We start from the raw sequence: 576716 nt of genomic DNA on the forward strand, positions 1-576716 counted from the left end.
TTCTCATGAGACTCACACACAACCAGTCTCAAGGGAACATTAAACCAATTCCCCTATGTTATTTTTAGGCCTTCCCGAACTTTATATAGATTCTTTGTTGAGTCATAATGTTCAGGCCATGGAATTTCATCCACCATAGCAACACATTTGGACTCTTAGACATTTAGACAAGTTATGGAATCACTAAGAGTATAACAATTAAACAAGGATCCTCAAGCCCTTATTCCATGAGAATAAAAATTCATACCTTTCATTTAAATACACAATAATCATACATTCTTCACCAATAATACATTATATATATAAACATCAATAAACATTCACGTTGTGCAGATAAGCATGACAATACAAGGAACCACTTATCTTAACAACTTCAAGACTAGAACTGAGGAAAGGACCTCAACTCTCCACCCAACCATTGGTAACTGCATTATTATTATTATTATTATTTTCATTCAACCACCCTCGAGCTGGATTCAAAGTCTGAGGAGGTAATTACTCAGGAGTTCTCAACTAGTCAACCAATGATGAAAAGCAGAGTCCATTTCTCAAGTTATTTCCCAACATCTCCCAACTGCAACACCACAGTAACTTTTAACCAACAAGACAACCATGGGGGTTCAAGTAGAGCATAGAGAGTCTCATTTAATTTTTGTATAAGGATTTGTATGAACAATGGGAGGTTTATCAGTTGGATTAGCCACTATAGTGACAAGAGCACACCTATCTAGTAGTTTATCGGAGGGCACTATTAGCAATGTTATCATTCCCAAGTCTACACTTGGTTTTTATTATTCCCACTAATCCTGGGATACCTCAACATAACTAGTGGTTTCTCAACCCAACAAGTTTCCCAGTGGTTTATTAGCCCCAAGGCAAGCCAATTCTCAGGTGGTTTTTCAGCAAGCCTTCATGAGTTTTATTAGCCCAACAAGCACATGAGTATGACAACTCAACCTAACTCTATATGGAAACAACACACAGGAACTTGTACAGGCCTTAGTAGAGCATCATGCTAGCACAAACACCACCTTTGAAACAATACAAGGAATCCATTCACAAGTGTGATTACAGAGCACAAGGTACAGAGAAATAGAGTTTTTCAGGAAGACACACAACAATTTCTAAACTACTCTCTACGTTTTTTTATCTATGATATGTCCACACTCTTCCAAGAAATTTCCTCCTTGGAACATGCGTCCTCCAAACTCCTCATTAGGACCTTTCTTCTCCGACTCCTCTTGCATTGACCCTATCAACAAGATCTATAAGGGAAAGTCTACAGACTAATCCTCTTCTCAGTAGGCCCATTCTCCTCAGTAAATGGTTTCACAACAGTGTCCTTAAAACAACAGGGATTTAGTTGATGAAATATATGCAAGACTTGGGTTTATAAGAAACTCCTCCTCCTTAGTCCTATGAATCTGTGTCCACTTCTTAGCCAATAAATGTGTTACATTTCCACATTATTTACAAGAATTACAATTCATAATAATATTTTCAAGGACTAGTTATAGGGTTGTCACATGACTAGACGAATTGGAGAAGTTCCTCGATGCTTAGTGAAAAAACACAAAATAGGTGTGGGATTACTTATTAAGAAAATAAAAATGTATGTTGGATTCACCCTCGGCGACCAAGAATAAGTTGGGTGCAATGGGGGGGGGTAATTGTTCATGAGAGATAAATCAAGAAAAATAATAAAGAAAACAAAGAGAAGAAAAAAATAAATTGGAATTCAAAATTGGAGGAAGATGGTGGTTGTGATGACACGAGAATATATGCTTGAGGAAGAAACATAACGGAGGGTCGAAGCATGTACACATTGGTTCAAATAATCAATCGATATTCAAAAGATAGAAAGGGATAAAAGATAGAAGAAGTGAGAAGAAATCAGGCATGAAAAATATAACCAGAGATTAAAAACTAAAGGAGATTGAGAGTGTGAAAGTGATGATGCACAAGAATCCTCTTAAGGTAGTAAGAAACACCCAAGTTTGAGAGGCGTAGCACTTCCTACTCTGAAAAATAAGTGACATTCTATAACTAAGCCTTGGTAGGCACATAGACAGTATGGAAGTTGATTACTCTAGGTCAAGAATTTTGCGTTTCCCAGTCACAAGCATACCAAGTCTTGTTATTAAACAATTCCTCCAACAAAGACTCCATATTAATTCAAATGCATCCACAGTTTGGTATAGAAGAGACAAACATGGAAACTTGTAAGATCATATTTAAATTGAGATTCATGTATTCAACCAAACTTGGATAGGCAATGAAGAAAACGAAGATATACATCTCCATAGTCAAAATATCATGAGCATGCCTCCTACGACAATTGTTTTCTAGTGAAGAAATGGATATAAGTCAAGATTTAAAACTGACACAACCTTATACGAATTGATTCATCGAATATATAGATAAGGGGTGTAAAATTGATGACATTTTGACAAATTTTATAACAGTCAACGAGGACGAAAAAGAAATTACCATATGCATAAAGCATCAATTGTTTAGACTGGTAAGTCAAATTAGTTGACCAATCCAAATAAAATATAGAGGAATCCATCTCCTCATGTAAAAATGGGGTTAAATCATATCCCCCTCTGTGAAGGCAATGAGGATCCAAAAAAGCATTAGTTTGTCTGTGAAAAAATTTGACAAACAATGACATCACATATGAAGATAAACAGATGGCACAATTTGTAACAGCTCTCTAGAAGAGAGCTCTCACATGGTTCATGAATTTCATAGACAATTGACCTTGAAATAAAAGCAATATCAAGATCAGATTCTTCTCCTTCTTTAAATCTCAAGATGTTAAACATCTTGCACCCAAAATTTAAAAGAAAGTAAACAACGACCAAATGAAAGAGTCATAGAGTATGATAAAAGGTTTAAGGATTTTTTAATTCAAATCCCTTACAATATTGATGAAGCCCTACTGGTTCAATGGTACATTTTTGGGTTACTACATATGATCAGTGGGCCACTAGGGATGCATGTAGTATAATCGTGTAAAGAAGCCTTGAAATTGGACCAAAGAATTGAGACAGATGATAACTGGAATTCAAGCCCCTTAATGACTAATAAGAGATTATAAGAAAAAATTGGGCAATTATAACAGTTATTGTTAACTTTATCCTTGCATAAAAACAACATCTGGTGCACTAATTGTGGGAATAAGGTGCACACCAAAGATAACCACATATTTGCCAACTATTTTTTCAGGATGTCTAATGAGTCTAGATAGACACATATTGTGACAATTGTCATGTTGTGTCAATTCATAACACTAAAGAATGTCAACATAAATTAAGAAATGTAAAACATAAATGGTGTACCATTTGCGAGGATAACACACACTCTACACAAGAATATCAGTTGAATGTTAAGAATAAGCCTAATTACCATGTTGTCTATCATATTAGTGCATCATATCAATTTAATGACCCAACTAATAAAGGAGGAAGAGGAAATAGCATAGGATATGGTGGACAACTAGGAGGTGACAATGGATAAGGTCGAGGCCAAGGTCATGGTCGAGGAAATCTATACTACTTCACATGTTAGCAAGAAGGCCATGTGGCACCTAGTTGTCCTTTAAAGGATAAAACAAATTTAAGATTATGCAACATGTGTGGTTTGGCCAATCACTCTTTAGAACATATCCCCAAAATAGTAGAAAAAATATTGAACAAAAGATTTGTAAATATTCTTCAAATTGTCTTGAAGTAAGAGGTCTTGAATGCAAAAAAATATCCTTGTTATGACAAGATCAAGAGTTGATCAAGATAATATTTCAAGAAATCAACAAGTTCTTCAACCTCCTAGAATACAATGGAGAAGGTAGTCAAAATATTCAAAAATGAAGTTGGACAATAGAAACCAACGAAGGACAATATACTAGAAGAATTTTTGTAACTATTGAAAGAAGAGAAATCATTTAGTCATTTGATTTAATTTTTCAATATATTGAAAGATTTTGATTGGGAGAGGAATCAATTTAGAAACTTGTGCCAACTATCTCAAGGAAAGAACTTTGACAATTATGATCCTCAAGTAGACCTTGAGATAGATAGATACATGATAAAACAAGTTGTGGTAGACTTCAGATTGCAAGTGAACATCTTTCCAGGAGAAACGTGGATAAAGTTAGGAATGTTGACTCTCGAACAAATGACCAACTAATTTAAGTTAGCAGACCAGAGTTTAAAAACCCATTGGAATGGTGAAGCAATTAATAACATCCATTATGGGTGTTCCAACCTTCATCGACATTGAGTTAATTGACCTAGTCAATGGAATATCGGCATATCCAACTTTGGTTGAAATACCATGGGGCTGAAAAATGAAGGCAACTATCTCCCTAGAAAAATATAGAATCGGGCTAAAGGGAAACAGGAAAAAGATTATAACACCCCTTGAACCTCGTGAAGGAAATCCTTAGGATGAATCTTGGGAAGAAGATATAGAGATAAGGAGGTTATATAAAATATTGCACGAGGAAAGAGAAAATGTGGATCCCAATGCGTTTGGATAAATTCTACTAGGCTCCCCTCTCTCCATAGGACAAAATTCTAATACCAAGTTATATGAATGGAAACTTGAAAATTATGAATCCAAGGTAAAGGCATGTTGATCGATCGAGGTTGTGATGACTAAGAATATCTACCTTGCTTCACTATAAAATCAATGTTTATCATTCAAGAAAGAAAAATAAAGGAAACTCCTACACTAATTCCATTTGACTTGAGAAAGGACTTTAGTGCTCCAATAATGTTTAAAGAACGAGTTTCCCCTGTATATCATATCAAACTAGTAACTAAGCAATCAGAGAACAGGGAAGAATGCAATTTTTAGTCCAAACCTTTACCAGACAAGCATCCTGATGTTGGGGCATCCATGCTTCTAGACTTCAGACCTAGACAATAGAAAAAAAAAAAAAAAAAATTATTGAAAGGTTTGGAGGACATAAGTTGTTGACACAAGCCCAAATTCCAATTTTCAAGTCAGACCAAGATCCTATATAGCATATCCAAAACTTTGAGATGGAATGGAAAAGAATCAGGTATAGGGATAAGACAATATGGCCACATATGTTTCCCAATACTCTCAATGACTTTCCAAACAAATGGTAATAGCTTGAAGAAACTTGAGGTAATTCATTCCAATCGAGCAAGTTAAAAGACAATATTATTAAATATTTTTAATTCTGACCAGAGTAGAAAGAGTTGGTCAAGACAACTCATCAAATTAAAGAATCTCTCAAAATAGAGTCTCTTTCCTAACGAATAGAAAAAAGAGGAACAACAGTTGACACCTTGTCTACTTTTGTATGTAATTATATATCAAGCTCATCAAATCATAATTCATCTATTAATTTGGAAATGGTGAATATCCATGTGAAAATTCGGTGACCTGAATCCCTACTACAGTAACTGATTAAATTTCTCCTACTTGTTAATTTCTAAATCAAGTTATTTACAATGTTACACATTAAAAATCGAAATAAAATCTACTACATCTTTCATAACATAAAATATTGCAGAAACAAAATATTGCTGATCCGGATTTAAACAGGAACGCAACAAATTACAGAGATAACCATATGCACAAAGATGCAGCGGAAATAATACTTCATTTCATTAATAGGAAATACTGAAATATGCTTACAATCAGAAATGGAAATAGACTAGCTAGGGCGATGGTAGCTTATCTCTGAGAAGAGATGTGATGGCTACATGCCTCTGAACTGTGTTACAATGAGGCTCGAAGGCCTATTTATTGTTGAGAAACAATGGAAAACCCTTAACATTCCAAAACCTAACCCTAGGAGATGAAACGCCAAACTGTGGGCCCCGTTTGGGGGTAAGTTGGTACATCAACTTCCCGGGGTCGTAACTTTGGCATATGATCTCCGTTTGACGCGTACAATAGCTCATTAGAAAGATCTATCCGAGCACTATCAATGTTGGAACGGGCAACACAGTCCATTCCATGGACTCGTGTTGCCCCCGGATTGCCCAAAAAACGTCGTTTAGGGCCTCAAAACGGCTCCGGAAGTTCAGGACCCGAAAAACTGCTAAAAATAGTAAGTTGTGATACAATTAAGGAAACTGAAAATGCTGAGAAAGACAATGGTGGGGGTCCAGGTGGACTTGGCAGGTGGCCACCAATATCCACCTGGATCATTCCTCCCCCCTTAGGAAGCAATGGTCCCCATTGCGTTGAGCTCCTCCATGAGATGAGGAAACTTCTGCTGAACTTGTTCCCTGGTGAGCCACTTGCCCTGCTGAAGGAGTTGGCCTGCTTTGACAACTCGATACAGTTGGATGTTCTGTTGGCGATTGTTCTTGATCTGTGTGTCCATGATCCGATCAGTTGCAGCTTGTTCCATGCAATCTGGATTTAATTCTGTGGGTTTGAGCTGTTCTGCAATGTCGGATGTGTCTAGCAATGGTGGAAAGTATGGCCGAAGGCGGTCCACATTGAACACTGGGTGCAGGCCAAGGAATGGGGGAATGCTGAGCTCAAATGCATTGTCTCCCATAGCCTTAGTAATGGTGTAAGGACCATATCGGAGTGGTCTCAATTTCCGATAGGCTCCAGTAAGGCGTTCCTTTTGCAAATGCAACCAGACTTTGTCGCCCACCTGAAACTTGTGTGGCACCCGATGTTGATCATGTCGCTGCTTGTACTTGGCATTTGATTTCTCAAGAATGTCATGGACCTGCTGGCGAATATGTTGGATGCGCTCAATGAAGCTGGTGGCCTTATCTGTTTCGGACTGGACATGAGCTGAATTCATGTGAGTGCTGCAAGTGGCATGGCCACATCAATGGGACATAGTGGCTGGAATCCCAAACCCACCTGAAAAGGGCTATGGCCAGTGGAGCTGTGAAGAGCTCGGTTGTAGCTGTGCTGAACATAGGGGAGGCTCTCGTCCCATGTGCGTGGATGCTTTGAATTATACATGCGCAGAATGTGCACAATCATCCTATTGACAACCTCTATCTGGCCATCAGTTTGAGGATGGAAGGCTGTGGACTTCGTGAGTTTGGTGTCCAGCATTGACCAGAGACTGGACCAAAATGTGCTGAGAAACCGACTGTCCCGATCTGAGATGATAGACTGTGGGATCCCAAAGTGCACCCACACTCGTTCGAAGAAGAGTTTAGCAGTGGCTTCTGCTGTGATATTCTTCTTGCAGGCCATCATAATGGCCATCTTTGAGAACCTGTCGACGACCACAAAAACATAGTCATTTCCATGCTTAGTGGAAGGGAGGCCTGACATGTAATCCATGGAGATGGATTCCCAAGGTCGACTAGGGGTAGGCAACGGGGTATAGAGGCCTTGCTTCTTAATGGTCGGTTTGGCAATGGCACAGGCAGTACATGATCGGATGTACTTCCCAACATCCTGTCGAAGATTCGGCCAATAGAAATACTTTTGCAGTACTGCCACTGTTTTCTCAACCCCGAAATGCCCAGCAGCCCGACTGTAGTGTGCTTCCCAAATCATCTTGGCACGCTCGCTTGAAGGAACACAAAGGTGACCGAGGTGGCATAATAGGGCATCCTGGAGGTGAAAATCTGCAACCTGCCGACCCTCCAAGAGTGTCTGGTATGTGTGGCCGAATTCTGGGTCGCTTTTGTAGAGAAGTGGCCAATCAGAAGTCTCGTGCCCGCGAGAGTTGAGCACGGTGGTTAGCGCCATGATCGGTGGTCGACTGAGGCAATCTGCAACATTATTGGTGCTGCCCTTTTTATACTTGATATTCAAGTGAAACTGTTGCAGGTATGTAGACCACTTCTGATGGCGATCATTCTGCAATTTCCCTTGGGTCTGTATGAACTGCAGAGGTCGGTGGTCTGTGTGGATGACCGTTTCCTTCCCCAAAATGTAATGCTTCCATTGTCGGCAGGCCTGTACAATGGAATACATCTCTTTATCATAAGTGGGGTACTTCCGGACTGTGTCTGAAAGTGTTTCACTGTGATATGCCACTGGATGTCCATGTTGAGTAAGGACTGCCCCAATAGCATAGTCAGAGGCATCTGTCTCGACCTCAAATGGTTGTTGTAAATCTGGTAATGCGAGCACTGGTGCCGTGCAGAGGCGATCCTTCAACTCCCTGAATGCCTTCTGTTGAGATTCAGACCAAAAGAATTTTGCTTTCGCCTCGCCCTTGGTGACTTGACTCAAGGGCCAAGAAATATGAGAAAACCCCAACACAAACCTGCGGTAGAAGTTGGCAAGACCTAGAAAGCTGCGGAGCTCTGTTAGAAGGGTTGGAGAGGGTCAATCCCGAATGACTTGGACCTTGGCTGGATCGACATGCACCCCCTGTTCATCAATGATGTATCCCAGATACTGAACCTCGGTCATGCCAAAAGTGCATTTCTCCAAATTGGCACATAGCTTGTGTTGCCGCAGTGTTTGGAGAACCTGTCGGATGTGGTGGAGGTGCTCTTCCCAACTCTGGCTGAAGATCAGAATGTCATCCAAGTATACTACTACAAAGGAGTTGGTGAATGGCCGCAAGATGTCATCCATTAGCCTCATAAAGGTTGCAGGAGCATTCGTCAATCCGAAAGGCATGACCAACCATTCGAAGAGGCCCTCCTTGGATTTGAAGGCAGTCTTCCACACATCTGAGGGTTCGATTAGTACCTGGTGATATCCTGACTTCAAATCGATCTTGCTGAAATATTTCGCCCCCTTTAGCTGGTCTAGGAGGTCATCAATCCGCGGGATCGGGTACCTATTATGGACAGTGATCTTGTTCAGTGCCCGATAGTCAATACAGAGTCTCCACGTCCCATCCTTCTTCTGTACCAACACTATCGGGCTCCCACAGGGCGAAGAACTCGGACGGATGTGACCTTTCTGCAGGAGCTCCTGAATCTGCCTCTTGATTTCATTGTTCTCCAGAACGGAGCGCCGATAAATTGGTCCATTGGGTAGCGGCGCACCTGGGGTCAGATCGATGGAGTGCTTGACCTGACAGTGCAGAGGAACCCCTGCCGGGGAGGTGAAGATGTCTTCGTACTCCTCCACAATCTTGTCCATCTACAGCTGCCGTGCAGAGGGAACCCGTTTGGAGGCCGCGGCCACTGTCTTCTTCTTCCCTTGAGGGCGTATCATCAGGAAAACAAATTTCCTGGTTTTGGAAATGATCTTACTGCATTGTTTTGCAGTAATCAAAGAGATGGCGGTAGGTGGTGCTACCTCTGGTATCCTGAACAACTTATTTCCCAATGTGATAATAACAGCACGGGGCCTTGATTCATACACAGCATGTCGCTTCCACAAGTATGGTTGTCCTAGTAATACATCACAAACTTCAAGGGGAGCAATGTCACACAATACCTCATCCGTGAAGGGCTTGATGTTGTACGGAAGGCGACACTGCTGGCTCACGCGAAGATCTCGTCCTTGGTGAAGCCACCCAATGGTGTATGGCTGTGGATGTGCTGTGGTCGGTAAGCCCAACCGCTTCACGACCTCTGCCGAAATGAGGTTCTTTTGACTCCCGCTATCAACAATGAACTGTATCGGGGAGCCCTTTACCCACATCTGGGAGTGAAAGAGACGCTCCTCCTCCTCTGGATCTTCGGGTTCATTTTTCTGGATCTTTGCGGTAGCAACAGTGGCACTGGGGTCCGCATCATTGATCTGCTTCCCTTTTTCATACCCCTTATCGGGTTCTAACTCAGAGTCGGAACATGCATCTGATTCTGAAACCTTTAGCTCAGCCACTAGTGACTGTTTGGCCCGACACTCACTTGTGTTGTGAGTGGAGCTCTTATGGAACTCGCACCATTTTCCAATGTCCTTTCTCGGCTTCGCGACGCTGTTCTTTGCTTGCAGCTTCGGCTGGTTGTCTTGGGCTGTCCCGCCTTGGCTTTGTCCTTTGTTCTGTGGTTTAGGGGCACCTTTCCCCTGCTTTGGATTCGCAGATCCAAAGTCTCACTTCTTTTGTTTAAACTTCTGCTCGACCTTGACGGCATACCGGTATGCTGCGCCGAGTGAGGGGATGTTTAGGAACTGTATTTCTTCCTGAATGTACTTGTGCAGGCAACCACGGTATTTGAGTATCAAATGTTGCTCTGAATCCTTGATACCCAACTTTGTGCGAAGGGTATGGAAAAGATTGGTGAACTCCGGCACGTCTTGGTCCCTTCCCTGCCGCAGCGTGGTCCACTTTATGTATTCATCCTCATAGCTCCCGACAGGGTAGTACTGCTCCTTGATGGCATCCCGGAACGAATCCCAGGTGGGTGCGGCTGAAAATAGTGAGCCAGTACTTTCATCCTTCTGCTCGCAGTAGGTTTCCCACCAGTCCTTGACGTGGGGGGCTGCTTTGAGAAGAGCAAAAACAATCTTTTCCCGACTCGAAAATTCATGAACAGAAAAATAACCCTCTAGCAGATTTAACCATTTATCTACGGCATCGGCGTCTATCTGACCCTCGAATATGGGGATTTCAAAATTAACTTGTACCTTAAAGGGTGTGGCGTTTCCAGAGGAGCTGCTGGAAGCCGATGCGCCGCTTCTGGGTAGCCAATGAAGGATCTGCGCAAAGCTGTCCATCATCGCGTTCCGTTGTCGCTCGAGCGCTTCTTCGAGCAAGATTTTGATGGGATCTCCTGCCCCCTCGTCTTTCTTCTCATCCGTCATGGGAGGCCGTCGGGATTTGCGAGGCTGGTCTTGCAAAGGTTCAACCAGTTCGAGCCCTAACTCCTTATATCCCGACCTTGTTGGGGACATGCAAAGAAAAACAGAGAAAAAGCAGACCGCTCTGATACCACTGATCCGGATTTAAACAGGAACGCAACAAATTACAGAGATAGCCATATGCACAAAGATGCAGCGGAAATAATACTTCATTTCATTAATAGGAAATACTGAAATATGCTTACAATCAGAAATGGAAATAGACTAGCTAGGGCGATGGTAGCTTATCTCTGAGAAGAGATGTGATGGCTACATGCCTCTGAACTGTGTTACAATGAGGCTCGAAGGCCTATTTATTGTTGAGAAACAATGGAAAACCCTTAACATTCCAAAACCTAACCCTAGGAGATGAAACGCCAAACTGTGGGCCCCGTTTGGGGGTAAGTTGGTACATCAACTTCCCGAGGTCGTAACTTTGGCATATGATCTCCGTTTGACGCGTACAATAGCTCATTAGAAAGATCTATCCGAGCACTATCAATGTTGGAACGGGCAACACAGTCCATTCCATGGACTCGTGTTGCCCCCGGATTCCCCAAAAAACGTCGTTTAGGGCCTCAAAACGGCTCCGGAAGTTCAGGACCCGAAAAACTGCTAAAAATAGTAAGTTGTGATACAATTAAGGAAACTGAAAATGCTGAGAAAGACAATGGTGGGGGTCCAGGTGGACTTGGCAGGTGGCCACCAATATCCACCTGGATCAATTGCACAGGAGAGAAATAAATGCACACACAATTTCACCATTGTTTATGGACAAATGTCCCCAGAAAAACCCAATGTGGGAATCGATGTAGCAACTGAGGGTTTGATTATTATGCAGTAGTAATCTGAGTACAAACCGTTAGATGCTAAAACTGGCTATCCGATATAGAGAATAAAATGGCAAATACGTAGTGAGAAATATTCTCACACTGTCACTGGCAATTTGAATCTGATTCAGGCTCTGGATGGCTAGCCCCACGCTGCCTCTGCACAAACACTACATTGTCACTACGTCACAGGCTCTAGGAACTGCATCACCCTTCTTGTTGATCATTTTGTTGACTGGAACTTGACTCTTTGTCTCTCTGGTCTCACACCCCAGCTTCGAGCACTAGATCTCAACTGCTCCAAACAAAATTACAGAGTCCCTCTCAAGCAATGTGTTGCCTCTATGTGGCACTGCGCTACCTCTCTGAACCTCTCATTTCCTTCTCTGGCTTGCACTCTCCAGAACTAGAAAAATCCCCTCTAGTCTACTATCCCTGCCCCTCACTGCAAGAAGATCACTCGATCTCTTTCCAGCAACTCAGTGCTGCTAATCTTGAGAAATTTGATCTCTAGATCTCACTATCTCAATGTGTTCTCCAAGAGCCCATCAAGCTTCTTCCTATAATCTCTCATTGGAGCACCAATGGCCAAGATTAAAACATAATCAAAGGCTAAGATTAATTGGGAGTTGATCATCATCTTCCTCTAGAAGATTCGCACTAGATTTAATTAATACCCTTTAATTAATCACATTTCATAAGTTTAGACTTACGAATACATTAAAAATGATTAATTATTTTAATTAAACCATCTCTAGGTGGAATTTTCTCAAACAATTTATGTGTCTTGAAGAATGCATGTGTCTTAGCCTCTCTACAAAATCTCGAGGCTAGAGCACATCTGATGCTATAGAAATCAACACTCTCTCTTAGCGAGGAATGTGCTTTAGTGTTGCAACCCACGGAAGCATCACTATGTATATGCACCATCTCATGATGCGCCGTTGATGTCTAGCTTTTCTTCTCATCAACTACTGTGCAACTTTGATTGTTGCATCCATGCTACTACTGACTCTGTTGAACTGCTGTCAACATTGCATCTGCACTGCAACCCTCTCCAACTATTGATGTTACAACTACAACAACTTCAATGAAAAGCATCCAAACTATTGAACCAACTGTGGTCAGTATGATGCATCTATCACCTAACTCCTGACTACTACTAGACTCTACGATGTCGTGAAACCTCTACGCTATTGCTAACTCTGCACTATCCCATCTGCACTGCTACCAACTCTGCTTTGCGTTGCCCAGTATCTGACCACCACTAGCTACTGCATTTGTCACTCTGGCACCTAACTACACCAACTGCCACTGATCCATCTGCTACTACATGTCTTGGGCACCCGTAGTAAGGTATCGATTCATGAGGTGGACCTCCTCAAGAATCTTGCCCATCTCGTGGCTCTCTAGGGCTACAACTCCAAATCACCCCACCTCACCCCTAGAGGTAACTCGGTGATCATGGAAAACTCTTCCTCCAATCTGGAGGATAGCCTGTCAATATCAGCTGATGTAGCCTGTTGATCCTACTTCTCCTCTTTGTCCTTCTTTCTGAGAGCACATTGAGTGTGGTAGTGGCCAAGCTCACCACACTTGAAGCACTTGATCTTAGAAATGTACTTCTTCCTCCTGCGTTGCTCTTGTCGCCCCTTAAATGTGAGGGCCACATCTTCCTCCTCCTTTACTTACTTCGTCCCACTATTGTTGCTAGTACCACTGATTGTGCTCTTCACCAGATCTCACCTCATCTCCTCCTATTGCAGATCATCCCACACACATTCCCAATCTAGCAGTTTCTCTCTACCTAGATTACTCTGGATGAAAACTTGCCATTCTTCGGAAATGTTATTCAGAGCTAATCATACAAACTCTGTAGGCTGGGGTGCTGACCCTACTGAAGCTAGTTGGTCTTAGACATCCTAAAGCCTATTAAGGAAGGGGTCTATACACTCCCATTTATGCATCCTCGTGCATCTCAACTTCTCCTCAAGTTACATCTTCTGTTTCTCGAAAGATCCTTTGTATAGCATAGCTATTTCCTCCCACATTTGTCGGGAAATATCTTTACCAGTTATGTAAGATACCACGTGATCTCGAACCCCATCAAGAATCAACCTCTTAGCTTTCGCCATCTCCTTGTTATATGTCTTAAGCATATCTACATCTGTGGGTACAACTACCACACTATCGATATAAGTCTTGAGATCATGTTCACATAGAAGGCAGGAAATTCTAGCCTTCTAGATCACATAGTTGGAGGCTCTGTCCAACTCATATTGATCTCTCAACCTAGCTAATGACATCTCTCTAAAAATGTCAAACTCTTCCTCTTCTCCTCTGCGTAGCTGCTGCCCAGCTATTCGCACTCCCTTCTAAAGTGTGAAACTCCGCACACAACTAATGCTTCTCTATTAGGAAAATTTGAAATTCTTGGCTAGAAGTCCCCTGAGGAAAGAATTCCCTCTGTGTGTGCTCTTCCTTCCTCCTGACGCTAAACAATCTAAAATTTGAAACGGGAACTAATACGATTACCCGTTTCGTTGAGGTAGCAAAAAAGGTCAACCAATTTTGAAAAGTGGTGATGCAGAATACATATATTTTGTTTGGAGCATATTCTTTACACTTTAAATTTTCTTATGTGTCAAATATAAATATTTGTTTTTCAATGTTACTGATTTTCATGCAGATTTTGAAACGTGTTGATGCGGCATCAATCCCTTTTTTTAGAGGACTTATTTTTGACACTTTATATTTTCTAATGTATTAATTGTGGATATTTTTTTTTAAATGTTACATTTTTTGACACTTTAAATTTTTTTATGTCCAATTGTTTTTTAAATGTTGATTACTTAACAAATTTTCTAGTTGTCTTATTTCTCTTTTTTTAAATGTTGATTAGTTAAAAAATTAAATATAAATATCTATATAAAAAGGATAAAAAAACATAAAAATGTATTAAAAAAAATTATCTTGTAAACGATAAAAAAGATTGATTTTTTTCCTTTAAACCATAAAAATAAATAAATAAAAATACAACAATTTAGAAAACTATTAAAAACAAAACAAAACAAACAAACCTGATTTAAAATAATAATAATAATAATAATAAAAATTAAAAAGAAAAATTAAAAAACTATTAAAATTAAATTAAAAAAAAAAAAAAAAAACATTAAAAAAATGTAATTAAAAAATTTACAACATTAATGTTAAATTCTTAAAATAAATATATAAAATTTAAAAAAAAATGATGGAGGGTGGGGTTGAAATCTGATTCTGAGAATCAGATTTCAGCCCAACCCACTAAAAAAATAAAAAATTGGAGGGCAGGGTTGAAATCTAATTCTGAGAATCGGATTTCAGCCCTGCCCACTTACAAAAATTAAAAATAAAAAATAAATTGGTGGTCGAGACTGAAATCGGATTTCAGCCCCGCCCAGGGGCTCGAGGGGTGCGACTGTAGGCGGGCGGAGCTGCAAAAATTAGTGGTCAAGGCTGAAATCTGATTTTGAGAATCGGATTTCAGCCTCACCCAGGGTCGCGCCCCCTAGGCCCCTAGGCAGAGCTGAATTTCGATATGATTTCCGCCACGGCCAGTTACAAAAAAAAATATATGTTAATAATATTTTTTTTAGTGGGCGTCGCTGAAATCCGATTCTCAGAATTGGATTTCAATCTCGCCCACTTAATATATATATATATATATATATATATATATCTTAAGTGGACCGGGCTGAAAGCCGATTCTCAAAATCAGATCTGATTCTCGGATTTCAGCGCCGCCCTCCAATTTTTAGTTTTTTTAAGTTTTTTAATAATTTTTCTTTTTCTAAGATTTTAATATTAATGTTCTAAATTTTTTAATTAATTATGTTCTTTTTTTTATTTGATTTCTTTTCGTTTTCTTTTTTATGTTTTTTAAAATTTTTAAATTTAATTTTAATAGTTTTTCAACTTTTGTCAGTTTGTTGTAATTTTTGTTTTTAAATTTATTTTTTTTCAATCAAGTTTGTTTTAATTTTTTCTTTTTGTTTTTAGTGTTTTTTAATAGTTTTTTAAAATTGTTATATTTTTATTTATTCATTTTTATAGTTTAAAAAAAAAAAAAAAAAATCAATTTTTTATTTACAAGATAATTTTTTTTTACATTTTTTATGTTTTTTCCTAAAACATGTTTTTGCTATTATTTATTTCTTTGAATTTTTTTTATTTTTATTTTTTAATTCTTATTTTTATAGGTTAAACTATAAAAAAGAAATCAATTTTTTATTTACAAGATAATTTTTTATTTTTTTTTACATTTTTTATGTTTTTTCCTAAAACATGTTTTTGTTATTATTTATTTCTTTGAATTTTTTCTTTCTTTCTTATTTTTATAGGTTATTTTTGTTTTTGTTTTAACATTTTTATGATTGATTTCTTCTTCTTCTTCTTTTTTGTCCTTTTTATGTTAATTTTGTTTTTGGTTTTTTTTTTTTTGTGTTTGATTTTTTTTTTTGTCTTTTTTATATATTTAATTTTTTTTTGTTAGTTTTTTAATTTTATGTTTTTTTTTTAATATATTTTTTTCTTTAATTTTTGTTATTTTTTTTAGTTATTTTTGTTTTGTTTTTGTTTGTTTTATTTTTTTTTATTTTTAAATTTATGTCTTCATTATTCTTTTGAAATTTTAATGTTTTTTAGAGTCATGATAAAATCATTTACGCCATTTTTTCAAAACATTGGAAATTTATCCTGATAGAAAAAAAAAACTGATGTTATTTCAACATCAACACATCATCGCTTTTCGTTTTCAGGGTGTTTTTTGCACAATTTTTGCATAAAAATTGGTTTTCACTGCTATTTATAAAACATGTTGAAATTTTACCCTAGAAAAAAAAGTGTTATTCCAACATCAACACTTTTCATTTTTGAGTTGATTTTTCATGTTTTTGGGGGAATTTTTTGCTAGAGTTCCTGTTTTGAGTTTATAGTTCATGTTTCAAAGTTTACATTGTTGCTATTTGCACTAGCAACTGCTGCAAAATATGTGTCCCAACTAAAGATGTGCTCTGCAAGGAAACTGCTACTACTCCCTCTGCTTCTGGTACTCTTTGATCTGGAAAAAATTATTCTTTGTCGACTCACTCAAATAAGTAAAATTTCCACAAAAAAATTGAACCTTCTGGCCAAGGAAATATGCTTCCCCTGGGGTTTCGAATTACTACCTACGCAGAAATTCGAATGTCCTTCTCCTCTTCTGCTATGAGCTCTCCGGCTTACAATTTGTGCTCTGATACCATGTGAAAATTCGGTGACCTAAATCCCTACTGTAGCAACTGATTAAATTTCTCCTTCTTATTAATTTCTAAATCAAGTTATTTACAATGTTACATAGTAAACATCGAAATAAAATCTACTTCAAGATTCACAACATAAAATACCACGGAAACAAAATACTACATAGGATAGAAATATACACATACACAATTACACTATTGTTTCTCGACTGATAACAATGTGGGAAAACTGGTGCAGCAGCTGAGGATTTGATTATTATGCAATAGTAATCTAAGTACAAATCATTGGATTCCCAAAGTGGTTATCTGATACAGAGAATAAACTGGCAAAGAGGTAGTGAGAAATATCTGTATATTGTCACTGGCAATCTGAATCTTATCCAGACTCTAGATGGCTAGCCCCACGTTGCCTCTGCGCAGTCACTGCATCACAACCTCTACGAACTGTGTCACCCCTCTTGTGAATCGTTTTTCTAACTGGAACTTGACTGTATGACTCTTTGGTCTCACACCCTGTCTTTCGGCACTAGATCTCGACTACTCCCAACAAAATTACAAACTCCCTCTGAAGCACTGTGCTACCTCTTTGAACCTCTCGTTGCCTTCTCTGCCTTGCACTCTCCAAAACTGGAAAAATCCCCTCCAGTCTACTATCCCTGCCCCTCACTGCAAGAAGATCACTCGATATCTCTCTGGCAACTCAGTGCTGCTACTCTTGAGAAATTTGATCTCTAGATCTCACTATCTTGGTGTGTTCTCCAAGTGCCCATCAAGCTCCTTCTTATAATCTCTCATTTGAGCACCAACGACCAAGATTGAAACATAATCAAAGGCTAAGATTAACTGGGAGTTGATCCTCGTCTTCTAGAAAGAAGATTCACACCATATTTAATTAATACCCTTTAATTAATCACATTTCAAATCATTTAGATGGTCGTCTTACGAACTTGACATCTCACACAACCATAACCATATTTATTGCTATTGTCTCTCTTCTTTGTAAATCAGTCATGATGATGAGTCTTGGTCTAGACTCGAAATGTCGACAAATTAAAGATGAAAACTGTGGAATATCCGAATTCAGTTTCTAAAAAAAGTACCCATTGCAAAAGAAGAATGGGAAAAAGCTACATTTGTTACCAAATTTGGCTCTTTTGCATATAAAGTAATGCCTTTTGGTTTGAAAAATGCACTAGCATTTTTCTCTAGAATAGTAGTCAAGGCATTTCAAGAATATATTTACAAGACGGTGGCACTCTACTTTGACAATTGGACTGTATATACATTGTTAAAAGATCATATCCAATGGTTAATACTCATGTTAGAAATATGTAGACAAATCCAATTGTATCTCAATATAAGAAATGTATATTTTCTACTCTAATAGGAATATTATTGGGGTGTACTATTTGAGGATGGGATCAACATTGACACGGAAAAAATAACTGGTCCTTGATTTAAAACCCCATGTTAACCAAAAGTGGATCGAGATATTTCTGGGGCATACACGATATTACAAGAAGTTTATTCAAAATTAATTTGACATCACTTTCCCAATTAATGAAATACTAAAGAAGGATGTCCCATATATTTGGACTAAATAATGTGACGACTCTATCCAACTGCTTAACATAAAGATGTTCAAAGCTCCTATATTAAAATTCCTCGACTGATTGAAGAAATTCCATGTACTTAAAAATGCATCTAACATCGTATTCAAGGTTGTACTAGCACATCCCAATAGTGATTCCATATACCATCAAAATGGTTACGCTAGTCGAAAACTAAATAAAGTCAAACGAAATTATTCAACGACAGAAAGAGAGCCACTTGCTATGATCTTCGCTCTCCATAAATTTGGCCACTACCTTCTAAAAAATAATTTCATATTTTCTACATACCATCAAGCATTAAGGTTCCTTTTCAATAAAATAGTCCATCAAATTTAGATCTTTCAATGGTTAATGTTATTCTAGTATTTCAAATTTGAAGTAATAGGTCAATTTGGTAAGAAGAACATCGGGCCTAATCCTTTCTACCAACTGGAGATAGGGGATGATTTAATAAAACTTGGTGATGACTTACTTGATGCACACTCATTCAAATTCAAAGAAATTGCTACATAATTGATAGAAATCACTTAGTTCTTACATATAGGGAAAGCACCTAATGGTATATTTGAAAAGAAAAAGAAATATCTAGCGATCAAAGCAGCACCATTTCATTGATAAATGGTAAATTATACAAAATGGGCATTGACGAGATTCTTTGAAGGTGTGTTTTAGAACATGAGAGGAAATTCATAATAGATGAAGCTCATAAAGTAGGTGTTGGTGGACATTATCAAAGAGATACAACCAGAAGTAAAATTCAACAAGCCAAATTATGGTGGCCAACGTTGTTTGGAGATTATTAAACACAAGTCCAAAAATGCGATATTTTTCAAGAACTTGGTTAATAGTCGTTGAGAAATCAATTTTTTCTCCACTCCGTAAACCCGTGGTCGACTTTGTCAGTCCATTTCCCAAAGCTAAGAAAACAAGTGCAAAATATATCATTACAGCAATGGAGTACTTGACAAAGTGGGTGGAAGCAGACCTAGTTGAATCTTGTACGAAGGAAATTGTTTCCAAATTCATTTATGAAAATATAGTAATAAGATTTGGCTTCCCCCTTACTCTAATTAGTGAGAGGAGTACACATTTCGTCAATGGTACAATCAAAACTATACTACAAAATTTTTTGGTTGAGCATAGAAAACAACAACATACCACCCACAAGCTAACAACGCAAAAATAATTTAATAAGACATTTTACAAAGGACTTACAAAAATATGCAATATTGACAAGGACGACTAGGAAGAAAAAATCACGACAAACCTATGTGTCGAAATTGTAACTAAGTTAGGTCTTCATAAAGTATATTTATTATATTTTTTCAAGCATGTTCTTCATGCTAGAGTCAAAAGAATTCATCTTGATTCAAAAAGAAAAATTATTTATGTCATGTCCCATTTGGAACATAAAAAGAAAGAGAATTTGAATTTTTATTATGAGTCATAAGTCTACAATATGACCAAGTCGGACCTCCTTGGACAAGTTAGCACAGCCCTCCAAGTGGCACCTATTCAACCCTCATGTATAGATATATATAAGAGAGAAGTTCAACTTATTTGGAGCTAATTCACTTATCATCACAAGAAGCATTTATGAACCAAGCAAAGCAGAGAAGAAGTTGAGTCAAAGGAGAGAGAAAGCAAGTAAAAACAAAAAGAGATTTTCCTAAGAACCATAAGAAAAAAAGAGCAAAGAAATATATGAAGCATCAATAGCTAAAGATGAAGAAGATTTGAAGAAACCCAAGGATGAAAAATCACAAGGACCTCTATTATTAAATTTAATGAAGAACATGAAAGGTGTACATATCAATAATCCTACAACCACTCTTGTACCAAGTTTGAAGTAAACGTTTACTTTTTGTTTCATGTTTAGAAGATGATAGTTAGAGCATAACTTATTAATGACAAGATAGTTATGTAACCTATAAGAGCTAGTATATTTGGGTTTCTCAAATAAAATTTTGTCTATATTAGTTAAAGGGGATTGAAATTAAGAGAGTTCTATTAGTCATCTACAGAAAGAATCAATCATTTGAAGTATGTATATATTCTTATGAGAATAAGCCTCTTTTACTATTACATAAAAAGTCTAGTAGAAATATCAATTGATTGAAGAAAGCAGTTGCATTCAAGAATAAATTCTCCTACAAACTCTAATATGGTAGAAACTCTTGTGTCTCTAAGAAAAGAAGACAATCTCATCATGATTATCTAAAGCAGGCTAAAATTTACAAGTATATAATAAAGGCAGCCAAGGATTTGATAAAAGAGGAGAAAAGCAAAGAACGTGCTAAGAATTCTATATCTAAATCAATGGTCTATAAAATTTCTTGAAGTATGACTAAGAAGTCAATAAAGCAAGATTTAATAAGGTTATCCTAGTAAAAGAAAGAATTTCATGATAATATGTTTGCCTCAATTGGAAGGGTTACCACATATTCTTGAAGGACATGAAAAAGGAGTCTCATGATAAAAGTAGACCTTGTACTTTGGGATCGATTGAATGATTTAATAAGGACTCATGAGTTAGGGGACAAGAAATTGCAAAGAAAAATTTAACATGTATGATTTTGGATTGATACACTGTTACTTGGGAACTGAAGTTTGATAGAAAACTAGTGAAATATTTCTTGATCAAAGGAAGCATGTGATCAAGATTCTTCAAAAGTTTGGAATGATGGATTGTAGATCTATGACAAAAAAATTTGAAGAAGATGAGAAGTTTTTATCTTATTGATCCATCATTGTACTAGTAGTTGATTGGTTCCTTGATACATTTGATTCAAGGATACACTAATTGGACTAGCAATGTTGATGATAGGAAAAGGTATTACTAGTGATTATTTTTGCTTGGCATCTAGTATGGTTTCTTTCAAGAACATGAATTAGGATTTTGTTGCACTAAGGACTATGAAGGTAGAAGATATGATAGTTTATGCAATTATTTGTGAAGCAGTTTGGCTCTATAAAGATGTTTGATGGACTTTCTAATGACGCGTTGGATTCGACCATAATACTTTGTAATGATCAAAGTTATATGAATATTTTCAAGAGAACCTAGTTTTTCATGAAAGGCTGAAGCACATTAAGATTCTAGATGTGGTATAGATGGGAGTCGAGAAGCTACAATAGATCTCCATGGATGAACATGTAGTTAATGTAAGGAAGCTATAGTAATTCCAAGATAAGCTTGGGCATGTGGATAACTCCTCCCAAATTAAGAGGGGGTGAGGATGGACACCTATTTTCTCCTTCGGTCATGTACAATGACTGATTAAGATTAACACCCTATGTCAAGTTCATGGACTTGGATAGGGAGAATGGCAGATTGGATAAGCATCATGGACTGAAATTCTTATGTCATGTATTGTGATTGATTAGAACTAACACCCTAAGTCAAGTATATTGACCCAGTTTAAGAATGGTCTGGTGGATAGACATTTCCTTTTGTCAAGTATTGTGACACCAAATTAGGTAATGGTCCTGTGGAGGACATACTATGGGGAACCTAGGTGGATTATGTGCCTTGGAGAGGTAGTTGTGTGGTGTCCTATTGAATTCCGTTGTGTGGTGTCCTATTGAATTCCTCCCATCATTGTGCTTTGATCTAGTGGAGAGATAGAGCTTACTTGTCAAGGCCTTAGTAATTTGACAATGGTACTCATGATGATGTTATAACGATGCTTATTAACTTGGATCCTTTCTTATAGAATATTTCAACTTGAGAATATCTTGATGAATCATTATGAATACCTCCCTAGTTAAGAGGAAGTGTTGAAATTGTAACTAGGTTAAATCTTCATAATGTATATTTATCATTGATGTATTTATTATATTTTGTCAAGCATGTTCTTCATGCTATAGTTGAAATAATTCATTTTGAGTCAAAAAGAAAAATTATTTATGTCATGTATCATTTGGACATTTAAAAGAAAGAGAATTTGAATTTTTATTAAGAGTCATAAGTCTACAAGATTACCAAGTTGGCCCTCCTTGGACAAGTATTCCTAGCCCTCCAAGTGGCACCTATTCGACCCTCCTAGATAGTTATATATAAGAGACAAGTTTGACATCTTTGGAGCTCATTCACTCATCATCACAAGAATCATTTTTGAACCAAGCGAATAAGAGAAGAAGTTGAGTCAAAGGAGAGAGAAAGCAAGTAAAAACAAGAAGGATATTCCCCTAATTAACCAGATATTTGACTACTACAACTCACAAATGTGAAGGACTATCTCTCTATGGAAAAAGGCTGAAATTTTCTGAGGTAGTTGCAGGACAAAATTCGGCCCTAGTTGTAGGTCCAAAATTCTAAAGTTTGACCATATTTGAAGTAGTTTGACCAGCGATGAATTTGAATTTTGGAGGTGACTTGGAGGAGGATTTGACTTAGTATCTTGGTGGCAGTTTGGTATTAGTTCTTGATTTGGATATATCTCATTTTGATCTAATTTTATAGATTGTTGGTTTTTTCCCTGGTCATTAACCTAATTTTGAAGGTCTCTTGTCTCATTATCATCTCTATTTCCTATTTCCTTGAATGATTGAGTAAATGTATAATTGTTGGATGAAGAAAACATGAGAAGTAATAAGAAGACATATTCAAGTTCAAGTTCCCTCCACTTATTCACCCAATTTCCATCGAGTCAGGGATTCGGTGCTAGTATGGACATCGAGGGTGAGCGGCCAGTCTTCAAGGCTCCTCTTCGGTGCACCAGTAGCTTCATCACTCGTCGGTGCTCAGGGTGGAAACATCGATTTGCCTCTCAGAAGCAACAATCGGCCACAATTCACCTCAATTGGCCGCAATTTCACTCAGGCCTGCACTTGGGAAGACAACATATCATGCAGAGGTCGTAATTAGGCGTGAAGGGTCTCACTGGGCACTCGGTCGATTGAGTGCTTGGCTCACAGGGTTCTTGGTCTATTCGGCGACTCTGGGGTCATGGCATGTCGACAGGGCACACTGCGGACTCATACTCCCTTCAAGAATGCACAGAGAAGCGTCAGCAAGGGAATAAGTACACCGTTAACCTGGGTTCGAGTTTGGGCAGTCACCAAGCTACACGTCAGTAGAGTTCGTGACTGGGCTCCACGTCATCGACACCAAGTATTTTGTCTTTCCAGATTCTCGGGTTGTGCTCATCCTCAAACGATTTGATCCAGATTCTCTGTCTAATTAAAGAATAGGTTAGTATCAGTTTTTTGGTATTGTCTTTTTAGCAAAAGGATTATTGGAATATTAGGTCAGCTCATTCTCAATTTGAATCACAAAAACAATGACAAAACCCTATATGAAATTATGATTATTGGAATATTAGGTCAGCTCATTCTCAATTTGAATCACAAAAACAATGACAAAACCCTATATGAAATTATTAAATAAATTTTATAACACTAATTAACAAACTTATAATTTTCATGGTACCTATAATTTTACAACTATATCTGATACTCTAATGAGAAGCACATGATATAACACCAAAATATTATATCTATTCTAGTGGTTCCAATGTTCCCTCAAAGAGACTAGTGACACAAAATAAATTCTCATATAATCTTTTTCCAGAGTAATAGAAAAAAAAACCTTTAAACAAAATAAAACTTTCAAACAAAACGCTTTACATTAAGTAATTAATAAAGATATCTATTTTTACTTCAACACATTAATTCATAAAATATTAACATGTATCATTTCAACAATTAAAAAATAATAAATTATACATGGTCATAATCATTAAAAGGAAAACCAAAAACCAAAAATATTTATGATAAACTTGCCATGCTCAACAAATTATTTAATTAAATAAACTGAGATGATAATGAAAAAAATTCTATCATACCCTTGCCAATTCACTCAACAAATTAATTAATTAAATAAACTAAAATAATAATTAATTAAACAAACTAAAATAATAATTAATAGAGGGAAAAATGCTTACTTAGTTTAATAATAAATTATTCAGTGCAATAAAAGATAATAATTTTTAAAGATTTTTTTTTGTAAGTTAATAGTTTATTAATGTTTGAAAAAGGAGTATATAGAGTCTGTCTCAAAATAAATGGTCTTACTTTGATTGGGTTTGTAGATCAAAAAGTTCACCTGATGACAAAAATACAAAAAAGTAGCTAAGGATATCATCCTTAAACTGTTGGGCCATAGGCACCAAAACATAGTTAAAACGTAAAAAACGCCAGAAATCATACTAGTCGTCTGATGTAATGGATGCAGGGTTATCCAAGTCCGTTCTAAGAGGCAGAGGAGGGTATAAGTCACATTAAATGTGTCCTTTGTAGTGCACCATCCATGTCTTCAGCTTTTCTACTTTCTTCGTGAGTTGGTTTTGCCGTCGCCAGAGCACAACCAGTCTATCCTGAAGTTTACTTTGAAAGTAATGCAACTACTCCAGAGAGACCATCTGCACCGCATGCTCCTCGTGACGAACTCGTTCTGCAACATCCACCCTGTCTATCAAATTGGCAATGAGAGCGCGACAGTTCTCCAGGCACCAGTGCTGGAGAGCCTATCCCTCCTGAGCCTCGAGTGCTGCCGGCACACGCTTCGCCTTGCCACCATGGGTGCCGCCGCCCCTGCGAGTTTGCCCACGGCCGTGTGACCCTTCAACTCTGCTCACCCCTGCTTGCCACCTCCACGTCCTCCTCTCACACTTACATTGCCTTTTCGTGCACGGCCAACTGTTTTGCCACCTCAACGGGGCGTCATTATCACCAGAGCCTGGTTTGTCACCCCTTCAGAAGCAAGGGCAGTAGGGGAGGAAGAGCACCTCCTTTGAGCCAATGGTTTCATAGCTTCCCACGACGAAGGCACGCCTAGAATAGGCACCAAACACCAGACTTTCCACCCGAAAGAACACTCCTCGTAGACAGAAGGCCCGAGCACCACCACTTAGAATAACACGAATTCACCAAGATGGCTCCTTCTACCCATGAAGAACTACCACCACCAGATAATCCCGACACCTCCACCTTCCAGAATACCATCAATGATGGAGCGCTACCCAAGGATAGGGGATTTGTTTTTGTCCCGAGACAAGCACAAAATTGGCCACCACCTACCAAATTCGACAACTAGAAACCATAGGCGAACGCACCAGGCCCTATTAGAGCAGGGGCAATTGGGCTTCCTCCTCCCGTTGTGGGGTTTCCTTATCGACGAGCTCCACCACCCTGTAAGAATGAGGCAAAACAGGTTACCTCTAGACTGCGAGGAGTTTTTCTTCTGTGCCCAGTCTTTCCTTCTGCCACCAATAACTAGGATTCCTAGCCGCAAGGACCAAACGAGCCCACTACCCTTGTATATTTCCACAATGAGCAACCACACTCTGTTTCCAATGAGCGTCGACCTCCGACGCTTCCTCCTCCTTCCCAACAACCACCACAACTCCCAACACCATATCTAAATGCAGAGACGAATGCCTGGTGCATTCATCGCGCGTTGCCTTAACACTCCACCACCCCCACACACAGACATTGAATAATTGCTCACACGAACGACTGACATTAAAGCGGTACCTGTCCTGGTGCATGTGAAGGGATCGGGAGGCCCATCCCTCCCAACGTATCCACTTGTTTTCACACATGGGAGGCGACCTCCACGTGCTACCCTGTTCTCACCCTATCAAGGATAAAGATTAAAATTTTGAGAAATAAAATATATTTAGATAAATTTAATTCATAACCATAAATAAGATAATATTATTAATTAATTTATTATCTTATAACTATAATATGACTTAGTCTAATTTATATAGGAAATAGTTTTTTTCATCTGAATTCACCAAATTTTGGCAATACAATTTCAAGATTTGTTGTTCTTTAAAATACATTTTTTTAATGCATAAATGGATTCAATACCGTGAAAAACCCTTTGGGCACTCAAATTATGCACCTTAGACAATTTGGACTCAATTTTTTAAAAATCTATGTAAGATTTTGATTAAAATTAATTGAAAAATGGTGATGAAAAATGCCATTTTGTTAGACTATGCCACTATAATATTACTAATGGCCGAAGGCTTCTTATTTCAACCTAACTTAAGGTGGATGAGGATTTATTGATTTTTTTTTTTTAATTAACAACCTAAATTGATTTTCAAGGGAATATGCTCAACATATGCTTAATCTTAAGACTTATCAATGACTATGGTGTGTTACAAAGTTTGTTAGATTACACTGTCTTTTAATGAATTTAAACAATTAAATTCATTTCTGTATTCAAGATAAGAGAAATTTTTGGCCCACCGTTTGGAAATTTCTCTTATGTGATTTCTACCGAAAAATTTGCTTAATTAAATTCATGCCACGACTCCCTGCCCACCAATTAATATATAACTAAATTTTATTTAGTAAAATAATCAATTTTACAATAAAATGTGTAATTTTTCTTAAATTAAATTAGATTCATGCCACATGACTCCCACATTTTTTAAAGATTTGAGATTATTCCAATTCTAATAAATTCATATTATAATTATATAAAAAAATTAATGTATAAACCAATTTTATTTAATAAAGTAATCCGTGTAAAATATGTAATTCCTTTTTTTTTTTTAACTTTCTAATTAATCACATTAACTTACCAATTAATACTTTATTAATTTAACTTACCCATATTCTTAGTGTAATCCTTTAATACTTTATTAATTTAACTTACCCATATTTAATCCGTAATGTAATCAATCCAAAGTATGTAGAAAAACCATAATATTATTAATTTATTTATTATCCTCTTATCTCGAAGTGTAGACGAGTTCACATTAAGGCGAGGAGATATCCATCGGGCGATAAAATCTCAAAACACGCAGAGTGTACAGTTCTTAGCTTCCCGCGGAAAAAATACAAGAGAATTATTTTAAATATACAGCATTGCATCATTTTCATCCATTTTGATCCCTCCCTCGTCGATTGCCATCCATCTGTGAGTTTTATTCTGCTTTTTATCCATTGCTGATAGCAATCTCCAGGTTGGCTTCCATTCTTACCCATTCCCAATAAGAATACCGTGTTTATCTCAACCTACTTACTCATTTTTCCCGGGGACTTAAATTCAATTGTTGCTCATTACAGCCGATCAAATCGCATTCGCCATTTCACATCCAGCTTCGAATATTCCCATAACGCACAGGATGGACGGGAGGTCGGAGGATCGAATCCCTGCAGAGACTCTCCATCTGAAATTCGCGTATTATGTGACTGGCCACGGATTCGGCCACGCGACCCGAGTCGTCGAGGTATTTATTTTTCATTCTTTCCATAATTTTCTGCCAATGTGCAGTAAATTTTTCCTCTATTTTCCATCTTTTGCAGGCTATTTATAGCAAGTTCACATCACTGTGAACTTCTCTGTTTATTTGTGAGTTCATAATTCAGGTTATTTTGTTTGTTATAATCCATGCATCTCCTTATATGAAATGCTGCAATTCAGTAACGACTTCGTAAGCCCTTCACAGAATGTCTTTAAAAGATTTTGTTTGTTTGTTTGTTAGTTATTTTTAATATAAACATAATATAAAATACATCAGTTTATACTTGCTACCAGCTTACTAGCAACGTCAACGTCTATAGTTTGTTTGAAGTCGAAATTCAGGGTAAAATGCATTGGTTTTATTATCAGAGTCGGTTTTTGGATCAAGATAGGTCCATCATCAAGATAATGGAAATAGGTAAGGAGAAAATTTAATCAATAACTCTAATAAATATTTACTGAATTTCCAGCGGAGATGTTCAAGTATTACTCCTGGTCAGTATCTAATTAATCGAAACCCTAATAACAAAGTGTTGTTGAACTTTTTTGGAATCTGAAAGCCCTAAAGATGGATCACAAAATGGGACCTGAAAAGCTTGTAATGACAACAGTAAGCTTTGTGCGGAATTTTTTCTTTTTCTTTTCAACTATATTTGCTTTCCTACTGGAAGCCAACTCTCTTTGTCACTTGCTAATGACACCGATACACTAATATATAATGGAATTGACAGCTCTTTTTGTCATTCGCATATTGCAAAGGTAAACTGCTATATATTGGAATTGGATAGGAGGTTCTTTTGTCACTCGCTTATTACAAAGATACGCCGGTAAATATTGGAATTGGATAGGAGGTGCTGGTCTATATTGTTATTGGATAAAAGGTTCCAGAATGGTGAGATAGGGCTTTCTAACTTTAAACTAAAATTACATGGCGATTAATATTGTCACTCCAAATACAAACACCACCCCAATGAGCATAATTCACCACTCTCTAGATCACATTGTACCCGCTGGGATCTCAATTCTCTGCACTCGCAAAGAGTTTGCACGATTTATGAGAGTTGGTGGCTTCGATTTACTTTTAGATCCGGCGGGTCGGCCTCCGCGTTTCCGCACCAAGGCTTCACGATATACGCGCCCTTCTTCACTTTCAGTGTTATTATGGTTTTTCTTTTGCGGACCAAGTTCATTGATGCCCGTCCCTGCCTTGTTCTCAGAGAGAGCTTCAGCGCCGTGATCCGATGTACCCATGAAAATACCAAAGGCGTTTTGGCTAGGGAGGAAGAGGTAGCGGTATGGCTACGCTAGTTCATTATCACTAAGCTATCTGTAAGCTATTGCCGGACATTGTTAAAACTTAAATTGCTCGTGTCTGACAAAATTTTCCTTAAGCTTTAGGGAAATTGCTGCTTGCTATGGCCCTGAATCGTTCCTGCCCTGCAACATCCCAAATTTGAAGCTTGATTGCCTTGTAGTCCAACGTACCTGTTTGAATGACGAAAAGCCTTGATGTATATCATGATTGCCACTCTGCCATGAAGTTTATTCCAAGAGTATTGAGTGTGAAGGTATCGTTAAGGATGCCGTGATGCAGGAGCATCCCCACTTCAATAGCGATCCTGCACAACCCCAAAAAAATTGTCTCCAATTTTTGTATTTCTGCTGAAGTTTCTAGTTTTGTTTACAAATTCAGGATCTCTTCATAGCTATGAGTTCTCCAGTACAGGGTCGATGGCATGAGAAATTGCGACTGGGAGCAACGGAAAGAAAGCCGAGGCATTGATGGAGGAACTTTGAGAAATTCCGATGAACCACCATTGCTGTGGGAGCATATGTCAAAGGTTCATTGAGCAGAATGTTTCATTAACGGAATCGGATAATACATCACTTGCTATTAGATGACTCCAATATTGACGGTTCATTCTCATAGCGGAGTTTTGTGTAACCACGCAAAAAAAAGTTTCCCTGTTGATCCCGATGTCCAACTGTGCTGGGATGCATGACAAGCAACCATTCATTGGTTAAGGTTTTTGTCACTTGGTAACTGTCAGGGGAGCCTAAAGAACTGCCTGCGGAAAATAATGATGACATGCCAGCAGTTACATGATGTATTATTTTCAATGTTGCATTAATCGTTATCGGGATAATATCGGCGCGAGGAAAAAATTGTAATTATCGGGAAACAATCGGGAAAAAATTGTTTGGTACAATTTTTTTTTTCTTTTTTTTTTCAATTTTTTTTAATATCTAAACCATCTACAACATAAAATAAATACATTGACACATAGATATGATAAAAGAACTAATATATAAGATGTTTAATATCATTTCTAGTGCTAAAATCACACATAACATTGAATCATGTCCTAAATAGTAAGTCCTGACTCCTCAGCCTCAAAATATCAACAAAAAATATAATAATGTATCTCATCATGTCATAATGTCATATACAATAAAATGAAGAAAATAGCTAAAGTCTAATCCTATTGATTTCCTCTACCCCTCTTGCGAGAAAATGCCACAGCTTTCCCTTTCCCTCTAGATGTAGATGCTGGTGCTGGTGGAGTCGGCAGTGGAGTCTGCTATGCTCTAGAAGCTGAAAAACTAGAAGTAGGAGCTATAGGAGGTAGACCACATCCTCTATTGGTGGCAGGGGTAGCCCGGGCAGGTGGTGTCACCTAGAAACATTACAATCTCCCAATCCTGAAATCCTGAAAAACTGATAAGTCTGCTGCATTTTGAATGAAATCTAAAATTCTACTTTCTCCATATGAAATCCAATGAGGCCGGAACCACTCTCAAACATCCCGAGTAATTTCATGGTAATGTTAAAAATTTAAGTAAAAGTGACATTCTCCTTAATCTTCATTTTCATTCTCCTTAATCTTCATTTTCATCCTTTTACTTTAAGAATTTAACATTACCATGAATAGCATATCAATACTAGGGCCTAGACTTGATCATTAAGCTGCCCCACTCAAAAATTATTTGTTTCTTTAAAAAAAATTGCATTTCGAACATTTAGCATCCCTTATAAAACCTCGCTGCCCCGACTGTGCAAATGATTTCATAAAAAAACCAAAAAAAAAAACATTATAAAACCTCGTTGTCGGAGACCCCCACGATAATTTCGATTGTTATCACGATAAATTCGAATTTAAATTATCGCGATAATTTCATAAAAATCATGCAAAAAAAATTACCCGCGATAAATTCGTATAAAAATCGCGATAAAATCGTTTTATCAAAAAAATCGCGATAAAACGATAAAATTGCGATTTTATCGCGATTTTCACAACACTGATTATTTTGACCGATAGAAATTAGTCGACGCCGATTTATGGTAATGAAATTGCCTTCATCAATGACGGGGAATGATCCATTTAAACATAAAAAGAAAATCTGACGGCCAGCGTCTGAACTTTGAAATTCTCAGTGAATCGCATCGAGAGATGACTCGAAGGCATTCTGGGCTTGGGATCTGTAACAAGTTGGGGATCATTACCTAGGATATATAGGCTATGAGCACAATAAATTCAAAGAAACAATTGTAATTTAGGGGCGGGAGGAGTGAGTACTGGGTTCGTGTAGCAGAGAAAACCGGAAGAAGGCGGGCTGGGCATTGGTTTTGGAGAAAATTCTGGAAATGTCTATGTTTAGGCTGAGGTCGTTGGCCTATGAATTTAATGAGAAAGATAAAGGATTCTGGTTCATCTTCTCATGTATTCATTTCTCCCGTACATGTATTTATTTTTGCTATACTGTATTCTGGTCTGGGCATGGCTACGTGGGGTTTTGAGTCTTGACCCCAAAAACAAAAAAAGAACTGAAAAAAAACTTAATTCCACCCTATTCTGCCTCTAAACCCTAAAATGCAGTTACATAAAGCCCCTCCCCAAACCCAAGTTCTAGTGTTGCTACTAGTACTACTATAGATGTGCTTGAGGAGTTTGACGAGTTCAAGGTAAAGAATGGTCTTGTATTTCATGTTGAGGATCCCATTTCCAAGAATGTCGATGAGTTAAATGATTGATCATGTTGATCAGTGGTATGTAGTTGGCTAGTAGCTTGTAGCATATTGTTTTTTGGATTCTTGAGGAGTTTGACGAGTTCAAGGTAAAGAATGGTCTTGTAGTTCATGTTGAGGATCCCATTTCCAAGAATGTTGATGAGTTAAATGATTGATCGTGTTGATCAGTGGTGTGTAGTTGGCTAGTAGCTTGTGGCGTGTTGTTTTTTGGATTCTATAGGCCATTTAGAGGCTTGTTGTTGTATATACCCAACAAACCATTTGCTTGCTAGGATGGCAGGGCACTAGGATTTTCTACAATTTTCCATGAATTCTACCACAATTCCACAATTAACACAACTCTAATATCGTAATACATTTTGTCTTATTATACGATGAAAATATGTATGCAATATGACAAGCAAACTCATGAAATTCATAGGTAAATAATACAAAATTGTACAACATACAATTTATTCACATGCACATCATTTTAAACAATTATTACATCGATATAACACAAATAATAACAAGGAAACCATACAACTTTTTCTTATGAGGAAATGTCACCAACTGGCTGCATATGAGGGAGGGACATTCCTCCCAATTGTAGTATTTGCTTGTTAGACAACAAACACCAAAATAGCGTAAAAATAGAGAGGGAAGGAAAAATGTAGAAGAATGAGATGATTTTAAAACTAGGCCTTAGTGTATGTGTGAGACAAAAGATACACTTACAATTAAAGGGTCTAGCCGATAATACTAATAAAACAATAGAAATATAATAACTCAATACATAAGGATTTATGTGGGGATTTATACTTAACATGGGGCTTCATCTAGGGCTTAACATGCCCCTCCCTTTCAAACAAGTGTTGTCCATAACACTTGGTTAGCTGTAGATGTTTCTACATGAAGAACTCATCTTCCCATGTCGCATATTTCATTGGTAGGTTCTTCCACTTGATGAGGTACTCAGTAATTGTTCGATTTTATAGTTGCTTAATCCTTGTTTCAAGGATTGCTTTTTGATTCTAGCATGATTTTCCCTTCTTCATTAATCTATGGTAAAATACCTTGAATTGGGATCTTGTCACCAATTGTTGAATTTTGCAGCTATGGTCGATCTTCATATTGATATATTTATTGATGTACTTGTTCATATAAAGCATGCTCTTCATGCTCATGAGAAAATCAAATTTTCGTATTATCAAAAAGACAAAATTCAATTTTTTGAACATTTGTTTTGGCACCACAAGTGTTCAAGTCGGCCCTCTCTCCTACAAGTCGGCTCAGCTAGTGTTGGCACCCATTCGACCCATGAATTCACTATATATTGAAGATGTTCATCCTCCTCTCCAAGCACAACTTGCTTTGAGCATCAAGCAATACATTTTTGGGCATACGAAGCATGTCAAGGAGTCGATCAAAGGCATAGAAGTGTCTTGAAAGGCCAAATTTTCTCTATGATATGTGTCTTGGAAAGATCGAGCATATTTGTGTTGTGGTTCTGTGCTAAGAGGCTGAATTACTGTGGATCCAGGAGGTCGAAAGTTCTGTATCCATCCCAGTGCAAAAGGACAAAATTCCTATGATTTGTACCCTGAGGAAGAGAGCCGAATTCTGTGATTATATCTATGCAAGAAGGGCTGAAATTTTTGTGATTCATATTTGTGGAAGAGGGCCAAAATTCTGAACTATATCTTTGTACAAAGAGGACGAAACATCACTATGCAAGGAGGCCTAAACTCTTTGTTGAAGGAGGCCGGGACTCTGTGGAAAAGGGTCGAGCTTTTGAGGTTTATCTCTGTGTAAAAAGGGCCACATCTCTTGTGATACTTCTTTGTGGAAGAGGAAGCAAGAGTTCCCTATTCTCTTGTGATTGCCATTACATTGAAGAGGGCTAACTTGGACACTTGGAGGATGCTCTTGTTGGTCAGTTTGTCTATAGCTTTGACTTTGATAGCTCTTGTTGAATTTGATTCGATGCTCTTGTTGGTCAGTTTGTCCATAGTTTTGACTTTGATATGTCTTGTTGAATTTGATTCTCTAAGGAAAGAATTGTTGGGTTTTTACCCCAAGTGGGTTTTCCCAGGGTAAACATTGTGTTGGTTTTGTGCATTGTGATCTCTACTTTTTCTTATTCTTGTATGTTTGAATTTCTGAAAGCGTAATTGCTTGATGAAGAAATTGTAAATGCTAAAAGAAGACATATAATCATTAGAAGTAATTATCAGTGTTCGTAAATAAGTGCTAGTCTTTACTGCATTTGAAAAGTCAACACCAATTACCTTCTTTAAGCAAGAAACATGGAAAATTGGTGCAAAGCTTCATTGGGCAGGGCTAGACCTTATGGCAACAAGAGAAAGGGTTGCCCATTATCACCTCAACAACCTTTCTCCTGCTCTTTAGTGGTATTGACCCACAAGGAAGGCTTCCCTAGATCACCTAAAGGATGTTCTAAATGCTATGGCTTAAGGTGATGGATAAATAAGTCTTTGATATGGGCTAGAGTACTAGCAGGGCCTAGAAAGGTCTATATGTTTTTTACTAGGGTTCAAATACTCTATGCCTAGATCGAATATCATGCTACTATAAATTAGGGTTTGCTTGATATGCAATAATAAGGTACACAATGTCATATAGCAGCCGAGGAAGAGGCCTTCCAATAGAGACTAGGGTTAGGCTAGGAAATTGATTTCTATGGCTATTAGGTATGTATAAACAGCAAAAGAAAGATGATGTCAACCCTTAATCAAGAAGATTAACCATGCACTATGCTAAATTTTGGCTTCATATGATTTATAAATGCTAAAAGAAGACATATAATCATTAGAAGTAATTATCAGTGTTCGTAAATAAGTGCTAGTCTTTACTGCATTTGAAAAGTCAACACCAATTACCTTCTTTAAGCAAGAAACATGGAAAATTGGTGCAAAGCTTCATTGGGTAGGGCTAGACCTTATGGCAACAAGAGAAAGGGTTGCCATTATCACCTCAACAACCTTTTTCCTGCTCTTTAGTGGTATTGGCCCACAAGGAAGGGATCCACAAGGAAGGCTTCCCTAGATCACCTAAAGGATGTTCTAAATGCGATGGCTTAAGGTGATGGATAAATAGGTCTTTGATGATTCAACCCTTAATCAAGAAGATTAACCATGCACTATGCTCGCTAATTTTTCAATTTTGGTGGCTCCGCTAATTTTTCCAGTTTTGTGGATGTTGGTTGATTATTCCATTTCTTATCATTCGCTTATTAACTTTTTCATTCAGGCGACTCAATTTTCATTCTAGAATTTTGCGTTGACGTCAGCTTAAGATTTTCTTTGTTGACGTTCATGGTTTTAACCACAGATGGACGCTGGGCGCATCTTTGCGGATCCGGATCCGAATCCGTCTCCGATCCAGGGATTTGCGGATCCAGCCATTGGTCCTGACGGATCCGGTAACATAGCTATTATGCCATAGTTATAAGGATAAATAATAAAACTAGTTAAGTGACTTAGATATAATCTCAACTGTTGATCTCAAGTGAGGCTTAGGATTTAATCCCAACCATTGATCACTTGGAGATTAGGGTTAGGGATTTTGGCCTAATGAAACTATAAAATAAGCCTAGGGGTGAGGTGAAGACACAATTGTTTGGAAGCGATTTTCTCTAGAGCGAGAGGCTTGACTAGATTGAAGAGAAGTGGGGAGAAGTGCAACAAGAAATTTCAAGAGATATTCAAGGAGGCTGAGTTCATGAAAGAGGGAAGCTGAGTTTCTTAAGAGGAGAGCTGAATTGTGGAGGAGGTCGAAATATATAGAGAGGTGGATTTTCCAAGTGTGCAGGGGTCGTATAAGGTGAGAATAAAGGGGGGTGATTTGCTAATGAGACAAGACTAATTCTCCAAGGTCATGTTTCTTTAGGAGGGTCGATTTCCAGGCGCTGATTTGCTTGAGGCCTATTTTCCTAGTAGGGATGAGTTTCCAGGTTCCCAACAATTGCATTTTTCTATGTATTCTTTGTGGGTCTAACCCAAAATTTTGCAAAGTTTAATAATATAAAGGAAGATTGTGATGGGAACAAATTTGCTGTTGTAGTGTAATTGATCTCTCTATTTAATTTCCGTTGCATTTTATTTTTGAGTTAATATACAATTGTTTATTTTATTAGCAATTTCAGAAATATTTGAGAGAAGTATTTTTTGGTATTTTTTATAAATTGTTCAAGTAAAGTAAATTAGACCTTGTATAAGAGAATTTAACATGGTACCAGAGCTATAGAAACTTTGTGGAAGAAATCAAATATCACAAGGATTTTATGGCAGTGAATTATTTTATAGCAGTAAATTTTTTATTTTGCTATTCAAGGGTTTTGTGGCAAAAGTTGATTTGGTAATATGGCATTATCAAGTATGAGGTATGAAAACATGTTGGAGGCGGTTGTAAACTTCAGTTAGTGGAAGGAGCGAATCACCCTTGTTTGAATGGCGAATGGTTTGTGGGACATTGCAAGCCAAGAGATTTGAGTTCCTCAAGATGCTATCCACATAGCTAAACATAAGATAAAAGATATAAGCCAGGGGCATCATTTTGGATGTTGTGAGGGATCACATAATCCCTCACATAACGAAGAAATATCCAACCTATCAAATGTGGAAGAACTTGACAAAGATATACTAGAGCGACAACCACAACAGAAAGATGGTGTTAAGGGAGAAGATGAATAACATCAAGATGAACAAATATGAGATTGTGGCCTCATGCTTCACAAGGATTCAACGGGTTCATGATGAACTTTTAGTTGTGGGTGAAGAGGTGGATGAGATGGATGTTGTCAAAGTAGCATTGAAAGGGTGTACCCAGTAGTGGGATACAGTTGTGACAAGTATCCTAGCTAGAGATAAGCTTTCCGATTGGGCCAGATTATGGGATGATTTCACCCAAAATGAGACTTGGGAGGAATCCATAATTGGTGGACAACACAAGGGTGGAGATGAGGAGAACCTTGCTCTTGTTGGGTAAGCAAAGGATGGCAAGGGTAAAGCCAAGCAAAACCAAAGTGGAGGAGCATCTTCACAAAGGAGGAAAGACATGAGCAAAGTCAAGTGCTTTGCATGTCATAATTTTGGTCATTATGTTGGACAATGTCCAAACAAGAAAGGCAAGGGGAAAACAACAACAACTACATTTGCATAGATGGATGAGTTGGTTGAAAAATTCAAGAAGGAATTTTCTCTAGTATCCTATATTTTTGGCACCAATAAAGGAGGGGTGTGGTTTGTGGACAATGGAGCATCTCGTCACATGATCAGATTCGTCCTCAGATATGCTTCTTCGCTGCCTTAGATAGACCTCTTTGCTAGCCTTAGATTTGTCCTCTTTTGTCGATCTTAGATGTACTTCGCTACCTCATATAGACAGAATTACTTGCCTCAGACAGATCCAAATTGCTTGATTAGAAGGGAGGTTGAATGACACACACACACACACACATATAGTCTTTTGCTGGGCCGAATGGGTGCCTCTTAGGTTGGGGCTGACTTGACTAGGAGGGGGCATGACTTGGCTTCTTTGGAGCCAAAGAATCAATTTCAAAAGATTCAAATTTTCTTCTTTTAAAAACTGACATGAAGAACATGTCAAATATTTTTCTATTTTGACAATAGCATGAAGAACATGCTTTACAAAAACATCAATGACTAAAATAATAATTATGAACACTGACCATAGCTATAGTATTCAACACTCCCTCTTAGCTAGGGAGGTATTCGTAATGATTATCGAGATGTTCTCATGTTGACAAATTTCTCTAAGAAAAGGTTATAACAAATCCAAGTACCATAATTACGTCAACAATTGTGACACATGGTGAAATAAGTTACCATAATCTGGTCAACAATTGTGACACATGGTACAATGATAACATCAACCAATTACCATAATCGGTTTAGTACTTCAGACCTATGGTATATCCTCACCATAATTCGGGTCAATACTTCAGATTCATGGTAAATCAACAACATCAACTAATTACCATAATTCATATCAGTACTTCAGACCTATGGTATATCCCCACCATAATTTGGTTCAGTACTTCAGACACATGGTACATCATTTAGCATCAACTAGTCACCATTATTCAGGTCGGTACTTGGCACATGGTATCCAGACTAGTCTTGGTCCACCATTATTCTGGTCAATGACACACGGTGAATCTCCAAAGTCCACATTCTAATTGCATAATCCAAGGCTCGATGCTAAATGAACCTGATGCTCCAGGACCATTCTTCCTCATTTGGGTCAACATACTGGACATAAGAGGAATAACTGTGCTTTTCCAAACCATTCTCTCTAATTCGGGTCAATATACTTGACAAAGAGAGAATGTTAGTCCTTTACCAGACCATTCTCCCTAATTCAGGTCAATATACTTGACACAGGGAGAATGTTAATCCACGATGTTGTCTTATCAACACTTCCTCTTATCGAGGCATTCTCAACAAATCCAAGTTTGTCCTTGAAGTGTGTGTATATATATATAGACTTTACTTAGGGATAGAGGCTTTGCTAGCAATCTGCTATACTGTAGAACAATACTGAAGCCACTCTACTTCTTGTGCTTTGACTTGTCATCATGGTTGTCATCTACACATGATCAAGATAGTCTTGCAAGTAGCCTCTGAAGCCATACTGCTTCTCAACTTGCCAATCTAGTTGCAATATATGTGGCCTCTGCAATATTGATTGTGACAGATGTCTGTGTCTTGCTCTTAGTCATAACGGAGCAATATTCCAATGAACTCTTTTTGTCTTCAACACTTTTTGCTCAATCTGAATCTACAATTGTACTTTACTATTTGAGCCAAATCTTAAATCATAATTGACTCATGCTGGTATTGCAACTCATGTTGAGCAACATGCCTTGATCAACTTCCTTTCACTGGGTCCATCATCACAACTGCTTTCTCGTCACCTTGACTGGGTGCTCCTTCTCACACTAAAACACATCTTGTTGCTAATTCAGGCTGTTCCCTCTGCCACTGTTGTCTTTTAGCATATCAACTATTTAGTCTGACAATATCAATGATAGTCCATCATCTCAAACTCAGAGGTCATCCTTTGAAGCTAAAACATGGCTCTCTGACTGCTCCCTCTGTTATGGAAGCAATTCTTTTTGCCACAACTGCTCCCTCTGACACATGAGTCCTTCATCTTTCGTTAGAGACAATTAAGATCAACCAAGTCCAACGTATCTGCTTGTGATAGCCTTATTTAATCATGAGACTTCTTCTTATGTACCTCAAATACTTGAGGCAGCTCTAGGTACACTTCTTCCTCCTCAATTACTTCATTGAGGAAAGTAATCTTTGCATTAACCTAGTGCAATTTTCAAAACAATGATAATATAATTGTACCTCACAACTGGGGCAAACGTCTTGTCATGATCCTCTCCCTCTTTCTAGGAGAACCTTCTCAAATCTTGCTTTTATGCTACCATTTGCTGCATGCTAGATCTTGTAGATCTATTTTGGAAGTCATTATTGACTTCTCTTCGACACAATTAAAGCACACTTAAAACTTGCTGATCTACTAGCTCCCTTTGAGCTCATAGTACAATATCTTTCAACACAAATCACGATTATGGTAAAACCCCCTTTGCTTTGTTATTCCACTTCTTCCATCTATTGCCAAAGCCTTGGCAACCTTCACTATGTACTTGCAATCCTCACTAAGAGGTCATAGAAGAAAGATTACAACCAAGGAAAGGATACAAAGACAAGAAAATAACTAACTAACAACAATAGTAATAATCAAATATAAAATACTTATCTTTGAGGATTATATGGAATGTCAGCTCCCTCTTAATCTTGGCCTTCTTGCATCCATCCTGCAACTTTATCATCCTCCTCCTCATCGTCAGCATGATGTCATACCTTCCTTGTATGAACTAGGGTTTCTTCTTTTAGTGGAAACATCTATCTAGGTCCAACTCTAGGGTTTTCTTCACAAACCGTAGGGTTTCATTATCCTTTAGATTAATCTAGGGTTTACACATCCTAATTTTGCAATACTCTTACACCATAACATATTTGATTGTTACTTCAACATTACTACCATTTCACAATGTTGACACCTAATCATGGGGATTGGGTGAACACTTGTAAATAATGTAAATAGTAAATAATGGGAAAGGAAGAGTCATCGGGAGGTGAAACCCAAGAGTCACTCCCTCATGTATATAACCATGAGTAATCTTAATGAAGAAGTACAATTGATTTGAGGAGTTACCTCTTGGCCTGACATGGTATCAGAGCCAGAGCCATTTTTAGCTTTCCTACCTTTGTAACTCCCTTCTGCCATTTCTACAGTTCTCCCCATTTCTGCAGCCTACCATATTCTCTATCCTTTTGTATCTGCGTTAGTGTTGATTTCATTCCAGTTTCACTCCTCGCTTTCTCTACTGCGCATTTAGCTAGAGATAAATATTGTCTGGCTATTTAAAAACACTGGTTCGCCTCTCCTCGATGCTCCTGGTTGGTTGGCATATGACCGACCATACCATTCCAACCCGTGATATCGCTTCCCACATAACGCTGTCGATTATAATAGATACACAACATTGTTCCATTGCTCTCCCTCTCACCATTGACGCCAGTTTCTTGTGTACTACTCTGTTGTGTAGTATAAACACATACCATTACGTTGTTGTCCATATTTTACTGTGTGGCCCAAAACCACCATACCTCCCAGTCATACGTATTGTAGGCATGACTCCTGCGCCGGTCGTTGTCCACTGTAATACCTCGGCCCTCCACTGGATATTCGACTACCACTTCATACCGAATACTGACAAGTGGGCATCCTCTGTAACGTTGGCGGGCTTTGGAGTCGTGGGGGCTTATGTTGGGAAATCCCCCAACATTGTGAGAGCCTCTGTAAGGGTTTTGCTCGGTGGATAGGCTGCCATGTTCGTCACCTATGGTATGCTCACGCTCTTTGGGGAAATTGCGTTCTATGTATTTATTGGACAACTACTTTGAATATATATTGATTTGTTATATGAGTTCTACAACTCTGATTTCTGGTCGTAGTGCATTTTAAATGAACCATGCTGCGTTTGTTTTATAACTGTGGTAACTACTCCTGCACAGTCGGCCCATATGGCCCCTCCTCCATATACATACGCTGCTCCTGCATAGTCGGCCCATACGCTGCTCCCATACGTCCATACTCCTGTCGCTGCCATATAGCCCTTCGCTTAATACACCGCTCCTACTATTGTTTTAATACACTGTTGTGTTTTTAATACATCACTTTTTTAATACATGTGCTGGCCATATAACTCAGCTCTGCTCAATTAAAATCACCGCTGCCATACCATTGTTTAAACATTGCCCTACCACCATTTAAACGCTGCCATACATTACCTCCCCCATACGTTACCTCCCCCACATATACACCCCGCTCCCATTATACACTATCCATATAAACCCTTCCCCCTAAACCACCTCCCCCACATAATACCTCTGTTTTGATATTTCAAACTGCAATTTTTATACATATTACTACTAGAAGTACAATTTTATACATTGGTAGCAGAAGTATTTTTTTATAGTACACAAATTTTACAATGCATTCATTGATATCTATTGTGGGAGTGGTTCTCATCAGGAAGGAGAACTATCTAGAATGGTCGCGGAAGATCAAACACACTCTCATTTTTAATGAGTTGTGGAAAGGAGTTTGTGTTGGAGAAGGAGACAATGAACCAGCAAAGCCTACCTCAGACAAGGAATTCGCCATTTGGGAAAACAAGAACAGCAAGGCCTATGCCTTGATTGCAACATCTGTAAATGAAGAGGTGAGTCACCATATTTCACCATTTTCGAATGCTTTTGAAGCCTTACAAAAATTGAAGGAACTCTATGACTCACACTTTGCGCTTGAAGTTGTCCAACTGATGATTAAATTGTTTAGCCTTGAATTACAAAATGATGATCCTCTTGCTCTTGCATTAGAAGTAAAATCTATTATGCATGATATCAAAGTCACTAATGTTGAACTAGACATTCCTCTAATAGCTTTTTTCAAGGCACTTTATCCCACTTATTCAAATTATCTTGAGTCATTGGAAACCTCAAAGAAATTACCTTTGACTCCCTTGTGAATAAATTTGCTGAGAGAGAAATCTTTTGGGAAGAAGACAACTCCTCAGTGTTCTGAAGAAGCTGTGTGTCTTGTACATAGAGAGAATAATCATGTTCAAGATTCTTCCAGAGGAAGAGGTGGTTGAAGAGGAAGAGGAAGAAGAAATTTCAGAGGCAGGGGGGCAGACACTCTCAAGGAGAAAAGTCTGATTTGCATTGCATACGTTGCAATAGAGATGGATCACATGATGCATCCACATGCAAGTTGCCTTGGGACAAAATTGAGCGGGAAAGAAATCAACCCAAAGGTAAAACCAATGACAAAGAGAAAGGTAAAGCACCTGAATCCGCTCACTATGTTGTGGCACATTGTAATATTGGAGTAAATGAAGACTTGTTTAATGCTTCACTTACTTCTTGGAAAAATGATTAGTTGCTTGATTCAGGAGCAACTTGCCACATGACTTTTAGAAGAGATTTTTGTTGAAGAATTTACTGACAATGTGAAGAATTTACTGACAATGTTGATGGAGCAATATACTTCGCAGACAAATCAAAACTCAAGCCAGCGGGGCTTGGCACAATCAGGCTCAAATTGCTTGATCTCGCAGACTTTCTTTTGCATAATGTTTTATATCTCCCACAACTAAGGAGAAACTCGCTGTCCTTGGTTCACATCTGCCAACAAGGACACTCCATTCATTTGTTTGATGGCAAGGTTGAGGTAGAAAAGCATCAGATCACTCACTTGTCATGACGGGGATAGAAGAAGAAAGACTTCTCAAGCTGCAGAAAATTTCTCATACAATTCTCATTATGATGAAGGTACATTTCCATCAAGTCTATTATGGCATGCTAGATTTGGACATTTGAACTATGACAACCTTCGCTTGTTGAAGAAAAACGGTGTTGCTGGTTTGCCTACAATTCCTAGGAAACTTAAGAAATGTGATGCTTGCATTCTAGGAAAACATAGCAAACAATGTTTTCATGATTCACATTCTAGAGCACATAGAAAACTTGAACTCATTCATTCTGATTTATGCGGTCCAATGCCTGTTCCTTCTGCAAATGGAAATAAATATATGATGACATTTATTGATGAGTACACCATAATGTGTTGGGTTTATTTATTGAAGAACAAATTGGATGCTTTTCAAACATTTAAGAACTTTCATGCATGGATTGAAAATGATGCACAATCTCATATTGGCTCTGTTCGCACGATAATGGAAAAGAATATACTTCAAATGAATTTGAAAACTATCTTCGCTAGCATGGGATCAAACATCAAACAACTGTGCCTTATAATCCCCAACTTAACATAGTAGTTGAAAGAATGAATAGGACAATCTTAAATATAGTATGTTCCATGATGTTTTTCAAGAATGTAAAATTGATGTTTTGGATTGGTGCAGTTCTATGCGCTGTATATATAAAGAATAGATGTCCATCTAATGCTATTAGAAACAAGACTCCTTATGAAATGTGGTACGACAACATTCCTTTGGTAAAGCATCTCAGGGTCTTTGGTTCCACCTATTATGCCTTGATACCAAAAGTACATAGAAACAAACTGGGTGCAAGGAGTCGTAAGTGTATCTTCTTGGGGTATTCAAATACCTCCAAAGCATACCGTCTCTATGATGAAGTTAATAAAAAGTTTGTTGTATCTAGAGATGTGACCTTTCTTGAATCTTCCACAACTGACAATGTTGTTGAGCAGCAACTTGATCACTTGGATAGATTAAGCAATGCAAAATCATTTCAAGAATTTGAGAATCATACTCCACATCTTGAATGGGGGATTCCTATACTCGATCAATCTGTGGAATCTTCTTCTGAAGCACTCTCTCCCCCGCATGAAACTCCAACCATTGATGATACTTTGAGTGATGTGATTGACAAAATTGGGAAACTCAATCTTGATTCAGTCCCAACTCAATCAACTGAGCAGCTTGGACCATCTCAGAAAGGTCCCCCAAAGTGGCTGACAAAGACACTTGAAAGTGTTCATCCTGATGAGGTTGGAAAGATAGGAACAAGAAATTCAACCAGGCAAAATGGAGGTGATATAGATGATTCTGATTCACCTGTTGATATGGATGTTTCTTATGATTGTGAACTAAATTTGTCTACAAATTTTGAACCAACTTCCTTCAAAGAAGCCGCTTCTCATGATGAATGGAAAGAAGCGATGCAAAAGGAGTATGATGCCTTGATAAAGAATGGCACTTGGAAGCTGGTTGATCCTCCATTGGGAACCAAACCAATTCGTTGCAAGTGGGTCTACAAGAACAAGTATAAAGTTGATGGCTCACATGACAAGCAACAAAGCTAGGCTTGTGGCAAAAGGTTTTGCACAGAAAGAAGGGGTCGATTATGAGAAGACTTTTGCCCCCCCAACAAAATGGGCTACCATCTGTACACTCTATGCCCTAACAGCTCAGAACGGTTGGAAAGTCCATCAAATGGATGTAAAAACTGCTTTCTTGAATGGAGATCTAAAAGAGAATGTTTTTATGTCCCAGCCTGAAGGATTTGCTGTGAAAAGACATGAACATAAAGTATGCAAACTTGTGAAATCCTTGTATGGCCTCAAGCAAGCACTGCGAGCCTGGTATGAAAAGTTAACTGAGCATCTTCTGAAACTCAACTTCAAACATTATGATCTTGATGATGCAACTTTGTTTGTCAAGAAAGTTGGAAAAACAATTGTATATCTTGTGGTATATGTAGATGATCTTTTGATGACAGGGAACAATGAGAGCTACATTGCATCCATAAAGAAGGAATTGAGGAAAGGTTTTGAAATGACTGACTTGGGCTATGTTCACTACTATCTTGGTATTGAAGTAACTCAACATTCAAAGTCTATATTCCTTTCTCGAAAGTACATTGGAGATCTGTTAAATAGGTTTGGCATGGCTGAGTGCAATCCTCTAACTACTCCAATGGAACAAAACTTAAAGCTCACATCCATTGAAGGAAAAGAATTTGAGTTCAACAAAGTATAGACAGCTTGTAGGAAGTCTCAACTCCTTGACTACTACCAGACCAGACATTTCGTTTGCTGTTGGAATCCTCTCCAGGTTTATGCAAAAGCCTTGTGAGGGACATTGGTCTGCTGCAAAAAGAGTTCTAAAGTACTTGAAGGGAACTCAAGTCTTTGGACAAGTATACACAGGTGGGCGACTTCAGCTTGATTGGATACTCTAATTCAGACTTCGATGGAGACAAAGAAACTGGGGTATCTACTTCTAGTTATGCTATGAGTCTTATATCAGGAGCTGTCTCTTGGAGATCACGCAATCAATCAGTTCCAGCAGATTCCACAACAAAGGCAGAATATGTGGCAGCAGTTGAGGCAACAAAAGAAATTGCATGGCTCAGGAAAATTTTGGAAGATTTGCAGGTAAAACAAGTACATTCAACTCCACTCATGATTGACAACACCTCTTGAATAAAGTTGGCCAAGGACCCAACGTTCCATGATCGAATGAAGCACATCAATACAAAATACCATCTGATTCGACATCATGTTGAGGCCAAGACAATCCATCTACGCCATTGTTCCACTAATGAGCAGATTGCAGACATCTTCACCAAAGCGTTTGGAAAAGAAAAGCTTGAAAGATTCAGATTAAGGGGGGGAATGTTGACACCTAATCATGGGAATTAGGTGAATACTTGTAAATAATGTAAATAGTAAATAATGGAAAAGGAAGAGTCATCGAGAGGTGAAACCCAAGAGTCATTCCCTCATGTATATAACCATGAGTAATCTTAATGAAGAATTACAATTGATTTGAGGAGTTACCTCCTTGCCTGACACAAAATAGTGATCTTGACTTTTTCCACCCAAGACCCTCTAGTAGTAAGTACATGTTTTGGTTCTAGGGTTTTGTTCATACACCCTAAATCTTTCTTATTCAAAAGCTCTTTTAGCTGGCTCCAATTTTCATATCCAAATGTTGAAACTCGATATGATTTTCACATATGAGATAAACTTCATATTTTTCATTAATCAATCAAGTATATTTTATCCAATGGTTATCCTTGATCTCTTTGGCTTCCTCACAATCATTGTTACAACAATAATACCTTGTCCTTGGAGACTTGGTCAAGTACAAAATAGAGTTCCAATGCTTCAAACAATCTAGAATATTTCAGTCTAGGTTAGGAGACATATTCATGGCATACTAGGTTACTGATTCAACAATTTTTGGCAACCATATATTTTGACTAAGTATTGATTTTGAATCTCTCATAAGAACACTTTCAGATCTACAAATGACTTACTTTGGTATTCAAACTTGAAGAGGAAGTCAACCTATTTTTCACTATAGGATTGTTATATCCAAGATGTGCTTTCATTAAATGACAATGATCCTCTCCTTGATGTGTGAAGATTAGATTCCAAAACTTACATTAACAATGTTTTTCTTTTGAATATACATGTTTGATTAAAATGATCAAAGGTTTATTTGTAAAACTCATCATTCAAATCCATCATAACTTTCATTGATGGTTTCTCCAAAAGTCTCATGGTCTGATTCAGGATTAGATTATAGTCTCGCTTAATCCCTTATGAAAATAATTTTGGTACATTTCTTTTTCAACCAAACATATTGACAAAGATATTTGGCAAACATTTCCTCTTGCTAAGGTTTCCAAGAGTGTTACCAAAAATAAGCCTTTTTAAGAGAAATCACTTTAGGTGATGATACATACCTCTTGTTCTAAGCAATAAATGGCTTTGCTCGTCTCTTTATATATATCTGTGCTTTACAAGTCACACACTTTCCTTTGAACATTTCATCATTGTAGTGTGACTGTATAATCTTCAGACAAATATACTTAAAACTTCTGCGACTTCTCAAGAAATTAAGGAGCTCGGCTTCTTCAATTATATTTCTATGATTTTATCATTATGTAGTCTTCGTGCTTTAAATTTTCTTGACTTTCTTGCTTGAGACAGTTCTTATCTTTACACGAACCTATGTTTGATGACACAATCAATTCATTGAGTGATCCATAATATCAATGCTCATTGCAATAGTCTATTCTACCTCTATGAGTCTTCGACCTATTGTAACAGACCATTAAACCTAGGCTCTTCGATCTCCTTGCAATAAGAATGAGGCAACCTTGGCCTTTTATTCTCTCAAACCACATTGTTTCAGTTTAGCTTCAAAATCTCCTGTAGTAGAAATTGCTTCAACAACAACCACATGGCCATTGTACTCCTTACTCCATTGCCACAATTACAATCTCTCTTCCAGGCTGTGCGTGTGACAAAATTTATCCCTAGCAGCTTGTTTTCTCCTTTGTGAGGTGGGTTTTTCTCACTCTGCAGCTCCTCACATATTCCTGTCATTTTCTATGGGCCACATGGAGCTCGTTGACAAAGTCCTTTTTTTTTTCTTTATGGAAATTTTTTTTCGTATTTTCATTCACATGCTGAAAAAAAAACACATTCTGCATATGCACCTATGAGTGCATTCCCTAGGATCTGCCTTGATCCCACATGAGGCAATGAAACAGTCATATATATACCTGAAGGTTACTAAAATACTGTCCACAATAAGCACGACCCAAAAATTTGGCTGTTTTAAACAACCCCAATATGTCCAGTAATTGTGTGTATAGCACCCATATACACACACACACACACTAATCTAAATAGTAGAAAAAACTAAAACTAAAGAGTCCATAAGTAGAAAAAAAATATGTACAATAAGGAAAAGTGCTGAATAAAATTCAGCCATGATCATCAACAACAACATACCTCCAAGAAGGGACGATGGAAAAACTGATACTGATCTGACCCAGTAAATTTAGTCACTTGCCAAAGCCCCCTATCCAAGTGTAGGCCTTCCTTAGAAAGCCTGTCAGCAGTCCTATTTCGTTCCCTGTAAATATGATTACAAGACATAGAAAAAAAAATCATCTTTTAGTCGAAATATATTTGACAGAAATTGTGAAAGAGAAAAGGAATGACACACTCGGGATGAGTTAACCAAATTCAACACCAAAAGTAAATCCCCAAAAATATGAAGTTGTTCACAACCCTTTTTCAATGCCAATGCAACCAAAGATCTGCAAGCCCCAATTATTGGAGCCCCTCCCAAAACCCATGCTGATATGAGTATAATGCTGCTCTAAGAGATGAAGGACAAAACCTCCAGCACAAGAAGCACCATTTGCCTGAGAAGCCCCATTAAAATATCTCCAAGGAGAACTGACATCAGGAGACTCAACTAAAACCATACGACTCCGAGGCACAACCCAAGATTGAGGATATTGAGCAAGGATTGATAAATTGCCTGCAACAATTTGAACCGGATACGAAAGGACATCTTGGAAAATCGCTTGATTACGAGCTAGCCAAACACCCCAAGAAATGATACGTGGTAAAACATGAAAAGGGTTGTTAGCTCTATCTTCTGTCCAAACCTTCCAAATGGCTTCATAAGAAACACCCTCCCATATACAGATATCACCCAAAACACTTCGACATGATGACCAGACTTGTCTGGCAAGGGAACATTAGACAAAAAGGTGATCAATTGATTCTTCACTGCCCCTGCATAAAATATCCCAGCCCAACTCGATTTTGTGACGCCTCTGCATCATATCCCAGGTAGGGACCTTATCCATAAGAATGCACCATGTAAATATTTTGGATTTGGAAGGGCATTTTGTTGTCCACAGGACACACCACCACCATAAAAACTCCACCTGCTGTGCCATAATATTAAGATATATATATATATATATATCCAGTTTTTGGGGAATAAACGCCATGTGGGTTCCTAGTCCAAGGCAATACGTCCTTAGCCTCCGATAGTTGTATACGTGAGGAATACAATGCATCAATATATTTTGCCCACTTCCTTCAGAACCTACCAATCAAATGCAATTGGTTCGCTGACTGCTAGCCCTGGCGCCAAAGAGTGGTACACAAAGGATCTTTAATATGTGCGACACGAGATATACTGCGATCCTTGAGACCGCTAATCAACTCTGGGGATAGAAGACGACTGTTCCCACATCCCAGCCATGGGTCCATGCCCAATCGCACCTTGGCCCATTCCCAATTTTCCAGTTCAATTCAGAAGATATCACATGAAAGGAAATAAGAACCGCCCGCCACACTACAAAGATGTTATTTCTTGGAAAGTCCTGTAGATGGATGTGAAATTTCAGCAAACCCTGAATCCTATTGAAGCAACTGATGTTAATTCGATTAAACAATTTACTTGCTGTGTGCTACGGCAAATATCGAATTAAATATACTACAACATTCACAAAATAAATATTGCGGAAGAAATAAAAGTGTTGGAAGAATAGATGCACACACACACAAATACACATTTATTTTTGGACTAAAGTCCCCGAAAAAACCCAACTCGGGAAAACCGGTGCAACAACTGAGGGTTTTAAATTTTAATATAGTGCAATAGTAAATACTAAATCTAAGTACAAGACTATAGATGCTCAAATCTAACAATCCATATAGAGAAATGACTGACAATAAATATAGTGAGAAAAATCTCACTCCCACTGTTGATTCGAACCTTGGCTCAAGTTGAGTTGCTCTCTGCTACCTTTGGGCAGTCACTTCGTCAGCGTATGCAGTATTGCGTCCCACAACTCGAAATTGCTCCCCCATCGCTATCTGATCAGTTGTTGTCTGGAAGATGGATCCTCTTGGCCTTCGGACTCTCCTTCCAGCTTCTGGCATTGAATCACTGCTTCTCCCAAGCAAAATACGAAATCCCCTCTGAAGCACTGCACTGCCTCTGCATGGCTCTGCGCTGCCTCTCTGTGGCACTTATTGCCTCTCTGCAGTGCACTCACTGGAACTGGAAAAACTTCCTCCGGCCTTACTATCCCTGCCCCTCTCTCACTGCTTCGAGCTCACTAGCTCTCTCTTTGGCAACTCAGCGCTGCTACTTTGGAAATCGATCTGCCAATGAAATTGAACTTTTGGTGTGTCTTCTCTAAGCCCCATCGAGTTTCTTCTTATAATCTCTTGTTGAGACATCAACGACCATGATTAAAACTTAATCGATGGCTAAGATTAACTAGAACTCGATCCATGTCTTTTTCTAGAAGATTCTCACCATGACTTAATTAATACCCTTTAATTAATCATATTCCCTAAGTTTAGACTTAGGAAACATAAAAAAACGATTAATTATTTTAATTAAGTCGTCTCTAGGTGGAATTTCCAGAAACGATTTCTGGGTTTTGGAGAATACATGTATTCTAGCCTCTCCACCAAATTTCGTGGCTAGAACACATCTGATGCTACAAAAACTAACACTCCCTCTTAGCGAGGAAAGTGTTCTAGCGCTGCAACTACTGCTATAGCACACTGTCTCTGCACCATCAACTGTCTCGCTGTTGATGTCTATCTACTGTTGCTCACCAACTACTACGCAACTCTGAAATGCGTTGCATCTGTGCTGTTGTTGGCCCTGCTGAACTGCTGTTGGCCTTGCTGAATTGCTGCCAACACTGCATCTGCACTGCATCTCCCTTTTCATCCGCTACTGTTGCAACTGCAACTACTGCTACTGAAAAACATCCAAAATACTGAATCAATTGTAATCAATATGATGCATCTGTCTCCTGAGTCTCTGGCTGCTGCTAGTCTCTCCGCTGTCACTGAAGCCTCTGCGCTGCTGCTGAATTTGCTCTGTGCAGATGCACTGTTGCCAACTCTGCACTGTGCTGCCCAATATTTGACTGCTACTAGCCATTGCGTTTGTCACTTTGGCATATGACTGCACAATATGCCATTGATCTATCCTGCTATTGCATGTTATGGGCTCATGCAGCAAGGTATTGATTCATGAGGTGGACCTCCTCAAGAATCTTGCCCATTCTGTAGCTCTCTCAGGCTACAAAATCAATTCACCCCACCTCACTCTTGGAGGTATATCGGTGATCATGGCAAACTGTTCCTCCAATCTGGAGGACAAACATTCGATATCTGCAGATGCAGCGTACTGATCCTGATTCTCCTGTTTGTCCTTCTTTCTGAGAGGACATTGAGTGCTGTAGTGGCCAAGCTCACGACATTTGAAGCATTTGACCTTGGAAAGGTCTTTCTTCCTTCTGCACTGCTCCTGCTGCCCCTTTGATGAGAGGGCCACATTCTCCTCTTCTTTTACTTGCTTCATCCCATTGCCACTGCTGCTGCCACTAATGATGCTCTTTACCAAATCTCGCCTCATATCCTCCTGTTGTAGATCAACCCACATTCGATCCGAATCTGGAAATTTGTCCATGCCCAGAATACTCTGGACGAAGGACCTGCCAGTCTTTGGAAACGCTGTTTAGAGATAATCACACCAATTCTGTAGGCAGGGGCACTGACCCTACTGTAGACAACTGGTCTCGGACATCCTAAAGCCTAGTGAGTAAGGGGTCTATGTGCTCCCCTTTTTGTATCCTGGTACATCTCAGTTTCTCCTCAAGATACATGTTCAGCTGCTCGGAAAATCCCTGGTATAGCGTAGCAAGAGCTTCCCACATCCTGCCTGGCATTATTTTTGCTTGCTATGTGAGACACCACGTGCTCTCGAACCCCATCGAGAATTAACCTCTTTGCTTTCGCCATCTCCTTCTTGTAGGTCTTCATTTGATTTGCATCCTTGGGGATAGCTACCACTGCATCGATGTAGGCTTTGAGTTCATATTTATCTAGAAGACATGAAATTCTTGCCTTCTAGATCACGTACTTGGAGGTTCTGTCCGATCGATCTTGATCTCTCAGCCCTGCTGATGCCATCTCTACAAAAAGTCGAACTCCTCTTTTCCTCTGCGCAGCTGCTGACTGGCTTTACGCACTCCCTGCTGGAGTGGGCAAATTTTCTCACAACTGCTGCTTTGTAATGAGAAATCGAACTTCTGGACTAGAAGTTCCTCGAGGAAAGAATTCCCTTAGTGTGTGCTCTTCCTTCCTCCTGATGCTATTCTCCACAAGCAAACTGCTGCGAAATTACTGCATCCCAACTAAAGATTTGCTCTGCAAGGAAAATACTGTTGCTCCCTCTGCCTCTGGTAATCTTTGATCTGGAAAATTTATTCTTTGTCGACTCTCTTAGAGAAATAATTTTTTCCTCAAAAAATTGACCCTCCTGGCCAAAGGAACTGCGCTGCCTTTGAGGGTTTCGAACTACTGCCTACGCAGAGCTTCGAAGTTCCTCTTCCCTTCTGCCACTGAGCTCTCCGACTTACAAGCTCTGCTTTGATACCATGTGAAAATTTGGCAAACCCCGTATTCTATTGCAACAACTGATGTTAATTCTTCTAATTGTTAATTTGATTAAACAATTTACTTGCTGTGTGCTACGACAAATATCGAATTAAATACACTGCAACCTTCACAGAATAAACACTGTGGAAGAAATCAAAATGCTGGAAGAATAAATGCACACACACTTAAATACGTTGTTATTTTTGGACTAAAGTCCCTGGAAAAACCCAACTCGGGAAAATCGGTGCAGCAGCTGAGGGTTTTTAATATTATGCAGTAGTAAATCTAAGTAAAAGACTATGGATGCTGGAATATAGCAATCCATACAGAGAAATGATTGACAATAAATCTAGTGAGAAAAATCTCACTTCCACTGGCGATTCGACACTGACCTTAGCTCAAGTTGAGTTGCTCTTTGTGCAGTCACTGCGTCAACCTACATAGTATTGCGTCCCACAACTCAGAACTGCTTCACTCTCACTATCTGATCAACTGCTGTCTGGAAGATGGATCCTCTTGGCCTCCAGACTGTCTTTCTGGCTTCTGGCATTGAATCACTGCTTCTCCCCAACAAAATACGAAATCCCCTCTGAAGCATTCGCTGCCTCTCTGCAGGGCACTCACCAGAACTAGAAAAACTTCCTCCGACCTTACTATCCCCGCCTCTCTCTCATTGCTCTAAGCTCACTAGCTCTCTCTCCGGCAACTCAGCGCCGCTACTCTGGAAATCGATTTGCCAGGGAAATCGAACTGTTGGTGTGTCTTCTCTAAGCCCCATCGAGTTTCTTCTTATAATCTCTCGTTGAGACATCAACGACCATGATTAAAACTTAATCAATGGGTAATATTAACTAGAGCTCGATCCATGTATTTTTCTAGAAGATTCTCACCATGACTTAATTAATACCCTTTAATTAATCATATTTCGTAAGTTTACACTGAGGAAACATTAAAAAACGATTAATTATTTTAATTAAGTCGTCTTTAGGTGGAATTTCCAGAAACAATTTCTAGGTTTTGGAGAATACATGTGTTCTAGCCTCTCTATCAAATTTCGTGGCTAGAACACATTCAATGCTACAAAAACTAACACTCCCTCTTAGCGAGGAAAGTGTTTTAGCGCTGCAACTGCTGCCACAACACACTATCTTTGCACTATCTCCTGTCACACTGTTGATGTCTGGCTACTGTTGCCCACCAACTACTACGCAACTTTGATATGCGTTGCATCTGTGCTGCTGCTGGCCCTGTTGAACTGCTGCCAACATTGCATGTGCACTACAACTCCCTCTTCATTTGCTGTTGCTGCAACTGCAACAACTGCAATTGAAAAGCATCCAAAATACTGAATCAATTGTAATCAGTATGATGCATCTGTCTCCCGAGTCTTTGACCGCTGCTAGTCTTTGTGCTGTCACTGAAGCCTTTGCGCTGCTGCTGACTCTGATCTGTGCCAACTGTACTGTTGCCAACTCTGCACTGCGTTGCCTAGTATCTGACCGCTACTAGCTATTGCGTCTGTCACTCTGGCATCTGACTGTACCATTTGCCACTGATCCATCCTTCAACTGCATGCTATGGGCTCACGTAGCAAGGTATTGATTCATGAGATGGACCTCCTCAAGAATCTTGCCCATCCTGTAGCTCTCTGTGGCTACAAAACCAAATTGCCCCACCTCTCTCGTGGAGGTATATCGGTGTTCATGGCAAACTCTTCCTCCAATTTGGAGGACAACCTGTCGATCTCTGCAGATGCAGCTTGCTGATCCTGCTTCTCCTCTTTGTCCTTCTTTTCTGAGAGGACATTGAGTGTTGTAGTGGCCAAGCTCACCACATCTAAAGCATTTGACCTTGGAAAGGTCCTTCTTCCTCCTGCGCTGCACCTATTGCCCCTTTGATACGAGGGCCACTTTCTCCTCTTCTTTCACTTGCTTCGCCCCACTGTCGTCGCTGCTTCTAATGGCGCTCTTCACGAAATCTTGCCTCATCTCCTCCTGTTGTAGATCAACCCACATTCGATCCCAGTCTGGCAACTTGTCTGTGCCTAGAATACTCTGGACTAAGACTTGCTAGTCTTTAGAAACGCTATTTAGAGATGACCGCACCAATTCTGTAGGCTGGGGTGTTGACCCTACTGCAAACAGTTGGTCTGGGACATCCTGAAGCCTAGTGAGGAAGGGGTCTATGTGCTCCCCTTTTTGCGTCCTCGTACATCTCAGTTTCTCCTCAAGATACATCTTCTGCTGCTTGGAAGATCCCTCACATAACGTAACAAGAGCTTCCCACATCTGCCTGGCAGTATCTTTACCCACTATGTGAGACACCACGTGATCTCGAACCCGATTGAGAATCATCCTATTTGCTTTCACCATCTCCTTCTTGTAGGTCTTCATATGATTTGCATTCGTGGGGATAGCTATCACTGCATCAATGTAGGCTTTGAGTTTGTATTCATCTAGAAGACAGGAAATTCTTGCCTTCCAGATCATGTAGTTGGAGGCTCCGTCCAACTGATCCTCATCTCTCAACCATGTTGATGCCATCTCTGCAGAAAGTCGAACTCCTCCTCTTCTCCTGTGCGCAACTGCTGACTGGCTCTATGCACTCCATGTTGGAGTGGGCAAATCTGTCACAACAACCGCGGCTCTGCAATGAGAAATCGAACCTCTGGACTAGAAGTTCCCTGAGGAAAGAATTTCCTCAGTGTGTGCTCTTCCTTCCTCCTAACGCTATTTTGCACCAACAAACTGCTGCAAAATAACTGTGTCCTAGTTGAAGATCTGCTTTGCAAGGAAAATACTGTTGCTCCCTCTACCTCTGGTAATCTTTGGTCTGGAAAATTTATTCTCTGTCGACTCTCTTAGAGAAATGATTTTTTCCTCAAAAAATCGACCCTCCTGGCTAAAGGAGTTGCGCTGCCTCTGAGGGTTTTGAACCGCTTCCTACGCATAGCTTCAAAATTCCTCTTTCCCTCTTCCACTGAGCTCTTCGGCTTACAAGTTGTGCACCGATACCATGTGAAAATTCGGCAAACCCGGAATTCTATTGCAACCACTGATGTTAATTCTTCTAATTGTTAATTCGATTAAACAATTTACTTGCTGTATGCTACGACAAATATCGAATTAAATACATTGCAACCTTCACAAAATAAATACCGCGGAAGAAATAAAAAAGCTGTAGAAATTTCTGTTTTCCCACCCCGGTTTTAAGTTTCTCCTTATTTCTCCCATGTAGTTAAATGCCCATTCCCATAACCATACATTTAACAGACTGAAAAAAATAAATATTGCTGAAAACACAAATTCTGGAAATTTTTCAGAATGCTGGAAATTGCAGAATTAAAAATCAGCAATCAAAAACAGCCATTAAAACACATTAAAACACTGATATTTTTGGTCAACTTGACCCTGGAAAAACCCCCTACAACTCTTGGGGAAAACCAGTTTGAGAGCTCTTCTTTATTTCTGAAAATTGCCTTTTTACAGTGAGAATTATTCAGCAAAAAATCAGCAAGCAAATTTACAACTTATCTCCTTTCCCGTGCCTCACAGCAATCTGGAAATTACAGCAAACAGGACAGCAATAAATGCTGTACGGCCTCCGTTTTGTGTGCAAAAAAATCAGCAAACTGCTCCTCGATTTTTGTGCAAAAATCTGCCTTTCACTATGTGCTGAATCAGCTGTACAAATCTGCTCAACTGTTGCTTGGAATGTGTGCCAAGCTGCTGTCTCCTTCTCCTCCCTGCTCAGAAATCTCTCTTGCTCTCTTGCTCTCCTTCTCCCAATCTGCTCATGAAAGAATGAATGACCTTTTCCTCCTTTAATATAACTTCAAGTGACTTTTGGGTGATCCAAGTAACTTTTGGGTGATCTCTAAATCCAATGGCTGAAATAGATTTAAATCAATGGCTGAGATTAAATGCTCATTTAAATCTCACTTTCTATTTTTTAATTCACCCCACTTTAATAAAGACCCACTTAGTCATTTATTTCCAAAGTCACTTTTCCTTTCTAATTTTTCATTGACTTTATAAAAGTCACTTTAAAATTAGACTTAGTAACTTTATCACTTAAAGTCACTTTTAAATTAGATTTAACTTTATAAAATTATAAAGTCACTTTAGGAGAAAAATTAAATTCTTTTGGACACTTTTCCCTAGGCCAAAGATCAAAGCCTAAGGGAACCCCCTGTCCTCCGGTACCAAATTTCAACACTCCCTCTTACCGAGGAAGGTGTCCCTCACCACACCCATCTTGTCTCTGAAGTAGACATGCTTGCCCCGTGGTAAGGCTTTGGTAAGGATATCTGCAACCTGCTCATCAGTGGAAATATACTCAAGCTTCACAACTCCCTTCTGAACATAGTCTCTGATGAAATGATATCTGATCCCGATATGCTTTGACCTGTCATGAAATACTGGATTCTCCGTGAGTTTAATGCAACTCTGATTATCACAGTAAATCACTGAAGGTCTCAACGGCTGACCAAATAAGCCAAACAACATCTTGCGAAGCCAGATAGCCTCACAACTAGCTAGACTGGCTGCCATATACTCTGCTTCCGCTGAACTCAGTGCTACTGACTGCTGCTTCCGGCTGAACCATGACACTACTGCTGAACCCAACCCAAAACAGCACCCTGAAGTGCTCTTCCTATCAGAAGCACAACCTGCCCAATCAGAATCAGTGTATCCTGCCAATCTCACTCCATCTCCCTGCCTGTAGTCCAGACCATAATCCACTGTCCCCTGCAAGTACCACAAAATGTGTTTTGCAGCCACCCAGTGAACCTTCCTAGGCTCGCACATAAACTGACTCATCGTGTTGACTGCAAAACAGATATCTGGTCTAGTGTTGACCAAATACATCAAGGAACCAATCAGCGGCCTGTACAATGTGGGATCCACCAACTCGGAATCCGAAGCATGAAGCTTCTTCCAGTTGGTGATCATCGGTGTCGACATGGGTCTACAATCCTCCATGTGGAATCTGCTAAGGATGTCCACAATATACTTCCCCTGCCCCAGGAAGAAATGCCCCTCCTCCTGCCACACCTCCAAACCCAAAAAGTAATGCATCAAACCGATGTCCTTCATCTCAAACTCCGCCGCAAGATCTCTCTTGCAGTGCTCTATGAGTCTCTCTGCACCTGTAATGATCAAGTCATCCACATACAACACCAGAATGAGAGGCTCCTCACCAATCACAATAAAGTAAAGGTTCAGATCTGCCTCACTCTTTGTGAAACCCATCCCCTGCAAATATGTATCTATCCTGGAGTACCAAGCTCTGGGAGCTTGCTTCAGGCCATAAAGGGCCTTCTTCAGTCTGCACACATGGGACTCCTTCCCATGCACCTCAAAGCCCTGTGGCTGTTCAATGTACACCTCCTCCTGTATGAAGCCATTGAGAAATGCGGTCTTCACATCCATCTGGTGGATCTTCCAACCCATCTCTGCTGCTATCGATATAATGGAGCGGATCGAAGTATATCGAGCCACGGAAGCGAAGGTCTCCTCATAATCAACTCCCTCTACCTGGGAGAACCCTCTAGCCACAAACCTCGCTTTGAATTTCTCAATGCTGCCATCTGCAGCATGCTTTACCTTGTAAAGCCATCTGGAAGTAACCACGGATTTGCCCTCAGGCCTCGGCACCACCTCCCAAACATCATTCTTCATGATAGAAGAATACTCCTCCTGCATGGCCTCTCTCCAGACCTGCTGGCTAGCTGCCTCCTCATAGCTAGAAGGCTCAGAGTCAAGGATGCTGGTAACCATCGCCATATAACTACAAAACCTCTCAGGTGGTCTACTCTCTCTGACCGGCCTCTTCGGCTCAGCAACAGATGTGGCATCTCTCAAGGTGTCCTGAAGCCACTTGGGCTTCCTCTTCCCTGAGCGCACTTCTCCCACCGGAGAATGAAACTCCTCCTCATCATCATCAGTAGCCTGAACTCCTGACTGTCTGTCTGCTGTCCTCCTGCCTACACCAGAACCTGTAGAAGCTGAGGTACTGTGTGAACTGTCCATCAATGGACTCCCTAGTGAACTGCTCTGTGAACTGCTCCGCATGCTGCCCGGAGCACCACCCCTCTGGCTCGGCGAGCCACTGCTCCCTGACGGACCTGACATCCTCATAGATGTACCTCCTGATCCTTCTGATCCCTGCCCACTGGATCCCTGCGACTGACTCAACTGCTGCTGAGGGTCTGGCTGATCCAGATACTCTAACTCCCGTGACCTCCTAAAGGCCCTGTCCTCCTCGAACTTCACATCCCGTCTGACAACAACTCTCCTCTGTGCAGGAATGTAAATCCGAAAGGCCTTTGAGGTCTCACTGTAGCCCACAAAGATACCCTTCTCTGCGGTGGGCTCTAGTTTGGTCCTCTTCTCCTTGGGTATATAGGAGTATGCAATGCATCCAAAGATATGAAGATGACCAAGATCAGGCTTCTTCCCAGAGAAAGCCTCCTCCGGAGTCATGTGCCCCAAGGCACGATGCGGACTCCTGTTCTGCAAGTAAACAGCTGTGTTGCAGGCCTCTGCCCACAAGAACAATGGCAACCCCTGATCATGTATCAGGCTTTGGCAGCCCCTATGATGGATCTGTTCTTCCTCTCCGCAACCCCGTTCTGCTGGGGGTTGTAAGGAACAGTGAACTCCCTCTTAATGCCTGCCTCCGCACAATAATCAACAAACTCTCCAAGGGTGTACTCTCCTCCATTGTCCGACCTCAGGGACTTGATCTTTCGACCTATCTGAGTCTCCACAAGAGCTCTGAACTCCTGAAACCGCTTGAAGACCTCACTCTTGGTCTTCAAAAAATAAATCCAGGTCCTCCTGGAGTGATCATCAATGAATAACACATAGTACTCATATCCACTCAAGGAAACATGAGACATCCGACCGCTCACATCGGAATGAATCAAATCAAGTATCCCCGTCGCTCTGCTGTCACTGCTGGGAAAAGGGGATTTGGCAAACTTGCCCATCGCACAACCTCTGCAAGTATCAAAGTGATCAGTACTGAAATCTGGCACACCTGTAGTGATCTCCCGCAATGTCCTCAAGGCTCCATGATACATGTGTCCCATCCTGCGGTGCCAAATCTCACACAGCTCAGAACTGCTAGCTCTGCTGTCGGTACTACTGCTCAATGCCAAAAGGGGTTGGAATGCAAACTTGTACACCTTTGCATGGCGTACACCTATCACTCTAGCTGAATCAGCTGGAGCGCCCCTAGGATACATCAACACCTGTCCTCCCCTGAACAGTACCTCATATCCTCTGTCCTCCAAAGCTGAGACGGATATGAGGTTCTTCCTCATCCCTGACACATAAAGAACCTCTGACACCTTCAAGGGAGGTTTGGACTCCCTCTGAAATGTCACTGTCCCCACCCCGACTGCTCTAACAACTCTGTCATCACCGAGTACTACCTCAATATCAGTGCCACTCTCTGAAAGCTCTGAGAAGTACTCACGGACTCCTGTCATATGACGTGAAGCCCCACTGTCCACATACCAGATACCTGAAGATGCTCCGCTAATCGAGGGAAAAGCATGCTCCCTCTGAACCTGTGTGGCAGGTGATCCTGCACTAGAGGACTCACACGTAGTGAACGCAAACTCCCGGTCAAAACGACCAGCAAAGTCCTCAATCTCTGCTGAAGCTGCCACGTCCTGGTTCTTCCCCTTCTTCTTCTCCGGACACACAACTGCATAGTGTCCCATCTTTTGATAATTCCAACACTTCACCTTGGAATAGTCCTTCTGTGTGTTACCCCGTTTACCTTTACCTTTGCCTTTTCCTCCACCACCGCTTGTGGAAGCCTGCTTCTTCCCTTTGCCTTTCTTGCCTCCTGCCACCAGTGCTACATCCTCATCCTGCTCAACTGGCTTGGCTGCCCCAAGCTGACCTTTCTTGATCTCTGTCTGAATGCAATCATCCCAAAACCTCTCCCATGTGGGAAGGGTCTCACGTGCACAAACCCCATCAGCAAAGTTCAACCATGAACGGGGGAGGCCATTCACTGCAATCCGCACCAACTCAGTGGGTGGAATGGCCTCTCCAATCGCTGCCAACTCATCTCTCACATTAGTAATCTTTGTGAGATATCCAGCTGCACTATCATTACCCATCTTAATGTTCTTCAGCTTCTCCTTCAGGACCATCTTCCGGTTCTCATTGGTACTCTGGTAGAGATTGGACAATGCTGTCCACATCTCATGGGCATTGCTCTTTCCTCTCACATGAGGAATGCAATGGTCTTTGATTCCGTCTAGAATCAACCTCTTACCCTTATTGTTCTTATTTTTATACTCAGCCAACTGAGTAACATCAGTGGGCACAACAACATGGTTCTGTGCGGTATGCACCATGATATCCCAGACTTCTGCCTCCTCAAAGATACTTTGCATTCTCTCATTCCAAACACTGTAATTTATATGCCCATCCAACCTATCCTCCACCCTCAATCCCAATGACATCCTGCTGTCCTAAAACTGAAAAATAGCACTGCTGTAGTAAATATAAAACTGCTGTTTATGAAAAAATCAGCTTGTTGGAATTTTCTGAGTGAAAAATCAGCAACTGTAATTTTTCCTTTTGCTGTCCCAAACTGCCCTTCAGCACTCAAGCTCTGATACCATGTAGAAATTTCTGTTTTCCCACCCCGGTTTTCAGTTTCTCCTTATTTCTCCCATGTAGTTAAATGCCCATTCCCATAACCATACATTTAACAGACTGAAAAAAATAAATATCGCTGAAAACACAAATTCTGGAAATTTTTCAGAATGCTGGAAATTGCAGAATTAAAAATCAGCAATCAAAAACAGCCATTAAAACACATTAAAACACTGATATTTTTGGTCAACTTGACCCTGGAAAAACCCCCTACAACTCTTGGGGAAAACCAGTTTGAGAGCTCTTCTTTATTTCTGAAAATTGCCTTTTTACAGTGAGAATTATTCAGCAAAAAATCAGCAAGCAAATTTACAACTTATCTCCTTTCCCGTGCCTCACAGCAATCTGGAAATTACAGCAAACAGGACAGCAATAAATGCTATACGGCCTCCGTTTTGTGTGCAGAAAAATCAGCAAACTGCTCCTCGATTTTTGTGCAAAAATCTGCCTTTCACTATGTGCTGAATCAGCTGTACAAATCTGCTCAACTGCTGCCTTGGAATGTGTGCCAAGCTGTTGTCTCCTTCTCCTCCCTGCTCAGAAATCTCTCTTGCTCTCTTGCTTTCCTTCTCCCAATCTGCTCATGAAAGAATGAATGACCTTTTCCTCCTTTTCCTCCTTTAATATAACTCCAAGTGACTTTTGGGTGATCCAAGTGACTTTTGGGTGATCTCTAAATCCAATGGCTGAAATAGATTTAAATCAATGGCTGAGATTAAATGCTCATTTAAATCTCACTTTCTATTTTTTAATTCACCCCACTTTAACAAAGACCCACTTAGTCATTTATTTCCAAAGTCACTTTTCCTTTCTAATTTTTCATTGACTTTATAAAAGTCACTTTAAAATTAGACTTAGTAACTTTATCACTTAAAGTCACTTTTAAATTAGATTTAACTTTATAAAATTATAAAGTCACTTTAGGAGAAAAATTAAATTCTTTTGGACACTTTTCCCTAGGCCAAAGATCAAAGCCTAAGGGAACCACCTGTCCTCCGGTACCAAATTTCAACAAACGCTAGAAGAATAGATGAACACACACACAAATACACGGTTATTTTTGGAATAAAGTCCCTGGAAAAACCCAACTTGGGAAAACCCATGCAACAACTGAGGGTTTTAATATTATGCAATAGTAAATCGGAGTACAAGACTATGGATGCTCAATCTAGCAATCCATACAGAGAAATGATGGACAATAAATCTAGTGAGAAAAATCTCACCCCCATTGGCGATCCGACACTGACCTTGGCTGAAGTCGAGCTGCTCTTTGCTGCCTCTGTGCAGTTACTGCATAAGCCTACGCAGTACTGCGTCTTACAACTCAGAACTGCTTCCCTCTCGCTATTTGATCAACTGCTGTCTGGAAGGTGGATCCTCCTGGCCTTCAGACTCTCCTTCCGACTTTTGGCACTGAATCACTGCTTCTCCCCAACAAAATACAAAATCCCCTCTGAAGCACTGCATTGCCTATGCGTGGCTCTGTGCTGCCTCTCTGTGGCACTTACTGCCTCTTTGCAGTGCACTCATCGGAACTGGAAAAACTTCCTACGACCTTATTATCCCTGTCCCTCTCTCACTGATTCGAGTTCACTAGCTCTCTCCGACAACTCAGAGCTGCTACTCTGGAAATCGATCTGCCAATGATATTGCATTGCTAGTGTGTTTTCTCTAAGCTCCATCGAGTTTCTTCTTATAATCTCTCGTTGAGACATCAACGACCATGATTAAAACTTAATCGATGGCTAAGATTAACTAGAACTCGATCCATGTCTTTTTCTAGAAGATTCTCGCCATGACTTAATAAATACCCTTTAATTAATCATATTCCCTAAGTTTAGACTTAGGAAACATAAAAAACAATTAATTATTTTAATTAAGTCGTCTCTAGGTGCAATTTCCAGAAACGATTTCTGGGTTTTGGAGAATACATGTATTCTAGCCTCTCCACCAAATTTCGTGGCTCGAACACTTCTGATGCTACAAAAACTAACAATGGATCCAATCGTCCAAAAAGTGTGGGACAAAATATTTTTTATGTAATGACCCTAGTCCATAGACTATGAGAAGATGGAAGGCGTCATCCGCATTTTGCAGCTAGAGCCTTGGAGAACAATAAAATGTTTTTAAGGCTCCACCCATCGAGAAGTTTGGGTGCAACAATACGAGACCATTTGACCCATGGGAGAAGATATTTTTGTTGTGAACTAACGCAAAGAAATTTGAAGCATAACGTTCTCACTTGTTCCAACACACCTTTCGGAATCCAAGCCAATGACATCCAAAAAACTAGAATGGCCTCGAGCACATATTTGACTAAGACCAACTGACCTGCCCTAGAAAGCCATCGAAAGCTCCAACCTTTCAGTCTTTTCTCCAACTTGGAGATCAACCATTTCCAATCTTATTTTGATATAACAATTTCACTTGAGATGGAAACCTAAGTACCTAAGGCCCACCTCAAGAGGCAAGATCTCATGTGGAATCATTGAACTAGTATTCTGAATATCTTGAGCATTAAGGTTGAAAATTGAAATCGAGTACTTCAAATCATTTATAACCATACCTGTGGCTTTGCAGAAGAGAAAAATAATTTCCCGCAGTTTTCTTAGGTCCCGAAACTCACCATTGAAGAAAATGAGAATATCGCCAACAAAAATTAGATTAGTGATAGTGAGGAGATGTGCAACATTCACACCCTTAAAAGCTCCCCTCCCTTTAGCTTCCACAATCATATGACTCAACCCTTTTGCAACCAAAAGGAATAAGAGCAGAGAGAGTGGACACCATTGCCGAAGACCCCTTTGAGCCAAAATGAATGGAGACGCAGATCCATTGATAAGGACTGCAAAGGATACAGGCACCACACAACGCATTATCTAGTTAATGACCAATACCTGAAAACCCACATGAGTCATCAAGAGATGTAAGACGAGCCGGTTTACACTATCACATGCCTTTGAAAGATCCAGTTTGATGACCACTACTTTTGACTTAAAAAAGTTTTAAGGCTATGGAGGCATTCCTGAGTGACACCGATGGCTTCATGAATTTGTCTGCCCTCTAGAAAGCCAAATTGTTCTTGATGTTGAGAAATCAATGCTAGCAGTAATTAGGGTTTGATTCCTCTTCTTTGATAATTACTTGTGAATTATGTTGGCTTTTTTTATTTCTTTATTATATTATGTTTCATCAGGCAATTACCAATTTATGTGTATATGAAGATCACAAGAACAAGAGACACAATATGTAGGCGGACAACCAGGGCAAAACCCCTATAAGGGGAAAACCTAGTCAAAACTCTTCCTTCAGTAGATTCAAAGACAAAATGAGATAGTCCAAGACTCTTTTGACCTAGACACAGACTTCCCCCAATCACCAAGTCAACCCTTCCTTCTTCTTCAAGTGATGTTTTCCCAGTAGCAACTTCGACCTGGCAGCAGCAGAATTTCAGCCTCCCCAGCAGCAGAACTTCGACCCCAGCAACAGAACTTTGACTTGCAGTAGAATTCAGAATTTCAGCCCCAGCAATAGCCCAATAACTTCACACGTGTGAGAGAAAGATAGCCCAAAACTTCGATTTTGTCTTCTTCTTCAATCTTCTTCCTTCTCTTGGAATTTCACACCTTTTTCTGCCTCTCTTTCTTGTGTATTGAACTTGTTGAGTGAGTGAGCAAATGGATCGAACTGTCTGTCTATATATAGCCTCTTCTGTGGGTCGAATTGCCCTAATGTAGGCCGACTTCATCATCATAGGGCTGACTTGGTGTGGAGGTGTCAAATGACCTATTTGACTAAAAAATAATTCTTTTTACATGATACAAAAGCCCAAGAAGGGTCTAATAAAATTGACAATGACTCTATTGACTCAATATAAAACCTAGAAGCCTACAATGGAGGCTTTGACCTATAAACATGATGACCTAAGCATGAAACCCATGCTTTAAGAAGTCATTATAATTTTTTCTTTCGACAAATAAATTACATTATACAATTATGAAGACTGAACCTAGTTACATTCTTCAACACCTGAGAGATACATCTTGAAAGGATAGGCTTTATCCGACAAGCAATAACCTTAGAAATAAATTTACAAACACAATTGAATAATGCAATTGGACAAAACTCCTCAAAGGATGTGGGGTTGTCGACTTTTGGAATTATTGCAATGAACGTAGAGTTGAAAGCAGGATGCATTTTGCCTCCCTTTCTAGCTTCGTTGATCACCCTGAGGAGATTAGGGTCCACTAGGACATAATAAGCGCTGAAAAATTCCACCGCCCAACTGTCTGGACTAGGGCTTTTATCCTTTTAGAAACTAGCAAGTACTGCCTTTAGTCCATCCTTCAAAACCACCGCCATCATATCCTTGTTATCCTGTTCCTCAGCAAAACTAGGAAATAATTGAGCCACTTGAATAACTTCCGCAATATTTTTGCCGGCTAAATCTGAAAAAAATGATTTAAAATGCTCCACCCTAAGAGAGGACAAACCTTCAAATGATGTAACAAGAGCACCCATAGGCTCCTCCATACTCCATATAGTGTTTTCAATCTTCCTCCCCTTTGCATAGGAAGAAAAGTTTTTGTGTTTTCATCTTCACATTCTAGCCAAGTAGTCCGACTCTTTTGTTTCCAAGTAGCCTCCTTAGAGTCTAAGATCTCCTTTCTGTGAGAGCAGAGATTAAGGTAAAGCTCCCTTGATTCCTAAGAGGAAAAACCATCCCCCAAGGTGGTAGAAAAAGCTTCAATCTAAAGTTCTAATTCAACCAACGATTCTTCCTCCTCCTCCTTAATCTTGGTTGTTTGCCAAATATTATATATTTTTCAGATTTGATAGGAAGTGGGCAGTGGCTGATTGAATTCACTCCTCAGAATATGGACTCCAATTCTCATTGAAAATATCAGAAAAGCTCTGAACAATTAGCCAGTGCGAGTTCATTTTGAAGGGGCTAGCGGGTTTTTGAGAGGCACCCCTAACTTCAAACAAAATTTGGTATATGATTAGAAATCCCCCCCGATCCAACCCATCTAACGCAGAAGGGGGAAATGCTGAATCAAGGAATCAACAATAAAAAACCTATCTAGTCTTTTTGCTACATATTCATGTTAAAATCTGAAATTTCTATGTAGAAATTTAAAAATTCTTTGCAGAAACTTGAAAGTTCTATGCAAAAAACTGAATGTACTTTGCAAAAAACTAAATGCACATTGCAAAAAATTGAATGTAGTTTGCAAAAAATTGAATGAAACTGAATGTACTTTGCAGTAACCTGAATGCACTTTGCATAAAATTGAATGTTCTATGATGTTTACAATTACTTAGAAGGAGATTTCTTCTTCAAAACTTTTCAGATCAGTAATTGTAGATAGAACATAAACTAAGGATCACATGAAGACAGCGAAACACAAATATGAGACACTGAGATTTTGGTTCAATGACCACGGCAAAACCCCCCAAAGGGGAAAACCCAAATGATTCTTCTTTTAGATTTCTTCATTTGTTCAACACAGTACAAAGAGTGAGAGAGTATGAGAATGAATAAAGTCACCAATGTCTGATCAACTTGCAGCTGAAATGCATTTGCTCTTTGCTTGAAGATCCTCTCCCTCTCTTGATCAGATCATGTCCTTCACACTTGCTCTAGCTCTTCCCTTGCTCTTGTTCATCATTAGCTCCCACACTTCACTTGCACACACTCAACACTTGCTCTCTTTCACAATGAATATGCTACACAACTCTCACTTGCTCTTGCTTAAAAATATGAGAAATGAGAGGAGTTACAAAGTGAATTCATGCCTTGAGCCAATAATAGGAAAATCAAATTCCATGAGGGAGCAGTTATTTCAGGAGAAATGTAACTCATCCTAAGAATAGAGAGAGAGGTACACTTGTCTTGAGGAGTTACAATTCGAATTAGGGAGAGAAAGAGAGAGAGTTACACTTAGACATGAGAGAATATCTTGTGAGTGTTACAAATCGAGTTGAATGAGGGAGTTACAAGTGCATTTAATGAGGAGTTACACTTTTGCCATACATTGAATTAGTGAGGGAGAGTTACATTTTCTTAAGTGTGGAGTTACTATTTCATTCCAAGAGAGAGGTTCAATTTGCCAAGTAAGAGATTCTCAATTTAATTTACTTGTTCCATGAGAGAATTCGTTTTTATTAATCCATTAAATGTGAATGACTTTAGACTATTTTATAAATAATAATATCATAATAATAATAACACTAGTAAGGATAAAAATATTAATTCTTGACTAGTATAATCTTGATTGATTTGATTTTAAAGTGGATTCCATATGTTGAGATCATCTTTGATCATTTAGACATGAATTTCTATTTTTGGAAAGTCACTTCCAAATTGAGACGTGACTTACTATTTTTGGAAAGTCATATTAGAATTGTCAAAAATGAAATTTTACTATAGGTGGTTTAAACATAATTGAAAAATATTATTTCTTCTAGGAGAAATTCATGCTTGAGCTGCTAAATTTTAATAATTCATCCCTTGCCCTCATGTTCCTCGAAGTATGCGTAATACACTTCGGGACCAGGTTAGATAGATTCTTAGAGGCAATCTTATTGGGAAAGAAATCAGAAAATGGATCAACGCTGGCTTGAGTACCCTAGGACTCCAACTCTGTGATAGAGAAATTTAAATCATTCCCCACAGTCAAGTTGTCCCAATCAAAGAAAGTTTTGTTGAAAAAACCATCCTAGTACCCCACCCTATCCTCATGCGGCCCATAAATATTGATGAGTGTGATAGAAATATCTAGGTCAAGGAAAAAGCCCAAAACACCAATACCATTCTAAAAGCTCTAGAAGTTCTCCATCTGGAACTTCCTAGAGTCCCAACCCATAGCCAAACGACCAGAGTGACCACAAACATCATCCACTACAAAACGACAAGCAGGAAGAATTGATTCAAGATAAGAAGTGATAACTGCCCCATCATTGAGAGTGTCCCGAAGGAAAATGATATCAGGAAGTTCAACATGATACAACCGACGGAAGACGAGTTTTTTAGGAGCACTTGCCAAACTCCTGCGATTGAAATATAACAACTTCATTATGGCACTCCATTTAGGGGGGCAATGCTCTAAGTGCCCCATCTATAGATGATTATGTTGAAAATGGCAACAGGAAATGCTAAAAGTAGAAATGCTATAAATAGCATTTCAGGTACCAGTGTTTGACATAGCAACAAGGAATGAAAAATGGAAATGCTAAAAATAGCATTGCTATAAATATTATTTTGGGATAGATTCCAATTTTAGTTAGTCCCTGGACTAAAATTGAGAAGTAAAATTCGAATTTGATCTTAGTAGCTGTTTGTAAAATAATTAATTAATTCATTTTTAGTTAATTAGTTGAAGGAAATCAAACATGAAGTCTATGTGAAGACATGCAACAGTTTCTCCATTGATTGAGGAAGTTATCCTTTGATTAAAGGAGATCAGGACGAGTTGTACTTTGAGCTGTAATTAGTTAGCTCAGTTGATTGAGTTAAGTCCAGTTAGATTAGTTCCAACAGTTTGTGGAATTAATTGTGAGTTCAGTTAGTTAATGCATGCATGTATGTAACTGCTGCACTTTAGATAACTGAATATTTTCTCATAAATAACTCATGCATGTCAGTTCAGTCAGAGACCCAGTTGAGATCAGAGGAAGGGACAGTGTACTATCAGTTGGAGGAATTTTCTTATATAAGAAACTCATCCATGCAGAAGGAGTTATCTCCTTCAAGATTGCGCAGTTACTTTCGAGTTTAGTGAGCAGTGTGAGAGGTGAATTCACACAGGTGGCAGCATTGGACCCCAGGAGAAACTACACAAGGAAATAGGAGGCTTGGAGCGCAGAGGAGAAGGTTTGTGAGAAGCCTTTGACTGTCTATGAGCAGCAGAAGGATTGGACTGAGAGCTGGATAGCTTGTGAACTAAAGCTTTGTGTAATCCGGACATATTTCCACTTGTATGATAATACAAAGATCAGGGTTTTTAGCTGAGGCTTTCCCCAGAGTATTCTTTTGTGTTTCATGTGTATGATTTCTTCTTCTCTGTTATATGTGTTCTGATTGATCTAGCTCAAATTAATTAAATTTCTGCAAAGTTTGATTGTAGAAGTAGATCTAGTATTTTGCTTTAGTATATTGCATTATTAGGTGATCTACAGTGAGAAATTCTACATGGTATCGGAGCAAAGGTGATCAAAGCGAAGAACAATGTACAAAGAAGGGAGAAATTCGAAGTTTGAAGTTCCTGATTATAGAAATTGAGTTCTTATCACATCTCAATTTCACCAATGGCGTTCAGCGGTTTAAGACTTGAGTATGCCCTTGATGGCAACTCGAATTATATAGCTTGGAAGGATTGCATGGAAGCAGTATTAGAGGACAACGGTCTAAAGGGCTTCATTGATCAAGAAGTCCCCAAGCTGGTAGCAGCTAATGCTACAAAATTAGCAGAATGGAAGAAATGTGTGGCTAGAGCAAGGAGAATCCTCCTGGAGGGAGTTTGAGACCACATTGTCTCGAACTTCCATGGGAAGGAGACACCGTTTTCAATGTGGAAAACATTGAAAGATCTATATCATAACAACAGCGATCAGAGGAAGCTGGCGTTGAAAGACAAGCTTCGGAAAATCAAGTGTGAAAAGGGCGACACGATCTCTACATATCTGAATAAGCTCACCACTTGCAAGGATGAGCTTGGAAGTGTAGGGATCACGACGGCCGATGATGACATGGTGAGTCTTGCTCTCCTCGGTCTTCCTAAGAGTTGGCATAGCTACCAAGACTCGGTTAATGGAAGAGAGAAATTGCCAGATTGGGAACGACTTTGGTCGGATCTGATGCAGGAGGAGATAAGGAGAAGCATCAGAGATGGTTCTTCATCCAAGGAGGATGAAGAAAATTGCGCCTTAGCGAGTAACGCAAAGAAAGGGAAGGAGAAGGATTCTCATCCCAAATCGAGTTCTTCCTATGGTGGGAAGAAGTTTGACAAATCAAAAGTGCAATGCTTTCATTGTCATGAGGTGGGCCATTTTGCTACAAATTGTCCACTGAAGAAATCTAAGATGGGATCCAAGGAAGGATCAGAAGGTGAGGCACTGGCCTCACAGTTCGAGTTGGATTTCACCCTCTTCGCATGCATGGTTTCATCTATGATGGGATGTGGTTTGTTTCTTGACAGTGGAGCTTCATTCCACATGACCGACGATAAGAGTTTGTTCAGTACCTTGGAGGAGAAAGATCTCCAGATACTCATAGCGATGGGTAATGATGAAAAGTATAGTGTCTCAGGAGTAGGCACAGTTGTTTTTCAGAGGGAGCATGGAGCTCACATTACCTTGATAGATGTGAAGTATGTGCCAGGACTGAAGAAAAACTTGGTGTCGATTGCAATGCTGGAAGACAAAGGCTATGATGTAGTCTTCAGTAAGGGAAAGGTTTTCCTTAGACACGTCACCACGAGACAGGTGAAGTAGATCGGTTCACGAGTCAAGAACTTGTATGCTCTTGAGGTTCAAGATGCATGCAAAACCTTGAAGAGCAAGGCAACTGATGGAGATTTGGTGGTTGAGAGGGAGAGTACATTGCCTCTCAACATGCAGTGCCAGAAGAAGTCTCAGACAATTGTGGAAGAGCCACAATTGGTGAAGCAGCTTCAGGAGGTTGTGGAGCAACCACAACTAGAGAAACTGAGAGGAGACCGAGTGGAAGCATCCACTCATGCAGAGACCTCCAGTAGGGAGAAATTTCGAGCCAAGTGGGCAGAGGGATCACATGCATCCATACCTCCAGGTCAGAGGTGGGGCGATGTGGAGTGACAGTCCCAAGAAGGTTGGAATAGGGGCATGATCATTGAGGTACCCAACCTCTTTGATTAGACCTTGCTACGGAGCCCCGATGAGGAGTAGCAGCACTGGCTGAGTGGGTAGAGATAGATGCGGATGGAGCGGCAGATAGAGCTACAATGCAGGAATCCCAAGACAACGCAGAGCTAGCAGGTTGCAACAATGCGAGAGGCACAAGAGTGTTGTACCAGTGCAGGATGGCACATAGAGGTGTGCAACGGTGTAAGATGCATGGAGCGTTGCAGTAGCTCAGAGGTCACGGAGGGAGCACTTGTCAGCGGCAAAGGAAGCTTCAGCATCAGAGGATGTTTCTAGCCCAACAGGGAGGTCAGTTGAGAGATTTTTTGTTTCTAGAGTTACTAGAGCAACAACACTTGGGAGAAGTGTTGCATGCAAAACATTCCAAAGGTTCAGAATCGGATTCGAGTTGAATGCCTTTTTTGTTGAGAGGGAGTGTTGAAAATGGCAACAAGAAATGCTATAAATAGCATTTCAAGTACCAGTGTTGGACATAGCAACAAGGAATGAAAAATGGAAATGCTAAAAATAGCATTGCTATAAATAGTATTTCAGGATAGATTCCAATTTTAGTTAGTCCCTGAACTAAAATTGAGAAGTAAAATTCGAATTTGATCTTAATAGTTGTTTGTAAAATAATTAATTAATTCATCTTGAGTTAATTAGTTGAAGGAAATCAAACATGAAGTCTATGTGAAGACATGCAACAGTTTCTCTATTGATTGAGGAAGTTATCCCTTGATTAAAGGAGATCATGATGAGTTGTACTTTGAGTTGTAATTAGTTAGCTCAGTTAACTGAGTTAAGTCCAGTTATATTAGTTCCAATAGTTTGTGGAATTAATTGTGAGTTCAGTTAGTTAATGCATGCATGCATGTAACTGCTGCACTTCAGATAACTGAATATTCTCTCATAAATAACTCATGCATGTCAGTTCAGTCAGAGACCTAGTTGAGATCAGAGGAAGGGACAATGTACTATCAGTTGGAGGATTTTTCCTATATAGGAAACTCATCCATGCAGAAGGAATTATCTCCTTTAGGATTGTGCAGTTACTTTTGAGTTTAGTGAGCAGTGTGAGAGGTGAATTCACACAGGTGGCAGCATTGGACCCCAGGAGAAACTGCGCAAGGAAATAGGAGGCTTGGAGGGCAGAGGAGAAGGTTTGTGAGAAGCCTTTGACTGTCTATGAGCAGCAGAGGGATTGTACTGAGAGCTGGATAGCTTGTGAGCTAAAGCTTTGTGTAATCCGGACATATTTCCACTTGTATGATAATACAGAGATCGAGGTTTTTAGCTGAGGCTTTCCCCAGAGTATTCTTCTGTGTTTCATGTGTATGATTTCTTCTTCTTTGTTATATGTGTTCTGATTGATCTAGCTCAAATTGATTAAGCTTCCGCAAAGTTTGATTGTAGAAGTAGATCTAATATTTTGCTTTAGTATATTGCATTATCAAGTGATCTACAGTGATAAATTCTACAGATTGTCGACTAGCGACCATATCTTCATAAGCCTTATCTTTAGCCTTGGATATATTTGATTTTCGACCCTTCCCCTTGGATTTAGAGATAGAGCTCGGAATGAGAACCAACCCACTAGAGAAACCCTCTGACACAAATACAATCAGTCTAGACTTGAGGTTATGTAATGTATCACCACCATCTAGAAACCAAGAGAAACTAGAAGGAGAAGATGCACTAGGGGATGAATAGCTCATTGATGTAGGGGGTATCAAGAATATGGCTTTAACAGGGGAAAAAGTTGTGAACGACTTCTGAGACCCACTCTTACAACAACCAACAATGGAAACTATACAATCCGTGCCAAGAGCCAAAAATGAAGAAGCAAGTAAAGATATAGGAAGGAGGGATTCAGATGTACTTGAAGAAGGAGATTGAGCCACTGAAACATATGCAGAAGAAGTAGTGGCCGCCTCCGGTATGATTCAAAGACCATAGGATCGGGGTACATGTTGCTAGGAGCCATTGAACCCAACGATGCTTGAGGGTCCCCCACCAAGCCCTCCTTCGACAAACTTTCCTCGCCTTCTATAACCCCATCTACCATATGCATTCTTTTGGACACCGGGGCTGTTCCTGCATTCTATTTGAGAGGAAATCTACAACTTTGGACCGAGTGTCCATATTTGTGGCACCTCCGGCAACAGAAGGGAAGCCCTTCGTAGTCCAGGGATTGGAGCCGATCCCTCGTCTCCTGGAAGGAGTAATCCGCTTCAAGAAAACATCCCAAACTATTCCCCAAATTAGTGAAGCTTTGGGGATTCCACATATGGGTAAGCAAACCATGAAGGCATACCCATACAAGAACCATATCACATCTCTCCCGACTAGCATCAAAGTTGGGAGTCCAGAATTTGAAAATAATGTGAGTAGCATCAATAGACCAAACTGTATTTGCCACCTAAGAAGCCGTCTCATGAGAGTTGAAGAGGTTATTAAAGGAATAAAAGAAAGTTTGGGACAGAAACCAGGTGAAGCCACTGCCCTAATAAGGATTCTAAATTCAAAGACAAAGGAGGAATTAGAGGAATTTGAGATTGCAGACAAGACAAAAACAATCCTTGAGGTGAGAAGAGTCCTTACAAAAAGGAACTTGATGCTACAGTTGGAGAACAAATGCCATAACTTGGAGGCCAGCATTCAGAAGTTTCACAGAAAATTCAATGTACTGAATCAAAAGGGGCTGCCAGGTTTGAAAGGAATTGGAGATAAATTGGTTCAGTTAGATGATTATCAGCAGAAATTATACTCCATAGCCAGAGATAAGTCAAAGTTTTCCACCATCAAAGGAACCATCACAGGAAAAGCTTTCATGGAAGGTTTGAAATTCGATTTACTTATCAAACATGAGATAAAACATTTGTTTGTAATTAAGCCCACCTTCCAGAAATATACCGAGGTGGATGAAACCTATAGAAAGTTAATTAAATTCTCCACCCCAGATGAAGACAGATGGGATAAACTATGCCAACTACTTGAGTAAAATAGGTGTTCATCTTCAATAGCAAAGCAACATCTTTTCAGGCCAAGTCAGCACCAGAATCCTCGAAGATAGTGCCAAAGAGCTACAACAGTTTTATTTGCCTATATTTTTGTACTATTTTTATAAACAATTTTTAGGATATTTTGTAGAAAATCTTGATATTTCAAATCAAGATATTTTGATAAATTTTGTATAAATACTTCATAATTCGAAGCTCTATTTTAAAATTCGGCTGGCTCGGAACTGACTCGGCCGAGTTGGTCCGAGCCACAGCCTCACCGAGTCAACCCGACCAGTGAACTGGTTCGGCAGGCCGTGTTATTACCGAGTCGACCGAGTTGTCTAACAACTCGGCTGGCTCGGTCATAACCCGGTCGGCTCGGCCGAGTCCGAGCCTACTCGACCGGGTTGGTTGACAGCGGCTCGTGAACCAAAAAACGACGTTTTTTTTTTGCTTTTGGGGGACTCCAAACAGGTTTCTAGTTTGTTTATAGTGTATTTGGGGTCTGTTGTCGCACGGATTGTCACGACAATGCTCAGACCGGGCACTGTCACCCTGATCCCCGATCTCTCCGTTTAAGCCTGTCTCCCGCGGCTAAGGGGGGTAGACTCTATGGGATAATGAATGACCAACTGGGGACCAGTTGGGTTGGGAGACACGAGGGGAAACAAGCACTAAATTGATTTTATTAAGTTAATAGACCAGTGCCTTATGAAATAAATGATTAAACGATTATTTATCAAATGCTGCAGAAATATGAACTCATTAACAATCGTTTACCATCAATCAACTCAAACAAAGGTTAACTTTTACCAAATGCAAGATAATCAATAAATGCTCAATGGCTTAATGATACTCCAGCAATTAAAATTTCGAAAGATAAAATGCTTTAAACAACCACGTAAAATGCTAACTAGAGATCACATTCATGTAGTTAATCTTCAAATGAACATTTAAGCATGTTTAACCATATAAAGAAATGATAAATATTATTCCCACATCAAAATTTTAGCCTCAACAGAAAAGATAAAACATAACAAATCCCTGAGCCAAGACTGAAACTGGCAAAAAATTTCCAAAAATATTTTTATATTTTTAAATAAAATAAGACTAAACTAACTAAAGATGAAACTTTAAATCTAAAGAAAATTCTAAACTATAGGACAAAATAAAAAGTCTAAAAATTACTTTTTTAATGCCTTTTGGAATTTATTTATTTATTTATTTTTGTTTATTTTTGTTTTTTGTTTTTTGTTTTTTGTTTTTTATAAAGCTAAAATATCAAAATAGAACGAAATTGAAATCCTAAATTAAAATCTAAAACTAAAGTCTAAAAAGTAAAAAGAAACTTTTTATGACTTTTTTTTTTTTTTTAAAGGTTGCAATAAAACAAAAATAAAGTCCTAGTCTAAACTAAACTAAAGTAACAAAGCTTGAAATTACTAAAATCTAATCTAAATCTAAATTTAAAATTGAAATTCTTTTTATCAAAACTAAAACGGATAAATCAAATCCTAAAACAAAATCGAAAAATCTTTGAAAAATAAAACACTAACCCTAAGCTAAACCATACCAACGCATAAATAAATTAAAAAAAAAGGTTTCAACGTATGATTGCAGGTTCGAATGTTCGACGGCAGGAGGAAACAGGACGGCGGCAGAGATCAACGATGGTAGATCATGTGATGAGGGAGATTGCGTTTGGATCAATGTTACTTGGGAGCGGGAGCGGGAGCGGGAGCGACCATTTTCAGAAGCTCCCGGTTTGGGAGCGAATCCGGGAGCGATTTTTTAAAAATATATATATTTTTTAATTTTTGATACATATATGTCAACAAAAACATGTAGAATGATGAAATAGACATAAAAAACATAAAAAAACATAAATTGATCATTGAACCATATCACATCAATCATCTAGAAATTATAATCGTCATCAACCATGTCCACAAGTTAGTAAAATACATATTACAACTGCAACATATTGAGTCTTATAAATCATGATTCATCAAATTCAATATTAAAGTTTCAACTTCAAGCTTTCAGAATTGAAAATTCAATAACATTTATCATCATTGATCACCAAAGTTGTACTTGTAAGCCAAGTTTAACCATTACAAGAAGTAATATCGAAGATATTTCTAAGTCCTAACTTCTAACTGTTAACATGATATGAAATGTTAAAAATTTATAAAATGAAACATGAATAATGAGATGAAATGAAACAACTTTAGTCTTTCACAAAGCATCATATTCATAATTCACAATCATTACCAATGAGTTATAATTGCCAAGGCCCAACTTCAAACTTCAAATTTTCATTGTCACAGTGATATAATGTTTACAAAAAATATCATAATGTCATAATGATATGAAAGAGTCAAGAGTCAAGAGTCAAGGACTCAAAACTCAACAGTTATGAAAACTAAAGTCTAATAGAAACTAAAAAAGACAAGTAAACTGTAAATCTACAAGTGGCCCTTGCCACGAGAGTCTCCAGGAGTATAAGCAGGTCGTGGTGGTCTTCTAGGAGTCTCCCGCACAGACCGACGACTAGAACTAGAACCTCCACGCGAGGGTGTCGATGGAGGTGGCGACAGTAATGGAACAAGACTCGGGCCTCGAGAACTGCTACTGGATGGTGGAGGTGGAGGTGGCATGGCTGCTGCAGCTGCTTCATTTTCATCCCGTACAAGCTCCTCTTCTAGTTCTTCAATATGTACAATGCCATCCTCCAAATTGTCGTCCTCAGGGTGATTGTCCCAAATTTTATATGTGGGATCTTCATTAGCCCGATCACAGTAATGGCTCAACAACCTCAAGTTGTAGTGCACATAAACCAAGCTTTCTGCTCGGTTTTCGTTGAGTCTGTTTCTTTTCACATTATGTATATAACTGTAGGTGCTCCAACACCTCTCTGCAGAAGAAGAATTTACAACCTGTGAAAGAACTTTTTTTGCCAATTTTGGCAAAAGTCCGTGGCCGCCATATGTTTCCCACCATGTGAGAGAATCAAATTTATCTTTGTCGTCCATTGCATGGAAGTTACCATACAAACCACTGCCACTGAAGTATCTGCCTATTTCAAGGCGCACAGCTGCACATTCCTCCCTGTCAGGCACCAACTTTTCTAATGCTTCCAGATATCCTCTAGTTACCTCTTGATCTAAATGGGGTTTGGTCCTAACACCACCCCCTGCTGCAGGTTTGCCCAACCAAGATTCTGAGTAGTATTTTGGCGTAAGGATATACGCCAAGCAATGTAGTGGAAGGTTAAGCCTATTCCACCGTTCACACACACAATCATGAATCAGTTTGTACAAGTTGGGATCTCTATTATGAACAATGTCTTTTATTTCCCCCAACATGGTATCCATTTGCTCATACACCTCGCCAATCACTGGTTTGTCTGTATCTGCAAACCGAATCATGTTATAAATTGGCTTGGTGAAATCCAATACCTGCCTCACAGTTGTCCAAAACTGCCCATCAAGAGCGGCCTCCTCCACCGTTTCAAAACCTGCCATGTCAGCTACATTTGTAGCCCTTTCCTTTAACACCTGCCAATGTGGACTTGATACCATGCTAGCTAATGCCTCTCTTACCTTCAAAAGGCGCCTGAAGGTGAGGTAATAGCTACCAAATCTAGTCCTCGCAATCTTCAGCAACTCCAATCTCGAGTGACTGCGGAAAAGGCCATGGGTATTGCTATGATTTGTAATAAATTTTATCATATTTTTTCCTTTCTTGTACAAATCACCAATCCATTGGTATTGTTCATTTTTGTTTTTGACAATATCATGCAACAGAAGGTTCAATGTGTGAACCAAACATCCAGACCAAAATATGTTCGGGTATTTATCCTCAATAATTGCTCCCGCTGCCTTACAATTAGGAGCATTATCAGTGATGACTTGGATGACATTGTATGGGCCAATACGCTCAATTGTTTCAAGCAATGCTTCTGCAATGTTGATAGCGGTCTTGAACTTGTCTGAGTAATCATGTGCAGCTAGAAAGATGGGACCACTAACAGACACAGCAAGAACACTTATCAATGGCTTGCCTTTTACATTTGTCCATCCATCAGATACAATGGACACCCCATTGTCAGTCCAAGAACTTGTCATTTTATTCAAAGAATGTGATATTTTTGCTTTTTCATGATCAAGGCCAACAGTTCTTGCCTTGTCATACCCAGGGCTCTTGTATCCTTTAGGGGCATCATTTATGGTAGAAACCATTTCGTGCCAATAAGGTGAGCGTAGAACATTGAATGGTATCCCACATGCATAGAGGAACCTGTAAACTTTTGAATCCACATCATTCCTACACCCCTCATCAAGGAAATCTGATATGGTTCTACGCCTTAAAGATGATGACCCTGTGCCTCCATGTCCATATCCACTGCCTTGGGAGGATGCTGAAGGAGTTCTTTGTGATTGTGAGCTTGGTTCAAAGAAACCCCTTGATCTTTTTGTTCTGTATTGGGCGTCCTCCTCTTCCTTTATGTATTTGGCTCTATCTGCTGTTGACGCCGCTGCACAAGTTTTGATTCCTATTTGTTTCTCTCCATCCCATGGCCTTTTCCCGCAGAGGTGTCTTCTAGCACGGGTGTATGAGCCTGTGTAATCAGTGTTGCAATGGGGGCAATGAAATTTAGTGGTTCCACCCCCTCTCCCTGTTTCAGCCCTGTGAACATATTTCCACAATGGAGTTTGGTCTTGCTTAGTTTTTTGAGGGTCATGTTCACCCTCCTCCACCTCCTCCTCACTGGGGTTTTCACCCATTTGACTTCCTCCGGCTTTTTCATCCACCTCTTCAGTTTCAGGCCCCCTCCGTTTCCTACCCTCCACCACCATAATAACCATAAAAGGGACCAGGAAGAGGAAAATGGCAATAAATATCCCCAGGTCCATGGTGTTTGATGTTTGTAGGGTTTGAGTCTTGAATCTGCAAATTAATTTAGTTTATTGGGATTAATTCATTTAATTTATTAATTTAATTTAAATACATGATCTTTAAACTCAAACAGCTAAATTAAACTAACCAAATTAACTACCTAACCAGCTAAACTAACTAAATGATTGAGTTACTTACTTCTGCAGGCTTGCTCCTCGCTCCTTGGCACTTGCTCCTCGCTCCTCAGCTCTGGCTCCTTGCTCCTCAGCTCTTGCTCCAGCTCTCAATCTCTTGCTCAATGAAGTTGAAATGAAATTTTTTTGGCCCATTGGGCTTATAAAATAATTTTTTTTTTCTAAATTTTTTGGAAATTTCGGGTCCGGCGGATTTTTTTTCCGCCGAACCGCTCCCGGCCCAGCTGAAATCGCTCCCGGAGCGTTTTTTAATGCCCGGGAGCGATCGCTCCCGGGCATTAAAAAACGCTCCGGGAGCGCGGGAGCGATCGCTCCCTGAGTCGCTCCCTATCAGACCAGGGAGCGCAAATTTTTTTACGGGAGCGCGCTCCCGAGCCGCTCCCGCCCGGAGCGCGGTTCGGGAGCGGGTGCGAGGGGGGGGGGGGGGGCGCTCCCCCGCAACACTGGTTTGGATGAGCTTAGAAAGGCGCAGGGTGAGACCGAAAGTGGCAGCGTGGGCAGAGAGATTGATACGCAGGTGACTGGCGACTGCTTGATGGATATGCGGCTGAGGAAATCGTGGATCAGGCGTAGATGAGTGGAGACTCAAATGTGTTCAGGGGTTTTACTCTGCGCGTGTGTAGGTTTGCAGTGTTTATCGTGGGCAGCGTGCAGATTTTTGGAGCAGCAGAGAACAAATATGGATGGCTTGGCGTTGGCAGAAGCTTGGTGAGAAAAAGGAAACGTAAATCACGTGAGACAGGCTGCAACGTATGTGGGATGGCCAGCGTGGAGCGACTGCGCAGGATGAATCAACGCATGGAGCCACGTCTTATGCAGGTCAATAAAATTCGTGAGAGCTGGAGCTGCGTGGGTAGGCAGCTATGAGAATGGCATAAAAACCCCAAACGCTGCAGATCGAATAAGAGACTTAAGTGCAACAAGCAGGGGTTACACTTCATAAAAAATATTGGCTGTGCTCTACAATGCCCAAATCCACCTGTAACATAACAAAACCTTGAGCAATAGTAGGGAGTTGATCAAATCCTCGGAAGTCTTCAGAAAACCCTGCAACCTGTAATGGAGAGACAAACCATCCAACCCCTTCCGATATGTTCCTCCCTCTTTGGACTCTATTAAAGAAAAGGTTAAGGGTAAAATGAAAAAGGGTGATATGAATATCAAAAGTTATTTCACTGTCACACCCTCCTCTCCATCAGATGCACATGGTCCTCAAGCTAGTAGAACTTTGCAGCCCACTTTAGATGACCATTGGAAGAAAAGATTGAGGGAGACTGCTTGTGATTACATATGTAGATGGTGCTATGATGCTGATATCCCCTTCAATGCTTCCCGTTCACCATATCATGAACTTATGTTTGATGCCATACATGCTGCTGGAAAAGGCTTCAAAGGCCCTATTATGCATGAGATAAGGGGGTATCGTTTGCAGAACGAAATTGCCTCCATTAATGAGTATTTGAAAGATTTCAAAAACTCATGGGCAAGAATAGGATGTACCATCATTTCAGATGGATGGACTAATAAAAGAAACCGTACTGTCGTAAACTTTCTTATCTTTTGCCCACAGGGAACCATGTTTTTAAAATTAGTTGATGCATCTGATAAGGTAAAAGATGGACAGTTGTTGTTTCAACTATTGGATGAGGTTGTTGAGGAAGTGGGGGTGGCTAATGTTGTTCAAGTCATCACAGATAATGCCTAACTATGTTCTTACTGGTAAACTATTAGAGGAAAAACACAAAACCATCTTTTGGACCCCATTTGCTGCACATTGCATAGACCTCATGCTTGAGGATATTGGCAAATTAGATTGGGTCAAAAACAATGTAGATCATGCCAAAAGCATAACAAAATTTATCTACAATCGTTCATGGATTTTGAGCCTGATGAGGAAACACACAGGGGGCAGGGATATTATTAGGCCTGCCATTACTAGATTTGCTACTCATTTTTTGACATTGCAATGTATGCTTTCACAATGTAGAAACTTGCAAAAGATATTTTCCAGTGAAGAATGGAATCAAAGCCAATGGTCTCACAAACTAGAAGGCAAAGAATTGAAAAAGAAAGTTAATGAAGAAATATTTTGGAGAAAGGCAGCAAAGGTTGTGAAGCTCGCTGAGCCACTAGTTAAGGTGTTACGGTTGGTGGATGGGGAAAGATTGGCTATGGGCTTCATTTATGAGGCTATGGATCAAACAAAGGAGCAAATAAAAAGGGCATACAAGGATATAGTGGCTAAGTATGGGCCCATTTGGGCAATCATTGATGAAAGATGGAACAATCAACTCCATCGCCCTATACATGCAGCTGGGTATTTTTTGAACCCACGGTATCATTATAAAGCTAAGGAGACAGGAGCTTTGAAGCGGGAGGTTAGAGATGAATTGATTGATTGCATTGATCGCATGATTCCATTGGAGTGTGATTAGCTGGAGATACATTGATAGGCCACAACCTTCAACAATGCCTCAGGTACCTTTGGGAAGAACCTAGCAAAGATTGCAAGGGAAGCAGATGAGCCAGGTAAACAAAAATTTCAATTTTCAAATTCTTAATACTTATTTCGTTAAATCATTTATAATTTGAAAGTTGGATATAATTTGTAATTTTGTTGAGCTAACTCATTACACTCCTATGTTTTTTGCAGCACAATGGTGGGAGGCTTTTGGTAGCCATTGTCCTGAATTGCAGAAGTTTGCAATTCGTATTTTGAGTCAAACTTGCAGTGCTACTGGGTGTGAGCGCAATTGGTCTATCTTTGAGAGGATTCACACAAAGAAGAGAAACCGTTTGGATAAAAAACGGTTAAATGATCTAGTCTATGTCCAATACAACCTCCGGCTCAGACGCAACCAATTGCTGAACAAAAGACCTGATTCAGATCCCATTGTGTTGGAAGACATTGATCCAACATCAGATTGGGTAGTGGAGAGTCATCCAACAGAGTTTGATTCTGATGAGGATCTTGATTTGGATTTACAGGTGGAGGCATCACTCGAACATAATGTTCAGTTGAATGCAGATCCACTTGTACTAGCCTCAGGGCCAGCCCCAAGTCCTCCAGTTGCAGGCGCTTCCTCTGCTCAACCATGACAGAAGCACATATCTCGTCTATCTCAGTTTGCAACTATTGCACAGCCTGCTAGTGCTACCACTTCTATAGTTGCAGTTGGAGATGATGATGATGAGGAGCCATGGGGCCCCCTGTCTGACTCTGATCCAGAGGTTGATCCAGATGATCTTGGCTCCTCTAGCAGTAGCCAGTAGTACTAGTCACAATTTACTTTTGTTGTAGAGGCCATTTCTAGCCTCCTTGGTTATGTGTTTTTGTTTTGATCTCTATATCATCATCATGTATGTATTGGACAGTGCATTGGGTGCCATTTTGATATAATGGATATATACATGAGCCTACTTTGATCATATGTTGTCTTCTATCTATATTCTAATGCTGTGTGTTTGGAAACATGAATGAAAATCTTTAAAATTATGTTTTTTTATAGAAAAATAAATATTTAATGTATTTTTTACAACGACTGAGTCATTTAAATCGAGCCGACTGAGTCGATACCATGTTGGAGTTGACCCTCGGCCGAGTCGGGGTTTTAAAACATTGATTCGAAGTACAAGTTGTTGGAACTGGTAAGAAGAAAGTAGACCTTTGATGTAAAGCTGTGTACTGAGCTAAAGTGATCATTTCATTAATACAAAAAGTCGTTCCAGGATTCATGTGTCAGGGAAATTGGTGATGTTTTTTCCTCTTTTGTAATTATTATTTCTTTGTTTTTTTTCCATATGTTTTTCCTATCTGTATTGTTTAAAGAAAATTAAGGGTTGAACTTGTTTAATTACACTCTGCTCTGGCTTATAAGCAATATATGTGTTTTCAAACTGAGATTAAATATATAATTCATTCTAAAATGCTCTATGTTTAATTGAATCTCAATCTTTTCCTCCCTTTCATTCCACAAAAGCTCCAAAGATCCAATAGCCTGCCTACCTTGCCCTGTTACAATCTGTTCTGTTATTTCTGTATCTGATCACCCTAAGACTTTTTGACTCCATTGCCCAATGGCCTTTCCTTGCAGTTTCAACCAAAAATTTCAAAAACCAAACTCTGAACCCAATAACTAGCCTAAAATCCCAAAGAAACAAATCTAAATCCAATAGAGAGATCCCTCTCTGAGTTTAGAAGGGCTAGCTTCTAAGCTTACAAGTGGTTTTGTGGTTACCTCTGGGTTTCTTTTACAGCCTTAAGAAATTATGGAGAGATAACAAGTTCATCTACCAGTGAGAGGTGATATATTTTATAATTTTTAGACCAACTTACTTGAAGAATATGGGAGCAGGTTTGGTCTGAGTTTAAGCCGGTGGTACCTTTCATTTGGTTGTCATGGGATCTGTCTCTGCAGTGTCATTTTGCATGGGAAAATCTATCTCTGATGACAATGGCAGGGCCATAATTGACTACAAGCCATAGGTTGCCGTCATTCCCTTTTTGCTTTTGATAATCGTTATTTCATTTTTTTTGTGCTTTATCTTCATATGTTAGATCCTTATCATATATGAAAACATTGTCCAGCCATCAATGGGTCAATTACAGTGACATTCTTCGCAGAAATTTTTATTAGGTTCTGTTATTAGAAATTGTTCTTTTGATGATTTTGAATTGATTTATGTGGCCTGAACTCTTGCATATTTTCTGTGGACTCAGGATAAACTCCATTACTTTTTAACTGTGTACTTTGCATATGGACTTTTTGTAATTCCATTGTGCAACTGGATAGCTAGCTTTGAAAAAGTGTTTATTTTTTGCCATTGTATTTCTGTAACTGATGAACTTTCTAGTTTTGTGCGGAGTGCGAGGATGTCTCTTTTATGGGTTTGATTCAGATGTCTTCAATTTGCTGTAAATCTTGCAGTGGCGTCACAGTTTTAGCGGATTATTGGTCTTTGTTATTTATAATGCTGCTATCTGTTTGTATGCACACATTCCTACAGGCACACGCTGTTAACTGTCTATGGCCATGACCTGCTTGGTGGAGAATTGCTGCATGTAATTTTCAAAGGATTTGTGAGTGGTAAACTTAAGAATTATGGAAAAGAAATCACTTTGAGCTAAAAGCATGTGACCTCAGTGAAATAATTTCTTCAGAGTAAGAAGACATGTCCCACCAGGGCCTGTTTCCTGTATCCTGTGTCAGAGACGTGCCCTCATTGTGCCCCTTGTAAAGAGGCCTGTGGGCCATAAAAACACTTCTTTCTTTTGAGCTCATTTCACTCAATAGGTTGGAGGTGTGATATATTTTGGAGTGATATATTTTGGACTGTGGCTGAGGGTTATTGTGCAGTGTTAGAAGGGAGATTCCAAGTGCTGGGCAAGTCAAATTGTCCACCAATCTTCAGGTTTTTTTCCCTACAGCAGTCCATTATCCTCCTCTTTTTTGTTTTAATCGATGGTGAATCGGTAACATGGAGTAATTTGGGTGAGGCCCAGCGTCAAATCTTCTGGTTGCCATTATAACATCAAGAGTATATCCAACCGCCCACAAGCCAAATATACCAATAACTTATGACTTAGCAAGATCCAAGATGTCACCAGAGAAGGGGGTCGCCCACAAGCCAAATATACCAATAACTTATGACTTAGTAAGATCCAAGATGTCACCAGAGAAGGGGGTCACCTACTCTTCGAATCTTATGACAATTGGCCAGCATGCCCCTTTATGGGAATCAATCTTGGGTGGAGGGGAAAACAAACCAATTTCCCAACCACTTGGACTACACCCATGGGAGTCTTCCTCATTTCACAGAAATCATGGTTCAATCATCAAGGGAAGCTGGAAAAGGTCAAAGGAAAGGAGGAATGCCACCACTGATGTCGTCCCCCCCTCAATTTTCTTCATGGTCTGCTAGTGCTCCATCTTGCTGGAATTGTGGCAGCAACAACCGCTTCAAATGTTGAGAAAAACACTATTTTAGCAAGACAGCATGCTCAAGAACAAAAATTGTTTGATTGAATTAATATCTTTTTTTTTTCCAAGGAAAAAATTGTAATTTCCATTATCAAAAATATTGAAAATTACGTGTTGTATCAGCTGCATAAAGTGCTATGCGTGTATCAGAGATGGATGGAGCCATCTATCCAATATATCCGTTCATAGTTCATACATAAAGTGACCATAAATATGTAAATTCGCTAAAATATAAAAACATGTGATGCATAGTATCAGTCATATAAAACTAGCAAATTCTGCCAAAAGATCATGAAGGTTGATCATTCGGCTCATCTTCTCTTGTATGCTCTATAAAAGGCCTGTGGTAGTACTGGTACTGTTCCTGTATTAACCATTGATCGCTGGGCTGCTGCACGGCTTCCTTGGAAAGGCTGTCAGAAATCTGGTTCCTTTCCTTGTAAATGTGTGAGCAGACAATAAAATCAAAATGTGATTTTAGAGTTGTAACTTCATCCAGTGAATCTCTGTGTGTGCCCGTGACATTGAGAAATAGTGTTGATCCAATTGATGACAATTTTTGAGTGTATGATTGAATTTATATCATCATGTAAAATTGTAAATGTTTTGGTTTCTAAATTCTAAAGAAAATTGAATTCTTGTCTATATTTCATTTTCCTATGTGTAATTCACTAATTTGTTATATATATAACACGTCCTCCTTGTCCTGTTTCTGGAGACACCATGTCTCATGTCGGACATTCATATTTCTGTGCCCTCCATGTCTTGTGTCATTGTGTCATGTGACTTAGTACTTCACACATTCCATTATGAATGATTTTAATTTGAAATATTTATGAATTTGTTTAAACAATATTGGCTACTCAAATATTTTTAGAAAATTAGTTACCAAACCTAAACTTCCTGAAAACATGAGACAATGTATTTATACTTGCTGACAAGAAAAAAATCTATTTCCTTCCTTATTGCTTCAAATTTTTTAGACTTGGGCCAGTATTCACTAGATGCCTCAAGAATATTATGAGTAATTGAAGGACACAACACTAATATTCATAAACAACCAACATCAGGATATGCAGCTGAATGCTAGACCATGATCACACGAAAAATTGCATTAGGCAATTTCTACCTACTTTGTTTCTACAGCGTCAGAATAAATCAAATTAATAAGCAAATAAGTTCATAAGCTGAAAGGACAGTAAGTGAGATGTAAACTGAGTAAAGGTGGGAAAGAAGGGTAGGAAACTTCAGTTAATGGGACAAGAACTTGGAATTGAGGGAAGAACTTTCATGGAATTGACCAATATATCAACATAATACTGAAAATAAATGTGAGACAAGAATCTGACTTTGTGTTATTGGATGCCCATGACCATGTAAAATGTTACAATAGGGAGTTTCTCCGAAGTTATTTCATATCATCATGAGATATGGCATGATCGCTTTTGATGATTTGTGAAATTGTGATTTATTTTCATATGCACAATGTTTAGTTTTTAGCAGAGTCATTATTATGCATTGTTTGTGTATGTAGGTGGTAAGACATCTTGTTGCAGCAGGACATGAAGTTCATGTGGTCACCGGGGCACCTGACTTTGTATTCACAAGTGAAATAAGTTCATCTAATTTGTTCCTTCGCAAGGTTGGTTTCATGTAATATTTATATTTATATTTTAGAGGGCATCTTCATTGTCTTTGGCATGTTGTTTCCCCAAAAATTATTTTTCTCTGTTTTTCCTTATCAAAATAGCTTCCTTATTCTATCTCTAAGCATCCTGCATTGGTTTCTTGCACTGTTATTCATAATCTTAGAAATTTAATTATACTCAAAAGTAGATACATCCATGTTGACATTCCTTCAAATTTGAATGGAACTGCAAGTTGTCTCCTGGACCTGCACAAAAGATAAGTCCAATTGTCCATGTACAAATCCTAGAAGGACTTAAGGACACTGTCCACTGTCACCTTGGTGGTCATCCTCCTCACTTTAGGCCAGCACCCCTATGGCACAAGGGGGAATTACATAATTAGACTACAAATCAGCCCTTTGCAAAGCTGTTGATAATATCATATTTGTAGAAAGTAATTTATGTTGGGATTTTTTAGATAAAATAAGTGAGAAGACAAGCAAGATTGAGTGCCTTTTCCTTGGGAAAATGGAGTCTAAACATCACTTGATAAAGAAGTTTAAAATGAAAGGAAGAATTCAACAAGCTATGTAGTACATCAATCTTGTTTATCAAATCAATCATATTGATACTTGCGAACTGCAGAAAAAGCCTACAAAGACACCACTTCATTTCTAGTACAAATCTACCAACATGTGGCGCAGCCATCAAAGTATAGAAAGCAGCAACAATCTCCAGGAAAGTAAAATGACAGCAACCATTTATTCATATACCAATCTGGTTACATCCAAGGGTATGTAGGGCTGAAAAACACTTACAAAACCCTTCTTTACACATCCAAACAGCCCACTGAAAATGTGCAACAGATCTGAAATAGCAGAGATATACCAGTAGAAATAAGGTAGCAGCCCAAGCATCAAACTGATCAACCATTCTAGCAGACAAGAAACTTCATTCACCAAGATCGTTTCCTCCCTTTAACCTGAAAATGGCATTGTCCTTGGCCTTGTAGGGGAATTTCTCCACTTGAATGTCTGATTTGCCAAATGAGAGGAGTCTTTTTTGTATAGAGTTCCTCATTAACTAATTTACAATAAAACATAAGTGAGAAAAATCTAGAGTCTTAGATCCTTCTTCTTTCCAAGCAATATTAATAAAATATTATGAGAATGGTTTGGAAATGCCACTTGTCCACAATATTTTGAGGATGCCTTCTTTCTTTGATTATGGTTCCTCTAAGACCTTCTAGGCTGACATCTTCCTTGAATAATGTTCTTTTATGCATAAAATATTACTTTTTGACTTCTAGAGACTTCCCTTTAGTGGACTGCTCTTTATTTGTATACATAACCTTGATCATGTCATAAATCTTTTTATATTACCTAACAAGGTGTGCTTCTTTCTAGATTAACCTTTGACATTTGTTGTTATGGTTTTAGCTGCCATTTGTCCTCTTTAGAATGAAAAGGCTTCTTCTTGGAGTGATTATCGTTAACTAAAATCTGGTTTAGCAATATTTTTTGACCTACTGTAAGATGGATGCTCACTTAAAGTGGAACTCTTTCTCCAATATACGCCACATGCCCATTCTAAATGAAGGGTGTCCTCTTTTAGCTGCTTTGACCTTATCAAAGCACCTTGGATGCCTCTTCTAGGTGAAATGCACCTCTTAACGTGCCTTCATACCTTCCTTGAACTAGTCATTGATGCCACATGTTCATCCTAGCTAAGACACTCCCTTAGCATGTGTATGCTAACCTTAAAGAATGAACTCTAGAGGGTGTGTATCCTTATATCAAGGGTGTCCTCTACTCTTTAAGATTGTGCTAGCTGCAACACGTCACTATCTATAAGGATGTTGTAACATTTTTGTTGACCATGTCAACAAGGTTTAGATGCCATTAATACATGCCATGAAATCCTCCAAATCAGCCCATAGATGTTGGGTGCTCCTCCCAAGCATGAACTGTGACTAAATGTGAGAACACCAAGGCGGAGAATAGAGATGTGTCCAGATGGGAACTCTCCATAGTCTCCATCATCCCCAAGATAAGGTAGCCATGCATACAAATATGCAACTTTGCCTCAGTATACGTGAGATGAACCCTACATGAACAAGTATGCATGAAAATATGTAGATAAGGGCTCACAAAGGTGAATCTTTGCCACATGAGCAACTTGTCTCCAAATTTTGAAACTTGACAATCAAACATGCCTTAAAGGACATGAACATCCTCCAAACATGTCAAAGAAAAGAAAAGACAAACCAAGCCACCTATGCTGATGCAATGCTGTTGAAAGAATGTCTTTGAAGATGCAAATTGGATTTTGCAATTTTCAGGTGGTAACACTACCATTATGAATAAGATACCCAAATAAACCAAGTAGTTATCATTTTACAAGATTGATGTTCTTGTGCCTAGCATGGACATAGTCATCCATGGGCCTAATGCATTTGAATTCAAAATACCATCCTAGGTAATTTCTTACTAAGGTTTATGTAGGTGTAGTATGTTTGCATTGTGAATGAGTAGAGTTTCTTTCTACTTTAGTTCAATCTTCAATATTTTGTTTTTCTTGAATTTTATCATTGAGTTCTGTTCATTTGTGATTTGAATTGAGTAGCCTTCATTTATTAAGTCTTTTTGTTGCCTAAGTAAATAGCTTGCAAGCTAGTAGATTGACATAAAAGCATAATGCACTAAAGCTTCACCAATGTGTCTCTAGATTTCATCAAGACGGTTCTATTTTATCAAGATGGTTCTATAGTTACTCTAGTCTAATGCATTGTTTTGCTTTTGAATAAGATAGATGATATACATGGTCAATGGTGGTGGGAAGAGTAGACAACTTGATTAGATATTTTGGTGATAATTGAGGCAAAGAGGTTCTATGCCTTGAGTGAAAATACTTTGGATATTAGACCTTCTTGATTCTTTGCTTTTATGTGTAGTTTATCTGAGGTTGCTAAGACCATTGTGAGTGTGAAAAGATCTCATCTATTGGCAAAAGTGGGCCTAAAATGAGTGGTTGGTGGGTAATGTTATGGATTTTGGGATCATGGGAAACTAAATAGTTGGGTAAGAATTTAGAAATGACAATCATGGAATTCTTTTGTAACTAGGTTTGCAATGAGGGTTGGATAAATGGTTGAAGGCATATAGAAACTCAATCCTCTCTCAAGATATAAGCACATTTTACTTAAGTAGTTTTACCACCCTTTACAATCCTACTCATCCTTGTTTTTCTTGTATAGACTTGTGATTGATCCATTGATTGTCACCTTTAGTATAATCTACACTTAATGAGATGCGTAATTGAGTATAACACGTAAATCCCAAACACTATTTTCATTTAGGTTAGAAAGTGTTTTTATTGTCGAAATGCATTAGACATTGCAAGATGTTTTTAGGATTTTTTTAGATAGCCATAAATGGCACGAGAAACCATTGAGGTTGTTTCTCAATGGATTTTGGCAATTGTTGGATGTTTTCAAATTTTTTACCTTTATATATATATATATATATATATTTTTTTTTTTTTCAATTTTCTACTTAAATCCAATCCAATTAAAAAATGAAAGGGTTTCTAACATGGGCTCTACAGTGAGCACATGTCCTTGAGTTGGAGTTGTTGAAGGAAATGTAACTTGGTTCGGTCTTCATAAATATACTTATTCAAGAAAAGAAATATTATTTTTATAATATATGTCAATGAGTTTCTTGCTCATTGAAATAGGTCTAGCACTAGTTAAAGTGCTATAGGTAAGTCAAATAGTCAAAAGAAAAAGGTTGAAGACCTTAAAGGTCATGTTACACCATGTATGATTATGTATTAAAGTCAAGAGAATACCTCCAAGCAAAGTCAAGTCTCCTCCTATGCAAAGGCATCATCAAAGAAGCTCCTTCAAGCATGCAAAACCACCATAGAAACCATTCGAAGTCTGCACAACAAGTTGGCCTACAAACAGTTAACATGTCGGCCTTCTAGTCGGTCTAATCACAATATGGGTGAGAATGATCTAGAAGGCGGATCAAGTCATGTTTTAATCTTAGCCGTTGATTAGAGACTTAATCTCGGTCGTTGAAGTCTCAACAGAAAAAGTATAAGAAGGAGGTTTGGGGTTCATTTAGAAACACACATAGAGATTGAGGAAATTGATTTTTTGAGGTGAGAAGTTCTCAGGAGGAAAATCGATTGGGGAGATATTGTAGTAGAGGGGCAGTGAGAATCTAGGAGAAGGAATTTCCGGAGAATACAAGGCAGAGAGAGGACATAAAGACGTCTAGAGGAGGGCTGACACTGGCCTACGTAGAGGCATTGTAGTCAGTGAGGGGAAGTTGAGTGTTTGCAGAGGGAATTCGAATTTCAAGTGCCGGAAGCCAGGGTGTGACACTGAAGGCAAGAAAGTCGATTTCTTAGCCAATAGAAGATCTAGAGTAGAGAGGCAGTGTAATACCTAAGAGGGGTGATGCAAAAGCTGCCCAGGGTGACGCAGTTTGATGCAGAGGCCATCAGAAGGTGACGCAGAGCCTCCCAGAGCTGAGGATCAATCACTAATTCTCTAGTGACAGGGTGAGATCATTTCACCAGTCTTTTGTCCAGTATTTTCTCTGTAAAGGATTGCTAGTTGAGCATCCTAGATTTGTATTCAAAATTTTCTCTTGCATAATAATAAACCCTCAGAGCTGCTGCACCGGTTTTCCCACATTGGGTTTTTCTAGGGACTATTTTGTCCAAAAATAACTGTGTCCTATGTATCTTGTTCTTTGCTCAGTTTTCTTGTTTCATGTAATCAAATTTTAACTAGTGTAGGCTGCCGAAGTAATTTGCTTCAGTATTCAGAGAATAAATTGATGAATGAATATTAAAATCAAGTAGGTGAAGTAGATTCGGATTTGTTGCAGTAGGGGTTCCTTAAGGATTAGGAATTTTCACAGCAGCAAAATTTGACATGAAGGATCTTGGGTTGATGCATTACTATTTGGGACTAGAAGTCTGGCAAGGACCAAATGAAATCTATTTGGGTCAAGGAAAGTATGTGATCGAGATTCTAAAGAAGTTCGACATGATGGATTGTAAACCTATGACCACTCCGATGATCACAAACTTGAAGAGACTAAGGAGTTCTGAATCAAGCCCTATGGATCCTTCCAAGTATAGACAACTTGTTGGCTCATTGATGTACTTGGTGAATACTCGACCAAACATATGTTTTGCAATAAATGTACTCAGTCAATTCCAAGTGGAGCCGAAGCATGATCATTGGATAGTAGCAAAGCATATTCTGAGATATCTGCGAGGAACCATCAACTATTGTTTGAAATATGATAGAAGGAATGATGTCCAATTGATTGGGTATACAGATTCCGATTGGGGAGGCAGTGAACAGGGTAGAAGCACTATGGGAGGATGTTTCAGTTTAGGATCCTCCATGGTCTCATGGATGAGCAAAAAGCAAGACACCATTGCTTTGAGTAGTGTTGAGGCTGAATATGTTGCAACATGTGAAGTAAGCAGGGAAGCAGTATGGTTAAGGAAGCTGCTATCCGACTTGTTTGAAGGACTGATGAACCCTATAGTGATACTTTGTGATAACACCAGTTGCATTCGTTTGTCTGAGGATCCAATGTTTCATGGAAAGACAAAGCATATCAACAACAAGTATCACTATATTCGAGAGCTAGTACAAAATGGTGTGTTGCAGCTACGGTATATCTCCACTGATGAACAGGTAGCTAACATATTGGCGAAATCACTTCCGAACAAGAATCTTGTATACTTAAAGGATAAGCTTGGTTTGGTGGTTTTGTCATCCCTAATTGAGAGGGAGAGATAGACACTACATTCTTGTCTTCACTTAGGAAGAAAGAATGGAGGATTGGGTAACCATCTGACCTTCGATACTCTTTGAGAATGTGGTAGGGAATTCAAGACAAGAGTAGTCATGGACCGATATTCTTTGAGGATTAGCTACCCAAGATAAGAATAGTCCAATGGGAGGTCATACTCTCTGAACACCCGGGTGGGGTATGTACCGTGGGAGGTAATGATGATGGTGTATATATATCATTGGTTTCGCCAACATTTTGCTTTGATCTTGTGGAGAGATAGAGTTGTTAGTCAAGGCCTTTCTATGTGACAATGCTAGTTAATATGATGCTAGACAAATGGGTTGCCAATTCGACTCTTCTTATGAGATCTCTTCGGATTGAGAATGATCATGTACCTCTTATGAGTACCTCCCTAGTGAAGAGGGAGTGTTGAAAAGTTTGTAACTAGGTTCGGGCTTCATAAGTATGAAATGTATTCTTGTAAATATAAAATGGAAAAGAAATTATTATTATTATTGGAGCACGGGTTTCATGCTCAAATTCTTTTATTTTATAGGTCAAGCACCCATTGAGTGCTTCTAGGGTTTGTCCTAGGTATAAGAGTCATTGTCATGTATCGAAGACCCTATGGGCACATTGTAAATTGTAAAGGAAAATTTATTTTGTCTTTAAAGTGTCAAAATACCTCCAAGATCAAGTCGGCCTAATGAGTTGTCAAGTCGGCCTACATGAAGAGCCACGTCCACCCTTGAAGAAGCCTATATATAAGAAGAACTCGTCCTCCATTTGGATCACTCACTCACTCATCTCTTATGTGAAGAAGCAGAAGAAGAAGTCAAGAAGGAAGTGCGAAGAAGAGGAAGTCGAAGTTTTTGGGCCTTATCTATTCTTCTGGGAAGATCGGAGTTAGGGTTTCTGCGGTGGGATCTCTAGTGGTTCGATTTTGGAAGCAGAAGAGAAGGGAAAGTAAGCGAAGGTCTCTTAGGGCATCTTAGTAGCCCTAGGACTCAAGTCAAGGCAAGCGAAAAGAAGAGATTTATGGGTTTTCCCCTCGAGACGAGTGGTTTTGGCCCTGGCTTGCAGCCTATATATTGTAACTATTCTTACTGTTTTAGTAGCTGTTTGATGTATTGCACATTGGAATAATAACGAACAAAGCTAATAAGTAAAAGGTAACACAAATAATTATCAACTTAAGAGAATTAACATATTCATTGCCCTATTGAATTCTCAACAATAATAAAAGGCGGCTATGTGACATATATGCTCCTAACTAAAAACACTACCGTGTCACCACCACAATGATGAATGTACTGAATTGTGCCATCAAAGTTATCTCCAGGGACATGAATTGATTGCTTTACACATGACACCTTTCTCGGAGACACCACACCACCTACTGTTGAGCAATAGTTATTAGGAAATCCTAAGATTCCTTGGTTAACCATAAGCATAATGCCAGGAAAGGTGTGTGGTTCCATAATATGTCTGTAGGAAATTCCCATAAATGACTTGGATCATTGTAAATAACTAACAAACTGATAGCAAAATGCTGAATAATATGTTCATACATAATATGGGTAACAAAGCTTAACATGCCTAATCAATGAATTTGCTTTGATTAAAGGGTATATTTTTGCTAAGGCCATGGAAAAGGAGTTCAACAATCGATACTACCAACATTAGGGTACACAAAGGTCTTGGTGCATTTTGATTAAATGCCAATCCCCATTTTGATTAAATGTCCATCCCAAACCCTGATATGTGATTGAATTCAAGGAAAATGTTGCAATCCTATTAGTCCTGAAATCTTGGAAATTGGGAATTTTGCCAAATTTTGAATCGGATATGAAATTTTGCTTGTTCCATATGAAGTCCAATGAGGTTGGAACCACTCTTAGACATCCTAAAACAAGTAATGGTAATGTTAAAAAATTAAGTAAAAAGATAAAAATGAAAGATAAAGGAAATGCCAACTTTAAAGGATAAAAATAAAATATAAGGGAAATTCAAATGTCAACTTTTAAACATTACCATTTATTGCATTTTTGTTCCAGCATAGTAAAAAACTGAGTCAAACCAAATCAAAATAGGTACATTTAGTGTTGGAAACACATTGTACGAATGTTGGTACAGCTCAAAAACACATTTTTGACCATATAATACACATTTCCCACACGTGGGATGCATTTGTATGGCCAGAAACATGTTTCAAGGTTGTACAACATGCATTTCCACATTTTTGTATGGAAACGCTCCTGGTATGGCACCTGAAGTGATGTCTCCTCCAAAATAGTTATACAACTTAACTTATATAACATTACAAAGTAAAGTTATATAACCAATATTATTTAATATATCTTGTATAATAGTTAACTTTCAATGTACATATGTAATTTTTAAGTTATATATATATATATATTATGTATATATATATATTATATATATATATATATATATATATATATATATATATATAGATAGATATAAATTTGATAAATAATTAATGTATTAGATTAATTACTCTTTATATAAATTACCAAACATTCATATATGGTTATATGAATGTAAATTGTTTCTCCTTGGCTAAGAACTCATCTTCCTTGGACGTAAGGAAATAGATCAATGACCCAAGACCCAGAGGCATCTGGCAGGAGTGAAACCTGCCCCCTTATGGACCACCAACGAATAATTCCAGGTGGTGCTGTTTTTCTTGAATAACGGGGATGAGTCAGCCTGAATTCACAGATAGTGACCAGTGATGGTTGTCCTCACTGCTGGTTTGACAATTGAGTTATGATAGGTTTTCCCACTGTTTAAATAAAAAATATAGTTATATTTTTATGTAAAATTTTATTTTTATTTTTAAAAAATATAAAAATATATCTATATTGTTTGTACTTGCCATTTTCCTGCATAGGGATCTTAGCTTTTCAAAAATCTGATAAATCAAATCTGAATCTTGGTAACTTAGCATAAACCCCCTTAATATTAAAAGCTGCAGGTCAGCCATGATCGACAGCTACAAGAATTCCAGCCTGTCCCTGTTACATATGCTCCATTATGGGCTTAGTAAAGTGAAGGCTGAGAAAAGTTGCATGATTGTTATGGTATATTTTATTTCTACTGGCTCAAAAGCTGAATGTATTTTTGTTGGTTGCAGTTGTTGTAAAACTATTTATTTTTTGAATAACCATATAAAATCCTTTGATTCTGTAAATACTTAACAAACTATGAACCTCAATGGACAAAATATGTTATTTTTAGAGTTTTTTTAGATTTATTTATTCTATTATTTGGGTGCTTATTCCTGTTCTCATAACAAATTTAAGAGATAGAGTGTTCTATGGATGCCTGAAAAATATTTTGTCTTCTTACATTAGACATATTGTTCTCCTTTGGTGAAAGTTTCTTCTGATCATATGGTTATAAACTATGTTGCAGGAAATGTAGGGCAAGGGGGCGTTTCCGTATGGAAACGAGTACGAAATGCTGAAACGCGTGTGGTACGGCCCTAAAACGCATTTCAGGTCGTACTGCCACATTTCAAAAAACTGAAACGTGGCCAGTACGGCTTGAAATGCGTACGGCCCTGAAACGCATTTCAGGCCGTACTGCCACGTTTTACGAAACTGAAATGTGGCCAGTACGGCCTGAAATGCGTTTCAAGGCCATACGACTCACGCTTCAGCTTTTTACTTGTGTTTTTATGTTTTATTTTTTATTTTTTTAATTTGTTTTCTAATTTTTTTTACGTTATCCTAGTGACTTCTAGTTGCTTCTAGATGCCTGTCTAAAGTTATAAAAGTGAACTTTTGCCCTAGTGTTGATATGCAATTCATGGTAATGTTAAATTCTTAAAGTAAAAGTGATATTCTCCTTTATTTTCATTAAAATAAAGGAGAATATCACTTTTACTTAAATTTTTAACATTACCATGAAATGATTCAGGATGTTTGAGAGTGGTTTCGCCCTCATTGGATTTCATATGGAGAAAGTAGAATTTTAGATCTCACTCAAAATCCAGCAGACTTATCTGTTTTTTAGGATTTCAGGATTGGGGGGATTGCAATGTTTCCATTGGATTTTATCATGTACTAGGGTAGGGAACTTGTATTTAATCAAGAGAACCAAGCCCTCTATGCAGGGGAGACTCCCAATAATGAAGAGCATGTAGGGTACTAGGGTATGAAACTTGTATTTAATCAAGAGAACTAAGGTCGTTCGACTATGTAGGAGGAGACTCCCAATCAAGCACGAGACAAGAAATTAGAAATTTCTCGTGGCTGATTTTGGATATTTCTATTTTCATTATGTGATCATTCATGAGTAAATGTGACGTAAATTTAGAGACTTATAGTTTATGCATTGACAATTGACAATTTTATCATAATGTAATAAATTAGAATGTATCATATATGCTTTATGATTGCACATATTTCTTAAATGTTCTAATATATATATATATATATTCGCGTTTCCCCGTTTCCAAAATTTGGGAAGGTCGCGTTTCGTATCGGTTCCCGTTTCGGAAACTTGTACCCGTTTCCCTGTTTCGTGCAACCTAGGTTGTAAATTATACATTACTATCCATTGCCCATCCTTATGGTCCATGCTATAAATGTTAGGCAAATTCCAATATAACAAACTAGATGAATCTGAGGATTTTCATGTGAGCTTATTTCTTATTTTACCATATCTATAAATTTTATGCAGCTTAGCATAACTGTCGAGTGTGGATCCACAGAATTTAAGAAGTTAAGATAATCTTTAACGATGCCACCATTTGAATTTTGGATTGTATCTTGGCTAAAATTCTGACCTTTTTTCAAGTTTGTCAAATTTATCACTTTCCTTTCATACTTTGCTCAGGTAGAAAGTTTAAACAGCCTACTAATTGAAGATGTTGTGAGTTGCAGGTTTTGCTTGATTGTGGAGCTGTGCAAGCAGATGCTTTGACTGTTGATCAGCTTGCGTCCTTAGAGAAGGTGCTATTATTTGCTTATGTCCTTCGAGGGCATGTTGTGAATAACAGCTATTATCCTAAGCTTGCAGTTTTTTATATGTTTTTAGAAATAACAAGAATTAATATTATGCAAGGTAGAGATACACTGGGTTGGCAACAAGCACGCAGACACATAATGATATATTTGGTGGACCCTCTGTTATATTAAATTCTCTGATAATACCACTATTATATTAATATGTTTGCTGGAGCATTATTAATTTTTAAACTTATGATTGATTTTAATAAAAGTGAATATATGAAAACTAGAGAGCGGATAGTGAAAAATACTCTTTAGTGCATCCAGTTTGTAGTTTATCTCTTTAATATATGAAGTTTCTTTTGAGATTTCATATATTTAGGTTTCTTTGCCTGGTGAATCTTGCAAACCTAATCCTGCAGACCTGCTGATGTCATCCAATTTGGATTTGGTAACATCATCTGTGGTTATGAACTAATCACGCTTTAACTGAGGATTTGAGTTGAGTGCGAAAATTATTTACTTGGATTTGGCTGCACTATCCATGGACTCTGAACTAAATACCCTTCATCTGAGGATTCGAGCTGAGTGTGAAAAATATTGCTGTAGGAAAATATGGTTTCACTGCCTTTTGTTTGATTTGGTTAGAGATTTTATAAGAGGGGTTCATGGAAGCTTGTATGCATTAGGAGTCAGCACTAAGTGTTAATTCAGTGCTTGTATGATGCAATATACAATTACAGAGAGACATTTGGGTGTCATATGTAAGAATCATTTGGAGAAGCACACCAACCAGACACCTTACTTTAGGACATACTTGTGCTTTTCTGAATTAGATATTGTGTGAATGCTCTATAATGCAGAGATGCTTGGTGGACTCTTTATTCACTATTTTTATGTCTAACTTGTTTTGGATTTTTGACAGTATTCCCAGACAGCAGTTGTACCTTGTGCCTCGATACTGGCTACTGAAGTAGACTGGCTGAAATCAATCAAGGCCAATTTGGTGGTGTGTATATGCACACCTCCTGTCTTTACTGTATATGTTTGTCAGTACTCAAAATATTTTTATTGGTGAGATTAATTATTGCATGTCTTCTCATTCTTGGCTTTGTTACTCTCATTGGTTACTTCATTGAAATGATGACTGGCACTGCTATTTCTTTTTGGCCAGTGTTTTAATGTAGAAAACCCTAGATGATTGGGGTTAATAGATTTTGTGCTCATTTGTCTATTCCTTTTTTGAAATGTTAAATGATAAACATTTAATAATAATAATGTATATTCAGTGAGAGCGTTTTAATATATATCCTTCAGTGTTGTTTTTTAACCTTTAATTATAATATAGTTTTCATGATCATATATAATTCTTAACGCAGATCTCAGATGTTGTACCTGTGGCATGTCGAGCAGCAGCAGATGCTGGCATCCCATCTGTTTGTGTAACCAACTTCAGGTGATTGGATTTTTTTGAGATGGTTGCACAAATGTCAAAATTTTATGAAAGGTTTAGCTTATCCTTGCACTCAAGCTTATCTTCACTGAATATATTTCAAGAATGGATACAGATTCAACGCAAGAAGTGAATATATGAAGGATATACATAGAACAACATATTACATTTATAGGTGTTCATGTTCAAACATACACATATTAGCTCAATATTTTGTAGTGATGTTACTTTTGTTTTGACTTATATAAGGTTTTCTAATTTAATGCTTTTTGTCTCATGTAATGTGACTCTGTCAGCAATTTAACTGAAATCTCAAAACAGTTATTTTTTGGCCTTGTAATTTTGATTAAGATGAGACAAGACATATACTTTGTTCGTTCTTGCCTTGAAGAATTGTGGTTAGTTCATGCATGAATATCAAAACGAGTCATTAAAAAATGAGTTTGTCATTATTGTATTGGATATTAAACTTGTCCCTTTAGTGGCTATATGCACCCTCCAATGTGCATTTATATATTGTGCTTTTACTAATAGGAATTCCACTTTGTATGCTGTCTATTTTGTCTCCTAGCTGTCTCTTAAGTTGTTATTCATTATGATCACGTGCATAAAATTTCTATCTCAATGTGCTTCCAAGTTTGCCATGGAAAATCTATAGTCAAACACCTTTGTTGCTTTGCTTGAAAGTGACATGGGATTACTCAATTTTGCTGTCGATGGTAGTGAAGAATTAGATAGGGAATATGGTGGTTTTGCTTCCTCATTATCAATTAAGGGCATGGATGCATTAAGGAGTTGGGATGTGGTGATGAAATATAGGGAAAACCATCAAGTTTGGTTTGTAATTTGGGCATACTTGAGGGTCTTGAATCTTGATTAATGGTGAAATTTGTGATCGACAATTATGTCACCAACTAGGCACATGAGACTCTCCATGCTATAGTTGTGGAGAGTTGAAAGGAGGTTGAGAAAATTTTGGTTACTGTCCAAAATTGATTAGGGAGAGCATCATTGCAGAGTGATGAGCGATTCACTCTAGATTTACCAATTGCCTTTGGGCCTTTTCTATGCAATACTATGTATGTATCAATGTTTCTAAAACCGGAACCGGTGACCGGACTGATCCACCTAATGAACCGGATTATCGACTAGAACCGGTCGGACGGGGACTGGTTAGGTCTAAACGAATTGGTTTTAGAAAAATACATTAAATAATTAATTTTTAATGAAACAAAACTATTTTTAAGATTTAAAACCATGATTCCAAGCCAATAGAGACAAAATATGCAAAGTTTGCTCATTTATATACCATGTAAAGGTGAATATATCAAAATGGCACCGAGTGCAATACATATCATTGACAAAATAGTAAAATACATAAGCAATGACTCAAATAAACAATTTGTTTGGTTTGCAATTTTATTGCCATAAAAAAACCCTTTATCTTGCACTGAATCACCATGATGAAAAGATATGGTTGTTCATTAATAATGAAAAATGGTTCACTTGCCTCCACCATGTTTGGCTTTCTGAGATCATCAAAGATAGACCCTACAATGCTTTCTCTGTGCTTCATGAGATGGTCTTTGACGCTAATTGGAATTGGAGTAATTGAGTATGCCAATTAGACATTTCTCTATTAAACTCTCAATATCCATGTCAGAGATAGGATCTCCACAAACAAACCAATAATACAAATGCCATCTATGCCTTACAAATTTGTACACATCATGTAAACTAAACCTCAAATCCACCTTTATATATGGACAAGTGGGTCAACATGTTTTTCTTTCAAGCTCTTCATGGTCTCAAGTTAAATTGCTTCTGGTTATATGGACAGGTCGGCTCAGATTTAAAACTCTATTTTAAATCAATTTAATCTTCAGCCTATATGTCTTCTCAAACATTCCCGCATCTTGTCTTAGGTCAGCCCTTAAACACGAAAGAAGGCTGGGAATATATATATAACCATAACCACAAAAATGTTCCAAAATCATGCACCCTCTGTAATTCTGCTGCCAGGAACAAGACTGAGCATACAATATCTATAGAAGGGTTGATTATTCCTTTTCCTTCAATATTGAGCTTACCTTTTAAGTTTTACTGTAACCAAAGTGTGAGCAATAAGAGGTGAGGTGTTCCCTTAGACAGGCTCAAAGTATTCTTTGTTACATGCTGAAAGGTGACTGCGACCATTGTTTCTAGTCTTTTGGCTGCTAGGCCCAAGGATGATCCAGGCATGAAATCAGGTTCAACTAGTATTCTTTCTAAACTAGAGAACACATTCTGCTGGAGCGCTCTTTCTGCTGATACATTTTGCTACTTGACTGCTGTTACATGTTTACTGGAGATTATTTCTAGTCTTTTGGCTGCTTGGCCGAAGGATGATCTAGGCATGAAATCAGGTTCAACCAGAATTCATTTATAATCTGAAAAGAAACATTGTACTGGAGTGTTCTTTCTGTTGATACATTTGCTACTTGAATTTTGTTACATGATTCCTGGAGATATACTTCACTACTGGAAACAGTGTTAAATCTGCAGGTTGTCTGAGATGTTGAAACAGGACCAGACACAGTGCACTTACAGCCTTTAAATTGTGAATTCTCCAAACTTACCATCCTCAATCGGTTGGAATTCAACGTGCCCTACAGGTTGCCAATACCATAGTGGAACAACGGACATGAAATCAGTACACTGTCTATGTTTTGTACAGTCCAACATGCCTTAAAAAAACTTGTAATGAAGAATCCCCTGCTACCGAGTAACGTAACCATAATGCAAATTTCAACCATAGAGTGACACAATTTTAGTTTCCATAGCAAACTTTCTTCACACCACATGCCAAACCAGCAATACAAATGGTGGAGGCTGGCATGGCAGGTAACCAGCTGGTTCTGTCCTAAACCGGCCGGTTAGGACCGGTTAGGGCCAAAACTTTGCCACATTGCCTTCCTGACCAAGTTTTTCAGCTGGTTCCAACCGGTGGCCTTGCTGACCAGCCGGTTAGACTGATAACCGGTTAGTTAGGACGGTTTTAAAAACACTGGTATGTATGCAAATTGCCTACAGTACAACATATCATAATACGATATTTACAGTCATATACTTTGACATGGAAACTATACAAATACATCAACTAATCAAAAATGAATATGAGCATGAACAAGTCAAGCTGTCAGTCAACCATTGATGCATTGGTGATGATATACCATTTGGAAAGGTTTTGATGGGTCTATTTTGCCTTAGAGTTGCCAGAATAAAATATTTCCCATTTCAATATGGCACCCAAAATCCCCACATTGTAATGTTTTTTTTGAATGACAATATGACGTTCTTTCCTTTCTGATCTTTAATGATCTAATTTTTATTTGGAGGATAATCTTGATGCTTGTTTAAAGGTTATGAGAGTGATTTTGTTTGAATGTGTGTGGCCACAAGTGCGGGCACAATAACAACGAGGGAGAGAGGCAATAGAGGATTGAGAATTATAAAATAGATTTATACGATGGAATGATTTTTCTATAGGAGATTCAATCACATGGAATCATAATAGTTAATATCTTGTTGTACACTTAGCAGCCAGCATATTGGACATGATCATAACCACTAAGAGAAACACTTACACCATTATAAGCAATTCTTTTAGTTAAAATAACACTGATTCAGCTACAGTGTCTAATAACATTGCTCATTCATTATCATTAAGCATGTTTGGTGTAGAATTATAAAGAAACGATAACACAATAAAGTCAATAACAATAACAAGTCATAAACATACAAGAACACAAGATTTTATAGAGGGAAACCTTGGAATATAGAGAAAAACAGATTTTGAAACGAATCTTCATTATAATTTGTTGAGAAATCTAGGGCAGTTAGATTAGGTGATTTCTCTTACTTTGATAACTGCTTGTGATGTATTTTTACTTTACTTGATTAACTTCTTCTTTCCTTTATTATTATTAGTGTTCTCTATCATCAAACAACTACCAAATCATAAAGAACAGTGAGACAATAGGACACAAGATGTAGGCGATCAGCCAGGGCCAAAACCTCTCCAACTGAGAGGAAAACCCATCAGAATTCTTCTCTTCTTATAGAACTTCAATTGACGAATTCCAAGACCTATAACCCTTGACCAAGACCCTCCAAGACCAAGTCAACTTTTTCCTTCTTGAACAACTTCCAGCAACAAACTTCGACCTTCCAACAACTTTGACCCTAGTAATAATTTCTGCAACTTCGACCTTGATGTAGCTTCAGTAGCTTTGACCTAGTAGCTTCACAATTTCGACCTAGAAGCATCTTCACAACTTCGACCTAGAAATAGCTTCATAGCTTCGACCTTGCAGCTTCACAACTTCGACCTAGCAGCTTCACAACTTCGACCTAGAAGCAACTTCACAACATCGACCTAGAAGCAACTTCATAGCTTCGACCTTGCAAATTCACAAGTTCAATGCAGCTTCACAACCTCGATGCAGCTTCACAACTTCGACCTTGCAGCTTCACAACTTCGATGCAGCGTCAGAATTTTGTCTTGCCCGGTAACTGTAGAAACCCTAACAAAAGAGAGAGAGAGAGGGGCCCAAAACTTTGATCTTGATCTTCTTCTTCTTCTTTGTCCTTTTCCAACTTCTATCTTGAGGAGATCGAACTTGCTTGAGTGAGTGTGCAAATGAGGTCGAATTCCTTCTTATTTATAGGCTTGTGAGAGTTACAAATTACTATATTGAGGCCGATTTGCCCCTTCATGTAGGTCGACTTGATCTTCGTGCCATGACGAGGTCTTGGAGGGTCTTTTGACTCAATAATTTTTTCTTTACAATATGTAACATGCCCAAATGGGTCTTCAATACATGATAATGACTCCATTGACTTTATGACAAACCTAGAAGCATTCATGGGTGCTTGACCTAAAAATAAATTTCCCTTTAGCATGAAACCCATGCCTCAAGAGCACAAATAATAAATTTATTTTTCTCTTTCCATTAAATACATAAAATCACAATTACATATGCCATTATGCAGACCGAACCTAGTTACATCTTTCAACACTCCCTCTTAACTAGGGAGGTATTCATAATCCATACAAGGTACTTGGACATTCTTAATATGAAGGATTCCCATAAGAAGAGTCGGATTGGTAACCCATCTGTATAGCATCATATCATCCAGCATTGTCACATAGCAAGGCCTTGGCTAACCGCTCTATCTCTCCACAAGATTAGAGCACAATGCTGGCGAGACCAATGGTTTATAGACGCCCTCACCATTGTCTCTCTTGGAACATACCCCACTCGGGTTCTCTTAGAGTATGTTCCACTGGGACTATTCTTACCTTGGATTCCAAGTCCTCAAAGAATATCGGTCCTCTACGACTACTCTTATCTTGAATGCCCTATCACATTCTCAAAGAGTATTGGATGCCAGATGCTTACCCAATCCTCCACTCTATCTTCCCAGGAGAAGACAAGAATGATGTGTCTATCTCTCCCTCTCAATTAGGGAGGATATGCCCATTCTAGTGAAGGAATGTACCCATTCCTATAAAAAGAATGTACCCAAGCTCCCTCTTGACTAGGGACTTGCTTCCAACAACTCTTTAGGTGGAGATCATGGGACAACCAGCTATTTGAAGAGCTCCTCCTTTCGATGTCATGAACTTCTTTTTCTTTATTCAAGAGTCTTCATCCTTTTGGGATTTCTTCATAGGGCATCGACCATCCATCAATTTCATTCATGAATCATGTCAGTCATGTCATCCTTTCTTTCATTGGAAAGTGATCCATTAGTCCATATCTAGCCTTTCCTTCATACCTTGCTACCTTCTTCACATCATGTTTCCTTTAGGATCTTTCATCCTACCACATTGTTAATTTTAGGTATGTTCTATGCTTAGAGCAATTTATTTCAATTTTACAGTTAGCTCAATATCTTTTCTAGATTAGCAATCACATCAGCATTAAAGTAAATTGCAGATAGAACATAAACATAGATTGCAGAAGACAAGCCAAGACAAGAGGACACAAGATGTGGCGCTAGCCAGGGACAAACCCCAATGTGGGGAAACCCTTGATCAATTCTTCTTATATGTTCTTCAATAGTTCAAGAGAGAGAGAGAGAGAGTACATTTACAACAGAAGTCAACACTTTGACTTATAATAGCATAGATCATCTCTAAGAAGATGATACATGAGGTAGTTGAACTCAGTTGAAGACATGCTACTTAAACTGATTCTCCAAGATGACTCCATCACCTATCATTGTGCTGCACCTCATTGTGTTGCATCGTGCTGCACCCATCATCACTATGCTGGACCTCATTATGCTTCACTAATCATGACTGTACCCATCACTGTACTGCATCTCATTGTAGCATTTAATATCACTGTACTATACTAGCAAGTGTTGCACACAACATGCTACACTTTACTTTGTCATGATGCCCATCATTGTGCTGTAGCATTTCACATCATGCTGCCCCTTATCACAATGCTGTCACTGCTCATACTGCTGCACCATGATTGCTTGCTGTCCCATGCAAGCACCATGTCCTTGCTGTCCCATCTACCTTTGCTGCACCATGAGACCTTGCTGTCCCATCTTCCTTTGCTGCACCATGAGACCTTGCTGTCCCATCTTCTTTTGTTGCACCATGAGACCTTGCTGTCCCATCTTCCTTTGCTGCACCATGAGACCTTGCTGTCCCATCTATCTTTGCTGCACCATGAGACCTTGCTGTCCCATCTATCTTGCTGCACCGTGAGACCTTGATGTCCCATCTATCTTTTGTTGCACCATGAGACCTTGCTGTCCCATCTATCTTGCTGTAGCTTACGGCCCACACATCAAACCAAAGCAGCCCTCCTCTGCTTCGGCCCTCTAGGAAGATGTCTCGGCCCACCTAACAATAACTCGGCCTTCACATAAGACCTTGAAACAGCGTCCAAAAACCCACATTGTTCGGTCTTCCTTACGGCGGCTAGGGCATGATAGACCTGTGTGAATAGGTCTTCTTCATTGTGCTATGTCTATCCTTAGGTAGCGTAGAGGGCAGGTTGGGCAGTGTATAGAATCAGGGGTCTTCTCCCTTGGACTGCGGCTAGATCTTCCACTTTAGGACTGCGGCTAGGGCATCCTTTAGGACTGCGGTTAGGGCATCCTTCTCCTAGATTTCTCTTCCACTAAAACCCAAAGCGAGTGGAGAGAAAATCAAGAGAGAAGTGTGTGTGAAATGACTCTCAAGTCATCTCCTTTTATACTAAAACGTTGAGCACATGTGGGGGTTATTTGGTTGCTGGCCAACCTTGATGAATTGTCTTATAACACAAATAAATTCATAACTCCATGAATACTTATCGGAATTGGATGATCTTTAGATCAATCCTACACCTCTCGATGAGAGGAGTCCAAGAAAAATATCAGCTGCCATAAATAAGATGACCCACATAGAGTTTGGCCCTAGTTGTCAATTTTAACACTCCCTCTCAACTAGGAAGAACTCCATCCACTGATCCATCTGCCACTGTACTATCTCTGCCAACAGTGCCCTGCACTGTTATGCTTTTCTATGCTCTGCTCTACTGAACCATGAAGAAGAAGAATTGATCGAGAATGTCTCATACCATTCTCTATTGACCCGAAGTTAGTTCCATATGAAGAGAGTGTGTCATACCACTCTTACTGATCCCAGATCAGTTCCAAAAGAGAGTGAGTTATGTCACTCTTACTGACCCGAAGTCAGTTTCATTGATCCCAGATCAATATCAAAAGAGAGTGTCTCAAACCACTCATACTGATCCCAGATCAATGGAGGTCATCCTAGCATAGGGAGTACGGTAGATACAACGATGCGTCCATCGATAGTACTACTATGGTCCCTAACCCCATTTCCCTACTCATTGGCCAGATGAGAGGTACTTCCCATGAGTCCCAGACTGCATGGGTAGGATGCCTCGACAGGAGAACCACTCATCCTATCCATAAGTCGCCACGGGGTATCACAGGGGAAGGCTGAACCATTCACCCTGTACACAGTGCACCACTAGGGGAGGGTGAGTTGCCTTATGTTTGCTTGTCGCTCCAAGAAGTACCCCAAGCCCTCTAGAGCTCCCAAAGCTCAATGCATGTATCATACAGGACCCTCATAAGAGGGTCTCTCAACGACTCCAAGTCGTTCTGGAAAGTCACAAATTTGACCTTTTTCCGGGGCTTCGACAGAATGTCTGCGACTTGCACATCAGTCCCAATGCGATGGAGCCTTCTTGCTCATCGATGTACCATATCCCAGATAAGGTAGTATCTGATGTCTATATGCTGGAGCAATCATAGAATACGGGATTCCTCAACAATCGAATCCCCCCCTGGTTGACATAAAAGATCACGGTGGGATTGTGTGGAGTTCGAAATTCTTGATTTTTTTGGGTTATTCCACAACCCATCATCAAGGAGGATAGAAAGCATGAAGATTAAATAATGATGAAAAATGATGCAAATGATTCAGTTAATAAAAAGTTGTTTAGATATCTTCGGCAAAATCACATAACCAATATTTTGTCGACGCGTTTCGAACCAACCAGTGTGGTTCATCGTCAGGACAAGATGAAGAACTGATCTGGCTTATCGAGAATAAATAGAGTGTGCAGAGATTCCAACAGCTAAATCCTAACGGCTAATTTTGACTAGGTCAAACCATAAAATTAGTTAGTTAATATTTCTCGAAGAAAGTAAAATAAGGTAAATTAAGGAAATTCAATTGTTAATTTAAGGAAAAGAATAATATTAATATAATCCCAAATATTAAGAAAAATTGTTATTCTAATAATCATGGTCATATTATAAAATAATAAATCTATGATCCCTTATTATTCCAATATAACCTACAAGTAAAGATAACCCAAAATTAGAATTTATTTATCCTAGGTAATTTATTCATAGCTATCTCATGGTAAGATAGACCATGTTTTTTAGAATAAATCATATACAATGATTAAAATCCTTGGTCAATAATCACAAACAATATATGTTTATTAAATCATCTATATCTACTAATAATTAATATTTCTAGAAATTAGTTATATTAGGTAAATCCATAATCTAGGGTCGTTAAAGCTAGGACTATTAATATTAATAATAATAATAATATTAATATAATATTAATAATAATAATATTAATATTATCCCAAATCTTAAGAAAAATTAATATTATAATAATGAAGGTCATACTATATAATAATTAATCTATAATCATTTATTATTCCAATATAAAATTATAAGTAAAGATAACCCATTATTAATATTATTAGAATTTTATCTACCCTAGGTAATCTATTCATAATTATCTAATGGTAAGATAGAACATGTTTTTTGGAATAAATCATATATAGTGTTTAAATCAATTGGTCATTAAAATAATTATAAATAATTTATGTTTATTAAATTAATATTTCTAGAAATTAGTTATATTATGTAGATCCATAATCTAGGGTCGTTAACTCTAGGACTAATAATATCATAACTAATAATTAAACCTAATGGTCAAACAATCAATATTAGAACTATATTAGAACTAAAAGCTGTCAACCTAATTTGGGGAAATGAATAAGATAAATAGTAATTGAGCACCTAATTTGTATTAAGAGGTTTTTTCCCTTGACCTTTGGTGTTAGTAGAGAAAATTCACTAAGCTCCTGAGGTCACTGGGATTTTCTTTGGTTCCTTAACAGTAATAGATAGAGACTGGGATACCTCCTCTATGTCTTTTGCTTCTACTTTTATTACCATTTATGATGCATATGTTGAGCTAGGGTCTCACACCTCATTGGGATTCCTTCCTCTGGTTTACCCAGATCTTGCCAGTCTCTCTTTTATGTTGTGTCTCCCTTTTTGCTAACATTTTGGCATGTAGGGAGTGCTCACGACACTCCTGTAGTCTACTGACTACTGAATGGACTTTATTGTCATGTTAACATTTTCCTGATCATTTGTGGATATTAATGAAATTATATTGTTTCGCTGAAAATAATCCCGTGGATGCTATTTGGTTAAAAATGTAAATTATGGTTTCATCCTTTTTGATGGTTTTCTGATACACAGTTAATTGTCTTGCTTTTGTGATGTTGCAATTGCATTTTTTGGTTGCAGCTATAACACATTGCTTACTTTTTGCTTTTGATTCTTTTGATTAATGCGGTTGGGATTTTAATTATGGAGAGACTGTTTTGATATTTTGATGCTTGCATGACCTATAGTTAAAAGTCATGGCTTCATGTTGTGATTGTAAATTTTTGTTACATCTATTTTTCTTGAGCCTGTAACAAATATCCCCATTTGTTTATTCTTTTGACGATTGTTCTATTTGTTATATGCAGTTGGGATTTTATCTATGCAGAATATGTTATGGAAGCTGGCTATCATCACCGTTCCATAGTTTGGCAGGTACTGCTATTGTTACTATACACTCAAGGCCCACTTTTTAGGGTCGATGCTGCTTAAAATAATTGCAGTGTTTTATTACAAGGAAATACATTTTAAATGGGATTCATACAGAACGAATAGGATTCATACAAAACTGCAATTGATGACACAATATGTTGCAGACTAGGGAAAACCATGTAATCTAAGTTTTATTTTTGAGGAAAATTGTAGTTTTTAATTCCTGTGGCAATATTATTTCTCTCTTCGGCCTTGGATGTTTGGGCGAGGTCCTGCTGGTAGCACTCAGGACCATTTACCAGTGGATTATCTAGCCTACCATTCTGCAGAGGATATTATTAGACTGTGCACTGATAGATTTGTTGTGATTGATAATGACAGAGATAACCTGCCCACTTCTGCTTCTGGTTTAGATTAATGACTTATTTGTCTGCTTTTCCTCTTGCATAGAGACACATTTATCATTAGTCCTGTTTAATGTTTACCTTCCGAATTCACCCCTTTGTATTCACAATTTCTAAGTTATTTATTTTTCTTTCTGCATATAGGAGTTATTGCCATTGAGACTCCCACATTGCTATTGTGACTAGTTGTGTTTTCTAGTCCCATTGACCTATTTTAGTCAATCAAAGATGCTATCAACATTTCTTTCTTCTTTCCCCCAACTTCAACAGTATTTATTGTAGCTGACCTGCATTTACAAAAAGCAACCTGCATTTGTGGCAGCCAACTTGCATATGTGACGAGCAAACTAGATTTAGCATTATTTATCAACAATATGAGACTCTGTGGAAAAGGATAATTTGCAATGGAAACCATAAAATGTTGGTGTTCTTCCCTACCGTGACATGGTAAACATATCCTAGGGTAGCAATATGTGTATTCTTGTTTGTAGTGGTAACTGTTGTAATTTTCTGAGTATTTTCCTAGACAATCACCAAAAAAGGTTCAGCTGGTTCTTGTATGCATAATGTTAATTCTTTGTGAGGTGCTTCACCATTGATGAAAAGATCTTAAGAGACATATTCTCACATTACAAATTTCAAATGCGTCACTTCTTACCTCAACCCTCCAGATGGTTTGATTGACAAGAGGTATCATGATAAAATCTCCAATATTGGGTCAATTAGGTAGTGCAAGCTTTCACAGCATGACAGCATGCAACCAGTAGATGGCATGAATCTTATCATGTACTTCTTCTTTGCCCTTGGATTTTAGAAGAGCCAATGGTTGACAACATTATTGGTTTGGGGATTTTTCCTTCTTGTCCTATGGACCCTTGCTCATTTTATTCATTTGGGTGTCGTTCTGGTTGATAATGCAGCTTGAGTGGGCCTAATGGTTAAGAACATGTGCTTCCTTGTAAAAGGTCATAGGTTCAAATCCAAAGTCGGGTAGAGTATGTACACCTTTATAGACTTTATTAGTTAAATCATTTTGCAGAGCCAGGTCCCTTGTCCCACAAACAAGAGGGTCTCATGCACCAATTTGGTGTCTAGCTTGGCTGTCACCTAAAAATTAGATTATTATTATCATTTACTATTATTACCACTCACCATGTACTCTTATTTCTTATGTAGTTCTCCTAGAGCTACTTTAACACTTCCACTGTTTCCTCACCTTTGTACTTTTTATCAATGTTGCTGAAATTTACATTGAGATAAAATTGGCAAAGGTCTAAAAAATTAAAAAATCATAAAGATTTGTAAAATATCAGTATAAATCGACGAATATCGGCAAATTAAAAAAAAAAAACAAATTTTTTTAGCACCTAAAACATACACAATGTCAAATAAGTGCATTGCCACATAAATATGAAAATTAAACATCTATATAAGACGTCTAGTGCTATATCACACATCAACAATAGATCATGCCCTAAATCCTCAGTCCTGACTCAACCTTTAAATTATCCACGTAAGATATAATAAATGCATCTCATCATCATGAGTATATAATAAATGTATCTCATCATCATGAGTCTTCTACATTGAAATTAGATACATAAACTAGTGAACTCCTTTGCCCCTTTTACGGGCAAAGGTAATGGCTTTCCTCTAGAGGAAGAAGGCCCTAACGCTGGTATTGGACTTTGATGTCCTCCTTTTCTCTCCAAACCCTTCTCATTGTTTGGAAAATTAGAGAGAAATAAAAATAATTCACTTAAATCCAATGTTATCAAAACTGGACTATTCATCGAACCAGTAGAGCCCAGAAAGGTGAATTGGACCAAAACTGTAAAAAAACCGGACCAAAAATTCAGTTGACCAAAAGATTCATAAATATACAAATTTTGAAAAAAAAAACATGTATATTTGTGTGCATCCCTATGAATCCAAACCATACACAAATATGCAAAGTTTCTTATATATATAGCAAGGATCAAGGTCAAGCGGGATGACATGGTGTCTAGGAATAAGAAATGCTAGAATGATTTTGGGGAGCGGCAAAGGTCCTCACAATTTTCTCTCCTCTGGTAGAGAAAAGTTTGCTTTTTACAACAACTGAGTTGATGGTAGCTTTTGTGGAGGCAAGGGGAAGAAGATGGGTCATGCGTGAGGGTGAGAGGAAGTTGCTTGTGAAGGGATTTACATTCATTGTTGAACCAACAGTTTATGGGATAGGAGCCAAGGGGAGGTTTATGGGCGCGTTGACGAACAAAGTAGGGGTAGGAATCAAGGACTTCCTCCACGTGGATAGTGGAAAGCATCTTGTATTTGGCTGTGGTTGTGCCTAGTGACTTGAAGTAGGAAATGGAGGGGAGCAACTTGTTAAGGTGGGTGGTGCAAGAGTTAGCATACTTCTCCTTGGCCCCACAATAGTTTTCCGTGCATCAAGTGGTTCGACAACGTTTTTACAATACTCTTGTTATGGGAATGGAAACCTTTATATGGCGAATCTAATATTGGCCTTGAAAATCCAACTTTTGATGCATTGGATGTTGATTTCTGGTAGCATCGGATGTGCTCTAATCAAATTTTGCAGGGAGGTTTGGGCACGTGTATTCCAAAGAACCCAAAAAGCGTTTTGGGAAATTCCACCCGTAGACAGTTTTATTAAAATAATTAATTATTTTTAATGGGACCCTAAGTCTAAACTTAGGAAATTAGAATAATTAATGGGTATTAATCTAACTGTGGGTGTAACTTCTACAAGAAGACAAGGATCAAGCAGAAATGATCTTAGCCATTGATTAACTTCTAATCAGGGCTGTTGAATGTCAACGAGAAAATTATTTAAGGAGGCTTCAGGGTCATTTGGAAGACACATAGAGAGTTGATCAGTCAGATCGAATTGCTGAAGCTAGAGGAAATGCAATGTTTTGCAGTGATCATGCAAAGAGGGGTAGAGGGAGTTTTGGCTAGAGGATCTTCTCCGGAGCCAAGAATATTCAACAGAGAGGTAGAGACACACAAAGGGGGCAACGCAGAGGCTAGAGAGGGTGACGCAGAGCCAGGAAGGGCTCACACAGGCCCCACGCAAAACCTTCGAGCAGAAGTCCGAGATTTGCTGGGAGGCTGACGTTTCTGAGTTGGGAGGGCTGGAATCAACTCCCGAGAAGCAAATCGATCTCCAGTAGAGGTGACGCAGGTCCAACAAGGGCAACGCAGAAGTAGTCAGGGAACTCATTGGTTCAGCTGTCGGATCAGCTGGGACTTGCAGTGTAGAGTGAGGTAATCTCACTAATTTCTTTTATCGAGTGATATTCTATTAATTTTTGGTATGTTCTATGCTTAGAGAAAATTTACTTCAATTTTCTTATTATCCCAACATCAATATCCAGATTAGCAATCACATCAGCGTGCTAGTAAAATGTAGATAGAACATAAACATAAACAATAGAAGACAAGCCAAGACAAGAGGACACAAGATGTGGCACCAAGTAGGGACAAACCCCAATGTGGGGAAGCCTTGATCAATTCTTCTTATATTCTTCAATAGTTCAGCAGAGTGAGAGATAGTACAAATACATAAATATGATATTTTATGACAGTAGTAGAAGGCACATCATTGTGACAGTCTTCAATCATCAAGAGAGTTGAAGCATATCTTGATGCAACATTCCTCTAATTGCTAGTTGCTCCAACAATTCTAGTTGCAACCCCAACCTTCCTTGACTGTGATGAATGGCTGATCTGAACAATCTCCAAATAGTCCTAAGACAACAGCCCCAAGGTAACCCTTGCTATTTTGCTATGGCCTGTGGCCTAGCACATAGCAACACTGAAGAGAATGTCTTCAAAACATCACCAACGCAGCGACACTAGCAATCATCTTAACTGAGTATAAATACTGATCTATGGAGCAGATTGTGATGCTGCTCCCTCTCATTGCACTGAGAATGTGATGGTTAATGAGATTAGGATTGCGACTTTACTTTCACCAATATTGTAACCAGGAAGGAGCACAGATACACACACACACACACACACACACATATATATATACTGAGACTATTAGCAAAGCTGTTGTGATATCACTGATATACATATCAAGATTGCAAGGAGGCAAATCCGTATACTATGAGACTAACTATGCCAAGACGGTAAGACTCCATTCATAGGAATGCCAAGAATTATGATTCTGCCGAGAATGAATCTAGCCCAGAATTCATATAAATAATGCGTTCTCATTCGACGTCTTTTATGCTCCATCCATTCGAGATCTAGCTTGACTGCACCTTTAATTCACAGGTATGCCGAGAATGATACTAGCACATAATTCCTTGCGTCCTCTTGTCATGTGTTCCTTAGATCTGAGATCATACGTATTGCCATGAGACTAGCCCAGGTTCTTCTGCTCCTTATACCCATCTGAGGTAGCAGTCAAACCCTAAATAGATGCCTCTCTATGGTGTGGATTTGGGTCTCCTTTTTGCTGCGTTTGAGGGTCTCTTGTGACAGCGAGTTAAGGTCCCTTCATGACCTGTGGCTAGGGCATTTAGGACAGCGTAAGAGAGCTTCTCCTTCAGCTGTGAATAGGCCTCCTTTACTGCGGCTAGGTCTCCCTCTAGGACAGAGAATTAGGGCCTCCTTTGATCTGCGTTGAAGCTCCCTTAGACAACATATAGAAAGCCTTCTCTTGACAACGTTTAGGGCTTGCACTTCACTGCTAATTAGGCCTCCTCCTTGACTGCGGCTAAGGCATGTTTAACTGCAGCTAGGGCACCTCCAAGACTGCGGTTGTGTCTCCTCCTTTTAGGACTGTGAATAGGGCTATCCTTTAGACCTCACCTTCCACCAAAACCCCAACGACTGGAGAGTGAGATCATAAGAGATGAGTGTCAAAATGACTTGAAGACCTCTTCTATTTATAATAAAACGTTGAGGATAGGTTGGGTTAATTTGGTTGCTGGCCGACCTTGACGAATTGTCACATAACACAAACAAATTCATATCTCCATGAAGACTCGTCAGAATCGGATGATATTTAGATCAATCCTACACCTCTTGACGAGAGGAATCCAAGAAAAATATCAGTTGCCATAAATAAGTAGACCCACATGGAGTTTGGCCCTAGTTTCCAATTTTAACACTCCCTCTCAACTAGGGAGAACTCCATCTGCTAATCCATCTGCCAGTTCGTACTATCTTTGCCATCAATGCAGTGCCTTGCACTGCTTTCCTCTACTTTGCTCTGCTGAACTATGAAGAAGAAGTGATCGAGAATGTATCATACCATTCTCTACTAACCCGAAGTTAGTCCCATATAAAGAGAGTGTATCATACCACTCTTACTGATCCGAAATCAGTTCCAAATAAAGAGAGTGTCTCATACCACTCTTACTGACCCGAAGTCAGTTCCAATTGATCCCAGATCAATATCATCCTAGCATAGGGAGTACGGTAGTACACGATGCATCCATCGGTAATACTATGGCCCTTATCCTCATTTCCCTGCTCATTGGCCAGATGAGAGTACTTCCCATGAGTCCCAGACTACATGGGTAGGATGTCTCAGAAGGAGAAGGATGAACCACCCATCCTGCCTACATGTCGCCATGGGGTATCCTAGGGGAAGACTAAATCACTCTCCCTGTACACAACAAATCACTAGAGGAAGGTTGAACCACTCACCCTATGACTGTGTCTCAGCAGGAGAAGGATGCACCACTCATCCTGCCTACACAGCAAACCACTAGGGGAAGGCTGAACCACTCACCTTGTGGTTGCTCATGGCTCCAAGAAGTACCCCATCCCCCCCGGAGCTCCTAGAGCTCAATATCCATATCGTACAGGACCCTTAGGAGAGGGTCTCTCCAAGATTCCTAGTCGTTCTCGGAAAGTCAAGAATTTGATCTTTCTCAGGGGGCTTCATCTGAATATCGGCGACCTGCACATCAGTCCCAATGTGATGGAGCCTTCTTGCTCCTTGTTCTACCATATCCCAAATAAAGTGGTACCTGATGTTTATAGGCTTGGAGCGATCATAGAACACGAGATTCCTCAACAATTGAATCCCACTCTGGTTGTCACAGAAGATCACGATGGTATCCAACACATGTCCAAATAGCTCACTGAAGAGCTTCTCCAACCAGACAGCTACACACGAGACCATACTGGCAGCGATGAATCTGGCCTCAACGGTGCTCAAAGCAACCGACTTCTGCTTCCTGCTCATATTGAAGAGGAACAACACTTAGAAGTGATTTTGCGATTCTCCACACTGCTTGCCCAATCAACATCAGAATAACAATGCAGCCTCACAACTCCAACAATGTATCTCAGTCCATGAGTGATTGTGCTCTAAAGATATCTTAAAAGATTCTTGGCACCAATCCAATGTGAGTGATGAGGCTCAACCATATGTTGGCTTAACATGCAAACTGCAAAACATATATCCGGACGAAAGTTCAGCAAGAACATCAATGCTATTATGAGTTGACGAAACTTAGAGGCATTTCCCAAATCAGGTCCGACAGCACTACCGCATAAATTCTTAAAGTTAGGCTCCATCGGGGTAGTCACAGGCTTGCAGAATCCAACTCCCTCTTACTTTTGCAAATGAGAGGGTCTATACCTGCCAGAAAGAGGTCGTCCACATAAGGTATCAGTATGAGAGGTCTATCATCCATAACCATAAAGCAGTGGTTTGGATCGGCTTCACTCCTAGTGAATCTCTGCTTCATTAGATAGCTATCAATCCTCTCATACCCAGCCTGGGGTGCTTGCTTCAAACTCTAGAGAGCTTTCTTCAACCTGCATACATGAGATTCTCGATCATGAATCTCAAACCCCTTGGGTTGTTCCACATCTGTGGTCTTGCTATTACATGAGGGGAATGGTCCCCTTGTAAATTTTCCTTCGGTACATCTCGGACATGTACCTTCATGCTCTTCTTTGAATTTAGGCAACCCTGTCGCCATCTGTCTCATATCGGGTAGGGCCTTACAATGAAGATGGGCAGACCTCCGGTGCCATTGAAGAGATGTGTCACACGACATGATCCCCAATGGACTTCCTGCAACTTGATACAAAGTGCCAACTCTGAATCCAAGAGTAAATGCATCTTTAAATTCATTTTCCAAACACGTACCTTTCCATCGATGAATGCCACCTTGTAACCTTTGTCTTCCATTGCCGAAATGGACACTAGGTTCTTCTTGAGATCAGGTACATAAAGAACTTCTTGTAAATGAATAGAGTTACCCTGATCCAATTTAAGAGTAACATTCCCTACACCCTTTACGGGATAGGTGACATCGTCTCCAAGTATATTCTCCAAGTTTGTTCCTTCTTTATCAGATGAGAGAGAGCTTCCTTGAATTCGGTGAAGTTCTTTGAGGCACCACTATCAATAAGCCAATTTCCCAACGAGTCCAGAGGAGAGGTAGTGGAGAGGGCCAATATAAGATAATACTCCTTTTGCTTATCAGAAACAACATTTGATTCTTCATACCTGGAGTTCCTTGCTTTCTTGGGGAGTCGGCCATTTCCATGATGTCTTGCATTCCTTTTTCCTTTGCCATTGTACCTGTCATTCCTTCGTTTGAAGTAGCCCCTAGAATGATTGTGATCATCATCATGTGATGTGTCCCTTCTATTTGGACACTCCCTTGAATAATGGCCAAACTTATTGCAAGCAAGGCATCTGCCTTTCCTTCCACCATTAGATCTAGGCTTTCCATTAAAGTGACCTTTTGGTAGGCCACCAGACGCTTGTCAATGGAATCTCTGATAATCTTCTTCGCTTTGACTTCACCCTTAGTGTACTTGTTATTTGAAGCCGCTGGTGCATTTGATGGAGGCTCAAGATTTTACCCTTCACATAATCCAACACTTCTTGTTCTTCCAATATCAGATCCAGAGACATCTTCCATCCCTGATAGTCAGACTGTTCACGGAGCTTGTCTTCAGCCGGGAAGTGGGATGAGGAACCCATTGAGCCTTTTGACCTTTCCAACTGTCTTCGGTGATTGCTCTTTCACTCTTGCTTGGGCTTTGTCTTCACCTCAACTCTGATACCATGTTAATTTTTGGTATGTTCTATGCTTAGAGAAAATTTACTTCAATTTTCTTATTATCCCAACATCAATATCCAAATTAGCAATCACATCAGCATGATAGTAAAATGCAGATAGAACATAAACATAAATAGTAGAGACAAGCCAAGATAAGAGGACACAAGATGTGGCACCAGCCAGGGATAAACCCCAATGTGGGCAAACCCTTGATCAATTCTTCTTATATTCTTCAATAGTTCAACAAAGAGAGAAATAGTACAAATACATAAATATGAGATTTTATGACAATAGTAGAAGGTACATCATTGTGACAGTGTTCAATCATGAAGAGAGTTGAAGCATATCCTGATGCAACATTCCTCTAATTGCTAGCTTCTCTAACAATTCTGGTTGCAACCCCAACCTTCGTTGACTGTGATGAATGGCTGATCTGAACAATCTCCAAACAGTCCTAAGACAACAGCCCCAAGGTAACCCTTGCTATGGTGCTATGGCCTGTGGCCTAGCACATAGCAACACTGAAGAGAATGTCTTCAAAACATCACCAACGCAACAACACTAGCAATCATCTTAACTGTGTAAGAATACTGATCTATGGAGCAGACTGTGATACTGCTCCCTCTCATTGCACCAAGATTGTGATGGTCAATGAGATTAGGACTGCGACTTTACTTTCACCAATATTGTAACCAGGAAGGAGCACAGATACACACATATATATATACCGAGACTATTAGCAGAGCTGTTGTGATATCATTGATATACGTATCAAGATTGCAAGGAGGCAGATCCGTATACTGTGAGACTAACTGTGCCAAGACGATAAGACTTCATTCATAGAAATGCCAAGAATTATGACTATGTTGAGAATGAATGTAGCCCAGAATTCATATCAATACTGCGTCCTCATCCGAAGTCTTTTCTGCTCCATCTATCCGAGATCTAGCTGGACTGCACCTTTAATTCATAGGTATGTCGAGAATGATACTAGCATAGAATTCCTTGCGTCCTCTTGTCATGCGTTCCTTAGATCTAAGATCATATGTATTGCCATGAGACTAGCCCGGGTTCTTCTTCTCCTTATACCCATCCGAGGTAGCAGTCAAACCCTAAATAGATGCCTCTCTGTGGTGCAGATCTGGGTCTCCTTTTTGTTGTGTTTGAGGGTCTCTTGCGACAGTGAGTTAAGGTCCCTTCATGACCTGCGACTAGGGCATTTAGGACTGCGCAAGAGAGCTTCTCCTTTAGCTGTGAATAGGCCTCCCTTACTGCGGCTAGGTCTCCCTCTAGGACAGAGAATTAGGGCCTCCTTTGATCTGCATTGAAGCTCCCTTAGACAATGTATAGAAAGCCTTTTCTTGACAACGTTTAGGGCTTGCACTTCACTGTTAATTAGGCCTCCTCCTTGACTGCGGCTAGGGCACGTTTAACTACAGCTAGGGCACCTCCAGGATTGTAGCCGCGTCTCCTCCTTTTAGGACTGCGAATAGGGCTATCCTTTAGATCTCACCTTCTACCAAAACCCAAACGAGTGGAGAGTGAGATCACGAGAGATGAGTGTCAAATTGACTTGAAGACCTCTTCTATTTATAATAAAACGTTGAGGATAGGTTGGGGTAATTTGGTTGTTGGCCGACCTTGATGAATTGTCTCATAACACAAATAATTCATATCCCCATGAATACATGTCGAAATCAGATTATCTTTAGATCAATCCTACACCACTTGACGAGAGGAATCCAAGAAAAATATCAGCTGCCATAAATAAGTAGACCCACATGGAGTTTGGTCCTAGTTTTCAATTTTAACATATTCTCTGTAACTGGATTGTCGGGAAGGCATCCAGTAGTTGTATTTAGAAATACTTCAGCTTAATAATAAAAACCCTCAGATTTGCTGCACCAGTTTTCCCACACTGTGTTTTTCTGTGGACATTTGTCCAAAAACAACTGTCATTTGTGAACATTCCTAGACTTGCAGAACCCCTATTGCAACAAATCTGAATCTACTTCACCTAACCGCTTTTAAGTTACATTCATCAAGTTATTCTTTTGAATACTGAAGCAAATTTCTTCTGCAGCCTACACTAATTAAATATTTGATCTCATGAAACAGAAAACATAGCAAAGAACAAGATACATAGGACACTTATTTTTGGACACAATAGTCCTCGGAAAAACCCAATTCCAGAAAATCGGTGCAACAGTTCTAAGGGTTTATTATTATGCAGGAGAAATATCTGAATACAAATCTAGGATGCTCATCTAGCAATCCTTTACAGAGATATTACTGGTGGAAAATCAGAGTGAGTTTTACCTCACTTCACCTGGCAGAATTTCCACTGATTCGGTAACAAGACTAGTTAATCTCGGCTATTTCAGCGCTGGCTCTGCTTCAGCCTTGCGTCACCTTCTCTGCCCTCTACGTCAACTCTCCTGGCTGTTCCGACAGTTCTCGGCAGTTCTGGCAGTTCTCGGTAGTTTCGGCTGTTCTGATAGTTCTAGATTCTGCGTGACAGGCAACTTTTCTGCATCAGCTCTCCCGGCTACTGCGCTGGCAGTTCCGCGAGTTCCAGCAGTTCCCGACAATTTCGGCTATTCCCGACAGTTTCGGCTGTTCTGATAGTTCCGACATTTCTCGGTAGTTTCGGCTGTTCTGGCAGTTTTGGATTCTGCGTGACAGGCAGCTTTTCTGCATCAACTCTCCTTGCTACTGCGCTGCCTCTTTGTAAGCTCTCTCTGCCTCTCTGTTTTGTATTTTCCGGAAAGTCCTTCTCCTAGATTCTCTATGCCCCTCAGCTGCAACATCTCCCTAATCGATTTTCCTTCTGAGAACTTTTCACTTCAAAAATCAATTTCCCCAATCTCTCTGTGTGTATTTTCAAATGAACTCCAAGCGTCCATTGTATACTTTTCCTGTTGAGTCTTCAACGATCGAGATTAAGTCTTTAATCAATGGCTTAAGATTAAAACATGACTTGATCCGCCTTCTAGATCATTCTCACCCATATTTTAATTAATACCCATTAATATTTTAATTTCCCTAAGTTTAGACTTAGGAACTCCATTAAAATATTAATTATTTTAATAAAATACAATCCGGGTGGAATTTCACCAAACGGTTTCTGGGTTTTTTAGAACTCATGTGCCTTAGCCTCTCCACCAATTTTCAAGGCTAGAGCACTTCTAATGCTACCAAAAACTAACATCATTTGTGTTGTGTCCAGGGTTGCAGGAATCGCCCCCCCCCCGGAGGATCCAAACCCGGAACCGCGGATCGGAGCGAACCGTCCCGGAATCCAATTTGGAAGCGCGATTCGGAGGAGGAGGTGGCGCGGTTCCGGAATTTAAATGCGATTCCTGCCTTTTGGGTTGCGGCCACCCCGGAACCGCGGATCGGAGGGCGGTTCGGGCACGGGGTGGCGCCACGCTTCCGGCCCGGAACCGCACGCCACCCGCACGCCACCCAGGCGATTCCGCAAGCAACCCCGCGGCCTCCTTTTTTTTAATTTATTTTTTTTAAATTTGTTTTAATATGTGACTTAACTAGCATGAGGGGGTGGGTTAGGTTAGTTTAGGGTGAGTCTAGGGTGACTTTAGAAAAGAATAAAGCCCCCATTCTCTTCTCATTTTCTCACTTTGAGTTTATGAGAGTTGGAGAAGAGAAGAGAGGAGAGGAGAAGAGAAGAGAGGAAAGGAGAGGAGAAGAGAGGAGAGCTTGGAGGAGTGAAGAAGGAGGAGCTAGGAGAAGGAGGAGGAGCTAGGAGAAGGAGGAGGAGCTTGGAGCAAGAGCTTGGAGGACTTCATCTACAAGAGCTAAAGAGGTAAGTTCAAACCCCAAACTCCCTTGTTTTTTTGAAAAAAAAATTGTATTTTTCTCCTCCCTCTCCTACTCTTTCCCATTGTTTCTACTTGCTCCTTTATTTACAGGTTGTCCACCACCTATATCCATATTCCAAGATGGTGTTCTTTTGGCTTCTATGTATCATTCCACTCTTGGTTTTAATGATGGCAAGGGTGAGGAATAGAGGGGAAGAGGAAGGGGATGAACTTGGTCCTAATAGTAGTGACCCAATGTATGATGAGGAGGAAGGGTTTGAAGAGGAAGGGGATGAACTTGAAGAGGACACTGAAGCACAAGATGGGAAAGGTACATCAAATCCCTTGTGGACCTTTGTGACCAAACTTGAAGGGGGAAAGGGTGGTGGATCTTACAAATGGATGTGCCCTCATGGTTGTCATGGAGGAAAACCATATACGGGTTCATATACCCGTCTGAGGAGGCATCTTTGTGGGGTGCTAGACAGTGATGAAAAAAAGGGTTCCGTGGGGGTAACCATTTGCCCAAACATTTCAAGTGAACAAAGACAAAAATACATCAAATTAGAGATGGCTGCACAAGGAAAAAACAAGAAACAAAAAACTCATTCTGAATCAAGTGCAACCTCTAAATTTGGTAGTTGCCCATCTCCTCATGGTACTTTTGCAACCTCTGGAGGTAGAAAAACAATAGGGGATTTCCTTAATGTTACTGGGAGGGATGATGTGGATGGAAAGATAGTCCGTTTTCTTTGTGCTTGCGGTGTACCATTCAATGTGCTTCGCTCTCCCTATTGGCATGACATGGTAAAGGCCATCAATGAAGCCCCAAAAGGATACAAGGCCCCCAACTATGAGAAAGCTAGAACAGTGTTATTAGAAAGAGAAAAAGCTAAGGTTCAAAGAGCTTTGACACGTTTTACACATGAGTGGGTGGATTATGGGGTATCCATTGTATCAGATGGGTGGACAAATATTAGAAACCAACATTTGATAAATGTTCTTGGTGTTTCTTCTAGTGGTGCAGTATTTATTGCATCTCATGACTCCTCCTCCATCAGTGCAACTGCACAAAACATTGCAGATCTCCTATTGAAATCAATCAAAGATGTTGGTCCGAATAATGTGATTCAAGTGATCACAGATAATGCAGCAAATTGTAAGTTAGCAGGAAAAATTATTGAGCGTACTCATCCACACATCTTTTGGTCTGGGTGCCTGGTTCACACATTGAACCTTTTGATGCATGATATTGTGAAACACAAAGATTGTGGGTGGATTGCTGAGGTTTACAGGAAAGGGAAGCAGCTCATTAAATTCATCACAGGGCATACAAGGGTAAACTACTTCTATGGCACTTACTCCAAGTTGCAATTGCTTAAAATTGCAAAGACAAGATTTGCTAGCTATTACCTCACCTTTAGGCGGCTAGTGAGGGTGAGACAAGCTTTAACTAATCTGGTGTGTGCTGAAACATGGGATGAAATTAACAATGACACAGATGGTGCTAATGAAGTCAAGGACATTGTTCTTGACAGTTACTTTTGGTCACAGGTTAAATATGTTTTGCAATTCACCAAACCAATTTATTACATGATCAAGTTTGCAGATTCAGATCGACCAGTAATTGGGGAGGTGTATGAGCAAATGGATAGCATGTTGGGGCAGATTAAAGACATTGTTGAGCCTAGAGATACCACCTTGTACAATTATATTCGTGAAGAGGTGGTAAAACGATGGGATAGCCTAAATGTTCCATTGCATGCATTAGCATATGTTTTGACACCTAAATACTATCATCCATCATGGCTTTCAAAACCAGCACCTGGGGGGGGAGTCAGGAGAAGACCACACCAAGATAAAGAGGTTCACGAAAAATATATGGCTGCATTGAGTAGATTAATCCCTGATGAGGAGGAGGCTGCATTGGTACGGAGACACGTGAGCAACTATACGAGCAGCACTGGTCCATTTTCGAGCATGCATGCAATTCAAGATCGAGAGAATTTTTTTGCTCTTGAGTGGTGGAACATGCATGGAGGGCCTACTCCACTTCTACAGAGTTTGGCATTGCGGGTGCTATCACAGGTGGTAAACACTTCTTCTGCAGAGAGGTGTTGGAGCTCTTATTCTTTCATCCACAGTGTTAAAAGGAACAGGTTGAATTTAGACCGGGCAGAGAGCTTGGTTTATGTTCATTACAACTTGCGATTGTTGTCCCATTACTGTGAAGATGCAAAGTCTAATAAAGACTTGTTGACTTGGGACAAGAATCCAGAGGAGCCCAATTTGGAGGATGGAGTGTTGCGACTAGAGCAATTAGAGGATTCTCTTATCCAGGTATGTCCATTGTGGTATGAATTTTCCAATTTTCCCTTATAAAGAATTCATGTTTTTAATTTTTTTGTTAACTAGTGTTTTTTTTTTGCATGAATTTTTTGAGCGATTCTAGGATGATGACACGGGTGTTGATATGCCACCACCCCCACCCCCATCTGGTCCCTTGGTTTCTACTAGAGGAGGTTCTTCTTCATCAGTTCCAGTGCCACGACTTACACAGGGACCATCTTCTTCATTGCCACCACGTGGAGGCCCGCCATCACGTTCTATTCATGGTGGAAGGAGGAGAGATTAGTAGATATATTCACAATCTACTTCTTTTTGTCATAGATTACTCATTAGACTTGTAGACTTGTGAATTTGAATTTTGAACCTTTTTGGCTTGGCGGTGACCAAGTGACATATTTTGTAAACATTATTATTTGAATTTTGGACATGACAAATGTTGACAGTTGCTCACTTGCTAGATAAATCATAATATGCTCTATGTTTTATGTTTTATAATATGCTTAAATGTTTTATGTTTTATAATATGCTTAAAAATTTGATGTATGTTTGTAATAGCTAGAATATAGATGATTGTTGTACATACTAGTAACTACAATGGAATCATGGATGCCATATCTATCTTGATTTATGCAAAAATATGCATGTTTTCATGTCTTCTACAATTAATTTGGTATTTGGGATGTTTGTTTTGAGTATAAATGCAAAAAAATATAAAAAAATATATATATATATAGCAGACGCTTCCGCGGACGCTTCGCTCCCTAGATTTTTGGAAAATGACGCTTCCGCGCTCCGCGCTTCCGCTTCGCGCTTCCGCTTCGCTCCCGCTTCGTGCAACATTGGTTGTGTCTTTCTATATTGTTCAGTTTCTTGTTTCGGCATATTATTTAATTGGTGTAGGTTGCAGTGTATGTATTTCGATGTTTGCCGTAGAAAACTGCAAATAGCTTGTTCATGTAAATCTAACAAGTAAGAGAAATATCATCAGTTGTTGCAGTAGGGATTCTCGGGTTTAAGGAATTTTCACATTGGAAAGACACTGAAAACTTCCTCAGGGACCACCAAAAGACCAATCTTTAAGGTATTTTTTGGTCCGAGCCAAAATATTTTGTTTCTCATGTCTCAGTGTTTGCTAGCATGGAATTTAGTCTTGGGTCTATAGAAGGTGAAATCATTTAGGCATGTTTGAACTTAGAAACCTCCAAGGACGACTCTCTTGTTGTTTTCGAGACTTTTGCTCTAAGAAGGTTCGATCATAGGGTGGAGAGTGTGAGTGGTATTATGAGTTTGTATTATGGCTGGCAAATCTTGATAGAGCATTGTTGCTTTTAGAGTCCCTCTCAACATAATGTCTATTATGAAAAGCTAGGAAGGGATTCAAAGTTTGAATGCTTGAATTTGGTTATTTGGTCTAGAGTTTTGCTCTGTGTAGATCAAAGAAGCTCAACATTGTTCGATGATTCAAAATCTGCATCTATGGAAGCTTAAAGAATTTTTGTTAAAGATGTATGTTGACCACTGGAGTGGCACTTGATGATTATATGAAGGCTCCATGCCCAAGGATGATCTAGAGGACACTTGTACCATCAGATATCATTAGTCAACTGAGTTTTTTAACTCTACTTTTATTTTCTCATCATTTTTCTTATATCCAGATTCCACACCATGCGGGGAATTGTAATAAGTGATACTAGTAATGATGAGTTTTGAGTATGTAACAGACCTAGGATGTTAGGACTCGATCAGAAAACGAGTACACCTTGGAGTGTTTTTTTATTTGGTTAGTTATCCATTTTTTTCAGAGGTAGATAATTTTCTGGGTTTTTTCACTCACTTTTTACCCCAAAGTCGGGGTGATGGTTTGAAGGTTGAACCCCTAACTCTTAGTGTCTATAGTCGATTTATATTACCATACTAGATCACACAAAAAATTTCGTGGAATTTGGTTAGGTCTAAGAAGTGATTTTTTAATTTTTTACATTTTCCGCCTTGCAGAAATTGTAATAAAAATTGTATTTGTAATGTAATAAGTGATGCCTAGAGAATTTGTATGGGGTATGAGTAATGAAATTTGCATCTCTCACCTTCAACTTTCTAATATGACACACTTTGAGGGGTTAAAAATGTGTCATGAACCCTAAAAATCCACTTTTCCTAAGTTTACTGGGAAATCTGGCAATTAAGCCATAAATTAAATAAATGTAGAAAAATAAATATCCACACATGATAAATGTTGTGGAAATGAGGTGGAAAATTATGGAGGAGTTAAAGTGAAGTCCTGAGGTGATGTGGACTCCTAAAATCAAGGAAAGGACATGTGCTCAAATAAAATCAGATTTTTAGCATTAAATGAGAAAGCTGCTTACTTGGAAATTCGAATTTGTAAAGTTAATGCACAAATGGGAGGATTTGGGAGAATATTTGGTGGAGATTTTTGTGGGAAATTGTCCCCACATGGGTTACAACCCATATACATTTGTCATTCCATCATAAAATTCGAATTTGACACATAAGGGAAGAGGAAAATGATGTCCACTTGCCATAATTCGATTTTTACACTTGGCAATGGAGCTCCATTCAACAAATTCGAATTTCTCTTTGGGATTGTCACCTCACGCACTTGTTTAATCACTTTTACATTGGAATTGGCTCCTATAGTTCTATATAATAGAGTCTTGAGCTCTCATTTGTATCATATTGTAACTAGCTATTGTGCTTGCGGAAGGGCTGGTGCCTTGTACACTTTCAAAAATATCAATAAAGACTTTGGGGTTTCATTCATGAGGTGTTCCTCTTTTGGGAGTGTGATGAATTGTTGATCATTGGTATAATTCATTTTACTCATGCTTTGATCTAATTTATTTCCATATGCTCTTGTAGATTTTTTAATGTAGAGTTATCTTGCATTGACATTTGATTTAGAAGTATGCTCTAGGTATAGAATGCGCTAGTTGGTTTTAAATAAATCTCTATAGTTTCTTATTATTGTTTATTGCTAAATCTATATGGAACTAATTCTTGATTGAAGTTTTGTAGAAAGAACATCTTGTTGGGATCACAAAATCAAGCGTGAAGGGAAGTCTTTGGAGAGACCAACCCACTCTTGCTACATTCTTAAAGGAGCTCTCATTTGTTCTTTGAGCCTTCATAGTCTTATCTTACAAAGTGGTATTGCAGGGGTTTTGGCACCTAGCTTGTACACAAGCTGAGCACTTTTAAATTTAAATCTCTTTTAAAAAAACATTGTACTTCATTTCTTTCATTTGCTATCTAAGAGCTTGAAAATGGATAAACAAAGACGAGAGTTTACTCTCACTCTTTAGCTTAGCCTTTTGTAAATTATAATTGTACATTTACATTTTATCTTGTTGATTTTTTCACTAATACTTAACTTATTTTGCAATTATTGTTTGGATTGTTTACTAACTCTTGTGTGGCAGATTTTGAAGAGCAACCTCCCGCAACATTTAACAAGTGTTGCAGGACCTTTGGCAAATGTTGGGGGTTCGATTTCCAAGGATGTCGTGAGCCCTTTTGAGGCTTATTTTGGTCAAGTCGAGTTCACTGGAGGGCTGTCCATTTTCCTCTCTAAGTTGTGGGCATTTGGAGGAAACTCACACCTTGTTTCCCTTGCATAAGTTTTGTGAGAACTTGTCACTACTTTCTCAAGAAAAGAGGTCTAGTGTCCAAGTTTTAAGCAATTATTGTGAGGACTCTCCTTGAAGTTTAGTTGAGGACTTTGAAGAGCCCTCTTCTCATTGTAATATTAATAAAAGATCTAATTTGCTTGTGGGAGATTGGAATTTCTCCCATGGTATCCTATCTCCCAATTTAGAGGGAGACTTCCCTTGGGTGGATTGACATTTTCATGGTTTAAGCTTTCATACTTCATTCACTTATATGCATGCTTTAATTGGGAATTAACACAACCTCACTATCACATTTCATTAAGTTAAAGTTTGTTACAATTTCATTTGAGCTTTGCATTCTCTATCTCATTGTTGCTTGAAGCTACAAGCTTACACTTTACTTTGGGCAATTCATAATTTTCATGCAAACATTTTATATTCTTAACAAACTTTGATTCGTTTCCATTTACCTTGGTAAAATTTTTCATGAACACTTAAATACATGCTTCATTTTTATGTTACATTGTCATCTTGAATATTTGAGCAATTTATTGTCATTGTCTATTTGAAACATGTTTTACTTTCGAGAAAATTACCTGTATCATTTTAATTCATTGATGAGACACATGCGACACTTGTAAGCTAATTTTATTCCTCCAATTGAAGTTATAATTGCAACTTATGTTGAACAATATTTCATTTCCAAGCATTGCAAGTCAATCTCTTTGAAGCATTTGCATGTAGCATTATTTTATTTTGGAGAAAAAACTTACACACATTTCATCTAGGCATTTTAGTATAGGAAGGCCCCAAGCCTCATTAAAATTTTGCTTTCAACATAAGTTGGTTGAAGTAGACATCTTAGTGATCCTCTACTCCTTTATTGACTCCTCACTGTGAGATACATATCTTTGGGCGATGGTGAGGTATGAGGATTGAAAAGTTAAATTATAATCTTGTTGTAGAGATGGTTAATAAAATTAACCAAGAGCACTTTCAATGACATTTACTTTACTTGTCTCTTTATGGTTTGAGTTTTCATATGCAAAGTCTATTCCAAAAAGAAGTATTGTAATCCTTTCAAACAAGTGCTTTCTTTTCATGCTTCAAGTCTAATTGCATATTGATGTCTTGGTTTAACACTTCCTTTGTTTTACATTTCCAAGTTAATTACTAATTTTTGGGTTTTGGCAAGATATGTTTCACATGTTTTGATTTATAAAGTTAATTTTCTCAAAAACATTTTGTATCTTATATATCTTGTGCTAACAATTTTTGTTTACATTTCAGGGTTACTTTGCTTTATCTTTTGAGAGCATTGTATTGTACTTTGAACAAACATATTTTTAAATTGTTGAGCAAATTCCTTATAAGGCACTAGTTTTATGGTTTTTGTCATTGACATTGTTATTTCAAGTTGCTTACATCATATTTGCTCATAAATCCTTAAACGTATCCATATTCACTATAACACTCTCCTGGAAACTCACATTTTTTAACTTAACTTTTCATTAGGGACCACCCCCTTTAACTAACCTAGGAGATAGCTCAAACAAAGAGAGTCAGGATTAGTGTGACAATCCCTTCTCTAAGTTCCTTATCACCAACCACACCTTGTGGGGTTGAAGGCTTTTCTCACTAACTTGTAGGTAGGTGTAGGCGGTAGGGTCATTATTTTTGGCGCCGTTGCCGGGAACAAGCTTTCTTGTACCTTCGAAATCGACCAACTTTTGGTTTTTGCATGGTGGATTTTAGAGTTAGATTCCTGTTCAAGTGGCGACTCCACATATTTCATTTTTTGCAAGGATTTATGCTTGAAGCTTGCTTCTTGTAGACTTCTTGCTAATCTTGGACAGGAACCTCTCTCTGGTATCCTTTTTTTTTCTTTCAAGGTCAAGTGAGCATGGCATGATGAATGATTTGTTCGCCCCTTGTGATTTTACTAACATTTTAGGGTATCTAAATTTTATTCTAGATGAAGCCATTGAGGCTATTGAAGAGTTGCGTAGTTTTCAAGGTAACAATGCCATCAGTACTGAAACTCACCTTAGGAATTTCCACCTTTGTGTGAGCAAATGGTGCCATGATATTAACCATGAGGATGTTAAAATGAGACTTTTAATCTTTTCATTAGATAGAAATGCAATGGATTGGTTCATAGAAATACCTACTAACAGTTTTGATTCGTTAGAATCAATCATTGACGCCTTTGAAAAAAAATATGGAGATGAAAGAAAGATCAAAGCGAAAGCAAATGAGAATGATAAGGATCTCATCAAGGGGTTGACTCAAATGATTAAGGATATGCAATTCAACCAAGTTCAACTCATTAAGACCATGGAGGTAAATCATGCACAAACAATAAAGTCCATGGAAGTCAATCATTCTAATCAGATGACTTCTATTCAAAATAGGTTGCTCGCCATGGAAGAAAAACAAGTGCAATTAATTAACACCATGAAAACAAATCATGCCAAGGAAATAAGTGTTATGAAGGCTAATCAGGTCACTTTTCAGTATAGGTTGGATGAAATAGAAAGATTACAGGTACAAAAATTGCAACTTAGGTTAAATGACGAATGGGAAAAGAATAAAGAAACAAATCATAAACCTCCTGATCCGCTAAAGCAATCTTCATCTCATTATGAGGAGGTCATTTACTCCACTGAAAAATGGCTAATTGATGGAGACTTGGATAGCAAGGTAACTGAGGAGAATTAGGTTTACACTTATGAGATTGATCCATCACCCATGTCGGAGCTGAAGCAGAATGGGCAAAGGAAAGTCAAAGAAGTCTTGGATACTTCGAATTGTATATCAAAGCATCTTCAAGATCGGGCAGAAAGGTCTACTTTGATCACCTCAACATCAACATCACAATCTATTAAGAAGAAAAGAAAAAAAGCGGAAAGGATCTGGTAAATTTGATGGCCATGTACAACAAAGTGTTGGCATTGATCAAAGTCCTTAGATATTCAGAATTGGACAGGGCACATCAAAAAAGCAACCCGTGGATCTGCTTGAAAGTAAGCAGGTTCTCAACATGAACTTCATTGAGGACATCTTATGCCATGGGGCATCTTTTTGTATCATATTTCTAACTTTATCCCTTGTCATTTTTGTTTAATTAGTTTTATTTCATGAATAAATTGCCATTTATGCTTTTAGATAAATTTCCATTTCTTTATTTCTGTACTTGATTTCATTTGATGATATGTTGAATGGATACTGTTGATATGTTTTTTGTTGATGGATGCAGATTCTAGGTTCTTGCACACTATCACTTCATATCTAGCATGCATCCCCATATGGAGCCAAATGTTGACCACTGGAGTGGCACCTGATGATTATATGAAGACTCCATGCCCAAAGATGTACAATGGACACTTGTACCATCAAATATCATTAGTTAACAGAGTTTTTAAACTCTATTTCTATTTTCTCATCATCTTTCTTATACCCAGATTCCACACCCTACGGGGAATTGTAATAAGTGATGCTAGTTATGATGAGTTTTGAGTTTGTAACAGGCCTAGGATGTTGGGACTCGATCAACAAATGAGTACACCTTGGAGTGTTTTTTTTATCTGGTTAATTATCCCTTCTTTTTTAGAGGCGGATAATTTTATGGCTTTGTTCACTCACTTTTTACCTCAAAGTCGGGGTGATGGTTTGAAAGTTGAGCCCCTAACACATCTTAGTGTCTAGATTCGATGTATAATACCATATTAGATCACGCAAAAAAATTCGTGGAATTTGGTTAGGTTTAGGTAGTCATTTTAATTTTTTTTAGATTTTTCGCATTGCGGAAAATGCAATAAAAATTGTATTTGTAATGTAATAAGTGATGTCTAGAGAAGTTGTATGGGGTATGAGTAATGAAATTTGCACCTCACTCTCAACTTTCTACTATGACACACTTTGAGGGGTTAAAAATGTGTTTTGAACTCCCAAAACCCACTTTTCCTAAGTTTAGTGGGAAATCTGGCAATTAATTAAGTCAGAAATTAAATAAATGGAGAAAAATAAATATCCACACATGCTGAATGTTGTGGAAAATGATGGAAGAGTTAAAGTGAAGTCTCGATGTAATGTGGACTCCTAAAATCAAGAAAATGACATGTGCTCAAATAAAATCGAATTTTTGGCATTAAATGAGAAAACTGCTTACTTGGAAATTCGAATTTGTGAAGTTAATGCACATTTGGGAGGATTTAAGAGAATATTTGGTGGAGCTTTTTGTGGGAAATTGTCCCCATATGGGTTATCGCCCATATACACTTGTCATTCTATCATAAAATTCGAATTTGGTGCATAAGGGAAGAAGAAAATGATGTCCACTTGCTAGAATTCGATTTTTACATTTGACATTGGAGCTCCATTCAACAAATTTGAATTTCTCTTTGGGTTTGTCACCTCATGCCACTTGTTTAATCAATTCTACATTGGGATTGACTCCCATAGTTCTATATAATAGAGCCTTGAGCTCTCATTTGGATGATTTTGTTACTAGCTATTGTGCTTGCAGAAGCGCTGATACCTTGTACACTTTCAAAAATATCAATAAAGACTTTGGGGTTTCATTCATGAGGTGTTCCTTTTTTGGGAGTGTGATGAATTGTAGATCATTGGTATAATTTGTTTTATTCATGATTTGATTTAATTTGTTTCCATATGCTCTTGTAGATTTGTTAATGTAGAGCTATTTTTGCATTGATATTTGATTTAGAAGTATGTTCTAAGTATAAAATGTTCTAGTTGGTTTTAAATAAATCTCTAGAGTTTGTTATCATTATCTATTGCTGAATCTATATGGAACTAATTCCTGATTGAAGTTTTGTAGAGGGAACATCTTGTTGTGATCACAAAATCAAGTGTGAGGGGTAGTCTTTGGAGAGACCAACCCACTCTTGATACATTCTTAAAGAAATTCTCATTTGTTCTTTGAGCCTTCATAGTCTTATCTTACAATGTAGTCTTGCAGGGGTTTTTGGAACATAGCTTGTACAGAAGCCGAGTACTTCTAAATTTAAATCTCTTTTAAAAGACATTGTACTTCATTTCTTTCATTTGCTATCTAAGAGCTTGAAGATGGCTAAGCAAAGATGAGAGTTTACTCTCACTCTTTAGTTAGCCTTTTGTGAATTATAATTGTACATATTGTTGATTTGGGATAGCATCGGATGTGCTATAGCCACGAAAATTGGTGGAGAGGCTAAGGCACATGAGATCTCCAATACTCAAAAAGGGTTTGGGCAGATTTTAAACAGTTTGGGAATATTAAAATAATTAATATTTTCAATGGAGTCCCTAAATCTAAACTTAGAGAAAATAAAATATTATTGTGAATTAATATAAAACTGTGTTAGAATGGTCCAAAAGTCATGGATCAAGCTTGATCTAATATTAGCCGTTGATTAGGGACTTAATCTCCACCATTGATTTGTCAATGAGAAAAGTATAAGAGGAGGCTTGAGGGTCACTTGGAGAACACACTGAGAAATCAAGATTTCGACTTTCTAGGGCTGGGTTTGCTGAGAAAGTTGAGAGAGTGATCGGAGTTGCAGCTGAGGGGCAGTGAATATAGAAGCAGAGAGATAGAGATAGCACTGGGAGGATCAGCGCAGTAGCTGGAGAGAGGGACGCAAAAGCAGCCAAGGGTTCACGTGGAGCCAGCTAGGACACACGCAGAGGCAGCCAGGAGTTGCGCAGTGCCTCAGAGAGTCAGCATGGGTGATGCACAGGGCCAGAGGGCTGACGCAGGCCAAGCCAGAGTGACGCTGGGCTAACGCTGGGGTAGAGAGAGGCTGACGCAGTCCCTAGAGGCTGACGCTGGGGTTTCCTGGGGCAGATTGGAGCTTTGGAGCTGTGGAGGTGCCATAGTGTTTATCCGGGGTTTCAACCAGAATATTTGCTTTCGAGTAGACGGGTGCTACTGCCGAGATTTTTCTCTGTTGGGTGAGCTAGATTTGGCACCCAGATTGTATTTTGAAACTGCTTAATAAATCAAACCCTCAGATAGCTGCATCGGTTTTCCCACATTGGGTTTTTGTAGGGACATTGACATTAGTCCAAAAATATTGGTGTCACTTGTGTGCTTGTTTCTATTTCCTTCAGTTGATAATCTGTAATTTGTTGAGCATGTACTTGTATTTATTTCCAGTATTTACATGGTAACTAAATTGTTAATTAACAGAACAAGTAGGTAGGAATAAATCAGTAAAGTGCATGAAGGGTTTCTAACGTGTCAGACTTAGAAATTCCAACACATATACAATTTAACTTGCTGATTTTTCCATTAATACTTAACTTATTTTGCAGCCATTGTTTGGATTGTTTGCTAACTCTTTTGTGACAGATTTTGAAGAGCAACCTCCCGCAACATTTAACAAGTGTTTGCAAGACCTTTGGCAAGTGTTGGGAGTTCGATTTCCAAGGGATGCCATGAGCCCTTTTGATGCTTATTTTAGCCAAAGTCAAGTTCACTAGAGGGATGGCCATTTTCATCTCTAAGCCATGGGAATTTGGAGAAAACTCACAACTTGTTTCCCTTGCATAAGTTTTGTGAGATCTTGTCACTACTTTCTCAAGAAAGGAGGTCTAACGTCCAAGTTTCAAGCAATTACTGTGAGGACTGTCCTTGAAGTTTAGTTGAGGACTTTGAAGGGCCCTCTTCTCATTGTAATATTAATAAAATATTTAATTTGCTTGTGGGAGCTTGGGATTTCTCCCATGGTATCCTATCTCCCCATTTAGAGGGAGGCTTCTCTTGGGTGGATTGACATTTGCATGGTTTAATCTTTCATACTTCATTCACTTACATGCATGCTTTAACTGGGAATTAACACAACCTCACTATCACATTTCATTAAGTTAAAGTTTGTTACAATTTCGTTTGAGCTTTGCATTCTCTATCTCATTGTTGCTTGAAGCTACAAGATTACACTTTACTTTGGACAATTCATCCTTTACATGCAAGCATTTTATATTCTTAACAAACTTTGATTCGTTTCCATTTACCTTGGTAAATTGTTTCATGAACACTTGAATACATGCTTCATTTTTATGCTACATTGTTATCTTGAATATTGGAGCAATTTATTGTCATTGTCTATTCAAAACAAATTTTACTTTCAAGCAAATTACTTGTATCATTTTAATTAATTGATGAGACACATGCAACACTTGTAAGCTAATTTTATTCCTCCAATTGAAGTTATAATCGCAACTTATGTTGAACACTATTTCATTTTCAAGCATTGCAAATCAATCTCTTTGAAGCATTTGCATTTGGCATTATTTTATTTTGGGGAAAAATATTACACGCATTTCATCTAGGGATTTTAGTATAGTAAGGCCCCAAGCCTTATTAAAATTTTACTTCCAACATAAGTTGGTTGAAGTAGACATCTTAGTGATCCTCTACACCTCTATTGACTCCTCACTGTGAGATCCATATCTTTGGGCGAGGGTGAGGTCTGATGATTGAAGAGATAAATTGTAATCTTGTTGTAGATATAATTAATAAAATTAACCAAAAGCACTTTCCATTACATTTACTTTACTTGTCTCTTGATGGTTTGGGTTTTCATATGCAAAGTCTATTCCAAAAACAAGTATTGTAATCTTTTCAAACAAATGCTTTCTTTTCATGCTTCAAGTCTAATTGCATATTGATGTCTTGATTTAGCACTTCCTTTCTTTTACATTTCCAAGTTAATTACTAATTTTTGGGCTTTGACAAAATATGTTTCACATGTTTTGATTTATAAAGTTGATTATCTCAAAAACATTTTGTATCTTACATATTTTGTGCTAACAATTTTTGTTTACATTTCAGGGTTACTTTGCTTTCTCTTTTGAGAGCATTGCATTTTACTTTGAGCAAATATATCTTTAAATTGTTGAGCAAATTCCTTATAAGGCACTGGTTTTATGGTTTTTGTCATTGGCATTGTTATTTCAAGTTGCTCACATCATATTTGCTCATAAATCCTTAAAAGTAATCCATTTTCACTATAACACTCTCCTAGAAACTCACATCTTTTAACTTAATTTTTCATTAGGGACCACCCCCCTTAGCTAACCTAGGAGATAACTCAAACGGAGAGAGTCGAGATTAGTGTGACAACCCCTTTTCTGAGTTCCCTGCCACCAACCACACCGTGTGGGGTTGAAGGCTTTTCTCACTAACTTGTAGGTAAGTGTAGGCGGCAGGGTCAAAATGTACAGATGCAATTGGTTAGAGACTGAAATTGTTAAAATTGGTAACTAGGGCCAAACTCCATGTGGGTCATCTTATTCATGGCTGATAATATTTTTATTATATTCCTCTCGTCGAGAGGTGAAGGATTGATCTAAAGATCATCCGATTCCGATAAGTATTTATGGAGATATGAATTTATTTTGATTATGGAATAATTATCAAGCCGACCAACAACTCATGTAGGCTCAGAAGCCCAACAGTCGCATCTATTCAATCATCAACAGTTGTGTATAAATACAGGAGGTCTTTTCCTCATTTGGACACACTCATCTCATCACATCTCTCTCTCTCTCCTGCGCAGAAAAGAGGCTCTTCTCCTACTGCGCAGAAAGAGACTCTTCTCTCACATGTGTGGAAGGAAGGACGCAGATTTAGGGCTGCAACTGCAGATTGGAAGTTTGACCAGCGTTGACCATCTTTCTCTCTCTCTGAACTGCGCTGTAGGTGGATCTGACTCTCCTCTGAAGGCCGCATTTTTTGGTGGTGGAATCAAGCCGATCCAACAGTCGGTTTGCAAGATATTGTCTGCCCTAGTTTGGCTGATCTAGGGTTTGCTGCTGCTGATGTAAATCAGATTTATGTACTATTTCTCTCTGCTGAATTATTGAAGATAAAGGAAGATTTGATCAAAGGGTTTCCCCACATTGGGGTTTGTCCCTGGCTAGCCGCCACATCTTGTGTCTCTTGTCTTGGCTTGTTTTCTGTCGATCGTTTAATGTTCTATCTGCACTTTACTTTATGTACATGTGATTGCTAATCTGTGAATACTAATAAGAAAGATAAGTAAACTGCTATAAGCATAGAACATCTCATAACTTAACATGGTATCAGAGCTGAGGTGAAGACAAAGCCTGAGCAAGAGCAATCACCGAAGAGAAGATTGGCAAGGCTATCCTAAAAGAACTATGGGGTCCTCAACACTCTTCCCTGCCGAAGACAAGCTCCGTGAGAAAGCTGACTATCACGGATGGAAGATGTCTCTCGATCTAACCTTAGAAGATCAAGGAGTGTTGGACCATGTGAGAGGCAATATTGTTGAGCCTCCATCAAATGCACCCACTGCTGCCAGGAACAAATGGAAAACCGGCGAAGTCAAAACAAAGAAGATCATCCAGGACTCTATCGACAAGCGCTTGGTGGCCTACATCTCCAACTTGAACACCTCCAAGGAAATCTACGATAGACTGGTGAGTTTATTTAAAGTTAATGATGCAAATCAAGTTTTGTTTCTTAGAAATAAGCTGAAGGAAATTAAGAAGGGCAAACATGAGAGTATGCAAACATACTTCATAAGAATCACCGAGATCAGGAACGATCTCCTATCTATTGGTAAGACTATTACTGATAGGGAAATGGCACTCACAACTCTTAGAGGATTGCCATCCGAATGGTACGTGTTCAGGACTACTCTTCTGAACAATAATGTAATTCCTGGTTTCGAGGAATTAATGGCTAGATGCATTCAAGAAAAAACAAGGGTAGAAGAGCAAGAAATGCCCATGCCTAAAGGTCCTCCTGTTGCCTTTTCTTCTCATGCTAAGAAAATTAATAATTTCGGGACTAAATCAAAAAGAAAGGCTGGACCTAAGGGTGGAAGAAAAGGACGATGTTACATTTGCGATAAAGCAGGTCACTATGTAAGGGAGTGCCCTGATAGAAGGGACTCACACCGGGACGATGATCAAAATCCCTCTCATGGCTATCAAAGGAATGACAAATCTAATAGCAGAGGTAAAAGGAATGCTGGAAGTCAAGGAAGAGGACAATCATTCAAGAAGGCTAGAAATTCCAGGTATGAATCTAACACTGTTGACAATAAGTAGGATGAATATTATCTACCAGCTACTCTATCTACCTCTGCTCCTTCGGACTCAATGGGAATTTGGCTCATTGATAGTGGTGCCTCAAGGCACTTCACTGGTTTCAAAGAAGTTCTCCATAATCTGATAGAGAAAGAAGCAAACTTGGAAATTGTCCTTGGAGATAATGTGAAATATCCCGTGAAAGGTGTAGGCAATGTCTCTCTTAAATTGAATCAAAGTAATACGATCCACTTACAGGATGTATTATATGTACCTGACCTCAAAAAGAACCCGGTGTCCATCTCGGCAATGGAAGACAAAGGCTATAAGGTGGCTTTCATCAATGACAAGGTACGTGCATAGAAAAACAATATTAAAGATGCCTTCACTCTCGGGTTTCGAGTTGATTCATTATATTAGGTTGGAGGAAGTCCTCTAGGTGTCATGTCTTGTGACACATCTCAAGCCTTGATCGAGAATCAAACCGAAAAGAAGATCAAGATCTTAAGGACTGATAATGGAATTGAATATGAATCTAATGAGTTTCATGACTTTTGTAAAGAGGCTGGCATTAAGAGGGAGACTACTACACCATATACTCCTGAACAGAATGGTGTGGCGGAAAGGAAGAACCGTACGATTGTGGACGCTGTCCGTGCCAAGCTCCATGATCAAAGACTTCCAAAGTTTCTTTGGGCCAAAGCTGCAAGCACCGCTGTATATGTACAAAACCGATGCCCTCATCAAGCATTGGGTTCCAACACCCCTGAAGAAATGTTCACTGGTAAGAAACCGGACATATCTCATTTTAGAATTTTTGGAAGCCCTGTATTTTTTCATGTGCCGAAAGAGAAAAGGAATAAATTGGGTGCATCTGGAAAGAAAGGAATCTTCGTGGGCTATGGTGAAAATACTAAAGGCTATAAAATCTATGTAGCTGATCAAAGGGAAGTCGTGATTAGCCATGATGTCACCTTTGACGAAGATATGGCTCTCAACAAGGTGAAAAATCTTCCTACAGTGAGGAGCTCTCAAGAAGCTGACACCAGGGAACTGAAAGAAAAAGAATATGATGACATATTTGCACCTGTTGCCAGATATACCACCATCTGCTCAATCATAGCCCTTGCGGCTTTACAAGGATGGAAGTTACATCAGATGGATGCTAAGACCGCGTTCTTGCATGGTTCGATCAAAGAAGAGGTTTACGTGGAGCAACCCAAAGGATTTGAGATTTATGATCGAAAATCTGATGTGTGCAGGTTGAAGAAGGCCCTCTATGGGCTGAAGCAAGCACCCCGAGTATGGTATGAGAGGATCGATAGCTACTTGATGAAGCTGGGATTCACTAGGAGTGAAGCCGACCCTAACCTCTACTTTAAGGTTGAAGATGACAAACCTCTCATACTAGCGCTGTATGTGGATGACTTCTTCCTAACAGGTGCAGACCCTCTCATTCACAAATGTAAGAGGGAGTTGGCTTCTGAATTTGAAATGAAGGATCTAGGATTGATGCACTATTTCCTAGGACTTGAAGTCTGGCAGAAGCCAAGGGAAATTTTCCTATCTCAAGGAAAATATGTATTGGAAAGATTCGGTATGGTAGACTGCAAGCCTGTAACTACCTCGATGGAGCTTGACTTCAAGAAGTTAAGCGGTAACGCTGCTAGACACGTTTTACGAAATGCTACCGAGTATCGGCAACTCGTCGGAGCATTAATGTTCTTAGTGAACTCCCGTCCCGATGTATGCTTTGCAGTCAACACATTAAGTCAACATATGGTTGAACCTCATCACATACATTGGATTGGTGCCAAGAATCTGTTAAGATATCTTCGTGGCACAATTACAAATGGGCTAAGATACACTGTCGGAGATGTGAGACTACTTGGATACACAGATGCTAATTGGGCAGGCAGTGTGATGGATCGTAAGAGCACTTCTGTGTGCTGTTTCTCCTTGGGATCTGCTTCGATATCCTGGATGAGCAGGAAGTAGAAGTCGGTGGGTCTGAGCACCGCCGAGGCAGAGTATATCGCTGCTAGCATGGCCTTCTGTGAGGCAGTGTGGTTGCGAAAGCTCTTCAGTGAGCTATTTGGATTTACATTGGATACCACCGTGATCCTATGTGACAACCAGAGTGGGATTCGTTTGTCAGAGAATCCCGTATTTCATGATCGCTCCAAGCATATCGATATCAGGTACCACTATATTCGAGATATGGTGCAGTGGGGAGCTATAAGGCTCCAACATATCAGTACAGATGAACAGGTCGCCGACATTCTGACAAAGCCCCTAGGAAAGGTCAAATTTTTTGACTTTCTGAGAACGGCTTGGTGTCGTTTAGAAACCCTCTAATGAGTGTCCTGTATGATGTATGGAGTTCTTGTGGCTCCCCGAGGGGGGGGGGTGCGGGGTACTTCTTGGAGCGACATATGACCACAGGGTAAAAGAATCAAAACTTTCCTTGGAACACCCCGTGGCGACTATGTAGCAGGATGATTAATTCTCCTGTGAGGTTTGGATGATGTGTTCTCCATGATGATTGTGTAGCAGGATGATTAATTCTCCTGTGAGGTCTGGATGATGTGTTCTCCATGACGATTATGTAGCAGGATGATTAGTTCTCCTGTGAGGTTTGGATGATGTGTTCTCCATGACGATTATGTAGCAGGATGATTAGTTCTCCTGTGAGGTCTGGATGATGTGTTCTCCATGACAATTGTGTAGTAGGATGATTAGTTCTCCTGTGAGGACAGGATTGATTAGTTCTCTTGTCGAGGCATCCTACCCATGCAGTCTGGGACTCATGGGAAGTACCTCTCATCTGATCAATGAGCAGGGAAATGAGGATAGGGACCATAGTAGTACTGATGGATGCATCGCTGTATCTACCGTACTCCCTATGCTAGGATGACCTTCATTGATCTGGGATCAATGATACTGGTCTGGGACTAGTGGTAGGAGTTGTACCCACTATGACGCTGACTTCGGGTCGGTTGAGATTGGTCTGGGACCAGTGGTACATACTCTGAGACTGACTTCGGGTCGGTTGAGACTGGTCTGGGACCAGTGGTACATACTCTGAGATTGACTTCGGGTCAGTGGAGCACTGTTCTGGGACCAGTAGTAGGAGTGATACCTACTATGACGCCGACTTCGGGTCGGTTGAGACTGTTCTGGGACCAATGGTACACACTCTGAGACTGACTTTGAGTCAGTGAAGGATGATACTGGTCTGAGACCAGTGGTAGGAGTTGTACCCACTATGACATTGACTTCGGGTCGGTTGAGGACTGGTCTAGGACCAGCGGTACACACTCTGAGACTGACTTTGAGTTAGTATGATACATCCTCGACCATTTCTTCTTCTTCATAGTTCGGACAAAGCAGAGCAGAGCAGAACAGGGCAGATCAGAAGAGGGCAGAACAGAACAAAGCAGAGCAGAGCAATTTAGAAAAGGGCAGAACAAAACAGAGCAGAGTAGGCAGGATAGAGTGGAGCAGAGCAGGGGTCAAGCTGTACAGGGCAGTGCATTTGATGGATGAATAGTAGCGACCAACAGACGAATTGCGATGGAGTTCTTCCTAGTTGAGAGGGAGTGTTAAAATTGGCAACTAGGGCCAAACTCCATGTAGGTCATCTTATTCATGGCTGATAATATTTTTATTAGATTCCTCTTGTAGAGAGGTGTAGGATTGATCTATAGATCATTCGATTCCGATAAGTATTTATGGAGATATGAATTTATTTTGATTATGGAATAATTATCAAGCCGACCAACAACTCATGTAGGCTTAGAAGCCCAACAGTCGCATCTATTCAATCATCAATAGTTGTGTATAAATACAGGAGGTCTTTTCCTCATTTGGAGACACTCATCTCATCACATCTCTCTCTCTCCTGCGCAGAAAAGAGGCTCTTCTCCTACTGCGCAGAAAGAGACTCTTCTCTTAGATGTGTGGAAGGAAGGACACAGATTTAGGGCTGCAACTGCAAATCGGAAGTTTAACTAGTGTTGACCATCTTTCTCTCTCTTTGAACTACGTTGTAAGTGGATCTGACTCTCCTCTGAAGGCCACATTTTTTGGTGGTGGAATCAAGCCGATCTGACGGTCGGTTTGCAAGATATTGTCTGCCCTAGTTTGGCTGATCTAGGGTTTGCTGCTGCTGATGTAAATCAGATTTATGTACTATTTCTCTCTGCTGAATTATTGAAGATAAAGGAAGATTTGATCAAAGGGTTTCCCCACATTGGGGTTTGTCCCTGGCTAGCCACCACATCTTGTGTCTCTTGTCTTGGCTTGTTTTCTGTCGATCGTTTAATGTTCTATCTGCACTTTACTTTATGTACATGTGATTGCTAATCTGTGGATAATAATAAGAAAGATAAGTAAACTGCTATAAGCATAGAACATACCATAACTTAACAGAAATGCCCCGAGGTAATTATGAAGGGTTATGCCAATGCGAAACAATGCACAATAAATATTATATTTTATTTTCTGTGATAATAAATGTTTGTAATGCATGGCCAAGCCAAGGACTCTTAACAAAGTACACAATATTGTAGCATTATCATATGATAAACATTGATTCTCAAACCCAAAATTTATGATGATGCGTTGATTGCTGATAAGAGTCTTTTTCCAACACCTCTAACACCATCCACCATCCTTGGCCCTCCTTGTTGTTGGTATCCTTTTGAGGTATCCTTCATAGATGTGTGTCTTTGGCCAACCACATTTTTGTGGCTCACGACTTGGGCACTTTCACTATGCCTGTCTGTAGCCTCTTGAAGCTTTGAGTGCCCATTCTAAGTTTCCATTTTTCTAGTACACATGTTAAGCATTTTGCATGCATCTTCTTACCCAGAGAGCATGACAAACATTCCCCCTTGATTCCTTGCACATAGCTATGAAATTGAGACTCGCTAGTTGTTAGATTCAAAGCTAAGGAGTGAAGGTTATATTATTTGTTTCAATTGGTGCATAGTTGACCATAATGAGGTTCGCCCATTTCTATAAAATAGTTGATTGCAAGGCATGCTATCTCCCTTGATTAGGATAATTAGAAGGAAGTTGTGCAACTCCTCACATGAGGTTTATGGAGTGGTAACACACCTTCACAAAGTTTGGATTATAGTGATGGTTCACATACACCCCTTCAGGTCAAGGGGGGGAGTGTTGGAAACATAATCCTTGGGGTTATGTAAATTTGGCACAATCACTTGAGTGGAAGGCGAAAAGCCTCAAGTGAGGGCCAACAATCATAGAAGTCAAAGAGACCTCTTGGAATATGAAAACCAAGGGTCACACAAAGTATGTTTTGTGAATAATATGGATCTCACTTTTATCTTAAATTAGTCTTGCATTTTTGTGAGTTCCAACAAAAATGATAAGAAACCAATAATTTCAATCCACTTCAAGAGTGAAACCTTCTTTTATAATTGATATAGTGTATAACACAAGATTTGATGATCCTAAGACTAAGTCTCCTCAGTATATATATAAGAGACAAAGTGTACAATTATAATATGGCACAATGAAAGGTTCTAACATACATAACAATATAACGATAGAAATGTAGTCACTCAACATATAGGGCTTCATGAGAGTTTTTAGGGTTAACATGGGACTTATATAAGTCATAACATATTGCTTCAAAAATGTCCTCCTCTTGATGTGTGAATGGATGAATATTATGGAATGAATCACTATTGAGATTATTATTATAATTCTATTTTCAATATTTAGTATTTTTCGACACTGGTTCCACTCATAGGTGAATGTATTAAATGCTTCAATTATTATATTTGAGTTGATTAGAAAATCTGAGTGCAAAAATGGGTAAGCACATCTATAAAAATGTAGAGGGAACCTTAATAAGTCCCTAGGATGGTTGCATATGTGAGGTCCATTTGTAAAGTCCCTCGCAACTTACAAGCAAACTTTTTGGACAAGAGAATTCCTTAAGGATTTGGGATATCTATGGTTGCAACATTCATTAAGATTGTGATATGCTAATGAACGACTAGTTTTAGAACCAAGTTCTTAATTATGCCAAAAAGTTTGACTTCTCTAGCATTCATGGCACAAATATTCTTGTATGGCCTACTACTTGTAAGGCTTAATTGTTTCATGGCTTTTAATGACTTGGTATTCATAGATGCCTTTGCGTCCTATTGCCTCAAAATCTAGCATGTCTTGTGAGGGGAGCCAACACTATGAGGTGTGGCCCACTATCATCATAGCCACCACCCCCTTCTCTTTAGTGGATTTGCACCATAAGGGAGGCTTCCCTATGTTAGGTCACCTAAAGGATATATCAAGTCCAAGGGTTAGAGGTGAAAAGGATAGGCCAAGGAGAGGTACTCTACTTAAGAACATGGCTCAACTAGCTCAATCAAGGCAATGCATATCCTTTAAAAGACCTAATTAGGGAAGAAAGTGACCTAGGGTTTTAGGATAGGCAAGGTCAAAAGGCTTAAAATGGATGAGTATGATCAATTTGTGGCACAACATACCTTCAACAAGCCCCAAGTTGTAGCCTATGTGAAGACTATGGTTTAGCTAGGGCAAAAATTACATAGGGAAGAGGACATTAGCCCTAATATGGAAGAATTAGCCACATGAAGAGGTTGATTTTGAGGCAATGACCTCACGACCAAGTGTTGAATCCCTTAGCAAGGCAACACTTCAACCCTAGTTGAATTCTAACCCTAACCCTAGCCTAGTGGTTTTCCTTAAGAGACCAAAAATGAGAATTAAGGAAGAAATTGTGATTTTAAAGATGATTAAAGTGTGATCAAGAATGTGAATAAGGTTAGTGCCTTGACCTTGGGTGATGGGCTCTAAGGGAGATCTATTATGGAAAAAAATGACTAAACCTTAGGATAGAGTAAGCGAATAAGAAACCCTAGTTTCAAACCCTAGCTATCATTTTATGAGGGAGCAAAGTCAATGAGGAGAGCTTATCATGAAGAATCACTCATGGGATTGTCACACAAATTCTACAAGGGTAATGTATACAATACCATTGCTAAGATTTCATAGAAAAAATTTCAATAATAACTAGCACAAAGATAATATCCACTCCATGCAATAGCCATAAAATATATTCCGATACAAATAACACTTACAAGATAGATGCATGAACCAATCCTTTCTTTCTCCAAAAGGACATCTGCAAAGCAATAGAATAGAACCATAAGCTAAAAATGCACAAGAGATCACATCTCCACAAGATACAAGACAAATTTTAGCTACGCTAAAATCTCTAAGAGGATCGAATTGACCAACAAGTGATGATCAAAATGAAATGAAGGTGTCTACTACTTATATGAGGTTTACCTTAAGTATTTTAGTGTTGATTTGGGGTAGCATCGGATGTGCTCTAGCCATGAAATTTGGTGGAGAGGTTGGGCACATGAGATCTCCAATACCCAGAAAGAGTTTGGGCAGATTCTAAACAGTGCAGGAGATATTAAAATAATTAATATTTTTAATAGAGTCCTTAAGTCTAAACTTAGGGAAAATAAAATATTAATGCGTATTAATATGAAACTGTGTTAGAATGGTCCAAAAGACATGGATCAAGCTAGATCTAATCTTAGCCGTTGATTAGGGACTTAATCTCGGTCGTTGATATGTCCACAGGAAAAGTATAAGAGGAGGCTTGAGGGTCACTTGGAAAATACACCAGAGTGATCAGTCATTTTATTCTCTAGAGCAGGGTTTCCTAAGACAGATAGAATCAGTGATCAGTTACAGCGAGGGGTAGTGAGTACGAGGCAGAGAGGCAGGGACAATGCCAAGAGACCAACGCAGAAGCAGAGAGAGGCAGACACAGAGCCAGAGGGAGCCACACAGAGGCAGCAGAGACTACGCAGAGCCAGAAGGGCTTGCGTCATCCACGTAGAGGCTGCAGGAGTGACGCAGAGAGCCAGAGAGGTTGCGCAGAGCCTCAGTAGGCTGACGCAGAGGGTTTTAGGCTGACGCAGAGGCCAGTAGGGCTGACGCTGGGCTTCAGATTGTGCTGGAGAGGGATTTCGTGGAGCAAGCTTTCCGAATACCTGTTTCCGAAGAGAGGTATTGCTACTAGATTTTTTATCTCTGTCAGGTTAGCTAGTTTGGCACCCAGTGTACTCAGAAAAGAGCTGCTTAATAATAAAACCCTCAGATAGCTGCATCGGTTTTCCCGCATTGGGTATTTTTGAGGACATTAGTCCAAAAATAACGGTGTCATTTGTGTGCTTGTTTTTGTTTCCGTCAATTGATGATATGTAATATGTTGAGCATGCATTGGTATTTATTTTCAATATTTACATGGTAAATAACTTGTTAATTAACATAACAAGTAGGTAGGAATAAATCAGTAAAGTGCATGGAGGGTTTCTAACTGGTAGACTTAGAAACTTCAACATGGTATCGGAGCGTGGTTGCAGATCATAGGAGCACTAAGGACATCAGCAGAGCAGAGCAGCAACAGCAGGTAATAGCTATCCCAATCGACCGCAATGATAATGACAAGTACGAGGAGGCAATGGCCAGGGCCAAGAGCATTATTCTTGACGGGGTCAAGGATCATGTAGTACCACACGTAGCCGAGAAGGAAACAGCATTTGAGATGTGGGAGGCTCTCAAGAAGCTGTTCTAGCGTAGTTCTGTGCAGAGAAGAATGCTGTTTGAGAATCAGTTGAGGTCTTATCAGATGAAGAAGGGAGAACCGATTGACACCTTCCTCAGAGGACTGAATGAGATCTGAGATCAGTTGACTGCTATAGAGGCGACACTAGATCAGGAGCTAATGGTGAGGACAACTTTGAATGCTGTCTTAGAAGACTGGGAGGTATTTGTCCAGAGTATACTGGGGAGACCTTGGGACGAGATGTGGGCAGCTCTTCGTCAGGAAGAGATCAGACGACAGTCGAAGATGGGTAGCAACAACAAGGGGATCAAAGTCAAGCGACAGGAGGAAGATGTCGCCCTAGCATCTGAGAGACAGCAGGAAAAGCGGAAGAAGAAAGATCTCTCCAAGATCAAGTGCTTCCACTGTGGGGAGCTGGGTCATTATGCGACCCAGTGTTTGAGGAAGAAGAGTAAGGGAGAGTCTTCCGAGATTAAGGCAACGCCAACACGGGCAGAGAAGGAAGTTTTGACAGATGATGACTCTGCTATGAGTGCACACGCACCACTTGAGCGGAAGTGCGGAGACATCGAGCTGTAGTCAGATGGACTACAGGCAATGAAGGGAAGGATCCTCGAGGTACCCAGTCTCTTGGATTAGACCTTGCTACGGGAGCCCCGACGAGGAGTAGCAGGACTGGCTGATGCAGGTAGAGATGGATGCGGATGGAGCAACAGAGGGAGCTATAGTGTAGGAATCAAAAGACAGTACGAGGCTAGCAGGCTTCAGTAGTGCGAGAGGCATAGGAGTGTTGCACCAGTGCAGGATGGCATAGAGAGCTGTGCAACGGTGCGAGGTGGAGGGAGTTGTTGCAGCAGCGCAGAGGTCAGAGAGGGAGCACTTGTCAGCGGCAGAGGGAGCTTCAACATCAGTGGGTGTCTATAGCCCAACAGGGAGGTCAGATTGGGAGATCTGTTACTTACTTCTCAGAAACAGAGTTGCAGTGCAGCAGTGGGCAGCACGATGCAACATGATGAGAAGAGGTGTAGGGTGGATGCAGTGTTGGGAGAAAGGACCCGCAGCAACACGAATGCAAAGGGAGTTGATTTGAAAATGGGGCTCTTAGGAACCTCTCCCACTTCCAAAGCTTGAATTTTCCCAAGTCTTTTATGATTAACCAATGCAGAATTAAGAAATGCTTGAAAATATGGGTGTATGCTTGTATTTGTTTCAGCTGATCATTTGCTTTAAAATCTGCTGTGTATGCTGATATTTAAATGTGCTTGAACATATACATAAATGCATATAACAATGAATAATGCAGCAGTAAAAACAAACACATAAAACAACAATATTAATTTGGAGTTCACCCACAACTCTTGGGCTACATCTCCGTGAGCTCTAGTTAATTCAACTAGGCTCTCTGGGATTATGGTATAAGTCTTTTACAAGTCTTTGACTCAACTCCTGCTGTTCTACACATAGACAGTGGGTTCAAATACCATTTTATCCCTTCGGCTCTTCAAGCTCTGGCTTTTGGCTCTTTGGCTCTTGGTTCTGGCTCTTGGCTCTGACTCTGGCTCTTTACCTTTGGTTTTGGCTCTTAGCTCTTTGAGACAGGCTCGTGGTTCTTTGACTTTCCTGCTCTGGCTTTTCACTTGAACTTCAAGTGACCCCAAAGGCTCCCTCAGCTGCTTTTCGCTTCTCTGCTGCTATTACTTTCAGCATTCAGCAACAAACAACAACTTGCAACAGCTTGGCCACCGTTCAACAATCCAGCAGCCCTCTGTCTTTTACATTCATGGCTTTTAAGCCAAAACTGCGCTGTCTGTTGGTTTTTCCTTTCGGGCTCTCTGTCTTCCTGCCACAATCCATTCAAATCCCATCTCTGGGCGTTAGCAATCATTGCTAAACGCCCTTAGGGATGAATGCCACCTATTTGGTAACGGAAGGAGCTATTGACGCTTTGAATCCACCTGAAACGGTCGCTCTATGTTTACACAGAAAAATGCTGCTATACACGGGAAAGTCCGCAAAGCACTGTTCATTTCGGATTTGAAACTTTCATAAATCCGCTTTATAACGCTATCGGGTCCGCCTGTGGGTCGCTATCGCATGTCGCAATGCCTTGTTCCAAGGTTTTCCCCTTTGTATTAAAAATACACTAAAACATGGCAAATTCCCACTTATCGGACTTGAAATTATGTGCAACAGTGTTAATAAACCCTTTCGGGTCCGTAATATCGCATCGGGGCTTTATCCCTTTGTATTTTGTTTAATAAACGAAATACGCAATTACAAAGGAAATTGATGTTTTTCAGATTTAAAAATATATGGAGTACAGTCTATATTTCCATCGGGTCCGGCCATATCACATCGCTAGTCGCAACGGCCCTTTGGCTTCCCCTTTGGTATCGCCGACGCCGATCTGCCGATATCAGCGATCACAGTCGCACTATCGCATATATATAACATATGTGGCCACTCCATTGTGTTCGCTGATTGCGATCCGCCGATTTCGGCGATCGCACCATCGCATCACCCCGGTCCATCGTGCTATGCCTCCGATCCGACCCGCCGATCACTGCCGATTGTGATTGCCGATCGGATCTGGACCGTTGATCGGCCAGATCCGACGGTCCCTGTTCAACCACTGTTCAAGCCTCCGATTAGGCTCATTTCATGGTTTTCTTATGTTTTTTAAGGCCCGATAGTGTAATGCGATAAGTCCAAGACTTCTCCTCTCTCGGTGGTCTCGCCCTTTAGGGAGATTTGGAAGACTTAGAGGGTTTTTAGACCCATATTTCAAGGGATTTTTGCCTCTTTTTCCTTTGAAAAAGGGTAGCTTCATTTTATGATAGCTTTCCCATCTGAAGTCCGTTTTTGCCCATTTAAGTTGCGTTGGATTCAGAATGGAGGGATCCCTGCAATGAGACTATGTCTGAGAGCAGCCTGCGATTTTCATTTTCCTTTGATTTACAAAGGATTTGTGCCATTTGGCACCTTTCACCTCTTGCATGAAGTCTTTTAAACCTAGAGCTTTATCCGGGATCCATTTTTGGATCAGGAGCTGTCGTACAGATGCAATAGTGGCAGTGGCAGAACCATGGGCAGCAGTGTAGAGGATGTTGGGCAGGAAGGCCTAGCATCAGCACAGGTACCGATGCCGGATGATCAGAGTAATACTCAGTGAGGAGTATTGCTAGAGCACAATCCTTGTTAAGAGGGAGTGTTTATTCGGGGTAGCATCGGATGTGCTCTAGGCACGAAATTTGGTTGAGAGGGTGGGGCACATGAGATCTCCAATACCCAGAAATGGTTTGGGCAGATTCTCAACAGTTCAGGAGATATTAAAATAATTAATATTTTTAATGGAGTCCTTAAGTCTAAACTTAGGGAAAATAAAATATTAATGTGTGTTAATATGAATCTGTGTTAGAATGGTCCAAAAGACATGGATCAAGCCAGATCTAATCTTAGCCATTGATTAGGGACTTAATCTTGGCCGTTGATATGTCAATAGAAAAAGTATAAGAGGAGGCTTGAGGGTCACTTAGAGAATACACTAGAGTGATCAGTTATTCTATTCTATAGAGCGGGGTTTGCTAAGACAGATAGAATCAGTGATCAGTTGCAGTGAGGGGTAGTGATTACGAGGCAGAGAGGTAGGGACAATGCCAAGAGACCAGCGCAAAAGCAGAGAGAGGTAGATGCAGAGCCAGAGGGAGCCACTCAAAGGCAGCAGAAACTGCGCAGAGCCAAAAGGGCTTGCGTCATCCACGCAGAGGCTACAGGAGTGACGCAGAGCGCCAGAGAAGCTGCACAGAGCCTTAGTAGGTTGATGCAGAGGGTTTTAGGCTGACACAGAGGCCAGCAGGTTTGACGTTAGGCTTCAGATTGTGCTGGAGAGGGATTTCGTGGAGCAGGCTTTTCGAATACTTGTTTCCGAAGAGAGGTATTGCTGCTAGATTTTTTTATCTCTGTTGGGTTAGCCAGTTTGGCACGCAATGTACTCAGAAAAGAGCTGCTTAATACTAAAACCCTTAGATAGCTGCACCGGTTTTCCTGCATTGGGTTTTTCTGCGGACATTAGTAAAAAAATAACAGTGTCATTTGTGTGCTTGTTTTTGTTTCCTTTAGTTAATGATCTGTAATATGTTGAGCATGCACTAGTATTTATTTTCAGTATTTACATGGTAAATAACTTGTTAATTAACAGAACAAGTAGGTGGGAATAAATCAGTAAAGTGCATGGAGGGTTTCTAACTAGTAGACTTAGAAACTTCAACATTTAGCCTAATGAATCCCCTAATAACAAGTTTGACATGAAATGAACTTGGCTTACAAGCCAACCCACTAGCTAATGACAAAATAGACGATAATTTCCCACGTGTGACTTGTAGCCTCTCTAAAAGTTGACGTCATGCCCTTTTTGGGCTCTAAATACCATGTCAAGGTGTGTTGAGGTGTCCAAATGTGTGAAAGTGTCTGGATCATAGTTTAGTGGCCTCAAATACATCAATATAGGGAATACCAGCCTAATTTGAGAGCATTGGGTTCATTCATAACTGTAGCATTGCTCCATGTGATCCATGTCCAACGTTTAGATAGTTCTCTTTCTCTAGTTGTGTTCTCCTTCTGCAATGTTTTGTTTCAACAACGACTCTCCTTTGCATTTTTCCTTTGCTTTCTTTTCTTTTTTTCGCTTCAGTTGCCTCCCTTGCATCTCTTTGTGTACCTGAGAGAGTGTCGACATACTTTTTCCATCTCGCTAAAGAAAGAAAACACTATGGGCAGTCCTCCCTGTCCAATGACGTCTCTGGCTATCTTTCAGGTGGTGGTTCGATCGGTTATGCCACATCCTCCATCTGCGAGGGTGAGGGCATTGTCCTCCACTTTTACACTCTCCCTTAGACTTGGATCTATCGTTCCCTCCCTTTAGGTCAATATTTCATTGTTTAATTATTTACAAGAAACTATTTAATACTTAAATTGTTTATAAGATTTTTCCCAGTAAGCTGTGGCTTCTGCGCTAGCTTTCATAGTTATGATCACACATACAAGACTATGGTTAAAAGGCGGGACTATTACACAAACCTTCCTAAATCATCCCTTGAATTAATCTGGACAAGTAGTGAATTTGGAATATTTGCACTAGTCGCTTCCACTCTTGTCTAAGACTTCTACCTTTGGAAATCCAACTAGGAGCTGTGAAAATTCCGAAACTCAGAATCCTACTGCAACAATTGATAATATTTCTTCTATTTGTTAAATTAATTAAACAAACTATTTGCAGTTTCCTACGACAAATATTGAAACATATATGCTGCAGCCTTCACAAAACAAATACCACAGAAAAATAAATGCTAGAAAATTAGAGAAATTCTAGCACACATAAAAATATTGACAGTTATTTTTGGACAATTGTCCCCGGAAAAACCCAATGTGGGAAAACTGGTGCAACAGATGAGGGTTTCTTTATTAATTCTTCAACAAAAATTCAAGTACAAGAATTCAGACAACAAAACAGAGGAAAAATATTGAGAGAAATTTAGTGATAAATTTCTCACTCTCCACAGTGACTCCTTGACCCCAAAATGAGCCCTCTGTCCATACACTAGTGTCTTTGTGTCACCCTCTGTGCAGAGCTCTAGTGGACTGCGTCTCTCCCCACGCTGTTTCTTCTGGAACTCGTTCTGCACTTCCTGAATCACTGCTGATACCCTCTCTCTCCCCTACAACTCACGCTCTAGCTCTATGTCCTCTGCAGAGCTTCAACCACTGAGAAAATCGATCTGCTTGGACCACTGAGTAGCTGTTGGTGTGCGTTCTCCAAGTTCCATCGAGTTTCTTCTTATGCTCTCTCGTTGAGACATTAACAACCAAGATAAAGCGTAATCGATGACTAAGATTAACTAGAACACGATCCATGTCTTTTTCTAGAAGATTCTCACCATGACTTAATTACTACCCTTTATTTAATCATATTCCCCAAGTTTAGACTTGAACCATTAAAAATGATTAACTATTTTAATAAAGTTGTCTGTTGGTGGAATTTCCAGAAATGATTTTTGGGTTTTGGAGATACATGTATTCTAGCCTCTCCACCAAATTTTGTGGCTAGAACACATCCGATGCTACAAAAAAACTAACACGCCCTTTTAGCGAGGAAAGTGTTCTAGCACTGCAACCTACAATCTTCCTATTGCTAAGAATGTAGATCCTATATGCCTTTGAAGTTTCGCTATACCCTACGAGGAACCCCTTCTCTACATTCTGATCCAATTTACTGCGCTTTTCATTTGGTATGTGGTAGTAAGCCACACTCTCGAATATCCTCAAATGACTTACTTTAGGCTTCTCACCCGTGAAGACCCCCTCTGGCGTTTTCTTTCCCAATGCTCTATGAGGTATTCTGTTTTGAATGTACATCGCTGTGTTGCATGCCTTTGCCCATAAAAATCTAGGCAAATCCTGGTCATACATCATAGCCTTTGCAACCCCAACTATTGTTCTATTGTTTCGCTCCGCTACTCCATTCTGCTGAGGATTATATGGAGTTATCCATTCTCTTTTGATGCCTTCCTTTGCGCAGAATTCTGTGAAGTCTTTATCTGTGTATTCTCCACCATTATCTGAATGTAGCACCTTGATCTTTTTCCCTGTCGTGTTTTCTACGAGAGCCTTGAACTCTCTAAACCAATCAAAGTCCTCATCTTTGGTCTTTAAGAAATAGATCTAGGTTTTCCTGGAATGATCATTAATAAAGGCGACGAAATATTCGCCACCGCTAAGAGCTCTAGTGGACATAGGACCATAAATATCTGAGTGTATCAATCCCAACACGCCATTTGCTCTGCTGTCACTTCTAGGATATGTTGTCTTTGCGTACTTCCCAAGTACGCATTGTTGATTTTTTGGGTAGCATTGGATGTGCTCTAGCTCCAAAATTTTGTGGAGGGGCTAGAACACATGATATCTCCAAGACCCAAAAATCGTATGGTGGAATTCCACCCAGATTGTATTTTATTAAAATAATTAATATTTTTAATGGGGTTCCTAAGTCTAAACTTAGGCAAATTAAAATATTAATGGGAATTAATAAAAATATGGGTGAGAAGCTTTTAAGAGATGAGGATCAAGCCTAATTTAATCTTAGCCATTGATTAGAGACTTAATCTTGACTGTTGACTTTTTAATAGGAAAAGTATAAATGGAGGCTTGGGGGAGAAAATACACATAGAGAGATTGAGGAAATCGATTTTCTGAGGTGAGAAGTTCTTAGGAGGGAAATGGATTGGGGAGATCTTGCCGCTGAGGGGTAGTGATAGTTCGGGAATACAGACAGAGAGGCGGAGAGAAACTTGTGGAGGCAACGCTGTAGTCGAGAGAGTTGACGCTGGGCTAGTCTGGGCCCACACAGCCTTGACACAGGGCTAGGACGACCAGCGCAGACGAAGAGCTGCCTTTCACGCAGAAAGCCGGGAGCTATTGGAAATTGCCGGAACAACCGGGAAAGCTGACGCGATGGGCAGTAGTGCTGACGCAAAGACTCAAAGAGCTCCACGCAGTTACTGCGAAGGGGCAGCGCAGTTGTAGCTGGGGCCAGCGAGTTTTGCTGCTGAATCAGCTGGATTTTGCCAGGTGAAGTGAGGTAAAAGCTAAAACTAACTCAGGTTCTCCATTGTATTTCTCTTTCACTGGTTTGTCGGGAGGGGAACCAACATTTGTATTCAGAACTTCTGCTTAATAGTGTTGATTTTTGGTAGCATCGGATGTGCTCTACCTCCGAAATTTTGTAGAGGGGCTAGAACACATGAGATCTCCAAGACCCAGAAATAGTTTGGAGAAATTCCACCTGGATGAGGAGTTATTAAAATAAATAATATTTTTAATGGGTTCCTAGGTTTAAACGTAGGAAAATAGAAATATTAATGGGTATTAATAAAATATGGGTGAGAAAATTCTAAGAGATGAGGATAAAGTTTGTTTTAATCTTAGCCGTTGATAGGGACTTAATCTCGACCGTTGATTCATCAACATGAAAAGTATAAGAGGAGGCTTGAGGGTCAGTTAGAGATACACCTAGTGATCAAAGAAGTTCAATTTTTCTGGGGCATGGTTTGCTGAGAAAATCAAACTGGTGATCTGAGTTGCAGTGACAGTGGCAGTAGCAGAGAGTTGGATCAGAAGGGAGTTCCGAGCCAACTAGTATCAGGCAGAGAGGTAGTAGTAGTAGCATCAGAGAGGCAACGCAAAGGCCTACGCAACCCAGGAAGGGGTTCATGCAGAGCTGACGCAGGCCAAGAGGGTTATTGCAGTGGTAGTGCGAGATAATCGTTGGAAGCTCGAGATTTTGCTGGGAGTTCGATGTTCTGAGCCAAGAGGGATGAAGTCGAAGCTCCTGAGAGCAAATCGATCCAGTAGAGAAGTGACACAGTCTCCCAGAGGCAAGACACTGGCCCACACAGAGTAGATTATGCTAGGATTTTCATAGTGCTTGCCGGAGTCAGCCATTCAGTGGATCAGTTGTGACTTAGAGAATGATGTAAACCCTCATATGTATTTCTTACTGCCGATATTTCTTTGAAAGGTTAGTCGGTGTGAGAGGCAACCTGTTGTACTCAAATTCTGCTTGCTTAATATTACAAACCCTTTATATGTTGCACTAGTTTTCCCGCATTGGGTTTTTTCTGGGGACATTTGTCCAAAAATAATGGTGTCCCTTGTGTATTTGTCTTGTTCTATTTCAGTTTATGATCTGTATGTCAGTGTAGTCTGCAGTAGTGTTTTTCATCAGTATTTAAATAATTAAATAACTTGTTGAATGTAAAAAAGAAGTAGGAGATGATAAACCTGTGATTGCGGTAGGATTTCTGATGTGTAGATTTAGAAATTTTCACATGGTATCAGAGCCTTGCAGATCATAGGATGCTAAAAACATCAACCGAGAGATCCAGTGAATTTGCTGCAGAGAAGCAACTGCCTCGAGTGACAGCGTTGTTTCAAAGGCAGAGGAGCAGCTGAAGGAGTGACGTAGAGCCAGAGAAGTGACATAGAGGTTCACGCAGTGCTACGTCGGCATTTCGAGCTTGTAGAGGGTGACACAGTACCCGAGAGGAGCTCACGCAGTGACTGCGTTAGCTCTCTGGGCCAGCGCAGAGCCTGAGAGGCTCAAATCAGTCAGTTGTTGGGGCTGGAGGAGCAGAGCAGATTCAATTAGTGGAGCTGGTGGGATGTTGTTGTTGTTGGTGCAGAACAGTGTCTGTGGAGACAAAGCCGAGGTAGAGGGAGTCATTGTCTTCACAGATTTCTAGCCAAAATCTAGATCCGGGTTGCAGCAGCAAAGGAGGATTGGAGAGGAGTGATTCAACATTTGGTCGGAGGATTTCCGTGGAGGAAATCAAGACTCAGAGGGAGTCTGGAGGAGCTTGATCCTTAGAGGATTTCTAGCATTGAAGAAATCCAGATCCGAGTCTTGCTGGATTAACAACAGGAGAGGGAGAAGAGAACTAGTCCTATATTCGTTAAGCAGAGATGGAAGTCAATGGACTGAGGGTTCAGGATAGATTGGATGGAGCATCCAATTTTGTCATCTGGAAGGCCAAGATCCTGGCAATCCTAGACAAAAATCGCATCAAGGACTATGCCTTGAAGGTAGTTGCTGTTTCGGTCGATGCTGATCCGCTGCAGAAGTACGAGGAGGCCCAGGCGAAGGCTAAATGCATAATTCTAGACGTGGTCAAAGATAATGTGGTCCCACACATTGCTGAGAAGGACACAATGAGGGAGATGTGGGAAACGCTGACCAACTTGTACTAGGGAACTTCCGTTCAACGGAAGATGCTATTGGAGAATCGGCTGAGACAGTACTAGATGCAGAAGGGAGAAGAGATCGATCCATTCCTTCTTAGGTTGCAAGGGATTCGAGACCAGTTGACTTCCATGGGGTCTACACCAAATCCTGAGTTCATGGTCAGGACTGCGTTGAACGCAGTTGCCGAAGACTGGGAGGCATTTGTCCAGAGTATTTTGGGCAGAGCTCCTCTCCCTAGTTGGGAGGAAATGTGGGTAGCTCTTTGACAGGAAGAGATCAGGACGCTGAACAAGGCAGGAAGTACCGGCAAAGGAGCTCGGGTGAAGAAGGAGGAGGAGGAGGATGCAATGCTCACATCATCGGGACAACATGGACAACAGAAAAGGAAGAAAAAGGATATAACCAAGGTCAGATGCTTCAGGTGTGGTGAACTAGGACATTTCGCCACTCAGTGCCCCCGGAAGAAGGGCAAGGAAGAGGCTTCTGACTCGAAGGTTGCTCCAGCGAAGGCTGACAAGGAGGATGATGATGAGGATTGTGCCATGAGTGCTCATGCACCTCTGGAGAAGAGGTGGGGTGACATAGAGCTGTAGTTGGGAGGACTACACAAGGGCAGGATCCTTGAGGTGCCCAAACTCTTGGATCACATACAGCTATGGGAGCCCTTAACGACAATAGCAAAATGACGGGTGTCGGTTGGTGCGAGGTGTGATGGAGCAACAATGGCAGAGCTAGAGTGCCAAAGTCTGAAGCAACATAGTGGATGTTGTAGCAGTGCGAGAGGCACAAAGCAGATTGTAGTAGCGCAGTAGCAATAGAGGGTCAACACAAATTAGCAACAGAGGTAGCTTCAACATCACGAGGCATCCATACTAACCAACATGTCAGTTTTTGGGTGAAGTTTCATTACTTACTTTTCAATAACTGAGTTGCAGTGCAACAGTTAGCAGTGGCAGTGCTATGGGCATCATGATGCAACATTTTGAGAGGGAGTTGCAGTACAAATGTAGCTGTGACAGTGCCAGAGTCATGGGCAACAATACAAGATGCAATAGTGCATTGGATGAAGGGCAACAGGCCAAGCATCAACAACACAGAGGACCGATGCAGTGGATCAGTGTAATACTTCTATTGAGAAGTATTGCTAGTGCACATTCCTCACTAAGAGGGAGTGTTGATTTTTGGTAGCATCGGATGTGCTCTATCTCCGAAGTTTTGTGGAGAGGCTAAAACACATGACATCTCCAAGACCCAGAAATCGTTTGGAGAAATTCCACCCGGATGAGGAGTTATTAAAATAATTAATATTTTTAATGGGTTCCTAAGTCTAAACTTAGGAAAATAAAAATATTAATGGGTATTAATAAAATATGGGTGAGAAACTTCTAAGAGACGAGGATCAAATCTGTTTTAATCTTAGTCGTTGATTAGGGACCTAATCTCGACCGTTGATTCATCAACAGGAAAAGTATAGGAGGAGGCTTGAGGGTTAGTTGGAGATACACCTAGTGATCAAAGAAGTTTGATTTTTCTGGGGGCATGGTTTGCTGAGAAAATCGAACTGGTGATCTGAGTTGCAGTGAGAGGGGCAGTAGCAGAGAGTTGGATCGGAAGGGAGTTCCGAGCCAACGAGTACCAGGCAGAGAGGTAGTAGTAGCATCAGAGAGGCAACGAAGAGGCCTACGCAACCCAAGAAGGGGCTCACGCAGGCCAAGAGGGTTATTGCAATGGCAGTGCGAGATAATCGTCGGAAGTTCGAGATTTTGCTGGGAGTTCAATGTTTTGAGCCAAGAGGGCTGAAGTCGGAGCTCCTGAGTGCAAATCAATCCAATAGAGAAGTGATGCTGTCTCCTAGAGGTAAGACGTTGGCCCACATAGAGCAGATTGTGTTGGGATTTTCATAGTGCTCGCCGGAGTCGGCCATTTAGTGGATCAATTGTGACTTAGAGAACGAAGTAAACCCTTGTATGTATTTCTTGTTGCCGATATTTCTTTGAAAGGTTAGCCGGTGTGAGAGAAAACCTGTTGTACTTAGATTCTGCTTGCTTAATAATACAAACCCTCTATGTGCTGCACCGGTTTTCCCGCATTGGGTTTTTCCGAGGACGTTTGTCCAAAAATAACGGTGTCCCTTGTGTATTTGTCTCGTTCTATTTCAGTTTATGATCTGTATGTCAGTGTAGTTTGCAATAGTGTTTTTCATCAGTATTTAAATAATTAAATAGCTTGCTGAAAGTAAAAACAAGTAGGAGATGATAAACTAGTGATTGTAGTAGGATTTATTGTGTGTAGATTTAGAAATTTTCACAAATAATATAAAACCCTCAGAGCTGCTGCATCGGTTTTCCTGCATTGGGTTTTTCCGAGGATGTTTATTCCAAAAATAAGTGTGTCCTTTGCATGATTGTCTCATTTATTTTTCAGTACTTGATCTGTATACTGGTGTAGGCTGCAATGTATTTACATTAATATTCTTTAATTATTTTTGAAAATAACTTGTTAAATGAAGAATACAAGTGGGTAATGTAAATTAGTGTACTGTAGTAGGATTTTTGGTTTATTAGATTCAGAAATTTTCACATGCATCCTCTACAGACATCATCGTGCTCTGTGCTGAGAATTGGAACTCCTATTACAGTTTCTCTGAGCATCCTAAGTGCTCCATGATGTAAATGTCCCATCCTCCTGTGCCATAGTTTGTTTAGCTCCTTCCCACTGCTATTATCACTGCCTATCAGTGCCATTGGAGAATCGAGCTACAACTTGTATAACCTGTTGCTCCGAGCTCCAATCTATCTCACCTTCTTCCAGCTAGAGTGTTTGACGTACACTTTCTTCCCCACGAAGTGTACATTGTACCCCTTGTCTTGTAATTGGAACACTGAAATTAGATGCATACCTAATCTTGGCACATGCAGTACATTTGTAGCACTGGTGCGGGTTCTTGTTTTTGTTCGAAATTCTATGGTGCCTCTCCCTACTGGAGTACATTTAGCTTTGTTTCCCATAGTGATTTGCAAGTCCATATGCTCGTCCTAATAGCTAGAGAAATATTCTCTAACTCCTGTCATATGCGCTGAAGCTCCACTATCAATGTACCAGACACCAGATGACGCTGAACCTGACAAGCATGCGAACTCATCCTCCAACCTGGAAGATAATTCTGAGGCTTCCTGACTGTTGATTCTATCCACGATTTTCTATGCTATTTCTCCTTTCCTTCCTGACGTTATTCTGCACCAGCAAATTGTTACAAAATAACTGCGTCCTAGCTTAAGATTTGCTCTGCAAGGAAAACACTGCTACTCCCTTTGCCTATGGTAATCTTTGATCTGGAAAATTTATTCACTGTCAACTCTCTTAGAGAAATATTTTTTTCGTAGAAAAAATGACCTTCTTGGCCAAAGGAACAACGCTACCCTTCAGGGTTTCGAACTGTTGCCTACGCAGAGTTTCGAAATTCCTCTTCCCTTCTGCCACTAAGCTTTCCGACTTCCAAGCTGAGCTCTGATACCGTGTGAAAATTCTGAAATCCGGAATCCTACTGCAACAACTGATAATATTTCTTCTATTTGTTAAATTAATTAAACAAACTATTCGTCGTTTCCTACAACAAATATTGAAACATATACATTGCAGCCTTCACAAAACAAATACTGCTTAAAAATAAATGCTAGAAAATTAGAGAAATTCTAGCACACATAAAAATTTTGACATAGTTATTTTTGGACAATTGTCCTCGGAAAAACCCAATGTGGGAAAATCGGTGCAGTAGATGAGGTTTTCTTTATTAATTCTTCAGCAGAAATTCAAGTACAAGAATTTCAAAAACAGAACGGAGGAAAAATATTGAGAGAAATTTAGTGATAAATTTCTCACTCTCCACAGTAACTCCCTGACCCGAAGATGAACTCTCTATCCATACACTGGTATCTCTGCGTCACCCTTTGCGTAGTAACTACGTAGAGCTCTAGTGGATTTCGTCACTCCTCACCCTATCCCTTCCGAAACTTTTTCTGCACTTCCCGGATCACCGCTAATACACTCTCTTGTTGAAGTTTCTAAGTCTACTAGTTAGAAACCCTCCATGCACTTTACTGATTTATTCCTACCTACTTGTTTCGTTACTTAACAAGTTATTTACAATGTAAATACTGAAAATAAACACTAGTGCATGGTCAACATATTACAGATCAACAACTGAAGGAAACAGAAACAATCATACCAAATGACACTGTTATTTTTGGAGCAATGTCGCCGGAAAAACCCAATGCGGGAAATTGATGCAGCTATTTGAGGGTTTTCTTATTAAGCAATTTAGAGTACACTCTGGGTGCCAAAACTGGCTTACCCAACAGAGAATTTCCTTGGTAGTAGTACCTCTCAATGTGAGACAAATGTCCCAACTGAAACCCCGGATAAACCTTCCGGCAACTCCAATCTGCCCTAGAAACCCCAACGTTTGCCTTTCTAGATTGCGTCAGCTTCTCTCTGCCAGCGCTGGCCCTGCGTTACCCTGAATGGGCCTGCGTCAGCCTTTAGGAGGCCCCGCGTCAGCCTTCTGGCCCTCTGCGTCAGCAACACTAGCCTCTCTGAAGCACTGCACAGCTCCCCGTTGCCTCTGTGTGGCCCTGCATGAGCCCTGGCTACTACCACGTCACTCTCTCTAGCTCCTGTGTTGCTCTCCCGACACTATCTCTGCCTCTCTATCTCTCTGTACTCAATGCCCCTCAGCTGCAACTCCGATCACTGATTCTATCTCTTTTAACAAACCTTGCTTTAAAGAATAGAATGACTGATCACTCTGGTGTACTCTCCAAGTGACCCTCAAGCCTCCTCTTATACTTTTCTCGTTGACATATCAACGGCCGAGATTAAAACACGTTTTTATATTAATCCACATTAATATTTTAATTTCCCTAAGTTTAGACTTGGGGATTCCATTAAAAATATTAATTATTTTAATATCTCCTAAACTGTGTAGAATCTGCCCAAACCTTTTTTGGGTATTGGAGATCTCATGTGCCCCAACCTCTCCACTAAATTTCGTGGCTAGAGCACATGCGATGCTACCCCAAATCAACACTCCCTCTTAGCGAGGAGTGTGCTCTAGCAATATTCCTCACTGAGTATTACTCTGATCATTCGGCATCGGTCCTTGTGCTGATGTTACGCTTGCTGCCCACTATCCTCTGCACTGCTGTATCCTGTACTGCTGTCCATGGTTTTGCCACTGCCACTGCTGCATCTGTATGACAACTCCCTTTGCATCCGTGCTGCTGCTGGTCCTTTCTCCCAACACTGCATCCGCACTGCACCTCCTCTCATCATGCTGCCCACTGTTGCACTACAACTTAGCTACTGAGAAGTAAGTAACTGATCTCCCAACTCTGACCTCTCTATTGGGCTAGAGACCCTCCTGATGCTGAAGCTCCCTTTGCCGCTGACAAGTGCTCACTCTTTGACTTCTGCCCTGCTACAACAACTCCCTGCATCTCACACTGTTGCACACCTCTCTAAGCCATCCTGCACTGGTGCAACACTCCTGTGCCTCTCGCACTGCTGCACCCTGCTAGCCTCGCGCTGTCTCGGGACCCTTGCATTGTATCTCTTTTTGCTGCTTCATCCGCATCCGTCTCTACCCACATCAGCTAGTCCTGCTACTCCTCTTCGGGGCTCCCGTAGCAAGGTCTAATCCAAGAGGCTGGGTACCTCGAGGATCCTGCCCCTCATTGCCTGTAGTCCGCCTGACTACAGCTTGATGTCTCCCCACTTCCGCTCAAGTGGTGCGTGTGCACTCATGGCACAGTCATCGTCTGTCAACACTTCCTTCTCTGCCCTTGCTGGTGCTGCCTTAGTCTCAGAAGACTCTCTCTTACTCTTCTTTCTTGGACACTGGGTCGCATAATGACCCGGCTCCCCACAATGGAAGCACTTGATCTTGGAGAGATCCTTCTTCTTTCGCTTTTCCTGCTTTCCCTTAGATGCTAGGGCAACATCTTCCTCCTCCTGTTTGACTTTGATCCCCTTACTGCTGCTTCCCGCCTTTGACTGTCGTCTGATCTCTTCTTGGCGAAGAGCTGCCCACATCTCATCCCAAGGTGGAAGTGTCCCTCTGCCTAGTATACTCTGGACAAATACCTCCCAATCTTCTGAGACATCATTCAGGGCTGTCCTCACCATCAATTCCTGATCCGGCGTGGCTTCTATACCAGTCCACTGATCTTGGATCTCATTCAGTCCTCCAAGGAAGGTGTCAATCGATTCTCCCTTCTTCATCTGATATGACCTCAACTGGTTCTCTAGTAACATTCCTCTCTGCACAGAAGTATGCTGTTACAATTTCTTTAGGGCCTCCCACATGTCATTTGTCGTTTCCTTCTCAGCAATGTGTGGTACTACATGATCCTTGACCCCGTTAAGGATGATGCTCTTGGCACTCGCCATTGCCTCCTCGTACTTGTCGTTCTCAGCTGGGTCGACTGGGATAGCTATCGTCTTTAAGGGGAAGTGCTTGACACGATTTCTGTCAAGTACGGATAAGATTCTGGCCTTCCAAACTGCGAAGTTCGACACTCCGTCTAGTCTGTCCTGGTCTCTTACTCCGTGTAGTGCCATGACCCCTACTCTGATCGTCTGTGCAACCGCACCACTGATACGGGTTTCTCGACTAGAAACCCTCGGTAGAAACTCCCTCCTCTTGGCCTTGCCCTGTCAGGTACTGTTCTGACTACAGTACCTCACCAGTTCCACTCTGCAATATTCCCACAACCTTCTAAACCCTAACAACTTGAAGGTGAGAGCTCCTAGGTTCTGCGCAATTCCGGCACCAACAACCCGACCTCCTCAGCCAACTACGTCAGCCCTCCTAGCTTCTGCGTGGCTCTGCGTGAGGCTCCCTATGCCTTCCTTAGCTTCTGTGCTGCTTCTTCCTAGCCCACCCTTGATGACGCAGGCATTGTGTCACCCTTCCCTTGTTGCTGCTCTGCTAGAAACAACTTCTGTCACCTCGGGACAACTGTTTTCTGCTGCTATTGCTCCGCTCGGCTGATGTCCTCAATTCCCCTGTGATCTGCAATCATGCTCTGATACCATGTTGAAGTTTCTAAGTCTACCAGTTAGAGACCCTCCATGTACTTTACTGATTTATTCCTACCTACTTGTTCCGTTACTTAACAAGTTATTTACAATGTAAATATTGAAAATAAACACTAGTGCATGCTCAACATATTACAGATCAACAACTGAAGGAAACAAAAACAATCACACCAAATGACAACGTTATTTTTGGATCAATGTCCCCGGAAAAACCCAATGTGGGAAAAACGGTGCAGTTATCTGAGGGTTTTCTTATTAAGCAATTCATAGTACAATTTGGTTGCCGAAACCGGCTTACCCAACAGAGAATTTCTTTGGCAGTAGTACCTCTCAGTCTGAGACAAATGTCTCGGCTGAAACCCCGGATAAACCTTCCGACAGCTCCAATCTGCCCCAGAAACCCCAGCGTCTGCCTTTCTGGACTGTGTCAGCCTCTCTCTGCCCAGCGCTGGCCCTGCGTCACCTTGAATGGGCTTGCGTCAGCCTCAGGAGGCCCTGCATCAGCCTTCTGGCCCTCTGCGTCAGCAATGTTGGCCTCTCTGAAGCACTGCACAACTCCTGGTTGCCTCTGTGTGAGCCTTGGCTGCTACTGCGTCACTCTCTCTGGCTCCTGCGCTGCTCTCCCGACACTATCTCTGCCTCTCTATCTCTTTGTACTCAATGCCCCTCAACTGCAACTCCGATCACTGATTCTATCTCTCTTAGCAAACCCCGCTCTAGAGAATAGAATGACTGATCACTCTGGTGTACTCTCCAAGTGACCCTCAAGCCTCCTCTTATACTTTTCTCGTTGACATATCAACGGCCGAGATTAAGTCCCTAATCGATGGCTAAGATTAGATCTGGCTTGATCCATGTCTTTTGGACCATTCTAACACAGTTTTATATTAATCCACATTAATATTTTAATTTCCCTAAGTTTAGACTTAGGGATTCCATTAAAAATATTAATTATTTTAATAACTCGTAAACTGTTTAGAATCTGCCCAAACCTTTTCTGGGTATTGGAGATCTCATGTGCCCCAACCTCTCCACTAAATTTCGTGGCTAGAGCACATCCGATGCTACCCCAAATCAACATCTCTCTGCTCCTTGCAACTCATCCTCTGGCTCTATCTCCTTTGTTAAACTTCAACCACTGAGAAAATCGATCTGCCTAGGCAACTGAGTAGCTATTGATGTGTGTTCTCCAAGTCCCATCGAGTTTCTTCTTATAATCTCTCGTTGAGACATCAACGACCAAGATTAAAACATAATCGATTGCTAAGATTAACTAGAACTCGATCCATGTCTTCTTCTAGAAGATTCTCACCATGAATTAATTAATACCCTTTAATTTATCACATTCCCTAAGTTTAGACTTAGGAACCGGTAAAAATGATTAATTATTTTAATTAAGTCGTCTCTAGGTGGAATTTCCAGAAACGATTTCTAGGTTTTGGAGAATACATGCATTCCAGCCTCTCCACCAAATTTCGTGGCTAGAACACATCCAATGCTACAAAAAAAACTAACACGAGCAATTCCGATGTTACAAAAAAAATTAACTAGAGCAATTCCCTTAGTAGAACACCACCTCCAACCAATGCATCAACTATGAGACTAGAGAGATATCATTCTTTAAGGAAGAAGCCAGATAAGGGTTTGTCTAAAAATCAGATTACAAAGACATAGCTCAACAAGAAAAAGGTGAGAAGCAATGTCCTAATCCGTTTTCCAAGTGACTAATTAGCCTCTCAATGGTTTGATCCATTGACTTTGTTTAACTTCAATAAAAGCCAATAAAATATCTTATAAAGTAGAATAATCTTTGCAATAGCTAAGAAGAGAAAGAATAGAAGGTTGAATCCACAAATTGAAGATGAGTTGTTTGCATCTGAAAAATTCTCATTATGGCATTATGACCTAACATTCTCGCAACATTGTTTGCCAAGGAGGGAGAGCTCTAAATTTATAGATGAGGCTCTCAACATCTATCCTCCTTTAGCTCCACAAAATAGGGTGACTTGTCATCCACAAAATCTTTGGAGACTAAGTCAAAAATTATTTTTTGAAATTGCTTTGCTTAAACCCTCAGTTAGGAGGTAGATGTCTCATTAAAGGGGACCGTAGGCTACAAAATAGATGTCTACTTGGCCTTTGAAGGTCAACATTGCACATTGATCTTGCTTGAAAATTCTTGTAATAGGTTCAGAACTCTTTCTTTGCTTCAACGTCCTATAAAAACCCTCAAATACTCCTCCATTAAGGCTGGACGTCCTTTAACGACTATCATATGTGGATGGCTTCCCGTGCTTGAGGTTGAAACTTACACAAGATTTGGCATTTGACTTGCCTTGAATGACTTCTTCCTTGACTTGAGATGATTTAATGGTGAAGTAATCTTCCTTTGGTCCATCCTTCGCTCGACTTGCCTTGGAATCTTCATCAACTTGCTAATTACTCTTGCAATGTCTCCCTTGATGAAGCTGATTTGGTCCATTTGCCTTTGAAATAGATGCAATTTCGTTTTTCTTTGCTAAGTTGCCTTTCTCTTTGCTTGAAGACTTGTCCTTCCTTGACCTTTTAGTTTTCTTTGGTCGAAAAGTTCCATTGAATGAGTTGAAGGGCTCTCCTAGCCCCACACGTTTGGTCACCCATTTAGAAATGCAAGCCGCAAGGGTAGGTCTCCAACATCCTTATTGCATGAAGAATCCAAAAACTGGGTTTTGTAGCACAAAATTGTAGGTTCCAATTGATTGCTTACTTGCCCCACTTGACCAAGGAATGACCTTCAACGTGCCACAAATGTAGGATGGCCTCCTTTGATTGAGCTTATCTTCCTCTTGGATCACCATTTGTGAAAAATTCCAAGGGATATTGGAAGTAGAAATTTGGTTGCTTGATCTGAGCGCTTTGACCAATGATCCCTTGGGAACTTGTGGATTGGGATTTACAAATTGTCTCGAGCACTGTGAACTATTGGAAAATGTGAGAATGAATAAAGAAGAACTGTGACATGATGAAGACACCGAGGCCAAGGAATACCTACAGACTCAATACGATAACCAAGTGGGGAGCAAATGGGTGCATTAGGATCAAAGGGAAAATGAGGGGGAAAGTACAATAAGTGATCACCTTTACAAGGCCAAACACTAAGAGTTCACATAAATCATGAGTCCTAATATATCCACCTCCAAGATTCCTGCATACTACCCTAGGACATAAAGATGCTTGTCAAGGTAGGGAGTTACTGCCCACTTGGGGGATGTGAGTAGTCTTTGTTATTGGCCAAAAAGTGGGTTTAACCCATAGGAGAAAATTTTCTCCTCCTTGGATAGCCAGGCAACTAACAACCCTATTTGATCAACACATAACATGATGCCAGGATCCTCCACTTATTTCTCCGGTCAGATTTATCTCTTCCCATCAAATATTCCTTATTGAAGGAAGGTCAGTCTAGGGTTGTGGATGTTGATTTGGGGTAGCATCGGATGTGCTCTAGCGATGAAAGTTGGTGGAAAGGCTAAAGCACATGAGATCTCCAAGACCCAGAAATAGTTTGGACAGATTGTACCCAGTTTGGGAGATATTAAAATAATTAATGTTTTTAATGGAGTTCTGAAGTCTAAACTTAGGAAAAATAAAATATTAATGGGTATTTACTATTAATATAACGCTGGGTTAGAAGGTTCCAAAAGTCATGGATCAAGTCAGATCTAATCTCAGCCATTGATTAGAGATTTAATCTCGGTCGTTGAAGGACGAACAGGAAATGTATAAGAGGAGGCTTGAGGGTTAGTTGGAGAATACACCAGAGTGATTAGTCATTCGATTTGCTAGAGCGGGGTTGCTAAGCAAAGTCGAATAAGTGATCAGCAGTGAGGGGCAGTGAGTACTGGACAGAGAGGCAGAGATAGTGCCGAGAGACCAGCACAGAGGCAGAGAACGAGAAGCAATAGCAAGAGCAGGCCACGCAGATCCCAGTAGAGACAACATAGAGGCCAGAGGGCCTGTGTCATCCACGCAGAGGGTAGCAGGAGTGACGTAGAGGGTCCCAGAGGTTGCGCAGTGCCTCAGAGGGCTGACGCAGAGGGTTCTGAGGCTGACGCAGTGCTTCAGAGTCGCTGGAGAGGGTTCGTGGGACAGGTTTTTTGAATCCCTGTTTTCGAATAGAGAGGTATTACTGCCAGTTGTTTTTATTTGTCGGGTGAGCCGGTTTGGCACCTAGTTGTCCTCAAGGAAACACTGCATAATAATAAACCATCAGAATAGCTGCACCGATTTTCTCGCATTGGGTTTTTCCGGGGACATTTGTCCAAAAATAACGGTGTCACTTGTGTGTTTGTTTTTTCTTTCAGCTGTTGATCTGTAGATGTTGAGACTGTATTGTGTTTATTTCGTTATTTATAGGTTTTAAATAACTTGTTCATAATTAACAAGTAGAAGAAATAAACCAGAAGAATACAAATTAAATCTCTAATGGATAGACTTAGAAATTTCAACAGTGGAGGAGCGGCTCCCCTCCCTTGAATCCGCTCTTGAAGTGTGCTCGCTTGGAAGTGCTAAGGGAACGACCTCGGGAGCGCACTCCTTATTCGCTCCCGTTTGGGAGCAAATTTCAGCTGTAAAAAAATTTTCACTCCCTAGTTTCCAGTGAGTCATATATGGAGCAATTGCTCCCATATTGCTTCCCATTACTTCGGGAGCAAATTTTAAACATAGGGAGTGATACGGGTGCGATCGCTCCGTTCGAAAAAATTGCTCCCACCTCTTGAAACGTGTGGGCATGACCAAGGGAGAGAGGGGTGACTTTTTGGAGGGAAATGGGAGGGGCAAAACAATAAAAGGCCTCCTCCGCACCCTCATTATCACCATTTCATTTGTGAAAAAGAGAGATTGAGCGCATATGTGTGAGAGAGATTGTGAGGGTTTGAGCTTGAGGAGGTTGTGGGAGATTGTTGAAGCTTGCAAGCTTGGGAGATAGAAGGGAGATTTTTGGAGAGCCAAAGAGGTAGGGTCTAATCCCATTTTTTTTTCTATGTAACATTTGTGTAAAAATATGTTGGATGTTGAATGAATTTAGAATTTAGATGTTTTTCTTCTTTTTTCCTACTCTTTCCCACTCCTCCCTCATTTTATTGCAGTGCAACTAAGAACCCTTGACTTTTGACCTTGTTGAATAAGTAGTAGAAGATCTTCTTGATCGAGCTTCCTGCAATATTGAATCCCATTCTTATCATAGAGGGAGTAATCATTTCCTTCAAGCCAACATAGTGATCTTCAATCTTCCTTGACCTTAGCTCTGATACCATGTTGAGAAATCAATGCTAGTAGAGTTAGGGTTAGATTTCTCTTTCTTGATAATTACTTGTGAATTATGTTGGCTTCTTTTACTTCTTTGTTATATTGTTTTTCATCAAGCAATTACCAAATTATGTGCGTATGAAGATCACAAAAACACAAGACACAAGATGTAGGCACTTTGCTAGGGAAAAACCCCTATCTAGGGGAAAACCCAGTGAAAATATCTTCCTTCAATAGTTTTCTTGAAACTCTTCAACCTAGACATAGACCTCCTCCAACCACCAAGTCAGACTCTTCGTCCAGCAACTTTGACCTAGAACTTTAACCTTGAAGCAACAACACTTCGACCTAGCAAATCCAAAATTTCGGCGTTCCAGTAGTAGAATCTTCGACCTAGCACTTTCAGAATTTCGACCCTTCCAGTAGTAAAAATTCGATCCAAAAATACAGTGATGTGTGGTTTAATGGTAAGTCTCACTGGGTGAAGCCCACGAGACCGCGGTTCAAATCTCATTGAGTATAGTGTCCTGCTATGATCTCGGCTCAAGGAGTAGACTCCTCTTATCTGTGAGTCTCATCTCTTGCTAAATCATAAGATTTGGTATATCTGGCTTCCAGGTTGCTGGATATACTCTTGGTGTTATAGTGGTAGCGACGATGGTTGATCCTGGGCCTTCGTTAGATTAGTCCAAGCAATTATCGATTCACCATGTGGTAAAAAAAAACTTCGATCCAACAATTTGCCCAGCAACTTCGCATAAGAGAGAGAAAGAGATACTCAAAAACTTCTACTTTGATCCTTCCAAAACTTCTTCTCTTCTTGGAATTTCGCACTTTTCTGCCCCTTTTTCTTGGATGTCGAACTTGTGAGAGAGATTTTTCCAAATGAATTCAAACTGCTTGTATATATAGGCTTTAGGTGAGGTTGAATTGCCCTGTTTGAGGCCGACGTGATTTCCTTGAGGCCGACTTGGTGTGGAGGTGTCAAATACTTAATTTGACTCAATAATAAATCTTTTTACATGATTCAAAAGCCCAAGAAGGGTCTCATAAAATGTACAATGACTCTAATGACTCGATATAAATCCTAGGAGTCCACAATGGGGACCTTCACTAATAAAAGATGACTCAAGCATGAAACCCATGTTTTAATAAGTCATTGTAATAATAATAAAATGTTCTTTTTCATTCTTCTGACAAGTACATTACATAATGACTCAAATACATTTATGAAGACCGAAACTAGTTACATTCTTCAACAGTTTTCTGATTCGATTTATGCATGTGACTTTCTGCCACAACATTCTAGAATCTTAGACTGCCTTCAAGCAGCGTAATGTGATCCCAGACTAAAGAAATTGAAGATTGTATGGCATACACTTCCAGACTTTGATTACAGAAATATAAGGATCTCCCACAAACTAAAGGCTAAATCTATGTGCAAAAGAGTCAACTTTTACAATACGAAAATACTGAATCTATATGGCAAATTAATACAAAAATACAATACAAATGCTGAATCTCCCTCAAATACAATACAATGCAATACAAAAGTGCTGAATCTCCCTCAAATTAAATGCTGAATCTATATGGCAAAAGAGTCAAGTTAATAGTAGCAAAGCCTACAAGGATGGTTCGATCTACTTTTATGGAGGTTTTGAAAAAGTACTTTCCCTAAGGAGATGTTAAAAAAAACAAAGTTGTACATTTTGAAGGTCCTACAAGGCAGGAAAATTTAACTTTACAATCTTTAAAAATATTTCTTTCCCTAAGGCACTACACAACGGTATGTGGTGATTTTTAGAATTGGGAAATTGTTTTATTTGGCAGTTTTTAAAGCTTCAAAAAAAAATTGAGGTTTATCATCTTGAATGAGTTAAGCACAAGTGACATAATTCCCCAAGGCATATTTTCAAAACCATTTTGGCTCACCTCCAAAATTCATGAATGATCAATGAGTGACATGATGGTTTTAATAGTTGAAGACACATTGATAATGCGAAGAGTTGTTGGATACAACTATTGATTTTTAGAGCTCATATATGGCATAATTAATGCAATAGGAAAAATACAATGCATCTATGTTCCAAGAATGTATCATTGGTTCACACTTGACATAACAAAATATGTCAAGAAAATGTGTTTGTTCATAGGGTTTCCATGTTGGACATAACGCCATTGACTTTCTGATCACATGGATGCAAGGAAGTAGTAAATTGAGATGGTGGTTCTCAATGATGCTTCTATCCAGTTTAGGGTTTACACTTAATACCTCTAGCTGCTAGAGTCACCAATCGGTCTCCTATCGATGCCCCAATGGCCAAAAGTCCAACTACAAGTCCAATCTTTGGCTCTAAACGTCGAACGATTGACACAAACACTGAACAACAGAGCTCATGCGGTGGTGATAGGTCTGATGGACAGTCGCTCGGGCTAGACAGTCGGCGACTCCTCAAATGGCTAATTCCACAATTGACAGCTCCTCCAATGGCTCACTCCACAGTCAGCAACTTCTGCCAGCAAAAATGATAAAACGTAAAAGGAAAAAAAGGTAAGGTTAATAACTTAATAGGTTAAGAACGACTGACGGGCTATGACTTCCCATAAAAAAACTAAGTGAAACCAAAATAAAAACCCATTCCTGGCAGCCATTTCCAAGGAACCTGTTTCATGAAATAGTGAAATGTATTTTACTTTGGTGGATCTGTATCATGAAATTGTGGAATGTTTTCTTTTATTTTTTCACTGGATCTGTTTCCCAAAATAGTGGTACATATTCAAATTTCCAAGAAACTGAACATTTTTACCTAAAAGTCCATAAAAACATTTCGGAACTTTGACTGATTGTTTCCGAAAATTTGAATATGAAGGATACGTATCAAAGCCCTTTTCCCTCCATTTCATACCCATTTTAGGATCTGAAACGCCGAACGACACTTCTGGGAGATTAGCTTCGTGTTTCTGGTAACTTAGCTTGGAGGTAGAGCATTGAGTACAAAAGGGATTAATTCAGAATCAAATATGATTTCTCCAAGTCCTTGAAGTTGATCCTTTATTTTTTGAGACCTTGATAAGGTATGAGGCCACATCTTCATCTTTTGATATACTTGTTCCATAAATTTGATTCCTTAGTGAGATCTTCTGACTGCTAATATCGATAGAATATTGTTTGACTAATTTGTCATAGTCTTCTTTAGATGTGGATTGATATGGAACAAAAGAGATGAGGTGATCTTTGATAGACTCAAAGAGGATTCTTCGAGCCCTATTTTCTCCCATGTTGTATTTGGCCACTTCTTGAGCATTGTTCGTGTCTTGTAGTGGAACTTTGACTAGAACGAATTCCATGACTTCATTTTCTATGAGAACCAAATCAATTCTCTTTTTCCAAGCCTTGAGATTAGAGGCTCCATCAAGTTTGTTTCTGTTGAGAAATCTAGGGCATTAGCATTAGGTGATTTCTCTTCCATTAGTGACTGCTTGTGAATGCTTTTTACTTCTTTAGATTAGGATCTTCTTCTTCTTAGTTTATTAGTGTTCTTCTTCATCAAATAGTGACCAATGCATGAACATAAATAGACAAGAGACATAGAATGTAGGCTATCAGACAAGGCCAAAACCTCTCACTCTTTCATAGGAAAACCTGCACAAATTCTTCTTATAGAGATTCTAATTGACGAATACCAAGACCAAGACCCTTGACCTAGTAGCCTGTCCAAGATCAAGACACAAGTCCCCTTATATCTTCTCGTTTATTCTCTCTCGGTTCCTTCTACTTCAGACTTCGCACCATATGAGATCACTATAGTCATGAAATGACATTGAACTGAGATCTGTAATATTCCTAACCCAGAATATTCCTCAAACCCCAGAAAAAACTTCAACCAAATATGTGCAAATGATATAATAACCCAGAAGTGATAAAATAACAGTGGAAAAGCATATAATAATGTAAATCGGAAATATAAGCAGATACACAAGAAATGCAGCGAGAAATGCTAAGCCATTTTATTATACTGAGCAATAAAATGAGTACAAGAGGTGATTAGACAGATGGCACCTCGACTTGCACAAGGCAAGTGAAGAAATACTCTCAGAATGACAAGAATGGCCTCTCTGCGTGGATGTTGTTGCTGTGCTGCTGCTGCTGCTAGAAAACAAATGATGATTTGGGGCTGCTCCCCTCCTCGGAAAAAGTTGAAACTCTGGATTCGGGCTCTACTCAAGAAACCCAGAAAAACCCAGAAAGCTCTCCTGAAATAGCCGACCCCCGAAAATCACCCCCTTGGGGTTCTGCGCAGTTCCTCACTGCTCTGCACTGCCACTGAAGGAAACCCCTCTAAACTCTGCCTGAAACTCTGCCAAAAATCCTCCAATAGGCAAGGGCTGGTCCCCTGCTCAATCACCCAGCATAAATCCTCCTGCAAAACCCCAATCCAACACTACTGCCAGAAAGAACTGCGTCCCTCTCTCAGTGCTGCGCAGTCCTCCAGAAAGCTGATGAAACTGCTGCTGAAAATGCTGATAAACTACTGCTGAAATGCCAATGGAAATACCTTGCCTGAGCAGGCACTCGAAGTCCCCCGGGGCTAAGGGTGAGATCTCCGAACGGAGACACTCAATGCACTAAACAGTGCTGCAGACTAGCTAAACAGCCAGCGTGCTCAGAAGTCGAAACGACTAGCTCAAAATGCACATAACTGAATGATCCAAAATGAGGGGGCTCCTCTCTATTTTATAGCCTCTGCCTCTCACAATCCCTAGGCTCACCTCCTCCTGCGTGCTTCTCCTCTTGCCATGTGTTCTTCCCTCCTGCGCAGTCTCTCCATGTGTCTGCGTGGGCTCCACTTCTGCGTCCCCCTTTGGCCCCCTTGGCTCCCCTTTAAGTCACAATGTTGTGCTACCTAGGAAGTGACTTTCTATTCTAAAGTGACTTATGCCCCCCTTCCTCACTTTTTATTTACAAATAACGATAGAAGGCAAAAATTGAACAAAATCGAATATTCCAATTAGCCATAGCTAATTAGGAATATCACAAGATCACTGTAAAGATACAAACCTCTTCTTCAATAGTAGCATCGAATCATAGTCACACTAAGACCTTCTTCATGAGTGGCACTGATCTCTCCTTTGCTGTGAGACAGAGTACTGAGGTCTTTGCTGTGATATAACACCGAGACATTAAGGATAGATCACTGTAGTATCACCGAAACTTCTCTTGCTGTATCGAGACAGAGGTTCACCCTTGACTGTGAGACAATGCCGAATTTGTCTACTGCTATTTAGTACCTTGATATGAGCTCCTTTACCGAGACATTTTTTGCATTCCTATCTGAACTTGCTTCTGTGCTTGACCTTCGAAAATCTCAGAGACGTCTGAACTTTCTTACTATGCCAAAGATTCAAAATTATCTTTGTTTTGCCTATCGGAAAAATTCAGAGATATGTGCGAAATTCTCTTTCTGTCACCTGAAAAATTCAGAGAAAGATATGCGAAATTATGTCTCTGTGGATTGGGCCGAGGTTGCCATTTATAGTGGTCTGTCCGTCATATTAAGCCAACATGTACTTATGAATAGGTGTGTCTCCATAATGGGAAGCCGACATGAGTTTGTCACCTTATCTTGAAGCCGACATGAAGAGAGGACTTTGTGCTTGTCGTTGGAGGGCTATATAGACTCATATATAATTGACACATGCTCAAGAAGAGCTCTTCATACATGACATTGACTCTTTGACTTTAATGACAAATCCTAAAGCTCTCAATGGGAGCCATCTAAAATAAAATCCCTTGCTCATGAAACCCATGAAGCAAGTCTTACAATAATAATTTTATTCTCTTCTTTTCATCATTTACAAAGATCATAATTACATGTCATTATGAAGACCGAACCTAGTTACAGTTTTCAACAATCCCTCTTAATTAGGGAGATATTTATAATGGTACTTGGTCATTCTCAATCTGAAGAATTTCTCATAAGAAGAATTAGATTGGTAACCCATCTATCTAGCATCATATCAACCAACATTTTCACATAGCAAGGCCTTGACTAACAACTCTATCCACATGATTAGAGCACAATGTTGGCGAGACCAATGATTCATAGACACCATAATCATTGTCTCTCAAGGTACATACTCCACCCGGGTGTTCACAGAGTATGACCTTCTTTGGACTATTCTTATCTTGGATAGCCAGTCCTCAAAGAATATCGGTCCACAACTACTCTTATCTTGGATGCCCTATCTCATCCTCAAAGAGTATCGGATGCCAGATGATTACCCAATCCTCCATTCTGTCTTCCCAAGTGAAGACCATAATGATGTGTCTATCTCTCCCTCTCAATTAGGGAGGACATATCAATTCCAATAAAGGAATGTACTCATTCCTACAAAAGGAATGTACCTAAGCTCCCTCTTGGCTTAGGAATTTCCAAGTTTCTTCCAAGTAAGAAACTTGTTTCTAGGCTCCCTCTTAATTAGGGACCTACAACAGCTCCACAACCAGCTGCTCGAAGAGCACCTTCCTTCGATGTCATGAATTTCTTTGTCAAGGAGTCTTCATCTTTTGTGGCTTCTTCATAGGGCACAGACCATCCATCACTTTCATCCATGAGTCAGTCATGTCATTATTCCTTTCATCAGAAAGTGATCCATTAGTCTTCATTTGGCCTTGCTTCATGTCATGCTGCCTTCTTCATGCCATATTTTCCGGAAGGATCTTACATCCTTCTATATGGTCCTCTTGGAAGTTATCCACAGTTCTTCCCTTTGGCAGTCCTGCATAAGCCCATCTAGATATTTGTTCAAAAATAAGAAATGAACACTTAAATCAAAATTACCTTTGTGATGGTCTTTCATCATGACATCTTCCAATTTGCATCAACATCTTGCATACATGTTGACATATCTCCCAAAGATATCCACTGTCCAGGGTATCCATGTTTTTTCAGACTTCCATCAGAGTCTTCATATCTTTCCAGGAGATTTCTTAGTCAAATCTTCTTGGTCTTCTAGATGTTGATTGCTTTTACCATGGTTGTATTATCTCACGATCTCTTCCTTCCTTTCTTCGCACATTTCATTTTATTCCTAGGAGCTTCCAATTAGAGTTCCTCAATTGTAGTCAACCACCTCCTACTTCATATGAGGACATATTATGTTGATTTCACCTTGTGTGACCCATGTCTTTCAGCGACCTTTCATAGGAGGAGATTCCTAACCTTTGATCATGCTTCTCAAGATAGAGCCGTGATCCATGTTACCTGCAACCATACAACATGAATTTATAATAATTAATACAACCATATGTACCTCATTTACCTCTAGGTCATCTAGGCTTCTTTCAACAGCTTCCTTGATTGAAAAGATCTTCAACCCCTTGATTTGCTTCATCTCTTATGTCATCATACCATCATCCCATGAATTCCACAAGTTGGAGTTCCTGATGAAACACTTGCTTCCACTCTAGATTGGTGAATCCTTCGATGAGGATTCCATCAGAGAATCTTGAGGATCTTGCATATCCCTATCCAACAGATGTTTCCTTTTGACTTGATGTATGATGAGACTTGTCCTGGATGACTTCTTCCCCTTTCTTAAGTTTCCAATGAGGTTCTCAAGAGCTATATCCTTCATAGTTGACTATTAGACATCTTTCATGTTTCATATGGTGATGTCATGAGCTCTTACTTCTAATGCTTTTCCTCTTCCTTGGACTTCCTTCTTTCAACTTCCTCCACTTCTTCGGTGAAATGGACTTCTTCTCTATTGTCCTTCTTAAGCTTAGGACAATCTTTCCTGTACAACATTGATTCTTAGCTATGTTCTTCTTTCCTTTCGGCAAATGTCTGAATACTTTTTGCCCCCAACTTGTCTTCTTCTATCTTGCATAGAACCCACAAGTTGTTGAATGGGATAGCCTTCTTATCCTCATAGACATTTGTTCATCAGTTAGTGCATTTAGGACAATGATGATTATCTCCTTATCATCTCTCCCAGATCTTGTTGTTGAGATCTTATGAAGATATCCCTTTATCCTTTGATAACTTCAAGTTTGTGTAGATTAGATCTAAGTGATATGACCTTTCTTTATCGCATCTTCAGAGAATAGTTCTACCAGTTTATCAAATATCTCTCAGATGTCTCCAATCCTGCTATATAGGAATGAGGGATATAAGAATCCCTTGAGCCCTTTGATCCCTTTCCATATATTCAGAGGAGACCTTTCCATTGATATGTTTAATGACTTCACTTTCTTCGAGGAATATGTCTATCCTCCTTTTCCATGCAAGGAAGTTCGATGACCCAACCAACATATAGATCTCCTTGCAAAATGAAGTCATTTTACCAAATTTGATTATATAATGAAAGATACTTACTTGACGAATGAAGATAAAATCTTCAACTTGATCACTTTGATGGTGGTTGAAGAAGATGTATTAGTGCCCCTTTGGATGATTTTCTTCCAAATGAAAATCCCTTCTTCAATAAAGGAGATTGCTCCTTTTATGATGTCAATGCCTTTAGATCTAGCTTCCTTTGTTGATGGTGATTGATGAGGATGTTTTGATGCTTCCTTGGATGATCTTCTTCAAGGATAAGGAGGGGATCCTTGCTGCAATGATAGGGAGCTTGCTTTATAGCTTTTGAAGATGATAATGCCTTCTCGCCTTTAAGACACTTTGACTTCTTTGGTAGTGAATGAGTGCAGATCAGAAATACTTTTAGTATCTCCAAGATGATGTGATCTTAGTCCTAGAAATGCTTCTCTATACTTTGGGCTTCCTTGGTTTGTAGATCTCTTCATCTTGATCACTTTGATGGTGGTTGAAGAAGATGTATTAGTGTCCCTTTTGGATGATCTTCTTCCAAATGAAAAGCCCTTCTTCAATAAAGGAGATTGCTCCTTTTATGATGTCAACGCCTTTAGATCTAGCTTCCTTTGTTGATGGTGATTGATGAGGATGTTTTGATGCTTCCTTGGATGATCTTCTTCAAGGATAAGGAGGGGATCCTTGCTGCAATGATAGGGAGCTTGCCTTATAGCTTTTGAAGATGATAATGCCTTCTCGCCTTCAAGATACTTTGAATTCTTTGGTAGTGAATGAATGCAGATCAGAAATACTTCTAGGATCTCCAAGATGATGTGATCTTAGTCCTAGAAATGCTTCTCTATACTTTGGGCTTCCTTGCTTTGTAGATCTCTTCATCTTGATGAGGGTCTTTGTGGTCTTTTGCTAAAGACTATAGGATCCAACACTCTTGCTAGTGTAGACTTCTAGTTGCCTTGATTTGTAGATCTATTCGCCTTGAGTAGAAATAAGGCTTTGGCCTCGATTATTTGATGATCCCAAGACTTCTTTTGAAGTAGACTTCCTCCTTTGATCTAGGGTTTGATTCTTCAATGTAGATCCTTCACTTTGCTTTGATGCCTTCCTTGAAACTCGATCCTTGAGTGTCTCTTTGATTAGATGCCCTTCCTTAACTGTCACCTTAGCTTTGATACCATGTTGAGAAATCTAGGGCATTAGCATTAGGTGATTTCTCTTCCATTAGTGACTGCTTGTGAATGCTTTTTACTTCTTTAGATTAGGATCTTCTTCTTCTTAGTTTATTAGTGTTCTTCTTCATCAAACAGTAACCAATACATGAACATAAATAGACAAGAGACACAGAATGTAGGCTACCAGCCAGGGCCAAAACCTCTCAATCTTTGAGAGGAAAACCCACACAAATTCTCCTTATAGAGATTCTAATTGACGAATACCAAGACCAAGACCCTTGACCTAGTAGCCTCTCCAAGATCAAGATACAAGTCCTCTTCTATCTTCTCATTTATTCTCTCTTGGTTCCTTCTACTTCAGACTTCACACCATATGAGATCACTGTAGTCATGAAATGACATTGAACTGAGATCACTGTAAAGATACAAACCTCTTCTTCAATAGTAGCACTGAATCATAGTCACACCGAGACCTTCTCCATGAGTGTCACCGATCTCTCCTTTGCTGTGAGACAGAGTACTGAGGTCTTTGCTGTGATATAACACCGAGACATTGAGGATACATCACTGTAGTATCACCAAAACTTCTCTTGCTGTACCGAGACAAAGATTCACCCTTGACTGTGAGACAATACCGAATTTGTCTACTGCAATTTAGTACCCTGATCTGAGCTCCTTCACCAAGACATTTTCTGCATTCCTATCCGAACTTGCTTCTGTGCTTGACCTCCGAAAATCTCAGAGATGTCTGAACTTTCTCACTGTGCCAAAGATCCGAAATTATCTCTGTTTTGCCTATCTGAAAAATTCAGAGATATATGCTAAATTCTCTTTCTGTCACCCGAAAAATTCAGAGAAAGATATGCGAAATTCTGTCTCTGTGGACTGGACTGAGGTTGCTATTTATAGTGGTCTGTCCATCATATTAAGCTGACATGTACTTATGAATAGGTGTGTCTCCATAATGGGGAGCCGACATGAGTTTGTTACCTTATCTTGAAGCCGATATGAAGAGAGGACTTTGTGCTTGTCGTTGGAGGGCTACATAGACTCATATACCATTGACACATTGTAAAGACCATAAACTGAAATTCGGTAATAACCAGAACTAAATACAGTAAGAACCAAAACTGAACTGAAATACAGTAAGAGAATTTGGACACCTACCTGAACTGTTGCCTGCTCTGGTGTTGCTCTGGTGTTGTTGATGGCGTTGTGGTTGCTTCTGATACCAATTACCGGGAAACCAATTCCACCCAGCCTAGACTGAGCAAAGCCTGGCTGCTCAATCCAGTAAGCTTCCCAATAGAAGCTCACTGTCCCCCGTGCCCAGAACCTCAGACGGATTAAAGCTCTTCCAATGACAGACCTTTCTCACTATTGAATTCCTCCTCTGGTTTCTAGCTCCGTTCTTTTCCCCCCCGTTCTCGGTTCAGACCTCCGGTTTTAACCACGGGCTTGGCGGTGGCCGCCCTCCCGCATGCAACCACCGCCTCCCTCCCTGTTGCCACGCTCCTGTCCACGTCTCTGAGACCAAAAGCTAATCCCTCAGTTCTTTATGACTCAGTCACTTTATTTACGTGGTTTTGCCTTTAATTCTATTACGTTTAATGTATTTGATTTTGGGTATTCAAATTCTAAATTATAAAGTTTGATTTCCATTTTTAATATAAGGTTTGATTTACATATATATTTTAAATATGAAGTTTATTAACATTATTTTTAAATATAAAGTTTATAACTTTATATTAATTAATTTTTTTTTTTATTATTTCTTAACTTTTATAAATGGGTCGTTACATACACTCCCCCTTCAGAAAACTTCGTCGCGAAGTTAGAGTTTTATCTTATCTGATTACTTATGATAGTAATTAGTACCCCCTTCTTAGGTTTAAAATTTTATTTTAATATCAAGAGACTAAAACAAAATTAGAATTTTAGGTTTATGATTTTAATGGATATATCGTGCTCCATCCAGGTTCCCAAGCTATTCTAAAATCAACCTATCCTTCCTAATCTCTTCCGCTCCCGTCCTATCCGTCCTCTACTGGAGTATGCCATGGCGTCAATTTTACTGACTCGACCATTCATAAACTCTAAGGTGACAGCGTCGGTTATACCGACCTGATCCCTAGTAGGCATCCGACAGTCATCATCACACGTCTAGGGAAGCGTGACTCGCACAATCCTCCCATGACTCCAGGGTTTGGAGGATAAACGGTGGGCAACACCTCCACCCCTCCCAATAGAACTTAGGGCTAACACCCTATCATAGAATCACTTGGAGCTTTAATTCTTCTGAGGTTCTGTCATCACGTGGTCATCCCGGTAACTGTCTATTACCTGCAATCGTACACTTATCCATGCATCCGTAAAATGCGCATCAGCATATTCAAAATAACTCACATATTATTCCCTTATTAATTCATTTATGATACTACAGTACAACATATTTTTCCATATTCCATGCATGTCTTTTGACTTTCATCTAGAATGTATTCACTTCCTGATTTCTATCCCATTGATCATATTGACATGTATAAATAAATCAGATCTATAATATCTTAATTTCTATCAAAAGTAAAATCATTCAACTGTCTTAACTTTACTTCGACAACTACAATTTAGTAAAATGAACCACATATATTGTTTTGGTATCCATGTACCTGCAGGAATTAACATATATTATGCCACAAAATTTCTCGTTTATCCATAATCATTCAAAATGTTTTTGAGTCTCTGATTGTAGTGAAGTAAATATATAGTAAACATAGTTTAAAGCTCTTCAAAATTGACATAAATTAGGGTATCTTTGGGATATGTCCTCTGTATCTTCCCAAGTTGCTGATCCAGGACTATACTTGTCCCATTGGACTTTAACTTGGTCCACCAGGCGGTTCCTCAGCTGTCGAACCCTATGTTCCAGTATACGTAATGGTTCGACCGTTACGATTCCCTCTTCCGATACCTGCAATTCCTTCCATTGAAGGTTATGAGATAGATCAGCTATATAATGCCTTAATACAAAAACATGAAATACATTATGAATTCTATGCAGGTGAGGTGGCAGGGCGAGACGATAGGCAACAGGTCCAACTCTTCCCATGATTTTAAATGGTCCAATAAATTGGGGTGACAACTTTGTCTCTTTTCCGAATCGAATAGTACTTTTAGTTGGTTTGATGCGGATGAAGACCTGATCCCCTACTTCATACCTCCTATCAATTCGGTGAGCGTCCGCATAACTCTTTTGTCTATCCTGTGCTTCCTTTAATCGTTGTCTAATTTGTCTTACCTGTGCTTCCATTTCATGGATTAATTCTGGTCCTATTATCACTCGATCTTCTAACCTGTCCCAACTTAACGGAGTTCTGCAAGGTCTGCCATATAAAGCTTCAAATGGAGGCATCCCAATCGAACTGTGGTAACTGTTGTTGTATGCAAATTCGACTAAGGGTAAGTACTTTTCCCAATGTGATTGCTGATCCATCACATACATTCGCAACATGTCTTCAAGTACTTGATTTACCCTTTCAGTTTGCCCATCAGTCTCAGGATGGTAAGCAGTGCTTAAATTTAGCTGAGTACCTAAGGCTGTTTGCATACAAGTCCAGAATCTAGAAGTGAATCGCGAATCTCTATCGGATATAATCTTTTTAGGTACTCCATGAGATCTAATAACTTCATTTATGAATACTCGAGCTATGTCAGCAACATCGTAAGTATCTCTTACGGGAATGAAATAGGCACTTTTAGTTAATTTATCCACCACTACCAAAATGGCATTGTGTCTTTGAGAAGTAAGAGGTAGTCCAGTGATAAAATCCATCGAAATGGTCTCCCATTTAGACATAGGAATGTCGTGGGGTTGTAAGAGGCCCGTTGGGTGACAATGATCTGCCTTTACTTGCTGACATTCCAAACATTTTGCAACAAATTGAGTGATATCACGCTTCATGCCTGCCCAAAAGAAGAGTTTCTTGGTATCCGCATACATCTTCCCTACTCCAGGATGAGCACAATATACTGCTCTGTGGGCTTCCCCAAGGATGGTATCTCGAAGATCTTTATCATCAGGAATATACATCCTTCCATGGAATCGTAAGATCCCATCATTTTCTAATTCATATCCCTCAAATTTAGATTCTTTTGCCCTATTACCTTCAAGACCTGCTCTTACCTTTAAATACCAGCTGTCTTTTATAAGATGATCCAGTACTCGTTGTCTTAAGTCTACTTTAATGGGTATGAGAGAAAATATCCGAGGTCTTCTGCTTAAAGCATCTGCTACCACATTTTCCTTTCCCTTAATGTATGATATTTCGAAGTCATATTCACTTAGGAATTCGCTCCAGCGCCTTTGCTTGGCATTTAAGTCTCTTTGGGTGAACAAATATTGTAGACTTTGATGGTCGCTTTTAAGTGTAAAACTTCGTCCCACTAGATAGTGCCTCCAAATCTTTAAAGCTAGCACTACAGCGGCTAGTTCTAAATCGTGAGTAGCATAGAGTTCTTCATGAGGTTTTAACTTTCTGGAAACATATGCTATCACTCCTCTATCCTGCATCAACACTGCACCCAGCCCTTGTTTGGATGCATCAGTACATACAGTAAAATCTTTGTCCATGTCTGGGACTCTTAGGATTGGTGCACTGGTGAGTAGTCTTTTGAGTTCAGAGAATGCTTTATTACATTCCTCGGTCCATTCGTACTTAACACCTTTACGCTGAAGGGTGGTAATTGGCTTTGCGATTTTGGAGAATCCCTCCACAAATCTTCGGTAATAACCGGCTAAACCCATAAAGCTTCGTATCTCATGTGCATTTTTCGGTATTGGCCAATCCATGATCGCTTTTACCTTCTCAGGATCTACTGAAATCCCTTCACCTGATATGATGTGACCCAAATAATGAATCTTTTCCTGAAAGAATGAACACTTGGATAGTTTTCCATATAACCGATGCTCTTTAAGGCAGGACAATACTATCCGCAAATGATCTTCATGCTCTTTCTCATTCTTGGAATAGATGAGAATATCATATAAAAAGACTTGCAAAAATTGATCAAGATATTCACGGAAAACACTGTTCATAAGATTCATAAATACGGCTGGTGCATTTGTTAATCCAAAGGGTACCACCGTAAATTCATAGTGTCCAAAACGTGTCCGGAATGCAGACTTAGAAATATCATTTTCAGAAATCCTTAGCTGATGATATCCTGAGCGAAGATCAATTTTTGAAAAGACAACAACTCCTTTCATTTGATCGAAAAGATCATCGATTCGAGGCATAGGGTATTGATTCTTTACTGTAGCTCGATTCAAGTCTCGATAATCTATGCATAATCTTAAAGATCCATCTTTCTTCTTCACAAAAATTACAGGAGCGCCCCAAGGTGATGAACTGGGCCGAATATGCCCTATATTCAGTAGTTCCTTTAATTGAATTTGCAATTCCTGAAGTTCTGGAGCTGTTATTCTATAAGGCGTTTTAGAGATTGGTTGGGTACCTGGTTTTAATTCAATAGTGAGATCCAATTCTCTTATTGGGGGTAATCCAGGTAGTTCTTTTGGAAATATATCCGGGAATTCGGCTAACACCGGATATTGTTCTAAGGATGGCCCTTTTCATGGCTTACTTCTTGAATTGCATAAGCCTGACAACCTTTCCTTAGACAACGCTTCATCTGCGTTGCTGAAATGTAGCGTAAGGAAACTTCCCTCCTGATTCCTTGGATTTGGATTACTTCTCCTTCATCATTTATGCCTAGAATCCTTTTCCCATAATAGTCTACCCAAGCTTGGTGAGCTTCCAGCCAGTCCATACCTATGATAAGGTCATACGTTCCTAAGGCTGTGACATAAACTTTCAGTTTAGTCGCACAGACCCCTAGGTCAATTTTGCATTGATCCACACTCAAGCCCACGGTTTGGAGTTCTCCTGAGGCCAGTTCCACTTGGTGGAAATCATTTTGTCTACGAGCTGCCAACTCACATTTGGTTAATGCATATGATGAAATGAAACTATCTGTGGCACCAGTGGCAAATAAGATTTTGAATTTTATACCATTGATAATACCTGAAGATTCCACTACAGTGGATTGATGTGCTGCTTGGTCGTTGCCGACTATTGCGTGAATTCTATGATTACCTCGATTGTTTGATATCGGTCCCTTTGCAGTTCTATGCAATATATTCGACGAAGCTTCTGGGCAGTCACGTTGAAAATGCGGTCCTCCACATCCCCAACAATTAAGCTGCGTTGATCCTCTTGAATCGGGACGTGAATTTCTAGAGAACGAGTTTCGTCCTCTCATGTTGATTCCTCTCGAATTTCTTCCTCTACTGGCAGTCCCTCGAGATGTCCATGGACTGGTGTTTGATGATTCCGCGGCTATAGTGTTTACTGCCATGGAAGCTCTTGTCCCCACATTTCTTGGGGTAAACCTGTTACCGTAAGGTGGCCTCGAGCCACCTTCTCTGAAGAAGTTTCATGGGGTCTTTCCTGGAAATCCTGGTTGGATAGGCCCTGTTGGCCCCATATCTTTTTTGATTCCAAGGTGTTCTTCTACATAACGACCACATTCGACTGCCTTGGCTACTGCTGATGGTTTCCACATGCTTACCAAGGCTCTGATGCGAGGATTTAACCCAAATATGAAGCGTTCAGCTTGACGTTCATCAGAGTCTAAGTAGTGAATGTATTTTACCAGCTCCATAAACCTTATCTCGTACTCTTCCACCATTTTACTTCCCTAAATTAATGTATGAAAGGTTCTGGCTTGCTGTTGTTGAAAGTATGGAGGTAAATACTTTGCGCGAAACCTTTCCTCAAATAGTTCCCAAGGGACATTATCCGATGTAAGGTGTAACTGCTTCTCCAGTTTTCCCCACCAAATCAAGGCGCTTTCCTTTAATTGAAACACGACAATTTTTGTTTTTGCAGAAGAAGAATATTTTCTTAACCTAAAGCACCGGTTCATTCCTTCTAACCACGCTTCAGCGCGTTCACCTGCTCGACCTCCTGAGAATTATGGGAGTCTAATTTTCTGAAGCTCCCTGGAAATGTCTTCTTTTGGTCTTCTGGGCTCAAAATTATTTGGTTCCGCTGAACTGGTGGCTACATGTTGAAATTCCTCTTTTGTTTTAGCCTTAGTTGATTCCTTTAATGCCTCCAATAAGGCTTCCAAAGAGTTCATTATCACAGTCAACTCTGGCGCTGGGGCGTTTGATGTTGATAATGGTCTAGGTGGTGACGATTGTGATGGGGATGATGATGGCGACGGTGGCGGCATTAATGGTGGTGATGCTACCTGGTCACGTCGTCGTCACTGATACGTCCTTACCATTCTAATGGTCCCTGAACACATAATAAAATTTCTATAAAAATTTTGAGGTAGACAACCGAATTTAACACATAATCTTCTTTTGAACTTCACATTTGTAAACGGGTATAGTTTTGCTATTTTTATCCGCTAGGCGGATCTTACTGGTACCGAGGTCAAGGAGGGTGGTCTTGCGACCTCCTTGTCCTAATGCAGGGTATTCTATCCTAATATGAATAATGCAGAAGTATGGTTATAAGCTCCTAAGGTAAGACATCCAAAGTTTATTCACCAATGACATCTACGATTGAAAAAAAATAAAATGTCTCGTTACAATGTACCTCGGTAACATACCCGCCATACCTCAATCTAGCTACTACCTTTAAAGAAGGTCATACATACTTATATTTTTGAATATATTACTTAGATATGGATTAAACCTATAATAAAATGAAGGGTTGTTCTGGTTCCAAATCAGTTTGTCCTTTAGCCGGAAAATTTACCATAGACATGTCATGATTACAATCTAGAAGAGATACAGTTCAGCAATATACCATAAATGTAGGTTGGGGTCAACTGAAGGATAAATTCAGATCAATAGTCAAATTGTACCTAAAATGTAGGTCAGTGGCCTACATATTGCAGTTGATCAGGCAATGAAGAAAGTAGTTCTTTTAATGTTTCCACAGCATCCTACTTTGAAATTTGAGTGACCGAGGACCCAAGGCACCAACACTGTGCGACATCCACTTTTACTGAAATCATGGTAATCCAAGCTCTCTTCCTGAGCGGTTGCGTTGCCCAATTTCACAGCATGTGATATTCAAGGAGCAAGCCTAACTAACCCTTCTCTCAAAGTTAGATCTCATGTCTTTGTAACCAGGCTTTGAACAAGCCACACTAGATTAGTATTTTCTTATTATCCTCATTTGCTTGAGGTGAATTGCTTTTGCTAAAACTGATAAGTACCTACTCCGCATTCTTTGTACCGGACTCTCTTAAAATGAGACTCAGTTTTGTATTGTAAGAATTATGGTGATGGCTTCTATATTTTACTTCTATTTATAGACATGATTATTTCTTAGTATGAACTTACCATTAATTGAAAACCCAACTCTTACAATTTAAAAGAATATATGTTGCATATATAAAGGGCATAGAAGTGTGCTAGACCAAATTGGAGTTTTTTTTCATGATCTACTGACTGGATGTACTTGGAAATAACTTCTATTCCTTAATCTTAGTGTTATGTGCTGTAAAGTATACACAATGTTTCCTAATTAAGCTCTGTATAAGGTCATACATGCAGTTTTGTGCTTCTGTACTTTAATTCGAAATCCCTGTGTTGAATGAACTAATCCCAAGTATACCCAAGGTGAAACTAAATGGCCCACTGTCCTTCCTCACCCGTTTAGAATAACTCATGCATACATTACTTCCATGATTTAACATCCCTCATTTAATACTCGACTGCTAATGCAATACTTATTCCACCGTGCATCTGTTCAACATGTCATTGGCATAAAAATAATTAAGTATTTAAAGTGGACATTCAGCAGATAATGTAGCATAAAGGCGATATAAGGTATGCAATTTTAACAGTTCACCATGGCACATGACAGAGGGGTAATTGGCATTTGCATTCAGTAAACTTGGATCATGCAGTGCAAGATATATGAGGAACCCTCTTCACTTCCACGAAATTTTGAATCAACATTGAAAGCAACGAATGCCACGAATGCACATTCAAGCTTTACTTTAGGATCAGCAAAAGTTACAGTTGTGCAAAGAGAGAGTTTGTTTAACAGTAGTTTTGAAGTTTGGAAGTTACTATTTTAAAATGTATTAACTTCCCTTGTTTTCCTATAGTCTTCTCATGGTACATATTTATGCTTAGAATCTTGAGTTTAGTTTTTTGTATATTTTGAACAATCCCTTACCATATCTCTTTGCTCTCAGCAGTCTAAAAGAAGCACCAGGCATGCCATGATATAGAAGATCAAGAAACTGCTTCTATACACCAATCTTCAGTTTTAAGTCAAAGCAACACTGGCCAGTTTAGAAGCCCTATTAAACACCTTTTCAGAGGCTTCCATGTTCTTTGTAGAGACGTTGCGATGCAAGACATAAACTTCCAAGACATCTAACAATAACCAATAATTTCTAATAATAACAGGAGATCAAGTAATTGACATAATATGCAAGTACTTCACAAAATAGAAGATTTTCATTAAAGTTCACTTTGAAACTTCTAGACCCATAAATAGATGGAAAGATAGAACAATATGGAATCATATCAAGTAATTGACTCACTACGTGAGCACTTCACAATTTTTGCTTGGTATTCATTTTGCAACTTGTCGAACCTATAGTAAGAGCTACCTGTTAAAATGAAATATCTCACTTAATCTGTATCTCTAGAAAAGATAGAATTTATGAGAACCAATATACTCGATGGGTTCTACAACAGTTTGCAGGTGGACATCCTTAATTTTAAGTAGTTCATATAAACGATAAACTGTTTTTATATTGCACTCCAATCTACAGATTCTGTAGGTCTTGACAAACGGAAGTGACAATTTCTTATTATAACGTGTTGTAAGTCTTGACAAACTGAACAATATATGTGATAATGCTTGTTTCGTTAATAAGATTTTGACATGTCTAAAATTTCTTACCAGTCAATTCCTTAGCAGTTGAGTGTGGGACCACGAGAGGGAAAGTTAGGGTTCTACAGTTGTAAAGAAATCTAGGTATGTAGATAGATAAAGGGTACCACATAATTAATAAGGTGCACATTGACTTGGAAATATAGTGGTCCAAATACTAGGAAATACTAAGAAGCTTTGGCATCATCTAGAAGCTCGACTATGATAAAAACTTTGCTAGCTGAGGCACAACATATATAAAATATGTTTCTGTTATCAAAGAACATATGAAAACCTCATTCATATCCACGTCAATTGAGGGCGAATTTTTCAGCCGCTCTGAGATTGTCAATGCCACTGTTGCCAATATCACAAGAATATAGTCAATATCATGATATCTCACTATATTTTTGAAACGAAATTCTCAGCTAGCATTTCATGATATTTACCTTGGTGTTGTCATTTTGGAAAAAGAGGTCAAAGCCATAATCTCCTTCTGATGTCTCGGGGCGTAGTCTAAATGTCGGATTTCTTTCCCCCTTAGCATTGACTCGATTCTTATTTGACAAGCAGGGATAATCACGGTTGAAACAGGACACTATTAGGTTTTCAAAAGCATTTTGGATGCCCTCGATGATGCTGTTAAATTGAGTAATTTGACAGAAGTTACCAACGGAAAAATAATTCCACAAATTTCCCGGCTATCCGACGTACCTGCTGACAAAATATCCCCCAATTTACTATGACCGCCGTTACTACCCGCCAATTCTAGAGGTTTTTATCGATTTCATAGACATTTTTAAAGAACTATGGCAGAAATCTCTATCAGGCGTCTTGGTTCTAATGAATTTTGGTAAATCGGCAAGGTGTTTGACAGAATCTACAATATAACATGCCGCTTAAGCCCGCACTCCAAACTGTTCCAAATTTATGAGCAACTAAACGCATTTACTTATTCAGATATTCCTTCAACTAATTTTCTCAGACATATAACGAGCTTTTCCCTCTAAAAATCGCAACCAAGAAACCGGAACCTGATTTCGTCATTATTTCCAGAGCTTCTAACGGAGACTTGGAATATCTTGCGGATAAGGGTTTCGGGCATCAAACCTGGCACTTGGAATCTTGCGGAACGCCAGGGCACCGAGATTTCGCCTTGAAGATGATTCGCAGACGGGGCCTATAAGGTCGAAAGGGTTTGAACACTAGCTCTAATACCATATGTAAAGACCATAAACTGAAATTCAGTAATGACCAGAACTAAATACAGTAAGAACCAAAACTGAACTGAAATACAGTAAGAGAATTTGGACACCTACCTGAACTGCTGCCTGCTCTGGTGTTGCTCTGGTGTTGTTGATGGCGTTGTGGTTGCTTCTGATACCAATTACCGGGAAACCAATTCCACCCAGCCTAGACTGAGCAAAGCCTGGTTGCTCAATCCAGTAAGCTTCCCAACAGAAGCTCACTGTCCCCCGTGCCCAGAATCTCAGACGGATTAAAGCTCTTCCAATGGCAGACCTCTCTCACTGCTGAATTCCTCCTCTGGTTTCTAGCTCCGTTCTTTTCCCCCCCGTTCTCGGTTCAGACCTCCGGTTTTAACCACGGGCTTGGCGGTGGCCGCCCTCCCGCATGCAACCACCGCCTCCCTCCCTGTTGCCACGCTCCTGTCCACGTCTCTCAGACCAAAAGCTAATCCCTCAGTTCTTTATGACTCAGTCACTTTATTTACGTGGTTTTGCCTTTAATTCTATTACGTTTAATGTATTTGATTTTGGGTATTCAAATTCTAAATTATAAAGTTTGATTTGCATTTTTAATATAAGGTTTGATTTACATATATATTTTAAATATGAAGTTTATTAACATTATTTTTAAATATAAAGTTTATAACTTTATATTAAATTTTTTTTTTTATTATTTCTTAACTTTTATAAATGGGTCGTTACACACATGCTCAAGAAGAGCTCTTCATACATGACATTGACTCTTTGACTTTAATGACAAATCCCAAAGCTCTCAATGGGAGCCATCTAAAATAAAATCCCGTGCTCATGAAACCCATGAAGCAAGTCTTACAATAATAATTTTTTTCTCTTCTTTTCATCATTTATAAAGATCATAATTAGATGTCATTATGAAGGCCAAACCTAGTTACACTTTTCAGCAGTTTCCTTCGTTACAAATAGATGCCATTTGATTGGGACGTTGAGACATAGAGTATAATAAAGCACACACTTGTCAAAGGGTAGAGGCTGTTATAAGAGTGCTTCCAAGAATGTTGATGATGCTTCCAAGAGCCGTCAAATATGTTCTTGAGTGGTGGCTACTCTAGTGATATCTTCAAGATTGCTGCTACAATAACATCTTCAAGCTGCTATAATGACTCATTCAATAATGGGTGGTGAATGAGTAAGAACTTCGCAATATTTCCAAGGCCCTTTAAGGATATCTTCAAGAGAGAGATTGCTTCTTCACTGATGTGATCTTCAAGCCTTCTTTCTTTGCTTTTAATAGAGGGAGAGATAACTGCTACAATAGAACCTTCAAGCTGCCGCCAAGATGTGATCTTCAAATTGCCTTCCTTTCACTTGAGCTCCAATCCCTTGTTGAGAAACCAAGATGTTAGTAGATAATGATTGATTCTCTTACTTGATAATTACTTGTGAATGTTTGATGGCTTCTTATTAAATTTATATTCTCTTCATCAAACAATTATTAAAACATGAATATCACAAAGAGACTAAGAACACAAGAAATTTGGCTTCAAGCCAGGGCAAAACCCGACAAAGGGGAAAATCCAAGAATCCTCTTCTTATAGAATTAGATCAAAGTGAGATATGCAAGACCCAGAAACCAAGACCAAGACTATCACAAAGTTCCCAAGTCATCCCTCCTCCAAGTCACCTCCAATCAGGTCAACGAATCAATGTCAACGAAGCAAACGCTGGTCAAATCTCTAAAATTTTGGTCAACCACAGAAACTTCGCTCCTGCAATAGAGGCTGAATTTTGGCCCTTTGCTAGCCTCTATGAAACCACAAAGAACGTGTACGTGTGGATACATTTAGGGCAGAAATAGTTTTGTCTTCTCTCTCCTTTGACTTTTACTGATTTTTCTTCTTCTTCTTGCACAAAGATCGATGTGTTGATTGATTGACGAATGTCTCCAAAGTGGTCAAGTTGCCTTGTATATATACATGTCTACGAGGGTCGAATAGCTTGTAATGACCCATCATTAATGTAGAGAGCTCGAGAATATTAGCATGCATACGATGCATGCATATGATAGCTACATATGCATGTATCGCATGCACTGCACTATTAACTATATTCTAAGTTACCTAAAATATTAAATATCCTGACACTCCTTCATATAGAAAAGTCGCATTCAACCAGCAGCGCATAATTCTTAATACTTCATGATTAATGAGCGATTATCAATGATATTAAGTTTAAAAGTATAAAGTAAAGGAAAAGGGTTATAAAGAAAATAAATGTAAGGAATTATGTAAAGCCTAAAAAAATCAGGTTATATAATTATCTATTTAAGAAATTTTAAAATAAAGTATATATTATTAAAGGGATAATCTAAATCAAAATAAAGCATAGGACAAATAATTAAGCATATGACTTAAGACTTTAATTAAACATATAAAAAAAATTATAATCAAAGTGAAAAGGCACATGTTAAAATATCTTGAAGATGAAATTCGATTTTGCATGTTAAGAGGTGTCATTGAGAAAGAAGCGGTGGGCTCATAGGTGGAGGGAGCAACCACCGTCATTAAAGGGTACATAAGGAGAGGTCGAGGGCAGAGAAGGGGGGTGTTCTTGCCCTGTGAGTGTATTCGCTGTGAGGGTATTTGCTGGGAGTAGAAAGGAAACTGATGCGGGTGCCATAGGAGGAGGAAGGTGCTGTTGGAGGAGGAAGGAGAGGAAAATTACACATACTGGTTTGTGAGCCTTACTTGTTTTGAAGTTTCTGGGCACGGGGGAACGGTATGCATCGGTTGAGAAGCATACTGGGTCGAGTATCTAGGTATACTCGATTTGGCTGGGTGGTTTTGGTTATTCAGTAATGAGAAAGCGGGAGCAGTTTTGAAGCACCCTCACCGCAACAGCAGTAGCAAGCCAGGTAAGTATTTCTTCAAATCAATAATGGCTCTTTATTTAGCTAGGTCACTACATATGGTATCAGAGCTTCGTTCAAACCCTGCGACCTCAGAGGCCCTACGCAATTTTGTGGTTGCTTCGATTCACTGCACAACATGTCCCAGTATCCCAGCCACCTCATATTTGTTCCACCAGAAATGCTAAGAGATAGCAGTGACGATGGCAAGCTTGAGCAACATCCACGGATGGAAATACGTTGAACCCTGAGAATAACTCTCCAATCGAATCGGAGCTCGGACAGCTGATTTCGCAGCAGCTTCAATGGAATCCACTCGGCCATTAAAGAAAGAAGAAGAGACAAGGGGCTGTGGGTCCTTTTGATTAAGAATTTAATATATAATTTTGAAACGCTGCGGAATGGCGGAGATAAAGAAGGGTTGACAAGAGTTTTAAGGTTTTATGGCAGTAGAAGAAGATACCAAAAATGGAGGACTATAGACACATCTAGTATTGAACCGGTCCGGGAAATCACGCCCCGGAGTTCCGAGGAGACTGAATCTGCTTGTATTGAAGCGGCCACGGTCACGCACATTCAGAGCAATAACGAAAAAAGACGTAGAGCGCCATTTCGGTCTGAGATGACCGAGTCTGAAACCTCCGTCTCATCTGTAGTGAACTCCATCACCTGCAATGAAAATATTAATTCCCTTGAACACGAGGCCTCCAGCAAGGCTATGGAATTGGATGCCGATGTAATCTCGTCAAATTCCACACAAGTCCCTCCGTCAAATGAAGGAAATCACAAGATTTTTGGGTTCTCTCTCAAAATCGAGACCCGAAACCTGATTTCCCGTGGAAATTTATTAAATGCCATAGCAAATGACGAACAGCAAAAGGATCCTGCCTGCGTGACACGGCATTTTTTTCCTCTTCATAACGGGGAGGCTTCTCAAGTCCTAATGCCCACGGAATGTACTGAAGGAAATCCGTTTATAGAATCCCACTGGACTCCAGTAACCTCCCGTCAACCAGAGAATGCAGAAACTCGGAAAAAGCAACCGGAAAATAACAAGCCCGTCAAGAAAAGCAGACGAGGACCACGATCCAGAAGCTCGCAGTTTCGTGGGGTGACCTTCTACAGGCGGACTGGACGTTGGGAATAACACATATGGGATTGTGGAAAACAAGTCTATCTGGGTGGATTTGATACGGCTCATGCAGCTGCGAGAGCTTACGACAGGGCAGCTATCAAGTTTCGAGGAGTTGAAGCTGATATAAATTTTACTCTCACCGACTATCAAGAAGATTTAGACCAGACGAGCAAGCTCTCTAAAGAAGAGTTTGTGCATATTCTCCGTCGTCAAAGTACTGGTTTCTCTCGTGGAAGTTCCAAGTATAGAGGCGTTACCCTGCACAAGTGCGGGCGATGGGAAGCCAGAATGGGTCAATTCCTAGGGAAAAAGTATATATATTTGGGATTATTTGACAGTGAAGAGGAGGCTGCAAGGGCATATGATAAGGCTGCTATCAGGTGCAATGGAAAGGAGGCAGTAACAAACTTTGATCCTAGCTTATATGAAAAAGAAATTCTTGAAGAAAGAAGAGAGAGTCAGAAGCATACGAACATCGGGAAGGGACTTGAGAAGAAGCGAGGTAAAGTTGAGAAAACGATCAGCTTAGAAGTTCTTCAGCAGTACTTCGCTGGAAGCCTGAAAGATGCTGCAAAGAATATTGGTGGCACTTAGAGATGTGAAAAAGGTGGCCAGAGAGGGTGGAAAAAAAAAAGAGTTGAATTTTATGGTGGAAACTACAGAAGGTTTTGAAGATGCTACTAATGACACAGAACATTACCTTCTCCAGAACAAAGAGAAATTGGATGAGAGTAAAATGGGAGAACCTGCAATAGTTGCAGAGGGCACAATTTTGGGACCTGATTTTGCTGATGATACCCAAATGGATTTACCATGGCAGAGAGACATGCAGAGTGAAAGTGATGAAGATGAAAATGATGAGTCTGCATCCATGTGGAAGCAAATGTCATTATCTTCTCAGTGTTCCAAGTTGAAGATCCTCTGTTTGCTCCTGGGTTCATTTTATCAACTAAAGTTTGGCAAAGGTTAGTACAGTATTCAAACTTGTGTTATTTTTTTTTTTTGATCAGAAAATTGCTTTCCTTCCGAGCATTTTGATAAATTAAATGGAGTTAGTGATTTAGTTTGTGCAGCATGTTAATTTACATGATAGAACTAGAAAGAATTGCTCATTGTTCTCTTTTTTTCGTTATTGGGGTTGCATTTCCTTATTCAACATATATACCTCTTACAATTGATTATTTAGCATTTGAAAGGGCAGATTGATAGAGATTGGCATTTGATACCTACAGGATATTGGCATTGCTATTTGTCTAAACAAGGATAGCCTTGTATGTACTATGGATTACTAACTCTCCCTCTCTCATCTCTTTGCTAGTTATATTGTGCACAGTTGCAATGCATGATATTTTTTTTTTGCATTTAGGACAGTTCTGGGCACATTCGTCATTTGTAAACTTACTGTTGTCATAATTGATTTTCTGCTGTCATCACAGTTGGATCACTACTCATTGATAACTTAGGAACTTAAGTATCATAAATACTTTCATTAATTCATAGTGTTTACATTGTTTAACATTGGAGAAGTCCTTCGTATGCTAAGAGTACTAATCCCGAGTTTCAAAACTCGTAATCTTGCACTCGAACAAACTTGCTCACAAAGCATTTGAAACACCAAACTCTATTCTCATAATCTTGTTGAGTGCTTTAAGTTACATTCACTTGTCTTTGGGAGATCTGATTGGCAAAATTAAATAATATTGTTAAAAATCTCTTAAATAATTGGTGATCTGTAAATATCATAGAGCCTTGGTTTATCGAGAAATCTGATTGGCAATAGCTGTGATTTAATTACAACATTGGGATTGTGATAATCGACTTGTTGAACAAAGAATTTAATAGCCAGGAAACTTGCTAAATCTAAACAAGTAATTGGCATTGTCTTGTTGTAGATAAGTGCTCTATTTATCATTAAACTTATGGACAATATCTATTTCCTTGTTCAACAGGAACTTGTAGAACAATCTCTGAATCTCTTAATTATTATGGTTTACTTTTGGTGGTTTATTGAGAGATGTTTTGTTGGTCTTTGGACCTGAATTTAACAAACTTGTTTTCTTCATCATCATTAAGAATAGAATGCCAGTCATTGTCATAGTTGCACTTTTAACTTTAAATCTTTCAAATTTGTTCATGAATTTTACAAAGTCGAAATTTTGTTTCCTTAGTTCCTTACTGGGTTTTCATCACTATTTTTTCAACTTTGTAAATGAGTAAGTTTGCTTTAGATTTGAGGAGAGGTTATAAGTCTCTTAAACTTAATGTAGCCATAACCAAGTTTTAGTTGTAAGTGACATGTAAGCCTTTTGAGTTGCAGTTGCAGATCAATGAACAACCCCTTTATACATTTATCAGTTGCAGTTGAGTGGATCATATGACATGTTCCAGTTTGACCATATCTTTGTACAGAAATTCATCCTGTAATCTAGAATCTGGATGACCTTCATTTCATCTCTAGTATACAGTTATCATATTTTATAATTTTTAATAATACCATACTATTTCCTTTTATCATTTGGATCATAAAAATACAAGTACTTAAAAAAAAAAAAATCCCTTATGCAACACAACTTGGAGTGGAATGGCTTGATTTCATTGAACAAAATAGTAACATTCTGTCTCCTAGTATTCTTGATGCAAAGATCCCATTTAGGTGCTGTTGATAGTCTCACTCCTCTGAAGACATTGGAATGTTGTGCAAAACTGTTTCTATGATATTTTAATTGCAAAGGGTAACAAATTATTCTGTAGTGTCAGCATTGCAGCTATCCTTAATGATCTGGGTAACAGGGATTTACATCCCTGACTGTTGTGTCTGGAAACCGATTAGAAGGTGTTAAAGTTTGAAGTGTTTTTTTTTGAAGGTACCCCCTTTCAAACTGTGTTTTGCTATTATGTGGAAAGGTGAAATACTGACTTGAAGATAATGTGCATAAGTTCATACTCTAGTCTCTTAAGTTGGGCAGATTTTCATATATCTTATGTGAAGTACTATACTGTCTTTAGTTTCTCTACTTGCAAGAAAATGAATGCGATCCCTTAAAAATATAGCAAGCATTGACAATCAGGAATGATGAGTGGTTGTATTGAATGACCTTGTCAAGATAAAGCAAGCATTGACAATCAGGAATGATGAGTGGTTGTATTGAATGACCTTGTCAAGATAAATCGTTATAGTGTTTCAATCTTGGTAGTGAAAGGTATGATCAGTCTGTTAAATATTACCTATAAAGTAGTTAAATTTGAGTCTGACAACTTTCCAATTCATTGAAGGAAAATCAAATCCATGTGGACTGTACAGTTAATATTCTTTGCCATATAAGTTTTGTGAGTAAAGCATGCACTATTGCATTAGTTGGTGCTGCAATGGGAATTGAACCAGAGGCCTCTACTATTGGCACAACTCCCTAAATTACTGAGTGGACTCTGTGATAGTGGAACTGGAAAACGTTTTCTCTATATAACATAAATGTTATTTTAATATTTACAATTTTGCATAAACTTAGGTTCCTCTGCAACAAATTTAACAAGCATTTCTACTGTAAATGCTACTTTGTGTTAATGTTATGCTCTTCTTAACTTTTGATATTGCTCTGTGTCACGCAACCAAAGTTTTCATAAGTAGTGATAGAAGTAAAATAAAATGCTAGTTATCAAATGTATTTTCTACAAGTCAAGGTAAATTTAAATGAACTCAAGTCCAAGTTTTGCTTTGGTTTACTTCATATCTGCACAAGGCAGGCCGCAGGATAACCTAACTAATCTTGTATGCCAAAATTAATTTTATCGAGAGTTATTAACTGGCTAGCAGTTCGATCTCATATTTTATGTTAATTGTCTCATGGGCTTGTAGTTGTTCTCTTGTATTCTTCTTTCTTTCCTCTTCTTTGATGTAATATTTGGTTCACGTTTCTGGTGGATCATGTTGTATTTTGCTTAATGTCTTCTGATTAGCGTTGGGCATCCCTACAGACTAGTATCACTGATTACACTTTCTAATCCCATTGACCTTTATCCTGGGCATTTTTTTTTTAACATAATAAAAATAACTTCATCTTTTGTTATGGTTGCATTCTCTAGTTTTGTAGTGGATGAACTCTGTTTTAAGAAGGAATCCTGAATCTCTTTTTGAATTGTTCAGAGCAATCCGTTTAGTTTTCTATTCAGTAATGTTTCAATTGAAGCTGCTCTTTTTCTTGTGCAGTAAGCTTGATGTAATCTAAACTTTGCTGGAATTGCTAGAGATCATTTTATATCATTTTTGCTTGACAAGAATAAATCTGTGGTCACTCAGCTTTTAGTATATTCTGCATTGGTCTATTTCTCAGTTTATAAAAAAAAATTATTACACACATCTCTGATGAGCACAAGGCACACAAATATTGAGATTGGATTAAGTCAATGTGCTATAGTAAGTCAAGGTGATAATTGTAGTTTTGATTTCTACCAGAATTCTGCAGTTACCTCTGTGAATTGCTTATACCTGGAAACCTTTTTCTTTTAATATATGGTTATGCCACTTAGCTTTTATCTAAAAATCTGTTGGAAATTAGATTCATCTTCTATCAAGCGGAAATGTCCTTGAAAATTAGACATGTTCTTTACCTATCTTATTTTGGATCATGTTGAAAACATTTAAGGTGAATGTAACTTCATTAGGGGAATATTTTAATTTGATTTAAGTTTGTCAACATTTTCATTTCCCTGATATTTTACGAGTTTCCTAAGTCCTTACAGTCCCTGGGTGATGTAAGCACCTACATGATATTTGCAACATTGTATGATATACTTGAAATTATTCAAAAGACATAGATTTAAAGCAGAGGCTACTTAAAGCTGTGAATTCCTTGATGATATGATATGGACTCCTTGATGCTGTGAATTCCTTGAGGATATGGACTTCCTGATGATGATAATATGGACGAGATTAACTCCTTGAAGAGTTGAACAAAAGGAGTTGACATATTCTCTAGAGATAAGTACCTTCTTGAATATTTTGATGTTATTCTCTTGTATTGGTATACTTTGCTTGGATGGATTCGTTTTTATTATTATTTATGCTCCTATGACAAACAATGGGTAATGATGTTTATATTCTTACAATCTTCTAGATATTCATTTTAATGTTTAGTCATCCTCCTTTATAATTACCAGGGGACTCACTCCTCTGTACCTGTCAACAGCGTAGATATTTCTCTTTGACTTCTCGACATAGGAGATGTATTTGAGTTTGTATAAATTATCCTATGAGACCTTTCTTCAAGTTGTATGAAAACTTCTGTAGGTGTTTTCTTAATAGTTTTTACTTCAGAAAATATATACAGTGGACAGATAACATTCAAAAGAGACCTCTAAAGAGTCACATATAATATCTTCCTTACTCAAAATTACCCCAAGTGACTGTGTACCTGTTAAAAGGTTCCATGAGCATAAATTCAACCCATAGGGCCAAGGTATTGAAAGAGTACTACTATTTAAACATAGAGCAATGTTCGGTGTATTATTGTTAAAGGAAATGTTCAGTTCAAAATATGTTTTCCAAACGTGTTGCATACCATACTTGAGCTAGGTATTTCAATCAAAGTATATATAAAAGAACACAACAAGTAACAGTATTGTTAAAAAGAAGGAATTGAGATTTGTCTTCGCTAATGACTATCCATATGATGCATTTTGTTACCAAGTAAGACAATAACCCAGTTAGTTGTTACTGGAGCAGACGCATTCAGATCAATGAAAGTTTGGAACATAACGGTATGTGTTCGTAAGATCAAAAATCAGGTATCAGTTAGCAATTTAAAGTCATGAGTTTTATGCACAAACAAATTCACGAAAGAATGATTATATTATGAATATGAAAGCTAATGACATGAATAGATTATGGCAAGGTATGTTATACTTTAGATAACATGTATGAAATATACATAAGCTATGTGTTTTTGAAAATATTAATGCACATGTTATAAATGCATGGACAAGTGTTTATGATTGCAGATAAAATCTCATTACCGAAATGACCACGTGATGACAGAAACTTCAGAACAATTAAGGCTCAAAGAGATTCCATGATAGGGTATTAACCCTGATTCTACTGGGAGGGGTGGAGGTGTTGCCCACCGTTTATCCTCCGAACCCTGGAGTCATGGGAGGACTGTGCGAGTCACGCTCCCCTAGACGTGTGATGATGACTGCCAGATGCCTACTAGGGATCAGGTCGGTATAGCCAACGCTGTCACCCTTGGAGTTTATGAATGGTAGGGTCAGTACAACTGACGCCATGGCATACTCCAGTAGAGGACGGATAGGATGGGAGCGGAAGAGATTAGGAAGGATAGGATGATGTAGTGATAGCCTGGGGAGGGGCCTGATGAAGTAGGACATGATCATTAAGTTATAAACCTAAAAGTATTCAAAACACCAATTTTATAGTGTTCTAAAAAAAAATAAAAAAAATAAAAATAAAAAATAAATTTAACCTCAGTACTCAATCCGAACAAGAATGTACTAATCACTATTATAAGTATTGAACTCTAACTTCGGGACGAAGTTTTCTGAAGGAGGGGTGTATGTAATGACCCATCATTAATGTAGAGAGCTCGAGAATATTAGCATGCATACGATGCATGCATATGATAGCTACATATGCATGTATCGCATGCACTGCACTATTAACTATATTCTAAGTTACCTAAAATATTAAATATCCTGACACTCCTTCATATAGAAAAGTCGCATTCAACCAGCAGCGCATAATTCTTAATACTTCATGATTAATGAGCGATTATCAATGATATTAAGTTTAAAAGTATAAAGTAAAGGAAAAGGGTTATAAAGAAAATAAATGTAAGGAATTATGTAAAGCCTAAAAAAATCAGGTTATATAATTATCTATTTAAGAAATTTTAAAATAAAGTATATATTATTAAAGGGATAATCTAAATCAAAATAAAGCATAGGACAAATAATTAAGCATATGACTTAAGACTTTAATTAAACATATAAAAAAAATTATAATCAAAGTGAAAAGGCACATGTTAAAATATCTTGAAGATGAAATTCGATTTTGCATGTTAAGAGGTGTCATTGAGAAAGAAGCGGTGGGCTCATAGGTGGAGGGAGCAACCACCGTCATTAAAGGGTACATAAGAAGAGGTCGAGGGCAGAGAAGGGGGGTGTTCTTGCCCTGTGAGTGTATTCGCTGTGAGGGTATTTGCTGGGAGTAGAAAGGAAACTGATGCGGGTGCCATAGGAGGAGGAAGGTGCTGTTGGAGGAGGAAGGAGAGGAAAATTACACATACTGGTTTGTGAGCCTTACTTGTTTTGAAGTTTCTGGGCACGGGGGAAAGGTATGCATCGGTTGAGAAGCATACTGGGTCGAGTATCTAGGTATACTCGATTTGGCTGGGTGGTTTTGGTTATTCAGTAATGAGTAAGCGGGAGCAGTTTTGAAGCACCCTCACCGCAACAGCAGTAGCAAGCTAGGTAAGTATTTCTTCAAATCAATAATGGCTCTTTATTTAGCTAGGTCACTACATAGCTGCCCCTAGGGCTGACTTGGTCTTGTGGAAGACATTTTGACTCTTTGACTCAAAATAAAAATTATTATTTTCTTACAAGAAGTCCAAATGGGACTTGACTGAATTACATTTCTTTTGACTCCCAATAAATTTTCTTTTGACCCAATTGACCCTATAAGCATGAAGAACATGCTTTGACTAAAATAAAAAAATAATAATGAATATATTAAATATATCAATCGTACATTTGAATTACATTATGAAGACCAAAACTAGTTACATTTCCAACAAAAATAAATCCCCTCTACCAAGCCAACATCCACTATAAGCAGTTTCTATCAAAATTCTAACCTTTGGAAGGCTAGAATCACCATGCCACCCCTGCAAATCTTTGACTTGTGATGAAAATCACATGTGCAATACACCTACAAAATGTGGGATAATAGTGCCTTGTTAGAGAGCCAACAACATACAAAGTAAATGTGAGAAACCTGTAAATTGCTTGATCAATGATCAAGGCACTTGCCAGTGTTGCAAACATCCTGAATTTATCACGGAAAAAAATCATGAAATCATGATTTTTTGGTCTAGGCAATGTTTGCCGATTTTTACCAATATTTTGGTGGTATCTTAATTTTGCCGATGGTTTCCAACTTTTACTAATATGTAGAATATTTCCGGACCCTTTCCAATTTTACCCCGATGAGGATGTTTGCCACATTGTTACTTGCACATGGGCACCAATCTCACATGTCCATGATTGACAACCCAAATGGGATCCTGATTTAGTGCACAATCACCTTTTGTTTAATAGAATTACATACAAAAGGAATCCAAGCTAGAAAATCATCAATTATGACAAGCCAAACATTGTTCCTATCTTTGAATTGATCCTTGCGGATGCATCACAACTTGATGTTAATCAAGGTTGTCATTGATGTCAATATGGCATTATTGGGATGGAAAATATTCTTGTGATGCATATTATGATGATGTCCCTGCTCATGATGACAATTCCCTCTTGTTTGATAAGGATGCCATTAATGAAGATGTCAAGCTATTAATGATGCCATTATGATGTCAAGCCACTAAGTAGATGCTTGAACTAACCATGAAGACACCATAACCTTATATATCCTTGCTCTTGATGAAGAAGCCCTAGAAATCATGATGATGTTCTTACTCTTGATGAAGAAGCCTAGAACCCGGATGATGTCCTTACCCTTGATATTGAAGGACTATACATGAATGACCACACTTGATGATGTCATAAGTGATGGCACTTGATAAAGGTCTTGATGACATGGACAATGATTGGAGACATGACATGGACTTGGAAATCTCCTAATGGCAAATTAATAAATGCCACACTATGGTTGGTGACATATCACTGCACTATCATGAATGCTAAATACACTATCATGGTGACATGTATGACTTACATGATGACAAAGCACTTGGGGACACACTAATAACCTCTTGCCGTCCTAAACAGCAAGCTCTAATGACCTATCGCTGTTCTATTCATCTTCTGCACTAAAGATTTCAAGAGCAGTCACAAAGAAAAATAAATTTGGACAGCTTGGAGGCATCCTTTCAAAATGGATCCTACACCATCTTAAAGAGGATTTTTTCCTCTTTCTAATGAGCTCTTACTTGGCCCGAAACTCCAAATAGTTTGGGAGATATGAATTTTTTAAGTTAAGAATATTATTCTGGACAGTAAGCCGACCTACACTTAGACATTCATGTCGGCCTAACTGCAGAAAGACGTGTCCCTTCAGTTCAAGGTGAAATCCTATATAAATATGACGTCTAGCACCTCATTTTAACCATAATTTTGGTGATTAATTCAGATAAGGAGTACAGAAAGAGAAAGGAGGCCGAAGAAGACAGAGAATCATTGTTTGGGCACAGTTATGGTGTTAAGATTTATTCTTCAAAGTCAAGGACAGTCACCGAGGACTAGAAGATTACAGTTTTCGAATTTACAGTGATAAAAATATCTGTGAGGCTCAGATTTGTTGGAGAGGTCAAGTAAAATTTAGAACTGTTGGACAGCCACTTTGGAGGGCTCGGTTAGGCAAACAACCTCTTGTTTAGCCTTGTGACTAAATACCTTGCTGCCTAAATCTCAGTCTATATTCCTATAGAAGCTTGGACAGGTTTCTATTTGAGGACAATCCTGTGGAACACTGCAACTCGAATGTGGAAGCAACAAACCTCGCAACTGTGAACAAACTTCAGCTTTGTTGTACAACAAAACTTCGACCTCAGCCTAGTTTGTGGATCTGTGGCATAAAGATTTGACCTGTGATACCTGTGGTGTTCAGATTTGTGACAGACTTGTAGCCCTTCTTCACACAGCCTTGCAAATGAACATAATTTGTTGAAGACGGTGTTTTGTATTTAGGCATCTTTTGAGGCAGATTATTGGACTGTTTTGAAGTTGTTTGTAACCCTCTCTTCCAGCCTCTTTAGAGCAGCTTGGAGCAGTTGTTAAGTGTCTTTTGAAGGAGTTTTATTTATTTGAAACAGTGTTGGAGACCTATAGTTGTGAACCTTGGAGGCTTGTGCAAGTTGAAGAACTTGAAGACCTTGAATAGTGGAACATTTGGGGATTTGCACAAGAGAAGTATTGGATCTTGAAGAACTCCTTGGAGAAGCCCATTGAAGACTCTCTTGAAGAAGCCCATTAAAGACACTCTTGGAGAAGCCCGTTGAAGTCACTCTTGGAAAAGCTTATTGAAGCCATCATGAGGTGACCTTGAAGTTTTTGATTGGGTACCATGAAGGACAGCAGAGACACCTTCATGTGAAGAGATCAAGGTTGTCATTGATGACATGACGTGGAGACGAAGTGAAGGGATAACTGAAGACAGACAGGGCTCATTAAAGAAGACATTGGGAGCCGTAAAGTTTAACCAAATATATCTTGACGAAGTAAAGCTAAGGGTTGGAGCCCAAGAGGTTGGAACCTCGTAGAGACAAGGTTGGTCGTTGGAAGATAGGGTTGGATCCCTAGAGGTTGGTGACTCGAAATTGACAAGGTTGGTTCCTTGGAAGATAGGGTTGGATCCTTAGAGGTTGGTGCCTCAAAATTGACAAGCTTGGTGCCTTGGGAAGTCAAAGTCGGTGCTTGGCATATTACAGGTTGGAGCCTGGGAGATTGAAGATTGGTGTCTTCATCTAGGGGTTGGAGCCTCTAAACACAAGGTCGGTGCCTTGAGAAGATAGGGTCGGTGCCCTAGTGGTTGGAGCCTCACAAAAGTCCAAGTTGGTGCTTGGCAACAGGTTGGAGCCTGGGAGTTTAAAGATCGATGTCTTCATCTAGGGTTGGAGCCCTATATACATTATACTTGATTCATTGTAAAGATTATATTAATAAAAGCATTTATTCGTTTTTTTCATTTTGTGTTCTAAATATAAGTGATCTAACTGGTAAAAGTAACAATTGAAAAGAAATACTGATTCACCCCCTTCTCAATATTTCCAACAATTGGTATCGGGGCCAGTACCTTCACTCAAAGCCTAAATGCTTGAGGGTTGATCATTATAACACAAATGGCGAAGCCAAGGAAGAAGGTCTCCAATCCTCCTAAAGACGTGTCTCCCTCAACCACCGAAAGTGAAGTCAATCAATTTGTGAAGGCTCCATTGTTCAATGGAAACTTTGATATATGGGGAGGAAGAATGAGGAATTTCTTAAAGACTCAAGGCATTGAAGTCTAGAAATCGGTGATTGTCGATAGCTTAATGGATGGAGAATCCAAGGAACATAATACAAGAGCAATGAAAGCAATCTTGAATGGGCTACCTAATTCTATGAAGGCCAATTTTGAAAAATGTTTGTCAGCAAAAGGCATATGGGATAAACTTCATGATCTTCACTCAAAAGGAGCATTGACAATGATCTCTAGTCAAGAAAATGATGGAAAAAAAGAAGGAAATCCAAAGCCCATCAAGGAAGCTAAAGATAAGAGTGATGACATCAAGGCTAAAGAAGACCTACAAGATGAAGAGAATGAAGAATATTTTGAAGAAGATCTCCTCACTAAACTTATGACTGCCATGGAAGAGATTAACAATTTGAAAAATGAAAATGAGGAACTTAAGAAGAAAGCACAAATTGGTGACCAGGACAAGACAAGGAAGGAAGTTGACCTTGTCAAGCTTCAAGTACAAGAAAGAGATGAGGAGCTCACCAAGATTAAGGAAGAATTTCATCAAAACAAGAGAAAGCATCATGAAGAAGTCATATCCATGACAAATCAATTGGATAAGGCAAAGAAACGGGAAGATACCTTGTCAATCCACCTTGAACAAAGGCACAAGAGCTTGAACAAACTTGAAGCAGAGATTGGTCAATACAAGGAAGAGGTCTCCTCCCTTAGATCTCAACTAGAAGAAGCAAGGAAACAAGCACAAGGAGTTGAGAAGGTGATGGAAGCTTTGACATTCATAGAAGGACAAGTTGATGAAGCAGAAAAGGAGAGAAACACCATGATATGCCAACTAGAAGAAAAGGATGATGACATCACCAAGTTAAAATCAGAAATCACTTCTCTTAAGGCCCAATCATGTGAAGCAACCAAGATGATGGAAGAAATGAAGAAGCAACTAGTTATGAAAGATGAAGATTGTAAAAAGTTGAAAGGAGAAATTGTCTTTCTTAAAAAGGAAGTTGACTTGTTGAATAAGAACTTGAAAAGCTCTCAAACCCTAGATGACATCCTAAGTCATCAAAGGTCTCCCCTTGATAAATCAGGCCTTGGCTATGCAAGTGAATCCTCAAGCAAGAAGGAAAATGCTTCAAACAACAAGGATGTGAGGAAGCCAGGAAGAAATGTTGATGCTCCCAGTTTCGGCAAAGGCAAGTGTCAAGTTGACATTGGAAAAAATCCTACTCCAAGAAGAAATGCAAATGGTGTCAAGGATGCAAGAAGCAATGGTTATCATCAAAGGATCCCAAGGAAAAAAGACTTAAGAATTACATCAAGGAAACCTTCTTCTCCCAGGTACCAAAGTATATTTCTTGGTTATTGCTATTCTTGTACAAACTTTGGGCACATGGCAAAAGATTGTAGGGCATATCACAAAGATAAATATAATGGTCCCCGTCAATCTCCGAGAAGCAATTTTGCAAGAAGAAGTCATGAATTCTTATTCAAGAACAACATAGAGTGCTTCAAGTGTCATAACATTGGACATATGGCACGTGATTGTAACTTAACTTGGGCCCCTACATAAGCTAGAACCATGCTAGAGAAGAAAGCTACACAAGTATGGAGAAGGAAGCAAATTGAATTCGGAAGTATCTTGAACTCACCAGCCAACAACACATGTTGTTGACTTGATGATGTCATCCTTGATATTCCAAGTGTTTGATAATGAGACTTTGCCAAAGGAGATCATGCATATTGTTAGGGGGATCTTATGATTCGTAATCATTCTTGCAGAAGTTATCTGTAAATGGGCCCTATGAAATTCTTGATGAGTCACACATGGACAATCATCTTTTGATAGATCATCTCTTGGGAGCAACTCCATTGAAGAACATGATTCCTTACTTATCCGATGGACTATTGTTGAAGATTTCTTCCACTTGATCACAAGGTAGAAATCTTTCTTGTCTAAAGAAGCTAGAGGAGTTTATGCAGGCAGGGGGAGTTGGTTCATCACATGAAGAAATGTAAACACATCTATCATGGACCACATTGCCAGAAGGAAGAGCACCATGACAGGGGGAGTAACATACCTATGAAGAACTACTATTCATGAAGAAAAGAAGCAACTTGGCAAGGGGAGTACTTGGGCACCTCGTTTGCCATCAATATTGGAAGGGCAAAAATATTGCCATCAATGACAAAGGGGGAGATTGTTAATCAAGGTTGTCATTGATGTCAATATGGCATTATTGGGATGGAAAATATTCTTTTGATGCATATTATGATGATGTCCCTGCTCATGATGACAATTCCCTCTTGTTTGATAAGGATGCCATTAATGAAGATGTCAAGCTATTAATGATGCCATTATGATGTCAAGCCACTAAGAAGATGTCTTGTCCTAGATGCTTGAACTAACCATGAAGACACCATAACCTCATGTATCCTTGCTCTTGATGAAGAAGCCCTAGAAATCATGATGATGTTCTTACTCTTGATGAAGAAGCCTAGAACCCGGATGATGTCCTTACCCTTGATATTGAAGGACTATACATGAATGACCACACTTGATGATGTCATACGTGATGGCACTTGATGAAGGTCTTGATGACATGGACAATGATTGGAGACATGACATGAAGGACTTGGAAATCTCCTAATGGCAAATTAATAAATGCCACACTATGGTTGGTGACATATCACTGCACTATCATGAATGCTAAATACACTATCATGGTGACATGTATGACTTACTTGATGACAAAGCACTTGGGGACACACTAATAACCTCTTGCTGCCCTAATCATGAAGCCCTAATGACCTATTGCTGTTCTAATCATCTTTTGCACTAAAGATTTCAAGAGCAGTCACAAAGAAAAATAAATTTGGACAGCTTGGAGGCATCCTTTCAAAATGGATCCTACACCATCTTAAAGAGGATTTTTTTCCTCTTTCTAATGAGCTCTTACTTGGCCCGAAACTCCAAATAGTTTGGGAGATATGAATTTTTTAAGTTAAGAATATTATTCTGGACAGTATGCCGACCTACACTTAGACATTCATGTCGGCCTAACTGCAGAAAGACATGTCCCTTATGTCATGCTTATGGATTTTGACTTGTAGTATGAAGTTTTTATACTTTCTTGGGAATTGGAGAACGGTTGAAGCAAATCCATTGATTATATTTCTTTAAAGTTAAATAGCTTAGGCCTTTGTGGTAAATTTTGTCCCTGTTGGACCTTACAATTTGGCACTTTGGGACAGATTCTTGAATATTAATTTATTAATAGGTTGTAAATATTGAATCTGGTTGTAATGGCTTTATGCCTTCTTATATCTAAATATAATTTGAGAAGTTGTTATTTGTTTTGAATTGCTTGTGCAGATAGCTGAAGACTATTCTCATTGACTTTCTTGCTCAGATTACCTGGCTTTTTCCCTAGTAAGTTAGTGTGCTATGAATTTTGATACAGATGTCTAATGCTAGTTGAAAAGTGTCCGTGCTTTTGTAAGAGCAAATATATTTGTTTCTTTAGTTTCGTAAACCTGTTTTAACAACTTGTTTGTGTTGTATTTTTTTGTATATGTGAACTTTTCCATTTAACCTTTGAAAATATTTCTAGATTTTTGGTTTCTATTGCCTCTTATCTGCAGTGCCAGCTTTTCGTGATGTCATTGATGTGCCCCTCGTTGTTCAGAAACCACGAAAAAGTTGAGAAGAGGTATATTTAATTTGACCATTTTGTTTTTAATCTTCTTTCTATCTGGTCTGTTTACCTTTTGAAGTCAAAACGTGCAATAAAATTGTGTGGTCCCTTACAGGTGCGTAAAGAGCTTGGGATTGGTGATGACGTCAAGCTACTCGTCTTGAATTTTGGTGGTCAGGTGAGAATTTTTTAGTCTTGTTTACATTTGTTGACATGACTGTTTCATTTTATAGAAAAGGCGGGACAATTATAATTATATAAGATGCATTTTTAAACTTAATGTTGATAATGGTATATGCCATATGGCTTTTATGTCAAATATGTTCTTAGTGGCATTTGTCAGGCAGACTGCATGCTATAATGAATATCATAACCAAGATTTCTGTGCATATATGTGTGTGCACATATGCATGCATGTGTGTGTATGCTGCATGAATTCGATAAGTATATTTTTTAAACCAGCCTAAATTTCTAAATCGGAAGTGAATTGCATTACCTTACACCTAAGCAAAGGGTGTAGAGGTGTTAATGAATTTGTCAATAGCCTTGAACTGATGATTGATGTAATAGTTAAAACTTAAAACAATGTTATCAAAACCACCTAGTTTTGGTTTACACTGATTTGGTCAACTACTGGTCTTGTTTTAGTAAAAAACCAAATCGACACTGGTTTGGATAAGAACTGATTGAACTGGTATGAACCATAACCTTATTCACTTGGAGTTTGTTGACCATGAAGTTTGGCAAAAATTGAATAGAAACTTGATCTTTTTTTTTTTTTTTGAAAATACATCTGATATTCACAGAAAAGTATTTGCAAACGGTGGTGCACAAACTGGAAGGATATATACAATGCATATAATATTAATAACCTCTTACTTAAAGCTACTAAGACTTAGCAATAATCAGAATAAGCTGTGGTATCTAAAGATTGGGCAACTTTGATCAACAGAGTGCCCTTAGGCGTGAGCTGATAGTGTATCTCATCCCTTCACTTAGAACAAATGACAGATAGAGCTATTCTCATGGTGAAAAACAGACTTGTCTTTGATTTTCCGTGGAATGGATAATGAAAAAAATTGTAAGAACTGCCATATCGCAAAGAAAGAATTATGAACTAGAGAGCAACAATCTCCAAACAATGTAGAATGCCAGTGAATCCTACTCAGAACTCTGAAGCAGCACTGCATATGCTTCAAGGTCTCCGAGTGATGGCAGACAGAATAGAGGCCATAAGAAGGTCCAGTCTTGGCCAATTGGGCCTTGGATGGAATCCCTTGAAAGATCACTGATCAAGCAAAAGTCAGCTTATAAGAAATCCATCCAGACCAAATACTTTGGAAGTCTATGCACCCATCTATCCTCTGAATCATTGGGTACCCTCCATGCATTGAGGACTAGGAATAGCTGATGTGTTTGGTGAAGCACTAAATACAGATGTCGAGAGTTGCACTGGAGAAGTGATTGGCCAAAGTTCCGCTGTCATTCCCTCAAAAATGTACTAAGCATCTCAATACTCATTTTAAATAACTTAAACTCCAGAATAAGGCCTTTCAACTCCATGAACAAAGAGTGGTCAGGGGCAATGAGACTTTTTATCCCCTGACATGTTGGGGTAACCAGAGGATTTTTTGACTTGTGATTTTCATCGCAATCAGCAGTTCCACATCAGATTTTCCTTCATGATGGCCTATCCATCAGACTGATGGACTTGCCTCACCAGTTCTATGATTAATATCTCCGTTGCAGTAGAGAGCTTTTACACATTTCAAAAGATATTGCCATGCAGAGGGTGTAACATGATTTTGCATTCATGATGAAGTCTCCCAGAGTTTTATTTATCTATAGATCACATGATAATGCTTGATATATTTGCATTGCTATATCTCATATTATTGCTCGCACATGATGATATTGTTTCATTTATGACCACAGTGAATGTTGGTGCAATTTAATAATCTGTCATCATAATGTAAATTCTTGTCTATCACTTAGTTGTACCATGATGGGTAATTATTCCCCTTCAGATAAGTGTTGTCATTTTTGAGTCAAGTTGTATTGCTAGAGACCTGAGTATGTGTAGCGTGTCCATTCTCCCCAACCATCTTTTACCCATTGTTATTTTCCCATCATTTCCCATGCACATCCATTATATTCCCACTCATGGTTGAGTTATCATATGCCACATACCAAGGTCAATAGCAAAATAATCCCGTGTATGAATGATTATATAAAGCAGTGTTCCATGAGGACGTGCCGCCTAAGGTGTGGGGTGTTGAGAAACCAAAAGCAAGTAGATAATGATGATTTCTCTTAACTTGATAATTACTTGTGAATGTTTGTTGGCTTCTTATTATATTATGTTCTCTTCATCAAGCAATTATCAAAACATAAATATCTCAGAGAAAAAGAATGGAAAAAATATTTTCTTATCTTGATAATTACTTCTGACGTCTTTGAATTCTTATTATTTTTCATGTTTTCTTTTATTTTTCTTATCATCAAGCAACTACCAAGACATAAGTGCATGAAGATCAAAACAACAAGGACATAGGATGTAGGCTCTTAGCCAGGTTTTTCCTAGGGAAAAACCCAAAATTTTCCTCTTCCTTTAGAACCAAATCAAATGAGACAACCAATACCCTTGTCCAAAACAAAGATCTTCTCCAATCTACCAAGTCAGCCTCCCAAGATAGTCCTTCCAATCAGCTTCTAATCAACAATAGTCAACCTTCTTCAATATTGCATCAACCATAAATTTCGGCCCTACTGCATCAAAATTTCGGCCTTATTGCAAACTTGCAATTTCGGCCCCTCTTGCAACTCAAAATTTTGCACGTGTGAATCAAAAATAAGAGAAAATGGCCTTCTATACTTTGCTAGGGTTTTTTTTTTCAAGTCTTCCTTTCCTTCGCACTTACTTCAATTGTAGATCGAACTCTTGATTATTGGATGCCACAATAGGTCGAATTGCACTTCTATATATAGTCTTTCTGTGTGGTCAAATTCCATTTATGAGGCCAACTTGAATAGAGGGCAGGCCGACTTGGTGGAGGAGCCATAGTTGACCAAAATTACGTAAAAACTAAGTCACAAGACACGTCCTCCAAGGTCTCGTGTCCCGTATTTTACGTGTCGGACACGAAAACGGCCCTAAAACGTGTCGAAAACGTTTTTCATCGTGTCCTGTAAAATGTAAAACGTATTCGTCGGTTTTCGTCGTGTCCTGCATCTGGAAAACGCGTATTCCGTTGATAGAAAACGTTGCCTGCATAAGCTGCAATTTTTTTTGAAAGAAACAAATAATTTTTGAGTGGGGCAGCTTAATGATCAAGTCTAGGCCCTAGTATTGATATGCTATTCATGGTAATGTTAAATTCTTAAAGTAAAAGTGACATTCTCCTTGATCTTCATTTTTATCCTTTTACTTAAATTTTTAACATTACCATGAAATGACTCAGGATGTTTGAGAGTGGTTCCGGCCTCATTGGATTTCATATGGAGAAAGTAGAATTTTAGATTTCATTCAAAATGCAGCAGACTTATCAGTTTTTCAGGATTTCAGGATTGGGAGATTGTAATGTTTCCAGGTGACACCACTTGCCCGGGCTACCCCTGCCACCAGTAGAGGACGTGGTCTACCTCCTATAGCTCCTACTTCTAGTTCTTCGGCTTCTAGAGCATAGCAAACTCCACTGCCAACTCCACCAGCACCAACATCTACATCTAGAGGGAAAGGGAACGCTGTGGCATTTTCTCGCAAGAGGGGCAGAGGAAATCAATAGGATTAGACTTTAGTTATTTTCTTATGTGCTTGTAAGTTGTACATGAACAATGAACATTGAATATTCAAGAATCAAGACCAAGCATATCACATTCTAATTTCTAAATAGTAAATTTTGATTCTATTTATTTTTTTAAAGTGAACTATGAACTTTGAGAAGTAACTATATTTTAATTTGATTAGATAAGCTGCAACCTGCAATTTAATATGGATAAAAAACTATATTTCGGTATATATATATATATATATATATATATATATATATATATATATATATATATTTATTTATTTATTTATTTATTAAATATATATAAAACGTGTCCCCTGTGTCCTGTTTCCAGGTCACTGCGTTTCTTATTGAATACTCGTATTTACGTGTCCTCCATGTCTCGTGTCCTCGTGTCATGTGACTTGGTGTAAAAATAATTTTTCTTCCTTGATACAAAAAGCCCAATGAGGGTCTATTACATGATGACAAGGACTATGACACATGACACAACCCTAGAAGCACTCAATGGGTGCTTTAACCTAGAAACATAATCAAATGAGCATAAAACCCATGGTTATAAAAAAATTTTCTTTGACAAAACTCTTCTTTTTCTTTTCTTTTGACAAATACATTATTTCACGAACTAAAAGACAATTATGAAGACCGATACTAGTTACATTTTCGACAGCACAGAGCTAGTCTGATTCGGCCTCTGGCCATCAACCCTTCATCAACTTTGTTGTCATAGCAATTGAAGAGTTTCACTACCAAATTTTGGAGCTTCTCCATTTCCAAGTTTCATTATCAGGCCTTTGGCCATTGGAAAAAAAAAAGCAAAAAAAAAAAATTCAAAATATAAAATAAAAAGAAAAAAGAAGAATATATATATAATTCAATAAATAAAAAAAGAATAAAATAAAAAGAAAAGAAAAGAAAACATCATTGCAACAACCTGACAATAATCGCTACATCCCTAATCTGCTACAGGATGCACAGAGCCGCCAAAGTGCACAACCATCTAGCATCTGATAGCATGCAGGTGTTTGCATTCGAGCGTAGCTATCCAATGCGACCATCGATCACAACCACCATCGTCCCTTCGGTGCTCATCGCTGCCAAGCCGCCCATGCCTTTTCTCACTACCAACAAGCCGCTTGTTTACCACTGGAGTGGCACCTGAAGATTTTTCGAAGACTCCATGTGCAATGATGTACCAAAGACTGCTTGTACCATCAAAGATCATCATATCACTAGAGTTTTCCAACTCTTTTTCTTCTTCACATCTTTTTCTATTGTACTCAGATTCCACAAGCCCTATGGGGATGAGGTAAAGTGATGCTAGTATGATGAGTTTGAGTCATGAAACATGCCTAGGTAACTTGGGACCTTGTGTGGAAATTTCTAAGTCTTACACATCAGAAATCCTTACTGCATTATCTAGTTTATTATCTCCTACTTGTTCTTTCAATTAACAAGTTATTTATCAATATAAATACCGAAATAAACACAAATGCAACCTTCACACATATATAGATCAACAACTGAAATAAACTGAGACAACACAAGGGACACCGTTATTTTTGGACAATCGTTCCCAGAAAAACCTAATGCGGGAAAACTAGTGCAGCGGATATAAGGGTTTTATTTTTATGCAGTTTTTCTGAATACAACTAGGGTGCCAGAAATGGCTCACCCCTCAGAGATTTTCGTTGGTAGAAGTACCTTTCTTCGGAGACAGATATTCTGGCTAATCAACAACCGGATGAATAACCTCACAGTGACTTCGACTGCTCCCTTAGCTGGACAATGAAAGCTGCTCCAAGCTACCCTCAGGAACTGCGTCACCCTCTACGGCTTTGCGTCAGCTAACCAGCTCTTAGTCTGCCCCACGAAAATTCCTCAGCGCTGCCTCTTCAGCCTAGTGTCAACTTTGCAGCCCTCTGCGTTTCATGTGTCAGCCTCTGCTGCCTCTGTGTTAGCCTCTTGGCCCTCTGCGTCAGCCTCTTGTCCCTCTGCGTTACATGCGCTGGCCTCCTTAGCCTTTGCGTCAGTCCTAGCTGCCTCTGCTTTCCAAGGCTTTGCGCTGTCTCTCCGACACTTTGTTTGCCTCTCTACTATGTATTCTCGGCCTTCTGCCGAATTGCCCCTCGCTGCAACAGATCACTAACTCGATTTCTTAGCAAACCCTACCCCAAAAAATCGAATTCTTGATCAACTTGGTGTGTTGACCCTCAAGCCTTGTCTTATACTTTTCTTGTTGGCGATTCAACGACTAAGATTAGATTTGGCTTGATCCTTGTTATTTAGAACTTTCTCACCCATATTATATTAATACACATTAATTTTCCTAAGTTTAGACTTAGGGTCTCATTAAAAGTATTAATTATTTTAATATCTCTCCATCTGGGTGGAATTTTCGCAAACGATGTTTGGGTCTTGGAGATCTCATCTGAGTTAGCCTCTCCACCAATTTTCATGGCTAGAGCACATCCGATGCTACCAAAAATCAACACTCTCTCTTAGCGAGGAATGTGCTCTAGTAATGCTTCACCATAGAAGCATCACACTGAGCTTCCGCATCGGTACCTGTGCTGATGCTCGGCCTGCTGCCTCACATCCCTACACTATTGCTTCCTGTACTGCTGCCCATGACACTGCCACTGCCACTGCCACTGCCACTGCTACATGTGTACTATAGCTCCCTCTCAACATGCTGCCCATGTTGCCCTTAGCAATGCCACTGCTAACTGATGCACTGCAACCCAGTTACCGAGAAGTAAGTAACTGTCTTCTCCCAAATATTGACATCTCGGTCAGTTTGGAAGCCTCGTGATGCTGAAGCTGCCTCTGCTGCTATGCTGTGTTCCCTCTGCTGCCATTGAACTGCTGCATACACCTATGTGCCTCTAGCACTGCTGCAACCTCCACTGCTGTGCCTCAAATTTCTACAGTAAAGCACTACACTTTGCTCCACCCGACACCTGTCATCATGCTACTGTTGTTAAGGGCTCCCGTAACCAGATGTGATCCAAGAGTTTGGGCACCTTAAGGATCATGCACCTAGTATGTAGTCCTCCTGACTACAACTCGATGTCTCTCCACCTCTTCTCTAGAGGCGTATGAGCTCACATGGCACAATCGTCCTCAGTGTCGACCTCTTTCTCCGCCTTAGTTGGAGTTGCCTTTGAATCAAAAGCCTCTCCCTTGTTTTTCTTTTTGAGACACTAGGACGCATAATGTCCCACATCCCCACAATGGAAGCACTTAACCTTGGAGATGTACGTTTTCTTCCTCTTCCCTTGCTGTCTCACAGATGCTAGAGCTACATCCTCCTCCTCCTCTTTCTTGATTCGACCTCCCTTGCCACTACTCCCCGCCTTGGTCATCCTCTTGATCTCTTCCTGGCGAAGGGCTGCCCACATTTCTTCCCAACCGGGAAGAGTAGCCTTAACCAAAATACTTTGGAGAAATGTCTCCCACTCCTTAGAGATTGCATTCAGGGTAGTCCTTACCATAAACTCTGGAGCCGGTGTAGACCCCATGGAAGTAAGTTGGTCGCGAATCTCCTGCAACCTGAGAAAGAATGTATCTATCTCCTCTCCCTTATGCATCTGATATGACCTCAACTGATTCTCCAATAACATCTTCCGCTGCATGGAAGAGCCCTGGTATAAGGTGGTCAGTGTGTCCCACATCTTCTTTGTTGTGTTCTTCTTAGCAATATGTGGTATGACATGATCTTTGACCCTGTCTAGGATCATGCACTTTGCCCTCGCCATTGCATCCTCATACTTCTCATTCTCAGCTGGGTCAACTGGGATAGCCACTACTTTCAAGGCAAAGTCCTTGATGCAATGTCAATCCAGGACTGCCAAGATCCTGGCCTTCCAGATGACAAAGTTGGAAGCCCTGTCCAACCTGTCCTGATCCCTCAGTCCGTTCACTGCCATTTTAGCTCCTCTTCTAGACTCCCTCTGAGTCTCGACTCCCCTCCTGGAAATCTCCCTCTAAGTCCTAATTTCCCTCCTGGAAATCCTCTGGCCAGCTGTCAAACTGCTCCTCTCCAATCTTCGTTGCAACTGCGACTCGGATCTGGATTCCTTGGCTAGAAATCTGTCGAGATAATGACTCTCTCTACTTGGTTCGTCGCCTTAGACACTGTTCTGTATCAACAGAAACAATGTCTCACCAGCTCAAATCAAAATCTGCCCATAGCGCCTCGAGCCCTGACAACTGAAGAAACTGAGCCTTTCAGGCTCTGCACAATCTCGGCAAAGGCTGAATTTGCCCCTCTGGCCAATTGTGTCAATCCTACCTGGTTGAGCAGGATGACGTGGCTCTTCGTGAGCCTCTTCTGCCTCTCTCTGCCTCTGCGTTGGCCCTTTCCTTGGCTCAAAATGATGACACAGGCTTTGCGTCACTTCTTCTCTTGCTGCTTCTGCTTAGGAACAACGCTGTCTCTCGGGACAACTGCTTCTGCTGCAAATTTCAGATTTCTGTTGGTGTCTTCAGTCCTCCTGTGATCTGCAATGCTTTGATACCATGTGGAAATTTCTAAGTTTGACACATCAGAAATCCCTATTGCATTATCTGGTTTATTATCTCCTACTTGTTCTTTCAATTAACAAGTTATTTATTAATATAAATATTGAAATAAACACAAATGTAATCTTCACACATATACAGATCAACAACTGAAATAAACTGAGACAACACAAGGGACACTGTTATTTTTGGACAATCGTCCCCGGAAAAACCCAATGCGGGAAAACCATTGCAACAGATATGAGGGTTTTATTATTATGTAGTTTTTCTGAATACAACTAGTGTGCTGGAAATGGCTCACCCTTCAGATATTTTCCTTAGCCGAAGTACCTTTCTTCGGAGACAGCTTTTTCGGCTAATCAGCAATTGGATGAATAGCCTCTCAGTGACTTCGACTGCTCCCTTAACTGGACACGAAAGCTGCTCCAAGCTAACCTCAGGAACTGTGTCACCCTCCAGAGGCTGCATCACTCTCTACGGTGCTGCGTCCGCTAACCAGTTCTCAGTCTGTCCCATGAAAGTTCCTCAGCGTCGCCTCTTCAACCCAATGTCAGGTCTGCAGCCCTCTACGCTGCCTGCGTCAGCCTCTGCTGCCTTTGCGTTAGCCTCTTGGCCCTCTGCGTCACCTACGCTGGACTCCTCAGCCTTTGCGTCAGTCCTGGCTGCCTCTGTGTCAGCCTTCTAAGGCTTTGCGCTGTCTCTTTGACACTCTCTCTGCCTCTCTGCTATGTATTCTTGACTTTCTACTGAACTTCCCCTTGCTACAACAGATCACTAACTCGATTTCTCAACAAACCCTGCCCCAGAAAATCAAATCTTGATCAACTTGGTGTGTTTCCAACTAATCCCCAAGCCTCCTCTTATACTTTTCTTGTTGACGATTCAACGACTAAGATTAAGTCTCTAATCAACGATTAAGATTAGATTTGGCTTGATCCTCGTTATTTAGAACTTTCTCACCCATATTATATTAATACACATTAATATTTTAATTTTCCTAAGTTTAGACTTAAGGTCTCATTAAAAATATTAATTATTTTATTATCTCTCCATCCGGGTGGAATTTCCCCAAACGATTTCTGGGTCTTGGAAATCTCATGTGCCTTAGCCACTCCACCAATTTTCATGGCTAGAGCACATCTAATGCTACTAAAAATCAACACCTTGTTATCAAGTGAGTCGACTTTGGAAGGTTTTTTTCACTTAGTTAATTATCATTTTCCTCTAAGAATTTAATAATTAATTGGGTTTTTTCTTCCAAGCATACCCTCAAAGCCGGAGTATGGCTTGAAGGCGAGGCCTTGGGTGCGTCCCAGTGTCTAGAGTCATTGAATATTACCACACTAGATCACTCGTAAAATTTCATGGAATTTGGTTAGGCCAAGGGGTCATTTTTAAATTTTTTAAATTTCTCACAAAGTGGAAATTTGAATAAAATCTGATTGTAATATGTAATAAGTGATGTCTAGAGAAGTTGTATGGGGTATGTGTGCTCAAAATTACACCTCTCACCTTCAACTTTCTACTATAACACACTTTGAGGGGTATTAAATAAGTTCTAGACCCTCAAAACCAACGTTTCCTAAGTTTTGTGGAAAATGTAGCAATAAATTAGCCCAACAATTAAATAAATGGAGAAAACTAAATATTCACACATGCTCAAATGATGTGGAAATGAGGTGGAAATTCATCTATAGGTAGAAGTTAAGTTACCAAGTGATGTGGATTCCACATAAGCCACAAATCAAGCAAATCGACTTTTTTGTCGAGAAGACAACGAGTTCCAGTGACAAGATCTACGATTTGAAGAAGTTAACTCGAGCTTCAAAGAGATATCATGACTTGACTTGAGATTGGATTAAAGTTCACTTGAGTGAGGTGGAGAGTGGTCTCCTGCCACTCCGCTTCACTCTCCCACATGTCCTCTTATCTAACTAGAACTCCCTCATCAAGGATTGTGTGGGCCTCTGAGGAAGAAATCAAGTTGCCACTTGGGAAATTTGAATTTGCATGAAGGAGCATTGGGATGGTCACCCATTTGTCTAGGGATTGTCACCATTTGCTTTGGGATTGTCACCATTTGCCTTGGGATTAGCTCCCAAGCTTCTATATAAGTGAGCATTGGTCTCTCACTGTGTAATCTTTGGTTTTACTAGCTATTGTGCTTGCGGAAGCACTACTACTTTGTACACTTTTCAATAATTGCAATAAAAAGACTTTGGGGGTCCATTCATTGGTTGTTCTTCCTTTAGTGCATGGTGCATTGTGAACTATTGGTATAATCTCTTCTATTTATGCTTTGAGTTATTTCATTTTCCATATACTCTTGTAAGCTTGCGAGTGCAAAGCTATCTTGTATTAGCATTTGATTTTGGAAGTAGGCTCTAGGATTTTGGTATAGTGCTACAAGAGCATTCCACATCTCTTTGGCTGTATTCTTGGCCACTATGTGTGAGACTACATGATCTCGAACTCCTTCCAGAATCAACCGCTTTGCCTTGGTCATCTCCTTATTGTATTTCTCTAACTACTGTGGGTTTGTCAGTACAACTTCAACTTTCTCTGCATATGTCCTTAGACCATGATCATTTAGCAAGAAAGACATTCTAGCTTTCCAGATACAATAATTTGAGGCTTCATCTAGCTTATCTTGATCTCGAAGTCTTGTTGAGGCCATTTTCTGCAAATCTCACAACTGGGAAATAAGCAGGAATCTCCTCTCTTGCTCGGTTGCTAGCACTTCTACTCGCAGACCCTCTTGGATTGCGTAGATCTGCCTGTTGCTCCTGCAACTAGAAATCATGAATTTCATCCATGAACTGGATCGAGAAATCATTTGAGAAATTACTCCGATGTGTGCATTTCCTCTTCCTGCATAGTGTTGATCTTGCTCTGCGAATCTATTGCAAAATCAACTGTGCCCATGTCAAGAATCTGCTCTGCAAAAATGTTGATTTGCTCACTTACTGTCTGCTGGAATTACTCCTAGGCAATTCTATTTTTCCTGCAACCTGCCATTGGAAAATCGAACCCTCTGCCCAACAACTCGAACTTCCTGGCTGGTTCTACGCAAATATGGAAATTGATTTGCTAGACTCCCTTTGAATTTGCATGAATTCTTCCTTCTGCCTCAAACCTTTTGATTTGATCAACTTTGCTCTGATACCATGTGAAATTTTCCTTAAATTGCAGCAACTGGAAATTTATTCTTCTAACTAATTTAATATTAAGTAGCTTATTTGCTATGACAAACAACAAATAAATCACATTGCAATTCTTCACAGATAAGTATAAAAAACACTGCAGAAAATAAGCATTGTTGTCGCGCGGATTGACACGACAACGCTCAGACCGGGGGCTGTCACTTTGATCCCCAATCCCTCCGTTTAAGCCTGTCTCCCGCGGCTAAGGGGGGTAGTCCCTGTGAGATGAATGAGACCAACTGTCGACCAGTTGGTTGGGAGACACGAGATACGATGTAAAAAGCACTTGATGGATTTGATTAATTTAGCAGACCAGTGCCTTAAGAGATTGTTGTAAAAATGATTACTTGTTAAATGATATAGAAACATGAACCATGAATAGCAATCATCTATCATCAGCTAAATCACAATGCTCTTAGAATGACCAAAACGATATACAACAACCAAAAAAATGAATGCTCTAAACCACCACGAATCATAAACCATTAACCAGATATCAATTTCGCATCTCGACTTGAAAATTCAGCATGAAAGATATAACATGAAAACAACTGAATCTGGCAAAAATAAATTTTCCACGAAATTTATATATATATATATATATATATATATATATATATATATTTTTAAATAAAATCTAAGAAAAAATCTATAAAACCATAAAACTTTAATCTATTCTAAACATAAAATAAAAATGTCACTAGATTAAAAATAAAACTTAACAAATTCTAAACCAAAACACTAACTAACATTTTTATTTGTTTTTATTAAATTTTAAAGAAAGCCAAAACTAAAAGAAATTTAAACTACGCTAACATCTAAATTACAATCTAAATCTAACGAAAACTAAACTAAACGTAAATCCTTTTTATTTTTTTATTTTTATATTTTACAGCAAAATAAAATGACACTTCACTAAAAATAAATCTAAAACTTTAATAAGAAAATCTACGAATTAAACTATAAACCTAAAACTAGAATCTAAAGAAAATAAATTAAAATCTAAAAATTTAAAATCGTAACTATAACAAAATAAAAAAAAAATCTATGCTAACTATGAATAAACGCTATTACGCATGGATATCAAAATTTGAAAAATCGAAAACGACTAAACCCTAAAGATACGTATGTGACCACAAAAAAAAAAAGGTCGACTTACCTGCTACGTAGACCGAAACCACTGAACGACTATCTCTCTGCCGCCGGAGGAAAGAAACCCAGCCTCGAAACTTAGAAATTTTTCTTTTTTACAGTTTGACGGCAGCAAATGAAAATCGATCTAAGATTTACGCAGAAATTACTTGGCTCGATATTTGCAGTCATTACCTGAGAAAATTTCTGCAGTAAATAAATTCGATATAGAATAGATTTGACTTGAATCATTTACAGATTTCCTTGGCTTACGCAGGTCAACCAGAGAATGGCGTGAATCCAAAAAATCTTATGCGTTGAGACAGTTTTGAAGCTTCCAGTTACCGAATCATATATCAAAACCCAAGATCGAATTTTATTTGGTGTTTGCAGGTCTATACTTGACGCAGGTTGGAAACGGCAGCAGGAGGAAAGTCGATTTAAGCCTGATAGGATCACGTGGAAGGCTGCTCCAAAACACGCCCTTTTCCTAACGATTTCTGCGTCATATATCTGATATTACTTGCCCAGTGACTGGTTTTCAAATCGATTTAGGGGTGCTGATCAGATTAAGGAAATACGCAAATGCTGTGATCTGAGTAGAGCTGCGGAAGAGATCGTGACTGAGTTCAGGCACAAACAATGCACCTATACTCAAACAATCTGAACGATTTTACGTTGAACGATTTCGTTTTGAATCGGATCCGCTGACTGATCGAAATGATTGAGCATGTCGAAGGCTGCCACTGCACCTCTTATCTCGTGCCTTTCACTATCGCTGGATTCAATGGCGGTGAATACTCTGCTGCGTGACCCTCAGATCGTTATTTGATATGCATTTGCTGTTTGAGGGGACAGCAGAGGCTTCTGACGGTGGTGGAGCAATTGACCAAACCCTATACCTGCAAAAAGAAAACAAAAACCAAATAAAAAAAAGAAATCTGTATAAAACAGAAATTTAAAACCCTAATAAAAAAAAAAAAATTGTGAAAAGCAGAAGCCTGAAAACCCTAAAAAATGAAACCCTAAGACAGCTTAATAATTTACAGATTTGGCCCCTTTAACAGCCAGATTTAACAATAAGAACAGGAAAAATTTTTAAAGATAAGAAATTTCAGATTGTCACTGTAAGAAACTTCAGAAATTTTCTCATGCAAATTAAAACATAAAACCGAATGATAGACCCAGGATCAAATCCAGCTGGGCTCAACAAAAAAACGCTTGCGGGAGTTGGCTGGTTCAGCCGAGAACTTCCCCGAACGCCCACAAAATTCCTTCAGAAAATGTTATTCTGCACAGCTCAAAACAATCGTCAATAAAGAGGGCAAAAATGCTGCTAGATCTCAAACAGTAATGGAGATACCTGCCATTACTCCAGAAACCCTAGCAGCACCCAAACCCTAGCAAGTGGGCAAGATACCTGTACCCACAATACTCTACAAAAGCTATTATTAACAGCTGAAAATAACATATGCAGAAAATGAAATGATCTCACAGCATTCCAAGAGAGTAACACCAGCAAGATATGGACCCCAAAGTCTTCCTTTATTAACCAGAAACAGATTTACAAGAGAGCTTCTTTAGTCTTAGACTCACAGATCGAAAATTTGAAAATGACCCCCTAAGACACTATATAAATCAAATGACTCCAACGGCTAGTTCGATTGATCCATGTAGAAATGATCTCGACCGTTGATGAGGATCAAGACATCTCTTGATCTCATCCGTCGATTTATTCACTTAAAATATTATTATTTTATTAGTTAGGGTTTTTGCTTTATTTTTTAATTTTTTATTATTTTTTATTTATTTCATTTTTTTTTAATTTTTATTTATTTTATTATTTTATTATTTTTATTCATTTTTTAATTTTTAATTCATTTTAAAATGGATCATCGAACTAAACCTTCGGAAACATCACCTAGGACCTAGGACTTAGGACTCATGAGGGGATTTAAAACATTTTCAACCCTCAAGACACATTTCATGATGACTTTTACAATTTACATCTCAAGGGGACGAGCCCACTTAATACAGACCCTCATAAATCACCCAGTTCTGCGACACAACTATAATCTAGCAGATTAACACACTAGGATTCTCCTAAGGTTCTAATGACAAAATGCATCCCGGCTTTGGGGTCAGGTTTGAAGGAAAACTCTGCCGATCATAGATCGGTGAGACAAAAAACCTTCCGGGACATAGATTATCATAGAAAGTTAGGTCCACCTAGGCAATTTTACATACATGACTCTGATCTGCTTAGATTATTTACAATTCATACATGCAGACTGGGTTTACAACTGAAACGATCAAGCTGCTGACGACTGCTGGATGGCACGGATACGCTGATCAGGTGCTGCCCCTTTCTTGCAAAGAAAAAGGGGGTGTACTGCATGGGTAGTTGACCAGTAGTGGTCAACAAGCATGAACTGACAAAATATAGATGCACACATAAAAATTTGACACAATTATTTTTGGACAATTGTCCTCAAAAAAACCCAACTTGGGAAAACCAATGCAGCAAATGAGGGTTTTATTATTATGCAACAATGAAATTTTGAGTACAATCTATGGATGCCCAATTGACTATCCAATCAACAAATATTTGACAAGAAATGATTAGAGAGAAAATGTTGTCTCTCCATAAGCAATCTCGGCCTCTGGCTCCCTCTAAAAACTAGTTGTCCAACCCTTGCGCACACCATTTTGCACTGCCTCTGCACAAAACCTCACATGTGTGGCTCATATCAGCGACAGATCAAGCTGTCTTGCCTGTCTCTGTTGCTAGAAATGACTCTCCGGACCTCTAGAAGACTTTCCTGGCCTCTAGAAGTTGAATCGACCGCCCTCTCAGCTAAATCAAACTACTCACTTAAGCTGCTGCACAACCCCTATGCAACTTCACTATGGAATACTTCTGTCACTTGCTGCTGCCTATCCACAACTGGAATCTCCTCTGAAATCACTGTCTCTGCCCCTCACTGACTCCATGTCCCCTCTGGCTCGAACTCTTCTTCCCAGATCAACTACTGCTATTGGATAGCTCGATTTCTGTGAAGGAACTCGACCTCAAGTGTTTCAAGTGTGTCTTTCTCCAACCCCATCGAACTCCTCTTATAATGTCTCATTGGTTGACCAACGACCATGATTAAAACCTCATCAACAACTAAGATCATCTCTAAGTCGATCCATGTGAGTTTCTAGAGAAATGTCACCTTTCTGAATTAATTCCTGTTAATTAATCACTTTTCCTAAGTTGGACTTAGGAAATATTTAATTATTGACTAATTAACTTAATTCAGGCATCTCTAGGTCTTTTCTCTTGAAACTTTTTAGGGTTCTGGAGGTTTTGTGTTTCTAAGCCTCTCTGACCAAAATCGAGATTTGAACACCTGTCCGATGCTACCCAACCATCAATAACTAACATAGAAACCATATAGGTCAAACTTGGTCAAACAAATAGAATTTTGGCCTCCCTGTTGCTCCTCAGAATTTCGGTCAACCTTTCCAGAATTTCGTAAAACTGCCCAAAGAAAATTTGGTCATGTTGATCACTGCTACGGCCACACATCTGAGGTCAACGTTGGTCAAAATTGTGGTCAAACTTGTCTGCTTAAGAACTTCTTCCTTAGAAAATTCGACCTCTTTCTCATGTGTGAGAGAGATAGAATGTGATGTTGAGTTGATGATCAAATGGGAAGATCAAATGCCCTTTTTATAGTGTTTTAGGGATGTCCAAGTGGTGCGTCTTTATGGCTGGGCCGACATGATCTTTTGGGGCCTACTTGAGCATTTTGGAGGAAAATTAAATTCAAAATTTAAATGTTAAATTACTTCATTTTAATTTTTTTTTTAGGGCCGACTTGAATACGGACTGAAGCTACCAAAATCAACATATTCAACCACAAAACAACTTGAGAACAACCACTAAGGTGGCAGTGGTGGCTAATCTCATTGTTGCCCTAGACCTAGAGTGCGTAGTGAGGCTTTTCACTAGGTTGCTAGCTTTTGTGGTAATAGGACCTCCAAACAAGAACATGCATATAGAAAAGGCTCCAAAGAAGCTATTGTTGATTTTTGTAGCATCAAAGGTGCTCTAGCCTTGAGATTTTGCAGAGAGGCTAAGACACATGCATTCTCCAAGACCCAGAAATCGTTTGGGAAAATTCCACATAGAGATGGTTTAATTAAAATAATTAATCATTTTTAATGTATTCCTAAGTCTAAACTTAGGAAATGTGATTAATTAAAGGGTATTAATTAAATCTGGTGTGAATCTTCTAGATAAAGATGAGGATCAACTCCCAGTTAATCTTAGCCCTTGATTATGTTTTAATCTTGGTCGTTGGTGCTCCAACAAGAGATTATAAGGAGTTTGATGGGCACTTGGAGAACACATCGAGATATTGAGATCTAGAGATTGAATTCTCAAGAGTAGCAGCGCTGAGTTGCCGGAGAGAGATCGAGTGATCTTCTTGCAGTGAGGGACAGGATAGTAGACCGAAGGGGATTTTTCCAGTCCCGATGAGTGCAAGGCAGAGAAGGCATCGAGAGGTCCAGAGAGGCAGCGCATTGCGACATAGAGGCGACGTAGTGCTTCAAAGGGAGTCCACAATTTTGTTGGGGAGCAGTCGAGATCTAGTGCCATGAGTCCGGAAGGCCAAGGAGTCGAGTTTCCAGAGGGCAGAAGATTAGAAGAGGGTGATGCAGTCTCTTGAGCTGTGACACAATGACTGCGTGAGCCCACACAGAGACTGCACAAAGAAAGCATAGGGCAACTCATCGAGAGCTCGGATCAGTGTTAGATCACCAGTGACAGTGTGAGATATTTTCTCACTACCTCTTTGTCAGATTATTCTCTGTATCAGATAGCTAGTTTGGGCATCCAATTATTTGTACTCAGATTTACTACTGCATAATAATAAAACCCTCAGCTGCTGCACCGATTTTCCCACATTGGGTTTTTCCGGGGACGTTTGTCTAAAAACAATGGTATACTTGTGTGTGTGTTTATTTCTCTCTTGTGCAGTATTTTTCCTCAGTATTTATGTTGTGAAGGCTGCAGTAGATTTTATTTCGATGTTTACTCCGTAACACTATAAATAACTTGATTTAGAAATTAACAAGTAGGAGAAATTTAATCAATTGCTGTTGTAGGGATTCAGGTCACCGAATTTTCACATGGTATAAGAGGACAGATCGTAAGCCAGAGAGCTCAGTAGTAGAAGAGGAGGAGGTTTGAATTTCTGCATAGGAACAATTCAAAACCCCAGAGGCATCACAGTCATTGGGCCAAGAGGGTCGAGTTTTGAGGAAAGGTCTATTTCTCTGAGTGAGTCGACAAAGAAATTAAATTTTCCAGATCAAAGCTTACCAGAGGCGGAAGGGAGCAACAATGTTTTCCTTGCAGAGCAGATCTTCAGCTGGGACACAGTTATTTTGCAACAGTTTGCTAGTGCAAAATAGCATCAGGAGGAAGGAATGGCACACATTGAGGGAATTCTTTCCTCAGGGAACCTCTAGCCCAGAAGTTCGATTTTTCCTAGCAGAGCAGCAGTAGTTGTGAGCATATTTGCCCACTCCAGCAGGGAGTGCGAAAACCCAGTCAGCAGCTGCGCAGAGGAGAAGAGGAGGAATTCAACATTTTTCTTTGGATGGCTGCAGATGGGCAGGATCCATGGAAGAGCAGCAATTTAGATCCAGTTGCTGCTGATTTGTCACATGGATCAGTATTCGTGCTACGGGAGCCCAACAGAATCAGTAGTAGGAGGATCACAGTGTCAGTAGACACAGCTAGTCATTCAAATGACAATTGCATAGCTAGTTGCATTTAGTTTCCGGAAGGCAGTTGTAGAACTAGTTGCAGTGACACAGACAATGTGAATTGCCCATTTATAGTGTGTAGTTGCAGTTCCAGCCAGGAGATTCCCAGCACAGAGCTTCACAACCCAGTTTCCAGTACAGGAGGACTGTGTGAGTTGCCAAGAGGGAGTAGAGAGATTTCCCATTGGGAGTCTAGTTTCAGAGGGAGTAGCCCTATGGAATCTAGTACTTCAGGATCCGGGGAGATCAGACTCGTTATTGCAGTAGTTGCAGCGACACTGCAGAAGAATCAACAGAGCAGTAACAACAACAGTATGAGTAGATCAGAATTCGCGATGATGACAACCATACCTCTAGGAGTGAAGTGCGGTAATTTGGTTTTGTAGCCCTAGAGAGCTATAGGATGGGCAGGATTCTTGATGAGGTCCACCTCATGAATCAATACCTTGCTATGAGAGCCCACAACATGCAATAGCAGGATGGATCAGTGGCAGTGGTTGCAATTAGGAGCCACAGTGACAGATATAGTAGCTGTTGATTTGGGGTAGCATCGGCTGTGCTCTAGCCATGAAAATTGGTGGAGAGGCTAAAGCACATGAGATCTCCAAGACCCATAAATGGTTTGGGCAGATTCTAACTGGTTTGGGAGATATTAAAATAATTAATATTTTTAATGGAGTTCCTAAGTCTAAACTTAGGAAAAATAAAATATTAATGGGTATTAATATAAAACTGGGTTAGCAGGTTCCAAAAGTCATGGATCAAGCCAAATCTAATCGTAGCCGTTGATTAGAGATTTAATCTCGGCCATTGATGGACCAACGAGAAAAGTATGAGAGGAGGCTTGAGGATCAGTTGGAGAACACACTAGAGAGATCAATCATTCTGTTCTCTAGAGCGGGGTTTGCGAAGAGAGATAGAATCAGTGATCAATAGCGAGGGGCAGTGAATACATAGCAGAGAGGTAGAGTTGGTACCAAAAAGACAGCGTAGAGCCCGAAGAGGTTGACACAGAGGCAGCTGGGTGCTACGCAGAGACAGCCATGAGCTACGTAGAGGCAGGAGAGGCCAGCGTGTGAGACGCAGAGGGTCTAGGGGCTGACGCAGAAGCTCGAGAAGCTGACACAGAGGCTAGCAGAGCTGACGCAGGGCTAAGAGGCAGCACTGGAAGAATTTCGTGGGACAGACTGTGTGCTGATGAGCCAAATAGGGTGACACAGTCCCTATCAGAGTGACGCAGAGCAGTGAGAGTTGCAATTGTTGCTGTGGGATCGTTCATCCGGTGATTATTCAACTAGAATATCTGTCTCCGAGGAGAGGTACCACTGCCAAGGGCATTCTCTATTGGGTGAGCCATTTTTGGCACCCTAGTTGTATTCTGAAACTGCATAATAATAAAACCCTCTGAATAGCTGCACCGGTTTTCCCGCATTGGGTTTTCTGGGGACATTGGTCCAAAAATAACGGTGTCACTTGTGTGCTTGTTTTCTTTCAATTGATGATTTGTAGATGTTGATATTGTACTTGTGTTTATTTTCAGTATTTACATGGTAAATAACTTGTTAAGTAATTAAACAAGTAGGAAGAAATAAACCAGATAGTACAAGAAGAATTTCTAACGAGTTAAACTTAAAAATTCCAATAGTAGCTAGTAGCAGGTCAGATGCTAGGCAGCGCAGTGTAGTTGGCACAAAGCAGAGTTGGCAGGAACGCAAAATCTTCAGTGACAACACAAAGTCTAGCAACAACCAGGAATTGGGTTATAGATGCATCTTACTAATCACAGTTGGTTCAGTGTTTTGGGTGCTTTTTCGTTGCAGTTGTTGCAGTTGCAACAATAACAGTTGGAGAAGGTTACAATGTAGATGCAGTGTTGGCAGCAGTTCAACAGGGCCAACAGTAACACGGATGCAGAAATTAGAGTTGCGCAATAGTTGATGCGCAGCAGAGCCAAACATTAGCAGCGCAACAGGATATGGTGCAGAGACAGAGTGATGCTTCAGTGGGTTGCAACACTAGAGCACATTCCTCGCTAAGAGGGAGTGTTGATTTCTGTAGCATTATATGTGTTCTAGCCTCTCGATATTTTGCAGAGAGGCTAAGACACATGCATTCTCAAAGACCCAGAAATCATTTGGAAAAATTACACCTAGAGATGGTTTAATTAAAATAATTAATAATTTTTAATGTATTCCTAAGTCTAAACTTAGGAAATGTGATTAATTAAAGGGTATTAATTAGTTATGATGTGAATCTTCTAGATAAAGACGAGGATCAACTCTGAGTTAATGTTAGCCCTTGATTATGTTTTAATCTTGGCCATTGGTGCTCCAACGAGAGATTATAAGGAGTTTGATTGGCACTTGGAGAACACATTGAGATATTGAGATCTAGAGATCGAATTCTCAAGAGTAGCAGCGCTGAGTTGCCAGAGAGAGATCGAGTGATCTTCTTGCAGTGAGGGGCAGGGATAGTAGACCGGAGGGGATTTTTCCAGTCTCGGTGAGTGCAAGGCAGAGAAGGCATCGAGAGGTCTAGAGAGGTAGTGTAGTGCCACGCAGAGGCAACATAGTGCTTCAGAGGGAGTTCACAATTTTGCTGGGGAGCAGTCGAGATCCAGTGCCAGAAGCCGAGGTTTGAGTCTGGAAAGCTAGGGAGTCGAGTTTCCAATGGGAAGAAAATCAAAAGAGGGTGACGTAGTCCCTTGAGCTGTGACGCAGTGACTGCGTGAGCCAACGCAAAGACTGTGTAGAGATAGCGTAGGGCAGCTCATCCAGAGCCCGAATAAGTTTCAGATCTCCAGTGACAGTGTGAGATATTTTCTCACTACCTCTTTGTCAGATTATTCTTTGTATCAGATAGCTAGTTTGGGCATCCAATGATTTGTACTTAGATTTACTACTGCATAATAATAAAACCCTCAGCTGCTGCACCGATTTTCCCAAGTTGGGTTTTTCCAAGGACATTGGTCAAAAAATAACATGTTTATTGTGTGTGTGCATCTATTCTTCCAGTGTTTTTATTTCTTCCACAGTATTGTATTTGTGAAGGCTGCAGTGTATATGTTTCGATATTTGCCGCAGGTAACGGCAAGTAATTTCTTTGATTAATTTAACAAATAGAAGAAACATTATCAGCCGCTGCAGTAGGATTTGAGGTTTCGAAATTTTCACAGCGATAGCAAACCCTTATAGTCTCTTGAAATGGCTTGTTTACTTCACATTCAATTTCAAATTCAAGTCTAGTTATTTTGCATAGCTAAGAAATCATTTCCAAGACTTGTTTTATTTAGATCACAATTTTGAAACTTGTTCAAGTTCATTTATTAATCCCTATTTGTGATTTATTCCATGCTGTTGCTTCAATTTCACATCATTTACTTGAGTTATTAGTTAATTAAGCAAATTAGGAATTCCCATTTGCATATAAGAAATCAGATTTGCAAGTTAACCTGGTGAGCTTAATTTCAGATCAATTGGTTAGGTTTAATTAATAATTTTAAACAATTGTTCAAACATGGAAATTACCCTAAATAAGATCATAAAGACAGATTTTGTTCATATATCCATATAATTATGAAGTGTCTTATATAAGTTAGATCAAGTGGATGTATGCTTGGTTTTATAAATGCTAAAATTGACTTGTATGAAGCATAGCGTTTATGTGATGCCCCTTGTATCAGTCGCGTTTTCATACCGAAACTCTAAAACACGACTGAAACATGCTTGAAACATGTTTCAGTTTGCATGAAATACATTTCACTTGTGGGAAACACATTTCATACAGATTGAAACATGTTTCAATGTTTGTACAACGTGTTTCCAAAAAATTGTGCCATTTTGCCTAAATTTGGTGGACTCAATTTTTTGGTTTTAATGCCTAATTAGCAGTGTTCCACGAGGACTCCCCCCCCCCCCCCCCCCCCCCCCCCAGGGGTCTAATTTCCTCGCTCCCCCGCGCTCTGGGGACTTGGGGACGAGTAGGGGATGTTTCCCCACGCTCCCAAAATGGAGGAAACTCAGGGGGACGTGCCAGGGAAACGTTTCCCTTCCCTGAGGGGGCGTTTCCGAAAAGGGGGACGTGGGGGGGCGTGGGGGGATGAGGGGGGGCGAGAGGGGACGTGGGGGGACGAGGGGGGATGTGGCACACCTTTAATGCATTAAAAACCATTTTAATTAACTAAACGCTGAACTTAATCTTTAATTAAGAGTTAATTAACATTTAGGGTTTTGGAAAATCGTTGTTTCATGTTATAAAAACGGCACCCTAAACCATGAACAACACACTCACAACCTTTGCAAGTTCGCTGAGCGCTCTAGTCACAGCGTTGGATTTCACTGTTCGAATTTTAATAAACAGTGCCTGTATCATTATTGATTGTATTAGGAATTGTATACAAAAGGTAAATTACCTAAAAAAAGTCAGTGAATTAATACAATTTGTTGAAAGTGCAAGCTAGGAAAACCAAGACCTTGAATCGGTTCAATATGGGCTCTCCCCGTTCATGGTGATAGTAGGTTTAGGAAAAGAGCCTACTGTCACATGTTTTGAAAAGTGGATCTGACTATTTTGTTTCCAGGAACCAATTAACCACAAGTATGGGTGAAAAATCCGACTTGTAAAAACTTAAAAGACTGCCTCCTTGACTACCATGCGTTGTGTTGATGAGACCTGACTGAAATATAATATTGTTGATATAATAAGACCTGATTAAAATACAGAATGTTAATATTCCACCAGCCACCCAACTACTTTCTTATATTATTTCTCAAAATTCTGCCTTGACATCTAATTTTGATCCCATGAGAACTTAAAGGGTTCAAAATATACATTCACTCAAAGAAAGAAACCAGCAGGATCTGTAAAATGGAAACTAACTAAGCAGTCTAACAACATGAAAAGAAGAAAGTAACTTCCACTTACGTGTCTATCATTTTTTGCATGAGATTGCCGATGGAAAAATCTATGGCACAAGGTTATGGCTGTCACAATGGTTACCTGGGAACTGAATAAACAATAGACAGCCATCCTATTACTATCTTAGGCCTATGGTCTTTACCTGTGGAAAAAGCATCCAGGTTCCATTTAGTCCAAGTTCCAAAAATGATTTCTTTTAGACTTTTTCTCTAGGTTAGCAGTATCTAAAACAGAATTGTGAAGGTATATCAGACCTATGGGCTAGTCCTATGGAAGCATTGCCAAATAGCTATTCATATATTAATATTATCAGTTGAAAATCTACGGCCTGCCTAACTAATATGTCAAGAACTTAGAAGTCCAGTTTCTCAAAATCATTATACATAATCCACTATAGTTCTGAGTTCTCTCTATGTTTAAGTTTTCTTCTAAGAAGGACAATTCTCTCTTTGTTTAAGTTTTCTTCTAAGAAGGATTGTGTAAATTTTCAAATTCATTGCTTTCTTGCTCCAGGAATTCATATCAATGATCATGCTTTGCAGCTTTTCAATTCAAACCAAATTGTCATAGTGGACTCAATTAATAAATTATATTTTATATTTATAAATTTTTAAGACCTTGACGCTCCGCCACATTTCCTAAAAAATGGTAGGGAGCTTTTGCATAGGCCGCTCCCGCGCCCCCTCGCTCCCTCGCCCCCTCGTCCCGGAACCTTGGTGGAACATTGCTAATTAGAGGTTAATTATGAATCAATGAGCCTTCTAAAAGTCACTAGGACCAGAAATTTTACTTTAAAAGAGGGTTTTAGTGTCAAGTTGCACAAAAAATGCAAACAATTAATGGTAATGTTAAATTCTTAGTAAAGGATATTTTCTTGGATTTTTAATATTACCATTAATTGTTTCAGTATGTTTGAGAGTGATTCCAACCTCATCAGTTTTCATATGGAGAAAGTAAAACTTCATATCCCATTTAAAATGCAACAATTTCATTAGATTCTATCGCCTATGAAGGTATGGGACTGACATTTAATCAAGAGCACCAAGAACTATATGTACCTTGATGTTGATGACATTGATTGTTAGACAACTCTTTCATAGCCTTATGAAAAATGTGCCCTTCACTCAAGCCAAAATCATTGATGAGGCATGTTAAGTTTTTTTCTTCCATATTTTAGAGCTTGGATTAGGTAGTTTGATCAAAACTGGGTGGTGTTGATTGATGCCCCTAGACGATTGAGGTAGAGGATGAGGATCCCAATAGAAGGGATGATGGTAATTTCTTTGACAATTATGATTCATTTAAATGTTCTTGCTCATTTATTTATATTGCTTTCTTTCCAATTTTCAATATAATGTGCTATTTATAAAATAGCGCACACACATAGAAATCTCATTTCTTCATTACAAATTTTGGCAGGGAGGTTGTGTTTCCAGTGTGCTTCAGTTTCAAAAACATGTACCCATTTCCTTGTGTCATGCAACTTAGCATAGCATTCAAGACTTCCTTAAGTGTTGAATCCTTGTACTTTCAAAGTTACATTTCCTATTGGATTTATCTCGTTGTAGTGTCATAGAGTGAATCTTTGCACCGTATTGTTATCATCCATAGGGTTTTCTTGCTAAGTCTTGGACTCTTGGGTTCTCAAACAATTAATATTATAGACTTAAGTTATTTCATGATATACTTTAAGGATACCCACTTGGCCTTAGAGATCTGGCCAAAAGTGAAAAGGAGAACCATACTAAGGTGGCATTAGCACTTCTCCTAAGGTAACCTCAAGGTTGCATCCATGGAATAGGGCTTTTTCCTCTTAGAGGCAAGTTGAAGAGGTAATATAGTGTGTTCCTAAAAAGTAGGAAATGTTGAAAATGAAATCCTGTTATTGAAATGCTGCACACATGAACCCTGCTATACATGTAGTCTGCCTGGAGTGGTACTTGCTAAAAATAGGAATGATCTAAAAATGGGGGGTACCAAAATCTGAAGTTCCGCCAACTAGGAAGCAAGCAAGAATGATTCCTGCTAAAATAGAAACCAACTATAAATAACATCTACAAATAGACATTACTAAAGAACCTGAATGTGAACAGTGGTGACACTTGTTAAAAATAGTAACACCCATAAATAGTCATGCCTAAAAATTGACATGCTCCAAAATAGTAATGCAAACGTCATAGAGTGCTTGGAACCACACATGTAGGTAACAATGAATGCATGTATGTGTAAAAGTGTTTGTGTTGATTTGTGGTAGCATTGGATGTGATCTAGCCATGAAAATTGGTGGAGAGGCTAAGGCACATAAGGTGTCCAAGGCCCAGAAATGGTTTGGGGAAATTCCACTCGGTTGGAGAGATATTAAAATAATTAATATTTTTAATGGGGTTCCTAACTCTAAAGTTAGGAAAATTAAAATATTAATGGGTATTAATATAAAACTGGGTGAGTGTTCTAAATGACATGGATCAAGCCAAATCTAATCTTAGTCGTTGATTAGAGACTTAATCTCGACCGTTGAATCGTCAATAGGAAAAGTGTAAGATGAGGCTTGAGGGTTAGTTGGAGACACACCAAATTGATCAGGCAGTTTGATTTTCTGGAGCGGGGTTTGCTGAGAGAATCGAACTAGTGATCTGTTGCAGCGAGGGGCAGTTCAACAAAAGGCCGAGAATACATAGCAGAGAGGCAAAGATAGTGCTAGAGAGACAACGCAGAGCCTAGGAAGGTTGACGCAGAGGCAGTTGGGACTGACGTAGAGGCTGAGGAGGCCAGCGTGGGTGACGCAGAGGGCCAGAGGGCTGACGTAGAGAGCCAAGTGGCTGATGCAGAGGTAGCAGTAGCTGTGCAGAGGCTAGCAGAGCTAACGCAGGGCCAAGAGGCAACACTGGAAATTTTCGTGGGGCAGACTGGAGCTGAGAAGGTGACGCAGTCCTTGGAGAGTGACACAGAGCAGTGGAGAAGCTTGGAGCAACTTTCGCTGTCCAGCTAGGGAGCTTCCGCAGTTGCTGTGGGATCGATCATTCGGTGGCTGATCAACCGGAATATCTGTCTCCGAGAAGAGGTACTACTTCCAAGGAAATTCTTTGAAGGGTGAGCCATTTTTGGCACTCTAGTTGTATTCAGGGAATTGGATAATAATAAAACCCTCATAACTAGTGCACCGATTTTCCCACATTGGTTTTTTCCAGGGACGATTGTCCAAAAATAACGGTGTCCCTTGTGTGTTTGTCTCATTTATTTCAGTTGTTGATCTGTATATGAGTTAAAGCTGCATTTGTGTTTATTTCAGTATTCATATTTATAATTAACTTGTTAATGGAATAAACAAGTAGGAGAAATTAAACCAGATAATGTAGTAGGGATTTCTAATGTGTCAGACTTAGAAATTTCAATACTTTGTCTATCTTGCATGTCAAACAATTGCCTGCATGTATCTCGAACTATACTTATGGTGGATGCATGATGATGAAACTGAAATTATTCAATAATGCCCTGCATGATAATGCCAGTATGGATTTATCGTTGATGTTGATGCTTACACTAAGATTGCAGACAATCCTGGGTGCTAGCATCATCCTCTGTAGGTTTATATATGCTTGTAGGCAGGTATGTTGGCTAGTCTAATTACATTGTAATTAATCAGTTACTTATGCACCTCAAGTGATCACTATTTTGTGATCCCCTTAAGAAGTTTTTTGCAGCTCCTTATTATATGTTTTTTGTTTCACTTTTAAGAAAAGCACATCATGCACATAATATGAGGGTAAATTACCTGCAAGCAGTCAGTAGATTGTGGTATCATTTTCTGAGGTTATTCATTTTTTACCTTCAATTCATGTAACTATTCAGAAATCTATCTTTTCTGTAAAGCTGACTGTTACAGTTTATTAAATGTGATACACAGCAAGCCAGATGGACATTGAAGGAGGAATCTTTGCCACCTGGTTGGATATGCTTGGTATGCATTAAAGAACATGCAAATATGCTAATGTTTTGTAGTTGTAGGTTTTTGTTTTCATTCTGTTATAACTTATGACATGAAGACAAAAGAAAAATGGTAGATAGTTTAATTAATACTCTGTTTTGGGATTTTTCATCAAGGAAGGTATGTGCTGCATCTCCAAGGCAAGAGTTCCCATGCAACTTTAAAAGGCTTCCAGCAGATGTGTACACACCCGATATAATTGCAGCTTGTGATTGCATTCTAGGTATGTTGTTATATTCTGAAGGTGTTATATATTAATATGTTCATATGCTCAGAGTATTTGTAGCATTCAATGTGTGTATATATGGCGAGTCTAAAAGAATGAAGTTGGCTACCTTGTCCCCAGGAAAAATTAGATACGGTACTGTCAGTGAGGCATTAGCATACAAGATACCTTTTGTCTTTGTTCGCCGGGATTATTTCAATGAGGAGCCTTTTCTGAGCAACATGCTTGAGGTAAAGCGAGAATTTACTTGTTATTTCCATGCATTATCTTACGATGTCCTTGGTATCACATCTTACTGGAAACAGGAGTCTCCTTTTTACTGTTTTATGTGTCTTATTGCAACTATACAATCTATGTCCGATTTTTATATCCATGTTGTCTTGAAGAGTATTACCAGGGTGGTGTTGAAATGATTAGATGCGATTTACTAACAGGGCATTGGATTCCTTATCTCGAGCGTGCACTGAAATTAAATCCTTGCTATGATCTACCAATTAATGGTGGTGAGGTATGCCATTATCTAATGCTAGACATTTATCCTTGATCATTATCAGCAGGTATGCTCATGTTTTGTTGCATTGTTATATTCAGAGATTTGCCTCCTTCATTGAGCAAGATTGATGCTAGCTTTTTCGTTAGGAGTCTATTAGATATTTCATGTTTATGTCAGGATGATTGTAATTCTGATTCCATGGTTAAGAGCAGGAATAGCAATCATATATTTTTTGTGAAGATTTTATGATAGTTGAGCATTGGCATCATGGCTATTCTTATTTGTACAAACAAGCAGGTTTCAACAGGCATCAGGCTTTGTTTCAGTTTTTCACAAAAATTCTGCTGACACTGGACTCTGCTCAATAAGTTCTAGAATGTGTGCTGAGTCATTGAGTTATGGAATCGGAGAGAAAAATTGGCTATTGTAAAGAGGAAAGTTTAAAGCAATAGCTAATATTATTGTTTTACAGGTAGCTGCAACTATTTTGCAGAACACAGCTATTGGAAAAGTTTACACTTCGGAGAAGGTGATTACTCATGTCTATTAGCCTCTTCTCTCCCTTGTATTCTGTGGTGAGTGAAATACACTTTAGAGTAATGAAAATTTGTTGCAAGAGAATCAAGGTTGTGATCTACTGGATGACAAGTGAGACTTGTCATAGACAGCATAAAGTGGAGTTCCATATTTTTATAAGGGTGTTATCTGTTGCACTATGTTGTCTTCTTGTTGTAAAAAGTTTATTATGAAGTGAATATTTGTGCTGATTACAAAATACAAAATTTGTTGCCAATTTTTTGAAATAACAAGATAAATAAATTTGTCAGGCTGAACTGTAAAATCCTTTATCTGATATAGAAGTGAATATGCGGGCCAAAATAAATTAATTATGACTGCAGGAAATGGTGTAAATAGCCCACCACTATGCCTCTTGGATACCGCTAATGTGGGTTATGTCCTGCAAAGCAATGGTGCCAAACATGGTTTAGCATTGTAAATGACATTTATCTGTCCCCTTTGTTATAGCAATACCATAGGTTAGAGGAATTCATCATGGAAACATACATGGAGATTTGAACTAAGGACTCTTTAAGTGCTTATTGTTGCATACTTTTCTCAATGATTATTTTTACTATCTAGTATCCATTACCCACCAAAAGTGGGTAACCTCATAGGAGAATTTTTTCTCCCATCTTGGACAGCCAGCTTGCCAGCAGCCCTCTACATTGCTCAGTAAATGATGATATGCCACATTTCTTCGCCATTTGCACTAGTCAAGCACCTCCCACCATCTGACATTCCACTTGCAGGAAGTTGGGTCATCACTCGGCAAGTAATCTAACCATTTTGCAGTCATGTGCTTTTACTTAATGTTTTGGGCATTCAAACACTGATGAAGGGGTGATTTGGATGATTGACTGATCTTGACTTTAAACTTGTACTCTCACCTTATTGTGGGGGTTAGTCTTTGGCCTTAGTCCAGTGGGACCTCCTTTGGGGCTTTAGGGTTATAGGAGGAACACTACTTGTGAAACTTGGATTGAAGTGGTGTGTTGATGATCATTCCATAGTTAACACTCTTCATCATTCCATTGATTTCACTTCCATTCTTCAGGTTTGCTATCATTGGTTCATTGGGATTGGCACCCTCACATACACATCCTTGAGTCAGGGCTAGAAACCTATACCCTGAAGGTTGATGCAGTTAAAAGAAAGATAAAAGCATAATATGGCCACAATAAAAGAAATTGAAAAGTTAAAACACAAAAGATGGTCGGGACATCGATTAGCGCATGGGCAAAAACTTAGCTTGAGCTCTATCCCCCTCATTAGACATCACCCGGTTCCTGAACATTAAATGCTCCATCACATAATAAAGGAACCCTTGCGTGCCCCAACCTCGATGAGCGAAAATTTGACTCATCATTAAGGGGTAAATCTATGTTACAGGAAATGACCCCCAGGGTGGTGTACCTGTACCTGAAACTCCCCGAAACGCTACTGAAATGCTTGGGTGGCATTTCCTAATTTGGAAATGTCACTGAAACGTTTCAACACAAATCTGCCTCGTTTCTGCCCAATTTTGCCCTAATTTCGTGACTTTTTTGCTTCTGCAGGCTCACTCAGGAACACAAGAAGGTTGTGGAGCCCATATATGGCCAAAATAGATTTAATATAACTCCAAATTTTATGTCTAATCACTCGACAAACTAATTTATCTCTAATCAATCCACGCTCTAGTTCTATTTTTGTTAATGAAGATGAGGATTAGGATTATAAGATATGTAATTGTAATGGATTGAGCGTGGATTGATTAGAGATAATTGTATTATGAAATTGCTTAATAATAAAACCCTCAGATAGCTGCACCGGTTTTCCTGCATTGGGTTTTTCCGAGGACATTAGTTCAAAAACAACGGTGTCACTTGTGTGCTTGTTTTTCCTTCAATTGATGATCTGTATGTGTTGAGACTGTACTTGTATTTATTTTCAGTATTTAAGTGGTAAATAACTTGTTAATTAACAGAACAAATAGGAAGAAATAAATCAGAAAGTACAGGAAGGATTTCTAACAGTTAGACTTAAAAATTCCAACACACCTAAGCTTCGCTTCCGGAATTTCTCTCGACCAAAACTCCTATGAAAGATGTCACAATCACAACTCGGCCTTAAATATGCACCACCTTAAGACGATGGATGCAACTGCTGGAAATCACAATGAAAACATCTTCCCAAAGAATATAGATGAACCTCTCTAAGGTGGCAATCAAAGTCCGCCGAAGAAAGGGTGAGCTCTCCGTTTGAAGAAATCTTGCTAAACAACAAGTGACTTGGCTAAGCAGCGTGAGCAACCAAAAAGAATTTCGATATGCCGAAGATGATCAAATGAGAAGTGATGCCTTCCTTTTATGGATTTTGTGGAGCTCTTTTCCCTCCATCGTGGGTCGCTCACTTAACCATCGACTTCCCTCTCATGCAATTTGAACTAGGGAGTGCATATTTCCTAGTATGGGTGGCTCCCATGTATAACTTAACCAAACCAAAATAACTTGCTACTAAAGTCTAAGTCTCCTAATAAAATCGAATGGGTTCCATCTCCTCCAAAATTCGCCCCAAAATGTAGAGATTAATCTTGTTCCAAATGAAGTTAGGAAGGGACATTACATATTGTGGTGACGAACTGTATATGTTTTTTGTATGCATGGATTATTGGGTTCTTTGTTAACTTGATGTCACTATGATTGTTACGCCATAGGGATGTTGGTGGAGACTTCTGGATCTTTTTGTCATACAATATCCTCAACCCACAACTCACTTCATAATAAAGTGCATCATCAAATTATAATAACAATATTTCTGTAATAAAACTTCCATCGAGCTAACAGAAGTTAGATGCCATAATTTCCCCAAAGCTAGAAGACAATTGACTCGAGATCAAATATCAATGGGTTTTGGTGCAATACCATTTGGATAAGATATTGACTCTGTAAAACTGCATCTCACTGTTGCACGATGAGCATCATAAAGGAAGTATTGCGCAACATATGTCAGATGAGAGAATGATGTTATGTTGTGTTATGCCAGGTAGTAGAAGTCCTCTTATAAGATTTAAAACAGGGAAGCTTCTAAGAAATTCAATAGGTCTTTATTGCAAATTCCTTAATAAGTTCCAGTGGCCTTTATGTGGGCATAATTCTCATCATTCACAGGTTTTTTTCACCCCTCTTAACAAGTGATGTAGTTATCTGTATAAAGAATAAGCTTTGTTCGCTGAAACAAGTTGCAAGTTGAGAATCACTTGCTCTTTTCATAAACTAAGTCTTAAAAATGTACGACAAAAGATTTATTTGTCTGAAAATACATTATGTATTTGCCCTTTGATCCTCTGATGGTTATGAATTCGTTTTGTGCTCCCATTCGAAAAGGAATTTCATGCTACAAAAGGACATCTATCTATGGCATGTTCAATATGCTTCTGCTGTAAGAATTTGTTGGAAGATCTTCAGATATTCTATGTAGGCTTGTCAAGGAAGTGCATCTGAAATTATTCTAGAATGTAAAAATTGTTTTGCACTTTGAGGTTTTTGACGTTTTTATTTAATACTTTGTAGTATAGTGGAGCAAGAAGGCTGCGAGATGCTATTGTTCTTGGATTTCAGTTACAGAGGATTCCTGGACGGGATACTGGCATTCCAGAATGGTATATACATGCAGAAAATGAGCTTGGTCTATGCTCTCTGATGCCTTTCGGAGAGAAAAATGATCATGGTGTGACTTCCACTGAAGAACTGTAAGTTCAAAGTTATTGGTACATTTGGTTTCTATTTTTTTTACAATTCAGACATAATTCTTTTAGCTTTACTAATCCAATTTTTCTTCTACTTGTTAAGAGGCATTGAGGAGTTTGAGATTCTCCACGGAGACATACATGGCTTTCCAGACACAGTTGCTTTCTTGAAGAGTTTTGCAAGTTTGGATATTGATTTCAATTCAAATGATAAAACAGAAAAGCACCGAATTCGTGAGCGCGCGGCTGCGGCTGGCTTATTTAATTGGGAGGTTTTATTATTTTCCTTTTCATCACATGTCATTGCAAAATAACTGTTTCTACTTGGATCTATCTACCTGTCATGAAATTTTTCTGTACTTGGAAATTATAGAATATATGAACATGAGGATCACATCATATCTAAGTCACATGACACGAAGACACAAGACACGGAGGACACGTAAATACGAATAATCGACACGAGACACAATGACCCCGGAAACAGAACACGAGGGACACGATATATATATATATATATATATATATATATATATATATATATATAAATATTGAAATATAGTGTCTGATTTTATAGAAATTAGAACATCTACAGATATGAATCATGATGATATCTATTTAGTATTTAGTACGAAGATATGCATTCATCTAGAAGAAAACATATATTCTGGTTGACAAGCTCTAACAATTAGTAGCTTATTCTTCCCATAGACAACTATCAATAATCTACTCTCTTGAATTGTTGCCTTATAAACAACTATCAATAATCTACTCTCTCGAACTTCTTGCCTTATGGTGACATCATATTGGTTGAGATTATTTTCCACTGTTCTTTTCATATATCATTTTGCTTCTTTTTGCTGAAAACAATAATAATGGGACACTAAATAGTGCTCCCAATTTTACAAGTAGCAAAATGCAGAAAAATACTAGCATCTCTTTGTTTCAAGTAAGAGTGTGCACAATTTTATGAAAATGAGTAGATAGAAGTACATCAATACTAAATAGCATAATGGATAAACAATAGAATGGTGAAGTTATTAGATACAAGTAGATTCATTGCATGATTTATGGTGATATTTTCTAAATTGATCTCTTGCTATTCCAGGGGTTTCTTCCGATGCAGCGATTTGAAGTTAGAGATGCAATTTCGTGAGGATATACAAATCACAGACAGGCAGTATTCTAAACAATTATCACTCCTGTGGAGTCCAGATATCTTCCGTAGAGTCAATATGGAGAAACCACTGATTTATCCCGTTTTTTAATTTCTGAAAAACTCAGGAGTGCTTTACATCTACAAACACATATGTAGATACCCATTCAGACATGTGCTTATGCATATGTATTCAGATATGAATGCAAAAACTATATGTATGATACAATATTAGTAAAACAAACACAAATGATGACATTGACAAAAACATGTTCATTGAACCTTTATATTAAAATAGCTTTTAAAAAATAATAAAGTAGATACAAAATCATATCAAATTCTATTACAAAATAATGATCCAAGACATGACAACAAACAATTCAGTGTGGTTGGAAAGTGAGAGTATGACATGGACTTGACAAGAAGTCGGCAAAAACATGGTTGATCTTATTAATCATCCAGTGGAATTCCTCACACCACACAAAAAATTCAATTTCGGCGGCGAACAGTGACAAAAAATACCCAAAAATGTTGAAATTTGGTACCAGAGGACAGGTGGTTCCCTTAGGCTTTGATCTTTGGCCTAGGGAAAAGTGTCCAAAAGAATTTAATTTTTCTCCTAAAGTGACTTTATAATTTTATAAAGTTAAATCTAATTTAAAAGTGACTTTAAGTGATAAATTTACTAAGTCTAATTTTAAAGTAACTTTTATAAAGTCAATGAAAAATTAGAAAGGAAAAGTGACTTTGGAAATAAATGACTAAGTGGGTCTTTATTAAAGTGGGGTGAATTAAAAAATAGAAAGTGAGATTTAAATGAGCATTTAATCTCAGCCATTGATCTAAATCTACTTCAACCATTGGATTTAGAGATCATCCAAAAGTCACTTGGATCACCCAAAAGTCACTTGGAGTTGTATTAAAGGAGGAAAAGGAGGAAAAGGTCATTCATTCTTTCATGAGCAGATTGGGAGAAGGAGAGCAAGAGAGATTTCTGAGCAGGGAGGAGAAGGAGACAGCAGCTTGGCACACATTCCAAGGCAGCAGTTAAGCAGATTTGTACAGCTGATTTAGCACATAGTGAAAGACAGATTTTTGCACAAAAATCGAGGAGCAGTTTGCTGATTTTTCTGCACACAAAACGGAGGCCGTACAGCATTTATTGCTGTCCTGTTTGCTGTAATTTCCAGATTGCTGTGAGGCACGGGAAAGGAGATAAGTTGTAAATTTGCTTGCTGATTTTTTGCTGAATAATTCTCACTGTAAAAAGACAATTTTCAGAAATAAAGAAGAGCTCTCAAACTGGTTTTCCCCAAGAGTTGTAGGGGGTTTTTCCAGGGTCAAGTTGACAAAAAATATCAGTGTTTTAATGTGTTTTAATCGCTATTTTTGATCTGATTTTTAATTCTGCAATTTCCAGCGTTCTGAAAAATTTCCAGAATTTGTGTTTTCAGCAATATTTTTTTTTTCAATCTGTTAAATGTATGGTTATGGGAATGGCATTTAACTACATGGGAGAAATAAGGAGAAACTGAAAACCGGGGTGGGAAAACAGAAATTTCTACATGGTATCGGAGCTTGAGTGCTGAAGGACAGTTTGGGACAGCAAAAGGAAAAATTACAGTTGCTGATTTTTCACTCAGAAAATTCCAGCAAGCTGATTTTTTCATAAACAGCAGTTTTATCTTTACTACAGCAGTGCTATTTTTCAGTTTTAGGACAACAGGATGTCATTGGGATTGAGGGTGGAGGATAGGCTGGATGGGCATATAAATTACAGCGTTTGGAAGGAGAGAATGCATAGTATCTTTGAGGAGGCAGAAGTCTGGGATATCATGGTGCATACCACACAGAACCCTGTTGTTGTGCCTACTGATGCTACTCAGTTGACAGCTTATAATAGAAAGAACAACAAGGGTAAGAGGCTGATTCTAGACGGAATCAAAGACCATTGCATTCCTCATGTGAGAGGAAAGAGCAATGTCCATGAGATGTGGACAGCATTGTCCAATCTCTACCAGAGTACCAATGAGAACCGGAAGATGGTCTTGAAGGAGAAGCTGAAGAACATTAAGATGGGTAATGATAGTGCAGCTGGATATCTCACAAAGATTACTAATGTGAGAGATGAGTTGGCAGCGATTGGAGAGGCCATTCCACCCACTGAGTTGGTGCGGATTGCAGTGAATGGCCTCCCCCGTTCATGGTTGAACTTTGCTGATGGGGTTTGTGCACGTGAGACCCTTCCCACATGGGAGAGGTTTTGGGATGATTGCATTCAGACAGAGATCAGGAAAGGTCAGCTTGGAGCAGCCAAGCCAGTTGAGCAGGATGAGGATGTAGCACTGGTGGCAGGAGGCAAGAAAGGCAAAGGGAAGAAGCAGGCCTGCACAAGCAGTGGTGGGGGCAAAGGCAAAGGTAAAGGTAAACAGGGGAACACATAGAAGGACTATTCCAAGGTGAAGTGTTGGAATTGTCAAAAGATGGGACACTATGCAGTTGTGTGTCCGGAGAAGAAGAAGAAGAAGGGGAAGAACCAGGACGTGGCAGCTTCAGCAGAGATTGAGGACTTTGCAGGTCGTTTTGACCAGGAGTTTGCGTTCACTACGTGTGAGTCCTCTAGTGCAGGATCACCTGCCACACAGGTTCAGAGGGAGCATGCTTTTCCCTCGATTAGCGGAGCATCTTCAGGTATCTGGTATGTGGACAGTGGGGCTTCACGTCATATGACAGGAGTCCGTGAGTACTTCTCAGAGCTTTCAGAGAGTGGCACTGATATTGAGGTAGTACTCGGTGATGACAAAGTTGTTAGAGCAGTCGGGGTGGGGACAGTGACATTTCAGAGGGAGTCCAAACCTCCCTTGAAGGTGTCAGAGGTTCTTTATGTGCCAGGGATGAGGAAGAACCTCATATCCGTCTCAGCTTTGGAGGACAGAGGATATGAGGTACTGTTCAGGGGAGGACAGGTGTTGATGTATCCCAGGGGCACTCCAGCTGATTCAGCTAGAGTGATAGGTGTACGCCATGCAAAGGTGTACAAGTTTGCATTTCAGCCCCTTTTGGCATTGAGCAGTAGTACCGACAGCAGAGCTAGCAGTTCTTAGCTGTGTGAAATTTGGCACCGCAGGATGGGACACATGTATCATGGAGCCTTGAGGACATTGCGGGAGATCACTACAGGTGTGCCAGATTTCAGTACTGATCACTTTGATACTTGCAGAGGTTGTGCGATGGGCAAGTTTGCCAAATCCCCTTTTCCCAGCAGTGACAGCAGAGCGACGGGGATACTTGATTTGATTCATTCCGATGTGAGCGGTCGAATGTCTCATGTTTCCTTGAGTGGATATGAGTACTATGTGTTATTCATTGATGATCACTCCAGGAGGACCTGGATTTATTTTTTGAAGACCAAGAGTGAGGTCTTCAAGCAGTTTCAGGAGTTCAGAGCTCTTGTGGAGACTCAGACAGGTCGAAAGATCAAGTCCCTGAGGTCGGACAATGGAGGAGAGTACACCCTTGGAGAGTTTGTTGATTATTGTGCGGAGGCAGGCATTAGGAGGGAGTTCACTGTTCCTTACAACCCCAGCAGAACGGGGTTGCGGAGAGGAAGAACAGATCCATCATAGGGGCTGCCAAAGCCATGATACATGATCAGGGGTTGCCATTGTTCTTGTGGGCAGAGGCCTGCAACACAGCTGTTTACTTGCAGAACAGGAGTTTGCATCGTGCCTTGGGGCACATGACTCCGGAGGAGGCTTTCTCTGGGAAGAAGCCTGATATTGGTCATCTTCATATTTTTGGATGCATTACATACTCCTATATACCCAAGGGGAAGAGGACCAAACTAGAGCCCACCGCAGAGAAGGGTATCTTTGTGGGCTACAGTGAGACCTCAAAGGCCTTTCGGATTTACATTCCTGCACAGAGGAGAGTTGTTGTCAGACGGGATGTGAAGTTTGAGGAGGACAGGGCCTTTAGGAGGTCACGGGAGTTAGAGTATCTGGATCAGCCAGACCCTCAGCAGCAGTTGAGTCAGTCGCAGGGATCCAGTGGGCAGGGATCAGGAGGATCCGGAGGTACATCTATGAGGATGTCAGGTCCATAAGTGAGCAGTGGCTCGCCGAGCCAGAGGGGTGGTGCTCCGGGCAGCATGCAGAGCAGTTCACAGAGCAGTTCACTAGGGAGTCCATTGATGGACAGTTCACATGGTACCTCAGCTTCTACAGGTTCAGGTGCAGGGAGGAGGACAGCAGACAGACAGTCAGGAGTTCAGGCTACTGATGATGATGAGGAGGAGGAGTTTCATTCTCCGGTGGGAGAAGTGCGCTCAGGGAAGAGAAAGCCCAAGTGGCTCCAGGACACCTTGAGAGATGCCACATCTGTTGCTGAGCCGAAGAGGCCGGTCAGAGGGAGTAGACCACCTGAGAGGTTTTGTAGCTATATGGCAATGGTTACCAGCATCCTTGACTCTGAGCCTTCTAGCTATGAGGAGGCAGCTAGCCAGCAGGTCTGGAGAGAGGCCATGCAGGAGGAGTATTCTTCTATCATGAAGAATGATGTTTGGGAGGTGGTGCCGAGGCCTGAGGGAAAATACGTGGTTACTTCCAGATGGCTTTACAAGGTAAAGCATGCTGCAGATGGCAGCATTGAGAAATTCAAAGCGAGGTTTGTGGCTAGAGGGTTCTCTCAGGTAGAGGGAGTTGATTATGAGGAGACCTTCGCTCCCGTGGCTCGATATACTTCGATCCGCTCCATTATGTTGATAGCAGCAGAGATGGGTTGGAAGATCCACCAGATGGATGTGAAGACCGCATTTCTCAATGGCTTCATACAGGAGGAGGTGTACATTGAGCAGCCACAGGGCTTTGAGGTGCATGGGAAGGAGTCCCATGTGTGCAGACTGAAGAAGGCCCTTTATGGCCTGAAGCAAGCTCCCAGAGCTTGGTACTCCAGGATAGATACATACTTGCAGGGGATGGGTTTCAAAAAGAGTGAGGCAGATCCGAACCTTTACTTTATTGTGATTGGTGAGGAGCCTCTCATTCTGGTGCTGTATGTGGATGACTTGATCATTACAGGTGCAGAGAGACTCATAGAGCACTGCAAGAGAGATCTTGCGGCGGAGTTTGAGATGAAGGACATCGGCTTGATGCATTACTTTTTGGGTTTGGAGGTGTGGCAGGAGGAAGGGCATTTCTTCCTGGGGCAGGGGAAGTATATTGTGGACATCCTTAGCAGATTCCACATGGAGGATTGTAGACGCATGTCGACACCGATGATCACCAATTGGAAGAAGCTTCATGCTTCAGATTCCGAGTTGGTGGATCCCACATTGTACAGGCAACTGATTGGTTCCTTGATGTATTTGGTCAACACTAGACCAGATATCTGTTTTGCAGTCAACACGATGAGTCAGTTTATGAGTGAGCCTAGGAAGGTTCACTGGGTGGCTGCAAAACACATCTTGCGGTACTTGCAGGGGACAGTGGATTATGGCCTGGACTACAAGCAGGGAGATGGAGTGAGATTGGCAGGATACACTGATTCTGATTGGGCAGGTTGTGCTTCTGATAGGAAGAGCACTTCAGGGTGCTGTTTTGGGTTGGGTTCAGCAGTAGTGTCATGGTTCAGCCGGAAGCAGCAGTCAGTAGCACTGAGTTCAGCGGAAGCAGAGTATATGGCAGCCAGTCTTGCTAGTTGTGAGGCTATCTGGCTTCGCAAGATGTTGTTTGGCTTATTTGGTCAGCCGTTGAGACCTTCAGTGATTTACTGTGATAATCAGAGTTGCATTAAACTCACGGAGAATCCAGTATTTCATGACAGGTCAAAGCATATCGGGATCAGTTATCATTTCATCAGAGACTATGTTCAGAAGGGAGTTGTGAAGCTTGAGTATATTTCCACTGATGAGCAGGTTGCAGATATCCTTACCAAAGCCTTACCACGGGGCAAGCATGTCTACTTCAGAGACAAGATGGGTGTGGTGAGGAACACCTTCTTCGGTAAGAGGGAGTGTTGAAATTTGGTACCAGAGGACAGGTGGTTCCCCTAGGCTTTGATCTTTGGCCTAGGGAAACGTGTCCAAAAGAATTTAATTTTTCTCCTAAAGTGACTTTATAATTTTATAAAGTTAAATCTAATTTAAAAGTGACTTTAATTGATAAATTTACTAAGTCTAATTTTAAAGTAACTTTTATAAAGTCAATGAAAAATTAGAAAGGAAAAGTGACTTTGGAAATAAATGACTAAGTGGGTCTTTATTAAAGTGGGGTGAATTAAAAAATAGAAAGTGAGATTTAAATGAGCATTTAATCTCAGCCATTGATCTAAATCTATTTCAGCCATTGGATTTAGAGGTCACCCAAAAGTCACTTGGATCACCCAAAAGTCACTTGGAGTTGTATTAAAGGAGGAAAAGGAGGAAAAGGTCATTCATTCTTTCATGAGCAGATTGGGAGAAGGGCAGCAAGAGAGCAAGAGAGATTTCTGAGCAGGGAGGAGAAGGAGACAGCAGCTTGGCACACATTCCAAGGCAGCAGTTAAGTAGATTTGTACAGTTGATTCAGCACATAGTGAAAGGCAGATTTTTGCACAAAAATCGTGGAGCAGTTTGCTGATTTTTCTGCACACAAAACAGAGGCCGTACAACATTTATTGCTGTCCTGTTTGCTGTAATTTCCAGATTGCTGTGAGGCACGGGAAAGGAGATAAGTTGTAAATTTGCTTGCTAATTTTTTGCTGAATAATTCTCACTGTAAAAAGGCAATTTTCAGAAATAAAGAAGAGCTCTCAAACTGGTTTTCCCCAAGAGTTGTAGGGGGTTTTTCCAGGGTCAAGTTGACCAAAAATATCAGTGTTTTAATGTGTTTTAATGGCTGTTTTTGATTGCTGATTTTTAATTCTGCAATTTCCAGCGTTCTGAAAAATTTCTAGAATTTGTGTTTTCAGCAATATTTATTTTTTTCAATCTGTTAAATGTATGGTTATGGGAATGGGCATTTAACTACATGGGAGAAATAAGGAGAAACTGAGAACCGGGGTGGGAAAACAGAAATTTCTACAAAAAATAAACCAGGTCATGGTTTTAAATGTCACTTTTCGTGAGACACGTGTCTTAAGAGCCAAAAGCATTAGGGCACGTTTTCACTACATCTAAAACACGTGTCTTGATTGGAGGACATGGAAAAAAATGTTTTCGACACGTTTTAGGGCACGTTTGGTGTCCGACACATGAAATACGGGACACATGACCCTGAAGGACGTGTCCCGTGACTTAGCATCATATTATTTATTAATTATTTGATCAATTCAAGCATAGAAGATGGATTTAACTCGATTCTCATCCATTTAACCATTCTTGAAGAGGTTATTTCCTAGGTACAAATAATTAGCCAAACATTCATGGCAAGAGATAAGTTCTTTATGCTGCCCAGATTAAATTTATCTTATTTTCATGTGAAATTTAGTATATTATGTGTGTATAGGTACATTAGCCTCAGTTTTGATACACCTATATTTAGCTGTTTAGTCAATTTTCATGTGGTGACTTTTGTCTCATTGGCTTTGCAATGATAGTGGATGCAGTTGATAAAGCTATGTGCTCACTTTTTAATTTATGAATTTTATAAGAAGTCTTACATCCAAATTATGCACTTTTAAAGATAAGTCCAATCATCAAGTACAAACTTCAAACCCTAGGGAAACTTGAGGACATCACCCATTGTCATGTGTTGTCCTTCTAACTTTATGCCTTCTCTCCTATGGCACAAGGGGGAATCCCTCATAAGACTATAGACCTGTCTTCTAAATGCTGATATAAATATCAGATCTGCAGAATGATAACGCTTTTTAGTCATTTTAAAGATAAATTAAGTCAAGCAAGGCCCAATACCTTGTCCTTGGGCTATGGGGTCTAGGTGACAAATAGAGATTGAAAGTGGGTGAAGAAGATGTAATAAAACCAGCAAACAGTGAAAATTCCATAACCCGGAATCCCTACTGCAGCAGAATGATGTTACTTCTCCTACTTGTTAATCCATACAAGTTATTTACTGTGTTCTACAATAAATATCGAAGTAAATACAACTGCAACATTCACTATTTAAAATAATATGCCGAAACAAGAAACTGAACAGGAAAAAGATACAACACAATGACACAGTTATTTTTGGACAAATGTCCTCGGAAAAACCCAATGCAGGAAAACTGCTGTAGCAACTCTGAGGTTTTTATTATTATGCAGTAGTAAATCTGAGTACAATTTGTTGGAAGCCCAATTGGCTATTCGATACAGAGAGAAACTGGACAAAACAAATAGTGAGATGATCTCACCGTCACTGGAAGAATCTGACCCTGATCTCGTTGGAAGGAGGTTCCGCGTCCCTCCTACGTCAGCCTTTGTGCAGTCTCTGCGTCAATCCTATGCAGTCTTTGCGTCACGTCAGCTGGAGACTGTGTTGCTCTTCCTTCGGACCCTCCGCTGCCCAGAAACTTTGATTTCAAGCCTCCTAGTCTCAGACCCTAGCTCCCGGCTTTTGAAACTCGATTTCCTCAGCAAGAATTCGATCTTCTTCTAGGCTCTGTGCTGCCACTGCGTTAGCTTTGCGTGGGTCAGCGTCAGCCTTTCTCTGGACATTGTTTTGCTTTCTCTGTCTTGTACTCTCTGGCCTAGGAAGACTTCCCTCTTTTGGATACTATCTCTGCCCTCACTGCAAAAGCTCACTTCGAATTTCTCACCGACAACTGCTCTACTTCAGAAATTCTATCTTCTGAACTCTTTTTGTGTGTTCTCCAAGTGCCTATCAAGCCTTCTCTTATAATGCTCTCGTTGATCAATCAATGGCCCATGTTAGATTCTAATCAATGGCTAGGATCATATTGACTTGATCTCCGCCGCCTTTTAGAAGTTTCACCCACAATTTATATTAATACCCTTTAATTATTTTAATTTCCTAGGTTTAGACTTAGGGTCCCATTAAAAATAATTAATTATTTTAATAAAACTGTCTCCGGGTGGAATTTTCCAAAATGATTTCTGGGTATTGGAGAATACATGTGTTTAAGCCTCTCTGCAAAATTTGAGACTTAGAGCACATCCGATGCTACAAAAAATCAACACAAACAACAAGTATTATTAGTCACAGACAAAGCTGATAATGCTACAAAAGGCCATGCCAAATGCCACAAAACTCTTTCTTATCTTTGATGTGCCACCTTCACAAGCCGAAGATAGAGAGCACCTCATTTTTTGATGCCCCCTTTATTATGAGATAAGAGGATGCTATCATTGCCTCTATAGGGACTTTGGGGGATCCCTCTCAACTCTCATTAAATATGAGGACCAGATATGCCTAACCCTCTTCATCAAGGAGATCTTCAACCACAAATATTTGTTCCCGCATGTTGTGCCTTGTCTTGGGATGACTAGGATGGTCACCTCATACTTTCATGTTAATCCATGAGATTAGAGCAACAAGTGGTGGCTACAGTCCTAGAGTGCAACATACAGTAGATTGGTGAGACCTTGTGTCTATCCTCAGCTCCCAACCCCCTCTAGGAGATTGTTTGATATCATTGAGACTAGTTCAGAGGTGCTGAAATGTACATCAATCAATACATCCTTAGAGCAGTAGAGGGATCAAATTTAGATGGACCTTTAGCAAGGTGCTTTGCACCCATCAGATTACTTCTTAGATCCAGAGGAGTAGCCTGATGTCTCCAAAGTTTCTTTCTTTCGACCTTGGATGCTACAAGTATCCCTTGCTCCTAGATTCCCCTAGGATCATATAAATGCCCCCTCTTGCCCCCAATGGTTCCATAAGACTTTGACAGTGAGCTAGTACCCAGGCCCCCTGCCCCCCAATCACCTTTGGGCATCAAACCCTAGCGACTTTGACATCACTGGATTGTTTGTTTGATCTCTTTCTTACTCCCTTTCTCTTGCCAGGTCTTTGAGTTGTCCACTTTTCCAACTTTTGACATACTTCATGTTTAAATTTTGTATCACTGTACCTTTGTCATGGTTATATATACATGTGTTTTATCTTTAGGATGTGCCCCTATAGGTTCCTTTCTTTCTTGATCTTAGTTTTAGCATTTTTGAAGGGTTGTGCTTGCGTTCCCACATTTATTCATATTGGTTCTATTATTTAGTCCCATTGACCTAGTTTTTAAGTCACTCATTGGACATTATTAAAAGTTATCTTATATTATCTTATCTCACAAGTGCTACAATATAAAATGATACCTTTGCTCCCCTAGGGTTTGTCCAAAACCATAGTCTTATTTATCTCTTTAGGGTAAAACCCTAACCCTAGTTCTCCCTTGAAATTCCTCCAAGAACTTTAGTGCTCTAGAAAAAAAAGGAGAAAATGCACATGATGGAGAATACAATAGGACATATTCACCCTAGCTGTCAAATCTCTAACACAAGTATGTGATTACATGAGTTAACAAGTACAAGTTGTGAAAAGACTCTCCCCTCCCTTTATTTATATGAAATTTGAGGAAGCCCAACAATCATAAGGTGGATGGGTCCACAAGCATCCTATCTAATGAACAAGTAGGATTGTTACCCACCATTTTGTGGGTGATATACCTAGGAGAAATTTTTTCTCCAAGGTGGTCCTTAACCAGCAACCAACATCCTATTGCAACCACTTTTTGTGTGGAGAGGGTTCATTCAATAAAAATGACTAAAATTCCATGCCTTTGTTTTCAGTATCAAGCTGCAGCCATTAATGAACATTTTATTTCCTCTCAGTCATTAATGGTTTTCAAAAACAAAAATAAAATCTTTTTATTTCCTCTCAATTATTAATGGTTTTCAAAAATAAAAATAAAATCTTTTTATTTCCTCTTAGTCGTTAAGTAAAAATAAAATCTTTAGCGTGATTGGACGGTGATTGAAAAGGGGAAAAGTACCCCTGTTCCAGAATACCCGACACAGTATGAAGGCCACATCACCACTAGGAAGGAGAAGTTTTCCGATTCACCCATACTCGATAGAGAGGTATATTCTAACTTATTGCTACGGAGCAAGATCGCTTGCTATCTAACGTATTGAAAGATTCTCGGAGACTATATACAACAAAAGACATGTAATTTATTTAGCATTTCCTCGACTAAATTCAGACTTTGGCTCATAACTCCTCTGACTGTGCTGCAACATCCAACTCTTCATCTAGTAAATGTTCATTATTTTTCTCAAGATCATGTTACATTGTGTTTATTTTACATAGGCATTTGAGTGAACGAAAGATATATAAGAGTCCATTTCAATTTGGACCAGCTGCATTTTTTTATAATAGATAATTCATTAATACTATTGACAGCTACACCGTATTGCTATTGGAACACTAAATTGCTATGGAACACTAAATTGCGATTTATTTAGTGGTTAGGCAGCATGTTTCTCCATGTGTTCTAAGATTAAATTATGATACACAGAGAAAATTTTCTGAAATCAGTTGTAATTTAAAGGATATCTTCAACTGTACATTTAAATTAAGATAAGTCTCATATGATTGAGTCACTAGAAAGATTTCTACGATAGTCTGCTAGGCTTAGAAAATTTTGAGCCATGGATCAGAATGAACGAACTTATAGTATGGAGACTAATCTGACTGCTACCTAAATTTTAATGGTGGATACTTATACAAATCTACTGGGATTAGTTACTTCTAAGGCCTGTAATGTTGGAATTTCTAAATTTAACCCGTTAGAAATTCTTCCTGTACTATCTGGTTTATTTCTTCCTACTTGTTTATTTACTTAACAAGTTATTTACCATGTAAATATTGAAAATAAACACAAGTACAGTATCAACATCTATAGATCATCAACTGAAAGAAAACAAGAACACAAGTGACACTGTTATTTTTGGACCAATGTCCCCAGAAAAACCCAATGCAGGAAAACCGGTGCAACTATTCAGAGGGTTTTATTATTATGTAGTTTTCAGAATACGACAGAGAATGCCCTTGACAGTAGTACATCTCCTCGGAGACAGATATTCCGGCTGATTAATCACCGGATGAACAATCCCACAACAACGATTGCAGCTCCCACTGCTCTGCGTCACTCTGAAAGGGATTACGTCACCCTTACCCGGCTCACCAACACTTAGTCTGTCCCACGAAATCCTTCTAGTGCTGCCTCTTGGCCCTGTGTCAGCGCTGCTAGCCTATGCGTCAGCTTCTGGGGCTTCTGCGTCAGCCCCTAGACCCTTTGTGTCTCACACACTGGCCTCTCCTGGCTGCCTCTGCGTAGCACCTAGCTGCCTCTGCGTCAACCTCTTCGGGCTCTGCGCTGCCTTCTGGTACCAACTCTGCCTCTTTGCTATATATTCACTGCCCCTCGCTGCTGATCACTGATTCTATCTCTCTTAGCAAACCTCGCTCTAGAGAATAGAATGACTGATCACTCTGGTGTATTCTCCAATTGACCCTCAAGCCTTCTCTTATACTTTTCTCATTGGTCCATCAACGGTCGAGATTAAATCTCTAATCAATGGTTAAGATTAGATTTGGCTTGAGCCATGACTTTTGGAACCTTCTAACCTAGTTTTATATTAATACCCATTAATATTTTATTTTTCGTAAGTATAGACTTAGAAATTCCATTAAAAATATTAATTATTTTAATATCTCCCAAACCGGTTAGAATCTGCCCAAACCATTCCTGGGTCTTGGAGATCTCATGTGCTTTAGCCTCTCCACCAATTTTCATGGCTAGAGCACATCCGATGCTACCCCAAATAAACACTCCCTCTTAGCGAGGACTGTGCTATAGTAATAGTCAACTGAGCATCACCCTGATTATCCAACATCAGTCCCTGTGCTGATGCTAGGCCTCCCCGCCCAACATCTACTGCGTTGCGGCATCCTGTACTGCTACCCATTGCCTTGCCACTGCCACTGCTGCATTTGTACGACACCTCCCTCTGCATCCGTGCTGTTACTGGTCCATCCTCCCAGCACTGCATCTGCACTGCATCCCATCTCATCACGCTGCATTGTGCTGCTTATAGTACTGCCACTGCTAATTACTGCACTGCAACTCAGTTACTGAGAAATAAGTAATTGATCCACCCAACTTCTTACATCCCTGTTAGGCTAGAAACACTCTCGATGTTGAAGCTCCCTCTGCCGCTAACATCCGCATCTGTGTCTACAGACATCTGCCAGTCCTGGTACTCCTCTTCAGGGCTCCCGTAGCAAGGTATAATCCAAGAGGTTGGGTACCTCATGGATCCTGCCCCTCATCGCCTGTAGTCCGTCTAACTACAACTCGATGTCTCCCCACTTCTTCTCAAGTGGCAGATGAGCGCTCATGGCACAATCGTCCTCCTCCTCGACTTCTTTTTCTGCCTTTGCAGGTGCTACCTTCAAGTCCGAAGCCTCTCCCTTGCTCTTCTTCCTAGGACACTGGTTCGCAAAATGACCCAGTTCCCCACAATGGAAGCACTTGACCTTGGAGAGGTCCTTCTTCTTCCTCTTCTCCTGCTTCCCCACAGATGCTAGAGCCGCATCCTCTTCTTCCTCCTTGATTCTGATCACTTTGCCGCTACTCCCTGCCTTGGTCAGTCATCTGATCTCTTCTTGACGAAGAGCCACCCACAATTCTTCCCAATCTGGAAGACTCGTCCTACCCAGTATGCTCTAAACAAATACCTCCCAATCCTCGGAAACTGCGTTCAGTGCGGTCTTCACGATCAATTCGTCATCGACGTGGCCCCTATGGAAGTTAACTGGTCATGGATCTCCTTCAAGCGACCGAGGAAGACATCTATCTGCTCTCCCTTCTGCATTTGGTATGCCCTTAGCTGGTTCTCCAGGAGCATCTTCCTCTGCACAAGAGTATGCTGATACAGTGTCTTTAAGGCATCCCACATTTCTTTTGCAGTTTCCTTCTTGGCAATATGTGGTACCACATGATCCTTGACCCCATCAAGGATGATGCACTTAGCCTTCGCCATTACCTCGTACCTTTCATTAGCTATCGGGTCAACTGGGATAGTTATCACTCTCGTGACGAAGCCCTTGAAGTGATGTCTGTCTAGAATGGACAAGATCCTGGCCTTCCAGACCACAAAGTTGGACGCTCTGTCCAGCCTATCCTGATCTCTCAGCCCATTCACGACCATCTTGCTGCTCTTCTTTCGACTCCTCCGAGTCTCTCTACTTCCCTCCTGGAAGTCCTCTGTTCAACTCCTACTGAGTCTCTCAACTTCCCGTTTGGAAGTTCTTAGTTCGACTCCCTCTGAGTCTCGATTTCCCTTCTGGAAATCCCTCTGCCAACGTCAAGTTGCCCCACTCCGATCGTCTGTGCAACTGCACCACTGATCCGGATTCCTTGGCTAGAAATCCGCCTCGGCAGCAACTCCCTCCACCTTGGTCTTGCCCTGTTAGGTACTGTTCTGACCACAGTACCCCACTAGCTTCGCTCCGCAAATTACCCACAGCCTCCTATTGTAGAAATTTCTGTTTTCCCACCCCGGTTTTCAGTTTCTCCTTATTTCTCCCATATAGTTAAATGCTCTTTCCCATAACCATACATTTAACAAGCTGAAAAAAAAATAAATTTGCTGAAAACACAAATTCTGGAAATTTTTCAGAATGCTGGAAATTGCAGAATTAAAAATCAGCAATCAAAAACAGCCATTAAAATACATTAAAACACTGATATTTTTGGTCAACTTGACCCTGGAAAAACCCCCTACAACTCTTGGGGAAAACCAGTTTGAGAGCTCTTCTTTATTTCTGAAAATTGCCTTTTTACAGTGAGAATTATTCAGCAAAAAATCAGCAAGCAAATTTACAACTTATCTCCTTTCCCGTGCCTCACAGCAATCTGGAAATTACAGCAAACAGGACAGCAATAAATGCTGTACGGTCTCCTCGATTTTCGTGCCCACTTTCAGCATTAAATGCTGCTGTATGGCCCTCGTTTTGCGTGCAGAAAAACCAGCAAACTGCTCCTCGATTTTTGTGCAAACCTCTCCTCGAAAATCGTGCCAAAATCTGCCTTTCACTGTGTGCTGAATCAGCTGTACAAATCTGCTCAACTGCTGCCTTGGAATGTGTGCCAAGCTGCTGTCTCCTTTTCCTCCCTGCTCAGAAATCTCTCTTGCTCTCCTTCTCCCAATCTGCTCATGAAAGAATGAATGACCTTTTCCTCCTTTTCCTCCTTTAATATAACTCCAAGTGACTTTTGGGTGATCCAAGTGACTTTTGGGTGATCTCTAAATCCAATGGCTGAAATAGATTTAGATCAATGGCTGAGATTAAATGCTCATTTAAATCTCACTTTTTATTTTTTAATTCACCCCACTTTAATAAAGACCCACTTAGTCATTTATTTCCAAAGTCACTTTTCCTTTCTAATTTTTCATTGACTTTATAAAAGTTACTTTAAAATTAGACTTAGTAACTTTATCACTTAAAGTCACTTTTAAATTAGATTTAACTTTATAAAATTATAAAGTCACTTTAGGAGAAAAATTAAATTCTTTTGGACACTTTTCCCTAGGCCAAAGATCAAAGCCTAAGGGAACCACCTGTCCTCCGGTACCAAATTTCAACACTCCCTCTTACCGAGGAAGGTGTTCCTCACCACACCCATCTTGTCCCTGAAGTAGACATGCTTGCCCCGTGGTAAGGCTTTGGTAAGAATATTTGCAAGCTGCTCATCAGTGGAAATATACTCAAGCTTCACAGCTCCCTTCTGAACATAGTCTCTGATGAAATGATATCTGATCCCGATATGCTTTGACCTGTCATGAAATACTGGATTCTCCGTGAGTTTAATGCAACTCTGATTATCACAGTAAATCACTTAAGGTCTCAACGGCTGACCAAATAAGCCAAACAACATCTTGCGAAGCCAGATAGCCTCACAACTAGCTAGACTGGCTGCCATATACTCTGCTTCCGCTGAACTCAGTGCTATTGACTGCTGCTTCCGGTTGAACCATGATACTACTGCTGAACCCAACCCAAAACAGCACCCTGAAGTGCTCTTCCTATCAGAAGCACAACCTGCCCAATTAGAATCAGTGTATCCTGCCAATCTCACTCCATCTCCCTGCCTGTAGTCCAGACCATAATCCACTGTCCCCTGCAAGTACCGCAAAATGTGTTTTGCAGCCACCCAGTGAACCTTCCTAGGCTCACACATAAACTGACTCATCATGTTGACTGCAAAACAGATGTCTGGTCTAGTGTTGACCAAATACATCAAGGAACCAATCAGCTGCCTGTACAATGTGGGATCCACCAACTCGGAATCCGAAGCATGAAGCTTCTTCCAGTTGGTGATCATCGGTGTCGACATGGGTCTACAATCCTCCATGTGGAATCTGCTAAGGATGTCCACAATATACTTCCCTTGCCCCAGGAAGAAATGCTCCTCCTCCTGCCACACCTCCAAACCCAAAAAGTAATGCATCAAGCCGATGTCCTTCATCTCAAACTCCGCCGCAAGATCTCTCTTGCAGTGCTCTATGAGTCTCTTTGCACCTGTAATGATCAAGTCATCCACATACAGCACCAGAATGAGAGGCTCCTCACCAATCACAATAAAGTAAAGGTTCGGATCTGCCTCACTCTTTGTGAAACCCATCCCCTGCAAGTATGCATCTATCCTGGAGTACCGAGCTCTGGGAGCTTGCTTCAGGCCATAAAGGGCCTTCTTCAATCTGCACACATGGGACTCCTTCCCATGCACCTCAAAGCCCTGTGGCTGCTCAATGTACACCTCCTGTATGAAGCCATTGAGAAATGTGGTCTTCACATCCATCTGGTGGATCTTCCAACCCATCTCTGCTGCTATCGATATAATGGAGCGGATCGAAGTATATCGAGCCACGGGAGCGAAGGTCTCCTCATAATCAACTTCCTCTACCTGGGAGAACCCTCTAGCCAGAAACCTCGCTTTGAATTTCTCAATGCTGCCATCTGCAGCATGCTTTACCTTGCAAAGCCATCTGGAAGTAACCACGGATTTGCCCTCAGGCCTCGGCACCACCTCCCAAACATCATTCTTCATGATAGAAGAATACTCCTCCTGCATGGCCTCTCTCCAGACCTGCTGGCTAGCTGCCTCCTCATAGCTAGAAGGCTCAGAGTCAAGGATGCTGGTAACCATCGCCATATAGCTACAAAACCTCTCAGGTGGTATACTCTCTCTGACCGGCCTCTTCGGCTCAGCAACAGATGTGGCATCTCTCAAGGTGTCCTGAAGCCACTTGGGCTTCCTCTTCCCTGAGCATGCTTCTCCCATAGGAGAATGAAACTCCTCCTCCTCATCACCATCAGTAGCCTGAACTCCTGACTGTTTGTCTGCTGCCCTCCTGCCTGCACCTAAACCTATAGAAGCTGAGGTACCGTGTGAACTGTCCATCAGTGGACTCCCTAGTGAACTGCTCTGTGAAATGCTCTGCATGCTTCCCGGAGCACCACCCCTCTGGCTCGGCGAGCCACTGCTCACTTATGGACCTGACATCCTCATAGATGTACCTCCGGATCCTCCTGTTCCCTGCCCACTGGATCCCTGCGACTGACTCAACTGCTGCTGAGGGTCTGGCTGATCCAGATACTCTAACTCCCGTGACCTCCTAAAGGCCCTGTCCTCCTCGAACTTCACATCCCGTCTGACAACAACTCTCCTCTGTGCAGGAATGTAAATCCGAAAGGCCTTTGAGGTCTCACTGTAGCCCACAAAGATACCCTTCTTTGCGGTGGGCTCTAGTTTGGTCCTCTTCTCCTTGGGTATATAGGAGTATGTAATGCATCCAAAGATATGAAGATGACCAATATCAGGCTTCTTCCCAGAGAAAGCCTCCTCCGGAGTCATGTGCCCCAAGGCACGATGCGGACTCCTGTTCTGCAAGTAAACAGCTGTGTTGCAGGCCTCTGCCCACAAGAACAATGGCAATCCCTGATCATGTAACATGGCTTTGGCAGCCCCTGTGATGGATCTGTTCTTCCTCTCTGCAACCCCGTTCTGCTGGGGGTTGTAAGGAACAGTGAACTCCCTCTTAATGCTTGCCTCCGCACAATAGTCAACAAACTCTCCAAGGGTGTACTCTCATCCATTGTCCGACCTTAAGGACTTGATCTTTCGACCTGTCTGAGTCTCCACAAGAGCTCTGAACTCTTGAAACCGCTTGAAGACCTCACTCTTGGTCTTCAAAAAATAAATCCAGGTCCTCCTGGAGTGATCATCAATGAATAACACATAGTACTCATATCCACTCAAGGAAACATGAGACATCCGACCGCTCACATTGGAATGAATCAAATCAAGTATCCCCGTCGCTCTGCTGTCACTGCTGGGAAAAGGGGATTTGGCAAACTTGCCCATCGCACAACCTCTGCAAGTATCAAAGTGATCAGTACTGAAATCTGGCACACCTGTAGTGATCTCCCGCAATGTCCCCAAGGCTCCATGATACATATGTCCCATCTTGCGGTGCCAAATCTCACACAGCTCAGAACTGCTAGCTCTGCTGTCGGTACTACTGCTCAATGCCAAAAGGGGCTGGAATGCAAACTTGTACACCTTTGCATGGCGTACACCTATCACTCTAGCTGAATCAGCTGGAGTGTCCTTGGGATACATCAACACCTGTCCTCCCCTGAACAGTACCTCATATACTCTGTCCTCCAAAGCTGAGACGGATATAAGGTTCTTCTTCATCCCTGGCACATAAAGAACCTCTGACACCTTCAAGGGAGGTTTGGATTCCCTCTGAAATGTCACTGTCCCCACCCCGACTGCTCTAACAACTCTGTCATCACCGAGTACTACCTCAATATCAGTGCCACTCTCTGAAAGCTCTGAAAAGTACTCACGGACTCCTGTCATGTGACATGAAGCCCCACTGTCCCCATACCAGATACCTGAAGATGCTCCGCTAATCGAGGGAAAAGCATGCTCCATCTGAACCTGTGTAGCAGGTGATCCTGCACTAGAGGACTCACATGTAGTGAACGCAAACTCCCGGTCAAACCGACCTGCAAAGTCCTCAATCTCTGCTGAAGCTGCCACATCCTGGTTCTTCCCCTTCTTCTTCTTCTTCTCCGGACACACAACTGCATAGTGTCCCATCTTCTGACAATTCCAACACTTCACCTTGGAATAGTCCTTTTGTGTGTTCCCCTGTTTACCTTTACCTTTGCCTTTGCCCCCACCACTGCTTGTGGAATCCTGCTTCTTCCCTTTGCCTTTCTTGCCTCCTGCCACCAGTGCTACGTCCTCATCCTGCTCAACTGGCTTGGCTGCCCCAAGCTGTCATTTCCTGATCTCTGTCTGAATACAATCATCCCAAGACCTCTCCCATGTGGGAAGGGTCTCACGTGTACAAACCCCATCAGCAAAGTTCAACCATGAACGGGGGATGCCATTCACTGCAATCCGCACCAACTCAGTGGGTGGAATGGCCTCTCCAATCGCTACCAACTCATCTCTCACATTAGTAATCTTTGTGAGATATCCAGCTGCACTATCATTACCCATCTTAATGTTCTTCAGCTTCTCCTTCAGGACCATCTTCCGGTTCTCATTGGTACTCTGGTAGAGATTGGACAATGATGTCCACATCTCATGGGCATTGCTCTTTCCTCTCACATGAAGAATGCAATGGTCTTTGATTCCGTCTAGAATCAACCTCTTACTCTTATTGTTCTTCTTTTTATACTCAGCCAACTGAGTAACATCAGTGGGCACAACAACAGGGTTCTGTGCGGTATGCACCATGATATCCCAGACTTCTGCCTCCTCAAAAATACTCTGCATTCTCTCCTTCCAAACACTGTAATTTGTATGCCCATCCAACCTATCCTCCACCCTCAATCCCAATGACATCCTGCTGTCCTAAAACTGAAAAATAGCACTGCTGTGGTACAGATAAAACTGCTGTTTATGAAAAAATCAGCTTGCTGGAATTTTCTGAGTGAAAAATCAGCAACTGTAATTTTTCATTTTGCTGTCCCAAACTTCCCTTCAGCACTCAACCTCTGATACCATGTAGAAATTTCTGTTTTCCCACCCTGGTTTTCAGTTTCTCCTTATTTCTCCCATATAGTTAAATGCCCTTTCCCATAACCATACATTTAACAAGCTGAAAAAAAATAAATTTGCTGAAAACACAAATTCTGGAAATTTTTCAGAATGCTGGAAATTGCAGAATTAAAAATCAGCAATAAAAAACAGCCATTAAAACACATTAAAACACTGATATTTTTGGTCAACTTGACCCTGGAAAAACCCCCTACAACTCTTGGGGAAAACCAGTTTGAGAGCTCTTCTTTATTTATGAAAATTGCCTTTTTACAGTGAGAATTATTCAGCAAAAAATCAGCAAGCAAATTTACAACTTATCTCCTTTCCCGTGCCTCACAGCAATCTGGAAATTACAGCAAACAGGACAGCAATAAATGCTGTATGGTCTCCTCGATTTTCGTGCCCACTTTCAGCATTAAATGCTGCTGTATGGCGCTCGTTTTGCATGCAGAAAAACTAGCAAACTGCTCCTCGATTTTTGTGCAAACCTCTCCTCGAAAATCGTGCCAAAATCTGCCTTTCACTGTGTGCTGAATCAGTTGTACAAATCTGCTCAACTGCTGCCTTGGAATGTGTGCCAAGCTGCTATCTCCTTCTCCTCCCTACTCAGAAATCTCTCTTGCTCTCCTTCTCCCAATCTGCTCATGAAAGAATGAATGACCTTTTCCTCCTTTTCCTCCTTTAATATAACTCCAAGTGACTTTTGGGTGATCCAAGTGACTTTTGGGTGATCTCTAAATCCAATGGCTGAAATAGATTTAGATCAATGGCTGGGATTAAATGCTCATTTAAATCTCACTTTTTATTTTTTAATTCACCCCACTTTAATAAAGACCCACTTAGTCATTTATTTCCAAAGTCACTTTTCCTTTCTAATTTTTCATTGACTTTATAAAAGTTACTTTAAAATTAGACTTAGTAACTTTATCACTTAAAGTCACTTTTAAATTAGATTTAACTTTATAAAATTATAGTCACTTTAGGAGAAAAATTAAATTCTTTTGGACACTTTTCCCTAGGCCAAAGATCAAAGCCTAAGGGAACCACCTGTCCTCCGGTACCAAATTTCAACACCTATACCCTAGCAACTAAAGGATTGAGCCACTTGGCTCTGCACAATCCTGACATTGACAAAACAGCTCTCCCAGCCAACTGCGTCAGCCCTCCTGGCCTCTGCGTGAGCCTGATCCTGCCTCTCTTCGCCTCTGCGATGCCTTTCTCCCGTCTAGAATGATGACACAGTCCCTCTGCATCACTCATTCCTCTGTCGCCTTCTGCAAGGATCAACTCTATTACTCGGGACAACTGAAGCTCCTGCAAATGATCTGCTTTGCTGATGCCTTCAGTGATGCATTAAGTGTTTTGAGCTCAACACCTCCTTTAAAATTCATTTTTTTTTGTTCTTTTTGTGCTAAATCTATAAATCTAGCTGTTGAGAGCCTTAGATTATCAGATCTGGGAGCAGAGTTGGACTCACACTCCTCAGATCTGATAGATCTGTCATTCCTGTGCATAGATCTGTAAATTATTTTTGGTTTTCTGACTTGGGTTTCAAGGGTTTTAGTTTTTATCATTGTATATATCGTTTGGTGTTTTCTTGTTGTCATGCAGCTACAGATTTGAAGAAGAAAACTGTGTAGAGTCCAGATCTAGCCCTTGGAGGGTAAGATCTGGATCTCTGGGGTTCATCAATATCACTTTGCAGGGATTTTATTCAAGAGAATTTTGCAGTCCAAGTGTTTTAAATTTTTTAAGTCTGGAAATGATGTCACTGGGTTTTCACTGATAAATCTGAAGCATTAAAACACATTGGTGTGAAATTCATTTTCCTGGGTTTATCTTAAGTTTCCGGCTGCAGTTCTTTTGCTGCTTGGGGTTTTCTGGAAAATTTCGATTTTTATTTTATTTTATTATCTATGTTTGATTTTTTTTTTTCTTTATAAATCTGGAAAATTTTGGGTCTGCCCGCATATTTTTAGGGCTGCCAGCCATTTGCGTTTTTGCAGCTTCAAGGTTGCCTTCAAAACTTGCGTGCTGGCCAGCCCCTTCTAAACTCGATTTCCATTCGAAATCCTCCAAACTGCAGCCATATGTCCCTCAACGCTGCCCACGACTCTTCCTACACTGCCCACGTCACTCAATCAACCTCACCCTGGTAACTCGCCCTCACCTGTCCTTGTTGTTTCCTTTCGAGCCTTCCTTCTGCTGCTCCAGCAAATCTACCATTGAAGCTTCAAGTCGCTAGCCGCATTTCAGATCTGCATACACAAGCAAAAAGTGGCCTTAATCCCTCACACCCACTATTGCCTGAGCTCCTTAACTTGTAGCTTCTTCTGCCCTAGCCCGCGCGTCCATCGTTCCTCTCCACCTGCTTGCTGCCATCCTCACGCAGTCCTCAACCCTCTGACCTCTCTGACCTGCAACAATATCCCTCGGCCTCGTCTCGCTGTGTCTTCTGACTTCGAACTCTCCCGCCGTCTGAACCTGTATGCACAAAACAAACAAAAGCTTTCGATTTTTTAATATATGCGTTTCTTATGTATGCTTTAGGTTAGTTAGTTAGAGTTAGCCACATTCTTTTTTTTTAATTTTTCATTTATGAGTTAGGATAGTTTAAGTTTGATTTTTTGCTTTAATTTAGCCCTATTAGATTTTAAAATTTCGATCTTTATTTATTTTTTATTTCCCATTTTCATTTTGTTTTGAAAAATATTGAAAAACTAAAAATCTAAAACATTTAAAAATTAAAAAATTAAAAAATCTTAAAGATTAAAAAATTCAAAAAATCCTAAAAAAAAATCTAAAAGATTTTAAAAACATTTAAAAAAATCCAAATTTTTTTTTGGTGTTGTGAAAATTAAGACTGAAATAAATTAAAGGATTTGTGCTTAAACATTATTTTTTTTTTAATGTGGCCTATGGCCCATTAAAAATTCGATTTATTAACCCCTTGATTTGTTTTACTTCTTTATTTTTGCCTAAGGAATAATTGAAACACTAATCTAAAGTTCTTTCGTGTTATCTCGTGATTAAATGCATCTTCATGATTTTTCTATGGTCAAAATGTGACTCGTGTTTTAAAATTTATATTGGCTATAGAAGAAAATTTATTAAATTATAAATCTGGGTCATTAGCGAAAATCATTAAATCTGGAATCTCTTGCATGATACAGTTTTGGGTGTTTATATTGATCATACCTGATTGTCAACATTCGTCCCATATTGGAAAATTGTTCTAGATAACATGTTATCACTTAGTCTATGGCTAATTCAATATAGAAGGCACTGGTCCGTAGTCATTTATATCTTGTAATTGTGTTTTATCTTAATCCATCTATCGTAATTGGCTGAGACTTGCTTTGAATTCATCAAGTTGTTCATCATTAAAGTCTCCTAGAGCCTGTATTTCACAGGCTATCCTCACCTTTTTACCTTAGGGACTACCTCCCTTGACTTGTCTAGGAGATGTTGATTTGAGGTAGCATCAGATGTGCTCTAGCCATGAAATTTGGTGGAGAGGTTGGGGCACATGAGATCTCCAATACCCAGAAAATGTTTGGGCAATTTCTAAACAGATCAGGAGATATTGAAATAATTAATATTTTTAATGGAGTCCCTAAGTTTAAACTTAGGGAAAATAAAATATTAACATGTATTAATATGAATCTATGTTAGAATGGTCCATAAGACATGGATCAAGCCAGATCTAATCTTAGTCGCTGATTAGGGACTTAATCTCGGCCGTTGATATGTCAACATGAAAAGTATTAGAGGAGGCTTGAGGGTCACTTGGAGAACACACCAGAGTGATCAATCATTCTATTCTCTAGAGCGGGGTTAGCTAAGAGAGATAGAATCAATGATTGGGAGAGTAGCTAAGGGGTATTGAGTACAGAGAAACAGAGAAGGTAGAGATTGTGCCGGGAGAGCAGACCAACAACCAAGGAGAGTGACGCAGAGCCAGCAAGGGCTCACGTAGAGCACTAGAGAGGCCAGCGTGTCTGACACAGAGGCCTAGAAAGCTGATGCAGGGCCTCCTGGGGCTGACGCAGGCCAAGAAAGGCTGACGCATGGCCAACATTAGACAGAGAGGGGCTGACGCAGGGCCAACGTGAGACAGGGAGGGGCTGACGTAGTCCAGATTGGGTAGACGCTGGGGTTGCAATGTAGTTTTGTGTTGAGGAGCTGCCGGAAGGATTTTCCAGGGTTTCAGCCAGGAGATTTCTCTCAAACTGTGTGGTATTGCTGCTAAGGAAATTCTCTGTTGGGTAGGCCAGTTTCAGCACCTAGATTGTACTCTGATATTGCTTAATAAAAAAACCCTTAGATAGCTGCACCGGTTTTCCCGCATTGGGTTTTTCCGGGGACATTGGTCCAAAAATAATGGTGTCATGTGGTGTGTTTGTTCTTGTTTCTTTTAGTTGTTGATCTGTAATATGTTGAGCATGCGCTGATGTTTATTTTCAGTATTTACTTTGTAAATAACTTGTTAAAGAAAAATAACAAGTAGGTAGGAATAAATCAGAAAAAGTGCATGAAGGGTTTCTAAACTAAGTACACTTAGAAACTTCAACAGGAGAGATTCTAAACAGAGTGAGTAAGGATAAAGAGTGACATCCCTTACTCTGAGCGTTGTCACAGTGCCTAGACACTTTGTGCGACAACAGGAATATTACACTTTTTAACATAATATCTAGCATTGATTTTGCTAAAACCTCTCTAATTAAGGCTGACATCATCTTTTCTAAGCTCTTTTATGTCATTAAAACCCCAGTCCTTAACCAAGCTTCAACTTGAAGCCTATTTGAGGGTTCCCCTTATTCCTTTGTTGATTTTAATCATCAACGAATCATTTTATTGATTTCTACATGTCTAGATGCTCCTTTGTCATTGCCTATCGATAAAACCTAGCTTGTAGGCTAGTCTAGAGTTAATATACTTGTTCCCTTATCAAGAAGGTTTAGGCATATTTTAGCTCTAAGGTACCTTTACCCATACCATTCATATCACCTTGAGCACTCTAAATAGAATACCCTTAGTGGTGGATACAAGGATTCCTCCCTTGTGGTGAAATTCCACTCAACAATTGGAGGAAGATTGTTGAGGTGATAGCGGCAATCCTTCCTCATCATTGCCATAGGTCTGGTCCTCACCTTATTAGTTCCCTGACAATGCTTGCTAGATTTTGCGGTAACAATATGCAAACTAGAAACTCCATTCGTTTTCAACAAATGAAGACTATCATAATTAATATGTCCAAATCTAACATGCCATAGAAGACTGCATGGCAATGTACCTTCATTATAGTGATAGAGGTATGCAAAATTTCATGCATGAGCAGATGTCCCTTTCAAATTCAACAATCTTTCTTCCTCCAGTCTAGTCATGGCAACCATGTTGTAAGAAGCCTTGCTTATTTCAACTTTTCCTCGAAATATATGAAGGGAGTGGCCTTGTTGTTGAATGTGCACAAGGGATAGCAAGTTCTTGAGCAGCTCTGGAAGATAGAACACATTAGGTAGAAGACAATGCAGGTACTAGGTAATTTAAGCATGATGGTGCCCATTCCCATAGTTTTGAGAGTTGATTTAATTTACAAAATAAACTACACCATCTACATTGTTGTTGAAATGTCTAAGGAAGTCTCTTTGAAATGTCATGTGGCATGTTGCACTAGTGGCAAGCAACCATGCATCTCTCCAAGAAGTAAATGAAATGTGAAATAAGTATTTAATTACTCCAATATTACAATGTGCCATTGTGTAATTAGCAAATTCAGGTGCTTTACCATTCATTGGATTTGGTGTTTTACGTTGTTTTCTTTTTGATCTTGCTTGTCTTTGATATTCTCTTAGGGGATTTGGGATGTTGTTGCATCATGTCCATTTTTGTTGCAACAAATATCATGAAGATCAATTCTCTCAACTTGTTTGTGCCTATCCCCCCTACCTCTAGAATTCTTTCTTCACCATGTGCTCTTTTATTGCCATTTCCTGTGGAAGAGTCATGTGATTGATTCTTCCCTTTTTGAGCAAACAAAATAGTCTCTCTAGTAGGTTTAGCTATCTTCTTCTTTCCAAAGGCCTTCTCATGTTCTACAACTTTCTCCACCAAAGAGTCAAATGTGATATACTTCAATTGGTCACTTGTTTCGAAGGAATCAAGCTACTGAGAATATGTAGGGTAGAGGGTATTAATGAAGGCTATGATAGGAAGGTCTATTTTCACTCGAGTGGCATCTATGTCATGTATGATGGGTTTGATCTCAAAAGCTAAAGCCTCCTCTCAGTGACGGACACTCTTGCTTGCAACTCGCATTGGCTAACTAGATTGCATAGCACTGCTTTGGGAAATTCGATCATGCCTTCGGAAACCCTTTCCAACAGTCACTCTGCCTCCTGCTGCTCACTGAAGCTACTCACTTTTCCTCTGGATCACCTTTCGGCATTGTCACACGATATGTAGCCTCTGAAACACGCACTGGCTAATTGGTTAATTCACATTGGCAGCTTGCACTTCCTGATTCGGCCTCTTCTGTTGGAAATTTCACCTTCTCTTCCTGGAACTGGAATGCTGGAAACCTCCCGAGGAATTTCTCTAGAAATTCTCACAGCTGAGAACCCAACTGCTGACTCTCTCTAGTTGGAACTAAGCCCTGCTCTTTGCAACTGGCCAATTCACACTGCCTCCCTCTGAAATCTCGTGTCTCAATTGTGTCTCCAAAACCCCAGTCGATTTGCTCTTATAATCTTCTGTTGGACTCTCAACGACCTCGATCACATCTCAATCAATGGCTAAGATCATCTTGACTCCATCAAATTACTTTTTTGGAAGTCTCTAGAGAAAATTTATTTTTTCTTAATTAATCGGATTTAATTAGCTGGTTTTCCTAAGTTAGACTTAGGGAATATTTAACTATTGGCTAATTAATTTAATTGATAAGTTTTGAAGGTGTTTCTAGTGAAACCTTTTGTTGGGTTTTAGAGATATTGTGTTCCTTAGCCTCTTAGACACCATAGAGACTAGAACACATGTCCCATGCTACCAAAAACTAACACTTCCTCTTAGCGAGGGATGTGTTCGCCACTACTCCCATCTTATCCCTGAAGTAGACAAGCTTTGCCTTACGCAAGGCCTTTGTGAGTATATCTTCAACCTGGTGATCTGTGGGAACATGTTGTAGTTGAATTGATCCATGCTCATGGTGTCTAACATCTGTGATACAACTGGTTTCCATAAATTAGCAAACCTTTGGTAAATTTATTCATTCACTTCTGCTAGCTGATCTGACCTCTTGGAAGCTATTCAACACCTCCCAATCAATTCGACCACGATCTGAGACCCTGAACTGACTCTGTAACTGTGTTCCGACAATTTACTGCACCGTCTCCGACAAATTCGCACTACTAGGAAAATATCTCAGCCTCCATTGGAAATTGAACCATCAAACTGGGAATTGCTTCATCTCTGCAAATCGATCTGACTAGAAAAGTACCTCATTGCCACAGTGACTCCCTTTGCCTCAATCAATTCACACTATTAGAAAGACTGTAACTCGTGCTCTTCTTCTGCAGATAAAGTCGAGCTTCCTCTCCCACTGAGAACCTGGAAATTTTTGTGAAGAAAATTCTCTGGCAATCACTGTCCACCATGTTATCACTGCGCTACTTTGATTCTCCTGATACATGCTGTCGCTGAACTAATTGCGCTTCCACTGCACTACTCTGGTCTCACATTGTTGATGCCCCTGTGCTGCCTATGTGTTGCTGCTATCATTGCAATAGTGAATCTTGAACTCACTGCTACTTTAATACTTGGGCTCCAATAGCAAAGGTAATGGTGCAACCGAGGAATCACATACACAACAATTGGATATGATCTACCTAATCAAGCCCTCCTTGGCTATGATCTAGATGTCCTTCCACTCCTTCCTCAGACCCTGCCCGACCTGGCATACTAGAGTGTCATACTCCTCCTGAGGATACTTTCTCTGTAAGTGCAAATTTATCCTCTAGACTGGAAGACAAATCCTCGATCTCTACTGAAGCAGTTGTCTGCTTCCCCCTTTTGTCCTTCTTCCATTGAGGCCACTAGCTGACATAGTGACCAAGTTCACCACATCCAAAACACTTGACCTTTGATAGGTCCTTCTTCTTCTTTTCTCCTTTCAGGTTTTGTACCTTGCTTGGGCCCTTCTTCGCTTTATCGTTTCCTGCTAGAGTGACATTCTCTTGTTCCTCCTTCACCTTCAGTCCCTTGCCACTACTGCTAGTAGTGCCCTCGATTAATTTCAGCCTCAAATCCTCTTAAATGAAATCACTCCCTAGGTGATTGCAATTTGGAAGCTTGACATGCCCAAAAATTAACTGGATGAATGTGTTGAAAAGTGTAACTAGGTTCAGTCTTCATAATGTCATGTAAATATGATTTTATGTAATGAGATGTAAATAAGAAAAATAAAATTATTTTTGTTGACTTGGTTCATGGGTTTCATGAGCAAGGGATTTTGTTTTTGAGTCAAGACTCCCATTGAGAGCTTATAGGATTTATTTGTCATCTAGTCATAAAATGTTAAGAGTCATTGTCATGTAATGAAGTCACGTTACACTTTGTAAAAGAGTCAATATTGTCTTTGTAAAGTATCCTCCAAGAACTTGTCATCTATCCTCTTCAAGTTGGCCTACAAACGATGGAAGAAGCTGCTAGATGAAGTCGACCTAACTCAAGCTGCCCATTCGGCCTTAAGATCACGAGGAGAGGGGTATAAGTAGATGTATTCAGCCTCCATTCGAACTAATCAAGTTGACAAGCCTTCGGTCTAAGAGAAGTGCGAAGAAAGGGTGCAAAAGAGAAGTGCGAAGTAAGGGTAGTGAAAATGATTCTTCTAGGGCGGCGAAGAATTCTTCTGGATCAACGGAGGCATTCCTTGCGAAAATTTCTAGACTCGAAGGAACCACTACTGCAACAAATTTGAATCTACTTCACCTACTTGATTTTTAATATACATTAACCAAGTTATTCTTCTGAATACTGAAGCAAATTACTTCTGCAGCCTACACTAATTAAAAATTAGATCTCATGAAACAGAAAACAGAGTAAAGAATAAGATACATAGGACACACTTATTTTTGGATATAATAGTCCCCGGAAAAACCCAATGCGGGAAAACCAGTGCAATAGTTCTGAGGGTTTATTATTATGCAGGAGAAATATCTGAATACAAATCTAGGATGCTCATCTAGCAATCCTTTATAGAGAAAATACTGGTGGAAAATCTGAGTGAGTTTTACCTCACTTCACTTGGCAGAATTCCGGCTGATTCGGCACAAGACTGGCTAGCCCCGACTATTTCTGCGCTGGCTCTGCGTCACCTCCTCTGCCCTCTGCATCAATGCTTTTGGCTGTTTTGGCAGTTCCCGACAGTACTGGCAGTTTCGGCTGTTCCCGACAGTACTGGCAGTTTCGGCTGTTCCCAACAGTACTGGCAGTTTCGGCTGTTCCGACAGTTTTGGAATCTGCGTGACAGGCAACTTTTCTGCGTCAGCTCTCCTGGCTACTGTGCTGCCTCTGCGTTAGCTCTCCTGGCTACTGTGCTGCCTCTGCGTCACCTCTCTTGGCTGTTCCAGCAGTTTCCGACAGTTTCGGCTGTTCCAACATTTCCCTGTAGTTTCGGCTGTTTCGGTAGTTCTGGAATTTGCATGATAGACAACTTTTTGCCGTCAGCTCTCCCGTCCACTGCGCTGCGTCTCTGCAATCTCTCTCCGCCTCTCTGTCAGTATTCTCCGGAAAGTCCTTCTCCTGGATTCTCATTGCCCCTCAGCTGCAAGATCTCCCCAATCAATTTTCCTCCTGAGAACTTCTCACCTTAGAAAATCGATTTCCTCAATCTCTCTGTGTGTATTTCCAAATGAACCCCAAGCCTCCATTTTATACTTTTCCTATTGAGTCTTCAACGACCGAGATTAAGTCTCTAATCAACAGCTAAGATTAAAACATGACTTGATCCGCCTTCTAGATCATTCTCACCCATATTTTGATTAATACCCATTAATATTTTAATTTCCCTAAGTTTAGACTTAGGAACCCCATTAAAAATATTAATTATTTTAATAAAATACAATTTGGGTGGGATTTCAACAAACAGTTTCTGGGTTCAGCTTTCAACAATGGCTAGAAACCTCCTGAAGAATTTCTCTCGAAATTCTTATTGCTGAGAAAGCCATTGTTGACTCTCTCTAGCTGGAACTGTGCCTTGCTCTCTGCAGCTGCCCATTTTTCCCTGCCTCCCTCGAAACTCTTGTGTCTCAATTGTGTCATCAAAACGCTAATTGATTTGCTCTTATAATCTTTTGTTGGACTCTCAGCGACCATGATCACATCTCAATCGATGGCTAAGATCATCTTGACTCCATCAAATTACTTTTTTCAGAAGTCTAGAACAAATTTATATTTTCTCAATTAATTTAATTTAATTAACTAGTTTTCCTAGGTTTGACTTAGGTCATATTTAATTATTGGCTAGTTAATCTAATTAAAGTGTTTATAAGGTGTTTCATGCAAAACCTTTTGCAGGTTTTGCAGATCTTGTGTTCCTTAGCCTCTTAGACACCATAGAGACTAGAATACCTATCCGATGCTATAAAAAAGCTAACAACTTTCATTAGAATTTATGCTGTGGTTGTTAGGTGGTTCAACAATCCATGTTTGGGGCACCTTTCCACAGGTACATAGACTGTTAGAGAAGTATATTGGCACTAATATGTGAATTGTTGAGAGCCTTGGGCCTCCTAGCAACATCGTAACATCAAACAAGACCTTGGACACCTCGTACAACTAGGACACCTTGCCACTTTGCATTGGATGTGATGATTTTTCAGGATGACACACCTAGACCTAACATGCCCCCAGGCCGACCTTAGCACCTTATGAGGGATGGCAGTTGATTCAAGGCCTAGATGAGGATGGTCTCCCCTTTAGAGACTTGGGAGGGTTAGTAGCACCTGGAAATCCCTCAACGTTGGAGCAAAGATGGACATTATGAGCAATTGAAGACCCATGGAGACCACTTTGTGGTGCCCCAGCTAGATTTTGGGACCACAGATAGCCATTGAGGTGGATTTGAGGGCCAACCTTCAAATCATGATATTTACATGCTACTACATCACATTTAGCACCTTACAGCACTAATGCATTGCATTTGGAGCACATTTTTTGGATGATGTCAGCCCTAGAGACCAATGTTCCACCAAGACTCCGGCGTGGGGAGACGCACAAGGGGGACGTGTGGGAGCACCCTCAAATTTTAGGGAAATTTTGGGGGTATGGGGCGACATTGGTGTATATAATTTTTAATATATATATATATATATATATATATATATATATAATTCAAATTCATATACAATAATGAAAGCATAAATTGACTAGGAGTAATACATTGAATTTTGATCTGGACATAACATTTAAATTCATAGTTGAATTAAATAATGATATACATTAATCCGTCCTCATCATTCATTTTGATACATACATCATTCATAGGATATACTCATCATTGATCCATACCGTGAGATTTAATAATAAAATTCAATAATGAAATATTCAAATACATTGATCCATATCATTCATCATTCATTATTCTACAATCTACATTGATTTAACAATTAAATTCGTTATTCATCATTCTAGAATCTAAATTGAAAGCAAAATAGAGTAGTATATTAGTATTACTATATACTATATAGTATATACTAGATACTGAAGTTTGAACACTAAAATAGTAAATTACTAAATTCAAAATTTATATAACTCAAAGTCTCAAACTCAAAAATAGTTAAGAGTGAGGAGTCAAGAATTAGTCTGAGGTCATCAATATCTAGTGTCACAACTCAAAAGTTAAAACTAAAAAGTAAAAATGGATAATGAACACTGAAAATAAAATCAACATCAAGGACTCAATCTCAATGATTGGTCCTCTACATCCATCTGCTGCATGAAGTCATCGGTACCATCAATGGGAATGTCGCTATTTGATTCAAAGTCACTCTCTTGATTAACCAACCAAACTCCAACCAAACCATGCTGCAACAAGCAAGAAAATTTGGGAAATGAATAGGTAAGTTAACCTAGGTAACTTTTTAATGTTTAGTTTAGTTTTATTTTTTATTTTAAGTTTTGTTTTATTATTATTATTATTTTTTAATATGTGAATTTTCATTTTTGTTGTTGTTGATATATTAGACTAATTCAAGGGGGGGTGTATCCCCCCTCAAAAGGTTACGCCCAACAGCACCCCTTTTGAAGGGGAACGCCCAGTAGCACCCCTTTTGGGGAGTCGCGTCCCCCACACTGGGGAAACGCACCCCCTGCATCTCTCCAAAACTCCCCAAAAAGGGTGCGTGGGGCACCACACCCCCAAACGTCCCCCTGACCCGGGTGTAAGGGATGTGTGCACCCAACCTTGGGGGACGCATCCCCGTGGACACTACTAGAGACTAGCAGCTCACACATGCAGGCTTATTTTGCACTTTCGATCTAAAGCTAGTGGTTTGGCTTGTTACCCAAGGCTTAATTTGAATTAACTTGTTAGTAGGGGCATTTAGGCTAATATTATTACTCTTCCTCCTCATATAAATAGAGAAGAGGACTTTTCATTTCATTCATCATCATTTGGACTATTTCGGCCCAACTTGGGAGAATTTCAACCTTTTTATATCTTGGAGAAGATGTGATCTATGGAGAACGTTGCTTATTGGAGCTATATTCTTGTCTTTGGAGAAGTTGCCTTGGATCAATAATTGGATTGTTCATGCATATTGTGTTGTAACTTTGTAAGTGAGCTTTATTATTGAAAATTTCTGATTTTATGTCTATTGTATGGAATAAATTGATGATCTAGGGTTTCTTATTGCACTATTGTTATTCAAGATAAATTGTATGGAAGCTATGTCTCATTATTGCAAGCATTACTCATGTATGATATGTGAATGACAAAACCCTTGGTGAATCTTACATAGCTTTCCCAAGTGAATTTTGGTCACTCACAAAGGTAATAGTTAGAGTTTTGTTGCTACGGCAAGAAAACATCTTTACTCCACAAGTTTTAGTCAATCGTAAAGTTCCATATACTCCATCCATCCAAGGACTAAGCACTGACCTGTTTTAATAGGTGGTCAACTTTTCTTTTATCCACAAGTTGAATTTTGCTCTTCCTCTTTTCTCTTTTCATCCCTCTCAACAATAAGCGGCTTCATTAGTGGCTTAATGCAAGTTGGTTTAGGACAGAGATCTTTGGTCTTGGAAAGATTCAACAACAAGAATAGAAGTTGTTGCCTCAAAATCATTCCTCTTGGTGGCTAATTTATCCATTTTCTCCATAATTTCTCTTGCCCTCACTATTTTTCCCTAGAAGAAACCCCAATTTTGTCAAGGTTCAACTTGAGGGCTTCTTTGTAACGACCTATCTATAAATATAGAGAACGCAAGAATAATAGCAGGCATACGATGCATGCATATGATAGCTACATATGCATGTGTCGCATACACCGCACTAGTATTTATATACTAAATTAACTATAAGTACTAAATATCATGACATTTCTTCGAATGGAGGTTCTACTCATCCATCAACACTCATATTACTTAATGTATTATGATTAATAAGTAAATACCAAAAGAGGGCTAATAAATTATGTATCTCAGATTATTAATAAAAATTATACTAATAAATTAATAAAATGATTAAAAATATATATATATATATATATATATAAGAAATTAATTAAGAGGGTTCTTAAAATAATGTTATAATTTTAATATTAAAATTAAGTACTTTAATAAAACATAAAGAAATGCCATTATTAAATCATAAAGTATATACATATATTTATACGTGACCATAAAAGAGATGGAGAGGTGATACGTGACATGGGGGGCTGCTGGTGGAAGAGCGGCCACCGCCAAGAAACCAAATAAAGGCCATCGAGCAGAATTCAAAGGGGAGGAGAAGGGAGGAAGGGAAACTGAAGGAGGAACGGAAGTTATCAGCAGGAAGAGCGCGGATTGTTCTGAGGTTCTGGGCATGGGGGAACAGTCTGCTTCACCTCAGAAGCTGACTGGACTGAGTAGCTAGGTTCTGCACAGTTTGGCTGGGTGGATTCAGTCTTTTGGTAACCGAAGCAGGGAGCTAGAGGCATCATCAACTGCATGGGCACAGGTAGGTACCCTCAACAGTGCTATCAGTTAATCTATTAGTTAATTTTGTAAGAATTCAGGAAAAATAATTACAGGTTCTGGATAAAATTCCCTTTACTGTTTAACATTTGTTGTACGGTCCTGTCATTCTTGAAGTTTTCATGAGCCATTGTCTTGCTAGAATTCATTGTCAGAAACCTTTTCTTGGTACCTTGGCTTTGGGTCATTCTCTCTATGGGAAGCGAATTTTCTCTTCTTCATTGCTTGAGCCTTGTACTTAAGTTGTTCCTTTCCCTTAGAAGCCTATTGTGTCACTCTATACCTTTAAGCCTAGAATATCTCATAGGTGACCTATATATCGGGACTCCTCCCGTTGGTGAAAATCCATAATGATCACGGTGATGGAATTTCTAAGTCTAACTGTTAGAAATCCTTCCTGTACTTTCTGATTTATTTCCTCCTGCTTGTTTTGTTAATTAACAAGTTATTTACCATGTAAATACTGAAAATAAATACAAGTATAGTCTCAACATGGATAGATCATCAACTGAAGGAAAAGCAAACACTCAAGTGACATCGTTATTTTTGGACTAATGTCCCTGGAAAAACCCAATGCGGGAAAACCGGTGCAGCTATCTGAGGGTTTTTATTATTAAGCAGTTTCAAAATACAATCTGGGTGCTAGAAATGGCTCACCCAATAGAGAATGCCCTCGGCAGTAGTACCTCTCAGTTGGAGATAGATATCATCCCCAATCTGCCCCACGAAATCTCCTAGCGTCAACCTCTAGGTTTTGCGTCAGCCTCTCTGGCCCAGCGTCTACCTAGCGTTAGCCTCTCAGGGCTCTGCGTCAGCCTTTGGAGCCTATGCGTCTCCCAAGCCGGCCCTCCTCAGGCTTTCCGCAGCTCCTGATTGCCTCTGCATGGCCTCTAGCTACTTCTGCGTGGCCTCTCGCTGGCTCTGCGTACACCCTCTCCTGGCTTCTGCGTTGATGCTCCTGGTATTATCTCTGCCTCTCTACTACTGCATTCACTGCCCCTCAGCTACAAGTCTGATCACTCCTTCGATTTCCTCAGCAAGCCCTGCTCCAGAGAATCGAATTCTTGATCAACTCGGTGTGTTCTCCAGGTGACCCTCAAGCCGTCTCTTATACTTTTCTCGTTGACAATTCAACGGCCGAGATTAAGTCCCTAATCAACGGCTAAGATTAGATCTGGCTTGATCCATGACTTTTGGACCATTCTAACTCAGTTTTATATTAATTCACATTAATATTTTATTTTCCCTAAGTTTAGACTTATGGACTTCATTAAAAATATTAATTATTTTAATATCTCCCAAACTGGTTAGATTTTGCCCAAACCATTTCTGGGTATTGGAGATCTCATGTGCTTTAGCCTCTCCACCAATTTTCGTGGCTAGAGCACATCCTATGCTACCCCAAATCAACACTCCCTCTTGGCGAAGACTTTGCTCTAGTAATACTCCTCACTAAGCATCACCCTGATCATCCGACATCGGTCCCTGTGCTGATGCTAGGCTTGTTGCCCAACATCCTCTACACTGCTGCATCATGTATTGCTACCCATGGCCCTGCCACTGCCACTACCGCATCTGTACGACAACTCCCTCTGCATCCGTGCTGCTGCCCATGGCCTTGCCACTTAAACCGCTGCATCTGCACTACAACCCCTCTCATCATGCTGCATCGTGCTTCCCATAGCACTGCCACTGCTAATTGGTGCACTACAACTCAGTTACTGAGAGGTAAGTAATTGATCTCCCAACTTTGACATCTCCGTCAAGCTAGAAGCACTCCCAATGCTAAAGCTCCCTCTATTACTAACAAGTGCTCCCTCTCTGACCTCTGCACTGCTACAACAACTATGTGCATCTCGCATTGCTGCCTCACACTGTCCTGGGACTCTTGCATTGTAGCTCCCTCTATCGGTCCATCCGCATTTGTCTCTACCGACATCCGCCAGTCCTGCTAGTCCTCTTTGGGGCTCTCGTAGCAAGGTATAATCCAAGAGGTTGGGTACCTCGAGGATCCTGCCCCTCATCGCTGCTTGTCCGTCTAACTACAGCTCGATGTCTCCCCACTTCCTCTTAAGTGGCGTATGAGCACTCATGGCACAGTCATCATCTATCTCCACTTCTTTCTCCGCCCTTGCTAGTGCAGTATTGGTCTCAGAAGCCTCTCCCTTGCTCTTCTTCCACGGACATTGGCTCGCATAGTGACCCAGTTCCCCACAGTAGAAGCATTTGACCTTAGAGAGGTCCTTTCGTTTCTCCTACTTTCCCTCAGATGCTAGGGCAACATCCTCCTCTTCCTCCTCCTTGATTCTGAACCCCTTGCCGCTGCTCCTCGCCTTGGTTAGCCTTCTGATCTCTTCTTGACGAAGAACCACCCACAGTTCCTCCCAATCTGGAAGGGTCGACCTACCCAGTATGCTCTGGACAAATACCTCCCAATCCTCTGAGATTGCGTTCAATGCGGTCCTCACCATCATCTCCTCATCCGGCGTGGCCCCTATGGAAGTCAGCTGATCCCGGATCTCTTTCAATCGACTGAGGAAGGTGTCTATCTGTTCTCCCTTTTGCATTTAGTATGACCGCAACTGATTTTCTAGTAGCATCTTCCTCTGCACGGAAGTATGCTGATACAATTTCGTCAGGGCCTCCCACATCGCATTTGCCGTGTCTTTTTCAGCAATATGTGGTACTACATGGTCCTTGACCCCATCAATGATGATGCTCTTGTCCCTCGACATTGCCTCTTGGTACTTTTCGTTCTCAGCTGGGTCAACTGGGATCGCTATCGTGTTCAAGGCGAAGTGCTTGAGACAATTCCTGTCTAGAACGAACAAGATCCTGGCCTTCCAGACTATGAAGTTTGAGGCTCCGTCTAGTCTGTCCTGATCTCTTACCCCATTCACTGCCATTTCGCTGCTCCTCTTTTGACTCTTCCGAGTCCCTCTACTTCCCTCTTGGAAGTTCTCGGTGTGACTCCCTCTCAGCCTTGACTTCCCTCCTGGAAATCCTCTGCCAATGTCGAGATGCCCTCACTCCGATCGTTAGTGCAGCTGCACCACTGATCCGGATTTCTTGGCTAGAAATCCTTGGCAGCAACTCCCTCCTCCTTGGTCTTGCCCTGTTAGGTATTGTTCTGACTACTGTATCCCACCAGCGTCACTCCACAACTTACCCACAACCTCCTATGCCCCAACAAACTTAAGGTTAGAGCCTCTAGGCCTTGCGCAATCCCGACACTAGTAAAATCCGCACCTCCTAGCCACGGGCGTCGATCCTTCCTAACTGAGAAAGATGATTGGGCACTATGTAGGTCAGGTCTTCTCGTCTTTGCTACTGCGCTGATTCTCTTCCTGGCTCGAACTGATGACACAAGCACTATGTCACCCCTTCGTTGCTGCTTTTCCCTAGGAACAACTTCTGTCACTCGGGATAGCTGCTTTTGCCGCTGTTGCTCTGCTCCGCTGATGCCCTCGATTATCCTGTGATCTGCAACCACGCTCTGATACCATGTTGGAATTTCTAAGTCTAACTGTTAGAAATCCTTTCTATACTTTCTGATTTATTTCTTCCTACTTGTTCTGTTAATTAACAAGTTATTTACCATGTAAGTACTGAAAATAAATACAAGTACAGTCTCAACACATACATATCATCAACTGAAGGAAAAACAAGCACACAAGTGACACCATTATTTTTGGACTAATGTCCCCGGAAAAACCCAATGCGGGAAAACGGTGCAACTATTTAATGGTTTTTATTATTAAGCAGTTTCAGAATACAATCTGGGTGTGATAAATGGCTCACCCAACAGAGAATGCCCTCGGCAGTAGTGCCTCTCAGTCGGAGGTAGATATCAGCCCAAATCAGCCCCACGAAATCTCCCAGCGTCAACCTCTAGGCCTACGTCAGCCTCTTTGGCCCAGCGTTAGCCTCTCTAGCCCAATGTCAACCTCTCTGGGCTCTATGTCAGCGTCTGGAGCCTTTGCGTCTCCCACGATGGTCGTCCTCAGGCTCTGCGCAGCTCCTGGCTACCTCTACGTGGCCTCTGGCTGCTTCTGCGTGGCCTCTGGCTGGCTCTGTGTCAACCCTCTCCCGGCTTCTGCGCTAATGCTCCCGGTACTATCTCTGCCTCTCTGCTACTGCATTCACTGCCCCTCAGCTGCAACTCTGATCACTCCTTCGATTTCCTCAGCAAGCCCTGCCCCAGAAAATCGAATTCTTGATCAACTCGGTGTGTTCTCCAAGTGACCCTCAAGCCTCCTCTTATACTTTTCTCGTTGACAATTCAATGACCGAGATTAAGTCCCTAATCAACGACTAAGATTATATCTGGCTTGATCCATGACTTTTGGACCATTCTAACTTAGTTTTATATTATTTCACATTAATATTTTATTTTCCCTAAGTTTAGATTTAGGGACTTCATTAGAAATATTAATTATTTTAATATCTCCCAAACTGGTTAGATTCTGCCCAAACCATTTCTGGGTATTAAAGATCTCATGTGCTTTAGCCTCTCCCCCAATTTTCGTGGTTAGAGCACATCTGATGCCACCCCAAATCAACACTTCCTCTTAACGAGGATTGTGCTCTAGTAATACTCCTCATTGAGCATCACCCTGATCATCCGGCATCAGTCCCTGTGTTGATGCTAGGCCCGCTGCCCAACATCCTCTGCACTGCTGCATCATGTAGTGCTACCCATGTCCCTGTCATTGCCACTGCTACAACTGTATGACAACTCCCTCTACATCTGTGCTGCTACCCATGGCCCTGCCACTGTCACTGCTGCATCTGCACTGCAATCCCTCTCATCATGCTGCATTGTGCTTCCCGTAGCATTGCCATTGCTAACTGGTGCACTGCAACTCAATTACTGAGAAGTAAGTAACTGATCTCCCAACTTTGATATCTTCGTCAGGCTAGAAACACTCCCGATGTTGAAGCTCCCTCTTTCTTTGACCTCTGCGATGCTACAACAACTCTGTGCATCTTGCACTGTTGCTTCATGCTGTCTCGGGACTCCTGCACTGTAGCTCCCTCTGTCGCTCCATCCGCATCCGTCTCTACCGACATCCGCCAGTCCTGCTACTGCTCTTCGGGGCTCTCGTAGCAAGGTATAATCCAAGAGGTTGGGTACCTCGAGGATCCTGCCCCTCATCGCCTGTAGTCCGTTTGACTACTGCTCGATGTCTCTCCACTTCTTCTCAAGTGGTGTATGAGCACTCATGGCACAATAATCATCTGTCTCCACTTCTTTCTTCGCCCTTGCTGGCGCAACCTTGGTCTCTGAAGCCTCTCCCGTGCTCTTCTTCCTCGGACACTGGCTCGCATAGTGACCTTGGAGAGGTCCTTCTTCTTCTGTTTCTCTTGCTTTCACTCAGATGCTAGGGCAACATCCTCCTCTTCCTCCTTCTTGATTCTGATCCCGTTGCTGCTACTTCTAGCCTTGTTTAGCCTTTTGATCTCTTCTTGATGAAGAGCCGCCCACAGTTCCTCCCAATTTGGAAGGGTCAACCTGTCTAGTATGCTTTGGACAAATACCTCCCAATCCTCTGAGACTGCGTTTAATGCGGTCCTCACCATCATCTGCTCATCAGGCGTGGCCCCTATGGAAGTCAGTGGATCTCGGATCTCCTTCAATCGACCGAGGAGGGTGTCTATCTGTTCTCCCTTCTGCATCTGGTATGACCGCAACTGATTATCTAGTAGCATCTTCCTCTGCACGAAAGTATGTTGATACAATTTCGTCAGGGCCTCCCACATCACATTTGCCGTGTCTTTTTCGGCAATATGTGGTACTACATGGTCCTTGACCCCATCAAGAATGATGCTCTTGGCCCTCACAATTGCCTCCTGGTACTTTTCGTTCTCAGTCGGGTCAACTGGGATCGCTATCGTGTTCAAGGCGAAGTGCTTGAGATGATTCCTGTATAGAACGGACAAGATCCTAGCCTTCCAGACTATGCAGTTCGAGGCTCCATCCAGTCTGTCCTGATCTCTTACCCCATTCACTACCATTTCGCTGCTCTTTTGACTCTTTTGAGTCTCTCTACTTCCCTCTTGGAAGTTCTCGGTGTGACTCCTTTTGAGCCTTGATTTCCCTCCTGGAAGCCCCTCTGCCAATGTCGAGATGCCCCTACTCCGATCGTTTGTGCAACTGCACCACTAATCTGGATTTCTTGGCTAGAAATCCTCTGCAGCAACTCCCTTCTCTTTGGTCTTGCCCTGTTAGGTACTGTTCTGACCACTGTACCCGACCAGCTTCACTCCGCAACTTACTCACAACCTCCTATGCCCCCACAAATTGAATGTTAGAGCCTCTAGGCTTTGTGCAATCCCGACACAGGCAAAATCCGCACCTCCTGTCTACGTGCGTCAATCCTTCCTCACTGAGAAAGATGATCGGGCATTGCGTAGGTCAGGTCTACTCCTCCTTGCCACTGCGCCGATCCTCTTCCCAGCTCGAACTGTTGACGCAGGCACTGCGTCACCCCTTCCTTGCTGCTTTTTCACTAGGAACAACTTCTGTCACTCAGGACAACAGTTTCTGCTGTTGCTGCTCTACTTGGCTGATGCCTTCAGTTATGTTATGATATGCAACCACCCTCTGATGCCATGTTGGAATTTCTAAGTCTAACTGTTAGAAATCTTTCCTGTACTTTTTGATTTATTTCTTCCTACTTTTCCTGTTAATTAAAAAGTTATTTACCATGTAAATACTGAAAATAAATACAAGTATAGTCTCAACCCATATAGATCATCCACTGAATGAAAAACAAGCACAAAAGTGACACCATTATTTTTGGACTAATTTCCTCGGAAAAACCCAATGCGGGAAAACGATGCAACTATCTGAGGGTTTTTATTATTAAGCAGTTTCAGAATATAATCTGGGTGCCAGAAATGGGTCACCCAACAAAGAATGCCCTCAGCAGTAGTACCTCTCAGTCGGAGACAGATATTAGCCCCAATTTGCGCCACGAAATCTCCTAGCATCAACCTCTAGGGCTTGCGTCAGCCTCTCTGGCCCAACGTCAACCTCTCTAGCTCAGCGTCTGCTTCTCTGGGCTCTTCGCCAACCTTTGTAGCTTCCTCGTCTCCCATGCTGGCCCTCCTCAGGCTCTGCGCAGCTCCTGGATGTCTCTGCATTACCTTTGGCTACTTCTGCATGGCCTCTAGCTGGCGCTGCGGCAACCCTCTCCCGGCGTGTGCGTTGATTTTCTCGGTACTATCTCTGCCTCTCTTCTACTGCATTCACTGCCCCTTAGCTGCAACTCTGATCACTCCTTCGATTTCCTCAACAAGCCCTGCCCCAGGAAATCGAATTCTTGATCAACTCGGTGTGTTCTCCAAGTGACCCTCAAGCCTCCTCTTATACTTTTCTCGTTGACAATTCAACGGCCGTGATTAAGTCTTTAATCATCGGTTGAGATTAGATCTGGCTTGACCATGACTTTTGGACCATTCTAACTCAGTTTTATATTACTTCACATTAATATTTTATTTTCTCTAAGTTTAGACTTAGGGACTTCATTAAAAATATTAATTATTTTAATATCTCCTAAACTAGTTAGATTCTGCCCAAACCATTTCTGGGTGTTGGAGATCTCATGTGATTTAGCCTCCACCAATTTTCGTGGCTAGAGCACTTCGATGCTACCCCAAATCAACACATGGGGTAGTAGCTGTGGTGACATTGGGATACTATGTTATTGTTGTCACTTAGTCTAGTGATTGCCTTGTGGTGTACCCCTATGCAGGCTTTGCTAGATTTTGCGGGAACAAAGGATTAAAAAATGAAAAAATAAAAAAACCAAAATCGATATAGCCTACCTCAATTTCATTCCTTGAGGTGCATTTTATTTTTAATATTCGTTGTCCATTGTTAATTTTAGTTTTGACTTTTCAGTGTTGCCTCTAGGGACTGATGATCTTAGACCAATTCTTTGAATTGTTACTCTTTACTAATTTTGTGTTTGAATAATTCCAATTTACCATTTCAGACTTCAGTGTCTACTGCTTTTCTTAGTCCTAATTAGATTCTAGAGTGATGAATTTAAATCAATTTATCAATATTTTACTAATTTTCCCTCACTCGAGGTTTATGATTCAATGCATTTGATTAGAATGTGAATTTGAATCATGTTTATATCACTCACAAGTTTGAATTTAGTACTGTTTTACTGTTTTATGTTTAGTATTTACAGTGTTACATTGCACAGTGATGAATTTGCATTGGATGAATTGATATTGTTGGAAATTTATGATCATCATTATTATTTTTATAGTTTTAGATATTGGGATACCTATGCTATAGACCATGACATACCCGCTCAATTCCCCAAAATTTGTGGCTGCTTCCACATGTCCCCGATATGCATCTCCATGTTCCTGTGCTCCTCCATCACACAAAGTTGGTGGAACATTGCTATTTACATCTTTTTAGTTTTATAAATGACTTATTTTGTTTATTTATTTATTTTGTTTTTGTGGGTTTTGGGGCACGAATTTTCAACATACACAAGATTGGCAACTATAGCATTTTGAGTCATATTAGAATATTTGAGTCAAAACTAGAATCTGTAGTTGCTATAATATGGTTCATGGACTTTCCTACAATGCTAAAATAACTTCTTCCCTTTCTCATTGTTGACCATGCTATTTATTTTGCAGGATGTAATATTTGTTGCAAGAGCTCCTGGACGGTTAGACGCTGTGTTGCATGGGTACCCGCACCCGGGGGTGGGGTTCTCGAACCCGTCCCGGGTTCCCGCACCCAAGTACCGGATTCGGGTACGGGTTCTTCCCAGACGAACCCAGAAGAACCGGGTTCTTCCATGAAGAACCGGGTTCTTCAAAAAAAAAAATTGGGTTCTTTTCCTTTAACGGGTTCTTGGGTTCTTCGGGTGCTTGGGTTCTTGGGTTCTTCGGGTTCTTTAGGTTCTTCGGGTTGGGTTCTTTGGGTTCTTCGGGTTCTTTGGGTTCTTCATTAAAAAACTATATTAAAAATTTAATTTTCAAATAATTTTTTTTTATTGAAATTTAAAAAATAACTTATAACAAAGGTAAAACTTATAACAAAACCTAAAAAACCCTAAATCAATTCTTGTAAATCAATTTGGAATGAAACATTCTTCCACGGTCCTTACCATCAAAACCTGTGTTGCACGGGTACCCGCACCCGGTTTTTTAAGTTTTTTACAAGTCTTGTTTTTTAAGAATTCTTGTAAATCAATTTGGAATGAAACATTCATTCCCGAGCCAAATAACCATCAAATTATAAACTGTAAATGCACATATACAGGTTCAGACATTTTCGGTCAAATAGAAACTAGGATTGAGACCAGCCATAAGCTGTAATCAGCTGATGCTGTTAAATGGCGAAGGGCTATTTTGGACAATGGCTAAATTAAGTATCAAAATCTGCCAATTTCTCACAGCATTCTGATAACATCATGTTAAGATTAAAACTAAGAAAATATGCCTAAATCATATATGGTCTCTACAGACTTGTACACCAAGTAATCTCTAAAAACTGCGAAGATGTTTTATGTTTATATAATTAATATTCAGGCAGAGCTTCGCACTCAAAGACAAACTATCCCTCAAGCCATCAGATGGCTGCTGTGCATTTTATTGGGAAACAAAGACTGATAAGCGTGTTTTGTGGAAGGGTAAGACTGCCACTGTTTTTGGGATTGCTTTACCACAGAGCACACCATGCATGGGGCAGGTGGATGATTAGACATCAAGAAAATTCTAGACCACTATCAGGTTGAGAAGAATCTCCTTTGAAAAAATTGTGTTTTTATATGGGAGAGACTAAACATTCAAAGCAAAGTTACAAGCTCAAGCTCCATCCAGAATGAGCAATTTCAATAAGGAGAGAAGCTGTCTTGAAATTAGAGTAGGAGGCAGAAATGCTAACACTCCTTGGCTGTGTAGGAGGAAGGGTCTGTACGACCACAACCTGATTCATTGATAGGCATCCTTGCAAATGAACCTAAGCTGCATAGTTATTTTAAAGCCTGTGTGTGACAAAATTTGTCCCAAGTTTCACCAAAATAGCTGAGTCTAGCATTTATCCTTAGTATGTATTTTGAATTTTCAGTTTTAGTAGTAGCCTTGAGCTCTCTCACATAGCTGTCACAATGTCATGGTTACACGGAAAAGATTCAAAAGAACAGTTTTTTGGTGATAAATTTTTGAAATATCAATGTCAATGTTGAATGTTCAATGATCTGCATGTTTAAATGATTATCATTAAAGTTTTCTTGTTTAAAGTTGAAAAATTATACAAATTCAAATTTCATATATATTATTAATTATAAATTTATAATTTATAAAATATAATTATTAAAATTTAATATTATTATATTACCCGACGAACCCACGCACCCTGTTTCCAAAAATGTCGTCCCCGTCCCCGTCCCCGTCCCCGCACCCGTCCCCACACCCACGTTTCCTGGCAACATAGGTTAGACGTCATGGGTGGGATTGCAGATTATTCAGGGAGCCTTGTTTTACAGGTACTTTCTAATTCAATATGACGATACCTTTTCAGGTCAGAAACATTATAATACACAAACTCAGAAATTTTATTGTTACAAATATTTTTCCTTCTTACAAAGAGCATGTGGAAGAAGCTATTATTGGCCTTTGAATGTCTGACATAGATGCGAGAGTGCTTCCTTTCAATGTGTTGCAATATGATAGGCTAGACTGTGTTATGTCTAAACTCATCTCGCTACAAAAACAATTTAAGACTCTTGGACGTTTAATGGATAAGTGAAAGTGATATTGTGATGTCCCGAAAGGGCTTTCATTCAAATCAGATCCTTTTATTAGTTTGGACAGTTAATAGACTTGGTAACCTGGGTAATGCTTTTGAATGTGCTAGGTGGCAAAATATGTTTTACTAACAAAACTTATGCTACAGATGCCAATCAGAGAGGCTTGCCATGTTGCTGTGCAAAGGAGTCATCCAAGCAAGCAGAGGCTTTGGAAACATGCGCTTGCTCGGCAGAATGCAAAAGGGGGAGGCTTTAGACCTGTGATGCAGATTGTATGGGCTACTGGAACTTTCCATGTGTTCTTTGTCTGCTGTTATACATTTTGGTTGGGGTTTGAACAGTATTTTTTAACAGGAAATGAGCAAGCTTTTTTGATTAAATCTATCAGATGAAATTCAGATTATGTAAATAGCATACTTTACATGAGATGATTTTCTTAGCAGCCAAAGATGTTAAACGTGGTGAACATGATTGAAATACACGTGGAAGAAATATTCCAGTATAGCATGCATCTGATTTGAGTAGAATTGTGCTTACAAAATATGCACAATTCTGTATTGAAATGTCCACATGACTTTGGTAATTGTTAATGAAACTACAAAGATGTTACAACGTAGAAATAGGCTGTCTTTATTAGTGCCAACTGCCAATTGGTTGAATTACTTTGAATTGCTAAAAGAATCGGTACTGAAAACAATTTCACATACTACAAAAGCTTTTTTTATCCATAGTTATTATAAGATAATCTTATTAATGTCCACAAATGGCCACGGAAAAAGTAAATGGGATTAGTAAGTACAATCATTCTTCCTTGAATATCGGGAAATCATTCTAAAAATGCCTCGTGAACTAGGGAAATTTGCATGGATATATATGACCATGCAGTATTGCTTTACAAGGGATTAATTATCAATTGATCCTGAAAATAAGGGAGAGGCAAATAAAACTAGAGTTCGGAGTTTAGTCATTCAAGCCTTAAATAGGAGAGTCATACACCTCAAAACCTCCAGTTAGACAAGGTTGGGAAATCATAAAATGGAGTCTTCAGCATGTAATTCTGCTTTTCCTATAAACAGAAGCGGAAAAATAAGATGAGAAGCAGAAGGAAGAATAAAGATTTTGACTGTATGGAGGACAAAACCTGCTGTTTAAGAAAACTGCAAGTATAAATTCCTGATTTACACTGGAGAGCAGTACCCTTTTTTGTTGGAAGATTGTTCTTCTATTGTCAACCGAACATATTGAATACAAACAGATATCATTACTTATTATTTTATTTTAGTAATTTATACTTAGGAATATATCTAACATTTCTAAATGATATATTGAAAATTCGACGCTAATATATTTCAGAGAGAGTTTATTGGCCAGGTTGGCCCCCTTAATGATGTTGTTTTTGCTGAAATATGGTTGTCATTGACGTCAACCCAAGCAGCACCAGAAGATGCCACACATTTGTTGACCAAAATGACATGGCAAATCTTGGTTTCTTGAGTCAAGACCACCTTTGTTAGACTTTCTTCGTTATGCTGATTCCGATGGTATATGGCATACCATAAGAGCCCTCATGGTTTGAGAGATATCCTTGTTCAAAGATGATGCGCCCAACTTGTGGGCAAAAGCCCAAAGAGCGATGATGTGGCAGTCAAGTAATATTATGGCAAAAGGTGCCGTGGAGGATTTCAAAATCTATTAATAAGAAGGTTTCAAAATGCATAAGAAGGTTGTTGGTTATGTGAAGGATCTCATTGTAAAATTTGCCTACTAATCAATGAAATTTTAGACTCCCTCCAAAATCTTAAGTCAGCTGCCCCAAAATAACGTCCATCCAAATCCATAAAAGGGCACCTTGACTCCATCACTAAGGCATGAATCGAATGTGTATCTGATCAAGTGTTCTTGCTCTAAAACTTTTCGGCCCCGTGGAGAAGAGGCAGATTTAAAGAGAGGCTTGAATATCTTTGAGGAACAACGGAGTTTTGTTGGTTTTGTGGGTATGGTTTCTGGGCATAAGGGTCACGCTTGTCTCGTCTTTGCAGGTGGAAATTGCAGTGCACCGAAGTAATAAACCTCGCTCCAAATTTCAGATCAGTGTGTTAACTCTAAGGCAGAGGCCTAATTATCTCTGTGGTCTTGTTGATCCAAACTATACTTAATTCACGTCTAGCAGAGATAGTGTGGAAGAATTATCAACAAGTGTGACTAATGTTGTGAACAAATGTGTGGCCTCATTTCTGGAAGTTTAGGCCCTTGGCTAGGGTAGTGTTCTGTGCCAAGAACAGTCCGATCTATATGGAGACAACATGAACTATAGTGGCTCCTGTGGCCTTGTTGGTTGATTCTTATTGAAGGCGTAATCTTTGAAGACGGTTCAAGAGTTTCGTTGGAGGAATACACACTATTTTGATCTACAAAGTTTGGTCCAGAAATCAAAATTTACTCCGTCCAAGCGTGAGGCTTAGAACATTCTGTTGCAAATTCTGTTCCAAGTAGATTAGTCCGTGCAAAGTATGGAAGCATTGATTGGTTACCATCTAAATCTCTGAGGCCTGTTTCAATGTGAGATGATTGAGAACAGAAGTGGAACCTTGAAACCTATAGGTCTGAATTTATTCAAAACATCTCTTACTTGTCTGAAGGTCTAAGCCTATTGAGTTTCGGCCTCCATAATTTGGTTCAAGGGTTATATGGGTACGTTTGATTATTTCTAAGTCTCTAATTAGTGTTGTCCAGTGCTAATTCAAGCGCAGAAGTTAGGAGTATATGCAGAGGTATGCCCTACCTTAATATATAACCCTGTAGTGTATCACTGTAATCCTTGAGAGCAGTCATTAGAACTTGGACAGGGATTTCATTGACGGTAGCCTAGTCTTGCAAAAAATATTAATTGTCAACAGTAAGGGTTTTACATCAGTAGCAATTATTGTCCAAAGCAGTTTTATTATCTTGCAGCAAGTTAGTGTCAGGATTTCTATTGTCAGTAGTTCACTGTCATTTATAAGAAAGTAATTCTGCAGTAAGGGTTTGTCTATCATAACAGTTGAAGAATTTCTGCTTTCACTGTCACATCATTATGTCACTCTATAGCTGTTGACGTACTTTGGCTGTAAGGATCATCATTCCCTTGGATTTTGTTGCATCAGAGGTACATTTGTTCAAAATTTCATTGCCATTATCATTTTACAACAGTTGAAACAGTCTAACAGAATCAGTTGAAGTTATGCAGTAAGGGGTTTTATCATTTATTCAATTGTAAGGGTTTCATCGTTATATTATTTGCAGCAGTCTATTCACTGTAAGTGGGTCATTGTCCCTAGTACGGGAGCCAACATTAGTTGGTCTAATTTATTATAGCGTCCTTGTAGTTCGACCTAGAAAATTGAATGCTTTTCTAGAGTACTAGGGAGTTGGGGCTTCCCTTTTCAGTTGAAGCTGAAGCAAATGATGTACTTGCTGCACATTGGATAAAACAACGCTCCCCTTGTGATTCGTGACATGGACTAACTGCCTCTCATGGATCGTTATCTCTAGCGATGCGATCGTTGACTAATACCTGCGGGTTTTGGTCTAACGACAATCGTGATTCCCAACAAGTGGTATCAGAGCATAGGTCACGAGTTCGATACACACCTGGCTTGCGTTGGGGGGGAGATTGTTGGACATTGGATAAACCAACTCTCCCCGTGTGTTTCATGACATGGACTAACCGCCTCTCGTGGATCCTCATCTCCGACGATGCGATCATTGACTAACACCTGCAGGTTTTGGTCTAATGGCAATCGTGATTCCCAACAATACTCACAAAAAAATTAGAGAAATGTTTAGTGGTTTTTCTCCTGGAAGGGTTTCCACCTAAAGGTATGGTGTCTACTATCTTTTGATTTTGTGTACTGTTGATTATGCTTTTGATTTGATGCTGATGTTAATTAACGGTATGTAAAAGTAAAGTTAACTAATTGTAAGTGTAATACTGATTCACCCCCCTCTTAGTGTTTCCAATAGTTCTTATTGTGCAATTTAAAATGTATGATACATGTTTTTAACTTGACTTAAATTAGATGTTAAATTTGTTAGAAAATCAGAAAGGTAGAAATATTTTCTTATGTTGATAATTACTTGTGATATTCTTATGTTCTTATTAACTTTCTTATGTTCTTCTCTTATCTTTGTTTCATCAAGCAATTATCAAAAGAAAAATATGAAGATTAGGGACATTGGATGTAGGTTCGGTCTTCATAATGACATGTAATCATGATTTTATGTATATGATGTAATGAGAGAAATAAACTTGTTATTGTTGTTCTCGAGGCATAGGTTTCATGCTCAAGGAAATTTATTTTATAGGTCAAGCTCCCATTGAGAGCTTCTAGGGCTTATGAGTCATTGTCATGTATGAATGACCCATTTGGGCATGTTACATATCGTAAAAATAATTTATTCGAGTCAAAGTCAAGTCAAAGAACCCTCCAAGGCCAAATCATGTTGCAATATTCAAGTCGGCTTGCACTCAAGAACAAGTCGGCCTAAAAGAATCAATTCGACCCAATGAGAAGCCTATATAAAGGAGACATCGACTTCACTTGGAAGTATCACTTCAATCACAAGAAGTTCGATCACAAAAACAAGAAGTGCAAAGGAGAAGAGGACAAAGAAGGAAGAGAAAATCAAGTTTTTTGGATTGTTTCTAGAGATACTTCTCTCCACACGTGCGAAGGAATTAGGGTTCTTGCTACTGCAGAAAAGCCGAGTTGCAGAAGTGAAGTTAGGTCATCAAGAGGAGCTATTTTGGAAGCTGAATTCTCTAGGAGAGAGAATCTACCCAAGTGAAGGAGAAAGGAACAATATCACACCATCATTTCTCACACATGCAAGGGTTAGGGTTTCTGCAGAAGATTTTTCTGGGCAGGTTGAAGTTGCAGAAAAAGTTGTTGGGCTGGTCAAAGCTGTAGAAGAACCTGCTGGAAGTCAGAATTTGCAGAAGTTGCTAAAAGCAAGGCTTGGCTTGGTTTGGAGGTTCTTGGTCAAGGGTCAGAGGTCTTGGAATTTGTCAGTTGAAGGTCTATAAGAAGTGAAGGAATTCTGGTGGGTTTTCCTCTCAATTTGGAGAGGTTTTGGCCCTGGCTGATCGCCTACATCTTGTGTCCTATTATCTCATTGTTCTTAATGTTTTGGTTGTTGTTTGATGATAGAGAACACTAATTATAATACAGGGAAGAAGAAGTATATCAAGGAAAGTAAAAATACATCACAAGCAGTTGTCAAAGAAAGAGAAATCTCATATACTTGCTGCCCCTAGATTTCTCAACATGATATCAGAGCTAAGGTGACAAGTCAAGGAAGGGAAGCTTAAAGAAGGACACTCAAGGACCAAAGCACTAGAGGATCATCAAGAGCATCATTCATCAAGAAGGACCACTCATCTCAAAAGGACAAGGATTACATCATCATCTTGAAAGAAGCCACTAAAGGAGACCTCAAAAACCCTAGAAGGATTCTACACTTGAAGCATTCTTGGGAACCTTGCACAAACATCACCTCGAAGGAGACCTCAAAAGACCCTACCTCTACTCAAATAAAGAAGAACTATAGATTGGAGCATCTTGAAGAAAAAGCAAGGAGAAGGCATTGTCATCATCATCAAGGAATCAAGGTGTTCTCCCTCTCTTTGAAGGATCACTTTTGAAGGGGGACATCTTCATCTAGAAGACATCTATCAATATCATCATAAAAATCAAGAAGGCAACATATTGAAGATATTGTCATCAAGGAGTATCTTCTCAAATAAGTATCTTTAGGTCCACATTTGAATCTATCAAATTGTTTTTTTTGCAAGGAAATCAACATGTTGGTTGGGTCATCAAACTTTCTTGCATGCAAGAAGAGGACAAATTTGATCCTCATACAAAATGAAGTCGTGGAACAAGTTAAGGGCTCAATCACTAAAGCTCCAAAGGAAGAAGCTCAAGCTTCTGTAAAGTACATGAAAGGGGAAGTAAGGGCCCAAAGGATTCTTATAGAATCCATCAAAGATCCCTTCATTCCCTATGTATCAAAGTTGCAAACATCAAAAGAAATATGTGACAAACTTGTAGAATTGTTTTCTGTAAGCACTGCAGGAGAAGTGATCTCGTTAAGACAAGAACTCTACAAGATGAAGATATCAAAAGAAGAAGGAATACCCTCAAACTTTATGAGGGTGTCAGAATCATACTTTATGAGGGTGTTAGAAATTAGAGATCAACTACAAGAGTTGGGAGAAATAATGTTTGATAAGGAAATAACCATTCTAGTGCACAATGCACTGTTAGAGGAATGGAGCAACTTTACATCAAGCAGCTATGAAAAGAAGGACGAAACCCCATTCAATGAACTTTGGTCACTATGCAAAATTGAAGAAACAAGGCTGAAGGAAAAAAGTGATGTAGGATCAAATGAGCAAACACAAGCATTTGCTTCCATGGTAATGAGAAAAGGAAAGTTTGGGAAATTTGGTCCTTAGAAAAGGAAGAAGAATATGGCGAATGTCTAATGCTATGGCTATCAAGAAAATGGGCACTATAAGAGAGATTGTCTGAAACTCAAGAAGGACAACAACAAAAGAGGAAGGGAAGATGCCCATATCACAGAATAGGTGGAAGAAGCTGAAAAGAAGAAATCAAAGGAGGAAAGAAAATATCTCTACTATGATTGAGATAAACTTCTCCACCGAGTTCTTTTCAGTCCTTTTAAAGTATAGCTATCATGGTAGGAAACATTAGGAACATGATAGGATGCATCATTTTAGATGGCATCATAAGAGCATACAACTGAAGCAAGAGCTCATGACATCATCATGAGAAGCTTGAAAGATAGCTGAAGTAGAAGTCTATGGCAGTTATCATTAGAAGGAAGTAACTCTTGGTAACCTCATTTGAAGCATAAATAGTACTTATGGGTAGAAGAGAGTCATCTAGCATAGAACTCATCATACATCATTAGGAAGGAGCATTTGCAAGATGAGGATAATCAAGATCCTCTGTTGGAATCTTCATTAGAAGGTTCATCTCTTGGAAGAAGCAAGTGTCTCGCTGAGAATTCCACCTTGGATGGGATTCATTGTTTGGAAGAATGATGGTATGATGACAAAGGAATGCAACATGTCGAGATGATTGAGGTACTCCCAATCAAGGAAAAGGTCGCTGCTAAAGAAGCCTAGATGACCAAAAGAAGAAAAGAGGTATGTATGCATATGTTTAATGAATTAAGTCATGTCATCATATAGTTGCAAATAGCATGGATGAATACTCTACCTCATGAGTATAATCAAAGAAAAGGGATCTCTTTTATTGGAAGGATGCATGAAGGCATGGTTCACATATTGACTAGATGAAATCGACATAATATGTCCTCATATGTGATATGAGGTGGTAGACAAAGATGAAGGTACTATGGTTGAAAGTTCCTAGAGAACAATATGTGAAGAAAGAAAGAAGAGATCACTAAAGGTGCAACTATGGAAATAGGAAATCAACATCTGATAACTAGAAGAATTAGGCATGCTATCTCCATGGGAAAGATATGAGGACCTTGCTAAAGTCTGAAAATAAAGAAAACCCTTGACATTGAATATCTTGGAGATGTGTAATTATGTGTGCAGGGTATTGATATTGCCACAAACAAATGTCATGATGAAGGGCCATCACAAAAGGTAATTTTGATTTGATGTTCATTTTGATTTTTGAACAATATCTGGATGGGCTAATACAGGACTACCGAAAGAGAATTGTGGATGTCATCTACAAATAAGTACTCATGTGGAAGGATGGAAGATCCTGAAGGATACATGATGTGGAAAAGGTAGTTGTATGAAGGAAAGCCAGATATGGAGATCACTTTCCGATGAAGGGAAGGATGACATGACTAACATGGTTCATGAAGGAAAGTGATGGATGGCCGGTGCCCTACAAAACGAAGAAGATGAAATTCATGACATCAAATGAAGGAGAAAATGAGGGATGGTAGGTCGACTGGGCTGGCCATGGGTACTATTCTGCTGAACTGAGTGTGAATGTGTGTGTCTTCTTTGCTGGTTATGTCTCAACGTCCCCATCATTTGTTGCATCCTCTCTAGGACTTGTTGGTTTTGCCTCCTCAACAATCGGTTCTCCCTCATCAGCTCCTCCATGATCCCTTTTGTACTCTTCCCTTTCGGTGTCATCAGAGTGCCCATAAATTCACCAGTCACTGTGAATGCATGGCCAAATCCTCCATGATCTTGCTGGCTCCCCCATAGCTAGCCAAGATCATGCTCTGATACCACTGTAATATTCCAAATAGAAATTTTACAAAGATAATCAAAGACATGCACAAAAATAACAACACAATAAATTTCAGCAAACACCCATGAATAGAAAAATGCTTCGGAACACCCAAAATGGCCAATTTTATTATAAATAAACTGTTGGAGTACAATAAAATTGGAAGGAGTGCACTTGGGTTTTCTCAAGGCAAGCTACAAGCCCCAAGTGATCAATCTCCCAATGCCCAACTGCTGCAATAGTTTGTCCCTCCAGAAATCTGCACTGACCCAGTTTTTCTTCATTGCTAGCTGACTTGGCACCCTGATTTGGCCCCTCAAAACTGCCCATAAAATTTTGTAAATTTGGGGATGTGATCCTTGTCAAAAACCTAGAAAAACCAAGAAAGGGTTTGGTGAGCCCACCAAAGTGATGCAAATTCCCTAGCTAACTACCAATTCGCCCTGCTATAAGAATGAGGATTTCAAACCTGAATATTGCTCGAAAATTTCTATAAAATTAGTTAGAGACTCCTTTAAATAAACCCATAAAAACCCAGAAAGGGTTTGAGCTGAATCCAACGTGCCCTAGTGAGCCCAAGAAATGTGTATGGTTCTAACTAGCTAGAAAAACATCGTGTAGAAATAATTCTGCTGTAGAAGGCCAATCAATTACTGGAAAAATCTCCTCCAAGCCCTGCAAATCACTCCAAGCCTCTTTATTTCTCCTTAGCCCGAACTTCCCAAATCTCCTTGTCAAAATGTATGCACAATAGCTGTCCAGAAACCCTTGAAATAGATAAATTCAGCCCTCCAAAATGCAGCACTCTCAGCCCTGCAAATCAACAAAGAAAAACTTGCCCTCCCAATGGATAAATCTCTGCAAATTCTTTTGCCAAAACTCCACTATTTGCTAGCTTCTCTCAACCCCTTAGAATTTCCTTTTGCACGCTAAGAGAAGCACTCTCCAACTAGAAATGGTTTGCAATGTAGCTCCTAGAGAAGCCTTGAGATGGACTCCTTCTTACTCCCCTAGGGTGACACTTGAAGTTCACCGAAGGTAGAGGTGGAATTCCCACTCGGAAATTCCTTGTGCTGAACAACACGATTGTCTTGGCTAAGTAGCTCAAGAGAACTAATGTTAAAATTGTAAAATGACTAAAGATCGCCCAAATGAGAGCCCCCTTGATCTATTTATAATTGTTGGCCTCTCTCTCCCTTGGTGGCCCCCACTTTCCACTAGTTCATCCCCTTTCTTTTTCTCTCTCTTGCTCCACAAGTGTGCATTCCCTTTTTGTCTCTCTTGTGGCCCCCACCTGCCAATGAGCTGCAATCTTGCCTTTTCACCCAAGCTCCTCAAGCCGAAATCATATCTGAAACTCGAACTACAAAATTGTGCTATGCCTAGCACCTCCCCAATAAACTTCGTTAATCTCCTCAAATGAAAAATCAAAATTGGGGATATTACAGTCCTCCCCGCCAAAAATTGCTTGTCCTCAAGCAATGCCTGAACAAGCACCCTCTCTAGCTATTGATCCCCACTGTTACTGCAAACTATGCCAGGGTCCCAAATATGCCACTGAATCGTCCCTGACATTTGCACTGTCTTGTCATGAAGGAATCCCTCAATACCAGGATCCCAAGCCATCATGTCCAATGTGAAGCTCCCCTTGCTCCACTCACTATCCTACCATGTATAAGTACTAGAAGCCCTCTGCATACCATAAATGAGTAGGGAATCATGATCATGATAATGTATCACTCTATCCAACTCCTCATGAAGCTTCCCTACTGAGTGGTCCATCTCATACACTCCAAGAGTAAACTCTTGAAGATACCACCCAATCCCTGCAGAGATAAAGTCTCACTCACATGAGCTTCCCTTGATATCTTCCTGTTGATGCCCCTGCCATGTTGATGAAGTCCCCCACGCCATCAGCGAATCACTAAATCCCAATGGAAGATTTGAATGATCTCTCCTTGTAGAAATCGATTCATCCCCAAGGGTAGTTGTACTGCCAAATCCTATGATGCCCGAATCCCATGCTAGTCTAAAATGGGTTCCACCATGTTGTTGCTGTGCAACTCTGACCATGACAGTCTGCCCATCATGTGCAAGTTGTATCCTCCTCTCCTGGGACCTAATGGAAAAATATCTATAGAGCCCCAATGCATTTGGCCCAGGAATCTCCACGATGTCATGACCTACCCATCCAACACTCACCCTGATCCGTAGCAGCAACAAGGAAAACCAACCTTGCCATGCGATAAAGGCCTCAAAGCTCCCCCACATGTCAAACTAAGTGTGATTTGGGTTATCGTCTGTCCTGATCCCACTCATAACAAAATAGAGTGTCCCACCAATCAACCAACTCCTCGGATTCCATAGCCAGAATGGTTGCAGCATAGTCCTGACAACTGCTGGCACCAACCTGTACTGTTGAAATTTCTAAGTCTAACCGTTAGAAATTTTATCTGTATTCTTCTGGTTTATTTCTCCTACTTGTTAATTACAAACAAGTTATTTAAACATATAAACATCGAAATAAACACTACAGTCTCAACCATCTACAGATCAACAGCGGAAAGAAATAGCAAACACACAAGTGGCACCGTTATTTTTGGACAACTTGTCCTCAGAAAAACCCAACTTGGGAAAACCGGTGCAACAATTCTGAGGGTTATTTATTATGCAGTATATCCTTGAGTACAATTGGGTACCAATTTGGCTCACCCAACAGAGAAAAATAACCGACAATAATACCTCTCTATTCGGAAGTAGATATTCAAAAAATCTGCCTCACGAAACTTTCTCCAGCACAATTGAAGCACTGCATTAGCCCTCCTGGCCTCTGCGTCAGCCTCAAAACCCTCTGCGTCAGCCCTCTGAGGCACTGCGCAGCCTCTACGACCTTCTGCGTCACTCCTGCTACCCTGTGCGTGGATGACACAAGCCCTCTGGACTCTGCCCTGTCTCAGCTAGCCTCTGCCCTGTCTCAGCTAGCCTCTGCGTGGCCTACTCTGGCTTTTGTGTCTGCCTCTCTGCTTCTGCGCTGGTCTCTCGGTACTATTTCTGCCTCTCTGTCCAGTACTCACTGCCCCTCGCTGCAAACTGATCACTGATTCGATTTTTCTTAGCAAACCCCGCTCTAGAAAATCGAATGACTGATCACTCTGGTGTGTTCTCCAACTGACCCCCAAGCCTCCTCTTATACTTTTCCTGTTGGTCCTTCAATGACCGAGATTACATCTCTAATCAACGGCTAAGATTAGATTTGGCTTGATCCATGCTTTTTGGAACCTTCTAACCCAGTTTTATATTAATACCCATTAATATTTTATTTTTCCTAAGTTTAGACTTAGGAACTCCATTAAAAATATTAATTATTTTCACATCTCTTAAACTGGGTAGAATATGCCCAAACCATTTCTGGGTCTTGGAGATCTCATGTGCTTCAGCCTCTTCACCAATTTTCATGGTTAGAGCACATCCGATTCTATCCCAAATGAATACTCCCTCTTAGTGAGGACTATGCTCTAGTAATACTCCACACTGAGCATTACTCTAATTATACAGCATCGGTACCTGTGCTGATGCTAGGCCTCCCCGCCCAACATCCTCTGCACTGCTTCCCATGGCTCTGCCACTGCCACTGCTGCATTCGTACGACAACTCCCTCTGCATCTGTGTTGCTGCTCGTCCTTTCTCCCAACACTGCATCTGTGCTGCTGCTCGTCCTTTCTCCCAACACTGCATCTGCACTGCAACCCCCTTTCATCATGCTGCATCGTGCTACTGCTAATTGCTACTGCACTTCAACTCAGTTATTGAGAAGTAAGTAACTGATCCAGCCAACTACTGACATCCTTGTTAGGCTAGAAACACTCTCGATGCTAAAGCTCTCTCTGCCGCTATCAAGTGCTCCCTCTACTGCCTCCGCCCTGTTGCAACAACTCCTTGCCTCTCGCACCGCTACAAACCTCTTTGTGCCATCCTTCACTGTTGCAACCTCCTCTGTGCCTCTCGCACTGCTGCAGCCTGCTAGCTTTGTGTTGCTCAGGTTCCTGCACTGTAGCACTCTCTGCTGCTTCATCCACATCCGTTTCTACCGATATCCGCCAGTCCTGCTACTCTCTCTTCGGGGCTCCCATAGCAAGGTATAATCCAAGAGTTTGGGTGCCTCAAGGATCTTGCCCCTCATTGCCTGTAGTCCTCCTGACTACAACTCGATGTCTCCCCACCTCTTCTCTAGAGGTACATGAGCACTCATGGCATAATTGTCATCCTCCTCTACCTCCTTTTCCGCCTTCGCTGCTGCTGCCTTGGAGTCAGATGCCTCTCCCTTGTTCTTCTTCCTTAGACATTGGTTCGCATAATGACCAAGTTCCCCATAGTTGAAGCACTTGACCTTGGAAAGGTCCTTTTTCTTCCTCATCTACTGCTTCCTCGCAGATGCCAGAGATGCATCCTCTTCCTATTCCTTCTTGATCCAGAGTCCTTTGCTGCTACTTCCCATCTTGCTCAACCGTTTGATCTCTTCTTGACAAAGAGCCGCCCACAATTCTTCCCCATCTGGAAGATTCGCCCTGCCCAATATGCTCTGGGCAAATGTCTCCCACTCCTTGGAGACTGCGTTTAGTGTGGTTCTCACCATCAACTCTTGATCCGGCGTGGCCCCTATGGAAGTCAATTGGTCCCGGATCTTCTTCAACTAACCGAGGAAGTGTTCTATTTGCTTCCCCTTCTCCATCTGGTATGATCACAGTTGATTCTCAAGTAACATCTTCCTCTGCACGGAAGTACGCTGGTACAATGTCTTCAAGGTGTCCCACATTTCCTTTGCCGTCTCCTTCTCGGCAATATGCCCATCAAGGATGATGTATTTCTCCTTGGCCATTGCCTCTTCGTACTTCTCATTATCAGTCGGGTCAACTAGGATAGCCACTGTTCTCAAGGCGAAGACCTTGCTGTGATGTCTATCTAGAATGGACAGGATCCTGGCCTTCCAGACCACAAAGTTGGACACCCTGTCCAGCATGTCCTGATCCCTCAGTCCATTCATGGCCATCTCTCTACTCTTCCTTTCGACTCCTCCGAGTCTCTACTTCCCTCTGGAAGTCCTCTTTTCGACTCCCTTTGAGTCGCTATTTCCCATCTGGAAGTGCTCTTCTAGACTCCCTCTGAGTCTTGATTTCCCTGTTGGAAATCCTCTTGCCAACTGTTGTATCACACCTCTCCGATCTCCTATGCACCTGCAATACTAATATGGATTCCTTGGCCAGAAATCTGCCTCGATAGCGACTCCCTCTACCTTGGTTTTGCCTATTACATACTGTTCTGACTCGGCAACAACAACACCCCACCAACTTCACTCCCCGCAATCTGGCCACAGCTTCCTATGCCCCAACAACTAAAGGACTGAGCCTCCAGGCTCCGCACAATCTCGACACTGGCTAAAATGCTACCCTAGCCAACTGTGTCAACCCTCCTGGGCTCTGCATGAGCCTTTTTTGCCCTCCTCAGCCTCTGCACTGACCTCTCTCTGGCCTGAACTGATGACGTAGTCCCTTTGCGTCAACCCTTCTTTTGTCGCTTTCTGCAAGGAACAACTTCTGTCACTCGGGACAACTGTTTCTGCTACAAATGCTCTGCGTCAGCTGGTGCCTTCAACTCTCCTGTGATTTGTAACTTGGCTCTATTACCATGTTGAAATTTCTAAGTCTAACCGTTAGAAATTTTATCTGTATTCTTCTGGTTTATTTCTCCTACTTGTTAATTACAAACAAGTTATTTAAACATATAAACATCGAAATAAACACAATATAGTCTCAACCATCTACAGATGAACAACAGAAAAAAATAGTAAACACACAAGTGACACCGTTATTTTTGGACAACTCGTCCTCAGAAAAACCCAACTTGGGAAAACTGTTGCAACAATTCTGAGGGTTATTTATTATGCAATATATCCTTGAGTACAATTGGGTGCCAAACTGGCTCACCCGACAGAGAAAAATAACTAGCAGTAATACCTCTCTTTTCGGAAGCAGATATTCAGAAAATCTGCCCCACAAATCCCTCTCCAGCACATTTGAAGCACTGCGTCAGCCCTCTGAGGCATTGCACAGCCTTCGCGGCCTTCTGCGTCACTCCTGCTGCCCTCTGCGTGCATGACGCAAGCCCTTTGGCCTCTTCCCTATCTCAGCTAGCCTCTACGTGGCCTGCTCTGGCTTCTGCGTGTGCCTCTCTGCCTCTGCGCTGGTCTCTCGGCACTATCTCTGCCTCTCTGTCTAGTATTCACTGCCCCTCACTACAAACTAATCACTGATTCGACTTTTATTAGCAAACCCCGCTCTAGAAAATTGAATGACTGATCACTCTGGTGTGTTCTCCAACTGACCCTCAAGCCTCCTCTTATACATTTCCTGTTGGTCCTTCACCGACCGAGATTACATCTCTAATCAACGGCTAAGATTAGATTTGGCTTGATCCATGCCTTTTGGAACCTTCTAACCCAGTTTTATATTAATACCCATTAATATTTTATTTTCCTAAGTTCAGACTTAGGAACTCCATTATAAATATTAATTATTTTATTATCTCCTAAACCGGGTAGAATCTGCCCAAACCATTTCTAGGTTTTGGAGATCTCATCTGCTTTAGCCTCTCCCCTAATTTTCATGGCTAGAGCACATTTGTTGCTACCCCAAATTAACATGTACCACGTCTCAAGTCCCTGCGTGCAATCAATATATGGACTCCCTACATCACAAACCAATCTAGTGCGTGTGAAATTGCCCTTCGTCGGCCATACCACGTAGTGGGATCTGTCATCCTGCCTCCTGAAAGCGCTCCCAAATACTGCTTGGAGTCTAAACATCCATCTGCAAGTAAGGTCCACCAACCATTGTAGATGCTCATGAGACACCTCAGAATGTCTCGCCAAAAGGGGGTCATGCATCTCCTTGAGTGTGGGCTCAAGGGTGGTGCAAGTGTTACCTCTACAAAAGATCGAACTACCCCCAAGCATGCATCCACCAACTTGTGCCCTGACCATATGCCACAGTTGGAAAGCCTCTCTCTTGATGCACTGTGTCCCGTCCAACTGTCTCAAACCATCCTCCAGGGTCATGTTGCTCATGATGCGAGCATCAAGAGATGATATCCAAGTCCACTGTGTCAGTGTGCAATGCTGGAGAGTGAAAAATGGAAGCTTAGAGTCGACCCTGTCATCAACTCGCTCTCCAAATCTGAGTGTGCCAAACCGAATGGTAATCAACGACATTCACAAAAATAACAACACAATAAGTTTCAGCAAACACCCATGAACAGAAAAATGCTCTGGAACACCCAAAATGGGCAAGTTTATTATAAATAAACTGCTAGAGTACAATAAAATTGGAAGGAGGGCACTTGGGTTTGCTCAAGGCAAGCTAAAAGCGCCAAGTTATCAATCTCCCAATGCCCAACTACTGCAATAGTTTGTCCCTCCAGAAATCTGCGCTAACTCAATTTTTCTTCTTTGCTATCTGACTTGGCACCATGATTTGGCCCCTCAAAACGGCCCAGAAAATTTTGTAAATTTGGGGATGTGATCCTTGTCAAAAACCCAAAAAAACTCAAAAAGGGTTTGGTCCAACTCGAAGCCAAAACTGAGCCCACCAAGTGATGCAGATTCCCCAGCTAACTAGCAATTCGCCCTGCTATAAGAATGGAGATTTCAGACCTGAATATTGCCCGAAAATTTCTATAAAATTACTGGGAGGCTCCTCTAAATAAACCCAGAATAACCCAGAAAGGGTTTGGGCTGAATCCAACTTGCCCCGTTGAGCCCAAGAAATGTGTATGGTTCTAACTAGCTGGAAAAACGCCATGTAGAAATAATTCTGCTGTAGAAGGCCAAATAATTACTGGAAAAATCTCCCCCAAGCCCTCCAAATCACTCCAAGCCTCTTTATTTCTCCTTAGCCCAAACTTCCCCAATCTCATTGTCAAAATGTATGCATCGTAGCTGTCCAGAAACCCTTGAAATAGATAAATTCGGCTCTCCAAAATGCAACACTCTCGGCCTTGCAAATCACCAAAGAAAAACTCACCCTCCCAATGGATAAATCTCTGCAAATTCTTAGCCAAAACTCCACTATTTGCTAGCTTCTCTCAACCCCTTCGAATTTCCTTTTGCTCCCTAAGAGAAGCACGCTCCAACTGGAAATGGTCTGCAATGTATCTCCTAGAGAAGCCCTAAGATGAAGTCCTTCTTACTCCCCTAGGGTGACACGAAGTTCACTGAAGCTAGAGGTGGAATTCCCACTTGGAAATTCCTTGTGCTAAACAACATGGTTGTCTTGGCTAAGCAGCTCAAGAGAACTAATGTTGAAATTGTGAAATGACTAAAGATACCCCAAATGAGAGCCCCCTTGCTCTATTTCTAATTGTTGGCGTCTCTCTCCCTTGGTGGCCACCACTTTCCACTAGTTCATCCCCTTTTTTTCTCTCTCTTGCTCCACAAGTGTGCATTCCCTTTTTGTCTCTCTTGTGGCCCCCACCTACCAATGAACTCCAATCTTTCCTTTTCACCGAAGCTCCTCAAGCCGAAATGATATCTGAAACCCGAACTACAAAATTGTGCTATGCCTAGCACTTCTCCAATAAATTTTGTTAATCTCTTCAAATGAAAAATCAAAATTGGGGATATTACATCTACTCCGTATAGTGTTTAGTTTGTTTAGTTGGGACAATTATGTACTCAATTATATTTACTGGTGTACTTGTGGTGAATCTTCTTGTGGATATTTTCCTCTTGGGTGAACAGTGATATTTTCCTCTTGGAGAGTCAAGATAGCAGCACTGGTGGATTACTTGAAAGTATTTAGCAGTTTGGATCCTCATTAAAACAGTAGGTTTGACCTATACCAGTGATACAGTTCAACCATCTAAACATTGATCACATGCTTGGATTGCAGTCCTATGAAGAATCCAAACTTTGACATTGAAGTATTAAACAGTGAACTTGGAAGCATGTACAAGTGAAGAAGATCTCGATAGTGGGCATATTGGAGCAGATCGTTAACCAAATTTTGAAGCATTTGGAGAAACCGTTGTGAAGACACCCTTGAAAATCATGATGCATTGAAAGTCATCATGAGGTGAACTTGGCAATCTAGCTTGGGTAATATGAAGAGCAGTGGTGACACCTTCTAAGAAGACAAGGTTGTCATCGATGATGTAAAGTGGAAAACTACAGTGAAGCTGAAGATTGACAGGGCTTGGTGAAGAAGCTTTTGGGAGCCGTGAGTTACTACTAAACACATCTTGACAAAGTATAGTAGTGGGTTGGAGCTCAAGAGGTTGGAGCCTCGAAAAGACAAGGTTGGTGCCTTAGAGGATAGGGTTGGAGCCCTAGAGGATAGGAGTCCTCCAGAAACCAGGTCGGAGCCTGTACTGGATAAGGGTTGGTGCCCTAGAGGTTGGAGCCTATAAACACAAGTTCGATGCCTTGAGAAGATAGGGTCGGTGCCCTAGAGGTTGGAGCCTCACAAAAGACCAAGTTGGTGCTTGGCAACAGGTTGGAGTCTGGGAGATTGAAGATCAGTGTCTTCATCAAGGGTTGGAGCTCTATATACATTGTACTTGATTTGTTGTGAAAAAGAAATTAATAGAAGTATTTATTCTTTTTTTTTCATTTTGTGTTCTAAATATATATGATTTAACTGGTAAAAATAACAGTTGGAAAGAAATACCGATTCAATCCCCCCCCTCTGTATTTCCAATAGTTTGAAACACTGCCTAATCATTGTGTGAAACTATCGTTGTTTGGAAACTTGCTTGGAACTCGTTGTCTGAAAAAATTGCCTAGAACTCGCTGTCTCCAAAGAAAAATGTGTTGCCTATCTCGATGTCAAAGAAATGTGTTCCCTTGGGCCTGCGTTGTGTCCATCAATTGTAGGGAAATCCACTAAACAAATCAAAGAGTAGTCATATCATACATGTACATTGATGCGGCTATACACAATTGCAATTAATTAATCTTATGGCGACTATATAGTATGACTGTATGGTCAAGTGGAAACAATGCTATGGTGATATGATTATATGGTTCTTGTACTATTGATTGTGATAGAACAAGGGTCTCTTCTTATGTTCTGTCACCAATTAATGCAAGAACCTATAATTTGGATTAGTTTCTTCTTATAGATCTTATTTGCAGTGGAATGATTCTTTCTTCAATACATATTTTTTGTTAATATTTTAAATTGTTTGTGGAGAGATCTAGTTTTAGTAGAGAATCTATATTTTAAATGGCCAAAGCCTGTTGTAGTTAAGGACTTAGCTCAAAGAAACTTTGATAGAGAATGGGTGGCCAAAAGCCAAATTAGACAAGTCTAATAAGGTGGATGGCCAAAGGGCAGGATAAAAAATGAGGCTTTGATACCAAATGTGATGACCAAATTTCTCATGGATAAAATATTTGAAAGACATGGAATATAAAAGTATCCATTTAGGATAAATAAAAATGCATTGACTAAATGTATGAAAGAATCATATGATATACAAATGAGGGTTTGTATATAAACCTAGGTAGAGTGCTCTGATACCTCTTTGTCAGTGGGGGTACATAGACTTTTTCAGTGAATTAATCACCACCATTGTAAGCCCAAGGTCACAAGTCAAAGGCATGTAAAAACGAGGCCCTGTATTAGGTCTCCTAGACCTGTGTTTTATTAGCTTAAGTCTATATCTATTGTGTTGGTTGGACCTTGCCCTGTCCCTTGAAATCTTTGCCTAGGTGACCTCGTCCCCAATCGGATTGGAGGACCTTGGGAGGCTTCTCATGAGGACTCATGGTTTTATGGGAGCCTGCATTTTGTAGGGGTGATCATTGGTGTATGCACTAGTCTAGCCCACGTCAAGGTGCACCTATGTCATTCCACATCGTTAGTGTCTATAGAGTTTGTAGGTGACCTTGGCCTTGGTGCAATATTACTCATGACAACTCTCACAACATAGTAGTCTCTTTTGACAACTTTCATGTTTCGTGAGGTAGTTCATGCTTCCTAATTTAAAATGGTCTGGTGGTCAAAAAGTCAACCCAAGCTCATATTGTAAAGTAGGACTAGAGGATGCCATATAACGTGGAAACTTTCCCTTCAAAGCATTTGGTGAAAATTTATGGCTTGGTCAAACTTGATCAATAGCAAAGGGAATATTCAAAGTAAATTTTTAGAGAGAGCGTTGGGTAGTTTTTAGCATGCATTGGGAGAAAGATCTCAATGTGATGGATTCAGAAGATGAAGTTAAGAGGAGAGGTTTTCAAGGATGGAAGAGAAGGTTGCAAAAATTAGTCGCAATATGAAAATCCTCATGGTGGATTTGGTGAACAAGATTGGAATCAGAAAAGATGGAAGTTCTAACTCAAAGGCTAGATTAGAGGGAAAATCGGGGGATCAAGAAGAACTAGAGGAGTTTAAGAAAGAACCCGAAAGAGAACAACCTAGTTAGAGTGCCATGAACTGTTCATAGTCCTTGTTCAAGATGGAAGTGAAGGTCGACACCAAGCCATATCAAGATGAGATTGATGCTTTGAAACTAAATCACTTGTTGCCGTAGTTAGGATTTTAGTTCCACGTTCATCACATGGAGGAAGAACAAAAAATTTCTTTCGCCTGTTTGATGCCCTAACCTGGTGGGATAGGCGTACAAAAACCCTAAGGCTAGAGGAGGATCATCCAATGAATAGGTGGGAGGATTTTAAAACTTTCATAAAGTCCCAGTTCTACCCTATTGGGTATGTAGAGGAGCAGTGGATGCGGTGGCATTACTTCAGGTAGAGATAGGGGAAGAGTGTCCATGAGTACACCACATAATTTAGGATGATGGCAATAATGTTGCGCATCTCTATCAAGAGCTTAGACATACTCCTCAAGTATTTGGAGGGTCTACACAGCCATTTGCAGAAGCAAATGATGTTATTCAAACCAAAAACAATGGATGAGGCTTGTGTACGGGCATAATACTTGGAAAACATAGGCCAATTGAAAAGGAAATCGAGTGGGTCGAACCAGAAGGACACGTGGAAGCTTCCAAAGAAATAGAAGAAGAAATGGAAAAGGGGTAAGGACAAAAAGACAATAGCCACAACACACCATTGTAAAGATCCCAACAATCACAATGACAATTGTATCATCGATGGTCATACAAAGGAAAAGTGTTGGAAACTACATCTAGAACTCAATTCGAAGAATCGAAAGGACAAGAAGAAGAAAAATCTCATGGCCACAAATTTGAGCAATTAGGTGGAAATCAACTCAGATGTGAATGAGAAGATTTTCTGCACATTTGTGTAGAAGGGGGTGAATCTGAGTAGCCTTCAACAACAAGAAGAGAAGGAGATGACCAAGGTCTTCTATATAAAGATATCGGTCAAGAGAACGGAAATTGATGCTTTTTTCAACTCAAGATCACAGGTGAATCTCATTGCAACATAACTAGTCAACAAATTGGGATTGGAAGGTCATGATCATCGAAGTTCATATCCATTGGGATGGGTAAATAAGGATGCAGAAATAAAGGTAACCAAATAGTGCAAAATTAAATTTGCTATCAATGTTGACTTTATTGACGAAGTAGTATAGTTCCACTTGATGTATGTGGAGTGTTGTTTGGAAGTCCATATATTTACATGTGAGATGTAATATTCATGTGGAGAGGCAACTAGTACTGCCTCATCAATGGTGGAAAATCCGTCACCATCAACATGCACAAGGGAAAGTGAAAATTTTTGTTGGAAAGTGCTAAAGAAGCCAAGAAATTGATCAGTTCTAGTAAGAAGTATGTTTTACTACTTTTAAGAGAAAATTAGTCTATAGAAGAGTCAATGAGAGAAAGTTCATCGTTGGAGGGGTGCGCTAGGGAATAGAAACAACAACTCGAAGGGCTATTAAAGCCATACTTAGGTGTGTTCTAGGAGCCTAAAGGGCTATCTCGCAAGAGGGAAGTGGATCATGTGGTATAATTGTTGTCAGACTCTTCGTTGCCAAACATTGGGTTGTACAGGTAGTCTATTATAGAAGCATACGAGCTGAAGAAGAAATTGTAAGAATTGTTGGAATAGGATGTCATTCGACCAAGTACCTCACCATGTGGGTCACCCATCATAATTTTTCTAATGAAGGATTGGACTTGGCGGATGTGTATTAATTATAGGGTGTGAAACAAAATTATGCTCAAGAACAGGTACCATGTGCCTAGGATAGTTGATTTGTTGACCAGTTGCAACAAGCAAAATACTTTAGCAAGCTAAAGTTAGGGTATCACCATGTTCGAGTAAGAGAAGAATAAACTTGGAAGATCACCTTCAACACCAAACAAGGTTTATATGAGTGGGTAGTTACATTGTCTGGCCTATGCAATGCTCCAACTACATTCATGAGATTAATACATGATATGCTACACCCTTTTATAGATTCACTTGTTATTGTTTATTTGGATGATATGCTAGTATGCAGTACTACCTTAAAGGAGCATATCTCACATTTGATCTAGATGGTAGAGACATTAAAGAAGTATCAACTGTTGGCAAATCTCAAGAAATGCCGGTTTGCAAAATAGTCTTTGGTGTATCTAGGATATGTGATTGGTGGAGAAGAACTAAAGATAAATCCTACCAAGATGGAGGTCATGATGAAGTGGTTGATGCTTACTAATGTTTCTGAGTTTTGGTGTTTCCTGGGCACAACCCAGTTCTTGAGGAAATTCATAGCTTCATTTTGAGCAGTAGTAGCAGAAATCCACACCATAACAGTGAGTGGAAAGAGTTTCCAGTGGGGGAATGGTCAACATAAGGCCTTTGAGGAATTAAAGAGGAATCAATCAAGCATTAGTTCTTGCATTGCTGAACCTGTAATAGCCTTTTGCGATGGAGACATATATGAGTGAGTATGCTATGGGAGCTGTGTTGATGCAGGGAGGAAGGCTTGAATGGTACTTGTTACCTACCATTTTGTGGGTAATATCGCTAAGAGAATTTTTTCTCCCCAAGATGGCCCTCAGCTGATAGCTAGTAGGCCCTTACAACCACCAGCTAGCTCATTGTGCCATTTCTCTGCCATCTGAGCCAACCATGTGGTCCCTCGCCCATCTGCCATGATCGTATGTATGAAGGTGGGCCTCCCGAACCTAAAGGTATGCCTTGTCATTTAGAAATTGAGTATTGTAGTTTGTTTATCATGGACACTTCCAGGCATGGATTAATGGGGGCATTCAATGGAAAGAATGGGTTAGGTCTGTGCTCTTGTCCCCTAGACCCCTTTTAGGTATTAACCTTGGATTCTAGTCTCGTGGGATCTCTTTTACTGACCATTTGGCTCTAGGGATGGTATTTCATGGGAAACCCCGATTTTGGTTGCATGGTCCCACTCCCCTATCTGCTTATATTACCCTCTTTCCATTCATTATCACCCCATTCATCATTTATTCCACTTGGGTCCACATTTCTCCACTGGGTCCACATAGGGTTAGTATGCCCCATCTCCTTGCCCACAGCTTGGGTCATGACCTAGAATGAAGCCTAGAGGTTGATGCAGCTAAAAAGAAAGATAAAAGCATATATGGCCACATCCAAGAGGAAAGTGTACCACAAAATGCAAAAGATAGCCAAAACAAACACATTTAGCACGTGGGCAAAAGCCAATGCATAAGCTCTACCCCATCATCATGGCCATCACCCTGGTTCCTATAGGTTCTATGAACCTCCTTCATCATATAGGAACCCATGATTGCCCCAACCCCTGGTGGGCAATGAAATGCCCCACCTTAAAATGGGGTATTCACTGGTATATCTTATACATCATGCTCTCACCTCTTGAGACCCAAGCAGTTAATCAAAGAAAATCATAAAGAGGGAAAAGGCATATAAAGAAGGGTGGAAAAATCAAGGCCGGGGCATCTCATGTACCACGATTGCTCCCTCTTATACATTATAAACTCAAGTATGGGCTTCCCTCTTATTAGCTACCTTTGTACCCCAACATGTGATCTAGGGCTGCCCCTTTTCATCCCCTAATTCATTCACCTATCTGTTACATGCCACCACCTTTTGAAAGATGTACCTTGACTATATCATCCCCTTTAGAAGTAGAAACCACCTAATAGGATTATTGGTTAACCCCATTTGGAGTCTAGGAGACATTGGCACATCTTGACGCCCATTATGGAAGGGCAGACCATTATGAAGTCCCCACTTGTGATCCATGATTTGGTAAGCTATTTTACTTGATTTCTCTAATGACTTGTTGTACTGGAAGGCTAGGGGACGCATTGGATCTTATGCAGGATTGTAGATGGTCTCCATTTTGGGTTTGGTCTCCGCTTCAGAGGGCTACATTGGCACTTGTAGGGTGTGCGTTGAAAGAAATGGGCCTCCACAGCAACACAAAATACTCCATGGATCCCCACAACCATTCAGAGATTTATCGTGCTTCACTTATTGGACGAGGGAGATGCACCTGATCCATCATGCCTAACTGGCCCCAGATTTGCACCATACGCTTGGTAGATGATCCAGGACTTGCACGATGATGTGGCATCACCTACACCATCATCCTAGCCCTTGCAAGTGATCTACAAGCATCTTCGATTTGTTTGGAGACCCATGAGGACACTTGTGTGCCCCCACATATCATTTGGACCACCATAGATTATTACAAGGGGCCACCCCCTTGTCCATTGCTTTTGAGGGTTCTACTCTTCATTGTGACACCCATGGACCTCATTAGGCCTCTTAGAGGGCTCTACGACATGCGTAGATTATTATTTGATCTCTTGAGAGGCTTAATTTTTCATTTATGAGCTAGTTTTGTGGGGTTGTCACCAAAAATTGGATTATTAGAACATTTTTTTTATTTTTGGGGCTAATGTAGGCCAAGCAGGCTAATTCGAACTCCTAAGTTGTGTGTAAATACAAGTGAGATGAGCTCATTTTCTCATCGTCACTTTGGATTGGAGCTTTTCTCTCTCTTGAGAATTTCACACTTTCTTTAGAGGATGAATTGGAGCTTTATGGATGAATTTTGATGTGTGGATATTGGTCTATCTTCTCTTGGAGCTTCTATCTTGTCAATTGTAAATGGTTGGATATATTCTGTTACATGTAAGTACATGCTTTTAATGTTATTTGTGTTTTACTTTGTCATATACATTGGATTGGGATTTTCACTATTTTAGGGCTATTTGCTACATGCATTTACTGCTTAAAATTGTCGAATTTTGCTTCTATTATAGCATCTCTCAATGTATGGGTTATGTAATATCAACGAAATCTCCTTGTGGTAATTCTATCAAAGAATTTGACCTTGATAAGCCATTTCCTTTGCACATCGAAGTATAAAAGCTGCAAGATTGCTTCTCCTTGACCTAGAAGGCTAGCAAAGTGGTCTTGAGGCCTCCTTGACTGGGAATCAAGAAATCCTACTCATATTCATCATAGACTCCATTCTCCTAAAGATTAAGGCACTGATCTACCAAGAGGTGGTCACCAAAAATCACATTCATTCACCTTCTTTAAGGTCTAGCCAAGGTGGGGCACTTAGGGCATCAATTTCCCGATAAGCTTGCCTTCCAAAAAGTTTGATTCCCTAAGGTCTCCTGTGCTGATGTTTCCTCAAGGTCTCCTCCAATTTTGAAGCCAATCCGATGGTGGAGTTGGGAGAAAAGCCAAGCCCTAGCTCTGGGATCAAACTTTGCCTTAGCATTCCCAATGCTAGTGCCTTCATAGGATCAAATCAACACCTTCAAGTGAAAATTCTTTCTTTGATCCTTTCCCCACCTGGTATAGGGTAGGAACATCATTGGTTTCCATACTCATTCCTCCTATCCTAGACCGGGTCCACTTGGTCTTGTGTGGTCCTGTTCCTTTGGAAAGACAATTCTTCAAGAACCATCTAGGAAAAAATTTTTAATAAGGATTTTAGGGATTGGGAAACTCCTTCACAAGTCATATTGCATTAACCTAACCCTCAAATGCTCTTTTCCTTTCCCTAGAAGACATTGTACCTTGCATAGAAAGCAAGCAAGCCTTATCTTTCTAACTCTTCCAAGAAAGGAATTATTAGGGTCACTCCACATCATTTTATTGACTTATCCTTCATCGGTGACTCCATAATATACATGATCTCCTCCCATCGGTGAAAGTCTGTAAATAGAAGGGAGCCTTAGCTGAGGTGATAGTGGGCTAAGTCTCCATTTGTTGCCCTTGGCCTAGCATTTTCCCTTTAGGTCCTCTGCTAGCTTGAGTGGTAACAGTACCATTATGAAGTATTTGATGGGGATGTTCTTAACTACCCCATGTTAGTTTTTGTAGCATCAGATGTGTTCTAGCGATGAAATTTGGTGGAGGGGCTAGAATACATGAGATCTCCAAAACCTAGAAATCGTTTCTGGAAATTCCACCTAGAGATGACTTAATTAGATTATTAACCTATTTTTTAATGTTTCCTAAGTCTAAACTCAGGAAAACTAGTTAATTAATCAAAATTAATTAAATCAAGGTGAGAATAGTTTAGAAACTCACATGGATTGACTTCAAGATGATCCTAGCCCTCGGTTACATTTTAATCTTGGCTGTTGGTGCTCCAATAAAGGATTATGAGAAGAAGTCATTGGGCACTTGGAGAACACACTAGAGTCACTTAGAGAATTCGATTTTCAAGAGTAGCAGCAGTTAGTTGCTGGAGAGTTCGAGCTTCAGTGAGGAAGCAGAGACAGTGAGGGGTAGGGACAGTGAGGCTGGAAGAAGTTTTCCAGATCCAACGAGTGCATTTGCAGAGAGGCTGAAGTTTCTCCAGGAGGTTGTGCATTCCTAGTGCAAAAGCCTCAGAAGGCAGTTCAATTTGCTGAGAGGGGAAGATGTTTTCAGTTCTAGAGGCTGGGAAGGAGTCCCAGAGTGTTGAAGAAGAATTTTACTAGGCAGCATCAGGCAGGACGACGTGATTAGTAGGAAGTTTAGGAAGCACGCAAAGCAGACAACTTCAGAGTGACACAGAGCCTGACAAGCCCAGGTGGATGGCTTGGTTTTCAGTGCCAGTCAAGAGCCAAAATTGGGCGGAGTGAGAGTAAATTTCCCTCTCATATTTTTGCTAGTATTTTCTTTGCAAGATAGCCAGATTTTGACATCCAAATTATTGTACTCCAAATTTCTCATTGTTGCTTAATAATAAAAACCCTCATCTGCTGTGCCACTTTTCCCAAGTTGGGTTTTTTTTGGGGATTAACGATGTCATTTTTATTGTTTGTGCTAGTATTTTCTCAGATTCTAGCGCTATTATTTCCGCAGTATTTTTTGTGAGGATTGCAGTGTGATTTATTCAGTATTTGTCGTAGCAAATAAATTGTTAAAATTAATTAACAATTAGAAGACTAAATTCCAATTGCTGCAATAGGATTTCAATTTTCGAATTTTCACACTTCCCCTATGACAAGGAGCTTTATGCTTTGGTGCAAGCTGTGAAAAGTGGAAACACTATCTAATGAAAGGAGACAATAATCCACACCGATCACCAAGCACCATAGTACTCGCAAGCCTAGAGTAAGTTTTCGCAGACCAAACATTACAAGTGGATGGGGGTTTTTACAATAGTTTCATTTAGTGATCAAGTACAAGAAGAGAAACACAAACTAGTTGGATGTCATGCTTTCAAGGCCACTCACATCAGAGATCACAAATTTTGGGGCTCTAATGCACATGGAGCCTTTCACTCATGATGCATACATAGAAGCATATATAGAGGATGAGGACTTCAAGGAGGTGGTTCAAAATTTGTAGACATTGAGTCATGTGCAGGATCGTGATAGCACAATTGACTATCATCTACAAGATGGGTTACTCTTAAGGCTAGACAAGTTATGTGTTCCTAAAGGTGAGTGACTGTAGCTAATTAGAGAGGCTCACACCAACAAGGTTGTAGGGCATTTTTGTGTAGGGAGAACAACAACTAACTTGCAGAGGTATCTGTACTAGCCTAGGATGCAAGAAGGCGTAGGTAGGTTAATAAGAGGATATATGGTTTGTTCTACTAGCAAGCCTAGTAATAGGAAGTAGGGTCTATTCCATATCTTACCTGTACCCACTCGTCCTTGGGAAAGCATTTCCATGGAATTTGAGGGAGGCTTACCAACAACCAAAAAGGGACATGACAATTTTTTCATGTTCTTCAAAACGATTGTCGGTGGGCAAGAAGGGACAAACTTGTTCTTTGGCCAGGTCTGAGTACACTATGGTATCCCAAGGAGCATCATTTCATACATAATACACAAGATTTCTCTGTGCATTTTGGACTACGTTGTGGAAGAAGATGGAAATGAAGTTGAAGAGGTCTACAACATTCCATCCATAGACAAATGGGCAAATAAAAGTAGTTAACCGGACTTTGAAGCAACTTCTAGGGGATTACAATCGAAAGTATTTGAATACTTGGGATGGCAATTTGGTATATATACATCACTTTTATAATAAAACAATCATTTCTTCTATTGGTAAGTCCCCATTTGAAACTTTGTTTTAGATATTCCCCACCTTTACTTTTGAATATTGCATATGGACCAATGTTGCACGAAGTAGAAACAATTTTTTGAAGCGAAGTGTCCCGAAAGCATCTATCTATCTATATATATCATTGCATTTATGTTAAAAAAACATCCAGAGTGCCAAATTAGTTGCACAATATATTAAAGCATGCATATTGTACACAAATCAAGATAGAAATTGTTGAAAAGTGTAACTAGGTTTAGTCTTCATAATGACATGTAAATGTGATTTTTGTAAATGATGAAAAGAAGAAAATAAAATTATTATTGTAATGCTTGCTTCATGGGTTTCATGAGCAAGAGATTTTATTTTTAGTGGCTCCCATTGAGAGCCTTTAGGATTTGTCAAAGAGTCAATGTCATGTATGAAGAACCCTTCTTGGGGATATGACAAATGTATATGAGTCTATAAAAGTGTCTAGAAGCCCTCCAATGACAAGCACTAGTCCTCCTCTTCATGTCGGCCTTAAGATGAAGTATAAGATCATGTCGGCTCACCTAAATGAAGACACACCCATTCAGATGCACATGTCGGCTTATTATATAGGACAAACTACTATATATACATGGCTGGGGTCTTCACATTTATATAGTTCAGGAGTTCAGATTCCTCTGAGATTTTCAGATAACAATTAAAGTCAACATTTTGGATTCCTATGAAATTTTCGGGTGACCAAGAATAGTGACAAGTTTGGATTTAGATAGGAGACTTCTGTATTGGGTTCGGATTTCAGAGTAAGCACAGTTCGGGGTTATAATAGAGAGACACAGTTTCAGACAAGGATATCACTATAGTTTGGATATCATTACAGTCATTTCAGATTTTTGTGAGAGAGTCTCGGTGCTATGAAGGAAGCCTCAGATCAGTGCTATAATGAAGACCACAAATTCAATGCTATCTCAGAAGATATATTTCGATCCTCACTTATAGGTTCAGTGCTATTACAATATTGTGAGCTCGGTGCTTCTACAGTGTTAAGGGTTCAATGTAATCACAATAAGAAGGATGCCATTACAATTAGAAGTAATGGATCTATCACAGTTCGAAGGATGACCATCACAAAAGTAAGGTCTCGGGAATATGACAGCGAGAAGGTCTCATAGTAAAGGAGATCTCGATGTGGAGACAGTGATAAGATTGTTGATGTTTCTAAGTTTACTTAGTTAGAAACTCTCCATGCACTTTATCTGATTTATTTCTACCTACTTGTTATCTTCCTTAACAAGTTATTTACAATGTAAATACTGAAAATAAACACTAGTGCATGTTCAACATATTACAGATCAACAACTAAAAGAAACAAGAACAAACACACCACATGACACCATTATTTTTGGACTAATGTCCCCGGAAAAAACCCAATGTGGGAAAACTGGTGCAGCTATCTGAGGGTTTTCTTATTAAGCAATATCAGAGTACAATCTAGGTGCCGAAACTGGCCTACCCAACAGAGAATTTCCTTAGCAGTAATACCTCTTGGTTTCTGACAAATCTACTGGCTGAAACCCCGGATAATCCTTCTGGCAGCTACTCAGCACCAATCTGCCCTAGAAACCCCAGCGTCTGCCCAATCTGGACTGTGTCAGCCTCTCCTAGCCCAGCGCTGGCACTGCGTCAGCCTATCTTGGTCTGCGTCAGCTCTCTGAGCCTCTGTGTCAGCTACGCTGGCTCCTCTGGTGCTCTGCACAACACTTAGCTACCACTGCGTGACCTTGCATGAGCACTGGCTGCTCCTGCGTCTCTCTCTCTAGCTGCTCTGCTGCTAACCTGGCACTATCTCTGCCTCTTTGTCTCTCTGTACTCATTGCCGCTCAGCTGCTCTCTCGATCACTGATTCTATCTCTCTTAGCAAACCCCGCTCTAGAGAATAGAATCACTGATCACTCTGGTGTGTTCTCCAAGTGACCGTCAAGCCTCCTCTTATACTTTTCCTGTTGACATCTCAACAGTCGAGATTAAGTCCCTAATCAATGGCTAAGATTAGATCCGCCTTGATCCATGTCTTTTGGACCACTCTAACACAGATTCATATTAATACACATTAATATTTTATTTTCCCTAAGTTTAGACTTAGGGACTCCATTAAAAATATTAATTATTTTAATATCTCCTGATCTGTTTAGAATCTGCCCAAACCCTTTCTGGGTATTGGAGATCTCATGTGCCCCAACCTCTCCACCAAATTTCGTGGCTAGAGCACATCCGATGCTACCCCAAATCAACACTCCCTCTTAGCGAGGACTGTGCTCTAGCAATACTCCTCACTGAGTATTACTCTGATCATCCGGCATCGGTACCTGTGCTGATGCTAGGCCTTCCTGCCCAACATCCTCTACATTGCTGCATCCTGTATTGCTACCCATGGTTCTGCCACTGCCACTGTTGCATCTGTACGACAGCTCCCTCTGCATCCATGCTGCTGCTGGTCCTTTCTCCCAGCACTGCATCTGCACTGCACCTCCTCTCATCATGTTGCATCGTGCTACCCACTGCTGCACTGCAACTTAGTTACTGAGAAGTAAGTAACTGATCTCCCAACTGACCTCCCTGTTGGGCTAGAGACACCCACTGATGCTGAAGCTCCCTCTGTTGCTGACAAGTGCTCCCTCTCTGACCTCTGCGCTGCTGCAACAACTCCTTGCATCTCGCACCATTGCACACCTCTTTGTGCCATCCTGCACTGGTGCAACACTCCTGTGCCTCTCGCATTGCTGCAGCTTGCTAGCCTCGTGCTGTCTCAGGACTCCTGCACTGTAGCTCTCTCTACTGCTCCATCCACATCCGTCTCTACCCACATCAGCCAGTCCTGCTACTCCTCATTGGGGCTCCTGTAGCAAGGTCTAATCCAAGAGGCTGGGTACCTCAAGGATCCTGCCCCTCATTGCCTGTAGTCTATCTGACTATAGCTCGATGTCTCCCCACTTCCGCTCAAGTGGTGTGTGTTCACTCATGGCACAATCATTGTCTGTCAAAACTTCCTTCTCTGCCCATGCTGGTGCTGCCTTAGTCTCGGAAGACTCTCCCTTACTCTTTTTCCTTGGACATTGGATTGCATAATGACCCATCTCCCCGCAGTGGAAGCACTTGATCTTGGAGAGATCTTTCTTCTTCCGCTTTTCCTGCTTTCCCTTAGATGCTAGGGCCACATCTTCCTCCTCTTGCTTGACTTTGATCCCCTTGCTGCTACCTGTATTTGACTATCGTCTGATCTCTTCCAGGCGAAGAGCTGCCCATATCTCATCCTAAGGTGGAAGTGTTCATCTGCCCAGTATACGGTGGACAAACACTTCCCAGTCTTCTGAGACAGCATTCAGGGCTGTCCTCACCATTAGCTCCTGATCTGGTGTCGCCCCTACAACAGTCAACTGATCTCAGATCTCATTCAGTCGTCTGAGGAAGGTGCCAATCGATTGTCCCTTCTTCATTTGATACGACCTCATCTGATTCTCGAGCAGCATTGTTCTTTGCACAGAAGTATGTTGATACAACTTCTTGAGAGCCTCCCACATCTCAAATGTCGTTTCCTTCTCGGCTATATGTGGTACCACATGATCCTTGACCTCGTCAAGGATAATGCACTTGGCCCTCGCCATCGCCTCTTCGTACCTGTCATTATCATTGGGGTCGACTGGGACAGCTATTACCTTCAAGGTGAAGTTCTTGACACGATTCCTGTCAAGCACTGATAAGATTCTGGCCTTCCAGACTACGAAGTTCGATGCTCCATCCAGTCTATCCTGGTCTCTTACCCCATGTAGTGCCATGACGCTCCTCTACTTCCCTCCTGGAAGTTCTCTGTTCGACTCCTCTGAGTCTCTACTTCCCATCTAGAAGTTCTCTTTTGGACTTGCTTTGAGTCCTGATTTCCCTCCTAGAAATCCTTTAGCCGCTTGTCGAGATGCCCCCTACTCTGATCGACTTGTGCAGCTGCACTTCTAATCCGGGTTCCTCGGCTAGAAACCCTCAGTAACAACTCCTCTGGCCCTGCTCTGTCAAGTACTGTTTTGACTACAGTACCTCACCAGCTCCACTCTGCAATATTCCTGCAGCCTTCTAGACCCAAGCAACTGCCTCTCTGTGAACTGCGTCAGCCCCTCTCTGCCTCACGCTGGCTCTGCGTCACCCCAGATGGGTCTGCGTCAGCCCTGGGATGCCCTGCATCAGCCCTCTGGCCCTCTGTGTCAGCAACACTGGCGTTTCTGGGGCTCTGCATCACACTCCTTTGCTTCTGCGTTGCTGGAAACAGCTTCTGTCACCTCGGGACAGTTATTTTTTTGCTACTATGGTTGATGTCTTTTAGTCCTCCTGTGATCTGCAATCATGCTCTGATACCATGTTGAAGTTTCTAAGTTTACTTAGTTAGAAACCCTCCATACACTTTATTTGATTTATTCCTACCTACTTGTTATCTTCCTTAACAAGTTATTTACAATGTAAATACTGAAAATAACCACTAGTGCATGCTCAACATATTACAGATCAACAACTAAAAGAAACAGGAACAAACACCCCACATGACACCATTATTTTTGGACTAATGTCCTCGGAAAAACCCAATGTGGGAAAACCGGTGCAGCTATCTGAGGGTTTTCTTATTAAGCAATATCAGAGTACAATCTGGGCGCTGACACTGGCCTATCCAACAGAGAATTTCCTTAGCAGTCATACCTCTCGGTTTCTGATAAATCTGCTGGCTGAAACCCCGAATAATCTTTCCGGCAGATACTCAACACCAATTTACCCCAAAAACCCCATCGTCTGCCCAATCTGGACTACGTCAGCCTCTCCTAGCCCAGTGTTGGCACTGCGTCAATTTATCTTGGCTTGCGTCAGCCCCAGGAGGCCCTGTGTCAGCTCTTTTAGCCTCTGTGTCAGCCACGCTGGCCCCTTTGGTGCTCTGCGCAATACTTAGCTGCCTCTGCGTGAGCACTGGATGCTCCTGCGTCTCTCTCTCTGGCTGCTCTGCTACTAACCCGACACTATCTTTGCCTCTCTGTTTCTCTGTATTCAATGCCCCTCAGCTGCTCTCCCGATCACTGATTCTATCTCTCTTAGCAAACCCCACTCTAGAGAATAGAATGACTGATCACTCTGGTGTGTTCTCCAAGTGACCGTCAAGCTTCCTCTTATACTTCTCCTGTTGACATCTCAATGGCTGAGATTAATTCCCTAATCAACGGCTAAGATTAGATCTGGCTTGATCCATGTCTTTTGGACCACTCTAACACAGATTCATATGAATACACATTAATATTTTATTTTCCCTAAGTTTAGACTTAGGGACTCCATTAAAAATATTAATTATTTTAATATCTCCTGATCTGTTTAGAATTTGCCCAAACCCTTTCTGGGTATTGGAGATCTCATATGCCGCAACCTCTCCGCCAAATTTCGTGGCTAGAGCACATCCAATGCTACCCTAAATCAACAAAGGTCTCGATGATAACTATGTCTTAATGCAAAGAAGGTCGAAGCGGAAGAGGAATCAAGAAGAAGAGAGGACAATCAAGAGAACTAGTGTCTTTGTCTTGGAGTGGCTAATAGGTGAAGGGTCTTGGTCTTGGTATTCGACAACTGGAATCTCTACAAGAAGAATTTGTGTGGGTTTTCCTCTCAAAGAGTGAGAGGTTTTGGCCCTGGTTGATAGCCTACATTCTGTGTCTCTTGTCTATTTATGTTTATGCATTGGTAGCTGTTTGATGAAGAAGAACACTAATAACTTAAGTAGAAAGAAGATCTTAATCTAATGAAGTAAAAGGCACTCAGAAGCAGTTACTAATCAAGAGAAATCACCTAATTCATGATGCCCTAGATTTCTCAACAGAAATGGCATCCATAGTACATTAATGATTAAGTATTCGAGCATCAACCATCTAGATGTATCAACCATCTAGAATTTGAATTCCTCTCCTCTTGCCTAGCCTTTGCCTATACTTCGATTCTCTAGGGATATTAGTCAACATTGCCCAATTTTTTCTAACCTATCTCACCAACAAGCTCATGGTCAAGGCTAACTAAGAGGAACAACAACTTTAAACTGCCTAATCCAAGTCTTATAATATGGTAGAAAAAACTTAACATGCTTGATCAATGACTATGACTTGAGTAAAGCTTACATTTTTGCGAAGGCCATGACAAAGGAGTTCAGCAATCAACCCCACCAACACTGGGGTACATATAAGGCTTGGTGCTCTTGATTAAATGCCAATCACATACCCTCATACATGATATAATCTAATGAAATGCCACAATCCCATTGTTCATGAAACCTTGAATACTGTTAAGTCTACTTAACATTGAATGGGATGTGAAATTCTGTTTTCTCCATATATGTTTGATGAGGTTGGAACTGCTCTCAAACATCCTTAGTCATTTCATAGTAATGTTAAAAATTTAAGTAAAGGAATGAAAATGAAAGATAAAAGAGAATGCCACTTTTACTTTAAGAATTTAACATTACCATTAGGAAGCAACTGAGAAATGTCTAGGGAGCACATTGGGAGTGATCAGGAAGCATGGTTCTTCAAATAGTGGTTTGAAAATTTTGAAAAAAAATTCTTACGGAATCATGCGAGGGGTATCCTAAATCGTGGTGGAGCTAGAGTTTGATCATGTTGAATCGTGACAATTTTGAAAGTTCAGGAACCATGAAAAAAAGGCAGAACCATGGTTTCGCCCGAGGATTTTTCCGGGATGAATTTGCCTCTTGAACTGGGGTGGGGCAGTTCCTGCAACACTGGGAGGAGCGGGGGAGGATCTTATAGGGGATGCATTAAGGGCAGAAACATTTGTTGAAAAGATCAAGCAAATTAATCTGTGGGTACAAGAGATGTTGCAGAAGTCACAAGAAAAATAGAATGCCAAAGATGATCAACACCAAATACAAAAGTCATTCAAAGTGGGAGACAAAAGATGGTTACAGTTGAACAAGGAGAGGCTACAAGGTCTTGGTAAGAAAATCAAGTCCTTGTGATATGGTCTTGTTGTCGCTCGAGTTGTACAGGCACCGCGACAACGGCTCATGCCCAATACTTTGCTTAATGTAAATTATGAGTTTAGTCCACTTTAAGATGCAATATTTAGTGACATACTAGATCTGAAATAACTTATTACAATAGTAAGTAGATCAGAAAATCAGTGAGCTATTGATGTTATAACAAGTGCCAAATTAAGCCCAAAACTTGGAAAAATTTGCCAAAACTGAAATAACTTATTACAACAGTAAGTAGATCAGAAAATCAGTGAGCTATTGATGTTATAACAAGTGCCAAATTAAGCCCAAAACTTGGAAAATTTGCCCAATCTGAAAATTTGAAATTTTGAGCCCTCTTAGGTGCGATATTCAGAAAAATTCAGATCTAATATGTCATTGAATATTGCATCTTAAATTGGGCTAAACTCATAATTTACATTAAGCAAAGTGTTGAGCATCTCTTTGGACATCTGTAGTCATCAGAGGCTTGTTGTTTCTTGGGTTTACATTAATTTACTCACTGCTGTCATAAGTCTCTTACTGTTGTTATATCATTCACTTGTTGTGTAAAGACCCATCTACCAGTACAAACGAAACGTGAATTATTAGCATGCATATGATAGCTACATATGCACGCATCGCCTACAATGCATTAGTAGTCATATTAAACTATGAAGAAATTCCAAGCATAGGATAAAATATGTAATTGTTAAAGATATTAAATAAATATCTAGCTCACAAAAATATATTGGAATATGTATTTTAGTATGTATCATCATCATAATAGGTAACCATAGAACATTATCCAAAAGTTCTAAATTAAATTATTAAAGTTTAAAATGGAGTTATATTGTTACAAAAGAAGTAACTCTTAACTAAAGGTTAAACATTAAAAGAGGTATAATATAATAAAATATTAAATAAATCTTAATAACAAAAGGACTACGTAATATAGTTTGGTATCACCTAAAACCTTATAAAGTGATGAGTGTCAAAATAAAGCGCGACGACCTCTTTAATTCATTGTGAGGAGCCACGTAATAGACAGGTGGCACACAACCAAGGCAATGAAGGATGAATGAGTGGTGGTTCTAAGAAATAAAAGGAGAAGGGAGTAGGACTTGTTGACCACTACTGGTCAACTACCCATGCAGTACACCCCCTTTTCTTTGCAAAAAGGGGCAGCACCTGATAGACGTGTCCGTGCCATCCTGCAGTCATCAACAGCTTGATCATTTTGATTGTAAACCCAGTCTGCATGTATGAATTGTAAATAATCTTAGCAGATATGAGTCGTGTATGTAAATTGCCTAGGTGGACCTAACTTTCTAATGGTAATCTACGTCCCGGAAGGTTTTTCGTCTCACCGATCCATGATCGGCAGAGTTTTCTTTCAAACCTGACCCCAAAGTCGGGATGGATTTTGTCATTAGAACTTTAGGAGAATCCTAGTGTGTTGATCTGCTAGATTATAGTTGTGTCGCAGAACTGGGTGATTTGTGAGGGTCTGTATTAAGTGGGTTTGTCCCCTTGAGATGTAAATTGTAAAAAGTCATCATGAAATGTGTCTTGAGGGTTGAAAATGTTTTAAATCCCCTCCCGAGTCCTAAGTCCTAGGTCCTAGGTGATGTTTCCGAAGGCTTAGTTCGATGATCCATTTTAAATGAATTAAGAAATTAAAAAAATGAATAAAAAATAATAAAATAATAAAAAATAATAAAAAATTAAAAAATAGAGCAAAAACCCTAACTAATAAAATAATAATATTTTAAGTGAATGCATGCAAAATATTATTTTTTAATAAATCGACGGATGAAATCAAGAGATGTCTTGATCCTCATCAACGGTCGAGATCATTTCAGCATGGATCACTCGAACTAGCCGTTGGAGTCATTTCCTTTAAGTAGGGTGCTAGGGGTCAGTTCAGATCATTGGAAGATCTGTGAGTCTAAGACTGAAGAAGCTCTCTTGTAAATCTGTTTCTGGTTAATAAAAGAAGACTTTGGGGTCCATATCTTGCTGGTGTTACTCTCTTGAAATGCTGTGAGATTGTTTAATTTTCTGCATATGTTATTTTCAGCTGTTAATAATAGCTTTTGTAGAGTATTGTGAGCACAGGTATCTTGTTCACTTGCTAGGGTTTGAGTGTTGTTAGGGTTTCTGAAGTAATGGCAGGTATCTCCATTACTTTCTGAGATCTAGCAGCATTTTTGCCCTCTTTACTGATGGTTGTTTTGAGCTGTGCAGAAAACATTTTCTGAAGGAATTTTGTGGGCGTTCGGGGAAGTTCTCGGCTGAACCAGCCAACTCCCGCAAGCATTTTTTGCTGAGCCCAGTTGGATTTGATCCTGGGTCTATCATTCAGTTTATTTTTAATTTGCATGAGAGATTTTCTGAAGTTCTTCACAGTGAAAAATCTGAAATATTTATTTCTTTAAAACATTTCTGTGCTTATTGATGAATCTGGCTGTTAAGGGGCCAAATCTGTAAATTAATTAGCTGTTCTAGGGTTTCAAATTTCAAATTTTGCTTATATACAGATTTAAAATTAGGGTTTTGTTTTCTTTTGTGTTTGCAGGTATAGGGTTTTATTTCCTTGAAATTGCAGGTTCCTCATCAAGACTGCCATCTTTTTATTGTTGCATGAATCATTCTGCTTAATCCCTTCAAACAACAATTTATCTATGTTCTGAAAAGCATCATGCGGTCCCGTCTGAGGATACGCACCAGTAAAAGCCAAGCCTTCTTTCAGCTCAACAGTCTGCAGATTAATGGCATCGTGTGTCCCTACTGGCCGTCGAAAGCCCTCAGCGTGAATAAGTTTTGGATCGAGGGTGCGTGCGGAATCAGGTTATGTGCCATTTTCAAAATCGGCCCAGCATCAAAAAGCTGTTACATCAACCTCAAAACCGTCCTGCGCAGAAATCCGCTGCCATCCTGTACACACCCAGCGCTCAAAAATTTGTTTAAATTTTATTGACAAGGTGTTTCCAGTTACAATCGATTTCTGCAGCGTTCTTCCAAATCGTAAATGCAAATGCCCTCATGATCTGCTGCGTGGTAAGGATTGGCGGTGTTTATCTTTCCATTTACAAACGCTCAGCCGCCGTCTTATCCTTTCGCTGCCTGTGCCATGCTCACCACCGGCTCAGGTAAATTTTTCACACCCCCGCAAAATCAATTTACGCTGCCACCGCCGTCTGCTATCAAAACTGTCCAGGTAAGCTTCAAACGATTTTTGTTTTCCCTATCGCACTGAAATCTTATACGTATTCAGACATCGGCTTTTTCTAGGGTTACGACTCAGTGTTTTCATTTTCGAATTGTTTCTGAATACCATCGCAGTTTGTCTGGTGTGTGTTTTCAAGCTAATCCATTTTTCTCCTGCTGCCGCTAACTTTGCTTTCCGAATTTCCTTTCTGCGTGCTAAATTTTTTGGTCGGGGTCGCTTTAGCATCAGCGTTGTGCTGTAATGTCATGATATATGGATTCGACTTAGGTATATTTTAGGTTCTAGTTTAATTTTAGAGTTAGGTTTTTTCGATTTCATTTTAATTTAGATTTGTTTGTTTTGATTTTGTTTCTTTTAAAATATGTATATGAAAATCAAAAGAAAATGCGATTTTGTATTATACATATTAAATCTCCTTTTTATTTTTGACTTAGGTTATACTTTTAGATTTAGATTTTAAATAATTTCAATTTTATAAAAAATAAAAAAAATAATAAAAAAGATTTTATTTATAAAAAATTTTTTTAACCCTTAGTTTTATTTTATAGTTAGTTTTTTAGATTTAGGTTTTAGGAAATTTAATTTTTGATTTCGGAATTAACTTTTGGTTAAATAGTTTATTTAAAAAATAAAAAAATAATAAAAAATGAAAAATAAAAAATTTTAAGCATAGATTTAGATATTTTTAGTTTTAAATTTTGTTTTTTGTTTCAAAAATAAAATAAAATTTTGGAAAATTCTTTGTTTTGTCGGATTCGGTTATTTTCGGGAACTATCATGTTATGCTGAGATCTAAATTTTGAAGTCGAAATACGAATATGCAATCTGGTTTATGATTCGTGGTGGTTTAAAGCATTCATTTTTTTTTAAATTCCCAGTTGCTGGATATCGTTTTGATCATTCTAAGAGCATTGTGATGACAAATGATTGCTGTTCATGGTTTATATTTCTATGTCATCTAACAAGTAATCGTTTTAATAATAATCTCTTAAGGCACTGGTCTGCTAATTTAATCAAATCCATCGAGTGCTTTTTTATATCGTGTCTCGTGTCTCCCAACCAACTGGTCGACAGTTGGTCTCATCATCTCACAGGGTCTACCCCCCTTAGCCGCGGGAGACAGGCTTAAACGGAGGGATCGGGGATCAGAGTGACAGCCCTCGGTCTGAGGGTTGTCGTGTCAATCTGCGCGACAACAGGACTAAAAGGGGATCTTTCTCTGCTGGGGAGCACAGTGTTGAGAGGAGGAAAAATTGTAATAGAAGATTACAAATAGTAAGGACTAAGCCTTGTTTGTTCTTGAAGTTTTTGGGCACGGGGGAACAAATTGCATCAATTGAGAAGCATTCTAGACTGAGTACCTAGGTTGCACTTAGTTTGGCTAGGAGGTTTTGGTCTTTTGTTAGCGGGAGCAATTCTGAAGCATCTGCAACCACAACAAACCAGGTAGGTACTCAACAATTAATGAATTTGGTTGTTATGAATTCTTGTTAAACTTTAAGGCATCTTTCATATTCTGTTTAGTGTAGATATCTGATTAAATAGTTTGGAGCCCTTCATGTTGCTCATTGGAACATAAATTGCGTAAGTGCTTTCATAGTTTTACATTCTATTGTTCCTTGTTGCTAGCATTGACATTGTGGAAGTAGCTAACATTGTGTTTTCCTTGTGAGTTTATATGCTATAAAGTTCATACTTCACATCTAATAAGGTCACTCTCCAAAGTGCTCTAATCATAACTTCCGTTGGTATTGAGTATCTTTGGGCATTTAAAATCTAATTGGCATTGTGATATTAACATAAGATCATAATTGGTGCATCTTGAGGGTTGTGATTGACATTTTGTATCATTGAGCAATTGTACTTGTTTAAGATTGTCTTTCAATATATTGTTAAGTACTCTTGCCATAAATTAAACATTAAGTACTTAAATCATATAAACAACATCAAACTAAGAAATTCACTCATAATCTTGCATTTCTTCCTAAGTGTAGTTGCATTAATAACTTACCTCCAAGCATAAGCTTGGTTGATAGACGCTTAGGACAACCCTCTCTCAATTAGCTTGAGAGATTCAACCGTTCTTAGTGGTTAACACAGTGACCTTGCAGTTGTCAGAGCCACAATCTCTACAGCGCTAGAGGCATTGAGTAGTTGGAACACAGGGAGAGGTATCATTAATCAAGCCTTTGCTTGCTTCCTGTTGGCTTCCATCTCACAACCTACTCTGAAGACTGTTTCTGAAAACAATTAAGGTAAGGTTCAATTTTAGATTAGGCATATAATTTAAAATTAACCAAGATCCTTGCATTTCATATAGGTTATTTCATCATGTAAGCGACAGTTGTTCATCTGGTTACTTGGCTTTAATTTGCAATAAGCAAGAAATTTTGACTCCATAAGGCACTAGTCTCAATTCTAAATCTAATTGAATCCTTAATCTTGCTAAATTTTACCAAGTAGCTAGGCCACTCAACTGTGTCTCTCAGACAAGTTGGTTCCCAATTTGTTTTCCATCACATCATTTCCACAGGGACTACCCCCCATAGCCTGCTGTTAGGAGACAACTAGAATGGAGTGGGTGAGCATCAAAGTGACACCCCCCCCCCCCAAGCCGTTGTTGCGGTGTCTGTACAACCCAAGCGACAACAGGTCCCTTTGAGATATTGGAAAATGTGGGAGATAACACCTATAGAGTTAGCCCACCCCCATACATGCACATTTACTTAGTGGTGATGTCGAAAATTTGTAACTCTATGAGCCTTCCATGGTGGATCAAGAAGAGGAACATTCCCCACTTTTTGTAGAGGATTTGGACCAGATGCTTAGGAAGAGTTGACAAAAGTCCCCTAAAAAGAAGAGACATACCCTGTGTTCCCATAATCTAGGGACTTGTAGAAACCTTAGGAAATTTTTGTAGACTGTTGGGGGCTTATGGTGTTGCTGCCCCCCCCGCCCCCAAGATGTTCCAGGTTGATTTAGGTATGATACAAATAGGTTTCTTAGATGTTTTTGTTAGATATCATAAATGTTCCGGGAAGATTTAAGAGATAATCCAAACATATATCTTTAGTTTTGACAATCATGGACATTAATGATTGAATAATATGATCATCTTTTTGATCCACTATTTTTCTATTGCATTGAATCAATATTTGTTGTGGAAATTGTAGCTGAAAACATGGGTTTTGTATGATGGGCAATACCTTTTTTTCCTGAGAAAAGATCCTGTATTTTTATTATTGGAAACAAAAATACATTGTGTAAATGCTAAAAAGCATTTTGGAGATTGTCGAACAACCTTCACGAAAAAAAATGATCATAAGCCTCCAATATCAGTCCCTCACATAGGAAACCCAAAGGTCCATACATATGATCAAAATCCAGCGCTGAAACCCCCCAGAAAATACGAAATGCAAAGGCCTGCATGCACTCAACCCAAAGGGGACCAAGTTAAGAGGGCCTAACCCAGAAGAATGCCGAAGAAGGTCCACTACCCCAACTAGCCGCTAGTAGATCCCAAACCCTTGTGCCATGTGCAACCATGCCACAAAAAAGTGAAGCCAAACAGAGGAATCGCTAGCTAGACACCTGAAAAAGACCCTAAACCATGAGCCACAGGGTAAGAAAGTGACCCACGACAGACGCAACAAACCACTCTAACAACAACAACAATGAGAAAGAGCCATAGTAGGAACATTGGCGAAGGCAATTCACAACCCAAGAAGGAAACAACAACGTGGAAACAAAGTCTACGAAGGCAGTGCAACTGACCTCCAAAGACCACACCTGCCTCAATGTTGAAAACCCCCAAATTGTGCATCAACGACAACAAAAGACCCACTAGAAGGCAACTGAAGGCGACACCGCATGCCAACTAAATGGAAGAGCAACACAAAGACGAGGGCTGCAGAGGTTAGGGTTCCAGCCTCTGAGCCCTCGCCCCCCTCATTGCTCCTTTGAAAGTGAAAGATCATATGATGGCTAATACTTGTGGTTATTCTTTTTGTTCTTTCTCATTTTTGGGATCATCTCAAATTTTACATATTGTACATCCGTTTCTTGGAGTCATTCGATTTCAGTTCTTACACCATCCCAACCTCACGCATTGTGACAACAATCGGATAGAAGTTTCGGTACTAAATGTTTGAATGAATTCCTATTCAATTGCTTTCTCAATATGAAATATGAATATAATCTATTTACAAAGCCAAAGTAGCTTATAGTGGTTTTCAACAAAATTATAAAAGTTTGCAAAACCTATTGAGAAGGGAATGCCTTTTATGTTTAACATAATCACCATTAAGAAGAAATATGAAGGAAAACATAGATCCTTCATGGACCTTATTGCAAATTGAAAATAGTTACACTTAATTTCCCTAAAGCTAAAGTTCATGGCTAGTGAATTTTGAATATATATATATATATATTATTTTTCATCCCCCTGACAATTTTGTGGGTGCTCTCTAGTCGTCCTAGGGATGTGTCCCCCCATTGCCGTTGTTACCCCATCCTAAATACCAATGCAACATAAGGTCTAGAACAACAAGACATTGGCCTCATGACCTTTGGCAAATTGGGTTGAAAGGATAGCTTCCAAGCAAGGCTAAGTTGTACTCCAGGGGAAGGTAGAGGAAAAAATTCCTCACCTCAGTGAGTAAAAGCTTTTGGAGACCAAAAGCCTCCCAAAATGGGGAGGTCTGATTTAGATCGGATCATTATGTTATTTGTCATCCATCTTGATGCTTTGAAAGTAGAAAAATAGGAGGAATTAGCTCATAGGACCATTTTTACTGGTAGGTTGCAATTTAGGGAACTCGGGTTTTAAACCTTTTGGTGGTAGTTTTAGGAATTTCTTGAATTTGTTGGGGTCCAAAAACTCTCACTTGCACAAGAACCCTTGACATTGTTCTATACTTTGATACCTTTCCAGCGGTGTAGGAAAGACCTCAAACAAAGTTCATATGCAAAAGTTATGCCACTCGGAAGTTCACATTCCTATTTTGACCACGATGATTCAAGAGGATACCATGTTAACCCCATTACTCATGGAAAGGGCGCTAGCCACGTGATCCTGATGAATAAGACTCTAAAGAGGTCAATATTGTAACTCTAGTTAAGAGTTTGAGGAGTTAGAATTAACGACTAGTTGGCTATTGTGTTGTGTTATAACTAGGCCACTAGCAGGAAAAGGGGGTTCCATTTTATTCTAATGCATTTGTTCCATATTTAAGCAGAGTAGCTTAAAGTGGATAGAGAGAGGGCAGAGCAGAGAGTGTTTGTGTTTTGTAGCAGCCCACGTGTGAAAGATCTTAGTCCTTTGTATGTGCACCATTTTCCATTGAACGAAAGAGAGAGACTAGAGTAGCCTCACCTTCCAGAGGGGTTTTCTCCCGAAAGGGTTTCCCAGATCATATCTTGGTGTCTTATGGTTTGTGAGTGATTGTTGTCATCTGTTCTCTATTTTTTTCTTTTTATATTTTGCATGCATAAGTAGAACACGATAACTTTATAATCTGGAAGAGAGAAGGAAAAATTAACCCTCATAGTATAGATTTCAGATTTTGGTAAATTTTTATCAGATGTGTTGTGACAAACTGTAGTATCCACGGCAGTTTACAGATCATGGACAGTCATATAATCTTTATATTTTGTTTTTAAATATTGAGATATTTTCTGAATTGAAAAATTCAGCAAAGCAAAAGCTGTTGTGTTAAAGTTTTCAGTTTTATTGTTAAAACAATTTGTTTTCATTATTGGAGAGTGTAGAATGACTTTGGCATTGAATACAATTTTAGAAAACATTCTCATTTTTCTATATTTTGACTCTGGCTAGAGGAAGTTACATTCACATCTCATTATAGTGAATTTTTTTGAATTCTTTCCTACTTTCAATTTCTATCTCATAATAAGTAATATTAATCAGTTCAACTTGACTTCAATATATAATATTATTAAAAACTTTGTTGTGCATTCATATGTTCCTGACTCCTGACAAGAGATAGATAATTAAGGAACTAAAACCTTTTTAATAACTACCGATGTAAATTGAGGGGAGGAAGTCATGCTAGTTGGGTTAGTCCATATTTATTGATCTCCTCAACAAAGAGGGTGAGATATACATGGAAAGTAAATTGAATGGAAAGATGAATAAATTCTAATCATAATAGTGAATAAAATTATCCCTATCAGTTAGGTCGGTTGGGGTCTGTTTTGATCTCCTCTTTTATATCAAAACTTGTCTGATTTTTACACTCTTAATCTCATTTCTGGGGTTGCATTTGGTCTTAAGTGCAGTATTTATCTGTGCAGATGGAAAATCCCGATTTAGTATAGCTCTCTAAGCAGAAAATATGAGTATAAGAACAAGTAGGAATGCAGGGAGTAAGGCAATCAGGTTTCCATAACTTTTTTGATCTTCAACTTCTATGTCCAAAGGTGCCCTAGTAGATAAAATTAAATATTTGAGTTACTTAGGCTTCTCTCTCACTTGAGTGAATTACAATGATTATTCTGCATGTAACTTGCTTCATCTATGACTTTGTTTTTAAATTCAGATTACATTGCCTTATGCCTGGTTCTTTAGAGCTTACCTATAGAAAATGCTTATGCAGGTCTCATTTGGTTCAGAACTGAGCAATCGAGCTCCAAATTTTGACATGGATTTGGGAGATTTCATAGATGCAAATGGTCCTATTACGTATGAGAAAGCACAAAAATATTTTGCACAGGACCCATCCCAGAAGTAAGTCTCCTGCTCTTGGAGTTGGTTGCAAGCAAACTGCAATAATTATTTAGACTTGCGCTTTGTGTTCATTTAAGTTGATTGTGATTAGGTGGGCTGCATATGTTGCGGGAACAATTCTTGTTTTAATTCGTGAGCTGGGTGTGCAGTTTGACGATGGTATCAACATACTGGTATTTAGTTCTCCCTATTATCAGTCTTTAAAGTCATTAACAAAATTATAATTTTTATTGAACTGCAAGTGAATTTGTTGTCTGTTTGTAAGTCGTGTTCTAATGGTATTGCCATGTACCTTTGTTTCAAAGGAAGTGTTGGATATTGCAGATGCACGACCATAAGAAAACAACACGTATATGGTGAATGTACTATATTTTAGAAAAAATCTATTGAATATATCAACGTAGTGTTTCTTTTATATACCATGTAATACATTATTCAACTACTTTCTTAATTAACCTCTAATTAATGTGGTTCATTGACATTAATAAAAGGCTAAAGGCAAAAAATTCACTGACAATATTATTTTTGTTTTAAAAAATACAGCCTAATTTAAATGCTGAAGATCAAGGCTTTGCTGACAAGATTACTTTAATTTGAGATAATACAGCTTATATTGTGTAAACATTAGAGATCAAAAGTTTTTTTACACTCCTTGATACAAAAACTGAAGATAAAAAAGGAATTTCTGACATGTTTATTATGAATGCAGCTTATATTATACAGTAGATAAAAATACTTACATGAAAAGAGACATTACCTTAATGCAGGCAGTGCTGCAATGAGGTCAGACTAGGAATTAACAAATATGTTTTTAGCATCATGGATGAGTAGAAAACCCTTGGTTTTACATCATCGAAAGATAACTTTTGAAAGGAAGATACAATATTTACATTTCCATAAATTACAATCTTACAGTGCATTTTCAAAAGAGAATACAAGGTTGATGTTTGGATGTGTTACCCACCAAAATGGGTAACCCCATAGGAGAAAACTTTTCTCCTCCATTTGACAGCCAGCTGGATGGCTAGCCAGCCAGCAGCCCTTGATAGCCACCAATTGACGATGATATGCTGTGTGCCACCCCTATTTGCATCAACCATGTGCCTCTCACCATTTGGCATTTGCACTTAGTTGAAGGTGGGCTGCTATTCAATGGGTACTTTGATCATTTTGCAATCAAGTGCTTATACTTGTTTGTTTTGGGCATTTAATATGGATAAATGAGTGATCTAAAATATTGACTGATCTTGACCGTAATTTTGTTATCTCAGCTTAGCAAGGGCGTTAATTTTTAGCCTTAGTCTAGTAGGACCTCCCTTAAGGTCCTTAGGGTTATAGGAGGGGCACTACTTGGAAGACCATGATTGAGATTGTGTGTTCGTCTTCCCCTATACCATACTTATCACTTTCCATGATACATTACAAACCCCATATCTAACCTCCATTCTTTGGGTTCAACTTGTCATTGGTTCCTTGGGATTTAGCACTTATAGGTTCACATACCTTGAGTAGGGTCTGGAAACTTTGGCCTGGATGTCAATGCAACTAAAAGAAAATAAAGAGCATATCATGGCCACAATGAAACAAAAGAAAGAAAATCAAAATGCAATGATGGTTGGAACATAAAGATTAGCAAGTGGGCAAAAGCCTAGCATGAGCTCTACCTTCCTGATATGCCCATCACTCGGTTCCTGATCACATGATACTCCATTACATCAAATCAAAACCCCTGCATGTCCCAACCTTGATGAACAATGTACTGACTCATTTTAAGGGGTAATAAAATTGCTACATTATAAAAAGAAAGCTCTAGCCCTTGAGCTATATGCGGTAATACAAGGAATAATTAAGAAGTAAAAGGTGCACAAGACGGGTGGGAAAATCAGGCCGAGCGGGTAACTCATGCCTCCACGAAAGCTCCCTTATTGCATCCATACACTTGGGATGTGGAAAACACCCCCATAAGCTGGTACCTTAGACCATGGCACTTGGCCATGAAGTCCTCTCCTTTTCATTTCCATATTATTTTCATCAACACCTATTGATTGAGGGGTTGACCTTGGAACTATCAGTTCCCCTTGAGGTTGGAAGCACTTGATAGGGTTAGCTATTAGCTAGCTTTACCAAGATAGGGAACACCTTTATGGGACTTGGTCTAGTTAGATATCAGAAGGTGATCTTGTTTGAAGTATTAACATGCCTTTAACATTCAAGTTTGGTCCACTTAGATGCACTATTGATCTTAATCTTTGATGGATGATTTCTTTCACTTGAGTTCATGTTGTTTTTTCTAGGTGGTCCACAGTAACCTAGATCTTGAGGGAACACACTCCACAGGTACTCAGGCCTTTCAGAGAAGTACATGACCTTGGCAGATGCAATGTTGAGAGACTATTCCCTCTTGACAACATGAGCAAATGACACATGTCTCAGAGTACCTCTAGGACCTAGGATGTTGGTTAACTTTGACCTGGCTTTAAGGATTCTTCACGATGACACCATTGGACCCAGTGTGCCCCCAGGCTAGCCTTGACACAACTTGATGGGAAAGAGCTGATCTAGAGCCGAGATAAGGATGGTATCCCATGGAGAGACTAGGGAGGGCTTGTTGCATTAGAGGAAGCCCTAATGCTGAAGAGATGAAGGCCTTATTTGATAGTCGAAGACCCGTGGAGACCGCTTGATGGTGCCCTAGTTGCACTCGGGATCCCAGAGGAGGATTTGAGGACTATCCCTCAAATTTTGGATCATCCAGACATCTTCATACATTTGGCACCTCAACACACCTTGATATGGCATTTGGATCCCTAATTGGGCATGACATAAACATTTAGAGAGGCTATGACTCACACTTGTGGCAAAATTTGGGCTATTTTGTCATTAGCTAACGAGTTGGCTTGTAACCCATCTATTTCATATCAAACTTGTTTTTAGGGGCTTCAATAGGCTAAATTAGTTGGTCTAAAACTTACATAAGTAGAGTTAGTTTCATTTCATATGGATCATCCAGTGTGGATCAATTTGGCTCTATTAGAGATTTTGGCCTAGGTGAAATTTATCTTGTACCTTGTGGAGATGTGATCTACATTGGATTTTTGCTTATGGAGCTATTCTTTGGTATTATAGATGTCACTTTCAAGCCATAAAGGATTGATTCATGCATCTATCTTGTAAGTTCTCTTTGTATTGGAGTTTATTTTATTGCTATTGCATGGAACGTTTATTTTATTGCTATTGCATGGAATGTTTATTGCCTATGGATTCTATGTGCTAGTAATTTTTGAATATTTTTCTATGGAATCTTAGCAATGGTATTGTAAGCATAACCCTCTTAGAATTTGTATAACAATCCCATGAGGGAATATTTAGACCAGCTCTCCTCACTGATTTTGCTTCCTCACAAAAATGATCCCTAGGGTTTGAATCATAGGGTTTCATATTCCCTTACTCCTTGCAGGGTTTAGTATTTTTTCCTCACTAGGTATCCCATAGACTCCATCACCCAAGGTCAAGATGCTCAAGATGCTCGACTTATTCAACGTGTTGATCACACAAAAAACTATCTTGATTTCACACTTTTCTTCCACAAACTGGATTTTTAGCTTCTCAAGGAAAGTTGCTAGCTAGGTTTAGGGATTTATTTCAACTAGGGTTGATTGTGCTGCCTTGTTGAGGGATTCAACACTTGGTTGTGAGGTTCTTGCCTCAAAATCAACCTCTTCCTGTGACTAATTTCTCCATTTTAGGGCTGACGTCATTTTCCCTAGGCAAATATTTCTCTAGCAAATCCCTAGTTTTGCCCTAGGCTTCAACTTGAGGCTTGTTGAAGGCTTGTTCTGGCATAAATTGATGAATTAAGGTTGTCATTAATGTCAACCAAAGCAACAACGAGAGGAGCTCCGCCTTTAAGGACAAAAATGACAAGGCAATTTAAAGTCTTTTTGGTCAATGTCACCTTCATTGGATTCTCTTCGTCATGCCGACTTCGACGGGATGTAGCACGCCACGTCAACCCTAACGGTTTGAGAGACATGCTAGTTCATAGTTGACAACCCCATCTTGTGGTCAATAGCCCCAAACTAGTTGATGATGTGGTAGTTTCCCATTGGCTAGACAAATGGCACATTTCATAAGAAGAATGAAGGGATTAAAAGTTTTTCTTTTTTATAACTATGGAGGGTAAAATAAAAGTTTATTAAATTATCATGGTTCAAAACTTGGAGGTTGATTTATTTCAAATTTTATTGGTCCAAAATTTGTTGGGAGTTTTGATTTATTTGAAATTTAAATTTTTAAAAGGTTCTTCCCTCCAAAAGCTTAAGTCAATTGCCCCTCCTAGATGTTCATGAAAAACTATATGAAGACTCATATGATCCTAGTCAAGATATGTAAGGAACTCGTTGATTCCTTTGAAATTATTTGCGGCCTTTGAGGAGCATTGAAGATCAGTCCAAGAAGGCATTACAATGCGAGTATATGGCTTGTGATTTATGATCTCTGGGCTATTGGGATTTGTTGGGATATTTTACTTATGTTTGCAAGTGGATTTTCATTTTCTTGTGATCCCTATCCTCTGTAGCCAAGTTCAAGCTCTAAAAGATTACTCATTTCTCTGCGGCTAGACTTGTGATTATTTGTTGATGTGGATCACTATCTTCAGAAGCTCTTACTGCGCAAGGATTGGTGGATTCGCACAGGACGAGGTTACTTCAGATAGTTTGAATTTTTGTAAGGCATGGTGCTTGTGTTCTGATTTTCACCTAGACTAGGATCCTTTCAGCTCTCTCTTAGAAACAAATTTTGGAACAACACTAAAGCATATTCACTGATCTCTGTTAAAAGAGTTCTGCTAGGTTGCTATAAGCAGTTCTGGGCACATACACACATTAAATTATGGTGTTTTGTGGTGTAGTTTGACCCTTTCATTAGGGCAGACTCCTGTGTGGTGATTTCTTAAGACCTGGAGGAGGGTTACTAAAGTTTCGGCCCTTGAATTAGGGCATCCCTGAAGCAGTTCATGAATATTTCAGCATTGTTCTGAGAATGGCATTTCAAAATTCTTGGTTCTTTTGAAGTCTGAGACTAGGGCATGAAGCATAAGAAGTTTTGAAGCAATTTAAGTGATAAAACCAATGAAGATCTTGAGATTAAATTTGTTGAAGTCTTGGCCTTCTTGACATGTTTATTGTTAGATGTATAACAACCTAAACGACTATCCCTTGTGACAAACTTCTGGGAAATAATATGAACTGTGCAATCTATATTTAATACATATTTTCAGAGATAGCCTACAATTGTTATGCGACCTTATTACCTCTGAGTGTCTCACACTGAGAGCTTGCAATTTTTGTGATATGCTTCTTATTGATCTGGGCTATTAACTTGTCACGAAACTAATCGGAAGTTAGGCATCTTTGACAACATCCACACCTACAGTACAAGCGAAAAATTATAATATATGTAGGTATGATTCACTCTCGCAATTAATTATTATTGTAGCTGTTGTCAAGTTGATTATATTGCTCACTACTCTGAACCTTCAATTGCACAATCTTGAGTGTGAATATCCTGCAAACAAGGTGTAATGACCCATTTCGAGTTATGAGGAACATAGAAATATTAGCATGCATACGAGACATGCATATGATAGCTACATATGCATGTATCACATGCATTGCACTAGTATGCGTACTAACTAATTATGGAAAACTATGTTGCGGGGGAGCGCCCCAGCCCCCCTCGATCCCGCTCCCGATCCGCGCTCCGGGCGGGAGCGACTCGGGAGCGGGTCGGGAGCGCGCTCCCGAAAACGCTCCCGAAATGGGAGCGATTTCGGGAGCGCGCTCCCTAAAATTTTTTTCGCTCCCTGCCTTTTCGAGAGCGATTTCGGGAGCGTTTTGCTTTTTTTGCAATTTTTTTTTTGTAGTAATGTTTGAAATGCAATTTTTTTTGAAAGAAACAAATAATTTTTGAGTGGGGCAGCTTAATGATCAAGTCTAGGACTTAGTATTGATATGCTATTCATGGTAATGTTAAATTCTTAAAGTAAAAGTGACATTCTCCTTAATATTCATTTTCATCCTTTTACTTAAATTTTTAACATTACCATGAAATGACTCAGGATGTTTGAGAGTGGTTTCGGCCTCATTGGATTTCATATGGAGAAAGTAGAATTTTAGATTTCATTCAAAATCCAGCAGACTTATCAGTTTTTCAGGATTTCAGGATTGGGGGATTGCAATGTTTCTATTGACTTTTGTCATGTATTAGGGTATGGAACTCGTATTTAATCAAGAACACCATTCGCTCTATGTACCTTGATGTTAGTGACATTGTTTGTCGAACTCCTCTATCATGACCCTCCTAAAAATGTACGCATCACTCAAACAAAATCTTGACTTGACATGCTATGCTTGTTCTATCTTATGTTAATGCTTAGAGGGTGATATTAATGACAAAGATCCCTACAGATACAGAGGTAATGACAAAGATACCTTTGGATATTAATGCTTAGAGGGTGATATTAATGACAAAGATCCTGATTTTCCAACAAGACTCAAAAATTAGACATTTCTCATGGTGGCAAGAGGCCCAAGCATAAGAAATAGATAATAGATTTACTTCTCTTTTCTAGTTTCTAGTAGCTTTTATAACTATTGACTCTTTCATATTTATTATGATATTTTTTTAAACAATATATGACAATTTAAGTTTGAAGTTGGCAATTATAACTCATTAGTAATGAATTATGAATATGATGCTTCATGAAAGTTGAAAGTTGTTTCATTTCATTTCATTTTATAACATTTCATTTCATGTTAGATATTATTTGTTGTAATGGTTACACTTAGCTTACAAGTACAACTTTGGTGATCAATGATGATAAATGTTATATATTGAATTTTGAAAGCTTGAAACTTTAAGATTGATGAATCAGGAGACTCAATATGTTGTATGTTACTATGTTACTAACTTGTGGACATGGTTGATGAAGATTATAACTTATAGATGATTGTTGTTGTATGGTTCAATCTATGTTTTTTTATGTTTTTTATATCTAATTCATCATTCTACATGTTTTTGTTGACATATATGTATCAAAAATTAAAAAATATAAAAAATATATATATTTTTAAAAAATCGCTCCCGGATTCGCTCCCAAACCGGGAGCTTCTGAAAATGGTCGCTCCCGCTCCCCGCTCCTGCTCCCGCTCCCGCTCCCGCTCCCAAGTAACATTGATGGAAAATGTCCAAGTATAAGGTAATGAATCAATTATCGAAGTGGTAAGTAAATACCAATGTACCAAAATCTAATGAATATACTTGTGGAGTACTTGTTATACCACCATCATAATATAATTAGTACATTATTCAAAATATATAAATACAAGGGATTTTGATTAACTAAAAGAAATTATATATTATATATTATATATCAAATGAAAATAACTAACTATGTAAATCTATAAGTTCTAAGTTGAATTATTAAAATTTAAAAAGGTAAACTATATTATTATAAAAGAACTAACCATATAAGTCTTAGCTAAATATTAAACTTTAAAATGGTATAATTTAATAAAATATTAAATATTACTTTATTTAAAAAAAGGTATTACTTAACGCAATTAAATATCACTTGTACAAGATATTAAGTGATTAATGTCAATGTAAAAATATGACTACCTTTTTCAAGACACTATGAGGAGCCACGTAATTGAAAGAAGACAAGAAACCATGCCTCATTGCTGGAGCTGTGGAGAGTTGAAAAGGCGGTGATGTTTGGAATATAAGGGGACAAAGGAGGCATATAGAAGGGGGAGTTTTTTTTGGGAGAATGTATCTCATAGTCAGAGAAGAAAATTGGGAAGAAGCCATAGATAGAGTAGCATTGAGCCTTATTTGTTCTTGGAACTTTAGGCACGGGGGCCAGAAGACCTCCATTTTTGAAGTCTTCTGGATCTAGGAACCGGATAGGTCGATCCCAGATAGGCTGGGAGCAAAATGGCGGTTTGGTAGTGGAAGCGGGAGCAACAACAGACCAGAAAACCTTCAAACTGATTTCCAGGTATTCTTTTGCATTTTATTTTCAAATTTACTGTCTGGTTAAATTATAAATTTAGGAATAAATTCTAGATTCTGATTCATTTGTTAAAATGAGTTTCACATCTTGGTATCAAATCTTGTTAAACCCTCTGAACTCAAATTATTAAATTTGCATGATTCTTGTGGAAAATTGTTAATTTTTTTTTAGCTTAGTAAAATCCTACTCTTAGTCTGCCTTAGTAAAACCTTATTAGAGTATTGTACGAAGAAATATTTATTTTAGTATATCATTTAAAGTATACTCTGGAATGTTACTGGTCAACTGTTAAGATTGAAATTTAATATTGTATGACCGACAACTCTTTTTGTAGGTGACATTTACCAGTTTAATTGAGGGTAGCATTCAAAAAAAGGGTGTGTGATGGAAGGTTTGATTTTCAAGCTTAATTAATTGGGATAGATAACTCAGTCTCATACACTAGAATCGATTTACGATTCATAAGAATGTAGGTTTCAATGCGCTCGGAAATGCATAGGTAGTTGTAGGCATTGACAATTAAATGTTGATGTCTCTTGGAAGGTAGTTTAAATAACCCGTACCCTTTCAGACCAGTGCCTGAAACTGGCGCCATAAACCAACTTCGATTACCATCTCTATGGTATTTCCAGTCTATTGTGCTAGTCGTCAACCTTTAATGGAGAGGAGCGCTGAAATAGGAACTTTTAGCATGTAGAAATTCATAGAAGCGAGTATTAAAGTGAAGTTAAGACACATGATTTAACCGGACCAGAGCTAGGGTTATTCCAATAACAAAACATTAATATTTTGCCAGTTCCCATTTAGTGCTACTCGGAACCCGTCGAATTAATATTTTTTTTTTTAACTAAAGTTTCGATCTAACATAAGTTAGGGTTCTTCACACATATTTTTTAATTAATATTCTTTAAATAAATTCCTTCTCAACTATTTCCTTGTCTAGAAGAGCACAAGACAAATCTCATTACACGTATCTTCTTTGTCGTGGATATTATAAGAGCCAATGGTTGATGCCTTTATAAGTTTTGGACCAATACATATAAACATTTAATATCCATGTATTACATAATCCCAAACAGATTGAATGTCTATTGGAGCTTGGTCTTGGTCATATAATAAACTTCAGTTCCTTAATCTTAGGCATGTTCCATTGTTGCGAGTCAAATCGTGGCAAGCACCGAGAGAGTTCTCATATGTAGCGCTAATAAAAGTAGAGCACACCAAGAGTTACGTTCCTTTTCATGATGCATGTAATGATTTAGTATGTGGGTTGTTATTACCAAAAGGAAGCACACAATTCTCGGCAATAAGATCTAGCTTGTGGTTGAAAATCTGAAGATAAATTTTTTTATAGGCCTTTCAATTCTAAATGATCAAACTCATATTTATAACGTTAGCTTTTCACTCGTAAACTTTAGCGAAAGTTTGATTGAGATTGAGAAAATATGCTTCCTATTAACAATAATCTTCAGAATTGAATAAAAGGATAATGGGTGAACTATGTTGCCACCGATGTTATATGTATTAAATATTCAATTTAAACAATTGTTTTAGGACATTCTGCATCAATTGTAGTATGTGGGAAAAGTTTTTGTTAATTTTATTATTTATTAGTTTATTTAATTACACTAATTAGAAAGTGATGTATCATATTCACTACCATAAAGGATGACATCATGGTCTAGGCTGCCAACATTTTAACAAGAATTACATTTATCACATATTTATACAAGATAAATATGCTTCACTTAGTGCGTTCATAAACTGCGAACCTAAGTCTGGTGCGCTATAAATTTCGGGCTTTTGAGAATATACGTGGTGTGAGGAGGTTAATCAATACATACATAAGCCTTAGACTTTTGGAAGAAAGACATTGTGGATATCTATGATTAAATAGACTATGAATAAGGAGACAGAGTTATAGCTCCAGTGTACACATACAAAGGCTAGCGCAACCCTATGTATAAGTCTGGTGTTATATGCATGAGTCATGTTACTTGACAAAATTTGGAATTATGAGAGATATCTACTAGTCTAATATTTCACTCATAATTTATATATCTTTTAAAGGAATGGGGTATTGAATGGAGGGTCTAGAAGTACCATAGTACTAAGTATAACTCTAACGTCAGTATTTGTGTACTGCAATTCCTCACAAGTATTTCTTTGACCTCAAACTAGGTTATCCAACCTTTTAATTTCCTTAGATATTGTTGTTATATTTGTGTTGATATATATATGTATATGAAACATAATCCTCACCACTAAAAGTCACAAAAGAAAGAAGAAAAGAAAAAAAGAGTTAGTTAGGTTAAAATATAATATCATAAATTGAATTAAATTAATGATTTAGCTTACAATATCCATCTTTGTAAAGATTCTCCCAATTTCTTCTGAAATAAAAGATTCCGACTACATCATATATATATATATATATATATATATATATACCTCCTTGTCTATATATATATATATATAGACAAGGAGGTAATAATACCTCCCAACTTGACCTCAGTATTAGTAACACCTGCCTACAGCCTGTAGGTAATAATAGCAGAAAACCAATACTTGTATAAAGAGCTTGAATTTACGAAACTATATTTATTAATCTAAATCATACTTCAAATACTTATAGCCATATTTTGTGTTTAGGAATAAGCTACAATGGTAAAGACATATAAATGATGACGTTGTCTAGCGTCATCGCCATCACCATCACCATCGCGATCACCATTGCCATCACCATCGACACCACCAATATCATCATCAACACCAACCGATTCAATGCCTGAGCTAAACATTTTAATGCACTGGTTGGAAGCCATCTTGGAAACACTAAGAGGGTTGCCTTACAACCAGTACCAAGGAAGAACGACCTCACCTTGAGGGAGGGAATCCAAAGGGGCCCAATGGTTTAGATGATAGAAAACCGCATGAGGATATTTCTAGGGAGCTACAAAAGATTAAGCTTCCAGAATTTTCAGGAGGGCGAGTTGGAAAGTGTGCTGAAGCATGGCTAGAAGGAATGACAAGGTGTTTCGCGCTAAGAGAATATTCTTCTACCTCTAAGACAAAGATTGCTATATTTTAGCTTAGGGAAAGTGCTTTGATTTGGTGGGGAAATCTAGAAAAGCAATTACATCTCACATCAGACAACATTCCTTGGGAGTTGTTCGAGGAAAGATTCCGTGCAAAGTACTTGCCACCTTACTTTTAAGAGAAATAACTCGAAGCTTTTCACATGTTTGTTCAAGATAACAAAATGGTAGAGGAATATGAGATGAGGTTTATGGAACTCGTAAAATATGCCCCCTATCTCAATATTGACAAATGCCAAGCTGAGCATTTCGTGGATGGATTAAATCCTCGAATCAGGGCCGTGGTTAGAATGTGGAAACCATCATTAGTAGCAAATGCAGTTGAATGTTCCTGTTATGCAGAGGAGCATATAGGGATCAAAAAAGATACCAGGCTGACATGTCCCCCACAACCAGGAGTTTCGGGGAAGACTCTTCGGAATTTCTTCAGAGGGAGTAGTTCGAAACCACCTCCTTATGGCAATAGATTTAGGAGCGACGACCCCCATGGAAGCTAATGCTATATCTGCAGCAGGAGAAGAGCCATTATCAAATACCCAAGGCAATCATAGAATCCATGTAGTAGTCAACAACAACCAGACAGAACATCAGTCCACTGTAGTGGAATTCTCAGGTACTATTACTAGCATAAAACTCAAAATATTATTTGATACTAGTGCTATTGATAGTTTCATTTCATCATATGGATTAAATAAATGTGGGTTGGCAACCCACAAGCAAAATGATTTCAGACAGGTAGAAATGCTTTAGGAGAACTTCAATCCGTAGATTTAAGTGTAGAGGAATGCAAAGTTGATCTAGGGGTCTGTTCGACTAAATTGAAAATATATGTCACAACCTTAGGAACTTATGATATTTTCATAGGGATGGATTGGTTAGAAGCTCATCAAGCTTGGGTAGACTGTTACGGGAAAATAATTCTCTTCATAAATGATGAAGGAGAGACGATCCAAATCTAGGGTATTAAGAGGAAGGTATCTTTATGCTTCACCTCAGCAATGAAAATGAAGCATTGCTTAAGAAAAGGATGTCGGGTATATGCAGTTCAGGAAATAAGAAAAGGAAGAGGACCATCCTTAGAGCAATATCCAGTGTTATCTGAATTTCTAATTGTTTTTCCAAAAGAACTACCAGGATTACCTCCTGAAAGGGAGCATGATCTCACAGTAGAATTAAAACCTTGTACATAACCAATCTCTAGAGCACCCTATAGAATGATGACTCTGAAACTTCAAGAGCTACAAATCCAGCTGAAGGAACTACTGGATATAGGACACATCCAACCTAGTTCCTCGCCTTGGTGTGCACTTGTAATTTTTGTCAAGAAGAAGGATGGTTCCTTGCGATAATGCATAGATTGTCGAGACTTAAATCGAGCTACAGTAAGGAATAGGTATAATGATTCGAATTGATGACCTCTTCGACCAAATGAAAGAAACTTCAATATTTTCAAAAATTGATTTACGATCAGGTTATCATCAATTAAGAATAAAGGAGAGTGATATTTCTAAGACTGCATTCCGAACACATTTTGGGCATTATGAGTTCATGGTAGTACCATTTGGGTTGACCAATGCACCAACAGTATTCATGAATCTTATGAATAGTGTTTTCCGCAAGTATCTCAACCATTTTTACAAGTCTTCTTAGATGATATTCTCATCTACTTGAGAAATGCAAAGGAGGATGAAGAACATTTGCAGATAGTATTATCTTGTCTTAGGGAACACTAGTTATATGGAAGGTTATCCAAGTGTTCCTTCTTTCAGAACAAGATTCATTACCTAGGTCATATTATATCTGGTGAAGGGATCTTAGTAGATCCTGAGAAGGTAAAAACAATCATGGAGTGGCCGATACCGACGAATGGGCATGAAGTGCAAAGTTTTATGTGTTTAGCCATCTATTATCAAAGGTTTGTAGAAGGGTTCTCAAAAATTGCAAAGCCTATCACAACCCTCCAACGTAAAGGAGTAAGTTATGAGTGGATCGAGGAATGTCACAGGGCATTCTCTGAACTTAAAAGATTATTAACCACTGCACCAATCTTGCGAGTACCTGATATGGACAAAGATTTTATTGTATGTACCGATGCATCCAAGCAAGAATTAGGTGCGGTATTAATGCAAGATGGAGGAGTAATAGCATATGCCTCCAAGAAGTTAAAATCCCATGAAGAACTCTACGTTACGCATGATTTAGAGTTGGTCGCGGTAGTACTAGCATTGAACATATAGAGACACTACCTTGTAGGGAGAAGCTTTATGCTCAAAAGCAACCACCAAAGTTTGCAATAATTGTTTACCCAAAGGGACTTGAATGCCAGGCAAAGGCGATGGATTGAATTCTTAAGTAAGTATAACTTTGTAATTTCGTACATTAAAGGGAAAGAGAATGTAGTGGCAGATGCCCTAAGTAGAAGACCAAGGATCTTTTCCCATATACCCATCAAGGTAGACTTGAGGGAGCGAGTGCTAGAACATTTCTTAGAAGATAGTTGGTATTTAAAAGTAAGGGTTAGACTTGACAGTAAAGGTCCAAAAGAACCTACGTTTGACGGATATGAACTAGAAAATGATAGAATTTTGCGATTCCATGGAAAGATGCACATGCCTGATAGTGGAGATCTCAGAAACACCATTGTTAAAGAAGCCCATAGAGCACTGTATTGTGCGCATCTTGGCGCGAAGAAAATGTATGCTGACATAAAGAAACTCTTCTTTTGGGCATGCATGAAGCGCGGTATTGTTCAATTTGTTGCAAAATGTGTTGAATGTCGTCAAGTGAAGGCTGACCATTGTCACCCAGCAGGTTTCCTGCAACCTCATGACATTCCTATGACCAAATGGGAGGTGATTTCTAAGGATTTTATCGTCAGGCTACCTCTTACCCTACAAAGACACAGTTCCATTTTGGTTGTGGTAGATAAACTAACAAAAAGCACCCATTTCATTCGTGTAAGAGATACTTGTGAAGTTGCTAACATAGCTCGGGTATTTATAAATGAAATCATTAAACTACATGGAGTACCTAGAAAGATCATATCAGATAGAGATTCACAATTTACTTCAAGGTTCTGGACTTGTATGCAGTCAGCCTTAAGAACTCAACTAAATTTAAGTACAACATATCATCCGAAGACTGATGGGAAAACAAAAAGGGCGAACCAAGTAATAGAAGATATGTTCAGAATGTATGTTATGGATCTGCAGACACATTGGGAAATGTACTTGCCCTTGGTTGAATTTTCATATAATAACAACTACCACAGTTCAATTAGAATGCCTCCATTTGAAGCATTATATGACAGACCTTGCAGAACACTGTTAAGTTGGGACAGGTTAGAGGACTGAGTAATAGTGGGGCCAAAATTAATTCAAGAGATGGAAGAACAAGTAAAACAATTTAGATAATGGTTAAAGGAGGCACAAGATAGACAAAAAAGTTATGCTGATGCTCACAGGATAGATAGAGATTATGAAATAGGAGATCAGGTTTTCATTTGCATCAGACCAAACAAAATCAACATCCGTTTTGGAAAAGGAACAAAGTTATCACCCAAATTTATTGGGCCATTCAAAGTTCTAGAAAAAGTTGGACTTGTCGCCTATTGCCTTACAATGCCACCCCACTTACATAAAGTTCATAATTTTTTTCATGTATCACTATTAAGACATTCCATAGCTGACAAATCTCATAACCTTCAATGGAAGAAATTGCAGGTATCGGACAAAGGAACCATTTCGGTGGAAACATTACGTATACTGGAACATAGGGTTCAACAACTTAAGAATCACCTGATAGACTAAGTTAAGGTCTAGTGGGACAATCATAGTCTTGGATCAACTACTTGGAAAGATACAGAGACCATATGTTGGAAATACCTCAACTTATGTTGATTTTGAAGAACTTAAAACCTTATTTTGTATATTTTACTTTATTTTAGTTGGATACTTAAGACTATCATTTTGAACTATTACATGTAAGGATGTTAGGTCCCTATACTACTAATGTATCCCCGTTATTGTTATTGTTGTGCCCTTACATTATTATTGTTATGTAGGCTCCGACTATTTTGTGACCCCTTAGACCCCTATATCTACAAAGGAGGCCTTGTCATTTGTATTATCCAAGAATTGTTCATTTACGTAATGTAAAGGAGGCTTTCCCCTCAAAGAGAATAATTTTTAAGTTGTTGATCTATTTATTTGTGAGCTGGTTGCATAACATTTGGTATCAGAGCTTGGCTTCTAGGGTTTTGCTGCTTCAAAAAGGACATCATGACATTTTTGCTATAACATTTTTTCTACGAAGCTTCAGAAGCTGAAATTGCAACCATTTGGAGCCAAAATCTTGGTGTACGTTGTGCCAGAATTTCAGATCTTGGTTCGCTATATTTTCTGAGATATGGTTTGAAGAAGTTAGGGTTTTTTCACGCTCTAGAATTTAGTCTCAAACAAGTGACCTAGGGAAAATCGTCATAACTTTTGTTTTAGGTATCAGGATTGAATTTTTTAAAATGTGGTTGAAAGAGCACGCGCTGTAGTTTCATTTCTAGCAATTTCAGGGTCAAATGTTGAAACAATGACACGTGGCATCTCCTACAACTTCTCTATACAGAACCAGTCCATAATTAGGGCATCATGGGAGATCTTACCTAACTATATATTAAAGAATCCAATATTGGTTTGACTTGTGGCATTGGAAAGAAGATTCATAGGGCTACCATAGAACTGAATTTCAGAACTCGGAGATCCGAAATTACAGAGTTACAACTGTTTCAATGTAGAGCTCCTAAAAACAAAAAGAATGTGTGTATTTGTTTTTTAAATTGCATAAGTTTTGTTTGAAAAATCAGTTTGAAGTGATTCCAAGGGCATATTAAAGCATAGATATCAATATTGGGTTCTAAAATGCCTCCCAAGCAAAAGAATTCTACACCCATTAAGCCCTGAGAAAGCTCTACTATGATGCATGAAGAGGAAGAATTGCAACATGATATATCAAAATTACAGGACCAAGTGCAATAAATTTCGCTCTCACAAAGAGAAACCAAAGATAAATTAAAAGGGGACATGGATGGTTTAAAAACGGAAATAAAAGGTGACATGAATTGTTTAAAAGCAGAAATAGAAGGTTTGACAAAGTTGTTGCAAGAAAGGATTTCCAGTGGTGACAAGGTAATTCATGAAAATCATGATGACAACAAAAGGAATATGAATTACGATTTTAGAGACCCCAATGTGGGGTTTAAAAACCACCACATCCCAAAGATAGATATGAGGAAGTTTGATGGCAAGGATCCAGTAACATGGATACTACAGATGGAGCAATATTTTGATCTACAGGATGTGCAACCCTCACAAAAGGTACGTATTGCATATTTATATTTAGAACCCAATCAATTTGTATGGTATAGATGGATTTGTTCTCATAAGCCACTTGTCAGCTAGTCAATTTTTACGGAGGAAATGATAGCACATTATGAAGATACAAAGAGAAACACCTTCTTTAGCCAATTGATAAATCTCAAACAAAAGGGTTCAATGGCGGAGCACATTGAAGACTTTTAGAAATTGAATATTAGTGTAATCGATATTCCAGAGGAGCATAGGATTGATGTCTTCATAGGGGCTTTAAAAGATAACATCCAACATGAAGTTTGCCTTTGGGAACTCGATTCATTAAAGAAGGCATTCAAGGTGGCAAGAAAAGTTGAAAGAAAAATTATGGCAACAAGGAAGTCTACCATTCACAATTATAAAGATGGAAGTGTTGCTACTCCTAGTCTTTCACAACCTACAAGGTTGACACCACAACAATTGGATGAAAAAAGAGCAAACAAACTTTGTTACAATTGTGATAGCAAATACACTAAAGGTCATAACTGTGTTGAGAAGAAATTATTCTACATCGATTGTGAAGAGGAGAAAGAAGAGGAACAAGAAACATCAAAAGAGAAAGATATACACTAGGAAAGATCACCAGAGAAAGAAGAAATGAATCGGTCCATATCTTGTAATGCGTTGGTGAGAATTACCACTCTTCAAACTCTCAAGATAGAAGGATATATTAAGAAGAAAAAGGTAATAGTGCTGATTGATTTGGGTAGTACCCATAATTTTATTCATTGTAAGATAGCCAAGCAATTGAATTGCTTGCTATATCCAACACCAAAGTGCCAAGTGATGGTGTAGTATACCTAGGAGGGATATTATGGGGTACATCCCCCCTAGGTATACTATAGATTGTTGCAAATGGAGGAACTATAAATTTCTCTAGAATTGCCATAATATCAAGCTAACCATCGGGGAATATATATTGAATAGTCCAATGCTTTCCATTCCAATGGGTGGTGCTAATGTTGTAGTAGGAGTCCAATGGTTACAATCTTTGGGGACAATAGTTTTCAATTTTCAAGAACTTTTCTTGAATTTTTTTTGGGAAGGAAAGGAAAGGAAGTTGAATTAAGGGGTATCGCAAGGAAACTAGGAAAGATAATCATCTCTAATGGCATGACAAAGCTTCTGAAGAAAGAACAATGGGGTGTAATTGCACAATTATGCTCACTAGAGGTTCAAACATCGAAATCATCTATTTCTCCAGATCTCCAAAAAGTCTTGGACAATCATTCTAAGGTGTTTGAGACTCCCAAAGGCCTCCCACCTATTCGTGATCATGATCATGCTATTCACTTGATTCCAGGAAGTGTTCCTCCAAACATCAGGCCTTACAGATATCCTTATGCCCAAAAGAGTGAAATTGAATGTATGGTTGCAAAAATGCTAGAGGCTGGTATAATTCAACCTAGTCAAAGTTCTTTCTCTGCTCTAGTAGTATTGTTGCACAAGAAGGATGGATCATGGCATATGTGTCCAGATTATAGGGAGTTCAACAAGCTTACTATTAAAGATAAATTTCCCATTCTTGTCATTGATGAATTGTTGGATGAATTACATGGAGCAATTTGCTTCGCCAAGCTAGATCTTTGTACATGATATCATCAAAATAGAATGAAGACTGAAGACATTCCGAAAACAGCTTTCAGAACTCATGAGGGTCATTATGAATTTTTGGTCATGCCTTTTGGCTTTACTAATGCACCTTCCACATTTCAAGGTTTGATGAATTCCGTTTTCAAACCTTAGAAAAATTGTGTTAGTATTTTTTTATGATATACTAATCTACAACAAGTCTTGGGAGGATCATGTTCAACATGTTGACAGGGTGCTCAAACATTGGAGGACAAACAATTATATGCAAAAACCTCTAAATGTTTCTTTGGAGTACAGGAGGTGGGATATTTGGGTCATATTGTATCTCATGAGGGTGTTAAAGTAGACCCTAACAAAATTAAAGGCATTAAGGAATGGAAAATCCCCACAAGCATAAAGTATTTTCGAGGATTTCTTAGGTTGACAGGGTATTATCACAATTTTGTTAAAAATTATGGGAGAATAGTGGCACCTCTAACATCATTAGTGAAGAAAGATACATTTTCTTGGACTCCAAAAGCAACGAAGACCTTTGAACATCTTAAAGAGGTGATGTGCCAAGCACTGTTCTTAGCTACTCCAGACTTCACAATTTTTTTTATTGTGGAATGTGATTCTTTAGGAAATGGAATTGGTGCTGTTTTAATGCAAGAAGAGAGACCCACTTCTTTTGAAAGTCGTCCAATCAAAGGAAAATATTTACAAAAACCTATTTATGAGAAGGAAATGTTGGCAATACTATATGCACTAAAGCAATGATGACCTTACCTAATGGGAATACACTTCAAGGTAAAAACAAATCATGATAGTCTTAAATACTTTTTGGAACAAAGATTATCTTCAAAAGAGCAGCAAAAATGGGTGACAAAGATGTTGGGTTATGACTTTGAAATCATCTACAAAAAAGGGAAGCAAAATGTTATTGCAGATGCACTCTCAAGAAAGGATGAGGATGTGGAAGCATTGCTTTGTGCCATTTCTATTATCCAACCTGAGTGGATAACCGAAGCAAGGGATGAATGGAAGAATGATGAAGAGGTGTGGTCACTCATTCAAAAGTTGCAGCAAGATCCCAATACATTTGATACATTTAGCTGGAAAAATGATTCATTATGGTAGAATGATCGCTTATATCTTTGTAAGAATTCCCAACTCAAACAAAAGATTCTTTTGGAATTGCACACCTCTTTCTTAGAAGGGCACTCATGATTTTTAAAAACTTACCACAGGGTCAAAAAGGATTGTTTTTGGGATTTCGTTAAATCTGATATTCAAAAGTTTGTGGTCGAATGTTTGGTTTACCAACAAAATAAAGTTGAGACAATTAAGACCCCGAGTTTGTTACAACCTTCAGCCATTTCTAGTCAGCGTTAGGAAGAGGTATCAATGGATTTTATCACAGGTTTACCCAAGTCTGAAGGAAAGAGTGTCAACATGGTGGTAGTTGATAGAATTACCAAGTATGCACACTTTTGTGCATTGTCTCATCCTTTTAAAGCCAGTATAGTTGCTACTGCATTTATGGAAACAATTCAAAAGCTTCATGGCTATGTTGCAGGAAACGTAGGGCAAGGGGGCGTTTCCGTACGGAAAACGGGTACGAAACTGTGAAACGCGTATGGAACGGCCCTGAAACGCGTTTCAGGCCGTACTGCCACGTTTCACAAAACTGAAACGTGGCCGTATGGTCTGAAACGCGTTTCAGGGCCGTACGACTCACGTTTCAGCGTTTTACTTGTGTTTTTTTTTTTTTAATTTTTTTTTTTTAATTTGTTTTCTAATTTATTTTTAGGTTACCCTAGTGACTTCTAGTTGCTTCTAGATGCCTGTCTAAAGTTATAAAAGTGAACTTTTGCCCTAGTGTTGATATGCAGTTCATGGTAATGTTAAATTCTTAGAGTAAAAGTGGTTCCTTTTACTTAAATTTTTAACATTACTATGAAATGACTCAGGATGTTTGAGAGTGGTTTCGCCCTCATTGGATTTCATATGGAGAAAGTAGAATTTTAGATCTCACTCAAAATCCAGCAGACTTATCTGTTTTTCAGGATTTCAGGATTGAGGGGATTCCAATGTTTCCATTGGATTTTATCATGTACTAGGGTATGGAACTTGTATTTAATCAAAAGAACCAAGCCCTCTATGCAGGGGAGACTCCCAATAATGAAGAGCATGTAGGGTACTAGGGTATGAAACTTGTATTTAATCAAGAGCACTAAGGTCGTTCGACTATGTAGGAGGAGATTCCCAATCAAGCACGAGACAAGAAATTAGAAATTTCTCGTGGCTAATTTTGGATATTTCTATTTTCATTATGTGATCATTCATGAGTAAATGTGATGTAAATTTAGAGACTTATAGTTTATGCATTGACAATTGACAATTTTATCATAATGTAATAAATTAGAATGTATCATATATGCTTTATGATTGCACATATTTCTTAAATGTCCTAATATATATATATATATATATATAGATATATATATATTCGCGTTTCCCCGTTTCCAAAATTTGGGGAGGTCGCGTTTCATATCGGTTCCTGTTTCGGAAACTCGTACCCTTTCCCCGTTTCGTGCAACCTAGCTTCATGGAAATCCAAATTTTATAGTAAGTGACGGAGATCCCATTTTCACTAGAAATTTTTGGACGAAATTATTTTCTTGTCTTGGTACTCAATTAGCTCATAACTCATCTTATCATCATCAATTTGATGGGAAAACTGAGATAGTGAACAAATGTTTGGAAGGATATCTTCATTGCTTTGTATCTGATAAACAAACACAATGGGTCAAGTGGTTACCTCTAGCTAAATGGTTGTACAACACTTTCTTCCATACTACAACAAAAATGACCCCATTTATGGCACTTTATGGATATCATCGACCATCCATATCATCATCTTTAAGAGAAAATTCTAAGGTTCAAGCAATGGAAGATCACATCGAGCATCAACAACAAGTTCTCCAACTCGTAAATCATAACCTCAATTTGGCGCAGAATCAAATGAAACAACAGGCAGATCAACATCGCAGTAAAAGAAGTTTTGATGTAGGTGATTGGGTGTTTTTATGACTATAACCATACAAACAAATGTTTTTCAAGCAAGCTAAGAAGGATAATAAATTATCACCCAAGTACTATGGTCCTTACAAGGTGTTGCAAAATATTGGTACTATGGCATACAAATTGGAGTTGCCTTCATCTTCCCGAGTACACCCAATTTTCCATGTTTCATGCTTAAAGAAGGTTATCGTTGACAAGCTTGCAGTGCAAACAATGTTGCCAAAATTTGACAAAGATGGAAAAATCATATTTGAGCCTAAAGCAGTGATGGAAACAAGAATCGGACAGCTACGAAATTGATCAATTTTAGAGTATCTCATTAAATGGAAGAACTTACCTGTTGAAGATTCCACATGGGAGGGTGATACGTGAATACCAATTTGTGTTAGTTTCTGTAGCATCAGATGTATTTTAGCCACAAAATTTGGTAGAGAGACTAAAATACATGAGATCTTCAAAACCAATAAATCGTTTCTGGAAATTTCACTTAGAGATGATTTAATTAGATTATTAACCAATTTTTAAATATTTCCTGAGTCTAAACTTAGGGAATATGGTTAATTAATCAAAATTAATTAAGATAAGGTGCAAATCATCTAGAAACTCACAAAGATTGAGTCCATGATGATCCTATACATGGATTAAGTTTTAATTTTGGTCGTTGTTTTTAAGAGGAAGTCGATGGGCACTTGGAGAAGATACACCAGTTGCAGATACTCAGTGATCTAGGCAGTTCGATTTTCTAGTGGCAGATAATTCAACAGCGAAATCAAGCCAATTATGGAGTAGCAAATGGCAAAGGGGCAACATAGTGGTTTTCTGGAGGAGTTTCTAGTCCCGAAGGAGTCAGGAGAGGAGGCCATAATTATTCTCCAGGAGGCGATGCAGTGTCTCAAGAAGGGCAATTCAATTTAGCTGTGGAGTGGGTTGTTTCAGGTGTCAGAGGCTTGGAAAATTTCCTGAAGGCCTGGATAGAGACTTCCAGCAGAAGAGACAGAAAGGTTGTCTGCTGCAAAGGGAGTTCCAGGCTGAGCTTGCAAGGGACTACGCAGAGCCAACACATAGGTAGACGCAGATCATTCTAGGGGTCATTTTTTGAGCTTAGATTGAGTCGAGATTGCTTGGAGGGGAGGGTAAAATTCCCTCAAATATTTTGACCAGTAATTCTTTCAGATAGAAATGCTAGTTTGGCGTCATTTTATTGTACTCAGAATTTTAGCTGCATAATAATAATAAAACCCTCACCTGCTGCACCGGTTTTCCCACATTGGGTTTTTCCGGGGACATTTGTCCAAAAATAACAATGCCAAAATTTTATGTGTGCGCTAAAATCTCTTAGTTTACAGTTTACTATTTTTCCACAGTATTTTTTTGCTGAAAATTGTAGTTGTGATTTTATTCGTTGTTTGTTGTAGCAAATAAATTGCATAATTAAATTTACAGTTAAGAGAATAATTTCTAGTTGTTGTAATAGATGAATTTTTCACATGGTATCAGAGCTTAAATGATGAATTGGGAGCCTCAGAAGCAGAGGAGAAAATTTTGCTACTCAGAAGGAGCGGTAGGTCAAAATTCCTAGAGGCTGTGCAGTTTACTGATAGCTACGCCGATTTTCTAGGGCAAGAGTTCGATTTTTTGTTCAATGTAGGATTGGCAGAAAAATTTGATTTTCCCGGGAGTGTGATTCCAACAGTCAGAGGGAGCAACGACAACTCAGATTTTCATGATGCAGAGTTCTGGTTGGACGCAGAGGGTTTTGCAGTAGTTTGCAGTTGCAGAATGAATGTCGGGTGGAAGAGGAATAACACACAAATTGTCCTTCCTATGACTATGGACAAAATTAACATTCAGGAGGCTTCAAACTTGTATTCCAGGTTGGAGGATGAATTTGCTTGCTTGCCAAGATCAACTTCACAGGGTGTTTGGTATATAGACAGTGGAGCATCAACTCATATGACAAGGGTTAGAGAATATTTCTCTAGCTAAAAGGAGGAGCAGATGGACTTCCAGATACTATGAGAAACAAAGTGAAGTGTACACCAGTAGGGAGAGGTGCCATCGATTTTCAGACGGAGTTAGGAGCAAGCACCAACGCTACAGATGTATTTCATGTGTCTGGATTGGGTATGAACCTAATTTCATTATCCCAGTTATAGGATAAGCGATATGATATCCACTTCGTAGGGAAGAAAGTGTTTGTCAAACACTCAAGATGGAAGAAAGTAAGACAGATTGGAGTTTGAAGCAACAGATTGTACAAGTTGCAGCTTGACTTTCCAATGGCAGTAATAGGCAGTGACAGTAGTAGTGGGAAGGAGATGAATGAGTTATGGCATAGGAGAATGAGATATTTGCATGATGGAGCACTCAAGATGCTCAAGGAAACATTAATAGGGGTTTCAGAACTTGGCACGGAACACAATGATGTGTGCAGAGGATGCGTACTTGGGAAGTATGCTAAGGCAACATTTCTAAGAAGTGACAACATAGTAGATGGTGTGTTAGGTCTTTTACATTTAGGTATTTATGGCTTGATGATCACTAGAGCTCTCAGTGGTGCCAAATATTTTGTCACCTTTATTGATGACCATTCTAGGAAAAACTGGATCTACTTCTTGAAGACCAAAGATAAGGTTTTCTATCATTTCAGGGAGTTTAAGGCCCTCGTTGAGAATGTGACAGGGAAGAAGGTCAAGGAGCTTAGTTCAGATAATGGTGGAGAGTATATTGATAAAGACTTCATAGATTTTTGTGCGAAGGAAGGCATCAAAAGAGAATGAACAACTCCATATAATCCACAACATAATGTGGTAGTGGAGCGGAAAAACAAAACCATAGTTGGGGCTACAAAAGAAATGTTATATGACCAAGATCTGCCCAAGTTTATATGGGAAGAGGCATGTAACATGACAATATACATTCAGAACCGGACTCCTCATAGAGCATTGGGAAAGAAAACACCAAAAGGGGTCGTCATAAGGAAGAAGCCAAAAGTCAGTCACTTCAGGATCTTTGGCAGCATTGCTTATTGCCACATGCCGGATGAAAAGCACACCAAATTGGATCAGACTGCAGAGAAGGGGTTTCTCGTTGGGTATAGTGAGGCCTCCAAGGCATACAAGATCTATATTCCTAGCAATAGGAAGATTGTAGTAAGGAGAGACGTAAAGTTCATGGAAGATCGAGCTATCAAGAGATCTAGTGAGATGCCTTCAAGTGATCAGGATCAGCGAGCATCTCTTAGTGAGATGCCTTCAAGTGATCAGGATCAGCGAGCTGAAGCTCCATTGGTGCAACAACAGGGACAACCAGTGGGGACACCAGTGGGACAGTCACAGGGATCCAGTACGGTAGCAATACTAGTATTTCATTAAGAGTAGGGAATCCAGTGAGACCTCTGGAGACAAAGCAACAGGGGTATGATGAGTAGGTTGTAGGACCTCCCTCTACTAGTGGTCGAGCCAGCAGAGAGGTTCGTCAGACATTGAGAGATGCAGAGGAGTTTGTTGGAGCTTGTAGGACGAACAAAAGACAATGTAGGTAGCCTAGCAGATATAAAGCATTGGTAGCTCAGGTTGTAGAACCTTCCGGCTTTTAGGAAGTTGCACAACATTTGGTGTGGGTAGATGCCATGGTAGAAGAGTACAACTCTATCATGATGAATGATGTTTGGGAGGTGGTACCGAGATCTGAGGATAGGTCAGTTGTAGGTTCTCAATGGATCTACAAAATCAAGTATACTGTAGATGGCGACGTAGAGAAGTAAAGGCTAGATTTGTAGCAAAGGGGTATGCTCAAAAAGAAGGGATAGATTATAAGGAGACATTCGTCCCAGTTGCCCGAATCACCTCTATTCGGTCAGTTATATTCCTAACAGCTCAGATGGGATGGCAGATTCACCAGATGGACGTCAAGACAACTTTCCTGAACGTGGTGATGGAGGAAGAGGCGTACATTGAATAGCCAGAGGGCTTTGAGACTCACTCATGTGTGTATATTGAAGAAAGCTTTATACGGGCTCAAACAGGCTCCCAGGGCATGGTATGGTCGGATTGACAACTACTTGCAGCAGATGGGATTCATCAAGAATGACACAGATCCCAACCTTTAGTATTTGATGGTAGAGGGTGAGCCACTCATCCTAGTATTGTATGTGGATGATCTTTGAATGACAGGATCATTAGGATCATTGAAGATTGCAAGAGGAGCCTGACAACAGAGTTTGATATGAAGGATCTGGGGTTGATGCATTATTTCCTAGGATTGGAAGTGTGGCAAAAGGACGGGGAGATCTTCCTTGGGCAAGGAAGATACGCTATAGATATTCTGACAAGGTTCAAAATGCAGGATTGTAGACCCATGTCTACACCCATGATCACCAACTGGAAGAAGATAGATGCATCAAATGACAAGGATGTCGGCCCTACCTTGTATAGATAACTTATTGGGTCTCTCATGTATCTGGCCAACACTAGCCCAGATATTTGCTTCGCAGTCAATACCCTTAGTCAATTTATGGTAGAACCAAAGAAGGTACATTGGGCAGGAACGAGGCATATTTTGAGGTATGTGTGTGGCACAATCGAATATGGGTTGAGATATACCCGAGGGGATGATGTTAGACTATGTGGATTCACAGATGTAGATTGGGCAGACAATTTAGTGGATAGGAAAAGTACCTCTGGGTACTGCTTTAGTGTTGGATCAGGGATGGTTTCTTGGTGTAGCAAGAAGCAGAAGTCAGTAGCATTGAGCTCTGCAAAAGCAGAGTATATGGTATTGAGGACAACTACGTGCGAAGCTATATGGCTTCAAAAGCTACTAGTAGGCTTGTTCAGGCAGAGGTTGGAGGGGACTAGTGTCTACTGTGATAATCAGAGTTGCATAAAGCTCTCTAAGTATCCAGTGTTTCATGACATGTCGAAACGCATAGATATTCGGTGTCATCTCATCAGAGATTGTGTACAACGTGGAGTAGTCCAGCTACAATATGTTCCCACAAAAGAGCAGGTTGCAAATATACTCACGAAAGCACTACGAGAGCTAAGTTCGCCTATTTTAGAGAACAAATGGTATAGTGGAGAACCCATTTTAGTAGCAGGGACAAATTACTTTGGATGCTTCTAAGTTGTAGTTGCAACAACAACAAATGAGGGGGAGTTGCAGTGCAGATGCAGATTTGGCAGCGATATGGCAGTGTCAGCAGCAACACAAATGCAACATCAGAGTTTTGCATTAATTGGTGGGCAGTAGTAGGCAGACATCAGTAGCGTGACAGAGGTGATACAGAGACAAGGTGTTGTGACAGGATGTGCAACACTAGAGAGAGAACACAGTGCTCGCTAAGAGGGAGTGTTAGTTTTTGTAGCATCGGATGTGTTCCAACCACAAAATTTGGTGGAGAGGCTAGAATACATGAGATCTCCAAAACCCAAAATCGTTTCTGGAAATTCCACTTAGAGATGACTTAATTAGATTATTAACCAATTTTTAAACATTTCCTAAGTTTAAACTTAGGGAATATGGTTAATTAATTAGAATTAATTAAGTCAAGGTGCAAATCATCTAGAAACTCACACGGATCGACTCCAAGATGATCCTAGCCATTGATTAAGTTTTAATCTTGGTTGTTGATGCTCCAACGATGGATTATAAGAGGAAGTCGATGGGCACTTGGAGAAGATACACAAGTTGCAGATACTTGGTGATCTTGGTAGTTCGATTTTCCAGTGGAGGATGATTCAACAGTGAAATCGAGCCATTGATTGAGTAGCAGGTGGCAGAGGGGCAACATCGTGATTTTTCGGAGGAGTTAGAAGAGGAGGTTGTAATTATTCTCCAGGAGGCTATGTAGGGGCTGCGTAGTGTCTCAAGAAGGGAAGTTCAATTTAGCCACGTAGTGGGTTGTTTCAAGTGCTCGAGGCTTTGAAAATTTCCTGAAGGCCTTGACAAAGACCTCCAGTAGCAGAGACAAGCAGGTAGTCTGCTTCAGAGGGAGTTTCGGGTTGAGTGTGTGTAATATCCTTAAGGAAAATTTACAGTAATAAACAGAGCATGCATAGTAAAAATACACAAAAAATTGCACACAAATCAGACCATGATATAGAGCCAGAAACTGTGTTGTGCTAAGCCATTTTATTATGAAAACATGCGGTTACAATCTGATGTTTGGAAAGTGTGCACTTGGGCTTGCTTGAGGCAAGCTAGCAAAGCCCAAGTGAAGAAGACAAGTCCCCCAAAGCTACTTGCTGGTCTCTCTCTAGCTCTGCGCTGAACTGCCCAGAAAATGAGCTGCTAGTTGTAAACAATAGCTGCTAGGGCCTCCCCTAATGCTAAAAAAATTGGCCAATAACCCGCAAAATCTCACAAAGGAATTGGCCAAATGTTGACCTTGGAATTTTGACCTAATTTCCCCTAGCTCCTCCTACTGTTGGGAATTTCGAGCCAATTGTAAATTCTGTTGCTGAGTGTCCCCATAATGGCTGAAATCTTCAGCGATTCTCCTTCCCAGACTGCCCCACTAGTCTCAGCCCCAAACTCCCTTCTCTCCTCAAGTCCCATGTGTGGCACTCTAAAGAACTGCACAGTCCCTATGCTATTACTGTTGGAGCTCCTCTACACTCCCACTACGCTGCTCCCAGATCGATCTGAAAAGGATGAGACTCCCTCCTTGGGTTGGCACTCGAAGTCCACCGAAGCAAGGTGTGAGATTTTCACTTGAAAACCTCTTGTGCTCAACAACACTTGCAAAATTGGCTTCTAGCTCAAGCGTGCTAGTCTAAGAGAATTCTCAAATGATCAAGAATACCCCAAAAGTGATTGCCTCCTCATATTTTGTCAAAGTGCCTCCCAATTTCCCATGTGGGCCCAACCATCGACTTTCCCACCATTTTTTCCCTCCAATGAGTGCGTACTTCCTATGGGGTCGTATTTCTCCATGAGTGGCCCCCACTTTCCACCAACAATTTGATTTCCTCCCCTTTCTTCTAATGTTGGGCCTTCCCTTAACTCCAAAAATTCGAGTGGGACCCCCAAACCCACCTTTCCTAAGTGAAAATACGAAATAAGACAAAATTGGGCAAAATTGATATTTCCCCTTAGCAATATTGCTAAGTGGGAATATCACAACGTGCAAGGGACTACGCAATGCCAGTGCAAAGGTTGACGCAGATCATTTCGGGGGTCAATTTCTGAGCTCAGACTGAGCCAAGATTGCTTGGAGAGGAGGGTAAAATTCCCTAAGATATTTTGGCCAGTATTTCTTTCAGATAGAAACACTAGTTTGGTGTCATTTTATTGTACTCAGAATTTCAGCTACATAATAATAATAAAACCCTCATTTGCTGCACCAATTTTCCCTCATTGGGTTTTTCTGGGGACAATTGTCCAAAAATAACAGTGTCAAAATTTTATGTGTGTGCTAAAATCTCTCAGTTTCTAGTTTGCTATTTTTCCGCAATATTTTTATGGCGAAAATTGCAGTTGTGATTTTATTCGTTGTTTGCCATAGCAAATAAACTGCATAATTAAATTTAATGTTAGAAGAATACTTTCCAGTTGTTGCAATAGATGAAATTTTTGACAATATAAAATATGTTATTTGCTTAACATTGCTAGTGCATGGATACCAATATAAAGTTTAGTATTTGACTAACATTATTATGAAATTTGAATTATGAATTATATTATGGATGCGATGTCTATGATTTTACTTTACATATCAACCTGAACGTTGAGATGGAAATAAAAGAATGACAACACTTAACTATTTAATGTAAAAACAAACTTACAAATATATTGGCAAAACATAGCCAAGTATGTTATATGAACTCAAAGATCAATATCATAAATAGCAGCATATTTGGAATGCATATAAATTGTTATCTGAATATAATTAATTTTAAGTATATTGATGCATATATTATAATGTGTGGAAAAGTATTTACATTGCAGTAAGTATCGTTACCAAACCGACCCACGTGATGACAAAACTCCAAGAACAATTGAGGTTCAATGAGATTCCATGATAGGGTGTTAACCATGGCCCTACTAGGAGGAATGGAGGTGTTGCCCACCGTTTATTCTCCAAAAACATGGAGTTATGGGAGGACTGTGTGAGTCATGCTCCCCTAGACGTGTGAAAATGATTGTTGGATGCCTATTGGGAGATTAGGTCGATATAATCGGCGTTGCCACCATTGAGGTTTACGAATGGTTAGATCGGTATAACTGGCACCATGTCATATTCCAGTAGAGAGCGAATAGGATGGGAGTGGAAGAGATTAGGACGGATAGAATGATTCTAGAATAGCTTGGGAGCTTGGCTAGGGTAGGGCTTGACTATTAAAATTTGTAAACCTATAAATGTTCAAAATACAAATTTTAAATGTCCTTACATTAAATAAGTATTCAATCACGAGACATAATCCTTATATGATTACACTAATATCTAAAATAATTACTGATATACTATATAAACCTTAACTTCGGGATGAAGTTTTCTGAAGGAGGGATGTATGTGATGACCCACTTCGAGTTATCAGGAACATAAAAATATTAGCATGCATACGGGACATGCATATGATAGCTACATATGCATGTATCACATGCATTGCATTAGTATGTGTACTAACTAATTATGGAAAATGTCCAAGTATAAGGTAATGAATTAATTATTGAAGTGGTAAGTAAATACCAATGTACTAGAATCTAATGAATATACTTGTGGAGTACTTGTTATACCACCATCATAATATAACTAGTACATTATTCAAAATATATAAATACAAAGGATTTTGATTAACTAAAAGAAATTATATATTATATATTATATATTATATATCAAATGAAAAGAACTAACTATGTAAATCTATAAGTTCTAAGTTGAATTATTAAAATTTAAAAAGGAAACTATATTATTATAAAAGAACTAACCATATAAGTCTTAACTAAATATTAAACTTTAAAAGGTATAATTTAATAAAATATTAAATATTTCTTTAATAAAAAAAAGGTATTACTTAACTCAGTTAAATATCACTTGAATGAGATATTAAGTGATGAATGTCAATGTATAAAATATGACTACCTCCGTCAAGACATTGTGAGGAGCCACGAAATTGATAGAAGGTAAGAAACCATGCCTCATTGCGGGAGCGGAGGAGGGTTGAAAAGACGGTGATGTTTGGAATATAAGGGGATAGGGAGGCATATGGAAGGGGGAGTTTTTTTTGGGAGAAAGTATCTCGCGACTAGAGAAAAAAATTGGGAAGAAGCCATAGACAGAGTAGCATTGAGCCTTATTTGTTCTTGGAGCTTTGGCCATGGGGGGTGAGAAGACATCTATTTTTGAAGTCTTTTGGATCTGGGAATTAGATCGATCGATGCCAGATAGGCTGGGAGGAAAAAGGACGGTTTGGTAGCAGGAGTGGGATCAACAACAGACCAAAAACACCTTCAAATTGATTTCCAGGTATTCTTCTGCATTTTATTTTTAAGTTTACTATCTGGTTAAATTATAAATTTAGAGGAAAATTCCGGATTCTGATTAATTTGTTAAAATGAGTTTCACACAAAGCATAGGACAGAGGTGAGTACAACAGGGTTTCATTGAGGTATGATGTATTAAAGCCAAATTCGTTGAAGTCTTTTTTGCATAAGTGTTGTTGCAACCTTCTAGAAATTTAATATCTGAATGTGAAAATACCACTAGCCCTTTGTCTCTAAGATTCATTATTTTTGAAAAACATACTGTAGCTCAAATCTAAAGGGTATGGTTTTGTGATCATTTTCATGAAGTTGATCAGCGAATGAAGATTTGCAAGATTCTAGGGCAAAAGACATAGATCCTATTCTAGACTATAGTAGTGGGCATTGTAGGGCATCTACATATCAAGGAAAACATTTATAGGCAAAGGCATCAACATATTTTGGCAGCATGCATCTAATCATCCAAGCTTGTCTACAAAGCAACACTTGTGTAATATCCTAAGTCACTGGATTCGTCCTAAACCCCCTACGAATCCCGAAACCAGCGAATCCGACACGATTCGGTCCGGATTCGTGTCCAAATCATATGACACGTCGTGTCCTTTTCCGACACGTCGAATCCGAGGTCGTGTCATGATTTTCAAAAGCGTGTCGCGATTTTGGGAAACGTGTCCCGTTCATGGTAATGTTAAATTCTTAAAAGTAAAAGTGACATTCTCCTTAATCTTAATTTTCATCCTTTTACTTAAATTTTTAACATTACCGTGAAATAACTCAGGATGTTTGAGAGTGGTTCCGGCCTTATTGGATTTCATATGGAGAAAGTAGAATTTTAGATTTCATTCAAAATCCAGCAGACTTGTCAGTTTTTCAGGATTTTAGGATTGGGGGATTGCAATGTTTCCATTGAATTTTGTCATGTATTAGGGTATGGAACTCGTATTTAATCAAGAGCACCAATCCCTCTATGTACCTTGATGTTAGTGACATTGGTTGTCGAACTCCTGTATCATGACCCTCCTAAAAATGTACGCATCATTCAAACAAAATCTTGACTTGACATGTTATGCTTGTTCTATCTTATGTTAATGCTGAAAGGGTGATATTAATGACAAAGATCCCTATATAGATACAGAGGTAATGACAAAGATACCTTTGGATATTAATGCTTAGAGGGTGATATTAATGACAAAGATCCTGATTTTCCAACAAGACTAAAAAATTAGACATTTCTCGTGGTGGCAAGAGGGCCAAGCATAAGAAATAGATAATAGATTGACATGTATTTGAATTTTGTATGTACTATGCATGCTAATAGCTATAGATGAAGATCTATGTTTGAAATCAATAAATTTGTATCATTAATTAAAATTTGTGTAAGAAATATGATAATATCTAATTTTTAATATATATATATATATATATATATATATATATATATATATTTTTTTTTTTAATAAAATAATATATAACGTGTCCTGTTCTGGGGGGTCAGCATGTCCGAATCAGACACCATGAATCTCGAATCCTACATGTCCTGAATCCCCGTGTTAGGTGACTTAGGTAATATCCTAGTCTTATAGTAAGAGCTTTTATCTTGTAGTGGTTGTCTCAATTAAAATTTTGTAGTAAAGGGTTTCATTTGCTGTAAGGTTTTTATTTATAGCAAGGGTTCACTATAAGGGTTTTGTTGAAAATTTTGTAAGTGGGTCATTGTCCTTGGTACGGGAGCCCACAATAGTTGGTTTAATTTTCTTACCATTGTTAGGGTGGTTGGGTGGTGCTAGGTAGGTGATTGAAGTCACCTTTAGGTTGTAGCTTGAAAACACTTTAGGGTGGCAGGGTGGTGCTAGGGAAAGTTGGAGCTTGCAGGGTGTTGGAGCATCCTATTAGTCGCAGTTGATAAACCCAGGGCGTTAGAGCATCCTTCTTGTTGCAACTGGAAAATAGAACGCTTTTCTAGAGTACTAGTGTGTTGGGGCTTCCTTTTCAGTTGGAGCTGAAACATTGATGTACTCACAAAATTATTAGAGAGGCATTTGGTGGTTTTTCTCCTAGAAGGGTTTCCATCTATTGATTGCTAAGTGTTGAAGAATGTAACCAGTGTCGGTCTTCATAATTGTATTTGAGTCATGATGTAACATATTTGTTAAAAGAAAGAAAAAAGAAATTTGTTGTAAAAGATTGACTTATTAAAGCATGGGTTTCATGCTTGGGTCATTGGTCAATAGGTCAAAGCGTCCTTTGTGGGCCTCTAGGTTTATGTCAAGAGTCATAGTCTTTGTCTAGACCCTCTTTGGGCTTTTGGAAAGTTAAGAAATAAAATTTTATTGAGTCAAAATGCCATGTTTTCTTTCTCCACCAAGTCGGCCCCAAAAAGAGAACAAGTCAACTTCATGAAGAATTCGACTAGCTCAAAGAGACTATAAATAAATAGGTATTCGACCTATTTGATGAGACATATGACAAGCAATTCAAGTCTGCAGTTCGGGTAGAAAGAAAAGTACGAAGTTAAGAAGGAAAAGAGACAAAATCTTAAGCATCCAACATATTGCTTCTGCCACACGTGCTACTACAGGGCCAAGATATTTTGAGATGTTGCAGGTCAGATATGGTTTCTATAGGTCCGAGGTGTGAGGTATCTGAGATGTTACAAGTCTAAGGTATCTGAGATGTTGTATGTTCGATATGTTTCTAGATGAAGTTGCACTTTTGACTTGGTTCGACTTTTGGAAAGATTGATGAAGTATCTCTATTGAAGGCTGACTTGGTGGAGCAGATCTCTTTGTTGAGTCTAAAGGGTCTTGGTTGTCTCAATCTAATTTGAAACTATTAGTGGAAGAGTTTTATTGGGTTTTCCTCTCCTTAGGGGTTTTTCCCTAGCTGAGTTCCTACTTCTTGTGTTCTCTTGGTGTCTTTGAAGTTTTGGCAATTGTCTTGATGATAAACATGTAATAACAAAGAAGAAGAAATAAGAACTAATCACAAGAAATTGTCAAGTAATAGAGAAATCAATCTAATAAGAAGCCCTAACTATGGTACCCTAAATTTCTCAAAATGGTATCAGAGCTTGGTTCGTTTGTGTAAGGGCAGGAAGAAGTTCAACAAATGTTACAAGGCATCAAGGAGAACCTAAATAGCTAAGGCCGTGCTCCTAGAGGAAAGGCTAACGAATTATGGGCTCTCCTATTAGCCCTAATCATAGTGTCTATGACCGCAGACCTATACAAGAAGAGTGAAGGCATAAAAACTTTGTTTTTGGAGGACCAAAAGGTTAATTAAGCAGCCCAAGGAAGGTTGAGCATCTTGACAAGGAGAGCGAGGGTCTAAGGTGACCTTACAAGGTTTGTTATCCTCATCAAAAGGTTTGAAAATTTGTGCAACTTCAGAAATCTTAAATCTCTAGATCAAAACCTATTTACCTGTATATAAAAAGAAACCAAGTCGAAATTGAGTAAAGAGGCATTAGATCGGATTGATTGGAGGCACATTAGGCCTATCCTGGAAGGATTATCATCAAGCTACAGTCACCTTGTTCAAAACATAATTCACAGACCTGTGGAGTGGCATAGAAGACAAGAACTTGTGGTATAGGATCCGTGAAGTTGTGAAAGTTTTGTGCATAAAATTGGCTGAGGTTGACGAAATTATAATCCACAGGCCACAATCCAAAAAATCAAGATCGAACTGCCTGAAGGAGTTGTTGGTCTGAAGCAAATATAAAGAAGGATCAAGTTTGCATCCTTTGAAGGATTATTAAAAGCCTTAAAGGATCCAACCCTCTTGTTAAAGACAAAGAAGGATCTGAGGACATACTTTAATCAGAAATTGAGAAGGAACTGTAAAAATTTGTATTCAGTACATAGCTTATCATTGAAAGAAGAGCGATCTTAGCATCTCAGTATCAAGGAAGGAATAAGTCTAAAGAACTTGTTTATCTTGCAGTTATGGAAAAAGCTTTGAGAATCTTATCAATAGTCAAGTAAGTATTGTTTCTTATTTCTCAATCATCGAATATGTCTTTAGTTTGCAAGAAGAACAATAAATTCAATGGAAGACAAAGGTATGTAATTCTTGAGGTACGTATATCATGGTTCATTTGTTAAAAGGTTAATGTCTTAGGGTTTAGTTGTTTGTATGATCCTAGGATTTGCAATATTATATATAGGGAATGAGAATAGTACACATGAAAACCTCATTCGGAAACCCTATCTCATAGTGTCTAGGGTTTATAAGTAGTTCAAGTTATATGCCAATTTATGGCAAGAATGAAATGGAATAATGTCTAGGTTTTGTACTTGAAATTCTAGGAACCAATATCATAGTCTTGTACTTGCATACTTTTGATGGTGTTTGTCAAGAAAATTATTGCAGGTACATAAAGCAATGCTGAAGAAAACTCTCCTCATAAAAGATAAGTATTTGATTTTGATTTCTTTAGCTTTATTATTCTTGTTCTTGTATGGCACATTGAGGACTCAACTCGGCCTTCCAACGACCCTTCTACACCATGATTTCATCATTTTGGCTCACTTATGGATGGCTTCTTCATCACTTTATGAGCTACTTGGTGGGCTTGTCACCAAGGATTTGTTATTTGCACATTATTTTATAATTGTATGGGCTATTAGGCTAATTTGAATTAGTATAAGGATCATATAAATAGAGATGTCTCTTACTGTGAGAGAGGATTATCATCATCACTTGGATTCTTCTCTTGTAAAAGAACTCACACTTTTTCTTTGGAGAATATTGGAAATTCTTGGATGCATTTTGACATTTGGAGCTTAAATTTTTGATCTTATTTGGTGCTATCTCATGATTTGTTGATGGATAGATCATATTGTCATCTTGTAAATGCTTCTTGTTGAATATTTTCTTGGAATTATGTCTAATGTATGGAATTGTTGCAACTAGGTTAATGCTATTGTGCCCTAATTGTTGAAAATCATTTTTGGAAAACTTTTTGGTTGGCAATTATATATGTTACTCATCGTATGGAAAATGTTTAAAGTTCCTAGTGTATGAAATTTTGTCTTTCTTCCATAAAACTCCATAGATCATGAGTGGGTAAATGTTAAAAGTTGGTTGCTAGGGCATCAATCTTTAGGCTCCTTAAGAACGGTTTTGGTCAATTTTAAATGATCTAAGAATCCATAGCCAAAAGGTCTAGGTACTAGTCCAAGAAGTTTGGTGATCAAGTCTTCTTTTCTCCATATTTTGTCCTCCTAAATTCAGTCCCCTGAAGGTAGGGCAGAAATCTAGAGCTTGCAATAAAATTTTAGGGATGTGATTTTTTAGGAATTCGAGGGTCCACACATAAAGTTTGGGGTCTAGGCTACCTATGCTCCAAGTTTGGTGGGCATCTTCTCGAGTTTCATCCATAAAATCTCTTGCCCTAGGTGCCACTCCAACAGGGAAAGCCTAATTCTTTCTCTCTCACCTTGGGGACTTCTTTTAGGGTTGTATGAGCTTAGTATTCATTGAAATAAATCATAAGAAGCCTTTTCTCTTCCATTGCCTTGACCTAGTGAGTACTTTGGAAGTATTTCTTCCCACGCTTATTCATAAACCCTAGGTCTAGCGCAAAGCTTCCTTAGTTCTTTCAAAGAGAGTGAAGAGCCTTTTAGGCGTGTCAAATCATCACTTAGAGCTCCTTTGAGAGGTCCAACCTCATCCCCTAAAGTCTTGACCTTAGGAATACATATTACCATTGCATATCTCAAATCGTAGGTCTTGATCTTCTCTCCCCAAGGTCTTTCTTGGAGAGCGTGTTAGCTTCTTTGAAGCATTGAGCTTTTATTGTGTCTCTCCTTGAATGGGCTTACTACTTTTAGCAGTTTTTCGGGTCCTGAACTTCCAGAGCCATTTTGAGGCCCTATACGATGTTTTTTTGCGAAATCACTTAGTCCCTAGTTATTGATGTATCCATTCAAAGTGATTTCCTACCTATTGGGACTCCTCCCATCAGTGAAAGTCTGTAAAGAGCAAGGGACATTGACTAAGGTGACAATGGGTCATTGTCCCATTGTTGTCACTTGGTTTAGTAGTTGTCCCTTAGGTTTCCCCTCCTAGGGCCCTGTTAGATTGTGTGGTAACAGAACCATCGGTCAGTTGAAGCCGGAGAGCGGATGTGAGATAAGGGCTTGTAATGTATGATGGAATGTGGTAAGTATGGAATAGGGGTAGATGGAACTATGCTATCTCAATCAGGGCTTCCCAAGAAGTGCCCCCTCCTATACCCATTGGGCCATTAGGGAAGTTTCCATTGGACTAGGATCGAAGATAAACCCCCATTTAAGGTGAGAGAACAAGATCATAGTCAAAACCCCTCCTTCTAGTTCACTGATAATCCATAATACCATATCAAATGCCCGAATATGCACAAGCATAAGCATCCAATTGTTAAATGAATGACCTACCTTTTGATCAGAAGCCCACCTTCATCCATGTGCTCTTGCTGGATGGGTCAGAAGCATATGGCTGATGCAGGTGCCAGAGATATAATGGCATGTCATTGGCTAGTGGTGGCTATTATGGGCTGCATGGCTGGCTGGTTGGATGTGAAGAATGGGAGAAAAGTTTTCTCCTATAGGGTTACCTGTTTTGGTGGGTAACACTACCCTCACAAGACCTGCTAGATTTTGAGGCAGCAGGATGCACTTCCAAGGACCTAACATAGTGGGCAAGAGAAAACTGATTTCAGTTCCCAAGCAAAGATACATGCCGATGAATATTACCTTGCAGAAGGAGCATTACCAGATGATGTGTTTGATGGTATCTGGTTTGCCACAGTGTGGGGATTTGTCATCCATGAGCCCACCCTTGGCAAATCTTGCTTTTGTGGGTAGTCACTGGTATAACATTAACCAAGGGAATACTTGGAGATTATATGAAACCCTGTAGGTCCACACATTTCTCACTTTGGTAATCCATTGAAGTTCACTAAATGTAGAACACACCACTTTGTAGTTAGTAGAGGAGTAAGCATAGTTTTCCTGTTCATGAGGATGAACAATTTCCTTATGTTATATTCAAAAATAGGCCCCTCAATCGTAGTTTTCATTCTGGGCAATCCCTCAACAGCAATTAGAGCCTGTAGTTCCTTTATGATTACCTAATCAATACAAAATGATCCTTAGAGATGGAAACAAATGTCGCCCCAATCCAGGTTCTTTGATCAATGTACCGAAGATCATGATAGATAAGATAAGATAAGATAAATGTCCAACGAATGACCACAAATAGGTCAATGGGACTGCTAAGTCCATCACTGTTGATACAAAGTGCGAGTGCAATGGCCATTCCTATAAAAGCAAGATAAATAAGATCTGATCGATAAGATTTGAGATTATAAGAATGCTATTTTTGGAGATTTTATTGTGTAAATGGGAGGATTATGTCCAACATTTCGGGTGGAGACTCCACCCATCCTCAGGGAATCATTTGGTCCCTGGCGATGGGTGGAGTGTCCACCCGAAATGCTGGAAATAATCCTCCCATTTACACAATAAAAATTTTCAGAAACAGCATTCTTATTATCTCGGATCTTATCGATCAGATCTTATAGCATTCTTATTATTATGATGGACTGTGGAAACCTACATACTCTTAAGATCTAAGATCTGATATCTAAAAGCGAAGTACAAAACTGACGTAGATAGAAAAGTATCAGCACTGATGAGAGTTGGTATCTTGGAGGATTGCCTTGTACAAAATTACAAGAGAACGAACATTAGTGCCCATTTGAGCTATTGCCTAAGATGGAGGAGGGAAATGTTCCCTCCTTCGAGATAGCAACCTTCGCAGATGCCACAGAAAAGAAACTCCTAATGGATGACTGATTTTAAGAACTGGTTTGTGGTGCCTCTTGTTGTCTAAAAGAGGCAATCTGGCATTAGGATCTAGAGGAAATCATCTATGAGCTGGTGTCTTGTGAGCTGTCGTGGGATCTAAGGCAACAACTTTGTAGAGGTCTTGAAGAGGTAAGATGGCTTTCTGCTGGAGGTTGAATGAGCCCTCGTTGCCTTGTAAACATGAATATCCCTTGGTAGATTTGTGTGTTAAAATCAGTATCTTTGTGAAAACAATCAGATCAAGTTGGGATTCTGAGTTTTTGTTGATTGTTTGAGAGTGACAGTTCGTGGACACATTAACAGCAGGCTTAATGGCCATGAGCTTTTATTCAGAAACATAATTTTCTGTTTCCAGGGTTTTCTTTTAAGATATAGAGATCAAGTTGCAGAGATCAGATTTACTTTATTGTGATTTCAGTTCTATACTTGAGGCAGTTACAACTTTATCCTTGATTCATTATGGAACCTGATGTTCTTTACACATAATTATTACATACATAGAAGAATTTTAATATAATTGTCTTTTTTGATAGGTTTCTTCTGGAGTACCTGATGGAAAAGGTGTGTCGTCTTCTGCTGCTTTAGAGGTTGCCACAATGTCTGCAATTGCTGCTGCACATGGTGAGTTCTTTGCCTGACCAATTTTTTTGGTTTTTGTGATAAGCCTGTCAATGTTCAATATTATTATTCAGTTGTGAATGTTCGATATCCTTATTTAGTTGTGAATGTTCAAAATTTCACTATATGTAGCTGAGCAGGACACTTTAAATACATTAATATGCAAAATTTTTAATTGTATATTGAGACCATGGTTACCATACTGATACTCCATTAATACTCACTGCGTAGTAGCATAATCGACAATATGGAGAAAAACTCGAACAAAGGTTGTTCTCCCACAACTTGACACCCTTGTTTCCTCTAGCAGCTCGAATGGTTCCAGAGAGAGAGATTGCACCAGTAGCTAACATGCTTCCTAGCAAGGATTAAATGCACCCAGGTATCCCATAAAGTTTCTTTAAGAATGTCCAGCAGAGATGAAGGATAGCGTGGGCCCTCCAACAACCAATAACCAAGCAACCAGCAATTCGTGGTCCCCACAATAACTTCTCTATGCAAAAACAGGCGCCAATCATGTACAGCAGCCACAATACGTTCTTCCCATGGCCTAAATGACATCCATGAACAGTATGAGCAGGCCATAACCTTCAATCAAGCAATACGCTCTCCATGCAGAGATACACTCTTCCTATTTGTGCCCAGAATTCGTCCCGACCACTGTTGTATGATGGTGTCCCTTTTCTTTCCCAACGGTTTTGACCCAGCTAACTAGAGAAATTCGTCCAGGTTTACTTACAGTGAGTTGGGTCTCACTTCTGCTCCATTTTTGCCAGTGGAAAGCTAAGGAAACCAGTTCATGAAGCCAGCCATTGCACAGAATGTAGCCCAGCCTTTTCCTTATTTATCCAACAAAACTACTCCCCAATGGCTGGAAAATTCGTAACTCTTTGTAGTCTTCTTCAACCAGAAAGGATAAAATAGAAATACCCAATAAGAACATAAAATCAATTGATAAAACCTGGGTATCTCAGTGTTTGGTATAGATTTTGTTCTCCATTGAAGCTTAGCGGTGAAATCTAAATGATTTCACTCTCAAATCCAAAATAGGGTGTCTAGTTTCAACACCGAAGTCTGCTATGACGACTAGGGTCCCAAAACCCTAAGCTTCTCCTTCAAACTTGTTGAGAAATCTATAGGGCTATAGTTAGGATGATTTATCTTTGACTTGATAACTGCTTGTGATGTCTCTTTACTTTTTCTTACTTATTAGCTTCTTCTCTTATTATGTTATTCTTATCATCAAAGAACTACCAAAACAAGAAGATCAATAGTACACAAGAACACAGGATATAGGCTCCATGCCAAGGCCAAAACCTCTCCACTTGAGAGGAAAACCCACAAATCTCTTCTAGATCCTTCAAATGACGAATTCCAAGACCTCTAGACCAAAACCAATACCCTTCCAAGACCAAGTTTGACCTTCCTGATGATGTGCTTCTTTTGCCCAAGTCAAACCCAGTCAAGTCTCTTCCAACTGCACAACTTCGATCCCTAGCTACGGAATTTTGGCCTCTACTGCAGGTCTTAAATTTTTGGCCCTTGCAACAACTGCTGCCTCCACACATGTGAGCAAATTTAGGGCTTCCAAGGCTTCTCTTGACCTTCTCTTGAGTTTCTCTTCCAGGACTTGAGGATGGCCCAATGGACCTTCCTTAGATCTTATTTCTACAATTTCTCCAAGTTCGATCTTGTAGCAACAAAACCCTAGCTTCCTTTCCTTTGCACGTGTGAAAAGAGAGAGAGAAATAACCCAAACACTTGTCTTCGTCCTTTTTCCTTCTTCGTTGGCCTTCTTCTTCTTCTCCTTTGCTTGAATGATGAGAGGATGAATGATATCGCAAGGAGGTCGAGTTCCCTCCTATATATAGACTTCCAAGGTGGACGGAATGCCCTAGTTTAGGTTGACTTCTTAGCTTGCCAGGCCAACTTGGTCTTGGAGGGTATCTTGACACTTTAAAATACAAAAATAATTCTTTTTACAAGTTACAATGTGCCCAATGGGGTCTTCTACATATGATAACGACTCTTTTGACTTCTTGACCCTAGGAAAAACGCTAGAAGCACTCAATGGGTGCTTGACCTCTAAAACAAAATATGTTGACCATGAAACCCATGCTCAAAATAATGATAATAATTTTTCTTTCATTTTATAATATACAAGAATCGAAAGTACATTTCATATTTATGAAGACTGAACCTAGTTACACATCTTTCAACAAGACTCTGTCCAAGAGATCTTTTTCCAAACTCACAAATTGCACGAATTAGGAGTCTCCTAATTTTCCTTTTTTTATGAGTTTAGGGTTTCCTTTTCACCTTCCTTTTTTATTAAATTCACTTTTATAAAGTCACTTTATGATATTTCACCTTATAAAGTTAAAGTGACTTGCACTTTCCTAGGGAATATCACCCTTTCTCCTTTTTAGATTTTTTATAATGTTTCCCTTAGGCAATTTAAGTGCCCTTTATCAAATATTTTCCCACTTTAGCCTATGGGAACCACTTTAGGCTAGTGGATTCCGTCATAAACTTCGTAAGTGGTCGAGGAGATTACATTTTTGACCATCAATACTAAATATGTATTCTTTGATCTATGTTGCATTGAAACGGATAATGATACAAGGAGCGGGTGTGTGGGGTGTGGTGGGGAAGGAATATGAGAAATTTTTAGAAAAGTCAGATGTAATAATGTGCGAAAGAAACAAACACACATACACACACACACACACGTGTGTGTGTGCAAAAACACCGTGACACCATATTACCATTCATCAATTAGATTTAGAAACATTCATGTCATTTAGAACAATCAAAATTAACAAAACTCAAATATTGTCATAGGTAATATTCCTCTATCCCAAGTGCCATAGATAAGGCAACCCTTGCCAATCATTTAATCAAGAACATGTTAGGTACATCTAAATGTTTCCTTCTAAATCCTAAAATTACTCAGAGGCTGAATCTAATTGTTGTGTCACCCCTCATATTGGCACGAGGGGTAAACTGTGATTCTCATCAGATAATAGATTTTGTAGGGGCAACTTGCAAGGATGCTATTAATAACCTCTTATTTTGCTTGATGATGGTGCATTTTGGTTAAGTGTAGTGATGATATTTTTATTTTACCATGATGATTGGATTAGGTGTCTTGGTTCATGTTGCTTTCTTTATGGTCACATGAGATGGATGGTGGTGACTTATTCCTTGATGTTGATGGTTGGTGATGTTATACTCCTTAGTTCTATAATGTGATAGTTATCTTCATGCTTTGGATCATCGTGCTTGTTATTCTAGTTCTTCATGGTGTTGTTTCTTGCATTGTTGGTATGGTACAATGAAATAGACAATGGATTCCATGGAGTGCCCACCTTCTTGCCAATTGATGCATGATACTTGTCGCTTGTAGGAGAGCGTCTTGACCTGTGACATGTCTGTTGAGTTCCTATGATAATCCTTGGTGTGATGGACAATGGATTTTCTAGAGTGTTCATCTCCTTTGGACTTGCATATTACTTGGTGCTTGGTGGAGCAACCTAGGCTTTTAGCCGACATTAACATGATTGGGAGTGTCTTATACTCTTGATGAGGGCATCTTTGTGAAATTTCCTCGAAATTGTAGCAACTGGAATTTATTCTCCTAACTGATTGGCAGTTTAATTGTTTACAACAATTAACAAATAAATCACACTACAAATCTTTAGAAAATAAATATGTTGCAGAAGTAAAATCAAGAACTAAGAAAATAGATGCACATACATAAAATCAACATAATTATTTTGGACTAGTAATCCTCGGAAAAACCCGTGCAATAGATGAGGGTTTATTTTATTATGCAACAAAATAGAGAATTACAATCATTGGCCTCCCCGGCTTCACTCCAAAAAATTATATCTCAATTGGGAAAAGTATTTTTCCCTCAATTCAACTCAATCTGCCCCTCCCTGGGAAACTCACACTTCCTTGGCAATTCATATTGCTATACTGGGAGTATGCATTGTTGCCTCTAGATAAGTCGAGCTGCCTTGGAAACCCCTCCTGGTGTGTCGTCATGCCTATCTCTACCTCTGGAAACAATTCGCTTGGCCTCTCGGTGCTAGATCTAGGTACTAGCAACTGAATCGAACCTTTCTGGGCAACTAGCTCTGGCAACTGGGCAACTCGCACTGTAGAACTCGACCTCTCTACTGCGTAATTCAACATCCCTTCCTTGATGTTAGAAACTGCAAAAGAACTAGAGAATTTCTCTGGAAAATATCCCTACTGCAACCCCTGCTACTCTCTAGCTTGAAGTCTTCCCTTGTTGAATACTGCGCACTGGGAAATTCGCACTACCTTGCTCTCTATCTTGTAACTGCGTCTTTCTCAATCCCATCGACTTTCTCTTATAATCTCTCGCTAGAGCTTCAACGACCATGATTAGATCCTCATCAACGACTAATAGCATCTTAGACTCGATCCATTTGAGTCTCTAGAGCATTCTCGATCATCCTTAATTAATTCCCATTAATTAACCAATTTTCCTAAGTTAGACTTAGGAAATATTTAAATGATGGCTAATTAATTTAATTAAGGCATTTCACAAGCTTATCTCGCAAAACCTTTTTTGGGTTTTGGAGATCTCGTGTTCCTTAGCCTGTTAGACATAAATCGAGATTAGAACACTTGTCCGATGCTACCAAATTATTAAAAACTAACACTCCCTCTTAGTGAGGAAGGTGTTCTCTCCACTCCAAAATCTCTCCTCCTGTAGTCGGACCATGATGCTGGTGTCTGACATCTGCAACATATTGTCATTGCCCACCAAGCTACTGCACATACTTTGATTCACTTGCTAACTTTGTAGCTGAACCACTCTGCATCTGCGTTGCTACTGACACTGTACTATGCCTCCCTACACTGCAGCCAATAGTGCCTGCATTGCATTTGATCTCATGTTGCTGCTGCAACTGCTACAACTGAGAATTGTACTACTATTGCTGCTACTGGAAGGCGTTCTTCACTACACCCATGTGTTCTTTGAAATAGACAAAATGATCTCTCCTTAGAGCTTTCGTGAGTATATCTGCCATCTGCTACTTTGTGGGAACATGTTGTAGTTGTACTGTTCCACACTGCACACAATCTCTGATGAAATGGTATCGTATGTCTATATGTTTCGACCTATCATGAAACACTGGATTTTCAAAGAGCTTGATGCAACTCTGATTATCATAGTAGATATTGGTCGTCTGCATCTTTTGACTGAACAAACTCACTAGCAGCTTCCAAAGTCAAATAGCTTCACATGTTGCTGTGCTACCTGCCATGTACTCTGCTTCTGTAGAGCTTAGTGCCATGGACATCTCTTTCTTGCTAGACCAAGATACAACCCCTAATCTGATGCTGAAGCAACACCCAGACGTGCTCTTTTGATCTATTGAATTGCTTGCCCAATCTGCATAACCTGACACCATCACCTGAAGTATACCTCAACCCATTCTTGAATGTGCCGCGCAAATACCTCAGAATGTGCCTTGTTGTTGTCCCATGCACTCTTTTAGGTCCCACCATGAACTCAAAGAGAGTGTTGACCGCGAAGCAGATATCTAGCCCAACGTTGACTAGATACATGAGGGAATCGATGAGCTTTCTATACAAGGTTGGGTCAACGCCATCATCCTCTGATGCATCAATCTTTGTCCAGTTCATAATCATAGGCATAGACATAGGCTTACAGTCCTGCATTCTAAATCTCAGGAGTGACTTCGTATCCAACGAGACTGTCTCAGGTCAAAGATGAGCTTGCTGCTGTCGGTCTGACCATTTCAGATTCTGATATGGTGAGGATTTCTTTGAAAGGGTTCACCGAGGAATGGAAACCCTTCATCAAGGGGATCATTGCCAAAATGGAATAGACTGTGGGATGACTTCATTCAGGGAGAGTTGCAGGACAAGGATCTTCATCCAAAGAAGAAGACTTTAAATGATGACATGGCACTTGCAACACGAATGAAGGGTAAGCAGAAGAAGGACTTGAGTAAAGTCAAGTGTTTTAACTGTGGCGAGATGGATCATTTTTCGTCGAGATGTCTGATGAAGAAGAAGAGATGACGAGAAGAAGAAAGGGAAGTAGGTCATTGATGTTGCCACTTTTGCTGAGATAGATGCTCTCACTAGGAGGTTGGAGGATGACTTTGCCATGATCTTTCATTTCTCACAGGGTACTATCGATGAGGCTGGATTCTACGTGGATAGTGGTGCGTCGAAACATATGACAGGTTCATAGGAGGTTTTCAAGACTCTAGCAGAAGAAGAGTCAAAGTTGCACATGGTGTTGGGCGACAAGAGTTAGAAAGAGATCCGAGGATCGGGAGTTGTGCCATTCAGGATGGAGACAGGACGAGTGATGAAGGTCTAGGATGTACTGTTTGTACCAGGACTCAGATATTGCATGATATCTGTCTCGATGATCGAGAAGAAGGGGTTTGAGTTCTTGTTCCAGAATGGGAAGGAAAGACTCATGCCAAGAAGCTGTAGCTCCATAGGTATTGTGCTTGGAGTTAGAGAGCATTGTCTTATACAAGCTGATGGGCAAGCCTATAAATTAGGGGAAAAAGAAGCAGGAGGACCAGGTGCAGATTCCAGAGAAGCAGGTGTAAGTGCAGGGTTCAGAGAGGTAGGTACAGGTTCCAGAGAAGAAGGTCCAGGTTCTGGAGACTCAAGGAGAGTCGAGTTTGAGAGGGAGTTTGTAGGTTCGGAGGGAGACTTTGTAGACTGTGTTGATTTTTTGGGTAGCATCGGATGTGCTCTAGCTCCGAAATTTTGTGGAGGGGCTAGAACGTGTGAGATCTCCAAGACCTAGAAATCGTTTGGAGAAATTCCACCCGGATTGTATTTTATTAAAATAATTAATATTTTTAATGGGGTTCCTAAGTCTAAAATTAGGAAAACTAAAATATTAATGGGTATTAATGAAAATATGGTTGAGAAGCTTCTAAGAGATGAGGATCAAGTCTAATTTAATCTTTTAGCCGTTGATTAGAGACTTAATATCGGTCGTTGATTTATCAACAGGAAAAGTATAAATGGAGACTTGGGGTCAGTTGGACAAGATACATAGAGAGATTGAGGAAATTGATTTTCTGAGGTGAGAAGTTGTCTGGAGGAAAATCGATTCGGGAGATATTGCAGCTGAGGGGTAGTGATAGTTTGGGAATACTGGCAGAGAGAAACTAGTGGACGCAGCGCAGTAGCCGGGAGAGCTGACGTTGGGCCACTTTGGGCCCACCCAACCTTGACGCAGAGCCAGGAGGGCCAGCGTAGAGGAAGAGTTGCCTTGCATGCAAAAAGCCGGAGAGCTGCCAAAACAGCTAGGAAAGCTGACGCAGTGGGTAGAAGTGCTAATGCAGAGATGACGCAGAGCCTTAGAGAGCTCCACGCAGGCCCACACAGTTGCTGTGAAGGGGTAACGAAGTTGTAGCCGAGGCCAGCCAATTTTGCTATTGGATTAGCGAGATTCTGCCAAGTGAAGTGAGGCTCACTCAGGTTCTCCACCATTGTATTTCTCTGTCCCTAGTTTTCCGGGAGGGCAACCAGCATTTGTATTCAAAACTTCTGCTTAATAATAGAAAACCCTCAGAGCCGCTGCACCGATTTTCCTGCATTTGGTTTTTCCCTGGATGTTTAGTCCAAAAATAAGTGTGTCCTTTGCATTATTGTCTCATTTATCTTTCAGTTCTTGATCTGTATAGTGGTGTAGGCTGTAGTGTATTTAGATTAATATTTTCTAAACATTTCTAAAAATAACTTGTTAAATGAAGAATACAAGTAGGTGATGTAAATCAATTTTTTGCAGTAGGATTTCTAACTTGTTTGATTAAAAAATTTTCACATGGTATCAGAGCGATTATAGATCAAGGAGGACTGAAGCCATCGATGAAAGAAGAGAAGAAAATCTGTGTGCGAAGGCAGCTGTCCCAAGTGACAGTGCAATTTCTGGCTGAGAGAGCAGAGGAGGGGTGACACAGTCACTAAGGGAGGCTCACACCAAGCCTCTATCAGCCTGTTTATGTGACATTATTGTTGCAGAGGGCAGCGCAGTGATTGCAGGGCCAACTCAGAGACTGTTGAGTCTTGATATTCCAGTTATTGGGGCTACAGGTGCAGCACAGGTTTCGTCTAGAGTTGCTGGTGGGGTGTTGATTCTGTTGGTGTAGAACAATACCTAGTGGGGTAGAAGCAAAGTAGAGGGAATCAGTTCCTCAAAAGATTTCTTGCCAAGAAATCTAGATCCAGTGCTGAGCAGCAGCAAAGAGAGATCAGAGAGGGGTGGTTCGACAGTTGTTGGCAGAAGGATTTCTGTGAAGGAAATCGAATTTCAGAGGGAGCTTGTTCCTTAGAGGATTTTTAGTGCCAAAGAAATCCAGATCCGAGTTTTGCTGGGGCAACAACGAAAGAGGGAGAAGAGAACTTGTTAGACACTCATTTGAGCAGAGATGGCAAGTCAATGGACTGAGGGATCAAGAGATGTTGGATGGAGCATCCAACTTTTTCATTTGGAAGGCCAAGATCCTGGCAGTTTTGGACAAAAATTGCATTAAAGATTATGCCTTGAAGACGGTTGCTGTTCCAGTTGATGCTGATCGTCTCAAGAAGTACGAGGAGGCTCAGGAAAAAGTGAAGGGCATGATCTTGGATGAGGTCAAGGATCATGTGATCCCACATATTGCTGAGAAGGACACAACAAGGGAAATGTGGGAGGCCTTGACCACTTTGTACGAGGGATCTTTCGTTCGACGGAAGATGTTGCTTGAGAGTCAGCTGAGACAGTGTCAGATGCAGAAAGGAGAAGAAATCGATCCCTTCCTTCTTAGGTTGCAAGGGATCCGAGACTAGCTTACTTCTGTAGGGTCTACACTAGATCCTGAATTCATGGTCAGGACTGCCTTGAATGCAGTCACTGAAGACTAGGAAACCTTTGTCCAGAGCATCTTGGGTAGGCTTCTCTCCCCAATTGGGAGGAGATGTGGGCAACTCTTCGACAGGAAGAGATCAAACGATTGACCAAGGCAGGAAGCAGTAGAAAAGGGATCGAAGCAAAGGACGAGGAAGAGGAGGATGCATCGCTTGCATCAGTGGGACAACAAGGGCAGTAGAATAGGAAAGAGAAAGATATATCCAAAGTCAGCTGCTTCAAATGTGGAGAACTGGGTCATTTTGCCACTCAGTGGCCTTGGAAGAAGGGCAAGGAAGAGAAGTTTGACTCAAAGGCTGCTCCAACGCAAGCCGACAAAGAGGGCGATGATGAGGATTGCGCCATAAGTGCTCATGCACCTCTAGAAAAGAGGTGGGGCGATTTTGAGTGGTAGTCGGGAGGACTACACTAGGGGGCAAGATCCTTGAGGTGCCCAAACTATTGGATCACATACAGCTACGAGAGCCCTTAATGACAGTAGCAGAATGAAAAGTGTCAGTTGGTGCGTGGGATGATGGAGCAACAGTGGCAGAGCTAGAGTGCCAAAGTCTGAAGCAGCGCAGTGGAGTGTTGGAGTAGTGCTGGAGGGACAGAGCAGATACAACAACAATGCAGTAGCATCAGAGGGTCAGAGGAGATTAGCAGTAGAGGTAGCTTCAGCGTCCAGGGACATACCAACTGACTAACATGTCAGCCTTTTGGGGTGACCTTTTCAGTTGCTTACTTCTCAACAACTGAGTTGCAGCGCAACAATTGGCAGTGGCAGTGCTATGGGTAGCATGATGTAGCATATTGAGAGGGAGTTGTAGTACAAATGTGGCAGTGACAATGGCAGTGTCATGTGCAGGAGTACAAATTGCAGCCGTGCAGTTGATGAGGGGCAGCAGGCTGAGCATCAGCGACGCAGAGGACTGATGTCGTGGATCATTGTGATACTTATGCTGGGAAGTATTGCTAGAGCACATTCCTTACTAAGAGGGAGTGTTGATTTTTTTGGGTAGCATCGGATGTGCTCTAGCTCCGAAATTTTGAGGGGCTAGAACACATGAGATCTCCAAGACCCAGAAATCGTTTGGAGAAATTTCACCCGGATTGTATTTTATTAAAATAATTAATATTTTTAATGGGGTTCCTAAGTCTAAACTTAGGAAAATCAAAATATTCATGGGTATTAATGAAAATATGGGTGAGAAGCTTCTAAGGGACAAGGATCAAGTCTAATTTAATCTTAGCTGTTGATTAGAGACTTAATCTCAACCGTTGATTTATCAACAGGAAAAGTATAAATGGAGGCTTGGGGTTAACTGGAGAAGATACACAGAGAGATTGAGGAAATTGATTTTCTGAGGTGAGAAGTTGTCAGGAGGAAAATCGATTGGGGAGATTTTGAAGCTGAGGTGCAGTGATAGTTCGGGAATACTGACAGAGAGGCAGAGAGAAACTAGTGGAGGCAATGCAGTGGCCGGGAGAGCGACGTTGTGCCAATATGGGCCCACGCAGCCTTGACGCAGAGCCAGGAGGGGCAGTGTTGCCTTCCACACAGAAAAATGGAGAGCTGCCAGGATAGCCGGGAAAGCTGACGCAGTGGGCATAAGTGCTGATGTAGAGCTAACGTAGAGCCTCAGAGAGCTCCATGCAAGCCTAAGCAGTTACTGCAAAGGGGCAGTGAAGTTGTAGTCGAGGCTAGTTACTTTTGCTGTCGAATCAGTCGGATTCTACCGAGTGAAGTGAGGTAAAACTCACTCATGTTCTCCGCCATTATATTTCTCTGTCATTGGTTTGTCGGGAGGGCAACCAACATTTGTATTCAGAACTTATGCTTTATAATAGAAAATCTTCAGAGCTGTTGCATCGGTTTTTCCGTATTGGGTTTTTCCCGGGACGTTTAGTACAAAAGTAAGTGTGTCATTTGCATGATTGTCTTATTTATTTTTCAGTTCTATCTGTATAGTGTTGTAGGCTTCAGTGTATTTACATTAATAGTTTCTGAACATTTATGAAAAAAACTTGTTAAATGAAAAATACAAGTAGGTGATGTAAATTAGTTTTCTGTAGTAGGATTTCTGGTTTGTAAATTGTGATTGTTTGTTAATTGTCATCAACAATTAAATTGCTAATCAGTTAGGAGAATAAATAACAATTGTTGCAATTTCAAAGAAATTTCGCATGGTATCAGAGCATTGAAGATCAGAGCAGAGGATCAAAGCTGAGAGATTAGGAGATCATGCAGTTTTAGAGGGAGATCTGAAGCACATAATTCAGATTTGCGTAATCCACCAGGAAATGCATAGATTATCAAGATTTAAATGAAGCTACAGTAAAGAATAGATATCCAATGCCTCGAAAACATGACTTCTTCGACCAAATGAAAGGAGCTTCTGTGTTTTCAAAGATTGATCTACGGTCAGGTTATCATCAACTAAGAATTAAGGAAAAAGATATTTCTAAGACTGCATTCCGAACACGTTTCGGGCATTATGAGTTCACAATGGTACCATTTGGGTTGACTAATGCACCAACAATATTCATGAACCTTATGAACAACGTTTTCAGCAAATATCTCGATCAATTTGTATAAGTCTTCTTAGATGATATTTTCATCTACTCCAAAAATGAGAAAGAGCATGAAGAACATTTGCGTATAGTATTGTCTTGCCTCAGAGAACACGGGTCATATTATATCTGGTGAAGGGATCTCAATATATCCTAAGAAGGTAAAGGCAATTGTGGAATGATTGATACCGAAAAATGCAAATGAAGTGTGAAGCTTTATGGGTTTAGTCAGCTATTATCGGAGGTTTATAGAAGGATTTTCCAAAATTGCAAAGCATATCACAACCCTCCAGCATAAGGGTGTCACGTATGAATGGATTGAGGAATGTCAGAGCATTCTCTGAACTTAAAAGATTGTTGACTAGTGCACCAATATTGTGAATACCTGATATGGACAAAGATTTTACTATGTGTATTGATGCATCCAAACAAGGATTAGGTGCGGTATTTGTGAGAATTCCTAGATCTAACAATCTCAGGAATCCTATTGCAACCAACTAAATTTACTTCACCTAAATTGTAAATTACATTACAAGCTTATTTCAAATTTCTTCTTGAAACATTGAAGTAAATTACTGAAGCAGCCTACACCAATTAAATATGATCCTGAAACATAGAAACTGAGCAAGGAAAATAGAAACACATAGGACACAGTTATTTTTTTGACAAAAGTCCCTGGAACAATCCAATGCAGGAAAACCGGTGCAACAGCTTTGAGGGTTTATTATTATTAAGCAGTAGAAAGCTCTGAATACATCACTGAATACCTCACAGGGTTATTCAGTTACAGAGAGAAATACTGGCAGAAGCTTTGTGAGTTTTACTTCACACAATCACTGATAAATCCTAGTTGATCCAGCCCCAAACTGATTTCCGCCTGGCTTTTCTGGCTGCCTCTACGCTTTCCCAGCGTCAAGCTCTCTGGGTGTTGTGTCACTTCTCTAGCTGGTCGTTCTGCTGCCCAAGAAATTCGATTTCTTCCTCCCGGTCTCACACCCCGGCTCGTGGCTTCTGAAAATCAAATTCCTCTACAAATTTCAGACTCTTCTCTCTCCCTCTGCGTTGCTTCTGCATGGCCCTTCTAGCCCTGCATCAACCTCTGCATCAAGGCTTCTGGATCACTCACTGCCTCTCTTTACGAATGTATCTCCCACTGATAATCTCTCTCTCCGGAAGCTGCTATTCCTGCCCCTCAATTGCAAGAGATATCCTTAATCGATTTTTCCGCCTAAGAACTTCTCACTTCAGAAAATTGATTTTCTCTCTCTCTATGTGTTTTCCAAATGACCCTTGAGCCCGTTCTTATATCTTCTTGTTGGACAACCAACGACCTAGATTAAATCATAATCAAAGGCTCAGATCGGTTTGGCTTGATTTGTGGTTTTTTCTAGAAGTTTCAACCCTGATTAGATTAATACCCATTAATATTTTAATTTTCCTAAGTTTAGACTTAGAACCCCATTAAAAATATTAATTATTTTAATAAAATCACTTCTAGGTTCTTTGGAATACTTGTGCCCAAGCCTCCCTGCAAAATTTGAGGCTTAGAGCACATCCGATGCTACCCCAAATCAACAGTATTAGTGCAGGACAAAAGAGTATTAGCATATGCCTCGAGAAAGTTAAAGCTTCATGAAGAACTCTACGCTAATGCAGGATTTAGAGTTAGCCGTTGTAGTGCTAGCTTTAAAGATATGGAGACACTATCTAGTAGGGAGAAGCTTTATGCTCAAAAGCGACCATCAAAGTCTGCAATATTCGTTTGCTCAAAGAGACTTGAATGTTAGGCAAAGACAATGGAGTGAATTCTTACGTGAGTATGACTTTGGAATTTCATACATTAAAGAAAAAGAGAATGTAGTGGCAGATGCTTTAAGTAGAAGACCTCGGATATTTTCCCTCATACCTATCAAGGTAGACTTGAGGCAATGAATACTAGAACATCTCTTGAGAGACAGTTGGTATTTAAAAGTAAAATCCGAGCTCGATAGTAAAAATCCAAAAGAACCTAAGTTTGAGGGATATGAACTAGAAGATGATGGAATTTTGCGATTCCATGGAAGGATGTACATTCCTGATAATGGAGATCTCCGAGACACCATCTTTAAGGAAGCCCATAGAGCATTGTATTGTGCACATCCTAGTGTAAAGAAAATGTATGCTGATACAAAAAAACTCTTCTTTTGGGCAGGCATGAAACATGATATTGTCCAATTCATTACAAAATGTCTCGAATGCCAACAAGTGAAGGCTGACCATTGTCATCCAGTAGGTCTTCTATAACCTCACGACATTCCTATGACCAAATGAGAGATAATTTCCATGGATTTTATCGTCGAGCTACCTCTTACTCCACAAAGGCATAATGCCATTCTGGTTGTGGTGGATAAATTAACGAAAAGCACCCATTTCATTCCCATAAGAGATACTTATGAAGTTGTTGACGTAGCTCAGATATTCATAAATGAAATTATTAGATTTCATGGAGTACTTAAGAAGATCATATTAGATAGAGATTCATGATTTACTTCAAGATTCTGGACTTGTATGCAATTAGCCTTTGGAACTCAACTAAATTTAAGTACAACTTATCATTCTAAGATTAATGGACAAACAGAAAGGGTGAACCAAGTACTAGAAGATATGCTGAGGATGTGTGTTATGGATCAACAAACACACTGGGAAAAGTACTTACCTTAGTCGAATTTGCATACAATAACAGTTACAACAGTTCAATTGGAATGCCTTCATTTGAAGCATTGTAGGCAGACCTTGCAGGACATCGTTAAGTTGGGAGAGGTTAGAAAATCGGGTGATAGTGGGGCCAAAATAAATTCCAGAGATGGAGGAACAGATAACACAAATTAGGAAATGGTTAAAGGAGTCACAGGATAGAGAAAAGAGTTATGTTGATGCTCATATGAGAAATAGGAATTATGAAGTAGTAGATCAGGTTTTCGTCTGCATCAAACGAAATAAAAGCACTATCCTATTCGGAAAAGGGACAAAGTTGTCACTCTAATTTATTGGGCCATTCAAAATCTTGGAAAAAGTTGGACTTGTCGCCGTTCGTCTTGCACTGACACCCTGCATGCATAAAGTTCATAATGTATTTCATGTAGCTGTATTAAGACATTACATAGCTGATAAATCTAATAACCTTCAATGGAAGGAACTACAAGTATCGGACAAGGGAACTATTTCGGTCAAACCAATATGTATTCTGGAACATAGGGTTCGACAGATCAGGAACCACTTGGTAGACAAAGCTATGGTCCATTGGGAAAATTATAGCCTTGGATTGGCTACCTGGGAAGATACAAAGATCATATGTCAAAGATACCCCAACTTGTGTTAATTTTGAAGAACTTAAAGCCATATTTTGTATATATTTACTGTACTTTAAATTAGATATTCAAAACTATTTTGAGATGATTACATGTAAAAATGAAATTTTTATGTTACTAGAACTTGATATATGTTATTACTTAATTCCATTGGTACATGGATACCAATATGAAATATGCTATTTAATTAACATTGCTGGAATATAAATTCCAATATGAAGTTTAGTATTTGAGTAACTTTGCTGTGAAATCTAAATCATGAATTATGTTACGGATGAAGATATCTATAATTTTGTTTCATTTATGCATATCAACATGATTGACGAGATAGAAATAAAAGAATGACTACATTATATTATGAATGTTAAATTACTGATATATGGGTTGGATATGACCAAGTACGTTATACCATAGATAGCAACATATAGGAATTATACAGAAACTATTATTTAAATACAAATTGTTTTGAATATATTGATGCATATGTTATAATGTATGGACAAGTGTTTACATTGCAGATAACATCGTTACTGTTCTCACCCTTTGGAAAACTTGTCTTCAACTGTTAAAAAAGTGCAATTGGGCAGAAAAATTCTCAGCCATCTCTAGGGTCACAGAAGTAGTCAAAGATTGTTCGAACCTCCTCCAATGGGTAAAGCTCAGAATTAGCTTTCCAACGACATATAAAACTCCTCAAATGGACCCTGGAATAAGAAGTTATAACAAATCGGAGTTGCCCTTGAAAATTGGAAGCCAAGGAGAAAATGTCTTAAGGAGGAATCCCGCAAATTGACAACTAAAGGTCTCGGCGGTCTGCAAAAGACCACCTAAAGAAATAGTCGGGAAAAGGGCCAACAATGTAAAGTGTCGGGGAGCACCTCGAAAAGCATGACAAAGGAAATCAACGCAAAATGAGGGGCTAGCCCATAGTCACGGGAGGAGCAAGAAATCGAGGGCTAAGTGTTAAGGAGGGATCCCGCAATCGGCGATCGCAAGTTATGGAGGTCACACCATTGGCACGGCTCGGGAATCGCTGATGTTCCGATTGCGATATCCCAGGTGGGCCCAATCGGCGATCAATGTTTGCAATGCTGCAAAGGTTGTCCAGTGTAAAGGTTGAGGATTCTGTCGATATGCGGGATTTTACTTAACAAAGGAATGAGCCCCTCAGAAACGTGTCCAAAGGCCTTAGCGCCAGAGGACCAAGTGCTTGGTCATAGGCTCCGGTCATATGATGAAAAAGGGGAAAGGGGCTCAAAGTAAAAGGGGCTAAAGTAGATCGAAAGGCGCCGTTTTGTGAGGTCTTTTAATATAAAATCCCAATGGAATAGTGCCGCGATAAGGTAATGCAGAGCTTTAAAGAGGTATTGGGTTGGCAACTGAGACATTTAAGAAGGATATGGAGCATTCAAAAAATCGGCATGGGCTGACCCTGTAAAGCCCCTTGTGACAAGAAATGTGGGTCAACACAGATAGAGTAAATGAATGTATGGAAGCTCGGGAGGACTTAATGATTCAGCATGGAGCTCTATGTAGAGGGAAGACGAAGTACTGCCCAGATGACCTCTACTTCTATACTATGGCATTAAAATTGATAGTTTATCACTCCCAACTCTGGAGAACGAACGATTCAAGCAGTAAAGGCAGAAGCGACGAGAACCAACTGAGTACCAGAGGAGGCAGATCGTGGCCAAGCAGTGACTTGAGCAAAGGCGATCCCAGGGATGGGCATGGAGATATTTTGCTGAAGTTTTCATTTGTTATTGACTTGTTTTGTTATCATGTATTGTGTCACAATTTAATGAGGCAATTAATCTTTTGTAGTCTTTTTGGGCCACAGAGCCATCCCAGGCCAAGATAGCTAGTCGATCTGACAACTGAGGTTGGACTGAGATATTTGTTGTAAACCACTGTTGAAATCTCCCCTCTCCAAATAAATAGAGGGAAACAACACTTAACAAGGGTTCAAAATTTTTGGAAAGAAACTCCTGAGTGGATCCTTTTCTTGTTTCACAAAGGCATTGTATGAACATTGATATATGCATCTATTAGATAATTTAATGGAAGAATTGTGGTGATTCCAACTCCTTGATTTGCAGTATGTTTTTCTCTCTTAGTATTTCCATATGTATTTGACATTCTCCTAAGATTGCATGTAAGTAGCAGCTAGATATATTTCCATTATATGCAGATTCGTTTCAGTTAAGTCTTTGATAAAGAATGCCTTTATTACTATAGTGATATGGTCTTTAAAAGGCGCTCCATGCATCTCAGCATCTCATAAACCTTTCATTGCTCTCGTTTTCCTCTAAATCCATAGATACAAAATTCTTAAAGTCTAAGCTCTGTTTTGATGGATTTTCTCTCTATTGTCTTCTACTATTCCATCTCCATTAACAATTGATTTGCTGTGAGTTTCAATCTGCTTTAGCCACCATTGTTTGAGTATTACTCCCTGTGGAATTCTGCACACATGTTATTTCTTACATTGTGCTTTCATGAGCGGTTTTGAACCAACCCTTTTCAAACTATTCGTGACAGAAAACTATTAGTGATGCAAGCTCTCAAGATAAATCTGCTAGCACTACTTAAGATGTCCTAGGCATTGGTCTATAATTAGCCCAGAGGTTGTTTCTAGGAGGCTTTTCTTTTCCCCTGAAGCACTACTGCTACAGGTGCTAGAATTAGCCACAACAGTTACCAAATGACCACGTGATGACAAAAACTCTAAGAATAATTGAGACTCAATAAGATTCTATGATAGGGTGTTGACCCTGGTTTTACTAGGAGGGGTGGAGGTATTGTCCATTGTTTATCCTCCAAAATCTGGAGTCATGGGAGGACTATGCGAATCATGCTCCCCTAGATGTGTGATGATGATTGTCGGATGCCTACTGGGCAATCAGGTCGATATAATCGACACTGACACCCTTAAGAGTCTATGAATGGTTAGATCAGTATGGCTGATGCCATGGCATACTCTAGTAGAGGACGGATAGGATGATTCTAGAATAGTTTGGGAACCCAACAGGGGCAGGGCATGACTATTATAGTTATAAAATTATAAATGTTTAGAACACAAATTTTAAGTGCCCTTACTTTAAATGGTTTAATGACATAATCAATCTTGAAACACAATCCTTACATAATCACCCTAGTCACTAAAACAATTATTGATATATCATATAAACCCTAACTTCAGGACGAAGTTTTCTGAAGGAAGGAAGTATGTAATGACCCATTTTCGATTTATAGGAAAAAATGTATTAGCATGTATACGATGTATGCATATGATAGCTACATATGCATACATTGCATACCTTGCACTAATATACTTATTAAATAATTATGAAAAATGTTTAAATAAATAATAAAAGGTTTGAGTACCTAAAATAATTAAGAAAGGAGATATTACCTAAAATTTGACACTTAGAATATGCATAATAAATATTTCATAAGTATAAGATTAATGAATAAAATTAATACTCTCCACCATAATATTAAAGTTATAAGTTAATAATTATAATATATACATAAATTTTACCTTATTTAAATATTGTAATTAAAGTTAATAAGGTTAATTTAGATAATAAACATTGCAAACATATTAATATATAAATGTACCTATAATTAAAATTTAAAAGTAAAAGTCAAACATATTAATATCTATGTCTATTAAATATTCGAACCTCACCTTCCAGCAACACGTAACCTTATGACTCTCTAAATCAAATATGTCGAGAGCGATGGAAGAAGGTAGTTGCCTGGGAAAGATACTTATACAAGTACGTAGAGAATTGGAAGGGGGGAGCAAGGGGAATGAAAGATTGAAATTCTGAATTGAAGATTGGAATTCGAAGTTGAAGGATTGGAATTGAGAATTGGAGATTTGAGCAATTATTCTTGAAGTGTTCGGGCACGGGGGCCAAATTTAAAAGCAAAAGCCAAACATATTAATATCTATGTTTATTAAATATTCAAACCTCACCTTCCAACAACACGTAACCATATGACTCTCTAAATCAAATTTGTCGACAGCGGTGGAAGAAGGCAGTGACCACTTGGGAAAGATACTTATACAAGTACATAGAGAACTGGAAGGGGGGAGCAAGGGGAACAAAAGATTGAAATTTTGAACTGAAGATTGGAATTCGAAGTTGAAGGATTGGAATTCAGAACTGGAGATTTGAGCAATTATTCTTGAAGCATCGGGCACGGGGGCCAAATTACTTCAAATTGGAAGTATTTTGGAGCTGGGTACACAGAGTGTGTCTAGTTTGGCAGACAGATTTTGGTCATTTGGTAACCAGAACAAATTGGGGCTACAACAACGTGGGATCGACTGCAAACTCGGAAGTCGGGTATGTCTCTGTGTATCAAATTGATGAGTTTCTGTTTAAAACATTACAGTTGTTAGATTTAAGTTGTAGTGAGGATGTTACACAAGGGATGTGCATTGGGTAAGAGCACCAAGAGACCATTTGGAAGCAGCGTTTTAAGGTCAAAAGAAATCTTGGATCTTGTTCATTTTGATGTTTGTGGTCCTATGAATCCAAAATATCTTGGAGGTCATTTATACTATGTCACATTCATAGATGACCATTCAAGGAAAACTTGAGTTTATTTAACGAACTCCAAGGATGAAGTCTTTACAAAATTTCAAGAATTCAACACTGAAGTAGAGAACCTTATATAAAGGAGAATCAAGATATTAATATCCGATAATGGGGGAGAGTATACTTCCAAAGATCTTATAGCCTTATAAGGAGTTTGAGATTAAGAGGGAGTTGATAGTCCCATATAATATTGAGCAAAATGGAGTTGTATAATGAAAGAATTGATCCATTGAAGAAAGTGTAAAAGCAATGCTACATGATCAAGATTTGCCGAAATTCCTGTGGGGTGAAGCAACAAAGACCATTGTATACATAGAAGATTGAAGTCCCCACAAGTCACTAAATAACTTTACTCTTGAAGAAGTATTCACTAGGAAGAAACCAAGCATGGATCATCTCTGAATTTTTGATTATCCTGTGACTTGTCTCTATTCATATACCTAAGGACAAGAGAAAGAAGTTGGATCCATCAGGCATGAAGGGAACGTTTGTTGGCTATAGTAACTCTTTTAAGGCCTATAGGATCTACATAAAGGAAGGACACCGAATAGAAGTCAGTCGAGATGTGATATTTGATGAAAGTATTGCATTCAAGAAATCAAAGGATCTCCCTATGGACTTTGATGATGAAGAACTTTCGGTATATGAAGGAGAAGTTACAAGGGGGGAAGAAGAATCAAATCATGAAGATGAAGTCCCAGTGAGCCTATACAACCTATGGTAGTCCCTGAAACTAGAAAGAGACACAATTGGTTGAAGTCTACACTACCTGATGCATAAGGTCATGGAGAAGTTCAAGGCACATTCAGGGAAAGAAAGAAGCCCAAACGATATTCTAGGTATGCAACCTATGTGACGAAGTTAATAGAAGCAGAGCCATCCACTTTTGAAGAAGCTGTCACACACCAAGAATGGAAGGATGCCATGAATGAAGAGTATCAATCAATAATGAAAAATGGAGTTTGGGAGATCGTACCTAGGCCTCAAGACAAATCTGTGGTAACTTCCAAATGGATCTACAATATTAAACATGTGACAGATGGAAGTATTGACAATATCACCCTTATTTGTGGCTAGGGGCTTCTCTCAACAAGAAGGCATCGATTATGATGAGAAATTTGCTTTGACAACAAGGTATACAACTATATGTTCATTGGTCTCTTTGGCGGCATCGATGGGATGGAACATCCACCAAATGGATGTCAAGGCTGCATTCCTGAATGACACAATTGATGAAGAATTCTATATAGAGCAACCCTTGGGATTTGATGTCAAAGATAGAGATTGAAGAAGGCATTATATGGCTCAAGCAAGCACCAAGGGCATGGTATGCTAGAATGGATGCATACCTATAGAGATTAGAGAAACCCTTGGGATTTGATGTTAAAGATAGAGATTGAAGAAGGCATTATATGGCTCAAGCAAGCACCAAGGGCATGGTATGCTAGAATGGATGCATACCTATAGAGATTAGGCTTCACAAATAGTTCTGCTGATCCAAACCTTTACATTAAGGTTATAAAGGGAGAGATGATAATCATTCTTCTATATGTGGATGATCTTCTCTTGACGGGTGTGTAAGGTCGAATTGAAGAATGTAAGAAGCATCTAGTATCAGAGTTTGACATGAAGGATCTAGGGCTAGTGCTCTACTATTTGGGACTAGAAGTTTGGCAAGGACTTGATGAGATCTATTTAGGTCAAGGGAAGTATGTGATCAAAATGTTGAAGAGGTTTGACATGATGGATTGCAAACCAATGACAACACCGATGATCACAAACTTGAAAAGACTAAGGAGTTTTGAATCGAGCCCTATGGATCCTTCTAGGTATAGACAATTGATTGGCTCACTGATGTACTTGGTGAATACACGACCAGACATATGTTTTGCAGTAAATGTTCTCAATCAATTCCAAGTGGAGCCAAAGCATGATCATTGGATAGAAGCAAAACATATACTGAGATATCTGCAAGGAACAATCCACTACTGCCTGAAATATGATAGGAGGAATGATGTCCACCTGATTGGATATACAGATTCTGATTGGGGAGGCAGTGAGTAGGATGGAAAGAGCACTACAAGAGGGTGTTTTAGTTTGGGATCCTCCATGATATCATGGACGAGCGGGAAGAAAGACATGGTTTCTTTGAGTAGTGCTGAGGCTGAATATATTGCAACCTGTGAAGTAAGCAGAGAAGTTGTCTGGTTGACGAAGTTGTTGTCCTCAAGAATGCAAGGGGATCCTCATTCTTGTTTTCCTTAAATGTTGCAACCACTATTGCCACACCAACATTGGCCTCTCTTTCTAGTTCTTTCCTCTTAGATGCCCTACCTCCTACACATGCTCCAATTCTACAAGATGTTCCCAACAAATGTTGTTCCACACAGAAATAGGTGCTCTTGAATTAATGGTTGCAAAGTTGCATGTCCAAAAACCATTACCTCCTCCTGTTAACTTGCTCCCTATCCCTTGATGTCTTGTAGCATACTTGCATAAGGGATATTTAAATTCTTGAGCCAGTTGCCTTGCTAAAAGGATGTTTCTCTGAACATTTGAAGATGTTGTTGCAACCCCACTTCCAACAAATGGAATACTGGCAGACCCTGATGAAATTGTAAGAGGGGGCGCATTCCTCCCCTTTTTTTGCCCCTTTCTTGCTGCCCTTGATTGAGCCATGATTGTTGTGAATATAAACTAAAATGGATTGTTGTAAGGTTGTGCATGTTGAAAAATGTAGCTATGGTTGGTCTTCATAATGAACAATTTCTACTTTTAAAATTATAAATTATATTTAGCATGTTCTTCATACTTATGATACAAGAGAATTTATTATCTGTTTTCTTAAAATAATTTTTTTATAAAGGCATGTTCTTCATGTCCTTTGGAAAAAGAAAAATTTGAATTTTGAAATTATGATTTTCCCTCCAAGATCAAGTCGACCCAACCCCTTATGGCACCCATTTGACTTCATGATGGCTATATAAAGGAGTCATTCAACCTTCCTCTTTGTGCACTTCGGATCACTCTCTCAAGGAATACGTCTTTGCAATTACAAGGAGTAAAAGAGGCCAAAATCAGAAATATTAGAGATGCTCTTTTTGCCCTCGCTCAAGCAAGTTCAAGAGGATGAGCTCAATGCAAGTTCTTGTGCATAAACTCAAGTTGCTTACACTTGCGCATAAACTCTTTAGACCCATGGCAACAAAATTCGGATTAGTAGTCTCATCAGTTCAGAACTGTGACATTATAAAGAATCCAGTCCTATAATAATTCGGACCTGTGGCACTTAAATCTATGATTTGGACTTATGGCATTATGTAGGCTTGGACCCATGGAGGAACTAAGGATTGTGGACTATGGAGGCTCGGATTTGAGGAGGATTTTGGACCTGAACATTGTAACATGTATATGGACCAAGCACCTTGAACTAGTGGACAAACTAGTGGACATCTCTGTGGCAGATTGCTAACCACTTGTGCAAGTCATCATTAAAGAACTCTTGAAGCATAATTAAAGCATAGATGGTGACGTCTTGAAGAATAGCTTGAAGGCTTATTGAAGTAGTTATTTGGGAGCATTATTGAGAACTCTTGAAGTAGTCTTGTTGAGCAACCTTGAAGCCACATAAGAGCAGATTTGGTGTTGGAACATTGTTATTGAAGGTTTGTTGAAGTAACTTATTTGAAAGTATTGTTGAAGACCTATTGAAGACTCTTGTAGAAGTTGATCTTGGAGGCATTCTTGGAGACCTTAATGCATGATTGAAGCCCTCATGGAGTAACCTTGGAGAAAATTGTTTGGGTATTATGAAGAGTCTTGGAGACACCTTTTGTGGTTACTAAAGTTGTCATTGATGAATGAAGTGTTTTTGGAGATTAATTGAGGGCATTGTTGAAGACGATCTTAAAGATATTATCAAGGCTTGTTGCAGAAGATATTGAAAGCCTTGAAGAATTGTCAAACCTACCTTGAAGAACAGAAGTAGAGGGTTGGAGTCCTCAAGAAGACCAAGTTGGAGCCTAAGCCAGATAAGAGGGTTGGAGCCCTAGAGGATTGGAGTCCTCAAGTAGACCAAGTTGGAGCTTGGTGGTATATGTTGATTTGTGGTAGCATTGGATGTGCTCTAGCCATGATAATTGGTGGAGAGGCTAAAGCACATGAGATCTCCAAAACTCAAAAATTGTTTGGAGAAATTCTATCTGGATGAAGAGATATTAAAATAATTAATATTTTAAATGGGGTCCTAAGTATAAACTTAGGAAAATTAAAATATTAATGTGTATTAATATAATTTTGGGTTAGAAGGTTCCAAGAGATGAGGATCAAGCCAAATCTGATCTTAGTCGTTGATTAGGGACTTAATCTCGGCCGTTGAAGACTCAACAGGAAAAGAATAAGAGGAGGCTTGAGGGTCAGTTGGAAATACACCAAGCTGATCAAGAATTCGATTTTCTAGGGCAAGGTTTGCTGAGAAATCAAGTAGGTGATCTGTTGCAGCGAGGGGCAGTTCGACAGAAGGCCAAGAATACATATCAGAGAGGCAGAGAAAGTGTCGGAGAGATAGTGCAGAGCCTTGGATGGCTGACGCAGAGGCAACCAAGAATGACGCAGAGGCTGAGTGGGCCAGCACAAAAGACGCAGAGGGCCAAGAGGCTAACGCAGAAGGCCAAGAGGCTGTCACAGAGGCAGTAGAGGCTGCGCAGAGGCTAGCATAGCTGACGCTCGGTTGAAGAGCCACTGCTGAGGGATTTTCGTGGGGCAGACTGGGAGTTGAGAGGCAGACACATAACAAAAAAGGGTGATGCAGTTCTAGAGAGAAGCTTTGATCAACTTTTGCTGTCCAGCTAAGGAACCATCGATGTTGCTGTGGGATCAATCATCCGATTGCTGATCAACTAGAATGTCTGTCTCCGAAGAGAGGTATTTCTGGCAAGGAAAATCTCTGAAGGGTTTGAGCCATTTCTGGCACCCTAGTTATATTCAGAAATTGCATAATAATAAAATCCTCATATCTGCTACAACGATTTTCCCGCATTGGGTTTTTATGGGAATGGTTGTCCAAAAATAACAGTTCCCTTATGTGTTTGTCTCATTTATTTCAGTTGCTGATCTGTATATGTGTTAAGGCTGCATTTGTGTTTATTTTGGTATTTATATTTATAAATAACTTGTTAACAGAAATAAAGTAGGAGATAATAATAATGCAGTAGGGATTTTGATGTGTCAGACTTAGAAATTTCAACAATATAGTACAAGTTGGAGCTTCGTTTGATTGGAGATTGGAGTCTTCATCTAGTGTTGGAGCCCTGAATTTTTTTGTACTTGAATTGTTGTAAAAAAAAGATTGGAGTCCTCGGCCATTCTTGTTAATAAAATTTTCTTTTGTCGTACATTTTTGTGTTATGATTTATTAAGTGATCTTAACTGGCATAAAAGTAACAATTGTAAAGGAAATATTAATTCACCCCCTAGTATTTCCAACGTTGATTTTACCATTGTTTTCTTTAAATCTCAACTTCATATCATTTGATCTAGCACGGTCAACTTTATTTATTGAGATGTGTCTAGCTCTAGCTCAAGGGACTCCATTAGGGTATGTGCCTCCTAATTCAAAGAAGCTTAGAACCAAATTGTTGGTTAAGGCAAGAAGGAGGTGGATAAAATGCGTGAGCCTATTAAATCAGCATGGCCAACATCTGGGGTTAGTATTGTTTCTGATGTATGGATAGATGCAGCACGCCATCCAACCATCGACTTCATGGTGTTTTCCTTGAATGGATCTATTTTCTTGAAAGCAGTGGATGCTCTTGAAAAATACAAGGATGCACAATATATAGGTGAGTTGTTCATTAAAGTTATTAAAGATGTAGGTGTTGATTCTTGTGTGAAAATCATTACAAACAATGCACTTGTTTGCAAGGTTGATGTCATGATTGTGGAAGCTAAATATCCACAAATTTTTTGGACACCTTGCATTGCCCATTCCTTGAGTTTAACACTTAAATTTGTTGCTTCTGATGTGCCATGGATTGGAATTCTTACAGAGGATGGGTGACATATATGCAACTTTGTACAAAATCATATCAATGCCCTGACAATCTACAAAGTGTACACATGTTTATCGTTGTTGAAAATTCCAAATAGACAATTTGCCTTTGCATTCATCATGCTTAAGAGGTTGAGGGAGGTCAAGACTGCTGTTGGGGCCATGGTTATTTTAGAGTTTTGGTTTTTCTAGAGAAAGATAGATCAAGCAACCTCAAAAAGAGTCAAGGATATAGTGTTAGAAGATGCTTGCTGAGAGAGGGTAGGTCTTACTATTAATATCATGGACCCTATCATTGCTTTGTTACGATTTGTAGACACAGACCAACCCATGCTAGGAGAGGTTTATGGGGGATGGGATTCCTTGACTGACCATTGTTTTTTGGAACGAATGCCTTGATTATGAGGCACTAGGGGAGGCCTTCTTCACCACCATACAAGATATTCTTGTCAACAGGTGGGGCAAGAATTATGTTGGAATTTCTAAGTTTAACTCATTAGAAATTCTTCCTGTACTATCTGATTTATTTCTTGCTACTTGTTCAATTACTTAACAAGTTATTTACCATGTAAATACTGAAAATAAATACAAAGTACAATATCAACACATACAAATCATCAATTGAAAGTAAACAAGCACATAAGTGACACTGTTGTTTTTGGACTAATGTCCTTGGAAAAGCCAATGTGGGAAAACAGGTGTAGCTATTCAGAGGTTTTTATTATTATGCAGTTTTAGAATACACCTTGGGTGCCAGAAATGGCTCACCCAACAGAGAATGCCCTCGGCAGTAGTACCTCTCAGTCAGAGACAAATATTCCAACTAAATCATCGTATGAATGATCCCACAACAACAATGTAGCTTCTGCTTCTCTCTGTCACCCTATCCGGTGCTCTAGCTCCCAGTCTGTCCCACGAAATCCTCCAGCGCTGCATCTAGGCCCCGCGTCAGCCTCTCTAGCATCTGCGTCAGCTTTTGGAGCCTCCACGTCAGCCCCTAGACCCTTTGCATCTCACATGCTTGCCTCTCTGGCTCTGCGCAGCTCCTGGGTACCTCTGCCTGGCCTCTAGCTGGCTCTGCGCTGATCCTCCTGGTACTAACTCTGCCTCTCTGCTATATATTCACTCCTCCTCAGCTACAACTTAGATCACTCACTCGATTTTCTCACCCAACCTTGCCCTAGAAAATCGAATTCTTGATCTCTCTTGGTGTGTTCTCCAACTGACCCTCAAGCCTCCTCTTATACTTTTCTCGCTGGTCCATCAATGGCCGAGATTAAATCTCTAATCAACGACTAAGATTAGATTTGGCTTGATCCACGACTTTTGGAACATTCAAACCTAGTTTTATATTAATACCCATTAATATTTTTTTTTCCTAAGTTTAGACTTAGGAACTCCATTAAAAATATTAATTATTTTAATATCTCCTAAACCGGTTAGAATTTGCCCAAACCATTTATGGGTCTTGGAAATCTCATGTTCTTTAGCCTCTCCACCAATTTTCATGGCTAGAGCATGTCCAATGCTACCCCAAATCAACACTCCCTCTTAGCGATGACTGTGCTCTAGTAATACTCCACAATGAGTATCACTCTAATTTTCCAGCACTTGTTTTTGTGCTAATGCTAGGCCTCCCTGCCCAACATCCTCTGCACTGCTACATCCTGTACTATTGCCCATGGCCCTGCCACTGCCATTGCTGCATCCGTACGATAACTCCCTCTGCATTCGTGCCGCCGCTGGTCCATACTCCCAGCACTGCATTTGCACTGCATCCCCTTCTTATCATGTTGCATCGTGCTGCCCATAGCACTGCCACTGCTAACTGCTGCACTGCAACTCAGTTACCAAGAAGTAGGTAATTGATCCACCCAACTCTGACATCCCTATCAAGCTAGAGACACTCCTGATGCTGAAGCTCCCTCTGTCGCTAAAAAGTGCTCCCTCTACTGATCTCTACGCTGCTGTAGCAACTCCATGCATCTCGCACCGTTGCACACTTCTCTGTGCCATCCTGCACTGGTGCAACACTTCCGTGCTTCTCGCATTGTTGTAGCCTGCTGTCCCGGGACTCCTGCACTATTTCCCTCTTTGTCGCTCCATCCACATCTGTCTCTAACAACATCTACCAGTCCTGCTACTCCTCTTCGGCGCTCCTGTAGTAAGGTATAATCCAAGAGGTTGGGTACCTCAAGGATCCTGCCCCTCATCGCCTGTAGTTCGTTTGACTATAGCTCGATGTCACCCCACTTCCTCTCAAGTGGCGCATGAGCACTCATGGCACAGTGGTCATCCTTGACTTCTTTTCCACCCTCGCTAGCGATGCCTTGGTCTCAGAAGCCTCTCCCTTGCTTTTCTTCCTAGGACACTGGTTCGCAAAATGACCCAGTTCCCCACAATGGAAGCACTTGACCTTAGAGAGGTCCTTCTTCTTTCACTTCTCCTGCTTTCCCACAGATGCGAGAGTCGCATCTTCTTCTTCCTCCTTCTTGATTCTGACCCCTTTGCTGCTATTCCTTGCCTTGGTCACTCGTCTGATCTCTTCTTGACGAAGAGCCGCCCACAATTCCTCCCAATCTGGAAGGCTTGACCTGCCCAGTATGCTCTAGACAAATACCTCCCAATCCTCCGAGACTGTGTTCAATGCGGTCCTCACCATCAGTTCTTGATCTGGCGTGGCCCCTATGGAAGTTAGCTGGTCACAGATCTTCTTCAATCCACCGAGGAAGACATCTATCTGCTCTCCCTTTTGCATTTCGTATGATTGCAGTTGATTTTCAAGTAACATCTTCCTTTGCACGGAGGTATGTTGGTACAATTTCTTCAAGGCGTCCCACATCTCATTTGTCGTGTCCTTTTCGGCAATATGCGGCACCACATGATCCTTGACCCCATCAAGGATGATGCACTTCGCCCTGGCCATTGCCTCCTCGTACTTCTCATTTTCAGCTGGGTCAACTAGGATCACTATTGTTTTCAAGGCGAATTCCTTGATGCGATATCTGTCTAGAATGGACGAGATCCTAGCTTTCCAGATCACGAAGTTGGATGTTCCGTCCAACCTATCTTGATCTCTCAGTCCATTCATGGCCATTATGCTGCTCTTCTTTCGACTCCTCCGAGTCTCTCTACTTCCCTCCTAGAAGTCCTTTGTTCGACTCCCTCTGAGTCTCGATTTCCCTTATGGAAAGCCCTCCTCCTTGGTTTTGCTCTGTTAGGTACTGTTCTGACCACAATACCCCATCAGCTTTGCTTCGCAAATTATCCACAGTCTCCTATGCCCCAACAACTTGAAGGACTCAGCGCAATCCTGACACCACCAAAATATGCACCTCCTGGCCACAGCGTCGATCCTTCCTGACTGATAAAGATGACTGGGCATTGTGTAAGTCAGGTGTGCTCCTCTCTGCCTCTGCGCTGATCCTCCTCCTGGCTCGAACTGATCACGTAGGCCCTTTGCGTCATCTCTTCCTTGTTGCTTTCTGCTAGGAACAACTTTTGTCACTTGGGACCACTGTTTTTGCTGCTACTGCTCTGCTCGGCTGATGCCTTCAGTTATCTTGTGATCTGCAACCACGCTCTGATACCATGTTGGAATTTCTAAGTTTAACTGTTAGAAATTCTTCCTGTACTATCTAATTTATTTCTTCCTACTTGTTCAATTACTTAACAAGTTATTTACCATGTAAATACTGAAAATAAATACAAGTACAGTATCAACACATACAAATCATCAACTGAAAGTAAACAAGCACACAAGTGACACCGTTGTTTTTGGACTAATGTCCTCGGAAAACCCCAATGCCGAAAAACCAGTGCAGCTATTTAGAGGGTTTTATTATTATGCAGTTTCAGAATACAACCTGGGTGCCAAAAATGGCTCACCCAACAGAGAATGCCCTCGGCAATAGTACCTCTTAGTTGGAGACAGACATTCCGGCTAAATCACTGGATGAACGATCCCACAACAACAATGCAGCTTTTGCTGCTCTGCATCACCCTATCCGGCTCTCCAGCTCCCAGCCTGTCCCACAAAATCCTTTTGCACTGCCTCTAGGCCCTGCGTTAACATCTTCTAGAGCCTTTGTCTTAGCCTCTAGACCCTCTGCGTCTCACACGCTGGCCTCTCTAGCTCTACACAGCTCCTGCCTACCTCTGCGTGGCCTCTAGCTGGCTTTGCGTTGATCCTCCTAGTACTAACTCTGCCTCTCTGTTATGTATTCACTGCCCTTCAGCTGTAACTCAGGTCACTCACTTGATTTCCTCAACAAACCCTACCCCAGAAAATCGAATTCTTGATCTCTCTTGGTGTGTTCTCCAACTGGCCCTCAAGCCTCCTGTTATACTTTTCTCGCTGGTCCATCAACGGCCGAGATTAAATCTCTAATCAACGGCTAAGATTAGATTTGGCTTGGTCCATGACTTTTGGAACATTCTAACCCAGTTTTATATTAATACCCATTAATATTTTATTTTTCCTAAGTTTAGACTTAGGAACTCCATTAAGAATATTAATTATTTTAATATCTCCCAAACCGGTTATAATCTGCCCAAACCATTTTTGGGTCTTGGAGATCTCATGTGCTTTAGCCTCTCCACCAATTTTCATGGCTAGAGCACATCCGATGCTACTCCAAATCAACAAATTATACACCTTTGCATTGCTTGGCTAATCCATTGAATAAAAAATACTACAACAATGAGTGGATCAATGGTGGACCTTCATGTAGATTCCATTCTCACATGGATGGTGAGATTTCATAGGGTAGGAAGGATGCATTGAGATATATATTTGAAGATAGAGCATCCCTTGATGAGGTGGATGATGCCTTTGCGGAGTTTTCCATTGGCACTGGGCGATTTGCAAGCTATGATGTGATTAGAGACAGGGGGGTCAAGAAGCCCTATGCTTGGTGGGCAACTCATGGGGCAACATGCCTTCCTCTACAATAGTTAACCATGAGGCTACTCTCTTAGGTTACTTCATCCACTTGTTGCGAGAGGAATTGGAGCACATATGAGAATTTGTATAGTTTGAAGAAGAGTAGACTTGAGCAGTCCAAGGTAGAGACAATGGTGTATGTGCACACCAACCATCGTCTTATTTACAAGAAGAGGGGGGAGTGGTTGTAGGGAAAGACAAAGATGTTGGATGTGTCTCCTAATGATATGGGTTTGGGCAACAACGTTGAGTTGGCATTGGCCAACTTGGATCTTAATGAGCAAGTGCTAGAGCTTGTCACTTTTGATGATGGTGATACTCTTGAGGGTGTTGAAGAATCTATGGCAATTAAGATTAATGGGATTCTTCTCGCCATGATAACTATTTGTGAGGTTCTTTTGACTTTTCTTATTAGTACAATCTTTCCTTATTATTAGAGTGTGTCTTTCTTAGTTCATCAAATAGCTATCAAAAACAAAAGAGACAAGAACACACGATGTTGGCTTTCTGCCAGGGCCAAAACCTCTCCCTCTTGGAGAGGAAAACCCGCTCAAAATTCTTCTTATAGAGATTCCAATTGACGAATACCAAGACCATGACCCTTGACCTAATTAAGCCACTCCAAGACCAAGACACCAATCCTCTTCTTTGTCACTGTTGATTTTATCATCATCACTGCAGCTACATGGAGGTCATTACTAATGCACCACAGAGGTCATTCCAACTTCATCATTGTTGCATCTTCACAGAGATCATTACTACTCCTTTACTGAGATCTTTGTTGCTCCTTCACTGAGATCACTGTTGGGATTTCTAAGTCTAACTGTTAGAAACCCTTCATGTACTTTTCTGATTTATTTCTGCACACAAGTGACACGCTTGTTTTTGGACCAATGTCCTCGAAAAAACCCAATGCGGGAAAATCGGTGTAGCTATCTAAGGGTTTTAACTATTAAGCAGTTTCATAATACAATCTGGGTGCCAAAACCAGCTCACCCAACAGAGAATAATCTCGGCAGTAGTACCTCTCTACTCAGAAGCAGATATTTCAGCTGAAACCCCGGATAAACACTTCGATAGCTCCCAGCTCCAATCTGCCCCACGAAAACCCCAACGTCAGCGTCTAGGGATTGTGTCAGCCATTTTTGGCCCAACGTCTTCCCAATGTCACCCTGGCTTGCCCTGCGTCAGCCTCTGGAGGCATTGCGTCAGCCCTTAGAGCCTCTGTGTCACCCACGCTAGCTCTCTGAGGCACTGCACAGCTCCTGGCTACCTTTGCGTGAGCCCTGGCTGGCTCTGCATGAACCTCTGGCTAGCTCTGCGTCCCTCTCTCCCGGCTTCTGCGCTGATCCTCCTGGTACTATCTCTACCTCTCTGCTTCTATATTCACTACCCCTCAGCTACAACTCTGATCACTCTTTCGACTTCCTCAGCAAACCCTGCCCTAGAAAATCGAAATCTTGATCAACTCGGTGTGTTCTGCAAGTGACCCTTAAGCCTCCTCTTATACTTCTCCCGTTGACAATTCAATGACTGAGATTAAGTCCCTAATCAACAACTAAGATTAGATCTGGCTTGATCCATGACTTTTGGAGCATTCTAACTCAGTTTTATATTAATTCACATTAATATTTTATTTTCCCTAAGTTTAGACTTAGGGACTTCATTAAAAATATTAATTATTTTAACATCTCCCAAACTGGTTAGATTCAGCCCAAACCATTTCTGGGTATTGGAGATCTCATGTGCTTTAGCTTCTCCAGCAATTTTCGTGGCTAGAGCATATCGGATGCTACCCCAAATCAACACTCCCTCTTAGCGAGGATTGTGCTCTAGTAATACTCCTCACTAAGCATCACCCTGATCATCGGGCATCGGTCCTTGTGCTGATGCTAGGCTTGCTGCCCAACATCCTCTGCACATCTGCATCATGTACTGCTACCCATGGCCCTGCCACTGCCACTGCTGCATATGTACGATAACTCCCTTTGCATCCATGCTATTGCCTATGGCCCTACCACTGCCACTGCTGCATTTGCACTGCAACTCCTCTCATCATGCTGCCCATAACACTGCCACTGCTAACTGCTGCATTGCAACTCAGTTACTGAGAAGTGAGTAACTGATCTCCCAACTCTGACATCTCTGTCAGGCTAGAGACACCCTCGATGTTGAAACTCCCTTTATTGCTGACAAGTGCTCCCTCTCTGACCTCTGCGCTGCTGCAACAACTCCACGCATCTCGCACTGCTGCCTCATGCTATCTTGGGAATCCTGCACTGTAGCTCCCTTTGTCGCTCCATCCTCATCCATCTCTACTGACATCCACTAGCACTGCTACTCCTCTTTGGGGCTCCCGTAGCCAGGTATAATCCAAGAGGTTGGGTACCTCAAGGATCCTGCCCCTCATCGCCTATAGTCTGTCTGAATACAGCTCGATGTCTCCCCACTTCCGCTTAAGTGGCGTGTGAGCACTCATGGCACAGTCATCATCTGTGTCCACTTCCTTCTCTGCCCTTGCCGGTTCCCCACAGTGGAAGCATTTGACCTTAGAGAGGTCCTTCTTTTGTTTCTCCTGCTTTCCCTCAGATGCTAGGGCAGCATCCACCTCCTCCTCCTTCTTGATTCTGATCCCCTTGCCGCTGCTTCTTGCCTTGGTCAGCCTTCTGATCTCTTCTTGGCGAAGAGTAGCTCACATTTCCTCCCAATCTGAAAGGGTCGCCCTACCCAGTATGCTCTAGACAAACACCTCCCAGTCTTCAGACACTGTGTTCAGGGTTGTTCTCACCATCAATTCTTGATCCGGCGTGGCCCCTATGGAAGTCAGCTGATCCCGGATCTGCTTCAATCGACTGAGGAAGGTGTCTATCTGTTTTCCCTTTTGCATCTGGTATGACCGCAGTTGACTTTCTAGTAGCATCTTCCTCTGCATGGAAGTATGCTGATACAATTTCTTTAGGGCCTCCCACATGTCATTTGCTATGCCCTTTTCGGCAATATGTGGTACTACATGGTCCTTGACCCCATCAAGGATGATGCTCTTGGCCCTCGCCATTGCCTCCTCGTACTTGTCGTTTTCAGCTAGGTCAACTGGGATCGCTATTGTCTTCAAGGCGAAGTGCTTGACACGATTCCTATCTAGAATGGAAAAGATTCTGACCTTCTAGACTATGAAGTTTGAGGCTCCGTCCAGTCTGTCCTGGTCTCTTACCCCGTTCACTGCCATCTCACTGCTCCTCTACTTCCCTTCTGGAAGTTCTGGGTGTGACTCCCTCTGAGCCTCGATTTCCCCCCTGGAAACCCTCTGGAAATGTTGAGATGCCCCCACTCCGATCCTTAGTGCAGCTGCACCACTGATCTGGATTTCTTGGCTAGAAATCCTCGACAGCAACTCCCTCCTCCTTGGTCTTGCCCTGTTAGGTACTGTTCTGACTACAGTACCCCACTAACTTCACTCTGCAACTTACCCACAGCCTCCTAAGCCCCAACAAACTGAAGGTTAGAGCTTCTAGGCTCTGCGCAATCCCGACACTAGCAAAATCTGCACCTCCTGGCCATGGGCGTCAATCCTTCCTGACTGAGAAAGATGACCGGGCATTGCGTAGGTCGAGTCTGCTCCCCTCTGCCACTGTGCTAATCCTCTTCCCGGCTCAAACTTGATGACGCAAGCACTGCGTCACCCCTTCCTTGCTGCTTCTCTGCTAGGAACAACTTCTATCACTCGGGACAACTGTTTTCTACTACTGCTGCTCTGCTCGGTTGATGTCCTCAGTTCTCTTATGATTTGCAGCCACGCTCTGGTACCATGTTGGGATTTCTAAGTCTAACTGTTAGAAACCCTTCGTGTACTTTTCTAATTTATTTTTGTCTACTAGTTCTGATTAATTAACAAGTTATTTACCATGTAAATACTTAAAATAAATACAAGTACATGCTCAACACATTATAGATCATCAACTGAAGGAAACAAAACAAGCACACAAGTGACACCGTTGTTTTTGGACCAATGTCCTTGGAAAAACCCAATGCAGGAAAACCGGTGCAACTATTTGAGGGTTTTAATTATTAACTAGTTTCAGAATACAATCTGGGTGCCAAAACCGGCTCACCCAATAGAGAATAATCTCGGCAGTAGTACCTCTCTACTCGGAACCAGATATTTCGGCTGAAACCCTGGATAAACACTACGATAACTCCCAGCTCCAATCTACCCCACGGAAACCCTAGCGTCAGCCTTTAGGGACTACGTCAGCCCTTTTTGGCCCTGCGTCTGCCCAACGTCACCCTGGCTTGCCCTGCGTCAGCCTCCAGAGGCACTGTGTCAGCCCTTAGAGCCTTTGCGTCACCCACGCTGACTCTCAGAGGCACTGCGCAGCTCCTGGCTACCTCTGCGTGAACCCTGGATGGCTCTGCGTGAACCTCTGGCTGGCTCTGCGTCCCTCTCTCCCGGCTTCTGCATTGATCCTCTTGGTACTATCTCTGCCTCTCTCCTTCTGCATTCGTTGCCCCTCAGCTGCAACTCTGATCACTCTTTCGACTTCCTCAGCAAACCCTGCCCAGAAAATCAAAATCTTGATCAACTCGATGTGTTTTCCAAGTGACCCTCAAGCCTCCTCTTATACTTTTCTCGTTGACAATTCAACGGTTGAGATTAAGTCCCTAATCAACGGCTAAGATTAGATCTAGCTTGATCCATGACTTTTGGACCATTTTAACTCAATTTTATATTAATTCACATTAATATTTTATTTTCCCTAAGTTTAGACTTAGGGACTTCATTAAAAATATTAATTATTTTAATATCCCTCAAACTGGTTAGGTTCTACCCAAACCATTTTTGGGTATTGGAGATCTTTTGTGCTTTAGCCTCTCCACCAATTTTCATGGCTAGAGCACATCCGATGCTACCCCAAATCAATAATCGCAGCTGCTTTCTCACTGAGATCCTCATAAAAACAATGAGATCTTTATACTTAGATATGTCTATATGTACATGATAGCTGCACCGAGATCAAGATCAAGATCTTGAAACTACATGTTTATCACGATCATGATTGCTGCTATTCTGAGATCATGACTGCATTCAGAATGCAAGCTGAGACAGATTATGTCACTGTTGGATCACTGAAATCCTTCCCATCATAACTATGTCGAGACTGTTACAGAGATACCACCTAGATCTTCTTCATCATTAGTATGTCGAGACTGTAGTTGTGCTTAGAGAGTATGCCGAGACTGTAATTATGCCGAGACAGTGTTAGTGACTGTGTCTACACCGAGACTGTAACTGTGCCTACGAAGTTTCAGAGACCTCCGAAGTTGTGTCCTCCTGTAGTGCGGATTGCAGACCCCTGTACCCATCCGAAAATTATCTGTGACAAATATCCGAAAATCTCAGACAAATCTAAGTTCTATTCTGTCTGTGGTAACCCTAGCCGCATATATATAGTTTCTGTCCTGTATATAAGCCAACTTGAGTTTATGAAGAGATGTGTCACCTTATTTAAGCCGACATGTCTGTTCTTTAATTCATTTGCAGGCCGACGTGAAGAGGATTGTGCTTGTCGTTTTGGAGGGCTGCTTTGACATTTCTATATACTCATATCTATTTTTCTCAATGGGAGCTACTAATAAATAAACCTCTTGCTCTTGAAACCCATGCAGCAAGGAATAAAAAATTCATTTTCTTGGTTACAAAAATCATAATTACAATGTCATGAAGACAGAACCTAGTTACTCTTTCTTCAAGAGAGGGGTCATCCTCCACAACAATAGATGCATAGATTACATTGGATACAGAGTAGAAGGATGCATAAGAGAGTAGTGGTGGTAGTGAAGTTGACTTTGATGTTGATGGGCTATACCCTATGAGATTCTTTGATCCTGATCTACGGTTTTAGTATCTATTTCGTTTAGTATTAGCTATTTTCCATTGCCATCTCCACATATAGTCTGTGACTTGGTGATTTAGTACTCAATTACTATGTAATACATTTTGATTTTGACGAGTTAATGAGAAAACTGCAGTGTATGGTTAATTTCTTGTTTTTTGTCATTTTACTGTCATTGATGCAGTAGTAAGTACTAGTTGTATCATTGATGAATCATGATTGCATGCATAATGTATGATCAGTGTTACTTGGGAGCGAAAGTGAAAGCGGGGAGTGGGAGCGAAATCGGGTGCGGGAGCGACATTTTCAAAAGCTCCCGATTTGGGAGCGAATCCTAGAGCATTTTATATATATATATATATATTTTTATATTTTGATACATATATGTCAACAAAAACATGTAGAATTATGAATTAGATATAAAAAACATCAAAAAAAACATAGATTGAACCATATAACAACAATCATCTAGAAGTTACAATCTTCATCAACCACGTCCACAAGTTAGTAACATAGTAACATACAACATATTGAGTCTCATGATTCATCAATCTTAAAGTTTCAAGCTTTCAAAATTCAATATATAACATTTATCATCATTGATCACCAAAGTTGTACTTGTAAGCTAAATGTAACCATTACAAAAAATAATATCTAACATGAAATGAAATGTTATAAAATGAAATGAAACAACTTTCAACTTTCATGAAGCATCATATTCATAACTCATTACTAGTGAGTTATAATTGCCAACTTCAAACTTAAATTGTCATATATTGTTTAAAAAAATATCATAATAAATATGAAAGAGTCAATAGTTATAAAAACTACTAGAAAGTAGAAAAGACAAGTAAATCTATTGCTTATGCTTCGACCTCTTGCCACCATGAGAAATGTCTAGTTTTTTGTCTTGTTGGAAAATCAGGATATTTGTCATTAATATCACCCTATAAGCATTAATATCCAGAGGTATCTTTGTCATTACCTCTGTATCTGTATAGGGATCTTTGTCATTAATATCACCCTCTAAGCATTAACATAAGATAGAAAAAGCATAGCATGTCAAGTCAAGATTTTGTTTGAGTGATGCGTACATTTTTAGGAGGGTCATGATAGAGGAGTTCGACAACCAATGTCATTAACATCAAGGTACATAGAGGGATTGGTGCTTTTGATTAAATACGAGTTCCATACCCTAATACATGACAAAATTCAATGGAAACATTGCAATCCTGAATTCCTGAAAAACTGATAAGTCTGCTGGATTTTGAATTAAATTTAAAATTCTACCTTCTCCATGTGAAATCCAATGAGGTTGGAACCACTTTCAAACATCCTAAGTCATTTCATGGTAATGTTAAAAATTTAAGTAAAAGGATGAAAATGAAGATTAAGAATTTAACATTACCATGAATCGCATAAGTTGGCCCACTCAAAACTTATTTGTTTTTTTGAAAAAAATTGCATTTGGAACATTACTGCATTTTTTTTTGTTGCAAAAAAGGCTAGATGCTCCTGAAAACGCTCCCGAAAAGGCAGGGAGCGTTTCTTTTTAGGGAGCGCGCTCCCGAAAGCGTGCTCCCGAGTTGCTCCTGCCCGGAGCACAGATTGGGAGCGGGATCGGGAGGGGTGGGGGGAGGGTCTCTGCCACAACACTATGTATGATTGAATTTTTATCATCATCATGCACACATTTTAGTTTCTAGTATATATATATATATATAGAATGTGTGCTCTGTGTCATGTTCTGCGGGGTCGTTGTGTAACATGTCAGAGACTCGTATTTTCGTGTCGTCCATGTTCTGTGTCCTCATGTCAGGTAACTTAGGGACACATATTTTATTCAATCTCTGACAGTTGTTCTAAATAAGGTAGATAATGGTGTTCTGTACATTCTTCGTTCAATGCGAGAAATGGGATTAAACTGCAACAACTGTTGAGACTACACACATCTTAGAAATCAAAGTCATGTGTTTTGATGATACTGAAAATTTTATTCTAATGGTTCAAGAGCTGTAAACGAATACTGAGTGCCATTACATAGCTAATTAATTTTAAGTAGCCCGTAAAAAAACAATTCTTCAGAGGAATATTTTACTGACAACTGAGGGCTTTTATGGACTAAAACAATTTGAGAATTTTGGTTAGATGGCTTCTTCCTACAGCAAACGACATTGTTTTATGTCAACTATTGTCAAATGGTCTTGAGACCTTTAAACCACCAATGTCTTAAAAATAACTTTTGTCTGCAGGATTGATTATTCCACCAAGGGAATTGGCACTTCTTTGTCGAAAGGCAAGCAATTCATCAGGATGTTTCATTATTTTTTTGTTGACATAGATTCTTGGGTTCATCCTTCTTCAAGAATATATTTTGAATACTGCTGTTGATGCACCTTAGGTGGAAAACCATATTGTTGGAGCTCCTTGTGGTGTAATGGACCAAATGACCTCAGCATGTGGTGAAGCGAATAAGCTATTAGCTATGGTGTGCCAGGTGTGTCGAATTGATAGGCTTTAGTCCTATTTCATGGTTTTGTAATGCATTTAAATAATTGTTATGCACAATATTGGTTATTGTGGGGCTGGGAAATTCTGCACATGTTTTATTGCTATATGAAGTAATATATGCAGTATTTCATTTTTTTTTGTTATGGTATGACTGCTAATGAGGACTGATGAATGGCAGCCTGCAGAAGTCAGGGAACATGTAAATATTCCCTCACACATACGCTTTTGGGGTATTGACTCTGGCCTACGGCATAGGTGTGATTCTTTCTACATGAGCATTTTGTCATCAAGGTGTTTTGCATTTATGGAATTCACTATGGATGCTAATAAATATCTTTATATCACATGAGTTGAAACAGCATGCAAATAGAATAGAAAAATGAATCCCAAATGGATGTCTTTAGACTCAGGGAAATTTCTGATTAACTCATGAAGAGCTGACTCTGCAGAAGCCTGGCAGATTTCTAACTAGGTATAATATCATATGTAAGAAGGAATCTTAAAACATTGTCAGAACAAGAGAAGTAAACTACATTTGGCAATGAGGGTTAGCTTGGGTGGTGGAGTGTGGGTGGCTTCCCTATCTAGGAGTGTGGATGTCGAATTAACAATTATAGATGATGAAACAAGTAAGAAACTTTGAAACTTCGCTATAATCTCTTGTTTCTGTAACAAAATTTTCAGAAAATGGAAAGGAAAAATCCGCTGGAATCCAAGGAAAACACTAAAAATAATGAACTTTTGATTATGCATGACGATGCAAGCTAAGAATGTCAAATCATTGGCTTTGTATGATGAACAAAGTAAAAAATTGGCTATAGAATCTTACTATTTCTGCAACAAAAGTTGCAGAACAAGCTGATTTAGCAGAAAAAATTAAGGGGAACACATTAAATCAACCTTTTATAGTTGATGTCAATCCTCCTTGCCCATCAGGTATTTAACTATAGTTTGCAAGGATTATAAGCTTTTTTTCCTTAGAATGATGGTTAACATCAACTGAATTTTTAAGCGACCAGTGCTTTGTCCTTGCATTGGAGTTGAAGTATGGAAAGAAAACCTATATGTAAAATGAAAACTGCTGGAATCCTACAAGTTTCGATGCTTTATCAAATTGAAATAAAAGCAGGAGCTATGCAAAATGATAGATATTCTCACACAAACACGTGATATGGTCAACCAATGATGTAGATTAGTTGTTCACTATTCAGTGTTGCAAAAAGTACGAAGTTTTAAGCAAGATGGAATACGTCGAGACGCTCAAGGATCTTGTGGGAACTAAGAATCTTACGATTTCTTTGCACCAATGATCGAACAAAGTACAATGGTGGTATTAATTTTGAAAAATCTGACGACTAGAAGAAACACTAGTACCTGCTTTCCATAGCTAGATTTCAAAGGAGTAGAGCGAGAACAAGGAGACAAAAGGAATCAAGACATAGATGCTTGTCTCCTTATATTGCACACTCTTAGCGAGAGAAGGGAAGGGACCAAAGCAAAGAGTGGGTCAAACATAGACCATCCTTGATGATGAAAGAGATAAGTGTATTAATGTGTAACAAATGACCATATGGAGTACAACTATGGTACAAAAAGTGGCACCATATGGAGTACCTATGGTTTTGGATGTGAGAAATCCAACCTCTACATGAAAAACTATGTTTTGTAAATAGATATCAAAAGAGTAGAGTGACAACAAGGAGACAAAAGGAATTAAGACACAATTTTCTTTTCCTTTTGCTGACACTCTCTTCTCTAGAGGAGAGAAGAGGTTGATCCCTCTGTACTTACTACGTTTTTGGAGACCTGCATAAAACTGTTGCGCGATAGCAAAGCTATGGAAGGCTAAATCGAGAGAGAAATCAAAGTGGTTTATACATAGACCATCACCAATAATAGAAGAGATAAGATAAGCATATTATAGTCAAATAAAATTTCAATGGGACTACTAAGTATATCCATGTCAATACAAGGTGGGAGTGCAAGGGCGACTTCTACAATAGAAAGGAAAAAGTGTATCTAATCTAGGATCTTAGGTCTAAAGCCTCAACATATAAAACTTTAATGACAATACTAAGAGAAAAATTGCCAAGAATAGCCAAAGTAGGGCTCTCTTTCTCCAATTATGAAAATAGCTTATGAATGTGCAAAGAATGGGTCAAGAAATGTGCACTCCATCTAGATTTGGCACAAAGAATAGGGAACATAAATATCTCGAGTTCTTGCCAAGAATAATCAGGGTTTTTAGGGAGCATCCCCCACCCCCTCGAATTTGCTCTTGGAGCGCGCTCCGAGCGGGAGCAAATTGGGAGTGTGCCAGGAGTGCACTCCCGAAATTCACTCCCTGCCCCCTCAAATCCAATCCTGGAGCGCACTCCGAGTGGGAGCGACCTGGGAACGTGCTCCCGCAAAAAAATTCTCAGGTATTGATCCGAGAGGTGGACTTCTCAAGGATCCTACCCATCTGTAGCTCTTTCGAACTACAGCTCCAAATCAGCCCACCTCCCTCCTGGAGGTATCTCGGCTGTCATGGCGAACTCTTCCTCTTCGATCTTTGCAGGCACAGCGTTCGAATCGTGTTTCTCATCCTTGTCCTTCTTCTTGAGAGGGCACTGAGTAGTGTAGTGACCCATCTCACCACACTTGAAACAATTGATCTTCGAGACATCTTTCTTATGTATCCATAGCTCCTATTGTCCCTTCGATGCAAGGGCTGCATTAGCCTCTTCCTCCCTGGGCTTCGACCCATTGTTGTTGCTTCCGTCAAGTTTAACCTTGACTAAGTCTCTCTTTAGCTACTCTTGTTTTAGAGCTGCCCGCATCTCATCCCAATTTGGAAATGCTGCTCTGCCAAGGATACTCTGGACAAAGACTTGTCACTCCTCTGAGACAGAATTGATAGCTAGTCTAACCAACTCTGAATCATGAGGTGTATGCCCTGTAGCAGACAACTCATCACGGGTTCCCTTCAGCTTTGTGAGGAATGGATCCACACACTCCCCCTTCTGCATCTGAGCAGATATCAATTTCTGCTCCATGTACATCTTTCGTTGCTCGGAAGATCCCTAATATAACATAGCCAAGGCATCCAACATCTCCTTAGCAGTCCCTCTACTAGCGACACGACACACCATGTGATCCTTTATTCCATCAAGGATCATCCTCTTGGCCTTTGCCATTTCTGATCTGTACTTCTTCAGTGGATCTGCATCTGCAGGCACAACCACCACGTTGTCGACATATGTCTTGAGGGCATGCTCATCTAGAAGGAATGACATTCTAGCCTTCCAGATGACATAGTTTGATGCACCATCCAACCTGTCCTGATCCCTCAAGCCACTGGTTTCCATTTCTGCCAAAAGAGTAGAAAGTCGAATGACCTCCTCTCTCCTTTGTTGCTGCTGGGCTAGGAAAACTGGAGCTAGTAAAACTGTTGCCCCTTGCTGTTGCTCAGCTCTAGAGAATTTGAATTCCTTGGCTAGGAATTCTCTGAGGAAGAAATTCCCTCAGCCATGCTTCTCCTCTTTCTTCTAGCAGTTTTCTGCCCAGCAAATTGCCTGCAGAAAAATCTGCGTCCCACTAGCTCCTCCTCACGCTGAGATTTCTGCGCTGCTCACTCTGCCTTGGCAAAATCTCGATTTGGAAGTCCTTCCCGTCGACTCACTTGGAGAGAGATTGCCTCGAAATTTCAGCCCTCTGGCTAAGAACTACACAAACCCTTTGGGGTTTTGAATTGCTGCCTCCTATAGCTTTTCGATTTCCCTCTTCTGCTCAGCATTAGATCTGTCGGCTCTGCTCTTCTTGCTTCACCTGTAGCTCTGATACCATGTGAGAATTCCTCAACCGAAATCCCTACTACAGTGACTGATGATGTTACTCCTATTTGTTCAATTCCTTTGAACAAATTACTTACAATTTCCTACGGCAAATATCATAATATATACACTGCAACCTTCACTTAATTAAAATATATGCGGAAACAAGAGACTGAGGAAGAAAGAAAATACAACACAGTAGACACGATTATTTTTGGACAAATGTCTCCGGAAAAACCCAATGCAGGAAAACCAGTGCAACAGATATGAGGGTTTTATTGTTATGCAGGAGCAAATTTGAGTACAATTCTTGGATGCTCAACTAGCAATATGATACAGAGAGAAACTGGACAAAATGAATGGTTAAGTGATCTCACCCTGTCACTGGGAAAATCTAACCCTGGTCACGCTGAACTGGAGCCTCTGCGTACCATCTGCGCAGAACTGTGTCACTCCTACGCAGTTCCTGCATCACCCCTGCTGGGTATCACACTGCTCCTTCTCTGGACCCTCTACTGGCTGGAAAATTCGAATATTTGCCTCCTGGTCTCACACCCTGGCTCTCGGCTATTGAAACTCGATTTCCTTAGCAAGAATTCGATCTCCCTCTAAGGCCTGCGTTGCCACTGCGTCAACTCTGCATGGTCCAGTGTTTGCCTCTCTCTCGACGTCGTTTTTCCCTCTCTTTGCCTTATACTCTCTGGCCCAGGAAAACTTCCTTCTGGATACTCACTACCCCTCTCTGTAAGAAATCTCCTCGATCATAATTTCCTCCTAAGAACTTCACTTCAGAAATTCGATCTCTTGATCTCTCGGTGTGTTTTCCAAATGACCCTCAAGCTCCCTTAAATAATCTTCTTGTTGACATTCAATGACCCAGATTAAAAGCTAATCAATGGCTAAGATCATTTTAGCTTGATCCTTGTCTTCTTCTAGAAGTTACACCCACAATTAGATTAATACCCATTAATATTTTTAATTTCCTACATTTAGATTTAGGGTCCCATTAAAAATTATTAGTTATTTTAATAAAATTGTCTCTAGGTGGAATTTCCCAAAACACTTTCTGGATTCTTTGGAATACATGTGCCCAAGCCTCCTTGCAAAATTTGAGGCCTAGAGCACATCCGATGCTACCCCAAATCAACATTAACCAGCAACTTTCTTCCAACAATTTTCTGCTGTAGGTGGAGATCATGGGACTATTAGGTGTTTGTGGGGCTCCTTGTTTCGATGTTATGAAGTTTATCTTCAACATTATGGAGCCTTCATCTTTTGGGACTTCTTCGTAGGGCATCGACTATCCATCAGTTTCCTTCATGAACCATGTTAGTCATGTCATCCTTTTCATTATTGGAAAGTGATCTTCTAATGCACATTTGGCTTTTCTTCATACAACTACCTCTTCCAAGTCATATTTCCTTTAGGATATTTCTGATTTCATCCAACCACATGAGTGTTAGTTGTGGGTGTCATGTACAACTCTCTTTCGGTAACTCTGTATCAATCTATCTAGATGTTGTTCAAAAATAAAAAATGAACATCAAATTACAATTACCTTCTGTGATGGCCTTTCATCATGACATCTTGCTTGCAATATCAACATCTTACACATTCATAAGCACATCTCCATGACTTTCAGTGTCAAGGGTCTCCTTTCTTTACAGACCTTATGAGGGTCTTCATGCCTTCTCTATGGAGATGTCATGGCCAATTCTTCTAGTCATCGGATGTTGATTTCCTTTTCTATGTGACCATAGTTGCATCTTTCCTTGTCTCGTCTTTCTTTCTTCACATATTGCTCCCCAGGAACTTCCATCCATAGTTCTTTCATCTTTGTTAACCACCTCATATTCCATATGACGACATATTATGTTGATTTCATCTAGTCAATATGCGAACCATGCCTTCATGCATCTTTCCAAAGGAGGAGATCCCTTCTCTTTGATCATGCTCATGAGATAGAGGATTTGCCCATGCAACCATATGACGACATGATTCAATTAAATACATGCATACATACCTCTTTCTTTCTTTTGGTCATCAAGGCTTCCTTCAACAACTTCCTTTTATTGATTGGGAGTACTTCGATCATCTTGACATGTTGCATTCCTTTGTCACCATACTATCATCCTCCTAAACAATGAATCACATACAAGGTGGAATTCTTAGCTAGACACTTTCTTCTTCAAAGAGAGGTGAACCTTCTAATGAAGATTCCAATAGAGGATTTTGATTATCCTCATCCTGCATATGCTCCTTCCTAATGATGATGATGTATGATGAACTCTATGCTAGATGATCTTCTATTACCCATAAGTATTACTTATGATTTCAATGAGGCTACCAAGAGCTCCTTTGATGACTGCTATAGACTTCTACTTCAACTATCTTTTAAGCTTCTTATGAGCTCTTGCTTCAATCGAATACTATTATGATGCCATCTCCTAAAATGATGCATCCTATCATGCTTCTAAGGTTTCCTTTCATGATAGCTATACTTAAAGAAAAAACCTCAAAGATTATCTCAATCATAGTAGAGATCTTTTACTTCCTCTTTCTTTGACTTCCTTTTTTTTAGCTTCTTCCACTTCTTCGGTGACATGGGCTCCTTCCATTCCTCTTTTGGTGTTGTCCTTCTTGGATTTAGGACATTTTCTCTTGTATTGCCCATAATCATGACATCGATAACATTGGATTTTCGACATATACTTCTTGATCTTTTTCTGAGGACCAAACCTTCCAAATTCTCCTTTCTTCTTATCCATGGCAACAAATGCTTGTGCTTGCTCGTTTGATCGCACATCGCTTTTTGCCTTCAGCCTGGTTTCTTCAATTTTACACAATGACCAAAGTTCATTGAATGGGGTAGCTTCCTTCTTTCCATGGACGCTTGAGGTAAAGTTGCCCCATTCTTCAAGTAGTGCATTGAGCACTATGGTGGTCATTTCTTTACAAGACACTATTGCTCCCAACTCTTGTAGTTGGTCTCTTATTTCTGATACCCTCATAAAGTATGATGCTATTCCATCTTCCTTTGATATCCTCATCTTGTAGATTTCTTGTCTTAATGATATCACTTCTCCAACAGTACTTACGGAGAACAATTCTACTAGTTTATCGTATATTTCTTTTGATGTCTCCAACTTTGATACATAGGGTATGAGGGGATCCTTGATGGATTCAATGAGAATCCTTTGAGCCCTTACTTCCCCTTTCATATACTTTGCTAGAGCTTGAGCTTCTTCCTTTGGAGGATTAGTAATTGATCCCTTAACATGTTCAACAACTTCATTTTCTATGAGGATCAAATCTTTCCTCTTCTTCCATGCAAGAAAGTTTGATGACCCAACCAATTTGTTGCTTTCCTTGCAAAATGAAGTCATTTTGATAGCAGATTCAATCATAAATATAAAGGTACTTACTTGTCAAGTGAAAATGCTTCTTGATGACAATATCTTTAACTTGATGCCTTCTTGATTTTGATGATGATGTTGATAATAGAATATATCTTCTTGATGAAGATGTCTTCCTTCAAAACTGATCCGTCAAAGAGAGGGAGATCACCTTGATTCCTTGATGATGATGACAACGCCTCTTCTTACTTCCCTTGAATGTAGAGACTTTGAGATGCTTCAAAGTGTAGTCCTTCTAGGTAGGGTCCTTGAAATCTTTGATGATGATGTGCGAGCTTCCCAACAATGCTTCAAGTGAGAAAGCCTTCTTTTGATAAGCTAGGGTTTTGAGATCTTCTTTACTTATATTTGGTCCTTGTGAACATCTTGATGGTACGATGTCAATTTTTTTATCTTTCTTGATACTTCCTTTTGATAGTCCTTCTAGTGCTTTGACCTTTGAGTGTCCTTCTTTTAGCTACCTTTCCTTGTCTTGTCACCTTAGCTCTGATACCATGTTGAGAAATCTAGGGCAACTAGACTAGATGATTTCTCTTATGTTCGACATATTCTTCTTGTGATATCTTTTTACTTATTTTGATTAGCTTCTTCTTCAACTTGATTATTGTTGTGTTCTTATCATCAAACAACTACCAAACAATAAAGAACAATGAGACAAGATGACACAAGATATAGGCTATCAGCCAAGGCCAAAACATCTCCTTTAGAGAGGAAAACTCACAAGAACTCTTCTCTTCTTATAGAACTCCAATTGACGAATTCCAAAACCTATGACCCTTGACCAAGACCCCTCCAAGACTAAGTCAACCTTCCTTCTTGATTTGCACAGCTTCCAGCAACAAACCTTGACCTTCCAACAACTTATTCAGCAACTTCAACCCCCAATAACAATTTTTGCAACTCTGGCCTTGATGGAGCTTCACAACTTCGACCTAGAAGCAACTTCAAAATTTTGTCTTGCCCAAAAACTATAGAAACCCTAACATAAGAGAGAGAGGGAGAGAGAGAGAGAGGCCCAAATCTTCGATCTTGCTCTACTTCTTCTTTTTCATCCCTTTTCCAGCTTGTATTTTATGAGATAGAACTTGCTTGAGAGTGTGTCCAAATGAGGTTGAGTTCCTTCTTGTTTATAGGTTTTTGAGGGGTACAAATTGCTATCTTTAGGTCGACTTGTCCCTTCATGTAGGCCAACTTGATCTTTGTGCCATGACGAGGTATTGGAGGGTCTTTTGACTCAAATAAATTTTCTTTACATTATGTAACTTGCCCAAAAGGGTCTTTCATACATGACAATGACTCAATTGACTTGTAGACACAATGACAAGCCCTAGAAGCACTCAATGGGCGCTTGACCTAAAAATAAATCTCCCTTGAGCATGAAACCCATTCCTCAAGAATAACAATAATAAATTTATTTTTCTCTTTTCATTAAATACATAAAATCATGATTACATGTCATTATGAAGACCGAACTTAGTTACATATTTCAACACTCCCTCTTAGCTAGGGAGGTATTTATAATCCATACAGGGTACTTGGACATTCTCAATTTGAAGAATTCTAATAAGAAGAGTCGGATTGGTAACCCATCTGTTTAGGATCATATCATCCAGCATTGTCACATAACAAGGTCTTGAGTAACAACTCTTTATCTTTCCACAAGATCAAAACACAATGATGGCGAGACCAATGACTTATAAACACCATCATCATTGTCTCTCAAGGTACATACTCCACCCGGGTGTTCATAGAGTATGTCCTTCCAGGACTATTCTTATCTTGGATTCCCAGTCCTCAAAGAATATCGATCCTCTTTGACTACTCTTATCTTGGATGCCCTACCTCAACCTCAAAGAGTATCAGATGTCAGATTCTTACCCAATCCTCCATTCTTTCTTCCCAAAGTGAAGACAAGAATGATATGTCTATCTCTCCCTCTCAACTAGGGAGGATATACCTATTCCTATAAAGGAATGTACCCACTCTTATAAAAGGAATGTACCCAAGCTCCCTCTTATTCAAGGACTTGTCCAAGCTCCCTCTTAACTAGGGACTTGCTTCCAGTAACTTTATGGTCTAGGTGGAGATCATGGGACTATCATCTGCTTGCGGGTCTCCATATTTCGATGTCATGAAGTTTATCTTCAACATTATGGAGCCTTCATCTTTTGGGACTTCTTCATAGGGCATTGACCATCCATCACTTTCCTTCACGAACCATGTTAGTCATGCCATCTTTTTCTTTATCGAAAAGTGATCTTTTAATCAGCATTTTGCTTTTCTTCATACAAATACCTCTTCCAATACATGTTTCCTTTAGGATCATTCATCCAACCACATGAGTGCTAGTTGTAGGTTTCATTTACAACTCTCTTTCGGTAACCCTGTATCAATCCATCTAGATGTTCAAAAATAAAAAAAATGAACATCAAATCAAAATTACCTTTTGTGATGGCCTTTCATGATGACATCTTGCTTGCAATATGAACATCCTGCACATTCATAAGCACATCTCCATGACTTTTTGTGTCAAGGGTCTCCTTTGTTTACTGACTTTATGAGGGTCTTCATGCCTTCTCTATGGAGATGTCATGGCCAATTCTTCTAGTCATCAGATGTTGATTTGCTTTTCTATGTGACCATAGTTGCATTTTTCATGATCTCCTCTCTTTCTTCACATATTATTCCCCAGGAACTTCCATCCATAGTTCTTTCATCTTTGTTAACCACCTCATATTCCATATGAGGACATATTATGTTGATTTCATCTAGTCAATATGTGAACCATGCCTTCATGCATCTTTCCAAAGGAGGAGATCCCTTTTCTTTGATCATGCTCTTGAGATAGAGCATTTACCCATGCAACCATATGGCGACATGATTCAATTAAATACTTGCATACATACCTCTTTCCTTGTTTTGGTCATCTAGGCTTCCTTTAGCAACTTCCTTTTCTTGATTGAAAGTACTTCAATCATCTCGACATGCTGCATTTCTTTGTCACCATATTATCATCCTCCTAAAAAATGAATCCCATACAAGGTGGAATTTTCAGCGAGACACTCACTTCTTCCAAGAGAGGTGAACCTTCTAATGAAGATTCCAACAGAGGATTTTGATTATCATCATCCTGCAAATGCTCCTTCCTAATGATGATGATGTATGATGAACTCTATGCTAGATGATCTTCTATTACCCATAAGTATTACTTATGATTTCAATGAGGCTACCAAGAGCTCCTTTGATGACTGCTATAGACTTCTACTTCAGCTATCTTTCAAGCTTCTTATGAGCTCTTGCTTCAATCGTATGCTATTATGATGCCATCTCCTAAAATGATGCATCCTATCATGCTTCTAAGGTTTCCTTTCATGATAGCTATACTTAAAAAAAATTGAAAAGAACTCGGTGGAGGAGATTATCTCAATCATAGTAGAGATCTTTTACTTCCTCTTTCTTTGACTTCCTTTTTTCAGCTTCTTCCACTTCATCGGTGATATGGGTTTCTTCCCTTCCTCTTCTGTTGTAGTCCTTCTTGGATTTAGGACAATTTCTCTTGTAGTGCCCATATTCATGACAACGATAACATTGGATTTTTGACATATCCTTCTTGTTATTTTTCTGAGGACCAAACCTTCCAAATTTTTCCTTCTTCTTAGCCATGGCAGCAAATGCTTATGCTTGCTGATTTGATTGCACATCGCTTTTTGCCTTTAGCCTAGTTTCTTCAATTTTACACAATGATGAAAATTCATTGAATGGGGTAGCTTCCTTCTTTCCATAAATGCTTGATGTAAAATTGTCCCATTCCTCAGGTAGTGCATTGAGCAATATGGTGGTCATTTCTTTATCAAACATTATTTCTCCCAACTCTTGTAGTTGGTCTCTTATTTTTGATACCCTCATAAAATATGATGCTATTCTATCTTCCTTTGATATCTTCATCTTGTAGATTTCTTGTCTTAATGATATCACTTCTCCAATGGTACTTATGGAGAACAATTCTACTAGTTTATCATATATTTCTTTTGATGTCTCCAACTTCAATACATAGGGTATTAGGGTATCTTTGATGGATTCAATGAAAATCCTTTGAGCCCTTACTTCCCCTTTCATATTGTAGGAATTTACAGGGTAAGTTCCTTAGATAGAACACCAAGGGACACCGCTCACAAATAGATCAATGACTAGTACACCAGTATTCTTGATGTGGTTAAACCCTTAAAGAGGGAAACAGTCCACGGCCTGAGCCAACTTGGCCACTTCAGGCAATTTATTAATGTAAAAGAAAGAAAATTTACATAAGTTTCTCTCATGAACGGTCACCCTACAAATGACCCTCCATGCTCTTTAAATAGAGATCATGGACCAATCGGGTGTTAAGCCATGGATCAAGTGTCGGTAATACCGAGGAGAGAATGAACCGTCGGATCACTTCATGTCTAGAAGATATCATGACCGTTAGATTGTAAGTTACAAAAGTACATAGTAAAGAAACACACTTTGCCTAACTCTACACTAGACCAAGTTATATTTAACTATTTCTTATGTGTCGGAATATCCTAGCATCCCCCCTTAAGAACAACTTGGGATAGGATTGAAGGATGTACAAATATGACACAATAGGAGAAGGAAGCAGACATTAGAGCCTATCCCCCGTTAGTGACAACTTCCTGAACTCCAACCATAAATCAAAGTTTAGTAAACATCACCTCTGTTAGAGCCTTTGTAAAGATGTCTGCAACTTGATCATTGGTTGAACAATATTGCACTTCAAGAACATGGTCATGAATGAGCTTTCTGATGAAGTGCATGTGTAGTTCAATGTGTTTGTTGTGCTGATGTTGGACTGGATCTTTGCATAGTTGAATGGCACTTTGATTATCACACCAAAGTGTAGTCGGATGCTATTGCTGAAAGCAAAACTCTGACAAGATCTGACGAAGCCACAGGGCTTCCTTACTAGCTTCTACGGCACCACGATATTCTATTTCTGCTGAAAAAAGAGAAATGGCACTTTGTTTCTTGCAAGCCCATGTAATAGGTCCAAAACCAAGAGTGAACACATAACCTGCAATAGACTTTCGATCATCAGGGTAACCATCCCAATTGGAATTAGTGAAACCAACCAATAGAGGAGATGGTTCTGCATTGTAATGATTCCCAAACTGAGCTGTACCTCGAACATAATGAAGTATTCTTGTAGCTGCTTTCCAATGACTTTCATGTGAGTTTTGCATAAACCGAGAAATAAGGCCAACAACAAAGGAAAGGTCAGGACGGGTATGGGTCAAATACAAAAGTTTTCTTACAAGTTGACGGTATAAGGTAGCATCAACTTTAGGGGAAGTACAAGTGACTAAAAGTTTGGTGCCAAACTGAAAGGGAGAAGGGGCTGGCTTACAGTCTTCCATGTGAAAGTGGCATAGCAGATCACAGACATACTTGGACTGGAAAAGGGAAATACCTTCCTTGGATTGCAAGACTTGAAGACTAAGAAAATAATGCAAGTGTCCTACGTCTGTCATTTCAAGCTATTTTTTAATGCTAGATTTCACATGGTTTATAAGGTTGGGATCACTACCAGTAAGGATAAGATCATTAACATAAAGAACAAGAATGATAAGAGACTTACCCACTTTCTTGGTGTAGACAGTATTGTCAGAATGACATCTAGAAAATCCAGTATCTAAAAGAAAACCAAGCCCGAGGGGCTTGCTTGAGACCATAAAGGGATTTCTTAAGCAGACATACAAGGCTGGAGTCTGTTTGTATAAATCCAGGAGGTTGTTCTATATAGATTTCTTCATGCAAGTCCCCATGTGAAAAGGCAGATTTAACATCCATTTGATGGACTTCCCATTTGAAAGAGACAGCAAGGGAAAGAACAAGGCAAATAGAGTTCATTTTGGCAACAGGGGAGAAGGTTTTAGTATATTCAATGCCTTCAACTTGTGAAAAACCCTTAACAACAAGACGAGCTTTATGTTTATCAAATTTTCCATCTGGTCGAAACTTGGTTCTGTAAACCCATTTGTATCTAATAAGTTTTCGTCGCTTTGGAAGAGGAACAATATCCCATGTATCATTTGCCAATAATGAATAATATTCTTCATTCATAGATGCGTCCCAATCTGGATGGCCTGAAGCTTCTGCAAAGGTGTTAGGATCATAATTCCCTGAAGCTTATTCTTCATTTATAGATGCGTCCCAATCTGGATGGCCTGAAGGTTCTACAAAGGTGTTAGGATCATAATTCACTGAAGCTTGAGCCAGTAAAGAAGAGGCTCCATCGAGCTGAGAACGTGTACATCATTGATCGATAGGATCGCCTGCAAGAGCACCTGCTGCATCCTGAGTAGCACAGACTCATTTTGGAAGCTAAGGAGTTGAAGGAGGATCCCGAGAAGGTGGGGAAGGATTGTCCTCCTCGCTGTCATCATCTGAAGAAGAAATATTTTCAGAATTAAAAGGGATAGAGAGAGGTAGCACATCCGTCGAACTAGGCTCGTAGGCCGATATATTTTCAGCAAACTTTACTTCTCTTTTAATGATAACATTTTTGGATTTAGGTGGAAGAAGTTTGTATCCTTTGACATCTTCATAATATCCAACAAAAATACATTTTTCACTCTTAGGTTCTAAGGCTTTATGTTTCGCATTTGGAATATGGCTCCATGCTTCACTTTCAAAAACACGAAAGTGACTTACATCTGGTTTAATTGAGCTCCATGCTTCTTCTGGAGTGATATTCTTTAAAAACTTAGTAGGAGTGTGATTTACTATGTAATATGCACAGTTAATTGCTTCTGCCCAAAAATTAAGACTAAGTCCTTTAGATTGAAGCATACAATTAGCCATTTCCTTTAAGATGCGATTCTTCCTTTCAGCTACACCATTTTGCTGTGGAGTATATGGAACAATATGTTGCATTTGAATTCCATGCTCAGCGCAAAAGTTGATGAATTGGTTGTTAACATGTTCTCCACCATTATTAGATCTTAGCTTAAGAATTTGATGTCCAGATTGTTTCTCAACAAAGGCCTTAAAGGCCAAGAACATGTTAAATACTTCACTCTTGAGTTTTAAGAAGTATACCCAAGTGTGTCTGGAGAAATCATCAATGAAAGTTGAGAAATACTTGTATTCAGATAATGAAACAATTGGAAGTGGACCACATAAATCACTATGCACAAGCTGTAAAGGGGTTGAGGCATGCCAAGAGGCACGTTTTTCAAAACTATCTTGATGATGTTTTCTAAGTACACATCCGGAACAAACACCATCTCTGCAAGATACCATAGGAAGACCTGTCATGATATTTTCATTACATAGATTTTGAAGGGAGCGATAGTTTAAGTGACCAAATTGCTCATGCCAAAGTTTGCTCACTTCATCATTATGAACAACAAATACCGAGGGAAGAGTTGATGACCCAAAGTTGCTAAACTTATATGACCTTGTAGAATCATCAGCAATTCCAGTAGCTAAAATCTGTCTAGGATCTCTTAGGTCCTTAATTACAACACTGTGAGGTGAAAATTCAATGGTTTTACCTTCACCTGAATGAGTTATCTGATATACAGATAGAAGGTTGCAGGATAAGTTTGGAACACATAATACATCATTAAATTGACCATTGTCTAGATGAATAGTTCCAGTTCCTACAAGACTAAGATATCTATCATCACCAACATATATATTTTTGGTGTTACAATCATTTAAAGAAGAAAACATGGCTTTGTTTTTGGCCATGTGATAAGAAGCTCCAGAATCAATGAGCCAGCCATGAGAATGAGAAGAAGAAGATACATTTAGTGCATAACCAGACTGAGATGCTTGACAACCACATGCAGAAAGTGCTATTCCTGAAGATGAAGTTGAATTTGAAGAGTGAACCAAATGGATGTTATGCTTCTTCACTGCTGCTTCCAAGGCTTCCATCTTCTTAAAGCATTTGGATTCTAAGTGGCCATCTCGATTACAAAAGTTGCAATGTCTATCAGTCTTCTTCCCTTTGTTTTTATTTGCCTTATCATTTTGTTGAATTGATTTTTCATTTTGAGACTAAAAGTGCTTAGGACCCTTGGTTGGTTTAGGACCATTCTTTTTAGGATGCTGCTTCTTAGGATTCTTTGAAATTGGTTGTTGCTAGGCGGCTAAGTCTTTCTTAGAAGAGTTTCCAAGATTAAGAAGACCAAGATGTAAGAGTTTTTCTTGTTCTCTTATTAAAGAATCACAAAAGGCATCAAAAGAGGGGGACTTGTAGGCTTGTCCTTAAGAAATAAAGGCTTCTCTAGTAGAATGGAAGGTGGAAACAAACACAGAGTAGGCTGGTCCTAACTTAGTAAGAATGAAATAGATAAGGCTACCATCTTCTTTCTTAACCTTAACACCTTCCAAGAGAAGTATAAGGGTCTTGAACTTGGACAGAAAATCTTCAATGGAAAAAAAATATTGGGGTCCAACATAAACAACTCATTTTTGAGTTGATGGGCTCTAATTTCATTTTTAATTCCAAAAACTTTATTGAGTTGTTTCATTGCTTCATTAGGATTATCAAGTTCTGTAATATGGAATCTAAGGTCTGGAAAAATAGACATCCCAATCAACCCACCTGCTTGATCTTTCTTATTTTCCCCTTTGACTGCCTTATCTTCATTTTTAGATTTAGATTCTTGGCCTGAGGCTATCCTATAAAGACCTTTACTTCTAAGTAAATCCTCCATGTAGGACACCCATTGGAAGTAGTTGGTGTTGCCAATAATAACTTGGCATGGACTTTGCATTTTAAAAGAAACTGAAGCTGTAGATGTTGAAACAAAGTGTTCCATTGAAAAGATCTTGAAAAATTAGGCTGATTAAAAAAAAACGGCTTCCAGATGAAGAAGTTATAGCTTTTTGAAGAAAAGTTGTTGAAGATGCCGACGAAGTACGTGAATGTGCAAAAGTGAATCATAATGTTATATTTAAAAAAAAAATCCCTTCTTCCCAAACTTAATCTAATTAGCTCACTTTAAAAAAAATAAAATTATGTGACCCACTTTTATAAATAAATGAAAGTCACTTTTACAATGGTACTTTATGAGCTACCCACTAAATTGTAACTTAAATAAAAGATAAAGAGACTTTAGAATTATAAGTGACTCACTTTTTATAATGGGTGAGAACAATTTACATAAAGTAACTTTAAAACATAAGTTATATGTGCTTTTTGAAAAAGTAACTCAATAAAAAAAAAGACTTGAACCCAAGACCTCTATTCTCATAAATTAACTTTGGACCAAGTGAGCTAGTTTAAAATGTTAGTAATTTTTGAAAAAGAGGAAGGGTTTTTTTTTTTTTTTTTAGTTAGGCACTGAAGCTTTGGAGTGTGTGCTTACTTGAGAAAGCCCTTTTTGCTTACAAAACAAAAAACCACACAACCCAAAACAGACATGTAAAAAAAACCAAACCTTACGGCTTGAAGTTAGATTTCGCCGGAAACTAAATATTTTCCTCAATGTTTCTGATTTTCTGAGATTGCACTAAGGCGTAGCGGAAAAGAGTATACGCATGAGAAAAATCCTTCCTTTTTGTTTTTGATTTGCCCAGATCGCACAAAGTCGCGTAGCAAAGAGCATACGTAGAAATGAAAGGTACAGATATGGTAATAAAAAAACAGAGAGGTAAATAAACCGAAATAAACAGAGAGATAAATAACTAAGACTACAAATAAACACTGTATACTTCCAGATCTTAAAAATGACATAGTTAGGGCTACCAGAAACCTTTTCGCGTTAAACAAACGGGTTTCCTCATTGCAATAGATGCTCCTAACACAATAGATCAGTCCCCTTAGCTCGAAAGCGGTCAGAAACAATAGATCTAGGAAATGGCAGTCAAATGCAGTTGTACCGGCGTCGGATTTGGATCACTAACGGATGCGGTCCTCAAATAGCTCTGATACCATGTAGAAATTTACAGGGTAAGTTCCTTAGATAGAACACCAAGGGACACCGCTCACAAACAGATCACAAATCAGTACACCAGTATTCTTGACATGGTTAAAACCCTCAAAGTGGGAAACAGTCCACAGCCTAAGCCAACGCGACCAATTCAGGAAATTTATTAATGTAAAAGAAAGAAAATTTACATAAGCTTCTCTCATGAATGGTCACCCTACAAATGACCCTTCATGCTCTTTAAATAGAGATCATGGACCAATCGGGTGTTAAGCCATAGATGAAGTGTCAGTAATACCGAAGAGAGAATGAACTGTCGGATCACTTCATGTCTAGAACATATTGTGACCGTTAGATTGTAAGTTACAAAAGTACATAGTAAAGAAACACACTTTACCTAACTCTACACTAGACCAAGTTATACTTAACTATTTCCTATGTGTCGGAATATCCTTACTTTGCTAGAGCTTGAGCTTCTTCCTTTGGAGGATTAGTAATTGATCCCTTAACATGTTCAACGACTTTATTTTCTATGAGGATCAAATCTGTCCTCTTCTTCCATGCAAGAAATTTTGATGACGCAACCAATTTGTTTCTTTCCTTGCAAAATGAAGTCATTTTGATTGCAGATTTAGTCATAAATATAAAGGTACTTGTCAAATGAAGATGCTTCTTGATGACAATATCTTCAACTTGATGCCTTCCTGATTTTGATGATGATGTTGATAATAGAGGATATCTTCTTGATGAAGATGTCTTCTTTCAAAAGTGATCCTTCAAAGAGAGGGATATCACCTTGATTCCTTTATGATGATGACAGCGCCTCTTCTTGCTTCCCTTGAATGTAGAGACTTCAAGATGCTTCAAAGTGTAGTCCTTCTAGGTAGGGTCCTTGAAATCTTTGATGATGATGTGCGAGCTTCCCAACAATGCTTCAAGTGAGAAAGCCTTCTTTTGATAAGCTAGGGTTTTGAGGTCTTCTTTGCTTATATTCGGTCCTTGTGAATGTCTTCTTGATGGTACGATGTCAATTTTTTTTATCTTTCTTGATACTTCGTTTTGATAGTCCTTATAGTTCATCGACCTTTGAGTGTCCTTTTAGCTGCCTTTCCTTGTCTTGTCACCTTAGCTCTGATACCATGTTGAGAAATCTAGGGGCAACTAGACTAGGTGATTTCTCTTACTTTCGACATATCCTTCTTGTGATATCTTTTTACTTATCTTGATTAGTTTCTTCTTCAACTTGATTATTATTGTGTTCTTATCATCAAACAACTACCAAACAATAAAGAACAATGAGACAAGAGGACACAAGATATAGGATATCAGTCAGGGCCAAAACCTCTCCTTTTGAGAGGAAAACTTGCAAGAACTCTTCTCTTCTTATAGAACTCCAATTGACGAATTCCAAAACCTATGACCTTGACCAAGACTCCTCCAAGACCAAGTCAACCTTCCTTTTTGATTTGCACAACTTCCAGCAACAAACCTTGACCTTCCAACAACTTCTTCAGCAACTTCAACCCCCAGCAACAATTTTTGCAACTTCGACCTTGACGCAGCTTCACAGCTTCAACCTAGAAGCAATTTCAGAATTTTATCTTGGCCAGAAACTGTAGAAACCCTAACACGAGAGAGAGAGAGAGAGAGAGAGAGAGAGAGAGGCTCAAAACTTCAATCATGCTCCACTTCTTCTTTTTCGTCCCTTTTCCAACTTCTATCTTAAGAGATAAAACTTGCTTGAGAGTGTCCAAATGAGGTGAAGTTCCTTATTATTTTTAGGCCTTTGAGTGGTACGAATTGCTATCTTTAGGCTGACTTGTCCCTTCATGTAAGCCGACTTGATCTTTGCACCATGACGAGGTCTTGGAGGGTCTTTTGACTTTCTTTTGATTCAAATAAATTTTCTTTACATTATGTGACATGCCCCAAAAGGTCTTTGATATATGACAATGACTCAATTGGCTTGTAGACACAATGACAAGCCCTAGAAGCACTAAATGGGTGCTTGACCTAAAAATAAATCTCCCTTGAGCATGAGACCCATGCCTTAAGAATAACAATAATAAATTTATTTTTCTCTTTTCATTAAATACATAAATCATGATTACATGTCATTATGAAGATCGAACCTAGTTACATTTTTCAACAGTCCAAACTAGCAGAACAACAAAACAAAGGAAGGAAGCGAGGCTCACATAGCCGAAGAAATGGGAGAAGCTAAGAAGAAGATGAAGAAAGAAGAGGTCAAAGATCTTTACTTTTGAAGAAGGCATCCTCTCTGTCAAGTTCTTTGTAATGTTGGTCATTCCTTTAGAATAGCATGTATTGTTGTTTACTCTAGAAGAATCCTGTGTTTGTATGGCATCATAGATAGAAGCATATTAGAGTCTACTTAAGTGAGTTTCTTTGTAAGAATCATCTAGTCTTTATAGTTGGACCATTTTGCATATTATTGTTCATCTAGGCATTCTCTAATATTATATTAGAGGGAGTCATTCTTCTAAGATGGATCATCATGATTCTATAAGAACCATCATTTTCGAAGGTTCTTGGAAGTAGCATTATGACAAAGGTGGTATACATTCCATATAGTATGGAAACAATACTCTTAAAGTATGAAGGAATGCAATTGGTCAAGTTGCCTCACTTTAGGGCATATAGCTAGATGATTGGATGAAAGCATAGAAAGTGACTCTTGGGTAGGATTCATGCGTACTGAATTTTGTAAAAGAAGTTGGTCATAAAATATGTTTCGTGAATTGTTCATATGGTTATATGATGCTTAAAAGAAGAGTTTGACTTACTATAAAGGATTAATACTTTCTCTGTAAGATTATATAGAATAGTGATTAACATCCAATATAGTCTCAGGAAGAAAATTGTAACTTGGTAATCAAGTTCGATCCTTGAGCACTCTGATGCATTAAGAAAGATTCATATGGAGATGGACCATGAGGATGTTGATTAGACAAGAAGGTCATCATGAAGAGGTAAGTCTAATTTTAATTATTGTTGGTTATTTGGTTAACACATTGTTTTGCTACCTGGAAGGATATTACAAGAATATATGAAGAATGTTGAGGCAAGCTCAACATAGGATACTAGTCAATTATGATGTCAAGATATACTCATCTTGGGATTGAAAGGTAGCAGTGCAAAAAGATAACCTGATGGTCAACAAGGGAGATCACTTTCATGCAAAAGCTATGATCAACTTGAAGATGAAAGTGATGAGCAAGAAAGATGACTGGGATCTTGTCACAAGATTGAAGAGAAAACGTGGCCCCATGATACCTTAGAAGGAAGCAAGCTCGATACAAGAGATGTGGGGAAAAGAGGGAGCCATGTGTTGAATAATGTAACTAGTGTCAGTCTTCATAATTGTACTTGTTGAAAAGAAAGAGAAAATAAATTTATTGTAAAAGAAAAATTATTTTGAAGCATGGGTTTCATGCTCTTTTATATATTTTCTAGGTCAGAGCCTCCATTGAAGGCTTCTAGATTTTGTCATGAGTCAATAAAGTCATTGTCATTTTTTATTAGACCCTTCTTGGGCTTTTGTATCTTGTAAAAAGAAAAAATTGAGTCAAAAGAGTCATTTGTCACCTCCACACCAAGTCAACCTTGTCCTCATGAAGTCAGCTAGGATTAGGGCTATTCGACCCAGCAGAAAGAGTATATATAGAGGTAGCTCGACTCATTTGTAGCACACACTCAACAAGTTTGATCTACAAGAGAAAGAGGTAGAAAAGAAGAGCGAAGTTGAGGAGAAAGAAGGAAGAAGTTGGGGAAGACATGAATCGAGTTTTTGGGCATCTCTCTCTAACACGTGCGAAGTTACTGGACTGTAGCTGGGGCCAAAATTTCTGAATCTATTGTAGGTCCAAAATTCTAAAGCTGGGGGGCGAAAATCCATCGCCAGGGGCCGAAATTCTGGATTGAAGCCGCATCTGAGGAGATGACACTTGGAGACTTTGGCAAGAATCATCTACTAGAAGGAAGGGATGGCTTGGTGATTGGAGGAGGTATTTGTCTAGGTCTAAAGGATCTTGGATTATCTCATCTTGATTTGAATCTACTAGTGGAAGAGTTGGACTGGTTTTTCCTCTTGGAGGGGTTTCTTCCTTGGCTGAGTGCCTACATCTTGTGTCTCTTGTTCCTGTGGTCTTCATATACATTTAATTTGGTAAATTACTTGATGAAAGATAACCTAACAAAGAAGTAAAAGAAGCCAACATAAATCACAAGTAATTATCAAGGAAGAGGAATGAAACCGTAATTCCTATAAGCATTGATTTCTCAACACCGTGTAGCTATGAAGAACAAGTAGTTGATACTTTATGAAGACAAGCCTCAAGGCTTGTGATGTTGACTTTCCAAATTGAAAGAAAGTCTGGAATCTCCTCTGATTTTGAGAGGGAGTAAAGAAGTCTCCTTGAATAGGAGCAAGGATCTATTCTCTAATCAAAAAGGGAATAGGGATATCCTCTCTAGTTGAAAGGGAGTGATGTTGAACATCACGTGCATTCTCTTCTTCATGTAAGACTAAGTGAAGGGCATGGAGAGAGAATGGTGGAGGATTGGATAAACATCTGTGGTCTCCTTGAGGATAAAGAATCCAAGAAAGGAAGGGAACCAACACTCTTTGAGGACAAGACAAGTATCCAAGATAAGAGTGGTTGAAGAAGACCAATATTCTTTAAGGATTTAGGAATGGAAATCCAAAATAAGAATAGTCCTAAAAGGACATACCTTGTGAACATCCAGATGGGGTATGTGCCTTGTAGAGGTAGTGCGGTATCACACGTAAAGCCTCCCAACATAATTCTCTCGAATGAAGTTGAGCTTGTCTAGTTAGGCCTCAAAGACAGTGCTGGTCATAATGATGATGCTTAACAATTAGCGTATCAATCTGACTCTTCTTATGGGAATTCTTCAGTTTTAGAATGATGTTGTACAATTATGAATACCTCCCTAGTTAAGAGGGAGTTTTGGAAATGTAACTAGTTTCGGTCTTCATAATTGTTGTTGTACTCATTTCAATATGTATCTTATGTAACAAACAAAAGAAGAAAAGAAAAAGTTATTATTTTTAAATCATGGGTTTCATGCTCCTTATTGATGGTTATCTAGGTAAAAGCATGTTCTTCATGCTTCTAGGGTTTGTTAGGTCATAGGATTTATTGTTATAAGTCAAGAAAGCCAACATCATATTTTTAAGACCCTTCTAGGCAAAATACGTCTTGTAAAATAATTTATTTTGAGTCTAGAAAGTCCTTGAAACCTCCAAAGTACAAGTCGGCCCTGGCAGCTTCATGTCAGCCTAAAGGAGGGAATTTGACCCCTTCGAAAGGCTATATAAAGGAGCAGATTCGACCTCATTTGGGACTTATACACAAGTTCGATCTCAAAAGGCTAAAGAAGTCAAAGAAAACTTGTTTTTTGGCTCTATCTCTCTCACACGTGTGAAATTCTAGGGTTTTTGTAGCTGCAAAGGAGGCTGAAATTGCAAGTCTAAGTTGCAGTAGGACGAGTTGCAGAATCAAGTTGCCGGGAGAAGGAATATTTTGTCTTGACTTGGTTGACCTTGGTAGGATCTGTGTTAATTTTAGGTATGTTCTATGCTTAGAGCAAATTTACTTCAATTTTCCATATTAGCTCAATATTCACATTTAGCATGATAGTAAAATGCAGATAGAACATAAACATAAATCGCAGAGGACATGCCAAGACAAGAGGACACAAGATGTGGCGCCAGCTGGGGACAAGCCCTAATGTGGGGCAACCTTTGATCAATTCTTCTTATATGTTCTTCAATAGTTCAGCAGAGAGAGAGATAGTACATATACATTAGAAGTCAGCATCTTGACTTATCAAAATAAGAGAATAGATCTTCTCTAAGAGGATGTCACATGAGGTAGCTGATCTGGACACAAGTGATTCCATCACCTTGCTGTATCTATCAATGTGCTGCACCATCATACCATGTCCATCATCGTTGTGCTGCACCATGCTACACCAACACTGAGTTGTACCTCATCATGTTGTACCCAACATGCTGCTCTTCATCATTATGCTGCACTATTCATCATGCTGCACTATGCATCATATTACACTATGCATCACTGTGCACTATGCTGCACCATTCCATCACTGTGCACTACGTTGCACCATCATACTGTTGTACCCATCATTGTGCACTATGTTGCACTACTCACTGTTGTCTCTAACACCATGCTGCATCCAACTGCTGCATCTAAACATGTTGCTCCATGCACCTTATCGCAATATACCATGTTGCTGCAATATACCATGCTGCTTCGTCCATCACGTCATACTGCACCCCTTTGGGGTATTCAACACTCCATGTTAACCCAACACATGGCTCCCATAGGCTGCTCTGAATCTGATCCAAATCTGGTCAATATCCTTGACCCAACACACCTTTAACATTGCTCCAAATTTGCTTGTCACTTTGTTGTTCCTGACTGTTCTGGTTAGGGCACTTGGGCATACTGCTACAACCCTAAACTCATCTCAACAGTCCTCGAATAGCCCTCCAAAAACTGTGGACTAGGCAAGGAGAGATGCTCCTCCTCCACCCTGAAGGTAAGGGCTCGAGATAGCCCTCAAATCTGCCCATGCTAGCTTTGCAGTAGTGGTATGGCATGTGGCGTACCACACAACAATACTGCTGCTCACGACACCCTCCAACAATGGTACAACCCGTCCGTTAGCATTTAAACAAGCTAGCGTTCATCTCCTAAGGCTCGGCCTAGCACAACAAGCATCACGGCTTCCTACAATAGACTTCAGACCTTGTTCACCCCTTGAAACAGTCCTCCAACCCACTCTGCCCTAGCCTCCCTTGTTGTGGCCTCAAAATAGAGATCTCCCTTCCTCCCTCAAAATAGAGATCTCCCTTCCTCCATGAGTTGTGCTCAAGGTATGCGTTGCACCAAAATAGTCACTTGCTGAACTGCGTCCAAGTCCCTTGTAGAATTTCGGTTTAGGGCATGGCAGACCTCTTCTTAGGACAACGTATCCTATTGAGGACTTTCCCTTCCACTAAAACCCAAAACCATGGAGAGAAGATATCACAAGAGGTGAGTGCCAAAGACTTTCAAGGCGCTTTTGTTTATACTAAAATGTGGAGGACAATTGGGGGGTTATTTGGTTGCTGGCCGACCTTGACGAATTGTCACATAACATAAATAAATTCATATCTCCGTGAATACTTGTCGGAATCGGATGATATTTAGATCAATCCTACATCTCTCGATGAGAGGAATCGAAGAAAAACATCAGCTACCATAAATAAGATGACCCACATGGAGTTTGGCCGTAGTTTCCAATTTTAACACTCCCTCTCAACTAGGGAGAACTCCATAGGCTAATCCATTTTCTAGACTGTACTATCTCTGCCATCAGTGCCCTGCACTTCTCTGCTCTGCTGAACTATGAAGAAGAAGAAATGATCGAGAATGTATCATACCATCGTCTCTTGACCCAAAGTCAATCCCATATAAAGGAGAGTGTCTCATACCACTCTTACTGATCTGAAATCAGTTCCAAATAAAGAGTGTATGATACCACTCTTACTGATCTGAAATCAACTATAAATAAAGGGAGTGTATCATACCACTCTTACTGATCCGAAATCAGTTCCAAAAGAGAGTGTCATATCATTGTTATTGATCCAAAATCAGTTCCAAAAGAGAGTGAGTCATATCACTCTTACTGACCCGAAGTCAGTTCCAATTGATCCCAGATCAATATCATCCTAGCATAGGGAGTATGGTAGTAACACGATGCAACCATTGTTACTACTATGGTCCCTATCCTCATTTCCCTACTCACTGGCCAGATGAGAGGTAATTCCCATGAGTCCAAGACTGCATGGGTAGGATGTCTCAGCAGGAGAAGGATGAACCACTCATCCTGCCTACATGTCGCCAGGGGTATCCTAGGGGAAGGCTAAACCACTCACCCTGTACACAACAAATCACTAGGGGAAGACTAAACCACTCACCCTATGACCGTGTTTTGACAGGAGAAGGATGAACCACTTATCCTGCCTACATAGCAGACCACTAGGGGAAGGCTGAACCACTCACCCTATGGTTGCTCATCGCTCCAAGATGTACCCCCAAGCCCCCAGAGCTCCCAGAGCTCAATGTCCATATCATACAGGATCCTTAAGAGAGAGTCTCTTCAGGACTCCTAGTCGCTCTCAGAAAGTCACAAATTTGACCTTTCCCAGGGGCTTCGACAAAATGTCGGTGACCTGCACATCAGTCCTAATGTGATTGAGCCTTCTTGCTCCTCGATGTACCATATCCTAGATAAAGTGGTACTTGATGTCTATATGCTTGGAGCCATCATAGAATACAGGATTTCTCAACAATTGAATCCCCCTCTGGTTGTCACAGAAGATCACGGTGGAATCCAACATGTGTCCAAATAGCTCATTGAAGAGCTTCCTTAATCAGGCAGCTTCACACGAGGTCATACTCGTAGCTATGTATTCGGTCTCAATGGTGCTCAAAGCAATCGACTTTTGCTTCCTGCTCATCCAAGATATCGAAGCAGAACCCAAAGAGAACTAGCTCCTAGAAGTGCTCTTGCGATCCTCCGCACTGCCTACCTAGTCAACATTCGAATAATCATGCAGCTTCACATTTTTGCTAGTGTATCTCAATCCATGAGAGATTGTGCCTCGAAGATATCTCAAAAGATTCTTGGCACCAATCTAGTGAGGCTCAACCATATATGAGCTCAACATGCTAACTGCAAAACATATATCTGGACGGGAGTTCACCAAGAACATCAATGCTAGAATGAGTTTATGAAACTCAGAGGCATTTCCCAAATCAGGTTCGGCATCACTACCACATAACTTTTGAAAGTTAAGCTCCATCGAGGTAGTCACAAGCTTGCAATTTACCATTCCAAATCCGGAATCCAACTCCCTCTTACTTTTGCAAATGAGAGGGTCTGCACCTGTTAGAAAGAGGTCGTCCTCATAAGGTACCAGTATGAGAGGTCTGTCATCCACAACCTTCAAGCAATGGTTTGGATCGTCTTCCCTTCTAGTGAATCTCAGCTTCATCAAACAACTGTCAATCCTCTCATATCAAGCCTGGGGTGTTAGCTCTAAATCATAGAGAGCTTTCTTCAACTTGCATACATGAGATTCCTGATCATGAATCTCAAACCCCTCGGGTTGTTCCAAACCTGTGGACTTGCTACATGAGGGGAATGGTCCCCTTGTAAGATTTTCCTTCAGTACATCTCGGACATGTACCTTCATGCTCTTCTTGAATTCAGGCATCCCTGTCACCATCTGACTCACATCGGGTAGGGCCCCATAATAAGCAGACCTTCGATGCTATAGAAGAGATGTGTCAACTGACATGGTCCCCAATGGACTTCCTGCAACTTGATACAAATTGCCAACCCTGAACCCAAGAATAAAAGCATCTTGAAAAATTCCTTTTTCAAACACTTACCTTTCCATTGATGAATGCCACCTTGAAATCTCGATTTCCATTACCGAAATGGACACCAAGTTCTTCTTGAGATTAGGTACATAAAGAACTTCTTGTAAATGAATCGTGTTACCCTCATTGAATTTAGGGGTAACATTCCCTACACCATTTCCGGGATAGGTGGCATTGACTCCAAGTATAATCCCCACGATTGTTTCCATCTCCACCAAATTAGAGAGAGATTCCATCTATCCGATGAAGTGCCTTGAAGCACTACAATCAATAAACTAGATTCCCAAAGAGTCTGGAGGAGAAGTAGTGGAGAGGGCCAATATAAGATAATACTTCTTTAGCTTATTAGAAACAACATTTGATCTTTCATACATGGAGTTCCTTGCTCTCTTTGAAGAGTCGATCATTTCCTTGATGACCTGCATTACCTATCATTCCTCCGATCATTGAAAGATGTCCCTGGAATGATTGTTATCATCATCAAGTGACGTGTCCCTACCATTCGGACACTCCTTCACATAATGGTTGAACTTATTGCAAGCAAGGCATCTGCCTTTCCTTCCACCCTTAGATTTGGACTTCCAAATGAAGTGATCTTTAGGCAGGCCATCAAATGCTTCCGCTGTGCCAGTTGGATAATATTCTCTGCTTCGACTTCACCCTTGGTGAATTTGAAGAGGGATGAGGAACCCATTGACCCTTTTTATCCTTTCCAACTGTCTTCGGTGATTTCTCTTTCACTCTCCTTGGGCTTTGTCTTCGCCTCAGCTCTAATACCATGTTAATTTTAGGTATGTTCTATGCTTAGAGAAAATTTACTTAAATTTTCCATATTAGTTCAATATTCACATTTAGCATGATAGTAAAATGCAGATAGAACATAAACATAAATCGCAAAAGACATGCCAAGACAAGAAGACACAAGATGTGGCGCTAGCCAGGGACAAACCCCAATGTGGGGAAGCCTTGATCAATTCTTCTTACATGTTCTTCAATAGTTCAGCAGAGAGAGAGAGATAGTACATATACATCAGAAGTCAACATCTTGACTTATCAAAATAAGAGCAAAGATCTTCTCTAAGAGGATGTCACATGAGGTAGCTGATCTGGACACAGGTGATTCAATCACCTTGCTGTATCTATCACTGTGTTGCACCATCATACCATGTCCATCATCACTGTGCTGCACCATCATACCATGTATCATTGTGCTGCACCATGTTGCACCATCATACCATGTATCATTGTGCTGCACCATGTTGCACCATCACTGAGTTGTACCTCATCATGTTGTACCCAACATGTTGCTCTTCATCATCATGCTGCACTATTCATCATGCTTCACTATGCATCATATTGCACTATGCATCATACTGCACTATTCATCATGCTGCACTATGCGTCATACTGCACTATGCATCACTGTGCTGCACCATTGTCACTATGCACTATGCTGCACCATTCATATTGTTGTACCCATCATTGTGCACCATGCTGCACTATTCCATCACTGTGCACTATGTTGCGCCATCATACTGCTGTACCCATCATTGTGCACTATGCTGCACTACTCACTGCTGTCTCTAACACCATGTTGCATCTAAACATGTTGCTCCATGCACCTTATTGCACCATGCTGTTGCAATATACCATGCTTTTGCATCCATCACATCATGTTACACCCCTTTGGGGTATTCAACACTCCATGTTAACCCAACACGTGGCTCCCACATGCTGCTCCATATCTGATCCAAATCTAGTCAATATCCTTGACCCAACACACCTCTAACACTGCTCTAAATCTGCTTGTCACTTTGTTGTTCTTGACTATTCTGGTTAGGGCACTTGGGCATACTGTTGCAGCCCTAAACTCCTCTCAACAGTCCTCGAACAACCCTCCAAAAACTGTGGACTGGGCAAGGAGAGATGCTCCTCCTCCACGCTGAAGGTAAGGGCTCAAGGCAGCCCTCAAATCTGCCCACGCTAGCTTTGTAGTAGTGGTATGGCATGTGACCTACCACACAACACTACTGCTGCTCGCGACACCCTCCAACAATGGTACAACCCATTTGTTAGCCTTTAAACAAGCTAGTTTAGCTCCAAAGGCCTCGGCCTAGCACAACAAGCATCTCGGCTTCCTACAATAGACTTCGGACCTTGTTCAATGTTGATGTTTTTGAGTCTACTAGTTAGAAACCCTCCATGCACTTTATCTGGTTTATTCCTACCTACTTGTTTCGTTACTTAACAAATTATTTACAATGTAAATACTGAAAATAAACACTAGTGCATGTTCAACATATTACAGATCAACAATTGAAAGAAATAGAAACAATCACACCAAATGACACCGTTATTTTTGGACCAATGTCCCCGGAAAAACCCAATGTGGGAAAACCGGTGCAACTATCTGAGGGTTTTCTTATTAAGCAATATCAGAGTACAATCTGGGTGCAAAATCCGGCCTACCCAACAGAGAATTTCCCTGGCAGTAATACCTCTCAGTTTGAGACAAATTTCCTGGCTGAAACGCCGAATAAACCTTCCGGCAGCTCCTCAGCTCCAATCTGCCCCAGAAACCCCAGCATCTGCCTTTCTGGACTGCGTCAACCTTTCTCTGCCCAGCGCTGGCCCTGCGTCACCCTGAATGGGCCTATGTTAGCCTCAGGAGGCCCTGCGTCAGCCTTCTGGCCCTTTGCGTCAGCAATGCTGGCCTCTTTGAAGCTCTGCGCAGCGCCCGACTGCCTCTGCGTGGCCCTGCGTGAGCCCTGGCTACTACTGTGTCACTCTCTGTGACTACTGCGCTACTATTCCGGCACTATTTGTGCCTCTCTGTCTCTCTGTACTTAATGCTCCTCAGCTGCAACTCCAATCATTGATTCTATCTCTCTTAGCAAACCCCGCTTTAGAGAATAGAATCACTGATCACTCTGGTGTGCTCTCCAAGTGACCCTCAAGCCTCCTCTTATACTTTTCTCGTTGACAAATCAACAACCGAGATTAAGTCCCTAATCAACGGCTAAGATTAGATTTGGCTTGATCCATGTCTTTTGGACCATTCTAACACAGTTTCATATTAATCCACATTAATATTTTAATTTCCCTAAGTTTAGACTTAGGGACTCCACTAAAAATATTAATTATTTTAGTATCTCCTGAAGTGTTTAGAATTTGCCCAAACCCTTTCTAGATATTGGAGATCTCATGTGCCCCAGCCTCTCCACCAAATTTCGTGGCTAAAGCACATCCGATGCTACCCCAAATCAACATTCAACCCTTGAAACAATCCTCCAACCCACGTTGCCCTAGCCTCCCTTGCTGTGGCCTTGTTGACCACTCTATGTCAACTACCTCATAGCTATACATCTTTTCGTGCATGGATTTTCATTGTGTCCGAGCACTCAAATGATCCACAAATTCATCATTATCAGCTATATGTACACTGGAGTTTTGTAAACCCATTTTGCATTTTGTAATGTAAATTATCTTAGTAAGACATGTATGTAACAACTTAGGTAAATTTATTTTTCTGATGATTTCTATCCTAGGAGGTTTTTAGTCTCACCAATTCATGCGTGTTTCTAAACACGGATGATCGGCAGAGTTTTTCCTTCCAGCCTCACCCCAAAGCTAGGGTGGATTTTGTCATCAGGATTTTAAATGAGTCCTAGTGTTATTTATAGAGTCTCTGTAAAAGTGATTTGGGAATAATTCTAATTATTTGATTAAATTATTTTATTACAAGTCACTTAGTCTACTAGATCATATTTTGTGTCGCTGAAATGGGTAATTATTGAGGGTCTATAACAAATGGGTGTTCCCTCTTCATGGGTTAGAAATGTAATATTTCATATAAAAACATATTTAGTGCATGGTCTCTCATAGTGAGACACCATGGCTAAATATTAGAGGGTTGGAAAAATTAATAATCCCCTCATGAGTCAATTAATTAAAATTTCTGGGTAAAATAAATTAAAATGCTAAAGCCATAGATTTAATTAATTTAGGTCCTAAGAAAAATTAAATTCTCCAACATATAAAATTCGTGGGTTTTTGATCTGAAAATGGGGCACTTAGGTTTCTTATCTAACTTACAAGAACCTCTCCCACTTCCAAAGTTTATTTATTCCCAAGTCTTTATGATTAACCAATGCGGAAATAAATATGTGCTTGAAATAAGGTGTATGCTTATGTTTATTGTTCATTGTTTATGTGTTTTTAAGTCTATTTGCTTGAACTGATATAACAGCAACTAAAGCAGTAGATATAATGCAACAATAAAACAACACACATAAGACAACAATTTAATTAGGAGTTCACCCAAAACTCTTGGGCTACATCTCCATGAGCTCTAGTCAACTCAATTAGGCTCTCTGGGATTATGGCAAAGTCTTTTTTACAAGCTCTTGGCTCAACTCCGCTGTTTTATACAGAAACAATGGGTTTAGACACTATTTTATCCTTGGCTTTTGAAGCTCTCGGTTCTTCTGGCTCTCGGCTCTTACTCTAGCTCTCGGCTCTGGCTCTTGGCTCTGGCTCTTAACTCTGGCTCTTTGTTCTCTCTGCTTTCTTTGCCTCTGCTTCCTGCTTTGGCTTAGCTTTCTGCGCTTCCATCTCAGCACTGCCTTTCTTAGCGTTGCCTTCTCTGTGTCTGTCATTCTGTGGCTTTTAAGCCAATCAACGTTGTTCGTTCGTTTCCTCTTCTGGGCTCTTTGGCTCCTGGCCTCTGTCCGCTCAAATCCCCCTCTGAGCGTTAGCAATCATTGCTAAACGCCTTCAGGGATGGTGGCCACCTGTTCTGTAACGGAAGGACCATCGACGCCTTTGAAATCCTCAGAATAGTCATTCTCTGTTTACACAGAGAAATACACTAAAACACGGGAAAATCCGCCCAAATGCAGTCTATCGGACTTCAAAAATCATTAATTCTGCCCTAGATTCCTTTCGGGTCCGTCTTTGGGCGCTATCGCAAGTCATCGTTGATCAACGACTATTATTGATTTCGGGTGGCTAACACGCACAAAGATTACCCGCCCGAAAAGGGTGGTTTTCTCTCTTCGGCGCCTAGCCACGTGGCAGCTAGTGTATGGGCTCGGGCAGAGCTCGGCCAAAACCACTTACCGCCTACGGCCCGCCCGAAATCCTGCTCGTTTCGTGGTTTCCCTTTGTATTTGAAAAATACATTAAAACACTGAAAATATCGCAAAATGGCTTTATGGCAGACTTGAAATGCTATATATTTTCATCTATAAGTTCCATCGGGTCCGCTTCATTGCATTGGGCACATTTCCTTTGCATTTCGCTTATTTAACGAAAATGCCATTTTCCGGATCTCAAAATATATAAAATATCATCTATAACTCCATCGGGTCCGGCTATCGCAATCGCATGCATCGTCCCCGCTCCTTTGTGTTGCTCCAATGCGATATTGCAATGCGACATGTCGCAATCGCATATGGCAAAGTCCCGGGGTCTTTCCATATGGCATGGCCTATGCCGACGCCGATCCGCTGACACTGATTCGTCAATCCGATCATCGGCGATTAGTGTATCGCATGATCGCAATCGCCAAGTCCAGGGTCCCGATATCGCATGCGGGCTTGTCTCCAACCTGATTGATCGGATCGGCCGATCGGGGGTCTCCCGCCTTCAGCCTAAGTCCTTCCCTTTTGCCTTTTTCCGATGCGATTTCCCTTTATAAGGGTTTTTTTGCCCATTTTAGGGGATTTTGCCTCTTTTTCTAAAGAACAAAGGGCATCTTCTTTTGGTGATAACTTCTGCATCCTAAGTCCATTTTTTCCCATTCAAGTTGCAGTAGATTTAGAATGAAATGATCTCTGCAATGGAGCTATTTCCAGGAACTTCCTTGGACTTTCATTTTCCTGTGTGAGGAACACTTAGGAGTGTATCCAAAATCCATTTTGGATCACACCTTCCCACTAAAAGAACTTTTGGTCCTCAAAAGATTGATATACTGATTTGAATAGTACCTGAGAGTAACAACACCCTCTTCTTTCAGCGTCCATACACTTGCCTTGCATAGTGCCTCTGAACCAAAGTCTCTGACCACTTTCCTTTCTGGATGTGTTGGTTCTCTTGGGAAGAACTGTCTTCCTCCTTGCCTTCATGCAGAACTTCTGCTAAGATGGTCATAGAAGGTAGTTTGAACTCTTCTGCCTTGATCATTGATCCAAGGTGGTTCAAACAAATGTGAAGTACATCTGCTTCACAAAACTTTCATTTGTACCTGTTTGAAAAGCTGTCAACAACAACTGTTAACAACAACAGAAACACAGACAACAACTGGATGGCCTAAACTCCTGCTTCAACAAAAGAAACAAATTTTCACATCTTGTGAACACCTCCATGTCTTACATCTGCATACAAATGATGGACTAGATAACAAGCCCACAAAACATGCCTTTAAACAAATGACTCTTCAAGTCAAGCATGTAGAAAAAGACCATTAGGACTCTTTTCAAAAGATGAAACACTTCATTATTATCTCCATCTTGGAGACCAAGTTAACTTCTCTCAAGTCAACATTGTATCACATGCATGTCAAAGCAATCAACCCTACAAGTTAATTACACATACATGTATAAAACAAGGAAAACATCAACATCCCTGTGTCCGTGCACATCATGCTCATGCATGCATTTCATCTTTCAACTTTTACTTAAATACACTGTACTTTCAAACCTGAAATGAAATATAATGTTGCAGCAATAAAGTGAGTCTCCTACTCAACTTTTCCATTCACCCTCTTGGTAAGAACCTGCAACTTGCATCTCATTAACAAAGAAATGCAAATAGATGCATTAATAGACATGCAACTTTAATTGGATAAGAACTCTAGCCATTTCTCACCAATCCCTTTCAAAAGTACTACTTTTGTCTGCACATTAGCATCAACATGTGAATCATCTTGAGACACATCAGTCATGGAATCTTCCTTTCCATTTCTGCCATCTTCTCTTTCCACCTTCCTTAGCTTTTGTGAAAGCATTGTTGGATTTAGAGTCCAACATCTTTCAGCGAGATGCCCTTGCTTATGGCAGTGAATGCAACACATGTGCATCCTCTTGACAGCATGATTTGCCTTGTCCAATGGACCTTTGGCTTTTTGCTTCTTTTCCTTCAAAAGTTTCGTGTATGTGGCCATTCTCTTCCAACATCTAGAAACATGATGGTTATCTAGACCACAAAAGGAACATGCAGTTCTTTTCCCATGCTTATGTGGAAATTTATCATGCTTTGCAAAATCAAAAGGAAGATGATTAGAACCAGATTTATACCTTTCTCTTTCACCTTTATTGCCTTCATGAGGAGGTGAAGCAAATGAAGAAGTGGCTCCCTTTGGAACCCCATCAATCTCTTCAAGGCTATTAGAGTCTCCCCAACTCTCTGGTTCAAGTGTGTGCTTCTGAACACCTGCATCCTGCAAATGATGTTTCAAGCTATTGCATTCCTCTTGAATACAACCTTCACACTCTTGAAGACCTGCAATGCAACTCCTTCTTGGAGTTGTTTTAATGGTCTTCATGGCAGCTTTGGAACTTTCTCCATAAGCTTGTCCATAGCCTAGATCCAAATACTTAGGCCTTTCCTCAGTTATTATTGGCTCAACAATACCTTGTGCATGTCTACCCAAGCATTTTCTTTCATAGCCCGTCTTGGACATTAGCTTGGAACCTATGCCTTTGGTATGTTTTTCAAAAGAACCAATATAAGCATTCTTAGAGGAATTTGAAGACAAACTGGAATGGTTTACCTCTTCTTCAAGCTGATACTTGACCAAGGCTTCTTTGGCAACAAAGAGTTGTGACTCCAACTCATGCATCCTTTTCAGGTTCATATTTGCAATATGAAGTTGCCTCTCCATTTCCTGCAGTCTGTCGGAAAGCAACTGCTTCTCTTCCTTCATGGAATTCAACTGCTCTCTAAGTATGTTTCTCTTCCTTCCATCCTCATACATTTCTCTCACCTTGTCCATCATGATGAACAAGTCTTGCTTCAAGTCTCCATCATAGAGTCTTGTGATGAAGGAGGAATTTGAGGATTCACTTGTAGAAGTTGTCATTATACCAATGAACAAAAGAACTTCAAACAAGATTAATAAAGTGCTTTATTAAACAACTTTTTGCAACAAACCTCTTGTGTTTTAAGGATTGCTTTGAAGTCCTTTGGAATAGAAGAATGCCTTTAGCCCTTCTTCCTTCTTGTCCTTCCTGGATTGAGCTATCAACAGTGTTCCTTTCACCTCTGCAAACTCAAACAATAGTCAGTTTGCAACATGCATATAATCAACCTCTCACTGTTTAAACACCTTTCAGACAAGCAATCTTTGCTCTGTCAATCAAGCATTTTGATATGACCTTCTTTGAAGATGAGGTTAACCAATCTCAACCTCTGAAACCACCTGATTTGAAAATGGGGCACTTAGGCTTCTTGTCTAACTTACAAGAACCTCTCCCACTTCCAAAGTTTATTTGTTCCCAAGTCTTTATGATTAACCAATGCGGAATTAAATATGTGCTTGACATAAAGTGTATGCTTATGTTTATTGTTGACTGTTTATGTGTTTTTAAGTCTATTTGCTTGAACTGATATAACAACTAAAGCAACAGATATAATGCAGCAATAAAACAACACACATAAGAGAACAATTTAATTAGGAGTTCACCCAAAACTCTTGGGCTACGTCTTCATGAGCTCTAGTCAACTCAACTAGGCTCTCTGGAATTATGACAAAGTCCTTTTACAAGCTCTTAGCTCAACTCCACTGTTTTACACAGAAACAATGGGTTTAGACACCATTTTATTCCTGGCTCTTGAAGCTTTCGGTTCTTTTGGCTCTCGACTCTCGCTCTGGCTCTCGGCTCTGGCTCTTGGCTTTGGCTCTTGCACTTCATTCTCTTTGTTTTCTTTGCCTCTGCTTCCTGCTTTGGCTTAGCTTTCTACGCTCATGTCTCAGCACTGCCTTCTGTCTCATCGCTACCTTCTCTGTCTCTGTCATTCTGTGGCTTTTAAGCCAATCGGTGCTATCCGTTTGTTTCCTCTTCTGGGCTCTCTGACTCCTGCCCTCTGTTCGCTCAAATCCCCCTCTGAGCATTAGCAATCATTGCTAAATGCCTTCAGGGATGGTGGCCACCTGTTCTGTAACGGAATGGACCATCAGCGCCTTTGAAATTGTCAGAATAGTCATTCTTTGTTTACACAGAGATACACTAAAACACAGGAAAATCCGCTCAAACGCAGTCTATCGAACTTCAAAAATCATTAATTCCGCCCTAGATTCCTTTCGGGTCCGCCTTTGGGCGCTATCGCAAGTCATCATTGATCAACTACTATTATTGATTTCGGGTGGCTAACACGCACGGAGGTTACCTGCCCGAAAAGGGTGGTTTTCTCTCTCCGATGCCTAGCCACGTGGCAGCCAGTGTATGGGCTCAGGCGGAGCTCGGCCAAAACCACTTATTGCCTACGGCCCGCCCGAAATCCCGCTCATTTCGTGGTTTCCCTTTGTATTTGAAAAATACATTAAAACACTGAAAATATCACAAAATGGCTTTATGGCAGACTTGAAATGCTATATATTTTCATCTATAAGTTCCATCGGGTCCGCTTCATCGCATCGGGCACATTTCCTTTGCATTTCGTTTATTTAACGAAAATGCGAAATACAAAGGAAAATGTCGTTTTCCGGATCTCAAAATATATAAAATATCATCTATAACTCCATCGGGTTCGGCTATCGCAGTCTCATGTATCGGCCCTGCTCCTTTGTGTTGCTTCGATGCGATATTGCGATGCGACATGTCGCAATCGCATATCGCAAAGTCCCGGGGTCTTTCCATATGGCATGGCCTATGTCGACGCCGATCCGCCGATGCCAATTCGCCGATCCGATCATCGGTGATCAGCGTATCGCATGATAGTAATCGCGGAGTCCGGGGTCCCGATATCGCATGCTGGCCTATCTCCGACCCGATTGATCGGATCGGCTGATTGAGGGTCTCCGATCTTCAGCCTAAGTCCTTCCCTTTTGCCTTTTTCCGATGCGATTTCCCTTTATAAGGGTTTTTTGCCCATTTTAGGGGATTTTGCCTCTTTTTTCTAAAGAACAAAAGGCATCTTCTTTTGGTGATAGCTTCTGCATCCCAAGTCCATTTTTGCCCATTCAAGTTGCAGTAGATTCAAAATGAAAAGATCTCTGCAATAGGGCTATTTCTAGGAACTTCCTTGGACTTTCATTTTCCTCTGTGAGGAACACTTAGTCTTGGGAGTCTATCCAAAATCCATTTTGGATCAGTTTTAAAGTTTTTAATTTTTGGAGGTCCCCGACCAAGGGAATATTTAAAATTTCAAAATATTTTGAACCCTTGGGCCATAATAGTTAAGTCAAAGTCAACTTTTTGTGGCAATTAACTCAAAATAATTATTTTTGAGTTAATTAAAAGGAAATTAAAAGTGAAATTTGAATTTCCTTAAAAAATAATTTTATTTCAACGAGGATGATTAAAAGATCATTTGATTTTCATCAACGGTTGAGATTGTTTTGATAGGGATCAAGCCAACTAGTCGTTGGAGAATTTTCCTATAAATGAGAGGCTTCTCTCCATTATTTGCATCTGATTTTTTGAGTCATGTACTTGCTCTAAGAAAGCTCTTGTAACTATTTTTCTAGTTAATAAAACGCAAAGATTTTGGGGTTTTAGATCGTGGTGTTCCTTTTTCAGATTTATGTGGTAATATTGTTCTTAATACTTTGCTGCTTTTATTTGCATTTGCTGGTTAATAGCCTTTGAGGATTGATCTGTGTACAGGTATCTTGCACAAATTTCTGGGTTTTTTAGAATATCATTTTAATTTGATAGAAGTAGCAGGTATCTCTATTTCTTGATAATTTTATGATCATTTTTTAAATCTCTATTAATCTAACAAGCAAATTTAAGTGTGCAGAAGTTATCATTCAGAATTTGAGCGTTTGGGGAAGTCCTCAGCTGGACCAACTGACTCTTAGTTTACAGAATCTAAAAGAGCCCACTATCTTTTTAATTTCTGAAGTCATTTTATAGAATATTTTACTTGCAGGGTTTTTCTTGGGCTTGTGCCTCTTTAAATTTTCAAATTGATTTCTAAATATTGTGCAAAAATTTATTTAAATTTGGCTAATAGAGGGCTTTGATCTGTAAATCTGTTAGATCTGTAGAATATTTTTGTAGATTTGTACATATCAAATTTTTCAATTCATTAATTCATTGGGGTTTTGGGTATTTCATATTTTTGTATATACATGTTTTGGGGTTTTTTCTATCTTTTATTTGTATCGGCACAGATCTGAAAATTGTAGGTGATTTTTGTGGATTCTGGAGAGAGATCTAAACTCTGGGGGGCATCTCGATTTTGTTTGCGGGTTGTAGATAAATTTCAAGAAGATCGTGGGAAATTTTTTTTTAGGGCCTTGAGGCCCTGCGCTGGCCATCTCTAGCCTCTTTCTCAACCTCCTTTTCAGCCTTATGGCCTCCCCTCTTTCACCAAAAATCTCTTACTAATTTTTCCTAAAAATTTCCAAAAAAAAAAAAATTTCACAAAAAAAATTCTGAGTTGAGGATTTTCAGTGATTCGGGCAACATATCTTCAGGTGTCTTCAAGCACCTAAGGGATGACTGGTGCATATCCTCTAAACCCTTACCTTTTTCATTGATTTAATTGAAAACAAGATTAATATTGACATAAAATTTTAGTTATCTGAAATTTAGCAGCATATTAGTTTTCATCTTTCACTGCATTACATTTCAGAAATATAATTGCTTTCAGAAACTTTTGCATGCTATTTTCTGAATGTTATTTCACTATTTTTTTGTAATTTTCCGAGATTTTTAGATCAAATACATTAATAGATTAGAAATAATTAAACTCAGAAATTTTCTGAATTTAGCAACGGATTTAATTTACATTTTTACTGTTGTTTAATTGCAGAAATAGAAGTTAGTTTCAGTAATTTTTGCAAACAATTTTCTACAAATAAACTATTGTTGTTCAGTAGTTTATTTCTAAGTTTTTTAAATCCAATACATCAATAGATCAGAAAGAATTAAACTCAGAAATTTTCTAAATTGTAGTTATCAGTTTATCATTTAAAATTTTCTGTTGTTATACATAAAAATTTCTGAATATCGCATGGTTACAGCGCTGTTGTTTTAGAATATCTTGTTGGTTTTAACATTTGATGTAAGAGTAGATTACTACACTGATATTTCATTAATGTGATTTGAGTTTAAAACATTTAGTTTAATTTATGAAGTTCATTTGTTTTTTACATGCTTATGCAAGTAGGACTAATCTAGTTTTACTTATGCATCTAATGATCTTGGTTGGGTATTTCATACAAATGAATTTTTGAATTTAAAGGTGTTTTATTCTAGCATTTTATATTTCAGTCCATTGTGCATTTCAGTAATTATTTGTGCAGATTTTACATTTTGCAGTGCTGGTATAAGTACCTGCTTTCACATTTAGATCACCACCTTTCTGAGTCTTAAGTTAAGTAGGTGTTTTATTCTAGCATTTTTATATATCAGTCCATTGTGCATTTCAGTAATTATTTGTGCAGATTTTACATTTTGCAGTGCTGGTATAAGTACCTGTTTTCACATTTAGATCACCACCTTTCTGAGTCTTAAGTTAAGTAACATTTAAGACATATTTCAAAAATAATTTTAGGCTCTCATTTAACTAAAATTAACTAAGTCCTTGCATTTCACATAGTGTTAATTTTGCATTTGCATATGATACAGTTGAGTGTTTTTAGCAGCAGTTTCCCATCTTTTACTTTAACCTTATTTTTTTTGCAAGATAGTTGACTCCACAAAGCACTGATATCACTTTCTTCAAATCATTTTGAATCCTTAAAATCTTGTGCAATCTAAAACAAGTATTGGTTGCTTAACTGTGTCTCCCAGGTTGGTTGGTTCCCAACTAATCTTTCCTTTTTCCATTTCCATAGGGTCTACCCCCCTTAGTCTGCTATTGGGAGACAACTCAAATGGAGTGATTGGGGATCAGTGTGACAACCCCCAATCTGAGTCGTTGTCATGGTAACTAGACATTCTGTGCGACAACATTTTTTGGTGCCGTTGCAAGGGAGAGTTTTTTTGTCCTTGGTTCTCACGACATTAGTTTTTTTGTCCTTGGTCCTCACGACATTTTTTCTAATCTCTTCTGCCACTCATTAGCCTGTCAAGCGGCACAACATTTTTTGGTGTCGTTGTCGAGGACCAATTTATTGGACCTTGGCTTTACGACATTCATCTTCACATTTTCAGTTTTTTAATCATTTCTTATCCCATCAACGCCACATTTTCTGGCGCCATTATATTTCTTCATCTTTTCATCACCTTATCTTTCGTCTGCACTTTTAGCACCTGGACATTTCGGTTGGTTTCCTGTTTGGGTGGCGACTCCACTTATTCATCCATTATTTCTCATACAAGAAAACTTCCCTTATATCCATCTGCTTCTCCTTGATTGACCTTTCGGTTTTTTCCTTTTGGATCTTAGAGCTAGATTCATGTTCAAGTGGTGACTCCACTTCTTTCATTTCTTACAAGAATTTCTGCTAGAAGCTCGCTTCTTGGGGATCTCTTGATTTTCTTGAGCAGGGGTCTCTCTCTAGCATCCATTTGGTCCCTCCTTATCCCTTTAAGCAAGTCATCATGGATGACTTGTTTGCCCCGTGTCATTTTACTAACTTTCTTCATGATATGTCGGAAGAGGCCATTCATAAATTGCCTTTGTTCTCGGGTGGTGATTCAACCACTGCTAGAAAGCATCTCTCCAGGGTTACTCATATAATAACTAGATATTGTCTTCCTTCACAATATAATCATGAAGATGTCAAGATGTGTCTATTTGTCTTTTCTTTAGAAGGTGATGCTTTGGATTGGTTTTGTAATTGTCTTGAGGATTCTTTCGCTTCTTTAAAATACATCATCAATGCTTTTAAAGATAGATATGGAAATCAAGGTGGCTTGCCTTGTGCCCCTAGTACTATGCAAAAGGATGAAAGTGATCTTATAAAGAACCCAACTATCAATGAAATATTTCAAGACAATTTTCCATATCAAAATATGCCATATTGTAGGCATTGTGAATGTTCTAAGAATGAATCCAATTGTACCGTTGCAAGACAAATCCATGATAATGGAAAAGCAGAAACAAGTTGTCAAATCAGTATCGGAAATGAAAGGGAAAATGATAAGCATCTTATTAAAGAACTAAAGCAGCTGCTAAAAAACATGGAGCTTAATGAAGAAAAATTTATAGCTGATTACACCAAGGATATGAGAACTTTGTACACCCAAATAGAAAAACATGATGAGGAGATAAAAATCATGAAAATTAATCACTCTGATCACATAGTCACCGTAGTAGAAGTGTACTTAGAAGATGGAGGCTATGAGGAATGACATGCAAAATCATCACGAGAAAGGAATGAGTAGTATACAAGTAAATCATAACATAATGATGAAGGACATGGAAGCTGGTCAGATTTCTCTTCAGAACAGATTGTTAGCCATGGAGGAAAAGCAAGTGCAATTAATGAAAGATATGGAAGCTAGTCAGATATGTTTTCAGAATAAATTATTGACCATGGAGGAAGGCCATGCCAAGGAAATCAATGCTATGAAGGTTGAACACTCTAACCAGATTGATGCCATCAGAATTGGAAATACCACTCTTCAAGATAAGTTGCATATGATGAAAAACGCACAAGTTCCAAGATTTCAGGTTAGACCAAAGCACAAAGGGTTTGTCACGATTGATAGATCTCCCCATCCACCGAATCATTTCCCATCTCATGCAAGGAGGTTACCTTTCCCATTAAGGACAAGTCGACATTGGTCAAGGAAAACCAAGCTTATGTATCACCATTAACAGAGTATATTCAAAATAAGATTGGGCATACCTCAGATTCTTCAGATCTTTCATCCAAACATCTTCAAGATGAAGATAGGAAATCTATAGTGGTCTCATTGTTGACATCACAACCCACCCAGAAGAAGAGAAAAAAATAGAAAAGCAGAAGAAAGCAATTTGATGCATTTGATGGCCGAGAGCAACTCGATTTTCGGATAAGACATAGTCTTACGATATGCAGGATGAGGCATGGCACATCTGAAAAACAATGAACAAATTTGCCAAAAAGCAGGCAAATGCTCAGTAGGCGCTATATTGAACACATCTGATGCCATGGGGCATCCTTTGTATTGTATTTCTAACCCTACACCTTGTCATTTTAGCATTTTATTCTTGTTTTTAGACTAAGCTTACATTTCATGTTTGTAGAATTGTTACAGAGCTTCTATTTTATATAATGTTATATGATGATTTTTGGATTATGTTTGGATGGACGCTACTTATGTCATTCTGTGTTTTCTTTGGGTGCAAATTCTTGATTCTCACATTCCTTCGATGAAGCAACACGTCCCCGAGTAGAGTCAGATGTTGACCACTCCATGTCAACTACCCCATAGCTATACATCTTTTCTATGAAAATTGGCAACTAGGGCCAAACTCCATGTGGGTCACCTTATTCATCGCTGATAATATTTTTCCTAGATTCCTCTTGTCGAGAGGTGTAGGATTGATCTAAAGATCATCCGATTCCGATAAGTATTTATGGAGATATGAATTTATTTTGATTATTGACAAATTATCAAAGTCGGCTAGCAACTTATGTAGGCTCAGACGCCCAACAGACACATCTATTCACCTTCAACGTTTGGATATAAATACAGGATGACGACTCCTCATTTGGTCACTCACTTCTCATCATATCTCTCTCTCCTGCACAGAAAAAGAGTCTCTTCTCTCTCCTGCGCAGAAAGGCTCTCTCTCTTACACGTGTGAAAAGAAGGATGTAGATTTCTTGGATTGGTGCATGGCGAAGTCTTGGACTGGTGCACGGCGAAGTCTTGGACTGATGTGCGGCGAAGTCTTGCACTGGTGCACATCAAAGTCTTGGACTGATGCGTGGCGAAGTCTTACACTGATGCGTGGCGAAGTCTTGGACTGGTGCATGGTGAACGACTCACTGGTGGAGACTTGACGAGTTTGATCTAGGGTTTGCTGCCCTAGTTTAGGGCTGAGCTAGGGTTTGCTGTCGCTGATATAAATCAGATCTTTGTACTATTTCTCTGCTGAATTATTGAAGATAAAAGAAGATTTGATCAAAGGGTTTCCCCATATTGGGTTTGTCCCTGGCTAGCTGCTGCATCTTGTGTCTCTTGTCTTAGCTTGTTTTCTATTGATCGTTTAAATGTTCTATCTGCACTTTACTTAATGTACATGTGATTGCTAATCTGTGGATAATAATAAGAAAGATAAGTAAACTGCTCTAAGCATAGAACATACCATAATTTAACATGGTATCAGAGCTGAGGTGAAGATAAAGCCCAAGCAAGAACAAGAGCAATCACCGAAGAGAAGGTTGGCAAGGCTATCTGAAAGAAATCATGGGGTCCTCAACACACTTCCCCACTGAAGACAAACTCTGTGAGAAGTTTGACTATCACGGATGGAAGATGTATCTTGATCTAACATTAGAAGAACCGGAAGTGTTGGACCATGTGAGAGGCGGAATTGTTGAGCCCATAGTTGCATGAAGCGCCCCCCCCCCCCGGTTCCAAGCCCCGAAGTGCGTCCCGTACGGAAGCGCCTAGGAAGCTTGGCCCGAAGCGGCGCTTCCGAATTCGGAAGCGCCGCTTTGGCATTTTTTACCGCTTCCTGGAAATTTGGAAGCGTGGTACGGAAGCGCCACTTCCAGGCCTCCAAAGCGCGCTTCGTACGGCGCTTCGGGCGTCGGAAGCGTGGCGCTTCCGTACGATTCCGGAAAAGCTTCGCGCTGTTTAGAAAATCGTTTTTTTTTTTTTTCCAATTTTTTTTTTTTAATTTTAGGTGAGTTTGCTTGTTGGGGGTGGGTCCACCTTGGGTTAGGGTGAGGAATGAAGGCAAAAAAAATATAAATATAGCAGATGCTCCCTCATGGTAATGTTAAATTCTTAAAGTAAAAGTGACATTCTCCTTTATTTTTCATTTTCATCCTTTTACTTAAATTTTTAACATTACCATGAAATGACTCAGGATATTTGAGAGTGGTTCCAGCCTCATTGGACTTCATATGGAGAAAATAGAATTTCATATCCTATTCAAAATTCAGCAGACTTAACAGTTTTCAAGAATTCAGGATCAATGGGATTGTGGCATTTCATTTGATTATATCAAGTATGAAGGTATGCGATTAGCATTTAATCAAGAGCACCAAGCCCTATATGTACCCTAGTGTTGGTGGTGTTAATTGTTGAACTCCCTTGTCACGCAGCGTGCCCTTAGCAAAAAATTACCTTTCAATCAAGTCAAAATCATCGATCAAGCATGTTCAGCTTTTTCTACCATATTTTAAGTCTTGAATTAGGTAGTTTGATCAAAATTGGGCAATGTTGACTAATATCCCTAGACAATCAAGGTAGAGGCAAGGGCTAGACAAGAGGAGAAGAATCTAGATTCTAGATGGTTGATGCATCTAAATGGTTGATGCTCGAATAATTAATCATTAATGTACAATGGATGCCATATCTATCTTGATTTATGCAAAAATATGCATGTTTTCATGTCTTCTACAATTAATTTGGTATTTGGGATGTTTGTTTTGAGTATAAATGCAAAAAAATATAAAAATATATATATATAGCAGACACTTCCGCGGACGCTTCGCTTCCTAGATTTTTGGAAAATGACGCTTCGGTGTCCCCGCTTCCAAAAAACGCTTCCGCTTCGCTCCCGCTTCGTGCAACATTGGTTGAGCCTCCATCAAATGCATCCACTGCTACTAGGAACAAATGGACCAAGGGAGAAGTCAAAACAAAGAAGATCATCCGGGACGCTATCGACAAACGCTTGGTGGCCTATGTTTCTAAGCTGAACACCTCCAAGGAAATCTATGATAGACTGGTGAGTAGAATCACCAAGATCAAGAACGATCTCCTATCTATTGGGGAAGTAATTCAAAAGAAAGGCTGGACCAAAGGGTGGAAGAAAAGGACGATGTTACAATTGCAATAAAATGGGTCACTATGCAAGGGAGTGCCCTGATAAAAGGGACTCACACAGGACGATGATCAAAATCCCTCTCAAAGCAATCAAAGGAATGGCAAGTCAAATGGCAGAGGTAAAAGAAGTGTCGGAAATCAAGGAAGAGGACAACCATTCAAGAAGGCAAGAAATTCCAGGTATGAATCTAACACTGTTGATAATAAGCAAGATGAATATTATCTACCAGCTGCTCTATCTACTACTGCTCCCCTGGACTCGCTGGGAAATTGGTTTATTAATAGTAGTGCTTCAAGGCATTTCACTGGTTACAAAGAAGCTCTCTATAATCTGGTAGAGAAAGAAACCAACCTGGAAATTGTTCTTAGAGACAATTCAAAATATCCCATGAAAGGCGTAGGAAATGTCATTCTTCAACTAAATCAGGGTAATACCATCCACTTACAAGATGTATTATATGTACCTGATCTCAAGAAGAACCTGGTGTCCATTTCGGCAATGGAAGACAAAGGCTACAAGGTGGCTTTCAGCGATGACAAGGTACGTGTATGGAAAAATAACTTTAAAGATGCTTTTACTCTTGGGTTTCGAGTTGATTTATTATATCAGGTCAGAGGAAGTCTGTTGCGTATCATGACTTGTGACACATCTCTTCAATCCGAATTATGGCATCAGAGGTTTGCTCACCTTCATTATAAAGCTCTACGTGATGTAAAAAAATGGTAACTGGGATGCCCGAGTTCAGATTAGAGCAAGAAGGTGTATGTCCAAGATGTGCCGAAGGGAAGCTCAAAAGGGGACCATTCCCCTCAAGCCAAAGCAAGACCTCCGATATATTGCAGTTGGTTCACTCAGACATATCCAATATGATGCTTGTGAACTCTTTGGGAGGATATTTATATTAGCTCACTTTTACAGATGATTATTCTCGCAAGACTTGGATATATTTCTTGAAAAAGAAGGATGAAGTGTTCTCCTAGTTTCAACACTTCAAAGCCTTGATCGAGAATCAAACTGAAAAGAAGATCAAGATCGTAAGGACTGATAATGGGACTGAATATGAATCCAATGAGTTTCTTGACTTTTGCAAAGACGCTGTCATTAAGAGGGAAACCACTACACCTTATACTCCTGAGCAGAAGGGTGTGGCGGAAAGGAAGAACCGTACGATTGTGGAAGCTATCTGTGCTATGCTCCATGATCAAAGACTTCCGAAGTTTCTATGGGCCGAAGTTGCGAACATCGCTGTATATGTACAAAACCGATGCCCTCATCAAGCATTGGGTTCCAAAACTCCTAAAGAAATGTTCACTGGTAAGAAACCTGACATATCTCATTTTAGAATTTTTGGAAGCCCGGTATATTTTCATGTGCCGAAAGAGAAAAGGAATAAATTGGGTGCATCTGGAAAGAAAGGAATCTTTGTGGGTTATAGTGAAAATACTAAGGGCTATAGAATCTATGTAGCTGGTCAAAGGGAAGTCGAGATTAGTCATGATGTCACCTTTGACGAAGATATGGCCCTTAGCAAGGTGGACAATCTTCCTACTTTGAGGAACACTCAAGAAGCTGACACCAGGGAATTGAAAGAAAAAGAAGAGTTGACAATGCGCGATGTGGAAGAACCCCTGGATCCTATTGATCCTCCTCCGCCTGAGCCCTCCTCTTCAAGGAAGAGGCCTTCATGGCTTAGGGGGACACTTGATGATGCTGAAGGACACACAACACCCTGAGGAACCTTCCGTGAAAGTAAGAAACCAAACAGGTATCAAGGATACCTAACCATCATGAGCACGATCATCCAAAATGAGCCTTCATCATTCACAGATGCCGTCAAGCATCAAGTATGGAAGGATGCTATGACTGAAGAATATGAGTCTATTATGAAGAACGATGTTTGGGATGTAGTCCCCAGACCCCAGGACAAGGCAGTTGTCACTTCAAAATGGCTTTACAAGATAAAGCATGCAGTTGATGGAAGTGCAAAAAAGTATAAGGCTTGTTTTGTCGCTCATGGCTTCTCCCAGAAGGAAGGTATAGACTATGACGAGATATTTGCACCTATTGCCCGATATACCACAATCCGCTCGATCATAGCCCTTGCTGCTTCGCAAGGATGGAACCTACATCAGATGGATGTCAAGACTACGTTCTTACATGGTTTGATCAAAGAAGAGGTCTATGTGGAACAACCCGAAGGATTTGAGATTCATGATCAAGAATGTCATGTGTGTAGGTTGAAGAAGGTCCTCTATGGGCTAAAGCAAGCACCCCAAGCATGGTATGAGAAGATCAATAGCTACTTGATGAAGCTGGGATTCACTAGGAGTGAAGCCGACTCCAACCTTTACTTTAAGGTTATAGATGACAAGCCTCTCATATTTGTGCTATATGTTGATGACCTCTTTTTAACAGGTGCAGACCCTCTCATTCACGAATGTAAGAGGGAGTTGTCTTCTGAGTTCGAGATGAAAGACCTAGGACTTATGCACTATTTCCTAGGATTGGAACTCTGGTAGAAATCAGGGGAGATTTTCCTATCTCAAGGAAAATATGTGGTGAAGATATTGGAGAGATTCGACATGGTGGACTGCAAGCCCGTAACCACCCCGATGGAGCTTGACTTCAAGAAGTTAAGTGGTAGTGCTGCTGGACCTGTTTTACGAAATACCATCGAGTATCGTCAACTTGTTGGAGCATTGATGTTCCTAGTAAACTCCCGTCCAGATATATGCTTTGCAGTCAACACATGGTTGAACCTCACCACATACATTGGATTGGTGCCAAGAATCTGTTGAGATATCTTCGTGGCACAATTACTTATGGGTTAAGATACACTGCTGGAAATGTGAGACTACTTGGATATACTGATGCTGATTGGGCAGGCAATGTGGTGGACCGTAAGAGCACTTTCGGGTGTTGTTTCTCCTTGGGATCTGCTTCAATATCTTGGATGAGCAGGAAGCAGAAGTCTGTGGCTTTGAGCACCGCCGAGGCAGAGTACATTGCTGCTAGCATGGCCTCTTGTGAGGCAGTCTGGTTACGAAAGCTCTTCAGTGAGCTGTTTGGATTTACATTGGATACCACCGTGATCCTATGTGACAACCAGAGTGGGATTCGTTTATCAGAGAATCCCGTATTCCATGATCGCTCCAAGCATATCGATATCAGGTACCACTATATTCGTGACATGGTGCAGCGGGGAGCTATAAGGCTCCAACATATCGATATAGATGAATAGGTCGCCGACATTTTGACAAAGCCCCTAGGAAAGGTCAAATTTCTGACTTTCCGAGAACGACTTGGAGTTGTTCAGAGACCCTCTTTTGAGGGTCAAGTATGATGTACTGAGCTCTAGGAGCTCCAGGGGGCGCGGGGTACTTCTTGGAGCAACATATGACAACAGGGTAACTCACCATCCCCTATTGGTGCACTTTGTACAAGGTAAAAGGTTCAACCTTCCCCTGACACCTCATGGCTACTATGGAACAGGATGATTAGTTCTCCTGTGGGCTAGGATGATTTGTTCTCCATGGCAATTATGGAACATGATGATTAGTTCTCCTGTGGGCCAGGATGATTCGTTCTCCATGGCGATTATGGAACAGGATGATTCGTTCTCCTGTAGGCCAAGATGATTAGTTCTCCGTGGCATCCACTGGACAAGATGATTCGTTCTCCTGTGGACAGGATGATTAGTTCTCCTGTCGAGGCATCCTACCCATGCAGTCTGGGACTCATGGGAAGTACCTCTCATCTGATCAATGAGCAGGGAAATGAGGATAGGGACCATAGTAGTTCTATCGATGGACGCATTGTTGTATCTACCGTACTCCCTATGCTAGGATGACCTCCATTGATCTGGGATCAATGATACTGGTTTAGGACCAGTGAGAGTGGTACACCCTCTAAAACTAACTTCGGGTCAGTAGAGGACTGGTCTGGGACCAGTGAAAGTGGTACACACTCCAGACTGACTTCGGGTCAGTGGAGGATGGTATGAGACATCCTCGATCACTTCTTCTTCTTCATAGTTCAAGTAGAGCAGAACAGAACAAAGCAGAGCAGAGCAGGGGTCAAGTTGTACAAGGCAGTGCATTTGATGGATGAATAGTAGCGACAATCAGACGAATTGTAGATGGAGTTCTCCCTAGTTGAGAGGGAGTGTTAAAATTGGAAACTAGGGCCAAACTCCATGTGGGTCACCTTATTCATGGCTGATAATATTTTTCCTAGATTCCTCTCGTCGAGAGGTGTAGGATTGATCTAAAGATCATCCGATTCCGATAAGTATTTATGGAGATATGAATTTATTTTGATTATTGACAAATTATCAAAGTCGGCCAACAACTTATGTAGGCTCAAACGCCCAACAGACATATCTATTCACCTTCAACGTTTGGATATAAATACAGGATGACTCCTCCTCATTTGGTCATTCACTTCTCATCATTTCTCTCTCTCTCTCTTGCGTAGAAAAAGAGTCGCTTCTCTCTCCTGTGTAGAAAGGCTCTCTCTCACACGTGTGAAAAGGATGCAGATTTCTTGGACTGGTGCACGGCGAAGTCTTGGACTGATGCGCGGTGAAGTCTTGGACTGGTGCACAGTGAAGTCTTGGATTGATGCGCGGCAAAGTCTTAGACTAGTGCACGGCGAAGTCTTGGACTGGTGCGCGGCGAAGTCTTGGACTGGTGCGCGGCGAAGTCTTGCACTGGTGCACAACGAAGTCTTGGACTGGTGCACGGTGAACAACTCACCAGTGGAGACTTGACGAGTTCGAACTAGGGTTTGTTGCCCTAGTTTAGGGTTGATCTAGGGTTTGTTGCTGTTGATATAAATCAAATCTTTGTACTATTTCTCTCTGCTGAATTATTGAAGATAAAAGAAGATTTGATCAAAGGGTTTCTCCATATTGGGGTTTGTCCTTGGCTAGCCGCCACATCTTGTCTCTCTTGTCTTGGTTTGTTTTTTGTTGATCGTTTAAATGTTCTATTTGCGCTTTACTTAATGTACATTTGATTGCTAATCTGTGGATAATAATAAGAAAGATAAGTAAACTGCTCTAAGCATAGAACATACCATAAGTTAACATTTTCGCGCATGAATTTTCATTGTGTCCAAGCACTCAGATGATCCACAAATTCATCATTATTAGCTATATGTACACTGGAGTTTTGTAAACTCATTCTGCATTTTGTAATGTAAATGATCCTAGTAAGACATGTATGTAACAACCTAGGTAAATTTATTTTTTTGATGATGATTTCTATCCTAGAAGGTTTTTAGTCTCACTGATTCATGTGTGTTTCTAAACACGGATGATTGGAAAAAAATTTCCCTCCAATGTCACCCCAAAGCTAGGGTGGATTTTGTCATCGGGATTTTAAATGAGTCCTAGTGTTATTTATCAAGTCTATGTAAAAGGGATTTGGGAATAATTCTAACTATTTGGTTAGATTATTTTATTACAAGTCACTTAGTCTACTAGATCATATTTTGTGTCCAAAAAAGGGGAATTATTGAGGGTCTATAACAAACGAGTGTTTCACCTTCATGGGTTAGAAATGTAATATTTTATATAAAAAAATATTCAGTGCATGGTATCTCATAGTTAGACACCATGGCTAAATATTAGAGGGTTGGAAAAATTAATAATCCCCTCATGAGTCAATTAATTAAAATTTCTGACTAAAATAAATTAAAATGCTAAAGCTATAAATGTAATTAATTTAGGTCCTAAGAAAAATTAAATTCTCCAACATTTAAAATTCGTGGGTTTTAAAGTTTTTAATTTTTGGAAGTCCCCAGCCAAGGGAATATTGAAAATTTCAAGATATTTTGAATCCATGGGCTATAGTAGTTAAGTCAAAGTCAACTTTTTGCCGCAATTAACTTAAAATAATCATTTTTGAGTTAATTAAAAGGAAATTAAAAGTGAAATTTGAATTTCCTCAAAAAGTAACTTTATTTCAATGGTGATGATTAAAAGATCATTTGATCGTCATCAACGATTGAGATTGCTTTGACGGGGATCAAGCTAATTAGTCGTCGGAGAATTTTCCTATAAATGAGAGGTCTCTCTCCATTATTTGCATACGATTTTTTGAATCGTGTATTTACTCTAAGAAAGTTCTTGTAACTTTTTTTCTGGTTAATAAAACGCAAAGACTTTGGGGTTTCAGATTGTGGTGTTCCTCTTTCAGATTTATGTGGTAATATTGTTCTTAATACTTTGCTGCTTTTATTTGCATTTGCTGGTTAGTAGCCTTTGAAGATTGATCTGTGTACAGGTATCTTGCACAAATTTCCAGGTTTTTTAGAATATCATTATAATTTGATAGAAGTAGCAGATATCTATATTTTTTGATAATTTTATGATCATTTTTTAAATATCTATTAATCTAACAAGCAAATTTAAGTGTGCAGAAGTTATCATTCAGAATTTGGGCGTTTGGGGAAGTCTTCAGCTGGACCAATTGACTCTCAGTTTACAAATTCTAAAAGAGCCCACTATCTTTTTAATTTCTGAAGTCATTTTATAGAATATTTTACTTGTAAGGTCTTTCTTGGGCTTGTGCCTCTTTAAAATTTCAAATTGATTTCTAAATATTGTGCAAAAATTTGCTTAAATTTGGTTAATAGAGGGTTTTGATCTGCAGATTTGTTAGATCTATAGAATATTACTGTAGATTTGTACATATCAAATTTTGTAATTTATTAATTCGTTGGGGTTTTGGGTATTTCATATTTTTGTATAAACATGCTTTGGGGTTTTTTCTATCTTTTATTTGTACAGGAACAGATCTAAAAATTGCAGGTGATTTTTTTGGATTTAGGAGAGAGATCTAAATCCCGAGGGGCATCTCCATTTTGTTTGCAGGTTGAAGATAAATTTCAAGAAGATCATGGGCAAATTTTTTTTTAGGGCCTTGAGGCTCTGCGCTAGCCATTTTTAGCATCTTTCTCAGCCTTCCTTTCAGCTTTATGGCCTTCCCTCTTTCACCAAAATTTTCTCACTATTTTTTCTTAAATTTTTAACTAAAATTTCCAAAAAAAAAGTTTTAACAAAGCTTTTCACAAAAATATTTCCGAGTTGAGGATTTTTAGTGATTCAGGCAGCATATTTTCAGGTGTCTTCAAGCCCCTAAGAGATGACTACTGCACATCCTCTAAACCCTTACCTTTTTCATTGATCTAATTGAGAGCAAGATCAATACTAGCATAAAATTTTAGTTATCTGAAATTTAACAGCAAATTAGTTTTCATCTTCACTGCATTACGTTTCAGAAATATAATTACTTTTATAAACTTTTGCATGCTATTTTCTAAATATTATTACACTCTTTTTTTTAGTAATTTTCTGAGTTTTTTAGATCAAATACATCAATAGATCAGAAATAATTGAACTCAGAAATTTTCTGAATTTAGCAGCAGATTTAATTTACATTTTTACTGTTGTTTAATTGCAGAAATAGAAGTTAGTTTTAGTAACTTTTGCAAACAAATTTCTGCAAATTGTTTTAGTGTTGTTCAGTAATTTATTTACGAGTTTTCTAAATCCAATACATCAATAGATCAGAAAGAATTAAACTCAGAAATTTTCTAAATTGTAGTTATCAGTTTGTCATTTAAAATTTTCTGTTGGTATACATAGAAATTTCTGAATATTGTATGGTTACAGGATTGTTGTTTTAGAATATATTTTTGGTTTTAACATTTGATGTAAGAGAAGATTACTAGATTGATATTTCATTTATGTGATCTGAGTTTAAAACATTTATTTTAATTTCTGAAATTCATTTGTTTTTTACATGTTTATGCAAGTAGGACTAATCTAGTTTTACTTATGCATCTAATGATTTTGGTTGGGTATTTCATACAAATGAAATTTTGAATTTAAAGGTGTTTTATTCCAGCATTTTGCATTTTAGTCCATTGTGCATTTCAGTAATTATTTGTGCAGATTTTACATTTTGCAGTGTTGTTATAAGTACCTGCTTTTACATTTAGATCACCACCTTTTTGAGTCTCAAGTTAAGTAAGATTTAAGACATTTTAGAAATAATTTTAAGCTCTCATTTAACTAAAATTAACCAAGTCCTTGCATTTCACATAGTTTTAATTTTGCATTTGCATATGAGATAGTAGAGTTTTTTCAGCAGCAGTTTTCCATCCTTTACTTGAACTTTATTTTCTTCGCAATATAGTTGACTCCACAAGGCATTGGTATCACTTTCTTCAAATCATTTTGAATCCTTAAAATCTTGCGCAATTTAATACAAGTATTGGTTGCTTAGCTGTGTCACCCAAGTTGGTTGGTTCCCAACTAATCTTTCTTTTTTCCATTTCCATAGGGTCTACCTCCCTTAGTCTGCTATTGGGAGACAACTCAAATGGAGTGATTGGGGATCAATGTGACAGCCCCCAATCTAAGTCGTTGTCGCGATGCCTAGACATTATGTGCTACAACAAGCCTCAAAATAGAGATCTCCCTTCCTCCACGAGTTGTCCTCAAGGTATGCGTTGCACCAAAATAGTCCCTTGATGAACTACGTCCAAGTCCCTTGTAGAATTTCGATTTAGGGCATGACAAACCTCTTCTTAGGACAACATATCCTCTTGAGGACTTTCCCTTCCATTAAAACCCAAAACAGTGGAGAGAAGATATCACAAGAGGTGAGTGCCAAATGACTTTCAAGGCACCTCTATTTATACTAAAACGTGGAGGACAACTGGGGGGTTATTTGGTTGTTGGCCGACCTTGACTAATTGTCACATAACACAAATAAATTCATATCTCCATGAATACTTGTTGGAATCGGATGATCTTTAGATCAATCCTACACCTCTCGATGACAGGAATCCAAGAAAAATATCTGCTGCCATAAATAAGATGACCCACATGGAGTTTGGCCCTAGTTGCCAATTTTAACAATCTGTCTTGGTCAAAGAAGGATCTCTTGAAGAATTTGGATTAGGGTTTCTATAGAAGCTACAGGGCTGAAGTTTCTAGATGAAGTTTCAGGGTTGAAGTTGCAACTAGAGCCTCGAAGTTGATTGATGCACGATTGAGTTGTGGTGATTTGATTCTCTTGGAAGGGCTGACTTGGTACTTGGAGGAGGACTTGGTCTAGGGTTTGGGTCTTTGTTGTCTCATTTGAAGCAAATTCTATAAGAGGAGAAGAGTTTTCAAGGTTTTGCCCTGTCTTGGAGCCTAACATATGTGTTCGTTGTCTTCACTATTTTTTTCTTGATATTTGTTTGATGAAAAAGATCTAATATAAAAACACAAGAAGAAGAATAAAGTTCACAAGGAAGTATTAAGGATAAGGAAAATTTGAATTAATAGTTGCCATATTGCATTTTTTCCAACACATATAAAATTAAAACTACAAAGAAAAATACACAACAAATATCAAAACCTAAACCAATTTGCAGTCCCTAACTCACTCATTCAACTTACCTATCTTACCTCTACTCGACTTATCGTCCAGTGCTATCTGACTTACCAGTTAATTGTTGCCTCTCCTCCCCCGCGACACTCCTCCAATGCTCATTGTCCATTTTTATTTTTTAAGTGTTAACTTTCGAGTCTTCACTCTAGATATCAGTGACCTTAGACTGATTCTTTGACTCATCACTCTTTACTATTTTGAGTTCGAGTTATATCAATTTACTATTCCATTCTTTAGACTTAGTATCTACTATAATCTATTTTGCTTAGTGCTAATTAGATTCTAGAATGATGAATGATGAATTTAAATTTTAAATCAATTTAGAATCTAGAATGATGATTATAGGTCAATGTATTTCATTATTGAATCTTGTGGTGTATGGCTAAATGATGTATGCATCAGTATGAATAATGAGTATGAACCATTGTATTGCATTATTTAATTCTATTATGTATGGATCATTGTATTTATGCTTTCATTATTGAATATATATATATACCCCTCGTCCCCCCTAATTTTCTTTAAAATTTGAGGGCACTCCCACACGTGCCCCCTATGCATCTCCCCACACTCATGTCCCCCCATCACTTACTTAGATTATCATGCATTTATCCAAGCTTCACCAAAATCCATCCATGAAAAGAGTGAAATTCACATCAACATAAAATTTCAAAAGTTTGGTTCAACTCATCCATCCATAGCCAATTTATAAGAAGAAGAAATCATAGAAACTTTAAACCTGCTAATAGATGTTTTCCCCAATCCAACCATGAGAAAGTGAGAGGAAGTGCATCTCTATTTATAGAGGTGTTCAACTTATTTTACAATTAAAATATCAATTTTAGGATAAAATCCTCTATTCTAGCCTATGAAGAGGAAAAAGTCATGTTACCACTCAAACTAGCAGGGGTCCTAGTAGGGGATCCTATAGAGAAACTATTAGATCAAGGGTTAACAATGGAGCGATAGCCCATTGTCACCTCAGCTAAGGCTCCTTGCTCTTTACGAACTTTCACTGATGGGAGGAGACATGGTATAAGGGAATCACTTGGAAGGATGGATCTATAAATGGATACAGAGCGATTCCCAGGGCCTATTCACAAGAGAGCCTCAATTAGATAGCTTGCTTGCTTCAAAAGCAAGGTGGTAGACTCTCTAGGAAGTGCTAAGAGGATTCTTGAGTCTAGGTTTGGGGGATATGCCTTCACAAGGGGTTTCCTAGACTTAAGGATCCTAATGAAGAAATGGCCTTTAGGTCATCCTTGTGGAATTTGAGTTGTAGATTTGTGGGACCACAGAGAATCCAAGTGAACCCAAACTGGGTCAAGGGTATGGAGTTGATCAATCAAGGAGGGGCTTGACCTAATTAGGGAAGAGAATAGGATCAAAGGATTAATTTTCTTTGAGATTTTGAATGCAATGATCCCAATGAAGACACTAACCAAAATCAAGCTAGTGCAAGAATTGCTCTTGTGGTTAGGGCTTTCTATATTTCGGGGTTCCACTGTTAGATTTGCTTGAAACTTAAAGGACCTCTAGAGATAACCCCATCGCAGTGTTGGACCAAAAAACGAGGTGGTTGGATGGCTAGAAAGGAATTCAATTGATTCCCTAGGTGACCCTCTAGGGTTAGGCCTAGAATTTGGAAGAGTGAAGAAAAGAGAGGTAAATTTGACCACCAAAGGGATACAAGGATTAGTGTCTTATTGCTTGGGCTTAATGGAGTCAAGATACACATAGAGTGAGAATTCTCATGAGCTAAGGAGCCCTAATTGATCTGTGCTAGCCTCTCCATGGGCAACAACTAGATCAATAGGGATTTATACTTCAAATTTGTGAAGGAGACAAAGTTTCGAGGTTTCCAACCTAAGAGGTGCCTCTAGGAACATTCACCCAATACCTCAAAAGATCAAAGCATGCATTTAATCAATTATTCAAGGCCCCAGAAGAATTTCACATTACATTAACCCATGCAAGAATAATGATAACAAGATACATGCATTTTACAAGTAAGATAACAAGAATACCATCAAAATTTCGACTTACATGAGAGAAAGAGAGAGTATATCCATTCATCAATTTCGCATTAGAAAGAAGCTCCAAAGACAATAGCAAAAATCCAAACATCATAGTGGATCAAGGAACTCCAAAAAGTTCACCCTCCAAAAAGTGTGAAAATCTCTCAAGAGATACTAATTCAATCCATGTGATGATGAAAGGTTAGAATGAGCCTCTCCCATATTTATACAACTCTAAAGGGGACTCAATTTGCCTAATTGATCTAATTTAGCCCCAAATAATAAAATAATACATAATAATGACATGACATGGTGACAAGCCCACCAAGATAGCTCAACAATACAGAAAATAGCATGTCAAGAGGGGAAAACAATGAATATGATGAGTTGTTGGGCCATTGAGGAGGCCTAATGGAGTCCAAATGTGCCAAGTGGAGGGAAAAGGTTCCAAACATAGTGTACAAGGGTTTGGCCCCTTGATATCCAAACAAATCATATGTGGTGCTCCTTGGTGGGCGTGGGGGCACAATGACATCCTCATGGGTCTTCAAGTGGATCAATAATGCCTATAAACTATCTGTAAGGGATAGGATGATGACATAAACTCTCCTGTTCTCTCCTACAATGAGACACATCCTCATCTTGACCTTCGAACATCTGCCAAGTGTGTGGTACATGTGTGGAGCCAACTAGGCATGGTAATCCAGGTGCATCATTCTCATCCAAAAAGTGGAACACGAGCAATCCCTAAATGGTGTTGGGGATCCATGAAGTACTCTCTCCTATGGTGGAGACCCATGCCTCTCAACGCTCACCCTACACGTGCCAATGTGGCCTTCTAGAGGGCTTGGACCTCGTATAGGGAGACCAAACCCCAAAATGGAGACCCACTTGCACTCCTGCATAAGATCCAATGCGTCGCCTTGCCCTCCAATACAACCAATCATTAGAGTAATCAAGTAAAAGAGCTTACAATTCATAGAATCAAATGGGCAATTCATGGTGGAATGTCCTTCCAGAGTGGGCTTTGGCATGTACAGATGTCTCCAAGCTCAATAAAGGGGTTAACCAAGGACCCTATTAGGTGGTTTTAGCCTTTAAAGGGGTGCATGTCCATGGTACATCCATCAATGGGTAGGTGGCATGTGATATAGTGATGAGACGGAGTGGGGATCAGGGGAAGGCTCTAAGCCACATGTCATGGTACAAGGGTAGTTATGATGAGGGAAGCTCACACTTGGGTATATGAGTGTAGGAGGGAGCAAATCATGGTACTTGAGTTACCCCAACTGTTGTTTTTCCACCCTTCATATGCATTTTTTCTTTGATTGATTTTTCTTCATAATTGCTCGGGGCTCCAGGGGATGAGAGCATGATGTGTAGAATATAGCAGTAGATACCCCCTTTTAAGGTGGGCAGCTCATTGCCCACTGGGGGTTGGGACAATCATGGGTTACTTAATGTGGAGGGGGCTCATTTCTGCCCTTAGGAACTAGGGTGATGGCCATAAATGAGGGGTAGAACTCGTGTTTGGCTTTTGCCCACGTGTTGCATTTGTATGTCCCGACCATTTTTTGCATTTTGTGGTACATTTCCTATTGTAAGTGGCCAAATTATGCTTTTTCCTTTCTTTTTAGTTGCATCAACCTCCGAGCATCATTCTAGGCCCGACCCAAAGTGTGGACCAAGGGAGGGGAAGGCTAACCCTATGTGGACCCAGATGGGAAAAGTGATGAATGAGGTTAAAATGAATGGAGGGGAGTGTTGTATATGGTGTCGGGAAACAGGACCACACAACCAACATCGGGATTTCCCATGTAGTGCCAACCTTAAAGTTAATAGCTAGTAAAGGAGATCCCACGAGACTAGGGTACAAGGCTAACCACCAAATCGGGCGGAGGAGACTAGGATACAAAGCTAACCACCAAATCGGGCAGAGGAGACAAGAGTACAAACCTAGCCCACTCTTTCCGCCGAATCCCCCCACCAATCCATGCCCAAAAGTGTCCATGATAAGTAAGCAAAATTACTCAACTATACCAATGAAAAGCCATACCTTCAAGGTCGGGAGGCCCACCTTCAAACATACGATCATAATAGATGGGCGAGGGACCACATGGCTAGCTCAGGTGGCAGAGATAGTGGCACATCGAGCTATCTGGTGGCTGCAAGGGGCTGTTGGCTGCCAATTGAAGACCATCTAGGAGAAATTTTTTTCCTATGTATACTACCCACATGTAGTGGGTAACAAGTCCCTCAACAATTAATTAATTTAAATTATATAAATTGAGAGGAATTTATGTGACATGTACAAAGAAATGGGGCACAATTGGTATAAGGGAGTTTTGCATAGTTCCACCAAGTTTTCGAGACGTGGGGATGGGGGAGCGAGGAAATGCAGGAGCGACCTATGTAAAAGCTCCCCACCATTTTTTAGGAAACGTGGGGGGATGTAAGGCCTCTAACACATGGGACCCTAACAAAATTAGTAAAATACTAAAAAAATATAAATATATCATTGAAATTTTATAATTTAACTGTCTTTATCATTATATAACACTTACATCATGAAGGATAAATCGATGAATCATATAACTGAAACAAATTTAAAATGAAAAGCATGATACAATCATACATGTAACTGTAACATTGTATAATGAAAATAAAAGTTTAAACCATATTGAAGTTCCAACTGTGAATATTGAATATTGAAATAAAAATCAACTCTGATATATCAAGATTCAAATTTTTATAGAGTCAAGTCTTATATATCATATATCAAGATTCAAAACAAACTAAAGTATACAACTGAAATCTAAAACAGAAAAGCAGATAACATAAGAACATATCAAATGAAAAATGAGCATAATTGCTCAAGGTAATGCTCCGCTAGTCTCTACATCTAGTTGTTGCATGAATAAATCAGGGTCAACCATGTCACCATTTGAATTAGAATCACTTGCATTCTCAAACATGCTAAGTGGCACACAAACCAACCCAATCTGTGTCTCATCAAGTCCCTCCTCCATATCTACTTGTGCATCATCCTCTGGATTAACATCCCATTGTGTTGTTGGTCCCTTCAAATACTCAAGTGTCTTCCTATGGTCAAGATGTAAGGCATTGTGCACAACAACTAACTTCTCCGCTCTTCTAGAGGTAAGCTTGCTCCTCTTGATAGAGTGGATGAAGCTATATGTGGACCAATTCCTCTATGCTGCAAAGGAACTAGCAATCTAAGACAACAAATGCATAGCGAGATGTTTGAGCTCTGGAGCACCATCCCCATGCATCCTCTACCAACCAATCGAGTCATCTTGGCCTAGATCTATGCGATCTACCTAAGCGCCACGTGTGTTGAAGGGGCCACTAAGCTAGGTTGCATGAAACGGGGAAACGGGTACGAGTTTCCGAAACGGGAACCGATACGAAACGCGACCTCCCCAAATTTTGGAAATAGGGAAATGCGTATATATATATATATATATATATATAGATATATATAGTAGGACATTTAAGAAATATGTGCAATCATAAAGCATATATGATACATTCTAATTTATTACATTATGATAAAATTGTCAATTGTCAATGCATAAACTATAAGTCTCTAAATTTACATCACATTTACTCATGAATGATCACATAATGAAAATAGAAATATCCAAAATCAGCCACGAGAAATTTCTAATTTCTTGTCTCGTGCTTGATTGGGAGTCTCCTCCTACATAGTCGAACGACCTTAGTGCTCTTGATTAAATACAAGTTTCATACCCTAGTACCCTACATGCTCTTGATTATTGGGAGTCTCCCCTGCATAGAGGGCTTGGTTCTCTTGATTAAACACCAGTTCCATACCCTAGTACATGATAAAATCCAATGGAAACATTGCAATCCCCCCAATCTTGAAATCCTGAAAAACAGATAAGTCTGCTAGAATTTGAGTGAGATCTAAAATTCTACTTTCTCCATATGAAATCCAATGAGTGCAAAACCACTCTCAAACATCCAGAGTCATTTCATGGTAATGTTAAAAATTTAAGTAAAAGGATGAAAATGAAAAATAAAGGAGAATATCACTTTTACTTTAAGAATTTAACATTACCATGAACTGCATATGCCTCAAACTTCCTGATGAACTGCATATCAACACTAGGGCAAAAGTTCACTTTTATAACTTTAGACAGGCATCTAGAAGCAACTAGAAGTCACTAGGATAACCTAAAAATAAATTAGAAAACAAATTAAAAAAAAACATAAGTAAAAAGTTGAAACGTGAGTCGTACGGCCCTGAAACGCGTTTTAGGGCCGTACCACAGCGTTTCAGCGTTTCGTACTCGTTTCCGTACGGAAATTCCCCCTTGCCCTACGTTTCCTGCAACATAGCCACTAAGAGATGGAAGTTGAATTTTTGACGATTTTTCTTTTTATGATTTGACCTCAATTGTTTTTGGAAACACAGGAAACATTTCTTCTTTTGGGAGGAAACGTCCCCCCTTTGAGTTTCCTCATGTTTCCTTTTTTTGGGGCAACATCCCCCATATGTCCCCACGTCCTCGGAACACAAGGAAACGTGGGGACACTTTTCCCAGGTGGGGGGGCATGCCCCCATGGAACACTGGAGTTTTGATGCAACATCCAACCTCCAATGGCCCTTCAAAAGATCACTGGCTCCACAAGTGATGCAAACCAAAACTCAAAGCACATCCTCCAAGTGGATATGTGAGCCGACAACAATCTTTCAAAACCCTCCAAAGCTGTAAATCCCTTCTCGTCATCCCAAGAGTCTTCCAATGTGGATGAGGGCTCTAACGATGAAGTGTCAAACCCTTCATAAACTCCTTCAACAAGGATAGCCACTCAAATGACCTCCATGTGCCAAGTTAGCCCTAACACTGACTATACAAGTTGGCCCTGTTTGAAACATTGTTCTTCTTTCAAAATAAAAGTTGTTTCCTTCAATTATTTGAAATTTCACTTCAAATTATTCCAAAATGCCACATCAGGTTGGCTCTGTAGGTTAGATCCCTACAATTTATTGCAACACTCTAATGATATGTCAGTGCCACTCTTTACAATTGTCCTTTCAAAAGATCAGCACATAACTCTTTACCTTTCTGCTGTTCAAGTTGAGTTTCTATAGGGCACCCATTATTCCCTGTGGCTTCCAACCAAGACAGTTCTATTTGTGCTCCCTAAGTAACCTCCTAGCAGTAGGGTGCCAATAATTATTGTTGTGGTTGATCCATGTTTTTATAAGGAGTGTAGCTACCTGGCACATACATGGTGGTGGCATCCATATGTCAAGAAGATTATCCAATGGCATGAAAGTATCATCCACAACCATGAGAAGATTATCAACAACAATGATCCACCAAAAAGAGTGCATCCTTTCCAAACCAAATACCTACTCAACCAAGAAATAGTGTGTACTGCCATCCAAACAACTCCAAGGGACAAGCAACAAAATCCAATGTGATGAAAATCATAATGTAGGGTACCTCATACAATATAAGGTTTATCACCTAATAAGCACCCAACTGAGGTCGAGAAACCACTGAGCAAGGTATCTCCAATCTGCAAGTCCATTATTGACCATCTTCCATGTTTAAATCCATCTTGGACCATCCGGGGGTTGAACATACACCATGTACCCCATATCTCATGAAGCACACCCAAACATGGTGTAAACATTTTCAAAGTAACTAAAAAGCTACACTGTAGAAGGATTATCATTTTTCATTTAGAGGGTGATTTTGACCAAGGAATGACTTTGCAGTGCTTTAGAGTGAACTAGACTTGCTATAATAGTTGTATTGAATAAATTTTGTTGATTTGGCTTGTTGTAATTGAGTTATAGCATCCATGAAGAAAGCCAAAACACAAGTATTAGGTCAATTGACTAGAGAATAGAGCATCATCACTGCATCTAGGTAGCTTTGGTATAATTCTAAGTTGCAGGAAACTTTGGAGAAGGGTCCGTTTCTGGCCAGAAACGAGGAAACTCATACTGTACGGCCTGGAAATGCATTTCCGGCCATATTGGCCCGTTTCTAGAGGAGGAAATGTGGCCAGTACGGCCGGAAACACGTTTCCAGGTTGTACGACGGAGTTTCCTCTTGTAAATTGACTTTTTCTTGTATTTATTTTTTATTTTTTCACTTCTAATTTTTTATTGGGCGACTAAAATATCTTTTGGATGCCTCTCAAGTTATAAAAAAGAGGATTTTTTTGAGTGGGGCAGCGTAATGTTCAAGCCTATGGCCCTAGTGTGGTTATGCAGTTCATGGTAATGAAAGTGACATTCTCATTTATTTTTCATTTTCATCCTTTTACTTAAATTTTTAACATTACCGTGAAATGGCTCAGGATGTTTGAGAGTGGTTTTGCCCTCATTGGATTTCATATGGAGAAAGTAGAATTTTAGATCTCACTCAAAATCCAACAGACTCATCTATTTTTCAGGATTTCAGGATTGGGGGGATTGCAATGTTTCCATTGGATTTTGTCATGTACTAGGGTATGGAACTTGTATTTAATCAAGAGAACCAAGCCCTCTATGCAGGGGAGACTCCCAATAATCAAGAGCACGTAGGATACTAGGGTATGGAACTTGTATTTAATCAAGAGCACTAAAGTCGTTCGACTATGTAGGAGGAGACTCCCAATCAAGCACGAGACAAGAAATTAGAAATTTCTCGTGGCTGATTTTGGATATTGCTATTTTCATTATGTGATCATTCATGAGTAAATGTGATGTAAATTTAGAGACTTATAGTTTATGCATTGACAATTTAATCATAATGTAATAAATTAGAATGTATCATATATGCTTTATGATTGCACATATTTCTTAAATGTCCTAATATATATATATATATATATATATATATTGCATTTCCCCGTTTCCAAAATTTGGGGGGGTCACGTTTCGTACCCGTGCCCGTTTTGGAAACTCGTACCCATTTCCCCATTTCATGCAACTTAGGTATAATCATGTTTTTTTATAATGCAAATGTCTGATGTTGATTTCTGAGTAATTTTGAGATATGTTCACTGTTGCTTGAGTTTACAGAGAATAGTTTTCATCCAACTTAGTGTAAGACTAAAACAGCGGGAAATATGTTTAAAGGCCTAAAGTTGCATAATCGGTCCAGAAAAAGCCTCAAAGGGAATATGTAAAGTAAAATTTCTTTGGTCAATATTTTAAAATCTACTCAAATTAGAAGGAAGAATAATGCAAGTTGAGCCTATGTATAGTATCAATGCAGTTATATTATGGACTAGGTCATCTATATCAGTTGATGCATGAATTGGTGGGTGCTTGTGACGATTAACTCATATATATGCAAAATTCTATTCCAGTGTTGGTGGTGCGGACTATGGTTCTGTAAGGGTTGGAACATTCATGGGTCGCCAAATTATAAAATCAACTGCATCAACTCTCTTACCTCAAGCAACAGCAAGTTACAGGATGACAGCAATGGGGTCATCCATGATGAACTTGATGAGTGGGACCCTGCTTTGCTTGAAAAAGAAGCAACACTAGATTATTTGTGTAACCTCCAACCTCACAGGTATGCATGCAAGATGCTGTATCTTAATTGAATATGGATTGTTACGAGCACTTTGTTCCTATGTATATAAAAGGGTCAAGTTCATAAATCCTATTTTTTATTTGTTGGGATTCTTATATATTGATGCGATATTGCAGATACGAGGCAATTTATAGAAAGATACTTCCAGAGAAGATGAGTGGACAGACTTTCTTGGATATGTATGGTCATCACAATGACCCTGTGACAATGATCAATCCCAAGCACACCTCTGGATTGAAAGATCCAACAGCGCATCCAATATATGAAAATTTCCATGTTAATGTATAATTCTGCCATCCTTTTTGTGGATTTAGCAACTATTTTTATGTATTTCTATTTTTACTTCCAAGTTCCAGACATGATGATTTTGATTTTATTTTAAGGTCCACTCAGTTTTGCATAAATAAAAATATATTTATAGGGATGTTTTCAAAATCCATTCTATTACCTCTTCAGAATTACTTCTCCAATCCATGACATATCATTTAAGCCTTAACGAATAAAATAGATCCAAGGCTCTGTTTTCTTGTCAGAGAATCTGTTTATGCAGCCGTATTTTTCTAATCTGTGTAGTGTTTGTTTAGATACACTTCTTTAACATTGGTTGCTATATTATTAAAACACTTCATCTTGAGGGCTAAGTACTGAAGCTCATTATGTTCACAGTAGCGACATTTCAACATTCATCAGCCCATTAAAGTTATACTCAATTTCACTCTTCACTATGTATGGGGGCATTTGGTTACATGTTTGAAGTTCCAGCAGCCACTTCAACACATTTGGTTTTGTTTATGCTCATGGAAAAAATTTCCTGGCAGCTAATATAAGGATGCTAGACAATTGCTTGTCTATACTGAAATCATTTTCGTGCAGTCATCAGGAAACCTGTTTTGTAAAATCACCTCTAACTTTGCCTTTCTCCAACTATGGAAAATAGCTTCGTGGTTCAGATTGTGTATTATCTTTCTTTCCATTGTGCCTTCTGATACTTTGGATCTGATGCTTAGCTTCTATTGTTGAAGTTTTGAATTATATTAACAGTAATAGATAGAATTAGATCAATTTCATATCATCAATATGGATAAATCTGCTTGCCAGGAACCAAATTGGAATTGATGGGATGAGGATTTCAGCCCCTGGTGTACTCACTGAGCTATTGTAGGGTAGCTCTTCCCGTTAATTATCTTAGCACATAAATAATTGCGATATGATGCTTTTTTATCTTTCAAAGTTCTGAAGTCTTAGCCATCAAGGAATTGCTTTAATAGTGGCTTTTCACTTTTCAGGCATTTGCAGTGCTGTTAACAGCAGCTTCCACAGATGAGCAGCTTTCCGCACTGGGAGAACTTTTATATCAGGTTTCTCTCTCTCTCTTTCTCTGTATATATATCTGTCTATTAGTTAGATAGATAGTGTTATTTGAATTAACAGGCTTCTTGATGTAGAATTAGATTCAGTGTAAAAATTAATTAGTTGACAACAACTACAAATAATTGTAACAGAGACAATCTCCATGGGAGAAAAGATACTAGTTCTGTGTTGCTTTTAATCTTACAAAGTCATTTTTTATCTGATTGACGAATTGTGGTGTCATGCTTTAGTCGCACTATAGCTACTCCAAATGTGGGCTTGGGTCAGATGGCACAGATCGACTCATAACTCTTGTTCAACAAATGCAACATCGAAAAAAGGATGGTTCTGATGAAAGAAAAGGTACACTGTTTGGTGCAAAAATTACAGGTGGAGGTTCAGGTGGGACAGTTTGTGTGCTTGGTCGAAACTGTATTCAAAGTAGTGAAGAAATTATCGAGGTACGTTGATTGTTTTCAAAATTCAAACAGAAAATAATTACGTTATATCTAGGGCAGTTTAATCATTGTCATCATATTTTAAAATGTGCAGATTCAGCAACGATACAGGGCTGCAATAGGCCACTTACCTTTCATATTTGAAGGCTCTTCTCCTGGAGCTGGGAAATTTGGTTACCTGAAAATCAAACGCCGAATTCAAGCCAGATCATGAGTTTAATGTCTTGCATGACTGTTACCTTAGCTTTTGTAAAGATTATAGACTAGGGACGTTAAGAATATGGACAACTGTAAATAAAAAATGCTGGTATTGGTCTAATTCTTTGATTATGTTGTTGAAACTGGAAATGCTTTAATCTTAGTGCTTATGTACAGCAAGATACAACAGTGTCCTCCAACGGTAAATAATTTTCCGCCATTCCGGAAATCAAATGGCAAGTTTGCTAAAGTTTTAACTGAATTAAATATTAATATAGGATATTTAGAAAAATAAAGTTTTTGAATTTTTTTAAACTGACAGCCAAATTCTTTATTGCAGATAACAATTTCACGCTATGGTTTGCACCTATTTTAACTAATTTTAAAATAAATAATAACAATGAAACAAAGAAAATATCACAGGCTTCCACATGTAGGTCACTTTATGTACCACTTTAATAATGCACAAACCGGTTAATTGCTTTCTTTTCACAGAGAATACTCCCCAGGCCATAGCAGCGTCCAGCAATGCCATTAATCAAGTTGTGAGTTGTGACAGCTGCCCTTGCTTAGTGTAGGCCTTGTCTAATAATACGCAACAGCTATGCATTGTGCGAAATAATAGGGACTCTGACTATGTACAGTTGAGCTATGCTCGTATGGAACACTGATCAGACGTACAGTTGGACTATTCAGTTCTTGCAGAGTTCCACCTTGCATACAGTTAAAGTTCCACACACATTCGGGAACTCTTGACTCGTGTCAGAGCCCTGATTTGATGCCATTTCGCATAGACATTGCTGGGGCATCTCGCTTAAGCCTGTAAATTCTTGAAATAATGAAGATTGGCGGGGTCACTTATGGGAGTAATTGAAGGACTAGTGATGCAGTAGATTCAATGACATTCTACATTAGCAGCATTAAAAATTCAATAGCAGCAGTGGCATGCATTCAATACAGCGTGAGTCCCCTGATCAATATCTATTCATCGAAGTGGCCTTAAGTTAGTTTTAGTAGGCTTCACTTCAATTATTCTCATGTGCTCCACGAATTTTTCTCATTTCACGTCTTTTATTAACTGGAAATACATTTGCCTTGAAGAGCGCAAAGGTGTTTAGACAACCATAAAATACAAGTCCCGTAACTGATTTAACTTCCTCAACTTCCATTTCAGTGCATGTAATTCAAGGGGTGTCTCACTAGATGATTCGAGGCTTCAATTACGAACTTTGGGGGCATATGGCACCTCAAATATGTAATAAAGCTTGCTGCTATGCAATAAAATAAAAAATATGCATTCTCTTCTTCAAATCAGTCACACTTAAATCCAATTTATGATTAAATATGTTAGAAATACTAAAAAATCTGTCATATCTCCCTTGGTTTCTGCAATTAAAGTTGCAGAGCAATGAACTAAGTTGACTGAAAACAAAAGGAAAACAGCTTAAATCAACGTTTTACAGGTGATATAAAGATAGGTCTTGCAAATCTGCAGTTAAATTTGAAAACCAGCAATGATATTCTAATATCTTTGCCTTCAAAACACACAAATCCACTATGTTTTTAAAAAGTCCCTTGTCCCTGCGAATTAAAAAGTCCCTTGAGGTGCCCGAGGAAGAAGCAGGGGAAACCCAAACCGACAATGATCTCACAGCTATGCCAGATGAGTCGGTTATATCACTACATGCCTTGGCTGGCATTTCTTCGCCTCAGACTCTCAAAATCTGAGGCTTTATTAAACATCGACCAGTAGTGGTATTGATTGATAGTGGCAGCACTCATAACTTTATCCATAAGAGAGTCGCAGAAGTTGTTCATTGCTTTGTGCGGGCAATATCTAATTTCCAAGTCCTTATTGCTGATGGGGGGACCATGAAATGTGAAGGTCGCTGTGAAAATATTAAGCTTCAAATGGGAGACTACCACCTAAAGACCCACATGTTTTCTATTGAAATGGGTGGTTGCGACATTGTCCTGGGTGCTGAATGGCTTCGCACACTGGGCCCTATCACAATGGATTTCCAGGAGTTATATATGAGCTTTAAGCAGAATGACCACATTCATACATTAAGGGGACTCCAGGAAGGTCCTCCTATCATCAACTCGCATCGAATGGAGAAGCTTTTAAAAAGGGCCATCATGGAGTAGTCACCCAATTTAATGCCATTCAAGCCATTGAATCCACTACTCCTCATATTCATCTTGAGATTAGATATTTTATCACCACCAACAGGTCTTTGACAAACGTAAAGAGATTCCACCCTCTAGGGGTGAACATGATCATAGCATCCCTTTGGTCCCGGGTGCCCCATTGCCTAATGTCTGCCCATATCGATATCCTTTTGCCCAAAAGAATGAAATTGAAAAAATCATCAAGGAACTCCTTGAAGCCAGTGTTATCCATCCTAGCATCAACCCTTATTCATCTCTAGTGGTCATGGTTCTAAAGAAAGATGGAGAATGGCACATGTGTCTGGAATTTTGGGCCCTCAACAAGCTCATTATCAAGGACAAATTTCCTATTCCGGTTGTTGATTATCTTTTTTATGAACTGCATGGTGCTTGATTCTTTACCAAGCTAGACCATTGCTCAATGTACCACCAAATATGCATGAAGGAAGTAGATATTCCCAAGACTACCTTCTGAACTCATGAAAGCCATTATGAATTCTTGGTCATTCCATTTGGTCTTTGTAATGCTCCATCTACTTTTCAAAGCCTTATGAACCACCTGTTGAAACCATATCTCTACATATTTGTCCTGGTCTTCTTCAATGACATTCTCATCTACAACATAACTTGGGACAAACATCTTCAGCATGTAGACCAGATATTGCAACTGTTATGAGATCACAAATTATTTTTCAAATTATCCAAGTGCTTTTTTGGCGTATAAGAAGTTGATTATTTGGGACACATTGTGGGTAGGGAAGGAGTGAGGGTTGATCCAAAAAATATTCAAGCAATGCAAGATTGGCCTCAACCAAAAGCTTTGAAGAGTTTGAGGGGATTCTTGGGCTCTGTTATTGCACAGAATGTTTAGGCGGCGCGACAATGCTCAAAGTAAGGGCTGTCACTCTTAAATCCTTACTCCGTTTAGACTCTCTCCTAGAGCGGTCAGGTATGATTTAATATAGCAGTGAGGGTTTGATGGCAGCGAATGGAGGAGCCGCAGATCTGGACAAAACCAAAAAAATAGAGGGCTTCCTAAAAAAAAAATTCAAAAAATTCACAACAAACTCAGAAACCTCAAACAACAAACAGGATTTTTGAGAGGGTTTTAAAAAAAATTTAAACTTGCACACTGAAACCCAAAAAACTAGGGAACAAATCCCAAAAACCCCTTTTTAATTAAAATTTTGAATTCACCTGCTACGAAATTCCCAGATCTTACAAAAATTTTCAGATTAATTGAATAATCTCCCTGCAGAATTACGTTGATGAGCTTCAGGGATCCAGATCTTACCCTCCAGGGCCTAGATCTGGATTTTGCACAACCTTCAGCTTCAGATCTGGAGCTGCAATACAACCAGAAACACTCGAACGTTATACTCAATGACCCAAAAGACACTAAACCGTGAAAACCAAAGTCATAAAACTGAAGAAAATTACATATCTATATACAAAAATGGCAGATCTATTAGATCTAGGGAGTGTGAGTTCGACTCCGCTCCCAGATCTAATGATCTGTGGCTCTCAATAGCCAAAGCTAACGATTTAACACAGAAAAATTAATTTTATTTTTTTTGAATTTTAGAGGAGGTATTAAGCTTGAAACCCTTCATGTATCACCCATAAAAATATCTTATGATAAGTCTGAGATCAAATTCAAACTAGGCTCTTCAGAAAACGCAGATCGGGGGTTGGCTGGTTCAACCAAGAACTTCTCCGAACGTTCGATGATCTAATAATCAAGGATTTTCCTGCAAAACTCGATTCAGTCGTCAACATAGAGCGAGAAAACGATAATAAAATTCAGATTTAATAGAGATACCTGTTATTATATTCAAAATTTAAATTACCATTTAAACCCCAGCGATTGAGCAAGATACCTGTACTCAAATCGCTCTTTAGAAAGCTATATCAATGGCCAAAAAGAAATATATGCATGAAATACATCTTACAGCATTTTCATGAAGAGTAACACCCGCAGAAATTAACCCCAAAGTCTTTCTTTATTGCTCATAAAAAAAAGATTACAAGAGAGAGCTTTTCGCTTAGTACACGATCAAAAGATCGGATAAATCTGACTGACAAAATGACCCCCTATTTAAAGATAAATTTCCCAACGCTAGTTCGAGTGATCCTTGTCAAAGCGATCTCGACCGTTGATGAGAATCAAAATTTCTTTTAATCTCATCCGTCAAAATTTTAAATATTGAGGAAATTTCGAATTTTTCAATTAAATGCATTTTAATATATTCAAAAATTAAAATTTTGCATTTATTTCCTCAAAACTTTGACTTTGACTTAACCCCAAGGACCTAAGACATAAAATTTAGCAAAATAATCAATTAACCTTAGTCCCTAGACCAGTGAAGATTTAATTTTTTAAACGATCCACGAATTTTACCACTGGAAAATTTAAATTTATCTAGGACCTAGGACCTATGAGGGGATAAATTATTTTTCTAACCCTCAAAACATTTTATATCATGATTTTTTACATTTTTTACATCTCAAGGGGAAAACCCATTTGACCAAGACCTTCACAGGCTACCCATTTCTGCGACACAAATATAAACTAGCAGATCAATTAAATTGTAATAAAATAACCTAACCAAATGGTTAGGATTATTCCCAAATCACTTTTACGTAGACTCAATCTAGCACACTAGGACTCCCCTAACATTCTGGTGACAAAATTCATTTCAACTTTGGGGTAAGGCTAAAGGAAAACTCTGCCGATCATGGCTCAGTGAGACAAAAAACCTTTCGAAATGTAGACCGTCATCAAAAAATTAGGTTTACCTAGGCAATTACATACACGACACGGATCTATTGAGATTATTTACAATTTACACATGCAGAAAGGGTTTACAATATAACATGATTAGGCTGATGATGATAATCGAACGTCACGGACACGTTGATCAAGCGCTATCCCTTTTGCAGAAAAAATGGGGTGTACCACTATGGGTCGTTGACACGTAGTGGTCAACATCTGGCTCTACTTAGGGACACGTTGCTGCACTGTAGGAATGTGAGAATCCAGAATCTGCATCCACGCAACACACAACATAAGATAAATAGCGTCCATCCAAAAATCATTATATAACGTTAAGCACAGGAAAGATATAAGCTTTTCATTTATTAACTAGTCTAACTACAAAATGAAACACTGAAATAACAGGGCATAAGGTTAGAAATACAATACAAAGATGTCCCATGGCATCAGATGCGTTCAATATAGTGCATACTGAGCATGTGCCTGCTTTCAGGCAAATCTGTCAGTGGTTTTTCAGATGTGCCATGTCTAATTCTGCATACAGTAGGACTTTTTCCTATCTGAAAATCAAGCTGCTTACGACTATCTGATGCATCAAATCGCTTTCTCATTCTCTTTCTCTTGCGCTTTTTCTTTGTGGAACATTCTGCTTCAAAACTCTCAGATGAAGTATGTAAGATATGCGTGACATGTCTTTCTTCATTTTGCATCTGATCTTTATCATTTTCAATTTTATCTGAGTCACCTTCAATTGACCACTTTTCAATGGAACAAATGACCTCCTCATAATAAGATGGAGCTTGTTGTAGCAAATAAGGAGGCTTCTGATCTATTGCCGTCTCCTTGTTTCTTTTATCCTCTAACAGCTGTTGAAATTTTTGTACCTATATTGTAAAGGCATCCATCTAGCTAAGGCATCCATCTGGCTAGAGTGTTCAACCTTCATAGCACTGATTTCCCTGGCATGGTCTTCCTCCATGCTCAATAACTTATTCTGAAGACATATCTGACTAGCTTCCATATCTTTTATTACTTTGTCATTCTTTGCCTTTATGGTCATCAAGCAATGTTGCATAGAGTTTATCTCTTTCTTATGATTTGCTTGCATGTTAGCCAACCGATTATTATAATCGAATGTCATAATGGTCATTTCTTCAGCCATAGTTAATAACTTGCTTTGCATATAATTAATTTCCCTGTCATGATTAGCTTTCATGATTTCCATCTCCTTATCACGTTTTTCTGGGTGGGTGTATAAAGTTTTCATATCCTTGACGTAATCAGTTACAAATTTTTCTTGATTAATCTCCATATTTTTTACCCGCTGCATTAGTTCCTCTATAATTTGCTTCTGATTTTCCTTTTCATTATCGACACTGATTTGACAATTTGTCCCTGCTTTTCCACTATCATGGATTTGATCTGCAATGGTATAGGTGGATGGCACATTCTAATATGTAGAATTGTCTTGAAATCTTTCATCGACAGTTGAATCCTTCACAAAATCACTTTCATTCTGTTGCATAATTTTAGGGGCACAAGGCAATCTATCTTGATAACCATATCTATCTTTAAAAGCATGAACGATGTCTTGTAAAGAAGTGAAAGAATCTTCAGGACAATTATTAAACCAATTCAAAAAATCACCCTCTAAAGAAAAGACAAATAGACGCATTTTGACATCTTCATAATCATACTGAGGAGAACTACAATATATGAGCATTATAAGAGAAAACTTGCATAGATGTTTTCTAACAGCGACTAAATCACCACTCGAGAACAAAGACAATTTATGAATGGCCGCTTCCGGAATATCATGGAGAACACCAATCAAATGCATGGGGTAAACAAATAATCCATGATGAATAATGAGGGACCAAATGGATGATAGAGAGAGACCTCTGTTCAAGAAAATAAAGGGATCCGCAAGAAGTGAGCTTTGAGTAGAAATTCTTGTAGAAATGAAAGAAGTGGAGTCGCCACTTGAACATGAATCTAACTCTAGGATCCAAAAGGCAACAAACAACCAAATATAAGGGAGGGCTTCTTGTCTGAGAAAAAATAAATGAAAAGAAATGGAGTTGCCACCCAAACAAGAAACCACTGAGGTGTCCAAGTGCTAAAGGTGCAGATGAAACGATTAACGAGATGACGAAAGATAGGGCGATGAAAAGATCAAATGACGTCAGGAAAATCTGTGTCGCTTGATAGGCTAATGAATGGCGGAAAATATGAGATGATTAAAAATGATGAGGAAATGTTGTTGAAACGCCGAGAATAAAATATCCCCAGCAACGGCGCCAAAAAATGTTGCCGTTGCCGGCTCAAATTAGTGATAGAATGATTTAAGTTGAATGATGAATGTCGTAAAGCCTAGGCCCAATAAATTGGTCCCTGGCAACAGCGCCAAAAAATGTTGTCACACAGAATGTTTAGGCAGCGCGACAATGCTCAAAGTAACAGCTACCACTCTTAAATTAGGCAGCGCGACAATGCTCAAAGTAACAGCTACCACTCTTAAATCCTTACTCACTCCGTTTAGACTCTCTCCTAGACAAGTCAGGGGGTAGTCCCTAGGTGAATAGATGAGGATAGCCCGTGAAAAACAGGCTCTAGAAGATTTTAATGATGGATAACTTGATGAATTTAAATGATTAAATCAGATTGATAAATTAAACGCCAAAGTAAACAAGACACGACCACAAGATAAAAACAATTTTAGACCAGTGCCTTCGATATTTGAATTAACCATCAATAAAACAAGCTACCCAGATCGATTTTTAATATGTGATGAAAAAGTGACAATAACACTGCGGCATGCAAAGAATTCTTGATCTAAAATGATTATCGTTAATGACCAAAAATTAATCAATCTTTTCCAAAAGCCAATATGATTTATCGCACTAGACTATAGAAGAATCATGAGAAATGCATTTAATGACACTAAGGAACTTTAGGCTAAAATTTTTTAATATTCCTTAAGAATTTAACACAAATCAATGAGTAAAAAAAATCAAAATTTTTAATGGGCCATAGGCTACATTAAAACTTTTTAGCATTTAAGGAAAACCCCTTTAATGTAAATCATTAATCACAAATTTAAATTATTAGAATATTTTTTAAATTTTTTAAATGTTTAGAATTTTTTTTTAACTTTTAGGATTTTTTAATTTTTTTATGTTTTTTTTTTAATATTTTAGATTTTTTTATTTTTATTTTTAGATTTTTTTTATTTTTTAAACTTTGTAATTTTTAAATAAAAATCATAAAGTTGAAATGAAATCCAAAAAAAAAAAAATCAAAATTTGTTTTCCCTTCATTTTTTTTTAAACTTAATGAAATTAAAAAAAAAAATACACCCTATGCATATATCACAATAACTATAGAAATAAACTAACCCTAATCTAAATATACAAAACAGAACTAAACAAAAACCTAACGTAACACATAAAAATAAAAAAGGGAAGTCGAATGAATTTTGCGTTGATATTCCTGCAAGTCGATGGAGCAATGGACGCGGGAGGTCGTGGATGTTAATCAATGAGGGATGACAACTGCTAGACTGCGTGCAAGCTTGGACGGAAGAAAGTTTTAGCAAATGGGCAGCGATGGAGAAGATTGCAGGAAACAATGAGGGCTTAATTGAGCAGTGGGAAGAACGCTGGGTAGACTGAGAGCGTTGGAGAGCAGGGAAGGAGGGGCAAGGATGACGGCAGCAAGGGAGTAACGCAGATCAGATGTGGACAAGGCAGTTGAATGGATAGGTGGATGCAGCTCACGCAAAGGAGGAACCGATGTGCGAAGAAGAGGAGAGACGGAGAAGAAAGCGGGTTGAGGTTGCAGCGATGAGAGAAGCGCTGTGTAAGGGCTGGCAGAGGACGCTGGAAGGGAAGCCGCAGAGGAATGGCAATGGCAGTGTTGAAGGCTGCAGATTTTTTGCAGGTTGAAGACAGCAAGGAAAGGAGAGCGATGTGAGGACAGAAAGGAGATGGCATCATGGAGCTGCGTAGGGAAACTGCGCAGGAGAGGAAGAGCGGTCAGGGATGATTTAATATAGCAGCGAGGGTTTGATGGCAGGGAATGGAGGAGCCGCAGATCTGGACAGAACCAAAATAATAGAGGGCTTCTTAAAAAAGAAAAACAAAAAATTTATAGCAAACTCAGAAACCCCAAATAGCAGATAGGATTTTTGAGAGGGTTTTAAAAAAAAATTAAACTTGCACGTTGAAACCCAAAAAACCAAGGAACAAATCCCATAAACCCTTTTTTAATTAAAATTTTGAATTTACCTGCTGGGAAATTCTCAGATCTTACAAAACTTTTCAGATTAATTGAATAATCTCCTTGCAGAATTACATTGATGAGCCTTAAGGATCTACATCTTACCCTCCAGGGCCTAGATCTGGATTCTGCACAACCTTCAGCTTCAGATCTGGAGCTGCAATACAACCAGAAACACCCGAACGATATACACAATGACCCAAAAAACACTAAACCCTGAAAACCAAAGTCAGAAAACTGAAGAAAATTACAGATCTATATACAAAAATGGTAGATCTATCAGATCTAGGGAGTGTGAGTCTGACTCTGCTCCCAAATCTGATGATTTGTGGCTCTCAACAGCCAGATCTAATGATTTAACATAGAAAAATTAATTTTTTTTTTTTTGAATTTTAAAGGAGGTATTAAGCTTGAAACCCTTCATGCATCACCCATAAAAATATCTTATGATAAGCTTGGGATCAAATTCAAACTGGGCTCTTCAGAAAACGCAGATCGGGAGTTGGCTGGTTCAATCGAGAACTTCCCCGAACGCCTGATGATCTAATAATCAAGGATTTTCTTGCAAAACTCGATTCAGTCGTCAACATAGAGCGAGAAAACAATAATAAAATGCAGATCTAATAGAGATACCTACTATTATATTCAAAACTTAAATTACCATTCAAACCCCAGCGACTGAGCAAGATACCTGTACTCAAATCGCTCTTTAGAAAGCTATATCAATGGCTAAAAAGAAATTTATGCATGAAAATAATACATCTTACAGCATTTCCATGAAGAGTAACACCAACAGAAATTAACCCTAAAGTCTTTCTTTATTGCTCATAAAAAACGATTACAAGAGAGAGTTTTTCGCTTAGTACACAATCAAAAGATCGGATGAATCTAATTGACAAAATGACCCCCTATTTAAAGATAAATTTCCCAACAGCTAATTCGAGTAATCATTGTCAAAGTGATCTCGACTGTTGATGAGGATCAAAATTTCTTTTAATCTCATCCGTCGAAATTTTAAATATTGAAGAAATTTCAAAATTTTCAATTAAATGCATTTTTCAAAAATTAAAATTTTGCATTTATTTCCTCAAAACTTTGACTTTGACTTAACCCCAGGGACCTAAGACATAAAATTTAGCAAAATAATCAATTAACTTTAGTCCCTGGACCAGTTAAGATTTAATTTTTTAAAGGATCCACGAATTTTACCACTGGAAAATTTAAATTTACCTAGGACCTAGGACCTATGAGGGGATAAATTATTTTTGTAACCCTCAAGACATTTTACATCATGATTTTTTTACATTTTTTACATCTCAAGGGGGAAAACCCATTTGACCAAGACCCTCACAGACTACCCATTTCTGCAACACATAATCTAGCAGATCAAGCAATTTGTAATAAAATAACCTAACCAAATGGTTAGGATTATTCCCAAATCACTTTTACATAGACTCAATCTAGCACACTAGGACTCCCCTAACATTCTGGTGACAAAATCCATTCCTCCTTTGAGGTAAGGCTAAAGGAAAACTCTGCCAATCATGGATCAGTGAGACAAAAAACCTTCCGGAATGTAGACCATCATCAAAAAATTAGGTTTACCGAGGCAATTACATACACGACACGGATCTGCTGAGATTATTTACCATTTACACATGCAGAAAGGGTTTACAATATAACATGATCAGGCTGATGATGATAGTCGAATGTCATGGACACGTTGATTAAGCGTTATCCCTTTTGCGGAGAAAAAGGGGGTGTACCACTATGGGTCGTTTACACGTACTGGTCAACAGGCCCCATTAGCTATTATCACAAATTTGTCCACAATTATGGTTGAATTTCCAGTGCCCTCACTAATTTTCTCAAGAAAAAATCATTTCTCTAGACTGATGTAGCTCAGTAGGCCTTCTTGGCTCTCAAACAGGCCATGTGCTCCACTCTCGTATTGGCCCTACCAAACTTCACCAAATCTTTTATGATTGAATGTGATGCTTCCGGTACCGGTATTGGTGTTGTATTAATGCAGGAAGGTAAACCATTGGCTTTCACCAGCTAACAACTCAGTGGAAAACATCTTACATGCAGTAGACACCTAGTGGCCATACTTGTTGGGATGATGTTTCTAAATCCGCATAAACCATCAAAGCCTAAAATATTTTCTGGAGCAACGTTTATCATCGCCATAGCAAAATAAATGGCTTGCCAAAATGTTGGGATATGATTATGAGATAATTTACAAGAAAGGGTGTGACAATGTAGTGGTTGATGCTTTATCGCGCCAATTTGAGGATGAGAGCACCCTGCTATCAATCTCTCTACCCATACCAGATTGGATTGAAGAGGCCTACAAGGAATGGTTCTCCCACCCCTCTCTTTCCCAACTCATTAATAACTTAAGAGAAGATCCTAATTCCTTAGTAGACTACTCTTGGAAGGATGAGATTATTCGCTACAAGGATTGAGTAGTTATATCACCGACCTCCACCCTCAAAACCCGCATCTTGGATGAGTTGCACTCATCTCCAATTGCAGGACATTCAGGCTTTCAAAAGACTTATGCTCATGCACGTCGTTCTTTCTTTTGGACTGGCATGAAAAACAATATTCTTACTTTTGTAGCCAAATGTGATCTGTGCCAACGCAACAAGGGGGAAATAGTCAAGTTATCGAGAACCTTACAACCATTGCCACTCCCTGTCTTTATCTGGATGGATGTTTCCATGGATTTCATAATTGGTCTCCCAAATTCAGGCAACAAATCAGTCATCATGGTGGTTGTGGACAGAATTTCTAAATATGCTCATTTTTGTGCTCTACCGCACCCATTTACCCCACTTTGGTGGCTGAAGTTTTCTTGGACTAGATCTTCAAACTGCATGGCATGCTGACTTCCACTATGTCTGATCGTGACCCAACTTTCACCAGCAAATTTTGGTAGGAACTTTTCAAGCTACAAGGAACGCAACTCCAACTAAGTACCGCCTATCATCCCCAAACCGACAGTCAAATAGAAGCAGTCAACAAATGTTTGGAGACATATCTGAGGTGCTTCACTTTAGAAAAGCAGCATCAATGGGTACAGTGGCTACCTTTAGCTGAATGGTGGTATAATACTAACTATCATGAAGCCACCAAGATGACTCCATATGAGGCAGTGTATGGCCAACTCCCACCTTCACCTATTTCTTATATCCCTGGATGTTCTAAAGTACAGGTAGTTGATCAACTCCTATAGAACCATGCTACCATGATAGCTCATCTCAAAGATAATCTACATCAAGCTCAAAACTGAATGAAGCAACAAGCAAACCAACATCGTTTTGAGCGTGCATTTCAAGAAGGGGATCAGGTATTCCTGCGACTCCAACCATATAAGAAAACATCTCTCAAAGAAAAGGGTTGCTAGAAACTAGCACCAAAATTCTATGGGCCTTATCAGATACTTCAGTGCATAGGAGCAGTCGCCTACAAACTGGCCTTGCCACCTACTTCAAAAATCCATCCGGTCTTCCATGTATCATGCCTCAAGAAAGTGGTGGGGAACAATTGCAGAGTTCAAACAAGTCTACCTAAATTGGATGAGGAAGACTCACTTTGGCTCCGACCAAAACATGCCCTCGATACTCGTGAAAGACATCTTCGTAGTCGCACGATCAAGATGTCTTCATCAAGTGGAAAGACACCTCTCCAAAAGGTGCGACCTGGGAACCAACCACTATTCTTTAATAGTTTCTGCAATGTTAGCCTTAAGGACAAAGCCACTATTGATGGGGGAGGGCATGTTAGGGTCCAACCCTAACCTCTTTATTTATGTATAAAGTTCAATGGGCCGAGTCAGAGTCATAGTTAGCTAGAGAGTCAATAAGGCCCGCATTAATAATTGTAAGTGGTTGACTTGCATTAGAGAAAAGTGACCACAGTTAGTTGTAAATGGGCCATAGTTAATAAATAAAGTGTTTAACCTTTGTTATGCAAGGGACCACTAGTAGTTAGGGTTTTGGATGTCATTTAGCTATAAATAGTCTTAGTTAGGAAGGGAAAGATCATCGAGTCTTATTTTAATTGAAATTTGATCCATTGGAGGTTGCCCCCTCAAAGAGGCAAGTGAACATTGAATATTTTTTTGAATAATAAAATACTTTGCAGTTTTTCTCATTTCATGTGATAATTCTATGTTCTAAGCTATATTTCTTTGTATTTATGGTATTTTGTATTTCTTGCAGGTCAAGAGCATAACAAGCTCCAACATGCATAAATAATTCAAACAAGTTCTCCATAGGAAGATGCCCTCTTCCCTTTTTCTTTTTTTGCAAATACATCATAGGGATTCATCACAAAACCCTAATTTCAAACCTCTAAGTGATGAAACCCTAACCCTAGATTTCATCATGCTCTAAGAACATCACAAAATCTTAAAGATGTCGAGAGAGAGAGAGAGAGAGAGAGAGAAATAAAAAAGAAATAAAAAACTAAGAGAAAAATATGACAAATGCACTCCTCTAGTTCACATCTCTACACAAAGGTGAAATAATAACAAACAAAATGATATATGGGTCATCGTATGATCTATAAAATATCGTGGATATTCCACTAGATAGTGTCACAACAAATATATTAAAATCAACCGAAATCTACATTATGAAGGGTTGATTCTATTTAAATTCTAGAATTGCTACTATTGAATTTTTTTCTTGTTTTTTCCTGTTTATGCATACAATAGATAAAATGAAAAAAATAGAGAATAATAAAACACAATGACACACCAACCACAGTGAATATTGTTGGAAAATCAAGAATCTAGTATATTGTGTTTGACTTTCCTTACTTGATAATTACCTGTGATGTTAGTTGGCCTTTTATTATTTTTCTTTTCTTGTTCATCAAGCAATTACCAAAACAATGAAGATCACAAAGAGACAAAGTACACTTGATATAGGCTCCAAGCCAAGGAAAAACCCTTCCAAGAGGAAAACCCAAAATGAATACTTCTCTTCTTATAGAATCTTTTCAAAATGAGACTTCCAAGACCCAAAAACCAAAGCCCAGAATCCTCCCAAGCACCAAGTCAACCCCCCAAAAAGATCTCTTCGAGGTAGCTTCAAAACTTCGACCTTCTGCAACTTCGCTCTAGAATTTTGGCACTGTAGCTACACTTCAAAATTTTAGCCTTGCAATTTCTGCCTCCTACAACTTTGCAGCTTCACAGAAGTCCAAGTAGCTTCACACGTGTGGATAGAAAGAGATGATCTCCAAGAAACTTCGACTTCTTCTTTTCTTCACCCTCTAGCTCCTTCTTTTCCTTCGCTATTGTCGATCGAACTTGAGATGAGATAATGCTTCAAATGATTCAAGCTTCTTCTATGTTGAGAATGCAACAAGATGATGGAGCTTAGTGGAAAGGAGTCGCCTTCACTAAGTGGGCCCGCAGGCAAATTATGGTGCAAAGTCTATTTTTAGACTATGTCTATTTTTAGACATATGGATCATGGTCTATGAGTTGCAGAATTTTGTTTATGGATGATTGGTCATGTTGGGAAAAATAGATGGACTTCTATTTCTGGTTCACAGTAGGAGTGATCAAAGTCTATTTTTAGACTGCCAGGCTAAAAATAGAAAAGTCAAATATTATAATATTTGGAATATAAACTTTATCTTATTCTCTTGGAGCACTTCAGTTCGAGCTACAGATGTGGCACATGCAGCTGTCAGAAGGAAATACGCTTTCTTTGTGGGTCAGTTGAGTTATTGCATGGATTTGTTTTCTGATCTGGAGGACAAAGATCTTGGAGTGCACATCGAGATGGGCGATGATGGTAGATACAGTGCGACCGGTATCGGTACCATTTCCTTTGAGAGGGAGTCTGGTAAACCCTTCGTATTGAAGGAAGTGATGCATGTTCCAGGATTGAAGAAGAATCTTATCTCTGTGGCGATATTAGAAGACAAGGGATATGATGTTGTTTTCAGCGAGGGAAAGGCTTTCCTGCGCAGTAAGACAACTAGAGAAACTCGGAAAATAGGGGTTCGAGTGAAGAACCTTTATCAGTTGCATGTAGATGGTTGCGCAGCAATGGCATGCAAGGTAGAAGGATTGGTGAGCCGGGATGATGGCGAGCTGTGGCACAGGAGATTGGGTCACCTTCACCATGGAGCCTTGAAGATACTGCAGCAGATCGCTACAGGGCTTCCTAAAGGCACTCTTGCACAGTCAAATCAGTGCAAGGGGTGTACTTTGGGAAAGTTTGTGAAAGCCACCTTTCACGAGAAGGATAGTTGCGCCACGACGATCCTTGAGAGAATTCACACAGACGTGTGTGGACCTTTCTCAGTAGCTTTGACAGCAAAACACGGGTATTATGTGATTTTTGTTGATGATTTCTCTCGTAAGTGCTGGATCTTCTTCATGCAAAAGAAGAGTGAGACATACTCAAAGTTCTGTAAGTTCAAAGCACTGGTCGAGAAGGAGTCGGGGAAGAAGGTGAAGGCTCTTAGGAGCGATAATGGTGGTGAATACATCTCTGGCGAGTTCAAGGATTTTTGCAGTGCAGAAGGGATTCGAAGAGAGCTCATAGCTCCCCATAACCCACAGCAGAACGGGGTTGCTGAGCGGAAGAACAGAATGATCGTGGGTGCTGCACGGGCGATGTTGCATGATCAGGGCCTACCCCTTCACTTGTGGGCAGAAGCATGCAATACAACAGTTTATGTGCAGAACCGTTGTCCTCACAGAATACTTAGCATGAGTACACCCGAGGAGGCTTATTCTGGTAAGAAGCCTGATCTTTCTCATTTGAGGATTTTTGGTGGTAACGTTTACATGCATGTGACGAAGGATGCCAGGAAGAAGTTGGAGCCAACCGCAGAGGTTGGGATATTTGTGGGGTACAATGATACGCCCCACAACTATCGTGTGTATTTGCCAGACAGTGGTAAGATTGTTGTGCGACGGGATATAAAATTTCAGGAGGAGAAAGCCATGAAGTGTTCGCTTGAGAGGGAGCCACACTTGCATGTAGATGAGGAGCTATTAGTTCCTAAGGATGAGCTTCAGGACGTGGATCAGCCACAGAATGAGGCTCATGGAGTGGAAGAGATCACTCATGCAGCACCAACCATCAGAGGGCGAAAGTGCTTGACAGAAGCTGAGCGACTGGCTCAAGATGCAGAGAAAGTTGTAGGACCACCTACAGCCCAACGCAGGCAGAGACAGTCACTTGATCGATACATTGGATACATGGCTCTTGTGAGCAAATGTGTTGTGACTGAGCCATCCTCTTTCGAGGAAGCTGTGGAGGATCCCGCATGGGTAGACGCCATGGTGGAAGAGTATGATTCGATTGTCAGAAACAGTGCATGGGAGATTGTCCCAAGACCGGAAGGGAAATCAGTGGTGGGTTCAAGATGGATCTACAAAGTTAAGCAGGCAGCTGACGAGAGTGTGGAGAAGTAAAAGGCAAGATTTGTTGCCCGAGGCTTTTCACAGATAGAGGGGATCGATTATGAGGAGACCTTTGCACCTGTCGCAAGGTATTCTTCCATACGGATGATTCTTGCTCTCTCAGCGCAGATGGGATGGCACATTCATCAGATGGATGTGAAGACTGCATTCCTCAACGGAGTCATTGAGGAGGAGGTGTACATTGAGCAGCCCGAAGGTTTTGAGATCTTCAGTAGCGAGTCGCATGTGTGCAGGCTCAAGAGAGCGCTGTATGGGTTGAAACAAGCACCACGTGCTTGGTACACACGGATAGACAGCTATTTCACCGGACTTGGATTCTCCAAGAGTGAGGTGGATCCTAACCTATACCAGATTGTGGTGGAGGGTAAGTTGCTTATCATTGTACTTTATGTAGATGATTTGATTCTAACGGGTGATGAGCTATTGATACTTTCATGCAAGGATGATCTTGCTAAGGAGTTTGAGATGAAGGACCTGGGCCTCCTTCATTATTTCCTGGGATTGGAAATTTGGCAGCGCAGTGATGGACTATTTGTTTCTCAGGGTAAGTATGCTCGGGAGATACTGGAGAATTTCAACATGCATGACTGCAAGCCTGTTGATACTCCTCTTCCTGGAGGTTGGAGGAAGGAGGATGCAAGTTTATCAACAGTTGGTGGGGTCGCTTATGTATCTGGTCAATACACGACCCGATATATGCTATGCTAGATTTTAGGCTTTTGTGGAAGTTTTTTGCAGTGGTATGATCCAGATTATCCACAGTTTTGTGTTCATTCTGTCGACGTTTCAAACCCCAAAGAGGGTCCACCATTAGGACTAATAGAATAAGAATGAAAGCTTATTGAGAGAAGAGTCAAACGGACAGAAAGAGCTATGGTTAAGCCAACCAAGCTCTTTTGGAAGGTGGGCAAGCATATATTGCGTTATTTGAGAGGCACATCGGGATATGGTTTGTGGTACAGACAGGAGGATGAGGTGAAGCTATGTGGCTTCACGTATGCAGATTGGGCAGGGAGCCCAACGGACAGAAAGAGCACATCAGGAGGGGTCTTTAGTATCGGGTCGACAGCAGTTTCTTGGTACAGCAGGAAGTAGAGATCCGTGGCACTCAGTTCAGCAGAGGTCGAGTATATGGCAGCAAGTTTGGCTGCATGCGAGGCTATATGGATGAGGAAGATCCTGGTCGGTTTGTTCGATTCTCACTTGGATCCTACTGTGATTTACTGTGATAACCAGAGTTGCATTAAACTCTCGGCTAATCCTGTATTTCATGATAGATCTAAGCACATTGACATCAGGTACCATCATATCAGAGATTGTGTGCAGCAGAGAATCATGTTACTTTCATACATTCCAACGAAGGATCAGGATGCTAATATCTTGACGAAGGCGCTCACCAGGAGCAAATTCGAATACCACCGAGGTAGGATAGGGGTTGCTGATAATCCATATCTTGTTGAGAGGGAGTGTTGAGAATGCAACAAGATGATGGAGCTTAGTGGAAAGGAGTCGCCTTCACTAAGTGGGCCCACAGGCAAATTATGGCGCAAAGTCTATTTTTAGACTATGACTATTTTTAGACATATGGATCATGGTCTATGAGTTGCAGAATGTTGTTTATGGATGATTGGTCATGTTGGGAAAAATATATGGACTTCTATTTCTGGTTCACAGCAGGAGTGATCAAATTCTATTTTTAGACTGCCAGGCTAAAAATAGAAAAGTCAAATATTATAATATTTGGACTATAAAGTTTATCTTATTCTCTTGGAGCACTTCATTTCGAGCTACAGATGTGGCACATGCAGCTGTCAGAAGGAAATACGCTTTCTTTGTGGGTCAGTTGAGTTATTGCATGGAGGACTTCAGTTAGAACTCATGCATGTGAGTTCTGTGGAGTTGATGGAGTTATGTTCAGTTGAACTAGTTGTATTCAGTCTAACTGGAGAATACACTAGTGATGAGTTTATGTGAATTGATTGTTAATTAATTCATTAATTATTAACTCATAAAGTAACTGAAGAATACATCAGTTAACTCAGTGCATGGACAGTTCAACAGAGACAAGTGTTAGAGGTAAGTGAAAGGGTGAGTTGTGACTATCAGTTGTGCATGAGGATTTGCACAAGCATGGATTGAGTTATGCCAATGAGTATTGCACAGTATTTGCCCAGTAGAATAGCCTGTGCTCACGTGATTTCCAGTGTGAGTGATTCTCAGCAGGTATTGTGTAGTGGAGGCAAGCAAAGCAGTGGAGAAGATTTGAACCTGTGACTTGTTCGGATCTGAGCTAGTTTTGTGTGTAACAGGTGGAGATAGTGCTGAATACTTGTGAGGAGTATTGTACTATGTAATGTTACATGTTCTCAATCATTAATATACAGATAGTGTGGGGTTTTCAGCTATAAGCTTTCCACGGGTTACATACTGTGTTAACGTGTGCATGCTATTGATGTTTCATTGTTTTTGATGCTGCTAAATTGATGATTAACGTAGAGGAGCTTATGTATTGTGCATGTATTCCGCAATAGTGCATGATCAGGATAATCTTTGTTGAATATGTGTTTATTATTCAAAATTTCTACATTCTATTTATAGCCTTCTTTAGGGGTTGAATATCCCTCCTTTATGGCAACTTCACCTTGACTAGGCCGACTTGGTCTAGGAGGAATAAATGGCTTTTCTTAACTCAAAATAAATATTTTATTTTGTTATAGTGGGTCCAAATGGGACTTTAATACGTGATATAAATTCTTCTTTGACCAAGAAATGCCTAAAAAGACCTAGAAGCATGAAGAACATGTTCTAAACCTACTCTAGAGCATGAAACCCATGCTTTAAATAATTTGTTTTTTCCTTCTTTATAAACAGAATATACAATGTCATGATTACAAAGGTCATTATGAAGACTGAACCTAGTTACAATTTCCAACGCTCCCTCTTAACTAGTGAGGTATTCATAATCCCATCATAAAGTACAAGGAATCTCAAACTTTAAGAATTCTCATAAGAGGAGCCAGATTGATAAGCCATTCGTTTAAGCATTTATATCACAACCAACATTGTCAACAAGGTCTTAACTTGACAAGCTCAACTTATACGACAACATTATGTTGGGAGGATTTACGTGAGATACCACACTACCTCTAAAGGCACATACCCCATCCGGATGTTCATCGAGTATGTCATTTTAGGACTATTCTTATCTTGAATTGCCAATCCTCAAAAAATATCGGTCCCATTAGGGGAATTTTGAGGTCTAAAATGGGCCTCCTAAGAAAAATGTACAATCAAAATAAAATTTATAAGAACCAATAGGATTCAAGATGATGATGTCAACCATGGGGGATGATTCACCATTTTAGGAGTAAAAAAGTAAAATGATTAAAAAATAATAAAATAATAAAACTACTTCTTCAACTCTTATTTTCAACTTAACTCCCTAAAGTTTTACTCAAATTTCGAGTGGGAGTACGCATTGGATGCAAAATTTAATTCCTCATCCAAGGAATACCCATGTTGCATACTTTTCATGGACCTTGCTACACGAAAAATGAGAAATACATGAAAAACGGATTGCAATCACGTTTTTTCATGTATTTTTTACTTTTTCTTGTAGCAGGGTCCATCGAAAGTATGCAACATGGGTACTCCTTAGATGAGGAATCAAATTATGCATCTAATGAGTGTTGTCGCTTGAAATTTGAGTAGACCCATAGGGAGATAAGTTGAAAATACGAGTTGAAAAAATAATTTTTTCCTTTTTCCCTCTAAAATTTGATGATGCAATCTAATCTTATTTTATTATTTCCACTATTATTTTATAATTTCCTTAGGAGGCCCATTTTAGACCTCAAAACTCCCCTAATTCTCTTTGACTACTCTTTATCTCAGATTCCCTCCCTCATCTTCAAAGAGTATCGATCTAAAGATTCACTTCTATCTTGGATTTTATGATCCTCAAGAAGTTCAAATCTCATATGCTTATCCAATCCTCTAGAGCCCATTCTTTCTTTATGGCCTTCAGGAAGACTTATGATTGATAGTACTGGTCTAGTACATGACACATAAAGAGAAGAATATATTGTCCATTATTCCTCCCTCTCAATTAGGGAAGAAATATCCACCAAACCTAGCTTACCTCTCAGGTACTCAAGCTTCTTGTTTGGTAATAATTTTGTCATAATAACAACTACTTGTTCATCTGCAGGAATATAATGTAGCTTCACGACCCCATTTTGTACCAAACTTTTGATGTAGTGCTATTTATTATTTATATGCTTTGACCTAGCATGAAACACTGGGTCTTCTATCAACTTTATGCAACTTTCATTGTCACAATGTATACGTGTAGGGATAAGTGGTCCTTAAAAAAAATCAGATAGCAATTTCCTGAGCCAAACAAATTCCCTACAAACTTCACTTGCAACAATGTACTCGGCTTCAACACTACTCAAAGCAATAGTATCCTACTTCTTGCTCATCCACGAGATCATGGAAGATCCCAAACTGAAGCATCCACTAGTAGTGCTTTTACCATCTATCTCACTGCCACCCCAATCAGAATTTGTATATCCCATGAGTTGGATTTCATTACCAGCATGTCAAAGGCAGTGATATATGGTCCCACGTAGATATCTCAGAATATCATTATATAAATATTGAGGTAAAAAATGGGCCTCAAAACAAAAATGTACAACCAAAATCAACTGTATAAGAACCAATAAGGTTTAAGATGATGAGGTCAACCATGGGGGATGATTCACCATTTTTGGAGTAAAAATGTAAAAAGATTATAAAAAATACTTTTTGAACTCGTATTTTCAACTTATCTCCCTATGGTTTTACTCAAATTTCGAGCAAGAGCACTCGTTGGATGCATAATTTAATTTCTCATCTAAGAATTACCCATGTTTTTGTTGATTTTGGGTAGCATCGGATGTGCTCTAGCTCCAAAATTTTTTGGAAGGGCTAGAATACATAAGATCTTTAAGACCCAGAAATAGTTTGGAGAAATTCCACCCGAATTGTGAGTAATTAAAATAATTAATATTTTTAATGGGGTTCCTAAGTCTAAACTTAGTAAAATAAAAATATTAATGGGTAGTAATAAAAATATGGGTGAGAAGCTTCTAAGAGACGATGATCAAGTATGTTTTAATCTTAGCCATTGATTAGGGACTTAATCTCAGCCGTTGATTCATCAACATGAAAATTATAAGAGGAGGCTTGAGGGTCAGTTGGAGATACACCAAGTGATCAGTTAGTTCGATTTTTCTGGGGCATGGTTTGCTGAGAAAATCGAACAAGTGATCTGAGTTGCAGTAAGAGGTGCAGAAGCAGAGACTTGGATCGGAAAGGAGTTCCAAGCCAAAGAGTATGTGGCATAGAGGCAATAGTAGCATCAGAGAGGCAACGAAGAGGCCTGCGCAGCCCAAGAAGGGGATCACACAGTGCTGACACAGGCCATGAGGGTCTCTTGTAGTGACAGTGCTGAATATTTGTTAGAAGTCTGAGATTTTTCCAGAGAAGCGAGGTTCTGAGTCGGGAGGTCTGAACATCAGTCTTCCTCTAGCAAATCGATCTAGCAGAAGGGGTGACGTAGTCTCCTAGAGGCAAGACGCTGGCCCAAGCAGTGATTGTGTTGGGATTTCGCATTGTTTGCTGGAGTCAAGCCACTCAGTGGATCAGTTGTGACTTGGAGAACGAGGTAAACCCTCATATGTATTTCTTGCTACTGTGATTTCTCTGAAAGGTTAGCCGGTGTGAGAGGCAACCTGTTGTACTCAAATTCTTCTTCCTTAATAATACAAACCCTCTATCTGTTGCACTGGTTTTCCTGCATTGAGTTTTTTCGGGGACGCATTGTCCAAAAATAACGGTGTCCCGTGTGTTTTTGTCTCATCTATTTTTTCAGTTTATGATATATATGTCAATGTAGTCTGCAGTAGTGTTTTTTATCACTGTTTCTAAATTAAATAACTTGTTGAATGAAATAACAAGTAGGAGATGCTAAACCAATGACTGCAATAGGATTTTTGTTTGTAAAGATTCAGAAATTTTCACATGGTATCAGAGGATTACAGATCATAGAACATTGAAGCCATCAGCTGAGAGATCCAACAAATCTTCTGCAGAGAGGGAGTTGTCCCGAGTGAGAGCATTGTTTTAGAGCTAGAGGAGAAGTTGAAGGAGTGATGCAGAATCTCATGCAGTGCCTGCGTCAGCTTTCTGAGCCAGGAGGAGGAGACGCAGTAGCTGAGAGGAGCTCACGCAGTGTGCATCATCTCTCTGGGCCAGTGCAAAGCTTGAGAGGCTTAGATCATTCAGTTGTCGGGGTAGTAGGAGCAGTGCATATTTGATTTGTGGTGCTGGTGGGACGATGTTGCTATTGCAGAACAGTGTCTGTGGAGACAAAACTGAGGTAGAGGGAGTCACTGGCTTAACAAATTTCTTGCCAAAGAAATCTAGGTCCAGATTATTGAGCAGTAGTAAAGGAGGATCGAAGAAGGGGTGATTCGACATTATTTGGTAGAAGGATTTCCATGAAGGAAATCAAGACTCAGAGAGAGTCTAGAAGGAACTTGTTCATTAGAGGATTTCTAATGCCAAAAAAATCCAAATCAGAGTCTTGCTGGGGAAGTAGCGAGAGAGGGAGAAGAGAACCTATTCTATATTTGTTTGAGCAGAGATGGCAGTCAATGGACTAAGGGATCGGGACAGATTAAATGGAGCATCCAACTTTGTCATCTCAAAGGCCAGGATCCTGGCAATCTTGGACAAGAATCACATCAAGGATTATGCCTTGAAAGTGGTTGTTGTACTGGTCAATGTTGATCCTCTCAAGAAATACGAGGAGGCTCAAGCAAAGGCGAAGTGCATGATCTTGGATGGGGTCAAGGATCATGTGGTTCCACATATTACTGAAAAAGAAACAACCAAGGGAGATGTGGGATGCCTTGACCACCTTGTATGAGGGAACTTTCATCCAACGGAAGATGTTACTTGAGAACTAGTTGAGACAGTATCAGATGCAGAAGGGAGAATAAACCGATCCCTTCCTTCTCAGGTTGCAAGGGATTCGAAACCAGCTTACTTCCATGGGGTCTACACCAAATCCTGAGTTCATGGTCAGGACTGCCCTGAATGCAGTCACTGAAGACAGGGAGACCTTTGTCTAGAGCATCTTGGGCAGGGCCTGTCTCCCCAGTTGGGAGGAGATGTGGGCAACTCTTCGACAGGAAGAGATCAGGCGGTTAACCAAGGCATGAAGTAGCAGAAAAGGAGTCAGAGTCAAGAAGGAGGAAGAGGAGGATACAGTGCTCGCATCAGCGGGACAACAAGGGCAGCAGAAGAGGAAAAAGAAAGACATATCCAAATTCAAATGCTTCAGATGTGGAGAACTGGGACATTTCGCCACTCAATGCCCTTGGAAGAAGGGAAAAGAAGAGAAGTATGACTCAAAGGCTGCTCCAGCGAAAGCTGACAAGGAGGACGATGATGAGGATTGTGCCATGAGTGCTCATGCACCTCTAGAGAAGAGGTGGGGCGACATTGAGCTGTAGTCGGGAGGACTACACAGGGGCAGGATCCTTGAGGTGCCCAAACTCTTGGATCACATACGGCTACGGGAGCCCTTAATGACAGTAGCATAATGATGGGAGTCATTTGGTGCGAGGGATGATGGAGCGACAGTGGCAGAGCTAGAGTGCCAAAGTTTGAAGTAGCACAATGCAATGTTGCAGCAGTGCGAGAGGCACAAAGCAGATACAACAACAACACAATAACATCAGATGGTCAACACAGATTAGCAGCAGAGGTAGCTTCAGCATCACGGGGTATCCAGACTGACCAGCATGTCAGCTTTGGGTGGCTATTCAGTTGCTTACTTCTCAGCAACTAAGTTGCAGTGCAGCAGTTGGTAGTGGCAGTGCTATGGGCAACATGATGCAACATATTGAGAGGGATTTGCAGTACAGATGTAGTAGTGATAGTGGTAGTGTCATGGGCAGTAGTACAAAATGCAACAGTGCAGTGGATGAAGGGAAGCAAGCCAAGAATCAGCAACACAGAAGACTGATGCCATGGATCAGTGTGATGCTTCTATTGGGAAGTATTGCTAGAGCACATTCCTCGCTAAGAGGGAGTGTTGATTTTGGGTAGCATCAGATGTGCTCTAGCTCCAAAATTTTGTAGAAGGTCTAGAATACATAAGATCTCCAAGACGCAGAAATCGCTTGGAGAAATTCCACCCGGATTGTGAGTTATTAAAATTATTAATATTTTTAATGGGGTTCCTAAGTTTAAACTTAGGAAAATAAAAATATTAATGGGTATTGATAAAAATATGGGTGAGAAGCTTCTAAGAGATGAGGATCGAGTCTGTTTTAATCTTAGCCATTGATTAGGGACATAATCTCAGTCGTTGATTCATCAAAAAGAAAAATATAAGAGGCTTGAGGGTGAGTTGGAGATACACCAAGTGATTAGTCAATTCGATTTTTCTCGAGCGTGGTTTGCTAAGAAAATCGAACAAGTGATCTGAGTTGCAGTAAGAGGGGCAGAAGCAAAGATTTGGATCCAAAAGGAGTTCTAAGCCAAAGATTATGTGGCAGAGAGGCAGCGTAGAGGCCTACGCAGCCCAGGAAGGGGCTCACGCAGTGCTGATGCAGGCCAGGAGGGTCTCTTGTAGTGGCAGTGCAAAATATTCGTTAGAGTTTCGAGATTTTGCCAGAGAAGCAAGGTTCTGAGCCGGGAGGACTGAACATCAGTCTTCCTCCAGCAAATTGATCCAGCAGAAGGGGTGACGCAGTCTCCTAGAGGAAAGACGTTGGCCCAAGCAGTGATTGCGCTGGGATTTCTGATTATTGTCCAGAGTCAAGCCACTCAGTGGATCAGTTGTGACTTGGAGAATGAGGTAAACACTCGTATGTATTTCTTGTTGCCATGATTTCTCTAAAAGGGTGGCCAGTGTGAGAGGCAACTTGTTGTACTCAGATTATGCTTCCTTAATAATACAAACCCTCTATCTGTTGCATCGGTTTTCCTGCATTGGGTTTTTCCGAGGATGTGTTGTCCAAAAATAACAGTGTCCCTTGTGTGTTTGTCTCATCTATTGTTTCAGTTTATGATATGTATGTCATTGTAGTCTACAATAGTGTTTTTCATCATTGTTTATAAATTAAATAACTTGTTGAATGAAATAACAAGTAGGAGATGCTAAACCAGTGACTGCAGTAGGATTTCTGTTTGTAAATATTTAGAAATTTTCACAGTTGTATGTTTTCGATGGACCCTGCTACAGGAAAAATGAGAAATACATGAAAAACATGATTGCAGTGATGTTTTTCATGTATTTCTCATTTTTCCTATAGCAAGGTCCATCGAAAGCATGCAACATGGGCACTCCTTGGATGAAGAATTAAATTATGCATCCAAAGAGTGCTCCCACTCAAAATTTAAGTAAAACCGTGAGATAAGTTGAAAATTCTAGGTGGAAAAATAGTTTTTTCTTTTTTCCCTCTAAAATTTGATGATATAATCTAATCTTATTTTATTATTTCCACTATTAATTTATAATATTCCTTAGGAGGCCCATTTTAGACCTCAAAATTTCTCTAATGGTTTGGCTGTTATCCAATGGTCATACCTTGGCTCTGTCTGAAATTGACTACGAACATTTACTGCAAAACAAATGTCAGGTCTAGTATTTACTAGGTACATCAAGGAGCCAATCAACTATCTGTAGCAAGAAGGATCCACCGAACTAGAATTTGAACTCCTCAACTTCTTATATTAGTAATCATGGGAGTTGTCATTGGATTGCTATCTATCATGGCAAATTTATGCAAAATATTGGTCACATATTTCCTTTGACCAAGATATGTTTCCCCAGGTTTCTGCCAAACTTCTAGTCCTAGATAGTAATGCATGATCCCAAGATATTTCATGTCAAATTCGGTTGCTAACTGCTTCTCGCATTCTTGTATTCGATGTTCTACACCAATAATAAGTATATCATCCAAATATAACAATATGATGACTGGTTCATCCTTGACCACTTTGATATAGAGGTTAGGGTCTGCAGTACTCTTGACAAATACAAGTCTTAGTAAGTATGCATTCATTCTAGCATACCATGCCCTAAGTGCTTTCTTTAAGCCATAGAGGGCCTTCAATCTGCAAACATGTGTCTCCCTCTAATTGAATTCAAATCCTTGAGGTTGTTCAATGTAAACCTCTTCATCAATGGTCCCATTTAGAAAAGTTGTTTTAACATCCATTTGATGGATGTTCCATCCCATAGTAGCAGCCAAAGAAACAAGCGATCTAATTTTTTTATATCTAGTTGTAGGAGCAAAGGTTTCTTCATAATCAATACCTTCTTTTTGTGAGAAGCCTCTAGCTACAAATCTATCTTTGTACTTATCAATGCTCCCATCCATAACGTGTTTTATCTTATATATCCATTTAGAAGTGACTACAGATTTGTCACTTGATCTACGAACAATTTCCCATACATCATTCTTTATAATTGACGAGTATTCGTCCTACATTGGATTCCTCCACTCTTGATGTTTAGTTTCATCTTCATAGTCGAAAGTTCCAAATTCTATGAGCTTAGTCATATAAGATGCATAAATAGAATACCTCTTAGGTCTTTTACTTTCTCTAAAGGTCCCCTTTGTTGTGTGTCCTTCTGCTTCTTGTAGAGTAGTTCTCAACCAAGCAGGCCTCTTTTGATTTTCAGGAACAATTATTTGTTGCACAAGCTCACTAGGACCTTCAACATCTTCTTGCATTGATGTAGGATCTTGACCATCATTATCTTTCAAGATATCCTCAAATATGGGTATCTATTTTTCATAAGAATCGACTAGAATATCCTTGGATCTCTTATAACCCAAATTTTCATGAAAGATCACGTCCCTACTTACTTCAATACGATGATCCTTTTTAATGTAGATTTTTTATTCCTTTGATGAAGCACTATACCCAACAAAGATGCCTTTCATACTAGTAGGATCCAACTTGTTCCTCTTGTCCTTCAGAATGTGTATATAAACAGGACATCCAAATATTCGAAGATGATCCACACTAGGCTTTCTTCCTGTAAATGTTTCTTCCGTAATCATGTTGTTGAGAATCTTATGAGGAATTTGATTCTGCAAGTAAAAGTTGTTACACATTCTTATCCCCATAATAATTGAGGGAGTTCTTGATCATATAGCATGGCCCTGACCCATTCTTCAATCGTTTTGTTCTTCCTTTCAACCACACCATTTTCCTTAGGATTATAAGGAACAATAATCTCCCTCGTAATCCCTGCTTCGTTGCAAAATGCTATGATTTCTTTAAGGTATATTTTCCACCATTATCAGACCTTAGCGTCTTGATCTTCTTTTCAGTCACATTTTCTACTTCATTCTTGAATTCTTGAAACTTCTCGAATACCTCATCCATGTTCTTGAGGAGGTATAACCATGTTTTTCTTGAGAAATCATCGATGAATGTCACATAATATTGATGACCTCCAAGAGACTTTACTGCCATAGGACCACACACATCAAAGTGTATGAGATCTAAGATTTCCTTTGATTTGGTATCACTTCTTGCAAAGGGTTTCTTTACATTCTTGCCTAGAGCACATCCCTTACAAATTCCTTCATGTTCTTCCTTCAATTTGGGGATGCCATTGACCATTTGATTTAGAGATGGAAAAACTTTGTAGTGAAGGTGTCCATACCTTCTATGCCATAGTTCAAAAGGGCTCACATCTAAGTGAACTAGGGTTTGAGGGAGAGGAGTAAGTAACCTATACAAAGTTCCCTCATGAATCCCAATAATCCTTGCATGATCAATACTAGAATCTTTTCCCCAAACCAAAACGTTTCCATCGACAAAAGAAATTCTATCACCTTTATCTTCTAGACAAGAAATAGAGAGTAGATGTTTCTTCAAACCTGGAACATATCCCACTAGTCTCTAGCTCCAATGAGGTAGGTCCAATTCCCTTCACTATATAACTCTTTTTGTTTCCAAGTTCGATTGAATGAGAAGAGGTTCCTTTTGACAAAGTCTGAAGTTGATTGCATTCACCTGTCATATGTTTGGAGTTTCCACTATCCATAAGTCATACATTATCATCATTGAAAGTGCCAGAGAGAGCAAATAAGAAACTTTCATCTATTACTCCTTTTGCTAGCTTGGAAATGATCTACAAAATCCTTTCTTTGATAGTCATAATGAAGTTCCCAAGAAACTTGAAACCCTTCCTCAAAGTGCCAACTAAGATGTAACATTTAGTCTCCTTCTTGCACCTTATCTGTGATCCAATGTTGGAAATTCAAGAATATTGTATATTATGTTTAAATTTCCTTACTTGATAATTACTTGTGATGTTAGTTGCCCTTTTATTATTTTTATTTTCTTGTTCATCAAGCAATTACCAAAACAATGAAGATAAAAAAGAGACAGAGTACACCAGATATAGGTTCTAAGCCAAGGAAAAACCCCTTCAAGGGGAAAATTAGGAAAGAATACTTCTCTTCTTATATAATATTTTCAAAATGAGACTTCTAGGACCTAAAAACCAATGCCCATAATCCTCCCAAGCACCAATTCATCCCCCCCAACAAGACCTCTTTAAGGCAACTTCAAAACTTCAACCTTTTACAACTTCGCTATATAATTTTGGCCTTGGATATACACTTCAGAAGTTTTGCCTTGCAATTTTGGCCTCCTGCAACTTCGCAACTTCAAAGAAACCCTAGCAGCTTCACACGTGTGGATAGAAAGAGATGATCCCCAAGAAACTTCAACTTCTTCTCCTTTTCTTTGTCCTCTAGCTCTTTTTCTTCCTTCACTATTGCAGATCGAATTTGAGATGAGAGTGCTTCAAATGAGTCGATATCCTTCTATTTATAGCCTTATTAAGGGATCGAATAACCCTCCTTTAGGCCAACTTCACCTTGATTAAGCTGACTTGGTCTTGGAGGAATAAATGGATTTTCTTGACTCAAAATGAATATTTTGTTTTTTAGAATGAGTCCAAATTGGACTATAATACATGGCATAAATTCTTCTTTGACCAAGAAAGACTTAGAAGCATGAAAAACATGATTTAACCTAGAATAGAGCATGAAACCCATGCTTTAAATAAAATAAAATTTCTTTTTCTTTGTTGAATTTAGGCTTCTGTGATCCATATCAAGTTTATTGAGAAGAGTTTTCAGCGAAAATTACATCATAATTCATTTTTCATCGCGTTTTGAACCAACGAGTGTGGTTCATCGTCAGGACAAGTTGAAGAATCAGATCATGGCTGTATTTTAAATAGAGAGAGTTGATCATCCAATGGCTATATTTGACTAGGAAATGACTACATTTGACTCAGCTATCATCTTTATATACAAAATATACAATGTCATGATTACAAAGATCATTACGAACACTGAACTTGGTTACAATTTGCAACAAATACCAAGGAATGCATTAGGAAACCCTCATGGGAGAAAACCTAGTTGGAAAGTGAGGTTGATGTGCTCTCTTTTGTCTATAATGGAAATGATGCAAGTACAAAGGAGAAAACAATCTCAATGGAGTTACATGAGACCTATGGCTTGTATGATGTTACATAACATAAACCCCCTATGTTATACTCTCTCTCTATCCACTCCCAACTACTTTTCTCTATTATGCAACAAAATGCAAGCAAATATAATGGGACTCCTTTTCCTCCTAATGGCCTAGTTATAATACAACCCATAGCCAATTAAGGGTTAATTTTTACTCCAAATCTCAACTAGAGTTACAAATTTGACTCTTTTAGAATCTTCTTCACAAGCTTCACATGGATAAACCTTTTTCTATGAGTAATAGGGGTTGACATAACATCCTCTCGAATTAAGGTGGTCAATCTCAATATGTCAACTTCCAAGAGGTATAAATTGTGCATCTAAACTTTGATGACATCTTTCTTGCATCATTAAAAAGGTCTTTAAGTGTATAATAATGTCCAGCATCTGACACTTTGGTTGGAAAGTATATCTCCAAAAAACATCATTTAAGGCCTCAAACTAGGCATGAAAGGTTTTATATCCCAATTCTCCAGGTCCCAACAATAAAACTTCTCTTGTAAGCTTATTCCTTCAATTTTTCCACTCTAAAAGCATCAAGATGGATGAGAAATTATATAGTGATTCAATCCAGATCACACCTTCCCATTTTGGGAGGCTTTTGGTCCCAAAAAGATTCACTAAATGAGGTGAGGAAGTTTTTCCTCAACCTTCTCTATAGAGTACCATTTGACATTGCCTAGAAGCTATTTTTTCAACCCAATTTTCCAAAGGCCATGATGCCCTTATCTTATAGTTCAAGGCTTCTACAAAATTATATCTTCTATCAACTCTACTTGAGCTTTTGGAGCAAGTTCCTTTATGAAAGGTAGGTCATGTTGTTGCCCAAACAATTGAGCTTGGTGTTAAATGTGTCAGTTATATATCATGATTGGTAATTAAGATCACTCCAAGTGGGTTACGATGTATTAGCCAAAGTGTCAATTACTCTATTAATTGCTATGATATTTATGTTGTAACATGGTAGAAAGAGTAATTTTGTATGTCAACAATACTTTGAATGGCATATATGTCTAAACTACTAGTATCCCATTTGCATAGTGTACACCTAAGGCTCAATGCTCAAAGTAGGGGTTGTCACCTATTCCCTACTCACTTCATTTAAGATCTCTCCTAGACAAGCTAAGGGGGGTAGTTACTAAAGGAAAACTTGTTGGAACAATGAGTTCTAGGAGACTAAGGGAAAGGCAATCACTCCTCTAGGCAACTTGATTTAGAGTCAATTGGAAAGTGAATTATTATTATTGATGGATATAAGTTAGTGGAGATAGATTTGATTAAATTTTATGACACTTAACAGGATAAACAGTGATGAGACTAGTGCCTTAATGAAAATGATAAAAAACAAATTGAAATACTTGCACAAAATAACTATATTTCAAATTACAAGATGAATAATGCTGCAAAACAAAGTTAGTACGAGATATCAAAAGATTACAACAATTGAGCAATAAGAAATATACTTGCAGATGTAAATGGAAACTTCACATAAAGATGATATTCAATGAACAATAGACTTGAAAATGACAAGTACAACAATGTAAGATTCACAAGAGATGGGCTCACAATAACAATTATAATAACCAATTGAAATGCAAAATGAGGATGCAAGATCTACCTATGTGATGTGCAAGGTCTTGGTTGATTTTATATATACTAGCCTATTCTAAGGTGAAATATTTCTCCTCAATTATCAAAGAAAGTCTTAGATAAGGTTGTAGAAGGAATTGTTGGGGAATAAGGCTAATGTCTCATTAACGATACCTACCCAGGAGTTCTAACAACCCAAGTGCCTTCGTTCGTACAAGGGATTGCCCATAAGAGAACTACAAGGTCACTTGTTTTAATTGTTCAATAAGATTCAAGCTTCTCAAATTGGATATGAAGAACGTGATCCTAACTTTCTATCAACCAAGTGTACACTTTGAGGTAAATTTTAAGATGCAAAATAGATCTACGATGCAAATGAAAACAATGCTTCAATGAGTTTTAATGAAAATAATGCTTCAGTTAAGTGTTACTCAATGAAACAAAATATATGCAATTAGATTATAGAATTAGAACAATGTCTCAAATGCCTTTAACAATAAATAGTTCTTAATATGACTTTACTTATGTTAGACAATGAAAACAGGTAAAGATTTACGATGAAATCATATGAGAATGATGGCAAATGAGATTCCTAGCAAGATTAGAAAGAGACTTCTTAAAATCTTCAACTTAAAAATGAAACAATGAAATAGATCAAGTAGCCAATGTAAACAACTATGAGGCAAGATGTAAACTAACAATGTAAGAAAAACAAGTTAGTAAACTTGATCTAAGAGAAGAGAAAAAGATAAAGAGGATGCCTCCCTCTAAATAGACAAGTGGGATACCATGGGATAAATATCCCAAGCTCTCTCAAGAACAAGATCTCTATTATTATTATGATACAAGATAGGAGTCCCTTTGACAAAGGGAAAGGACTCTTCAAACTCAAAGAGGCTTACAATGATGAATCACTTTACAAACAACCTCCTCAAGCTACAAAAGTAGATCAGACTAGTCACCAAAGATGATTGCAAATGCCTCAAATAACTGATCAAAACCCTCAAGGGCTCTTGGAATTCAACAAATGAAACCACCAGTCATCAAACAAGCTCACGACCTTGAGGAGGAAGGCCTCTAACCCTCTTGGCCAACCCAGAAAATTATCACAATTTTAATTTAAATTTTATGTGAAATTATTATGGTGATTTAGTAATGATTCAAGATAGAAAGGGCTTTAAAAATATTCGGCTCCTCTTGATCTCGGAGGATTCTCCCGTTGCTCCAAGTCCAAAGGTCTCAGTTCAAGTGGTAGAGCCCGTCGTTCTGAATCCGAAAACACTTTTGGTTTCTCATTTGGTCTTCAAATGAAGAAGAAATCATTCGCTGGAGTTTTGAGCAAACCGGTATAAAAGGGGTCGCTTGTGCAAGCTATGCGGCAGCTTCATATGTCCACACGTGGCAAGACAATGGTCAAAGAAAACGATTGGGTCAATGGAGGAGAGGGGATGGGAGAGCTGGGGCTCGAACCGTGACCTCCCACTATGTTCCAAATTTCTTACCAATATGACATGCTTCACGGTTATATGATTTGCCGAATTTTTTTTATTTATTGTTTGAAAGGAAATGGATTTGCGAGGAGAAGGTTGGCAGAGCCCACCAGGTTCAGCGGCCCCGCCAAACCCTCTGTTTATTTTAGCAACAACTATCAAACGGTGGCAAATCTCTCTACATCTGGCGTGCAACCATAATTCATAACCCAAAGTCTAAGCTTAACGCATTACCAATATGTTGGGCAGAGTTACCAATATGCCGATGCAACGTTTGACTGTGATATATATTAAGGTTTGGTTATAACAGTCGAAACCATACACCGCCGGTTTTAGTAAAGATTATTGTTATATATATACCATATCTGCTAGTTTGTTAATATGTTTACAATATACATTAAGGTTTGGGTTATATTTATATGCGTCTCGAATTATATCAAAAATACCGCGGGTCCATATATTAAGGTTTGTTATCCACAAATTTAAAAAATATGTTATGGTTGTAATATATGTTGGGCGCGGCCCAATAAAGTTTATTCATATAGTTTTTAAAAACTATATTCAATACATGCCAAAGCACCGAGATGTATTATTTGGCCACCATGTAATTTGTTGAAACCAACCAAACCATAAGCCATGAATAGTCTGAGAGGTTCGATCCTCGAACCTGCCCAGGGCATTATAAAAAGTTTTCCATTGCAGCAGTGCGGAAGGGAGTGATTAGTGAATTGCAGAATAAAGGTGTGTCATTGACAGTTTTCATTCATGTAAGCCTATCTTGGCCATCCTTGAGCCAAATTGGAAACAGAGACAGGCATTGGAAAGCTGAGACGGAAGGCTGAGACAGAAGGCTTTCTTTCTATAGTAACCATTAGTGCCTGTGAGCATATTTAAGTTGGTGAAATATATTGTAAAGAAACTCTTTGGATCATTTCCTAATAAAATGGACGCCCACTTGGAAGCAGACCCGGAGACGTAGTCCAAGAGGGATGAACTTCGTCAACAATTTGTTGTGTTTGCTTCTTCTCTTTCTGCTATTATGTTATTTGTTGCTCTCAAGTTTATGTTTATGGCATATTAATAATCAATTTCCCTCTTTCATTCACACTTATGCAACCTTAGTTAATGTTGATAAAGTTGTGCAAATAATCAATCCTGTAAGATTTTAGATCATATTTTGGTATCAGAGCGAGGTTGATCATGTTTAAGCAGGATTTTTTCCAATGTGAATGTTGACTAGATCCAGGTCGCGACGTGGAGAAGGGAAACTTGAAGAGGCCAATCCAGACATTGGAAAGAGGAAAGTCATTCACAAGATGGCGGGTGAAAACGAAGGAGAAGCTCTTGAGCCCAACTTAGATGAGCGGTTTCAGCAGATGTTCCTTAATGCACAACAGATTATTGCAAAACTTTATGAAGACAAGAAGACTAGAGATGCAGCGTCGTCTTCAAAAAGTAAGAAGGAGAAAAAGGGTAAGGAGAAAGTTGATAGTGACGAATCTCCTCCTTCTCCATCTTCGTCTTCTAAAGGCACGAAAAAGGACAAGAAGAGGTAACAAACCTCCTTCTCCTCCATCTTCATCTTCTTCTTCGTCATCTTCTGATGATTCCAGTTTAGATTCTGAATCAAAGAAGAAACATAATAAATATCATTTTTTGAAGCTTGATGTTAAGTTTGAATTGCCGAAATATGATGGTGATCTGAATCCTGAAAAGTAAACAACTTGAAGTTTATTGTAGAATTCAGAATATTGTTGATGATTCTGCGAAAATTTAGTTAGCTACACTTAGAATGGGGGGAACAACTTTGATTTGGTGGGAAAGTAAAACACAGTCAGATTTAAAGAATAAAGGAAAAATAATCTCTTCATGGTATAAGTTTATTAAAGCTCTTCGAAAGTAGCTCTATCCTTTAGGATATATGCAACATGTTGTAATAGAATGGCAGCATTTGAGGCAGGGTAAAAGATAGAGTGTGCAAGAGTTTACACAGGAATTCAGGAGAAAGGCATTAGCACTTTATGTTACATTAAACACATGGGAAACTTTGTTAAAGTATATTGGAAGTTTGCATTCTTATTTGCAACATACATTGCTTATGTTTAATCCAACTGAATTTGATGAAGTATGTGTACGAGCTATTCGTATTGAATCAGGTGGCAAACCTTTTCAGTTCAACATTTCAAAGAAACCATTCCAGCATTCAAAAAACAAAGACTCCAAATACAACAAAGGTAAGGGCAAATCAAAGGGGAAGAAATCAGCGACAGTTAAGAGGGAAGGAGAAACGCTGTCTTGTACCCATTGTCAGAGGGTTGGACATGATGAGTCCAAGTGTTGGAAGCTTCATCCAGAACTTAAGCCAAAGAAGTTCCTTAAGAAGAAGAGAGAGAAGAAAGTTAATGTCGCAATCCAACAAGACTTGGGATCCGACTCCGGTGATGAACGGAAGATAACCGCTATGGGTCTGACAGGTAATCCTTCTGAATCTAGCTCTAGTTCTACTTGTGTTGCATCTTCTTCCAAATCTAATGATGTCATTGAAGAAAAGAAGAGAGTTGAATTGTTTCACATAAGGATTATTTCCAAGCACACTAAGATAGATACATTATTCGATAGTGGATCACAGGAAAATCTAATATTTGAGGAACTAGTAAGGAATTTGGAATTGGAAACTAAAAATCATCCAAAACCATACCCTTTAGGTTGGTTGAAAGAAAACACTCAGATGCATGTCACAAAACAATGTCGTTTAAGGTTTGCAATTACAACTAATTTTGTTGATGAAGTTGAGCTAGATGTGATTCCTTTGGATATATGTGGAGTTGTGTTGGGTAGTCCTTATCTTTATGATCGAGATGCCATATTTCATAGAAAAGAGAATAAGTATCACCTCTTTAAATATGGAATTGAATATGTTGTCAGGGCACACAAAATTAAGACAAGCTTGGATTTAATCAATGTTAGTCAAATGAAAAGACTCATAAGTTCAAGTAAAAAGTATGTTCTCATGTTTGTTAAGGAACAACCTAAAGATAAGTATGATGCTTTTAAAGGGTGTGATTCTCAATTTAAGGACAAATTGGTTGAAATAGTTGATTCTTATATGGAATTGTTTAAAGAGCCAAAAAGTCTACCTCCAAAAAGGGAAATACAACATGAGATTCAATTACAATCTAATGCCCCTGTTCCGAACATTGGAATATAGCGTATGTCAGTCACAGAAAATGAAGAAATTAATAAACTAATTCAGGAATTGGTTGATAAAGGCTTCATTCAACCTAGTTCATCTCCATGTGGATCACTGATCATTTTAGTACCTAAGAAAGACGGAACTTGGAGAATGTGTGTTGATTTTAGAGCTTTAAATAAAATCACCATTAAGAACAAGTATCCTCTTCCAAGCATAGTTGATTTTCTTGATCAGTTAAAGAATGTTGTCTACTTTACTAAACTAGATTTAAGAAGTGGTTATCATCATATTCGTATTGCAGAAAATGATATATGGAAAACTGCATTTAATACTAGACAGGGGCTTTATGAATGGTTGGTTATGTCGTTTGGTTTATGCAACGCTCTAGCAACTTTTATGAGAGTGATGAATGATGTGTTTCATCCTTTTATTGATAATTTTGTCATAGTCTATCTGGATGATATTCTTATTTTCAAGTTTGGAAGAACATGTGAAGCATGTTAAACAGGTTTTTGATGTGTTGCAAAGAGAGAAATTGTATCTCAAACTTTCTAAATGTGAATTTGGGAAAACTTCCTTAGTATATCTTGGTTACATAGTTGGAGGTGGCCATCTTAAAATAGATCCAACTAAAATCGATGTGATTGTTAAGTGGCCAAGACCACAAAATGTGACAGAAGTTAGAAGTTTTTTGGTTGCAGTTCAGTATTAGAGGAAGTTCATTTCTCATTTCTCTTTTATTGCATCACCACTTTAACAAGTTTTAAAGCTTCTTTCTAGTGGGGAGGAAAACAAAAAAAAACATTTGATACTTTAAAGCAGAAAATTGTGACAACGCCAGTCTTAACATTACCAGAACTTCAATAGCCATTTGAAATAGAAACTGATGCTAGTGGGTATGCAATGGGTGCAATGTTATTGAAAAAAGGAAAGCCTATTTGTTTTCATTCAGAAACATTTTCGAAATCAATTTCTAACCATCCAAATTATGATAAAGAACTATATGCATTAGTGGAAAGTGTTAAAAAATGAAACATTATTTAATGGGTAAAGAAACAATGATTCATACAAATCATCAACCACTTCATTACCTTCAATCTCAAACTAAGTTGCAGCAATCTCAACATTATAGATGGATGGGTTTTTTGTAGCAATTCCACTTAGTAATCAAGTATAATGGTACCACAAACAAAGTAGCTAATATGTTATCAATACCTTCTTTGAATGCTTCAGTAATTTTGCAAAATAGTTCATTAGCTCATGAAATTTATATTGAACAATATGCTGAAAATGTTGATTTTAAATATGTTTATGAATCACTAACTCATGGTGCTCAGGTGGAGGAAGTGGATTATCATGTTCATGACATGTTATTGTAACATCTTGGCAAGTTGTGCATACCGCAGGGAGAAAGAGCGCATATGATCAGGGAAGCACATTCTTTTTGTGTTTCAGGGCATTTTGGTGTAGGTAAGACAATGGCACAGTTACAAAGGTATTTCTATTGGCCTCGAATGAATGAAACAGTTGCTAAGTACATTAAAGTTTGTGTCATGTGTTAAACAAGCAAACCACGCAACATAAAGTTAGGTTTGTATATGCCTCTTCCAGTTCCTTCTAGACCATGGGACAGTATATCTATGGATTTTGTGGGAGGACTTCTAATGTCTAGAAAAGGGCATGATTATTTGTATGTCATGCTTGATAGATTTAGAAAAATGTGCATTCTTGTTCCATTTAGAAAGAAATTAACTGTTGAACAGACTGGACAATTTTTCTTTTCAAATGTATGGGTTCATTTCAAGCTTCCTACTTCAATCATTTCATATCGGGACTCTTGTTTCAAGGGAGAGTTTTGGTCCACTTTGTGGGGACTCATGGACACTAAGCTGAAAAAGAGCACAACTTTTCATCCACAAACAAATAGTCAAATAGAGGTGGTAAACAGAATAGTGGTACATCTTCTTAGGGGCTATTACAACAAATATCCTAAGTTGTGGGATGAATCTTTACACTATGTCCAACATGTTTACAATCGAGCCTTCCATTCTTCTACAAGTAGATCTCCTTTTGAGACATGTTTTGGGTACCTACCAAAATCACCAATGGACTTCTTGTTTGGTGACGAAGCTTAGGAGGATGGACATGGAGATGTCAACAAAGCAATCAAGTTCATTCAAAGAATCCAGAAGATTCATGAAGCAATGCAGGATCAATTGGAGAAAAGTCAAGCCAGGTACAAAATGCGCCATGATAAGCATTAGGTGGATCATCACTTTCAGGTTGGTGATCAAGTATGGCTACACATCAGCAAAGAAAGGATGAAAGGTGAAGGTAAAAAGTTGAAACCTATCAGGTATGGTCCGTTTAAGATTGTTGAAAAGATTGGGCACAATGCATTCCGGTTAAATTTGCCTTCATATATGCACATATATTCAATTGTAAATGTCGAAAATTTGAAGTTGTATGAACCTCCTATGATCATGGATCCAGAGGAAAATGTTCAAGTTCCAACTGTAGATGATTTTTCACCTGAATACATGACTGAGTTGCAGGAAGATACCATCTTAGACAAGAAGGTCCGCACTTCCAGGCGAGGAGATGTTGAGTATCTTCGGGTTGGACTCAAAGGCATGAATCCAAGCAACCTTAGTTAATGTTGATAAAGTTTCACAAATAATCAATCCTGTAAGATTTCAGATCACCTCTGTAACAAATAAACCCTCGATTCAGTAAAGGAAAAGAGGCCTCAACCTAGGGAAAATAGGCCAAAAATGTATGTGGCTCCCTAAAAAAAAATTGCAAGTTGTATCAAGCCCTTGAAATATGAATTTTGTGCCAAGAAACTATGATGAAACCCTAAAACATTTTCAATGAGACACCTGCAAAACCAAGAGGGTTAGAAATAAAATTAAATGGAAACAAAATAAGTCATAAAGGATAGCGACTAGGAGAAAAAAGGCCTAAGATGCTTGCGACCCACAAGAAAAATCCTCCAAACAATTGATATGAGCCACAAAAATAGTTTTCAAACCCTTATGATGCCAAGAACAAGCCTTCCAAAATAGTGGCTAGCTCGAAACGAGATTTGAAGCAAAATGAAGGCTAAAAATCCCCAAGCAAAGCCCTTAAAAAAATGGCAAAAAAAATTATAGAGGAAAAACCCATAAGAAAAATTGATCTTGAGGCTAAGGAAGCCTCAAAACCCTAGCAGGCCTCCAAGTAAGGCTAGACGGCCTCAAAAAAAATTTGTTGACCTTCAAAAGCCCTAGTCGTCTAGGCTTAAGAGGCTAATTGAAGCTTGAGAATTCGATCTCCTTCCAATACTTGATAGATCCAAGCCTGCAAATAATATATAGAGATGGATCCAAACCAAATCATAACCCTCCTTTAGATCTACAATAAAACTCAAGATAAATCCAACAAGATATATACAACTAGATGGAAATATATAGGGATTATCTCCCACCTTTTCTAGTATATTAAAAGGATCATATCACAAAGCCTTTATTTTCTTACCAGGACCCTTTAGCCTCTCCTTGTTCAATTGTAACCATACTTTATTTCCCACTCTAAATGACCTTTCTATCATGTGTTGATCGTGCATGGCCTTGTATTTCTACTATGACTTCTTCAACACCTTTTGTACATGTAAATGGATTTGTCTGATCTACTCAACAAATTGTTTTTCTCTTAAAACGTCCTCTATGAGATCCTACCTCACTCTAGTTTTCCATATACTACATCCAAAAATGAAGGTGGAAAATATCTAAAAAAAGTCTCAAATGGTGGCTTACTAGTTGAAGTGTGGACTGCTCTGTTGTAGGAGGGTTGTATATAGATTAGATTTGTATCCCAAGTCTTTAGATGCTTCTAATTATTACTACTCAAAAGTTGTACCAGAGTTCTATTGACTACTTTTTCTTTTCCATCTATCTATGGATGGAATGTTGTATACCTCTTCAATTGTTTCATCTTCCCCCACAACATAGTCCAAAATGAGCTAATAAATTTGGTGTCCCTATTTGAAATAATGCTCCTTGGTATCTCAAAATGGACCTAGACCTATTCAAAGACCAAGTTTTTTGCTTCTTTCCCCATGATGGTATTTTTATAGGGCAGGAGAATGCACGTATTACTATCTTGGGTACAAGTGGGGGATGGTATCTACCTTATTTTTTGTTACTAGGCTTATCTTGCACATCTTGGTTATACGTAAGGGATGGTATACACCATGTTTCCTTTTACTAGGCTTGCTAGAACAACAAAGTATACATCCTCTAATGAACCTACCTACCTCTTCTTCATCTTGGGCCATTACACATACCTTTGCAAATTGGCAAACTATCTTGCCAACACCAAAATGCCCCATAACCTTGGAGGTATGATCCTCTTTAATTAGTTATATTTGTTCACCTTTAGGAACACATGGCTTGTCCATCCTACAGTGTAATCCATTTTGGATATTATACTCAATTTTATTTTCACCATCATCCACATTACTCTATCCCTAGATTTGTTGATACACCTCATTAAAGTTTTCCTTCTATAGATGCCTCTCTATATGCATCATAGGAGAAAGGCTCCATGTTTATCAAAGTTCCCAAAGCTATTATTTTTGACGTGGGTGGCCTTGAAAGCATGTTAGCAAATTCTTTTTGTTATCTTTCTTGTACTTGATCACTAAATGAAACTATTATAAAATGCCCATCCACTTCTGGTGTTTGGTCTATTGTAACTTACTTTGGGCCTGCAAGTATTATACTGTTTCGGGACTTGTGTGGATGAATATTACCTTTCCCATCAAATAGTGTTTCCACTTTTTGACAGCTTGTACCGGGGCATAAATTTCCTTGTCATAGGTAGGATAGTTAAGAACCACCCCATGAAACACTTCAAAATGGTAGCATACATGCCTTCCTTCCTACATTAAGATTGTTCCCATAACATACTCACTTGAATTCATCTCCACTTTGAAGGGTTGTTAAAAGTTTGGTAATGCAAGAATCAATGAATGCCTATTTTTCTTCTTCGACTCTTCAATGGCCTTATGTTGACCCTTGCCTTACTAAAAAATGTTCCCACTTGTTGTTATGGAATGAAGTGGCGCAACTACTGCTAAAAATGAGGCTATGCATTTCCTTAGGCATTGTTCTACCCCAACAAAATTCCTAACCTCAGAAAAAATTGTCAACACTATCCATTTCATGATGGCCTCCATCTTAGCAGGGTCTATCTTGAGCTCCCCTCCACTAATCACATAGCTTAAATACACCAAAGACTATTATGCAAACTCACATTTCTTTATATTTTCCAACAGTTGATCCTTCTTCAAAGTATCTAGCTCATGCATCAAGTGTGAGATGTGCTCCTCCCATGTAGCATTGTAGACTAGTATATATCCAAAAATACAATAAAAAATGGAACTAGATAAGGGTGCAGTACATAATCCATTAATCTCATGAATTTATTTGGTGCATTACATAGACCAAATGGCATGATTGACCACTCATATAAACCTTGTCTAGTTTTCAAGGTGGTATTCCAGGCATCTTCTTCTCTGAACCAAACCTACTGATACCCTAATTTTAAAGTCAACTTGGTGAAGTATTTTTCTTGCTATGATTAGTCTAACAGTTCATCAATCATGGGAAAATGGTCTTTGTTCTTGAGTGTACTCTTGTTTAACACAATTATGATGGGTCACCCACATGGTGAGGTATTTGGTTGAATAACACCTTGCTTTAGTAGTTGTTGCAATTGCTTCTTCACATCGCTCACTTCCATAATTGATTGTCTATATAGCCCAATATCTGGAAATGGAGAATCCAACAAAAATGGGATCCCAAGCTCCACTTTTGTCTTAGGTGATAAACCTTTAAGCTCCTGGAACACTCCCTTGTATGTCTATAATGACTCTTCTTGTTGTCTCTATTATTTAATATACTCATCCAAGGATTCCTTTATTGACTCCTCAATAGATTTATTTTGTATTAGAAAAAGTAAAACATATTTCTTGCTAGAGCTAATCAATTTCTTAACTTGGTGGGCGCTTACTAGTGAAATATTTAACTTTCCTTTTTGCACGTTTATGATGAAGTATTTTCCATCTTTGATGAGGTGATAGTAGTTGGCCCTCTGCATAAAGATTTCATCCCACATGTACATATAGGGACTCCCAAAAAGTCCACATGCATCAAGTACAACTACATCCAATTATACTTTATCAATAGAATCAACTTTGATAGCAAATTTAATTTTACACTATTTGGTTACCTTTATCTTTGCCTCCTTGTTGACCGGTCCTAATGGATATGGTATAGGATGGTCATGAACCTCAAATCCAAGTTTATTGACCAAATTTGTCGTTATGAGATTTTCTTGTGAACCTAAGTCGACAAGAGCATCAATATTTGTCTCAATGACCTATATTTTTTTATGGAAGAGTTTAATTATCTCCTTCTCTTCATGTTGATGAATGCTACTTAGATTCACCTCACTCTACACTAATGTGCATACAATATAGTCATCCATGCTAGAGCTTATCTACACTTAGGTGCTCAAATCTATGGCTATGAGGTTTTTCTTCTTCATACCCTTATTATAGTTCGTTGGGTTGAAATTTGGATGCAAGTTCAAGCACTTATTCTCTATGTAACTTTGAATGTTGCAATGGTTGTAGCTGTTGTTGGGATATTTTCGCTAGTGTTGTAGATGCTATCTTCTTGTGCTTTCCTTTCTGTAGAAATTTTGAATAATAAACACATATTCAATGGAGATTATCCTGATCATGTACTACTGCGGAATACATACACAATACATAAGCTCCTCTACGTTGATCATCAATTTAGCAGCATCAATAACAATAAAACATCAATAGCATGCACACATTAACACAGTATGTAACCCGGGGAAAGATTACAGCTGAAAACCCCACACTATCTATATATTAATGATTGAGAACATGTAACATTACATAGTCAATACTTCTCACAAGTATCCAGCACTATCTCCACCTGTTACACACAAACCAGCTTAGACTCAAACAAGTCACAAGTTCGAATCTTCTCCACTGCTTTGCCTGCCTCTATTGCATAAACCTACTGAGAATCACTCACACTTGAAATCACGTGAGCACAGGCTATTCTACTGGGAAAATCAACGCAATACTCATTGGCATACTCAATACATTGCTTGTGCAAATCCTCATGCACAACTATAGTCACAACTGATAGCAATCTCATCCTCTAACACTTGTCCCTGTTGAACTGTACATGCACTGACATGCAACTGAGTTAACTGATGTATTCTTTAGTTGCTTTATGAGTTAATAATTATTTTAACAACTCATCATTAGTCTATTTGCAGTTAGACTAATTACAACTAGTTTAACCAAGTCAAACTGAACACAACTCCATCAACTCCACAATCAACTCCACCAAACTCAACTACTTGAGTTCTAACTGAAGTCATGCATGCAACAACTCAACTGACCCACAAAGAAAGCGTATTTCCTTCTGACAGCTACATGTGCCACATCTGTAGCTCAAATTGAAGTGCTCCAAGAGAATAAGATAAAGTTTATAGTCTAAATATTATTATGAGACAATAATATTTGACTTTTCTATTTTTGACTAGCAGTCTAAAAATAGACTCTGATCACTCCTGCTGTGATCACTCCTGCTATGATCACTCCTGTTGTGATCACTCCTGCTGTGATCCAAAAATAGACTTTGCGCCATAATTGGCCTGCGGGCCCACTTAGTGAAGGCGACTACTTTCCACTAAGCTCCATCATCTTGTTGCAATCTCAACACTCCCTCTTGACAAGATATGGATTATCAGCAACCCCTATCCTGCCTCGGTGGTATTCGAATTTGCTCCTGGTGAGCGCCTTCGTCAAGATATCAGCATCCTAATCCTCCGTTGGAATGTATGAAAGTAACATGATTCTCCGCTGCACACAATCTCTGATATGATGGTACCTGATGTCAATATGCTTAGATCTATCATGAAATACAGGATTAGACGAGAGTTTAATGCAACTCTGGTTATCACAGTAAATCACAGAAGGATCCAAATGAGAACCGAACAAACCGACCAGAATCTTCCTCATCCATATAGCCTCGCATGCAGCCAAACTTGCTGCCATATACTCGGCCTCTGCTGAACTGAGTGCCACGGATCTCTGCTTCCTGTTGTACCAAGAAACTGCTGTCAACTCGATACTGAAGACCCCTCCTGATGTGCTCTTTCTGTCCATTGGGCTCCCTGCCCAATCTGCATCCGTGAAGCCACATAGCTTCACCTCATCCTCCTGTATGTACCACAATCCATATCCCGATGTGCCTCTCAAATAACGCAATACATGCTTGCCTGCCTTCCAGAAGAGCTTGGTAGGCTTAACCATAGCTTGTGAAAGCTGGTTAACTGCATAGCATATATCGGGTCGTGTATTGACCAGATACATAAGCGACCCCACCAACTGTCGATAAACAGTGGCATCCACTTCTTCTGTCGAAGTGGCATCCTCCTTCCTCCAACCTCCAGGAAGAGGAGTATCAACAGGCTTGCAGCCTTGCATGTTGAACTTCTCCAGTATCTCCTAAGCATACTTACCCTGAGAAACAAACAGTCCACCACTGTGCTGCCAAATTTCCAATCCCAGGAAATAATGAAGGAGGCCCAAGTCCTTCATCTCAAACTCCTTAGCAAGATCATCCTTGCATGAAAGTATCAATAGCTCATCACCCGTTAGAATCAAATCATCTACATACAGTACAATGATAAGCAACTTACCCTCCACCACAATCTGGTATAGTTTAGGATCCGCCTCGCTCTTGGAGAATCCAAGTCCAGTGAAATAGCTTTCTATCCATGTGTACCAAGCACGTGGTGCTTGTTTCAACCCATACAGCGCTCTCTTGAGCCTGCACACATGCGACTCGCTGCTGAAGATCTCAAAACCTTCGGGCTGCTCAATGTACACCTCCTCCTCAATGACTCCGTTGAGGAACACAGTCTTCACATCCATCTGATGAATGTGCCACCCCATCTGCGCTGAGAGAGCAAGAATCGTCCGTATGGAAGAATACCTTGCGACAGGTGCAAAGGTCTCCTCATAATCGATCCCCTCTATCTGTGAAAAGCCTCGGGCAACAAATCTTGCCTTGTACTTCTCCACACTCCCGTTAGCTGCCTGCTTAACTTTGTAGATCCATCTCGAACCCACCACTGATTACCATTCTAGTCTAGGAACAATCTCCCATGCATTGTTTCTGACAATAGAATCATACTCTTCCACCATGGCATCTACCCATGCGGGATCCTCCACAGCTTCCTCGAAAGAGGATGGCTCAGTCACAACACACTTGCTCATAAGAGCCATGTATCCAGTGTACTGATAAGGTGACTGTCTCTGCTTGCGTTGGGCTGTAGGTGGTCCTACAACTTTCTCTGCATCTTGAGCCAGTCGCTCAGCTTCTGTCAAGCGCTTTCGCCCTCTGATGGTTGGCACTGCATGAGTGGTCTCTTCCACTCCATGAACCTCGTCTTGTGGCTGATCCACGTCCTGCAGCTCATCCTTAGGAACTAATAGCTCCTGATCTGCATGCAAGTGTAGCTCCCTCTCAAGCGAACACTTCATGGCTTTCTCCTCCTGAAGTTTTATATCCCGTCGTACAACAGTTTTACCACTGTCTGGAAAATACACACGATAGTTGTGGGGCGTATCAGTGTACCCCACAAATATCCCAACCTCTGTGGTCGACTCCAACTTCTTCCTGGCATCCTTCGTCACATGCATGTAAACGTTAGCACCAAAAATCCTCAAATGAGAAAGATCAGGTTTCTTACCAGAATAAGCCTCCTCGGGTGTACTCATGCCAAGTATCCTATGAGGACAACGATTATGCACATAAACTGCTGTATTGCATGCTTCCGCCCACAAGTGAAGGGGTAGGCCCTGATCATGCAACATCGCCCGTGCAGCACCCACGATCGTTCTGTTCTTCCGCTCAACAACCCCGTTTTGCTGTGGGTTATGGGGGGCTATGAGCTCTCTTTGAATCCCTTCTGCCTTGCAGAAATCCTTGAACTCGTCAGAGATGTATTCACCACCATTATCGCTCCTAAGAGCCTTCACCTTCTTCCTCGACTCCTTCTCGACCAGTGCTTTGAATTCACAGAACTTTGAATATGTCTCGCTCTTCTTCTGCATGAAGAAGATCCAGCACTTACGAGAGAAATCATCAACAAAAATCACATAATACCTGTGTTTTGCTGTCGAAGCAACTGAGAAAGGTCCACACACGTCTGTGTGAATTCTCTCAAGGATCGTCGTGGCGTGACTATCCTTCTCGTGAAAGGTGGCTTTCACAAACTTTCCCAAAGTACACCCCTTGCACTGATCTGACTACGCAAGAGTGCCTTTAGGAAGCCCTGTAGTGATCTGCTACAGTATCTTCAAGGCTCCATGGTGAAGGTGACCCAATATCCTGTGCGACAACTCGCCATCATCCCGACTCACCAATTCTTCTGCCTTGCATGCCATTGCTGCGCATCCATCTACATGCAACTGATAAAGGTTCCTCACTCGAACCCCTATCTTCCGGGTTTCACCAGTTGTCTTGCTGCGTAGGAAAGCCTTTCCCTCGCTGAAAACAACATCATACCCCTTGTCTTCTAACATCGCCACAGAGATAAGATTCTTCTTCAATCCTGGAACATGCATGACTTCGTTCAATACTAAGGGTTTACCAGACTCCCTCTCAAAGGAAATGGTACCGATACCGGTTGCACTGTATCTACCATCATCGCCCATCTCAATGTGCACTCCAAGATCTTTGTCCTCCAGATCAGAAAACAAATCTCGATCTCCCGTCATGTGAAAAGACGCACCACTGTCCAAGAACCACACCGATCGCATCACACTTGAAACCAAGCATGCGATCAATGAAAAATCAAGCTCAAACTGCGAGGCTAGAGCCTCTCCTGCTGAAGATCCAACAGCTTGCTTGTTCTTCTTCTTCTGCGGACAATTAGTGTCATAGTGTCCGTGCTGGTGACAGTGAAAACACTTCACCTTGGACATGTCCTGCTTCTTGCCTTGTAGAAATTTTGAATAATTTAACACATATTCAATGGATATTATCCTGATCATGTACTAATGCGGAAAACATACACAATACATAAGCTCCTCTACGTTGATCAAGAATATAGCAGCATCAATAACAATAAAACATCAAGAGCATTCACACATTAACACAGTATGTATCCCGGGGAAAGCATCTCGCTAAAAACCCCACACTATCTGTATATTAATGATTGAGTCATGTAACATTACACAGCATAATACTTCTCACAAGTATCTCCACCTCTGTTACACACAATACAGCTCAGATCTGATCTCCAAATCTGTTCCACTGCTTGCCTGCCTCCACTGCTCAATACCTGCTCAAGAACTGATGAGAATTGCTTCCCAAACTCGATTTTCACCTGAAAAATAGTCACTCACACTTTGTTGGACGTGAGCAAAGGCTAAAATGCGGGCCAAATACGTGAGCAAACTCATTGGCATACTCAATCCTTTGATTGTGCAAGATCTGGTGCACAACTATAGTCACAACTGATAGCAATCTGATTCTCTACCACCTGTCCCTGTTGAACTGAACATGCACTGACATGCAACTGAGTTAACTGATGTATTCTTTAGTTGTATTATGAGTTAATAATTAGTTTAACAACTCATCATTAGTCTATCTGCAGTTAGACTAACTACAACCAGTTTAACTAAGTTAAACTGAACACAACTCCATCAACTGTACCTCCAGTCCACTAAACTCAACTCACTTGAGTTCTAACTGAAGTCATGCATGCAACAACTCAACTGACTCATAAGAAAAACGAATTTCCTTCTGACAGCTGCATGTGCCACTTCCGTAGCTCAAACTGAAGTGCTCCAAGAGAATAGGATTAAGTTTATAGTCCAAATATTATTGTGAGATAATAATATTTGACTTTTCTATTTTTGACAGCCAGTCTAAAAATAGACTTGATCACTCACACTGTGATCACTCACACTTTCATCAAAAATAGAAGTCCATCTATTTTTCCCAACTTGATCAATCATCCATAAACATAGACATGATCCATATGTCTAAAAATAGACATAGTCTAAAAATAGACTTGCGCCAAAAATAGCCTGCGGGCCCACTTAGTGAAGGCGACTCTTTTCACTAAGCTCCATCATCTTGTTGCAATCTCAACACTCCCTCTCGACAAGATATGGATTATCAGCAACCCCTATCCTGCCTCGGTGGTACTCGAATTTTCTCCTGGTGAGAGCCTTCGTCAGAATATCAGCATCCTGATCCTCCGTTGGAATGTACGAAAGTAACATGATTCTCCGCTGCACACAATCTCTGATATGATGGTACCTGATGTGCTTGGACCCGAAAAAACCGATCAGGATCATCCTCATCCACACAAATCTCTGCTTCCTGCTGTACCAAGAAACTATTGTCGATCCGATACTGAAGACCCCTCCTGATGTGCTCTTTCTGTCCGTTGGTCTCCCTGCCCAATCTGCATCCGTGAAGCCACATAGCTTCACCTCATCCTCCTGTCTGTACCACAAACCATATCCCAATGTGCCTCTCAAGTAGCGCAATACATGCTTGCCCGCCTTCCAGAAGAGCTTGGTAGGCTTAACCATAGCTTGTGAAAGCTGGTTAACTGCATAGCATATATCAGGTTGTGTATTGACCAAATACATCAGCGACCCCACCAACTGTCGATAAACAGTGGCATCCACTTCTTCTCCCGAAGTGGCATCCTCCTTCCTCCAACCTCCAGGAAGAGGAGTATCAACAGGCTTGCAGCCATGCATGTTGAACTTCTCCAGTATCTCCCGAGCATACTTGCCCTGAGAAACAAACAGTCCACCACTGCGCTGCCATATTTCCAATCCTAGGAAATAGTGAAGGAGGCCCAAGTCCTTCATCTCAAACTCTGTAGCAAGATCCTTCTTGCATGACAGTATCAACAGCTCATCACCCGTTAGAATCAAATCATCAACATACAGTACAATGATAAGCAACTTACCCTCCACCACAATCTGGTATAGGTTCGGATCCGCCTCGCTCTTGGAGAATCCAAGTCCTGCGAAATAGCTGTCTATCCGTGTGTACCAAGCACGTGGTGCTTGCTTCAACCCATACAGCGCTCTCTTGAGCCTGCACACATGCGACTCGCTGCTGAAGACTTCAAAGCCTTTGGGTTTCTCAATGTACACCTCCTCCTCAATGTCTCCATTGAGGAACGCAGTCTTCACATCCATCTGATGAATGTGCCATCCCATCTGCGCTGAGAGAGCAAGAATCGTCCGTATGGAAGAATACCTTGCGACAGGTGCAAAGGTCTCCTCATAATCGATCCCCTCAATCTGTGAAAAGCCTCGGGCAACAAATCTTGCCTTGTACTTCTCCACACTCCCGTCAGCTGCCTGCTTAACTTTGTAGATCCATCTCGAACCCACCACTGATTTCCCTTCCGGTCTAGGAACAATCTCCCATGCACTGTTTCTGACAATAGAATCATACTCTTCCACCATGGCGTCTACCCATGCGGGATCCTCCACAGCTTCCTCGAAAGAGGATGGCTCAGTCACAACACACTTGCTCATAAGAGCCATGTATCCAGTGTACCGATCAGGTGACTGTCTCTGCCTGCGTTGGGCTGTAGGTGGTCCTACAACTTTCTCTGCATCTTGAGCCAGTCGCTCAGCTTCTGTCAAGCGCTTTCGCCCTCTGATGGTTGGCGCTGCATGAGTGGTCTCTTCCACTCCATGAACCTCGTCTTGTGGCTGATCCACGTCCTGAAGCTCATCCTTAGGAACTAATAGCTCCTCATCTGCATGCAAGTGTAGCTCCCTCTCAAGCGAACACTTCATGGCTTTCTCCTCCTGAAATTTTATATCCCGTCGCACAACAGTTTTACCACTGTCTGGCAAATACACACGATAGTTGTGGGGCGTATCAGTGTACCCCACAAATATCCCAACCTCTGCAGTCGGCTCCAACTTCTTTCTGGCATCCTTCGTCACATGCATGTAAACGTTAGCACCAAAAATCCTCAAATGAGAAAGATCAGGCTTCTTACCAGAATAAGCCTCCTCGGGTGTACTCATGCCAAGTATCCTATGAGGACAACGGTTCTGCACATAAACTGCTGTATTGCATGCTTCCGCCCACAAGTGAAGGGGTAGGCCCTGATCATGCAACATTGCCCATGCAGCACCCACAATCGTTCTGTTCTTCCGCTCAGCTACCCCGTTCTGCTGTGGGTTATGGGGAGCTATGAGCTCTCTACGAATCCCTTCTGCCTTGCAGAAATCCTTGAACTCGTCCGAGATGTATTCACCACCATTATCGCTCCTAAGAGCCTTCACCTTCTTCCCCGACTCCTTCTCGACCAGTGCTTTGAATTCACAGAACTTTGAATATGTCTCGCTCTTCTTCTGCATGAAGAAGATCCAGCACTTACGAGAGAAATCATCAACAAAAATCACATAATACCTGTGTTTTGCTGTCGAGGCAACTGAGAAAGGTCCACACACGTCTGTGTGAATTCTCTCAAGGATCATCGTGGCGCGACTATCCTTCTCGTGAAAGGTGGCTTTCACAAACTTCCCCAAAGTACACCCCTTGCATTGATCTGACTGCGCAAGTGTGCCTTTAGGAAGCCCTGTAGTGATCTGCTGCAATATCTTCAAGGCTCCATGGTGAAGGTGACCCACTCTCCTGTGCCACAACTCGCCATCATCCCGGCTCACCAATCCTTCTGCCTTGCCTGCCATTGCTGCGCATCCATCTACATGCAACTGATAAAGGTTCCTCACTCGAACCCCTATCTTCCGGGTCTCACCAGTTGTCTTGCTGCGCAGGAAGGCCTTTCCCTCGCTGAAAACAACATCATACCCCTTGTCTTCTAACATCGCCACTGAGATGAGATTCTTCTTCAATCCTGGAACATGCATGACTTCCTTCAATACAAAGGGTTTACCAGACTCCCTCTCAAAGGAAATGGTACCGATACCGGTCGCACTGTATCTACCATCATCGCCCATCTCGATGTGCACTCCAAGATCTTTGTCCTCCAGATCAGAGAACAAATCTCTATCTCTCGTCATGTGAAAAGACGCACCACTGTCCAGGAACCACACTGATCCCATCACACTTGAAACCAAGCATGCGATCAATGAAAAATCAAGCTCAAACTGAGAAGCTAAAGCCTCTCCCCCTGCAGATCCAGCAGCTTGCTTGTTCTTCTTCTTCCGCGGACAATTTGTGGCATAGTGTCCATGCTGGTGACAGTGAAAACACTTCACCTTGGACATATCCTGCTTCTTGCCTTTCGCACCAGACTGAGAAGCTTTCTTGCTCTTCCCTTTCTTTGCTTTGGCAGCCAAAGCACAATTCTCTTCATCAGATACCTTTGATGAAGATCCATTCTCACCTTTATTGTTACTGAGTTTATCCTTGAGCGCCAGGTCGCTCTTGCTTTGGAATAACATTTGCAATCCGTTGAAAGACATTTCAACAACACTGCTGCAAATTCGATTTTCCACCAGCTCCAAACTCAACTGCTTCCGATCAACCCTCGCTTGATATCCTGTAAAAATCTCTTCTACAAATCAAGCTGCTCCGATACCATGTAGAAACTTTTTCTACAATTATCTAGCTCTGATACCATGTAGAAATTTTGAATAATTTAACACATATTCAATGGAGATTATCCTGATCATGTACTAATGCGGAAAACATACACAATACATAAGCTCCTCTACGTTGATCAAGAATATAGCAGCATCAATAACAATAAAACATCAAGAGCATTCACACATTAACACAGTATGTATCCCGGGGAAAGCATCTCACTAAAAACCCCACACTATCTGTATATTAATGATTGAGTCATGTAACATTACACAACATAATACTTCTCACAAGTATCTCCACCTCTGTTACACACAATACAGCTCAGATCTGATCTCCAAATCTGTTCCACTGCTTGCCTGCCTCCACTGCTCAATACCTGCTCAAGAACTGATGAGAATTGCTTCCCAAACTCGATTTTCACCTGCAAAATAGTCACTCACACTTTGTTGGACGTGAGCAAAGGCTAAAGTGCGGGCCAAATACGTGAGCAAACTCATTGGCATACTCAATCCTTTGATTGTGCAAGATCTGGTGCACAACTATAGTCACAACTGATAGCAATCTGATTCTCTACCACCTGTCCCTGTTGAACTGAACATGCACTGACATGAAACTGAGTTAACTGATGTATTCTTTAGTTGTATTATGAGTTAATAATTAGTTTAACAACTCATCATTAGTCTATCTGCAGTTAGACTAACTACAACCAGTTTAACTAAGTTAAACTGAACACAACTCCATCAACTGTACCTCCAGTCCACTAAACTCAACTCACTTGAGTTCTAACTGAAGTCATGCATGCAACAACTCAACTGACTCATAAGAAAAACGAATTTCCTTCTGACAGCTGCATGTGCCACTTCCGTAGCTCAAACTGAAGTGCTCCAAGAGAATAAGATTAAGTTTATAGTCCAAATATTATTGTGAGATAATAATATTTGACTTTTCTATTTTTGACAGCCAGTCTAAAAAAAGACTTGATCACTCACACTGTGATCACTCACACTTTCATCAAAAATAGAAGTCCATCTATTTTTCCCAACTTGATCAATCATCTATAAACATAGACATGATCCATATGTCTAAAAATAGACTTGCGCCAAAAATAGCCTGCGGGCCCACTTAGTGAAGGCGACTCTTTTCACTAAGCTCCATCATCTTGTTGCAATCTCAACATGCCTTTCGCACCAAACTGAGAAGCTTTCTTGCTCTTCCCCTTCTTTGCTTTGGCAGCCAAAGCGCAATTTTCTTCATCAGCTCCCTTTGATGAAGATCCGTCCCTGGTACTCCGCCTGATCTCCTCCTGCACAAGATCTGACCATAGTCTTTCCCATCCTGGCAATTTCTCCTGACCATTGATAGAGTCCTGATAGGAATGCCAACTCTTCAGAAGACCAAGGAGAGCCAAGCTCACCAAGTCCTCATCATCGACAGTAACCCCCACACTTCCCAGCTCATCTCGACACTGAGTGAACTTCATGAGATACTTGGGCATACTGTCACCCTTCTTGCATTTGATGTTTCTAAGTTTATCTTTGAGCGCCAACTTCCTCTGATCGCTCTTGCTTTGGAATAGATCTGTTAAAGCATTCCACATCAAGAATGGAGAAGTCTTTCCATGCAGGCTGGACACAATGTGATCCTTCACGCCCTCCAACAGAATCCTTCGACACTTTGCTGTCTTCTTTTGCCAAGCATCAACTTGAGTAGCATCAGTAGGCTTTGGGACATCAGCCTCTATGAACTCCTTTAGCCTGTTATCATCCAATACTGCCTCCATCCTGTCCTTCCATGCAATATAGTTTGAGCTGCCCTCAAGAGCATACTCCAATCGCAATCCGTTGAAAGACATTGTTGTTTTGACACCAAGAAAACACTGCTGCAAATTCGAATTCCACCAACTCCAAACTCAACCGCCTCGGATCTAAGATTCGTGAAAACAAAATATTTCTAGTACAGAGATAGAATGTATGGTCTTTTACTGGATATTTCACCTTCCAAAGGAAGGATGAATCCAGAGGCTACCTGGCCCGATTACAGACTCTGCCTGAAGAAATAGAATGTAAACACTTCCTGAATAGTAGATCTGATGATCAACAGCTCTGATACCATGTAGAAATTTTGAATAATAAACACATATTCAATGGAGATTATCCTGATCATGTACTATTGCGGAATACATACACAATACATAAGCTCCTCTACGTTGATCATCAATTTAGCAGCATCAATAACAATAAAACATCAATAGCATGCACACATTAACACAGTATGTAACCCGGGGAAAGCTTACAGCTGAAAACCCCACACTATCTATATATTAATGATTGAGAACATGTAACATTACATAGTCAATACTTCTCACAAGTATCCAGCACTATCTCCACCTGTTACACACAAACCAGCTCAGACTCAAACAAGTCACAAGTTCAAATCTTCTCCACTGCTTTGCCTGCCTCTATTGCATAAACCTGCTGAGAATCACTCACACTGGAAATCACGTGAGCACAGGCTATTCTACTGGGAAAATCAACGCAATACTCATTGGCATACTCAATACATTGCTTGTGCAAATCCTCATGCACAACTATAGTCACAACTGATAGCAATCTCATCCTCTAACACTTGTCCCTGTTGAAATGTACATGCACTGACATGCAATTGAGTTAACTGATGTATTCTTTAGTTGCTTTGAGTTAATAATTAGTTTAACAACTCATCATTAGTCTATTTGCAATTAGACTAATTACAACTAGTTTAACCAAGTCAAACTGAACACAACTCCATCAACTCCACAATCAACTCCACCAAACTCAACTGCTTGAGTTCTAACTGAAGTCATGCATGCAACAACTCAACTGACCCACAAAGAAAGTGTATTTCCTTCTGACAGCTGCATGTGCCACATCTATAGCTCAAACTGAAGTGCTCCAAGAGAATAAGATAAAGTTTATAGTCTAAATATTATTATGAGACAATAATATTTGACTTTTCTATTTTTGACTAGCTGTCTAAAAATAGACTCTGATCACTCCTGCTATGATCCAAAAATATACTTTGCGCCATAATTGGCCTGCGGGCCCACTTAGTGAAGGTGACTCCTTTCCACTAAGCTCCATCATCTTGTTGCAATCTCAACACTTTCCACTTCTTTTTCCCCTCCTTGGAAGCTTCCCAATGTTCCTTCTGCTTTGAACCACAACTTCCCTTTCTTTAGGCCAATGTATTCGAGGTACTATTCCTATACACAAGCCTCATCCACCATTTTGTTTTTGAAAATCATCACTTTCTTTCATTGATGATTGTGTAGACCCCCTAGATACTTGAGTACATCTTGTTACTTTTCCAGTGTTCTATGTTATGACAATCACTTAATCAATTTCTTCTTTCAATAGAAACCACTTTATCCAATAATTTCAATCTTTCAATGACAATAGGAAATTGTAGATAGAACAATAAACCAAATACATAATATAAGACAACAAAGAACAATAGAGACACAATGATTTGTTCAAATACCAGGGGAAAACCCCATAAGGGGGAAAACCCTTTTGAAATTATTCTTATATTATATTGTCATCAAATATTCAGCAGAGAGATACATAGTCCAAGCATATCAATAATGAGTTAAAGATTAAAGCCTCGAATATCCCAAACACTAATCCAATATCCAATCAAATATGAGCTCAAAAATTAAATCTGGTCAAACTTTAATTCTGCAATTTTTCAATCAAAGTCAATAGTAGACAATGATTCCCTAACTAATCAATAGTTAACGATTAAAGTCCTCCAAAAATTTTGGTCAAGGAAGCAAAGAATCTGACCTCCTTCCCTTAGTCAAACTTGGTCAAAATAGTCACAATATATGCCTTCAAATTTGGTCAAAGCACTAAGTTAACCTGCGGTCAAACCTGCCCCATATCTGTGGTAAAATATGGTGAAAGTGCCTAGAAAATCTTGGCCTTCTCTCTCTTGAATTTGGCCTCCAAGAACAAACCAAAACCCTAGTTAAACCAAGCCCAATAACCCAAAGCCAATACTAGCCCAAAAATTCCTAAGTAAAAGTCAACACTGGTTAACAGAAAACACTCTCTCTCCTTCGCATGTGTGATCTTGGACCCTAAAATTTCAAACTTTTACGAACCAATCAAGAGAATAAATGAATATGTGATGATGCCTCCAAGTGGTGCATAGTGTGGTCTATTTATGTGTGGTCCCGGGGTTGAATTTCTTGTTTTAGACCAACTTGTACTTCTTGTTTAGTTATGGTTCCACATTAAAAATAATATTTTTCTTGTGCAAATTAAATTCTTCCAAGGGCTAGTAGGGTCTCCAAAGGGTGTGGATGGGTTCCCAAAGGAGATAATTTCTCCTTGAGCTACCAAATTTCAACACTCCCTCTCAACTAGGGAGGAATTACCAACTGCACCATAAGTCTCATCATCATCGCTATAATATCTCGTCTTTGCTCATCTCTCCTCATTTGTTGAACACTCTCAATCTAAAGAAGAAGAATCATCATAGGGGAGATAAATCTACCACCTTATATCTGAATGACAATATGAGAGATACGACTGACCATAAGAGGTAAGGATCATGCACACCTATTGTCTGATAATATCAGAGATACAACTTACCGCAAAGGGTAAGGATCACACACACTTATTGTCCATTGATTTTACCACCTTGACCCTCAAGAATCAAGTGGTAGAACATATGCATCCCATCACTTGAGAGAGATACCATTTATCATAAAAGGTAAGGATCACACACACTCGAGTCTCCTCACCCATTGGCATATGGGTGGCAATCCCTACAAGCCCAACTTATGGGTAGGATGCATAGGTATAATTTGTCATGTCCTAGAACTGATAGAGAGAGATATAACTTTTCGTAAATGATAAGGATCACACACACCCTATAGTGACAATAGGAGAGACAACTTATTGTAGGGGGTAACGATCACACACACCTATTTTCCAAAGTTCCCTCAACCTTAGGAGCTCTTCGACTTGATTCCCACCCTGAGAGCTCAAACAGGGGGGAAGAGCATAGCTTGGTGTCCTTGATCAACCATGACCCTTTCCAGGAGGGTCGCATTCACTAGTCCAAGATGCTCTCTAAAGACCCAGAACTTCCTTTTGGAAAAGACTTGGTATGAATATATGTGATATACTCATCAGTTGAAATGTGATGGAGTCTCATGGATCCTCTCTGCACCATATCTTAGATGTAGTGATATATAATCTCAATGTGTTTGGAATTTTGTGGAACATGGGATTCTCTGCCAATTAGATCCCACTCTTGTTGCCACAATATACCATTGTCATATCCAGAACCTGTGCAAGCAACTCCCCAAAGAGCTTCCTCAATCATATTGCCTCACATCTAGCCATGATAGCAACAATATAATCAAACTCAATCATGCTAAGGGCAACAAAATTTTTCTTCCTTCTCATCAAAGATATCATGGTAGGCCCCAGGATAAAATAACACCTTGATGTGCTCTTCCTGTCAACAACATTTCCAGCCCAATCAACATCAATGTATCCATACAGTCTCACATCTCTGGAAGTATATCTCAATCCAAGATTAATAGTCCCATATAAGTATCTCAACACATGTTTGGCAACAACCTAGTGTTCATGTAGGGGCTTAGTCATAAATTGACTCAGAGTGTTGACAAAAAAACATATGTTTGGACAAGTGTTTACAAGGAACATAAATGCCCCAATCAACTATTGGTACTCAGAGGTATTTTCCAAGTCAGGTCCTGTAGCTTATCCACATAGCAACTTGAAGTTCATCTCCATCAATGTAGCCATGAACTTACATTCTACCATTCCAAATCTCTTCATTAACTTGAAAACATATTTCCCTTGAGAAAGGAAAATATCACCAGGTCTCAACACACCTCTAAGCCTGAGAAGTAGTGCATCAATCCAAGTTATTTCATCTCAAACTCAAGGGCCAACTCCCGCTTACACCTGAGAATAAGAGGCTCTCCACATGTTAAGAATAAATCATCAACATATAATACCAAAATCATGGACATACCTTGGATGACCTTGAAGTAAAGATTCAGATCAACATTTCTCCTTGTAAATCCAAGCTTCACTAAGTAGATATCAATGAGGGTGAACCAAGCCCTAGGGGCTTGCTTCAATCTATAGAGCACTTTCTTCATCATACACATATGAGTCTTCCTGTATTACTCCTCAAAGCCTTGTGGTTGCTCAACATATACTTCTTCCTTGAGTATGCCATGTAAAAACATAGTCATCACACCCATCTGGCGAAGAGTCCATTCTTGTCTAGTAGCTAGAGAAAATATAGACCGCTTGGTAGTATATCAAGCAACTGGTGAAGAAATGCCATCATAGTCCTCTCCCCCTTTCTAGGAGAAATCTCTAGCCACAAATATCGCCTTATATTTCTTGATACTTCCAACTGCATCATGATTGATCTTGTACAACCATTTTGAAGACACAACATATTTCCCTTCGGGTCTCAAAACCACTTCCCATGCATCATTTTTCCTAATGGATTCATATTCCTCTACCATAACATCCTTCCATACTTGTTCTTTCACTAATTCTTCAAAATTATGTGGTTCAACTTGTATAATGTTGCTCCTAGTCACAACATATCCCTGATATCAACATGGCTTCTTTCTTTCCCTAAAGGTTTCTCTAGCAGTATCATGTTTCTCAACATCCTGTAATGTATCATGAAGTCAAAGTGTTCTCTTCCTGGTGGGAGGATCACACGGAGGGGGATCCAAGGGGTCCATGGGTTCCATGGGATCATCGGCAATATCAGACTCATGCAGATGCATAAAATGTCCTTCTAGAATATCCATGGCATCATCCTTGTTCTCAATAATGGCAAGGGGGGAGGAGTCCATTTCTTTCCCAAGGGAGGCATCTTCATCAAATGTTACATCCTTGCTAAACTCTATATTCCTTTGACCAGGCACATATATTCTACAAGCTTTAGAATTATAACAGTAACCAACAAATGTACCTTTAATTCTAGTAGCTTCTAGCTTGTTCCTCTTATCCTTTGGGACATGAAAGTGGATGAGGAAAACAAAGATCCTCAAATGTCCAACATCTAGCTTTACACTTGTGAAAACTTCTTCAGGAGTCCTGTCACCCAAGGCTTGATGAGGAGTCTTATTTTGAACATAGACTATTGTATTAGTGACTTCACCCCATAGAAACTTTGGCAACTTTTAATCATGCAACATAGCTCGGGAAACTTCCATGATTGTCCTATTCTTTCTTTCATCCACTCCATTTTGTCTGGGGTTGTACAAAACGATGGTCTCCTTGATTCCATCTTTCTTGAAAAAGGAAATGAACTCATTTTGAGATGAATTCTCCACCATTATTGGACCTGAAGACTTTGATTCTCTTCCCTTTTTGATTTTCTATCAATGCCTCGAATTCCTTGAACATGTCAAATGATTGATCCTTATGCTTCAAGAGGAATATTCATGTCTTGCGAGGGACGTCATCCACAAATATTATAAAGTATAGGTAGCCACCAAGAGATGTCACCGACATGGGTCCACATAGATTAGAATGTATGAGTTGTAGTATCCCATTTTTCCCGCTTCTACTAGAAGCGAATGGTCCCTTCATCTTCTTTCCACTAGCACATCCCGAACAAACTCCATCATGATTTATTTGAACCTCGGGCATTCCAGAAACCATATTCCTCATCTTAGGCAAGGCATCATAGTGAAGTTGATCGAATCTTCGATGCCATAATTCACACTGATGATTACTGTCATGAACCAATGCTTGGATTGGTCTTCCATTAACTTTATACATGCCTTCGATTCTAGATTGCAAAGTGAAGGCATCCCTCAAGTGAGATTCCATAGGATAAGGTAATGACCTTTTCGTTTATAAAAGAAACCTTCATTCCTTCGTCCTCCAATGATCTGAACTTAAACAAGAACGCAACAACTTACAAATATACTCATAAACACAGAGATGCAACAGAAAAACACTTCATTTCATTAATAGAAAAATACTGAACTATGCTTACAAACAGAATGGAAATAAGATAGCTTAGGCAATGGTAGCTTATCTCTGAGAAGAGATGTGGTGGCTACATGCCTCTGAACTGAGTTACAATGAGGCTCAAGGGCCTTTTTATTATTGAACAATAAGAGAAAACCCTAAACAACCAAAACCCTAACTCGAGGAGATGTAACACCAAGAGTTTATGGGCCCCGTTGGGGTTAGTTGGGCAACCAACTTCCTGGGGTCGTAACTTGGTCATATTATCTCTGTTTGACGCATATGATACCTCGTTGGAAATATCTCTCCGAGGAATACATCTGCCGGTGCGATTACTTATGTAATTGCTGGAATTGTGCCAAAAAATGTCGTTTAAGGCCTCAAAATGGCTCCGGAAGTTTAGGACCCGAAAAACTGCAAAAATTAGTAAACTGTGCTACAATTAAGGAAACTGAAAAACTAAAAGAAACAATGGTGAGGGTCCAAGTGGAATAGGCGAGTGGCCACCAATATCCACCTAGATCATTCCTCCCCCCTTAGGAAGCAATGGTCCCCATTGTGTTGAGTTCCTCCATGAAATGAGGAAACTTGTGTTGAACTTGGTCCCTGGTAAGCCATTTTCCTTGGTGAAGGAGTTGGCTTGCCTTGAAAACTCGATATAGATGTATCCTCTATTGCCAAGTGTTCTTGATCTATGTGTCCATGATCTGATCAGTTGTGGCCTATTCCATGTAGTTCGGGTTGAGCTCTGTTGGTGTGAGTTGTTCTGCAATGTCAGATGTGTCCAACAATGGTGGAAAGTATGGCCAAAGGCGATCTACATTGAACACTGGGTGCAGACCAAGGAATGGTGGGATGCTAAGCTCAAAGGCATTGTCCCCGACAGCCTTGGTGATGGTGTATGGCCCATATCGGAGCAGGCGAAGCTTGCGGTGGGGTCCAGCAAGGTGCTCCTTCTGCAAATGTAGCCAAACTTTGTTGCCCACTTGGAATTTGTGCGGCACTCGATGTTGATCATGGCGTTGCTTGTACTTAGCATTGGATCTGTCCAATATATCATGGAACTATTGGCGGATGTGTTGAATGCGCTCAATGAAGTTGTTAGCCCTTTCAGCTTCGGACTGCACGTGAGCCGAATCTACTTGAGTGGCTGCAAATGGTATGGCCACATCAATGGGGCATAATGGCTGAAATCCCAGCCCTACTTGAAAGGGGTTGTGACTTGTTGAGCTGTGGAGAGCTCTGTTGTAGCTGTGTTGGACATAGGAGAGACTTTCATCCCATGTGCGTGGATGCTTCGAGTTGTACATGCGCAGAATGTGTACGATAATCCTATTGAAAACCTCTGTTTGGCCATTAGTTTGGGGATGGAAAGCCGTGGACTTAGTGAGTTTTGTATCCAACATCGACCAGAGACTTGACCAAAATGCACTCAGGAATTTTTTCTCCTGATCTTAGATAATGGACTATGGGATCCAAAGTGTACCCACACTTGCTCAAATAAGAGCTTAGCAGTGGCCTCTGCTGTGATACTCTTCTTGCAGGCCGCCATGATGGCCATCTTAGAGAATTTGTCGACGACCACGAAAACGCAATCGTTGTTGTGCTTAGTAGAAGGAAGGCCCAACATATAATCCATGGAGACAGATTCCCAAGGCTGACTAGGAGTAGGTAGAGGAGTATACAAGCCTTGCTTATTGATGGTTGGTTTGGAAATGGCACAGGCGGTGCAAGATCTAATGTACTTCTCAACATCCTGATGAAGTTTCGGCCAATAAAAATACTTCTGCAATACCGCCACAGTTTTCTCTACTCCAAAATGTCTCGCGACCCGACTATAGTGTGCCTCCCAAATAATCTTGGCATGCTCACTTAAAGGAAAACATATGTTTCCCAAGTGGCATAACAGTGCACCCTGAAGCTGAAAATTTGGAACTTCCAAGAGTGTCTGGTATATGCTACCGAATTCTGGATCGCTCTTGTAAAGATGCTGCCACCCCGATGTCTCATGCCCACAGGAGTCAAGTACAGTGAGTAGCACCATGACTGGTGGTTGACTAAGGCAATCAGTGACATTATTGGTGTTTCCCTTCTTATACTTAATGTTCAAATGGAACTATTGCAGATAGGTGGACCATTTCTGATGACAATTGTTCTGCAACTTCCTTTGTGTCTATATGAACTGTAGATGCCGCTGGTCTGTGTGGATGATCGTTTCCTTCCCTAGAATGTAATGCTTCCATTGACGGCAAGCTCGCACAATGGAATACATTTATTTGTCGTAAGTGGGGTACTTTCGGACTGTGTCTGAAAGTGTCTCACTGTGGTAAGCCACTGGATGCCCATGTTGAGTAAGAACTGCACCAATAGCATAGTCAGAGGCATTTGTCTCAATCTCAAATGGTTGTTGCAGGTCTGGTAATGTGAGCACTGGTGCAGAACAGAGGCGATTCTTCAACTCGGAGAACGCCTGCTGCTGGGTTTTCGACCAAAAGAACTTGGCTTTCGCTCTGCCCTTGGTGACTTGACTTAAAGGCCAAGCGATATGAGAGAACCCCAACATGAACCTACGATAGAAATTGGCAAGACCCAAAAAGCTGCAGAGCTCTATTAGAGTGGTTGGGGTTGACCAATCCCGAATGACTTGTATCTTGGATGGGTCCACATGTACACCATGATCATCAATGATGTACCCCAGATATTGAAGCTGGGTCAGGCCAAAGGTACATTTCTCCAAGTTAGCACACAGCTTGTGTTGTCGAAGGGTTTGAAGGACCTGTCGAATATGGTGGAGGTGCTCTTCCCAACTCTGGCTAAAGATCAAGATGTCATCTAAATACACCACCACGAATGCATTGGTGAAGGGTCGCAAGATGTCGTCCATCAGTCTCATGAAGGTTGCAGGGGCGTTCGTCAATCTGAATGGCATGACCAACCATTCAAAAAGGCCCTCCTTGGATTTGAAGGCAGTCTTCCACACATTAGAGGGTTCAATATGCACCTGGTGATAACTTGATTTCAAGTCAATCTTGCTAAAATATTTGGCCCCCTTGAGCTGGTCCAAAAGGTCATCAATCTACGGGATTGGGTACCTATTCCGGACAGTGATCTTGTTCAGCGCCCGATAGTCAATACAGAGCCTCCAGGTCCCATCCTTTTTCTGTACCAATAGAATCGGGCTCCCACAGGGTGATGAGCTTGGCCTGATGTGCCCTTTCTGCAGTAGTTCCTGAATCTACCTCTTGATCTCATCATTCTCTAGAGCAGAGCGTCAATAGATTGGTCCATTGGGCATCGGTGCACCCAGAGTCAGATCGATAGATTGCTTGACTTGACAGTGCAGAAGTACCCTAGTGGGTGAGGCAAAAATGTTGTTGTACTCCTCCACGGCCTTGTCAATATGTTGTAGTTGTGCAGAGGAGCCCTGCCTGGTAATCGTGGCCACAACCTTATTCTTGCCTTGGGGCGAATCATAAGGAAAACAAATTTCCTGGTCTAGGAAATGATCTTACTGCATTGCTTTGTAGTGATCAAAGAGATGGCGGTAAGTGGGGCTACCTCTGGTATCCTGTACAACTTATTAGCCAAAGTAATAATCACAGAACGAGGTCTAGACTCATATACAACATGTCGCTTCCACAAGTATGGTTTTCCTAACAATACATCAGAAAATTCAAGAGGAGCAACGTCACACAATACCTCATCCGTGAAGGGCTTGATGCTATAGGGAAGGCGACACTGTTGGCTGACGCGAAGATCTCGTCCTTGGTGAAGCCACCCGATGGTGTATAGCTGTGGATGTGCCGTAGTCTTTAGGCCTAGCCACTTCATGAATTTTTCTGAAATGAGGTTCTTTTGGCTCCCGCTGTCGACAATGAACTGCAGCGAAGAACCCTTCACCCACATTTGTGAGTGGAAGAGGCGTTCCCCCTCCTCTGGATCTTCAGGCTCAATTTTCTAGATCTTTGTGGTGGCCACGGTGGCACTGGGCTCTGCATCAATGATATGCTTCCCTTTTTCAGTCCCCTTATCGGGTTCTGATTCAGAGTCAGAACCTGTGTCTGATTCGGAAGCCTTCAGCTCGGCCACCAGTGACTGCTTGGCCCGACACTCACTTGTATTGTGAGTGGAGCTCTTATGGAACTCACACCATTTTCCCGTATCCTTCTTCGTCTTCGTGGTGTTGTTCTTTGCTTGCGGCTTCAGCGGGTTGTCCTGGGTAGCCCCACCTTGGCTTGGTCCCTTGTTCTGTGGTTTGGGGGTGCCTTTTCCTTGCTTTGGATTCGCAGATCCAAAGTCCCACTTCTTCTGTTTAAACTTCTGCTCAATCTTTACAGCGTACCGATACGCCGTGCCGAGCGAGGAAATGTCTAGGAACTCCATCTCATCCTGGATGTACTTGTGTAGACAACCGCGGTACTTGAGCACCAAATTCCGCTCAGTATCCTTGATACCCAGCTTCGTGCGAAGGGTATGGAAAGTATTTGTGAACTCTGACACATCTTGGTCCCTTCCCTGTCGTAGCGTGGTCCACTTTATGTATTTATCTTCATAGCTCCTGACAGGGTAATATTGTTCCTTGATGGCATCTCAGAAAGAATTCCAAGTGGGTGTCACTGAAAACAGCGAGGGTTCGCTCTCGTCCTTTTCTTCACAGTAGGTTTCCCACCAGTCCTTGATGTGTGGGGCGGCTTTGAGAAGTGAAAACATAATCTTTTCCTGATTGGAAAAGTAATGAACTAAAAAATATCCTTCCAATAGATTTAACCATTTATCTACGACATCTGCATATATGAGGCCTTCGAATATGGGAATATTGAAGTTAACTTGTACCTTATGATGAATACCAGTATTGCAGCAAGAATGCTACAACTCCTGGGCTACTAGCTTTACTTTATCAACCCGGGGTTCATACAAACTTTGAGGTGATAGTGTTGTATACACAAGTAAAAGTGATGGTTCTACCTTTTGTCACTTGTTCAGCTGGCAAGAGACCACTGGGGGTTTTCAAGCCAGACTTCTATGGATTCAGAAGAAGCTTGGTTTCTTGATGAAAGAAATGGAAATCTAATCTAAGAGAGAGCTGATCTATTGCAATAATGAAAAATACCAAAATTCAATGCTAAATCACACCATTTCCTAATTAGCTGTTAAGAAACTATGCTTTGCAATAATGCTAAATTAACATGAACCAAATGCTACTGTCTAAGTAAAATCATCAAACATCACTATTTTGCACGTAAAGGGACTGAAATAACTCTGTTTTGTCTTTTTGTTCTTTTCATGCAAAATCAAATATGAAAACTAATCTCTTTTGGTGATGTGGCAGGTGGTTTAGGGATGTTTGAGGATGGCTGGAAGGTTGAGGAGATGGTTGGATGGTGTGGGAGACCCTTGGGTGACCCTTGGGGGCTTCCTAGAGGTTTTCGCTCAATTTGGCCGCAAAACAGGCCACTACATGAAAACCTACAAGATGTACTAGAAACCTACAGGATTCCTTGTATTTCTACAGGATGCAACCGTGAGAAAAATGATGGGTGTTGGAGGTGATGGAAAGCTTAGGGAAGGTGGTTGATGGGTGGAATGGAGTGAGAAGAGACCTAGGATCACTCAGAAGTCAACATCAAGGTTAGGAGATGGTTGGATTCGCTCAATGTGCTTGGAAGAATTTCTATGTAAAATGATGAAATTAGTGAAGGCAATGGTGAAAGCAAGGAATGATTATGGTGGATGAAGTGGAAAGTGATTGCTGGCTATGAGGTCTCTGTCTTCTCTTGAAGCACCTGCTCTGCATCAAACATGTATAATTTCCAAAAATTCATGTAAACAAGAAGCATTCTCATAAGCTAGAAAAGCATAATTAATGAACTAATTGTCTACCTTATGCATGAGGAAAGTAGCTGAAAGGAATGGAATCAAGGATGAGATCTACTGCAAGAATGAAGATAGAAGAGATGGAAATGCAATCCTACTTTGCAAAACTGATCAAATTCTAGCTTAAATATAGTAAACTCTAAAGCTTATGAAAGAAATAGAAATCTGTGTTTTTGGGGTTGCATAAGGGTCCCTTCCTCAAATCATGATCCCAAAGGGAAGAAGTGAGGCCAAGACACTTGCTGACAGCCTTGTGATGCTTCTTTTATCCCTACCAACTTGCTATTAAAGTAAGGCACAAATGGAAGCAAACTAATAAACAACCAATTAGATCTACACTACTTGCAATGAAAATACCTCTAAAGACAAATTAACAATGAAGCTATGAAACTAAGCTAAACATACAGATACAAAAAGAGGAGCCTTGGCTACTAGGGTTGGGCCCTAACCCAAGAGCTTCAGCCCTCTAAGTTAACTCAATGCTGGCTCAAAACAAAACTCATTCTTATTACCAAAACAAAAAATTACACCAAATCCTTCTACAAGTCTGGAGCTCGAAAATACTTAGAGTTTTACAACAAAAATTCGAATCCTAATTAGGATCTAGGCATCTCTACTTATACAACTGAAGTCCCCAACAACTTCCTTAAAATTAGGGAGGCTCAACTCCCAAACTCGAGATAAACTAGCTCTTTGTTTCTCACTTGATTGGCTGCCTTCTAGTCCTCGTTACTTGGCTACTTGCACTCTGAGCTGGTGTGATAAATGGAGGAATATTTGAATAGGGGAGAAGTAAATGAGGAGGATTTACCTCCTACAATCCCTCTCCCTTGTCTCATTCAAGTTTCAACCTTAGTCTTTGCCAAAATTCCTTGATTTCCTCCTTCAAACCTGCATTCAATGCATATTAGTCCACTAGGCATGATATCCCACTCTAACTCATCTCATAAACAAAATATAATCAAAAACATGTAATAAGTTGTGAGAAAAGTTGGTTTGACTAAGCTAGGAGGTGAATTAAGGCCCATATAATTACCCAATGATGAGGCTCATCATCACCCCCCTACTGAAAGTGTTTCTCATCCTTTGAGCAACTCAATCAATATCCATATCCTTCATAGCTCTAGTGGCCTCCCTGACATCCCATGCCTCTGCTGTGGTTTCCTCTTCTTGTTCATAGAAACCTGCTTTCTTTTCTACCTCCTCCCACTGCCTCTTTTCTTCTTCTTCCTTCCTTCCTTCTAGCATTCCTAAGAGTAGTGGTGGATTGAGTTTCAAGCCAATCCAATTGACTTTGAGCCTTTGCATAGATTGCTTGTACATGGGTGTCCTGTTCAGTGCTTCCCTCATCCTTTGAGAAGAGTATTACTCTCTTATCTTTAAGTTGTATGGTAATGTGTTCCATCTCCTCAAGCAAGCATATATGCTGTCATCCCCTAACAACCTGAACATTTCCTCAAAATGTGAAATTGCTTGCTCTTGGGTAGCAAGATACCTGGGTGCAAGTTGAGGATCATTTGTAATTAAATTATGTGTGCTAATGAGAGCCATTGGATTGGACTGCTCAGCTTTGATCATAAGAGGTTCTATTTGTTCTCTTGCCAATATCCTTTTCATTTCTGCAACCCTTGCTTCCTCATGGTTCATCCATGATGCCAAAGCCATCAACTGTAAATCTCCTAGCTTGGCATTAGGGTCCCATACATTCATGTCTGTTAAGGCCATATTATGCAAATAAAACTCAGACATCTTGGCCCTATCTTCTAGTGTGCTCTGATCACAAAGATCAATGAACTGCCTGTAGTCCTGAAATGGCATAGTGCCCCTCTATGCTAGGGTCTTAATTTGGAACTACAGCCACTATTCCTTAAGGTATAGGGCATAGGATTTAGCTGGAATCCTACACTGGATCACTTCCAGAGAGAAACTGGCCATACATGCCAATTGGTTCTCTCTTTCTTGCAGTTGTCCTTTCAACCATGCATTTTCTGTCTCTAACTGATTTCTCATTATGGCCTCTCTATCTCTCAAGCTACTTAATTCTTTTCCCATCTCCTTGAGCTTCTCCTCCATGTGACCAATGTCTTCCACCCCCTTGGATTTGGCAATCTGCATCCATCGATGAGTTTTGGCTCTCTCCTTCTCAAGCTCAAAGAATAGTGGAATAGCAAATTTTTGTGGAATGACCCTGCCCCCTTCAATAAATCTGTAGTAAGAGTCAAGGTTAGGTTGGGGGCTAGGTTCCTTTAACTCTGGGTCCTCTTCTTTGGTTTCTTGCTGTAGGCTTCCCTCCTTATCCAATTTTTGAGTCTCCTGTAGGTTTAACAGAGTATCCTGTAGGACTGCTTCAGCTTCCTGTAGGTCCTGCAGTGTATCCTGTAGGATTGCTTTTCCTTTGGATGAGGTGGATCTAGTTATAGGCCTTCTCACATAGGTGATAGGAGACTTAGGAGGAGGCATTTTCTCCTGCTGTTTAGGTGAGTCCTCAATCACAATGGGAATTTTGGTTGGTGTTTGGGGTTTCCCCTGCCTTATCCTTGTGCTTTTCCTTGTCTTGAAATATAAGGGGGTATGCCTCTATCTTTTGCCTTTTGTTAAGGGTGCTAAGAGAAATGAAAGCAACCACTGATTCTTTCTCAGTGGCCTTTGGAGACACCCTAGGTGACTCCTCCTTGTCTTTTGCCTCCTCTTTTTCATTTTCCTTTTCCTCTCTGTTTTTCCTCTCCTCTTCTCCTTCTAGCTCCTCATCTTGTTTATCAGTCTCTTCTTTGTCATCTTCCTCTATTTCCTCATCATTCTCTTTCTCTTTCTCCTCTTCTTCTTCATCTTCCTCCTCATCTATCTCATCTTCATCCTCATTTATCTCATCTTCATCCTGCTCTACTTCTTCTTCCTCTGCTTTAGTCTCTTCCTCATCCTTTTCACTGACAGTAGGACTAACATCATATGTGAGAGCCTTGATGTCCTCCTCTGTCTGCATGTCTCTGAAAATTGACCATTGGATAGGAATTTTGAGGTTGTGGAGGGAATCTTCTATGATGATTCTGATTAACCCATGATGAGCTAATTGTTGGGAATTTCCCTCTTGCACCTTTATGCTTGTGTCTATCAGTGATTACAGAAGGAAGTATGGTATGTTGAGCTTGTGGTGAGGAGGTGTTTCTGCTCCAAACCTCAACTCTTCAAGAAGCCTAAAGTGATAGCCATAGACCACACTATACCTACCCTCACATGATATGTATTTGATAAGTTGGTAGCTCACCTCATTCCAGGGATATGGTAGGCTTGCTCTCCTTACTCCATTCTTATCCTCAATGGGTTCCTCACTATCTAAAAGGAATTTCCTCTTGGAAATCTGGCTATCTCCCTTGTCTTCCTTCCTCCATGGTACTCCTAGGGGAAGTGTGGTAACTCTGCTGATGAGTTCAGGGGTGAGCTCTATGGAGAGGCCTCTTACCACAACAGTGGCATGGACTCTGGTAAGTGGAATGAGGGAGAGAGAAAACTCTTGGGCCACTTCATCATCATACCCTCTTAATTTTTCGAAATACCCCATCCAATTATGCCTTGTGAAGATTTCTAGCACTTGAGGGTGTTGTTGAATTCTCACAGTGTTAATGGGCTCCCTTCTATTAAACCCTCTTGTCATCTTGGTTTGTGAAGTTTGAGGAAATGAGAGGGTTGATACAATTGTTAAATGCAGCAGTAAATAACTGAAATGATTGTGTGGACAATTCCCTTACACAGCTGCCAAATTCACTCAAACTAGAGGATTTCTTGTTCAATTCACTTGGAAAAAGGGAAGTAATTACAGAGCCTACCTCTTCATAGTGTTTGTTGTGGCCAACCCCTGTGTTTTCCCCTCTGAAACTCCTCTCGGCCAATCCTGTAGACTGTCTCTGTGTATCTTGTAGGAATCATATGTGCAATCCTGTAGGATTTCCTATGCAATCCTGTAGGAAGTCCTGTGCAGAAAAACGATGGAGTTTTCCTCTTCTATAGGTGGCCTAGGTATGAGAGTGACTTTTGCAAGAGTGAGCCTTGAGGAAATGCATGCATGAGTGCATGGGGATCAACAAATATTTCTTCTTATGGCTGAGTTATGTGAGGTGGTGTGTTGGTAGCAGAGGTACGTTTTTTTATTTTTGGACTGTTGGTCCCCACTACCACCTCATCATTTCCCCCTCCTCGTAATCAACTCCCAGTTCATGCCTCCGTAGACTTAATTGTTTTTGTCCTGCTCTTCTCCTTTTTTGACTTGACTATTGCCACGTGTGGGAGGACCAACTGTTTTGTCTTCATCGACTGAACAAAGGTGGCCAAGTTAACTGGCCACCTTTCACTTATAAACCAACTTACTCGTAACCTTTACATCTTTTGACTACATTATGCAAATGAGAGAGTGAGCGAGATACTTACCTGTGGTGCTAACCCTTGCTGTAGTTGTTGAAGACCGGAGGTGTTTGTTGTGTGTTGGTTGCATGTTATTTTTTCCTTCTTTTTTTTTATTTCTCTCTGATGATTCCTTTGATGTGCAGGTACCTGGTGTTGAAGATGTTGGTGCTGCTGCTGCTTTGGAGCTCCTTCTGCTCTTGGATCATTATGCTGGAAGCTTGCTGCAATCATGATTTGTATTCTGTGGGATAGGCTACTACAGGATGTCCTGTAGTTACTTCTCCCTCAGAACTCTTAATCATACACTCTGCTGGGATTTTGAGGATGGTGACATGGATTGAGAGGAAGACTAGGAGTGTGGAGAAATGAGACATACTCAGGTGTTGCTCCCTTCTGCTCTCTGTTTCATGTTTTTTTCTTTTTTCCTTGAAGACTGTGACAAATATATTTTTTTTATGGTGACTGCAGGGGTGATGAAAGTGGACATAGGTATGGTAATGAAATGTTGATGTAGGGGTGTTATTTCTTTGACATAGCAGGTCAATATATATATATATATAGATATATATATATATATATATATATATATAGATATATATATATATATATATATATATATATATATATTTTTTTTTTTTCTAGGGTCACTTCCTGTAGGATTCCCGAGCCACTGTAATTCCTACAGGATCATCTTGTAGGTTTTCAAGGGATCCTGTAGAAAACACAGTCCCCTTGTAAACTGAAGCAAAGGAGTGAAAAAATGGAAGAAATGGTGGAGTGATGAATGACAATGAGTGGAAAAATAAAAATGTGAGTGAAATAGGTCCCTTTTTGATCCTCCTTTGTTCTCTGATCGTCCTCCTTGCTAACTTGCAAATATAAATTTTCATGAATTTTTTCTCTCTTTTTTTTTTTTTTGAAAACAACTAGGCTACCTCTGAGAGGTTTTCATCCTAGTTGTTTGCCCTGGGCGCCTCAAGAGAGGTTTTCACCCAGGGATCTTTTTATTTTCCTTTTTTTCTTTTTTCTTTTTGACACCATTGGGTCACCCCAAGAGGTTTTCAACCCAATAGTGGGACTCAGGCGCCTCATGGAGGTTTTCACCTGAGTCCTTATTTTTCTTTTTTTTCTTAGTGATTTGATGAGGCAGGAGCTGAAACTTGCTCCACTACCATCACTGTTTTATTGATACCATCAATGAACTCTTGCTTTGACAATGGTCTTTTGTAAACTTTCAATCGGTGTCCATTAACAAGTAAAGGAATGGCCTCTTCATCTATGGTTCTGATCTGCACTGAACCATTATCATGACATCTCTCTATAACATAAGGTCCTAGCCATCTTGTCCTCAACTTGCCCTTAAAGTCTTTATATCTAGAATCATATAACAAGGCCCAATCACCTTCTTGAAATTGTTTATCCTTGATGTTTTTATCATGCCATATCTTCCTCTGAAGTTGGGTTACCTTCGTGTGCAGGAGGGCCTGCATTCTGAACTCATCTAAACCATTTAACTGTAGCAATCTCTCTTTTTGTGCACTGCTGAGATCTAGATCTAGTTGGGCTGCCATCCTTAGTGTGTTATACTCAAATTCAATGGACAGCAGGGCCTTTTTCCCATAGACTAGCTCATAGGGTGTGAATCTAGTGGTGGTCTTCCAGGTGGTATTATAGGCCCAGGTGGCCTCAACTAGTCTATCTGCCCAATCTTTCCTGCTGCTGTTAACCACTTTGGTCAAGATGCTCTCCAACGCTCTGTTGGTCACCTCCACTTTCCCATTAGCTTGTGGGTGATAGGGAGTGGAGGTCCTATGCTTGATCTTGTGCTGGCTGAGCAAGTCTTCAATCATGTTGGAGGTAAACTAGTTGCCTTGATCAGTGACCAGTTCTCTAGGGTACCCAAATTTGTAAAATACATTCTCCCTTAAGAACTCAACCACCTTCTCCTCTGTTACTGCCTTAATTTCCTTGGTTTTAGCCCACTTAGTCAGATAGTCAGTGCACACAATGATGTATTGTTTTTTCTTGGAAGGAGGGTCAATAGGTCCAATGAAGTCCATGCCCCACTTGTCAAATGGCTCGAAAGTCACTTGAGGCTGCAGAGGCATTTCATCCCTTGGAGTAGGCTTTCCCATCCTTTGGCACCAATCACACTGACTAGTATATCTTTTCACATCCTGATGAAGAGTGGGCCAATAATAGCCTGCTTGTAACACTTTGAATGATGTCCTCTTTGCTGCAAAGTGACCTCCACAAGGCCCATCATGATAGGTTAGAAGGATGTCAAATACTTCCTCCTCCCTGACACACCTTCTCAAGATTTGATCTGGGCCAAGTTTGAAGAGGTTGCCCCCAATCCAAGTGAAGGGGGCGCTCTTCCTTATAATCTTTCTTTTCTCTTTGGAAGACAAGTTTGGTGGGAACTGTGCAGATACCAAATAGTTTTCTATGTCAGCAAACCATGGAGAGAGAACTGAAATGGAGAACAAGTTCTCATCTGGTAGCTGGTCATCAACCATTCCCTCTTCACCTGCAGGCAAAGTTAATCTAGAAAAAAAGTCTGCAACAACATTTTCCTTACCAGGCTTATCAACAATAGTTAGATCAAATTGTTGTAATAAAAGCAACCATCTTATAATACGAGCATTCACATCGGGTTTATTCATTAAATATTTGATTGCAGCATGGTCAGTATGGACAAATGTTTGATAGCCTGTAATATAATGCCTAAATTTTTTCAATGAATGCACAACAACCAGGAGCTCCTTTTCGATCAATGTGTAGTTTAGTTCGGCCTTTGATAGATTCTTACTAATAAAGTAAATGGCATAAGGGAATTTTTCGTCTATCTGGCCTTGGGCTGCTCCTATGGCATTGTGTGAGGCCTCAGCATGAATGTGAAAAGGAAGGGCCCAGTTTGGGCCTCAGAGAATTGGGGCAGTGGTTAACTTGTTCTTCAGGATGTCCAAGGCCTCTTGACAGCATTGTGACCATATAAACTCAAAGTCCTTGGCCAACAACCCAAATAAAGGAGAGGTCAACTTGCTAAAGTCTTTTATGAACCTTCAATAGTATCCAGCTAATCCTAGGAAACTTCTGACATCTCTCTGCTTTTGAGGAGGTGGGACCCTTTGGATAATAGCTATTTTGTTGGGGTCCACCTGCAGTCCTTGTTGAGATATTGAATGACCCAGCACAATCCCTTCAGTCATCAAGAATTCACATTTCTCGGGACTGAGAGACAAGTTCATATCAATGCATTTTTGCATTACCTTACCTAAGTTGGACAAAGCTTCCTTGAAATCACCCCCATAAGGTGTGAAATCATCCATATAGATTTCTACCGCATCATGGACCAACTCAGCAAAGATACTCAAGACTGCTCTCTGAAAGGTGGCAGGAACATTGCATAGGCAAAAAGGAAGGACCCTATAGGCAAAAGTGCCCCAAGGACAAGTGAAGGTGGTTCCCCCATAAGGTGTGAAATCATCCATATAGATTTCTACCGCATCATGGACCAACTCAGCAAAGATACTCAAGACTGCTCTCTGAAAGGTGGCAGGAGCATTGCATAGGCCAAAAGGAAGGACCCTATAGGAAAAAGTGCCCCAAGGACAAGTGAAGGTGGTTTTATCCTGGTCTTCTGGGCTAATCTAGATTTGGTTGTACCCGTTGAATCCATCTAGGAAAGATACAAACTTTTTCCCTGCCATACCATATAGCACTTGGTCGATGAAAGGTAGAGGGAAATGGTCTAGCTTTGCTCAGTTCCCTGTAATCGACACAAATCCTCCACTTACCATTTTTCTTGGGAACTAACACCAGAGGGGAGACCCACTCACTGTCGGAGATAGGATAAATGAATCTTGCATCTAGCAATTTTTTCAATTCTTCTTTGACTATGTCTTTAAGAGCTGTATTCATCCTCTGGGGTTTCTGGACTGGCTTGCAACCTTCCTTGATATAGATATGGTGAGTACACACTGAGGGGTGTACTCCCTTCATTTCTTTGTAACTCCAAGCGAAGGCATCCAGATGTTCCTTTAACATGTTGCACAACTTCCCCTCTTGGAGAACAAAAAGAGATGGATTGATTTTCAAAGTTTTCTCAGGGCCGAATTCTATGGTTTTGACACGGAGAGGATTGGAATCGGCCAAGTACAGATCAATTGGATGGTTGTTCTGGGTTTCCTTTACTACTTCTTCTAGGGACAATATACTGGGAGTTGGACTTTGGAGCAGGTGTTCAATCAAATTGTCTTCATCCTATGGTCCTCCTCCCATGGTTACTTCTAAGGTATACAGTTGGGCAGTATAAACTTCATCTTCTTCCTCCTTTTCCAACCATAAAGGTAAATCATGTTCTACAGATGGCTGAGCAAGACGGTATAGGAAAAACTACTTGGACATATGCCCATTCTTGATGGTCATATTCCCAACTCTGCAGTTGATGTAAGCATGGACAATGGCCAACCAGGGCCTCCCAAGGATGAGACGGTAACCAGTAAGCCTAGTCTTAGGCTGGAGAACTAGAAATCTGCAGGGTACTCCCAAGAGTCTATGGATACCATCAAATCCTCCACAATCCCCTCAGGGGTCACTATGGAGCGGTCTGCAAGTTGTAGGACCATTGTGGTCTTTCTCAATGAACCTTGGAGATTGAGCTTGAACATGGTGTCCTTGGTCATCACATTAATGGCAATCCCAAGATCGATCAAAGTGTGTGGGATAATGGTGCCATTGATGTGCACATCTACTACAGGGCTTCTAGGGTCCAAATACTTTGGACAGATTACCTGCCCTAGCATTAAGTTATAAAGATGTCCAATGACATTAATGGTAGGGGTATCTCTTCTTCGCCTACCTGGATGTTTGAAGCACTTCTCCTTAATAAACTTATTGTAAATAAGCACATATTTTATTGCTTGGAGAAGTGGAATCTTTACACATAGATTTTTCAATTCTCCCAGAAGTTCAGTCTCTTCTGGGGTAGGCTGGAGTGGTTGGGTTAATCTCTCAGGAAAGGGTGGATTTACTTTAAGAATGATTTCCTCTCTTTCTTCCTCAACCTCCCTAGGTGGAGGTGGAGGTTGGTTATCCAGGAGAACTCTCCCAGATCTCAGGTTAATTTCCTAGATTTCCACAACATAAGCTGGATATGATGTCTCTCCACTGTATACTTGTTGAGCCTGTCTATTGTTCGGGTTCGGATTTGGCTGGGTAGGCATCTGGGGTTGCTTTGATGGAGTAGAGTGTAACAGCTATGGTTGGGTAGGTGGTGGAGACAATAAAGCTGGAGCATTGTTGTATTGGGGCCTCCACCCCTGGGGCGGTGCATTCCACTGAGGTTGTAGTGGAGCATATTGTTGAAATGACTGGCTGGCTGGCTGGGAATGATACCGAGATGCAAAGGACCAAGGAGGAGGTGTACACGAGGAAGGATGAGCAGGGGTTCCTTAGGAAGGTATGGATGTGGTTTGGTTGGGGTTATAATATGCATGGGATGACCCTTGCATGCCCTGATAGTATGGCTTAGGCCCATGAGGTCTCCTTTGGTTTATGTAGTAGAGTTGCTCAGTGATCCCCTCAGCTCCTTGATATATAGCTTTGAGTCCAGGCAAGGAAGGGCACTTGTCTATGGAGTGGTTTTCTTCACAGACTGAGCAGATTTCAATAGAATTTAATGGACATTCATTCCTAGGGTGCCTCCTGGTGCACCTAGGACAAAAAATGGCCAAGGCTCTCTCTGCTTCCTCCTGCTTTCTCTTAATGTGCATAGTGTCCATTTGTAAGGCAAGGGTTTGTAGCATATCACTCTTGAAATCTTCCAACATGTTTCCAATTTCACCCTTGATGGATGAGTTGGAAGAGGATGTACTGACCATAGGTTGACTACCCCTACCCTTTTTCCTAGCTGCCCTAGAATGGTTTCTAAAGACAGTCTTGATGTCCTCATAGGGTAATTGGTAGATATCTCCTCCTGCTAACAAGTGTAGGGTATCCAGAAGATCTTCCCTTACTCCCCTAAGCAAGACCAACTTTAGTGACTCAGGGTCAAGTGTGCACTTGGCCCTTTTGTAACTAAGTTGGAATCTTTCTTCATAATCCTCTAGGGATTCATCATTGCCTAAGGTCATCCTAAAAATTTCTTCTTTAGTATCCTTAGACCTATAGTAGTCTCGATACTTATTGTTGAAGGCTTGCTGCATTTGAGCCCAAGTTGTGATGCTATCCCCAGGTAAACCCATGAACCAGCGCAGAGCTGCATCCTTGAGGGTAGATGGAAATAGTTTCAACTTTTGCTCATCATCTGTATAGTCATAGGTTTGGCATATAACAGCAAACTCAAATAGGAAAGTGTCGGGGTCTTCTGTGGTCAGGCCATGGAAATGAGGAAGGGCAGAGGGGCTTATATTTTTCATCTTAGTGTCCCCATTGGTTTCCCTGATGGGGAAGGCACCCTCAACTCTCTCTCTATTCCCTCTATCATTTATGTTTTCATCCATTGGCTCGATAGGAATGGGTTCTTCTTCTTCCCCTGTAGGTTCTTCAAATATGTCTAGTTGCTCACCTAAGGGTTCCTCTAGTTCACAACCACCGAAGAAGAGGGAAGGTTGGTTGTTGGATGCAGTGGGGGTATTTGGCAAAAATTTCCCTAAGTTATCCCTATTCCTATGAGGCATGAAAGGAAATGTTTTTGGTTTGGTTTTGTGATTTTTTTCAAATTTTGAAAGTGCTTTGCAGAACTGAATTTGCAGATGGAATGAAAACTACTAACTGAATGAAAAACTAATTGTTGAATTGAAATCTAACTTGTAGAATTAAAATTGCAGACTGAATGAGAACTACTGACTGAATGAAAAGATTAGCTACTTGCTTGAAATCTAACTTGCAGAATGGAAAGGAAAGCAAAGAATGCAGAATGAAAAGAAAACTAAATTACTTTTGCAGAAATGAAACTAATGGCAGAATAGTAGAAACAAGAAGTAGAAGAAAGAAAGCAGTAATCACATATTACTCAGACACCTCCCCGGCAACGGTGCCAAAAAGTGATGAACACCAGTATTGTAGCAAGAATGCTGCAACTCCTGGGCTACCAGCTTTACTTTATCAACCCGGGGTTCGTACAAACTTGGAGGTGACAATGCTGTATACACAAGTAAAAGTGATGGTTCTGCCTTTTGTCACTTGTTCAGCTAGCGAGAGACCACTGGGGGTTTTCAAGCTAGACTTCTATGGATTCAGAAGAAGCTTGGTTTCTTGATGAAAGAAAGGGAAATCTAATCTAAGAGAGAGTTGATCTATTGCAATAATGAAAAAGACCGAAATTCAATGCTAAATCACACCATTTCCTAATTAACTGCTAAGAAACTATGCTTTGCAATAATGCTAAATTAACATGAACCAAATGCTACTGTCTAAGTAAAATCATCAAACATCACTATTGTGAAAGTAAAGGGGCTGAAATAACTTTGTTTTGTCTTTTCGTTCTTTTCATGCAAAATCAAATATGCAAACTAATCACTTTTGGTGATGTGGCAGGTGGTTTAGGGATGTTTGAGGATGGATGGAAGGTTTAGGAGATGGTTGGATGGTGTGGGAGACCCTTGGGTGGCCTTTGGGGGCTTCCTAGAGTTTTTTTGTCAATTCGGCCTCAAAATAGGTCACTACAGGAAAACCTACAGGATGTACTAGAAACCTACAAGAGTCCCTGTATTTCTACAGGATGTAGCCGCGAGAAAAACAATGGGTGTTGGAGGTGATGTAAAGCTTAGGGAATGTGGTTGATGGGTGGAATGGAGTGAGAATAGACCTAGGATCACTCAGAAGTCAACAACAAGGTTAGGAGATGGTTGGATTTGCTTAATGTGCTTGGAAGAATTTCTATGTAAAATGATGAAATTAGTGAAGGCAATGGTGAAAGAAAGGAATGATTATGGTGGATGAAGTGGAAAGTGATTGCTGGCTATGAGGTCTTTATCTTCTCCTAGAGCACCTACTCTACATCAAACATGCATAATTTCCAAAAAGTCATGTAAACAAGAAGCATTCTCATAAGCTAGAAAATCATAATTAATGAACTAACTGTCTACCTTCTGCATGAGGAAAGTAGCTGAAAGGAAAGGAATCAAGGATGAGATCTACTGCAAGAATGAAGATAGAAGAGATGGAAATGAAATCCTACTTTGCAAAATTGATCAAATGCTAGCTTAAATACAGTAAACTCTAAAGCTTATGAAAGAAATAGAAATATGTGTTTTTGGGGTTGCATAAGGGTCCCTTCCTCAAATCATGATCCCAAAGGGAAGAAGTGAGGCCAAGACACCTGCTAACAACCTTGTGGTGCTTCTTTTATCCCTGCCAACCTGCTACTGAAGTAAGGCACAAATGGAAGAAAACTAATAAACAACCAATCAAATCTACACTACTTGCAATGAAAATACCTCTAAAGACAAATTAACAATGAAGCTATGAAACTAAGCTAAACATACAGATACAAAAAGAGGAGCCTTGGTTGCTAGGGTTGGGCCCTAACCCAAGAGCTTCAGCCCTCTGAGTTAACTCAGTGCTGGCTCAAAACAAAACTCATTCTTATTACCAAAACAGAAAATTACATCAAAATCTTCCACAAGTCTGGAGCTCGAAAATACTTAGAGTTTTACAACAAAAATTCGAATCCTAATGAGGCTCTAGGCCTCTCTACTTATACAACTGAAGTCCCCAATGACTTCCTTAAAATTAGGGAGGCTCAGCTCCCAAACTTGAGATAAACTAGCTCTTTGTCTCTCACTTTCTCGGCTGCCTTCTAATCCTCATGACTTGGCTGCTTGCACTCCGAGCTAGTGTGATAAATGGAGGAATATTCAAATGGGGGAGAAGTAAATGAGGAGGATTTACCTCCTACAATCCCTCTCCCTTGTCTCATTCGAGTTTCAACCTTAGTCTTTGCCAAAATTCCTTGATTTCCTCCTTCAAACCTACATTCAATGCATATTAGTCCACTAGGCATGATATCCCACTCTAACTCATCTCATAAAAAAAATATAATCAAAAACATGTAATAAGTTGTGAGAAAAGTTGGTTTGACTAAGCTAGGAGGTGAATTAAGGCCCGTATAATTACTAAATGATGAGGCTCATCACCTTAAAAGGAGTGGTGCCTCTAGAGTGCCTGCTGGATGAAGATGCATCGCCTATGGGTAGCCGTTGAAGGATCTGGGCAAAGTTAACCATCATCGTGTCCCTCTGTCGCTTGAGGGCTTCTTCATGCAACATTTTGAAAGGATCTCCTTCCTCCTCGTATTTCTTTTCTTCCGCCATGGGAGGTCGTCGGGTTTTGCGAGGCTAATCCTACAATGGTTCAACCAGATCAAGCTCTAACTCCTTATACCCTAACCTTGATGGGGACATGCAAAGAAAAATAGAGAAAGAGAAAACCACTTCCCATGCATCATTTTTCTTAATGGATTCATATTCCTCTACCATAACATCCTTCCATACTTGTTCTTTCACTAATTCTTCAAAATTTTGTGGTTCAACTTGTATAATGTTGCTCCTAGTCACAACATATCCCTGATATCAACATGGCTTCTTTATTTCCCTAAAGGTTTCTCTAGCAGTATCATGTTTCTCAACATCTTGTAATGTATCATGAAGCCAAAGTGTTCTCTTCCTGGTGGGAGGATCACACGTAGGGGGGTCCAAGGGGTCCATGGGTTCCAAGGGATCATCGGCAATATCAGACTCATGCCCATGCATAAAATGTCCTTCTATAATATCCATGGAATCATCCTTGTTCTCAATAATGGAAGGGGGGAAGAGTCCATTTCTTTCCCAAGGGAGGCATCTTCATCAAATGTTACATCCCTGCTAAACTCTATACTCCTTTGATGAGGCACATATATTCTACAAGCTTTAGAATTATAACAGTAACCAACAAATGTACCTTTATTTCTAGTAGCCTCTAGCTTGTTCCTCTTATCCTTCGAGACATGAAAGTAGATGAAGCAAACAAAGATCCTCAACTTTGGCAACTTTTAATCATGCAACATAGCTTGGGAAACTTCCATGATTGTCCTATTCATTCTTTCATCCACTCCATTTTGTCTGGGGTTGTACAAAACGATGGTCTCCTTGATTCCATGTTTCTTGAAAAAGGAAATGAACTCATTTTGAAATGAATTCTCCACCATTATTGGACCTGAAGATTTTGATTCTCTTGCCTTTTTGATTTTCTATCAATGCCTTGAATTCCTTGAACATGTCAAATGATTGATCCTTATGATTCAAGAAGAATATTCATGTCTTGCGAGGGTAATCATGTTTTCATTTATAAAAGAAAACTTCATTCCTTCGTCCTCCAATGAGCTAAACTTAAACAGGAACACAAAAACTTACAAATATACTCATAAACACAAAGATGCAACAGAAAAACACTTCATTTCATTAATAGAAAAATACTGAACTATGCTACAAACAGAATGGAAATAAGATAGCTCAGGCAATGGTAGCTTATCTCTGAGAAGAGATGTGGCAACTACATGCCTCTAAACTGAGTTACAATGAGGCTCAAGGGCCTTTTTATTATTGAACAATAAGAGAAAACCATAAACAACCAAAACCCTAACCCAAGGAGATGTAACACCAGGAGTTTATGGGCCCTGTTGGGGTGAGTTGGGCAGCCAACTTCCCAGGGTTGCAACTTGGTCATATTATCTCCATTTGACGCGTATGATACTTCATTGGAAAGATCTCTCTAAGGAATACAACTGTTGATGCGATTACTTATGTAATAATGAGAGGATTTTTGCCAAAATAACATCATTTAGGGCATCAAAACGGCTCGGGAAGTTTAGGACCTGAAAAACTGCTAAAAATAGTAAACTATGCTACAATTAAGGAAACTATAAAACTGAAAGAAACAATGGTGAGGGTCCAAGTGGAATAGGTGGGTGGCCACCAATATCCATCTAGATCATCCAAGGCAGATATAGACACAAGATTCTTTTTCAATCCCAACACATATAGAACATCCTGTAAATGTATAGTTTCACTAAAATCCAAGTGAAATGAAATAGAACCAAATCCCTTCACAAGAAAAGTAGAATTTTCCCCAAGAATGATATTCAAATTTTTCTCCCTATCAACCAGGTTTGAGAGGACTTCACTATAAGCAATGAAGTGTTTAGAGGCCCTAATATCTACCAACCAGCTATTAAATGAATCTGGAGGAGAGGAACTAAAAAGACCAGAAATAAGAAAATATTCAAATTGAGTAGCAACTGCATTATTTCCATACCTTGAGGTCCTTGATCTCTTGGGAGGACGTTGACCTTCTTTTCAATCAACAGGATCTCCTCTTCTTTTTCAATCATTAGACCTGTAGTTGTTGTAGCCACAATTGTTTTTGTATTTAGACCTAGAGGCACTTCTCTTTTCCAGAAAATCTTGGGCAAGCTGACCAAGATTGTGGCAATTGTAGCATTCAATTTGTGACACATCCATTTTAATTCTTCTATTAGAATCCCTAGATGTTGGTGCACACCTTCTTGAGTTAGATGGTCCTCCTCTTCCTTTCCTCTTCTTGTCTTGAGTAGAAAATGCAATGGGATCGCCTTCTTCATGTTGTCGATTCTCCCTCTAGATATCATTCTAGTCTCTTCTTGAGTGCACTTGTCAATGAGCTCATCAAATGAAGGAAAATTGTCATTGTTGCTAATAGTTGTAATAAATTACTCCCAAATCAAAGGAATAGCTTTGAGTGCAATTAGTACCATCTCTCTATTATATGTAACTTGTCCAACAAACAAAAGTTGATCCTTGATTTGGGATATCCTCATGAAGTATGACTAGATAGTCTCTCCCTTGTTCATCTTGATGTCCTTGATTTGATTCTTAAAGGATAGAATATGATTCAATTTGTTGACTTCATACATCCCAACTAGTTTATCATGCATATCCTAGGACTTCTTCAACTTTGAAATATAAATAATTGATGAGCCTCAGTATTGCAGCAAAAATGTTGCAACTCCTAGGGCTGCCAGCTTTACTTTATCAACCTGGGGTTTCGTACAAACTTGGAGGTGACAGTGCTATATACACAGCAAATGCATCATTCTATTCATGTCACTTCTCAACTGGGGCACTTGACCATTAGGGTTCCATACCATTCCTCTATTGGACTAAAGGGATTCTAACTACTGACAGTGGAATGTAAAACTAGTTCTAGTGCAGGAAAAGTAAATGCTTGTCAATTTAGGAAATGAAAGCTGCTAACTTGTAAATGCTATGATATGACATAAATCATCTAGCTATGAAATGACACAAATCGCTTGCAGGAAGGAAACTATGCTAACCTTGCACTTGATCATCTAGCTACCAGAACTGCTTGAAAATAGGAAGTTATTCTATCATTTCAAAATCCAAACATGCATGCATTAATTATCTCATTCACACTTGCAGAATAGATAAAATGTCCTAATTGCTAAATTCAGAAATATAAAATCTAATGTTATCTGATCTTGCAGGAGGGAAAGGAATGAAAAGGTTGGTCTAGGTGGAACTTCTGGTCATGGAGTCTAAGCTGAGGGGTTAACCTACTCCTACACTAGGCTATACTACCATTTCATGTCAAAATAGACAACTACAAGTTTGCTACAAGAAACTGCTACAGGACGTCCTGAACTGCTACAAAATGTCATATATTGCTATAGGAAGTTGGCTAAGAGGTTTTGGAGGACAATAATGGTGAGGTGAAGTGTTGGAAGGGTGCATGTCATTTGTGGAAGGTGTAGGGAACATGAACATCACCCAAGGGCAAGCCCAACACTCCTAGAAGGTCATATTTTCCTAAGAAAACTTGCTCACAGTGGCTGGAAAACAGAGGTTTGGAATATGGATGGTGTGCATCAACAGAAGGTGGAGGAGACCTAGTTGGAGTTGGTTGGAGGTGTCCCTTCCTGCAGATCAAAAATCCCTGCAATAAAACTTGACTCTCTTTTCATTTACAAATTATTACATGTCAACATGGAAAAGATTAGTTGAATTTATAAATTTTGATCTAACTATTTTTAAAGACTAAATATGTGGAATAGATTACTACCTTCTAAGCTACAACAATCTTAAGATGAAAAATAACAACTACAAATATTTCCAAGGAATCATAAACAATTATCTAGCTAAGAATGAAACTTAACCTCGATAATGAATAAAGGACAAACTTTGTCTTTGGGCTATGAGTGTGAGGCCCCCTAATCATGATCCCATAAGGGAGATGGAATAGGGGTAACTGTCATAAGATTTTCTGGTATATTTTCCTTCACTGGAATGCAACACTAATCTACTATTTAAGCTAATGAAAGAATGGATAAGCAATAACTTAATCAACCTTCTAAGCTTAAAAAAACATAAATAAACTTCAGTAGTAAATCAACATTCTACGCTAAGAATACAGATACAAAATAGAGGAACTTCTACTGCTAGGGTTGGGCCCTAACCCAAGAGCTTCAACCATCTAAGTCAACTCAGCGCTGGATCAAAACATAATTTCTCATTATCATAATAATGTCAAATACATCATAACAATAAAAGTCAAATGTGCTTCAGCTTAATGGCCTCTTGGCTACAATAAAACTTTGAATCCTAATGAGTCCCTTAGATTGGTTATTTATGCAAAACTGGAGCTACCAATAGCTCCTTAGAAAATAGGGATACTTGCCTCCCTAACTCGAGAATAACTTTTCCTTGACTAGCACTAGCTTGGCTACCAATGATACCAAGCTGATGAGATAGAGTGGGAGAATCTTCGAAGGGTCTGACGAGTTAAAGAGGGAGAACACTTCCTATAATATCTCTTTCTTGTCTACTTTGAGTACATGCACTCAAGTCAACTAAAAAATGCTCCAATTTCCTGCATTTAACACACATTAGGCCATAGGGAATAGTAACTCACTTTTACTCTTCTCACTAAGAAAAATATAATAAAATCTATAAATAAGTGTGAGAAAATACAATTTAATAAGCTGGAGAGTGGCATTTGTGACCCATATAGTTTACCTATTGATGAGCCTCATCATCACCCCCCTACTGAAATTGTTGCTCATCCTCTGAGCAACCTAATCATCTATATCCATATCCTTCATAACCCTGGTGGCCTCCCTGACATCCCAAGCTTCTGTGGATGGTGTATCTTACTGGGGATAGAACCTTGCATTTTTCTCTATCTCTTCCCACTACTTTCTTTACTCTTATTCCTTCCTACCTTTCAGCAAACCCAACAATAAAGGTGGACTGAGCTTAAGTCTAATCCAATTGATCTTCATTCTTTGCATGGCCTTTTTATATAGCGGTGTTCTCTTTAATGCATTCCTCAATCTCTCAGGAGAGTGATACTCCTTGATCCAGAGATTGTGTGGCAGTTTATTCCATCTCCTTTAGCATGTGTGTTGGCTCTCAGTCCTCAATAGTCTTAGAGTGTCCTCAAAATGGGAGATGACCTGTTCTTGGGTAGCCAGGTATCTTGGTGCAAGTTGAGTATCATTGGAAATGATGTTGTGGTTACTGATTAAAACACTTGAATTTATTTTTTCTTCCCTGATGTAGAGGGGTTCTGTTATCGGGAAATCTAGTGTCTATGCAAAACTACTAGTCCCACTAAGGGTGATAGCTACCTTAGAAACAAACATACTAAAACTACTTCCTTTTTCCTTTATGAGAAGTAGATAAGAGGGGAAAGAAGGAGACAAACCTCTGTCTTGCGCTTGGTTCCTTACTTGATTCCTCTCCCTTCTGATAGATCTTTGCCACTCGCCTCCTCATCTACCCAGCTTCAAAGAGCACCTGTGGAATCAAAGCAGCATAACACTATCCAAGAACAGAGATCTACTATCATAAACAATATAGGACCAGATATATATTGACCTCATAAAAGCATATATCGTCAAACATACAAGAATGTGGAGGAAAACTTGAATAGCTTTATTAATAATCAAGAAAGAGCAAAGAGGATTACAACCAATTTTTCTGACCCAGCATCATCCTCTCAGCAAGAATCCCTTCTTCACCTCATGAAAAACTTAGATCACCCAACACTATGATATTGCACCAAGAAACCAGCAACACTTCCTTACAAGATACAAAATTCCAGCCTCTGGATCTCTGGGATGAGGGATCCATATATAGATGTTTACAAGGGGGATGAGTCAGCTTCTGGGTTCTGACTAGTGTCCTCTCTCTGATAGTTCTTGATTCCACTTGGAGAATGATGATCTCTTACTCATCCCTGGTCGAATTCAGAGAGGCAAGTGTCACAAGAGAAGTTTCTGGAAGATTCCATGATCCTCCACCTTGCAGATTGACCCTGCCATTTGTCCACTCTCACCCATCGCACCCCATAGAAGGGCTTTTCAAGATGCATCGCACCTCCCGAGTGTATTTAGGTGGGATGCAGCGCACTTTGACCATGGAGTAGGTGAGATGGTCCAGTTTTGACCAGTTCTGAGCAGTTTTTCATGGAGAACTTCTGGGAGAAGATGTAATCAGTTGACCTTATTCTTTTAGAGGTTGGAACAACACTTTTAGGGACTTAAGAGCCCTTGGTTTATGTACATTTATGATTGGGGTTGCAGTGCCCAAAAATGTCTATAATAGTTGCCCCCTAAAGCATGAGGTCGTTAATCTGTTGATGTCGGGTGAAATGCTTTATCATGAGGATCTGAAGTTTTTTCAAGCTGGAAGGCGACCTGTAATAAGATACAATACAATACATTATCTTCATAATATTTTCATGATCTAGCTAAGGCGGGTATTCCCATGCTCAGCTTTATAAATTCATTTTCATGTACATAAGACAAACAATCGTCTGATGATAGACTGATGATTCTGATAGAGCCATCATCCTTTTGGTAGGATGATTATCTGTGCTGCAAAGCTGTACATTTCCATGTCTTTATTTTCCTGAATATATATCGCAGCCCGGATGGATGAAACTAGATCCGGGGTCTTCAATCTCGTCCGATCTTCACTCTAAGTACAAGTCGATCCATGTGAGATATGTTCTGGAGTCGAACATGGAAAGACATCGCCTGATTACCAGCCAATGATGTAAGCTGTTAACAGGCGCGAGAGGAATCACCGATAATGATGATGACCCTCAAGGTACTATAGTACAATTCACATGGTGTGAATAAGGGACTTGGCATCGAACACCACGCAAAATCTTTCGGTCGAAGGCCATTGATGTAAACCTGTCGCCGGAAGTGAGAAACTTGCCATTGAGGCATGCAAGCTTCAAAGTACTGAAAGGGTTGTTCCTAGATCGACTTCCTGGATAATGAGCTGATGTCAACAAGAAGCGATCCGTCATAGGAGGGCCTTAGTGAATCCCACATCAATGACACGGAATGGACCAAATGATTTTAATGGAGGTGAAAAAGATCTGGTGACATAAGGTTCAGGGTGGCGGTCATGAAAGAATGTAGCGTGAATGTATTGCAGCGGGTGAGACATAGGTGAATTCTCTGAGCGACTTCTCTTGAACATATCGGCGACACTAACATGATGGATTGGTAGCATTAACCCCAAATATGGATGGTGTGACGGAACCATGGTGATGTGAACAGTGAATGGAACAACCCAACCCGACTCGGATGCAGAGTGAAAGTGTCATGTTCAAGAGCGACTTGCTACCAATAAAGTTTCTTCACGTTTTCTTCCCAATTTTTCCCCAGTCATTGCTGACCAGTACCTCTTTATTTTTGTCAAGCTTGAGGAGGATAACATATGCTTGTTCTATAATTTACCCTTAGGGTAAACCCATCGCTATGTTTTAACGAGCCTAGCGATAGTGAAACTCATTCTTGTCTGTATGGACAAGTTTGTCGCTATTCGGTTTTAACGAGTTTAACGACAACGATAACTCAGTCCTTTTCAATTTTAGAGAGTCTGAAAAAGGGACGTAAAGAAAACTCCAATAATACTTTTTCGTCATATAATCCCTTGATTCCGCAAAAGTATAAAACAATACAAAAGGGATGAATTTTCGGTACTTTTAACGAGCCGAACAAAACAAGCGCTCGATATTTTTGTGTAATAATCCTTCAAGTCAAAAAAGATTAAAATCTAAAGGAGGGATAACACTTCTAGTCCCTTTAATGAGCTGGAGAGGCCAATTGCTCAACAATCTTTTCATATTTTACGAGTCAGTTGAAAAGAGCTTAAAGGAGACTCGTTTTTTGAGGAACGAGTGATAAAATCGGGTAGCAGCTGATTCCAGGTAAGGTTTGGAATTTTCCAATCACGGCAGTGTCACAAGGATGGCTAACAGGATCACTCTTCGCAGCTGTTCCTCAAAAGGGTAAACAATCAAATGGAGGTGAATGATCAGCCAAAACAAAGTGGAGGTGATGATGAGAACACGACCAAGGCTTCAAAGGCTGATGGTAATACATTCACAATGGTTATTTACCGGAAAATGGTTCATTTTTTAATGAGCTTAAACTCTGGGGGAACATTTGCTCATTGCTTATGTTTATTTTTTAACGAGCTTGAATTCCGCGTTAAAACTACTCGATCCAGTCGTATAATTAGGATGTCTCGTCTAAGATGCCATTTTTATGGAGCTTGCACCTTACAAAGCTTTGCTCCGCATCCTTTCTTAGTGCAAGTTAGGAAACGACCAATCCTACGAGTTTAGAGGGTTAGAGGACCTACAAATTTAAAAAATAAATGGTCGCTCTTCGCCTGCACGCCAAAAGGTTTGCATGCCCCCAGGTATAGTGAAGTAGAGTTTCCCACGTTACCCCTCAATTTGCAGACAAAACATTTGTTCTATTAGGAAAGGCCTACCTTCTAACGGAGGTATCTTATTCTGGTCTAATCCCGTTTTCCTAAACGGATGGGTGTGTCAAACTAGTCATATATCCTCCGCGGAAACCTACTCTATACCCAAGGTTTTCCTGTCGAAACAGACCAGGGTGCATGCCCCCTGGGTTTCAGTCACGTCCTCCGAATCACTCGCGCTCCTTAGGTGGACGGACTGGGGATTGATGAGACATTCCTTGCGTGAAAAGACCATTCAGGGATGGTATTTGACTATTTGCTATGTGTGAGCCGGGGAATGAAAGTTTATCTACGAGCTTGACCACTCTTCCTTCATGCGGAAAACACATTACTCTAAAGAGTGAGGAGACAATGGCTCCCATGCAATAAATATAGTCGCGTCCAAGGAGTAGATTATAATCCAGGGGTCCTTGGACTACCATTACGTTCATGTGAACGGTTTTCCTTCTCAACATTATGGGCACATTGGGAAGGATCCCTAACGGTCGACTGGTTCCTTTGTCAAAGCCTGTTAGATTTCTCATTTTAGGAAAAAGCAATGGCGAACCAAGCGCTTTCCAAGCAGTTGAGGAAAGGATACTCACAGAAGCCCCTTCATCTATGATGGTACCGGCCAGGATCATTTTGTATATTTGAGCAATGATTCGAAATGGTACACTAGCCGGTAAACGAGGTCTGCCTAGTAGATTCCAATCGAAGGAAACAACTAGGTTGCTTGGAGGTGGGACCGAATAGACGGCCGGATATGACTCTGACGAACTTCCTTCCTGCGGTAAAGGAACGGGTAGACTGCCCCCATGTTCATCGGAGTCTGTGCTTACGAAGAGAATTTGAACGGTGTCGTTCTTGTTCTCTTCGGTGACTGTATCATCTGAAGATGGATCCTTTGAAGGAAAGACCGGGTCAACTGCCGCCTCGACCTTTTGACTTTCGTCTGGTGTGGATTCAGATGGTTTATCTTCAATGATAGATGCTTCGGCCGACCACAAGGGCATGTCAGCCGGATTTTCAACTAGTGATAGACTTGGCAAGAGTTTTTAATATCCAGGAGGAAGTCGTAACGGTGAAATCGGACGATCGTCCAAAACTCTTTTAGCCTTGTCTAAGAAGGGACAACGGTGGACGGCGTGATTGCCTTCACACAGTTTACAAGGAAATTTAAATTTTCCTTTTTGCCCAAGGACTTCACTTTCACTAGTTGACGGTGTATTTTCAACATGATCGTCAGAGGTTGATGACACCGGATTGTGCAAACGAGGAGACCAATCCCTTAAGATCCGAGGGATGCAAGGACAATCTCGATGATAGTGGTCTCCTTCGCAAATGACACATGGCGATTTAGGCCTGGATGGTGCAGTGTGTGGATTTTCGCTAGACGATGCCTGGTTGCCCCTTTTTGCTTTTGGCTCCTTCTTCTTCTTCTCTTTCTTCTTCTTCTCCTTCTTCTTCTCAGTTACTTGATTTTTGGCTTTACCAGCTTCATCAAGCGAAGAGGAAGGAGGAGAGGGAGAATTGGACGAAGTAGACGGTTGGGGGGTAATTCTGGTATCATTTAGTTGCTAACTTGATTGCTCAGGAATTACGGTATTCTGAACGACAGAGGTTGAGAAGAGCCATACAGGCAAACCAATCGTCAATCCTGGAAGTGACAATGTGGCCATATGAGGTGCACCAACATCTCCCCAAGAGGAGAAAGGACTAGGATTTCCCCCAAGGGGAACTCCTTGGTTGGTGGACTCCATTTCTCTCAATCTAAGACCAACGTAGGAAAGGTGATGATTATTCCGATTAAAATAAATTTTAGACGCTTTGACACAACTTTTTTTTTCAATTTTTAAGAGTCGAGAAAAAACAAAAGATGACTCTAGTCGCCTTCGATTTTTAATGAGCCTGAAGTGACAAGTGCTCAGATGGACCTTTTCTTTTAAGGAGTCTGAAAAGGAATGAAAGAGATTGCTCTAGAAATCTAGACAGAGGGATTACCAAACCAATCGCAAAACTGCAGAATACTTTTTACGGTACGGCAGTCAATCTTCCTGAATGCTGTGTTTAGTGCATTGCGATCGATAGGGCGGCAGACACGGCTTCCTATGGATAAAGGATAAAGCCTATTGTGGTCTCCCAATATATACTCGACAGTACGTGGGAGCACAAGTCCGTACTGGCACTTATCATCTCAAAGTGGAGGAATCACCCAACCAACAATGAAAACAACAGTTACCAAGCTTTACGACGCCGGAATACGTCTCTAGCCTAGACTTCTAAATGTTGTGCGTTAGGTTCCAAAGCATTTTTAGATTCATTCAATTTATTTTATAGTTGATCTTGCTTAAGAAATTTGCCTTTCAGGTTCACCGCGTGATGTAGATGTACAATTCCTAAAATGCAATCTAAGATGATAAACAGTTGTTTAATCTTCTTTTTGCAATGAAAATCCTAGCTACTAAGGAAAGAGAGACGAGATTCTTTCAACATAGAGCAGAGAGCACACACTATATGCATTGTCCTAAATCAAACCAACAAACAGTCTAAATGCAAGTGCACATGCATGTATTTGTTTTCAGCCTTCTTAATGTGTGAATGATAAAAAGAAAGCTAAGCGCAAATCTGAATTATTTTCAAAGCGACTTTACTAACAAGTTTCTTTTCAAGACAAAATGAAGACAATGACGACACTTTGCGATTTGGAATTGAAAACTTGCTTTCGACACTTGAAAAGCTACTAATTCAAATCAAATACAAGAGTAACAGGGTAATTGACTATCAAGAACAATCGGATTCTCTTTTATGACTGAAAACGACACTTGCGTCACTTTCAAATCAAGAAACGATAGTACAATTACGCTACTTCTTTGTAAAAGAGAACTGAAAATGGCTCAAAATACATAAAAAATTTACAGTTCTTTGCACAATAGAGGCGGAATAATGGCAAGGAAGGGGGTTTCAACAGAGTTATACTGACTACTAACAACAAAACTCCTGAATAGAGCTGAAAAGAGTGAACACAGAAACCAAAATCTAGGAGCAGGAAAGGCCTTGTCTAATCAGCGCACCTGTAACACAGTGAAAAAGAGATGCAACGCACCTACTACACTCGGGAAGTGCGATGCATCCAGAATTCACAGAAGAGACAGTGCGTTGGACCAGGGACGAGACTTTAACTAGGTTCTGGGTCACAGTTTGCAGTTCAGTTCAGGGATTTAGGCCGAGCAAGTGGTAATCAGTAAATCAATCATAGGGGTAGATCTAAAGAGGTTACTAGAGCCACCACAAGGGCAATTAGGATGTCTACAAATCAATTGTTCAGTTTATAAACAAAACCCGGAGATAGACTGAAGCGGCATTTATCTACTTTGCATTTGCATAGCAAATGCAGTTCGAAGGCTACCTGGCTCAACTTCAGGCTCCGTCTGTAAGTTTATAAAATGAACAAATATAGAAAAGTAAACAAACTATTCACCCCCCAGCAGAGTCGCCATTTTGTTATCGGGAAATCTACTGTCTATGTAGAATTGCTAGTCCCACTAAGGGTGATAGCTACCTTAGAAACAAACACACTAAAACTACTTCCGTTTTCCTTTATGAGAAGTAGATAAGAGGGGAAAGAAGGAGACCAACCTCTGTCTTGCACTTGGTTCCTTACTTGATTCCTCTCCCTTCTGATAGATCTTTGCCACTCGCTTCCTTGTCTACCCAGCTTCAAAGAGCACCTGTGGAATCGAAGCAGCATAACACTATCCAAGAACAGAGATCTACTATCATAAACAATATAGGACCAGATATATATTGACCTCATAAAATCATATATCATCAAACATACAAGAATGTGGAGGAAAACTTGAATAGCTTTATTAATAATCAAGAAAGAGCAAAGAGGATTACAACCAATTTTTCTGACCCAGCGTCATCCTCTCAGCAAGAAGCCCTTCTTCACCTCATGAAAAGCTTAGATCACTCAACACTATGATGTTGCACCAAGAAACCAGCAGCACTTCCTTACAAGATACAAAATTCCAGCCTCCGGATCTCTGGGATGAGGGATCCATATATAGATGTTTGCAAGGGGGATGAGTCAGCTTCTGGGTTCTGACTAGTGTCCTCTCTCTTATAGTTCTTGATTCCACTTGGAGAATGATGATCTCTTACCCATCCCTGGTCGAATTCAGAGAGGCAAGTGTCACAAGAGAAGTTTCTGGAAGATTCCATGATCCTCCACCTTGCAGATTGACCCTGCCATTTGTCCACTCTCGCCCATCGCACCCCATAGAAGGGATTTTCAAGATGCATCGCACCTCCCGAGTGTATTTAGGTGGGATGCAGCGCACTTTGACCATGGAGCAGGTGAGATGGTCCAGTTTTGACCAGTTCTGAGCAGTTTTTCATGGAAAACTTTTGGGAGAAGATGTAATCAGTTGACCTTGTTCTTTTAGAGGTTGGAACAACACTTTTAGGGACTTAAGAGCCCTTGGTTTATGTACATTTATGATTGGGGTTGCAGTGCCCAAAAATGTCTATAACATGTTCCTTTTCCTCTTTTTCTACTATTCTCTTCACCTCCTTACCCCTGGCTTCCTCATGAATCATCCATGATGCAAGGGCCATCAGCTGCAAGTCTCCCAACTTTGCATTGGGGTCCCAAACATTCAGGTCTGTTAAGGCAAGGTTGTGCAGGTAGAATTCAGATACCTTGGCCTTGTCCTCAAGGGTACTCTTGTCACACCAATCAATGAACTGCCTGTAATCCTAGAATGGCATGGTCCCCTGTTGTGCCAATGTCTTAATTTGGAATTGCATCCATTGGTCCTTGAGGTAAAGTGCATAGGATTTGGATGACACTCTACATTGAAGTGCCTCCATGGAGAGGCTTGCCATGGTGGCCAATTGGGTCTCCTTTTCTTGCAATTTCCTCCTCAACCAATTGTTTTCTGCCTACAACTGTGTTCTCATGGTGTATTCTCTATCTCTCAATTCACTCAACTCCTTGCCCATCTCTATGAGTTTTTCTTCCATAAGGCCCACATCTTCTACTTTCTTTGATTTAGAAATCTACATCCATCGATGTGTCCTTCCTCTTTCTTTTTCAAGTTCAAAGAAGAGAGGGATTGCAAATTTCTGTGGGATCACTCTGCCTCCTTCACTCAAGTTGGGTTGTCGACTAGGCTCTTGTAGCTCTATAAAATATCCCTCAATTATCTTTGGATAAGTTTCTCCCTCCTGTGCTTGTGGCATTGCTTCTTTGCCTCCTCTTTTCCCCTGTTGCTCTTCCTATAACACTTTTTTCCTTTCCTGTAGCACTTCCAATGTTTCCTGTAGCACTATTTTGGGATCCTGCAACAAGTCTTTTCCTTTTTGTTGGAGTGTTAAAGGTGCCTTGGGCTGCTTGGCTAAAGTTGACCTAGTGGTAGGCTTCCTGACATAGGTAATGGTAGCCTTTAGGGTTTCTCCTGGGATGTGACTTTCTCAACCTTCATTCCCATGGATTCTATCTCCTCCTATTTACTTGGTGATTCTTAAATTACAATAGGAGTTTTTGTGGAGGGTGTGTGGATTCCCCTACTTAATCCTAATGCTTCTTCTTGTTTTGAAATAGAGGGGATTTTGTCTCTGCCTTTTCTTTGTGGATTTTATGGGTGTGCTCAAAGCAGCTAAGGCTTTCAGTGGGTTTAAGAGAGATCCTTCCCTGATATGGGGATATCTCCTCCTTTTGAAGTGTAGTGTTCTTTTCAAGGATAGTCTCTTTTTCTTACTCCTCCTCTTCTTCTCTCTTTTCTTATTCCTCTGTTTTGTCTTTCTCTACCTCTTCTTATTATTTTTCTCCTTATTTTTCTCCTTCTTCTTCTCCTTCTTCTTCACTTGAAGATGGGTTCTCACCAAGTGACTTGGGTCTCCAGGAATGATTCTCTATCCATATCTCTGAATGTGCACCGGATGATAGGGACTCTTGATATACTCAAAGCATCCTCTACTATTAGCTTGATGAGACCATCGTGTACTAATTGTGTTTTCTTTCCCTCTTTCACCTTCTGGCTCATGTCTATGATTGATTTTAGGAGAAAATAGAGCACACTTAATCTTTGGGCTATGGGCAACCTGGTTTGAAATCTCAATTCATGGATCAACTTAAACTGGTAGCCATAGACTACACTCAGTCTCCCTTCACAAGAAATGTATTTAAGGATGTGGTAGGCTACCTCATCCCAGGGATAGGGAAGACTCTCCCTTCTGACCCCATTTTTGTCTTCAATTGGTCTCTCATCATTGGTGAAGAAATTTTTCTTAGCAAAGGTGTTGTTGGCCTTATCTTCCCTTCTCCAATTGACCCCTAGAGAAAATGTTGTCACTCTATTGATTAACTTAGGATTGATGGTAATGGACAACCCTCTTACCACAATGGTATCATTTGTTCTTGCTTGAGGGTTTAGTGCCATGGCAAACTCATAAGTTATATCATCATCATATCCCTTGAGCAACTCAAATAAGCCTAACCAGTGATGCCTCCTGAAGATGTCTACCACAGGGGGATGAAGGTGAATTCTTGATGTATCTGTGGGCTCTCTTCTATTGAATCCCCCTCCCATTTTCTTCTTTGGTTTCAGCTAAATGTAGGAGGTTTTGTAGGATAGCTTCAGTATGAATTTCAGGGTAGCTGAGAGCTAAACTTTTTAGTGGATGACTGCAATTACTACAACTCCTTATAGCCACAAAAATTTTCCTTTTATACTCCCAAACTCTTTTTAATTCCCAAGATGACTGTAATTACTAAGATAGTGCAGAGTGTATCAGTTATGAAAATCATGAACAAAGGAGAGATAGGCTACTTACTTCTCACTGTAATGCCTAGGATTATGACAATTGAGGACCAAGTTGATCATAGGCACACCCTTGCAAACTTCCTATGGAATTTCATTGTTTCTTGTAGCTTCTTGTAGCCTTCTGTGATTCTTGTAGCTGTTTCCTGTAGGATGGCCAGAGCAGGGTTCAACTTTTTCGATGGCTTTCCAAGCTGGTCCCTATCTCCTTGATTTTGAAATGAGTGAAAAAATGCATGAAATTTTGGGGTTTTATGTTATTTATGGTTAGGACTTAGAGCGTTGTGTTGGCTGGCAGTGGTATGATATTTCCTAATTTGAACCATTGGTCATCATTTACTTACTCCTCGTAGTCATCACCCACTCCCTCTTAACTGATTTCGACTTCCTTTCTAACCGATTCCCACTGATGTGACATCCTTACGTGGCATGATGACTAAAATATCACTTTTTGATCACAAGCTAAGGGTGGCCAAGTTAACTGGTCACCTCCAGCTTATAAAAAAAATTCCTTTCTTTGATATTTACACAATTTTCATAATATCGTACCTTGGGAAGAGTTGAGTAAGTTACCATACCTGAGCCTACCTTTTTCTGATTGGTGCATGTTGGAGTAATTGACTTCTATGTTGTTGTTTAGGAAGTGCTTCCTTGCTATCTTTTTGTGTTTTTCTTTTGGCTCTTGTATAACTAACTGCTTGTCTTGTTCATGTGTGCAGGTGCTTGATATCCTTTTGTTGATGCTATTGTTGTGGATTCTTGCTAGGAAGAACAAGGTGCCCATGGATGATGGTACTCTATCTTACTCTGGTTGGGCAAACAAATTGAGGTTCATCTTGTTTGCAGTAGTGAAACAAGCTGCTACAAGAGATACTGTAGCTGCTATAGGAGATCCTGTAGCTGCTACAAGAAATCCTGTAGCAACCCCTTTTTCTTCCTTTTCAAGGTTTTTTTCTTCAAAGGGATGGTGGAAAGTGGTGTAGGGGTTGGAGGATGATAGCAAAGCTATGATGGAGTGGTGAAGGGCTTTGGAAATGGAGGACACGTATCCCTTTTTTTATTATATTTGTTTTTTGACATTTTCCTGTGTTTTTTTTAATGAGACAGAGCTAGGTATGGGTATGGTGATTTGAATTAGGGATGCATAGGTGATAGGTGAGTGGTTTGATGAATTGTAGGGTTCCTAATCAACCTAGAATAGGCATGTAGGATGATTTTCTTATCGGGTCCCCTTTTCTATAGCATTTCGGGATATCCTGTAGCCACTACATGGCATCCTGTAGCACACCAGAAAATGCTAAAAAAACTTATTTTTGAGGCCCGACAATGGATATGAGTGGTAGGGACATGGTTGACATGGATGAGATGGAGTAGATGGAGGGAGAAATGGAATGAAATTGAGCATTTTGTCCCTGTAGCTCTGCAATTGCCACTGTCTTCAAAAACCTGCAAAATGACAGACTTTATTAATGGACTGGTTGGAGTTCCATGTCATGGTATTTTTTTGTTTTTTTTTTCTCTTATTTTTTTTTTAGGGACACACAAGCTGCCTTAGGAGAGGTTTTCATCCTGCCTGCCTTCCCTAGGTGCCTCAAGGGAGGTTTTCACCCAAGGATCTTTTATTTATTTATTTCTTTTTTTTTTCACTCCTGGGCTACCTCAAGGAGGTTTTCAACCCAAGAGCTAGCCTTAGATGCCTCATGGAGGTTTTCATCCAAGCCTCTTATTGTATTTTTTTTTTTTTTTTTTTCACAAATAAAAACAATTTTCAAAAATTCTATGACTTGGAAGCTAGGACACTTCCAATCACATTTACCTCCTTGCTAATGGTGCTGATGAACTCTTCCCTAGACAGAGGTCTTTTGTAAGCCTTCAACCTGTATCCATTGATAAGCAAGGGAATACCTTCCTCATCAATGGTCCTAATTTGAACAACTCCATTATCATGGCACTTCTCTATCAGGTATGGGCCTAACCACCTTGTCATCAATTTTCCTTTGAAGTCCTTGAACCTGGAGTCATATAGCAGAGCCCAATCCCCTTCTTGAAAAACCTTGTCCTTGATGTTCTTGTCATGCCAAACCTTCCTTTGTACTTGGATAACTTCAATGTGTAGGAGGGACTATATTCTGAATTCATCTAGGCCATTCAACTGGAGTAGCCTCTCTTTTTGTGCCTTTGTAACATCCAAATCCAATTGTGTTGCCATTCTCAAGGTGTTGTATTCAAACTCAATGGAGAGTAGAGCCTTCTTTCCATAGACCAAGTCATAAGGAGTGAAACCAGTAGTTGTCTTCCAAGTTGTATTGTAGGCCCAGGTGGCCTCCACTAGTTTGTTTGACCAATCCTTTCTGCTGCTACTCACAACCTTGGTGAGGATGCCTTCTAATGCTCTATTGGTGACCTCTACTTGTCCATTGGCCTGAGGATGATAGGAAGTAGATGTTTTGTGCTTTATCCCATGTTATCTTAACAAATTTTTTATCAGATGTGATGTGAATTGAGCTCCTTGATCAATGACTAGCTCTCTAGGGTACCCAAATTTGTAAAACACATTTTCCCTCAAGAACTCAACCACTTTCTCCTTTGTTGCTACCTTGACAGCCTTGGTCTCAGCCCACTTCATCAAATAATCAATGCATACAATTATGTACTTTTTCTGCTCTAATGGTGGATGAATTGGTCCAATGAAATCCATGCCCCACTTGTCAAATGGCTCTAAAGCCACTTGAGGTTGCAAGGGAATTTCATCCTTGGGAGTAGGTTTCCCCATCCTTTGGCATTGATCACATCGACTGGTGTATCTTCTTGCATCTTGGTGGAGAGTGGGCCAATAGTAGCCAGCTTGCAATACCTTGAAATTTGTCCTCTTGGCAGCAAAGTGACCTCCACAAGGCCCATCATGACAGGCTAAGAGGATGTCAAAGACTTCCTCCTCCCTGACACACCTCCTCAAAATTTGATCTGGGCCCAGTTTGAAGAGATTTCCCCCAATCCAAGTGAATGGGGCGCTCTTCCTTACAATCCTGCTCTTCTCCTTGGATGATAGATTTGGAGGGAAATTTGCAGCAACTAGGTAGTTGGCTATGTCAGCAAACCATGGAGAGAGAACTGAAATAGAAAATAAATTCTCATCTGGTAGCTAATCATCAACCATCCCTTCTTCACATGTAGGCAAAGCAAGTCTAGATAAAAAATCTGCAACTACATTTTCTTTACTTGGCTTATCAATGATGGTTAAATCGAACTGTTGTAATAAAAGCAACCATCTAATAATTCTAACATTCACTTTAGGCCTGTTCATTAAGTACTTGATAGAATCATGGTTAGTATGTACAAAGGTTTGATAACCAGTGATGTAGTGTTTGAATTTATTCAAAGAATGGATAACAACTAGGAATTCCTTCTCAGTCACAGTGTAATTCAATTTAGCCTTAGATAGATTTTTGCTAATGAAGTAAATGGCATAAGGCAACTTGTCATCTATTTGTTCTAGAGATGCTCCTACAACTTTGTCAGATGCATCAGCATGGATGTCGAAGGGAAGAGCCCAATTTGGGCCTTTGATTATTGGTGTAGTAGTCAACTTGTCCTTCAAGATTTCTAGGGCCCCTTGGCAACTATCTGACCAGTAAAATTCAGAGTCCTTGGCCAGCAGTCCAAATAATGGTGAGGCTACTTTGCTAAAGTCCTTGATAAACCTCCTATAGTATCCATCTAAGCCCAAGAAACTCCTAAAATCCCTCTTCTTTTAAGGAATAGGGACCCTTTTTATAATGGGAATTTTATTTGGGTCCACTTGTATTCCTTTCTAGGATATTGAATGACCCAAAACAATCCTTGCATTCATCAATAATTCGCACTTCTTAGGACTAAGTGATAGGTTCATTTAAATTCACTTCTTTAGTAATTTCCCCAAGTTAAAGAGAGCCTCCAAGAAGTCACACCCATAGGGAGTGAAATCATCCATATATATTTCGAGAGAGTCATGGACTAGCTCAACAAAGATGCTCAGAACTTCCCTTTGAGAATTGGCAGGGGCATTACATAATCCAAAAGGAAGGACCCTATAAGAAAAATTACACCAAGGAAAAGTGAAGGTGGTTTTATCTTGGTCCTTTGGGTTGATATGAATCTAATTATAACCACTGAATCCATCCAAGAAAGAGATTAATTTCTTCCCTACAAGGCCATCCAAGACTTGATCAATGAAAGGTAGAGGAAAATGGTCTTTTTTGGTGGCTTTGTTTAACTCTATGTAATCCACACATATCCTCCATTTTCCATTCTTCCTTGGGACCAAAACTAGAGGGGACACCCACACTATCTGAGATGGGTTAAATGAACCCTGCATCCAATAATTTTTGCAACTCTTCCTTCACTATGTCTTTGAGGGCTAGGTTCATTCTCCTCTGAGGTTGGCGCACTGGTTTTCATCCTTCCTTGATGTAGATGTGGTGAGTACACACCGAAGGATACACTTCCTTAACATACTTATAGCTCCATGCAAAAGCATCCAAGTGCTCTCTCAGCATGTTGCACAACTTCTCTTCTTGGTTGGATAAGAGAGAGGGGTTGATTTTCAATGTTTTAGATGGACCAAATTCTACCATTTTGACATGAGAAGGACTAGGGTCAACTAGGCATAAATCAGTCCAAGGGTTATCTTCGAATTCCTTCACCAGCTCATCAAGAGGCATGGTGTTGGGGGGTTGGGTCTAGAGGATTTGATCAATGAGGTCATCTTCATTAGGTTGTCCCTCTCCTATAATAGAATATATGGTATAGATTCGATATGATGTGGTGTGATATACTTCATCTTCATCTTCCTCTTCCAACCAAAAGGGTAGGTCATGCTCTAGGGATGGTTGAGCAGGAGGGTACAAGACCAATTGTTTGGAAAAATTCCCATTCTTAATGGTCATGTTCTCAGCTCTGCAACTTATGTAAGCATCAACAGTGGCTAGCCATGGTCTTCCAAGGATGAGAGGATAACCATTGAATTTGGTCTTGGGCTGGAGAACTAAGAAGTCAGCAGGATACTCCTAAGAATCAATAGAGACCATTACATCCTCAACAACTCCCTCAGGAGCTACTGTGGACTTATCTGCAAGTTGCAGTATTGTTGTGGTCTTTCTTAAGGATCCTTAGATATTTAGTTTGAGCATGGTCTCCTTAGTCATCACATTGATGGAAGCCCCAAGATCAATCAAGGTGTGAGGGACAATGATGCCATCAATGTGCACATCTACCACAGGACTTCCAAGGTCTAGATACTTTGGGAAAATTACTCTCCCCAACATTAGGTTAGACAATTGACCAATGAAATTGATGGTAGGGGTGTCTTTCTTTCTCCTCCTAGGATGTTTGAAGAATTTCTCCTTGATTAGCTTGTTGTAGATGGGGACATCCTTGATGGCTTGGAGGAGTGGGATTTTCACACACAAAATTTTCAATTCTCCCAGAAGTTTAGTCTCTTCTGGGGTGTGTTGGTTAGGATGGATCAATATTTTAGGAAAAGGAGGTGGATTGGCTTTGGGAACACTCTCTTCCTTTTCCTCTTCAAGCTCCTCAGGTGGAGATGGAGGTTGGTTATCTGGTAGCACTCTTCCAGACCTAAGGTGAATTTCTTGAATCTCCACAACATAGGCAAGGTAAGATGTCTCCCCACTATAGACCTGTTGTGCCTGCTTGTTTTTCAGGTTCGGATTTGGTTGGGAAGGAATCTGAGGTTGCTTGGGTGGAGAAGGATGAATTAGATGTGGTTGAGATGGAGGTGGAGGAAGTAAAGAAAGAGGTTGGTTGAATTGACGCCACCAACCTTGTGATGGGGTATTCACCAAGGATGTGGAGAAGCATATGGCTGAAATGATTGATTGGTAGGTTGGGAAGGATATTGAGGTGCATAAGACCAAGGAGAAGGTGTGGACCATGAAGGTTGAGCAAGAGAAAACCAAGGGGGTAGGGGTGCATTCTGATTGGGATTGTAATAGGAATAGGATGCAACTTTCATGCCTTGCTAGTATGGTCAAGGTTCGTGGGGCCTCCTTTGATTGATATAACAGAGTTGTTTAGTCCCACCTTTAGCCCCTTGGTATACAACTTTCAATCCAGGTAGAGAAGGGCACT

The 576716-nt window shown here is 39.7% G+C and overlaps 2 pseudogenes across 1 annotated transcript; both read left to right on the forward strand.

Annotated features, from left to right (window-relative positions):
• The first annotated feature begins 27258 nt into the window (after positions 1 to 27258).
• Positions 27259 to 475580, forward strand: LOC149200411 (L-arabinokinase-like; annotated as a pseudogene). The gene is made up of 30 exons (XR_016253365.1): positions 27259 to 27704; positions 86328 to 86435; positions 97175 to 97243; positions 98166 to 98249; positions 98620 to 98696; positions 109070 to 109136; positions 207607 to 207663; positions 207876 to 207943; positions 208044 to 208106; positions 235228 to 235281; positions 235429 to 235531; positions 235655 to 235764; positions 235923 to 236042; positions 236500 to 236556; positions 240140 to 240318; positions 240419 to 240587; positions 284444 to 284475; positions 286248 to 286299; positions 286710 to 286835; positions 331238 to 331368; positions 331460 to 331541; positions 370486 to 370573; positions 409180 to 409223; positions 409329 to 409424; positions 409617 to 409693; positions 473075 to 473286; positions 473424 to 473589; positions 474594 to 474665; positions 474909 to 475118; positions 475210 to 475580. The product of XR_016253365.1 is annotated as an L-arabinokinase-like (transcript).
• On the forward strand, positions 192191 to 193645 carry LOC149200412 (uncharacterized; annotated as a pseudogene).
• Positions 475581 to 576716: the final 101136 nt, after the last annotated feature.

This window comes from Pinus tabuliformis, chromosome 2_1 (assembly GCF_031772625.1).
Source record: "Pinus tabuliformis cultivar Carrire ecotype Pingquan chromosome 2_1, CPIR1, whole genome shotgun sequence".
Taxonomy (NCBI): Eukaryota; Viridiplantae; Streptophyta; class Pinopsida; order Pinales; family Pinaceae; genus Pinus; species Pinus tabuliformis.